General features: G+C 31.8%; 8 protein-coding genes, 3 long non-coding RNA genes and 1 pseudogene across 12 annotated transcripts; 3 read left to right on the top strand and 9 right to left on the bottom strand.

Moving 5' to 3' along the window:
* Nucleotides 1-10863: 10863 nt before the first annotated feature.
* Nucleotides 10864-22268, bottom strand: LOC143080594 (plexin-A1-like). Its single transcript, XM_076256515.1, has 7 exons — nucleotides 22262-22268; nucleotides 15161-15241; nucleotides 14588-14742; nucleotides 13603-13750; nucleotides 13196-13327; nucleotides 12705-12788; nucleotides 10864-12056 (listed from the first exon to the last, which is right to left on the bottom strand). Exons 3-7 carry the CDS (start codon nucleotides 14653-14655, stop codon nucleotides 11952-11954), a joined length of 537 nt encoding a protein of 178 aa, XP_076112630.1. The 5' UTR covers nucleotides 14656-14742; nucleotides 15161-15241; nucleotides 22262-22268; the 3' UTR covers nucleotides 10864-11951.
* Nucleotides 22269-22806: 538 nt separating this feature from the next.
* On the bottom strand, nucleotides 22807-59973 carry LOC143080587 (plexin-B3-like). The gene is made up of 23 exons (XM_076256501.1): nucleotides 59743-59973; nucleotides 52073-52264; nucleotides 48665-48838; nucleotides 43064-43261; nucleotides 42390-42524; nucleotides 41593-41657; nucleotides 39797-39939; nucleotides 37648-37753; nucleotides 36004-36149; nucleotides 35243-35431; nucleotides 34003-34072; nucleotides 32533-32736; nucleotides 31637-31801; nucleotides 30944-31169; nucleotides 29727-29875; nucleotides 27781-27911; nucleotides 27365-27424; nucleotides 26897-26968; nucleotides 26647-26713; nucleotides 26016-26162; nucleotides 25367-25523; nucleotides 24252-24416; nucleotides 22807-22936 (listed from the first exon to the last, which is right to left on the bottom strand). Exons 1-23 carry the CDS (start codon nucleotides 59966-59968, stop codon nucleotides 22815-22817), a joined length of 3309 nt encoding a protein of 1102 aa, XP_076112616.1. The 5' UTR covers nucleotides 59969-59973; the 3' UTR covers nucleotides 22807-22814.
* An 18717-nt stretch (nucleotides 59974-78690) lies between these two features.
* Nucleotides 78691-270572, top strand: LOC143080610 (uncharacterized). Its single transcript, XR_012979745.1, has 2 exons — nucleotides 78691-78741; nucleotides 270288-270572. It is a non-coding gene; the product is annotated as an uncharacterized LOC143080610 (long non-coding RNA).
* On the bottom strand, nucleotides 132928-139095 carry LOC143084233 (uncharacterized). The gene is made up of 4 exons (XR_012981009.1): nucleotides 139014-139095; nucleotides 134308-134462; nucleotides 133333-133480; nucleotides 132928-133053 (listed from the first exon to the last, which is right to left on the bottom strand). It is a non-coding gene; the product is annotated as an uncharacterized LOC143084233 (long non-coding RNA).
* On the bottom strand, nucleotides 142546-162132 carry LOC143059488 (plexin-B3-like). Its single transcript, XM_076233028.1, has 11 exons — nucleotides 161960-162132; nucleotides 161648-161717; nucleotides 158328-158531; nucleotides 152498-152723; nucleotides 151349-151469; nucleotides 147827-147898; nucleotides 147548-147614; nucleotides 146824-146970; nucleotides 145245-145401; nucleotides 144697-144861; nucleotides 142546-142661 (listed from the first exon to the last, which is right to left on the bottom strand). The coding sequence occupies exons 1-11, from the start codon at nucleotides 162076-162078 to the stop codon at nucleotides 142546-142548; spliced, it is 1464 nt and encodes a 487-aa protein (XP_076089143.1). The 5' UTR covers nucleotides 162079-162132.
* LOC143080600 (plexin-B-like) lies at nucleotides 221499-227223 on the bottom strand. Its single transcript, XM_076256528.1, has 6 exons — nucleotides 226576-227223; nucleotides 226016-226170; nucleotides 225008-225155; nucleotides 224584-224715; nucleotides 224066-224149; nucleotides 221499-223248 (listed from the first exon to the last, which is right to left on the bottom strand). Exons 2-6 carry the CDS (start codon nucleotides 226081-226083, stop codon nucleotides 223144-223146), a joined length of 537 nt encoding a protein of 178 aa, XP_076112643.1. The 5' UTR covers nucleotides 226084-226170; nucleotides 226576-227223; the 3' UTR covers nucleotides 221499-223143.
* LOC143080576 (plexin-B1-like) lies at nucleotides 228071-321026 on the bottom strand. Of its 2 annotated transcripts, XM_076256482.1 has the most exons (26): nucleotides 320919-321026; nucleotides 309647-309871; nucleotides 297717-297938; nucleotides 276302-276493; nucleotides 275662-275835; nucleotides 274135-274341; nucleotides 260626-260760; nucleotides 255156-255220; nucleotides 253185-253327; nucleotides 249872-249977; nucleotides 249150-249295; nucleotides 248357-248545; nucleotides 247563-247632; nucleotides 239022-239225; nucleotides 238184-238348; nucleotides 237497-237722; nucleotides 235788-235936; nucleotides 234119-234249; nucleotides 233699-233758; nucleotides 233180-233251; nucleotides 232988-233054; nucleotides 232367-232513; nucleotides 231345-231501; nucleotides 230114-230278; nucleotides 229279-229385; nucleotides 228071-228753 (listed from the first exon to the last, which is right to left on the bottom strand). In XM_076256482.1, the coding sequence occupies exons 1-26, from the start codon at nucleotides 320971-320973 to the stop codon at nucleotides 228721-228723; spliced, it is 3612 nt and encodes a 1203-aa protein (XP_076112597.1). In that variant the 5' UTR covers nucleotides 320974-321026; the 3' UTR covers nucleotides 228071-228720. The 2 variants fall into 2 exon arrangements, with proteins under 2 accessions (XP_076112597.1, XP_076112604.1); XM_076256489.1 differs by lacking the exon at nucleotides 233699-233758.
* LOC143059397 (uncharacterized) lies at nucleotides 265263-267616 on the bottom strand. The gene is made up of 3 exons (XM_076232919.1): nucleotides 267043-267616; nucleotides 266025-266133; nucleotides 265263-265479 (listed from the first exon to the last, which is right to left on the bottom strand). Exons 1-3 carry the CDS (start codon nucleotides 267464-267466, stop codon nucleotides 265263-265265), a joined length of 750 nt encoding a protein of 249 aa, XP_076089034.1. The 5' UTR covers nucleotides 267467-267616.
* A 46923-nt stretch (nucleotides 321027-367949) lies between the features above and the next one.
* Nucleotides 367950-369047, top strand: LOC143084134 (uncharacterized; annotated as a pseudogene).
* A 3584-nt stretch (nucleotides 369048-372631) lies between these two features.
* Nucleotides 372632-421062, bottom strand: LOC143061509 (uncharacterized). The gene is made up of 19 exons (XM_076233754.1): nucleotides 420946-421062; nucleotides 417587-417802; nucleotides 409706-409954; nucleotides 406957-407148; nucleotides 406540-406713; nucleotides 401238-401438; nucleotides 400399-400533; nucleotides 398036-398100; nucleotides 397220-397362; nucleotides 393443-393545; nucleotides 391985-392130; nucleotides 390231-390419; nucleotides 389535-389604; nucleotides 388189-388392; nucleotides 387204-387368; nucleotides 384802-384994; nucleotides 379544-379571; nucleotides 378215-378735; nucleotides 372632-372660 (listed from the first exon to the last, which is right to left on the bottom strand). The coding sequence occupies exons 1-19, from the start codon at nucleotides 420998-421000 to the stop codon at nucleotides 372632-372634; spliced, it is 3078 nt and encodes a 1025-aa protein (XP_076089869.1). The 5' UTR covers nucleotides 421001-421062.
* Nucleotides 421063-445615: 24553 nt separating this feature from the next.
* On the bottom strand, nucleotides 445616-488537 carry LOC143080564 (plexin A3-like). Its single transcript, XM_076256471.1, has 28 exons — nucleotides 488370-488537; nucleotides 484968-485168; nucleotides 482897-483031; nucleotides 479525-479580; nucleotides 477001-477143; nucleotides 473290-473398; nucleotides 472593-472738; nucleotides 471356-471544; nucleotides 469787-469856; nucleotides 468855-469058; nucleotides 466361-466525; nucleotides 464713-464938; nucleotides 463227-463375; nucleotides 460545-460675; nucleotides 460032-460091; nucleotides 459364-459435; nucleotides 459100-459166; nucleotides 458188-458334; nucleotides 456392-456548; nucleotides 455744-455908; nucleotides 454992-455098; nucleotides 454463-454474; nucleotides 449689-449769; nucleotides 448642-448796; nucleotides 447962-448109; nucleotides 447509-447640; nucleotides 447109-447192; nucleotides 445616-446085 (listed from the first exon to the last, which is right to left on the bottom strand). The coding sequence occupies exons 1-28, from the start codon at nucleotides 488515-488517 to the stop codon at nucleotides 445981-445983; spliced, it is 3564 nt and encodes a 1187-aa protein (XP_076112586.1). The 5' UTR covers nucleotides 488518-488537; the 3' UTR covers nucleotides 445616-445980.
* Nucleotides 488538-539391: 50854 nt separating this feature from the next.
* Nucleotides 539392-544233, top strand: LOC143084069 (uncharacterized). The gene is made up of 3 exons (XR_012981008.1): nucleotides 539392-539493; nucleotides 543117-543204; nucleotides 543835-544233. It is a non-coding gene; the product is annotated as an uncharacterized LOC143084069 (long non-coding RNA).
* Nucleotides 544234-555963: the final 11730 nt, after the last annotated feature.

The raw sequence follows: 555963 nt of genomic DNA, 5'->3' as shown, positions 1-555963 counted from the left end.
TCATCTACTTAATTCAGCTTCACAACGAATAATTTGTTTTATTCAGATATATATGAATGTTTATCTGCAAATAACATTGCATTTCAAGTTAGAATACTAGTTTCAATTTCAAAAATGATTTCGACGAAATTTTTTATTTAAAACAATATCAACCGGATCACATCTTAACAAAAACAACAGTAAATCGACAACGATTTTGTTCAATTTCACACTGAAATTTACATAAAAAAAACTGTTTGTGGGTCATTTTCAAAAAATGTCGAATTTTGAAATTGAAAATATTATTAAAAGTTACTTATTCAAACAACCCTCTACATAAGCAAATCAAAACAAACAGTACTTTAAGAACAACATATTAAAAGATGCAATCTTAATGATGTCATACAAAAATATGTTGAAACATTTTTTGATCGGTGGTACATTATTTTGTCTATCCTGTTACCATTTTCAAAAGAAATTTTGGGTTATTAAGAAAAGGTTTAGATAAAATGTTAAGCTTGTTTTACGTAGACAATTAGATGGTTTTCAAGAGAATAAACTTCTATATATATTCATTCTGTAATATAATAGATTATTTGCCAATTTAACAGGTTGTACTGAAAAATGCCTCTAAAAATTGGTTTTCAAAGGTTGTAAAAATTATCACCAGTAATGCAAGTCTAAGATAGCAATTTATATTGTTCGGCATTTTTTCACCCTTTCAAATAAACCCAACATCAAGTAAATCCCTCATAAGGTAGTTTACTTTTCTCTATATTTCATTGGTAACAGGAACGTACGTTTCTGATATATTACTATATAAAAGTCTATCCTGTTACCTTTTTGTCTATCCTGTTACCGATATCAGTATTGCACCTGCGAATGCTTAATTGGGAAGATTAATACGTTATAACCTTAAGATGACTTCAAACAACGAAATATTTCATTCGTTTTGCACCTATATGTTAAGATAAAAAAATTAACGACGTTTTTGTCTACAATTGTCTATCCTGTTACTGTAACCATAGCAACCATAGTAACAGGATAGACATAACAGGATAGACAAATTTCTTCGTTTTTGATTGCTGTTGTGAAATGACTACTCCCTTTGGTGAAGTGATTATGTTTTTCTATTGTGAATTTGGTTTCCAACACGTTATTGCACTTTTTACAAGTATACTGTTGGTGTATTTAATCAAAATTGGTGGTAACAGCATAGACATGAAAAAAAGTACGCTATATTTTTTTCATTAAATGTCTTGAAATTTCTTTTCTCTACACTGTCGTTCAAGAAACGAGGCGTTTTAAATGTAAAGATTACTTTGCACTTTTGAGATCAACACTGACTGATTCAATATTCATAGGGAGAATAATTTCACGGCTGATTTAAGTAGCGGTAACAGGAAAGACATGAACCTCCTGTACGCAGATTCAATTTAGTTTGTAGATAATATGTTACATACAATGATATAGAAGCTACGATTTTTCGTTAGAGTAATATTAAACGTTCTTAAAAAGTTCCTTTTGCAGATATCAAGGCGATCAGAAAATCGCAAAAAAATCATTTGAAATGTGTTTTTCTGACACTGTACGCAGACAAATACCCCCAAAATGGGTCTTAAATGCAGTTTAATCTTATCAAAATAGATGTAAGGTGTGTTTATTATTAATGTTCTGAATCACAAATCCGACAAGCTTTCATTTAAACCATTACAACTGAAATTTCCATTAGAAATAAAAAAGTTAGCATGGGTGTACTGAAAATTCGACATTTTTTGAAAACGACCCTTGTCATATAGGAATGCTGCTTTAAAAAACCACATGCAATGTAATGTTTGACCAGAGTGATGATAAATGATTGAGATAATTTGTTATGAATGCCCCATCTTTCTCTCAATTTAAGGCTAGATACACATGAACTGTTATAAGTTCTCTTCGTTATACATGTACATGTTATATACGTTACTGTTTTCACGTCCAAACCTTCAAGGAGGCAGGACCGGATTGATATACCATTATTTTCACATCAGACCGTACTAGGCACCGGGATTTTGGTACTACTAAAACCAGGTACTTTATATAGCAGAAACAGTGCTGCCCTCATTTTAGTAATTAATTCACTATCGTTGTTATTTAAAATTACCAGTCAGTATGTGTTCTTCAAGGATCACCAGTCCTTCAACTTTCATTTGATATTTCAATTATCACACTGCAATTTACAGTGCTCGACATAGTTTGATATTTACACCTAAGCGTAGAATTTGTTTGTTTTAAATACTTTCTTCTTCGCAAAATGTTCTTTTTGTTTGGGTCAGATTTAATAGTGTCACATCTTACAAAGTCTATTTATACTTTTTGCAGCTCTATTCTGCTTATATACAGTCCGTCAAAAGTTAAGCACCACCTATTTTTATTGAATCGATTTTTTTTCAAATTTAAAAAATCAATTGTTCCTCGAAAAAAAAAACCGAATCATATACTAGCAATTTTGATAACTTATACCATAAACAAACCATAAATATAATTTTGGTCGCGTATTAAGGTTCTATGAGTGTAGGTTTTTCGTTCATAGAAATAGTGTAAGTTACACACTTCATAATCGGAATTTAAGTTTCACTTTGATTTTTTTTTACAACAATTGATCACCCAATATCATTAAAATTTTCTACACATAATCTTTGGTATGTTCGGCAAATTTAATGTCAATAATTGAGTCAAAAGCATGTGTAACAACCTCTCTTCCGGTACAGTTTCATAAGATGACGTAGCATTCTCAGTACAAACCTTCAAAACTTTAGTTGAGGAAATCTGTTGCATTAAACAACAAATGCCACTTTTAAATCGATAAAATATTGTGAAGGTGGATCTCTGCGATTGAGCATCTCAGACATGTTTGATAGGGTTTATGTATGGAGACATGGAAGGCCAAAAAATAGTGTAAATGGCTTGTTGCTCTTTGGACTCGGTTAAAATCCTTGCCCTGTGTGGTCTAGCGTTGTCGTCCATGTACAAGGGTCTTGGCAATGTTGACGCAAGAGGGAGATTTTTAAAATGAGGGACTACAATGTTTTAAGGCACCAAATCTCTGTATGTCTGTCCGTTTATGTAACCCATAAGATTATGCATACCCAGCTTATAACGGTACAAGAAGCAACCACGTACTGGAACACCACCAGCACTAAATGCAGTCATTGTGCAAGCATTGTTTTGGTCATAGGCCGTTTAGTTTCCCCGCTAAATTCGTATTATGGCGTCTACTGGCAGTAAAAGTAACTCGCTCCCGCCTGACCAATGAGTGTTTTGTCAGCTTCTTATGTTCAAGCATATATAGTAATTATTCAATTGAAACCTGACGGTAGAGTACTTGCCTGCAAGTACAGGTCTCTATATACCACGAATTACTTTTCGGTTGCCTCTATGAAGTCAACGGACCAATGTACAAACACTAATACGACCACCTGGAGAAACAGTATATTTGTAAACGCGCAGATGACTTTTGATAAGAGGTTGCTTGACTGCTTAATCGGAGTTCAATCTTTTTGGTCGAATTGAATTTTCTTAGTGTATGTTAAAGGTAATTCATAACACCAAACATTACAATGTTTTTTTCGCAATAGTTTAAAAAATATTGCCGTTTATATTTTGGTGGTGCTTAACTTTTGGCGGACTGTACATATTTTGTGCTAGGAGTTGTCTCAAATCTGCACTGAGGTGAGAATGTTTATTCTTTCGTTTTCTCCCTGTTGAAGTTTCACTGTGACTTTGTGAAAAAGGACAGAAATACAATTTACATTTTTGTTTTATATTTTACTGTTCATTTACCGATTTAAGATCATGGATGAACCTCCATTTTCTTTGATTTTCAATTTTTAAATGCGAAACGAGCAGATCTGTAAGTTTTGATGTTTGCTATAAAATCAATCAAAATTTAATTATTAAATCAATAATATTTGATAGACAAAACTACTCATTTAATTAATAACTTTTCTCTTATCTTTTTTTCAAATTTTATTATTTACCATTACTTTTCTGTGTACTGCTTTAACTCTGTCATAACAGACTTTACATTTTGTTGATGGACCACTTAAAACATTCAGATTTGTTTACCTTTATTGTTCTACTATTGTTTTTTCCTTGCACTTGTGCTGTGCGGTTCCAGAAGAACTAACAAGAAGTTTTGTGGTAAATTCACACTATGTTTGAAAAAGATATCGGCGAACTTGAATATGGGATGACAATATAATTCAATAGCTTTACAATTCAAAAGATTTTGATTAGATAAAAGATTTTGATTAGATAAAAGATTTTGTTGTATGATTTACACTTCCAAACTTAAAGAAAATTGAAAGAGTATTACTTTGTTTCATTAAAAGGATGGCGAACGTAGATACAAGTAGGAGGGGATGGATAAATCCTACTTTGTCAAAGAATCCCTCTGATTCAAACCAAAAATTCTCTGAAATGACATTATCAAGATGCATAATTTCTTGATTTAATAACATATTTGTTACGTTTTGAGGATGTGTTTTTCAACAGGAAGTCGGAATTCCATTGGGAACTAATTGTGCCCCTTTTCTTGCCGACTGGTTTCCTTATTTTAATTAGGCTGACTTCATACAGGAACTTCTTAGGAAACATGATAAGAAGTTAGCAGTGTCCTTTAACTTTACGATCCGCTATATAGATGATGTTCTCTCACTAAATAATACAAAATTTGTTGACTATGTTGAAAGAATATTTCCCATCGAACTAGAGATTAAGGATACTACAGATAAAGTAACGTCTGCCTCATATCTTGACTTACAACTAGAAATTGACAATGAGGGTCGGTTTAATACAATATTTAACGACAAAAGAGATGTTTTCAGCTTTCAAATTGTGATCTTTCCATTTCTATGTAGCAACATTCTAGCAGAGTAGACATCTCCTAATTAAGCACGATATTCCAGGGCTTGTGTTTCCTATCATGATTTCCTTGATAGAGGATTACTGCTCGCAAGAAAGCTAGTAAACCAAGAGTTCCAAATGGTGAAGTTGAAATCATCCCTTTGTAAATTTTACGGAAGCCATCACGAGTTGGTTGGCCGTTATGGATTAACCGCTTCACAGATAATATCTGATATGTGCCTTATGTCGTAACTAAAATACGCTTCCCTTTTCACGAATGTTACCTACCGAATTAGACTGTTTACGGGATTTGTAATAACATAATCAACACGACGGGTGCCACATGTGGAGCAGGATATGCTTAACCTTCCGGAGGACGTGAGATCACCCTCTGTTTTTGGTGGGGTTCGTGTTGCTTAGTCTTTAGTTTTCTATGTTAAGTTTTCAGTACTATAATTTGTCTATGTGTCTTTTTATCTTTAGCCATGGCGTTGTCAGTTTATTTTCAATTTAGGTGTATACAGCATATTCATTTTTTTTCTTTATTTGAAGTATAACAGGATTGGCACATTTAAAAAAATGCTATTTTTAGTCTGCATATACAAAACACGATCTTCGATAACTTTTATTAAGGATGTCTGCTGCTCTAATTTAAAATAACAAGGATTTCATGTGATTGCTTAAAATGAAAACAACTTTGATATTTAAAAAAAATGAAGTAATAAAATCGATAGTCTCGTGTGTAGTTTTCAAAATACGAGACATTTAGAAAATGGCGGGAAAAGGGTTTTCTTCAGACTTTACTATTTGTTAACATTGGAATTGTTTTTTACCCTTTAAACCAAGAAAAAATAACAAGGATTTCATGACAAAAATTCAAATGGTCATCAATGATCTATTGAACAGATTTATGAAGACAAAAGTGGGGTCTCGTGTAAAAAATATTTTAATACATTTGTATGGATAAAACCTGAGAAAATCGAAAATATGACAAGAATTCAAAAACATGACCAGCAGACATCCTTAAGTTTAAGCGAACGATAGACTATGATAAAATTTATCAAGTTTATGTTTATACATATACTATTTGGTAGTGATGTTTACATCTTATCTTACATCCGATTTCAGGCGTGGTAATTTCTTATTATTCGTTGTTTAACATGCTAAAAATAATATGAAGTTAGAACGGCGTTTTTTTTCACGAATGCACCACTTCATATCATTTCCTTCAACAATGTTATTTCCATTACAGTTCATATGTTGTACATTTTGCTCACCTGGTCCGAGGAAACAATACGAGTTATTGCCATGACTTAGTGTCTATCGTCTGTCGTCCGTCATTCGTCGTCGTTCTTCGTACGTTTACGTTTTAAAAAAATGTCGTCCATAACCAAAATAAGGCTCCAATTACCTAGATATTTTTGTTTAAAAAGTGTGCACAGAAGTTTAGTCTTTCATCCAACATCAGTCGTATAGGCTGAAAATAGAAAATAGCGGTAAAATGCAAGTTCTGTCTTTTATTTAGAAAAATCAATGAAGATAGTAGAACTCTGACAGGATCAGAAAGTGTCAAAGTGATGACAATTACCCACCGTTCTTTATTACCAAAACTATTATAACACTACGTATGCGAGTTGAAGGAATTATTGTCCTTTAAAGCCAATTTAATAGTTATTATTCTATCGCTTGTTTTCTTGAAACCTAAAAATTAAAAGCGGAAGTTAGAAAAAAGACAATCATATTCTTGTCTACAATGATTGAAAGTTGTCATTATTAAAGATGGCCATGGAGTTGATGAGGCTTACATACTCTGTAGAGCATATAGTGGTTATTAGACTTATGGGGATAAAGTGTGAGGGTTTATATCTTAACTTTTTCAAACCAGTTACATTTTCATGTCCACTCATTCACTAGATTCATTTTGGTATTGCTTCTAATGTAATTGACATTGTGTCAACTCAAAAACAATTTCACCAATTTGCAAGAAACTTTGGTTAATTGTTTATTTCTATCAACATGAGCTCCCCTTTGAAGTTTATAAAGTTGAGACTACATATTTCTGATTGATGTGGCTTTATTCATTACAAAAAAGGAGGATTTTCCAGTTTTCTGAAAATAACTCAAAAATTCTTTCAACATTTTTTTATGAAACTTTGGTAAATTTTTTATATCTACATGTATTATTGTTAGCTCCCTTTTGATTTTTATAAATTTGAGATTTAACTTTTCCGAGTTATACGATTTTATTCATAAAAAGGGGTGATTTTCAAGTTTTTGGACAATATCCTTAAAGAAGAGGGGAGAAAGATACCAAAGGGACAGTCAAACTCATAAATCGAAACGAACTGACAACGCCATGGCTAAAAAAGAAAAAGACAAACAGACAAATAACAGTACACAAGACACAACATAGAAAACTAAAGACTGAGCAATACGAGCCCAACCAAAATCTTTGGGTAATCACAGGTGCTCTGGAAAGGCAAGCAGATCTAGCTCTAAATGTAGCACCGGTCTTGTTGATCATGTTATAATATTACAAATCCGGTAAATAGTCTTTAAATCCGGTAAATAGATTTTAACGAGAGAAATGTATGTATTACTGAAAAATTATTACACCAGGGTTTTCGATATCACAAACTAGTCAAAACATTTACTAAATTTTATCATCGGTATAAAGACATCATTCGTAAATATAGCTCAACATGCAGACTTCTAATACGTTCAGGTATTTCACATCCAATTTTTTATGGAAATATTCTTTAAGCACAAAGGTGTCAGTATTCACCTCAGAAACTTACAAAACCTTTGAATATACTTATTAAGAAGGGATATAATTACGATACTGTTGTCAAGTCATTAAAGATTGCATATTTTGGCATTAATATTGATTCACTGATAAGGTCTTTGCATCGGAACTAAACACATTTATTCTAAAAACAGTTGTTGGCATGACACGGGTTATGTTCTTCTCATATATGTTATGATGGTATGATACTAAACCCCTAACGGGAAGGATTGTGCCTGGTGTTCATATGATGAAATCATAATCTTTCAGTCAGTTTAATTGAAGTCTGGAGCTGGCATGTCAGTTAACTGCTAGTAGTCTGTTGTTATTTGTGTATTATTGTCATTTTGTTTATTTTCTTTGGTTACGTCTTCTGACATCAGACTCGGACTTCTCTTTAACTGAATTTTAATGTGCGTATTGTTATGCGTTTACTTTTCTACATTGGTTAGAGGTATAGGGGAAAGGTTGAGATCTCACAAACATGTTCAACCTCGCCGCATTTTTGCGCCTGTCCCAAGTCAGGAGCCTCTGACCTTTGTTAGTCATGTATTATTTTAATTTTAGTTTCTTGTGTACAATTTGGAAATTAGTATGGCGTTCATTATCACTGGACTAGCATATATTTGTTTAGGGGCCAGCTGAAGGACGCCTCCGGGTGCGGGAATTTCTCGCTACATTGAAGACCTGTTGGTGACCTTCTGCTGTTGTTTTTTTATTTGGTCGGTTGTTGTCTCTTTGACACATTCCCCATTTCCATTCTCAATTTTATTTCGGTAAGTCAAATTCGTGAAAAGGGAAGATGGTTGTAGTAAGCATGGTAAGGACACAAGGAACATATGTTATTTCATCTGTGAAACGTTTTTTTCTAAAACGGTCAACCGATTCGTGATGGCGTCGGCAAAATTTACGAAAGCATGATTTCAACTACACCATTTTGAACTCTTGGTTTAATAGCTTTCTTGTGAGCAGCAACCCTCTATCAAGAAAATCATATTTGGAAATACAAGCCCGGAAATATCGTGTCCTTTCGGAGATATATACTTCGTATGCAGGCGCCGCTGAAATGTCGCTACATAGAAATGGAAAGTTCACAATGTGGAATCTGAAATCCTCTCTTTAGTCGTAAAGTTTTGTGTTCAACCGACACTCATTATCAATTTCTAGAATCTGATGTATTCAAGAAATGAGGTAGTCTTAGAGCAGTTTTCATTAAATTTGAAGACTGATTTATATGTATAAAGACAACCTCCATTTAGTTTGTATACTCCCGTTTACGGGACATATTGTGGTATCCCGTTGTCTGTCCGTCTATTCGTCCGTCGGATATTAACTCAAAAACGCTAAAACCAATTTGCATAAAACTTTGGTGAATTTTTGATATCTATTCACTTGAGCTCCCTTTCGTTATCAGAAATTTTAGATTTTACGTTCCCGAGTATATATCTATTGATTTAAGCTTCCGTTTTTGTTTATAATCTGACAACAGATTTACCAAGTATTGCGCAACATCACAGTGTATTGCACAACATCAACAAATCTTTAGTTGAATATAAATTCAATTCATATAACCAATTTCAAGTTCTTTGACTATATTTATTCAGAAACCTATATTATGTCAACTATCTAATTATAACTCAAATTCAGACCCTTATCAAGCTTGAATATTGTGTGCATTTTTGCCCCGACTGTTCATGGTTGAACCTCTGTGTGGCAAATTCAGCTGCAATCAGCGAAGCACTTTATTTTAAGTTGTTGACAAAGTTTTTAAACTAAATTCTTATAGGTGAACTGACTAAAATTCATGTCTGGAAAGCATCATTTATCTATTAGTTGTGTTAGGCTTTGCACCAAATTTCATTACTAATGTGTACTTTATTTCTTGAAATGTTCATTAGTTGATATTATGAATTGTGGTGATTCAATGAGTCATGCCTTTTCAAACAGATATTTATAGTTTTCTTGTGTAATGCTGTTATCTCATTGTCCCATATTAAGGAAGAGATATCCCCGCCACATTCTGTATGTGCCTGCCATTCTTTAAGAATCCAGTTAAAAAAATAAACACTTTTCAATTTAATCTGGAAAAACTAAGCTTACCATTGAAGGATCATAATTTGAAATTAAAAATGTTTTTTTCTAAATCTAAAGAAAGTCTCATCTTATTTGTTGCTCAATCGGTATCTAGTCACATTTATTTTTGAAACTTCCTTTCTCTAATAGAAAATTAAATCATGGTTTCAGTGTACATGAAAATATTAATTTCAATAAAATCAGCCTCATGGTTGAAAGATAAAACAGTTCACAAGACAGTTTTATTGACATATTTTAGGTAACAACTTTCAGGAAAAAAAATAAATCAAAAGTATTTTCCACTTCTTAACATTTAATTGGGCATCTTTTGATAGTGCCATTTACATGTTTGCCAAAACAATTTCAAAAGAGAGGCAACAGATACCAGAGGCACATGCAAACTCATAAGTCGAAAATAAATCGACACACCATGGCTAAAATCAATTCTGACATAAAATACCATGATGAAATAAGTTATTACTGACAATAATATAGCTTTGTTAAATAACAAAACCATGTTAACCAAACATGCATTACTCAAGAGATAAATGAACAGATCTCAAATAAAGTGAGTTAAATAAAATTAAAGATGAATTAAACAAAAATGAAAACACGATTGAAAGTATGTGTAATCTATGATTTAAAAGTTATGACTTTCATAATTTTCTTTAAATGATTTGGATCATACAAATCAACACAAATGTAGAGTAGGATTTGTTTATCCTTGCGGAGAACCTGGAATTTTTACCAGTTGGTGTTTGTTTGTTTTGTTTGTTTTGTTTGTCCTTTTATCTTTTTCTTTTTTGCTGTGATTGTCAGTTTATTTTCGACTAATGAGTTGAAATGTCTGTTTGGTAGTTTTCGTCTCTCTGATTTTTGTTTGTCTTCAGAACAGCAAAACAAAGAAGCGGCCGTTTGTTGCTTTAACATTACGTATGTTTTGCATTACGATACTTTTAGCTTTTTTGGAGATCTTTGGAACCTGATTTACAAAGCAACGCAAGGCATTCTGAAAATCAGAGGCTATTGAATTAAAACACAACTAGATTTTTTTTTATATAAAAACACGTTAATTTACAAAATAATGAACTGGGAGGAAAATTGACAGCATACCATATAGATGAAAAAAACGGATAATATTCTAGGTCAATGCGAGTTTTGTAGTAAGATATCCTACATCTTTATTAAGCAATGTTTGAACATTTATTATATTTATAGTTTAATCATTACAATGCAACTCATAACATAAATTAAAGTTACAGACCACACGCAAATGAATATACTGTGTCACATTTTTTGGGAACTATGACAGACTACAGCTGATAAGCCAGGAAGGCTCAACACATACAAAATAACTGCACTTTTTTCTCAGTAACTTAAAAAAAATGTATGCTACTGTAGATATGTCACAAGTATGTCATCAACAAAATAAAAAAAAAAGTTTAGGTAAATAAAAGATTTTTTTTTCAGAACAGATATAGCTTATATAGATTATAATGATTTGTTTACCGTTAAACATATCATAAGTCGGTATTTCTAATAATAAAATACAAAAAAAACTCCACCTAATACTACACGTTAAATGTGTGTGTCCTCTTTCCCAATATACTAGAAATGTATACTCTTAAATATGATACTATGCCCTGTATTAGTACTTCTAAAACATTTGGAGTCAATCAATCCTCAAAGAAAAACGAATAAATTGTGTTATCATATTATAAGGCAAAATCAGATATGTATTTGACTATGAAAACATTCAACTGCTTGAATCTATATATAGCTAGGTGTTAACTATTGTTTAAAAATTATGTACAGTCAATCATGTTAACGTATTAATGATACACCAAAATACCTTTTGATGTACATGTAAATATACAGAAATAATATAATACATATAAATTTTCAACAAAATAGCTATTTAGAAATAAATGAAATGTAGTGAATATAAGACGTATGTCATGTAGGTTGACTACAAGTAATAAAGTATGATATTAGACATGTGCTACCTGAAATGCAAAAGAAAAAAGCGTCTCATATTTCCGACATAATGTGAACTTAAGTTAAATTACTGCATAAGTTACCAAAACTTATTTATTCGTGTATCCATAAGCAATCAGATACAATTGTCATTGTAGTTCACGAATACACGAATACAGAATTTGATGTTAAAAATCTGTTGTATAGTACATGTAATACACTTTCTATGATACGAGACATATTCCTTAATTCAAGAATCGCTTGAAAATTCCTCCATTAAATCTATGACTTCTTCGAGTTTATGTGCGAATTGCAGGGTTTTACTTTGCTCCATATCCTCAAAATCATCAATAATCTGAAGCAAAGACAGTATTTGTTTGTACATTAAAACCGAGCTGATAAAATCGATCCTAACATGGTATTTAATTGGTAAAGTTTTTTTTTATGCATATGTAAAATGAAGACAATGTATGACCTGTCAAACTGTGACTAATATTTTTTTATTATTCAGAAAACTTACAATAATCTTCAATAATACACACCAGGAAACGATAGATTTTAAAAAGCACTTGAACTATCGTATAAATTGTCCTGTCTTGTAATCTTTTTTTTTTTTAAACATTACCTTTATATAAACATTACACATTGAAAATAAACTCATCATAGATACCAGGACTAAATCTTATGTACGTCAGACGCGCGTTTCGTCTATAAAAGACTCATCAGTGACGCTCGAATCCAAAAAAGTTAAAGAAAAAAAAGAAAAAAAAAAGCCAAATAAAGTACGAATTCTCTAAGGCGCATGAAATGGAAGAAACATCTCCGCGTGCAACTACTCGAATTATGCTATCACAGCAGTGTTAGATATCTTGTGAAATGGATTAGATTTACTACTTGGGAAAACAAAACATATAATTTTACAAAAAAAAAATGCTAAGCTACTTCGACACTGAGCAGTTCCTTTTGGGATATTCTTATTAAGGCTAATTTTAAAATTGCTTACATCAGATCTATACTTCCCAATGAATAAATTATACAGTTGATGAAGAGTGGATTGTCGACTGAACTTCAATTCTTCTTTTTGTACCTGAAATTAATGATGTTAATAAATCATGATATTGATGACTATTATATAACAGATTTTAATTCCGAATTTACACGCTCATGCAAAAAAAAAAACCGTTACTTTACAAAATATTGAACTTCGAGGAAAATTCAAACGGAAAGTCCCTATCAAATGGCATAATGACATGCTCAAACACATCAACAAATATTACAATAAAACATACATAAAGATGTTTAGTATACCTTTATAATTGTTCATATATAGAATAGACGTTAATGTGACATGAACACAACAAAAGTTGGTAAATTATATATTATGTCAAACAATATTTGTACATCTCAAATTGTCCTTCATCTTTTTTTAATGAGCAATTGGAATATACAAATGTAACATATGAAATTGATAAAATAAAATAAAATACTAATTACATTTGATATTTCTTCTAATTCACTCCAGAATTCTTGTTCATTCACTTTCTCTACTCGTACGAAGAAAGGAGCGATAAGTTTTCTGTATCTTGGTATATCTTTATGGAACAATAGTTTCTGTGGTGGTGACTCCTGTTTAATTCAATGTTAAATAATGATTACTTATACTTGCCTTTCTCTTAAAAAAGTAATAAAATATTCGAATGCATATATTTTTATTTGAAATATAAGTGTTGCATGCTACCGACAATTTTTAATTCTTAAATCTAACCTATTCCACAACACAATTATTCGACATTCGTGTCATTCCGTGTATATTGTGAAAAATATTTTATGGCGTCATTTAAGTGAATAAATGAAATACAATTGTCTATAAATCTGCTTATTCAGTTAATAATAAATCTGACCTTGTTTACTTTGTGACCTGTCTGTGTGAAGCTTTCTACAAAAACTTGTCTCAGAATGTCCAAACATGGTTCCACATGACCAGGTACATTAACGTCAAACAGTATGTCTGGTTTTGCAATGAACGGAGCCCAAACTCGCGCGGCATAACTAAATCAGAAAAAAAAACCAATAAGAAATAAAGATCCAGTTTTAAAAAATATACATTAATCATGTTGTTTTTAGTTCTTGGGAAGAAACGAAATTGTATTTTGATTAAATAATATATTTCATAAAGTATCTTCCTAGTCATCATGCACATATATAATGTACATATATAATGTGCAAATAACAAATATGGTTGATGTGATGCATTTGCTAAAACTGTCGGTTCTAAAAAAAAATTGGCTTTTTAATTTTTGTGATCCCCCCCCCCCCCAAAAAAAAAAAGTGTTGTTTTAGTTGTTAATTTCTTAATAATTGGTCGATACCGCTGCTAGTTGACGGTCAGTCCCCCGTTGTAAAAAAATGTATCAACAGCTCAGTAGTCAATCATTTGGAAGTGAAATGATTAATACCAGACCTTTTTAGCTTGTTTGTTCATAAATTCAATATTATTCAGAAACTAAGTATTCAACTCCATCAGGCAAAAATGATCGTATATATATTTATGTATTTTGTTGTCATATAAATCTTTTAACTCTTTCAATTCCTATACATTTTTTGGCTCTCTTATATTCGTCCGTGAGCGTTTCTGATGAAGATATATCCATTAAAACGCTTTGGACGTATACAATTGACCAAGCAGTGTTCTCACAATACAAGAGATAAACTTCAATAATACATTAAAATAAAATGATAATATTTTTTTAAGCATATAAGGCAAGAAAAATAAACCGATAGAATTTACCTTTAATAGAATGTTCATATGTCTAAAATTTTCATTAAATGTGGAATAATCTTTTTTGAGGGAACCTGCTTATGTGAACTAATATAAGGTACACTCACCACTCATTTTTCCATGCTTGTAAAACATCTGATTCAATTTTATAGTCGTTTCCAAACTTGTCTAACATGCAGAGGAAGTATCGAATTGGTATGGACAGTGATTGCGAGTCTATCAATCCCTCAAACGTTGAATCAATGTAGTCGGAAAGAAGCAACTGGAAATGATTAATCATTTATTTATATAAATATTTCTTTCAAGACCCCTACATATTACTGTACGATCTTTCTTCCGACGGCGTCTACGAGTAACTATACATGTACTCAATAAAACATTTACATAAACGCCTAAAGTCTACAACAATATTTACAAAAGATACCAGTTTTAATCAGGGTGATATTTGTTTGAGATGTTTAAGTACACGTTCATTTACTTAACCTTTTTTTAATAATTTTCAATAATTTTTTTGTTATTATGACCAAATTACGGAAATTTTAGAAACGTACCAGTTCGTTTCGCACAGGGCTATTTTGTTTGCGACACTACGGAATTGAATGATAAAGGGTTCATTATATTAAGAATTTTGTTTGCGAATTTTGTCTTCAAATTAAAAGGAGTTTTTATTTTAATCTTACCTTTGTATGGAATAATCTATTCAAGAATATGTCACCAAAGTCAGTTTCTTTATTAGACTTTATGTCATCAGGAAGGTTTGGCTGAAAATATGTATAGTCGCATTAAATTGTACGCAATGGTTTGCTTTTGTTTCTAAATTATGTCTGAAAAATCAAACCATTGTTCAACTACTAAATTATCTATTCTTCTTACCAGTACACTTGGTACAATCAAAAACCTGATAGTAAATTGTTCAAATAAGGCCTTCGAAAATAGTGGAATTAATTACTTTTGGAGTGTCAAAAACTCGTTGGAAGTACTTGATAAATTGTATGCTTATACTGGTGATTTTGAATCTGTTCAAAGTTTTGATTTTTCTACCCTATATACCACATTGCCTCACATTCTCATCAAGGAAAAATTCACACACCTAATTAAATGGGCATTTAAAAAGTCAGAATGTGAATATATATGTTCAAACTCTTTTAGGTCATTTTTTAGTAGCAATAAACAAAAAAACTGTGTCAATTGGACATGCTTTTCGAAAAACTAAGGATTTTCTTATCCCAGGCATAGATTACCTTAGCCGTATTTGACACAATTTTTTGGAATTTTTGATCCTCAATGCTCTCCAACTTTTTACTTGTTTGGCTTCATAAATATTTTGATAAGAGCGTCACTGATGAGTCTTGTGTAGACGAAACGCGCGTCTGGCGTACTAAATTATAATCCTGGTACCTTTGATAACTATTTACACCACTGGGTCGATGCCACTGCTGGTGGACGATTCGTCCCCGAGGGTATCACCAGCCCAGTAGTCAACACTTCGGTGTTGACATGAATATCAATAATGTGGTCATTTTTATAAATTTCCTGTTTACAAAACTTTGAATTTTCGAAAAACTAAGTATTTTCTTATCCCAGGCATGGATTACCTTAGCCGTATTTGGCACAATTTTTTGGAATTTTTGATCCTCAATGCTCTTCAACTTTTTACTTGTTTGGCTTTATAAATATATATTTATAAGAGCGTCACTGATGAGTCTTGTGTAGACGAAACGCGCGTCTGGCGTACTAAATTATAATCCTGGTACCTTTGATAACTATTTACACCACTGGGTCGATGCCACTGCTGGTGGACGTTTCGTCCCCGAGGGTATCACCAGCCCAGTAGTCAACACTTCGGTGTTGACATGAATATCAATAATGTGGTCATTTTTATAAATTTCCTGTTTACAAAACTTTGAATTTTCGAAAAACTAAGGATTTTCTTATCCCAGGCATAGATTACCTTAGCCGTATTTGGCACAATTTTTTGGAATTTTTGATCCTCAATGCTCTTCAACTTTTTACTTGTTTGGCTTTATAAATATTTTGATAAGAGCGTCACTGATGAGTCTTGTGTAGACGAAACGCGCGTCTGGCGTACTAAATTATAATCCTGGTACCTTTGATAACTATTTACAACACTGGGTCGATGCCACTGCTGGTGGACGTTTCGTCCCCGAGGGTATCACCAGCCCAGTAGTCAACACTTCGGTGTTGACATGCATATCAATAATGTGGTCATTTTTATAAATTTCCTGTTTACAAAACTTTGAATTTTCGAAAAACTAAGTATTTTCTTATCCCAGTCATAGATTACCTTAGCCGTATTTGGCACAATTTTTTGGAATTTTTGATCCTCAATGCTCTTCAACTTTTTACTTGTTTGGCTTTATAAATATTTTGATAAGAGCGTCACTGATGAGTCTTGTGTAGACGAAACGCGCGTCTGGCGTACTAAATTATAATCCTGGTACCTTTGATAACTATTCACACCACTGGGTCGATGCCACTGCTGGTGGACGTTTCGTCCCCGAGGGTATCACCAGCCCAGTAGTCAACACTTCGGTGCTGACATGAATATCAATAATTATAGCTCTTCATCTTTTATATAAGCTTTGGATTTCAAATATTTTGGCCACGAGCATCACTGAAGAGACATATATTGTCGAAATGCGCATCTGGTGCAACAAAATTGGTACCGTTGATTTTATTACTACCACTGGGTCGATGCCTCTGCTGGTGGACTATTAGTCCCCGAGGGTATCACCAGCCCAGTAGCCAGTACTTCGGTACTGGCATGAAAATACGGATTTTTTGTGTTATTAAAATTTGCTGTTACAAAATATTAGAAATTATTATAAATTAAGGAATGTATCTCCCTCATGCAAAGCTCTGATTCCTTTCACGAATTTGGCTATACTTTTTTGACCTTTTGGATTATAGCTCTTCATCTTTTATATAAGCTTTGGATTTCAAATATTTTGGCCACGAGCATCACTGAAGAGACATATATTGTCGAAATGCGCATCTGGTGCAACAAAATTGGTACCGTTGATTTTATTACTACCACTGGGTCGATGCCTCTGCTGGTGGACTATTAGTCCCCGAGGGTATCACCAGCCCAGTAGCCAGTACTTCGGTACTGGCATGAAAATACGGATTTTTTGTGTTATTAAAATTTGCTGTTACAAAATATTAGAAATTATTATAAATTAAGGAATGTATCTCCCTCATGCAAAGCTCTGATTCCTTTCACGAATTTGGCTATACTTTTTTGACCTTTTGGATTATAGCTCTTCATCTTTTATATAAGCTTTGGATTTCAAATATTTTGGCCACGAGCATCACTGAAGAGACATATATTGTCGAAATGCGCATCTGGTGCAACAAAATTGGTACCGTTGATTTTATTACTACCACTGGGTCGATGCCTCTGCTGGTGGACTATTAGTCCCCGAGGGTATCACCAGCCCAGTAGCCAGTACTTCGGTACTGGCATGAAAATACGGATTTTTTGTGTTATTAAAATTTGCTGTTACAAAATATTAGAAATTATTATAAATTAAGGAATGTATCTCCCTCATGCAAAGCTCTGATTCCTTTCACGAATTTGGCTATACTTTTTTGACCTTTTGGATTATAGCTCTTCATCTTTTATATAAGCTTTGGATTTCAAATATTTTGGCCACGAGCATCACTGAAGAGACATATATTGTCGAAATGCGCATCTGGTGCAACAAAATTGGTACCGTTGATTTTATCAATAATGTGGTCATTTTTATAAATTTCCTGTTTACAAAACTTTGAATTTTCGAAAAACTAAGGATTTTCTTATCCCAGGCATAGATTACCTTAGCCGTATTTGGCACAATTTTTTGGAATTTTTGATCCTCAATGCTCTTCAACTTTTTACTTGTTTGGCTTTATAAATATTTTGATATGAGCGTCACTGATGAGTCTTGTGTAGACGAAACGCGCGTCTGGCGTACTAAATTATAATCCTGGTACCTTTGATAACTATTTACACCACTGGGTCGATGCCACTGCTGGTGGACGTTTCGTCCCCGAGGGTATCACCAGCCCAGTAGTCAACACTTTGGTGTTGACATGAATATCAATAATGTGGTCATTTTTATAAATTTCCTGTTTACAAAACTTTGAATTTTCGAAAAACTAAGGATTTTCTTATCCCAGGCATAGATTACCTTAGCCGTATTTGGCACAATTTTTTGGAATTTTTGATCCTCAATGCTCTTCAACCTTTTACTTGTTTGGCTTTATAAATATTTTGATAAGAGCGTCACTGATGAGTCTTGTGTAGACGAAACGCGCGTCTGGCGTTCTAAATTATAATCCTGGTACCTTTGATAACTATTTGATACTATATCTGCTCTTGAATTTTTACTAGATAACATTTTTGTTCGCTTTGGAGATTCCGTATATCGTCAGGTTATCGGAATTCCAATGCACCACGTATTGCGGACCTGTTTTTGTATTGCTATGAGTTACAATTTATGACAAAAATCAGCAAAGACCCATCGAAACAACATCTGATACACAAATTTAATAATACTTTTACATATTTGGAGGCTATTTTAGCTCTCAATAATGACGACTTCAGTATGTATACTAAAGAAATGTATCCTGTTGAACTTACTTTAGATAAAGCTAATACTAACAATGACAACTGCCCTTTCCTCGATCTTGATATATATATATATCATTAACGGAACGCTTAATACTAAAATTTATGATAAAAGAGATGATTTCTCATTTCCTATCGTTAATTATCCATTTTTAGATGGTGACATTCCCTTGTCACCATCTTACGGTGTTTTTGTATCTGAACTTGTATGATTCGCTCGTGTATATATGTAACAATGTTTTAGATTTTAACGAGAGAAATTTATGTATTACTATAAAATTATTACACCAGGGTTTTCGATATCACAAACTAGTCAAAACATTTACTAAATTTTATCATCGGTATAAGGACATCATTCGTAAATATAGCTCAACATGCAGACTTCTCATACGTTCAGGTATTTCACTACCAATATTTTATGAAAATATTCTTTATAAAGCACAAAAATGTCAGTATTCACCTCAGAAGCTAACACAATCTTTGAATAGACTTATTAAGAAGGGATATAGTTACGATACTGTTGTCAGGTCATTAAAGATTGCATATTTTGGCGTTAATATTGATTCACTTATAGGGTCTTTGTATCGGAACTTAACACATTTATTATTAATAAACCAGTTGTTGGCATGACACGGGTTATGTTCTTCTTATATTTGTTATGATGGTATGATACTAAACCCCTCAGGGGGAGGATTGGGCCTGATAGTCATATGATAAAGACATAATTTTTCAATCAGTTTAATTGAAGTCCGGAGCTGGCATGTCAGTTAACTGCTAGTAGTCTGATGTTATTTATGTATTATTGTCATTTTATTTATTTTCTTTGGTTACATCTTCTGATATCATACTCGGACTTCTCTTGAACTGAATTTAATGTGCGTATTGTTATGCGTTTACTTTTCTGCATTGGCTAGAGGTATTAGGGGGGGGGTTGAGATCTCACAAACTTGTTTAACCCCGCGGTATTTTTGCGCCTGTCCCAAGTCAGGAGCCTCTGGCCTTTGTTAGTCTTGTATTATTTTAACTTTTAGTTTCTTGTGTACAATTTGGAGTTCAGTATGGGGTTCATTACCACTGAACCAGTATATATTTGTTAAGGGGCCAGCTGAAGGACGCCTCCGGGTGCGAGAATTTCTCGTTGCATTGAAGACCTGTTGGTTACCTTTTGCTGTTGTCTGCTCTATGGTCGGGTTGTTGTCTCTTTGGCACATTCCCCATTTCCATTCTCAATTTTATTATACTTCATTCAGAACACGACACAAACAAGAAGAAAGATATTGCTGTTGCCTTACCCAGTATACAGTATAAAATGTAAAATGCATAAAAGTTTCAAACGGCATATCGAAAGTTCAATTGCAAACTAACTAAATAAAGCAGTTAACAAAAACGGGAAACACATATTTCACTAACTCAAATGATGAGATATATACAACTTCAAAATAGTGTAATAAATATGACATGAATAATTAAGGATCTGTGAGGACATGTAAAAGCGAGATGTTCACACAATTTAAGTTTATATTTTGTATTCCCAATGATTTGACCTGGACCGTCTGTTCATTCTAGATCATTCTACTGAAAGTCACATGTGTGCAACCGAGCTAAAAATTGGACCCGTATTTATGTATTTATTTATAGTAAACACTCTTTTAACCAAGTGTCAATAACACTAAAGTCTAACATATAGTGAGCATGAGACCTTTTCATTGCCGGTTATTCAAAATATTAGAAAGACCCTTCTTAAATAACGGCTTTATCAGATGTATCTGAAATATTTAATTATATACATTTATGGGTCTTCAAATGTCAAGAATTCGATTAATAATATCTATTATTTCGATTAAAGATCTGTTGACCAAGAACTTTTTTCCATTGCTGCCTTAGATTATATATTATTGTTATCGTTCACCACGAGATATGTATATCAAAAGCAGAAACGCAAGAAGAAGCGGAATACCTTAGCAAAGAATTTACTAAATTGCAGTATTAGAAGTACTATATGTATTCTATGTTATTTACAAAATAATGAAATATGACAGTTGTTGCACGATTTAACATTAGACTAACACCAAACAAACCATCAATGATTGAAGGGAAATTTATACAGAGTTGAATGCTTAAAACTAAAACTCAACAATAAACCGATACATTAGTACATTATTGAAGTAGCATTCTCCACAAAATATCTTCAATTGAAACTTGTTATACTGATTATATCGTATTTATTAACTTAATAAGCACCAACACTTAGTTTACGCTATGATCAAAACATCAATTTACTTACTGAAAAGATTTCATCAACAAAAAATTATTGAAAATTAACTGAGACTGAAAAGACATGTTAACTGAGACTGAATGGTGGTAGTTGGTTTAGAGTTTAATAAGTGTGTATGTTTTACTATAAATTGTTTCTTCTTAATCGATTTTAAATATTTGAACATTAGTAAACTCTCTTGGTCTAGGTTCAAAGTCAATGACTCCTCAATCTAACGACCAGCACACCATGAATGAATATACGATTACCAAACCAGAGCGGAATGAAAAAAAAACCCTCAAAAACCAGTAAATCGATTAGTTAGTAATTAAAAGGTGGGATAAAGATATGTATATGAACTTAACTCATAGTCGTACCAGAACATCGATTTACCTAGTAAACAAGTTTCCTTCAAAAAATGTGTTTACAAAATTGACATTTTGATATGGTGTAAATGTGTATGTTTATTGATGTATTATACAAAGAGACACTTGCTTGTTGATGCTTCCAGTCTGGTTTTAGATTTCAATAAGTCCTTGTTTGTTACCTTATTTTTTTATTTTACGCTTATCGAGTCATACTATTTGGCTATCGGTAAACCAAAGCTACTCACGCCTTGATTTGATATATTTTCTAGTTCAGGCTATACATATATGGCAATGCGATGGTCAGAAGCAAACTATGAAGAAACAATTAATGAGTGAATAAAGATACATAGTGAAAAGGGGAAACAGTAGAGTGAATCGATCAATAGATGTGATATTGAAGTAGTTACTGTAAGAGGTCTCTCAAAATGGAGAGCTTTTAAAGTGAGCATTTCCTATCACTTATCATTAATAAGCAAAAAAGAATATGTATATGTTAACATGACAATCAAGACATCAGTTTACTTACCGAACAGGTTTCCTTTAAAGAAATGTAATGCAATATGAAAATTATAATCATAAAAAATTACCACATAAATTACATCAATGAGGAAAAGGCATTGCAGATATTTTCACTTTCGTTTTGTTTTTAGCTCCTTGCTAATTATTATTACTTCTTCGTTACTTTGTCACATTGTTGAAGGCTTGGGTATATATTATGTGAGAGAAAAAAGCTACCAACTTCTAATTCTAAACATAAATTTCGATGATTATTTACTTTCTGATTAAACTATAAACCACACTTAATTAGTATTCAGAATGATGGTTTTATCAAAATCTTCTTTCAAGTTATTTTATATATATTTTTTTAGTAGCACCTTACGTACATGATGTTTCACTTAGGATTATCAAATGTGTCGAGACTTATTTATATTACATCAAATATAGTTTACATTAAGTATGTTTATTTCTGAGATTTTTTTCATAAATGTAGATACTTATATTACTCAAAACCTGTACATGATAATGACATTTTCTCATTTTCTAAATAGCAAACATTTATTGAGAAAAAAACAGATGATTCAATATACTTGTACCAAGTGCCATTTTTGCGTTTCTGTATCCTCGCCTTCATCACTACCGCATACCAGTAATTGAATATCCTCTGATGATACACTTTCTGTTCGACCTCCTGATGAATTAGCTAGTTAATATAAAAAAAGTTATCAATACCAATCTGGAATAATACATCATAATCTTACATAATCCGAGAATAATATATGAACTGCGTTTAAATTTCCTATAATACATATTATTCGTGCTATTAATAACGTACTTCTCCATTAAGTCCTTTCCTTTGTAGATTTAAATGTTTCATGAAAAATACAAATTATCCGGAAACATTTCTGTTGTAATCCGAAATATTATAAAAATTAAAGGGGCACTAGCTACGAGATATATAAAAAATCTAAAGTTTGATTTTTTTTCTGTTCAATCAATAATGAAAGTGAAATAGTGAAATAACAATTCGCTTTTTGCAGCCAAAAGGTTCAATTTTGTCAAATTACGCTAAGAAACATTTATAATTAGTAATTCACTTGCAAGTGAATGAGTCGACCTCTTTAAATCCGTATTCATGTGAACTTCAATTTAACCCGTAGCTAGAGATTGACAACGCATGCATTGTACGTGTACTGGTTATTTTAAGAAAAAGAATGTCAACAATGAAAGTGAAACTACGGTAAATCATTTGATTACTAATTCGATGCACATAAAATCATTCTTATAGGTTAAAAACAGTGAGAAACATCTATTTTTAATCTATAAAATAAAATCAAACAGACTTATAAAAATTCAATTGCACGTGTTGGTTTAATCTATTCATATTTTTATTTATGTTTACATCGCTTATATGGTCATCTGAGGTCAAATCGATAGTTAATTAGATGGCGTCTGGACTAATATACACACGAAACGAACCTAAATATTATCTACCCCATGCTCTGTAAATTGTTTATTTTACACTTTTGATAGTTTGGATAAATGTTTTACATTGTTATAAATCAAATATGAGAATTTGAGTCAAATCGGTGACCATGAATTTGACAGCTAGTGCCCCTTTTAGTAAATACCATAAAATACAATGTTTTTTATGATATAACGTACTACTTGCTTACGGAAACAATATATTTATATGTTTAAGTTATAGGGCATTTAAAAGTTCGAATACTATGATGAAACTAGCTGTCGCTATATAATATATGCTTATAAATGTAAATAAAGGCATAAAGAACTAGAAACTACAGTTGATGTTGATATTTAACAGTATGAAAATCATCAAAATTTGATATAGAAATTGTCAACAAAAATGTATCCATAATGTGGTGCAAAAACCTCAAAACACAATAACAAGTTTGACGATAACACTACTGAACGAAGGAATAAAGAATATAACACTATGAAAAGTTATGCACAGCTACATGTACTGTTTAAAAACAAGGGGAGAAAATAATATTCACCATAGACATCCTCTTCGTCAATGTGCTTGTACATAAGAGCCATTCTACAGTTGTCCCTAACCATATAATGTTTTAAGGTATTAAGACAGATCAATCCATTGTTTCTGTCACTGGTGTTGTCTATATCATTCAAAGTAAGTTTGCCTGATCTTCCTTCTTGCCATTCTAAAATAAGAATAATGAATAAGTTCTACTATATATATTGTTCTGCCTAAAAATCAAACGTAACGTTCTATGTTTGAAGTCATCTGATATAAGATAGAAAATGCACTAATTGAATCGAATTCAGTCTCGCAAAAAGAACTTTTCTAAAGCTGAAGCATCGAAGTTATGCAACTTTTCAAATTTATCAAACATTTTTCCTCTTAAAATAAAAACTCTTGCAACACTTGTAATTAAACAAAATGAAAATAAATTGTGTTAATAGGCCTTAGAACTAATCCAAGAATGTTTTAACTACATTCAAAAGTGAAAAAGCAGCATAGCATGGAGCAGATGTAGGCATATTATGTAAACAACTCAACTGAAGGTTGGTACCAATTAAAACGTCAGAACCCGTTACATTTGTTTGCACCTGTCCTAATTCCGAAGCTTGATGTTCAGTAGTTGTCGATTGTTGATGTGGTTCATAAATGTTATCGTTTCTCGTTGTTTTATTTAGATGAAACCGATAGTATTCCCGTTTGAATTGTTTTAAATTTATACTATTCATTTTTGTGGCCCTTTATAGCTTGTTGTTTGGTGTTAGTAAAATTAGGGTTCCGTTTGAAGACCGTATTTGACCTATTATGGTTAACTTTTACAAAATATCACTTGAATGAAGAACTGTTTCATTGGCACTCATACCACATCTTTTTATATCTATCATGTATTACTAGATGCTTTAATATGTTTAATTTGCAGTGTTAAACAAATAACATATAATCTATGGTTCTGTTATTCCATGCATTTTGTGAGTACACATACACGCAATGTATGTTCTCTGTGTTTCTACAATAATAACAAGAAACTATGAATTAAATATTAAGTGTCTAGATCCACTATTCGTAAGCAGTTTACTATTGGTATTTATCAAAAATCGCTTTGTAAAAGGTAATATGATTATAGAGACGTACCTAAAGAAAGTTCCTCATTGTGTGGAATCTCTGAAGCAGGTTTATTCTTATAAATCTGCGCACAACATTTCTGTTTCACCTGTGATACTGTATCACAGTCAAGAACTTTCACAGGATAATGCTGGTCACTGTTTCCATTTAAATCTATTTGTAATGTCTAAGAAAAAAATATGTCTCAGAGTAAGACTTTATATTGGCAAACTTAAACAAATCTCTGTTCGTCTAGTAACAGTTCTTATTGTACTCTATGAAAGACCTTGGATCCGGTGTTTTGAAACAGACTCATATATAACTATATGCTTGCATTTGAAATGCATATGTCTGTTTTACCGTGTGTGTCAATGTGCATGATGTGTAATCAATCTTTCTACTTTAACAACTTATTCGTGACATGCTTGTTTACTTTTTTTGTGTCCCGTCCTGTCCTGTCAAACTAAATTGTTAAGATAAACAATGAATGTAGATGAACTTTAAATATTATTATTTTATATTGATTCATAAATACACAATTTAATCTAAATGAGATCGGAAACATTGAAAAAATAAAACATGTCTGAAATTATACACTAGGTTTTTCTCAGTATTCCTAGAAACATAATTTCAGTTTTACGAACATAGTAAAATAAAGTGAGTATAAATATTTACGTACAAGAGTTTGATGTTCAATCCTCATTTTAAGTAGTTTTTCCTCTGCAATGGTGTTTTTTGAATTGGCTGTAAGTGCATCAACTGGTGCCATTTCAATAATTGTCTGTACTGCTTTGTATAACATGAACAGTTGCATCCCACTGTGTGACTGTAAACATGAATAAAAAATCAATATATCTATATGTAAATAATGAAAAGGAGTAAATACCACAAGTGAATATGTCTTACATTCCGTTTTCGACTTCAAATTCTGATCTTCTCATTTAAGGAATATACACACAATAACACGAATGAACCATGAGTATATTGTTTATTTAAGAAATATTTGTTTAAAACACGCATAGTGGTAATGAACAAACAAATATTTCGTGCCTTAAATATGATGTTTTTTTTTAAATCTGCTGCGTAAAGCCTAAAGTAATACACATAATAACATATCATAAAGAATAGAATAATATAAACTTTCACAGTATAAATTCATAGTTACTGTATACAATATTCAAAAATATTTTACGTACGTAACCCTAATGAGTAACTATAATGTGTTATACAAATGCATGTAATATAAAGGAAATCAGATGGACAAAAAAATTTGCATGTTTTTATATCTCTTAGAATACTTTAATACGTACTTTTAATTGTTTATACAGTCCTGTCTGTAACCAATTTACCATTAATCTCATGGTTATTGAATCTAACCTACAAAATTATTAATCGAAACTGTATATTTTGGGAATTGTAGTTATGCCATTGCATTTATCAAAGACAGCAGATATTCCATGTTGTTAATACTCTAAATTTTAATTTAGCATTTTGAAAGCTTTTATTTGAGCAAGAAGTAAATTACTTGTATATTATTATAACAAATATACAACAAAGTACCTTCTAAATAAACTCTTTTGGCTCTTCTTAGTTGAGGTTTGAATAAGGTCTACTAGCAAACAATGTACCAATCTACAAAACAAAAATAAAATAAAAAAATTATTATGTGATTGAACATAGCTAAATTTCAAATTGGAGAATTTAAAACTGTATATAATCTTTTAAAACTTGTGTGGTATAAAACTGTAAAGAATCTTTTAGAACTGTGTGGTATAAAACTGTCTAGAATCTTTTAGAACTGTTTTATAAAAGATTGTTCTTACAGTTTAAAGAGGTTTACTATAGACCTGTGAACAACTCGTTGTTGACGCATTACACACAAACACACACATGGACACCAAAAACATCCTAATGATATGATACTTTATTACAACTTACAATCAGTATAAATTTAATTTCATGTTCAAGCTATTTGTTTCTTTTAGAATAAAAGGAAATGTGGGGTAATCGAAATCAAAATAAACTTACTCGAAGTAGAGTCTCATATTTCCAAGCAATGAAATCGACAAAACTGAAGAAAAATGAGCCCTAAAAAATAAAGAAATAAAGATTTATTAAATATATATTATGTTCGACATTTAATCATTGTTTAATAATTATAAAAACTGCAATACGTCAATAACTGTGGATAATCAGTTTTTTTATGATACTAAAACAGAAAATTGAGTAACAAAAAAAATCATATTGAGATTAAACTACATGTTTGTATCAAAAACACAATATTTGTCTGAAATGTTCTAATATAAATGTGTTATTGGATGCACTTGAGGGGAAGATTTGTTGTGTACTAAATTATATATAGTTGGTAACAAAACAAATTATTTTAATTGACCTTATTCTACGAAACTAAATTTGCAAAAAAAAAAGAAATTGATTTAAATTACTTTTCTTGCATTGTCAGCATATTCGGTCGATCTAGTGTTTGAACTAATGACTTCAGGAAAAGCTTCTTCGACAACAATGTTTCGAGTTTTTCCATTGCACTATTTATTTTGGTTTTCGTGTCATCTGTTATCTGCAATACAAAATAGTTTCATTTTGCAACAAAATCGACCATTACACAAATTGTGATATGTAAAACAATCTAAGAAAGAAATTATTTGTCAATCGCTAAAAATCGTGTACACAGGAAAAGGCATGTGTTCACTTCTTCATGTGGGTATAAATTTCTACTAAGTAATTTATCACACAGACACTTCAAATCTTTTGCTATATGATAGATTTATACTTCCACTTCTAAATTTACTCAATACAATATTATAACTTTTAATTGAGATACAAAACTGGCATTCAAACTCATAATAAGTAGAGAAAAAAACTGACAACTCTCTAATAAAGAACAAAAACAGACAAAAAGACTAACAACAGAATACAGAATAAATTAAAAACATACACATTTAGCAACATGAACCCCACCAAAATCCAGATCTGATTTAATGCATACAGGAATCCTACTCTACATGTAATTACATCTTTAAATTACCTTAGTTTGCACTTTTTATAAAACAATATCTTTATAACTATATGTTGAACATTGGGTTAGCCAACGCTTGACTGATAAAAAGCAACAATGAATCAAAATGTTTTCAACAACTGGCGAAACTATTCGTTTCATAAGTGAAAAACAAATCTATTTTATAAGATCAAACGAGTAGAAACTAAATGAAGCGCTACATAATGCATCTTAGTATTTGCTGTATATGTATCTTGTATGTATCAGAGCATTCAAACAGTTTAACTGTTCCTGACTGTTGGTGTTTACCATAACAAAAATACGTTGCATTGAGAGTGCATCTTAGAGTTAATAAAAAGAACGTTTTTTTTTATTATATGTAAAGGATATTCTAAAAAACTTGTCCAGAATATCGTTATCAGACAAAACAGTATCAGTTTGTGATGTTAATTGAAGTAAAAAATTAAAAAAAAAAAACAAACAAAAAACAAAAAACAAGAGTAAATCGTGAAACAGGACACAAAACAAAGTATTACGAAGGTTTTCGTAAAGCCAGATACGAATTAGAATGTTAAGGTGGTATGGGTGTCTTTCGCCATATATATAAATATTAATATCAATACAAGTGTTGATTATTTCTGCTTGATTTTTATTTTTTTTAAAATTGGCATTTTAATGGGAGATAACTCTGAAATAGTGCATTTTCTGAAGGAATCTACATGGAATTTTTCTATTTTGTATTTTAGCCGGAAAAAATGCACGGTTAAATTATCTTTTCTTTTGATATTCTCAATTCATTTTCTAAAAGCTATCTTCTCGTATTTTATTTTACAATTCTATCATTTAGTTTAGCATCTATTCACAAAATGGTGTTTTTTTACTGTATCACTGTCATACAATTACCACACACATTTACTATTTGCAATCTGCATATTATGAATATAACTTAAAAAAGAGTACATGCATTTGACACATAAATTTAAAAAAAATTATACGCTAGAGTGTAAACTACGTTTAAAGTTTAGTTTTTGTAGTCGAGAATCAATGACGAGACAGGTGTTGCAAAACTTCGCATCTTGGGCAGTAACATTAGTTCCGTTATTGTTATTACATTTACCGTTCAATTAATTTAAAATTAACAAAAATAATGACTTTCATTTATCAGACAATTAAATAATTGACAAGTAACAAATAGGTTAATGAGAAAAAATGTTTTTGATGTAGAGCATACAAACAGGTTTACCTAGCAATATTTATTTCAATATGCTATTTTAAAAATAAAAATATTTTTGCTGCTAAATGTCTACTTTAAAGTTACAACATCGTAAAAATATAATTTTTAAATATATGTGAACAAAATAACAGCAAACATGTTACCTCTGAATCATGAAGCAGCGGGTTTGATGTAATGTCTTGGTTTTGAAAGAGGAGATGGAGGACATATGTTTGATAGTCGCAAAATGGCACTCTTGTTGTAACAAGGTCCGATTTGATGTCTCTTATATTCATTTGAGCATCAGCAAATTCTAAAACATATTGCAAGAAAATATAATTAATAAAAATGCGAACCTCAATTTAGAGCGTTGCTTTTATATCTCCAAATTAAATTAACACTTTTTTCAAAGAAATACCCATAAGTCATAACAACTTGAGATAGATAATGTTTGCAATGAGCGGATATTTATTTTACTAGCTAGCAAAGACCACATTGTCTCTTAAAATTTAAGGGATATACAAAGAAAAGCGGAGAAGCCTTCTTTTTTTTTGGGGGGGGAGGGGGGCAATAATTTATACATCGTAGATCTCTTTGATTTGTGATTCAGTTTTTCCGAAAGTGTTTATTCGTAGAATACCTCGAGTTCATTTTTGAAAACTATGTTGACGTTCTCAATAATAGGTCATTCAATGATTCCCTTTCAACGCAGCTAAACGATTCAATGATTCCATTTAAATCCAGCTACACGAACATAAAGATAGGATCACTGTCATTAAAGATGTAGTTTAAATTACAAAAAAATAATTAAAATTCGTTGACCCAATCCCCCTGAAAAATAATAAAATATAAGAACGCACAAGTAATATAGATGCAGAATGATAAACAGTCAAAATTTAATTTCTAGTTATATTGTATCAATCACTCTCAGTCAAACATAGGAACGCACTTTATTTTTGTTTTCTTAAACTTTAGGCATGTTTTGTTATGTTTACCACATTTTATATTGTTCGCAATACGAAGGATTGTTTACCCAAAGAATAGATTACATTAGCTGTACAGCCTGTATTTGTTATGTTAGGTCCTTAACGCTCTCTAGCTGTGTACTTTTTGTTTGCTTTTTTGATTCCAGATTCACTGGTGAATTATTTTTGGTGTAGACCAAACACACGTCTGTTGTACAAAATCATAAGATTGGTATCTTTGAAGACTTTTGTTGCATACTTTGTTTCTTTTTCTACATGTTCTACACATATTCAAACTACTCCTTTTCATTCGTTTCATCTTATACTGAAGAAAATCTTAAATTGTGTTTAAAATGATGACGTACATTTTAAATTGTTTGTTTTGGCTAATAAAGAATACTATAAAAACATATAACCTTCTCTGCTGGCTTTTCGTATCATTTCTTCTCTTGTCATCAGTTCCATTTTGAATTCTTTAATAACCTTTTTCTTTTTTCTCCTTAATACAACTACAGCAGATATACCAATGACAACAGCTGTAACCAATGCCGCAGCTAGAACACCAACTATGATGGCTAATATTTCGACGTCTTCTTGATATTTTAAGTCACCAATGTATGCTTTAATTCTTCCAACTAATACCTTTTTGTTTAAATAAGGTTTGATAATTACTTTAAATTTGCTTCAAAAAGTGATCAGATTTGTATTGTTATATACAATGATATGTAATGCTATTAAACGTTGTTAATGTTATGTTTCAAAACAAAATATTTTATCCTTGTACATATACAATAATTTTTGTATGTTTGTATGTTTTTTTATACTAACTACCATACTCAGTCGTAAAGGATATAATCATGTTTCAAATGGTAATTGCAGAATGTAATAAAGTAAAAACACCTTCAGAAATAATAAAATTCTCCAAGATGAAATTATATTTCTAGAAGACCAAGACAGTTCAACATCTTTATTACTTAAATCTCAAAATGATTTAATTTTTCTATCCAATATTTCTACTTAAAAGACCACATTAAATCGTCTACTTCATAAAAAGTTACAGTGACATTCAAGAGCCTTACTAGTATCGTATAAATGACAATTGTACTTACGATAACATAAACAGTATTTACATCTGTATGATTAGTTCGTGGTACTGATGTAGGTGGCAAACATGTAATTAATTGCATAGTGATTTTAGGATCATAACAATTTCCATCCAAACCGATCTGTATACTGTAGTCTCCAGGTTTGGCTCCATTTAGAAGATTTGTCCCCTACACAAGAAATCAGTTAATTTGAGATTTGTACCCTACATGAGAAATGAATTAATATGAGATTTGTACCCTACACAGGAAATCAATGAATATGAGATTTGTACCCTACATGAGAAATGAATTAATATGAGATTTGTACCCTACACAGGAAATCAATTAATATGACCGTTTTTGAATTAACATGCTTGTATGATCCACTGATTTTATACTAAAAAGACGTAGGTTGATAAAGATATAGAGAAAATAGTATATTAAATTTATCTCCAGTGACATTATTGTATTAATATCAAAAATGTAAAGTGCATAAAATGTATATGAAGAAAATATATCATTATACAATTGATAGCAAACCAGTCGGACTATTGTATACATGTTTTTGACAAAACCTTTCGGAATATTTTCATTTTTTTTCAATGTCGCACTTTATCTCACATTTCAACTTTGATCATTTGAACGTTACTAATCTTTTTCGAGTCTTTTATAGACAAAACGCCGGTCTTGTGTTCCCAATTATAAGGCTACAGTCATGGATGAGTCCATCTTTGAGTACTTTGGTACGTTTGGTTAGTGATTGATTTTATTTTCATACATCGATCAATAAAATTTGGCTCACCATTCAAATACCATTCAAAATAGTCAAAATTATTTGTTTATTGGTAGATTTTTCAATGAATAAAGAAAAAACATAATTATTTATCTTTTAAACAAATTCACATATAGTCCAGATTTACCTTTATTTTAAGTATAGACTCCTTGTCATACTCGTAAACGCTTGGAAACCTTTCGAATGTAGGATCGTCCACATATTCTATAATAACTGGAAGAGTCACGCCATCTAAACGAACATACACAGTTTGACTGTTATTCTGATTATCTAGTTTTGGTGGCGTTTCACAGACGGCTGAAGTATCTTCTGGTACATCACAAGGTTTTTCCTAATAAATACTAATTATTATCAACGAAATTCATAACTATTTATCAGATGTAACGACAAACATATTATATGTCCGAGAATTAGAAAATTACCTGCTAAACATTTTTTACTATCAAAACTAAAAATATGCCATGGTCGTTAACGTCTACTAGTTTGGTTACACTTATTGATTCATACATTTTAAATTAAATTGCTTTAAAAGAACAGTCTTTGTTGGGTTTCTTGTTTCTCCCTTTTAAGTATTTTTAAGCACACCAAAGACATAATAAAATATGAAGAAAAATCACAAACACACAATAAAATTCAAAACAACAGTAGCTATATCTGATTTTTAAAATTGTCAGCTAATAAATCTATAAATCATAAAGGAACCAAGGTTTTAAGTCCCTCAGGAAAAATTGACGTTAAATGGATTTGGCAATTTTCTTGAGGTCCTTTTTGTTATATAGCTCTTCAAATGTTTAGATTTTTGTACATCCTTAGTTTTCTTATATCCAGCTTTGAGTGTTCCTGATGCATGTTTTACCAGAAAAGCGCGTAAGACACTTAAAATAATAACGTGTTGTTTTAATTTTTGTATGGTTGCGTTAACTGCATGCACATATATGAGGGTTATATAAGAACACACTTGTCGGTTTGGTTTCTTGAATTGACATTCGTTTTTTTTTAGAATGAAGAGGTTTATAAATATTTTAAAAGTAAAAAAATACGTAAGCCTTAAACCATATGGAAGCGTGAACTTACGTGGAGGAATGGACTAAATCGACAGTGAAATATACCAGTGCAGAAGAATCTATCATAAACTCTAGTACAAAATGTCATAAATGGCAGAAGAAAGTTCATTATAAGCAACACGACGGGTGCCACATGTGGAGCAGGATCTGCTTACCCTTCCGGAGCACCTGAGATCACCCCCAGATTTTGGTGGGGTTCGTGTTGCTTATTCTTTAGTTTTCTATGATGTGTCATGTGTACTATTGTTTGTCTGTTTGTCTTTTTATTTTTTGGCCATGGCGTTGTCAGTTTATTTTCAATTTCTGAGTTTGACAGTCCCTCTGGTATCTTTCGTCCCTTTTTCATAGATAACTTCGAAATATAAAAAGATAATTTTGATAAATAATCAATTAAACTTCAATACTTTTTGTCTCTCTAATAAATCCTAAATGATGCGTATAAAGTTTCGTTATTTGCTAGGTATTTTACATTCAGAACAGACTGTGTAATTTTGATGATTTGCCATAGGTATTTGCTGTGTATATGTACATACCACTCTGTCGACAGTTATTGTGTCTACATTCTTAAACCCTTTACCACGAATTGTAAATGTTGCACCTCCACTACGGGAATAAGATTAAAAATATCAATATAACAAACAAACAAAAAACACGTATGCTCTGTGTAATGTTCCCCTCCCATTATAAAAAGGAGTGTATACCCAGGTTATTCACCAATAAATCTACATGATTAAAGAAAAACAATATGGCACAAATTAAATATAAAAAGAAATTACTTATATTTGATTTAAGGGTTTACTTCCTATGAACTGTTTTGTGGTATTGTGATCTCAAATCGTCGCAATGTATTGCAATTGCAAATGTTAGATATAGTTTTTTCGATAGTCTACTTTTATTGATACTACTCTGGTGTTACTTCCCGAGTTACTGCGTCCATCGAGCGTCTGTCGTTAAATATGTAACAGCTTAATTTAGTGAAAAAAACGTTTACACGTTTTGTTGTGTAGCAATTTCTCTAACCTTTTCACCTTCGAGAAAGTGGTTTGTGCATTCGAATCATGAAATGGAATAAGCGTCATGTAATAATAGATTTCACGCATACTTTACCTGTCACAAAATTAGCCCTGAATACAAAAAAAAAACGTTAATAGGCAGCCCTCGTGTCACTCAAAGAAAGTCGTCTCGGGTTGCAAAGTGAGCATAAGTTAAACATAGGCTTAACCTGCGCGCAGAATGCCGATAAATTAAAAAGTTTAGGAGTAGGTATGTGTTAATTATCAGTTGTTGAATTCAGCGCTCAACATGTCACGCAGATAAAGTTATTTCGTAGTAACACAGTGTTCTTTGAAATATGCGGCGAGCTCTTCTCAATTCCTTCATTCGAAATTATGGCTTTGTCATTACAACACATTTGTTGATGTTGCATGCGTATACCCAAAGTAGTACTGTTTCAGTTAATGTATACGCATGTGGCTTGTTAATGTCTCCTAAACTCGAATAACATTGTTAACGTTATTTGTATTCACAATACTACAAAATTACTGTCAAGTGGTGGGTCTTATAAACACTGAAAATGCCTAATCGGTCGTTCTGTAAGTACTACACCTGTTTCATTGTGTAGCATGACAATACATTTATAATTTGCAATCAGATTTAGTATAAATTAGGTCAATATTCTTTCACTTCTATATATTATATAAACACGTTTATATCACGAAAGTATTTTCCTCTTTGAGTTATATTTAAATTTGAAAAATTTATACGAACACTCACCTCTGTTGTGCTTGCACTGATTCATTTGAGACAGTAAATGTTGGATTTGGTAAATAACGAAAAGTGTCGTTGATCGTTAGCATTGTCAAGTCATCAATCACAACATGCAGTTGACTCATATTTCTAGAGATAGACGAATTTCCAGTTTTGCACTTAATGTTCTCTGAACTGGCTTTATTTTTAAACGCACTTTAATAGATCAATAAAGAAACATCTATATCAACCGTTTGTCATTGCTTAGGAAAAATATATATGTTATGCAAAAGATTGAACCACAGTGTCGAAAGTACAATTGTTGTGTTGCTGAACGGAACGGTATTTTTTTTATGCATGGTTACTATGTGTTACGAGTAAAATAGTTACAATTGTTGCAATTAAGTCAACTAATTTACATACATGTATCATGCACGATGATTAAAAAAAACCCAACTAAAAACGGTAAATCAATACAAATATTTTGTATATTCGATTTTCAAGTTATAATATTGTAGAATACAAAATGTGAATAAATCATAATCTGTGATTTAACGAGTTCATATACTAGTACGTGAAATATGAAAAGTAAACATTTTTATTTGCAGCAATTTTTTTGTTGAAGAAACGTACCACCATATTTTTGCATTTATTTATGTGCCATTCTCGTCCTGTTTTGTAACGTGGGTGTTGATGGCCCCCAAACAATTTGGATGGTCAAACTGATTATACACATAAGTTTTTATACAAACTGTAAAAAAGGGTAAAGATCCAAAATGTTACTATACCTGCATTCAATACCAATTGTACTATCATGAAACGAGATGTTATATCTATTGTTTCCTTCGAAACTAATATTATGACCTGTTATTGTAACAAGTGTGCCCCCATACAGGATACCTTTAGTGGGCGAAAATTTAGAGATCTCCGGATCCTGAAATAAAATGCATAAAACTATTTCTATAAGAAAACACAAGAAATAAACTATGTCGTCTGCTTCCTTTTCTTCGTTTCTTTATCTACTAGATCAGAAAACACGAACAAGTAAACTAAATAAAGGCGACAGTAGTAAACCGCTGTTCGAAATTCAAAAATCGATTGAGGAAAAAAACCCAAATCCGAACTACAAACTAAAACTGACAGAAACACATCAAATATAAGAGGAACAACGACAGACATAACAAACACATTAAAATGCAACACACACACAGACGAACTATAATATAAGAATGGCCTGACTGGGTACAGGACATTTTCAGAAAAAAAATATGATAGGTTGTGCCTGGTTTTATGGATAGCAAAACCTCCTGCTGTTATGGCAATGTTAAATATAACATTAAATTGAAAACATTAAATGACTACAATACAAATAAATGGAAGAACATACAGATGACAGTGAAACACACGAATTAACAATACAATAGAACATTGCGACAAGCTAATAGTTATTTAAGATACCAGGCTTATAATTTAATACGCCAGACGCTTGTTTCGTCTACATAAAACTCATCAGTGACGCCCAGGTCAAAATAGCATAGACAGCCACACAAAGATGAAACTGTCGAAACCCGATGTAATGTTTTGCAACTTAGTGAGGATGATGTTGTTCAGTTGTTGTCGTTTGTTGGTCTGATTCATAAGAGTTTCTTGTTTCTCAATTTTTAATTGAAAAGACCGTTGGTTTTCCTGTTTGAATTGCTTTGCATTAGTCATTTTTGAGTCCTTAATGTTGCTGTTCGGTGCGATGTCAGGCTCCGCCTTGAAGGTCGTAACTTTTAACTTTTAATACATTGTGACTTGGATGAAGGGTTGTCTCATTTGTACTTATACCACACCTTCTTATTTGTAATCGAGCATCTTGCAAATTATCAAATTTGGTGTATAAACGCTTTTTTCGTTAATCTGTGATATGGAATCCATTTGTATTTTTTTCCATCTGATGAGTTGAGCCTTTTTCAACTGTTTTTTTAGTTCGTTTTTATGTTGTACTTTTTACCAGGTTAGGGGGAGGGATTGGATCCCGATAACATGTTCAACCCCCGCCACATTATGTATGTACGTGTCTGACCCAAGTCAAGAGCCTGTAATTCAGTGGTTGTCGTTTGTTAATGAGTTACATATATGTTTTCGTTCCTTTTGTTGTACATAAATAAGGTCGTTAGTTTTCTCGTTTGAATTGTTATACATTGTCATTATAGCTGACTATGCGGTATGGGCTTTGCTTATTGTTGAAGGTCGTAAGATGATCTATAGTTGTTAATTACTGTGTCATGTTGGTCTCTTGTAGAGCGTTGCCTCATTGACAATCATACCACATCTTCTTTTTTATATTGTCAGTTTTTGGTATTAATTTATTGAGAACTTTAAATAGCGTTCCTGTAACCTAAACGCTCGCATAAGAACAAAACCAAGAATAACCTGTTATAAAATACCTTAAAGGTGAAGGAAAAATTGCTGGAATTGCTTGTTCTGCCATTTACTGTAACAGATATAATGGTTGTCGTGGATGAGTTGCTTTTTTCAGTCAAACAAGTCAAACTGTAAAAAAAGCAAGTTAACAATATATCAACGATTTCGTTTAGACTTGCGTTTATAATTACATTTAGCATATACTAAATGAAAGCCAAATTGGTGACCGTATGTTTATAATACCAGTTCCCATTAGCTGCGCCCTCTGTTTCTCAAACTATAGTTAATATTAATATATTACATAAGTTATTTTGCCATGGTAAATCCTTGTTTATATATTCGTTTGTTTTTGAAGTGATTTAGATGGTGACGCAGTGTTGACTGCTGTGCCCTTTTTGACATTTATATCTATCGTGTCTGTTTTTTTGTTCACCCAGAGACTGTCATACAAGTGAGAGATTTATCTTGCTTTAAAACAAGGTTTAAACTACCATTTTTGTTGCAAAATAAAATTCCTGACCAAGTCAGGAATATGATAGTTGTTATCCACTCGGTTGGTGTGTTTGAGCAATTGATTTTGCCATTTAATTAAGGATTTACCGTTTGGAATTTTCCTCGGAATTCAGTATTTTGGTGATTTTACTTTTTACTATTCCCTATTTATTTCTAACTTTGTCCTTTTGCTAAATATTTTCTCATTGTGTATTGAATTCTGATTTGTTATGACATCGTACATAAATTTCCTCTCAAAGTGTTATATTGTGCTACCTGGAGATCGCTGCAATGGTATAGTGCAGAAGGTCAACAAGCTAAGGTCAATGGTAAAGATGTAATATTTTAGGTTTAAGTTACTCAGTCTAATCTGTTTTGTGTAGTGATTTGTATATTGTTGTTTGTAAGTTTGCTGTTTTAGTTTTACATTTGGAGTTATCTACCTTATGAACTAAATAATTAATAGCCCCTTGATCATTACTGAAATTTTGTTACGAAAGAAATAACACAATAGGTCGAATATAATTTTATAGTTAATTTGATGATAAGAGAAGTTTCACAGAGTCATAGTTTAGTTGTTAGGAATGTTTGTTAATTATATCTTAACGTTAACCTTGAATTAGGAGATGATGGGTTGATTGTGGTTTGCATAATTAGAGCACTGATACTAGTTAAATTTAAACAAACAAACGCAGCTACAAGAGATAAATATCGTGGTGAAAACGATTCGTAAACTTCCTAAGCGCAAGAACACAATTCAGTGAATTATGCATTATAGCATAGTATGCATGTTTGAAATGTAACATACTTTTAGGGGACTGCAAACCATAGCAGTAAGCCGTAGGTTTTTCATCAAAAGAAGTCGGAAGGTATAAACTTTTTCTAAATTGATTTTATATTTTCCGTTTATTCATACATAAAACGTTGTTTTTAGCTTCGAATTTGAAGTTTTAAATACCATTAAATAGAACATAGTAAGAGGTCTGATTACAAATGCTACAAATATCAACGCTTTGATAAAATGACAAGGATATAACAACTACAGCTTATATCTCTTTTGTCCATGACTATTATATATTAACCGGTAATTAAATGTAACTGACAGCTAGTTCAAAGCCAAAAGAAAAGAAGGAAGAAGATCAAGTATATAAGAGTAGAAAGTAAAAAGTACACATCCAACATCAAACAGATTAAGGAATCAGTCTTGTATTACAATTTCAGTTGCCGGTGCACGTAAAATATGGAGTGAAATAAAATACTCCACTTTTTTTATCTGAATTGTTACTGTTTGATAAAAAATTAATGGTGAATTGAAACATATATATTTAAATTTTGAAAATATCTTTCATCTCTTTGGGATATCAATCCAGGAAAGTGGAAGGATATCATGTGTACTGGAAGTGGTGCGGCCTAGTCAAAACAACAAACAGAAAGTTGAAAAAATTAGTTTTAACTTCAGGGTTACATGTCTTTTTTTCTTCGTGGCATACCCCACTTTTTTCTCTCGATTAAATCACATTTTCATATTACTATATACATGATATGAACATGAAAAAAATCTATGTATCTTTTTTTTTATTTTCGAAGATCAGCTGTTTTGCATAGAAGCTTATGGAGCAGTCAATTTCAAGACTGCAACCTTAAGAGTAAGATTGAGTGTATGGATATATTGAACTTTACTTAGAATGCGATGTTTTGACTGTTACGTTGTCACATCGTACTCCATCAAAGTCTACAGAAATACTGTCGTTCATGTTTCCAATGAATCGTCCAATTATTGTTACTAATGTACCACCTTTAACTGGTCCACTTAATGGATTCACCTAATTGAGATAAAAATATAAATTTATTTATTGTAGATAGATATATAATCGTAGGATCAGGTTACACACTATTATGAGTAATTTGTCCTTTCTTTTAATAAAAGAATAATGAAAATTAGATTGTGTAAAATAATGGACACAATGTGAAGTGTCATAAACAGCGAAGTTCTGACACTTCAAACGTGTCCGTTTTTCCACACACAATCTTATTTTATTAATGGTTTAAACGATTTTATGATATAGAATTTGTGTATACGTATATTGTATTGAAATTCGATATAATACTAAATTTAATGTATTTATGAAGTAACTAATACAACTAAGACGCTTGACGTATTATGCATACATTATACTTTCTTGATATAACACAGAAAAGAGAAGAAAAAAAAACCCACTGCATTTACTTACAAATTTCAAATTAAGGGGGCTCGCGGGGCGAAATCAATTTTTTTAGGATTTCGCTATATTTTTCTACAAATGAACTTTATTTTATACTAAATAGAAAAATAAAATAAAAAAAATGGGGTTACCGTTCATTTACGCTCACAATCTGACCCCGAAAGAAGCATATATTTTTGTAAAAGTTTTTTTTCTCTGTTGAACTAATAGGAGAAAGTATCGAAATAAAAAAGAACTAAATTATAGAAATCGGTAAATTTTTACAATAGTTTAGTTTAAGTATAGCTTATTTGAAAATAATAATAAAAGATAAAGGTCACCGATAATTTTAAAAAGATATTTCAATTTTAATGCCAATCAATGGCATGTTTGCACGAGAGGGAGATAATTTGGAGCTTTTTCAATGATACATACATTTTAAAAGTCATCTGGGGCCAAAACGAATTAATTTATTTTAATGATTGTCGTACCAATTAATAAAGTAATAAATAAAATTTGTAATGAAAAACACTTGTTTAATCTTTTTTCTGAAATGTGTATACCCTTGAGCCTCCTTATGCTTGAAATGCTATCTGAAGAATAATTAAGAATAAGGAAAATCTTTATTTTCTGCGTAATCAGCCATTACATAATATCTCAAAGTGTGTCAAAGTGATAAATGAGGTTAATTTTCAACACTGATATATGTAGATGTTGGTATCTATTAAAATGTTTTAACCCACTGCATTTGTTTGCACTTGTTTTAAGTCAGGAATCTTATGTTCAATATGTGTGTTTGTTGATGTGTTTCTAAAATGTTTCTCATTTCTCGTTTTTTATCAACATTAAATCGTTGGTTTTCCCGTTTAAATGGTTTAACACTAGTCATTTTTTTGGTCCCTTCATAGCTTGCTGTTCAATGTGAGCCAGGACTCCGTGTTTTAGACCGTTCTTTGACCTATAATGCATAACTTTTACAAATTGTGACTTGAATGGTGAGTCGTCTCATTGGCACTCATATCACATCTTCTTATATCTATATATAAGAAATAATATGATATGTTTTGTAAATTGAGAGAAGTTTTAATCAAAATTAGGAATCTGTTCAATCGTTTAAGTAATAATACACATTGGAAAAATTCGAAAAGAAGTTTTTAAAATTGATCTCTATTAGAAGATGATATCTACATTTACTTTTTTTCATGCTTTTCACAAAATCAAGACACGTTTATCATTATTGCTGACTTCTCTAAAAAAAAAAAGTAAGACTTGCACCTGATAAATTTCTGGTAAACACTTCACTTCATAATTATTTTCAACACGAAGGTAACATTCTGGATCTGAAACAAAAACCACTGACAATCAAATTATTATTACAAATTAATTATTACACTTCTTTGTACATTGCTAACAAATTTCCTTGACTCAGATAATGATCGAAACCAAGTGAGTCATATTGACTGTCTGAAAAAAAACTAAAATCTTAGACGTCTGTGAAATTTATCCACTTTCTTTGCGTTTCAATTGGTTATTCATTTAAGGTTTTTATATCGTTGTTTCTCTTTATATGGTTTCTGTCATTGTGATTTTGTTACTCAAATAGATCAAACATATTTTTTCATCTTTGTTTATATATATCTTTTTTATTTGAATTCAATACCAGTTCATATAAGTGTAAGTTTCAAATGCGACATTATTTTGCATATAAAGATAAGTCATATTCTATAACAGCTACCATTAGAAAAGGTATATCATATTTAATTATAAGCAACACTGTATTTCGGAATAAATTCGGTGAATTGTTTATTATAATACGGAGAGTAGAACATGTACTTTTTATCATGTGGTTTTTTTTTGTGGTGCCTTTATCCGTTAGTGATGCTACACAGTGATAGAAGAGCTAAAAATCAACAAATGATTGCATCGATTACTTAGTAAATATGATAACACTATTTTTAAAGTAACATTTTACTCATGACCGAAAGCCAGTCACAGTTCATGTTATGTATCTACTGATGTTTTATAGTCATGTACTCAGTTTATCTAATAAAATATATCAAACTCTTCCATACCAAATTCACATGTATTTCCAATCCACCCGTTTAAACATCCATAGGTGCAGTGTCCAGTTTTTAAGTGACATGGTCCACTACAGTTTCCGGGGCATAGTTTAGTACATAGAGGTCCAAAATGCGTAGGAGGACAGCCTAAAACAACGCGCATTAACATCAAATACTGATATAATTATATAGTATCAAATCTACAGGAGTTTGCAACCACTCAGAAAACATTTTCTTTTTTTACTACAGGATTAAACATAATGTGTCTATATATTGATGTAACCTGTAGCGATTAGTTCAGAAACTGAACAAGACTTTTGTGTTTCGAACTATTGTATGTAAATTTTGTACAAAATTCTCAAAAATTCTCAAAAAATCATTTTCATCTGTATACAAAATTGTTTCATATTTTTCTACACCTGATTCATCCCTCAGTTTGGGAAAGTATCATCAGTTGATAGTTGTATTTTTTGTCCAATCACACTGCTCAGATACACTGACTTAGGTAGGGTACACAAAAGAGCAACCTAAATTCTGTGATGCAAATAAATACTTCCATGCTATCTAAACCTATGATGCCATTAATCACTTGTACACACATTATTTGGGTGTATCGATGCATAATACATTCTCTAGATTAACTAACATAATTTTAAACTGGTTTTCCTGTTCAATGCAAAACTCACCAACAATCCCGAGTTCGCATACATCAACTTTAGACTCATCTTTAATCGAAAGTTCATAAATCAAATATCGGAAAATGTTGCCAATCCTGATATCAGTCATTCCAGTTATATTCCCGGAATATAAAAGCGTTCTATTTGTCCGAGAACCAGTTGTGTTTGAAGCGTAAAAAGTATGGTCAACTTCGCTTGTACTGTTATCTACAACGAAAATATTAAAATATTGGAATGCCATAAATATTATAGTGTCATGGTTTCATATGTTTGACTTTGGAAATACAAATCGTGAATATTTTTCAGGGGAGAAATCAGTTTGAAATCACTTGGTTACATTATATCGCACAATAACTCCATTTTTTTAAATGAACAGTATCAGAAAATCTCTAGTTCTTCAGAAATGCTTCCCATTTAAACAAAAGACAAAGAAATATGTCACATGTACAGAGTTGTAAGCAAAATCAATATGAACAATGAATTTGTAAGAGGTTATATAGTTTTCATTTTCAGGAACTATTCAAACTGCATATATGCGCAGATCTTTCGGGGAAGAATATCCAAAATGTTCTGCATGGACCGCCGGAAAAAATTTCAAAACTCCTGTAAACCTGAAGAAATTAAAATTGCGTTATAAAAATGATTCATTTCAAACCATTGAAGACTCTAGGACAAAAGGTGTGAGAGCCCTCTGCAAAGAGGTTGTAAAGGATTTTCGTTTTTATAATGTTGCATTGTTGAAAGAACGGTACAAAATTTATCAAAGTCCGAAAGCTTCTGTACTTTTTGGATTTTCAATGTTCGTCGCCTTCGTAATTTATTTGGCCATGAACTTTTTGCATTCGAACGTCACCGATGATTCTTTTGCGTCTGAAATACAGAATTTTAATACTGGTAATAATGATGAGTTTATTCACCTTTGTAAAGGTTTTATTTCCACACTTCACCCAAATAAGATCAAATAAAAATTTTGGTCGATTTGATCAACGATTTGAAATGATAAACAACAGTAAAAAGAAATTTTCTGTCGAATTGTCTCCGAACAAAATTTTGTTTACATGGAATTCAGATGGACTTGTAAGAATATTCAAAGTCTTACAGCCTTCAAAATCACCGAATACATCTGGTGGTACATTAAGGTCAGCTAAAATTTAGTCCTGGTATCTATGCGGAGTTTATTTACAACCACTTGGTTGATGCCACTGCTGGTGGAGTTTTAATTCCCCGAGGGTATCACCAGCCCAGTAGTTAGCACTTTTGTGCTGGCATGAATTATCATTGATACATGTATGGTCATATTTAAAAAGTACAGTAACTGTTAACAAAAGTTTTGAGTTTTTGAAATACTAAGGCTTTTTTTACCTCAGGAATAGATTACCGTAGCTGTATTTGGCAAAACTTTTAGAAATTTTGGTCCTCAATGCTCTTCAACTTCGTACTTTGTTTTGCCTTTTTATTTTTTTTTGAGGATTTGAGCGTCAATGATGAGTCTTTTGTAGACGAAATGCGCGTCTGATCTTCATTATTTTAATCCTGGTACTAATGATGAGTTTATTCACCATATAATGGTTTTATTTCCTGGTATCAATGATGAGTTTATCTACACATGGTGGCAAGAGAGTAAGATAAAGAAAGCGAAAACTATAATGGATTAAGGGGAGCTGCGTTCATAATATGCCTCTGCCAATACTCCAACACACTTGTCAGTTTCCCATAATTTCCGTGAAATTTACTATTTATTGACGATATACTACTGTCGAGAAAATGTGACCAAAAAAATAACCTTCTAATTATGAAAGCTTTTCCGTCAAACAATCTTTCGGGCGGACGAAGACTTTATATACTAAGCAGTATCACCTGTGGTGCTACGAATGGGGAATACAAAGACACTGATTATACTTTTAATCAGCATAATGTTTTTAGCAATGAAACATTATTTGTTTTTTAAGATAATATTTAAATGTCTGTGTAAAAGTAGATTAAGGGTTTTGTCTTCCGTCATTGTAGATTACAAAAAAGAACAAATCAATCTGTTAAGATATTGAAATGAACGAGTATAATGAATTGGTGTATTAGAGATAGCTTAAATAATCATATAGGCGATATAAATTTCAGGTATGAATCCTGCAAACAAACTTGTATATAATCTTCACCCGTCTGTAATTAAAAGTGGAAATAATTAAACAAGGCTTAGTATTTATTAGTCAAACAGAAAAATAAATATACGCAAATAACAAATTATAGTGTTGGAGTGTGTTGCCTTAATAGTTTAGTCTGGTGCTGGATAAAGGCAACAGTAGTATACCGCTATTCAAAACTCGTAAGCTAGACGTGTTATTTGATCATCCTTCCCAATGTTTTAGTCTTGAGTGGTGCAAAAGTAAGTAACCTACAAATGTGGGTTTTCCCAATACGCATAAGCTTTTCATCTGGATACTTAAAAATTCAAAAGATCTTTTAGAGTACATACAATCTAACTCTCTTTCATCTTGTAACAGTATTAAAACATTTGACTTTTCTACCCTGTACACAAGTATTCCACATTCCAAACTAAAAGACAAATTGAAAGAGTTGATATTACTTTGCTTCATAAAAAAGAATGGCCAACGTAGATACAAGTATCTTGTCTTAGGGAGGGATAAATCCTACTTTGTAAAGAATCACTCTGATTCAAACAAAAAATTCTCAAACTGATATTATCAAGATGCTTGATTTCTTGATTGACAACATATTTGTTACGTTCGGAGGACGTGTTTTTCAACAGACTGTCGGCATTCCAATGGGAACAAACTGTGCCCCTCTACTCGCCGACTTGTTTCTTTATTTTTATGAGGCTGACTTCATGCAGGAACTTCTTAGGAAGAAAGATAAGAAGTTAGCAATATCCTTTAACTCTACTTTCCGCTATATAGATGATGTTCTTTCACTAAACAATTCAAAATTTGGTGACTATGTGGAACGCATCTATCCAATCGAACTAGAGATAAAGGATACTACAGATACAGTTAAGTCGGCTTCATATCTTGACTTACATCTAGAAATTGACAATGAGGGTCGGTTGAAAACAAAACTTTACGACAAAAGAGATGATTTCAGCTTTCCAATTGTGAACTTTCCATTTCTAAGTAGCAACATTCCAGCAGCACCTGCATACGGGGTATATATCTCCCAATTGATACGATATTCCCGTGCTTGCATTTCCTATCATGATTTTCTTGATAGAGGTTTGCTGCTCACAAGGAAGCTATTAAACCAAGAGTTCCAAATGGTGAAGTTGAAATCATCCCTTCGTAAATTTTACGGACGCCATCACGAGTTGGTTGACCATTATGGAATAACCGTTTCACAAATGATATCGGATATGTTCCTTACGTCGTAACTACAATCCCCTTTCCTTTCATGAATATGACCTACCGAATTAGACTATTTACCGGATTTGTAATCACTTAAGCAACACGACGGGTGCCACATGTGGAGCAGGATCTGCTTACCCTTCCGGAGCACCTGAGATCACCCCTAGTTTTTGGTGGGGTTCGTGTTGTTTATTTTTTAGTTTTCTATGTTGTGTCGTGTGTACTATTGTTTTTCTGTTTGTCTTTTTTATTTTTAGCCATGGCGTTGTCAGTTTGTTATGGATTTATGAGTTTGACTGTCCCTTTGGTATCTTTCGTCCCTCTTTTACAATAAAGCAATATGCTGATATGTCGATATTTTATTTGATAATTCAATTCCTCAAAAAAAAATCACAGACCTTCAGCAGGACTAAAGGAGCGAAACAATTTGTTAAACTTAATAGAATAATATAAAATGGTTGGTCATATAAGTAATAAAATAGAACGATAATGAAAATAATATATTACAAATGTTATGCGTGCTTAGGTCTTTTCTGATAAGACAGGAAACTCTGAGCACCATAAACTTCTTGACAACTAAGTAATGAGAATTATGTATATAATTCAGGTTTATACAAAAGACGATTATCACGTTTCCGTTCCCCATTGAATTATCTACATTCAATTATTTTTAGCACGTGAAAACTATTTATAAATTCACTTTGCCTACGTTGAAGGCATCGCCATTCTTTTTGTTAACCACCTTCCTCCCCTTCACCACCGATAGATTTTACTGTTATAGAGTGCAGGCGATTTGGTGTCACGATATGTCAGTAGCATGGGTTCGAATCCCGGCGAGGGAAGAATAAAAAATTTGCGAAAGCAAATTTACAGATCTAACATTGTTGGGTTGATGTTTAGACGAGTTGTATATACATAATGTACACAGCCATGTATCACCATCATTGATCATTGCTGGTGATCCGATGGATAAATCTGTTTTAGAGTTGTCACCGACTCAGACGTATATATATATATATATATATATATATATATATATATATATATATATATATATATATATATATATATATATATATATATATACACAACTCGTCTAAACGTTCAAACCTATGATTGCGTTGGATAAAAACCGCAATTTTTATACGTGTGCATGTAAAACAAATGTCGTTGTAGAAGGGTCTAAATACAGCACAAACAACATTTTCCAAAAGACCAAAAAAGTGAAAAAGTATATTTAAACAAAATGCATTTGACTAACAGGTCGAACGACTGATGTTCTTTAACCTTGCTGACTGCCATTGGCGATTGCCAAATAAAATTGATCACAAGATGTAACAAAATGGATCTTAATATAAAATATATATATATATAATTTAATTTTTTTTCATTGTTATAACTGTTGTCTCAGTTGCATGCTAAGGTTTTCATACTGTTAGATCATGTGGGTCATTTCGAGTTTTCACTCCAATCACAAATTTACGGGGTATTCAGTGGTCACTTACATCCTAACTTTAGCATAAGTCTTGCTAATATGTTCTGGCTAGAAAGCTCAGACAAAGGCTTATGCTAATTGTTTCGCAGATCGGCTCTCTCTGGCTTTCTACTATATCTTGGCTACTTATCTGAATCACAGTTCAGATGCTTATCAATTACATGCTTTGGAACCAGGAGAGCGGATAGCGCATAATATAGTGTTTCTGTAGTAGCTTTAAAATAGATTAGACATTGGGCACCAACCAGCCGATCTGACTACTTTAAAGTTGTGTTTGAAAGCAAACCGCAGTTTGCCTAAAAATACACTATTTCTATTTGTTTTTCAAAAGATTCGGATAAAGTGACCATGCACGCTAAATTGCTGAGACAGTCGTACGCCAAAAAATATTGTTTATAATTGTATAGTTGTATTAGTTAATATATTTTTGTAGTTTTAGCAATAAAATTATATTCCTAGCTTGTCTAAATCTGCAATTCATTTCTAATGATTAACTTAGAAGATTGTAAATGGCTGCACAAATTTAGATTAAAACAAATACAAGAGTCGAACATTATTTAAGAATAAACACGAAAAAGAAAGCACTCATAAAATGCAACTAGAAACGTTTTACACTGTGAAATGTATATAATGTTTAAAAAATTACTTTAACAAATTATAAATATTTTCATTAAAGAAAACATTATGTTCGTATGTAAGAGTGTTATCTTAGTATTTGTGTATAACATTATATTGGACATGTATTGTATAATATAAACATACCACCAATAATCAGAAAAAGTTCTGACACAATACTTCGTTCCTTTATGTCAATCTGTATCCAAGTTTCAGGTCCATCAATTTTGTAACACGATGAAAAGTTTCCATTATTAATTTGACTAGCAATTTGACTTCTTGTTGAATTCAGCGAGACTGAACCAGCAGTTGCTAAATTATCTGTAATAAGAAAGATAAAGTAGAATCAATGTTACGACGTTTCCTATAGCGGTTTATTTTTGTTTGCAGATAAAGAGTTGTTTGCACTTTTAGGATTTATTCCTTGGATACATACATCCTGTGATCTGCCGACAGAATATTGGATTAAAATATGTTAGCATTCTAGCAAAAGTATCTGATTACAGTTAATTGCAGTCAAAACAGTAAGTAAATATAATTTGTGCAGGTAAGCTTAGCTTAAAATGTAAGGTAGCATTGACAGCTCAATGTCAATATATAAAAGATAGCTAGAAAACGAAATATAAATCCTTCATGTAACTGTTTAGGATACCAATTATTGGTGCTGGCCTTTTGTGTATTTTTTCCCCGAAATCTTATTTGCAGCATTCCCCAACGTCTGTTATGTATCAATTGCGACAGAACACGTAGTTCATTTACGCCAAACTAATTGTATGCATATTTATCAAATTATATATGCTAAATGACAGGTACCTTAGTCATTCTAAGACTTTTTTTAAGAATAAATAAGTATTGTCAAATACATAAGAGTCGACATTTATGTAGTGGTGATGTACAACAACAAGTATTTAATGCAAGATGAATTCCATGATGATCATGGTGTAAATTTAGGTTGTTTCGTCACTTGCTTTAATTTCGATTTTGAGGTATTTTTCCAAATACAGCTTTCAATCTCAAAGTGTAAAATAAAATTAAATAAAATGTACATATCGACGTACCTGTATACTAAAGTTTTGATCCAAATGATAATAGGTAGTTTAAAACCTTATGGTGCAAACGTATTATTTGTGGAAATGTGCTGTAACAACAAGGGACGCATTTTTCGCGCAAACAAATTTTTTCCTCAATAACCGTGTTCTCAAGCATATATTATAATATATGTGTACAAAAAATTCAAAATATACTAAATAGAATCATAATGAAAACGGGGAATGAGTTTAAGATACAAAAACCAGACCAAGGAGTAGACAAAGGCCACGACCATCAATAGGTCTTCTTCGCATCGAGAAAATTCAGTAATTTCGGGTAGGCTTCTGGTGGCCCCTAAACCAGCATGTATACTTTTTCAGTGATATGGACGTCACAATAAATTCCGAAACAAAAAAATTTGCCAAAACATACAAGGCCAGAGATTTGTGACTGGCGAACAAATGTAGCGGGGTTAAACATAAGTTATCACATTCCAACCCATCCCCTATATTTCTAGACAATGTCCAACAAACAAATACACAGCAATAGGCACATTAAAACACATATTTATTACATAATACGTGCAGAACATAACACGTTTCATGCTAACAAAAGGGTAAAGAAAAATTGTATTTATGTACAACGCAAAGACCCTTCGAGTGTTGAAAAAATAGAAATGCCTTTTCTAAAGCACATACAAATCAAGCACACAAATACTGAAATTTTACAGAATTCATAGTAACATTTTACAACATTTACATATTTAAGTAACACTCCATTTTGGATATTAATAATAATAAAAACACATCTATAGATGCAACTTATTTCGTTATATTTGTTTCAATGCTGTTGTTAAGTGTTTATCCATTTTCGTTGTTAATCCATTCTATTTGACTTTCATGATTGACAAATGTAATATTTTTAATTTGCAAAATGTGTATCTATATATTACCCTTTTTTTCAAAATGCATGTATTTTAAACTCAATCAAAATATTCACAAAAATATCATTTATTTTATCAACTATGTTGGCATTCGATGAATAGATATTTTGAAAATGTAAGCATTCGAGGTTAGCATCCTTTTCCGAAACAGGAAATATTTTCATTATTGGGTAATAAATGGAAAGTTGAATTAAAAATATATATCTTACTTATTTCTTGGCACACAAAAGTTGAGAAATTTGATATTCTAATACTGTTATTAAACTGAAACGTTATACATTAGGATAAATTGTGTGCCATGATTTTTTATAAATTTGAAAATGTAACCACAATTACGATTAAACACAGCACACAATTGATTAAAAAACAAACTTGTATACTAGTTTGTAGAACTAAGAGGATGTGGTGTGGAAGCCAACGAGGCAACTCTCCATTTAAGTTACATTGTGTAAAACATAAGCAATGTACATGTAGGTCTAACTAGAGACTTCAGCACGGAACCTTGATTCACATCGAACAGCAAACAATAAAGAGCCCCAGAATGACTAGTGTAAAATAATTCAAACAGGAAAACCAACGGTCTATTCTATAGAAAACGAGAAACACAGAAGGAACAACATGTTCCTGACTAAGGACATATTCAAATTGTGTCATGTGTGCTATTGTTTGTCTGTTTGTCTTTTTCATTTTAAGCCATGGCGTTGTCAGGTTATTTTCGATTTATGAGTTTGACTGTCCCTCTGGTATCTTTCGTCCCTCTTTTCTTTTCAAACAAATGCAGCGGGTTAAAACGCTATAAGAGGTGCCAATCGTATTGCATATTCCCCATCGGGCTTTTTCATAGAAGCAAAAACATAGTAAAGGATGTTTGTCTTGCAAGCAAATACTGTATACCCAGATTTGTAACCGTCAATCCACTGGTATGAAATTCATAAATGTTTTTGAAATGATTCTTGAAAAATTACACAAACTATGTATCGTCTACAGTGTAAATGTAGCAATCAGTATGATGGTGAGCTAGATCAACGATTTTACAAAAATATTTGCCATAGAAGTGACTTTGTATGTAGGCCAGACCTTCCTCACAGTTGGAATGTTATACTCCTTGACCCAACTGAGGTAGCTCTATATCGACTGACTATGACCAGTATTAAAAACAGCACTACTTGGTTTAAGAAGAGAGAATCACTCGGGAAATATTCTGTATAAAAGAATTTAAAATGTTGGCACTGAATTGGATGAGTGTATTTCGCAGTGCTAACCACCGCAGTTGGATGTGTTAGTTTCATTTGGGATACAGACATACATATTAAATTTGCAATAAATTAAAACAAAAATGAATTATACAAGAAGTGTTCGGTTTTAATTTGTATAATACTAGTATGTCCAATAAGATTAAATAAATGATATCAGAATAGATTGATAAGATGCATTGTACATCATACGGATGAATGATATCTGTTACTAGTATCTGGAATATCTATTGATACATGTACGTGTATACTATGTTTTCTGTTAGTGTTGTTTTGTCTTTATAGACTTTAAAGGCGTATTTTCATATTAATTCATATCTAATTGCTCACATTTATTGCAGTGCCTTCCAGTCTGATTTTTAATGCAACCATCAATACAAACTAAAGTATCTGCATTGCAAATATTATCTAAACAGTTGCATCCAAAAACACAGGAACCATTTCCCGGGTAGCAATGTTGATCTATACAACTTCCGGAGCAAGATGTTGAGCAATTACTTCCCCAAAATGACTTCGGACAACCTGAAAAATACGAAATCAATTAAACAATAGTGCTTGTTGAAATGTACAACATTTGATATCATTGCTGACAAATAATCGCGATTGAATTAATCATATTTGTAATGGATACTGAGGTGCAAAATGTTTGTTGATCATTTTTGTGAAATTAAATGTAGAAATTACAGCCATTTATAATAATTGTTTACATCAATACAGAATACGTCATAATTCAGTAAAATCAATGCATGTGTCTGTAAAAATTAGTTGTTACTCAACTTATTGTTTTTTGTTATACATGAAAGTTCAACATAATTTAGTTAGTTATAAAGCCAGACAAACTGCATTGAACAATTTATTTCTTTTCTATTTTGTTAAATTATATAAGCAGTACCAGTTTCAAGGTCAGATATGCATTTGAAACAATATTGATGAATCCAAATCCTGGGGCCGTGTCAATAAAAGTATCCTAGGATATGTCCTAAAATATGTCTTAGGACATTATTTACGTATATGAGACATGTCTTAGGATGTAAAACAAAGCTATCTTAGGACAGTCCTAAGACCATCATAACCCATTTATTTAATTTTAAAAAATAGGTAGAGATTTCAATGACCTACAGTTTATTGTATTTCAGTATATATATGTAATTAATATATTTATCCTATTTTTGGCTTAAAAAGTAGAAATCATATGTTTGGAGATATTCTATCATAAAGATGAGCATCAGGAGAGAAATGACTTAATATGCATTAGACAAGCTATGTACAGAGAAGAAAAATTATTGCTTTGCTGAATATTTAAAATAAGATATGCCAAAAGAAAAGAAAACAGAAGCTTTTGCTGATTATGTTTAAGCCACATATGTTGATGACACAGTGCTTTGTTTTCACCATACGCAAGACATACCAGTAATGGAGCAGAAGCATTCCACAGGAATAATGAACTGCTTTATAAATCTCATCCGTCAATGTTTGTGTTTTTGACAATAACGTGAAGTTACAAGTTACTACATACATTAAATTGGGAAGTACCCATGCAGCGTATGTTTTATTTGGCACAATTGATACCATGCAATTTTAAAACAGGTGGCGCAAACTTAGCATTGGAGAAAAAAGTTGTGGCGCAAACGGACACATTTGTGGCACAAACGGATTTCTCTCATATGTAAAGGGAGAAGGGATGACTCTTTTATGAAAACAATGAACACAAAATAAATGCAGTTTTAATGCAAAACTTTTAAAAATCTATGTTAAGATTGATAACAAATATAAATGAATTTCAACGACACAAATAAAAGTAAATAGTCAAGAAACTTTGTTAAATGCGATATTCGTACTGCAATTTTAGTAAATAAAATTTTGTCCTTAGGTTCACTCGATTTCAGTTCATGTATTCAATCAGGATTAGTTAAAAAAGAAGACAATTATTTTTCCACATTTAAATTATTATTGCACCGTATATACGTAGGTTCAAGTATAAAAATGTTGTAGATTATAGTATTTGTTAGGCTTCAAAAATGGCAACACGAATTATTTTAGATGAGCATAATACTATGTCATCGTCACATGTACCTTTTGGAGAGTTACTATTGGTGACCAGTTCATACAAATTTGTACATAAAAAGTACTTTATGTTAGTAAAACACTTCACCAGATGACTTCGTAATATATCAATGTATTTATATGTACATCATATGTGCATCAATTAAGTTCTAGAAGACACACACAGTTTTTGTAATTATACTTGTTATTCGAAAACTCAAACTGAATACTATAATCGCTCTTTGTTGATATCTCGAAGTTTTTTATGGATCAAATTTGTCTACAAATTGAAAATAAAGTAACAGAATTGAATCTTTAAAAAATATCAAAAATATAAATTCATACGGTTGAACGTAGTGAATTAGAGTGAAATTATTTTCTCTTGTCTTTTCATGATGTATATAGGTGTCGTATCTATCGTGTGGTCAGTTTCCCGCCGAAACGGGGATTTCGGTAATTCAGCAAGACAGCGCCAAAGCGATCGGTCCTCTTTTAAATACTTGATAAATTAATTGGTGGTAATGGCTGAAAATGAGGAGTTAGATGTTTACGACTGTGAGGTTTCACTTAGTGATGTGATGCAACTTGAAGCTGTAAAAACGCAAGGTGAATTTTACGCTAGTTTAGAAAGGCATTTCCGATTTAAGAAATGAAGTTCACGGGGCTACTGTTTCTGTTGCTTCCCAAGTTAAAAAGTTAAAATCCCAGCATAATTGGAAATACGAGGGGAATAAAGTTCAATTCCTTCTTAACACTGAATTTTTAGAAGATCTCACACAATCCATTTGGGAAATTGATAACTCAAAAGTTACGCACGAGATACTATCAAGAAAGTTATTGAAAAGATCAAAAGGGCAAAATAAACTTATCAAAACCGCCGTTGGAGCGAAGGGGGATGGGAGACTGTTTGACAGTATGAAACTAACCTAGTAGCAAGTGACTCTGACGATGAGAGCAAAATAAATAAAGCAGAAAACAAGGCGTTACGTAAATAAAGGCAACAGTAGTATACCGCTGTTCAAAACTCATAAATCCAAGGACAAAAAACTAAATCGGGGTAACAAAGTAAAACCGAGGGAAACGCATTAAATATAAGAGGAGAACAACGAAACAACACTAAAATGTAACACACACAGAAATAGACCAAGCATCAGACAAAATCCTACGAGAATGACAAATATAACATCAAAACCAAATACATGAATTTGGGATAGACAAGTACCGTGACACGTCTTATCGCAATATGAAATTACACTCAAAAATAAGAGAAAACGAACGACGCAACGTTAAAATGTAACACTCACAGAAACGAACAATACTATAACAATGGCCATATTCCTGACTTGGTACAGGACATTTTTAAAGGTAAAAATAGTGGGTTGAACCTGGTTTTGTGGCATGCCAAACCTCGCACTTTAATGGCAATGTTAAATATAACACTGAAATGACAACATCATATTACAGGACTACAATACAAATAAATAGGAGAACGTATTAGACAAAGAAACACATGATTAATGGATAACAAAAAGCATCAGGTTTAAAATTCAATACGCCAAAAACGCGCCTCGTCCACACAAGACTCACCAGTGACGCCCAGATATAAAAGATCGAAAGTGAAAAAAGTACAAAGTTGTACAGCACTGGAGATCAAAAGCTGTAAAAGGTTGTGTCAAATACGGCTATGTTTTTATGCTTGGGATAAGAACATCCTTATTATTTAGAACAATAAATGCTATTGCAAACAGTAAATTTTATCAAATGAATATAAAAGATATACATGATAATGAAACTGAAGTATCAACTAATTACAGAAAACAAACACGAATACATAATGCAAAGACCAACACAAAATAGACATACCCAAATAAACGTAATTCAAAAGGGAAAAAGGCTGCTGCAAAGCTTAACTTTAATGATGAATCGAGTGCTCCTTAATTTAATGCTACTTTTCCAGCAAAAAATCAGCCCTTTCGTGACCCCCAGTCATGGTACAACGGACAAGCCTTGTACCATAGTCATGGTACAACGGACAAGCCTTGTACCATGATCAAGCCAGTGAAGCCGGCACGAGTGATAATCAGCGAGGAAATCCACAACGCCAAGGAGCTTGTTATGGATGTAGAACGTTCCAGCATTGGGGAAACCAATGTCCTTTCAACCCAAACCTGGCACCATGTCGAAACCAAAATAAGACAAATTTTATAAAGATGAGTATAGTTTGAATAGTTAACCTGATAATACTACGTCATTCTTTCTAATATTGAATCCAATAATCTCACTACTGATTATTACGAGTATGAACAAGGCCAGGCTAATATTATCGTTAAGGACAGGCTAAAAAATCACTATTTATTTTGAAAAAGTATAGGATGTTATGAATTTATTTTGGACACCATTTTGAACGGTTACAAAATTCCTTTTAACAGTACTCCACCGTCTATATTTTTACAAAACAATCGATCGGCAATCATCCATAGCGAGCTTGTAACTGAAGCTATTCACGATCTATTGATTAGGGATTTGATTGAAGAATGTGACATTCAACCACGTATTGTAAATCCACTTACAGTTTCTGCGTCTAACAGTAAAAAGAAACGTCTCATTTTAGATCTCTGACATGTTAATAAACATCTTTGGAAAACTAGTGTAAAATTTGAAGATATTCGTAAAGCTATGCAATTCGTCACAAACAATTATTTTTGTTTCCAGTTTGATATTGTTTCAGCATATCACCATATAAATATTTTTAACCCCATACAGAATTTTTTGGTTTCTCTTTGAAGTATGAAAACACTGTAAAATGGTAAAATTTTCAGTCCTTCCTTTTGGGCTATCTTCAGCTTGTTATATATTTACCAAGATCACCAGGCCACTTATAAAGAAATGGAGGGGTGAAGGTAAACAAGTTTTAATGTACTTAGATGATGGTTTAGGTACTCATACAAATGAAGATATCTGTAAAACCGTCTCTGAACAAGTTAGACATGATTTGATTATGAGTGATTTTGTTCCCAAAAATGAAAAATCTAAGTGATCACCTTTGAAAAATTTGGTACTTTTGGGTTATTCAATTGACACTTACCAGAATGTAAAATCATTTATTTCCGATTTTATTGTGTCAGTCCGTAGTTTACAGCGACGCTAGTAATATAGGATATGGTGGTTACATGTAGAAACACCTTTTAATATAGCTCATGGTATGTGGTACGAATGTGAGCCTACTAAAAGTTCTACGTGGAAAGAGCTCAATGCCGTCAAGCATATTCTTTTATCTATGGTAGATATTTTAAAAGATAAACGATTCAAATATTGTTTAGTGACAACCAGAACGTAGTGAGTATTGTTGCTGAAAGTAGTATGAAACCTGAATTACAGGATATTGCTCTGTGCATTTTTGAAAAGTGTTTGACACATAACATATCCATCGATGCAGAATGGGTACCTAGAACTTTTATGAGAAAGCGGATTTCATTAGTTGTATTATTGATTACGACGATTGGGGGTGTTTGTGAACAATTGTTTACGTATTCAGATTCCCTGTTAGGACCCCACGAGATATACTGGTTTGCTAATAATGACAATCACAAGTTAACGGTATTTATTCCCATTATTTGACGGTGAACTCGATTGGTATTGATTCATTCACTGTGAACTGGAATGGTGTGAACGGTTGGTTTGTACCTCCCGTCTTTTTAGTATAGAAAGTACTTCGTTACATGAAGTTATGTATGGCAAATGGAACATTTTTTCTGCCTTTATGGAAATCGGCAAGCTATTGGCCGATATTATCTCCCACTGGTTAAGGATGTATTAAAGATTGAAAGGGATGTATTGACCTACCCACTAACAAGGAATACTATACCCCCGGTAAAGGATATAAATCTGTATTTGGGAATATCGATTATGCAGTTGGCTTTGAAAATGGTTTTCGAACCTACTAGCTACTAGCATGTTAAAGCTTTTAAGTTTGTGGTGGTTTATTTCAGCTATACAGAGATGGTTGTGTAAAAGTAATATTTTCTAGTTAGTCTGAATGACAGTGGTGTTGGTTTTTATTTCAGCGAAAGATGAAGTGTTTAAAACGTTAGTAAATAAGTACTTAGTTAAGTTGTTTTTATGTATAACGTATTAATGTGTGTTTTACTTTTACAGTATTTTTGCAAGCTTTAAACCACAACCTGTTGGAATTACCTGCTTCATTGATTGAAAAAGTGTCCTTACTTTCTGATTTGTTAATAGAGAGTAAATCGAGCAACACAGTTCAAAATTATTGTTATGATTTTATAAGATCGAAAAAATGGGCTTTATCGAATGGAATATGTAGTAAATTTATTTTACCGGCCAAACCAATTCTTGTGGCTTTATATCTAGCATGTTACCGCAACAAAATCATACGCCCAGTCCTATCAATCAAGCTTTTTATAGGATTAGATGGGCACATAAAATTACTAGTGAACTTTCTCCTACTGATTCAGATTTAGTGAAAAATATTCTGGAAGGAGGTAAGAGAAGTCTATCAGTTCCGGTTAAGAAGTAGAAGCCTATAACTCCAGACCTGCTTTCGCAAAGTTTGATAACATTTTATTATGAAGATAATATGTATAACCAGCGTACTACGTGTGCCTGTTTGTTATCGTATTATTGTTTTTTACGTCTTTCCGAATAGTTCAATCTTCAAACCTGTGATGTTTTCTTTTTTCAAAGTCACATGACCGTATTTATACAGAAAAGTAAAACCGATATTTACAGAGATGGTGATAGAATAATTATCTCCAGAACCGGAAATAAATTGTGCCCCGTAAAGAATTAAGAGAAGTATTTGGAATGGAGTAATAATCAGACAGATTGTGATTTATATTTATTTCGGAATTTGACGAAATCCAAGGATAGTTTTACATTCCGTAAAGACAACAAACCTCTTTCATATACAAGAACGAGGAAGCTTTTTATTGCAGTTTTTAGTCCGTTCGGGTCGAACATTGAATCATTTGGTCTCCATAGTCTGAGAGCCGTTTGAGCATCTACAGCTTTTAATTTTGGAATTTCGGATAGACTGTTAAAAGGCATGGACGATTTATTTTTTGTTGGTTTCACTAAATTTGGGTTGATAGATATATTTTTGAATAAATCTCTATTTTTTCATAAAATTTTTCCGTTCTTTGGCACAGCAACGGCGTTGTCGTGAAGCTTTGCACTTTATTATGAGTTTTGTATTATTTATACTTTCACAGTAAATGTTTTTTTTAAGGCATACACTATCATGGGGTGACGTACATGAGACTAGTATTTTGTAGTGAAGTTTAATACAGAATGAAGGTTGTCACAAGACAACATGTTTTATGAGGATACAACTCTTACACTTCTTTTCACTTCTATCTAATATGAAGTTCAGATGATACTTAAAATATGAATGTCTGTCTTCACAAGGTTGTGCTGATATATATTGCACTGAGTATTATAAGTTGGTTATTTAGTTCCTTCAAATTCACTTGTGATATATTTCAATACAAATTAAAAATGATTGATACATTCGTTGTGACAAAAAAACAACATTTAAATATAGTTTAAAATTGTAATGGAACATTTAAGAATCGAAATGTCCAAACGGGTATCGTACTAAACGAATGCAAGGGGAAAAATGTACTATGATAGTATAACAAAAAAGCAACAATAGAGTGATTACATGAAAATTATTCAATTTTAAATGTAGAACTTGTTTTGATTGCAGTATTCATATTAATATAAAAAGGAATATAAAGTTGTTAGGCAATAAATCAACAACTATTGAATAAAGAAAAACAAATAACATTCGTCTTTATTTTGCAACAGATGATATAAGTTTGCATCCGTTTATCCCGATATTCGTTTGGTTGTTTGGATTTTGACAATGTAAACTGTTCCTTGGCATTGTTTACGTGGGCAAATTACAATACACAATATAATGCGTTACTTACCATTTATTGCAACGTAACACAATTCAATTATTGGCCCAAAAGGTCCGTTCTTCTTCTCTATAGATCCTTTAGTGTCGTAATAAATGACATATTGTCCAAGTTGATAACAAGGAATACTCTGAGTTATGTTTGGAAGATTTGTATCATTACCAGAATCTTCATAACAAAGGTAACCGTCAGGTGGAATTGTTGATGTGTTGGATACATATAGCTTAAATCCACTCATCCGATGGGCGACTAAAAAAAACTAAATCCATCATTTTACCAAAAAATCAAAATCCCGAAATCTTTAGTGCGGTTGTGTTGAATTGTATTCAAACTACTCTTAAAAGAATATAATATGTGATAAGGTAGGTAATATTTAGAAAAGCTGTGTCAAGACAACATATCAGTATAAATTTATAAGCACAATTAGCATGCAAGGGATAATATTACATGTAGTTATTATAAGTGTCTGTCTATTTCTGTTTTCACTATAATAATAGATTAAGGTCTATAAGTCTTAAGTTTGGTTTTTTTTATGGTAGAAAACTTTTAAACGGAGTCAATTTTTGATTTCAGTTGTTTTGCTTTATCGTGGATAATCAAGTGTCGATAGTAGATACCTTTTAAAGTTTAAGTCAAAACTGCTGAAATTTGTCAAAAATTGTCAATTAAATAAAATACTTCAAGAAGTAAAATAACAAAAATACCGAACTCAAAGGGAAATTCAAAACGGAAAGTCCTTTTAAAAATGGCAAAATAAAAAGCCAAATCACATTTAACGAATTGAAAACAACTGTCATATTTCTAACTTGGCAAAGGCATTTCCTTATGTAGAAAATTACGGATTAAACCTCGTTTGGTAGCTAGCTAAACTTCTCACTTGTATGACAAAGTACAAAGTAAAAATATGAACAGTAGGTGTCGAAGACATTTTGGGAATTTTATAAGTCCAAAATGGTGTCCATTCTTTCTTGGATTGAACTCATATATTTTGTTTTTCATCATGGTGGCCCTGATATTTGGGTTTTGGAAAAAAAACCACACAAAAAAGATTTATGTTTTCAGAGTAAAATTAACGTTGGTCAAAAAGAAATATTAGCTAATTCGATAGTAATATAACACTAGTATGTTAACATTTTATAGGTTTGTAAATTCCTTGTAAATTCCTTTTATTTAATGACTTTGCAATTTGAAGAAATGCTGTCAAACTTTTATTTAATTTCATGGTTTCTCAAATACTTTATCCATACTATAAACTTATGGATATTATGTATAAGGAGCACATCAAAATGTCAACAACTATTACTCATTCTTATTATATTGTATATAAGTATGTTTAATTTGATTGGTTGATAGTCAATGAATTTGTTATTCATTTTCTTCAATTTCATGAATATCGTTCATATACTTATTGCCGCAAGGGTTTATGCACAAGGATATGGCTATTGTATCATCTCTACTGTGGTGTTTGCAAAAACAAATATAAACGAAGATGCTTGATTATTGTGTGTTTAACAAAATGCAGGTGTTTTTTGTTAACAGTATTGATTGGAATTAAATAGACAAATAACCTTCATTATTTATATTAAAATTCGGTGTCATTAAACAGACTAAGTTATATGGTTTGCCACTACCCCTCCTTACGGATCTATAGAGGGATAGTAAAATCGATGGGTTTGAGGCCGAAAGTCGAATCTTCATTGAATTTTACTTACCCGCTGTTGATCCGTAGGGTCAGTGGTTAACCGTATAACGAATTTATCGTACACGATAACTTTTTCTTGGAAGTTTTGGGTAAATATAAACAATGATATAAATAACATGAATAGATGAACCCTTACATGCATGCATATGACGGCGTTAAACTAATCATAACGTCACTTATGGACCTGAGGTGCGATATGGGGTATTTGGCGCGCGGTTTAGTAAATCTTTGCTCTCAGTTGGTATTTCTCGCAAGTACTGATCGTTGTGTGAGTCTTATAGTGGTCTATGTCCGCTTTTGATACACTAAAGATATGGTTATACTAGATATTCATGTGCAATGGTATATCCCCCTATATAATAAGAATATGGGATTTCTACATTCTACAAGTTTTTGTTACACTTCATAGAGCACTGGGAGTTCAGAGAAAATATTTTTAAAGTGCAGTATCTCCATTATTTTTCAAGTATTTTTGCTGTAAAATATTTGTTAATAAAATCATCTTAGTAGTACAACGCTTACTTGATTATTTGCATAATTTGTACTAAATCTATGAATAATTCGTAGCAACATAACCATTAAAGAATTGTGTCCATGATACATCTTCAATAGATATATAGAGATTAATTTCTAAAACTCGTTATTTGTCGTGAAGTGATATTACTCCAGAAAAGTCTTTTATTTATAAGTCTTTCCACTTTTCCGTGGAAAAACCTATAGTCTAGTCAAAATAGATGAAAAATGTGGCCAACCTCAAAAAAATTGAAACAGAATTGTTTTTGTATATTTCAATTCTAACAGGCTTTTTTTATAACATACTAAAAGTCTACCAAGATATCTGAGTGGGAACATGGATTTATTGGGTGAAAAATGACAAAATTTGTCAAAAATAGTGATAAACTGGGAAAAGCTGGTAAAATATTTATTCTGTGAGATAATCATTGCAAACCAAAAGTTTTACAACAGTAGGTACAGTGTTTATGAAATAACTAAAAAAAATGGCTGTTTTTTTTACTAACATGAAATTTTAGGTGAAAACATCAGATTTCTGTTGGAATTTGAGAATCACAAAGCACATATTGATTATAAAAACAGACAGGAAATATACAAAAATGGTAATAGAAGTTCATTTTATATTTCAAAAAAGACAAAAACCTTTACTATCATCACTTCAAAACTATTCAGCAAATTGTATTTGTACAAATGATGATTTTGGGTAAAATATACCAAAATCATTCAAAAATCGTAAAAAACTGGAAAAACACACGTTTCAAGTTTTAACTGTTTATAATCAATCCAAAATAGAAAAATGCAAATATTAATCTAATAAAAATCAGATAAAACAAAATTCACTATAAAACAATTTTGAAAAATTGCTGATTTTGGGTGAAAAAAGACAAAATTTGCCAAAAATCGTCGAAAACTGGAAAATTCTGATAAAATTCATAGTTTTATAGAAATCAATTAAGAATTTAGAGGTAAAAAGTATAATTCACAAAAAGGTTTGTTAAGTAAAAAGTATATGGCAAAATACAAGGAGACATTTTTTTTTTAGATTATTCCATAGTTTTTTTTGTATACAATAAATATATATTCATCAGTAAAGTCAGATTCAGCAATGGGAACGGAATTAGAACAATTCAAACCACGACATTCACCGCATCCTACTGAACACTGAAGACCATTTTTTTCTGCAGACACATCGTTTGGTGTCACAATTTTGCTTGCGGTTGCATCTTATAATGTTAAGAAGTTTATCTGGTGCAGGAGGAAGGTCCATCAAAATTGGACAAAGTTTTCAACGTTTGATTTCCCAACCATAGTCTGTAGGATCCATGTCTACTTCTTCTGACATCCATTTTTGGCACTGATGATAAACTCTTAGACTGTGAAATTTCCCTGAATCGGATGTTGGTGGTAAACCTTTTACCTGAACTGAACTGAAGTGTTTCCAGTTATTACTCTGGATGTAAATTTTCTCCAGCGAAGAATGTTAAGTCCTTCAAGAGGAAGTCCTCCATATTAACACGTGAGTGCTTCTTCTCCCGCTTTGATAATATCAGCTTTAATTGATTTGTTATCCATGAAAAATTTGCCTTGCGTTTTCAGATATTCTTGGTTTAGTTTTTTTAATGCAAGTCTTTTGCCTATTCCAAAAAGCCTAGATGTCGAGTCACAACCTGTTAAAGAATGTAAAAAAGGCAATAAAAAACAGACATCCTCCCCAAGAAATCCTCTAGTCTGTTGTATATTCCATATTTTCATTTTTTTGTTGATTGCCATTTTATCAGATTTGAAAATAACCCTTTTACACTGCTGATTCACATTTCTTGTATGCTACTTAAGTGAAGATCCCAGTTTCCTGTTCGTTCAGCTATTAGAAATTTGCTAAGAATGTTTGTCATGCTGCAAAAGTTCAACCACAAAGACGATGTTCTTGATTTACACAATTTCTCTTTTGTTGCTTCCAGTTTAGTACTTATCTCAGAAAGAATTGAACTTTGTTCGACAGATTCAGTAGTTTCTTCGCCAGCAACAAATCGGTCGTATAGCTCGCATGCTTTTTCAACAATTTCGTCGCATTCACTGGAATCAGCCTCTGTATCAGTTTCGTGTGCACTAGGCAGACTGACCCTGAATGATTCCTTCATGAGAAGTATATGAAAAGCGTTTTCCACCATCATAAACCCACGAACAGCTCTAGATACTGCTTTGCCACTTAGCATATGATTTACCGCATTTGATGCATATACAGTTTCTAATACTTCATGCAGACCAGAACCACCCATAAGACGACCAATACTTCCAAGGAAGCTCATTTCAGTGTGAAATCCTCCTAGACGAAGGACGATATGTTTAAGGTCACTCTCGGTTTTTTCATTTGTGACTATACACAAAGCTTTCCATTACAGAGGCTGATCAAACGTGACAACAGGTGGTTTTTGGTATCTGTGAGCTTCTTTGCAAATGAATTTTAAAGTGGAATAAATGCAAAATAAATCACTAGGATTGAAGTCGATCATTGGTAGAAATACAAATGATGATTTACCAGGATATGTTCCTTCCTGAACCATTTGCATATATCCAGACCAACCTGGCATAGGAGAACGCAAAAGCCATGACACTTTCCACAACAAATTGACCATATATGAACAGTCCACATCTTTATAGTTCATTTTTCTCAGATTTCTATAAATACATGATGCCATTTGATTTGATTCTAATGGTTTGTAGTAAGAAATGTTGATTTTGGCCAGCAGTGCTATTTGCTCTGACGTCACGTCTATTTTCGGAATAGGTTTTGTACCGAAAGACCCTGGGGTAACTGCTGCCATAATTCCCATTCCATGGAAAGTATTATTTCCATCTAGAGTTCCTGAGTTGTGGTCTACATTGTCTGCTAGATACTGCAAAAAGCTTTCGGCAACAAAATTAGGAATGTCATTTCCCTTTTTTGCAGCTGCACAACATTCAAATTTTTGAATTTCAGTATATGAAGAACAAAATCCTAGACTATTCAAAGTATCAATCAGAAATCTAGACGAAAAGTTATGATGTAACTGTACTCCTAGTGCTAGTTGTAGAGGTAACATAAACATTCTTGGTGCTGCGGCTTGGACTATAGATTGACCTATTGACATGATTTTTAAACGTTTATCCTTCCACTGAATATAGTTTGAAGAAGAGTCTGTAAGGATTCGGGCACATACTTCATGTTGTTTTGTACAGATAGTTCACCAGGTGAAGGATATAGTGCCTTGTTGGATGTTTCTGATGAAAGGATTTCAGATTTAAGTATCTTAGCAGCTGCCTGGATAATGGACTTTTTTCTTTATCATTACTACGATTTGTGTTTGTTTGTTCATAGAGCTCCTGTAAAATTGACCGAACTGTGTTTCGAAAAGTAACAACATTTGGCTTTCCGTTTATTTCAGATATGATTACTTTATCTTCAAAATGTTCTTGTAGTTTATTCTTCATATGTTGTACACCATACGCATCATCAATTCCACAGTGTTCTGACATTTTTGTTCACAAGATCTGCAACTGTTATTTGTTCAACTTTATTTTGCTGAAAGTATTTTACTGCAAACAAAAAACTCTCTGATAGAGAAGATTTTCTTCCTGCTTGTGTTTTTGCCTTTTTTGCTGGTGGAGAAAATGCTAATAGAGTCTGCTTCAACGTCCGGAAATTTACACTGCATGTCTGGTGGTACAAAGCATCTGCAGCGTGGAGATCCGGAACAAATGCTAATCTTCCACGAACCTCAAGTGCCTATTCATCTTCACGTTGTCTACATATATCTTCAATCTTGCATTGAAACTCTGATGTGCGTACAGGATATACGTCACTTTTTCTCTTCCTCCTTATGACCGCATCTGCAAGCTGTCCGCAGAACAAACAATGCTTCTTAAAGTCAAACTCAACTTTCGACCGAAGTGTTGGTACATTAGTGGTTTCATGATTAATGTCTTTATTGGCTAAAGCAATGTATTTGGGATTTGTATATGATTTTCTACAATTTTGATGTAACTTCTGTCCTGCGCTGGTAACGCTATTGTCTTGACGGCTTTTACTTGCTTTATTGACACTCTGGCTGCCCTTTTCACCAAGTACTACTACAGTGTCGTCGTGTGAAATTGAGTTTTGACAAATCACACACTTCTCCTCTTATAAGCAAGTTTCCTGAAATGAAAATAAATAAATAATTATTACAGGAATATTAACGTATTATTTTTATTTATTGCATACAAATTTTAGGGTATTTATGTTTGATTGCTAGTATAAAACTGTTTTTAGATATTTTACCGAAATATATCTGTTATATTTTGTTAACATATTATGTATACTGGTTTTCATAAGATTGAAACCTCGTATATTTTGAATTAAATAAAAATGTAACAATTATGGTAAAAACGGTGTTCCATAGACACAAGGCCTCCTTTATTTAATGAAAAGTATCTTTACATCTCATCTATTCGAATGCAATATAGTGTACCTCTTGTTATCCCTTGAAATAGGCACATTGTAATAAATAACGTTCAATATTGATATTCTTTTGTTAAACAGGCGTTCCATAGAAAAAAATCTGACGTAGTTTTTCCTTATTTTTACAAAACGTTTTAATAATTTTTAATTGCGTGTAACAGTCTAAAAAAATATTTTCAAGCGTAATGTAAATATAATGTAACAAAGATCTTGGAACAACGAAATAAAAATTTATTCTCGTATTTTCCACCCATAGCAGACGAAAAAATAATTTTTTTTCAGAAACAACTAATAGAGATCTTTTTGTTAATATATCTTCAGAGGATAGACAAATTATAGATATATTTGAGTTTTTATTCATAGATACTTACCACATTCATAATTATAACATCATCTGTTTGTTTTTATATTCGAATGCATAGCGGGAATAAACTTATATTGTCTCCCTTTGATAAATCGTCTGTGTACGGCATTCCATCTGTAACGTGAAATCCGCAAAAAATGCGCGATCTTATATCATAAAAATGACAACTTTCCCATGGGTTGATTTTGGTAGACTTTTGGTATATTTATATTATGGCATGTCCCTAAAGGATGGCGAAAAAAAATATTCTGTTGCAATTTTTTTTTTAGGTCAAATGCTATTTTGACTAGACTACTATTGCTTTTGTTCTGATTATCTTTTTTTTATGTTCTGCTTAAATTTTTTCCTTCACTGCTTGGTTATTTCAACAGATGTCGCTTAGATATTTGATATATGATATCAATCAGTTTATAGGCTTTTGAAACTGACACCGCTTAACCGAATACTTTCCATGTAAGAGTTATCTCCCCGAATACTATTTTTCTTGTTATTTCTAATACTTCGCAACCGTATAAGGAAACGACAAATTTATTTTTCCAAATTGCTCATTATATCATAAAGACGTTTTGTTTAATATTGACCAAAGCCGTATAGAGATTCCATATGAGACTTATTTCCCCTTCTGTGTTCGATATAAGTGAACTGTATTTGTAACTGGCAAACCATAAGTGAAAGAGACATAGGGCCGTTTGATTTGAGGTCCTTGGTTCTTAAACAAAAAAAATCAAAGTCAAAGGTCAATGTCATATTAAAAATTTTGATTTTAGCTTGTTATCACTTATTTTCAGAAATCTTAGAAGACATCGATAAAATATTTTTACAGAATTTCTAGGTGCGACATGTCGTAACACGTCAGTTTTAGTTGAAAGGATACATAGACATTCAATGGGAGTTTTGCCCCTATAATTTATAGCATTAGCTGTATGTAATTATAACTCATTAACAATATATAGTAGAGACCTAGAGTCTTTTGATTTGAGGCCCTTGTTTCATGACCTTGACATTGGGGTCAAGGTCAACGTTTGGTTTGAAGTTTAAGATATTGACCTTTGCTTTAACTTTTTATGCATGCATGATAAAGCTATGGGACTTTGTGCATAAAGTTTCAAGCCATATGACCTAAAACAAATCAACCGGAAATGACCTTTTGTAAACGGAAGTAGATATTGTTTGTAATTATTTCATCATCGAAATACCATACACATTTGACTGATATATAGAATGTTATGGAGGAATCGTATTTATAAACATGATGAATAAATCTTTGTTGAAGAAGTTTTTGAAAAGACATACAATGTACACTTTAAATTAAAAACAAATTGTGCAGAGAACAATTAAAGGTCTTTCCACCCGATACGATATATGTGAAAAATATTAAAACTCGGTTTGAAATGTAATTTTCAGTGCCAAATGATATCTTATTGTACGCTGAATTATGGATTCTTTACATTTTTGTTTGAAATAAGGGAAATACTTTGTTATTTCCGGTTTGAAAAATGTCACTTCCGGTATCATTTGATAGTAAACTTGACACTGATTCCAAACATATATGGTTCTATGTACTTTAAGATGAAATAAGTACAAACAATATCTACTTCCGTATACAAAAAGGTCATTTCCGGTTGATTTTTGTAGGTCATATGGCTTGAAACTTTATGCACAAAGTCCCATAGCTTTATCATGCATACATTAAAAGTTAAAGCAAAGGTCAATATTTTGAATGTCAAACCTAACTTTGACCTTGACCCCAATTTCAAGGTCATGAAACAAGGACCTCAAATCAAAAGACTCTAGGTCTCTACTATATATTGTTAATGAGTTATAATTACATACAGCTAATACTATAAATTATAGGGGCAAAACTCCCATTGAATGTCTATGTACCCTTTCAACTAAAACTGACGTGTTACGACATATCGCACCTAGCAATTCTGTAAAAATATTTTATCGATGTCTTCTAAGATTTCTGAAAATAAGTGATAACAAGCTAAAATCAAAATTTTTAATATGACATTGACCTTTGACTTTGATTTGTTTTGTTTAAGAACCAAGGACCTCAAATCAAACGGCCCTATGTCTCTTTCACTTATGGTTTGCCAGTTACAAATACAGTTCACTTATATCGAACACAGAAGGGGAAATAAGTCTCATATGGAATCTCTATACGGCTTCGGTCAAAATTAAACAAAACGTCTTTAGGATATAATGAGAAATTTGAAAAAATAAATTTGTCGTTTCCTTATACGGTTGCGAAGTATTAGAAATAACAAGAAAAATAGTATACGGGGAGATAACTCTTACATGGAAAAGTATTCGGTTAAGCGGTGTCAGTTTCAAAAGCCTATAAACTGATTGATATCATATATCAAATATCTAAGCGACATCTGGTGAAACAACCAAGCAGTGAAGGAAAAAATTTAAGCAGAACATAAAAAAAGATAATCAGAACAAAAGCAATAGTACTGGGGGCCTCGGTGGCCGAGTGGTCTATGTAGTCGATGTAATATATAATAATATCACAATAAATGAGACAAAATTTGAAGTTATTAAGTTCAATTCATAAACATACAGATTGCAAACCAATTTCCATTGATTTTAAATTATGAATTATAGCTTTGATTTATATTTCTTTTAAATGAATAAAATAAAATTTTCCACAGGAAAATTTGCGAGAGAAAATCCACATAGCATTTTACATTTTAAACCTGTCAAGATACAGTATTTATCCATAAATTGGCTAGATTTTTTTAAATTTTTTTATTATTTAAAAAGCTCGCCTTGCCGGCTATAAATAATAAAATTTATCTATCTTGAGTGGAGAAATGTCGTAACATTCTTATTGCAGTGGTGGAATCTATACTTCTACAACGTCGTGAAAATTACTAAGATGTAAAGAACATTGATTTTAGCTTGTTATCACTTATTTTCAGAAATCTTAGAAGACATCGATAAAATATTTTTACAGAATTTCTAGGTGCGACATGTCGTAACACGTCAGTTTTAGTTGAAAGGATACATAGACATTCAATGGGAGTTTTGCCCCTATAATTTATAGTATTAGCTGTATGTAATTATAACTCATTAGCAATATATAGTAGAGACCTAGAGTCTTTTGATTTGAGGCCCTTGTTTCATGACCTTGACATTGGGGTCAAGGTCAACGTTTGGTTTGAAGTTTAAGATATTGACCTTTGCTTTAACTTTTTATGCATGCATGATAAAGCTATGGGACTTTGTGCATAAAGTTTCAAGCCATATGACCTAAAAAAATCAACCGGAAATGACCTTTTGTAAACGGAAGTAGATATTGTTTGTACTTATTTCATCTTGAAACAACCAAGCAGTGAAGGAAAAAATTTAAGCAGAACATAAAAAAAGATAATCAGAACAAAAGCAATAGTACTGGGGGCCTCGGTGGCCGAGTGGTCTAAGTAGTCGATGTAATATATAATAATATCACAATAAATAAGACAAAATTTGAAGTTATTAAGTTCAATTCATAAACATACAGATTGCAAACCAATTTCCATTGATTTTAAATTATGAATTATAGCTTTGATTTATATTTCTTTTAAATGAATAAAATAAAATTTTTCACAGGAAAATTTGCGAGAGAAAATCCACATAGCATTTTACATTTTAAACCTGTCAAGATACAGTATTTATCCATAAATTGGCTAGATTTTTTTTAATTTTTTTATTATTTAAAAAGCTCGCCGGATGCGCTATAACTAATAAAATTTATCTATCTTGAGTGGAGAAATGTCGTAACATTCTTATTGCAGTGGTGGAATCTATTCTTCTACAACGTCGTGAAAATTACTAAGATGTAAAGAACATCGTGTTTATTGCCGAAGTTAAGCCGGTGAACTTGATAACCAATCAACACAAAATCGTGGAGCTGGTGACATATAAGTGAGTTGAAAGAGCGCTGTTATTGTTATCTTATTTTTTTTTTTTATACTTTTCTATCTTTTAATTTATCTTTGTCATAAAAGTTGTTAAATGATTTGGGGTCTGGTTTTCGAAAGTATCATAAGATATGTCATAAGATATACATGTATCTTAGGACATATTTTATGATAATCTTATGACTATCATATGATATGTCATGGGAGGAAAATCGAAGCTGTCATAGCTATGATGCTCTTTATTTTCTATTATTTTAAATAATTATTAAAAAGGGATAAATATAAAAATGAAAATGAAAAGTATGAACATATTAATTATTACCATTCTTAAAGAATCATATTCAAAACAGTGTGGCTGTGGCTATTGATTGACGACCTAAATTATCCCATTGACTGGGACAGATTGTGTGAATGTTTGTCTGAAACGACCAATGCTCACTATGTATTTTTTAATGACACTTAAACTTTGGGGTCACCAAAGGTTCTCAACACATAAATAAAGTTATTCGAAAAACTAATCAGGAATAACACGTTATTCCTGATTAATTTTTCGAATTATTTTATTATTAAAGACGTTAAGAACCTTTGATGACCCAACGGTTTAATTCTATAATAAGTAAATAGTGAGCAGTGGTCGTTTCAGACATACGTTCACCTAATCTGTCCCAGTCAATGGGATAATTTAGGTCGTCAATCAATGACCACAGCCACACTGTTTTGAATATGATTCTATTTACGAATATTTTATTTTTTTCATTATAATGAACATGAAATTTTATACAAAAAGGAGTTGAAATATGAGTTGATAATTTGTTTAAAATTAGTTTGTAATATATAATAAATCTTGAACTTCGCTTTCGTATATTAACATACAAGCATTGTTATATAATTGTGAATACATTTTAGATTCGGTACATCAAGTACCGGTCCCGCTTAACGAAATGCCCGTGCACATACGTTAATATAGTACTATTAAATATATTAGGAACGAAATAACATATTTATTATACAAAACCATGAGTTAAAAAAGAACTCAAAATTGTATGTCGCAGGAAATCAAATTCACGTAGTTGAGAAAAATCATGAAAATCTTTACTATTTAGCTAATTGAGAAACACAACAAATATTTGTATTGCAATGAACATAAAAATTATACATGAAAAGTCATTAAAATTTTAGTTAACAATCATAAGACCATCATAAGTCATGTCGCGATGGGTCTTCAGTTTACGACAAAAGTTATGACAAATCGTAACTTGGAACACTTTCGAAAACATATCTTACGACTATGACATGTTCTAAGACCATCATAAGACATGTCTTAGTCATAAGATACTTTCGAAAACCAGGCCCCTGGTGTATTAATTGTCATCCATGAACAATTTTCATGTTTTCTCTATAATTAACACGGTAATGATAATTTCTGTCTACAGATTGTCAAATTCTTTAGCAGAATGTAAAATTGATCAAAGAAATGGCTTGTACATTTCAATGCCAAAAAAATACAATAAAATATTCAACATCTATTACAAATGAATATTCAAGAGCTACAGATAGTAATGAAACACCAATATCTATGTGTATAATTCTCCAGTAACGTATACTTGGAGGACCACATTGCATATATATAATTTCTATATCTTACAAGAGAATAAATGTAATAAGAAAATGAAAAATAAGTTTACTCTTGAAAAAAAAACCTATCAAGACCAATTCTCGAATATGCCGATATCACATTATCCTAGCTAGCAACAACAAGACTAGGGAAACAATTAATAAAAACAAACAGAAGTGTTAACTTCTATCATTATTCAAAATTCGCACTCAAATTACAAAGTCACAATGTATTGGTACGTTAGGTATCGTCTTGGACAAATTCATCACGCTCGATTAAGAATGGACTCGAGTGCATCTATTCCTTTGTAATTTAGTTAACTCCCCAACCTGTCGATGTAGTTATTTATTTTTTATCCAATATACACAGATTAAAAATATGCACTATATATAAGCTTTCCTTTCAGTCCCTTTTGTCCAAGTTGTTTGTTGGCCCAACGGTATTATCAGACGACCAGAATAGCCTTTCATTTATTTTGGTGCGGAAATACGTTACCAAAAGCAAACATTTCAACCCTTGATTTCTTCATCGTCCCCAAATGAACCACAAGCATTTCACACTAAATACATGTATATTACAAAACCTCACGTTTATTCTTTTTGCTAAACAATTTTCACTTTTAGCATAATTAATTATATATTAATTGCAGAGGATGCCAATATTTAATTTATTGATTTGACCAATAAATGCATTGAATATGTGTAACCAACCTTATTTGTGAAAAACATCTAGTTTCTGAATCCTATATACTTATGACAAGGAAGCTATATTCTTATGTGATGATATATCTGAATAAATATTGCTTAAAATAACAAGAGCCCACTAGTATGAAAATATAAGAAAACTGTCTAAACAAGAACCTTTTAAAACTGCTAAGTAAAGATCATCAAAATACAGTTATGCATTGCTTCCTGACTAGGTAAAACAAAAAAATCATTAAGAAAAAAATTTCAAAGAGTATGAAAACATTAGAGTCAACATTCTATTAAATATTTCATTATACATGTCTTGTATATATAAGTATATACTTACAGTTTTCTCTGTAGTATATTGTTATATCAGTGATGAAGGCGATACCAATAGAAATATCAAACATCCACCATGCAGTTTCATTTTCACTAATGCTATAATCCTTTGTATGTGTACAATGTTCAATATTAAAATGATTTGATATTGGTGGGTTAATAGCATTTTCTGGTTTACCTTTATTCTTGTCAAAGTAAGAGCTTTGGTAAGCTGTGCCAAAATTTGCTAGGTTTTCTGTAAAATAAACAAAAGAAGTGCAAAATAAAAACCATAAATAATGGAAAAATCGTTTTCGAAGGCATGTTCTTTTGAAAACAAAAAAAAAAACCCAGCTGATATGTGATAGTGTCATTAAACTATTTTAGGAAATGATTAAGTTCTGGATCTCCTCGTTATCACATTATGTTGATGACAAATCGTTTTGTATTTACCTCCACACCATTTATTTAGATAACAGAGTAAATAAATTGCAAACAAACCTTAAAACCGTCCATGCTCATAGGAATATTTTCACTTTCCATTTGCAAAAACATAATATGGTACACATGCTTGTCTATGACTATGTATTCTTCTCGGCCTAGCCAAGATCAGATGTGCATTTCATATTGGGTCTATGTTATAGGCTTGTAAAAACAAGAAGATAAACTTTACATAAGTAATACATCTTTGAACTGAAGAAGAGAATGTAGGGCTTCACAATGAATATCAAATATCATGTATAGGTGTTACCGTTTTGAAAAAAAAACAATAAAATACATGCTGAAAATGGGCAAAATTTCACGTTATGTTGTTTCATTTAAAATTTCGCTGTTTTTATCAATTGATAGGTAATAAGTGAACTTAATTTGAACTACATTATTGGTTCATTGCCATAGACAAGTTATTCATCTTTCTTTTACTATTTGTTGCAACAAAAAATCTTCAGTGGTTACAAAGTTATGATAAAAAGTTGAATACTATGTGCTTGTTATGAAATTTTGAACTTTTGTTTTTAGCTTGCGCAGTGTAGTGATAAAAGAGAAAATAAATCAAATTTATGCTATTATGTGTTTTGTTTTCTCTTCTAGTATATACATTATCAAAAACTACCTCATTTATCAAAATTAAAGTACCCTAGCTGGAGATATATGCCATCAAAGTTGGATATACAAATAAAGTGAAAAAATGTCTTGTCGGTAGACATGCATTCCCTAGTAAACTTGAAGCATAATTACATTAATGTTGCATTGCTAAGTTCCTGTTCTTTTGTAGATATGAAAACACTACTAACATTTATTTCTAACATCTATTAATAGAGGAAAAAAATCAAAAATATGTCAGAATGTCTTGTCCGTAGACACATGTCTTGTCAGTAGACATGTCTTTTTATCAATATTGCTTGGCTTTATGGGTCTGAATTAGTCCTGTGTGTTGTTTAAACTTCGAAATATCTTATTTTTAATAAATAAATGGTAATTTAAGTGTTCTCAATTTTTGTAAAATTACTTTACAGGAGTGGATTTTAAAAAGTGTCAGATTATCAGTAATAAAAAGCATACCTTATTTTCCTTCAATATTGTTTATTCCAGTTGCTGCATACCTTAAAAGATTAACTAGATCAAATGAAAAAAAAGTATTTCTCTCTCTCTAACTTTATCTTTTGCATTTCAGTATTAACAGCAGATGAGGAAGTGTCTGCGGACAAGACACTTGTACATAACAAGTATTAAATTCAATTACTTGTCTGCTATGGAGCTTAAATCTTATTTATAGGTGATGAAAGTTATCTATTCAAATTAAAACTCAGTATTTTCTACATAAATATAGTCACAATTAATTCTAACAGATTTTTTTTAACTGAAATTGTCTTGTCCGTAGACATTACCACAATATATGTGTATCCAATTTCCTTGAGTTCAGCCTAATGTGATAGGTAAAATGTATGTTATTTTTTCAAGAGAACACATTCAACTATGTCAAAATTGAGTTTTAATAATAGTTTGATTGTTTTAAACAATCAGCTATATGGATTTCAGTTAAAAGAATGTGTCTTCATTTTAGCTTAATCAATAAATTATTGATATATGTATTATGGGTACATTTTTATATTTTCCAAAATTAAAAAACACCGCTTAAACCTTAATTAGTAACTTTTAATCTTAACTTTAACAATCATCTTTGAAAGCATTTAATTTAATATCAATAAATGTCTTGTCCGTAGACATTATCAAAATGTATGTGTTTCAATTTTCCTCGAAGTTAAGCATCATTTGATAGATAAACCTGATAAAATGTATGGTTTTTTTTCAAGATAACACTTTCAGCTATATCAAAATTAGGTTTTAATAATGCATTTCATTAAATATTAATACAATGTCTTGTCTGTAGACAAAACATATAAATTGTATTGCTAAGTTTGATTGTTTATTGTAAGAATATGCATCAAGTTATTTTAATGTTCTATACACCAAAAGAAAGGTTTTTTTTTTGAAGTTTTGTTATTTATAGATATTTTTAGATACAGTTTTATCAGATAAGATTAATGATCAAAGAAAGCTACTGTTGTTTGAAATAACTGTGAGTCAAACATGTTCTTGTTAAATTTTTTTCAATTAAAATGTTTAATATTCAATAGTTCTAAACATATTTTGTTGTCTTTGTCATTGACCAAAAATCTGTCACTGGTGACCATGTCTTGAACATGTTGAAGGCAACCATTAAAAAAAATTATAAAGTTTTTTAAACACTATTTATTTAATAAAAATATTAAATATTTCTTTCAAAAACTGCATGTAATTATATAAATGCTTCCAGTGTTAGCCTAACGATGGCAATTTTTCATAATTTAAACCATTTTTGAACTAAAATATCAAAAGAGTTTTTCCCTGAGGTGATACTCATTTTTGACTTCATGTGAAACACAAAATGCACATCTGATTGTGGCTAGGCCGTTCTACTTATAAATTTTCAAATGAAATATATCAAAGCTTGTTGATTCAATGTACGTTATGATGGGCTGAGTTTTGAATCTATACGTTATTTTCAACGACAAAATAAAAAAATATATCATGCCATATTTGATTCAGTGTTTAAAATTAGTCAGTCAAGTAATTCATTAATGTCTAGTATTTTCTTTACTATGTGGTTCCGGCTATATAATTTTTTTTTTTTGAGAATTCTTGTGTACCAATATTTTCAGTATTCGTCATGGGCTAGATTCCCGCTTAATAAGGCCGTAGTGTAAGCTCCATTGAAAACACATTTTGCGCTTACAGTCATTGTCTGTATAAAGTTTGAGTAATGTTTGAGTAGAAATTGTCAATAATTAAATTTCATCAACTTTTTTTTATTGCAAAACATTGTTCGATGTATTGCTGTCATTTTATTGACAACCTTTTCCGTTTTCTTCATTTTATGGACCATCGTTTTCTTTTCTCCTTTGTTTTGGCTTCATTTTATCATAATTCACAACTTATTTAACAATTGATTTTTACTTTTACTGAAACCTTAGTGTCTTTGGTACCGTCCATCAGTTATATTGATAATATACAACGTAAGAGATAAATCTAGTCGAAAGTTACTGCAGTTACCCAATGTTCGGTAAAGGCCAATTTTGGCCTCAAATTATAGGTTCATCTAACGAAAGTTTGTGGACACTTTTTGAACACTTAAGTGTCTATTTGAATCGATTCGATTACTTTAAGTGATAGTTAACTGATTTAGTCATTAAAAACGCTCTGACTCCAGCTTAAATATGCAAAATGTATCAAATATGCCAAAAAACGTCACTTTTCAGATGGTTTTTGTCAAAAATGAAAGTGGCCGCATCCGTGTTCATCCTCGACCTTAATATGTTATGTATTATCATCAAATACAACTTACATTCCAATATTATGAATGAACACGAATGCGGCCACTTTCATGTAAGACGGAAACCGTCGAAAATTTAACTAAAATGCTAAAATTGTGAAGATTTCAGTAATTTAGCATGACTTAATGACTGCATGTATCAAGTCAGGAATATGACAGTTGTTTTTCTATGATTCCGTCGAATCGTATATAATAGTAGTCGAGCATAAAATTGACCTTTCTATACATTACCTTGGAGTTTTAACACAAATACCGAACTCCAAGTTAAATTCAAAAACGGAAGTCCATAAAAACCGATAAAATCAAACGAATGGAAAACAACTGTCATACTGGCGTTAGTTATTTGAGACACCAACAACATAGGTATAAAACTAATAGGCAACACAATGGTACAAAAATTACAATTAGGGCACACTTTGAAGAAAACTTAAGTTAGAGCAGTATATAATGTCAATAAACACATGGGGATAAACTCTTGTCTCGGCATTGTTAGTGGTTCATGTTCTCAAGAGGCACTTAACATGTCAAAAACTGGGGACAACTCGGTACGCTGATACACGTGTAATAGGAAACATGAAATAGGAGGATAGGATGTCGAATACAATCTTTGATATTTTTCATAACAGATCGGCTGTTAAATATATTTCGATTTAAAGGGCTTGACCGTTAAATCGCGTTATCAGAGGAAGGCAAGACTTGCGACAGTTCATGCACAGGTCAATGTAACGCGCATGTCTTAATTCGATTACACGGCATATCAATTTTAACAGCTAAAGCATTCCTCACAATATTTTGAATGCACGGTCTGCTAGGAAGTAACTGAATTTATCTAAGGACAGATTGTTGAGTTTATTGTACGCATAATTAATGTAAATACAGTGGAGATCACTTCTAACCCCTCATTAGAACTGTCAGAATATTCTGTCATAGAACTATTCTAACCTGTCCTAGAACAGTTCTACCTAGAACAGTTCTACCCTAGAACTGTTCTAAGTAGAACTGTCATAATCAGTTCTAGGTAGAACTGACTAAATCAGTTCTAGGTAGAACTGTCAGGATCAGTTTTAGGGTAGAACTGTCAGGATCAGTTCTAGGTAGAACTGTCCAAATCACTTCTAACCGTAGAACTGTCAGCAGAACTGACTTAATGAGTCAGGACTGTAGAACAGTTCTAAATGACGTCACTGCAGTAAGGGAACTTTAGAATTTAGAAGAAATAAATCACTTTGCTATATATTAAATAGCAGATTTTCTATATTTTTTACTGATCAAACGACTTGTATTACGTTACATGTACAAATATCGAAGTGAATAGAAGGTTATCCAACTCATTGGAGATATTTTTATAAGATTGCATACGGAAACATCATTGTTTACGTTTCTTCGTTCCCCGTTTTTAATAGTCTCCTAAATAAAACTCTACGTTTAATTCATGGAATTTCAATCGTAATTTACCTTCTTTGCCTTGGATTTACATTCATTTATAATTCTTTTTTGACAAATGTTCAAACGAAAATTGTACAGTGGATGAATTATGGGATATTAATGAAAAAAGTGTTGTGTAACGTAAAAAAAAACTATATATACATTTGCACCATCTCGTCTTAGCCAAACTTATCCATAACGATTATAAAAATAAATGATATCTGGGAGTCTGGAACTCAGAAAAATATACTGGATCTGAACATGAATGAAACATTTGCCCCTGGACGTTCGGCTACAAACAAAATCATGCATTTTTCTTTGCCTTCTTCAAATTATATTAACAGTATACTACATGAACTTCCCATACATGTACTTTTTGTTTTATTTTTAAAATAAAGTGTATGAATCAGTCATGTGAGTGTTGGATGATGCCATTAAATAGTTTTGTTTAAAAAAAAACCATCACAAACTACTGACTTAAACATATGTTAAAAAGTCACTTTAGCATGTTTAATGACGGTTCATTATTATGGATACAGAGAGGAAATAACGGCGCGCTAAATTCTTAAATATGGTATAAATACACCTTGTTGCAATTTGTCTTCCATTACTGGATATCACACAGGTTTCCGTAAAATTTTGACGTCATAAAACAAAATATCTGACGCCAAATTGGAAAAGTCATTGTTGTATGCTTCAAAAGTTCAAGAGGCCGGGTCAGCCAGGATTAGCAATAAGGTGTATTGTGTTTCAAAGTTGGTGTCATTTTTATCATAAGATCCGTCCTCACATAGAAATAACATTGGTTTACATGATAAAGTGTAAATAAGTTCAGTTTTGGTTGATGCGGTCAAATAATTTTGTTAAAACAACTCTCACTAAGTCTGATATATCGAAACCACTGAAATTTGTTTACAATTCAATATTTTGAATAAAAAGAGGACTTGCTGATATTCTAAATTGATGTGGAAATTTTTTTGTAGCCAATGTGTTCCAATATTCATTGATATTGCTGTCATTTGAATTATACAATCCATCATTACCGGTATATGTATTATTATAAGTGATTTATTATGCGGCTATATATATATTAAGATTTTCATAACAAAGTGTAATTATGGTCAGTTTTGGTTGATGCTGTCACATATGGTCAGTTATGGTTGATGCTGTCAAATATGGTCAGTTTTGGTTGATGCGACAAATAATTTTGTTATATTCATGAGTCAGTATGAGATATTAAAACTACTGAAATTAGTTTACGATTCAAAATTTTGATGAAAAAGAGGACATGCTGGCACTATAAACTGATGTGAGCATAATTTTATTTTCTAATATTGCTTTCATTTTTATTAAACAATCCATCCTGATATAAAAACATACATGATTTACTTTGCGGCTATTAAGATTCACATCATGTTCATAATAAAGTGCAAATATGGTCAGTTTTGGTTGATGCGGACAAATTATTTTGATATACCAGTCAGTCTGAGGTATGAAAACTACTGATATTTGTTTATGATGCAATATTTTGAATAAAAAGAGGACATGCTGGCATTCTAAATTGTTGCAAATGAAATTAGGTAGCATTGTGTTCCAATATTTCTATCATTTGTATTTTCATGATTGTATAATCCATCCTTACATAAAAATATTACAGATTTACTATGCGACTATAAGAGTTACATAAAAAAGAGCAAATATGGTCAGTTTTGGTTGATGCGGTCAAATATGGTCACTTTTGGTTGATGCGGTCAAATATGGTCAGTTTTGATTGATGCAGACAAATAATTTTATCACATGATTACATGTAACTGTCAGTCTGAGGTATGAAAACTACTGACATGACTGATATTTGTTTCTGATGCGATCGATATTTTGAATAAAAATAGGAAATGCTGGCACTCTCAATTCCAATATTGTAGTTATTTATATACTACAGTCCCTCTTGACCTAAAATTATAACTGAATTACTGTTCAGCTATTTAGATTTACATAAAAAAAAGCAAATATGGTAAGATTCGGTTGATGTTGTCAATAGATTTTATTATACGAGTCAGTCTGAAGTATGAAAACTTCTGATATTTGTTTATGATTCAATATTTTGAATAAAAAGAGGACATGCTCATTGGCTGATCAAGGGGGAGGGGGGCAGGAGTTGGAACCCCCTTTTTTTGACGATCAATGCTTTTGAATTTGAACATATAGTTGGAACCCCCCCCCCCCTTTTTTTAAATGGCTGGATCTGCCCCTGCATGCTGGCACTATAAATTGATGCGAACAAAATTGTTTTCCAATATTGCTGTAACTTGTATAGTACAGTCCCTCTTGACCTAAAATTAAAACTTAAGTACTGTGCAGCTATATAGATTTGCAGAAAGACTGAATAGCAAATAAAGTCAGTTTAGATTGATGTGGTCAAAAGATTTTTGTTAAACAGGTCCGTCCGAGGTAGGAAAACTACTCGTAAACAGATATTACATTTGGTTAATGAGGATAATTTTGTTATGTGATAACGAGCCATCCTGACTCCCAGAATAAAAAATGTAAAACAATTCAAATAATAACCCCCCCATAATACTTAATAATTAACGGCCTAATTTATGTACAAAAAATGAAAGAAAAACAAATATTTTATACTACACATCAACAAAAGAAAATCACTGAATTACGGGCTCCTGACTTGGAACAGGCACTGACATACATGCAGAATATGGCGGGGTTAAACATGTTCTCTTGCCGATTATAAATCTGAAATAAAACCGGCAAAATAGCAAAACTCTATATAATATTAATCGCTATTTTGCCGAAGCCTTTATATTAAGACAAATATTTCTTAAAACTTATAAATCAATTCTAGCCGTAAAATTTATAAATCAATTTTAGCCGTAGAATTTATAAATTAATTCTGGCTGTAGAATTTATAAATCAATTCTAGCCGTAGAATTTGAAATCAATTCTAACCGTAGAACTGTTCTAGAAGTAGAACTGACCAAATATTTGGTCAGTTCTAGCTAGAACTGTCTAAAACTGTTCTAGGGTAGAACTGTCAGGATCAGTTCTAGCTAGAACTGTCCAAATCAGTTCTAGGTAGAACTGACCAAATCAGTTCTAGCTAGAACAGTTCTAACCTAAAACTGACTAAAAGGTGTCAGGCTGACAGTTCTACATACTGTTCTAGAACAGTTCTCCTGACAGATTCTGACAGAATTTATGAAAGGTTAGAACTGATCTCCACTGTACTTATCTTATTAATTTTTCAATTTCAACATATTATTGATTAATTAATTTAAAATCGGTCACATTCAACTTGATAATTTATACATTAGTGGACAATTTACTAAAGCAATGATTTATATATAGTATACAAATCTTTGATTAAAGTTATTATAATACGAGCGAATTTATTTTAATTTATGCTGGATTGTATATACATAATAAATGTTTGATTCACATAGTTTTTAATTCCAGTTACATTAATATTTTTGTATCTTTTTATTGAGGTATTAAAATTGAAAACTAGATTCCAGGTATTTCTATTCAATTTACATTTCGTAATGCAGATTAAAATGGTATTGTTCCATTATCAGGTATGTTAACTATTATTTAATAATGGGGTTGCCTTGTGAGACATTAACACCATCAAATGCAATTATTTAAATTATGGTACCATTTATTGTTCTTTAGCGTGTTTAGGACAGCAGTAAATCGTAAATATATTTCAAAGTTGAGCCTCCGTTAAAAGAAATTAGTTGATAAAATGTTTGATATGGCAGCTACAGTGATGTCTTTATAACCGATTATTTTTAGGTCAACCAAATTGCGTTGCATATATACAGAGACATATAATACAATTACTTAATTTCATTTGAGGTGACTTATAGGTCCATTGGGCCGGGTGTATTAATATTTATCATATATTGTATATTTATAATCTGTACATATTTACACATGTCACTATAATAATAATTAATTTACTTACTTACTTACTTACTTACTTACAATATGTCTCTGATATGTATTATAATATTTATTTTCAAATAATATTCATTCATATTTTGAAGTAATGTCTTTATAACCGATTGTTTTTTCGGTTATCCAAATTGCATTGCACACATTTTGATATTTATTTAGTGTATAAAATATATATTATTTTAATTATATTTGTTCATAATGACATTTATTGGAAGGTTTATGATGTCTGAATAGAAAAGGCGTTAAAAGAGGTATTATAATTGGGGTAAAGAAAACTGCTTTAGCCACCTGTGATGTCAAAATAGCTACGCATCTGAAACAGAAACTGAAAATTTGTAATGCCGGATTATTTCATTCATCAGCAGGACCATCTATATGTATGTTAGTCAGAGAAGTGGCAGTATGCCTTATCTAAATACAGTAATAAAACAGGTACATCTTTTATTCTTTAATTTTAATGTAGCTAATTCAGTACATGACATTTTTAGCTTTAACAATGATTTCAGTAGTAGCATTTCGAGCATAATAAGGAAAACGATTTAAAATGGCGAATACTATATTGATCCGGATTGCTTTTACTATGAAAGAACATACCACGAATAAGAATAAGAATAAGATTGATTTATTTATAATTGGTTTCTTATCTATATATCTCATCCCGATTAGAAAACATTTCAACACTGATTTATTTTATATAATTACACTGCGAAGGTATAGTCCCGCAAGTAATTTTATATTCAGAGCATTTTTAGTATTATTCTTATTATATCATTCTCACCACAAGTTTACCTAAATTTGATTTATTTTCATATGTCATCTTTATAAAAGAGAGAACCATTTCAGTAATTTCAGAAACTAGTTCTGCACTATTTGTGCGAAGTATATATATATAATAAAAAATGGTATCTCGCAGCTATATAAAAATTCATCAACGGTTAATATCGATGATATCAGTAAGTAAACGGATGCATTTTTATATTAGATATTTATTTAACAACCAATTTGAAGTAGGCAAGAGAGCTCATCCAGTATATGAGCAAATAAGACTTGGAGCTAGCAGGGTTCAGGTCATAAGTTGGAAACGACCTGTTTCGGTTAAAGAAAGCAATTTCACAGTCTTGTAATTGGGGACCAGTTGATTTAGATCTATGGCCATTATTCATGTTCCTTGATCACAACAAATCATTCATACCCTGTCTGTATTATGTATAAATAATGTGATCAAACTAAGGTCTTGCACTAGGATAAACCGTCATTACTCACACAGTTTTTTTGCGCACGTTTTAATCGTGCCCAGAAAAATAAAATGCTACATGTAATGGACAAGATAATCAAATTTTGATTTTCAAGATTGCTATAACTTCTCGATTAATATCAAATATTTACATAAACTGAAAATATTATTGCCATCTGTTTGCCGTTCAAGTAGCGAATCTTTATTTTTCGGAGTTTGTTTAAACTAGCTTTATTGGATTTTTCATATGAATGAAACTAGTAGCTATCAATCCACTTGCGCATTCAAATGATATTAGTTTTACAAATAACAATGTTTCCATTAGTCCCAAATTTTAGAAGATTGATCAGCAAGGCAAGATAGTTTTACTACTATACTTGGAAAAAGGCATCGTTGGTTTATGTTTGTCATATTTGTTTTTCGTAAACTGTTTTGTTATAAATTAGGCCGTTAGTTTTCTCAATTGAATTGTTTTATATTTTTCATGTCGGGGCCTCTAATAGCAGACTATACGGTATGGATTTTTCTCATTGTTGAAAGTCGTACGGTTGCATATATTTGCTTACATTTACTTCATTTGTACTTTAGTGGATAGTTGTCTCACTGGCAATTATAATCTTTTAATTACCATTAATAACGAATAGAGAAGAAATAGTATACACTTCTGCAAGTTATGTTTACAAACTTTATTACCAGATGTGTAGATCTTTGATAAAATTATGGTCTGAAAATTGCTGATATAAATTTACATCTTAAGCGAGTTATTGTCTGGGTTAATGGTTTTCTTAAATCTTATTTATATCATTACAGAGGTCAAGAAAAATTCAAATAAGTTAGGCGATGAATTAATTTTATTGCTTTTGTGGTTTAGATTTAATAGTAGCGTATATCTCAGACTATAAAACTGCTAATTAGTCCGATTTTGTTATCTGAAAGAGAAACAACGCAATTGGGTTAAATACTGTTAACAGTTATACATGGAATTTTATGTATATACGTATATTAGAGAATATTCGTTTTTTGAAGCAGTCATAAATGATTTGGGATAATAATTGTTGTCGAACGCCATACGCATGATATGCAATAAAAGAAAAACAAAACAAAAACAAAAACAAAAACAAAAACAAAACAAAAAACAAAAACAAAACTGACAAAAAAAACAAAAAAAAAAACAAAACAAAATTAAACAAACACAACAAAATGTTACACGATACCAGTTTTAATGCCGTATTGACGAGCGCCCTAAAGACGGCAAATATTCCATCGGCTATTTTTAGAGTCAAATTTTGTGGGGTCTTAACTGCACCTCAGTTTAAAAAGTTTTTGTCTGGGAAACACGATTCATTTACTAGTTTCAATTGGCTTTGAACAAGCTTTCAGCAACTGCGAGTACTCTTAGGTGGGTAATTGATGTCTTTAGTCTATTCGTTAGTTGTGTATTGTGTTTTGTGTCGATCTGATGAGTCAAACCTACCTCAACTTGGTTTTATTTTGTGTTGTTAACCACTGTTCCCGGTTAGTTCTCACAAACTTCTTGTTTGTTGCAGTCTATTATACTTGTTTTACGTTTAAATTGATTTATACTTAAATATGGCCTTGTTTTCTTGTTTGAATTGTTGCTGGGGCCTTTTATTGCTATTAAACTGTATGGACTATGTTCAATGCTGAAGGCTGTACGGTGGCCTATAGCTGTTTACGCCCACGCTATTAAATTTTAGGCAAATAGTTGCCTCATTGACATGCATGTCAGATCTTTTAGTTTTTATATTTTCTGATGGTAAAAATAGAATTCAGTCATTGGTAATATAAAAAGTATTAACCATATATCTGATTACAAACATAACAGTTGGCAAGTCAAATATCTCCATCTGTTATCATATCAATTTTAATTATTTTTCTATATTGTATATTACCAATCTGGAGCTGATTTTGATTGATTGTCAATTTAAGATATTTCATGTTTTCAAAAGCGTGCTTGGATAGTGGGTTTTTCAATCACCAAATGACTTCGTTCGTGCTCGGAAGATGGTTGTGTTCTCTTATACATTTTCGTATCACAATTTGTTAGCAAGGTCAAAGTGTTATGAGGCACTTTAAGTAAAGAGATAAACTAATCGTATGCTCATTCTCGAAGGGCCCCGCAATATTAAGTAATCCACTAAAATGGATATGACATCGGACAAAGCGCTCAATACGATAGGACTTAACTTATAAGCGATATTGATTTTCTCCAAGATTTGTTACCTTAGTCAAATTTGCTTGGTTCCAATGTTACCACGATTGCAATACAAGAACAAGATTCCAAATAAGTGATTGAACCAAACTACGGTGAGAAGGAATATTTATTTGTCAGATATTGAAAGTTATCTAATTTTATACAAGTTACAATTTCAGTTATGCTGTTATCTATTTTCATCTATTTATTATCCAGTTATGCTATTATCAATTTGCATCCATTCATTGGCCATCAAAAGGCGATGTAGGTCATTGGCTTCGGGAATCTGTTAGCTAGTAGATACTGCGATCAGATTCTTGTTATTACACAATATTACAATCAGAGTTATCTGTTATATCGACTCTCAATGTATGGTACTGGTTGGCGGTAACAAGTTCCAAAACATTCTTTATGAAATGAATGTTTTTGAACTTGTTTAGTGGCGGACTTTATAGGCTGCACCAGTACCGATGAACTTGCTTTATCACTGTATTATTATTTAATTTAGAACATTAATCCATGTAATCTTCATTTCCACCTCAAGCGTAGTTTCTCATGTTGATTTTGCACATCTGTTGCCAGGGTTCAAGTCAGCACCCCATTATTTCAAAATTTTATTTCATTTTAGTTTTTATTTGAATTTTGAATTTTATTTATCTATTTTATTTGCATCTAATTTACGGTTGCCCAAAGACCCTTTGTTTGTGGGTTGGTAACCGACAGAAGCCATGATCTTACTTCGCCAATAAAATATATTTTGATTTTAATAACGTCTTCTCTCTTATAATTCTATTTAAAGGGCTTGACCGTTAAATCGCGTTATCAGAGGAAGGCAAGACTTGCGACAGTTCATGCACAGGTCAATGTAACGCGCTGTCTTAATTCGATTACACGGCATATCAATTTTAACATTGATTGATTGATTGTTGGTTGCTTAACGTCCAGTTCATGCATATTCAGGACGAGAACAAGTTTACAATAATTACAATAGGTAGGTTGATACAACAGAGGCCTCCCGGGAAGACGGTCGGAGAAACTTGGACCGCCACCGGAAAAGGAGGGTACATTGGATAGGGACAGAAATTTTGCCTTGCAACAGGCCACCTACGGACCCCTCAAAGAGTTGTTGCAAGGGTTCTTAACGTGCAAAGAGCGTGGCACTCTCTTTACACGAGGCATCAGATTTAACGTCCCCCTTCTGACCGGACGTGACTGCGAACTTGATACATCCCGCACAGCCAAACGGACGCCCCACTTCGGCAAGCGTTTTACTGCCGGTCGGGAGAAGACCAAGTGACCATATTTCTATACCCCAGTCACCCTTGGGGATCAATTTTAACAGCTAAAGCACTCCTCACAATATTTTGAATGCACGGTCTGCTAGGAAGTAACTGAATTTATCTAAGGTCAGATTGTTGAGTTTATTGTACGCATAATTAATGTAAACCCACCCATCCCTTCTCTTTTATTTTTCGATACTGCTGTTTTATGTCTTTTTTTTTACAGATTTCTGCTTGTTTTTAACCTCAACATAGAACTCTTGTCACGGCTTCTGGATTTACAACTATTCACCAGTTTATAAACACAATTAACCACAGTATGACGTCCATCTGATGAGTGATAACGGATTAACAGTCATAGTGTACCGATAAATAATGTTATTTCTTATGCTGCAAAAATACTGCAATCTGATTGGTTGACTACCCCGGTGTAAATAACACCCCAACCTTGTTCAACCGGGGATAAATAAAATTTTGCCAAAAATTTAAAAAAAAAAATGAAATTTTGCAACAAAAAATTAAAAAATAAAATTTTGCCAAAATAAAGAAAAAAAATAAAATTAAAAAAAAAAATATTAAGAAAATGCTAAAAAAAAAAAAAAAAAAAAAAAAAATTAAAAAATACAAAAAAATATTAAGTTTATTAGTTGTTTTTGTAAACTCAAAAGAACACAAACATTTTCTGAATTTTTCCAAAAATAAAGTAAAAAAGTATTTGACAATGTGCAGCAACATGGACTTTGAAAAAATATTACGCTAGAAAATTTTCATCACCATTTTTACAATTTTACATCCTGATTTCAAAATGAGTAAAGGAATTGTTCATAAGAAATAAATTCGTTATCTTGGTGTAATCAGGGGTGTACGGAATTTTACACCGTCGTTGAAAATTCATACACCCATTCGGCTGCGCCTCAGGGTGTATGAATTTTCAACAACGGTGTAAAATTCTGTACACCCCTGATTACACCAAGATAACTAATATTATGACAGTCTTTTAGCAGAGTTCATCACTAGGTCGGAATTTATAGGCTGCACCAGTACCGATGAACTTGATTTATCACTGTATTATTATTTAATTTAGAACATTAATCCATGTAATCTTCATTTCCACCTCAAACGTAGTTTCTCATGTTGATTTTGGGCATCTGTTGCCAGGGTTCAAGTCAGCACCTCATTATTTCAAAATTTTATTTCATTTTAGTTTTTATTTGAATTTTGAATTTTATTTATCTATTTTATTTGCATCTAATTTACGGTTACCAAAGACCCTTTGTTTGTGGTTGGTAACCGACAGAAGCCATGATCTTACTTCGCCAATAAAATATATTTTGATTTTAATAACGTCTTCTCTCTTATAACTACTATTAAAGAGCTTATCATAAACAATTGTAATAAAATATATGAACAAAGTGCTAAAAGCTAATTATCATTTCACTATTTGCTTTTCATTATTGATTGAGCCAAAAATAAAGATATTAGATTTAAGGGGAGAGGTGTTATATTGTATTATATTTATTTATGTTGGCCTAATTTCTGTTGTGTGGCCTAATAGTTGTTTACAAAATAATCTTATAACTATGCAGTTTAGAAATCACTGGAACCATCACAGATACAGATAAAATGATTGGAACTTTCCATTTTACTAACATAACGATTCCAGAATGAACCTAATAAAAGATGCGTTATTTAAACTTCTACATTTTTCTACAAACTTCCGTTGTAGTTTACCAGGACTTTCCTTTTCCATAGTGTTCTAGAAATTTCCGTGACAACTATATGGCCTATAAATATACAGATAATAAAGTTAAACTTTAAACAAAGTTCTATCTATTAATATTATCATGGCTACAAGCTACCGTCATACAGATATTTGATACCATTCTTAAGTTCAGTGTGTATAGCGGATATAAGTGTATAATAGATATCAACAACCTCCTACGTTCGAAGCCTACACAAGGTTCATTGCGACCCAATGGATTCAGTATTACAACCCATGCTAAGAAATTCTCGCTCTCAACTTCTGTGGACTTTCTACGGCACCCATCAGTAGTTACCGATTTGATTTTATTCAACAAATCAATTGTTTTCTGCATGTACGTGTCGCTTAAAACATGGCTCTAATATTAATCTTCCGTGTTATTTGCTCTATGGGATGTTTGGACTTCGTCATTATACATAACTGTGAACCTCATAATCAGCTTAATTTTACCAAACGACAATACAACTTCTAAAAATCCAGGCTAAAAATAAAGCGTGTGTTCTTTAATTCAGGTACGGCCCTGCGCGGGTATGGTCTAGTCTCGATTTTATTTTTATTAATATTTTGATTGATTAGAAATGTCGCGTCATTGTAGTTATGTCACTAAAAATATTATCGTTATTATGTGTATCTTTGCAAGGCCAATATGACATTTCACCCAATTTGAAAATTTTGGTTTTAAGGCAAAATGTTTTTTTCCCCTTATCGGTGACCTATGTTTTTCATTTGCTCATTCTTTGAAGATATAGTTCAGCTTTTTATATTACAGTTTTGGACTAAGTGTCATAGAATTTTTTTTGATATTCCGATAAGAATATGTCGACACCTTCAATTTTCCTTATCATTTCGTTGAAAAATGGTCCCTTTTACATACCTGTTTAAAAGTAAAATTTTGAGCTTAAATGGTCCGTGGTCCCCTATTTTTTTTACCACTTTGATTCACTTTCTATAAAGAATAAAATAACAAATTATACGGCACTTCTGATAGAAACTTCGAATAGGCCCGATCCAGCTTAATGTATCAATTTTAATTTATTTTTTTTAAATCCACCTCAAATAGTTTTAAAAAAGTTTATCTTTTCAGAGATGCAAAAATCTAAAGAAAAAAAAACAGGATACTGTTATTTTATGTGATGTCCAATTAGTTAAAAAAAAAAGCCTTTTCTTAAAATCATTTATTTTGTTAGTAAAAACGATTTGATACATTTTTGCTTTTTTATTCCTAACTAAGAATGATCATTCCCAGAGCTGGGTTTCTAGTTTTAAAATGAATTCTCCACTTTTGAGATATTTACATTGTTAATGAATTTAACTGCTTACAACTATTTGTCTCTGACTTGGTTAATTTTATACATTATGTTTTAAGTAACAATGACTGCTCATTTCATTTTGTATTCATTTTTTGTTTCGTTCGATTCGTTCCAATTTTCTTTCGTTTCGCACTTTACAGTTACCCCTCTCTTCACTCCTTTTACTTTTTATTATTTGGTGAACACAACTGTTCAACTTCACAAATATATAATATAATATATTCATATAATAAAAGACGCGTTTAAAACTCTTGAATTGCCTTATTCGATCAAAAACATTTCAGAAATTTGGAATTTTATATCAAACTTTAACCAAAATTCCCCATATATTTGTCATTTTAATTATGGCAAAGGGTCCATTGTTACAAAAACAAAATGCTTATACATTTCAAGTTTTATAAAGATGATCTAGACTTTGAAGTCTCTAGAAAACTTAACAATACTGAAAACTGCGTAGGCTATGAAATGTTTGTACAGGCGGAAAATGTTCTATGATAGATATAGTTTTGTTAGACTCTTTTCTTGTTTGATTTGGTTCTTATGATATGCCAACAAAACTGTATATTTAACAGATTTAAACATTAAATTGTGCGTTTTACTCTGAACAGACGTACAAATGTATAACCGACCCGATTAACAGACCAACCACCCATATAGCCGCATACTCAATGAGATTAACCGACCAATCTCTCGGTTAGCCGAGTGACGGCCGTGATCCTATAAAGAAAAAGAAAATAAAACAAATCTTGACTGACTTACGTTGAGCTGTAACTGTCAGCACTCCAATTGTGAGAACAATCAGCTTTAAGATCATATTAGCTGTTTCTAAGTCTTAGTAAACATCTCTTTATTTTTGTTGTTTATGCTAAAACATAAAAGACAAGATACATGTATGGGAAAATGTATAATACACATTTTTGTTTATGTAAACTACTAATATAAACGTAATGTGTATTCATCTGATGGGTTACGCCTTTTTAAATGATTTTTAAAGTTTGTCTTTATGGTGTGCTATTACAGCACTGTCCAAAGTTATGTGAAGGAATGAGCGCTCACCAACATGATTAACCCCGTTAAATTATATGTAAACATATATGTGCATTTGTAAAATCATGAGCCCGTATGTCAGAGGTTGTCGTTTGTTCAAGTCTGTCATGTTTGTTTTTCGTAAAAAAAAATTAGCCGTTGTTTTTCTCGTTTCCATTGTTTAACATTCAACTTGTCATTTTGGACTTTTTATAGCTGACAATGCAGTATGGGCTTTTCTCATACAGTGACCTATAATTTTGTTGTTAATTTCCGTGTCATTTGGATCTCATTGGATATCATACCACAGCTCCTTATTTTTAGACATGTGTAGTTAGTTACATGTACGTAAAAGGAAGTACTACATGTACTAAGTAATCAGTTGTGTATTCCATAGTTAATTGGGCAAAATAGAATGAATAAAGACGTAATACTATTATAATGAGATAAAACGGAAAATTAATGGAATAAACAAGATATATTTAGAAAAAATACATTGTCAGGAGTTTTACATTTTTAAGAGAAACGTAAATATGTTATTTTTACATTCCCCTGAAATTGTGTAAAAGGTGTTTCATACCATACTATAGATACAACATGACAAACGAAAGCGAATTTGGAATTTACAAAAAAAGAAAATAAACATACCTTGCCTCAATAGTACCTTCCATTAACAGGATTAATAAAAAGTATAGAAAAAAAATCAAACAGGAAGTATTTCTCCTCTTTAATTTATGTAAAAATGTTATTCAACCTAACATTTTAACTAAGACCGGAAAAATAAATAATTGTACACGTCAACATGAATTGTGATTAGATGTATTTTATCATATTTGATTACCTTACGCCTTTGCTTCTTGTGTATTTTTAGCTTATTGATGTCAACAGACGAATTTGTTTACCTTAGAAAAAAAAAGTTATTTCTGTTTACTAAGGGAGATGGTAGGAATACAGGTGGAAGATTTTCAACAAATACATAATATTAATTACAATATACATTTATTTTTTTTATAGATTGCCTAACAATGTAATTTTAACACATTATTTAGTATGTAAATATAGAATGTTTAAAATATTTACAAAATGATGAAAATAAACGCAATATTTCGCTAGAACAACTAGCTTTATCAAGCGTGCATCTATCCAGGTGAAATCGGATTTAGATGATATAGAGAAACTTTTACAGCTCAATGTATATGTTGCACTTGAATTTTATGGCACGCCGTTATTATATTTATTCAATTTCGAGATATCTTATTTAGTTAAATAAGATATCTTATAAACTAATTGAGATATCTTAATAACAAAATAAGATATCTTATATATTAATTGAGATATCTGATTTATTAAATAAGATATCTTATATATATATAATAAGATATCTTATAAAAATGTTTATAAAGATATCTTATTAAATATATAAGATATCTCATTTAAAATATAAGATATCTCTATTAATTTATAAGATATCTTATTAACTATATAAGATATCTTTTATATAGTTTATAATAGAGATATCTTATTTACTTAATAAGATATCTCCATAAGTTAATAAGATATCTCTATTAGTTTATAAGATATCTCTATTAATTAATAAGATATCTCTATAAGTATTAGATATCTCTATTAATTAATAAGATATCTTATAAAGTATGTATTTAAAAGATATCTTTATAAAGAAGTAAGATATCTTATATACTTTATAAGATATCTTATATACTTTATAAGATATCTTATTAATTAATAGAGATATCTTATTAACTTATAGAGATATCTTATAAACTAATAGAGATATCTTATAAACATTTAGAGATATCTTATTAGCTTATAGAGATATCTTATTAACTTATAGAGATATCTTATAAACTAATAGAGATATCTTATAAACTTTAAGAGATATCTTATTAACTTATAGAGATATCTTATTTAATTGGTTATAAAGATATCTTATTTAATATATAAGATATCTCCATAAATTAATAAGATATCTCTATTAGTTTGTAAGATATCTCTATTAATTAATAAGATATCTTATAAAGTATGTATTTAAAAGATATCTTTATAAAGAAGTAAGATATATTATATACTTTATAAGATATCTTACTATTTAATAGATATATCTTATTAACTTATAGAGATATCTTATAAACTAATAGAGATATCTTATTTACTTTCAAATTAAATACGATATCTTATAAAAATTAAAGATATCTTAATACTTAATAAGATATCTTGTTAAATAAATAAGATATCTTCAAATTTGAATAAATATAAAATAACTTATAGAGATATCTTATTTAATTGGTTATAAAGATATCTTATTTAATATATAAGATATCTCCATAAATTAATAAGATATCTCTATTAGTTTGTAAGATATCTCTATTAATTAATAAGATATCTTATAAAGTATGTATTTAAAAGATATCTTTATAAAGAAGTAAGATATATTATATACTTTATAAGATATCTTACTATTTAATAGATATATCTTATTAACTTATAGAGATATCTTATAAACTAATAGAGATATCTTATTTACTTTCAAATTAAATACGATATCTTATAAAAATTAAAGATATCTTAATACTTAATAAGATATCTTGTTAAATAAATAAGATATCTTCAAATTTGAATAAATATAAAATAACTTATAGAGATATCTTATTTAATTGGTTATAAAGATATCTTATTTAATATATAAGATATCTCCATAAATTAATAAGATATCTCTATTAGTTTGTAAGATATCTCTATTAATTAATAAGATATCTTATAAAGTATGTATTTAAAAGATATCTTTATAAAGAAGTAAGATATATTATATACTTTATAAGATATCTTACTATTTAATAGATATATCTTATTAACTTATAGAGATATCTTATAAACTAATAGAGATATCTTATTTACTTTCAAATTAAATACGATATCTTATAAAAATTAAAGATATCTTAATACTTAATAAGATATCTTGTTAAATAAATAAGATATCTTCAAATTTGAATAAATATAAAAACGGCGTGCCATAGAATTTAGCCGCCTTTAAAATAAGAAAATTTTGCAGCTCAATGTATATGTTGCACTTGGATTTAGCTGCCTTGAAATAAATAATTGGTAGTTGAAGTTAGCAACGTCCATTGGCCAATATTACGGGATAAAAAGGACGATGCTTTGTATCATTTATGTATATATATATATATATATATACGAGTCTAAATTGAAAACTACGTTCAAACCTATGATTGCGTTGGATAATAAACAGCTGCGCCATGAGCGCATGATACGCCTTATGTGGAAGTTTTATGCAATAATCTTAAATAGTTCAATAACAATATATTGTTTTAGAGACACGGCGGAACATGTGAAACCCTCCACCCTGTTTTTTTTTTTTTTTTTACCAAATACCAAATATTACCAAAATAAAATTTTGAATCAAAACCAAAAAGTATACAGATCTTTAGATTAATATAACAAAGAAGTGTGTTAAGTTTTAAGCAATAATCATAAATTATTTTTGAGATACGGCGCGACATGTAAAAAACCCTCCCCTGTTTTACAAAATACTCAATAACTCAAAAATAAAATTTTGAATAATCACCAAAAAGTATACAGATCTTTAGATTAATAGAACAAAGAAGTGTGTAAAGTTTTAAGCAATAATTATAAATCGTTTATGAGATACGGCACAACATGTAAAAAAACCTCCCCCTTTTTTATAAAATACTAATAACTCAAAAATGAAATTTTGAATCATCACCAAAAAGTATACAGATCTTTAGATTAATATAACAAAGACATGTGTAAAGTTTTAAGCAATAATCGTAAATAGTTTTTGAGATATGGCGCGACATGTAAAAAAAACCTCCCCCTTTTTTACAAAATACTCAATAACTCAAAAATGAAATTTTGAATCATCACCAAAAAGTATACAGATATTGAGATTAATATAACTAAGAAGTGTTTAAAGTTTAAAGTCATAATGTGAAAAAAAACACCCCTGTTTTAGTTATAAAGTGTCGTAACTCAAAAAGTTTAAATCTTATTTTCACCAAAAAGTATACAGATCATTTGACTATCAGAAGAAACAACTATATTAAGTTTCATGAAATTTGGATAAGTCGTTCTCAAGTAACGGTGCGACATGTTTACGCCGGACAGACGGACGGACGGATAGACGGACAGACGGACAGACAGACGGAACGACACCGGACATTTGAATACCATAATACGTCCCGTCAAAATTTTGACGGGCGTATACAAACCGCAATTTTTATACGTGTGCATGTAAAACAAATTTCGTTGTAGAAGGGTCTAAATACAGCACAAACAACATTTTCTAAAAGACTAAAAAAGTGAAGATGTATATTTAAACAAAACGCATTTGACTAACAGGTCGAACAACTGATGTTCTTTAACCCTGTTGACTGCCATTGGCGATTGCCAAATAAAATTGATCACAAGATGTAACAAAATGGGTCTTAATATAAATTTAATACTAAACAGAAAACAAGTAACTTGTGGCCACGATGTTATGCCACAAACATAAGGTGTTAATATTTTTTATTTTGTACACCAGATCCGGATTTCGACAATAAATGTCTCTTCAGTGATGGATCGAAACGGTATTTGGAAGGCCATATAAAATGTACCCTCATTTTTAGATAGACTCTTGAATTTTAAGAGTCAATATAAGATGAACGGATCATATAAACCGGAGGGAAAATATGATACAAGCCCAAACGAAAAAAAATAAACGAGTCTAAATTGAAAACTACGTTCAAACCTATGATTGCGTTGGATAAAAGCCGCTATTTTTATACGTGTACATGTAAAACAAATTTTGTTGTAGAAGGGTCTAAATACAGCACAAACAACATTTTCCAAAAGACCAAAAAAGTGAAGAAGTATATTTAAACAAAACGCATTTGACTAACAGTTCGAACAACTGATGTTCTTTAACCCTGCTGACTGCCATTGGCGATTGGCAAATAAAATTGATCACAAGATGTAACAAAATGAATCTTAATATAAATTCAATTCTTAACAGAAAACAAATAACTTGTGGCCCCGATGTTGTGTCACAAACATAAAGTGTTAATATTTTTTTGTACACCAGATCCGGATTTCGACAATAAATGTCTTTTCAGTGATGTTAGGGATCGAGACGGTATTTGGAAGGTCATATAAAATGTACCCTCATTTTTAGATAGATAGACTCTTGAATTTTAAGAGTCAATATAGGATGAACGGATCATATAAACCGGAGGGAAATATATATATATATATATATATATATATATATATATATATATATATATATATATATATATATATATATATATATATATATATAAAGACTTTTTATGCCCTTACCTACGATAGTAGAGGGGCATTATGTTTTCTGGTCTGTGCCTCCGTTCGTTCGTTCGTTCGTCCGTCTGTGCGTCCGTTCGCTTCAGGTTAAAGTTTTTGGTCAAGGTAGTTTTTGAAGAAGTTGAAGTCCAATCAACTTGAAACTTAGTACACATGTTCCCTATGATATGATCTTTGTAATTTTAATGCCAAATTATAGTTTTGACCCCAATTTCATGGTCCACTGAACATAGAAAATGATATTGCAAAGTTCAGGTTAAAGTTTTTGGTCAAGGTAGTTTTTGATAAAGTTAAAGTTACATCAACTTGAAACTTAGTACACATGTTCCCTATGATATGATCTTTGTAATTATAATTCCAAATTATAAGTTTGACCCCAATTTCACGGTCCACTGAACATAGAAAATGATAGTGCGAGTGGGGCATCCGTGTACTATGGACACATTCTTGTTTTTTTTTATAAATTACAAATAACGTCACAAACGTAATTTTTTAATGAAAAAAAACTATCAAATAAGCCGGTATGTACAATATGTATTACATGTATGTGACAGCATGGTATTTATATTATTATCCTTTACGACAGACAAAATATAAATGCCAGATCTTCTTTAATATATATATATATATATTATACATATATATGTAGCTGATCTTGAAGATACACCGTATTAATAGTTGTGACGGATTTAGGGGGAGATAGCATGGGCTCCTTATGGATCTACATTTATGGTAAGTGCAGACTTTTAACTTGTTCCACTCAAAACACTCTCTAGTTTGGGGCCCCTGTCCAACCTTTTTTTCTAATATTTGAATCCGCATCTGGCCATTTTAAATCATAAAATGGATAACAGCCTTATATAAAGCTGGCGATGAAAGACTCGACTATTTATGTTATAAAGCCTAGTTGTTTGGGTGAACAAAACGATCGACAAAAGTGTAGGCAGTGTTGCCGCAATGTCTCAGAAGCAGGGTGCGAATGCCGTTGTACCTACACACTGCCTTGTCAATGTAAATTGTTTTGATATTTTTCATCGATATAGGAAAAGACTGCTATGTTAATAAATACTGATTTGAATGGCAATGAACTTGACTGGCACATTTGCAATATGTATGCATGGCATTGTAGGAAAACTGAATTAAAACTAAAACGGTTCTCGTTGTTGTTCGCCCTTTGGATTTTCAGTAGTCACTGGTATTAAAGAGATAATCGTAACTGCAATTACGATTATCCCAATATGGCGACGGTAGATATAGGTAAAATCTTTACACTCGTTTTTCTTAAATGTAGCATGTTTTTGTCAATAGTTACTCAGCTGCAAGGTTTATCTATACCATTTCATCATATTTAAATCGTAACGGTGCACTGGAATTGTCTAAGCTTTGAAAATAGCCGTTGAAAAATTCGGGATGATAATCGTAACTCGGAAAAAAGATAATCGTAATTATGGTATTTAAAAATAAAAAAGATAATCGTAACTGGAAACTGTTTTATTGATATTGACACTAAAAACGTATATCTGATAGCATATTATGAAATTATGGCGATGAATTATTTACGAAACGTCCCAACATCTTATGACATTTCTTTTTATGCATATATAATTAATTGTTCTTATGAAAACAGCTACATACTAGTATATTATAAAATTGAAAGGGTGAACAAGCTTCAAGAAATTTGGAAATGGGAAAACACGAACTTTGTTAATATACAGAAATTTATTGAACTAGGTATCATGCCACAAAATATGTGAATGAGCGATGGAAATTATGATACGTGACAATAATTGTCAGGCGACACGCATGTGTCACCTTACATCAGATTTCTGATTAAGACAGTAAACAAAAAATAATTCATCCTGAAGTAAATAGTAAATATAGTTAATATTGTTTAAATTATTTTATTGTAGGTGGTTATATGTGCTATTTCTGCCCCCGGGAAGCCACTGCTGATTTAATTCTAGAACATACCCTATTATGCCATAACGAAGTAGGAAAGACATTTAGTATTCGTCAAAAACCGTTTGACGAGAAATTAGTGGCTACAGTTTTCATGTCACTTCGATCATTTTTCATGGATGATATCACAACTTAAAATTTATGATGAACAAGAGATAACTTTGAAAAGTGTTTTACAGTGTCATTCCTTTTATAGCTGATTATGCGGTATGGGCTTTGTTCATTGTTGAAGACCGTACGGTGACCTATATTTGTTAATTTCTGAGTCATGTTGGTCTCTTGTGGAAAGTTGTCTCATTGGCAAACATACCACATCTTCTTATTCATATTAGCTAATTCATGACTGTCACTGAAATTTCAGTATCTCAGATATAACCTATAAACAACACAAATTCAATTTTGAATTATGATAATATGACATCCTTAAAACATTTAATGCTATATAAGACCAGAGAATGTTTGGCCCTAAATGGGATTCTTTGTGTATTATGAAATTAAGTAACGTGGAGTTCATTGACAAACATGGATTTGTGTTCTTTTATAGTTTGGCCAAAAGCCCGAAAATCAAAAAATAAAATTATGTAGCTTTAAATTTTCTTACAAGAAATACTTATTCAAAGAATGACTGCAAAGATGAGAATAAAATAACGCATTTTCCGCAATATTAGAAACAAACTTATTAAAAATTCATAAATACTCGGTATATGAAAAGTATGCTGCATACATATGCATGGAAGATATTGTAGAGAAAAATATTGAAGGTACTAAACAAGGAACATTTTTGTATTTGCATTCTTGCCATATAATTAGTACTTTTTTATTAAATGAAAACATATTAAATTAGCCTTTCCTAATTATCATGCATTTTTCTGAAGCACAAAATATTTGTTTTAAAATCTATAAAAATCTTTGTAATTAAACCAGTTCCGACTGTGATAATTTACATGTTTGGCCCTTTGATGTAATTTATCAATATACATATTGTGTTTTTTTTCGTCTGTCAAATGTTTCGTAAGACTATAGGTAAGGCTAATAAAAACACAAAATAAAAGTAACAATAAACAAAAGTAACAATAAACAAAAGTAACAAAAAACAAAAGTGACAATAAACAATAGTAACAATAAACTGGTAACTATTCTAGATCCTTTACCATCCACACTGTTTAAAGAAACGTCCTAAAATACATGGGAATTTGATCAAAACATTTGAATTTATTTTTTAAAATCATATATCAGTATAAAATAGAAAAAAGTGAATCCAAAGGAAAAATATGGACGGCTGAATTTATTGATAAGAACTAAATCATCAGCGTATAACAGATATGATATATCATTATCATTTAACTTGGGTGGTTCACATGTTGAGTAAAAAATAGATGGTAAATCATTAATATATAAAGAAAATAATGTAGGGCTTAAAATACACCCTTGTTTTACCCCAACTGAGGAATTAAAAAAATCAGTGATACCTTCCGAGAACTTTACCAAGTACAAAACCTCTTTATACATATCTTTCATTATACTAAAAAAAGGGACCATCTATGTTGTAATAAGACAATTTGTAAAAGAGGGCATCTCTATTAATAGTATCAAATGCCTTCCTGAAATCAATGAAATAGGCATATATCTTTTTTGACATATGGGGCCCTTTATAGCTTGTTGTTCGGTGTGAGCTAAGGCTCCGTGTTGAAGGCCGTACTTTAACCTATAATGGTTTACTTTTTAAATTGTTATTTGTATGGAGAGTTGTCTCATTGGCACTCACACCACATCTTCCTATATCTATATATGAAAATGTGGTATACGTGACTTTCATTTTGAGCAATGAATTGAAAGGATTGCACTTTTGGAATATGGGATATAGCTAATCCATCCTTTTTCTCATCAATTAGAGATATATAGGTAAATTTATCCTAGATATTAACCTGTAAGTTTCTTCATTTATTTTTATATACGTTAATGTCATCGTTTAACTGGGCATTTACATTTTTAACACACAAAATACCATTGAAATGCTGAAAGACACATTTATTATGTTTCAGTTACTATTATCATATAAAGAAAATTACGATTATCAAAGAAGAAAAATACCATAGAGTTACGATTATCATCCCGAATTTTTCAACGGCTATTTTCACAGCTCTTAGACAATTCCAGTGCACCGTTACGATTCAAATATGATGTAATGGTATAGATAAACCTTGCAGCTGAGTAACTATTGACAAAAACATGCTACATTTAAGAAAAACGAGTGTAAAGATTTTACCTATATCTACCGTCGCCATATTGGGATAATCGTAATTGCAGTTACTATTATCTCTTTAATACCAGTGAGTAGTGGTCGTTTGTTGATGTTGTTCATAAGTGTTTATACAATTTGGTAACCCGAATAAAGCAATTGTGAGAGGAATACCACAAATAAAATAAAAAATATGTGATAAGATTGCCATTGAGACACTCTCCATAAGAGACCAAAATGACACATAAATTAACAATTATAGGTCACAGTACGGCTTTCAACAATGAGCAAAGTCGATCCTGCATAATCAGCTATGAAAGACCCCGAAATTACAAATGTAAAACAATTCAAACGAGAAAACTAACGGTCTAATTTATGTTCAAATAATGAACGAAAAACAAGCATGTAACACATCAACAAACGATAATTACTGAATCATAGGCTCCTCACTTAATACAGGCAAATACATACAGAATGTGGCGGAATCCCAACCCTCCCTCTAACCTGAGATAGTGGTGTAACAGTACAACATAAGAACGAACTATACTCGAACTATAACAATTAGTTGAAAAGTGCTTAACTCATCAGATGGATAAAAATAGATATAATCATATTCAAAACAGTGTAGCTGTGGCCATTGATTGACGACCTTAAATTATCCCATTGACTGGGGCGGATTATGTGAACGTTTTTCTGTAACGACCGCTGCTCACTATGTACTTGTTAAAACACTTAAACTGTGGGGTCACAAAAGGTTCTCAACACCTAAATAAAGAAACTAGAAAAACTAATCAGGAATAACACGATGTTTTGATTTATATCAATAATATAAATCAAAACATAAAGTTATTCCTGATTAATTTTTCGAGTTATTTTAATATTAAAGGCGTTAAGAACCTTTGGTGACCTTACAGTTTAAATTCTATAATAAGTAAGTAGTGAGCAGTTGTCGTTACAGACACACGTTCACCTAATCTGTCCCAGTCAATGGGATAATTTAAGGTCGTCAATCAATGGCCACAGCTACACTGTTTTGAATATGATTCTATACAACTATCAAAACACAGAGTGGACGTGGCCGGGTACTTGTATCTCAACAACAACAAGACACTTAGTACTGATCTGAAAGTACTTGCTTTGGTTAAAGGTATCCAATCAATTATTGTGATGAATAAATATAAGTTTCAAAGGTACATTTATTTTACCTGGTCAAGATTTTGAGAAAGTTTCAATGATTCATGTTATGGGTTTTTAGGAGACGTTGCGAATAGGATATGGGTACAGATCCCAAAATAATTAAATGCAAAGTTCCTAGAAACTCGAGGCTTGCTTAGAAAAAACACATTAAAATGATATTCTACCAAAAACAAAAACAAAGAAGAGGTGAAAAATTATAGGATTATAATTATGGTTAAGATTATGAGAAAATTTAGGTAAATCATTATTAGGGGTCAAGATGGAAAACGGATACAACTGTGAACTGTTGTGTGCAGATACAATTAATTCCGTGAATTCAAAAGTAAAATTACCGAAATGAAATTGGAGGTGCAAAAATACAAAAAATAAAACAAAATATTTGAAAGTTTCACGAAATTCTGTAAAATGGTTCAGGAGGGTTTGCGATCACAAAAGTAGGACAGAAGGACGACCGAAAGGACAGAAGAACAAACAAAGTGCACAGTTCGATCCGATAGGAATACCGATATTTTTTTTTTAAAACAAGTGTACCTCCAAATTCAACAAATGTGTTGTCAATAAGAATTTCCAGAATATTGATCACTTAAACCGAATATAGTCCCTAGCGTTGACAGTGTGTTACTTGACAATTTTTTTATACCCTTCCAAATTTATTTCTCTATGTTTTATGCCTCACATTGCAAGTAGGGGGTAAAATGACACTGTAAAAGAATTTTGGTCATGGATTTTAAAGTAAAGTAGTGATTTGGTCCAGCTGAAAAAGGTTAAAAATTAGCACTTCGGAAGCTGTCAAAAGATTTCAAGACACCTTTAACATAAAATTGTCCATATTTTGAGTTAGCACTGATGACGTTTTCTATAATTTTGAGATAATTTGTCCTTAAAGTAGTACAACACACTGTAAAATATTATTGAGAAAGCGCAGGTGGGATTTTTTTAATTTCCTTTAATTGCCTAATGCCCGCGTCACACTGTCCCGATTTTTACGCGGATGGCAACACGATTATGGAAATTTTCAAAATCTGGACTGATCGTATCCAGATCGGACTATTCGTAGTGCCATCTTTAACCATCGTAAAACCATCGGTCACTTTTCTATCCTTCGGGGACAACTTCGGGAAGGGTTCTAAATTTTTTAACATGTTAAAAAATCCCCGAAGGTGCGTCCGATGTTGAGGGTTCGTATTGAGTTCGTATCACCATCCTCACCATCGTAATGTCACCGGGAATGCATCTTTGAACATCGTATTGCATTCGTGTTTCCATCGTTTCCATCGGGCAGTTTTGCCATTACGATGTCTACACGAATGAATCACGAAGCTACCCGAATGTCTTACGATGGCAACACGACTTCGTGAAGACCTCGTTATTCCGTCGTGTTGCCATCGAACAAAAGTACGAAGGCGACAAGATGTAACTACGACGGCAATAAATCAAGCTAAATGTAAGTTAATTTTCGCGCTAAAATACATTTAAAGTGCCATGCGCGATATGCACTGGTCAGTCTAATACGACAGTTAAAAAAGACGTTCACAAAACATGGAGCTTATATCATATGATTCTATGAGAACAAGAAAGGCGACAGCGTTGTTTCTATTAATTCAAATGGAACAAAAAGAGCAGCTATTACAGGCTCAGGATTTACTTTTACAAGTAAAATATTATTGTTTGTCAATTTTTCATATCAAGTAACATAATGAAAATCATAAACGCGCCTCGTACACCAACACTGCAGGTACACGTATATAGGGAAACCAACTTTTTTTTCATTATTCTGATTTTTTATGTATCGTCTGAGTTGTTGTCACACGAATGTTTACTACATAACCATTTTGTTTTCTATATGTCATATTTTGCCGCATTTGTTGCTTTCCCCACATTCTTCCTTTTGTCTATAGTATTATGATATTTTCCTGGAAAGAGCTGTTTTTGAATAAAAGGGATCAACGAACCCATTACCTTACCTTTAAGATAGATCAGTAAACATGGGCATACTTATGGGTGATTATTCAGACTAGTGCACACATTTTACAGTTCAAACAAGGCAATGCCGAGCGTGGCATCCCCTCGTATGTAACATATTGGGGACAAATATAGGCACTATATTTGTATATGACACATGCAGAAAATGTTAAATTGAATATGCATATTTGATACATAAACTATTTTTTTAGAAATCAACCAAAACTTTCAGTAACTGGAAATACCTTTAGAACCAGCAGGTAAAAAAATGAGCAACCAATTTCCTGTGTATTATGCTATTTCAAGGAGAAAAAACAAGTCCATCTGCATGACATTGACCTTTAACCTTGAACGTAAAAAATGTCAGATCATTACAAGGAGGAACAATATACCAAATGTGGTTAAAATCTTTTGAAGCATATTGGTTTTAGAGTGTCCACAAGGGTGATATTGCCTTGTATTACAACTGCCACTGTGACCTTGACCTTTGAACTTTAAAGTCAATAACGCTTAAGATATTCTTAACGAGTAACACCATACCAAGTTTTGAGCATTTTGGTTCTAGAGTGTCCATAACAATTTTATCTACACTCAACTTACATGTAGTAGGCGAGGGGATAATAAACTAAGTTTTATAAGAATTAGACAAAAAGATCGATTTCCCGCCATGCATGGCAGACTTGTACAGACTCATACCCCTCCCTCTTCCTCTCCCTGATTTTGGTGGCATTATATGCAGAGACTCAAAGTCAAGTTTTACCCTTCAAGCCCACTGTATTCCGTTTTATGATTAAACCAGAAATTAAATGTACAATATAATATATATTCAACATTGATCAAACAATCAAAAAAGCGTGATGCCTTCGGCATATAATTTAAATGCATCGTAAGCTGTACACGACGTCTTTTAGACATCGTATGGCCATCGCGACATCATCGTAATCCATCGTGTAGCCTTCGTAATCCATCGTGTAGCCTTCGTGATCCATCGTGTAGGCTTCGGCTAAGATATGAAGCTTAAATGCCCGTCTTCGGTTAACCTTCGTATGTCCATCTTTTGCTATCGTATATAATTTCGGCACCATCGTATAGACTTCGTTATTCATCGTACCTACTTCGGTCACTTTTTGGTATTTTAACGAGATCGGGAACAACTTCATACGAACTTACAGTTTTCGCATTCGGGTGTCAATCGTATATAAAAATCGGGACAGTGTGACGCGGGCATTAAAGAAATGCACTACGAAACAACTGTGGTATCGGACCACTTGTTCGTTATTATAGCATGTAAACACTCATATCTATTAAAACAAATATGCCGTACTAATGTGATTCTTTTAATTATGCTTTGGATTTAAAAAAAATAGATAGCAATGATTTCTTCCTGTTTTGATTTCTTGCGCCGTGAATCATATAGTTTGGTAGAATTTTCCATTTTTGTGAAATCAATTATATCTTTTTCTAAGAATGACTAACAATTAACAATACTAAAAACATTTCAAGGTTCTATTCAACTATTTTGTACAGTTAAGATACTATAAATATTTTTTATTACTCCTATACATTACTGTACTTCAGACGTCTTTTTGTAGTTAGATATTTTTTCCTTATGTGAGAACAATGACATAGAAAATTTGATAAGCCGATCGATGTTTTAACGAATCGTAATGTTATAAATAATACAAAAGAAAGAAAAAAGAGTCACGTAATCGAAATTTGTTGATCTATTTCAGTTTTAAAAAAGTCATGGTACCTTAAGTTTTTATAATAAAAGTAAATTATTTCACCTAATATCTTCTAAAGTGCCCATGACACACGATACTTTAATACTAGTAGGAAGTCGAACAAATAAAACATTTATTTAATTAAGTTGCTTTAAACTAAGAGCAGAAAATAGTCTAAGGTGAACATGAATTTAAGAGATGTATTTTTTCAAAAAAATAGAAAAATTCCGTTTAATTCAGTAGAATTCGTTGTCTACTTGTTCAATGTTAGGTAAACAGATGATTTATTTATAGTAGAGACAAAACCTTGTATACAAAGATTGTTTCCCTTTATCACACCTGGTAAACCATCTAATCTCAACCAAATGTTGATACGGAAAAAAGTATTCTGGCACTACCTGTTGAGCTTTTCTGGTTCAAATTATTCAAAATAAACACAGAGTAGGTCGACTTTTCGTCAATTTACTGAAAACCAATGCGTTTTTGGTCAAATAGGAGAATGTCATGCCATAGATATTGGAATTACAGTTTGTTTCTTGTATAACACGGATGAATATGATTCAAAATGGTACATTGTGTATCGTAATGACTTTTCTCCAGCAGGTAAATGTGGCCAGCGCAGCTGTCAGCTATTGACAAAATGACAGTGATATCATTGATAAACTAGCATATATATCAGTAAATTAGTATTTTTCTAAAACATTATAAACATAAAATTATTGTTTGTTCTTTTTTTTTACTAATATAATTTCATTAAGCTAAATATGTTATAAAGTATGTCATGTTGAGATTTTCTGGTATCGGTTGTGATATTCTGGAACAATGTTGAGATCTTCTGGTGAATGCAATTTTCAACTATAAAAAAGAAGATGTGGTATGATTGCCAATGAGACAACTGTCCACAAGAGACCAAAATGACACAGACATTAACAACTATAGGTCACCGTACGGCCTTCAACAATGAGCAAAGCCCATATCGCATAGTCAGCTATAAAAGGTCCCGATATGACAATTCAAACGAGAAAACTAACGGCCTTATTTATATATACAAAAAAATTAAATGAACGAAAAACAAATATGATTCAAATATGTAACACATAAACAAACGACAACCACTGAATTACAGGCTCCTGACTTGGGACAGGCACATATACATAAATAATGTGGCGAGGTTAAACATGTTAGCGGGATCACAACCCTCCCCTAACCTGGGACAGTGGTACATGTATATGTTACAGTAAATAGGTGAAATTAGGAATTACATGTAATTACTAAAATTTAGGAATTACATGTAATTCCTGATGCACTTAGTAAATACAAGTAATTCCTAAAACTGCCCAGTAATTACCAGTAATTACTGATTTTAAAATGAATTTTTACACCTATTTACTAACTGTTAAAACAATGTTGTAATATGGTCAACTGATCAAAAGTTATGGTAATACCAAGGATTTGTATAGTCTTACTATAGTCTTACTATACAAATCCTTGGTAATACTAATTAGAAAATCAGTGAGTATTCAGCTATCAAAATTTTAAGGGTTTTTCAGAACCCAGTGTCTCGCCTACTTTTGCTGTGAGTCGCAGACCCAACAAAAATAGGAAAAAAAATATTTATAATTTTTCTCTATATACTATCTTTTGACTAGTTCTGTAGAATCTTCTATCAAAATTTGTTTAAAATTCAGGATGGTTTATGAAATCTAAACTTTAACTGCAGAGTGTATGTAATGTTAACTGGAAAAAAATAGTCCGTTTAAATAAGAAATATACGAAAAAGTAGTTTTTTTTACAAACTTCAGTTTATTTCTAGATATTATCTTATGATCATAAACAAGCGTCTGTCCAATTTTGGTAGAAATCCAGGATATTTTGAGAAAGTTATCAAATTTTTTAAAAAATTAACCACAGTGTGAATGTAATGTTAACTGGCATAAAAACTAAGTCCCTTTATAAGTAAAATACGGAAAAAATATTTTATTTTTGCAAAATTTACTTCTTGAAATTTTTCTTTTGATCATAAACAACTGAAGCTTCTGTTCAAGTTTGGTAGAAATCCAGGATAATTTGAAAAACTTATCAATTTAAAAAATATAACCACAGAGCGAATATTTGTGGACGACGCTGGCGACGGAATTATTAGGTTGGTTCGCTATGTCTCGCTTTTGCGACAAAAAACGCAGGCTCGACGAAAAGGAAAAGAATGTCAACATTGAAAGTAAAACAAAAGGGATGGACCATTTAGGTGACTTTTTCAATCCACAAAAAGATCATTCTTATACAGGAAGAAACGATGATAAAATTTTGTTGGAGGTCTTGAAGAACTCATTAAAACACGGAAATATGAATATGTGACTTTTAACGCCATCACGTCAGCTTCGTCGCAAATGTCTGACAACAGAAGTCGTAGTTAAACCTATTTTGTAAAAGGAATTTAACTCATGTTATTGGCCAAGTTAATATGCAGAGTATTCCTGATGGAGATTTTAATATAACAAAATTATGAGATTTTAAGAATTATCAAGATCATTTAACCAAGTTTGCCATAATATAATGTCTATCTTAAAAAATAGCTGGCTAAGTTGCCTATAAATTTCTCAAAAATGTTTTTCTCAATTTTGGATTTATATCATTGTCTTGCATGCTCAAAATGATTTTTAGGTCTTCAAAACTAATAAAACAACCATTTTCCAGTTTCAATTCACAAACACTGAAGTGTATGCACTTTTAATGTGCCTTATAATCCTTGATCCTTAAGTAAGCCCTAAAATTCCCTACCCCTTACTTTCTTATTTGATATCTTGAATTATGTCTTTAGTTTTTAAACAAAAATATCAAGTTAGTAAATAGCTGTAAAAATGATAAAAAAAATCAGTAAATACCTGTAATCACTGAAACAACTAGTAAATACATGTCATTACTAAATTGACTAGTGATTACAGGTATTTGCTGAAATGTTTAGTAATTACGTGTAATTCCTAATTTCACCTATTTACTGTAACATATATATAACAGTACAACATAAGAACGAACTATACAAATCAGTTGAAAAAGGTTTAACTCATCAGATGGACAAAAATACAATTAGACGTGGCCGGGTACTTGCACATCCCGACAACAAAAAGACACTAGGAACAGATCTGAGAGTACTTGCAGTTATCTGACAGCTAGTACAAAGCCACTAACAACTAATAAAAAAATCATGCATCTAAGACTAAACTATCAATCCGTACACATCCAACATCCAATGAATTTAGTGTAATGACGTCATAAACAGTCAGAGAAAAACATGACCTTGTGTAGCTTAGTATCAATTACATATACAAATGTCAAAATTCATAAACTTGCCGTATATTGTTTGACATTTCAACAGTCATTTTAATCTTGTCTGTAGTTATCACAGCAGCTTCTATAGAGGCCTTTGGTTGTAATAGAGTAATAGTAAATAGCTGTGTTTTTTAAGTACTAGTATTACAGTTCTAACGCTGGAGATGAAGTCTAGCGTTTGAGATGCAGTTTTGCACAGAAGCTTTAACGTCAGTAATGTTGTAATTGACATCTCCAGAGCTAGAATTTATTTATTTATTTATGTGTATATATAACATATTTGTTTTTCGTTCATTTTTTTTTTATATTAATAAGGCCGTTAGTTTTCTCGTTACAATTGTTTTACATTGTCATTTCGGGGCCTTTTATAGCTGTCTATGCAGTATGGGCTTTGCTTATTATTGAAGGCCGTACGGCGACCTCTAGTTGTTATTTTCTGTGTCATTTTGGTCTCTTGTGGAGAGTTGTATCATTGGCAATCGTACCACAGAAAGAACATTGATAATAAAACGGATACATACCAATTGAAAAAAAATCGCGTATATTGGTATGTTAGTTTTCTTTAGTATCATGAATATTTTTGGCTCAACTTCTTAATCATGATCAGGAAAAATTATTGGCTTTTTATTCTGAAATTATCATTTTTTTATTCCTTTTCCACCCCTACCATTTTTTGGCATATTAACGACGTCCGTTTTATTTGGTCATTACATTGCGGATGCAAATTTTGTAATTGAAAAACTTTTTTTTTTATCCTTTCGGCGTTCGTTCGAGCTATCTGGTAAGGTGTGACCACAGTTTTAAGCAGATATCGCATGCTTAGCATAGACGCACACATTTTTTTTTAGAATTTAAGTTGACCAGGCCTGAGTTAGTTCAAGCTAACTATCTCCCGCAATTTAGCTACGTCGAATCCAGTTTTAAAATATTTAAAAAGAAAACTGAATTAATATTCAGAAATCGATAATCATTAAATTCATTCATTTCATCAAAAGTTATTCTCATTTAAAATAGATAATTGCAAAGGAGATGTACATACAATGGAGATTACCTCTAACTGTCATAATCTGAAGGAGAACTGTTCTAGCGGACAGAATGTGGAACTATCTCCTGACACTTTTAAGACAGTTTTAGCTATAACAGAACAGTTCTAACCAAGAACTGATTTGGTCATTGGTAAGTTCTATCTAGAACTGATTTACACAGTTCAATCTGGAGCTGATCCTGATAGTTCCACGACTAAAAAAATCTACGACTAGAACAGAACTGCGACCTGATTTCGCCACGAACGCATCACGATTGTTTTGAACATGTTTAAAGTTGGCTACTCTCAATACGATCATCAAGACCTCATCAAGACCGTAACACGACCATACTGCACTACGATCGTCAGTAGCATTATTTTTTTAGAGATCGTAGTGCGATCACGGCCTAGTGTGACGGGGCCCGGGTTATAATATAAACGTTGCTGAATATTACCAAATATTAAGGATGTGCCCTGAATGCAGTTGTGAACAAACATCTAAGTTATAATTATTTCAATGCAACACCTGTGATTACACTAAGTTGGACGTCACGTATAGTACTTACAAAGCAATTTTAAAAATCGAACCATATTTTAAAATTCGAACCATATTTTTTTTTGTGATAAGTATTATAATGACAAAAATGACATCTTTTACTCACATTTAAATGATCCCCACATTTTAGAACTCATCCTGAAATAATGTGTACGAAAAAATAAACCTAGAAAAGGGGTCCTGTTCGATTGTTTAGTTTTTAACTATTTATTTCTTTATAAATGTACGCATTTTCGGCATTAAATAATGTCTGTTAGGAATCGAATTCATCCAAATCATATTAATACATAGCCAATTGTAAAATAATCTTATTTATACTTGTAAGGCATGCATTTTTTCTATCGGCAATGCTTAAAATTGTATCTATATTTAAATTTTATGTTACCACAGACAGAAAACATGAATCAGGTTAACCGTAAAAAAAGGTAACTCGAATAGTACCGCGCAACCAGAAAGTCTCACATTGTGACAGAAAGACTCAACCAATACCTTTATATCTCAACCATTTATATTTTTTTAATTTTTCTGCTCATAGTTGGCTTGACAAACAAATATTTGTGCAATTTACAGACGTGGTTATCGTAAAGCCTAAAAAAAACCACAAATAATTGACATATTTTCTTGCTAAGTCATTAATGTCATAGCAGTTCTATCGGATTCAAAGAAAGTAACCATTATAATACGTAGGAGAAAAATGCTTGTGACTTCAATTTAAAATATTTTGAACCAAGAAGAGACATATTAGTTACAACTATTATTTATCTATGGCATGACATTCTCCGATTTTACAAAAAAATCATTGATTTTCAGTAAATTGACGAAAATTCGACCTACCCTGTGTTTATTTTGAATATGTTGAACCAGAAAAGCTCAACAGGAGTGCCAGAACACTTTGTTCCGTCTCAACCATTTATATGGTTTACCAGACGTGTTTATAGAAAAACAATATGCATGGTGTCTTTTTAATATTCATTATCACACACATGTAATTGTAACTCCATTCTGAAAATATATAATTAATAAACATATAAATTTGTCTATTTTCAATAAATCTTTTCACAGTAATATATACATATTTTTATATATATCTAATTCTCTGACTTCAATCTGCAAAAATCTACAGTAAAGAAAAAATATTCATTATTCCTGTATATATTATATACAAACACAAAAATTATGTATATGCATACCTTCTAACAATACCATTTATGATTGCGTGTGGGCCCTTTCACAACATCACAAACAGTAATGTAGACAAGTACTAAAAGTAAATGAGCGAAACAATAAAACAAACTTACAGTGCTAATATTTGTAGGGGTTTAATAACACGACCAAAGCGAGATGTCACTGGTGGAGTTAACGTTTGTACATTTTCGTGTAGTGTAACGATTTGCTCTTGTACAGTTGGAGTATGTGCAGCTTGGTATTTTTTCAAATGATCTACGTGTACAACTAATTGTTTAGTACTTGTGTCTTTTTGTATTCTGTATGTGAAATCAGTAATTTTCTTAATAACTTTGTATGGACCAGTCCAGCCTAATCCAAGCTTCTTATTTGCTTCTGGAGTATACCATCTCCAAACAAATGAGTTTTCTTCAAAACTTCTTATTTTCAAATTTTTATCATAACTTTCTTTTTGTCTATTTTCACTTAAACCAGATTGTGTATGTGCTAACTGAAATGCATTTCTAAGAGCTTCTTGAACCCACTCAACATATGCAATTGGACAAGGTATACTTTTATATCCTTGAGATAAGCCAAACATAACATCAATTGGACATCTTAATTCATGTTCAAACATCAAGAGATTTGGAGAACATTTTGTGCTTGCATGTTGAGTGGCTCTGTATGCCATATTAATGAATGGAATGTGATAGTCCCAATCATTTCTATGTTCATTAGCAAATAGGCCAGATTCAAATTCTCGGACTTGATCTGTATGAATTTGGAATGGACAGCCAAATCTGCAAATGAATTCTGTAACAAGTTTGTCAGCTACTGTAAGAGCTTGGTGATTTGGTATTGCATAAGATTATGTCCATGTAGTGAAATAATCTTCCACTGCCATAATGTATTCATTTCCACCCGTAGTAATGGCAAAAGGACCTATGATGTCAATTGCTATTCTGTCCAAAGGATATGTAGAAACACTGAATTTCAAAGGTGATTTCCCTTTCCCTGGTCCAGGTTTCCCTTTAGCACAAACATCACAACTATTAATCCATAACTTTATAGAATCTGACATATTTGGCCAATAAAATCTTTTTGTCTCTTCCAAAATGAGCTGAATATTTTGTACAATGTAACTGTTGAAAAATGAAATTTCGTATCTGTTCCGGAGCTACAAATTGATAAACCAGCCCCTGATTTTCTCTTTCAAAACATTTACATAACAGGTTATTCTGAATGGTCAAGGATTCCCATAAGCCATTAAAAAATTTTTGTTTCTTTTGATTTGTTTTGAATTTCGGACTTTTGGGGTTTTTCATCAGATTGTAACAAATTGGTCAATATAAAACTTATGTTTTGGTCATTTTCTTGCATTTCTGTTAATTGCGAATTCGACCAATAACTGAGCCAGTTTGATGTTATGTCAAAACTAAGTTCTTCTGTATTGACATTGACCGGTCTGATAGCTAAATGGGTCGCAAGACAACCTCTGACGCTATCATTGTCGCCGTCAGTTTCCAAGTCATTGATAAATGATTGAATACTTAAGCAGGAGGCATGGCCATCCTTGACGGTATTCAGGTCATCAATACAATCCGTAGTTTTGACATTTTCAAAATATTCTATATCTGTTTTCATTTCGGTACATTCTGGACAATTGATTCGTTTACATTTCCGTTTTGGTGTGCGAGATAAACCATCTGCGTTTGTATGCAATGAACCATTGCGGTGTTGAATTTCCATGTCGTATGTGTCTATGATAGAAATCCATCTCGCGATCATACCTTCCGGGTTTTTGATTTTTTTTAGCCACTTGAGCGACGCATGATCTGTACGTAAAGTAAATTTTTGGCCATATAAATAATGTCTGAGTTGGCACAAGAAAATAATGACCGCTAGCAGTTCACGTTTTGTGGTACAATACTGTTTTTGTGCTCTGTTTAAAGTTCGACTGGAATATGCAATGACATGTTCCTCACCATTCTGGATTTGCAAAAGAACAGCTCCGACTCCTGTTTGACTAGCATCTGTATCTAGTATGTAAGCGCCATCTTCACTTGGAAATGATAATGTTGGTGCACTTGTTAAGCATTCTTTTAAAGTCTCAAACGCGATTTTACATTTATCATCCCAAATAAATGATTTATTCTTTTGAGTTAGCTGTGACAGAGGATGAGCGATAGTTACAATTCTGGTATGAAACGGCGGTAATAACCCGCGAAGCCTAAAAAACGTCGTAACTCTTTGACATTTGATGGTGTATGCCAATTCTGTACCGATTGAATCTTTTCTGAATCGCATTTAATGCCTTCTGCAGAGACAATGTGTCCAAAAAATTTTACTTCTGTTTGAAAAAAACGAGCATTTACTCGGTTTCAGTTTAAGATTTTCTTCTCTAAAACACTGAAATACGGTTTTCAAATGATCAAAAGCTGTTTCAAAGTCTTTTCCATAAATTATGACGTCATCCAAATAGCAAAGACAACGATGCCATTGTAAACTACCCAAAACCTGATTCATGAGCCGGCTAAATGTAGCGGGAGAGTTGCATAAACCCATCGGCATTACAAGAAACTGATATAAGCCTTTATGTGTCGAAAAGGCAGTTTTGTATTTGTCTTCTTTGGCAACCTCTACATGAAAATAACCACTGGCTAAATCTACGCATGATAACCACTTTCCGCCGTTCAAGGTATCAAGAGTGTCATCAATACGTGGTAAAGGGTAGGCGTCTTTAACTGTTCTTCCATTTAATTTTCTAAAGTCCACACAGAATCGAATAGACCCATTCCTTTTCTTCACAAGGCAGACTGGTGCTGCCCATGGACTACAACTGAGTTCGATTAAATTGTTGTCAATAATTTTTTTCAATTCTTCTTCAAGAACATCCCTCTGTTTCAAATCTACTCTACGTGGAGATATCTTTACAGGTTTTGCATCACATGTATCTATATAGTTTTTTACTCTATCAGTTCGTCCAAGAGAACCATTAGGACTAACGGATATATTTTTATACTCATGTATAAGTGAAGACAGTTTTTGCTTCTCTTCATCTTTTAAGTCTGATGATACTTTATCTAACATAGATTTTAAATGCTCGGGCAATTCAATATCTTTTAAAGTATTAACTTGTTCTGATATGTCATTAAATTTTGAATCTGTTTGTGACTCAACATTATCCTCATCAAAAACTTGTTCTATTGTCATCAAGTGTGCAATCTGTTCACCTTGTTTAAGTTTAACTGATTTTGAATTCAAATTCATGATAGCTAAGTAAATTGTATTTTCTGTATCAACTAGGCTTTTGCCACCAAAAGATCTTTACTTTTCACCCATTCTAATGGTTCAATTATGCCAATACCATCTACAAATGAATCTCTTTTAGAAGCTTCAATAATCATTTCACTATTTGCAGGAATTGAAACTTGCCTAGCTATCTGAATTCTTGAACACTGGGAACTATTTTCTTTAAAAAGGGAATACTCTGACCATTGATACTTAAGCATTGGCTTTTAATTTGAATATCAATTTCATTTTGTTCAAAGAAATTCATTCCTAAGATCCCAGATGACCCTTTTATATCAGCTATAATAACTTCTTGTTTAACTAATAAAGGACCTATTGCTATATTCAAAATACATTTGCCTTTAGCACTTAAAGCATTGCCATTGGCAGTTGTTAATATACTATCTAGGCTAATCAACTGAGAACTTAGTTTTAATTTCTCAAAAGTATCAAAAGAAATCAGAGAAACTGGTGATCCAGTATCAACAAGAAATTTAACATCAATTTCATCAATTCTGCAAAAAGCAAAAAGACAATTTTGATTCACTAAATTTATTTGAACTCTCTTAGTTGGATCTGATATCAAACTTTCAATTTTGGTTTGTGGCCTATCTAAATTTTTAACAGCTGAAATATTGGCCTCTAAATCAGCTTTTAACCGTTTCCCTGATTGTTTAATGGACAATAGTACTGAATATGTCCTATCTCAGTACATTTATAGCAGACTCTGTCAGTCGTGCTGTTTTGATTTCTATAATACCTTACTCTGCCCCTATTATTAATCCTAGGAGGCATATTTTGGTAATATCCGTTCCTATTTTTGGTTTCTGTTTTAACAAGTTTAAGTTGACTTAATTTTTCATCAATTAGTTTAGCAACTTGGTCAAGAGTTAATAACTCTGTACTTTCCTTTTTATTATCCTTAATTGATTGAATGGGGACTTCATTGCTTGTTAGCATTGGCTTTCTCATATTATTTTGAGGATTAATAAATGCTTCATATTCAATTGCGTATGAAATTGCAGTATCCAACGTGTTTGCACGCTGAAACTGGACATGCTTTTGTAAATCCAAGTTATTTAATCTTCTAATGCATTTATTTATAAGAACTTTTTCCATCATTTCAGAATCTTGTTTTTCATTTGGAAAAGCAAAGTAACCTAACCTTCTTAAAGCTTGACCATAATCAGAAACAGTTTCGTCTTTAGAATGTCTATTCGCAAACATATGCGGCTTCTCTTTCTCTAGGATTAAATCTATTATTTAAACTTTCTTTAATTTTATTATAATTTCAAAGGTCTTGTTTACTTAAAGTACTCAAAATTTTCTGAGCAGGACCTCTTAGACTCATAACAATTTGTTCAGCTCTTTCTAAAACAATCCATTCATTCCATTCTGCAACTTGTTCAAAATGAACCAAATAGTCTTGCCAGTCAATAGTTTTGCCTTCAAATGATTGAGACTCTTTATCTCTTCTTACTATACGTTTTTCATGTAAGGTAACAGGTTTTGGCAAGTTATCAAGAGAAGATGTGTGCTTAACCCCTTCATGCCTATTTAAATCATAACTGGGGTATTTTTCAGTTGAATACCTATCTAAGGATTGATAGTCCTCTGAAAATGTATCCTTATCAATATATCTCTTGTTTGGGAGATAATCTGATCATTGGTTCTTATTTAATCTATCCCTATCATCATACAATTCATAACTTAGTCTCCTACTAAAATGTGGTTCTTGGTTTCTTTTTGGAGTAAATTTTCTATCTACTTTATAATCTGGATGTTTCAATATAGATTTATCCCTTACAGAATCATCATAGGTTTCAGATAAAGTAACAAATCTTTTTCATGTCTATACTTAACTTCATCTGTATGTGAAAATTTATCAGAATGCTCAATTTTTGCTTTATCATGCTGGCTTATACCGCATGGATAATCCATTAAATATGCCATTTTACAAAATAACAGAAATGTTAAGGGCAATTTGTATGATCACGGCATCAAAATGTGAACGGACTGATCTAACATTCAAGTAAAAGTAACGTTTTCCGGATACCTTTTTACTTAATGCTAGCGCAGCCACGAAATAACCAAATCAACCCAGGTTCTTTACATAAACTATGAAGACCAGTTCTGCCCTGGACACCTTGTCACAATAGGGGACAAGTGTCTACAACAACCGACATAACGGACAATTCTCTGGGAGAACAAAGCTAATACTTGACCGGATAATGATTGGACAAGTATAAGCCAGCATTCTAGGAAGGGAAGTCTTAAAAAAATAATACCTAAATTATCATATTTATTTCATACCAAAATACACAATAAATATTCTAATATTATGACAGTTAGTTGACAACAATACAGAAGTTAAATAAAGTGGGGGAAATGTCTTACTTTAAGTAGGGCTTTTAAACTGTATCATTTAAACCATTTTATACCCAAGTCCTAGCGTTTGAACCCTAAATAATGCCAAAACATTTAAGAGACGAATTGGTCCAGAACAGTAATAGTAAGCAGCATGGCTGTAATACATACTGATAGTTACCTTCGAGGAAAGTATGAATTCTGGACAATGTATAAAATGTGAATTCAGTATATGATTAATAACTCAATGACTTAACAAATGGTACTTTCTTGAAATAAAATTTGCAATTTAACCAATTTCAACACCATCTTACCTTTAACTATGAATAACCGGTTTAGAAAAGGAGTCAATTTAGTATGTACATAAACACAGGTGAAAGTTTTAATGTAAACAATTGTAATTATATAAAATGTAAATATGCTCAAGCTAACAAGGGAGCTAACAAACTAACTCTTAATTCCAATATTGCCACAAAATAAATAAATTCTTTGAGGCTGAAGTTGAAAGTGTGGGTAACTATTAATTTTCTTTTTAAATATGTTTTTTTTCCAGACTTTCCAGATTTTTAAATGCTTTTACTACTTTTTCTTTTCTTTCATTTTATTTTTATTTTACCAATGCTTCTACTTCCTTTTCTTTCAATTAGTTTTATTTTTTAGAAATTCCATGGTATTAAGATACTTAAAATTATTACTTTATGCATGTTTTCAAACAAAAAAGTCTCATTTTTTACATAGAAATAATAATTTTTATTTAATTTCCACAGGTAAATTTACCTTTGACCAAATTAGACACTAATGACTAAAACAACATATTTTGCAATAACAACATGTATTGTTCTTCCACAAACCCCCATGTAGGAATAGCCAGAATAGTAAAATACAAAATGTAGGAATAGCCAGAAGACACCTCAAGTACAGTGTCGTATTGGGTCGAGGTTAGAGGCGCATGACACCTTTATTAACCAACGACTTAAAATAATCACAAACAGCTGACTGAGGATAAACACGACTGAAGAAAAACTCATACAGGATCAATATCAACTATTAAGGTTAATTGTCATTATAATGAAAGTAATGTTCAAAAACCTAAAATGTAATAATGTTCGATGAAATACCTTTTTATTCACCGGTAAAAACAACTTTGAGCCTCTCGATTTTTACCCGAGTTATCTCCAATTAAATAATGTCACTGACGTATGCAAAAAAAATCCATCTGGTGCCGAGGATAGCTTTCACAAAAGTCCTTTTCTGGGCCACCAGTTTTTTACAGAATTAGTTTTCATTTGTTGTACATACGTTGCATTTTTAGTCACAAAATAATTATCTGACGTACATGTAAGTACTAGTGTTTTGACAAATTATTTGTTACTACAGTACGTAAGACATGTACAAGAGCGTCTTAAACATGTAATTTTAATAGTTGGAAGGGCACTTCGGTATGATTAAACAAATGTGGCATATTCGAAGCGGTGCATACGAAGATTGTCAACCCTACACATTTTTCTCTCACTTCAGACTGCGCCCTCAGGGAAATAATCTTTTATTGTTTACAAGTCTGGATATTTACACTTATGATTATTGTAATAATGACCAGCTCTCAGACACATGGAATCGTATTAGATGGACAATTTATAATGTACTTTAAGTCATTGGTTAATAATTATTAGTCCCCTACCGACGAAGTCGAAGGGAACTTTAGGTTTGCACTCCGTCTGTCCGTCCGTCTGTCCGTCTGTCAATCCGTCAGTCCGGCAAATCAGCTTTCCACACTTTTTTTCTTCGTTCTTGAAGATATTGGTAAATGATATTTAGTATATAGTTTTATCATGAGAAGTTATACTAGATCAAGTTCAAATTTTGTTCCGGTCTGATGATTAAGTCCAGAGTTATCATGGTCCATATCTAAGGTTTAGAGTACTGCATTTTGTATCTTAAACCATATTTCTGTACAAAGAGAGATAACTCATTTTTTTAAAGACATTCTTTGGTTAATTGTTTGAAGTGTTTTTTATTTTGTATAAACTAATTTTCTGAATGCTATATACATAAAAAAAAAATTATGAATTGCAAATGAAAGAAAAAATATTTGGAACTATTAATTATTATTGCCATCACTTGGTGTCTATCGTCTGTCGTCCGTCATTCGTCGCCGCTTTTTTTTAATTCAGTTATGAACATAGTTGATATTCGTATTAAAAATTTTAAAGAACATTTTACTCCGAACAACAACCATAATAGCCCTATTTCTCGTATCAATCATAAGCTAAAAGAACTCGCCAAGGAATTTGTTTTTGTCCCAGCTGATAAGGCTGCTATAATATCATTATTGTTTAACGTAAATTTTACATTGAGGTTCTACAACAGAAAATCACGAATTCACCAACATTCAAACTGACTCCATTTTCGGAAAATGACATATGTAACAAACATAAAATTTTAGCTACCTCTTTACATGCAGAACCAAATACAATAAAAGTTCCAACTATGTACTGGCTTCCGAAGCTGCACAAAACACCTTACAAATAGAGATTCATTTCGTCTTCAAGCCATTGTTCCACTACTAAACTGTCTATACACATGGTACAATCAAAAACCTGGTAATAAATTGTTCAAAAAGGGCCTTTGAAAATTGTGGAATTAATTACTTTTGGAGTGTTAAAAATTCTTTTGAAGTACTTGATAAATTACATGCGTATATTGGTGATTTAGAATCTGTTCAAAGTTTTGATTTTTCTATCCTTTATACCACTTTGACTTATAATCTTTTTAAGAAAAAAATCACACACCTAATTAAATGGGCATTTAAAAAATTAGAATGCAAATATATATGTTCTTACTATGTTAGGTCATTTTTTTTAGAAACAACAGACAAAAGAACTATGTTAACTGGACCTGCTTTTATACGATAACTGTCCTTGAATTTTTACTAGATAACATTTTTTTCGCTATCGAGATTCCGTATATCGTCAGATTATCGGAATTCCGATGTGGACTGACTGTGCACCACTTATTGCGGACATGTTTCTGTATCGTTTTGAGTTACAATTTATGACTAAAATTAGCAAAGACCCATCGAAACAACATCTGATACAAACATTTAATAACACTTTTAGATATTTGGATTATATATTGGTTCTCAATAATGAATACTTCAGTATGTACACTAAAGAGATTTATCCTGCTGAACTGAGTTAAATAAAGCTAATACTAACAATGAACACTGCCCTTTCCTGGATTTTGATATCTATATCTTTAACGGGAAGCTTAATACCAAAATTTATGATAAAACAAATGATTTTTCATTTCCTATTGTTAAAGTCCATTTTTAGATGGTGACGTTCCCTTGTCACCATCTTATGGTTTTTATATATCTCAACTTCTTCGATTCGCTCGTGTATGTAACAACGTATTTGATTTTAACGAAAGAAACCTCTGTATTACTGAAAAATTATTACACCATAATTTTCGATATCACAAACTAGTCAAAACATTTACCCATTTTATGATTTAAAAGAAAGTAATCAGCTGACCGAAATCGTAAGTCAATATAAAATTAAGCCAATGATACAACTATCCACACGAGACCAAATGACATAGAACGTAAAAACCATAGATCACCTAGCTTTAACAATGAGCAAAACTCAAACCGCATTGTAAGCTAATAAAGACCCGAAACGACAAATGTAAACGAGTAAACTTATGGCGTGATTTATGTACAAAAATGAACGAAAAACAAATATGATATACATGTACAGCAACAAACGACAACAACTAAATTACAGGCTTCTGACTTGGGGGAGTCAGTTACAGTATGCGGCAGGGTTAAACATGTGTAATGGCGCCACACCCTCCCCTTAACCTGTGATACGGGTGCAACAGTCCGAAATAAGAACATAATATAAAAATCTGCCAAAATGGGCTTAAATCGTGCATATGAGTTATTGACGTTCAACGACGATTTTAACAAACTTATTTTCAATTTTGCCTTTTATCTTGAAAAGAACTCCCAATAGGTCGAATGATTGAAATAGTTAGTAGAGTCCTCATAGGAGTAATATCCATTAAATGTGGATGTTTATTCATTTATGTTTTGTATTTTATGCAAACGCTCTGGTATGAGGGTCTGGATTGGGGGGTTTGTTATTCTGTAAAAATTTAATTTTCACTCCTTTTTCTCTAATCTTCAAAAAATTAACCCATTTTTTCTCTAATCTTAAAAAAACACCTTTTTTTCTCTAAACTTCATTTTTTTGGCCCGTTATTCTCTAATCTTCATTTTTTAAGGGCATTATTCTTTAATCATTTAACCCCATCCAAACCCTCTAGTATCAAAAGAGAATCTTCAAACAGCAAAAATATATAAAACATGTTCTTGGATTAATTTGCACTTCTCATAAGTGCAAATTGGAACCACACTTTTTTTTGTCGTAGAATCATCAAATTTGGCAATAATGTACCTCTGGGGATAAATAACACCATACAAAAATAAATTTGATATGGCTCGCCCGGTTCGGCAACTGGAGCGAAAACAGTGACAAAATCCTGTAGGATATTTTTTTCTCCCATAGGATTTTTAAAAATCCTACAGGATTTTGAGAAATCCTATAGGATAAAATAATCCCGTAGGATATTTTAAATATCCTATGGGATATATAAATCCTATCGGATTTATTTCTCCTATAGGAAAATTTATCTCCTATGGGATTAAATAAATATCCTATGGGATTTAAAATCCTCTAGGATTTTCAAAAAAAGTGTTAAATCCGATAGGATTTTTTTTATCCTATAGGATTATCATGAAAGACTTTTTGACAGAAACTAATGTCCCTTAGGATATTTTTTTTCTCCTAAGGGATTTATTTTGTCCTGTGGGATGTTTTTTCTCCCATGGGATATTTTTTTCTCCTACCGGATTTTTTTCTCTCCCTTAGGATAAATTTTGTCCTTTAATAGATATTGATACCAGGGATCAGTTCAATATCGTAGCAGCTACGTAGCGACTATGTAGCTGCTATCAAAATCTAAGTAATAACTAGTCTATAGCTACACGTTCAATAGTCAATATCTACGTAGCACTACGTAGCTGCTACGATATTGAACCCAACCCTGGGTCGAGTTTTTGACTATTGAATGTGTAGCTATAGACTAGTTGTTACATAAATATTGATAGCAGCTACGTAGCGGCTTCGTAGCTGCTATCAATATTTATGTAACAACTAGTCTATTTTTTGACTATTGAATGTGTAGCTATAGACTAGTTGTTACATAAATATTGATAGCAGCTACGTAGCGGCTTCGTAGCTGCTATCAATATTTATGTAACAACTAGTCTATAGCTACACATTCAATAGTCAAAAACTCGACCCATCTACGTAACCGCTACGATATTGAACACGACCTTGGGTTGTGTTCAATATCTTATCGGCTATATAGGGCTATGTAGATTTATGACTTTTGAACGGGTGGCTAGCCTAGCTGCTACATAGATATTAATAGCAGCTAAGCTAGCTTCTCGTTCAATAGTCATAAATTTACGTCGCACTACGTAGCTGCTACGATATTGAACGCAACCCTGAAAAGGGTCGTTATAGTTTCAATAATTATCGAAACGGATACATGGAAATATTACTTTATAGGATTGTGCAAATCTTGCCTTCGTATATGGTTTTCATGATATTAATTATTAATGAGTCTGTTTAATAAATGTTGTTTGTTTTACGTCCTGTGGCAAATATTACATGTATGTTCATAACGAGAACACAATAGGTAGGCTTTTCATAGCAAATATAAAAGGTCGACTGAGAGAATGGACATGGAACTTGGAATGGTAATGCAAAATGAGGATATATTGAATAAAAAACAGAGCTGCCTCAATTAATTGTGCAAGAGTACCAAATGTGCAGAAGTCTTCCGTGCATGAAATTTATGCTTAAATCGACCATCGTTTTTCAAGTACAGTTTTTAATAATATCAACTGGTTAAATGCATTTTGATGGCTTAAATAAAAGGGAGAGTTCTTTTAGATTGGATTATTTATAGCACTTTAGTTTTTTTGGTATGATACTATATTTCAGATTTCTCTTGGTTATGTTTTTGCACTTAGTGCGGGAAATCGTGGGTTCAAATCCCGGCCTGGTCAATCCAAATACGTCAACATTTAAAATTGCTGTTCCTCCGCTAAGCAAGTGGAATTAATAATTTAATTACACCTCTCCTCCATTACATGATATATCTGTAAAAAAAGACTGGTATGCTCGAGTGGCTAAATGATGTCCAAATGCGGAGTGTTACCTTGTGAACTAGCACGTTAAAAATCTTTCTCGACACTATCAGTCTAGAACAGGGTTCATATTCAGTATAACATTTGGAACTTGAATTTGTCTCTGGACAGGTCTGGATATAAGGCATATTTAACGTTCATTATGTATCTACTAAATCGTTAATAAATAGAGAAGTATTTTACTTGTACTGATTTTTATTTCATGTACTTGGTTTGATTTCCACGAATTGATATTATAAAAATGGTATGGTTAAACTTTTCACAAAATATGTATGTGCCTTTTGTGATATTTTTAATGGCAGGTAATATGAAATTAGCTCCTTACTTTATTTATACATGGAACGTTTTTGTTTGGCTTGATAAGGTGTATAGGGATCTCTCTATAATAAAAAAAAAAACAAAAGACTGTAAAAAAAAACTTTCAATATCTTGATTGTCTGTGTTGTTGGGTTGTTGTCTCATCAATATTTACTCTTAATCTCTTTTTTCGAACCCAAAGGGTAGACTTGAGCACAGAAATATTGTCCACTCTTGACTTCGTCAGCTCGACTTTCGACTTAACCTTGCTGAAAAAGTAAAGCCCCCCCTATTCCTACCAACGTGAAAATTAGTTAACAGACTAAGATGGCCACTACGATGCTTTATGCTGTTGTTTTTTAATCGCTGCCTATTGCAGCTATCATTCCCGGTTTTGGACAGAATAACCCATTTTTTCTCTAATCTTCAAAAAAAACCACCTTTTTTTCTCTAAACTTCATTTTTTTGGCCCGTTATTCTCTAATCTTCATTTTTTAAGGGCATTATTCTTTATCATTTAACCCCATCCAAACCCTCTAGTATCAAAAGAGAATCTTCAAACAGCAAAAATAATAAGCAAGACAAGATATTCAAAAGAGTTAAATAGCTGAAATTGTAATTCCACTCCTTATAAGAGTAATTGTCCTGAAAATGTGAATTTTTACCCATTGTAGTTTTTTTTTTTACAAAATCTATCGTAGGGAGACAACAAAAAAGACCAGCAATGCAAGTCAGAAATAATGACAATTTTATTCATGAATTATATTCTTGTCTATAATTTTTCAGAGTTGCCATTGTTAAAGATGTACATATCGTCAGTGAGCGGCACGGACTCTTTCGAGCCTCTAGTTACCGATATTGTTACCGATAAAAAGTTGAACATATTAGTTAGTTTATCACGCCCATTGATACGGCTGTTATACTTATAAATTAAAACAGTACTAAATTGCTATACAGTTATAAATACTTAAGGTCATATATCATGTCGATAGTCATACTTTAGCTTGTTGTTCGGTGTGAGCCAAGGCTCCGTGTTGAAGACCGTACCTTGACCTATAATGGTTTACTTTTATAATTGTGACTTGGATGGAGAGTTGTCTTATGGGCACTCATACCACATCTTCCTATATCTATTTGGCATTGCACAAAGTTAGTTTTTCTCAAACTGTTTATGAAGTCTTTACACTAAATTCTTGGATGTAAACTGATTAATGTTTATGTCTGGAAAACATGATTTATTTATTAGTTGTAATTGGCTTTGAGCTAGATTTCAGTAATAACGAGTACTTTATATCGGTACTTGATATCATTAGGATGTTATTTTAAAAGTTAATTCTGTGATTTGTGTCGATCTAATGAGTCGGGCCTTTTTCAACAGCTTATCTTATGCTGTTACATCACTGTACCAGTTTAAGGAAGAGTTGGGCCACCGCAAACATGTTTTTGCCTGCCACATTTTGTATGTGCCTATCTCAATGCATTAGCCCGTCATTCCTTAAGTATACAGTTAAAAATATAAGTAAATCGTTTATTCAGTAAAATCTGCAAAAACTAAGATTTCCTTTGAAGGAATATCTACAAAAAAAAAACTTTATAAAAGAGTCGTTTTGTAAATTTAAAGAGTGTCTCATTCTATTTGTTGCTAAATTGGTTTCTTCCCAAGTCGCATTTGATTTTGATACTGCCTTCATTTAATAGAATCGTATAATAATGGTTTCAGTGTACATGAAATGTGTTTCAGGAAAGTAAACATTAATTTCAATCAGGTCAGCCCCCACGTACAAAATTTGGCATGCCGAATATCTAACATTTTACAACGGGGTTTATTGACATGTTTTAGTTATCAATTTTCAGGAATATCAATATACTAACTTTAAATATTTCAAAGTCAAAGTTGACTTAGACTGAGGTATTTTCTATTTCCTCAATATTTAAGTGGACATGTATTACGTTTGCTCTTTAACACCACATGTTTGCCAAATGTCTAGTAATAAAAAAAAATGAAGATGTGGTATGATTGCCAATGAGACAACTCTCCAAAAGAGACCAAATGACACAGATATCAACAACTATAGGTCACCGTACGGCCTTCAACAATAAGTAAAACCCTTACCGCATAGTCAGCTATAAAAGGCCCCGAAATGACAAATGTAAAACAATCCAAACGAGAAAACTAACGGCCTGATTTATGTTCAAAATAATGTACGTAAAACAAATACATAGATATAGGAAGATGTGGTATGAGTGCCCATGAGACAACTCTCCATCCAAGTCACAATTATAAAAGTAAACCATTATAGGTCAAGGTACGGTCTTCAACACGGAGCCTCGGCTCACATTGAACAGCAAGCTATAAAGGGCTCCAAACATTACTAGTGTAAAACCATTCAAACGGGAAAACCAACGGTCTAATCTATATATATATAAAAAAAAACGAGAAACGAGAAACACTTATGAACCACATAAACAAACAACAACTACTGAACATCAGATTTCTGACTTAGGACAGGTGCAAACAATTGCAGCGGGATTAAACGTTTTAATGGTACACCATACATGTATGTTATACAGCAACAAACGACAATTACTGAAGTACAGGCTCCTGATTTGGGACAGGCATATACAGAATGTGACGGGGTTAAACTAGTTTGAAGGCGCACCAACCCTCCCCTAACCTGGGACAGTGGTGTAACAGTACAACACAAGAAAAAACTATAAAGATCAGTTGAAAAGGGCTTAACTCGTCAGATCGATACAAAGAAGTATACTATAACCCTTCTAATGATCAAAATCACGACCACACGCACTATATACGAGAACGCTACTGCTAAAAAACAAGGGCGATTTAAAGAAACTGACGACAAAGTGCTGTGTCTCAGTGTAAGTATCTGACAGCTAGCTATGGATCTTCACGGGGCATTTCGAATCTACTTAAACTTTAATGTAATGACAAGTTTACAGAAAGCAAAACAGCTTTATTATTTTCTGAAATAATTTGACGAAAATTATATATTGTAGTATGGATAACGCATGTATATTGTCACAATACATAAAGCAAAGTATAATATAACGTATAATGTGCATTTCAAAATTTAGTATCAAAGCGTACTAGGTCGGTTATAACACAATCAAAATAGATACTTACAAATAGTCATGACAGTATTATGCATATAATATATCAGTATTTTGGACACGAACTCAATTTTCAGACTTTATGAAAAACTCAACAACAAAAAATTACAATTGTTTGTCGTTGTCTAAATCTTACATTTCCAAAAGAAAAATATATTTAAAAATTTGTCAATTATATACAAATATAAGGGCACGTGTAACTTTTAATTTGAGTCTGGTCAGCAAGAAGTGCAAAAAAAAAACCATTGTATTGATGTCCGTTTCAATTTCGAATCATCCCAACTAGTAGATTATGTATTATAATGATTTCTCAAACAAGAAGCCAAAATTCTCGAACAATGAATAAACTCATCATATATACCAGGCTTTAAATGTTGTATGTCAGACGCACGAACGTTTACATATTACTGAAATGTCAAAAAACTGTATGATACAATAAGCAATAAATTATCTGTATCATACGAAGCGAAATAATAGCAAAACATATATGCATATAGGATAACAAATAAATCATTTCTGATGACTCTAAATAAGATATTTATATATGTATTACATAATGGGAAAAATGTTTCTGACAGTTAAAAAATATTAAAAATGAATAAAAAAATTAAAAGAAAATCAATACGAACTATATCAAAAATGAATAAAAAAATTAAAAGAAAATCAATACGAACTGTATTTAGATTATGATTTATAATATCACAATTTAACATTATCTTCATTTACTTCACACGTTTGATTATGCTATTTTATTAAGTAAATTCATAATCAAAGTACATTCAGATAACAAAAAATGTATGATTCCTTCACCATATCTATAATTTCATTATGTTTAGTTGCAAAAGTCGCAGATTCAATGTCGCCATTAGAAGTAATTATAACTGTGTAAAAAATCCTTAATTCACAGTTTCTATGCCATTTAAAGCACGACTTCATTTAAGAGTCATTTGAAGATTCCTCCATTAAATCTAGGACTTCTTCCAGTTTATTTGCAAATTGAAGGTCTTTACTTTTTTCCATGTCTTTTAAATCATCAAGTATCTAAAACAAAAAGTATATAAAGTTTAGAAAACAATCTCATTATATCCTCAGAAAATTTGATTTCAAATTTGAAGGGAATTTATAAAAATCTTTTGCAAAAAACGTGGGATATATACTGACATCACAATACATATTAATAAAACATTCGTCTCAACTCGGCCGATTCCGTACCCTCATCTAAGGATAGAAGGAGAGTAGCGGATTCTACCGAGGATTGCCGAATGATTAATAAAATACAGCACTACATGTATGTCTAATAAGTTTGTATCATTATAAATGTAAAACGCTTTGACATTTTGCCAAATAGTGCATGGTATGGATTTGAGAGAAAATAAGAATATTAGAAAATATGCATATGATAGAAAATTAAATATTACATGTTCAACAAGAAAGAACAAAACAACTGTCATCGGCAATGACAGTAACAGCTACAAGTATATATAATCGATCGTTCATTCCAGTCTTGGATCAAAGTTTGATATCATGTCAAAGACCTAACGTCTGAGTCTTAGTTTATATCTACATTGCTTATGACGTTGCCATAAAATCACCAAGAGATCCTGTACGTACAAAATGTATATATATATGTATATATATACCGTTTTATAAACTTGCTTTGGATTCAGTATTTCTATTTATAAAGTTAAACTAAGATTGCTTACTTCACTGCTGTACTTTCCAATAAACAAATTGTATAGCTGGTGAAAAGTTGATTGTCTGCTGAAATTCAGTGTTGTATTCTGTCTCTAGAATTCAATGTTTTAATTTAATTTAAGACAATGCTATGCTATGCTACATATCTTTTAGGAAATTTTCACATACATATTTCATAAAAAGATGAGTTTGATAACTCAGCTCTTCTACAAAATAACCGATCCCAACATCACAAAGCGTTCAGTAGATAATAGTATGATTCCTTTTCTTATCATCAATTTTCATAGAAATTTTGTATAGATATAAAAAGATGTGGTATGAGTGCCAATAAGACAACTCTCCATCCAAATCACAATTTGAAAAGGTAAACCATAATAGGTCAAAGTACGGTCTTCAACACGGAGCCTTGGCTCACACCGAACAGCAAGCTATAAAGGGTCACAAAATGACTAGTGTCAAAACCAACGGTCTAATCTATATAAAAAACGAGAAACGAGAAACACTTATGAACCACATCAACAAACGACAACCACTGAACATCAGGTTCCTGACTTAAGACAGGTACAAACAAATGCAGCGGGTTTAAACATTTTAATAGGAACCAACCTTCACCCTACCTGAAACAATAGTGTAACATCACAACATAGAAAGACACTATAAAATATCCATTGAAATGGCTTAACTCAATCAAAAGACATATTAACAAAAACAAGTGAACATACATTGAACGAATAAATTTGATCTATGACACAATGTAAATACAAAATTAATAAAACAAGGGGGTTAGATTCAAAACAATATCAGAAAGAAAACCATAACCTTGGACAAAATACCGCCAAATAAATAACATTCACAGGTGAATAAAAATAATTTTGTTGTAAGGTATACATGGAGTACGGAAATATTTTGTACAAAATAAATAATTTTGTTGTTCCTAGTACGAGAACAAAAGTGACAATTTATCGTCATACTAAACACTTATCAAAGGTGGTATATATTTAAAAATAGTGAGACTAGATATAACACTGAATAAGTAAACATTACATAACAAAAATACATTAAAAGTTGTATCAACAGGTCAAATTAACACGAAAGTACGATTTGAGAGTACTCGCAGTTACTGAAAGCTAGTTAAAAGCCAAAAACAATTAATAATAAAAAATTCATGCAACACAGACTTAAACATGACTTGAGCAATGCCAAAATAAAATTAATATCGACAGGCAGTAGGATAGTTAGGAGTTACCTTTTAATAAATATGTATAATGTAATATATAGATAGAGTTATCTCTATATAGTAAATGAACGTGGATGTGTATTTATACATCACAAAAGAACGCTTGAAAAGAAAACAATAAAATTGAGAAAGGAAACTTAGTTATGTTTTAATTTACTGATGACAAAATCGATATTAGTTCCAATGTAAACAATATTCAAAGATCTAATTACAACATTGGTAAGATAACCTTTACTAATAAGTTTGTTTAAAGGTTCGATGAGTTTACACGGATCACAAAGTGATTTCCGCGCTTTTAGTACAATATTGCCGTAAAATTTAGGATGTGAAATACCGTTTTTAATTAGTTTTCAGATACAGCCATTTACTAATCAAATCTTTGTATCTATGAAAAAATTTAGTAAAATTTGTAAGCAATTTATGGTAACGAAATCCCTGACTTAATAATTTACCAGTAATGCATTGATTACGTTCGTTAAAATCTATGACATCACTACTCACACGGGCATAACGAACGAGTTGGGATATATAAACACCGTATGATGAAGCCAAAGGAACATCGCCGTCTAAAAGGGGAAAATGAACAATAAGGAATGAAAAATCGTCTCTTTAGTCGTAAATTTTAGTATGGAGTTTCCCTTTAAAAATTAAAATGTCTCAATCTAGAAAAGGACAACTACTGCTGTTTATGTTAGATTCATTTAAAGTAAGTTCCTTTGGGTAAATTTTGGTAGTATATATTTAGAGCACTCTGGATTATTCAACGAAAAAATATCATCAAGATAACGGTAGGTATTGTTGAATGTATCAACCAAATGAAACCGTGACGTGTCATTACTGAGTTTGGTCATAAACATGATAAACTGAGATTCATAGCAATACAGGATAAATCTGCTATTGAAGGGGCGCAGTTAGTGCCCATAGGAATACTTACTATCTGTCGATACATTTTATCGCCGAAACGTACATATTATAATATGTTGTCCAGGAGAAAATTTAATGCTTCAATCATATCTTCACATTTCCAGTAAGTGTACCTAGCATACTTTCTTTTTTCGTTACAGAAAAAGGCTTTAAACGAGTTACAGCAAATAAATTTGCTATGAGATTTTTCAAAAGACCATTTAATTAAATATGAAATCTTTGTCTTTGAAAAGATTGTGTGGAAGTGTAGTGTATAGAGTAGAAAAATCATAACTGTCAACAGAATTAAAAGGACCATCAAAAGCACGTACTTTATCTAAAACATCTAATGAATTTTTAACACTCCAAAAATAATTAATACCATTATTTTCAAATGCTTTATTACAAAAGTTAATAACAAGTTCTTTGATAGTAGTAAGGGAGGTAGTTAAACGCACTGACAGATTAGTAGTAGAACACTTACTAGATCCGGAGATGAAACGGAATTTAAATGGTTGTTTGTGTATTATACTTTAAGCTGGGTAGTGGCAGTGATAGACTTATTTACAATTTGACTCTCTGTGAAGCGTACGGACCTGAATGTAGACGAATTGATAATTTCGTTTTGGAGATTTTCCGTGTAGTATATGCGTCACACCACTACTACATATAGCTGCTTTGTCTGCCTTAATGAACACTAATCGCTTTGCGAGTACTATGAGTTTATTTATTATTCTAGAAATGGGTATATCATGGACCCTATTATTAATTTCACAATTGTTTTCAAAATGACCTGACAACACTTGTTTCCAATCTATTATAAATGAAGGACGATATTTAGGTCCTTTCTTAAGAAACGTTTTGACCTCACGGTCTTCGAAGATGTTGAGGTCTCCTGTAATGACATGACCGTAGGAAACATATCTAAAACTAGATGTTTCACAGTCTCAAGTGGAAGGAGCAGTATTTTCTATATTGACGTCTGTTGTAACTGACGTATGATTAAAAATCAAACTTCTGCTGGTTTTTTTTTAAGAATACGAAATAATAGGTGGTTCTGTATTATCAAAACGTGCACTTTTGTTTAACAATCTGGCTGCAGAGGCATTACAAGTACGTGTGTTTAAGCACGTGGATATCCTAGAAGTTGGGGTGTTATTTAATTTCTTTCCATTACGTAAAATCATGATAAATTAAATAACCCCGAGGCAAAATAAAAAACATAATTTAAATTATCCCTAGGCAAAATAAAAAAGATAGGCAAAGCAGTAAAAGAACTTTTACAAAAACTGCTATAAAAAGCCCGACGTAAAGACTTAAGTAATACAAAACAGACATATAACAAACACAGGGTAAAACCATAGCAAAGGGGAGGGGGGCAATAATAAAAATAGCAAGCGTGGATGAGTATGTATACATCCAAACACCATAATATTTAATTAACAATAAGGAACAAAGATATAATAAACCAATAATTGTAAAATATAAGGGCATACACCACAAGCACGGGGACACATTCTACTGCATCCACACGTGCACAGCACGAGCAACAAACCCCACAGTAAATAGATATTATTATGAATTCTTATTTTCGAAAACTATTCTAAAGTTACGTACTCAATATTGACACTTCCATGAATGAATTGATATATTTACAATGTTGGTAAATCTCAAAATAATGAGCTCTTTTAGTCTTGCGTACTTCCTTTCGCAGATGAGGTTTAATTATAAATTTAAATCTACTACATTTAAAATAAAATGAATCAATCCTATTTACATTTGATATTTCGTCTATTTCACTCCAAAACTCCTGATCATTGACTGGTTCTACATGTATGAAGAATGGCCTGATGAGTTTTCTGTACCTTGGTATATCTTTATGGAATAACAGTTTCTGTGGTTGTGACTCCTGATGATTTACAGAAAAAACAATCGATTCTGATTATTTCTATTATATGCATTTAAATAAAATTCAGAAATGAAATTCTACCTGAATGAATTTTGCTCAACAAAAAAACCCTACTTTTTCGTCTTTTTATAGTATTGAAATATGAAGAAACATGGTGTTCAATTACTTAGAATATACCAATATATTAACTGACCCCCCTCCCACCAAAAAAAAACAACAACATCCAAACAAACGTTCAAACAATACAATACCTGACGATGTGTATACCATAATTCTGACCTTGTTCACTTTATGAGATGTTTGCGTAAACATTTCTACAAACACTTGTCTCAAAATGTCCAAGCATGGCCCTACATGACCAGGTACATTTACATCAAACAGTATATCTGGTTTACCAATCAAAGGAGCCCAAATTCGTGTCGCATAACTGAAATATAGTATACAATACCAATCATACGGTGACCTTTAGTTGTTAACATCTACATGTATGTGAGTTTGTCTCTGATGGAGAGTTGTCTCATTGGCAATCATACCACATCTTAATTTTATATACACTTTACACCAGCCCCCTCCTCACTTTAAATTTCGTGTAAAGATTAGAACAAGTGTTGAAGTACCATTCCAATATCATGTAACTGTGAGCATACCAACGAGTAAAGCAATACACATGGTTAACTGGAAAGAGACAAAACCGTAGAAATGATAATATAATAATGCAATTAGTTAACAACTGACGACAACATTAAGGGGTTTATGAACAGATGCAAAAACAAAATTGAAACAGATATATTAATATATTGTTTTATTAAGTGCAGCCTGATATAACATTATAATACAAATTTGAAACATATTTTATGTCAGCCAGCCTTCATAGGCTTATGATGTACTGTACTTCTAAAATTCCCATAGTTATCTGTTATAATTATCAAATATCAATTTATATGTACAATAAATAAGTAGTTAATTTTTTCTCATTAATGTTTGTGTTCTAATATACGAAATGTTAGTGATAAATTTTGACACTATTTTAACACCGGCACTAAGTAAAAATTTAAATTTATCCATGTCAGACATGTTATCAAAATTACAGTTATATCTCTGTTGACAGTCCATAAACATGGATGATGCGATTTCTTTGTAACGAATAGGTAGGACAATGTAATAAAAAAAGATAACTCTAAACATTTAGCATTCGAATGTAAAATCATAGTTTGAATAGTAATATTCCTGTTAATGAATATAAGAAACACCTACCACTCATTTTTCCATGATTCCAGTACTTCTGGTTCAATATTATAGTCTTTTGCAAATTTATCTAACAGGCAAAGGAAGTAACGAATTGAAATGGATATTGAAGGCGGGTCTATTAATCCCTCAAAAGTAGAGTCAATGTATTCGGCAAGGAGCAGCTGAAGATAGATATGTTTATATATTCCATTTATTTTTTCGTAAAAGTACAATCGACAATGCAATTATAGATACTCACTTGAGCTCGATACTATACTGACAAAAACTAGGTTGCACAATATTTAGTTTTGTGTTTATTATGTTTATTTGAAATTGTTTCTTTGTTTTACCTTTTTCCATTTGTTGTCTTTCTTTATTTGATTTATTTGTGTATATTGACCTCTTTTGTATCTTCATACTTTCTAGATGACCTCATAGCAAACAGAAACGCACTTGTGAGCCGGATTTCACTGGGGTAAAGCTGATGACCGTAACTGCATTCACGGTCATCCCAAGATGTCGGATGAAAAATTAGGTCAGTTTCTGTATAGTCTGTTAAAGTGTTTCTATATCATTTTCTTTACAAATCATACATTGAAACGATGTAAATTTATAAAAGAATCACTCGAAAATCACTAATTACTTGCGAGAAATGTGCATGAAACGGGAAATTCGATTTGAAAAAATCGTTAAGATGACCGTAAATCATAATCAAAATATTTTCAAGATGACCGTAACATAAAACAAGGATGACCGTGATTGGTAAAAAGATGACCGTAACTTGTAAAGGATGACCGTAATTTGTAAAGACTGACTGTAATTTATATAGGACGACCGTAACTTTTATAGGATGACCATAAATTCTAAGAAATATCCGTATTGTATTCAAAGCTTTTTTGTTGAGTTTGTCGATCTCAATAAGGGCTCGATTAGCGGATATAAATATGTTTCATAAATTTCTTTTTAACCGGATTTTTGTGACAAAAATGTCGGTTATTGATTTGGGGATGTACGGCGGGCGGGCGGGCTGGCGGGCGGGCGGCAATCAAATGTTGTCCGTGCATTAACTCATGAACCGTTCAACCAAAGCTTTTAAAATTTTAATATATTGTTACTAACAACTAAATGAAAGTCAAGTTCAATAATGGCGATTTTGACTTTTACCGTTCAGGAGTTATCGTTCTTGAAAGATTGAAAAATGGAGTTTCCAGTCGTGTCCGTGCATTTACGCATGCACTGTTCTACCTAAGCTTCCCAAATTTTAATATGTTGTTACTGATGACAAAATGGAGGTCAAGTTCAATAATGACGATTTTGACTTGTACCGTTCAGGAGTTATGGTTCTTGAAAGATTGAAAAATGGAGTTTCCATTCGTGTCCGTGCATTTACGCATGAAATGTTCTACCTAAGCTTCCCAAATTTTAATATGTTGTTACTGATGACAAAATGGAGGTCAAGTTTAATAATGACGATTTTGACTTTTACCGTTCAGGAGTTATGGTTCTTGAAGATTGAAAAAATGGTGTTTCCAGTCGTGTCCGTGCATTTTCTCATGAACCATTCAACCAAAGCTTTTGAATTTTTTTATATGTTGTTACTGATGGCAAATTAGAGGTCAAGTTCAATATTGACGATTTTTACTTTTACCGTTCAGGAGTTATGGTTCTTGAAAGATTGAAAAATGGTGTTTCCAGTCGTGTCCGTGCATTTTCTCATGAACCATTCAACCAAAGCTTTTGACATTTTTATATGTTGTTACTGATGGCAAATTAGAGGTCAAGTTCAATAATGACGATTTTGACTTTTACCGTTCAGGAGTTATGGTTCTTGAAAGATTGTGAAATGGCGTTTCCATTCACGTTGTTACATTTACTCATGAACCATTCAATCTAAGCTTTTCAAATTTTAAGATGTTGATACTGATGACAAAATGGAGGTCAAATTGATATTGACGATTTTCACTTTCACCATTCATCAGTAATGGTTCTTGTGATATTGCCAGGACACAAATAAATATTAATAAATCCGGTTTACTGTCGTTGTGACAGCCTCTTGTTTTGAACTATAATATAATTGGCCATATTTAGGATTTATAACAATGATAGTAAATTGCATATTTCTCGTAAACAATGAAATATTTATTGATATCGACGTTAAAATTTTAACACAAATTGACAGCGATACGACGAAAATTTAAAGAAACATGAATGTGTCCCTAGTACACGGATGCCTCATCTACACTATCATTTTCTATGTTTAGTGGACTATGAAAATGGGATAAAACTGTAATTTGGCTTGAGAATTAAAAAGATCATACCCTAGGGAAAATGTGTACTAAGTTTCAATTTTATTTAACTTGAAGCTGGACAAACGGACAAACAGACGAACGGACGAACGTACGCACAGACCAGAAAAACATAATGCCAATAAATGGAGCATTAAAAACATTAATAATACATACGAATATTTGGTAATCGAGCCCATGTGTATGGTTCCAGAGGAAGCAGATTAAAATCTTAATTTGTCCTTGATATATGCAGGCGGAAACACTTTTGAAATAGAACAAAAGAATCGAAGCTCTGTGTTTATCGAGAAAGCGATAAATGTTAACTGTAATGTTTGATATAGTAACAAAATTTTAAAAAGTTAATAGAAACAAATAAAACGACAATTTCCTTATTTTAAAAACACCATTTGCATAAGTTTTCAATGTATCTGTTACATAGTAATGCAAAACAATAAGATATCAAGTCGACGACATGGTTCTTATCGGGGCCTTTTATAGCTGACTATGCGGTATGGGTTTTGCTCAATGTTGAAGGCTTACGGTTACCTATAGTTGTTAATTTTTGTGTCATTTTGGTCTTTTCTGGATAGTTGTCTCATTGGCAATAATACCACATCTTCTTTTTTATATATAGTATCTAAAGTTGGATGTAGAAAATGCATAACCTCCGATTTTTTTTTATCACGGACGGAGAACATATCAATATTTTAGTTCAGAAATTTTCGTGTCTGCCCTTCCATTATGTGAATCAAGAAAAAATTCCCCAAAACAGGTAACGATTAAATCGAAAAGAGAAAAATCGAGTGCACCTTTTTATGTTAGGGCATGTTTGGGGTGTATATTTTGTCTTTAAAACGTACAAAGCAAGAGTATTTTATATAGCATCTCGCTTCAGATTCTATCATTATTATATATCAAAGCTACAGGTTGACTTTATAACGTAAAAAAATGACAGTACGAAAAGATGAAATATATGGGTCAAGTAAGATACCTATCTAACGAATCACAAAAACAGAGTAGGTGTGTTCGAATAGCTATTTTTTCTAAAAGTACTTGACGACAGTCTTTTAATTTGGATGATGAAAATGGATATCTTCGAAAAAATATGATTTTCAACCACTGAAAATGTTTAGTCTGCCCTTCCACGAAATATTTAATTAGAATTTTTTTAAATGCTTAAGAATTATCAAAAATTCCATCTGACATCCGAACAGACAATATTTTTAAGTTGAATCAATGCAGACAAGATCATTAACTAATGCATTATGCTCATTAGCTAGTAGATACATTTGTCTTTTGAAATATAACTGACATATAACGATCGAGCGTAATGGTGCTATGTGGATAAATTTATCAGTTTTCAAGAGCAAAATTGTCATCCCTTCAATGGCTTCCATTTCTACGATTTTGAGCATGAACTGGCGTAATGGGGAGATAATTTTGAAGAAGTAGGATCCTGACTATATGAATAACATTTCTGTATATATACAAATTGACAACGTTCCGCCTTTTGATACGCTTTTCGTACAATACTATTTTAAGGATCTACTTTGCTGGAGCTCACCTTCACTAGTTTATTCGAATGATATTTTCAAAATATTTCTGTTATTTTATTTGCACGACAAAATGAAAGACGATATAATATCAATGGGTGTACATGCAATTTTTTGGCATTTTTAAAAATGTGTATTTATTATATGTCATTAAAAGGAATCCCAGAAACAAACAAAAATCTTTTGTCGAGCAGTTGAAGACTGTGCACCCCATTTTTTTTTATTATGCTTGTAAGGTGTCATTTTATCGCGCTTTTGTGGCATGTTTTCCCTTCCTGTTCATTTGCATGTCTTTTGGCAATCATTTGATACAAAAAGATAGTTATATAATTACGGATATTTCTTAGAATTGAGGGTCATCCTTTAAAAGTTACGGTCATCATTTACAAATTACGGTCATCTTAATAGCAGTTACGGTCAGCCTTGTTATGAATCGCTGATTCTGTTACGGTCATCTCGATTGTGATTTACGGTCATCTTGGCGATTTTTTCAAATCGAATTTCCCGTTTCATGCACATTTCTCAGAAGTAATTAGTGATTTCCGAGTGATTCTTTTATAACTTTACATCGTTTCAATGTATGATTTGTAAAGAAAATGATATAGAAACACTTTAACAGACAATACAGAAACTGACCTAAATTTTCATCCGACATCTTGGGATGACCGTGAATGCAGTTACGGTCATCAGCTTTACCCCAGTGGGATTTGTGATAAGTGAACATTCCCTTACCGACAAAATTACACTCTTGATTAATGTATTTAACAAGAAGATAACTAAAACTCTTGTTTTCGTTTCAATGATTGAAGTCGACTGATACATTTTTTGTAACAACTCCAATTGATATGCTAACTAAATAATGTAAAATCAAAAGTATTTGCAAATGTTTTACCTTCGTATGAAATAATCTATTCAAAAAGATGTCACCATAGTCAACTTCTCTACTTGACTTTACGTCATCTGGTATGTTCGACTGAAACATATTATTATTAATTAACATAACAAAAACACAGATTTTGATTACAAAAAGACATATCATTTTCATATTTGTAATCCATTAATTATACTTAGGTTCATTAAACAACAATTTGATAATGAGACAATTGTCCAATTTAAACACAAACTGCTGTATAATTTTTTTTAAACATTTTAAACCAAAGTTAACTATAAGAACGTCTGCAGTTAAATGAATAGTATTATAAAGGAACAGCAGCCTTTCAAACAAAATGCAACATTAATTTATCAGACAATATCGTTGCGTGCACGTGTAAATGATATGCGAATGCAAATAAAAAAGTTTGTTTAAGCATATTCAGCATTTTAATTCATCAACATTTGACATATAACACAATTAATTTCAATTTTTTGCTCCCTTATTACTGTCGTCGCTCTGAGAGTGTATTGAAAGTAATGATAGCGACAATTTATTTCTAGACTGGTTCTCAGGGTTGACATCACAAGTAAACGACGTGAGTTAGTCAATGAAACATTTTATTAAAAGTATCATAACAATGTAAGTAAATAAGTACACGAACGTTTATCAAAATCGACATCGTATTGTAAACGAATATATAAACAAAAGACTTCGTCAAGTCCATTTATAATTCTACGAATTTTATCCATGTATAATCAATCCACTAAGAAGAAATGCTTAAATGATACGGTAAAATCATTTTTTCTGATCCAGATCATGATGCGATACCTGGGGCCGGTTTCACGAAGCTATCCTAAGACATGTCATAAGACATATCTTATGACATGTCTTATGATCCTCTTATGACTATCCTAGGACATATCTCAGACCTCGTCTCGAAGCTGTCTTAGGATGATCTTAGCTAAGACATCCTAAACCTGTCTCAAGTTCTTTAAATTTTCAAATATAAATATGATTTACGGAAAAAAATCATGTAAATGTAGTATGTCTTACCATAAATTATTCTAAACGTATTGATCAATATAAATGACATAATTTGCAAAATAAATATAAAAAAGTAAAAGTCATTTATTTATAAATTATCTTCAAACAATACATCAATATAAATATGAAATTTTTAATGAAAAATTAAGAAAACAAGAGTATAAAATGATAATTATTTTGGTACAAGTGAGTTGAATTCAATTTCGACTTTATTGGTTATAAAAGGTTAAGGGATAAAATCGTGCAATCTTGATATCAATTATACATCGAATTTACATTGTTGACAAATCATGATAATCCGTCAATCTAGAAAAATTGCGTTAAAAGCAGGAACAGGAGAATAGATAATTAGATGTTAATAAAATATTTTTTTTCAGAATCAATATAAAAAATAATTGTAATTTGTATAAATAAACGTATAACTATCCTAAGACCATCATAAGACACCTCTCGCGTTGTCCTAACTTTATGACCAACTTTAAGAGATGTCCTAATTTAGGACCACTTTGTGAAACCCACTTAGGACTAAGATATGTCGTAAGACCATCCTAAGACATGTCTTAGTCCTAAGACAGCTTCGTGAAACTGGGCCCTGGTTCTTAATCAGAAGGTAACATTTGATAGGGCTTCGTGTTATTCAAATGTATTTGCTAAATGCGTAACGCTAAGCAGGAAGGTAGGGTATCTATTCTGTGAACGAATTCTTCAAATTAATTATGATGCCATAAACATATCGAAAGTATTGCATTTATCGAAAATCTATTAAAAGAAAAACGTTTAAATGAATTTTACTTGTTCACGTACTAGTGTCTATTGATAGATCCTTAGGTAAAATACCTTATTATCTTTAAATAATATATATTCTAAAAAATGTCTACTGAGAAATACCTTTAAACATAAAGTGAGTGCATCCAAATGGAAACTATTTGGACAGTTTAACCCTACGTTTATTTATGATCGAGATAAACGTTTACATTATGTGTTTATTTTGTTGGATTAAATTGTGAACGTTTTGTGTATATTAAAATATATTTAGCTGTGTGGAAAGACGTGTTTAATGTAAGATTATAAAGATAAATTGTTTAGTCTAAGAAAAGTTGTAAGATTTCCACTGCTATTTTGCTAAATGGGTGCAATTTGGGTACTCGGTGCAATGTGGGTACTTTAGCGTTATATTAATTGCAATATTACGGTGTTAGTATAAGATTCATGCTGTTTATAAAAAAGATCTAATTATTCATTTAATAGATACATGTTTATAAGAAGATGTGGAATGAGTGCCAATGAGACAACTCTCAATCCAAGTCACAATTTGTTAAAGAAAACCATTATAGGTCAAAGTAAGGCCTTCAACAGAGAGCCTTGGCTCACACCGAACAGCAAGCTATAAAGGGCCCCAAAAAATGACTAGTGTAAAACCATTCAAACAAGAAAACCAACGGTCTAATCTATATAAAAAACGAGAAATGAGAAACACTTATGAACCACATCAACAAACGACAACCACGCCAAATTCTTCACCCTAACCTGAAACAATAGTGTAACATCACAACATAGAAAGACACACTATACAATATCTATTGAAATGGTTAATTACATTATCACGTGTTATGAATAATTATTCATAGGTAGCTTTATCTGTCTTTTCATTGATTGCTTTGTAAATAAAATTAGTTACAAAAATCAGGAGATGTGGTATGATTGCCAATGAGACCACTATCCTTAAAGTCAAAATGATTTATTTGTGACTAAAGATCGTATAACTTCAACAATGAGCAAAACACATACTGTTTATTTTAGGTTAATATGTTAATGAGAAGGCAAACAAACCACCCGCAAAATATCCAAGAACAAATAAACATAAATAACTGAATGCATAAAACCAGAACTTAAGGATATGTTTTTGAAATTATAAGCTCTTAAAAATCTCTAGAATTGGTAAATTATGAAGTTCATGTATATAATATTGTACAAGTTATCTCTCGTAAGCATCAGTGGTAGTTTATATTCTAAAACTAAATACATAGCAGCATTTCAATGTACTTACCGAACATGTTTCCTTAGAAAAAATATATTGGATCTGATATATATTCATCATAAAAAAGTACCGAAACAAAAACAAATGAGGTAATAAAACTAAAGATAAATTGTATTTCATTCCTTCCTGTCAATTGTCTTTACTATGACACTGTCGACGCAGTCATGTATATTCTTTAAACATAATAATAAAGATGTGTATGCTTACGGTAATCAAGCAACAATCTTATTTATGTCAAGTTACTAGTATATGAAAATTATTCAATAAATGATTAAGGAACCTTAAAATTCATTAAAAAAAGTGCCTCTCTTATCGTGCAATATCAACATCTTAAAAACAAATGTATAATGCATTTTTGTTTATAATCACAAAATAACTTTTCTACGGAACTTAAATTTGTTGCATGTACTTGAGAGACGCATGAACATAAAGAATTTAATGACGATTTGTATTAAAAAATAAGAGAAGTTAATATACCAAATGCCATTTTTGTATTTCTACCACCTCGCCTTCACCATTGTCAGCCACCAATAATGATATATCTTCAGACGTAACACTTTCTGTTCGAAATCCTTGCGAATTTACTAGTAATAAAAAAAAAAAAAAAAACTGTGTTACAGCATTTTAATTGTTGTTTTAAATTATTTTATAAAATTGCACATGATGTTTCGAATCATATATTTACTGCAGTTCAAGCTGGTATAATACAATACAGTTAGCCATATGTCTTTAGCTAGTCAGTTATACAATGCGAAAACTATTCGAAATCAACTGATGAGCATGTATAAAATTATAGGTCACCATACAACCTTCAACAATGAGCAAAATCCATACTGTATAGCAAGATTAGAAAGACTTCTGCAAGACAAAGGTTTAGACATTTAAAAGGGAAAACCATTTGCCGGATTTATGCCAAATTCATGCCAAACAATCAACGAAAAACAAATTTGGCGAACATCAATAAACATTTAATATTCTACGATTCTCTGCACTCTTAAACAACATTTTCGCTATTTTATCTTAAAGTCATAAGAAACCTCAAATTAAAAAAAAATCATGCATATGTTTTTTATAACTAAATTGATAGTTTTCATTATACAACTTATGTACATATACTTTTTTCTGAGGAAAATTCTTTAATTTGTCCACATTTAGAAGAAGTTTACTTATTTTTAATTGCTTGCTTCCAGGAAGCCATTCAGTGACCTGAGCGTAACCCTCCTCGTAAAAATCCGGTGATCGCAATACGCACGGATCTGTCATTAAAATAAACAATTATCTGATTTTACATGTTAAACACGTGCTCAATACCCATGCTTTTTGTTATGTGTTTACTATAAGGTGACAATCGGTAAACTTCGGCTTTAAAACGCGGCATTTAATGAGCAGCCATATTTGTTAAATCATAACAGAGAGAAAAAAAAATTGACGATTATGCGATATATTTGCGTAAAAAATGATAAAATCGTGCACAGAGTTCTAAGTTTATGATATATACATGCATTGGTTCAAGAATTGGATAAACATTATTTTTCACCACTCACTGGTTTCATATGACTTTAATTGCGAAATTATTGAAAATAAACCCCAAAAGTTCCAAGTTTTCAGTATCGACCTAATCGTCAATTAACATTTTTTGAATGTAAACAAAATTTAACAGCATAAGCCAGTGTGTACAAAGTGTACCTGTGACTTTGAAGTTTTAGTTTTAGTCTCTTTTAATGCAGTTCTAGAATACAACCTCGAAGACCTTCTATTGATCAGTTATATGAATAACAAATTCTTCTATAAATGTATGACTAAAAGGAAATGTAGGGTAGATACATTACTGAAACAGCAACCAACCAATGCAAAAAGACAAAAAAACAAGACATCTAGAGGCTCACTTAAATATAGGCCTTCAACAATACCATATGTCTGATGGCTTATATCAACACGAAGCACAACAAAAAATTCAAATTATAAAAAGATAAAAAGATAAAGCACACAAAGTACCGAAATAGGAGTACTAGCTGCTAATGACAGATTGTTTGAAGCCAATGCAACTAATAAGTAAAGACTGTTTTCCCAGATTAATATTACAATTAGCACACATCATACGGATTTGATGTAAAAATGTCATTAACAACTTGAATACAACATGACCTTGTGCAATGATAAAGTATAAGTATTGAAAGGATAAAGAGCCCTTAGTGTTTGTACTTGTATAGCAATAAATATTTATCTATAATTTCTAATTTATTAAACATAATAAATATTTGTACGGATAAAGATAATATTCAGAGATTTAACTACGATGTTAAATTGATAACCTTTAAGTTTTGCTAAAATATATATGAACTAATCTGTATTCGAATAATATTTATTCAAAGGATAAGTAAGTTTCAATGGATCGTATCTAAATTTCCGGGCTCTTTAAATAAAATCATGTCTGAAGAAGTCTCAAGAAGTTTGTATCAGTATTTCAAGACGCATTATTAAATAGCTGTTTGAACATTAGAAAATAATAGCTGTTAAACAGAGTATCAGTAAAGGAATGGAAAATTTATCAGATTTTTTTTTTCAAAGCAAACGAAATAAAAATTGTTTGAAAATGTATAAATTGATGAAACTATTTACCATAGACATCCTCTTCAACATGAGGCTTGTACATAAGGGCCATTTTACTGTTGTTGTTCACCATATAATGCTTCAAAGTATTTAGACAAACCAGTCCATTGTTTTTTTCACTGGTGTTGTCAATATCATTCAGTGTAAGTTTTCCTGCACTTCCTTCTTGCCATTCTATTATTAGAAAAAAAAAACAACGAGTATTTCGGTGGGCCTCAAATGTAACATACTTAATTTATATAAAGTGATAGGATTTAAAAGGAAAAGGACCGTGACGAAATGCACATTTTCAACATATATATGAGTGAATTTAATTTTAACCATTGATATGTATAGGTTAATTCTACACTTGCTTACGGAAATGATCTATTTCTCATTAAAGTATCAAAAGAGTCTGAGCAATATCCCTAAACACCAAAATAATATTTTTTCTTTGTCGTTTATTCAAAGTTTTGTTAGTATATTTATCTTTCTTTTGCAATGCCTAGAACATTTGTAATCTTGATGCATAAATGTTTTTTTTTAAATGTATTGTAGTTGGGATAATAATTGCGTACCTAAATATAGTTCATCATTGTGCGGTATTTCTGAAGCAGGTTTGTTCTTATAAATCTGCGCACAACATTTCTGTTTGACCTGTGATATTGTATCACAGTCAAGAACTTTAACAGGATAATGCTGGTCACTATTTCCATTCAAATCTATTTGTAATGTCTAAAAAACAAATACATTATCACCTGATGATGATATGCTGAACCAAGCCCGTTCTCCTTTATTAAAAGCATATATTATATTCTCGTTCATTGGACAGGAAATATTTGGCTTTTTGGTAATTATTTATTGGAAAATTAATGTAGTCTTACTTTTTTGAAAGTAAGACAATGCTTCAGAACATAAATAATCAAGTAAGGTATAAAGAAATGTTTTATTAAACAAAATTTTCAAGAAATTTTCATTTTTTTTTCTTTTAAATAGAATTTCAAAGATTTTTCAGATTCACTAAAAATGTAAAAGTCCATAAAGGGGGTTAAAGTTTTTCCAACTCAATAACTGTTAAATATTTTTAGATTACTTAAACAATATATAAATAAGGAGATAGTGTATGATTGTCAATGAGACAAATATCCACCAAAGTGCAAATGAGGTAGATGTAAGCAATTATACGGCCTTCAACAATGAGAAAACCCATACCGTAGTATAGTCGGCTATTAAAGGTTAATAGATCATTGTGTACTAAATTAAAAGAATGAACGTGAAATTACTTTGCGTTTATTCATGTTAATCATGCTTAGTACGATTGTTTCGACATATATACAAATTCATCTTACAAAGTTCATGAAACGTTTTTATTCAGATGTTTGACAACATAAAGTTCTGACCCTTCTGAAGCACTCAAATGCATTAGGTTATTTATCCGGAAGCAGGGAATAGGGCCGTATAGCTCAATCATATATTTTCCTTGGCAGTGTTTAATTGGCTGTAGTTTGAATGTTCATCTGTTTGCTCGAGCTGTTTATTTCTTTGAGTTGTTGTTTGCCCCTTGCTGTCTTCTTAAATGAATGTCCGTCTATAATTGAACTAATGATAATATTACAAATGACGTCAGTATATAAAAATAAGAATATGTGGTATGATTGCCAATGAGACAACGCTCCACAAGAGACCAAATGACACAGAAAAACTATAGGTCACCGTACGGTCTTCAACAATGAGTAAAACCAATACCGCATAGTCAGCTATAAAAGGCCCCGAAATGACGAATGTAAACCAATTCAAACGAGAAAACTAACGGCCTGATTTATTTACAAAATAATGAACGAAAAACAAATATGATATACAGTAACAAACGACAGCCACTGAATTACAGGCTCCTGACGTGGGGCAAAAGTAGATTGTATAGCTTTAAATCCATTTACTTGTGCATAAAAACTGTGAATACCATGCTCTATTATCAATTTGTTTCTGAAACACACTATATTATTCCATCTAAAATGTCCGAAACGTATAAAACATGTCTGAAACGCATAACATTGATGAAAATAATCTGTGTTCAGTCTTTTATGATCTAACTGAACAACATTGGCGGTTTAAATAAAAAAAAATGGATTACTAGCGGGTGACTGATATTTTTCTTACAAGATTTTGATGTTCGATCCGCATTTTCAATAGCTTCTCTTCTGCAATGGTATTCTTTGAACTACCAGTTAGTGCATCAATTGGTCCCATTTCTGTAATTGTCTGAACTGCTTTGTATAACATAAACAGTTGCATACCGCTGTGTGACTGTAATTATGTAATTCAAATCGGTTATTCATATGTAAATGACAAAAGGAATTGAGTTAAAATATCTTGCATTTCATTTCAATACTTCAATTTTGAAAATTTAATTTAATGAAATATACGTAGAAATGATTATTATTATCAAGTTCGGATCTTCTGATTGAAATCATGAATAATATAATCACGAGTTATATATATTTAATATATAAATATTCATAAAACAATACATTCCTGCAATAATAAATTAATATGTTACATATTTGATAGTGGATAATTTAATATTCAATACATTTTGGTCAATGTTTAGCAGGTAATGCTTTGGTACTGACATACTTTGTAAAATATTATTCTAAAATTCACCGTTGAAAATTCAGAAATTAAATAACGAAGGTTCCAATTTCCTCAGGCAAAGTTGACTTTAGATGAAATTGGTAATTTCTATGTCCTTTTTTGTAGCATATCCTTGCGTTTCTACGTATTTATACATCTCTACCTTTTAAATGATGAAGATTAATCTGGACAAAAAAGCTTTAAACGCACAAATTTATAAACGGTACTTTTCATTTGGAACACTACATACAGTTAAGTGTCTAAACAGTCCAATCTGTAACCAATTTACCATCAACCTCAGGACAATAGAATCAAACCTACAAATGAAGCAATCAATGATAAATAATATTGGAAATATTTCATTTAAACCATATATTTAATTTCATTTAAACCATATATCTATTTATATGATAGGAAAGTATTATTCATCAATTATAAAAGTTAATATTTATTTTTTGTAGATAATTTAAAAGATTTTATGCAAATATATTATAAAACTAAACTTACTAGTTTACTCTAATAGAGTTACCTTCTGAATAATACTTTTTGTTGTTTTTTAGTTGATGACCGAATCATATCTTCCAACAAACAATGAACCAAACTACAAAATTCAAAAGAAAATAAATAAAACCAGTATGACTAAACGAGGTCATTCTAGAAACTAAACAGATGATGACAAGGGGAGATAAAAGCATAGACAGACAGCACCATAGATAAAATAAAAATGTAAAAAAAATAATTGTCGAAACAATACCACACAAACAATATAAGTTGAGTATCACGAGTCCCGCAAAACGGGTTGTAATATAGCATGCTTTGAAACGGTTAGCATTTTCCACAAAAGTGACACTCGTCGTGTTACTCTAGAATTGTTGAAACCCATTGCTCACATTATCACAACTCATATTGAACTATATCAACGAAAATAGACAACCCTCAAAACAAGAAATATGATCGTAAAACTGTGCCTAAGAGAATTAAAAGGACAGTAAAGTGTGCTGACTATTTACTATTACATCTTAAACTTATATCATGAAACTGGAAAACGGCATGAATGAATTACATGTTTAATGGGTAAGATCGGGATTGTAATTGGGAAATATGATAGATATATATCGATGAAATTCTAAACGGCAAAAAGTATAAAAACACATCTGAATCAAACCATCTATATCAATTTGTATCACTGAACAAAATATAATATCTTTAAGTTGCACAGTCTTTTTAAAGCATGTCTTCTTTCTTACATGAACACTTTCATTATAATATAATATATAAAAACAGTAAAGAACTTAAAATAAACTCACTCAAATAAGAGTCTCATATTTCCGAGCATTGAAATCGACAAAAGTGAGGAAAAATGAGCCCTGAAATATATACAATTACGACTTATTGAATATCCATTTTCAAAATTATGTACGACATACTTATATAAAAAATCATTAAACTATTAAGCAAAACTGACATCATTTTATTTTAAATGAGGTTGTCGTGTTGGTATGCTGAATAGGTAATTCAAAAGGAAGCAAGAGTGTTTACCGTGCTTAGTAACATGAAACTAGAGGCTCTAAAGAGCCTGTGTCGCTCACCTGTATTTTTTTATGCTTTGGAAATCATGTAAAATAAGGTTAAAATCATAGTTTATAGTATTATATCTAAGATAATAGCAAAAAACAGCAAAATTTCCGTAAAATTACTAACTCAGGGGCAGCAACCTAACAACTGGTTGTCAGCATTGTCTGAAAATTACAGGGCAGATATATCTAAATCTGATGAGCATTTTTGCCACCAGTCAGGTTTGGTCTAAATGCTTCAGTTTCAGAGATATTAACCAAAAACTGCATTTTACCCTATGTACTATTTTTAGCCATGTCTGCCATCATGGTTCACAGGCAGGGTCATCGGACACATTTTTAAAACTAGATACTCTTATGATGATTGTGGACAAGTTTGGTTACATTTGTCTTTGTAGTTTCAGAGGAGATTGAAGGTTTTTGTAAAAGATTACAAAAATTTAAGAAGAATTGGTAAAATTTACTATAAAGGGCAATAACTCCTTAAGGGGTCAACTGACCATTTTGGTCATGTTGACTTATTTGTAGATCTTACTTTGCTGAACATTATTGCTGTTTACAGTTTATCTCTATCTATAATAATATTCAAGATAATAACCCAAAACGGCAAAATTTCCTTAAAATTACCAATGAAGGGGTAGCAACCCAACAACCGGTTGTCCGATTCATCTGAAAATTTCAAGGCAGATAGATGTTGAATTGATACACAATGTTTACCATGTCAGATTTGCTCTAATTGCTTTGGTTTCAGAGTTATAAGCCAAAATCTACATTTTACCCCTATGTTCTATTTTTAGCCATGGCGGCCATCTTTGTTGGCTGGCTTGGTCACCGGACACATTTTTTAAACCAGATACCCAAATAATGATTGTGGCCAAGTTTAGGTAAATTTGGTTCAGTAGTTTCAGAGGAGAAGATTACAAAAAATTAAGAAAAATTGGTAAAATTGACTATAAAGGGCAATTACTCCTTAAGGGGTCAACTGACCATTTTGGTCTATTGACTTATTTGTAGATCTTACTTTGCTGAACATTACTGCTGTTTATACACAATGTTTACCATGTCAGATTTGCTCTAAATGCTTTGGTTTTAGAGTTATAAGCCAAAATCTACATTTTACCCCTATGTTCTATTTGTAGCCATGGCGGCCATCTTGGTTGGCTGGCCAAGTCAACGGACACATTTTAAAACTAGATACCCCAATGATGATTGTGGCCAAGTTTGGTTCAATTTGACCCAGTAGTTTCAGAGGAGAAAATTTTTGTAAAAAGTTAACAGACGACGACGGACGACGGACGCAAAGTGATGAGAAAAGCTCACTTGGCCCTTCGGGCCAGGTGAGCTAAAAAAAGGAAAAGGAAACACAAATCATGATGCGTTGGCGTTTAACACTAAAATGTACTCAGTATTCTGACCGACTACCATTTCCGTTTATTTGTAATACATTTGGCTCTAAGAGCACAAGTGGCAACAGTGAACTATCCTGCTATGAAATTATCATTGATAAAACTTACCACGGTGTGTAGTAGTAATGATTAGATAACATATAGATTGCTAATCATCAATTATTATAATTTGTATAAAGGTCAATAACAAACAAATATAATATATCATTATTACTTTTCTTGCATTGTAAGCATATTTGGTCTATCTAACGTTTGGATGAGTGACTTTAGGAAAAGCTTGTTCGACAACAATATTTCGAATTTTTCCATTGCACTTCTTATTATGGGGTTTCTTTCATTTGATATCTGAAATAAGAAGAACATTTTCTACAGTTTAACAATTTCATTCAAAAACTATAAGTTTGACTGCTCAAAGAATAAAAGTATGAATTGGATTGCCCATTATAAAATTTAGTATGTGACGGTGTGTACAACATCATATGATGTGGAAAGTAAAACTGAAAACTTACGGCATACATTGGTGAAGTCCGTTTTGCTCAGTGATTTTGTTTTCTATGTTTTGATATTGTTGTTTTTCTTTCGTCCTTTTTTGGCCATGTATTGATGTTCTCTAACGAAGCTGTCCACTATTGATTTGTAAACACAAGGATACAATATATTTGAAATATATAGTCAAACATACCATTAGTTTGCAACTGTTAATTCGTTTAAAGTTTCAGAAAGAAAAATAATGTTGCGTTTGTTTGTATGCTATTTAATCAAGAACTTATTAATAACATTACCTTTTTACCACTGATGAAAACAGAAATAATTGTTGTAAGCAATTCAAATAATGTAACAGATAACTAAAGTATGAAAAATCTATTTAACCTGTAGAATTTTCAAACATGTAAAACATTGTCGACGAATGAAAACAAGCAACGTTAAGCTTTATATATTTAGTACACCCTCATATAACTAGTAAGTAATTATGTACATATATCACAACTAATATATTTAAAATGTTTTATTTTTGAAAACAGACAATGTAGTGTGAATTTTACCTCTAAATCGTGAAGCAATGGGTTAGACATATTATCTTGGTTTGGAAAGAGTAGATGAAGAATATAGGTTTGATAATCTAAAAATGGTACTCTTGCAGTAACGAGGTCAGATTTTATGTCTCTAATATTCATCTGAGCATCAGCAAATTCTATAAAAAAAAGTATCATAAGAAGTATAAAGGATTTTGTTATTGTGAAGTAATACTATTAGGTCAGTACCAGGAAATACCAGCAGAGCAAGATTCACAATGAAGAATGGATGCAAATTTGACCTTTAATGGATTTAGTTATTATTTTATGTTCTTTTTGGTCATATAGCTCTACAACGGTTTTGGTTCTTATACATGCTTGTGTTTCAAATATTCGGCATTGGGCATTTCTGAAGAAGGTAAATCAAGAAAAGCGCTTCGGACGCATACACTTTGTCAATTGTTATTTTCATTTCTGGACTTGTAAACACCCATCTGATCAGACCTACACACAAAAGTAATTGACGAGAGTAACGACTACCATAGCTTACGGTAATCATAGACAGAACCTCTACCCAAAAATAGGACTGCCACTAGCCTTTTCGCCATAATTTAATCTGAATCAGTACAAACATTCCCATAAAAATGTGCAGTTGTAGATCCGTATAAGAAGTATTTGAGAAATCAATAGAATAAGGTACTAACCTGGACTCCGTTCAGGAATGTTTGGACGAAATATCTTTTTCTGTATTTTTTAAAGATCATTGTACATTTGTTGTTGAAATTCCTGATTTTATACCGGTTGACTATTACTTTTGTTCATTGTTACCATGTTTACTTTTGTTCATAATGATAAACATCTATAAAACGTTTAAATGTTAAAAGCACCATTTACAAAGTACAAACAACACATACAGTTGGATTCAAATGAAAATCAAACATTATTAAATCTTTGGAAGGACCTATAGGACTATAATGCTATTTCTGTCGAACCAAGAATGCATGGATTGTATAAAAAGGTACCTTTATTAATGCAAACTAGACGGTTTGTGTAATACATTTCGGTTTGCACAAGTTTGTACTAAGATAACTGTCATTTCATTTGATTTAGCTATATGTTGATGAACACATGTATGACATACGTTTAGGATGCCAAATTGACCAAAAAAGAATTTATTTTTGCATTAATAGAATAAAGACCAATTCACCTTCTCTACTAGCTTTTCGTATCATTTCTTCCCTTGTTATTAGCTCCATTTTGAATTCTTTGATAGCCTTCTTTTTCTTCTTCTTTAAAACAATTACAGCCAACATTCCTATGACAACAGTTGTAACTAAAGCTGCAGCCAAAAAAACAACTGTGATGCCTAATATATTGACGTCTACTTTGTATTGTAAGTCACCAATGTACATTTTAATATTTCCAACGTTCACCTGTTTGTTTAAATAAGTAAAACATTAGTATATAGGAAAACAATATAGATTAAAATATACTGCTTTTAATTTTGGATACCATAAATGTAGTTACTTCATGAAGCAGCTGTTTAAAGTTATTATTTCTACAGATCCTTCATCAGGTTTCTTAAAACGCTTTGTCTATTTTTGTTGTAAAATTTAAATAAGACAAGACGAAACGAATTACCAAAAAAAAAAAAAATCGAAAGAAATAAAAAAAAACCCATGGTATAAAATAAGAACCGAATTGAAACCGACAAAAATAAACAAAAAAAGAGACTTATGATTGAATAAGCCGAATCACTTAACAAAAGTATGAGTTAACTCATGTGATCCCGAAGGCTAAGCAGTTCCTGTTGTTTTGTACATGACACATAATAATTTGTTGATAAGTATATTTCAGTGATAAGTCAAACCATTTTGTGACTACCACATATCCGTGGGCATCTGTCCAACAGATCCAACAATATTCCATAACTATCCAACACAATATGGTGGCATTCGTTAAACCATTGACCAAACGACTTTTAACAGTATTTAGCTTCATCACATATGCCGCAACCTTCTTTCAGGATTTTTATTTTTATATATATGCAAGTTCTCAAATCGGAGATATATAAGGATTGTATTTCATTTGAACATGTTGAATGTTTGATTGAAAATATTCAAACAAAGTTAGGAGAATTTTCGATGCAAGAAGTATTCTTTGTTTATAGTGACAAATGTATTGTGAGTTCTAATAGACACGCAACAACCACATTTGCTCTCCACAATGAAAAAAAAAAACAATTCATCAAGTAATGAACAAATCGGTCAAACATTTTGTTTACTTGCCATGACAATCACACAAAATCAATATTCTTAGCACCTTTTGAATGTATTCTGATTGAGCAACTTATAAGTTTTAAAATTTGATGATTTTTAACCATTACTACTTATTTCCTCTGTTGCTAAGCGAATATTTACATACAGTTTCTTTCTAGTCACAAACACAATAAGCAGTACAACCAATTTGTGAAAGCTATTCGACATAGGACAAATGTAACAGAAAAAGCTTTAGAAAATGATCAAAATTGATATTATTTAAAAGGTATAGACACCATAACAAAGCATAAAACTATTTGATAAGATACCGTTATGAAGGTAGATAATTAACATTTACATATTCATTTTTTGCATTTTAGTTTTGAAGGAAATAACCTTCATGATCTGGCAAATGTTCAACACAGTGAATGACACATGCATTTTATGAACTTTACTCTCGCACACATCAATTATATATTTCACTTACTAAAACATAAACCATGTCCACATCACTGTTATTAGTCCGAGGTACTGATTTAGGTGGAAAACATGTGATACATTGCATATTTATATCAGTAATGAGGCAACTTCCATCCAAACCAATATGTATACTGTAGTCCTCACGTCGAGCTCCATTTAAAATATGTTTCCCCTATGAAAAAGATTAGAAAAAAACAGTGTTATGCGGTACACGTTTGAGAGAAAACTCTTTATGTTAAAGTTATAGGAAGCAACTCTACCTAAGTATAACATAAATATATATAAACAAAAATTATGAGTCATTATGACCGTATCCGAAGGACATAAGCCCCAAAAAACAGCTACATGTAACATCCCCCTATCAAAACAACATAAAAAACATAAAATAAACTAAGCAGATATACGTTAACATTGTATTTTGTTGTCGAAAATAACGAGTTTGCGAACCAATATAGGATATAAGTGTAACAATGACATATATCGATTGTTTTTTTTTAATCTTTATATACAGCTAATTCATGTTCATTTACTGAGCAAGAACATTTCATCCCTTTGGTTAGTCAACGTAATGAGAGTCTTTTTCTTAGAATTACTTCTTGGGATGTTGCAAAATACTTTTTTTGATTTAAAGATGTTTTATCAAGTATCATCCATTGTAATATGACTTGCTTCTTTCGCTTTGTTAACAACACCGTGATAAAATTCTTGATATATCTATACTTAGCGCAGACTCAGAGATGTACATAATAATGGTTGTTACAATATACCTCCTACGTAATTCCTCATGCATCGTAACCTATGTGCAAACGCTATGCCGATTTCGCTGTGTTAAAAATTGCAATTGAAAAAACATCTACAGAACCTTTATTCTTATTCTGATGCATAGCAAACGGAATTAATGCATTAGAGCTCGGAAAAATGTACAAAATTAAAATAAAATAAAATTCCACGAAATCCCATTACTGCTTTTGGCGCATTGAAGTCATATTTCTAAACATGACGTCATACACATGAAAAAGCCAAAGCTGAAGGTTTTTCCGTTGCGTGAACCCTCCAAATTCGGATAATATTGTATTAAATGGCGTTCTGAGGTAGGTGTTGTTTTATTTTCTGTTTATTGCATTATTCACACATTTACTGATTTCAGCAATTCAACATGGCGGCTCCTTAGTTAAAAAATGTGGATTTGACGTAAGCTAACGAGAAAAAAATGTAAATTAAAAATGGCAGATGTTGGGGTTGAGATTTCAAAGAATTAAACACATTTTTAATAGATTTATTGGATTCTTTAAGCTTTATATAACAAGAGGTAAAATAGATCAGCCACACACACGGCATACCCACCATCGCTTCAGTTGTTTAAATCACCGTCTTTGTCCTATTAGAATCGAAATAATTCATGGAAGCCATATTTTTGTTTTAAATTTGCACATGGCCTTGGTCGTGATATTCGTTAATTTTATCCCTCGCTAACACTCAGGATGAAATTACAAAATATCACGGTCCAGGCCATGTGTAAATTTTAAACAAATCTATGGCTTCCATGAATAATTTCTTAAATATACAACAGAAACATCTGAAACTTGAGTTTTAAAGAAAGAACTATCAACCATTAGGTGAAATTGAGTGTATTAATTTTTCAGAAAAAAATCTTTTAAAATCAAGGGCATATAATTCTATTGAATTTATAAGAACATTTGTTTTTTATTTTTCTAGAAAATAATGCCCGTAACCCCCTATTTTTATTTGATTTTTCGAGAGAAAAGCAATTCTCTCATTGAATTAAAAAAACATCTATCGGTTATTGTTTCCCCAATATTGAAAAATTAAGTTTCCTTTATACAACAGATATATAATAACTGTGATTTTGTTTATTTCAATGTATTTTAACGAAAAAACAAGATCCGTGACCCCCAGTTTTTATTTTTAAATTTAAAAGAACTTTAACCCAGATGTCTTATACAAGTTTTAGAACAAGATGCTGTCAGAGCGTCAGCAACCCCATTCATGTCCAGTGCACGATGATTTATCAATATTGTAGACATTGCAATATCTACAATGTTAACACGATATTGTGTCAAAATTGTTTACATTGTTTGAACCCTTATATATTGTTGACATCGTTGACATCGTTAACATCGCGATTTATACAATCTAGAAAATATATTGTGTTTACATTGTTGACATCGCGATGTATACAATATTAACACGATGTTGTGTCAACATCGTATACGTTGTTTCAACCCTTACATATTGTTTACATCGTTTACATCGTTAACATCGCGATGTATACAATGTTAACACGATGTAGTGTCAACATCGTATACATTGGTTCAACCCTTAATACTGTTTACCTCGTTGACATCGTTAACATCGCGATGTATACAATGTTAACACGATGTTGTGTCAACATTGTATACATTGTTTGAACTCTTATATATTGTTTACATTGTTGACATCGTTAACATCGCGATGTATACAATGTTAACACGATGTTGTATCAACATCGTTTACATTGTCTTAACTCTTATATATTGTTTACATCGTTGACATCGTTAACATTGCGATGTGTACAATGTTAACACGATGTTGTGTCAACATCGCTTACATTGTCTTAACTCTTATATATTGTTTTCATCGTTGATATCGTAAACATCGTAATGTATACAATGTTAAAAATATTTTGTGTTTACATTGTTTACATCGCCATATAAACTATGTTGAAACTATTTCAGAGCTAGAAAATCACATTTTTTTAAAAAGATTTGATGTTAAAAAAACACATAAAAATGCAAACTATATACATGTAATTGACAAACTTCATTGAATAATTATTATATAAATAAATAAAAAACTTTTTTTATATATTGTCAACATCACAATGCATACGATGTGAACGATGTAAATACAAAGGTATAGACTTGGTACACATTATTTATGTTGACGATGTAAATGATGTATAAACGATATTGTCAACATCACGATGTACACGATGTTAACGATGTAAACAGATAGTTATAGAGTCGATATACAAAATAAACACGATGTTGACACGATATTGTCAACATTGCGATGTATACGATGGGAACGATGAAAACACAAAGATAAAGACTTGGTTCACAACATCTATACGATGTTGACGATGTAAAAAAGATATTGTCAACGTCACGATGTATACGATGTGAACGATGTAAACAGGAAGGTATGGAGTCTATATTCAACATAAACACGATGTTGACACGATATTGTTAACATCACGATGTATACGATGTGAACGATGTAAACACACAAAGATTAAGACTTGGTTCACAACATTTATACAATGTTGGCAATGTAAAAACGATATTGTCAACATCACGATGTATACAATGTGAACGATGTAAACACAAAAGTAAAAACTTGGTTCACAACATCTATACAATGTTGACATTTATTTGTGTCCTGGCATTTTTCAATATCACAAGAACCATAACTGATGAACGGTGAAAGTGGAAATCGTCAATATCAAATTTGACCTCCAGTACTGTCATCAGTAACAACATATTTAAAATTTTAAAAGGTTGAACAGTTCAAGAGTAAATGCACGGACATGACTGAAAACGCCATTTTTCAATCTTTTCAAGAACCATAAATCCTGAACGTTAAAAGTCAAAATTGTCATGTACTTGACCTCCATTTTGTCATCAGTAACAACATATTAAAATGTTAAAAGCTTTGGTTGAACAGTGCATGAGTAAATGCATGGACACGACTGGAAACGCCATTTTTCAATCTTTCAAGAACCATAACTCCTGAACGGTAAAAGTCAAAATCCTCATTATTGAACTTGACCTCCATGTTGTTGTCAGTAACAACATAACAAAATGTTAAGAGCTTTAGTTGAACGGTTCATGAGTAAATGCACGGACAACATTTGGCTGTCGCCCGCCCGGCCGCCTAACCGACCGCCCGACCGACCGACCGCCGTACATTCCCAAATCAATAACCGACATTGTCAAAAAAAATTTTAAAACTTTATCTTAATCATTTATGTGTGTTGTTTTGTAGATTGTTGTCTGTCTGTTTGTTTGTGAATTCACCATTTTCGTTGGAAAAAAACTCATCTATACTCGGTTAACTCTTAAAAACATGGACTTTTGATAATCATTTAAATGACTTTTTATAAAGATTTGTAAGAAGCCATTTATTATATGATTGACCAAACGAAATGCTTACACATTGGAATAAAGATCATGGAAACGTGATACATTGTAGCGTCATTTATTCACGTCAACAAACTACTTAATTTCCAAACCTCACCTTTATTTGAATAGCTGACTCCTTGTCATACTCATATAGGCCTTCAAATTTTTTAAATGTAGGATCGTCCACATATTCTATGGTGACTGGAAGTATCAATCCATCAAACTTTACAATAATAGTTTGGCTGTCAGGCTGATTCTTTAATTTTGGTGGCGTTTCACAGACAGCTGAGTTATCTGTTGGTACGTCGCATGGTTTATCCTATTGAACAATGTTTGATGAATAAAATAGTGAAAAGGGAAAAACATATTTTTTTCTTCCAGATTCAATATTTCAAATTTCATTTAGGCGTGTGTGTATCTGACTTGATAAGATAAAACAGTTTTATCTCAATTTGAAAAAAAGACGATTTCACAATCAGAGGTACATGTGTAAACATGGTAAACTATGAACTGAAAAGCATTATTCTAGCGGGACTAAGAGAAGAAAAATAATGAACGTATCATGTCATAAGTTTTTAATGTTCTGTCAAACAATTGGTGAATCGTTGTAGTGTGTTTATTTCTCAAATAACTTTTGACAACGACCCTAAGTTTCAACCAAACAGAATCTTATACTTTTTCCTGTTTTATCATGTCCCTGGCTATAACCTTTCTTTTTCTTTTTGTAAAAAATACGAAAGGCAGTGAAACTTTTGCCCAAGTTGGCATCGGTTTGTTTGTACGGGATGTATTATTTCACAGCCACCTTCAGTCAGAAAATGGACGTTAGATCCGATGGCACATATAAAGAGCAAAGGGAACAACTCTCCGCAGGTGGTCCGCAGGTAGCCTGTTGCAAGGCACGATTTGTGCCGCGATCCAACTTACCATTGTTCTTCAAGTAGTCGTCTAAACTCCTCGCCAATCATCCCACTTTACAGAACCTACCTTTTGTTTTAATTTATTTTAGTTTCTCGTCCTGCATGTGCATGAGGTAATTACCTCTAGACTTAAGCAATCAACAATAATACAGGCTAACAATTGATATTTTTTACCTGCATAGAATAAAATATTACATAATATGTAAATGTCATCAAATATTATATAATATGTAAGTGCGATTACTTAATATGTATTTGTCATGATTCTTATCATACTTTATGAATTAAAATTTCATGATTTAATAAAACTCACAATTATAGGATGCGCTCAATTTTTTAAAACAAAACAATCGATTGTTTTACTCATTTTTTGTGTTTAACGCCATTTTAAGTACACTTGGGTATATCATGGCATCAGTGTTTATTGGTGGAGGGAGCTGGGGTACTCGGTGGGAATCGCAAACCTTTGACCGAACAACTAGCAAATGCCGATTTCAGCAGAACTATCATATATTCAAGGAAGTCAAAACAAAACTGTGACTTGAAAATTTTACATTTGATTAAACCATTATTGTGACGTCAGCCTATTCGTTTACCGTGGATTCTTTTTCTAGAATCAACGCTTTCTAAATCTGATGATTAAAAGGATTCACCAAATTATATTCAATTGTTTCCTTTGTATGCATAATTTCATTAAACTTGAATTAACAAATTTACTGATTTCTGTTCACTAGTGGAATTGATTCAAATAAACTCATCATAGATACCAGGATTAATACTTCCCTTTAATTTGTAATTTTTACATGCCTTCACTGGGAATCGAACCCCTCCTTCAAATCTGTTATGTGTGACTGACATCAATACATGACGAAACCTCGCGGCTACTAATGGTCGGCAATTGAAATGTCTAGTTTATATATATATATATATATAAATGGACATATAATACACATCGGTACAACGAACACACAGGGCTTTTACCTTAAAATTTATGTATACATAATAGACAATCGTATAGTTTAAGTTGGTAGCCGCGATGTTAACAAGGTTAAGATCAATGAGTTAAAGAGTCCAATTTAAGGTAGAGACTTGTTGGTTTAGGTTCGAATCCCTGTATTCTCTTTGTTGTCCCTATTCTTGATTTTTTCCGTTTTTCCTATTTTGTATGTTCCTGTGGAAATTTGTTTAATAATAGCGGGTTTTCCCGTTTCTTTTTGGACTATAATGGAGTATTTCACATATTTGAAAAGAGAATGATCACATTCAATTTGTTCATTTTTGGTTTTCCGACGTAGTCGATATAGTTTCGGTTTGTGCCCTTTGAACTTAAGGACGCTTAACTATGGCAACAGAATACGCATGCTCGAAAATCCTTTCTGTGATCGGACAAAATGCTGTCATGGTGGGTGATTTGGTTGTGTTTGGAAAAAAAAACGTTTCGTTAATTATATCGTGATGGAAAGCAAGTGAAAAACTATAAATATTTGAACTAGATCTTACAAAGATTAATATTTTGATTAAAATAATTGTTTCTCCAATAGCTCTTTGCATCCGTGACAGCTGTTTATTCGGGAAAATTATATAATTTTTAATGTAAACTTTGTTGTACGAACGTACATGACTTTTAGAACGCACCTACGCATGTGAGATTTCCGCGGGGTTTTGGTGAATGTAAACAGAAAGATACGAGGACCGAGAATACTGAACACAAACAGAGAAAACATTATTTATAAATCTGTGTGCTTCTGAAGGTTATCGAAATGATAGTTTTAAACATATACTCAAATTTAAATACGTCGGATATCTTTTTTAAAGATAGTTCTTGTTATAAATATAGTATGCTATAATATGTTTTACTACATATCTTTACAAATGTTTATTCGCAAATCCCTATACGAGTTAATCGTGATGTGCCTATAATTAGGCTTCTTGGTAGAATTTTCGGTAGCACACTTATTATATATTCTTAGAAATCAGTTCGTATTTGTCTTATTTTGTAAATTACGGGTGCTATACAGATGCCTGATCATTTAAAGACAGAAGTGTTATATTATATTTGTATTTCGCTAACCAATTAATTGTGAACTTATCAATGCATCGCTGAACATGAACACATGGTTATTTGAACTCACTTACAATACCTACTATTTAAGAAAAGGCTTTTAATTTTGAAAAGACATTAACACAATAGTTTAAGTCAGAGATAAAACGAATAAGCGTTGATTCATGAAAAACAAACCATTCGCCCTCCAGGCTCATGGTTTCTTTTTTAAGAATCAACGCTTATTCATTGTATCTATAATACATAAACTACGAAAACTTATTAATAAACAGATTTTGATATATGAATAATTAAAGATAATTCATATTATTTTGCAGAACGAAATAACTTTCCATATTTCTTTTTTTTCGAACTAAACATTTCTATACCGCACTTCGTCAATTGTAACGTTCATAATCTGCAAAACAAAATAATAAAATAAGGATGACCTCAATGTTGACTTTTGGTACTTACCACTCTTTCAACAGTTATCTCGCCTACATTGTTGAAACCTTCACCGTGAATTGTAAATGTTGCTCCTCCACTAAAGAAACAAAATTTTTTTTTCTCAGCAAATCTTATAAGTTGTTACAATTTTCAAATGCGTATGTAAAATGAATTGATTTTCAAAGCTACATGATATCACTTATTGCGTCATTCCGCTATTTTACCAGAAATATGTGGTATTAACCTCAAGAAGTCAGTAATCCAATTCCAATTAAATCATTTACTAATGCCTTTTATCGTTTAATTCATAATAGATCTAAATACTTTAAGTGTCCTTACCTCTGCTGAACTTTGTGTGATTTATTTGAATTATCAAATGTTGGGTCTGCTAAATATTCAAACGTTCCGTTAAGTGTTAAAATTGTCAAGTCGTCAATTATAACATTTAACAGTGTCATATTTCGAGGTCTGTCTGATTTGCCAGTTTTGCACTTGATATAGTATAAACTGGAGGTATTTTGCAATGCACTGTGAGAAACAGAAAAAAGATTATAGATTTAATTATATAGTTTAAGCATGCATTAGGAAAAAACGCCAATATGTTAGACTAGACATTTAAAAACAAAGCAGAACACTTAAGATTCAAAACCTGTTTTTTTTCTCTCGATTGAGCATCTGTCTATTTTCTGTATTATTTCAGAGTTGGTTCGTTTTCTCAAAACGTCTGTCCACCCAACTGCTTAATCTTATGTGATATATTGCGTACATGTACATCTGTAAAGCTTTAACCACAGGTCAAAGCACATAATGTCTTGTAAGCAAAGCTGAAGATTCTTACACATTTGCAAAACTTCATTGCAATACTCGTTTGGATAAGAGATAGTACACTAAAGGCTTGTTTTAAGTCAATGCTAGAATACACCGCGTTTAATTTTTTGTCGATATATAGATTTTGCTAGTTTCGATCGGTTTTGAAAGAGAATTTTCTTTTGGAATTTTAATTGGTTTTTGTTAATTCCTATTTGATGCAGCATTTTGCTCCCAATGCTGTTATTAATGTTAACACTCAATGGGTCAAGTATTATTGTTTTATTTTACCCGAAAGTTTCTTTACTTATTTGTTTTAAAGATTGACCATTATTTTTTTATGTTCAGATGACACCACCCAAATGCTTTTGTTTGTAAGGGATATCTTGAACATTGCACTTAACTTGTATCTTTATTTCCCATTGCAACTTTATTGATCATTTTTAGATATTTTGTGTTAAAGTAGAAAACGCAATATAAGATTGTCCATGTCTGATGCAATTCTGGTTTGAAAATGAGCTTTAATCGTTCAGCTTAATATTGGTAAAGCGATGCTAGTTTATGTTCCTACATGTATATGTCCCGCTTGAGCGCAAAAGTCACATTGTGGTAAGAAAGTTTACTATACCTGCATTGTATACAAGTCTCAAGATCACAAAACGAAATATTGTATCGATGTCGTCCTTCGAAACCAATATTTACACCTGTTATTAATACAGCTGTTTCGCCGTAAAGGATTCCTTTCTTTGGTGAAAAGTCTTTTATCATAGGTTCCTAAAAGAAGATAAAAGGACGATTTATCTCAGGTAGATTACACTTTATATGAGTTTTCTGAGATTTTAAAATGTTATCAGATTTATATTTAAAAAAGAATTAAAGCCTACACGAAAAGTGTCTATTTTGATCGGATAATTATGTTAAATATTTTGAGATAGTTCCCGTAATTGAAATGACTACAAATATTGTCGTACAAGGGGACGAAAACTGAGTAAGTAACATGCTTAAACAATTCGCAATTACAGACGATTGTGATATCTGTATACTTTTGTCTCACACTACACTATAATGAAATTATTTTGCATTTAGTATTCTTATTAAAATCCAATTGACAGAGTATGCCTCAAGAAGAATTTATAATGTTATGTGGCAATATTGCTTGTTTCTGATTTTATCTGCTTATACTGTATTATCAAAATAATGCCCGATTAATGGTAGCACTACAATCTGACATTCCTTACTCCAACCAACCGTCCTTAAAGATGAATTTCTCCGAACTACACACTGGCGTTTTCAAATCTTTAATTCATTTTTAGCTGAAATATTACTCTTTCTAAAACTACGGATACAATTTTATTTTCTGTATGAGAAGTTAAAAAAAAATACTTGCTAATTAATTGCCAAAAATGCTCTACCAACTTGGATGAAAATAGCACATTCAGGTCAAATGGTAGTAAGAATGTGTTGGCATCTTATTTTTTGGAATTTCGGGTCCTCAATGCTCTTCAACTTTGTATTTGTTTGGCTTTTTAACTATTTTGATTTGAGCGTCACTGGTGAGTCTTATGTAGACGAAACGCGCGTCGGCGTATAAAATTATAATCCTGGTACTTTTGATAACTATTTACACCACTGGGTCGATGCCACTGCTGGTGGACGTTTCGTCCCCGAGGGTATCACCAGCCCAGTAGTCAGCACTTCGGTGTTGACATGAATGTCAATTATATGGTCATTTTTATAAATTTTCTGTTTACAAAACTTTTTCGAAAAACTAAGGATTTTCTTACCCCAGGAGTAGATTACCTTAGCCGTATTTGGCACAATTTTTTGGAATTTCGGGTCCTCAATGCTCTTCAACTTTGTATTTGTTTGGCTTTTTAACTATTTTGATTTGAGCGTCACTGATGAGTCTTATGTAGACGAAACGCGCGTCGGCGTATAAAATTATAATCCTGGTACTTTTGATAACTATTTAATTGACCATACCCAAGCCACATTAAAAGTGTCTCAGAGTTGTTTATAAATGCCTCAAGTTAGAGGATATATTATATTTACTGCTGGATGGTAAACCTTATTTCGACTGTCATCTTCAGATACCTACAAATACCTTCCGAAACAAATCATCAAAACATTATGATATGGTTTTGTAAAGGATAAATTCTTTAATTAGATATATCGTAACCAAGCTGATAGGGGTACCCATGAAGTGTTAATTTTCAGTTTAAAAAACGAATTCTCATGAACAATTGTTAGACTTGACACTACAAATTATAATGATCAAACATCAAAAAGTGAACATGATATCCATACATTATTACTACTACCTTAAAGTTATAGTAAGTTCCATTTGAATCGCTGAAGTTTTTTGCATTTACCGAAACAAATATCCCTTTTGTCTGGAGAGTGTTGCTTCTTCCAATAACACAAGTCAAACTGTTCAAATAGATAAACAAACATGCCAGGTGAATGACAATATGTCTCGGTTATTGTATAGAAAGGTATATACTATGAAAATTAGAGCGAGGGGCTTTGCCCCAAGCTCTTATTTTCATAGTATATACCTTTCTATACAATATCCGATTTAGCACATATTTACAACTTGAGTAATCCTGTAATTAGTTTATTGATATGTTTTGGCTGACTGGATGTAGCTCATTTACGTAGTTTTGTAAATCTACTCACTATAATATCATTGTAAAAATGGGATTTCAAAGGCCCTTGACTTTAGAATGTAAAGAATGTAGCTGCTGGTGTAAGTATGTTTATTGATATGAACGAAGCGTTGTTTTGCTATACATGTACTTATTTACATGGTAAGAAGACAAAAGGAATTGACCAAGAGCAGACAATTCTTAAATTGCAGTGAAAGCTTTACATTCTTGAAAATATTTTTTTAATTTCAGACAAAACCTAAAACTATCTTAATACAAACAGTTGGATCCTCCTCCCACATCTTTGGTTGAAACACCTTTTAAAAACGGCTGGATCTGCCCCTGGTATGTACCCATAGGTAGTCTAGTGGATAGTTTATATGCATGAATTATTTTTCACTGAACATTAGGCAACCAATTATCAACCAATTTATGACTAAATATATCAAATTGCTTTATTAATAATTTCCCTTCAAAAGATTCATGGTTGACTCTTTTTGTGTACAAAGTAATTGCATGGAAGATAAAGGATTACAAATTTTAGATTGAGTTGTACTTTAATCAAGGTATAAAGCACCATTATTATTACTCTTTATTTAAATGAAAGAAACTTTTTTAAATGTCAAAACAAAATTTAGATCAAAAGATTGATTAGTAGGATGTTAAAAATCTTTTTGAAAACTAATTACAAACTATTTAGTTAAAGTTGGAACACATCATTTATTTCAAAATAGCCAGTAGCAATTTTTGTTCTAATATCTTGATTACAATACAATGAAATCTTACCCTTGTGGTCATTCATGCGTAGTTACTTAGTACACGGAAAAAGTATGTACTATGAAAATTAGAAGGCAAATTCAAGCAATTTGATTGGACGAGAAGTTGTATGTATGTGCTAATATTTTAGTGTTTTTTTTTAATCTAAACATATGCGATCATAAAGGACTCAGTAATAAAATAAACATGCATCAACGATTTTGGTTGACTGTGCGGTTATAATGAACGGATGTTAACGTTTTGTTAACATATTGGATATTAAATCATATTCTGTAGTACAACACATTTGCTTGCAGTATAATATTCAATAACTGCCGTGTAGACAATGCTATTGTAATGATATGTTATAGATTTCATACATTTTCATTACATGAAAGGACGACCAATTTTAAAAGTTCTAAATATTTACATTTTAAACTAATGTTGAGTAATCATTGATGGCGTGCGGTATGGTATTCAATCAAGTTTAATTCTTTTCATTTTTTGATTCATAATTGGTTTGAGTAACTATTCATTGGTATCAAATAAACAGTTTGAAAGTAACTTAAGATAAAACACAAGGTTTCAAACTTGTTCACCTTGATGTTTTCTAATTTGTAAAAACAATCAAAACTCTAAATTATTCAATTTAAACATTTGGAGGTAAATTTTCCTTGTATGATTATTTTAATGCCCGTGTCACACTGTCTCGATTTTTATATACGATGGACACCCGAATGCGAAAATTGTAAGTTCGTACGAAGTTGGTCCCGATCTCGTTAAAATACCAAAAAGTGACCGAAGCAAGTACGATGAATGACGAAGTCTATACGATGGTGCCGAAATTATATACGATAGCAAAAGATGGACATACGAAGTTTAACCGAAGACGGGTATTTAAGCTTCATATCTCAGCCGAAGCCTACACGATGGATCACGAAGGCTACACGATAGATTACGAAGGCTACACGATGGATTACGATGATGGCGCGATGGCCATACGATGTCTAAAAGACGTCGTGTACAGCTTACGATGCATTTAAATTATATGCCGAAGGCCTCACGCGTTTTAAATTGTTTGATCAATATTGAATATATATTATATTAAACATTTAATTTGGTATGGTGTTACTTGTTAAGAATATCTTAAGCGCTATTAAATTTAAAGTTCAAAGGTCAGGGTCACAGTGGCAGTTGTAATACAAGGCAATATCACCCTTGTGGACACTCTAAAACCAATATGCTTCAAAAGATTTTAACCACATTTGGTATATTGTTCCTAATGATCTGACATTTTTTACGTTCAAGGCAAAAGGTCAAGGTCATGCAGGTGGACTTGTTTTTTTCCTTGAAATAGCATAATACATGTAGGAAATTGCATATTCAATTTATCATTTTCTGCATGTGTCATATACAAATATAGTTTCCATATTTGTCCCCAATATGTTACAAACGAGGGGATGCCACGCTCGGCATTGCCTTGTTTGAACTGTAAAATATGTGACTAGTCTGAATAATCACCAATAATTATTCCCATGTTGACTGATCTATCTTAAAGGTAAGGTAATGGGTTCGTTGATCCCTTTTATTCAAAAAGAGTTCTTTCCAGGAGAATATCATAATAATATAGACAAAAGGAAGGATGTGGGGAAAGCAATAAATGCGGCAAAATATGACATATAGAAACAAAATGGTTATGGAGTAAACATTCGTGTGACAACAACTCAGACGATACATAAAAAAACAGAATAATGTAGAAAAAGTTGGTTTCCCTATATACGTGTACATGCAGTGCATGTTGGTGTACAATTCGCGTTTATGATTTTCATTATGTTACTTGATATGAAAAATTGACAATTTTTTTTAATTTTACTTGTAAAAGTAAATCCTGAGCCTGTAATAGATGCTCTTCTTGTTCCATTTGAATTAATAGAAACACCGCTGTCGCCTTTCTTTTTCTCATAGAATTATATGATATGAGCTCCTTGTTTTGTGAACGCCTTTCTTAACTGTCGTATTAGACTGACCAGTGCATATCGCGCATGGCACTTTAAATGTATTTTAGCGCGAAAATTAACTTACATTTAGCTGGATTTATTGCCGTCGTAGTTCCATCTTGTCGCCTTCGTACTTTTATTCGATGGCAACACGACGGGATAATGAGGTCTTTACGAAGTCGTGTTGCCATCGTTAGACCTTCGGGTAGCTTCGTGATTCATTCGTGTAGACATCGTAATGTCAAAACTGCCCGACGGAAACGATGGAAATACGAATGCAATACGATGTTCAAAGATGCATTCCCGGTGACATTACGATGGTGAGGATGGTGATACGAACTCAATACGAACCCTCAACATCGGACGCACCTTCGGGGATTTTTTAACATGTTAAAAAATTTAGAACCCTTCCCGAAGTTGTCCCCGAAGGCTAGAAAAAGTGGCCGATGGTTCTACGATGGTTAAAGATGGCATTACGAATAGCCCAATCTGGATACGATCAGTTCCGATTTTGAAAATTTCCATAATCGTGTTGCCATCGGCGTAAAAATCGGGACAGTGTGACGCGGGCATAAACAAAAACAGATAATTTAAAAAAAAAACCAATATAATTAGAAGTTCCGGAAAGAAATCTATATGTCATTTTGAATGATCTTCGCAATACATGTAGGAACCACTGATAATTCTACCAGATTTCGCGTTGATTCTGTGTCTGATGATGAATTTAATTTCCATTATCGACACTGTAAATGCAATAATTTAATACTTAGCAATACTACACTCTTATTCAAAGTTGTCACCTTCATCGTATGATGTCTAAGTACCTATAACACTCGTTCTATGTATCTGTATCAATTTTGGAAAACGTTAATTCTGATCATTCAGTGTTTTATTAATTTTATTTGTTATTAACCGTTTTGTGTGTACTTTCTCTGCCATTGATGTATATGATATTAAGGATTATGTACCCTTTTGTTGTTTCAATGCTTAACATATGGAAATTTTATAGAAAATCCACAGCCTCCCCTTGTACTCTAATATTTGACAATTCGGTGCTTGATAGATAGCGGATTATTGCATGCAATGATAGCAATGATTTCCTTAAAACAAGTTTATAAATTAAGATATTGGTTAAAACAAATATAAATATGGACCAATTCAAGTACACATTCTAGGGTGCGCTCGACTTTAGTGACTCAGCACGAGTTTTTTTGGAACGTAAAGGTTGTTTAAGATTTTTGAAAACAATAAACGCTAGCACATCATGGCCAAACACGTGAGTAATCTATGTTTAAAATTTCATAACAAAAATCTCTGTATTGAAGTCTGTGGATTTTATGCAAAAATCTTGACTTTGTTTGCCTGCACAAAATCCGCATTTTCTATTAAAAGCAACAAAGCAATAAATAATATTACTTTAAACGAAGTTTCCCTTTGGTATATGTACAAAATGGCACATCTCTATTATTCATTATCTTTGGGGTTTTGATATAATTGCACTTTGAAAATTTCAAAATTCACATGGCTAAAGGAGGGGTCATAAACCTTATTCTACAAGAAACAAATGTATGCTTACCTTGTATAAGGTGTTTGGACTATAACATTGTGACATCCTACTCCACTGATATCAACAGAAATACTATCATTAATATTTCCGATATATTTTCCACTTATTGTCAATATGGTACCACCATTAATAGGTCCGCTTGATGGATACACCTGTGGGAAAAATTATACATAGAACGAGAAATACGAAAGTCTTTATTAATTTTTTTTTAAACTACGAGATCTTCGGCAAATGGATTATGATACTGTGGTCTTCAATAACACTTCCTTCAGGATTCCGTATTCAATTTGTACTTGCATATTCAGTGTATTTTACAATTGAGTATTGCCTATATGAATTGTATATATCTGTTGAACATGTTGAATAAAACAGATTATTGCCAATCTATTTTACGCTACAAATTTTATATATATTTGCATGGTAATGTCGACTACACACCATCTAAATATAATCTATAATCTGAGCGTTCGTAAATATAACAGAATAAGGGTTTGATATATTTAATTTTAAAAAGAAATGTGACTGTACAACCTATAAAAAAACTAAGATTGCAACTGACCCAGACACAAGTGTCCTGATTTTTCAAGTCGCTGTGCGTTTTTAAGCTAAAAGACGTACTTATACCTTTGTCATGACAAGTATTCTACACACTGGAAAGGTTAAAGTATTTAAAGGAGTTTATGCCGTATTCATCATTAAACTGTCTATCTTTTATTTTATATGACCGCCTCGGTTGTCTACATTTGACACGAGTAATTGAGATTTTAGGTTCGATCCCCGGCAAGGTCAAACCAATGACTTTAAAATTTGTATTTGCTGTTTTACCGCCAAGCAAGCAGGAATTAGATCAATGTGTCCTAGTTCGATGCATTGTCTTGTTACCCTGTGAACCAACACGTTTTAGACCTGGTTCAGCATGTCCGTCTTATAATACTTAACAGGGTTCATATTGACATAACATTAACATGTTTTAGGCCTGAGTATGCATTTAATTTTCCACGTTGTGTTAAATAGGCATCGATCATAATTATCTTTATTTTGCTATAAAATTTAAAAAAAAACCGATTTATCCTGGGGTCAACACAATTGGTCACGGACTAAAAAACTAATCGCCCTTCTCCGAGTTGTAATTTGGTTATATATATATTTGTGTGCATCTTATATAGTATTCAGCGCTCCCAATACTTTTATGCTTCTCGGATTATTCTTTATTCTTATTCAATGTTTGCGCTGTGTACTATTTTGACTCATTGGAAGAAGCAATTGTAAGTCACCAAATTCTGTGAAGACCAAAACCGAAAACCATACATGTATTGAGATACTAACTAATGTCATGTTTAAATACATCACTCTATTCATAATACATTGTGTTATAAAGCCAAAGAAGGAAAAACGACAAAGCCTTTAAAGACATAAATACCTTATCAATTGTCGGTGTACACCTCGTTGCAGTAATACATTCAGCAACTACAACACATATATTACTGACAGTGAATAATTTTGATTTTAAATATATAAATAAAATAAATTGATAAAACAAAGATATGAATAAAAAAGAATAAATAATATGGAAGATGAATAATAATAAAGAAAAATTAGTATGCAAAAATAAAAAAAAAAAAAAAAAAACACGCTTGGTTTGAGAACAATATGCATGAAGTGTGTAAACAAGGCATATTGTTTTGAACAATTAAAGAAATGTTTGTACTGAGGATTTATAAAAGGGAAATTTGTGTTTTTGGTCAGATGTATTTTACATGATCAATTATATAGCATAGCGTGAAGCAGATTATTGTTTTTCCGTATGACAGGTTTATTATTTTTTATCTTAGTCATATTTTTTTTAAATACTTAAAGACGGAAAAAACTGTAAGTTTGTGATGTTAACAGTTTCTCCTACAAAATGTGTGATGTAATTTTTGACCATCGAGCAAACTATGTTTGCATACCAGTCAAGATTTTGTAGAATGTTAATAAAATATATATAAAAGCGGAAACGTAGAGGAATCAATGGTATAAAGATATGGTAATGTCTTTGAATCTTAAGCACATTCCCATTACCGTATTAAAAACCATATCTTAAACAATATATACCAATTTGGGTGATTGTGTATACCTGCTTTAAAAAAAAACTTCACTAGGAGTTTTAAATGGTAAAAATGATGATACAAATTTTTTTTTCTCAGAAATTATCCAAATACTTTCATTTGTTATTAATGTTCCTTAGTTTCCATTTGTCTTTTTACAATATCTTTACTCTGCATTGTTATATTATGTTAAAGTTGTTTTTTTGTTTCCCGCCTTTGCAGAAAGTATTAATCGAATATTCCACAGGTGACCAGACCTGTAGTTATTTCGATCAAGTAAGTCTAATATCATGGAATGTCTTCAACATTTATCTTTAAGAACATTATTCTTTAAGAGTACGGTAATTTTTAAAAAGTACATTTTTTTAAAGAGATTTAACGTTTCATACCAAGTTCACATCTATTACCAATCCATCCATTTAAACATCCAAATATACAGTTACCAGTTTCAAGGTCACACGGTCCAGTGCAGTTTGTTGGGCACGTTTCAGTACATAGAGGACCATAATGTGAAGGAGGACAACCTAAAAAAAGCAATATTTACTCAATCAGAGTGTCAAAATAAGTATCAAAACTATCATCCAATGTAAATTTCAAAAAGGAAAAGTATACAAAAACTAAAAAAAAAAAAAACATTCACTCGATTATACCAACCAAAAGAACGACTGGCAAACACATATCTCGTTCTTGAATTGGTAGAGGCATTTTCTGAAGACAACTTATTTGATTGAAAGGCGCCTAATAATATAAAACCCACTCATCTCCAACATGTTCAAAAGGTTTCAGATGGAGTTTGGCATCGAAATTGCTTCAAATAATCTCTTTAATAATTTATAACATTGAATTTAAGATTGAACAGTTATGAAAATGTTTAACATAACTTGTCTTCAACATGTACAAACTAATGATTGATAGCATTTGATTTTGTCAGCTATTTAAGTAAAGCAAGGAGCAAAATTTGAATTCAAACATTTTCGTATTACCAAATTTTGATAAGGTGTAACTAAGTATACAACCCTAACAAAGATAAATCGCGACCATGATATTATCAGTGCTCTATAAATATATCATTTACTGGCTTCAAATTGGTTTCAAAGTGGCGATTCAACAATTGCTGTTTAATAAACATTACCTGTAAATGAGATGATAAAATATCAACCTTACACAACGTTTGCTTGAATCAATTCTACATGTCTGTTGAAAACAAATCCTTTTGTAGGCATTACATGTTGCAGACATTTTTGTCAGTAGTGCTGTTGACGAACATTTAACATGGATTTGATCAGTCTACAGAAAACAAAGCTATTTCGACAGGAATAAATTGTTGAAAGAGAGACAAAATTGCCCAAAAAATGTAAAAATTAAGCTTTTTTTTCGCACAGTGAAAAGAAACCCATATGGAGTACGCATGTATTATCCATGTTATCCTCATATTTCCAGTAACGTTATGGACAGAAGAATAACAAAAAATAAATTAAAACCTCAAATAGGGTCATCCTAAAACATATCTACTAAAGGTCAATAAATTTAACATTGCTAAACATTTGTTAACTTATCTTATAGTATACAAAATGTGTACCTTATACATCTAGTATTAGAGTTTACTAATATATTAATCAAATCACCTTCTTAGAAATTGTTTTGTTTTGTCGTGGTTTTTGCTTAATCAAAGTTTACAGACGAAAAAAAAAGAACGTTAAATTGCTGATTGGGAAAACTTTATTTCATCCTTAAAAACAGTCAAAAGAATTAGTGGCTTGTTTTGCATTTGTTTGCATTATAACTTGTAAAATTTAAAGAATGAAGTCCTATTTTTTCACTTTAAGCATGATTCAGGATGTACGTAGTTGAGGTTTCGGAATAAGTGTCAAATGTTCGGACTCCTTGGTGCTTTTACTTAGTAGCTCATAAAAGGTCATTTGACAAAATTTAGACAGATTCTTGATTTTCTTTCTTTTGATTTGATACCCAAATAATACCAATGCAAATATAAGGTAAAAGTCCGAGTCAGCCTTTTCCCGCCATATTTAAAAACTTATATCTCGAAAAGGAGCACCATGACTTATCAATATGTTTAGCTTGTTTTGATCCTTAACTAATACTCTTCCAGCTTAAAGTATCAATTTTGAATTCTTGATTTATTTAATTTTACCTTAGATTACCTAAGTATATCCTTAAGGTACTTTTTGCATATACTTACATTTTCTCATTTAGAAAAAGTAAAAAATGTTAGTACCATTGTTCTCTACTTGCAAGAGGAACACATATTACAATAAGGATAATTTTATTAAAAAACGGATAGGTTTAACATATCAACTAATGAATTCTCTACGTATGTATAATACACGAAGAAATATTTTACCCAAGAGTACTTTTGAATGCTTATTATTTTGGTTTCTAATTTGCAGAAGATTGGTGCATGGAGACGGCTATTTATAAAAACAGATTTCATAATTATATAAAAAATGACTTTGGAAAGTACAATGTTTTAGAAATGAGTTCTATCCATGTTATTGGCCTCTACACTATTTTGATTCTTTTAGTTAAATGTCGTTAGGTATCTTCTCTATAACGATGTATTACCCGCGCCTGATGTATAAGTAATTTTAATGTTTTATTTTTTTTTGTTTCGTTCACTCACCAACAATCCCAATTTCGCATATTTCACGTAAGGAATGGTCGCTCTGAATGTATACGTAAATAAGATATCTGAAAACGACATTGACATAAATCACAGAAGGTAAAGTTTCGTTTCTAAATAAAACAGTTCCATTTTCCAACAAAGTACTGATATTTGATGCGTAAATGGTATGGTTACCTCTCTGTGTAGTGTTCACTAAAACGATAAGAAACGAATATCATATATAATTTCAATGTTTAATCTCAACTTGAAGCAATTACAAAATAAAAATATTTCGGATCCGTTGGCAATGAAATTATAACAAATGAATTTTGTTTAATATAAATAAGATGTGGTATGAGTGCCAATGAGACATCTCTCCATCCAAGTCACAATGTATAAACAGATAATTCTTATAGGTCAAAGTACAGCCTTTAACACGGAACCTTGGCTCACACCGAACAGCAATCTATAACGGGCCCCAAAATGACAAGTGTAAAACAATTCAAACAGGAAAGTATACTTTCATCCCCATCTTACAAACAACAAATGAAAAACACAAAACACATAAAACCGAAAAGAAAACAATCAGATCCAAAAGGAAGGCGAAAACTAGAATGAAAAGAAAACTCTTCGCTTATCCGATGCGCTTTTCTTGATTTACCGTCATCAGGAACGCTCTGACTAAAACATTAGAGAGCCAATAATATATAAATACTGAAAAACGTGATAAATGCGATGACCAAAATGGGCATAAATATGAATATCCATGATCCTAAATGGTCAAATTTGCCAGAGGGAGTTGACATTTTAGTTTCGGAGTATTTAGGAGAAATCTTGAAAGATTAAGTTCTCTACGCTGTTTGGTTTGTCATGAGTCTTGCTTATGTTGACAAACGGAGTCTTGATGGGAATGGTACAGACGTTCTGAAAATGATAGGTTTGTTCCTGTAGCTTTACGCTGTAAGCTTTCAACGGACATGCATTGAGTTTGTTCTTCTTGTATGAAAGATTGAGACCCACATCATGACGCTACCGCAACGAACCTGGTCGAACTCCTTTGTCAGTAATAGGAGATGCATGTCGTCGTCAAAACACTCAAACTCTTCCGTCAACATTTGAAAGGCCAAACACATGGTGTTGGTAAAGGGTTTGGTATCATTAGCGCCGTCGTTGACAATGCTTATCTATATATTATGATGATCGTATATTTCGCATCTGGCATGAAGACATATTTTTTGTCTGTTTTCATATCTTGCGCGTGCCGGTCAATGAAGAAGACGATTTAGTTAGTTAGGGTCCTATCACGTTGGTGGCATAATTGTGAGCGACGAAGTGCCCTGTTGATTACAATGTATTCTTTCAGACATGGCAACTATAGGTCGTTGGTTGTTCCTTGGTTTTAATAGCGATACTACGAGCTAGTTATGGTGCTTTGTAAAGCATGGACCACCCTGAGAACTGCTTAAAGCAATTGCCTGATTATAATGAGTCAATGTTGTTTTTAGCCTGTAGTCCACTTTTGTTTTATACAAATGCAGGTTTTCTGATAACACGAAGCGATGATCGTATATATACGTTCATAGTTTCCATGGTAGCCTGCTTCTTTTTCAAGTGTATCGTTATGATGAAATTACTGTTGATATTACAGTTGAATACGGGATCCTAAACCTGATACGTTTTTAAGTCATTTAAATTCCAATCAAAACACGAAATTAACGGTTTGGAAGTAAACAAAAATTTAGAGATAAACAACATTCTTACAATGTATGGAAATATAGAATTTATTTGTAGTTATAATGAAACAGAATTATAGTTCATACGCCGTGTACTAGCATGTGCAATAACCTTTTAATGTAGTAGTATTTTGTGGGTTAAAATAACCGGAAGGTGATTTAGAGTCTAACTGATATATATTTTATACAAGACATTTGTAGAGAATACATAGGAATCAAAACGAAAACATAGGATTAAAATACCAAAACAATAATCGGTTTGATTTTCATATTTAACAGAAGTTAAGGAAAGTAATCACTAATATTAATCTGTAATATGAAGATATACAAGGAACTTTAAGAACATACCATTTAATTTAAAATAGATTTCCGTCACGATGCTCACTTTATTCATGTCGACAACTAGTAATTCAGAATGTGTTTTGGCACAAGAAGTGTTATTTCCATCGATGGCTAAATAAGCTTGTTCCTCAGCAGTTTGATTAAAAAAAACCGAACCGTTAAATGCCATGTTATCTGTAATGAAATCAAAGGTAATTAAAGATGTATTGCTGGCGATTATTTATAACCTATTTTAATAAGTTGAAGCCGGGGATACATATGGGTGCATAAAATCTTATGGTAGATTAACTGAATACCGCCATCTTGGATTTTAAAACAGCAGTACACAATCGGTCTAGTTCTTTGCTTAAATCTGCAAATATCTAGATTGATTGGCAATAAATGTGTAATACTGTTCCCTTTGAATACAGAAAAATAAGCAATTAATTGCATTATTCACACTGTTTTAACAAATACAAAATATTTGTTTGTCTCCGATTCAGTTTTTTCAACTTAGCCATATAAGGGGAGATAACTCTTATAATAACAATTTTATACTGGATTGAAAGAAAAATTTTCAGTTTTTTACTTGTTGCAAGAAAACAAGTTCGGTGACATCATTTTGTCTTTACATTTTCTTAAAGCATATTATAAAACCTATTATCTCATATTTTATTTTAAAATTCTATATCATAGATTTCTGTTTATTCACAAAAAAGCTTTTTTTCATGAATAATCAATGCAAAATTGGGCAATTTTTGATGACTTGTAACTTGAAAAATAGTGACCCATACTGTTGATTATATTTAAAAAAAAAAGCATGGCAAAATATAAAACAAATTCTGTCTAAGAAAGTATTTAGTTTTGATCCACCTTACGTTATCCTTGAAATATAAAAGATTTATCCTACAGAAGTATTGACTAATTTAACAAATATTGAAATGTCTCCGGTAATAATTCAAACAGCTGGTATTCATTTCGACTATAACTCACAGAGTATAATTCTTAGGTTAAAATTGGTACAGTTATGTCACATTAATATGGTTTGCCGACTTTATTTCTAATACATAAAAATATTGAGTGTCTAAATAAATATCGAGGTAATATACCACCAATGTTTAGTTGAATTCCTAATAAGTTCACATGCAACGGAGAAAGAGATAGAAGAAAACACAAATGCAACACATGAACCGAAATTGTCGTTGGACTGAATACGTCGACAATGGAAGCATCTCCATACGATTCCAAAGTCATGTTATAAAGCCATTAGGGTCATAAGAAAGCCGCAAACCGTGAGAAATTTATGAAGTGTTTATGTCGTATATATGCACAAGCATATTACTAGTGAGTTTCGAAATTGAGAAAATGCAATTAACAACTTTTACGATGGCGTCTCTTCAACCTATTCGAAATTTATAACACTAATTTCTAATATGTTTGTACTCATAAATAAACTCTTACAAACTGTTTTTTTTAAAGTCTTATCTGCAACTTATTGTCTGATTTTTTGTGAAAATGATCATATTAACCATGTTATAACATTAACGGTACTAATGTGTATGCATTATTTGCCTATTTCGAAATATTTGAAAATCCAAAACCTAATAAAACGTCGGAAAAGCTTATGATAACAAAGGGGACTTAAATATAGTCAAATTCGGACATGGATTCCGTATGACAGAGCTTTGCATGAGAGAGATACATTCCTTTAATCTAAAATGAGTTCAATAATTTTGATAACAACGAATTTCAATCTAACAACACACGTATGTTCATAACAGTACTAAAGTACTGGTTACTGGGCTGGTGAAACCCCCGAGAACGAACAGTCCACCAGCAGAGGTATCGACCCTGTGGGAGTAAGTAATAACAATTTTTATGCACCAGATGTGCATGTCGGCAATTAATGTCTCTTCATCAGTGATGCTCGACCCTGAAATTTAAAAAAAAACTTATAAAAGAGCTGATCAAAAAGGACCTAAAGTATAGCCAAATATAAGGGAGATACAATCCTTAATTCATACTATAGCAGCCATCATGTGACTTTAACGACCTATCGATTAGCCTTGTCAAGGTAAAGAATGAACTGGATTCAATAACAAAATATGCAAAGATAAATAATTATTAATTAGTTCTACAAAAATTGTGATGCTATCTACATAATCTTCATATACTTTAAGGAACATTACTTAACAAAAAATTAGTTTAAATCTAGATCTTGTCCCTTCCAAATTCGTTTACTTACCCGATTGTCTCTACAATGTCTATAAAGTTTGACAAAATACTCTATACATTGACAAATTGTGAAAAAGGTCTTCAGTGTATCAGTTCAACTTCAGTTCTGTTCCTTTCCAAATTAGTTTGAAAAATTGCTATTTTTGTAGAAGTCTAAAATTGTGATCAAGATGGCCGACACAATGAAACGAAGACGTTGATGTGTATTCATTAGTTTATTTATCAAAATATAATATCAAAAATATGTTTTATGTGCCTACATTTTTTGTTTATCAATAACAAATTTTAAGTCACTGACAAACTGCGAAATCCTCCCATGTAACTAATATGTATAATCATTTTCTTCCAATGTCTATATCACAATTACATTTGAACTATATATACAATTTTTATAATAACACCAAATATTAAATTACACATATAGTAAAGATATCAATAATGGCACAAAAAAGCAAATATAACATGCATGTGTGATTACTGTGAATGTTAGATGTCGATGAGTTTGATATGATTTATAACCAGTATTATATTAAGATTTAATTTATTTTAGATATAAGAAAACTTCGAAAAGACATGATAGAGGTTTATATAGATGATTATGATATATTTAAAACAAATTCTTAACACTGGTACTAAGTCAGTAATACAGAATTGTAAACCAGTTTCATACAGAGATACCGAACTTAATTATAACTGGAATAGTTGCATATGCTACTGAAATATCAACAAAACGATACTTCATGAATTATTATCGCCTTATGTTAGATATTCCTATTGATACTATATACTACGAACTCTAATTACCCGAGTTTTTCTACTGTCATTACTTTTTTGTCTCACAGAAACTCACAAACAAGGGAATCTAAAATTTCAGAAAAATCCATCGACATTTTAAACAAAACTGGTGTTAATATATGAGTAAATAAGGTTTATATTTACGTTAAAATGATTTAAAAGAGGGACGAAAGATACCAGAGGGACAGTCAAACTCATAGATTGAAAATAAACTGACAAAGCCATAAATAAAATGACTGACAGACAAATAATAGTACAGAAGACACAACATAGAAAACTAAAGACTAAGCTACACGAACCCCACCAAAATCTGGGGGTGATCTCAGGTGCTCCGGAAGAGTAAGCAGATCCTGCTCCACATGTGGCACCCGTCGTGTTGCTTATGTTATTACAAATCCGGTAAATAGTCTAATTCGGTAGGTCACATTCGTGAAAAGGGAAGGGTATTGTAGTTACAACATAAGGAACATAACCGATATCATCTGTGAAACGGTTATTCCATAACGGTCAACCAACTCTTGATGGCGTCCGTAAAATTTACGAAGGGATGATTTCAACACCATTTGGAACTCTTGGTTTAATAGCTTCCTTGTGAGCAGCAATCATCTATCAAGGAAATCATGATAGGAAATACAAACCCGGAAAGCATCACATTAACTCACGCTATTAGGACTATTTTATCTTCTTTTGAAATAGTCTGAGAAAAACTACAAAAATCAGATCTAGATGTAAGAATAGTCCACGACAATCCCCCATTTTGAACCTCTCCGCGTTTTTTACACTTTATTCGAAAACCCATACTATTTACTGAAAGGTATTGAGAATACAAGGATGAGATTTACACAGTGATAACACGGAGATTATTTTAAAAATAGCATAAATGGGTGAAGAAGTTTCAATGTATAAGGATGTTCGAAATAGTAGCTTACGCTGAAATAGTATCTGTTTTAGAGATTTTCAGGTGATATTGTTACATTTATAACACTTTTAACTGAATGGTTATTTACTTTCAGATACAATTTAAGCGTCTGGCGTATAAAATTATAATCCTGGTACTTTTGATAACTATTTACACCATTGGGTCGATGCCACTGCTGGTGGACGTTTCGTCCCCGTGGGTATCACCAGCCCAGTAGTCAACACTTCGGTGTTGACATAAATATCAATTACATGGTCATTTTTATAAATTTTCTGTTTAAAAAACTTTGAATTTTTCGAAAAACTAAGGATTTTCATACCCCAGGAGTAGATTACCTTACCCGTATTTGGCACAACTTTTTGGAATTTTGGGTCCTCAATGCTCTTCAACTTTGTGTTTGTTTGGCTTTTTAACTATTTTGATCTGAGCGTCACTGATGAGTCTTATGTAGACGAAACGCGCGTCTGGCGTATAAAATTATAATCCTGGTACTTTTCATAACTATTTACACCACTGGGTCGATGCCACTGCTGATGGACGTTTCGTCCCCGAGGGTATCACCAGCCCAGTAGTCAGCACTTCGGTGTTGACATGAATATCAATTACATGGTCATTTTTATAAATTTTCTGTTTACAAAACTTTAAATTTTTCGAAAAACTAAGGATTTTCATACCCCAGGAGTAGATAACCTTAGCCGTATTTGGCACAACTTTTTGGAATTTTGGGTCCTCAATGCTCTTCAACTTTGTATTTGTTTGGCTTTTTAACTATTTTGATCTGAGCGTCACTGATGAGTCTTATGTAGACGAAACGCGCGTCTGGCGTATAAAATTATAATCCTGGTACTTTTGATAACTATTTACACCACTGGGTCGATGCCACTGCTGGTGGACGTTTCGTCCCCGAGGGTATCACCAGCCCAGTAGTCAGCACTTCGGTGTTGACATGAATATCAATTACATGGTCATTTTTATAAATTTTCTGTTTACAAAACTTTGAATTTTTCGAAAAACTAAGGATTTTCATACCCCAGGAGTAGATTACCTTAGCCGTATTTGGCACAACTTTTTGGAATTTTGGGTCCTCAATGCTCTTCAACTTTGTATTTGTTTGGCTTTTGAACTATTTTGATCTGAGCGTCACTGATGAGTCTTATGTAGACGAAACGCGCGTCTGGCGTATAAAATTATAATCCTGGTACTTTTGATAACTATTAAATATTCTTTTGTCGTTATATATTCATAAATAAACTTAAATAAATATTTATAATAGACAGCAAATGTTTATTCATAACTTAGACAAAACTGGTTATATTTTACCCCTTATTACTTAATATGCTTAAATAAAATAATTATGGTAACAACACTAGGACTATTAGAAACTACTTATATATATTCACTTACATTTGTTACAATAGGGTCCTGTCCTTTCTTTTATACAACCTTCGGTACATACTGCATTATCTTTACTGCAAATACTTTTCAAACAGTGGTTATCTCTACATCCAAAAATACACGAACCATTTCCAGGGTAACATTGTTGCTCTATACAATATTCAGCACAGGATATACTGCAGTTACTTCCCCACATTTTTGTCTGACAACCTGATAGGAAAATATAATTTAAACAGATTAGTTTAAACAAAGCAACAGCAAAATAATTTAAAACCCTTAAAGTTTTTTTTCACGCTACTGACTTTGCAGTTTTTGCGTATTGAAAATTGAAAATGCAAGCGACTCTTTTCACATATAAATCGTACGATTAAAATCGATTGAAAGGTTATACTAAAATGTTCATAACGAGTAAACATAATTTTAAGATTCTTTGTGATAAGAGTCGCTAATTATTTCTTTGATGCTGGTCGTTTCATATCAAACTGTGTTTGAAACCCCCCTTTGTACATGATTAAACATTTAAGCAACTATTTAACTCATTTGCACCGAGCGTTTACATGAAAAAAAGTGAATTCAAGTAATTACTTTCTCTAATTCTTTGGCAATTTAAACCTTTCTGGGCCCATTGTATAAAAATAATTAATCAACGTGTGATTGCCAATGATCTCAGAAGATGATTGTCTGATTTTAAGGGTCATAACCTTTATCAGCTCACTGGATGGATCGAAATGTGCTAACAGGTAGTAGAGAAATTGACAACTCTGTGGAATGTGGAAGGCACTCGCCGGGGATTTTCGTTTATCAAAAATGAAATATATTTGATCATCATAAGAGAAACAGATTCTTACAAAGTTGCTCGTGGATTATCGGAATTTTCCAATCTCGATAGTTAAATTATCAATTTTAAAGTCCTCGCCGGGGCTCGGATAATTTAAGTTTCTCGATTGGATAAATCCGATAATCCCATGGTAATTATGTAAGAATCTATATATCTCAAATAAGAAAACACAGTGTTGAATAACTAAGTTTAAGTTTACACAACCGTTTCCCACTTATTTGGTAATAAGTATTATATCTAACCATTATTGACCTTTTAGAAAACGCTATAATTATTTATAAGTTCAAAAAAACAAAACAAAATAGGTTGACTTAATGATGCAGCGCTTGCCACCAACGGTACAACAAAATAATACTTTTGAAATGAACAATTGAAAAATGTTCATCTATTGATAAGTCAAGTTTAGAATTGGATATACCGTCTACATCAAATTTCAAGAAGGAATCCCATCTCGAACAAAACCCATCAAATTACCATAGCATTTTATTTAAAGAAAACAACAACAACAAAAACCCCAAAACCCCGCCACAAAAAAAAAAACAAACCAACAAAAAAACAAGACCAAATCGCATTTTTTAGATATGATAAACGATAAAGACAATGTATTGTTTCATATACATGATATATGTGACTTGCGTTGAGATTTTCAGGCTAATGGAGGTACCCGGGGAAAAAAATAGTTTTTTACATTTTCATGAAGTATACATAGATTCAAAGCACCCTGACAAGTTTTTTTACTTGATTCTTTAAAATAACATGTATGTTCACCTATTATATATTTTTTTTGGGGGGGGGGGGGGGAGTGAAGTCTTTTTTGTTTAATTAAAATGGAATTGTAGCTTTAACATGTTAAATAAGTAAATAACTGAAGAATTTTAATTCGGTTACCATTGCAACAATGTACCAGAATCTGCAATCAAAATAATAATGACTTTAACTTTTTTCTTTCTTTCGTAAGGAAAACTACATCAATGTTATGAAAGTGATTAATAAACCAGCAAGGAGTTCTGTATTATTTAATATGCTTTCTAATGTTCATCTATTATCTTATTGGTGAATACATATTGTACATGTATCTTGACAAAGATATTAAATCAAAGATCTTTTGATCACATACTAGTGAGATGTTTAGCTAGATATAGAACCAGGTTCCATCCACCATTTTCTCCATAAGGATATGCCTGTACTAAGTCAGGAATATGACAGTTGTTTTTCATTCGTTAGATGTGTTTGTTTGTTTTGCTCACACATTGTTGTCAATATAATGGAATTCATTGCGACTGTCATACAATTTAGTGGTTTAGCTAGCTATAAAAACAGGTTTAATCCACTATTTCCTACAGAAGGAAATGACTTTACGAAGTCAGAAATATGACAGTTGTTTTCCATTCATTAGATGTGTTTGTTTGTTTGTTTTGCCCACACATTGCTGTCAATATAATGGAATTCATTGCGACTGTCATATATATGAGAGGTCAAGCTAGCTATAAAACCAGGTTTAATTTACCATTTTTTACATAAGGAAATGCCTGTACCAAGTCAGGAATATGACAGTTGTTTAGTTGTTTTCCATTCGTTAAATGTGTTTGAGCTTTTGATTTTGCCATTTTATAAAGGACTTTCCGTTTTGAGTTTCCCTTGCAGTTCGGTATTTTTGTTATTTTATAAAATGTAGAGTAAGATGAAAAATCAAACAGAATGATCAATAATTTTAGGGCATGTAGGTGAAAGGGATGTGAGAAAACTTTCGACAACACATATATCATGTTTATGTAGTTCTTAAACAGTAACAGATAAAAAAAAAAATACGAATACACATGGGAAGAGCCCCTATTAGGGTTCTGATGGGCAGCTTGATTTACATGTACCGGCATATGTCCGTACATATGTTCATATTTTCCTGTACAATGTGCAAAAATGAGACATACTCCAAAAACGTGGCGTCCATGCTGCAATCTGATTCGGGAAAGTTATAATTTTCAGTACTTTATTTTCTAAATAATATGTAGCAAAGATGATATAATTCAAACTATTTTGTATGATCGAAATCATATTTGTAATTCAGGAGAAAGTGATTTACGCATGAAATTTTAAAGAAAAATTGTGTGAAATTAGAATGCGATTTAAACCTAAATTAGTAATTGAAAATAAAAAATCTACTTGTATTGTATATCTTAACATAAAATTCAAATTTCCTCAATTTATGCAAAAATGAAACTTCATTTTACCCCATGATATAATTGGACATTCAATAACACATGCCCCTATTACGTTACATAACTTTCATCGAGGTTTTTACATTATGACGTTTACCGCCATAAGCCTGGAAATGTAATGGCGGGTCACAAATATTGATTTAGAATATTTTAATATATATTTTTGTTAAAATACAATTTGGATTTTCTTGTTAGACCTTTGCGAATTGAACAATGTATATTATACATCTTATTTATTTATCATGTTTATGTTAAGCAGTAGTTGACACAATTTTCGATTAAAACATTTATTCAGGGATGGTAAATATTAAAAGATTTTAAAACAAAACAAGCCAAAAAAGAGGAATGGGTTCTGTAAAAACAACTGAAAATGAAACATAGTTGTAAACGAAATATAAAAAGCACTTTTATAGGCATTAACGCAAACTAACCATAAATGGCAACGTAACACAATTCAACAATCGGTCGGTAACTGTAACTTATATTCATATATGTTTCCATAGATCCTGTAGGGTCGTAATAAATAACATATTGTCCAAATTGATTACAAGAAATCGTCTGCGCAATGTTTGGAAGACCTGGGTCAGGATCTGCATAACAGAGATAACCATCAGGTGGAATAGTTGATGTGTTGGTTATATATAATTTAAATCCGTCCATTCTAATAGCATCTGCAATAAAATAATTTATGTATATCATAATGGTTTTCTTCTTACATAATTTCGTGCAAAAAGTGACAACACGGTACCTCGGTCAATTCATGATCATATGTATTTAGCTTAGAAGCATTATATATGGAGTGATTTGTAATTCAGATAATATCACTTCCGCAGACTATAATATATACTAGAATCGTTTCCTGTTTAAGGTGTGTGAATGATAACTTGCGCTTAGTTAAAAGCCATTTATCGTCATGATGAAACACTCTACATTTCTTCTTCCATGCACCTTTGTGCTTATCTGTATTTTGATAATATAGTAATGTTTGTTAAGACGCAAATTGCAATTATGTTGAATATAGTTTTTGTACATTGTATGGAGCAAAGAAGACCCTAACAATATGAATTAAATTCACACGGTAGGAAAAAAATACACGAAGGAAACACTCAGTGTAATAAACAGAAGTAATATATATATATGTGAAACAGATATAGATTTTTTATTTTAAAGTGTTATTTTAAGCATATACTATTATTCATTTCTGCGCAGTGAATCTGTTAAAAGGACTCCGGGTCGAATATGTTATTGCTTAATTGTTTTCTGTATCAATAACGCACTCATTTGACCAAATATAAAAAAAAAACCAATTCAAATTCAATACACATCGAATTCGTGTTGAAAGTACATGTATTGGAGGAAAACATTTAGAAAACTGAAGAGAGTAATACAATATAGATATTTCATTATTTGAATTTCATGGTTTATATCAAGTAATCTAACATTTAATACTCATGTTATGCATGTTATCAGAAGATATTTATAAATGGCAATATTTGATTTCCATGTTTGAAAAAAATGTCGACCTTCTTAATATGTATAACATGTACTAGTATAATTAACAAAAAAATGATTTTGTTATCTATAAACTTCAAACTAAAATAGTATATCTTATGTAAAACTTACTATTGTTGAGTCCATTTATGTATCGTAGGATTAAAGGATTCAAAGTAGGCTACATGTACAAGAATTGCTATTCTGATTGTTGTGACTTTGTCAAAAGTTATGTTTCTTTTTTGAACGCGTATACAAAATAGTGGTATTGGTGTGTATATGTTCATATTTCTTGTCAAGAGATAATTTGCCCTTTGTCATCTTAATCATAGCTTTTTAACGTTTAGTTTTAATCACACTTTTCATCGACTTGGCCTTATGTTTTGCTAGATTTAACCATTTCTGAGCTTCAACGACAGTGCTTTGCCAAAATTCCAGCTTACCACTTCAGAAAGAAATATGATAAAATTGTATTTAACATGTTAGAGATTTCCAATTAAATGACATACGTACGTAACTCGACGTACGAACATAATGGGACTGGTTATTGCCAACCATTGAATTTGGTTAAAAACGTCTCTCAAATTTAAACCAAGTATTCCAAGACTATTGAAACCATATACACTATAATTTTCGTCCATAGCACATAATTTTTACGGAATATAAAATGAAAGAAATCAGGTATTTTTTATATATCACGTGTTTTTTTTAGATTTCCCTCTGAATTTTGTCTGACATAAGATCATGTAGAGACACGTATCCCTTGCTTATTATACGATCGATTTAAGTTTTGATAATGACACTTATTTGTCAATACATATTGCAGATGAACGCTCCATTATTCTATATTTATAATGATCATTTGTTTCGTTATCCGATGTTCTTTTTTCTTTCTTAGTTCATTTAATTATATTTTATGGGGAAAAGATGTTTTCGAAGGATATTTTGCTGACAAGTTCGGAAATGTCGAAATCATTGTTTGTCTGGCTTTGTCTAGGATTGATTAAAGTTGAAAATTGGAATAAAGCTATCGCTTCCAATTCATTTCTTAGTTAAAAGTATTTTCCATTTATTATAAAATTTATAAATATAAATTCCCTTATATATGTTGTATTTAAGAAGGTGTACTCGGTTAATGATTGTCTGTGTTGTCTTGTTTAACGGAAATGACAGTTAATAATGCTATACGAGTTCAAATACAAAAGACAATTCCAGGCAAAATATATATATCCCTTGAAGTGCCTTCACTTATAGTATTTTATTCATACATATATTGCGATGCGCAATGCAGTCCAAACGCACGAACATATTTTCCTTTTCAGTGATTTTATTCCCAATGTAGTGTAGAAGATCACAACTTTGCAAAACGCAAAAATATAAGTATAACAGGATGTTGGACAATAAGTGTTCATTGCATATGTAGTTTGAATATGCATATTCAGAACGAGAAGATGAATATGAACCCGACTAGAACTACAACCTGGTAAAAAATTGTTAGCATGCTAGTTCACAAGGTCAGCAGGATGACAGGAGACTCTACCCTGACACATAATTCTGACACCGTACTATAAATCTTGGTCTTACTCATGTACCGTATATCGCGTTCTTAGCAGAGAGGCAGCCAATCTTTGATTTGAACCATCCGAGGATCTAACCCATGACCTCCCGCATCCGAGGCGAGTAAGATATTACAAGACCACAGAGGCGGTTGTGAATATTGAAGATACACATACATGTACATGTATATTCAAAACATTAGATACAAGAATATGTGGCAGTAAGACACCGTGCCCCCTGACATTATCACATTTCCATTATCAAAAAACCACTTAATTCGGGTAAAACCCTTATTTGGTATATAATTTTAAAAGTTTTTAAATTGGGACGGGACGGTTGAACGGACGGACAAACAGACAAGAAAATATAACAAACCCTTGGTATCATAAGTTGGTAATAGAAATGAAAGAATCTTACTCAACAAAACTACAATAAAAAATTCCATACATGTCCGTTTTTCAGACGTTGTTGTTTAAGTTGCATTCCAAACATTTCACAAAAGCAATTTGTGAGCAATGATGTAAAATTATACACATGCATCTTTAAAAAGAAAAGAAGGAAAAAAAGAAAATATTGATTTGATAAAGTGTAATCATGTTTTCCTTGAAGATGCATTCCAATAAATTCCATATTCCATTTTCTAAAATTCTATGGAAAGAAGACAAAGTGCTATCAGATAGATATATCAGTGAACTGAATTTTTGCCTCGAACAAAATTATCTTGAAATAAATTATAGAATTATGCTAACAAAAAAATTAGTCGTGTTCACCTTTTACATTCCGATGTGTTTGAAACTCTTGTTTTAACTTTATAACTTATAAATAAAAAATGAGAATTTCATCTCGCTTCAAATTTCATTATTTTTGTTATTTCAAACTTAATTTTAATTTTAGTGGTTCTAAAAAATGTTCATTTAAGAACGAAATATATGGGTCAAATGAAATGACCAAGTAATGACCGGTGCATTTCATTCCGGTAACTGGAATAATTATTCCCCTAAAAGGTTGTTGTCAATAAAATCTTCCAAAATTTGATAACAAAATATGTAAAGATTAAAAATAGCAGATTGGGTTAATATTTGAATAACATCTATTCCAGCAAAACTGAAATCCTGTATTCTCTGCTCCCCTCAGTCACGCATTAGGCCGAGATACGCTCAGATACTTTGGTTATGTAGAGTATTGTCATTTTAGTGGAAATCTCTATTAGATTAGAGATTTCCAATAAAATGACATACGTACGTAACTCGACGTACGGACCTAATGGGACTGGTTATTGCCAACCATATTGAATTTGATTAAATACGTCGCTCAAGTTCAAACAAAGTATTCCAAGACTTTCAAATCACACACTGGAATTTTCGTCCATATAAAATAATTTTATCATGACGAAAAATGATAGAAATCTTGCATTTTTATTCATCCCGCCTTTATTTTAACTGACATAAGATAACGTCTAAACACACGTATCCCATGCCATACGTACGATTTGAGTTATCTTTCATGGTTTTGATCATGACAGTTATTTTTCAATATACTTTGTAGATGAGCGTCCAAATATACCTTATTCTGTCTTTCTTTATAGTTTATCTATTTTTTTTATTTAATTTTGTTTCGGGGAAAATATGTATGAGGATATTTTTCTGACAATTTCAGAAATATCGGAACCAGTTTGTCAGTTTTTCTTTATAAAAGCTGAAAATTAGGATAACACTTTGGCTTCCACTTAATTTCTAAACAAAAGTATTTTTCATTTATTATAAAATGTTTTGATAAAAAAATCCCTATATATGTTGTTTTTTAGACATGTTAGAATTAAGGTGTGTTTTTTTAGGGATTGTTCTGTATTAATTTGTTTAACGGGAATGCTATCGGAGTCCAAATACAAAAGACATTTCCAGGCAACTTTTTTTATATCCCTTGAAGTAAATTAACTTATACTATTTTATCCATTTTATTGATAAACAATTAAAAGGGGGTCACCGAATTCATTTTACTGAATAAATCATTAACGGAAATGTGTAAGGTAAGTAACATTGAACAACATAATATAATATGATTTCGTTGCCAAATATGGATCCAGGATTTTGAAAAGGGGGGAAATAGGCAATGTTAGATGTGGAACAAAGAATAGAAGTATTAATATGATGTAGGGCCATATATATAAGTGTTTGTTGCATATGTATTTTACATATGCATATTTAGGATGGGAAGATGAATATGAACCAGACTTTGTATTAGACCGCAGGAAGACATGTCATCCTACCTGGACACATGATTTTGACCCCTGACCGACCAATCTTTCCTCTAACTCCTAAAAATTGCGTGCTTGGCAGAGAGGTAGCCAATTTTCGATTTGAAACGGGCGAATATCGAGCCCAAGACTTCCCTAACTCGAATAGTGATGAAGCTGTCATTGACGCAATGAGGCAAGCGCCTCACCAAATTTTTGACTATTAAAAAAGAGAGATAAAGAGAATTATATACCATGTACGTCATAGGATAAAGTATACTGAGTGACGACGGTTTAAAACGTTGACTGCTTCACTCTTTACTCACTCATTCCTCATTATTAACGTCTTGAAAACTTTATTTCATAAAATGAACAAAGTAGATACAAATATCATTTTTAAGTAACAGACAAAGTACACCTCGCAAAAAACTGATTCAAACAGGAGGTCATAACTGTGAAACTGATATGATTCTTGATTTTTGTTTTGACAACGAACTTGATACTTTTGGTGAACAAGGTTTTCAACAGACAATTGGCATTTCTACATTTTATGTAGTACTCTTCTACCTTGGTTAAGATAAGGAAGACTTCATAGTTCACCAAGTTATTATCATCCATACATTTTGACAAGGCTAAACGTATAAAGTTAAAAGACATAGTGGATGTTAAACTCCCAAATCTGTACAAAGCATTTTAGAGTTCATACATATAATTCTTTCAATTATTTTTATTTTGATCCGGTCCTGTCTAACTGAATACTGAGAATTAAATCTTTAACCAGCATTTCATTGACATTTATTGATTTATTGCACACTAAAAATATTATTTCATGATAAAATTCCACAGATTTGGATTTTTCATAGACATGATCGTTTCCAGTGTGTGACCTATCAAGAGTATGATTATCTACATCTTTTTGCGATTCATATTTTAAATTAACCGTCCACTCCCTATTGGCATTGACGTCTTTTAACCAAGGTGAGGCTTTGACTGCCAAGATTCAAATCATTTGCCTCACCAGAAATAAAATTAAAATTACGGTACTGTCGATTGATTAATAGTTGGTTGTTTAACGTCCAGTGGCTACTATTGCATGCGTAATTAACGTGTAGATAGCGTGGCATTCTCTCTACAAGAGGCATCGGAATTAACGTCTCCACTTTGACCGGACGGGACTGCGTACTTGTACATTCCGCACAACCAAACGGACTCCCAACTTTGGAAATGATTTAACTGCCTATCGGAATAAAACGAATAGTGACCATATTTCCATTCCTCCGATTACCTTTGAGGGGTTACTGTCGAGGCGAGCGCGCCACCAAAGAGACAGTAATTAAAATGGAAGATACATAAGTTGGTCATAAAATTAAAATGATCATCCTACTTAACAAAACTTTAATCAAATATTCCGTACATGTCCGTTTTTAATCCGTATTTGTATTAGTTAAACGCCAAACATTTTAGTAAAAATTATTTTTATGAGCAATGACGTTAAATTATGCATACGATTGTACGGGCTCTTCCTAGAATCCATGCATCATTATAATTAAAGACAAAATATAAAAAAATAAATAAATGATTCAGTAAAGTGTAATCATATTTTTTCTTGAAGATGCGTAATAAATATATGGGTCAAGTGAAATTACGAAGTAATGATCGGTGCATTTGATTACCGGTAACCCTTGAAAGGTTGTTGTCAATGAAATTATACCAAATTAAATAACAAACTATTTAAAGAATCAAAAAAGTAGTTTGTGCTAATTTTTAAATAGCATCTATTCCAACAAAGTATGTGTCTTCAACGAGCCACAAATTCATGCAGTCTATACTCCCCTCCGTCATCCTTCAATGCAATGGGCCGCGATACGGTCAGATAGGTTGGTTATGTCGAGTAATGTCATTTTATTAGAAATCTGTATTAAGGATGACGTATATAGAAAACATAAACAAATTTTTCTTCAACATGTTGAGTGATTGCGCTATTTTAAAAAAAAATTCTTTTTTACATTTTTACTGGCTGGCAGATCTCTCCCAGCGACAAAAAGTGACATATATTTACCTTTATCTGTTTTTTTTAAGCATGCTTGTTTAGCATAACAAATATGATAACATAACATGAACACTATTGTCATGCTAATTACTGTTTAATTCCTTACTTGTTGTATATTTGTCAATACTTTGTAATATTTCCTACTTTTTTTCAAATTATGTATTAAAATAAATGACACATATGATCTTTAATAAATAGATAGGATATTGCCGTTATGATTATAACTGAATATTTATTGTATATTGTCGTGGTAATTAGATTGCAAATTAGGTTAAAAAAACAACAACGAAGGAATAGCTTTAACTGCAAATTTTTTAAGATCGAATGCTAATATAGGTTAAGCTCTTCCTTCTTTGCATGAATCACCCGCGTCGTCACGGGAACGTCACCGCCTTATGGTGTTTATATATCTCAACTTGTTCGATTCGGTTGTGTTTGTAACAACGTATTTGATTTTAACAAAAGAAATCTCTGTATTGCTGAAAAATTATACACCAGGGTTTTCGATATCACAAACTAGTCAAAATATTTACTAAATTTAATCATCGGTACAAGGACATCATTCGTAAATATAAATTAACATGCAGACATACGTTTCGGTATTTCACATCCAATCTTTTATGGTAATATTCTATACATAGCACAAAAATGTCGTCATTCACCGCAAAAGCTAACCAAACCTTTAAACAGACTTATTTAGAAAGGACATAGTTACGGTATTGTGGAATTAATATTGATTCACTCATAGGGTCTTTGCATCAGAAATAAACACAATAATTCTTAAACCAGTTGTTTGCATGATACGGGTTGTGTTCTTTTCATATATTTTATGATGATATGATACTAAACCCCTAACGGGAGGGATATTGCTTGATTTTCATATGATGAAGTTCAATTGTGGTCTGGAGCTGGCATGTCAGTAACTGCTAGTAGTCCTTTGTTAATTTATGTATCATTGTCATTTTGCTTAATTTCTTTTGCAACTATTCTGACATCGGACTCGTACTTCTTTTAAATTGAGTTTTACTGTTCGTATTGTTATGTGTTTGTTTATTCTACATTGGCTAGAGATATAAGGGGAGGGTTGAGATCTCACAAAACATACAACATGTTTGATTGTACCTGTAGAAAACTTATTTCCAACGGGATAGCACATCCTCATTTTACGGAAATGTTGTTAACCGTGCCCGGAAATATAGAAATGATCCTGGTAAACTTATCATTCCTTTAAATAAACTTATTCTAAAAGTTACCAATTCAACACTGTAATAAGATCATTGAATATTGTTTTTATTGGTATAAATATTGATTTTGTTATCAGTAAATTAAAAGCAAACTAAATATTACCTAGTATGTTATATACATATACACATTCATGGATCTACAATCTGTCAATACCTGTATCTTGGCATTGCACAAGGTCATGGTTTTCTCTGACTGTTTATGACGTCTTAACACTAAATCCATTGGATGTTGGATGTGTACGGTTTGATAATTTAGTCTAAGATGCATTTTTTTATTAGTTGTTAGTGGCTTTGAACTAGCTGTCAGTTAATTTCGAGTACTCTCGGATCTGTTCCTAGTGTCTTTTTGTTGTTGGGATGTACAAGTACCCGGCCACGTCCACTTGTATTTTTGTCCATCTGATGAGTTAAGCCTTTTTCAACTGATTTGTATAGTTCGTTCGTATGTTGTACTGTTATACCACTGTCCCAGGTTAGGGGTAGGGTTGGGATCCCGCTGACATGTTTAACCCCGCCACATTAAGTATGTATGTGCCTGTCCCAAGTCAGGAGCCTGTAATTCAGTGGTTGTCGTTTGTTTATGTGTTACATATTTGTTTTTCGTTCATTTTTTTATATGAATAAGGTTGTTAGTTTTCGTTTGAATTGTTTTACATTGTCATTTCGGGGCCTTTTATAGCTGACTAAGCGGTATGGGCTTTGCTCATTGTTGAAGGCCGTACGGTGACCTATAGTTGTTAATTTCTGTGTCATTTTGGTCTCTTATGGAGAGTTGTCTCATTGGCAATCATACCACATCTTCTTTTTTATATTAACCCCGCCGCATTTTTGCACCTGTCCCAAGTCAGGAGCCTCTGGTCTTTGTTAGTCTTGTATGTGTTTTTAATTTTAGTTCATTAATATGTTTCGGAGTTAACTGTGACGTTCATTTTCACTAAACTAGTACATATTTTTGTTTAGGGGCCAGGTGAAGCCCACCTCCGGGTGCGGGATTTTCTCGCTATGTTTAAGATCCATTGGTAGTCTTGGGCTGTTTTCTGCTCTTTGGTCGGGTTGTTGTCTCTTTGACACATTCCCCATTTCCATTCTCAATTTTATGAATGATGGTTTTCAATTCACTTCATCTTTATCACAGTTACCAGTGATTGAATAAAATCGTAGAAAAGTTCCTAGAAATCGTTAATATCCCATCAAAATTGAAATAAAATATGAAATTAAGTCTGCCGACAATGAGGGTTGGTAAAGAACCAAACTTAACAACAAAAGAGATGATGTCAGCTTCCCAATTGTCTACTTTTCATTTATATGTAGCATTATTCAAACAGCGCCTGCAAGTCGCAACCACAATCCCGACGGCTTTTACCATATTTGATGTAACCATGTTAGATTTATGTGTGAGTTCGTACTAACTTGAGCAACGCGACGTGTGCAACAAGTGGAGCAGGATCTACTTAAGGGGGCTCCGGGGTATATTTTTTTATAAATGAGCTTTATCATATACTTAACAGAAAAATGAAATAAAAAAATGGGGTCACCGTTCATTTAAGCTCACAATCTGCCTCCGGAAAAGCATACATTTTTGTTAATGTCCTTTTTTTCTGTTGAGATAATAGGAGAAATAGAGGTAATATCGAAATAAAAAAATAACCTAATTACAGAAATCGCTTAAATTTTACAATTATTTAGTTTATGTACAGCTTATTTGAAAACAATAATAAAAAATATAGGTCACCGATGAGTTAAAACAGATATTTCAAATTTAATGCCAAAAAATGGCGATAATGTGGAGCTTTTTCAATGATATAAACATTTTAAAAGTCATCTGGGGCCAAACCGAATCGTTTTTTTGGGTTGATTTTTGTACCATATCATAAAGTAACAACTAACAGTGTGATAAATACAATTTGTAATGAAAAAATAAAGGTTTCATTTTTTGCATAACTTTTTGTACCCACTAGCCACCCCCAAACCTGGATAATGGTGGGGATCCTGTTGCTCAGTCTGTAGTTTTTTGTGTTCTGTTTATTATACTGCAGGTTTTCGTTTGGTAGTTTTTTTGTTTTTTCAATGGCGTTGTCAGTTTCATACACTTATGAGTGTTAATATCCTTTTGGTATCTTCCGCCTCTCTTCTATTGGACACGAATTAACTAAGCCGTGTACAACAGTCCATATAGTGTCGAATCATCTTTTGTATAGTACAATGTTTGACGTACGATGATGCTTTCGACTTTTAAAATTACATTGTAATTATAGTTTTTATTACGTAATTTAAAAAAAACAATAAGCTATGTACTTAACTCTCGGGCATGTTGCCTCTTGACTAAAGTATAAAATATTTTTGACAAATGCTTTGTAACCAGTTATAAATGATTGGGCAAAATGAGTGAATTAAATTATTTTGGTTTTTCAAGGGTTTGTCAAAAATGTTATAGCTCAATGACTTATTTTTAAAATTTGATATTCAAAATCCGGACCATTAGGGAACTTAAAAGGAGTAGGTCCGGTAGGGGCCGATTTTGGCCTCAAATTTCAGGTTCATCGAACGAAAGATTTTGGACACTTTTTAAACACTTAAGTGTCTATTTAAATTGATTCAATTAGTTTATGTTAAATATTTTAACTGATTTAGTCATTAAAAACGCTCCGATTCAAGCTTAAATATGAAAAATCTATCAAATATGCCAAAAGAGTCACTTTTCAGTTGTGTTTTGTCAAAAATGAAAGTGACCGCATCCGTGTTCATCCTCAACCTTTATATATGTTATGTATTATCATCAAATACAACTTTCATTTCAATATTATGAATGAACACGAATGCGGCCACTTTCATTTTAGACGGAAATCGTCTAAAATTTAACTAAAATGCTCAAATTGTGAAGATTTCAGTAATTTAGCATGACTTAAAGATGCTAGTACCCGATATATGTGCATTGTATTGTCAAAAACAGCCCATATTTATGTAGCAGAAGCATTTTACTTTCCACTGAATAGCTAAAAGATTACATTTTCATACTTTTGTAAAACTGCTATATTTTGGTGCCAAAAAGGGGTCTTACTGAACCTACTCCTTTGCATGTTATATGCATGCTTTCATAACTTTATATTATAAATCAATAGTGTATACTTACAGTCTTCCCTGTAGTATATTTCTATGTTTGTAATATATGCAATTCTGAAAGAAATTTCCCACATCCACCATGCAGGTTGATCATTATCGTCTATAGATTTTGTGTGTACACAATTTTCAAAAGCAAATTTATTTGATATAGGAGGTTGTATAGCATTTTCTGGTTTAATTGTTTTATTATTAAACACAGAACTCATAGAAGCCTTGCCATATTTTGTGAGGTTTTCTGTAAATGAAAAGGCACAAATTAACGAATGAAATGCCAGCAAAATGCATGTATCTGTCTTGCTTGCAATGTTATAATAAACTTATAAAAATAGTCGTGTGAGTACAACTGACATATATGCTAGCATGTTTTACTACTATTTAAGAAATTAAAAGACATGCCTGAAATGAAATGTCAAACAAACCTGGCTTTTTCAAACGAAACTCTGAACTGCGATGCTGAAGGCAACGAAATTGCCATTTCTCATTTAATTGCATTGAAATATACCATACACAAATGATATATGTTGTTATGTTATTGATAAAAAGGACAACTAACACCCGTGTAGGCATATTAATTTCTGTAGGATTTTGTATTTGATAAAGAAAAGAGCTTAGTAAGCACACTTTTCAGCATACCCAAATTAGGTTGACCACTGTTGTATGTTGACAATTAGATGTAAAATGGTTCTTTATTTGGAAGTTGACAATTAGATGTAAAATGTTTCTTTATTTGGAAGTTGACAATTAGATGTAAAATGTTTCTTTATTTGGAAATTGACACTATGGCATGAACAAAACATCTCGTTTCATATTGAAATGGTTGTAGTTAGTTATTAAGGCGAACGCATACAAATGTTTAAGTGTTATTATTTAATTCTAATTTTAAGAGAAATGTAAATATGAAGACGACTACATGAAGTAAATAAGCAATACACAATGATCATATGATTGCATTGACAATACAAGTTTCTGATTAAATGTGTACATTTTACATCTAGATGCATAAAAAAACCGCGTATCAGTGAGAGTCATGTATTGTATTCGCGCTCTGATAAGGAATTGATCCAAAATAAAAAAAAATGTCATTGCGCTTATATTATGAATACTAGAACACACCCGCGAAATCGCGGGCATATATACAGCTTGTGAACTGTTGCAGGATGATTTTTTGTAAAAGATATTATGTATGGAGAATTACATAGAAGGTATACCTCCCTTTTTCCAAAGTCCGATATTTGTTTCCTTTCTGTTAAATTCAATTAGATTCGTGTTTCTGGCCCTACGACCACAATTATTCCTCTCCTTTGCTACGCTACAATGCTTCTTTTGGTAAAAGTCAAATCAAATTAAAAATTTGCACCGTTTCAAACATGAAATAAATGTAACTGCTTATATATCTATTAGTCTAAAAAATATGCTTCTATGACAATTCATCAGTGCTATTTTTTTTTGAGAGCCTTATTAACATGCCAATTGTAGGATTTGAATCATGTATAAATGACTAATACCGACTAATGCTAATTTGAGGGGTTGTCGATCGGAGGGGTCCTGATCCCGAAATCCCGGGCTTAAAACCATGAAACTGAGATGCAGAATTTAAAGAAATTCATATCCCGAAATCGAAAAATATATTCCAGGATCCCGTAAGGATCCATCCTCAAATACCGAGCTTGAAAACACCCGATCCCGACGCCCCGAATAAGGTCCTGCCTCCCTCTAATCTCTACCTTACTTTCATTTTTGCCAAATCACTATTTTCCCTTTTAACAATAAATTTTTATGCCCCAATTATGGGCATTATGTTTTCTAGTCTGCATCCGTGCGTTCGTTTGTTCGGTCGTCCGTCCGTCTGTCTGTCCCACTTCAGGTAAAAGTTTTTGGTCGAGGTAGTTTTAGATGAAGTTGAGCATGTTTTACTTATTTTAATATATAAAACATCATAATATAGGCTATGCCTGTGTCGTTATTTGCGTGACGATAAGTGATTGAATGACAATAAAACATGATAATATGGGCTATGCCTGTGTCGTTCTTTACGTGACGATAAGTGAATGACAAAAATGATTGTGTTTATTTTCACACGGCCTGGGTCGTTGCTTACACTTGGGACAACATATAACGATCAGGCAATGTTAAAATGGTTTGCATGAATCTTAAATAAAACATGATAATATAGACTATGCCTGTGTGGTTATTTACGTGACAAATAAAACATGATAATTTAGGCTATGCCTGTATCGTTATTTACGTGACGATAAGTGTGAAAATGGCTTGCACTTGGGACAACATATAACGATTCAGGCAATGTGAAAATGGCTTGCATGAATCTTAAATAAAACATGATAATATAGACTATGACTGTGTCGTTATTTACGTGACGATAAGTGAATGACAAAAATGATTGTGTTATTTTCACACAGCCTGGGTCGTTGCTTACACTTGGGACAATGAATAACAAAAATGATTGTGTTTATTTTCACACAGCCTGGGTCGTTGCTTACACTTGGGACAACATTCTTATATAACGATTCAGGCAATGAATCTTAAATAAAACATGATAATATAGGGTACATGTATGTCATGTGTAATGTAAAAACTTCTGGAAATATAAACGGAAGAGGAAGTTGTCTATGAATAAAAGCCGGAGTGATGACGGACATATATCCGGACTTCATTTTTTCCGTTTTTCTCCCAAAATAACCGAAACTGAATAATCATAAGAATGGATGACAAATGCGACTATGCATGGTATCTATAGGACATATAGTCACAATGATCAATTTATTGTGGAAGGAGGAGAAGCGACACCAAAAATGAGGTCTTCTCGTTTAATAGTATAGATAGGCGTGTCGAAAACGGACTCGGCGAAGGTTTCACAAAAACAAGCTACATATTTGTTATATTGTTCAAAGGTACACTGTTATATATGTATCAATTACTCAATATGCGTTGTTCGTCTACATAAGACTCATCAGTTGAGTTGATTTCAAAACAGTTGAAAAACCAAATGATATACGGTGTTGAAGGGCATTAAAATCCGAGCATTTTGATAAAAGATATACCTCTTATAAAACAATAACAGTATTTACTAGAGAAATGCTTACAAACAATTCCAAATGAAAACAATATGTATTTATAATCAAACTAGTGGGAAACTTCAAATTGTTTTATGTTACAGCTTCTACGTTACACGGAGCCCTTCTAATGCATGTATTGTAAAATGGCCAATTATTCATAATGGAATATTTCTTATCTTTATATAGCTCTTCAACTGTTTCGGTTTTTATATATCTTTGGCTTTTAGTGTTCGGCTTTTGGCGTTCCTGATGGATGTAGGTCCAGAAAAGTGCTTTGGACGCATGACATTTATAACTTGTTGTTTTCATTTTTTTTTTATGAATGATGCCAATGCAACTGTAGGCTTGCATTTGAATTAGAATTATACAACCGGTATATGAAACTAATATTAATTATTTTTTAATAAACATTCGAGACAGATGGCTGCTCCTCACTCCTTTTTAGAAATGTCTTCTTCCAATCCAGATTCGCTGCTTTGACTAATGTCATACCTAGCTGATTACCAATGTCTTGAAATGTTTATTTACCTATGTTACATGCAACGTTTAAACTAATTAAAATTTAGAATAGTTTTTGGACTTAACCTTTTTTTGAAAAATCAAAAAACTAAATTTCAAAAGTTGGAAGCAATATTTGATCTTTTTGGTCAAACTTCCAATAAAAACATACTAATGTGATCAAGAAATTTCGAACTACACGTAACTATAATAACGAATGTTTACGTGGAACGTCGCACTTGTTATGCATGTAATGTGAAATGCATGATGTTTTATGATGGAAATTATTTTCTAATAATATTCAGTTGACAAGCCTTAAATGACTTACCCTGTGCCGTAACCGTCAACACAACAGTAATGTAAATAGGTAACACTAAGAACATATTTATCTATTTTGTATCTAAGTATTTATTCCACTATTTCTACGTCCTGAAATATTTCAAACTACAAATGTGAAGAATGTATATGTATTAAAAACTTTGGAAAATATACGGTAACACTCATCTCCACAAGGCCGATTTTGCACGATTAGTTAGCTCATTTTTTTATTTTGTAGTTAGCGTGTGCTTGAAATTTTTTTTTTGCCAGTGCTTTGTGGAATAAGGTGAACCTCATTTCGTCATTATCAAATTTACGAATAGAAATATTTTTTTGTTTTGTTTTAATGGGAGTTTTTTTTTCTTTCCAAGTTTCGAACAAATCAAAAAAGAGTTTAATGCTAACAGAGATCTGAGGTTAAGCTGTTAACATCTTATTAACTGTAACTCCATACAAAACCAAAACAATTATACTCCGCCCTTGTTATGACATGATCTTTAAATTGAGTGACATCAGATAATGTCAATCAAGTTTACTCTAGTGACGTGACATAATCCAGACATGATATACACATATGAACATTAACGGTCTTACAATATGCCAATACCTGCATGTTTGCACTGCACAAGGTCAGTTTTTCTCTGACTGTTAATGACGTCTTTACACTAAATCAATTGGATGTTGAATGTGTACCGATTAATATTGTAGCCTTATATATATGCGTTTGTATCATTTGCTGTTGTTCTTGGCTTTTAACTAGCTTTCAGTAACTTCGAGTACACTAATATCTGTAATTCGTGTATGTGCCAGTCCCAAGTCCGGTGTAATTCATTGGTTGTCGTTTGATACTGTTTATTAGTTTTTTATTTTTTGTTTTGTACATTAATCAGGCAATTAGTTTCCTCGTTTGAATTGTTTTACATTTGTCATTTTGGGAATTATACTTGTGTCTCTCGTTGGCAATCATTCCAAAGCTCCTTATGTTTATATGAAAATTTAATCGGAAGTAAAAAAAAGTGCGTAGAAAAAATGACTAAAATGTTTAAATGTTTCGATCATTCGATATCACATTATTTGTTCAGCAAACATAATGAAATTGAGAATGGAAATGGGGAATGTGCCAAAGAGACAACAACCCGACCATAGAAAAAAACAACAGCAGAAGTTCACCAACAGGTCTTCAATGTAGCGAGAAATTCCCGCACCCTGAGGCGTCCTTCAACTGGCCCCTAAACAAATACATACTAGTTCAGTGATAATGAACGCCATACTAATTTCCAAATTGTACACAAGAAACTAAAATTAAAATAATACAAGACTAACAAAAGCCAGAGGCTCGGCTCCTGACTTGGGACAGGCGCAAAAATGCGGCGGGGTTAAACATGTTTGTGAGGTCTCAACCCTCCCCCTTTACCTCTAGCCAATGTAGAAAAGTAAACGCATAACAATACGCACATTAAAAGTCAGTTCAAGAGAAGTCCGAGTCTGATGTCAGAAGATGTAACCAAAGAAAATAAACAAAATGACAATAATACATAAATAACAACAGACTACTAGCAGTTAACTGACATGCCAGCTCCAGACTTCAATTAAACTGACTGAAAGATTATGATTTCATCATATGAACATCAGGCACAATCCTTCCCGTTAGGGGTTTAGTATCATACCATCATAACATATATGAGAAGAACATAACCCGTGTCATGCCAACAACTGGTTTTTGAATAAATGTGTTTAGTTCCGATGCAAAGACCCTATAAGTGAATCAATATTAACGCCAACATATGCAATCTTTAATGACCTGACAACAGTCTCGTAACTATATCCTTTCTTAATAAGTCTATTCAAAGGTTTTGTTAGTTTTTGAGGTGAATACTGACACCTTTGTGCTTTATAAAGAATATTTCCATAAAAAATTGGATGTGAAATACCTGAACGTATAAGACGTCTGCATGTTGAGCTATATTTACGAATGATGTCCTTATACCGATGATAAGATTTAGTAAATGTTTTGACTAGTTTGTGATATCGAAACCCCTGGTGTAATAATTTTTCAGAAATACATAAATTTCTCTCGCTAAAATCTAAAACATTGTTACATACACGAGCGAATCGTACAAGTTGAGATATGTAAACACCGTAAGATGGTGACAAGGAAACGTCACCATCTAAAAATGGATAATTAACGATAGGAAATGAAAAATCATCTCTTTTACCATAAATTTTAGTATTCAGCTTTCCCTTAGTGATATAGATATCAAGATCGAGGAAAGGGCAGTGGTCATTGTTAGTATTTAAAGTAAGTTCAACGGGATAAATTTCTTTAATATACATACTGAAGTCGTCATTATTGAGAGCCAAAATATCATCCAAATATCTAAAAGTATTATTAAATTTGTTTATTAGATGTTGTTTCGATGGGTCTTTGCTTATTTTTGTCCTAAATTGTAACTCATAGCAATACAAAACCAGGTCCCAAATAAGTGGTGCACAGTTAGTCCCCATTGGAATTCAAATAATCTGACGATATACGGAATCCCCAAAGCGAACAAAAATGTTATCTAGTAAAAATTCAAGGGCATATATAGTATCAAAGCATGTCTAATTGACATAGTTTTTTTGTTTATTGCTACTAAAAAATGACCTAAAAGAGTTTGAACATATATATTCACATTCTTACTTTTTAAATGCCCATTTAATTAGGTGTGTGGATTTTTTCTTAATGAGAATGTGAGGCAATGTGGTATACAGGGTAGAAAAATCAAAACTTTGAACAGATTTAAAATAACCAATATAAGCATGCAATTTATCAAGTACTTCCGTCGAATTCTTGACACCCCAAAAGTAATTAATTCCACTATTTTCGAAGGCCTTATTTGAACAATTTATTATCAGGTTTTTAATTGTACCAAGTGTGCTGGTAAGAAGAATAGACAATTTAGTAGTGGAACAATGGCTTGAAGACGAAATAAATCTATATTTGTAAGGTGTTTTGTGTAGCTTCGGAATTTGCAAAATAACTGGATTGACAAAAAAACAAAAATGTTCGTAAAATAGTTTGAAAATTATTTTTTTCTGTTTTAATTTGTCTTATAAACTTTAAAACATGAATTACAATATTTTGCAGGAGTAAATTGCTTCCAATTACCACGATAGATATACATCTTAATTCAACTAAAAACAGAAAGTTATTTAAAGTGAACTGCTAAACAGCTTTTATTTATCCAACTACTGTCCTAATGAATAATTTTTTTCTGTCATTGATCCGTTTCTGCGTGCAACTACATTAAAAATGGATCGAAATATAAACATTTAACGTAAAAAAAAAATATTATTTTATCAAAAACTACTATAACGGCTAAAATGATAATATAGTGTTAGGACAGCCAAAACAAAAAAAATCCCTAAATTATATTTGTTGACATGTAAAGGTAATAAATTTTGGGTCCAATGGAGGAAGTTTCTAATGTCTGAAATGAAGTAAAATAAATATTCCTTATAGACAAAGTCTATTTTGTTATAGGAAAATATGATTTACTGGATAAATGCATACGAAGTTAAGTCATACAATATGTACGCGTAAAAGATAAAAAGAATTCAAAGAAGTATTACGTCCGGACAAATGGTTGAATAAATACGTAATATATCATCAGCTATCGAAAAAAGACAACATGCTTTGATACTATTTATGCACTTGAATTTTTACTTGATAACATTTTTGTTCGCTTTGGAGATTCCGTATATCGTCAAGTTATTGGAATTCCAATGGGGACTAACTGTGCACCACTTATTGCGGACCTGTTTTTGTATTGTTATGAGTTACAATTTATGACTAAAATTAGCAAAGACCCATCAAAACAACATTTGATACAAAAATTTAACAACACTTTTAGATATTTGGATGATATATTGGCTCTTAATAATGACGACTTCAGTATGTATACTAAAGAAGTTTATCCTGTAGAACTTACTTTAAATAAAGCTAATGATAACAATGACCACTGCCCTTTCCTCGATCTTGATATCTATATCATAAACGGGAAGCTTAATACAAAAATTTATGATAAAAGAGATGATTTTTCATTTCCTATTGTTAATTATCCATTTTTAGATGGTGACGTTCCCTTGTCACCATCTTATGGTGTTTATATATCTCAACTTGTACGATTCGCTCGTGTATGTAACAATGTATTAGATTTTAGCGAGAGAAATTTATGTATTACTGAAAAATTATTACACCAGGGTTTTCGATATCACAAACTGGTCAAAACATTTACTAAATTTTATCACCGGTATAAGGAAATAATTCGTAAATATAACTCAACATGCAGACATCTTATACGTTCAGGTATTTCACATCCAAAATTTTATGGAAATATTCTTTATAAAGCACAAAAATGTCAGTATTCTCCTCAGAAACTAACAAAACCTTTAAATAGACTTATTAAAAGGGGATATAGTTACGATACTGTTGTCAGGTCATTAAAGATTGCATATTTTGGCTTTAACATTGATTCACTGATAGGGTCTTTGCATCGGAACTAAACACATTTATTTCTAAAAAAACAGTTGTTGGCATGACACGGGTTATGTTCTTCTCATATATTTTATGATAGTATGATACTAAACCCCTAACGGGAGGGATTGTACCTGATATTCATATGATGAAGACATAATCTTTCAATCAGTTTAATTGAGGTCTGGAGCTGGCATGTCAGTTAACTGCTACAGTAGTAGTCTGTTGTTATTTATGTATTATTGTCATTTTATTTATTTTCTTTTGTTACATCTTTTGACATCAGACTCGGACTTCTCTTGAACTGAATTTTAATGTGCGTATTGTTATTGTTTTACTTTTCTACATTGGCTAGAGGTATAGGGGGAGGGTTGAGATCTCATAAACATGTTTAACCCCGCCGCAATTTTGCGCCTGTCCCAAGTCAGGAGCCTCTGGCCTTTGTTAGTCTTGTATGATTTTAAATTTTAGTTTCTTGTGTATAATTCGGAGTTTAGTATGACGTCCATTATCACTGTACTATTATGCATATTTTAGGGGCCAGCTGAAGGACACCTACGGGTGCGGGAATTCTCGCTACATTGAAGACCCATTGGTTGCCTTCGGCTGTTGTTTGCTCTATGGTCGGGTGGTTGTCGCTTTGACATATTCACCATTTCCTTTCTCAATTTTATAATAGACATTAATATTTAGTCTTACATGCGTGATATTTTTTTAGTTGTTATTGGCTTTGACCTAGCTGTCAGTAACTGCAAGTTCTCTCAGATCTGTACTTGACTTTTTACTAGATAACATTTTTGTTCGCTATTGAGATTCAGTATATCGTCAAATTATCGGAATTCCAAAGGGAACTAACTCGGCACCACGTATTGCAGCCTGTTTCTGTATTGTTATGATTTATGACTAAAATCAGCAAAGACCCATCGAAACAACATCTGATACAAACATTTGATAACACTTTTAGATTTTTCGATGATATATAGGCTCTCATTAATGACAAGTTCAGTATGTACACTAAGGAGATTTATCCTGCTGAACTGACTTTAAATCAAGCTAATAATAACAATGAACAATGCCCTTTTCTGGATCTTGATATATATATCTTTAACGGAAAGCTTAATACCAAAATTTACGATAAAAGAGATAATTTTTCATTTCCTATTGTTAATTATCCATTTTTAGATGGTGACGTTCCCTTGTCACCATCTTATGGTGTTTATATATCTCAACTTGTTGGATTCGCTCGTGTATGTAACAACGTATTTGATTTAAACGAAAAAAATCTCTGTATAACTGAAAAATTATTACACCAGGGTTTTCACAAACTAAAAACAAAAACATTTACTTAATTTTAGCATCGGTACAAGGACGTCATTTGTAAATATAAATCAACATGCAGACATCTTATAAGTTCAGGTATTTCACATCCAATCTTTCTATACAAAGCACAAAAATTTTGTCATCCACCCTAAAAGCTAACAAAACCTTTAAACAGACTTATTCAGAAGGGATATAGTTACGATACTGTTGTCAGGTCATTAAAGATGGCATGTTTTGGAATTAATATTGATTCACTCATAGGGTCTTTGCATCGGAAATAAACACATTTATTCTAAAACCAGATGTTGGCATGATACGGGTTATGTTCTTCTCATATATTTTTGGATGGTATGATACTTAACCCCTAACGGGAAGGATTGTGCTTCATATGATGAAGACATTATCTTTCAATCAGTTTAACTGAGATCTGGAGCTGGCATGTCAGTAACTGTTAGAAGTCCTTTGTTAAATTATGTATCATTGTCATTTTGCTTAGTTTCTTCTTTTACTTATTCTGACATCGGACTCGGACTTCTTTTTAACCGAGTTTTACTGTGCGTATTGCTGTTTGTTTGGTTATTCTAAATATTGGCTAGAGGTTTACGGGAGGGTTGAGATCTCACAAAACATGTTTAACCCAGCTGCATGTTTGCGCCTGTCCCAAGTCAGGAGCTTTCTGTATATTATATTTATTATTTGTTTATTGTTTTGTACAGTTTGTTATTGTGTTGTGCTGTTGCACTACTGTACCTAGTTAGGGGAGGGTTGTGCGCCCGCCAAACATGTTTAACCCTGCCACATTCTGTATGTGCCTGTCCCAAAACAGGAGCCTGTAATTCAGTGGTTATCGTTTTTTTCTGTGTATCATATTTGTTTTGCGTTCATTATTTTTTACATAATTTAGTTTTTCTTGTTTGTATTGTTTTACAATTGTCATTTCGGGGCCTTTTATAGCTGACTATGCGGTATGGGTTTTGCTCATTGACGAAGGCCGTACGGTGACCTATAGTTGTTAATTTTTGTGTCATTTGGTCTCTTGTGGAGAGTTGTCTCATTGGCAATCATACCACATCTTCTTATCTTTAATAGATAATTGATATCACACAACTAGCACATATATATGCACATAGATTCGTAAATTGTGTGCCTAAATGTTGATTATAACAAATCAATAGCATTGTTGATAGTGAAAACAATCTGAAGATTTTGTATCAGTTATATTAAGTGGCATATTTTAGAATAATTTTGTTGAAATCTTATGCTTATATTCAGAAAGTCATATTTTGTGGCGCACGACGCCATTTTGCAAATAATGTTTGGAAGTATAACAACAAATAAGATACTTGACAAATGTCATGTGCTGATCTCATTTTTTCTCAGATTCACCTAAATGAACTATTGTTACTTACCTTTGAAAAGCTCTCTTTGACGAAGTGATATATTTTGTAGATTTTCGTCATTAATAAATTATTGTCACTTCGTGAGTACTACAAACGATGAAAAATAACACTAAACATTTCAAAGTTCTAGTGTCCACAAGTTGCAGACACTTTACCTTTTCTTAAATGTTCATATGCATTAATCCATATGATAAGCTTTGATTAATGATATGACGTTTTGAAATTACATTTTTGAAAGCATGGTATTTTGTTATTATCAGAAAATATTATTTTACCTTCTACAGCTATGTTTTAAGTTTAAGAGAATACTGAACTGCCATAAAATCCATAAAATTAATGTCAATAGTTATGAAATTTTGAAATGATTTATGAAACTTATCTTTCATCCGGTTTCAGGTGTGGTAGTTTTTAACTCTTCCTTCTTGATTTAACATAATGTGGGATTTCAATGAACATCATAATTTAATCCCAAAAAGCACTTTCATCACAGTACATAAGTTGTATTTTAAGTGAAAATAATAAATGAATATAAGAATCATCGTTATTTTCAAACACATTATAAGATAAAATCGATAAAGTTTTAGCTTTTAAACATATAATATTATTTTGAATTTTTCCAAAAATAATATACTCTATGAACATTGTATAAGCATTGGTATTATGACCCTTCACAAGCGTAATTTCGATATACAATGATTCATCTATTTGTATAATGTTAAAATTCTTACCGAAACAGAGATACCTTTTTTAAAAAGCTAAAAGTCAGTCCGTTTATCTAGTTAACTTTGGAAAAATTCCGTTGGTCGAGTAGACTTCGGTTTCGTAACGTGTCGAAATAGATAAAATGTGGGATTTAAAAGGTTTCGTCACTTCACAATATTTACGGAAAATAACTTTTGCAAATGAACTGATCGCTCTACAAAAGAGCTTCAATAATTTTTAATTACAGACAGTTATTACAGACAAAGTCATATGTACTTAATTTTCTATTTACAATCTAGTCATTTTTAAGTTGGGAAGAATTTTCATTGTAGGCATTTTTGTTGTATTTTTATTTCAGTATTCGCATCTGATATAGTGCATGTTTTGGGTTTTTCTCTTTGATTTATTTTAATTACCCTGCTGCATGAACAGCGCCTTAGAATAACTTTTATTTTTGTGTATAGGCACTCTATAATTTTCTTCATTATTATAATTATTTATTATTCTTTTCACATGCCAGATGTTCATTTGAGCGGAGATAATTTCTGTTAGTCGAATTCAAAATAATTTTATTTTCTATCTGTTTCAAAGGTAGCGCGTGGCAGTTATGAAATATATATATAATAATTAGAAACTTAAAACCTGTTAACAATCCTCTATTCCAGGCTCTCTAAAAATTAAGCTTTTAACTGTTAGGACTGTCATGTGCACATGTATGAAATCATTCTATTCAACAGATGTGATTTCTGATGTTTAATGTTGTAAAATATTCTGTTTTTGTGTATCCATGGAAGCATTTTATACCTATTTCAACATAGACTATAACTTGTATAAAATGTTACATTTGTCATCAACTAGAGAACCACAATAACATCGCCACATTCTTTAGTTGTCTGATTCATGTCAAGAGCCTTTACTAATGTGGTTGTTGTTTCTGCCATATTTGCTTTTCGTTAATTGATTTATCATAACTCAGACCGTTGGTTTTTCCGTTTGAATTGTTTCACAATATTGTTATTCGGCGTCCTTGTATCTGATTAATAGTTGTCTCATTGGTAAGCACATTTTATTATTATAACTTAGATAAGACTGAATTGGTTCGAAATTGTGCAACTTGTTTGAAACCCATTTACAGTTTAAAATAAACTTTCGATACAGCTTCTTCTCACCTTTTTTATCAGAATGTCAAACATGTACTGGTCTGAAAATTAGGTGTTACTGCTTTGACAAACATTAAACCATACAATTTTCAATAGTTACAAACAAAATTATGTTTTCTTTTTCTCATTTGCCTAGTGAGGTTCAACACTTAGAGTTTTGTTGGCATTGAAACAAGGACACAGGTTTCCCAAATGGGTTTCCTGATCGGCCACGGAACATCAGTTATTCAGTTATTCAAATACAAAAGGTTAACATGAGTTTATTTTTCTTGAACAATAAAGTTATTGAATTCACATTGTATAGTGTATAATATGTTTATACTGATCATTTGTCTTATGAAATCGGTAGCTCACAATATGCAGTACTCGAGCTAGTCAACAAAACTTCGAACCAATATGTTACGGTTTAGTTAAGTTTCAAATTAAAACAAATAAATGTGAATTATCTTATTGTTCAACGTTTCGAAACACGAACCTACGTAAATGTATTGAATTAAAAGTGCAATGAGTGACTTTTTTTACAAAAGAAAGCTACGTGTTTGTTTTTTTTTACATTGAATTGACAAGCCTTAAATGACTTACCTTGTGCTGCAACGGTCAACAAAATCGTTGTGTGAATAATCATTACCAAGAATATAACATCTGTTTTAGTTCTGAGTATAGATTCTATTAGCATGATTAGTTCTGTCCTAAAATATTTAAAATGAAAAATATTGGTTACTAACGAAAAATTACTTGGGTTTTCCCCCAAACAATGTCTGACATTTACAAACCTAAAGTTTTAAGTTCTGATGTGTCACAATCTTGTTACAATAATGCTTTTGAAGATATCCGTTTTAATGGCCACTCAATAATTCATATTTTAGCGAGAAACTAGATGGTCTACACCTTAAATTGATCTTTTCCTCGAAATAGACACAGATGACGACTTCAAACTAAAATCGATAACAACCGTGATGATTTCAGTTTTGTTTATTACCTTAATTTGTATTCATTAAATCGATATATGGGTTTTGAACACCGGTAATCTACTGTTGCATAAATACTCACCTCCGCAATGCAGATTTTGCAGGATACTTGAAAACATGGTCATTTGTTTTATATTTGTGTTCTTGAAATTCTTTTATGTCATTGCTTTTTTTTTGGAATAAAGTGTTAACCATTTCTTAATCAAAGTGTATATTTTGAATGACAGACATCTGTTTATGCATCTGCGTACAAATTAAAGAATGCGTTTAATATCACAAATGTCTGAGGTGTCGTGTTGCACAGACCTTTACTAACGGACACCGGAGACAATACCAAACAAAAATACTCATTCTTTGTGGTAATGTGATTTTTAAATTTTTTGACATCGGATATTGATTCAATATTGTAACGTACCGGGGTTTTCGAGTCAGGATACCGTTGCTACTTATTTGGGCCTCTGGTGAAGGAAGTAATAAAAAAAAGTTATTGGAAGTTCATATATTGTATTATTTTCTACTTCAGTAAAATGAAGTACAACAAAAACGGTGGTTCATAAAACAAAATATGTTAATATATAATGTATAAAATTGAGAATGGAAATGGGGAATGTTCCAAAGAGACAACAACCCGACCATAGAAAAAAACAACAGCAGAAGGTCACCAACAGGTCTTCAATGTAGCGAGAAATTCCCGCACCCGGAGGCGTCCTTCATCTGGTCCCTAAACAAATATATACTAGTTCAGTGATAATGAACGCCATACTAATTTCCAAATTGTACACAAGAAACTAAAATTAAAATAATACAAGACTAACAAAGGCCAGAGGCTCCTGACTTGGGACAGGCGCAAAAATGCGGCGGGGTTAAACATGTTTGTGAGATCTCAACCCTCCCCTTATACCTCTAGCCAATGTAGAAAAGTAAACGCATAACAATACGCACATTAAAATTCAGTTCAAGAGAAGTCTGAGTCTGATGTCAGAAGATGTAACCAAAGAAAATAAACAAAATGACAATAATACATAAATAACAACAGACTACTAGCGGTTAACTGACATGCCAGCTCCAGACTTCAATTAAACTGACTGAAAGATTATGATTTCATCATATGAACATCAGGCACAATCCTTCCCGTTAGGGGTTTAGTATCATACCATCATAACATATATGAGAAGAACATAACCCGTGTCATGTCAATAACTGGTTTTTGAATAAATGTGTTTAGTTGCGATGCAAAGACCCTATAAGTGAATCAATATTAACGCCAAAATATGCAATCTTTAATGACCTGACAACAGTATCGTAACTATATCCATTCTTAATAAGTCTATTCAAAGGTTTTGTTAGTTTTTGAGGTGAATACTAACACCTTTGTGCTTTATAAAGAATATTTCCATAAAAAAATGGATGTGAAATACCTGAACGTATAAGAAGTCTGCATGTTGAGCTATATTTACGAATGATGTCCTTATACCGATGACAAAATTTAGTAAATGTTTTGACCAGTTTGTGATATCGAAAACCCTGGTGTAATAATTTTTCAGTAATACATAAATTTCTCTCGTTAAAATCTAAAACATTGTTACATACCCGAGCGAATCGTACAAGTTGAGATATATAAACACCGTAAGATGGTGACAAGGGAACGTCACCATCTAAAAATTGATAATTAACGATAGGAAATGAAAAATCATCTCTTTTATCATAAATTTTAGTATTCAGCTTTCCGTTAGTGATATAGATATCAAGATCGAGGAAAGGGTTGTGGTCATTGTTAGTATTAGCTTTATTTAAAGAAAGTTCAACATGATAAATTTCTTTAATATACATACTGAAGTCGTCATTATTGAGAGCCAAAATATCATCCAAATATCTAAAAGTATTATTAAATTTGTTTATCAGATGTTGTTTTGATGGGTCTTTGCTTATTTTTGTCATAAATTGTAACTCATAGCAATACAAAAACAGGTCCGCAATAAGTGGTGCACAGTTAGTCCCCATTGGAATTCCGATAATCTGACGATATACAGAATCCCCAAGGCGAACAAAAATGTTATCTAGTAAAAATTCAAGGGCATATATAGTATCAAAGCATGAACAATTGACATATTTTTTTTTTGTTTATTGCTACTAAAAAATGACATGAATAAGTAATACAACAAGGTGCATTACTTGCACCACGTTTAATAAACAATTGTTCTAGCGCTCGGTGCAATAAAATCTACTTGGGATACGGCAATTTAATACTTTGCATACTTGGTGCAGGAAAATCTACTTAATGCACTGCATTCAAATACTCAGCATACTCGGTGTATCGTTATCGATTTACCAGAGCAAACAGTACGTCAGCATTTTGATATGAAGACTTGGTTTATTAATATCAAATCTATCAAATATCATCACCAAGTACTCTTATTTGGTGCACCAAATTAAAGTTTGATATATACTGCATGGAGGTTCTTTGAGAGAAGCTCCCAGTAGGAACATGCGTTCCGTATTTTATACAAAATCGTCCTTACGTGTGACGTAATACACAAGTTATTCATAATCAAGAACATGAACACGTAACGTTACATTTGGCGCGTTACAATGAAACTAAATATAAACAAATACAAAATGAACAATTACACTTATAAATAAAGTTGATATGTAGACTAAAGGAAGCCAATTGTCTGAGCTCCAGGTAAGCAATTTCTTCTGTAAAATACGGATTAGAACACAACAACGGACATCTGCATATATCAAGTATGAAACGGAGACCACAGTGATAATATAAACACATCTATGCAATTTACACAAGTTAAAATCACATTAATATTAATATAAACTGTCAAACCACAGAAGCGTAACAATATTTAATTACTCTAATGTTGTGACATAATCCAGAAATCAGAATCTCACCAGGGAAAAGGGCTTCTGATTCCGACTGACAATGATATCGGTAACATTCAATAAACCATTTCCATAAATCAAAACCAGTGTTGAAATTAATCCAAATAGTCTTATGTTCAAGTGGTTACACGTAGTTATAATGTCATCTAACGGAATATTATTACGTGTTTAATGAGCATCCATGAGAAAGTGGAAAAAAGGATGCAAACACCCTCTGACATCCAAAAGTCAGATTTTTTTTTCAATTTCTTCAGTTGCATACTTGGTGCAGGGAAATCTACTTAATGCACTGCATTCAAATACTCAGCATACTCGGTGTATCGTTATCGATTTACCAGAGCAAACAGTACGTCAGCATTTTGATATGAAGACTTGGTTTATTAATATCAAATCTATCAAATATCATAAATACAAAAAAATAAAGGTTGTAACACAATTTGAGGTTTAAACCATGTATACGTTTTTTGATATGTGAATTATGTAAATTAAGTGTTCAAACTTGGAGTTTACGGCCTTGAAAATTAAAGGACCCAATTTCGATTGTTGTGAATATCTTGCACAACAGTATGGTTATCTTAATAAGAACACCACTCTACCTAGGGAGGGTGGGGGAGGGGGGTAATCTTTCCTCTGAAAGTTTGAAAATAGATATTCTGTACACTATATGTTTGTTAAAAAGGAAGAGAAAATAAACCAAATGTATATGCATGCAGAATCGCCCTAGAAAATGAATGTTCATGCGGCGCAAACGATCACAACAATTATGCGTTAAAATATTTTTATCCATACCTATTATACTTATTATAAATGAGTGTAACAGTCTCAGGCTATCAACACAATGCAATAATGATTATTTTATCAATAGTTTTATAAATAAAGGGTACTTTTATCTCTCCATTGTGTAATGATTATCGTACATTGACAAATGTTTTACATTTGTCTGACGCTCTGGTCAAGTTTATATTTGTCACTATATAGCGGAGAATCCAGATTTTTTTTAAAGGGGGCAAAATTCAATAGAACAGATTATATACCACCAAGCGTTGCGAGTCGAACATTTTTGGACCATTTTATGCTAAAAAATCATACATAAATCGTGAAAAACATGATATAAGAATTTGTTTGTCATGAAAAGCAAGGCGTCCGCTCTCTACGCTCCCTGGATCCGCCACTGATAGAATAAAACTATATCGTAAACCATCTTAAAATTTTATATGAAACAAGAAAACAGAGAAATCCATCCACATTGGATCTCTTATGTCTTTATATTTCATTTAAAGTTAGTTCGAAGATGAGAGCAATAAGATTCACTCAATTCATCATTTTGACGTGCCTTTTTACTTATATGACCAATAATCTAGAACGGTTGTAAAACATTTTACATCTCTTAATCGGAAATAGGTACATGTATATATGTATTTATATTCTTTAATATCTCAAAAATAACAAATATTTAAACCGAAATCCTACCTTTTCTCTGTTTGTTGATGGTCAGTCACCGTACCGGATACTAGATACCATTGAGTCCATACACTTTTTGTCGGAGTAGTTTAGACACAGTGATAATGCTAACTAAAATGAAATACATCGACGAAAACTAAATAGATAAGATAATATGAAATGGTGAACAAAACAAACACCATTTTTTTATCATTAAAAACCCATTATTTTTCGTATTTTTGTTATCAGTATTTAAGTTCGAGATACTTAAACACGAACATATGGAAAACTGGTTAAGAAATAATTCCTTCATGTCATACTCTATGTTCATCTTAACATGGTAGGCATTATGGTTGTCGATATTTTTCACTGAGCGTTAATCAATTATAATGACTACCCATGTTAAAATGAGCATAGTAGATGACACGTAGCGATTTTTTTTTTAATTCTAATAAGACAAAAACGGTATGTGTATAGGTCGAAGCGTAGAACAATTCCGTACAAATGTTGGGCTATTCCCGTTTTCTCCCAATAAAGTATGTAAATTACATTTTCAAATTTAATAAGTTCAAAAACTAATTGCAGGGAAATATATGTTGTTTGAATAACAATATATAAGAATTTTTTTACAAAAGAAAGTAACAAGAATGTAAACAGTAAGCTTGTGCGCACGTGTCAAATATATTTCGTGCTCATTAGAACACAGCTTTTCCTACAAATCGAAATAGGGACGTCATATTAGAATTTTGAATAGTCACTACGAATTAACAACACGCTACAAATTATATTTCTAAATATTATGTATTTTGAATGAATACTTAAATTTAGACATTATTGCCAGCAACATTTCAATTGTTAACCACTTCTAGATTTGGAAAATTATAAAGTGAAAAAAAAATAAAAGCAGAAAGTATTATTTCTATTTTCATACAACCGATTTATTTTTTCAAAGTCCTGAAAATATACTTAACTTTTAGTCGAACTCGGTAACTTGTTTAGACGCATTTTTAATCAAAACATACGTACAAACTTACAGATAACTATATGCAAACATTGTGTGTTATAGTGTGATCTCAATAAACGCGTATTCTTTGCACTATAGAAAAAAAGAGGGAAGCAAATACATATCCAAGGGGTTAACCGTTTAACTACGATCACCATTCCCTACCCAAAAAACGCAGTCGTTAAATTTCTATGTTTTGTATACAATTGTTTGTCTAATGGTTTTTTTTTTAATTTTTAGCCATGGCGTTATCACTTTTTTTTCGACTTATGCGTTTGAATGTCTTTTTGGTATCTTTCGCCTCTCTTTTGAAATAAAGAATGAAATTTTGTAATAAATATAGTAGATTTTTTTTTTTTATTTTCATATAATATTTGTAACAATGACTAATGATCTGGAAACTAAATTTTTCGTGAATGTAGATATCAATGTCAATCCTTCCCTCCCTTCATATGTCGTATTTGTGTATTAGAAGATGTGAACAGTACTTATTAAATTTGACGTCAATTGAATACAAGTTCTCAAAACTTCGGTTATAAATGATATGTGTGGCTTTAGTTACTACCGTAGTGATACAATAATATATTTGTTTAAATGATAATGAATTTTCAACAAGCCATTCATCATTGTTCATTCCGTAATTTAAAGGTTACAATTCAACCTATTCGCATCTGTATTTTCACAATTTTCATTTATCTAGGCCTTCAGCTCCATTTAAATCTGACTAAATGAACTATCGTTACTAATATTTAAAAAGCTCTCTTGAACGAAGAGATATTTTTTTTTGTAGATTTTCGTCATAAATAAATCCTTGTCACTTCATTAGAAATACAAACGATTTAAAATAACACTAAAAATTTCAAAGTTCTAGTGTACAGATGTTGCAGACACTTTACATTTTCAAATGTTTCTATTCATTTAACTATATGATAACCTTATATTTATCAAATGACTTTCGGAAATAAAATTTTTGAAAGCATGATATTTTGTTATAATCAGAAAATAATATTTTACCTTATTCAACTATGTTTTAAGTTTAAGGTAATACTAAACTGCGATAAAATCCATAACACTAATGTAAATTGTTAAACAATTTTGAAATGATTTTACGGCTTATCTTTCATTCGGTTTCAGGTGTGAATGTTTTTAACTCTAGATCTTCCTTGTTGTTTTATGATAATGTTGGGATTCAACGAACATCATATTTTAATACCAAAATGTATTTTCATCACAGTACATGATTTGTATTTTAAGTGTAAAATAATAAATATATATAAGAATCATCGTTATTTTTCATGCATATTGTAAGATAAAATCGACAAAGTTATAGTTTTGAAGCATATATTTTTAAAAAATTCAAAAAATAGTATATTACAAGTACAATAATATTGTATTAGGATAGGTATTTTGACGGCTTCACAACCGTCAATTCGACAGACAATGATTTATCCATTGGTATAATGGTAACATTTTTATCGAAACAGAGATACATCTTTTAAAAGATATAAATCAGTCCGTTTATCTATTTTAATATGAAGTCAACTGAGGGAAATTTCCGTTGACCAAGAAGACTTCGGTTTCGTAATGTGTCAAAATAGATAAAATGAAGGATTTTTACGTTTTTTTTACTATACTGTTTTCTCGGAAAATAACCTTAATAAATAAACTGATTGCCTCAAGGAAGGGTGTCAAGAATGTTATATAGAGACAGTGTGAAATTGTCTTGTACATATGTCTTCCCTCTTAGATTAAAAAAAACTAACAGATGGGAATAGGTTAAATTTTAACCTGTCAAATTACGGAATGGCTTGTCGAATATTCAATATCATTTAAACAAATATATTATTGTAACTAAATGTATATTGATTAAACCCACAAATATCATTTATAACCTAAGTTTTAAGATGTCTTTCGTGTATATCATGGGCTGCGTATTCACACTACTGGTAGTTTTTACATGTCTGTTCTTATTATGTCGGTCAATTTCATAATAATTTCATAGTCTATCTGTTTCAAAGGTAACGCATCACAGTTATGAAACATACTTTAAAATTAAATCTTATAAAATCTTCTAATCCAGGCATATGCACACGTATGTTATCATTATATTCCAGAGATATGACTTCTATGTTTATGTAACACTTGTGTGTATTCTTCTGTATTCATGGAAACATTTTATATTTATTTGCTTCATAAACATTATTTGTATGAAATGATTATTTGTCATCCACACGAGTCCCACAGTAAAATGCTTTCCTTTGAGTTATACAGCAGTAACAAATAATAAGATAATAACAGATATTTGGTTTAAAATTTTGTGTCTGTTTTGAAAATGCCTAATATATATACATGTAACAAATAAACAACAAAATAAACTTTTATGTTTTCCAATAAACATAAATTGTACTAAAGATGAGTAACATTTAATGTATGACAACCAAGCAGCCGGTACCAAGCCAGGTATGTGACGGTTTTTTATTCTTTTGGTCCATTGGTCTATATAGTTTAACGTGTTATTTTTTTATAGTTTTTATGGGACTTCCCCCTTTTTAAATATAACTTTGAGTTCGGTATTTTTGTTATTACTTTTATGATAGTCCCAATATTGTGTTTTCTGAATTGATACCCAGTCCCTACAAAGCACCCATACACGACTCATTTGAACAGCAGTATGATTGTGTGGTCTTGAAGTCAACATTATGGTCAAACTGACTGACAAAAAAATAATTATATCCTTAACCAAATATTAAGGAAACCTATTAAGTCATATTTCAGATTAATCTTCTACGCTAGATAGGTAAACACTTGAAAGCAGTTTTGGTGGGAATCTGCAACGGCTTTTTCACAAAAACCGATTAAACACAAATCACAGTGTTATAAGACCTTACGCTTACCTCTATAAATGTATTTTATTTTACGTTTATTCGTCGTTGGATTACTGTTTTTTTAGACTTTATCAGAAAACTTTTATTCGTATATGCGTGTAGAAATGCATGCCCCATGTACATTTGCATTACTTCAGTGCAATGTTTAATATCCATACATATCAAAAGCAGTATATACATGTACTTTGAATTTGGATTACATGATTTAGTTTCGTAATGATTTGTGGAAAAGTATTAATTAAACACATACATGTACTGTATAGATTGATTCTAAACAATAAATTATTGCATATACATGTAAGTATGACATGTTTGAAGTAAACGAAATTGTCATTATACTATAATTTGAGTGAACCATATCGTTGATGAATTTCGAGATTCGGTTTTGTATTTTGACAGTCGACTCTTTTGTTGTGTGTGTTTTTGTTGGATTGATGTGTAGTTGACGTAAACACCTCATCTCCTGCTATTCATATAAAAAGTAAGACCAATTCCATTAACGCGTCTGCTTAATTTTTCATATAGAAAAGAACCAACTCCTCTAAGGTATTTATTTGTTTGCTTTTATGTAAATGTCTTTCTTTTTCTTTCTATTATTGCCTTGTATACGTCTTTTTATGTGTATATTTTTATGTTTCCAAAACAATTTTGATATGTTGTTTTTGAAAACGAAAACAAAAAGACATTTTCAAATTTAGGAACACGTCAATAATCTGAAGACAATTTCATTTTTTTTTCTCGGCAAATCAATTTTCCAACGATTGGCATTCTCCTTCAATGGATCAAAGAGGAATACCTCTCATAATCGTTTCTAGAGTTACGTTCAATATCATAGCAGCTAGTTGCCGCTATGCTCAAGATATTTATCTATGTTGAATGACATGATACGTAGCTAGCAGTCTTTAAATAAATGCGTAGATTGTTAAGTAATCGTATTGAATGGAAATACTCCTACTTCTGCCAGAACATTGTGTCAGTCTTTGTACATATCTACAAAAACTACTAAACAGAAATGGGTTAAATGCAAGAGACTGTTTGAACAGAATTTCATTTACAATAACATGAGGATCTCCTGCAAGTTTTAGTTATTTACCGAGGTTGTAATGATATCGAATAAGATTTGTCACCACAGTCAAATTTGGTTTGGTCTAAAATTTTGCCGATTTCGGAATGTACTGGAAGTATTGAACACAAATCATTGAACAAAACTAGAGTTACACTCACAATTTATTTTCGATCAAAAACTAAAAAAAAAGGTTCCTGACTTTTTGAATATGCTATAAAGTTACAGCAGCCAGTTTTTGTAAACAACAGGAAAATTTTTATATTGAATATATAGGTAGTTAATGATTGGCGGTAACAAGTATCAACACATTATGTTTTTTCTACGTTTTATGGTAGCAGAATTTATAGGCTATGCAAGTACCGATAAACTTAATTTGTCACTCTATTATTACATTAAGCACATTAATCCATTTAATGTTCATTTTCACCTCAAACGTACTTTCTCCTGTTTTTCGTTCAACATAAGTTCAACATGTTCAAGTCAGGTAATTTTCATGTTAAATGCATTTGCATTATCTATTCTATTTTAAAGATCTGATTTGCATTCGCATCTCTAATTTGAATTTTAATACTAATCATATTTAATTTATGAGTTCGAAAAAAAAATCATTAAAAAGTTCTGTGAAAGAATATTTCAATGCGATGCTGTTATGATTGTATGAAAGTACAAACACCGCAATTATCAAAGCTTGTGGTTTTTTTTTTTATTGTTTTACGAAATATACAATTTTCAGTAAAAAAATGCAGTAAAGTCATATAAATTTCCTTACGCATATGTATCCATAACAGCATAAAAACAAGTTCTTCAGCGTGTCTTCAAAACAGAATAATCAACGTAGCAATATAATATTACCATATTTTAGAAAGACACACTATAGGTTTCATAACAAGTATCGGTTGATATCAAAACGAGTTATTTAATTTCAATATGATAATAAAAAGTAAAATAACAAGGATACCGAGCTTCGAGGAAAATTCGAAACGAAAAGTCCCTAATCAAATGACAAAATCAAAAGCTCAAACACATCAAACGAATGGATAACAAATGTCATATTCCTGACTTGGTACATATATATCATTATGTAGAAAATGGTGGATTAAACCTGGTTTTATAGCTAGCTAATCCTCTCACTTGTATAAGATATATAACAAACGAGTCTTGTGAGCCTTTCCTTCAGAAAGGGTGCCAAATCATCGAATGGATATACCACTAATGTGGACAACGTGTCCATGGGAGTATTTTCGATTTATAGTCGGAACTTGATCATAATTTATGACATTTGTGTTGATAAATTATTTGTCAATAAAGGTGAATTGTATATAAAACTGAAATTACACCCCCTTCAGAAAAGATAAGCAAAAGAGGGTTTTGATCATTATTTTGATACTTGTCTAATATAGAAATATCACTGACAATAACATAGCTTTGTTAAATAACTCACACATAAATCTGAAGATGGAAAGTATTCAAGATGGAAAGTATTTTTGATCTTTGATATAAAAAATGTATGACTTATAATCTCTGAAATAAACAATTATCATTTAGATCATTTACATTAACACGAATGTGGGGTAGGATCTGCTTACCCTTCCCGAGAACCTGGAATCACTGCCAGTATTTTATTAGTTTGTTTTGTGTACTTTTGTTTGTCTTCAGTATTTTTCTTTTTTGCCATGTGATTGTCAGTTTATTTTCAACTAATGAGTTTGAATGTATGTTTTGTATCTTTCTCCTCTCCTTTCTTTTCAGAACGGCAAAACAAAGAAGCGGTTGTTTGTTGCTTTTACTTTATTAATTTTTTGCATTAAAAATGCTTACAGCCTTTATGCAGATCTTTTGTTACCAGATTTTGAAAACAACTCATGGCATTCTGCAATTTAGACGAGATTGCTTTAAAACACAACTAGAGCTGTTTTAAAAAAAAACGTTAGCATAACATAGATCGATAAAAACGGATGTGATGTTTTATTTCAATACGAGTTTTATAGTAAGATATCCTACATCTTGGTTAAGCAACGCATACCCTTTTATTAAATTTGTAGTTTATTCATTACATTGCAACTCATTACAAAAAATAAAGTTACAAATCACAAGCATGTGAACATAGTGTTTGACATTTTTTTGACACTATGACCTTATTTCACACAATCTACAGATATACAAGAAATACTTAACAAATACAAAAAAAAATCACTATTATCTCAGTAACTTAATCATATTTATGCTAGATATGTCACACATATGGTATCAAAAACATAGAGAACATAACAAAAAGAATTTTATTAATAAAAGTTCATTTGTTACAAAACAAATGTAGCTGTTATTATAATGAATTATTATCATTAAACATATCATAAGTCGGTCTTTCAGATCGAGATATCCACATTTCTAAAAATTTAAATGTATACCCTAAAATATGATAATCTATGACCTAAATGAATACTTTTTAAACATTTGGAGTCTATCAATTCTCAAAGAAAAACGCATAAAGTTTGTCATCATATACTAAGGCAAAGTTAGTTATATAATTTACTATTGAAACATCAAACTGCTAAAATAAATAGTTGTTAATTTTCGTTTTCAAAAACTCATAAGCAGTCAAATATGTTAACGTATTAGTGATACATCAAAATACCTTTTGATGTACATGTGAATATACATGAATAAAATGTTACATACAAATTGTCAACAAAACAGCTTTATAAAAGTATATGAAATGTAATGTTTATAAAAAATATCCCATGTATGTTGACTACAAGTATTAGTAATAAACCATGATATAAGACACGTGCTACCTGAAATGCAAGCGAAGACAGCCTCGAATATTTCCGACATAATGTGGTACAAACAACTTAAATCACTGCATAAGTTACCAAAATCTATTTATTCTTGTATTCGTAAGCAGATACAATTCATATTGTATTTCACATTCACGAATACACGAAATCATTATGTTCCGTATGTCCTGATCCGTATTTTTGATGTTCAGTTCCGTTTCGTATTTAAGAAACATATCAGCTATTTTTTTGTATCTAAATATTAAACGAAATTAACCGAAATGACGTTAATAATCTGTTGTATATAAATAAACTCATCAAAGATACCAGTATTGAAACTTTATATTTACGCCAGACGCGCGTTTCGTCTACAAAAGACTCATCAGTGACGTTCGAATAAAAAAATGTTACAAAGGTCAAATAAAGTAAGAAGTTGAAGAGCATTGAGGACATGTACATGTAGTATGTTCAGTTATCGGTTTTTATTTCAATAGGATTTAAATACATAGGTTATTTCTTCGCTGGAATTTTCTCATTAGGCTAATGATGAAACATAAATTTTGAAATACATCGATAAATAAATGTATAATTATAATACAATTAGATATGTGATAAAAATTGCAAATCCTGACATACAGCTTTTATCTTTTTAACAATTTGACTTAATTCAATAAAATATTAATGCATTAAATGTGTTTAATTCACGTCAATTACTTTGACAATGACTGAAAAATCCATTCAACAAATCTATGAACATCATTTTACTCTGATGACAAATTGTTAGCTTTTTTTCAAATTATAACTTCGATCGAACTTTGCTAAAACACATTTTCTGGAACACTTTTCCTGATATATGAGACATATTCCTTTATTCAAGAATCACTTGAAATTTCCTCCATCAAATCTATGACTTCTTCGAGTTTATGTGCAAATTGTAGGTCTTTACTTTCTTCCATGTCCTCGAAATCATCAATAATCTAAAACATATAAACAGTATATATTTGTACGTAAATACCGAGCTAATGAAACAGATCCTTACAAGCTTTTTATAAATAGCAGTGTCCATTAAGGTCTTTTATAAAGTTTTTCACAAATGTTTAGCAATAGCAATAATACTTGTTGATTATATTTTTTGCATCTTTACATGTTAACTATTTTTATACATATTTATTTTTTAACAAAATAAGACCGTTTGTTTTCCTGTTTGAATGATTTTATACTAGTCATTTTGGGGCCCTTTATATCTTGCTATTCGGTGTGAACCAAGGCTCCGTGTTGAAGGCAGTACGTTGACCAATATTGGTTTACTTTTACAAATTATGACTTGGATGGTGAGTTGTCCTATTGGCACTCATACCACATCTTCTTATATCAATGTACGAAGTATCACTATTGACCTGTCAAATTAAGACTAATAATCTTTTATTCATACCGAAAACTTACAATGATTTTACACATCAGGAAAAGATAGATTAAAAAAGAGCACGTAAAATATTGTATAAATTGATTAGTCTTTAAATCCTTTTTTAAATTACCGTTAGATAAAAATATAACATTTACAACTTTAACCGAACTATAAGGGGCCGGAAATGGAAGAAACATCTTCACGTGAAACTACTCCAATTATGTTGTCATACCAGTGTTCGATATCTTGTAAAATGGGTTTAATTTAAAACATGGGAAATATAACTTTGTTTTAAACAAAAAGGAGCTTCGTCACTATAAATATTTACAGGGTTGGTATTTGGTTCTTTTTCAGATATAGTATGGCAAAAAGGCTTTATGTTTGCTTACCTCAGATCTATACTTGCCAATAAACAAATTATACAGTTGATGAAGAGTAGATTGCCGACTGAACTTCAATTCTTCTTTCTGTGTCTGAAACAAGTAAGTCACATTATTTGTCTACCCAATATAGATAACTTTAATACATAACAAGTTAAGAATTTACACGCGCATGCAAACGAAAAATAAAAAAATCCCAAAAAAATCCCAAACTTTGAGGAAGTTTAAAACGGAAAACCCCTAATCAAATAGCAACATCAAAAGCTCAAACACATCAAACGAATGTTACAAAAGAACCTACGCTAAAACGTATTCAAATGACATAAAGATGTTTCGGTATACCTTTATAATTTTACAAATATAGGATAAACGTGAATGTGACATGAACCCAACAAAAAGTAATGTATGATATATCATGTTAGAACAATGTGTGTATATCTCAAATAGTGCTTCAGTTTTTCTTTATGAGTATTTGGAATCCCCAATAAACATATATAATTGATAACATAAAATATAATTATAATTACGTTTGATATTTCTTCTAATGCACTCCAGAATTCTTGTTCATCCACTGGCTCTACTCGTACGAAGAAAGGAGCGATGAGTTTTCTGTATCTTGGTATATCTTTATGAAACAATAGTTTCTGTGGTGGTGACTCCTGTTTAATTTAATGTTAAATAATGATTACTTATACTTGCCTGTCTCCTAGAATTGTAATAAAAATATTCGCGTGCATATATTTTTATTTTGAAACAAAAGTGTTGTATGTTACCGACAATTTTTAATTTTTAAATCTAACCTATTCCACAACACAATTATTCGACATTCGTGTCATTCCGTGTATATTGTGAAAATATTTTATGGCATCATCAGAAGTGAATGAGTGAAGTACGATAACATAAACTAAAACTGTCTATAAATCTTCTTATTCAGTAAATTATAAATCTGACCTTGTTAACTTTGTGAGCTGTCTGTGTGAAGCTTTCTACAAACACTTGTCTTAGAATGTCCAAACATGGTTCCACATGACCAGGTACATTAACATCGAACAGTATGTCTGGTTTTGCAATGAACGGAGCCCAAACTCGCGCGGCATAACTAAATCAGAAAAACACAAAATTAGAAATTGAGATCTATTGTTAAAAACAAACATCTAACATGCTGTTTTAAGCTCTTTGTATGAAAACTAAATTGTTCGTATTTTTATTAAATAATATAGTTCATAAAAATATCTCCCGAGTATCATGCACATATATACTGTGCAAATGACAAACATGTTTGATGGATTTACTATTTCTGAGGTCCTAACACTCTGTCGTTTCTAATAAATTTTTGGTTTCCAATTTTCGGCTTTACGCGATCCTTCGAAGGAAAACCCCCAAAAAGCGCTTCTGGTGCATTCAATTTATTAAGTGTTGTTTTAGTGGTTCTTTTAAAATACTGGGTCGATACCGCTGCTAGTTGACGATCAGTCCCCAGTTGTATCATCAGCTCAGTAGTCAATAATTTTGAAGTGACATGATAAATTCCAGAGCTCCTTAGCTTGTTCGTTCATAAATTCAACATTATCTATAAACTAAGTATTCAACTGCATCAGGCAAACATGATCGTATATATATATACATATGTATTTTTTTGTCATTTTAATCTTTTATCTCTTTTTTAATCATTATACATCTTTGGCTTTCCTATATTCGTCCGTGGGCGTTTCTGATGAACATATATCCATAAAAGCGTTTTGGACGTATACAATTGATCAAGCAGTGTTCTCGTTTGTTTGAACAAAAAAATAGATAAACTTCAATAAGACATTAAAATAAAATGAAAATAAATATTTAAGCATATAATCATGATAATACAAGAAAACAGATGTTAATATGTCTATAGTTTTCATTAAATTGGAAAATAATATTATTTGAGGGAACTTGATTATTTGAATAATTATAAGGAACACTCACCACTCATTTTTCCATGCTAGTAAAACATCTGACTCAATTTTATAGTCGTTTCCAAACTTGTCTAACATGCAGAGGAAATATCGAATTGGTATGGACAGTGATTGCGAGTCTATCAATCCCTCAAACGTTGAATCAATGTAGTCGGATAAAAGCAACTGGAAATGATTAATCATTTATATATATATATTTCTTTTAAAACGTCTTGATATTACTAAACGCTCTGTCTTCCGACGGCGTCTACATGTTCTCAATAAATAATTTACCTAAACGCCTAAAAAGTCTACAACACTATTAATAAAAGGTAACCAGTTTTAATCACAGGGTGTTATTCGTTTGAGATGTATAAGTACGCAGCCACGTTCAGTTACTGAACCTTTTTTTAATTATTTTTTTTTGAAATCATTATCAAATTGCTGAAGTTTAAAAAATGTTCCAGTTCGTATCGCACATGACTATTTTGTTTGCGATACAATGGAATTGCATGATAATGGAATCAATATATAAAGTATTTGTTTGATAACTTTGGCTTAAATTAAAAGGATTTTTTATATCAATCTTACCTTTGTATGAAATAATCTATTCAAGAATATGTCACCAAAGTCGGTTTCTTTATTAGACTTTATGTCATCAGGAAGGTTTGGCTGAAAATATGTAAAGTCGCATTAAATTGTACGCAATAGTATGCGTTTGTTTTTAAATTATGCCTGAAAAAATATATAATTTATATACTTCATTCAGAACACGACACAAACAAGAAGAAAGATATTACTGTTGCCTTATCCAGTATACAGTATAAAATGTAAAATGCATAAAATTTCCAAACGGCATATTGAAATGTCAATTACAAATTATCTAAATACACAAAAATAAAGCAGTTAACAAAAACGGGAAACAAATATTTAACCAACCTAAATGATGAGATATACACAACTTCTAAATAGTGTACTTAATATAATGTGAATAATCAAGAATTTGCGAGGAAATGTAAAAGCGAGTTGTTTACAAAATTTAAGTTTATACTTTTTATTCCCAATAATCTGACCTGAACCGTCAGTTCATTCTAGACCATTGTATTGTGAGTCGCATGTGTGAAACCGAACTGAAAATTAGACCCAAAGTTAAGTCTTTATTTATAGTATGCACCCTTTGAATCAGGCCCGAGACCACAATTAATGACCCCACTTTTCGTTGTTCCAGAATATAGTTCCCTATAGTTAAAGTGTATTTTTTTCTTTCTTTTTTTTCTTTGCTTTTTTCATTCATTTCTTAGTTTTTAGGGGGTGGAAATGAAAGAAGAGAGGTGAAATATTTTTTTGTTGAATGTATTTTAACAGATTTTAATATGAAAAGAGTGATTAGTCCAAGTGCAAAAAGGTGATATTTACAGTTTTCGGAACATCTCTTGACTTGTCCATAGGGGTATGGATGTGTATTGGCTAAATTTGTAAGATGTTTGTAAGCAATCTTTCTGAATTTTGGATATAGTTTTGGACTAGTACTATACATTACACACACAAAAAATTTGACAAAAAGATTAGTACATTTTTTTAATGAGGCAAAAAGTTATAAATAACTAATAGAGGAATTAATTTAGGTCTGTGGCCATCAAGTATCAACAACATCAAAGTCTAACATATAGTGTGCATTAGCCCTTCGCGGTTCCTGTTATTCAAAATATTAAAAAGATCACACTTAAATAACGGCGTTATCAGATGTATCGGAAATATTTAATTGTATATATTTATGGTTCTTCAAATTTCAAGAATTCGACTAATTATATTTAACATTTCGATCAAAGATCAAAGATCTGTTGACAAAATAATTTTTTACATTGATGCCTTGGGGTGCATAATATTGCAATCGTTCGTCACGAAAAATGTATATAAAAAGCAGAAACGCTAGCGGAATGCATTAGCAAATCATAAACTAAATTGCAATATTAAAAGTTTTATATGTATTCTAGTATGTTTATCACGTCAATATTGAAATATAACAATTGTTGCTAGTCTAGTTTCAAAGTCAATGACCCCAGAATCTAACAACCAGCACATGAATATACGAATACATATTCAGAGTGGAATGGAAAAAAAAATCAGCAAAGCAATAGGTAAGTAATCAAAGTAGTATGCATTTAGAATTCTTGAATAGAAAACTATTAAATATGTAATAGATAAAAAGCACCAATATAAAGTATAAGCTCAAAATCGTACCAGAACATCGATTTACCTAATTAACAAGTTTCCTTCAGAGAAATTTATTTACAAAATTGACATTTTGACATTGTGTGAATTTGTATGTCGATTGATGTATTATACCACCAGAAACTTACTTGTTGATGCTTCCAGTCTGGTTTTTGAGTTCAATGAGTCCTTGTTTGTTACCTTTATTTTTCACACGCTAATCAAATCATAATATTTGAATATCGGTAAACTACTCAGGCCTTAATTTGATATATTTTTCTAGCGCAGGATTATACATATATGGCAATGCGATAGTCGGCCAGAAACAAACTAAGAAGAAATAATCAACGAGCGAATATAAATACATAGTGAAATGGGGAAAACACTAGAGTGGATCGATCAATTGAAGTGTTATTGAAGTAGTTACTGTACGAGGTCTCTTAAAATGGAGAGCTTTTAAAGTGAGCATTTCCTATAATTTATCGTTAAGAAGCAAAATTGAAGAAGTATATGTTAACATGACAATCAGGACATCAGTTTACTTACCGAACAGGTTTCCTTTAAAGAAATGTATTGCAAAATGAAAATTATAATCATAAAAAATTAAAACAAAATTTACATTGATGTTTTTTATTTTAGCTCTCTGCTAGTTGTTATCACTTTGTAACTCGGTCACATTGTTGAAGACTTGGATATATTATGTCAGAGAAAAAAAGCTACCAAATTTTTATTATAAACATAAATTTGCACTGGTTATTTACTTTCGGATTAAACTACAAACCGCATGAAATTAATATTCAGAATGATGGTTTTAGCATAGTCTTCTTTAAAGTAATTTTTTATTAATTTTTAAATAGCATCTTACTCACATGATGTTTCACTTAAGATTATCAAATGTGTCAAGACATATTTATGTTACATCAAAGATAGTTTATATTAAGTATGTTTATTTCTAAGAATTATTCATAAATGTGTATGAACTTATATGACTCAAATCATATACATTAGAATGACATTTTCACATGTTTTAAATTGCAAAAAAGCATAGAGAAAAACAATGATTCAATATACTTGTACATGTACCAAGTGCCATTTTTGCGTTTCTGTATCATCGCCTTCATCACTACCCGACACCAGTAACTGAATATCCTCTGATGTTACACTTTCTGTTCGACCTCCTGATGAATTAGCTAGTTAATATAAAAAAGTTCTCAATACCAATCTAGAATAATACATCATAATTTATCATAATCCAAGAATAATATATGAACTGCCTTTAATTCTCCTTTAATACATATTATTCGGGTTATTAGTAACGTACTTCTCCAATAAGTCCTTGCCTTTGTAGATGTAAATGTTTCATGAAAAATACAAATTATCGGAAAAAGTTTCCTATTTTTTAAGGAAATATTTCAATGAAGTTCCACTTTTACCTATTATAGGCACAGTAACGAGAATACTATTAAAAACTGATTGAAATGCTTATGTTGTAAACCGAAAAATCAGAAAAAAAAATAAGCACAAAACATAAAATACAATGTGTTTATGATATAACGTACTTGATATCGGAAACAATACATGTCTATGCTAAAGTTATAGGGCATTTAACAGTTCAAATACTATGATGAAACTATCTAACTCTACGTATATTCTTATAAGTGTAAATAAAGCCATATAGAACTAGAACCGACACTTGATATGTAACAGTATGAAAATCATCAAAGTTTGAGATAGAAATTGTCAACAAAAATGTATCCAAAATGTGGTGCAAAAATCTCAAAACACAATAGCATTGCATTAACGCCAAGTTTGACGATAACACTTAGTCTACTAAATGACGGATTTAAGAAAATGCCATTATAAAAAGTTGTGCACAGTTACTGTTTTGAAAACTGTAAAAATATTAGAATATATTCACCATAGACATCCTCTTCGTCAATGTGCTTGTACATAAGGGCCATTCTACAGTTGTCCTTAACCATATAATGTTTTAAGGTATTTAGACAGATCAATCCATTGTTTTTATTACTTGTATTGTCGATATCATTCAAAGTAAGTTTGCCTGATGTTCCTTCTTGCCATTCTACAATATAGTCAATGAATAAGTTTTACTACGGTTCTACCTCAAAATCAAATGTAACGTATTATATATAAAGTCATTCTGTATAAGATTAAATATCTTGTCCGTCTAATCAATCGAACTAAGCCAAGAGAGAGGGCTGACTTAGATTTATCTGCAACAAGCTTAAGCCTTGAAGTAATGCAACTTTATACAAATTTATTCAACATGTTGCTTAGGAAACAAACGCTCTTGCAACACTTGTTATTGACCATGTTAAATAAAATGTAAGTAATATATGTTCATAGGCATCAGAACTTCTCACGGATGGTTTTGATATATTCTTATCAAGACTGGAAGAGAAATATAGCATAAATCCGATGTAAGTATACTATTTAAACAGACTAAAGTATTACTAGATGATAGTATATGTAGTGTTAAACATTTTAATCTATGGTTCTGTTATTACATGTATTAGGCGAGTACAAATATGTTCTCCTTGTATCTTAAATAATTACAAGACACTTCCAATTAATTCTTAGATGTCTATGCTCATACGTTGGATGCAATGATAAAATTGTAGTCGAACTAATTTATTTATGAATAATCACAATAATAGTAGCTATAAATATAATAAAAGATAATGAAAAAGATAGTAATAACCAAAAAAATAAAGATCGTGTTTTAGTACCAGTGACTTTACGACAAGCTTTTCTGAAAAATTATCAATTTTGTTAGAACAACAGAAAGTTAAGTTATTAAAAAAGTGAAAAAATTATAATAACGTACTAACCTACGAAAAAGTTTGTTATACTTTCTGTGACGTGTGTTGTCAAAGCTCACTCATATAAAAAGAACATACGGTGGTGTTTTTGTGGTTTTAATTAAAGGGTTTCATTTAAAAATTCACCCGATGGTCAAAGCTAAGACTATGTTTCACATCTGATTTAGGCATAGTCTCCAAAAGGCAACTTATAATATGTTTTCATAAGTTCCTGTTATGTCAGAAAATATATTTATTACTTTCAGAAGCGTTTAAATCTTTATTCAAAATCGCACTGTAAGAGGTAATATGATCATAATTGCGTACCTAAGGAAAGTTCCTCATTATGTGGAATCTCAGAAGCAGGTTTATTTTTATATATCTGAGCACAACATTTCTGTTTCACCTGTGATATTGTATCACAGTCAAGAACTTTCACAGGATAATGCTGGTCACTATTACCATTCAAATCTATTTGTAATGTCTAAAAAAAAGTACGCCATAAAGAAACACTGTATGATAGCATGATAATACAACTACTGACTGATGTATCACTGAATACTGAATTTACAGTGAATACATGCATCTCTGTTATTCCGTTTTGACAACGTGTAATTAATCTTTCTTTTATTACGACATGTAAGTTCCATGCTTATGTTGTGTCCTTTCAAAGTAAATTGATAATACTAAAAATGAGTTCATTTGGTTCTTAAATCTTACTTTATATTGTTAAACCATAAATACAAATAAGAAATAGCATAAATTAAATCAATAAAATTGAGAGTGGAAATGGGGAATGTGTCAAAGAGACAACAACCTGACCACAGAACAGACAAGAACAGAAGGTCACCAATAGGTCTTCAATGCAGCGAGAAATTTTCGCAACCGGAGGCGTCCTTCAGCTGGCCACTAAACAAATATATATACTAGTTCAGTGATAATGGACGTCATACTAAACTCCAAATTAAACACAAGAAACTAAAAGTAAAAATAATACAAGACTAACAAAGGCCAGAGGCTCCTGACTTGGGACAGGCGCAAAAATGCTGCGGGGTTAAACATGTTAATCAGATCTTCCCCTCCCCCTATACCCATGTATACCTCTAGTCAATGTAGAAAAGTAAACGTATGTTTTCTATGTATTCAAAAACATAGAATGTAATCTAAACGTGATCGCAAACATTCAAATAAAATGTGTCTGAAATTTTACAAACAACTGACGAATGATAAATATATTATGAGATTATATATCTTTGATGTGGTTTTCTTCAGTGTTTCGAGATTGAACCAGATTGAAATGATGTGCTAAACAATATGACTACTAGAAACATAACTTGAGTTTTACGTACAATAGTTTGATGTTCAATTCTCATTTTAAGCAGTTTTTCCTCTGCAATTGTATTTTTCGAATTAGCCGTAAGTGCATCAACTGGTGCCATTTCAATAATTGTCTGTACTGCTTTGTATAACATGAACAGTTGCATACCACTGTGTGACTGTAAAATTGAATAAAAAATCAATTTGTAAATGTAAGTGTGGAAAGGGAATAAATACCATAAGTTAATATGTCTAACATTCCGTTTTCGACTTCAAAATTCTGATCTTACCATTTAAGGATTATACATACAATAACACGAATGAACCATGATGAGTATATTGTTTATTTTATAAATATTCACTTAAAACATGGATAGCGGTAACGCTTACACAAACAAATATTGCGTGCCTTAAATATGATGAAAATTAAAAAAATATGCTGCGTAAAGTAGTACGCATATTAACATATCATAAAGAATAGAATAGTATATACTTGGACAGTATAAGTTCATAGTAAACAATATTGAAAAGAATTTTGAGGATCTAACCCCAATGAATAATGTGTTATACAAATACATGTAATATAAAGGGAAGCAGATGGACACCAAATGAATTGGATGATTTTACATCTCTTAGAATACTTTAATACGTACTTTTAATTGTTTATACAGTCCAGTCTGTAACCAATTTACCATTAATCTCATAGTAATTGAATCTAACCTACAAAATAATACATCAATACTGTATATTGGGGGAATTAGAATTTATACCATTGCATTTACCAAAAGCAGCAGATATTCCATGTCGTAAATACTTCAGATTTTAACAACTACATTGTAAAGTACCTTCTAAATAAACTTTTTTGGTTCTTTTTTGTTGAGGTCCGAATAAGGTCTACCAGCAAACAATGAACCAATCTACAAAACAAAAATTAAAAAAACATTATGTGATTTTACAAAGCTAAATTTCAAATCGAAGACATTACTTTGACAATATTCCAGGTTAGAACTGGTTTGGTATAAAACTGTCTAGAACCTTTAGAACTATTCTGGTATAAAAAATATCTAGAATATTTTAAAACTTTTCTATAAAAGATTGTTCTCACAGTTAAGAGAGGTTTACTACAGACCTATGAACAACTCGTTGTTAAAGCATTACACACAACCACACAAAAAACATCCCAGTGATAAGATATTTAATCACAACTTACAATCAGTATAAATTTAATTTCATGTTTAAGGGAACGAATGTCATGCAAAAAGTCACAATTCTTAGGATATCAACATTTACACCATTTAAATGCACACTTTGTTTCGTTTAGAATGAAAGGAAAAGTGTGGTAATCGAAATCGAAATTAACTTACTCGAAGTAGAGTCTCATATTTTCAAGCAATGAAATCGACAAAACTGAAGTAAAATGAGCTCTGAAAAATAAAAATGAAGACTTGTTAAATATTTCTTATGTTCGATATTAAATCATTGTTTAATAATTATAAAAATAATCAGTTTGTTATGTAATGAAATAGAAAATTGAGTAACAAAAAAAGCCATAGTGAATCCTGTTTGTACCATCTATTATAACTATGCAGATTAAAATACATATTAGTATCAAAAACAGAATATAAGTCTGAAATGTTCTTAATATAAATGGATTAGTGGATGCACTTGGGGGAAGATTTGTTGTTTGTACTAAATGATATATAGCTGGATACCCAAACAATTATTTTAATTGACCTTATTTTACAAAACTAAATGTTGAAGATAAAAAAAATGATTTTAATTACTTTTCTTGCATTGTCAGCATATTCGGTCGATCTAATGTTTGAACTAGTGACTTCAAGAAAAGCTTCTTAGACAACAATGTTTCGAGTTTTTCCATTGCACTATTTATTTTGGTTTTCGTGTCATCTGTTATCTGCAATACAAAATTTTATCAGTTTGCAACACAATCGACCATTATACAAATTGTGATAAGTAAAAAAAAAAATAGAAAGAAATTGTTTGTCATTCGCTAAAAATGGTGTACGCAGGAATAGGCATGTGTCCACAACTTCGTGTGGTGTATACATTTCTACTAAGTAATTTATCATAAGCACACTTCAAATCTTTTGCTATATGGTAGATTTAGACTTCTATTTTAAATTTACTCAGTACACTATTATTCCTTCAATAACTTTAGTATGAGATACAATAGTGGCATTCAAACTCGTGAGTAGAGAAAAAACTGAAAACTCTCTCATAAAGAACAAAAACCGACCAAAAAGACAAACAACAGTATACAAAATTAATAAAAAAAAATACAGACTGAGCAACATGAAGCCCACCCAAATCCATATCTGATCTAATTCATCAAGGGATCCTACTTCACATGTAACAGACATCTTTAATTAACCTTAATTTGTACTTTTATAAAACAATATCTTTATAACTATATGTTGAACATTGGGTTAGCCAACTTTTGACTAATAAAAAGCAACAATGAATCAAAATGTATTCAACAACAGGCCAAACTATTACATTCATAACTGAAAAACAGATCTATTATAAGATCAAACGAGTTGAAATTAAATGAAGCGGTACACAATGCATCTTAGTACATTTATTTGCTTTAGATTTATTTTGTATGTACATTTATTAGAGCATTTAAACAGATTAACTCTTACCGTTGGTGTAAACCATAACAAATACACGTTGTAGTGAGAGTCTGTCTTAAAGTAAATATATGGAATAGATATATTCAAATCCTTTCGAGAATATCATTTTCTGATAAAACAGTATCATTTTGTGTTTTTAATTGAAGTAAAATATCAGAAATAAAGTGTAAATAGGGAAACAGAACACAACACAAATGATCACGAAGGTTTTTCGTAAAGCTTGATAAATGCACATGAGTAAGAATGTTATTAGAAAAGAACAAGTGCATGACCATCGTCGTACAATTACCATAAACTTTTACTGTTTGCAATATGCATACATTGTATTATGAGTATTACTTTAAATTAGTAAACATGCATTTAACACATAAAATGAAAAAAAAAAAATACACTAGAGTGTAAACAAAGTATAAAGTTTGGTGGTTTGGTAGTCAAGCATCAATGAAGAGAAATATATTGCAAACAAAAATTCGCATGTGGTTCAGTAAAATTGGTTCTGTTAATGTAAATACCGTACATTTACCGTTCAACTGATTCAAAATAAATAAAAATATGAATTTATTTATCAGACGATTGAATAATTCACCTGTAACAAATTGTTAATTAAAAAAACTGTTTTTAATGTAGAGCATAAACAGGAATCATGGTATACATTGTACCTAGCAATTTTTATTTCAATATGCTATTTCAAAAATCTAAATATTTTTTTTGCTATTAAATGTTTATTTTAAAGTTTCAAAATCGTAAAAATATAATTTTCAAATATGTGTTAACAAAATAACAACAGACAATATGTTACCTCAGAATCATGAAGCAGCGGATTTGACTTAATATCTTGGTTTGGAAAGAGAAGATGGAGGACATATGTTTGGTAGTCACAAAATGGCACTCTTGTTGTAACTAGGTCCGATTTGATGTCTCTAATATTCATCTGAGCATCGGCAAATTCTAAAATAAAAAATATTGCAAGAATTTATAATTAATGAAAATGCGACCCTCAATTAAGTGCCAATAACAGGCAACGTGAATGGTTGCCTTTTAGCTCCATTGGTAAATTAACACTTTTTATCAAAGAATACCCATAAGTCATAGCAACTTTATATAAAAGAGGGGCGAAAGATACCAGAGGGACAGTCAAACTCATAAATCGAAAATAAACTGACAACGCCATGGCTAAAAATGAAGAAGACAAACAGAAAAATAATAGTACACATGACACAACATAGAAAACTAAAGACTAAGCAACACGAACCTCGCCAAAAACTGGGTGTGATCTCAGGTGCACCAGAAGGGTAGGCAGATTCTACCCCACATGTGGCACCCGTCGTGTTGCTCATGTTATTACAAACCCGGTAAATAGTCTTATTCGGTAGGTACCATTCATGAAAGGGAAGGGGATTGTAGCTACGACGTCAGGAACATATCCGATATCATCTGTGAAACGGTTATTCCATAACAGTCAACCAACTCGTGATGGCGTCCGTAAAATTTACGAAGGGATGATTTCAACTTATTATTTATTTTACTAGTTAGTAAAGACCACATTGTCCCTTAGAATTTAAGGGATATACAAGGAAAAGCATTTTTTGTTTTTTTTTTTGGGGGGGGGGGGGGGTGGGATAACTTTTACATCCTAGATTTCTATGTTTTGGAATTCAGTTTTCCTGAGGTGTTAATTCCAAAAATCGTGTCGGACGCATCAGTTTAAAAAAAGTATTTATTTATCCTTGCCCGGTGATTTGAATACCTTGAGTTCAATTTTGTAAACTCGGTTGATGTTCTCAATTATAGGTTATTCAATGATTCCTTTCAACGCAGCTTCACGAACATAAAGATATGATCATTGTCATTAAAGATGTAGTTTTAATGTAATTACAAAAAAATAAAATAAAAAAGAATTCGTTGACCCCAATCCTCCTGAAAAATAATTAAATATAAGAACGCACAGGTTATATATATGCAGAATGAAAAACAGTTAAAGTTTAATTTCAGGCTATATTTTATCAATCAACCACTCAGTCAAACATCTGATCGTACTTTATTTTGTTTTCTAAAAATTAAAGCCATGTTATGTAATTAATGTTTACCAAATATTTTATTGTTTGCGATACGAAGGATTATTTACCCAAGGAATAGATTACATTAGCTGACAGCCTGTACAGGCTGTATTTGAAAAAAATATGTTTGGTATGTTAGGTCCTTAACGCTCTCTAGCTGTGTACTTTTTGTTTGCTTTTCATCTCTGTGATTCCAGCTTCACTTGTGAGTTTTTGTTCGGTGTAGACCAAACACACGTCTGGAGTACAAAATCATAAGTTTTATATATTTGAAGACTTTTGTTGACTACTTTGTTTCTATTTCGACATGTTCTACATATATTCAAACCGTTCCTTCTCATTCGTTTCAAATAAAAATCATACTGTAAGAATTCTTAAATTATACGTTTGAAATGATGACGTACATTTTACATTGTTTTGGTTAATAACGAACACTATCAAAACATATAACCTTCTCTGCTGGCTTTTCGTATCATTTCTTCTCTTGTCATCAGTTCCATTTTAAATTCTTTAATAACTTTTTTCTTTTTCCTTCTTAATAAAACTACAGCCGATATTCCAATGACAACAGCTGTTACCAATGACGCAGCTAGAACACCAACTATGATAGCTAATATTTTCACGTCTTCTTGATATTTTAAGTCACCAATGTATGCTTTAATTCTTCCAACAAATACCTTTTTGTTTAAATAAGGTTTGATAATTACTTTAAATTTGCTTCAAAAAGTGATCAGATTTGTATTGTTATATACATTATTATGTAATGCTATTAAACGTTGTTAATGGTATGTTTCAAAATAGAAATTTTTATCCCTGTACATATACATTTATCTTTGTTTATATGTTTTTATACTAACTTCCAGAAACAGTCGTAAAGGATATAATCTTGTTTCAAATGGTAATTGCAGAATTGAAGAAAGTAATAACAACTTCAGAAATAATAAAGTTCTCCAAGATGAAATGATATTTCTTAAAGACCAAGACAGTTCAATATCTTTATTACTTAAACCTTGAAATGATTTAATTTTTCTATCCAATATTTCTACTAAAAAGACCACTTCAAATCGTCTACTTCATAAATCTTACAGTGACATTCATGTGTCTTACTAGTAATCGTATAAATGACAATTGTACTTACGATAACATAAACAGTATTTACATCTGTATGATTAGTTCGGGGTACAGATTTTGGTGGCAAACATGTAATTAATTGCATAGTGATGTTAGGATTAAAACAACTTCCATCCAAACCGATCTGTATATTGTAGTCTCCAGGTTGGGCTCCATTTAGAAGATTTGTACCCTACACAAGAAATCAATTAATATGAGATGTGTACCCTACTCAAGAAATCAATTAATATGAGATTTGTACCCTACACAAGACATCAATTAATATGAACGTTTTTGAATTAACATGCTTGTATGATGCACTGATGTAAACTAGAGAGACGTAGGAAGATAAAGATATAGAGAAAATATTATATCAAATTTATCTCCAGTGACATTTTTTTTATTATCAAAGATGTAAAGTGCATAAAAATCTATATGTAGAAAATATATCTTTATACAATTGATAGCAAACCAGTCGGACTATTGTATACATGTATTTGACAAAACCTTACGAAATTTCTTCAATGTTTTCAAATTCGCAATTTATTTCACATTTCAACTTTTATTATTTGAACATTACTAATCTTTTTCGAGTATTTTGTAGACGCAACGTACGTCTTGTTTATCCAATCATAAGGCTACACTTTTGGACGGGTCTATCTTTGAGTACTTTAGTCCGTTGGTTAGTGATTGATTTTATTTCCATATATCGGTCAATAAATTTGGTTCACCATTCAAATATATTTCAAATTGTACAACTTGATTGAATAGTCAAAATGATTTTATATTGGCAGACAATTTAATAAATAAATGAAAAACATAATTATTTATCTTTTATAGAAAATCCACACAAAGTCCAGAGTTACCTTTATTTCAATTATAGAATCCTTGTCATACTCGTACACGCTTGGAAACCTTTCGAATGTAGGATCGTCCACATATTCTATAATAACTGGAAGAGTCACGCCATCTAATCGAACATACACAGTTTGACTGTTATTCTGATTGTCTAGTTTTGGAGGCGTTTCACAGACGGCTGAAGTATCTTCTGGTACATCACAAGGGTTTTCCTAATAAATACTTATTTATATTATCAACGAAATCTTGTAAAATTTGATATATATTAAAAGTTTTATATTAAAAAATCACGAAACTGTGAAAAACGAATTTTGACATGGCCAGACTTGACAGCGTTAACGAAAACATTATGCTAAAGGTCGTATTCTTATTATGTCATCTTTATCACAAGTTAGTTCTTACCTCAAAATGGTTTCTGAGGCGGGCTTTTAGAGAAAAAAAAAGTCTGCTATTATCATATTAAAAGTGCTTCGAACTCTATTATTGTTAGTTAATAAATATTGATTTTTGATTTCTGATATTACCAGACATTTAACGTTGACATTGATTACATTTTCACGTACACGCAGAGCTATGAAACGTTATATCATAGGACCTTGAAACCATGCATTGATCGAAAATAAGACAGTCCGTTCCTGTTATTACTCTTGATATTTAAATTAAATGATTTGGATTTTGTTCACTCTTTCTTTTTTATTATTTAAAAGACGAAGTTCTCAAAATTACTTAAAGGAGCATTAGCAACAAGATATATGATTTATTTTGCTGATCATTACCGAAAATGAAATAGTTATATAATAATTCGATTTTATCACCCAGTTTTGTTAAATTTTGTGAAAATACTAATAAGCTACTACACATCGCTGATGATTTGTTCAATTGCAAGTGAACAATTCGACCTCATGGAATCTGTATTCATGTGAACTTCAATGTAAAACCTTAGCTACTAGTGATGGGTTATGCATGAAGTGTGCGTGTTCAGCTATATATACATATCAAAAGGAAAAGAATATCAATATCGACAGGGAAATAAGGATGAACAATTTGATTGACTGACTCGATGCATAAACACATATTTTTATATAGGTAAAACGATCATTTAAACATTTATCAGATATAACGACAGATATATTATGTGTCCGAGAATTAAAAAGTACCTGCAAAATATTTTGTACAATCAAAAAACTAAACATATGCCATGGTCATGAACGTCTACGAGTTTGGTTATACTAATTGATTGACACATTTTTAATTTAATTGATTTAAAAGATCAGTCTTTGTTTGGTTTCTTGTTGCTATTTTTTACGTATTTTTAAACACACCAAAAATATATCATAAAAAACCACACACACAATAAAATGCAAAACAACAGTATCTATATCTGATGAAAATAGATTTATTAGAAACCTATAAACTATCTAAAATTGTCAGTTTATAAATCTAAAAATCATAAAGGAACTTAAGATTTAAGTCCCTCGGGCAAAATTGATGTTAGATGGATTTGACAATTTTCTTGAGGTCCTTTTGGTTATACAGCTCTTCAAATGTTTCGATTTCTGTACATTCTTAGCTTTCTTATATCCATCTTTCAGTGTTCCTGATGCAGGTTATACTAGAAAAGCGTGTTGCCTGCTTGGAATTATAACGTGTTGTTTTAATTTTTGTATAGTGAGTTAGCTGCATGCACATACAGTGGAGATCAGTTCTAACCTCTCATAAATTCTGTCAGAATCTGTCAGGAGAACTGTTCTAGAACAGTATGTAGAACTGTCAGCCTGACACCTTTTAGTCAGTTCTAGGTTAGAACTGTTCTAGCTAGAACTGATTTGGTCAGTTCTACCTAGAACTGATCCTGACAGTTCTACCTCAGAACAGTTTTAGACAGTTCTAGCTAGAACTGACCAAATTTTTGGTCAGTTCTACTTCTAGAACAGTTCTACGGTTAGAATTGATTTCGAATTCTACGGCTAGAATTGATTTATAAATTCTACAGCTAGAATTGATTTATAAATTAAACGGCTAAAATTGATTTATAAATTCTACGCTAGAATTGATTTATAAGTTTTAAGAAATCTTTGTCTAAATATAAAGGCTTCGGTAAATAGCGATTAATATTATATAGAGTTTTTCTATTTATGAATTGTTGCCGGTTTTATTTCAGATTTATAATCGGCAAGAGAACATGTTTAACCCCGCCATATTCTGCATGTATGTGCCTGTTCCAAGTCAGGAGCCTGTAATTCAGTAATTTTCTTTTGTTGATGTGTTACATAAATTATTTGTTTTATTTTCATTTTTTGTACATAAATTAGGCCGTTAGTATTATGGGGGGGGGGGGGCATTAATATTTGACTTGTTTTACATTTGTCATTCCGGGAGTCAGGATGGCTCGTTATCACATAACAAAATTATCTGACCTCATTAACCAAATGTAATAATTTTTTTCCCAATCCACAAATGCGATATCTGTTTACGAATAGTTTTCATACCTCGGATGGACCTGTTTAACAAAAATCTTTTGACCGCGTCAATCTAAACTGACATTATAGGCTTTTTCTTTCTGTAAATCTATTTAGCTGCACAGTACTTCAGTTATAATTTTAGGTCAAGAGGGACTGTAATATATACAAGTCACAGCAATATTGGAAAACAGTTTTGTCCGCATCAATTTATAGTGCCAGCATGCAGAGGCGAATCCAGCCATTTAAAAAAAAAAGGGGGGGGGGGGGTTCCAACTATATGCTCCCATTCAAATGCATTGATGGTTCAAAAAAAGGGGACACCCCCTCTGGATCCGCCAATGAGCATATCCTCCATGTCCTCTTTTTATTCAAAATATTGAATCATAAACATATCAGTACTTTTCATACTTCAGACTGAGTCATGTAATAAAATCTTTTGACCGCATCAACAATAACTTACTATGTTTGCTTTTTTTTTAAATGTAAATCTATATAGCTGCACAGTAATTCAGTTATAATTTTAGGTCAAGAGAGACTGTAGTATATAATTAACTGCAATATTGGAAATCAATGACCAAATTTTTTTCTCGCATCAATTATATATATATATATATATATATACATACATGTAGCCGCATAGTAAATCACTTATAGTTACATATACATCACGATGGAATCAAGGTTGGGCGGTAAATACCACCCCCGGTATTTACCAGTGGTATTTACCGGTATTTACCGCCCTGGACAATACTCCCCAAGTGGTCAATACTGGCAAATACTGGTCGATTGAAATTTTCATGGTTGTTTTTACTATTAATTGAAGTAAAAACTTGATAAAAAGTCAAATATACTTAAACTTTAATCTTTATGCATGTGTCAGCTTATGAAATTAATGAATTTGATATGTTTTATTCATTTATAACACTTATTCCTACTGATTTATAATTTAGTTATTATGAATTATGATATTGTATACTTATATATAAAAATTTACATACATTATTTCAACATTTATAAATCAATACATTTTTAATTCAAAATGTAGGATTTAACAGTAATTAAAATTTAAGGTAAAAAAAAAAAAACTACAGGCAAATGAAGTTACATGTGTCTTTTTACCTATCACCTGACATTGGTAGGTGTGAAAATTTAATGACTAAAACAACAGCCCCCAATAAAAGTTGACAGTACATGGGTTGACAGTAATAAAAGTGATATATGAAGACTCCCTTAAACAATAAATTGTTTCCTGTCTATTTAACTGTGTGACAAAACCTTCTTCATGCTGGAAATAGAACATTTGAAGCAGGGACAAAAAGTTTTTATCTTTTACTATAGTATTATGTACACATTTATAAATCAATAAAGATCCCTGTTTGAATTTGCAAAAGAAATATAGAATTGAAAGCATTAAAAATGATTTGAACACTTTCTATATTTAATTTCTATATTTAATTATTAAATAGTAATTATAATTGACCAGGTAAAGTGTCGTTTTTATAGTAATGACCACTCAAAATTTCAATTGACCAGTATTTGCCGGTATTTCCCAGTATTTCCCGGTAATTACCGGTATTTACCACTGGCATGGTCAATACTAGTATTGACCGTTTTTTTGCCAACCTTGGATGGAATGTATAATTCAAATGACAGCAACATGAGCATGATCAGCAATATTGGAACACATTGGCTACAAAAAAATTTCCACATCAATTTAGAGTACCAGCAATTCCTCTTTTTATTCAAAATATTGAATTGTAAACAAATTTCTCATTCTGTAGTTTCGATATATCAGACTGAGTCGTTTTAACAAAATTATTTGACCGCATCAACCAAAACTGAACATATTTACACTTTATCATGTAAATATATATGGCCTCATTGTAAACCAATAATATTTCTATTTCAGGACGGATCGTATGATAAAAATGACACCCACTTTGGAACACAATACACCTTATCACTAATCCTGGTTGACCCGGCCGCTTGAACTTTTGAAGCATACAACAATCACTTTTCCATTGTGGCGTCAGATATTTTGTTTCATGATGTCAAAATTTTACGGGAACCTGTATGATATCCAGTAATGGTGGACAAATAGCGATAAAGTGTATTTATACCATATCTAAAAATTTAGCGTGCCGTTATTTCCTCTCTGTATCCATATTTAAATAATGAGCCGTCACTAAAGTGACTTTTTAAGTCTGTAGTTTGTGATGTTTTTTTTTTAAACAAAACTATTTAACGGCATTATCCAACACTCACATGCCTGATTCATATACTTTATTTTAAGATAAAAAGTACATGTATGGGAAGTTCTCTTCTTGGAATAGTATACTGCTAATATAATTTGAAGAAGACAAAGAACAAGAGGCTCTCAAGAGCCTGAATCGCTCACCTGAATTTTTTTGGTTTAATCTCTCATCAATGATTATTTGAGCTTTTCAATTTATTTAAATGTTCTTTGAATCGTCCTATTTTCTTCAAAAGCAAAAAAAATCATTTTCTCCTATGTTCTATTTTAGCCATAGGAGCTATGTTTCTTGACATACAAGGAAATGAAATATAAAATTTATACTAGATACTCTGAAACTCTGAAACTCATTTAGCCTAAGTTTGGCTGAAATTGACACAGCAGTTTCATAAGAGAAGATTTTTTAAAGTAAGTCAACATGATGAACAAATTGTGAAAAAAGTCTTTAAAGGGCAATAACTCCTAAAGAGGTCAATTGACAATTTTGGTCAAATTGACTTATTTGTAGATCTTACTTTGCTGATCATATTTGCTGTTTACAGTTTATCTTTATCTATAATAATATTCAAGATAATGACCAAAAACTGCAAAATTTCCTTAAAATTACCAATTAAGTGGCAGCAACCCAACAATTGGATGTTTGATTCATCTGAAAATTTCAGGGCTGATAGATATTGACCTAATGAACATTTTTACTCTGTCAGATTTGCTCTTAATGCTTTCGTTTTTGAGATATAAGCCAAAAACTGCATTTGACCCCTATGTTCTATTTTAAGTAACGGCGGCCATGTTTTTTGACGGATCAAAAATCAAAGCACACACTTTGTGCAGGATAATCTAAGGAACAACCATGCTAAGTTTTAACCAAATCCATTCAGTAGTTTCAGAGGAGAAGATTTTTTAAAGTTAGCAAATATGATGAACAAATTGTGAAAAATTGTCATTAAAGGACAATAACCCCTTAAGGGGTCAATTGACAATTTTGGTCATATTAACTTATTTGTAGATCTTACTTTGCTGATCTTTTTTGCTGTTTACAGTTTATCTTTATCTATAATAATATTCAAGATAATGACCAAAAACTGCAAAATTTCCTTAAAATTACCAATTAAGTGGCAGCAACCCAACAATTGGATGTTTGATTCATCTGAAATTTTTAGGGCTGATAGATATTGACCTAATGAACATTTTTACTCCATGTCAGATTTGCTCTTAATGCTTTCGTTTTTGAGATATAAGCCAAAAACTGCATTTGACCCCTATGTTCTATTTTAAGTAACGGCGGCCATGTTTTTTGACGGATCAAAAATCAAAGCACACACTTTGTGCAGGATAATCTAAGGAACAACCATGCTAAGTTTTAACCAAATCCATTCAGTAGTTTCAGAGGAGAAGATTTTTTAAAGTTAGCAAATATGATGAACAAATTGTGAAAAATTGTCATTAAAGGACAATAACCCCTTAAGGGGTCAATTGACAATTTTGGTCATATTAACTTATTTGTAGATCTTACTTTGCTGATCTTTTTTGCTGTTTACAGTTTATCTTTATCTATAATAATATTCAAGATAATGACCAAAAACTGCAAAATTTCCTTAAAATTACCAATTAAGTGGCAGCAACCCAACAATTGGATGTTTGATTCATCTGAAATTTTTAGGGCTGATAGATATTGACCTAATGAACATTTTTACTCCATGTCAGATTTGCTCTTAATGCTTTCGTTTTTGAGATATAAGCCAAAAACTGCATTTGACCCCTATGTTCTATTTTAAGTAACGGCGGCCATGTTTTTTGACGGATCAAAAATCAAAGCACACACTTTGTGCAGGATAATCTAAGGAACAACCATGCTAAGTTTTAACCAAATCCATTCAGTAGTTTCAGAGGAGAAGATTTTTTAAAGTTAGCAAATATGATGAACAAATTGTGAAAAATTGTCATTAAAGGACAATAACCCCTTAAGGGGTCAATTGACAATTTTGGTCATATTAACTTATTTGTAGATCTTACTTTGCTGATCTTTTTTGCTGTTTACAGTTTATCTTTATCTATAATAATATTCAAGATAATGACCAAAAACTGCAAAATTTCCTTAAAATTACCAATTAAGTGGCAGCAACCCAACAATGGTTTGTTTGATTCATCTGAAAATTTCAGGGCTGATAGATCTTGACCTAATGAACATTTTTACTTCGGTCAGATTTGCTCCAAATGCTTTCGTTTTTGAGATTTAAGCCAAAAACTGCATTTGACCCCTATGTTCTATTTTAAGTAACGGCGGCCATGTTTTTTGACGGATCAAAAATCGAAGCGCACATTTTGTGCAGGATATACTAAGGAACAATCATGTTAAGTTTCATTCAAATCCATTCAGTAGTTTCAGAGGAGAAGATGTTTGAAAAATTGTTAACGACGACGACGACGACGTCGACGACGACGACGGACGCCAAGTGATGAGAAAAGCTCACATGGCCTTTTAGGCCAGGTGAGCTAAAATTGCATGATTGTGTTTGTAGCCGAACGTCCAGTGGAAAATGTTTCATTCATGTTCAGATCGAGTATATATTTCTGACGTTCCAGACTCCCAGATATCCTTTATAATCGTTATGGATAAGTTTGGCTAAATTGACGAGATGGTGAAAATGTATATATAGTTTTTACGTTATACAACACTTTTTTCATTAATAATAATGTATTCCCACAATTCATCCACTGTACAATTTTCGTTTTTAACAATGTTTAACATATGTCAAAACAGAATCTTAAATCACGAATGTAAATCCAAGGCAAACAAGGTAAATTACGATTAAAATTCCATGAATTAAATGCAGAGTTATATTTAGGAAGAGACTGTTAAAAGCTGGGAACGAAGAAACGTAAACAACTATGTTTCATATGCAATCTTATAAAAATATTTCTCCGATGAGTTGGATAACCTCTCTATCCACTTCGATATTCGTACATGTATAAACGTTTGATCAGTAAAAAATAAAGAAAATCTGCTATTATATAGCAAAGTAATTGGAAGTAATTTTTTTATTCTAAATTCTAAAGTGCCTTTACTGCAGTGACGTCATTTAGAACTGTTCTACAGTCCTGACTGATTAAGTCAGTTCTGCTGACAGTTCTACGGTTAGAACTTATTTGGACAGTTCTACCTAGAACAGTTTTAGACAGTTATACGTATACCCTAGAACTGATCCTGACAGTTCTACCTAGAACTGATTTAGTCAGTTTTACCTAGAACTGATTCTGACAGTTCTACTTAGAACAGTTCTAGGGTAGAACTGTTCTAGATAGAACTGTTCTAGGACAGGTTAGAACAGTTCTATGACAGATTATTCTGACAGTTCTAATGCGAGGTTAGAAGTGATCTCCACTGTATATGACGGTTACTTATTTAAGAACACATTTGTCGGTTTGGTTTATTGGATTGACATTCATTTTTGAGAATGAAGAAGTTTATAGATATCAAATAAGAAATCATGTAAGCCTCAAACCACATAGAAGCCTCTTAATATATCTGAAAATCAGAACAGTCAACTTACGTGGAGAAATGAATTAAATTGACAGTGAAATATACCAGTGTAAATGAATCTGAGATAAACTCTAGTACAAACTGTCAAAAATGGGAAAAGAAAGTTCATTAATAACTTTGAGATATAAAAAGATAATTTAGATACATAATCAATTAAACTAAATATTTATTTCTTCAATACTGTTTTGTTTCTCTCTATTAAATCCTTAATGATGCGTATAAAGATTCGTTATTTTACATTCAGAACAGACTCTATGTTATTTTGATGATTAAGGTGTATATATGTACATACCACTCTGTCGACAGTAATTTTGTCTACATTATTAAACCCTTCACCACGAATTGTAAATGTTGCACCTCCACTATGGAATAAGATTAAAAAAAAACAATAAAACAAAAGAAAACGTATGCTCTGCTTCATGCTTCCCTCCCATTATAAAAAGGATTGCATACCCAGGTTATTCACCAATAAATCTACATTATTAAAGAAAAACAATATGTCACCAATTAAATATAAATGGAAATTAATGTATATTTGATTTAAGGGTTGAATTCCTATGAAATGTCTTTTGGTACTGTTACCTCAAATCTTCCAATTTATTGTAACTTTACATGTTTGATCTACTGTGTCGATAGTCTTATTTTTATTGATACTACAGGCGTTCTTTGAAATATGCGTCGAGCTCTTGTCCATGCGTTCCTTCGAAAAACTCATTAAAATAGATTGGTTGAGGTTCATGTTATACACAAAAGAAGTTCTGTTTCAGTTTGGTGTTTACGAAAGTGGCTCGTAAATTTCTCCTAAACTCGTATTCGCATATCATGGTGAACGTTATTTGAAGTCATAATACTACAAGACTATTGTAGCTGTTCTTATAATCACTGACAAGCCTAATCGGTCATTATGTAGGTACTACACCTGTTTTATCCTGTACCATGAAAACTTATTATTTCCAATTAGAGTTATAATATATTAGGTCAGTGTTCTTTCAGTACGATGCATAATATAAACAAGCTTATATCATTTACTAATTGTTCTATTTTTTTAATTATGTTTACTTTTCAAACATTTAAACTAACGCTTACCTCTGTTGTGCTTGCACTGATTCATTTGAAACAGTAAATGTTGGATCTGGTAAATATCGAAAAGTGTCGTTAACCATTAACATTGTCAAGTCATCAATTACAACCTGCAGTTGACTCATATTTCGAGCGACAGATGATATTCCAGTTTTGCACTTGATGTTCTCTGAACTGACTTTACTTTGAAATACACTATAATTTATTAAAAAAAACTTTTTGAATAAGAGTTTGGAATGCTTGGGAAAAAGTCTAGTAAACGCATTTGTAATGCAAATGATAGAAAGAAAACGTCGACAGAGAAAATTATAGTCATCTAAACGAACCTGTCGTTTTTTCCACATGACTACTATGTATTCCGATTAAAAGAGTTACAGGTGTTGTAATAAATAAATAAGTTATAAAAATACCATGCACGTAATATATAATGAATTAAGAATGAAACGGCAACTCAATACAGTAATGTTGTAGATACGATTTTAAAATTTCAATACAATACTACACTTATAATAGAAGTCTTTTAAAAATGGCAAAATGTGACTAAATCGAAATGAGTTAACAAACAGTCAATCGATGTAGGCAATGTTTCTATATTCTGGTATAAAAGTCAAGATTGGTTTTCGTTAATCAATAGCATTTGTTAAATGTGAGAAATTAAAGTAAAACTGTTTATTTGATTATAATTCCTTTAGGTTAACTTAAGTTTTGTATCAAATATGTATAGATAATCAAACTTATAATACGCATACGTTTTTATACAAATTATATACAAGAATAAAGGTCGCAAATGTTACTATACCTGCATTCTATACGAGTCGTATTATCATGAAACGAGATGTTGTATCTTTTGTTTCCTTCAAAACGTATATTGTGACCTGTTATTGTAACAATTGTGCCTCCAGATAGGATACCTTTTTTTGGAGAGAATTTAGAAATATCAGGATCCTGAAATAAAAGAGGGACGAAAGATACCAGAGGGACAGTCAAACTCAGAGATTGAAAATAAACTGACAACGCCATGGCTCAAATAAAAAGACAAACAGACAAATAATAGTACAGAAGACACAACATAGAAAATTCAAGACTAAGCAACACGAACCCCACCAAAATGGGGGTGATCTCAGGTACTCCGGAAGGGCATTCAATTTATGAATTTATGAAATAAATTGTATAGAGCTATTATCTTAAGGATTACACATAAAATAAAGTCAGTGATGATATTTAATTAATCAGGATATCACATTCTTATACATCTGATTGATATAAATACATCAAATTAATTTTAATTATATTAAACTATTTCATGTGTTTGCTGTTATGTGTTTATGTTTTATTGATCATTATATAAGAAAACGTGCAGATGTTAATAAAGTTCCTCATCTTGCATATCAAATTAAATTTAGAAAGTTAGACGCTATTTTATGAATTATGGTATTACTTATTGGTCGATATTCAAGCAGCTTTCATGCTTCTTAAACGCGTTTATAAAAAAAAAACCAAGAATACTTTAGTTTAAAATACCTTAAATGTGAAGGAAAAGCTACTGGAATTGCTTTTATTATCATTTACTGAAACATAAATGATATTCGTCATGGATTCGTTGTTTTTTTCAGTAATACAAGTCAAACTGTAAAAAAAAAGCAAAGTGAACACTATAAAGATGCACAGAATCAACGCTTTTGTTAAGACTATCGTTTATAAATAAATTTCGCATTACTAAAGTGAATGACAAAACCGTGCCGGTATGATTAATACACTTGTTTCCGTTGATTGCATCTCTGACTTTCAAAACTCAGTAGATATTTTACGATTGTTTATTTTTCAAAAGTTGTTGTCGTGTTGTTTTATCTTAATATTCTCTCAATATGTAGTAATGAATCATGATAGCGTATGATGACATTGGATATTAACATTTATATTTTTAAGTGTTTTTATCAGTTACATCTTTGGATTGATGCAATGCAAAAGTGGTATAGGAAAACAAGTACACATGAGGTTCAACTAATTAGCTCTCATATATTTTGTTTCATGTTGATCAATGCATGGTGTTTTATGAAGTGCTTTGTTGATTGTTGTGTATACTTTATATTTTCGTTTGAACATTTTGTATTCTCTTTTCTTAAACTATTATTTTTATTGCCTCTAAATATCGTCTTCATTTTTGTATCCTTGCACTTGATATATTAGGCAATTTGATACATATCGCGGGATATTTCAATATTAATGAATCACCTACTTCATTCGTCGGTTGTGAGGTATATGTGAGTATAGTAAATTTAACTTTGAACAGAATAAGTTAAAAAATGTCAGTTATTTTTTTCTTAATGTAGAAATAATAAATATGCTAGAAAAAAGATTTCGTAAACGCAATTACGAAAATCAAAAGATTATCTTCAACAGCACAAACATGCATATTTATGTATGAAATGCAACATAAGTTAAAAAGACTCCAAAATAATATATGACATTTAGGATTATTCTTATAATAAATAGTTGGCTGCTTTTTACACTTTCAGATTTGACAATATATGTACGCATTTCCTAAAACATGTCATAATTTGATTTGAGTTTTCAATTTTAACTCCCATTAAATTTGATAGATAAATAATAAGAGGAGTCTGGTTGCACATTGATCAAATAAAGGACAAAGAACTGAACAACAGTTTTTATCGTATATTGGGTCGTTTAAAATTGATACTATAAGTCCGATAAGTCGGAAAATCATAATTCAAAAAAGAAAAAATCAGTTAAAAAAATTGGAGCTCCTTTTCGAGATATTTAATATCTTTTAAATGGAAGGAAAAGACTGACTCTGTCTTTAACCTTATATTTGCAATAGTACTATTTTGGTCTCAAATGGAAATAAAAGAATTCAAGAATCTGCGTAAATTCTGTTAAATGAGCTTTTATGAGCTATTGAAGTCTTATAAGAAAAGACACAAAAGGCACAATATTTTTCCCTGTATTGTTGGGGGAAAAACAAGGAGCCCGAATATCTGACACAAAACCCTTAATCTCAACTCAGTACATCCATTACACCGAGTAATAAGATGATTTATTTGTGGTTTTGTTTGACGAACGGTCTCGACAAAATAACCCAATTTACGATAAAACCTTATACATGGATACGTTTGTAAATAAAAAGTTAATACTGTTCTTTCAATTAATTTCAATTTGTCATACTTGTATATAAGTTTCCAAATTATTAATTATACAGAATTATTTTACAATATGTCATTGTGTAGCCAATATCTGAAGAGACGACATCAAAAGTTTAATTTGGATAAAAAACTTAATTCATATGGTTTTTTCACTGACCTCCCTACCCCCCCCCCCCCCTTAACCCCTTCTCTCTTAACTTAATTTGGGAAAAATTTGATTGACCAATAAGGATATATATATAATCGATGTCAATTAAACAAAACTTGCAGCAATGTTGACCCCCTCCCCACATCCCCAAACTATTTGAATTAAGTTTTTTATCCTTCAATGATTTTTTGATTTCGTCCCTAACATAATTAAACACCTAAAAAAAGTCCCTGATTGAGCATTGTATGGCTAGTTATGTCAGACTAAAGCATATCAAATATGCTAAGTGATATTTAGAATATAGCATAGTGCTCTCGACTAATGAAATTGTAGGATTTGATGTATATTAATTGCAAAGAATGAATGTAAACCATGTTTGTAGTAAGGGATTACCCTATTATGTTGGTCTATTAACAGTTCAAAACAAATAGTTTCTATAGATAAGTTACAACTGCCCCGAAGCACATTTATCAGATTAAAAGGATTTATCACAGTGATATAAACTGACTAAAAGTTGAATTGTGAAACAAACCAAAAGATCTGATATGTTGAAGTTTACTTGTGCATTAAAATGTGTTCATTTAATGTTATCATGAAGATATTATTAACTTCAAATTACTAAAAAATTAAAAACAAAACCAACATTGACCAAAGCAGCGCTAAAATAAAAAAAAAAGTTTTAAACCTTCAGCTTTCCCACACTCTGATTACTGAACCGGCGGTTGGGAAGAATAGTTATTTCTAATATTCCGATCAAGTAATAAAAAAAATGATTTCAGATTTGAATATTAAGGCATTTTATTAGAACATTTCCCTGACATAACGAAATACTTATTGATTTAAAAAAACAGAAACAAAATATTTGCTTTGAAATAAAATAAGTTGTAACTCAAATGTATTTGTTGATTTAAACTGTAAATAAATAAAAAAGGATAATTCCACGCTAAAATATTACATGATTTTACCTCTAGTCAATGTAGTAAAAACAAACGCAACAATACGCATAGTAAAACTCAGTTTAAGAGACGCCCGAGTCCGATGTCCGAATAGGTAACAAACGAAACTAAACAAAATGACAGTAATCCATAAATTCACAAAGGACTACTAGCAGTTACTGACATGCCAGCTCCTGACCTCTATTAAACTGATTGAAAGATGATGTCTTCATCATATGAATATCAAGCACAATCCCTCCCGTTTGGGATTTAGTATTATACCATCATAAAATATATGAGAACATATGAGTTTTGCTCATTGTTCACGGCCGTACAGTGGCCTATAGTTGTTAATTTCTGTGTCATTTTGGTCTCTTGTGGAGAGTTGTCTCATTGGCAATCATACCACATCCTCTTTTTTATAACCCGTGTCATGCCATCAACTGCTCGTACTTAATCATGAAAAAAGGGATAATCATTCTCTTAAATATACTAAGAGCAATGAATTGGAAAATTAAATCACTCAAATTATGTACATAGAAGACATGAATCAATATTAAGTTGGAGTAAATAGATAAATTGATCTTTACTTATTATACAGTGTTTGGAATGTTACGTTGTGACATCGTACTCCATCAAAGTCAACAGTAACAGTATCATTGACATTTCTAATAAACTGTCCAGTTATTGTTACTAATGTACCACCATTCACTGGTCCACTTGTTGGATTAACCTGCATGAAAAAAACATATAAATTTAGGAAACAGAAAAACGTTCATTTATTAAATATTTTAAATCATACTCTAAATTATAATAATTTGTTTTAATTAAAGCTGTATCATTCCAAAGTCAATGCCCGTAATTGAACCGTTTTACTTAGTTGTTATGTATCATATTTGTTTTTCGTTTATCATTTTGTACATTATCAGGCCGTATAATTGGTTTACGCTTATCCTATTAGGAGGGTATCATTAGCTTAGTAGTCAGAACTTCAGTACCGGCTTGATTTATAACAAACACTTCTTCAATATGTTTATATGTGAGAGCCTTGGTAACTATAACGTTTCTTATATAAATAAGTGTGAATAACATTCATCGTTTACTTTTAAAATGGTCGAAACCTCTAGTAGACATGTGTTACTTGGTGTTTTCCAACATTAATGGTTAAATATTACTGATACTTTCAAAGATTCAAGCACGATCAAGTCATTAACTTAATACAAAAAAAATCAGTTATATTCCGAAAGGGACAATTACCCTGGAGGAAATGACAAACCGACACTAAAATACACAAGACTAGTTTCCGTACCCAAGATAACAAGCTAGTACCACTGACATAAATTTCAAAAACTCGCCAAACACAATGTATTCTACAATTAAACAGACAACCTGTCACTATATAAGAACTAAATGTGTACTTGTGTAGAACAACTGTTTACATAATTAGCTATATTTAAGATGTTCGTCCAGATTTTATCTTCGTGAATATAGTCGTTTGTATTTAAAAACCAGATATAGATTTAATAACACATTGCTTAGCACTGAATCGTTTTATAACTTTATGATTCAATGTACTTCTTTCCGTTCAGTTTTCCCCAAATTTGAAAAAAGTGTTCTAAATGATTCCAAGAATGATTCTTTAAAACATAGTACATGTATGAATAATATTTTTCTAAAGTTTCATCTTTAGAATTTTTTTTTATCTTTTATCAAAGTGTCATTCTTAATTCAATGCTCGTTTGGGTCAAAGTTGTCTAATGTTCTTGATGCTGCTGCATTATTCTCATATTCCAATGCAAACGACATGAACAATTGGTCATTCTTTCAATACTACTAGGTTAAATCGCCTAGAAATCTTGTATACTAGTATACGTCAAATATTAATCTGTATTCTATGGGGTCTATATGGTTGCCATTACTTAAATCACTCATAATGCACAAATGTCTTAGAAGTTCAGTAAATCACAATTATTAGATATACTGTCTCATCTCAGTTTCAAATGTTGAAGTTGAAATAACCCCTTCGTAAATTTTATGGACGCCATCATCAGTTGGCTGACCGTTATAAAATACCCGTTTCACAGATAATATCGGATATGTTCCTTATGTCGTAAATACAATCCCGTTCCCTTTTCGACCTAACAAATTAGACTATTTCCCGGGTGTATAATAACATGAGCAACAGGACGGCTGCTACTTGTGTCACAGGATCTGCTTATCCTTCCGTAGCACCTGAGATCACCTCCAGTTTGTGGTTAGGTTTGTGTTGCTTAGTATTTAGTTTTCTATGTTGTGTCTTGTGTACTTTTATTTGTCTGTTTGTCTCTTTTCTTTTTTTCAGACTAGGCGTTGTTAGTTTTTTTTTCGATTTATGAGTTTGAATGTCCCTCTGGTATCTGTCGCTCCTCTTTCAGTAATGATTCCTTTTGAAAAATTCGAAAATAAAACTTCTAGAAAAACCGCTTTCGGGAGAAGATATTTTCATTTATATAAACATACACCTTATAATATCTATACACGTTTATCATTTTTTTCTAATTCTTAAAAAAAAAAACTTGCACCTGATAAATTTCTGGTGAACACTTCACGACATAATTGTTATTAACAAGTTGGAAACATTCAGGATCTGAAACAAAAAATACGATGACTTTAGAAACTGAAATCAGAGATGTCTGCAAAAATAAAGTGGTGCAGCATAGCTCCTCTTGTGACAATGTCCGTTTCAAAAACCTTTCTAAAAGGAAACAAAGTTTCTTGACGAAAATATGATTTTTAGACAGATATTATCATATTTATTAAGCATTTAATAGAATACGGAAGCCTACTAGACAAATTTGTAATTTGTAAGATTTGAAATGCCAGAGGTATGCACATATTCATGGTTAATGTTTAAAGTCACATTTACCCTTACTAATATAACTATGATAACTAGCACTAGCTTTTATTTTCAACAATGAATGACAGGATTATGTTTTTATATTATTTTAATTTATGATGAAACATGGGAAATTACATATTATAGTATTAGAAACAAATTATATTAAATAAGTAACACTTGTAAGATCGATCAAGTCATAAAGATATAATAAGATAAAGATATTACAATTGATATTGTTCATTTAAAGTTGCTTCTAACAAATGCCACTTCTAATCCATTTTAACTTTTTGTGCCGGGATAAGATTAGTATGTTTCTATATAAATCCAATATTTTATATATTCTCCCATCATATTTTGTGGGCAATGTGTTCTTACAACTAAATTTATAAAAATAGTATCTAAATGAAATTTTAAATAATTCTTAAATGAATGACAGGATTAAGATATACTTTTGAGGTGTTTGTCTTTACATTCATGTTATTAACTTTTGCGACTAGCTTGATAAAGAATACCACAATAATCAGAGGATGGTTTTGATATTAAAATGCGAGGCTTTATTTTTAGTTCAGAGTTTTAGCAACCATTTTAGTAAACAATTTTTATAATTCTATAAAATGCTTTTAAATCAGTGCTAACACTATAATTTTGTAATGATTATTCAATTTTTTTTATTAAAATTATTTTTTTTATTAAAAATAATTTGTGATATAACTGCAAATGAGACAATAACATAAATGACACAAAAGGTAAAAGAGCAAAAATATCGAATCGAACATTAAAGCGGAAACTCCTTTATCGTGCTTATTAAATGGCAAAATAAAATGTTCAAACAAATAGAAAACAGCTGTCATATTTCTATGCTAGAACATCATGAACATGGTGGATTATTCATGGTTTTATAGCTAGCTTAATATATCACTTACACGGCAGTCGCATGCAATTCCTTCATTTTATATTAATAACAATGTGTAAACAAACAAACAGATGAAATAGTTAAAAATGTCAAAGGTAGGGGTACAGCAGTCAACATTGTGTTAAAATCTTAATCACTACAAAATCAAACAAATATGTCAAAAAAGAAACACCAAAAGGCATAAATTGTACACTTCAAGATACGTATTTTGACGACCAACGTCTCTACGTTGACACTAAAGACTGATATAGTTGACAATCCCAGATTTTATACAATGATAAAAGGGCTAACTAAACAAAAATTAAAAACTTAAGCATTTCAAATTCCAACCAAGGGATAAGAGTTTCTCATGAGGGAAGATATGTTTCCTTAGTTAAAATGATTTCGAAATCTCATTTTTATCCGAAAGGGTACAAAAATTTACCCGCGTTGCACTTAGTATTAAAACAAATTAAAGAAATCTTTTTTAAAAGTGTTCAGTTATCTGTGAATAATTTGATAAACTTTTGATTGCAATTACAATACAGATTACGTTCTAAATGTTATTAATTACATTTGGAAAAGAACTGCGCTCAAACCAGTGCTACATCTAGGAGCCATTTTAAACTTGAAGTTAGAAGAAAGTTTTTTTTTGCTTCGTGTTGAAGACCACATTGTGACTTTGTTATGAAGAACAGCAACAAAAGCGCATGTTTTTACCTATACTGAGTTTGTTTCATTGATGGATACTCCCTTCCCTTTGTTTTTTCTTCTATTATGCCTTGCCAGTCAAGATTCAAGTACTATTGAGATTATCGAGGAAACGTGACGTCCACACTATTGTACTTGTACATGGTCGACGTATTATTGTCAGTGACGTCGCCTTTAGCGGAAATACGTACTTGTATATTGAAAGTAATGGCTGAACAGTTGTTGTAATACACATATCATCTATATTTACGGTGCCTTGACCAACGGATCTCGAAAAATTAAAATCAGTCAGATCCAGGAACAGAAACGCTGTTACCAGATAATTCCGCAGAGAAGATGAAGCAAAGGAGAATACAAATTTCGATGAAGAAGAAGTATCGCAAAACTTGTTGAAAAACAAAAATTGCTTGAGGACTTGAATGAACAAATTTTAAAGTTAACATAACCGAAAGATGTGGAAAATGAGATTATTGATTCAGATGAATATTCGCTAAAAAGGGAAACGAAGATTCGACACGTACGTAAGTTCATACAAAATATCCCGCAGGCTGTCATACTGAATCACATACTGCAACTGACACATTAAATTCAAAAACTATATCGTTTGTTCCAACGCACAATATACATACAATTACTTGAAAGCACAGGTAGAACTTGAAGCACTAGGATCAAAAACAGATTTCGCACTCACAAATGTAAACTAAGTAGAAGCCGTAAAAAGAGAGGTTTGGTAAACAAGACAAAATCAAAAATGCATACATGCAGGCATTATTAGAAATCCCTTCGCCTAGAAATCCACTAACAAGCTTACAAAGTTTTTACGATAAAATGGAAGGTTATGGCATGGGATAAGAAGCTTTGGGTCAGACACAGGAAGCATACGACACGTTACTTGTTCTCATAATTATGAACAAATTACCCGGGGAAGTCAGAAGACATATCCCGCAAGAACACAGAAAAAAACTTGAATATTACGGGACCTCCGTCAAAGCATATTAGACGGAATAAATATAATGGACGCAGGACAAGAGATAGAGTCTACACATAACTTGTCCACAACATTATGTGTCTTTTCCGGAGCGAAATCGGCGAAGTCGAAGCAAAACGTGAACAAATCTTATAAGAATATTGAGACTAGACCTTGCGTTTTCTGTCACGAAATACACTCACCTACATATTGCAGTAATATAACCGACACGGAAATCTGCATGCACATTGGAAAACGAGAAAATTTATGCTTTTAGTGCCTTAGTAACCACAGACACTAAACGAATGTAAATCAGAGAATACATGTAAACATAAAACACCAAACAAGCTTATGTAATGCCCATTAAACTTACGATATAAACCAGGGAATGAAGTGAGAGATAGAAACGGGGGTTATAGCTCAACACATATGAATTTCCGCGCAAATGATAACCAGAGCAGCAACCCGCCAAACCCGCCATCCTCGAATTCGACAAACGTTAACATCGTAAAAAATTGCATACAACGGAACAAGACACTACAATTTTATATTCACAATCGACAAAATCGCGAACAAATGTACTTTTGAAAACCGCCGTAGCATAAGTAGGCTCGAATCAGCATTATATCGACACAACTATTCTTTTTGATGAAGGAGCACAAAGATCGTTTGTAACGCAGAACTTAACGAATCAACACCACTTACATATAGAGGGAACAGAGATAATACATTTACCGGCATTAGGAAGTGAAAAGAAAAAAGTGAGACATTTAGACAAGACAACATTCTACCTAAAAACCGAAACAGGACATATACTAAAGCAGTGCAAATCAAAGTACTGATAGTACTGTTGATTGCTCAATGTTTTTTTTTTATCTCACACGTTGCTGTAGAAAACAATCTAAGAGAGACTTTAGAATTTTGAGTCAATAGGAATCAATAGTAAGGAGATCGAAGAAGATGATACATATATTAAAACTTATCAGAACAGATCATTTGATTTCCTTGAAGAAACAAATTTCGCTATGTTACCATGGAAACAGGACCATGATGAATTACCAACAAATTTCACAGTTACGAAGAGAAGGATATAAAACGTCACTAAAAGAATCATTCAAAACCCTGTTATGTTGATGAAATAATGAAACATTATACAAGAACAGGAACAACGATTTTTCATAGAAAAAGGGGATGAAACAGCAGGAACTTCAAGAATACTACATGACATTCCTGATCATCCAGTACAGACGAAATCGAGCAGCACTCGTATCAGAATTGTTTACGACTGCAGAAAAAGGAAAAGATGGAAATTCGGATATCATATGGAGTATATATCTCCCAATTGATACGATATTCCCGGGCTTTTATTTCCTATCATGATTTCCTTAAAGAGGGTTCCTGCTCACAATGAAGCTATTAAACAAAGAATTCCAATTAGTGCAGATAAAATCGCCCCTTCGTAAATTTTACGGATGCCATCACGAGTTGGTTGGAATAACTGTTTCACAGATGATATTGGATATGTTCCTTACGTCGAAACTACAATCCCCTTCCTATTTCATGAATGTGACATACCGAATTAAACTATTGACCGGGTTTGTGATAATATGAGCAAATGACAGGTGTCAAATTTGGAGCAGGATCTGCTAACCCTTCCGGAGCACCTGAGATCACCCCAAGTTTTTGGTGGGGTTCGTGTTGCTTAGTCTTTAGTTTTCCATGTTGAGTCTTGTGTACTATTATTTGTCTGTTTGTCTTTTTCATTTTCAGCCATGACGTTGTCAGTTTATTTTCGATCTATGAGTTTGACTGTCCTTCTGGTATCTTTCGCCCCTCTTTTACGCAGTTAAGTAGAATTCATGGAACAACCAGTAAAAATTATCAATTCAGTTATGAATACAGGACTAACAGAATATTCCGTGACGAAATAGCCCGTGAGATAGACCAATGATGTTAAAGATGACCATTAGTGATGAAGTAGATAGACAATTACGCGTTTAGCGTAAAAAAGAAAAAAAAAGTGACATCAATAGAATTTAGTTGCTAAATGTAATTTCCGTTTTAAATGATTTGCTCAGTATTTCAAAGTAAAACACAACGCGAGTGACAATTTCAATTTGATATTTTTCATTGATTGACAGTAATTTATCAGTGAAGCGATTGATCAATTGACATTTGAGATTATTTAGAAAATTTTGATATTTTTTACTTTTTTTGGCCCTAGTATGTTGAGACTATCGCGGGAATATAACGTCCAAAGTATTGTACTTGTCCATGGTAGACGTAGTAATGTCAGTGACGTCGCCTTGGGCGGAAATACGTACTTGAATATTAAATGTAATGGCTGAACAGTTGTTGTAATATACATTGCCTTAACTATCATATATAAGTAATTAGCCACTGGAATGTTGAAACTTTCCGGGATTCATATTTTGACGATTCTATGCTAGATCTGAAGAATCGAAAACTTATGTTGTTGCATCGATATGTATAGCAACAATATTTGAATGGTTATATTTAATCTGTTAACGTTTTAATTTATTGGTCACTTTATCTATAAAATGTATGATAAATTGCCCATACCAAGCTCACATGCATTACCAATCCGTCCATTTAAGCAGCCATGTGTACAATGTCCACTCTCTAGGTCACATGGTCCACTACAGTTAACGTTGCATTGTTTAGTGCATAGAGGTCCGAATTGCGTAGGTGGACAACCTTAAACAAGATGTAACATTGAATTTATTGTTTTATGACACAATAATTCCATACGAGATTTCAATCGCTTTTTAATTCTAATTAATATTAGCAATTTTGAATAATGTGCAATGATTGATGATATTATAATGAAATAATATCATTTATTTTAGTTTTGACATTAATAAACAACTATTTAACTATAATTGACATACGATCACTATAAAAAAAAAAAAATCAATTCGACATACATATTATATAGCCTATAGCCAGTTTAACCATAATTTGGCTATATCCTTTGGTTGCACCTGTCTAAATTCAGAAACCTGTTGTTTAGTGGTTGCCGTTTGTTGATATGGTTATAAGCGTTCTCGTTTCTCATGGTTTTCCCGTTTGAATTGCTTTACATTAGTCATTTTTTTAGCCCTTTATAGCTTGCTGTTCGGTGTGAGCAAAGACTCTATGTTGAAGACCGTACTTTGACCTATAATGGTTTACTTTTACAAATTGCGACTTGAATACAAAGTTGTTTCATTGGCATTATACCACATCTTTTCATATCTATGTGAAATATTGCATTTCAAATGTTTATATTCTACAAACGAAACGTTTGAAAGAAAATTTTAGCAAACGGATAATTTTCATTTACCAACAAGTGACCCTTTATATTACTTTTGTGAACACGAGTCAATTAAGTGTGTGGCCTAGTTCTTTTGGTATATTCTTCTTCTTTATAGAAATTCGGCAATTCCTGGGGTCTGTTGTTCAACTTGTCGTTAAATTAAACGAGTCGTTAAATTTTACTAATCACTGCGTTAAATTTAATCAGTCCATTATCATGTTGTTCAACTTGTCGTTAAATTTAACGAGTCGTTTAAAATTGTCAAAGTGTCGTTATATTTAATCGACCTCATTGAGGATGATTAAATTTTAATCAGTTGATTAACCTCAATCTAAGATGGCTGTCAATGTTTTGTTTCAACCACCTGTTGTAAGAAGAGAGCGACATTTTCGCGGTTTTGACCCTCTAGAAAGGGAATTTTCTGATGAGGAGCTAAGGCAGAGATATAGATTTGGCAGAGAGACCATTGGGTACCTGTCAGATTTAATGAGAGGGGATCTGGAGCGTGGGACAAACAAGGAGACAGCCCTTTCAGTGGAACAACAGGTTATGATTGCCTTGAGGTTTTATGGAAGTGGATCACACTTGCAAGTAGTTGGGGACACGATGGGATTTGACAAGTCAACTGTGTCTCGGGTGATTGACCGTGTGACAGATTCATTAGTTGCCATGAAGGATGACTTCATATCGTGGCCAGATAATCAGAGGAAGAATGTGATAAGGGCTGGTTTTTATGAAAAGGCTGGTTTTCCAAACGTGGTTGGATGCATTGACGGGACTCACATACGGATTACTGGGCCTAGCATTGATGAACCAGCATTTGTTAACCGAAAGGGGTTCCATAGCATCAACGTACAAGCCATTTGTGACCATGAAGGTAATTTAAAACACTGTATTATACCTATTTTATGTTTACAACATGCTTTGTGTGCGTCCTTTTTCTTGACATCTTCATTCGTCCTTGACCATATATACATGGCTGGTTTTCTGTTGAACTGGTTTTCAGCTTATATGAAAATCGATGGATAAAGAAAGACAACTCAATCTTGACATATACTTTCTATTGGATTCGCAGACTCGATCATGAGTTGCTTTTTACCAGAGACATATACATGATATACATGATATATACACATAATTTGTCTCAGTTTTTACCGTTTCACTTTTAAATATGCTGAATCGAATGAACTGCTAAGAGTTTATGAACATAAATTTATTGATCAAAATAGTTATAAAGATTTGCCTTAGGTAGAATTTGTCACAGTCAGGCTTATAAACTTGTGAAACGTCAACAAATAGTGTGCCCCATGTAGTTTGAAGAAATTCTAGATCTACCTCAAAATGTTTCTGTGAGAAGCCCCCCCCCCCCCCCCCCCCAAAAAAAACAACCAAAAAACATACAAAACTGAAAAACACAAAACAAAAAAGTAAGTGTCCAATCTGTCATCCAAATATCAAGTTCGCCTACCCATTCTTTTCGGTTGGGAAATAGTGACCAGTCCTTTAAAAATAAGCCAGTCATTGTTCAATATATTTTTTTTAAATGTTAAGGGAGCATAATACTTCGATCCTCGATGTATTGTTTATCTGAATTGTTTATACTATACATATTTTGCTTTCATCACATTGCAAATTCGGCTAATATTTTAATGACTCGAACTATAATGAACAAACTACATGCATGCACATAAAAGAAGATGTGGTAATGATTGCTAATGGGACATATCTCCACAAGAGATTAAATGACACAGAAATAAACAGCTTTGGGTGACCATACTTATTCACAATCACTGACTCGCCGTTTGCCTTGACAAATGAATTATGGAACTACTTTTTTCCACTTTTTTAATTATCATATTTTTGTTTAAAGGTAGATTCACCAACATCAGTGCTAGGTGGCCAGGATCAGCACATGATTCTCACGTTTTCAGAACCGCAGCCATAGGACAACATCTTGAGAATGGATATCGAGGAATTGGACAAGGTGTATTGTTAGGAGACAGTGGCTATCCCTGCGGACAGTTTTTGATGACACCATACAGACAACCAGCTGCTGGTAGAGGTCAAGCAAGGTTTAACAGAAGACATTGCTCAACAAGGTCAACAATAGAAAGGACATTTGGAATATGGAAGAAGCGTTTTCACATTCTAGGATCAGAGGTACAATTCAATTCTTTACAAATAAATATAGTAGTAATATGAATATTTGACATGGTGTATGCCCTCATATTTTAAAAGTCATGTTTTTTTTCTTGTGAGACTGCTGTCTACTAAATCTCTCATTAGTACATTTTTCGATTTCTCTTTTCAGTTAAGGTCTTCATAATGGTCCCCTTCTCTGTCTTTTGGTTATAGCTACTGTACGTTTTTTTTTGGCTGACCACAGTTTGGTTGCCTATAATTGCTTACATCCACTTCATTTTAACTTTGCAGGATACATACATTTAAGTTATAAAATTAACAATCACTCCAAATCTCCTTATTTTTATTACGTAATAAAACCCGAAAATAAAAAATGAAAAATCAGTTGTATATTAAAGGGCTGATAAAACTGACCTCAGTTAAATATCAAGCCAGGACAAGAACACAATGATCGACAATTTATCACACAGATCAAAACCCTAAAATTATACGGATAACAAGGATCCAGTTGGAAAATTGGTAATGTTAGTTCGGTTACTTCATGTAGTCCTGTTTGGGGTAACTGCTCCAAGTTAGTCATTACTGTAACTTTATTAAATCGTGAATGCTACAGTACATCATCAGTTGGACAGTTTGTTCAGCTTTATGTCTGATTTGGTCCTTTTTTTAATTAAATTATAGTATTTTTGTAATAAATTTACTTATTCATGAGCAATGTTAGGGACGACATCAAAAGATCGATGTAGGATAAAAAAATTTAAATCAAATAGTTTGGGGGTGGCGGGGGTCAACATAGCTGAAAGTTTTGTTAATCTAAAATCGATTTTACATATATCCATATAGGTAAATCATTTTTTCCCAAATTAAGTTAAGAAGGGGGGTAGGGGGGTCAGCGAAAAAACTATGTGAATTAAGTTTTTTATCCTACATTGAACTTTTGATGTCGTCCCTTAATTCATGCTACATACAAATAGTAATTCTGTCACACTTTAAAATAAACGTTTTTAAATTGTATTCCAGATCCGAATGAAACCTGATAAAGCTTGCAGACTCATCATTGCTTGTGGTATTCTGCACAATATTGCCATCATGAGGAATGAACCTGAAGTTGCAGAAGAACAATTGATTGACAATCAACCTCAGATGCCACCCTATAATGGTCCACAGGACGGAAAAGGCATACGGGACCATTTTGCTACCACTTTTTTTGCCTAATAAATTGCATGTTTTTATTTTTCCATATTTTCATAAATTGTCTTTCATTAAAAAAATGAGGAAATTTGAAAATAGTAACAAATCTTTGTATGATCAGTTTGACAATGTGTTGAGAGAGGAAGTGTGCATTTTCGCGACTTCAATACTGGTATAGTAAATGGTGAGCAGTTAGTCGCCTATGAAATCAAAAACCCAGTAGCCAGGAAACTGTTTTTCAGTACAAGAATAAGAATATGTGGTATGATTGCCAATTGATTATATCAATTACCATATGGAAAAAAAATTCTTATTTAAATGCCCAAAAAAGGCACAAGCCATGGCCGACAGTGCAAGGACTGTATAGCCAAGCAAGGTCATTTAAAATTTTTTGATTCATGTATCACTTATTATTTTTTGAAAGATGGAGGTGCAATATGTGGCTAAATTGTAATTACTGGTCTATTTTCTTTTACATAGGAGTGTGCACACAAAATTAAATGAATGTGTTGGCCTCATAGTAATTTCTGAAATACAAATCAACAATATAACAATGAATTTAATACATTTAATACATAGAGGCAAGTGCCTGAGAGATTGTAACTGGTTCAGAATTGCCACCCACTAACTTCTGCAACAGCTCAATTTGTAGTTCCAGTTTGTTCCTCTCCAAGTCCATATGCACTTTCTGCTTCTCTTGGATTTCTAATTTACCTTGCAGTGCACGATACTGCATGTCGTGAATATCCTGCACTGTTACCTTTTTCAAAGGTGTTCTCACTGTCCTACAAATAATAAACACATAATGAATTCTGTAAAAGATCGATTAATTTTACATCTCTTTTTATTGATCGATTTAACGTCATAGTTCCATCAAATAACGAGTCAGAATATGTCACGTTTTCCGGCTTGAAATATGTGAATAGGTGGGGGAACTGTCAGAAAAATATATGAAAATGTAAAAAAAAAAAACTTGAAGTATTGACCAAATAATCTAGGGGAACCTGTTTCCACAAAACATTTTCAAAGAGTTCTTGTATACATCCCCATAGTACGGTAGAAAAATAATTTTTTTTAAATCTAAAATTTCGGGAAAATATTCATTCTACTTATGAACTAAAAATCGTTTTTGTTGAAGGTGGCTTACGGTGACCTTCAGTTGTTAATTTCTGGTCTCTTGTGGGGAGCTGTCTCATTGGCAATTATACCACATCTTCTTTTTTTACATTTACAACTTACTTCTGCTTATCTGTCCTATCTGTTTGTTCTTGAATATGTGGAACGACTGTTTCTGTCAGGATGGGGTCATATCCTGAAAGCAGAGACGGACTTGGTGGACTGGAGGGGGGGTGGACTGTCCCTTATCAGAGATGCTGCAGATTCATACAAATCCTGGCTGGCATCTTCTTCCGGCAAAGTGGCATTGATAGATGGTTGATCTGTCATAAATGAGAACAAAATTATTCGTTGATACTGTGTTTGGGTATATTTTATTAATTCTAAAAGGGGGGGGGGGCAATTGAAAAGGCATACTATCATCATTCAATTAAATTCAGATACAATTACTTTAAATTTCAAGATAAAAATATTGCACAAGACTAATTAAGACCCTATTTCAACCCTTTTCAGATTATCAAGGGTCTCAGCTATAAACTAATATGTGTTCCTGTCTAGGTTCAGTCTGCAACAACAAATTGATCAACTTTATTCCGGATTTATGACAACCAGTCCGTATCTGTTTTAATATTATAAATCATGACTGGTTTTCGGTTGAAATTAGCTATTGCGGTTCCCTTTAATCAATCAACAGATACCAGTTTAAAGACGACTTGGCGGGCACCTGCAGCCACTTGTGAACTAATGTTGAAAATAATACTTTAAAACTGTTATCAGTTTAAGCAAATGCAATCTTTTAATAGTATATCAAGTGGAAAACCTTCAAACCAACAAGAAACACGTTGGCAATCATTTAATGATCGAAAATATTGGTTAAAATAAATTGTTATCAGTCACGTGATATCAGTTGGGAATTCCCCTACTTGTTGTGACGGCGGAGCAGACGAAACTTTTACCAAAATTTAAGAAAGGAAACTATGTATCCCGGTATTAAAAAGGATACAAATATTTGTGTTAATTTCATTGAAAATTAACAATAACAATAAAAAGAACCTTCAAAACAAAATTTAGCCAAAAAATGTTTGTTTTTATATGATAAATAAAAACTTGTTAAGTGAAACTGATCAAGTTACTTTTTACAAAGTTCAATAAGGTAGAGCCTTGAGAAGTTCTAATTAAGGGGAAAACACATTTGGGGATTTATTTCAAAGTGTTAAAAAATATTTACTTACTTGTCTGGAATGATTCAGTTTCAAGTCCACCCTGAATCCCCCTGAAGCTGGTGGTGTCCTTCATAAGATGGATAACTTTTTCTACTGCAGAGCTTGGTTGTTTTGGAGCTGGTCCTCCCCCAGTTTTGAACAACTCACTCCTGTGAGTTGTGTACACAGCCTTGGCCACTCTTGTGGTATTCCTCCACTTGTTCCTAACTTCTGTGGCTGTACGGATGGCAACTTCAAGAGAATTGACTTTTATGGCTATGTCATCCCATACCTTCTTCTTCAACTGGTTGGTCACTGTATTAGTAAGTTTTCCATTAATTAAACTAGAGTGTTTCTCTACTAGTTGCTGGATCAGGTCTTCCTCTGCCACAGTGAAGTTGGTCTTCTTCAGTCTTTTAAGTTTACTTGGGTTTTGTTCAGTAGATTCAGCCATTGTTGTACAGACAGGATGCTCCAGAACAATGCATGATGGGTTGGTTTTATTTAATCACTTGATTAATCAGTTGATTAAATTTTAACGCATTGATTAATCAGTTGATTAAATTTTAATTCATTGATTATTTAATCGACACGTTAAATATTGTTGAACAACAGAAAATAAACGACTCGTTATGTAACGACTGGTTCAAAGATTTAATGACTCGTTAAATTTAATCAATCGTTAAAATAACGACAAGTTGAACAACAGACCCTTGGACTTTGTCCGATTCCGCTGACGAATCCAAGCCAAAAAGAGCGCCTGTTTAGATGTGTGGTATGCATAAATTTGCAATAAATTTATATTTTATTCGTGTTCATTGTGTAGTTATAGTGTCACACTCTTAGTCTTTAAGTTGTATGATGCCCCTTAAACTGCAACTGTCTGCATTTATCCGACATACATCTACTCTCATTTTAAGTGACAGTGAAAATTGCCTGTCTGCCGACCTTGTAATATTTTGTTATTGTATCAATTATTCATTTGCTCCCGTCTTGAATACTAGTTTAAATAACAGATAAAGGAATAAAGTATGTGTTTGCAAAATGACAAATCAGTTTCAAATCACTAAATTAAATTAAAAAGAATGAACTGTTAAAAGATGACAAGTTCTCGCTATATGGAATAAAGACTAAAATAACAATGTTAATTTTCAGGTGGCCCGAAAATAAATAAGTAGATAAAAAAGTAAAAGGTTTTCGTATCATGTCTAGGCACAATATGACCAACACATTCTCATTTTGTATGAACTGGACATAATTGCCAAAAAAGTAATTACTTGCAATGTCTCACAACAGAGCTTGGAATAAATAGAACAACTGGTAATCATACATATTCTTTAACATCATTTGGACTTTTGATTTTGCCTTTTCATTTTTGATTTTCCTTTTTGAATTTTCCTCGGAGTTCAGTATTTTTGTGTTTTTACTTTTTACCAAGGATTTGGTAATTTGAAATTTTACAAAATCAAAACTCTGTCCTTCTTTCTTTTGGTATCAGCATCAAAGAAAACGAAGAAAATTTACCGTCATTATACTGGATACCAAAACTTCACAAAAAACATATAAAGAACTATATACAGCTGGTTCAACAAAATGTTCGACTAAACATCTTTCTAAAGTACTGACTACTATTCTTTCTGCAGTGAAAAGACGGCCTTCAAAAATATTGTGATAAGATATATTCTACCATTGGTGTAAACCAAATGTGGATTCTCAAAAAATAGTATAATAGTACTGTTATTTTTATTGTCAATTATCATTATTACAAACCTAATCTTGAAATATATCCTACTTTTAGAAAATTTAAGAAATTTACCTCTGACGTCACTTTTGTGCGTCGATCTAGTCAGGTGACATACAATGCGTGGTTCGGCTGCGCTGTTTTTGTGTGCTGACCTAGATTATTTTATGTGTTCGTTTTAATTCGATGTTGACATGTATATCAATTATATGGTCATTTTTATAAATTTAGAAATATGAATTATTCTAAATTCTTAATACTGAGGAATTTCTTTTTCCCAGGCAGATAACCTTAGCCAATTTGGACCAAAATTGAATACTATTTTGACATGAGTGCACTGGTGAGTCTTATGTAGACGAAACACGCATCTGGCGTATTAAATTCTAAGCTTGGTACCTTTAATAACTATTACATGTAGCATGTAGTAATGTTCTATTGTATTGTTAATTTGTGTATTTCTCTCTCCTAAATGTTTTTCCATTTATTTGTATTTTAGTCCTGTCATTTAGTGTTGTCATTTTAGTGTTATATTTAATATTGCCATGCAAGCGGAAGGTTTAGCTATCCACAAAACCAGGTTCAACCCACCATTTTTTTCTTCTTAAAATGTCCTGTACCAAGTCAGACAAATACAGTGGAGATCACTTCTAACCTCTCATTAGAACTGTCAGAATATTCTGTCATAGAACTGTTCTAATCTGTCCTAGAACAGTTCTACCTAGAACAGTTGTACCCTAGAACTGTTCTAAGTAGAACTGTAAGAATCAGTTCTAGGTAGAACTGACTAAATCAGTTCTAGGTAGAACTGTCAGGATCAGTTCTAGGGTAGAACTGTCTAAATCAGTTCTAGGTAGAACTGTCCAAATCACTTCTAACCGTAGAACTGTCAGCAGAACTGACTAAATCAGTCAGGACTGTAGAACAGTTCTAAATGACGTCACTGCAATAAGGGCACTTTAGAATTTAGAAGAAATAAATCACTTCCAATTACTTTGCTATGTATTAAATAGCAGATTTTTTATATTTTTTACTGATCAAACGACTTTTATCACGTTACATTTACAAATATCGAAGTGAATAGAAGGTTATCCAACTCATCGGAGAAATATTTTTATAAGATTGCATACGGAAACATCAATGTATACGTTTCTTCGTTCCCCGTTTTTAACAGTCTCTTCCTAAATAAAACTCTGCATTTAATTCATGGAATTTAAATCGTAATTTACCTTGTTTGCCTTGGATTTACATTCATTTAAGATTCTGTTTTGACAAATGTTCAAACGAAAATTGTACAGTGAATGTATTATGGGATATTAATGAAAAAAGTGTTGTATAACGTAAAAAAAACTATATATACATTTGCACCATCTCGTCAATTTAGCCAGACTTATCCATAACGATTATAAATGATATCTGGGAGTCTGGAACTCAGAAAAAATATACTGGATCTGAACATGAATGAAACATTTGCCTCTGGATGTTCGGCTACAAACAATTGTACAGTGAATGTATTATGGGATATTAATGAAAAAAGTGTTGTATAACGTAAAAAAACTATATATACATTTGCACCATCTCGTCAATTTAGCCAGACTTATCCATAACGATTATAAATGATATCTGGGAGTCTGGAACTCAGAAAAAATATACTGGATCTGAACATGAATGAAACATTTGCCCCTGGACGTTCGGCTACAAACAAAATCATGCATTTTTCTTTGCCTTCTTCAAATTATATTAACAGTATACTATTCCAAGAAGAGAACTTCCCATACATGTACTTTTTATTTTATTTTTAAAATAAAGTATATGAATCAGTCATGTGAGTGTTGGATGATGCCATTTAATAGTTTTGTTTAAAAAAAAACCATCACAACCTACTGACTTAAACATGTTAAAAAGTCATTTTAGCATGTTTAATGACGGTTCATTATTATGAATACAGAGAGGAAATAACGGCGCGCTAAATTCTTAGATATGGTATAAATACACCTTGTCGCTATTTGTCTGCCATTACTGGATATCACACAGGTTCCCGTAAAATTTTGACGTCATAAAACAAAATATCTGATGCCACAATGGAAAAGTCATTGTTGTATGCTTCAAAAGTTCAAGAGGCCGGGTCAGCCAGGATTAGCGATAAGGTGTATTGTGTTTCAAAGTTGGTGTCATTTTTATCATACGATCCGTCCTCACATAGAAATAATATTGGTTTACCATGTTTACAATGAGGCCATATACATGTATATTTACATGATAAAGTGTAAATAAGTTCAGTTTTGGTTGATGCGGTCAAATAATTTTGTTGAAACAACTCTCACTCAGTCTGATATATCGAAACCACTGAAACTTGTTTACAATTCAATATTTTGAATAAAAAGAGGACTTGCTGATATTCTAAATTGATGTGGAAATTTTGTGTAGCCAATGTGTTCCAATATTCATTGATATTGCTGTCATTTGAATTATACAATCCTTCGTAATATGTATTACTATAAGTGATTAAGTATGCGGCTATATATATATATTAAGATTTACATAACAAAGTATAATTATGGTCAGTTTTGGTTGATGCTGTCACATATAGTCAGTTTTGGTTGATGCGACAAATAATTTTGTTATATTCATGAGTCAGTCTGAGATATCAAAACTACTGAAATTAGTTTACGATTCAAAATTTTGATGAAAAAGAGGACATGCTGGCACTATAAACTGATGTGAGCATAATTTTATTTTCCAATATTGCTTTCATTTATATTAAACAATCCATCCTGATATAAAAAATATACGTGATTTACTTTGCGGCTATTAAAATTGACATCATGTTCATAATAAAGTACAAATATGGTCAGTTTTGGTTGATGCGGACAAATTATGTTGTTATACCAGTCAGTCTGAGGTATGAAAACTACTGATATTTGTTTATGATGCAATATTTTGAATAAAAAGAGGACATGCTGGTATTCTAAATTGATGCAAATGAAATTAGGTAGCATTGTGTTCCCATATTTCTATCATTTGTATTTTCATGATTTTACAATCCATCCTTACATAAAAATATTACAGATTTACTATGCGACTATAAAAGTTACATAAAAAAGAGCAAATATGGTCAGTTTTGGTTGATGCGATCAAATATGGTCAGTTTTGGTTGATGCGGCCAAATATGGTCAGTTTTGGTTGATGCTGTCAAATATGGTCAGTTTTGATTGATGCAGACAAATAATTTTGTTACATGATTACATGTTACTGTTCGTCTGAGGTATGAAAACTACTGATATTTATTTCTGATGCGATATTTTGAATAAAAATAGTAAATGCTGGCACTCTCAATTGATGCGAGAAAAAAAAATTGTGGTCATTGGTTTCCAATATTGTAGTTATTTATATACTACAGTCCCTATCGACCTAAAATTATTACTGAATTACTGTGCAGCTATTTAGATTTACATAAAATAAAAAGCAAATATGGTAAGTTTCGGTTGATGCGGTCAAAAGATTTTATTATACGACTCAGTTTGAAGTATGAAAACTTAATGATATTTGTTTATGATTCAATATTTTGAATAAAAAGAGGACATGCTTATAGGCAGATCAAGAATGGGGGTGGGGGGGGTATTCAGGAGTTGGAACCCCTTTTTTTCGATCAATGCATTTGAATGGGAATATATAGTTGGACCCCCCCCCCCCCCTTTTTAAATGGCTGGATCTGCCCCTGCATGCTGGCACTATAAATTGATGCGAACAAAATTGTTTTCCAATATTGCTGTAACTTGTATAGTACAGTCCCTCTTGACCTAAAATTAAAGCTGAAGTACTGTGCAGCTATATAGATTTGCAGAAAGAAAGAGCAAATAATGTCAGTTTAGATTGATGTGGTCAAAAGATTTTTTTTTATCTACTCGTAAACAGATATTACATTTTGTTAATGAGGATAATTTTGTTATGTGATAACGAGCCATCCTGACTCCCAGAATAACAAATGTAAAACAATTCAAATAATAACCCCCCCCCCCCCCCCCCCATAATACTAATTAACGGCCTAATTTATGTACAAAAAATGAAAGACAAACAAATATTTTATACTACACATCAACAAAAGAAAATCACTGAATTACGGGCTCCTGACTTGGAACAGGCACTGACATACATGCCGAATATGGCGGGGTTAAACATGTTCTCTTGCCGATTATAAATCTGAAATAAAACCGGCAAAATAGCAAAACTCTATATAATATTAATCGCTATTTTGCCGAAGCCTTTATATTAAGACAAATATTTCTTAAAACTTATAAATCAATTCTAGCCGTAGAATTTATAAATCAATTTTAGCCGTAGAATTTATAAATTAATTCTGGCCGTAGAATTTATAAATCAATTCTAGCCGTAGAATTTGAAATCAATTCTAGCCGTAGAATTTGAAATCAATTCTAGCCGTAGAATTTGAAATCAATTCTAACCGTAGAACTGTTCTAGAAGTAGAACTGACCAAAGATTTGGTCAGTTCTAGCTAGAACTGTCTAAAACTGTTCTAGGGTAGAACTGTCAGGATCAGTTCTAGCTAGAAGTGTCCAAATCAGTTCTAGGTAGAACTGACCAAATCAGTACTAGCTAGAACAGTTCTAACCTAGAACTGACTAAAAGGTGTCAGGCTGACAGTTCTACATACTGTTCTAGAACAGTTCTCCTGACAGATTCTGACAGAATTTATGAGAGGTTAGAACTGATCTCCACTGTAGCAATTGTTATTTTATAGTTTGTTTCTGTGTGCGTTGCATTGTAGTTTGGTTTTTTGTTGCATTTTAGTATTTCTGTTGTTTCGTTGTTTTCCTCTTATATTTGATGTGTTTCCCTAAGTTTTAGTTTGTAACCCGGATTTGTTTTCTATAAATCGATTTTTTACTTTCGAACAGCGGTATACTACTGTTACCTTTATCTAACACACGCTTATTAAATGGAAGTGACATATGAAAATAGAATGGTAAACAAAATTACTTCGAAAATGTCCTAGTTGACAAGCGTTTCAACTATGTAGTTCCTAGTTTTCAACATGTTCTTTCTGTGAAAATGCATTTAGATTCATACATTACGGACTTCACGAAAAAAAATCATTGAAATAACTTATTTTTACAGAAAAGGCAAAATATGAGGAAAATCCCTTTTTCTTATTCTCGAAAGAAAAGAAAAAATATAGCCATTAACACTTATAATGGTAGAAGTAAAATGTGGATGCATATACCTATGACAACGATCCGGTTATAAATTACAATGACATCTTTGAATTTATAAATATTAATTAGCTCATTGCATAATAAACAATTCCTTTGATAGCAAACATTTCAATCTATTATTAAATTAATTTGCGCTATTAAAATACTCACCAACAATCCCAATTTCGCATATTTCAACTTCAGAATATGAATCCTGAATTGAAGGTACATAAAATAAATATCTGAAAACGGCAGGGAATTCGAATTTAATTTCTGTGAAGTTAGAAGGTTCGAATTTTGTTGAAACAGTACCATTTTCCCAAGAGCCATTCGTGTCTGAAGCGTGTATGGTATGATTACCTTCTTTTGTAGAGTTTGCTTAAACAAAAATATTTAAATAACTGCGATGAAAATTGCGAATAGCTACGAGCATGATTTTATATTAAGCAATGATTTTAACTAATGTGAATGTTATTACAAGTAAGATAAGAAAATTGTACAAAAGGAGTATAACCGCTACCAATCCAAGACACACAAACATCTTAAATCGAAAGTTGAAAATAAAAAAAATGTCTTTTCGCAGCAACGATGCATTTTTTTTAATCAACATTGATGTAATTCATGATAGATTAAGCAAAGATCTAATTCCTTGACCGGCTTTGGTTTAACTTATGTCCCTTTTGGTCCTATCAACTCTTCAGCTTTAATTTTAGGTTTTAGACTTTCATTTTTTTGTCTTGGAACATTTCTGCATAGAAATATTTGTTGTAATGCGTATTTGGTTTAGTGAAATTAGTACGGTACAGTTAATATTATATTCTTATTCACTTTATTATTGTGTCTTCTACTTTGTAATTGTGTTTTTCTGTGATTTGTCCAAAAAAATAAAGAATTTCTTCGATGTTGGCTAATATGGTTTTGATTTTGATTTTTTCGTGATATACATACAGTATATGTATTATGCCTGCCTCTCAATATTTTGCTCTTTCGTGTACATAATGCTTAAGAGATTCAAGAAACACGTGTGTTCTTTATGAAAACAATTTTCAAAAGCAATATCAATGATAGAAATATTCAGATATGTTATATTTTCAATATTGGTTTTCTGAAACTCATAATAAAAATCCAAATACATGTATCAGAATGAAAAAAAAAAGATTTTTTTCAAAGGCAAGAATTCAGGGGTAAATCACTTGCATCTAAACTTAAATCTAAGCATGATAAGCCATTATAGTCGTTGACTTGACTTATAACCTTAAATCTGCAACATGACAATGTAAAACAAGAACTTATATGACTTGCCGTGCAAACATATATTTTATGAAGACGAATGCCATTACCTAGAAAGTATATTATTAATATGATAAAGCCACGATATAGCTGGAAAATGCGTAAAACATCCACAATCAATCAATCAATCAATTTACAAATATTTAATATTTTTTTAACGTTATATGAACATGTGCTCATTGTTGAAGGCCGTACGGTGACCTATAGCTGTCAATTTCTGTGTCATTTTGGTCTCTTGTGGAGAGTTGTCTCATTAGCAATCATACCACATCTTCTTTTTTTATATGTATGAAGTATTTCATAAAAAATATATTTGTAAAGTCAGAGTGTCAATATTTTATACAATTATGTATATGCATAACATATAATAAAACTGTTATGATACTTGTAGCAATTGAAAAAACATACCTCCGAAAACAATAAATATTTTAGTCACAGCACTTCGTTTCTTTATATCAATCTGTAACCAGGTTTTTAAACCATCAATTTTCAAACACGATGAATAATTTCCATCATTTAAATGACTAGAAGGTTCACTGGTATTTGAATTCAACGAGACTAATCCGTCTGTTGCCAAGCTATCTGTGATAGAAAGACTTTTAAAGTTTAGACAATCCTTTGACGTTTGCTATGGCTTTTTTTTAAATTGCAGATGTTTGATTAGAAAAAAAAAAGACTTGTTGCTTCTTGCGTGACAGGACATTTTCACGGATAACAATTTATTTCTTCATTTATTTTTTACACAAACATTTGATAAATATCGATATTTGATGAAAGATTATCTTTAAGATAATAACTTCGCCCGACTTTACGGTATAGGTTTATCATTGTTGAAGGGGTATGGTTATCTGTTTCTACCTCCAATTTTTTTTTCCATTTGAAATCTGGTTGATAGTTACTTCATTGGAAATCACCCCGCATCTCCTTACTTATATATTCAGGTATAAATGGTCAATATTTGTGTTACATGATTCGTAGTAGATTTTGAAAATTTAGCCATAGCTAGGATCTAGCAAAGATTTAGAAAAATACATTAAAAACGTCTAACATTTGGTGCAGTTTAATCCAGTACGATTTCCCATGCAACCATCGACACAGTATGTAGTATTTATGTTGCAAATACCATCCAAACAGTAGCATCCCCAAACACACGAACCATTTTCAGGGTAGCAGTGCTGATCGATACAATTGTCCGAGCAAATTTCTTTGCAGTTTTTTCCCCAGTTAGTCTTCCGGCAACCTGAAACATGAAAACAAATGCAATAAAGAGTGTTAAAGATGCTCGCTCCTGTTGTTTTGAATTTTTTTTCAGATATTCGGAATCCTCTGGTTTTAACCATGTAGTGTCATTTAGAAAAATATTGTCCGCTAACCGTTATTTTTCTTTTCATAATTTCATTACATACATGTATAGTTCAAAACTCAAATGAAACTTCAAAATAAAAAAAAATCCTTCATATCATCAAAATCTTCATAAATAGATAATAGAACAAGAAGATGTGGTATGAGTGTCAATGAGACAACTCTCCATCCAAGTCACAATTTATAGGTCAAAACACGGAACATTGGCTCACATCGAACAGCAAGCTAGAAAGGGCCCCAAAATGACTAGTGTAAAACCATTCAAACGGGAAAAAGAAACCGATCTTATCTAAAAACGAGACTTGCCCCGGTATTGAATTATTGACTTTAACAGACACTAATTCGCAGATTATGACCTTAGGGTGCAATCAACAGTTTTTTTCTATGACGTCATATTTTGAGGGACCATGTATAAGTGACCCTTAGTGGTGGACTGATTAATAAAGATACTTGTATAAAACAAGATATCACTGGAATTAGAATGTTCTCTAGTTTATAATGGAATAAAAAAGAAGTGTACTTTTAATAGTATAAAAAAGTTGTATCCAGAGAAACTGGGAAAAACATTGCCTAATTTAAGCTTAAAAAACATGAAATCAGGTCATGTGCACACCCCTGAAGACATGATACCTGCACATTTTTCATAATCAAAATTGTATGAATTTCATAGATTTTTACCTGGTCTTTCAACAAATTCATGCTTCAGGGTACGTTCGCCTGCTCCGAAAAGAGCTACAGTGGCTGCAAATAAGTTTTCAATTTTCACTGCCAAAAAAACAGACTGTTTACAGTGTTGTCTCCCCTCAAAACATGTATATTTAATCTAATTTTTTAAATTATTTTAATCATTCAACCTGCTTTAATTGAAATTAATTAACATATCTTTACAACCAAATACAAAAAACATGATACTTTTTCACCAATTATGTTGATAAAAAGGGACTTCCCTCCATGTCTATTTTTAGTTGGGAAATAACCCCTAGTTTTTAATACGAAACTGTTTATAGCACCCTTGAGGCAAAACTTTGTATGCGAAATATTAAATTTTCTCAGCTTTTCTGAATCTGTACACTTTACCGATTAAAATGATGTCTTACTTTAAGAATTGTGACCACGAATAGTGAAACTACAGCTCTTTTTTTATGTCGAGCAGTAGTGGCATATTGGCCAGTGGCAAACAGTTTAACTGGCAAATTCCAAACATTTCCTGTATTACATTTTCATCAGTTTTACAAAGAAAATAAATCATAAAATAGGGTTTCTTTTGAATAAAAAGAATAAAAACTATGAAATAGTTGTGAATAAAGTTACTTTAAATATAGTTTGTCCCTAGTACTATATTAACTAAGTTATAGCTGAGTTGAGAAAATATTGAAATAGTGTTTTTCTTAGGAATGGCATGTGTACCTTTTTGACTATAAAAAGTACCAAATATATATTATAATGAATAAAAATGTATCTTACACTGATCAGGAGTAAAGGTCAAAGTAGAAAAAATCTACACTTTTCATATGCAACTTTTGGTTCCAAATATATGAGAGATTGAATAAAAATATCATGAGGTCGCAAAAAATTAAAAAAACTTCATATTCGCACAGAGTCTGGTTTTCTTATATCTGGTTGCTATGTACAAATCTGTAGTATTTGCATTAAACATACCAAACTGATGCTTTTAGATTAATGTATACATGCCGTACAATATTTTTGAGAATTATTTTACTCCATTCGCTAACACATTTCTATGCTAAAACATCACTATATTTTATATTTGTCCCTTAAGGGTGCAATCAACAGTTTTTTTCTATGACGTCATATTTTGAGGGACCATGTATAAGTGACCCTTAGTGGTGGACTGATTAATAAAGAAACTTGTATAAAACTAGATATCACTGGAATCAGAATGTTCTCTAGTTTATAATGGAATAAAAAAGAAGTGTACTTTTAATAGTATAAAAAAGTTGTATCCAGAGAAACTGGGAAAAACATTGCCTAATTTAAGCTTAAAAAACATGAAATCAGTTCATGTGCACACCCCTGAAGACATGATACCTGCACATTTTTCATAATCAAAATTGTATGAATTTCATAGATTTTTACCTGGTCTTTCAACAAATTCATGCTTCAGGGTACGTTCGCCTGCTCCAAAAAGAGCTACAGTGGCTGCAAATAAGTTTTCAATTTTCACTGCCAAAAAAACAGACTGTTTACAGTGTTGTCTCCCCTCAAAACATGTATATTTAATCTAATTTTTTAAATTATTTTAATCATTCAACCTGCTTTAATTGAAGTTAATAAACATATCTTTACAACCAAATACAAAAAACATGATACTTTTTCACCAATTATGTTGATAAAAAGGGACTTCCCTCCATGTCTATTTTTAGTTGGGGAATAACCCCTAGTTTTTAATACGAAACTGTTTATAGCACCCTTGAGGCAAAACTTTGTATGCGAAATATTAAATTTTCTCAGCTTTTCTGAATCTGTACACTTTACCGATTAAAATAATGTCTTACTGTAAGGATTGTGACCACGAATAGTGAAACTACAGCTCTTTTTTATGTCGAGCAGTAGTGGCATATTGGCCAGTGGCAAACAGTTTAACTGGCAAATTCCAAACATTTCCTGTATTACATTTTCATCAGTTTTACAAAGAAAATAAATCATAAAATAGGGTTTCTTTTGAATAAAAAGAATAAAAACTATGAAATAGTTGTGAATAAAGTTACTTTAAATATAGTTTGTCCCTAGTACTATATTAACTAAGTTATAGCTGAGTTGAGAAAATATTGAAATAGTGTTTTTCTTAGGAATGGCATGTGTACCTTTTTGACTATAAAAAGTACCAAATATATATTATAATGAATAAAAATGTATCTTACACTGATCAGGAGTAAAGGTCAAAGTAGAAAAAATCTACACTTTTCATATGCAACTTTTGGTTCCAAATATATGAGAGATTGAATAAAAATATCATGAGGTCGCAAAAAATTAAAAAAAACTTCATATTCGCACAGAGTCTGGTTTTCTTATATCTGGTTGCTATGTACAAATCTGTAGTATTTGCATTAAACATACCAAACTGATGCTTTTAGATTAATGTATACATGCCGTACAATATTTTTGAGAATTATTTTACTCCATTCGCTAACACATTTCTATGCTAAAACATCACTATATTTTATATTTGTCCCTTAAGGGTGCAATCAACAGTTTTTTTCTATGACGTCATATTTTGAGGGACCATGTATAAGTGACCCTTAGTGGTGGACTGATTAATAAAGAAACTTGTATAAAACTAGATATCACTGAAATCAGAATGTTCTCTAGTTTATAATGGAATAAGAAAGAAGTGTACTTTTAATAGTATAAAAAAGTTGTATCCAGAGAAACTGGGAAAAACATTGCCTAATTTAAGCTTAAAAAACATGAAATCAGGTCATGTGCACACCCCTGAAGACATGATACCTGCACATTTTTCATAATCAAAATTGTATAATTTCATTGATTTTTACCTGGTTTATCAACAAATTCATGCTTCAAGGTACGTTCGCCTGCTCCGAAAAGAGCTACAGTGGCTGCAAATAAGTTTTCAATTTTCACTGCCAAAAAAACAGACTGTTTACAGTGTTGTCTCCCCTCAAAACATGTATATTTAATCTATTTTTTTAAATTATTTTAATCATTCAACCTGCTTTAATTGAAGTTAATTAACATATCTTTACAACCAAATACAAAAAACATGATACTTTTTCACCAATTATGTTGATAAAAAGGGACTTCCCTCCATGTCTATTTTTAGTTGGGAAATAACCCCTAGTTTTTAATACGAAACTGTTTATAGCACCCTTGAGGCAAAACTTTGTATGCGAAATATTAAATTTTCTCAGCTTTTCTGAATCTGTACACTTTACCGATTAAAATGATGTCTTACTTTAAGAATTGTGACCACGAATAGTGAAACTACAGCTCTTTTTTTATGTCGAGCAGTAGTGGCATATTGGCCAGTGGCAAACAGTTTAACTGGCAAATTCCAAACATTTCCTGTATTACATTTTCATCAGTTTTACAAAGAAAATAAATCATAAAATAGGGTTTCTTTTGAATAAAAAGAATAAAAACTATGAAATAGGCTTGAATAAAGTTACTTTAAATATAGTTTGTCCCTAGTACTATATTAACTAAGTTATAGCTGAGTTGAGAAAATCATGAAATAGTGTTTTTCTTAGGAATGGCATGTGTACCTTTTTGACTATAAAAAGTACCAAATATATATTATAATGAATAAAAATTTATCTTACACTGATCAGGAGTAAAGGTCAAAGTAGAAAAAATCTACACTTTTCATATGCAACTTTTGGTTCCAAATATATGAGAGATTGAATAAAGATATCATGAGGTCGCAAAAAATTAAAAAACTTCATATTCGCACAGAGTCTGGTTTTCTTATATCTGGTTGCTATGTACAAATCTGTAGTATTTGCATTAAATATACCAAACTGATGCTTTTAAATTAATGTATACATGCCGTACAATATTTTTGAGAATTATTTTACTCCATTCGCTAACACATTTCTATGCTAAAACATCACTATATTTTATATTTGTCCCTTAAGGGTGCAATCAACAGTTTTTTTCTATGACGTCATATTTTGAGGGACCATGTATAAGTGACCCTTAGTGGTGGACTGATTAATAAAGAAACTTGTATAAAACTAGATATCACTGGAATCAGAATGTTCTCTAGTTTATAATGGAATAAAAAAGAAGTGTACTTTTAATAGTATAAAAAAGTTGTATCCAGAGAAACTGGGAAAAACATTGCCTAATTTAAGCTTAAAAAACATGAAATCAGTTCATGTGCACACCCCTGAAGACATGATACCTGCACATTTTTCATAATCAAAATTGTATGAATTTCATAGATTTTTACCTGGTCTTTCAACAAATTCATGCTTCAGGGTACGTTCGCCTGCTCCAAAAAGAGCTACAGTGGCTGCAAATAAGTTTTCAATTTTCACTGCCAAAAAAACAGACTGTTTACAGTGTTGTCTCCCCTCAAAACATGTATATTTAATCTAATTTTTTAAATTATTTTAATCATTCAACCTGCTTTAATTGAAGTTAATAAACATATCTTTACAACCAAATACAAAAAACATGATACTTTTTCACCAATTATGTTGATAAAAAGGGACTTCCCTCCATGTCTATTTTTAGTTGGGGAATAACCCCTAGTTTTTAATACGAAACTGTTTATAGCACCCTTGAGGCAAAACTTTGTATGCGAAATATTAAATTTTCTCAGCTTTTCTGAATCTGTACACTTTACCGATTAAAATGATGTCTTACTGTAAGGATTGTGACCACGAATAGTGAAACTACAGCTCTTTTTTTATGTCGAGCAGTAGTGGCATATTGGCCAGTGGCAAACAGTTTAACTGGCAAATTCCAAACATTTCCTGTATTACATTTTCATCAGTTTTACAAAGAAAATAAATCATAAAATAGGGTTTCTTTTGAATAAAAAGAATAAAAACTATGAAATAGTTGTGAATAAAGTTACTTTAAATATAGTTTGTCCCTAGTACTATATTAACTAAGTTATAGCTGAGTTGAGAAAATATTGAAATAGTGTTTTTCTTAGGAATGGCATGTGTACCTTTTTGACTATAAAAAGTACCAAATATATATTATAATGAATAAAAATGTATCTTACACTGATCAGGAGTAAAGGTCAAAGTAGAAAAAATCTACACTTTTCATATGCAACTTTTGGTTCCAAATATATGAGAGATTGAATAAAAATATCATGAGGTCGCAAAAAATTAAAAAAACTTCATATTCGCACAGAGTCTGGTTTTCTTATATCTGGTTGCTATGTACAAATCTGTAGTATTTGCATTAAACATACCAAACTGATGCTTTTAGATTAATGTATACATGCCGTACAATATTTTTGAGAATTATTTTACTCCATTCGCTAACACATTTCTATGCTAAAACATCACTATATTTTATATTTGTCCCTTAAGGGTGCAATCAACAGTTTTTTTCTATGACGTCATATTTTGAGGGACCATGTATAAGTGACCCTTAGTGGTGGACTGATTAATAAAGAAACTTGTATAAAACTAGATATCACCGAAATCAGAATGTTCTCTAGTTTATAATGGAATAAGAAAGAAGTGTACTTTTAATAGTATAAAAAAGTTGTATCCAGAGAAACTGGGAAAAACATTGCCTAATTTAAGCTTAAAAAACATGAAATCAGGTCATGTGCACACCCCTGAAGACATGATACCTGCACATTTTTCATAATCAAAATTGTATAATTTCATTGATTTTTACCTGGTTTATCAACAAATTCATGCTTCAGGGTACGTTCGCCTGCTCCGAAAAGAGCTACAGTGGCTGCAAATAAGTTTTCAATTTTCACTGCCAAAAAAACAGACTGTTTACAGTGTTGTCTCCCCTCAAAACATGTATATTTAATCTATTTTTTTAAATTATTTTAATCATTCAACCTGCTTTAATTGAAGTTAATTAACATATCTTTACAACCAAATACAAAAAACATGATACTTTTTCACCAATTATGTTGATAAAAAGGGACTTCCCTCCATGTCTATTTTTAGTTGGGGAATAACCCCTAGTTTTTAATACGAAACTGTTTATAGCAACCTTAGGTACGACGTCTTTCATTATAACTTCGGCCACCGCTCAGTGCAATTTCGGAGGGGAAAGTTGTGATGACAGAATGTAAACACACGTTCTCTTGGAGGTAAGTAACAGTAACGGGTTGTGGTTTGTTACGAACCAATTTGATACCAAAAATAAGTTAACAACTGTTAAGGAGTCATTTTTATTAACGAATGGGAACCCAGGAAAATATAAAAACGAATGGCATAGCTCTTCAATTCACTTAACTTCCACTTTCCACGTGCTCTGCAGTCAGGAGTCTACTTCGTCAAAATTATCTCCCCATTACGCCAGTTCATTTTCACAATCGTAGAAATGGAAGCCATTGTAGGGATGACGCGCTACCAATATTGCTCTTGGAAACCGATAAATTTATCCACATTGCACCATTACGATCCTTATATGTCAGTTGTATTTTAAAAGACAAATGTATCAACTAGCTAATGAGCATCAGTTAATAATCTTGTCTGCATTGATTCAACTTAAAACTAGTGTCTGATCGGTTGTCAGGTGGAATTTTCGAAAATTCATAAACATTTAAAAAAATTAAATATTTCGTGGAAGGGCAGACTAGATTTTTTTTAGTGTATGAAGACTATAAACCCTAGTAATCACACACAAAAAATTAGAATTTTTCGAAGATATGCATTTTCATCATCCAACTTGAAAGACTGTCGTCAAGTACTTTCAGTAAAAAAATAGCTATTCGAACACACCTTCTCTGTTTTTTGTGACTCATAAAATAGGTATTTCACTTGACCCATATATTTCATCTTTTAGTACTGTGATTTTTTTGTGTTATAAAATCAACCTGTAGGTTTAATATATAAAAATGATAGAATCTGAAGCGAGACGATGTATGAAATATTCTTATTTTGTACGATATCAAGACAAAATACTCAACTCAAACACGCCCTAACATAAAAAGGTGCACTCGATTTTCTCTTTTCGATACAATTGTTACCCATTTTTTGGAATTTTTTCTTCAGTCACATAATGGAAGGGCAGACACGAAAATTACTGAACTAATAGATTGATATGTTTTCCGTCCGTGGTAATTTTTTCATAAAAATCGGAGGTTATGCATTTTCTTCATCCAACTTGAAAGATACCCATGTCGTCGACTTGATATCTAATTGTTCAGCTCAACTATGTACTAGATAAATTGAAAACTTATGCAAATGGTGTTTTTAAAATAAAACACCTCGTAATTGAGAAGAAAATTGCAATTTTATTTGTTTCTATTAACTTTTTAAAATTTTGTCACTATAGTAAACAATACAGTAAACATTTATCGCCTTCTCTAACAAAGAGCTTCGATTCTTTTGTTCTATTTCAACCGGGTTTCCGACTGTGGTGTCATGAATTACTAAGTATCAATGTCAAGATCCGGCAGACCTCGATAACACACCCGAAAGCTAATTTGCTTGCGATCCACAAACACTGAATGAAATGTTTTTAGGTTGATAATACGTTATTATAATAGATGTGTAATTAATATATAAAAAAAAAACTGGCATGCAAGACTTTAGTTAGTTTAGTACATATACATGCATTGATTCAATATAATTTCGATAACATTAAAATTTTAACAAGAGTGCACACGCTGAAATGTCTCGCCTTCTATACTAATCATTGATATCATGTTGATAGTCCTAAGTATAAAGCTAAGCTTTATAACAACTGTCACATAAACTTAACATTAACCAAGATAACTAAACAAAGACTAATGAACCTTAAAAATGAGGTCAAGGTCAGATGAACCATGCCAGACAGACATGTACAGCTAACAATGCTTCTATACAACATATATAGTTGACCTATTACTTATAGTTTAAGAAATATAGACCAAAACACAAAAACTTAACACTGTGCAATGAACCGTGAAAATGAGGTCACGGTCAAATAAAACTTGCGCGACTGACATCAAGATCATAAAATATTTCCATACACCAAATATAGTTGACCTATGGCATATAGTATTAGATAAAAAGACCAAAACTCAAAAACTTAACTTTGACCACTGAACCATGAAAATGAGGTCAAGGTCACATGACATCTGCCCGCTAGACATGTACTGTAACACCTTACAATCATTCCATACAACAAATATAGTAGACCTATTGCATATAGTATGAGAACAACAGACTAAAACACAAAAATTTAACTATAACCACTGAACCATGAAAATGAGGTCAAGGTCAGATGACACCTGTCAGCTGGACATGTACACCTTACAGTCCTTCCATACACCGAATATACTAGCCATATTGCTTATAGTATCTGAGATATGGACTTGACCACCAAAACTTAATTTTGTTCACTGATCCATGAAATGAGGTCGAGGTCAGGTGAAACTGTCTGACAGACATGATGACCTTGCAAGGTACGCACATATCAAATATAGTTATCCTATTACCTATAATAAGAGAGAATTCAACATTACAAAAAATTTGAACTTTTTTTTCAAGTAGTCACTGAACCATGAAAATGAGGTCAAGAAAATTGGACATGTGACTGACGGAAACTTCGTAACATGAGGCATCTATATACAAAATATGAAGCATCCAGGTCTTCCACCTTCTAAAATATAAAGCTTTTAAGAAGTTAGCTAACGCCGCCGCCGCCGCCGGATCACTATCCCTATGTCGAGCTTTCTGCAACAAAAGTTGCAGGCTCGACAAAAATCGTTTCATAAAAGTCATATATAAAAATGGCATTTAAAGTACTTGTATTATTCATAGTTTTTGAAAGGAAAGAGGTGTGTGTCAATGCTATTCTAGAAAGAATCATTTCCACCAAATTTGTAACTGCTTATATTTCGAAAACAAGTACAAGTACAACCAATTTGTAAACGTCTTCATATTTATTCTTAAAAACTTTCTATGTTCAAAACAAAGTAGCGAGCTTCCTAAAGATGGTATGTATGGGAGTTCAAATTTAAAAAGATAGAATGTTGCATACTTGCCAAAATGTAGTGTATATTGTGATATGTTCAAAAATATGATAAAATGATAAGACACCGAGCTTTTTTTCAAACTATAGGTTATGAAAAATTGGCACATTCTCTATGGATTATACAAACACACACACACACACACACACACACACACACACACACACACACACAGAAAAAAAACATTAAAAGAAGGTAAACCTATTGGTATAATTATAGATTATCGTTGATCATCTCAACGAGTTTGATTTTTTCGCTTGAGCCGGTACGGCGAAAGTGAAAAAAAGCTATCGAGTTGAGATGACCAATGGTAATCTGTTTTTATCCTACAATTAGGTGTCTTATCATAAATATAGGTGTCAGGCACCAATTAAAAATCCCAATCTGTGTAACCAAATTTGGCAATTTTCACAACTTTCTAAATATTTCACCTTAAGTTTAACTGCATAGAAACCAGGTATATCCTGAATTGTATATGTATCACTTTTCTACATGCCAATTTTCAACTCATGTTTAAAATCTTCTAAGAAAGAATTGCCTTTAGGCAAATAACTACTCCAAAAAAGTCAAAAGTAAATTTTGTGTCAAAGTGGGACTACTTTTACTACGTTCTAAATTTGAGGGAGTAATTGGTGGTCTGACACCTATGCAGTCCAACAGATTTCGCTATGCTGTAGCTATATACTTTACAGATATTGCTTTAAAGCTCCGCCCACTGCCGGACTACGTTTGTGTATTGCTGTTGACGAGTGTTGTATGCTGAGGTTGTATGAACATGCGTGACCTCAGAATGTGTATTGCAGTCGCATTCCAATGAGGTATTGCTTGGCCTTATGCAAACAAAGGATTAATTTTATACGTTCTGTTTGTTTTCAAACTTTTCTTTAGAGCGATAAGAATTAAGCCCGTTTTCTGATAACAGATAAACATAAATAGCGGACTTCAATCGTCGATTTCAAAACTTAAATGTGTATATGTGTAACAAAAGCAACCATGTCAAATTCAGCATGCATGTTAAGCTATTAAGTCCATGACAAGTTCAGTATTAAATTCTGAAGCGTAGGACAACTCGTTCACTTTTGTTTTAATCGAACAATGTTTTGTTATTTGTTTTTACTGTTGAAATTAGTTGTTATGTTAAAATAGATAATTATTCACTTTGAGCAATGTATATTTGTTTCAACCATTCGAGATTCTTTTTTTGCGAACACGTCTTCAGCTGAATGTGCGATTTTAATATTACTATGCGGAAATCACGGTTTTTTAAATCTTAAATAAATGCAAAAAAATGTGAGATTTTCTTTCAAAGCACAAACAATATACAGAATTGATTAGAATGAAAATTCACAAAATTGTCATATTAAATTATTGCCATCTTCTTCAAAAATATTACCCGACGTAATTATGAATGTCAACTCGGTGAAAATTTACTAATCGATCATTACTCGTTAGATATACCGCGCGATACTCGAGTACTCGCTCGGAAAACATCTACAAAATGGAAACACAAAATTATACCCAGTATACCTCTTACTCTGTCTTGTGAACGTTACCCTCAACATTATTACATAGAACCGAATAATAGTCCCAGGAATTGTATACCATTATTAATAGCTCATTTACTACATGCACTAATTATGCTGACAATAATCTAATCAATTAATTAACACTGTACACTATTAATTTGCAAAACACTCATTTGCAAATCCGCCGCCGCCTCTCCTTAGAGCTACAGTGTCATGTATAGAACCAAAATGTGCGGAATTACATTGGATTCAATAAATTCATACCTTTTTTTATGTTATTATCAAATATATCTTTCAATTTGATTAAGAAAAACATGGGATTTTCAATAACCCATTGGATAGGTAAAAATCCCATGGGATTATTGTTAAATCCCATAGGATTTTTCTGGGTCCCATGGGATAATTGTAGTTCCATGGCATATTTGTTGTCCCATGGGACCATATTTATCCCATTGGATTTTTTAATTTAGTTTCAATTTTATAGTGAGATAAACAAATGACATAGGTATATAATTTTTATAAAATTTCTCTAATTTTCATTACTAGCTCATATAGGACTTTTGTAAGTTCTAAGAAAAAGGCTCCCAGTGAAGTTTTAAACTGGTGTGTTTGACAAAAACTATTTTTACTCATTCTCATTTTCAATTCATAAAAGTAATAGATTTGTCAATTCATAGATTTTTAAGACCAAGTCCAAACAAAATTGAAATAAGCATACTGTATTCAACATTGTAAATGCCCCTGAGGCGTTGCATTTTCTAGAATTGGGCATTTAACTTAAATATTTAAATAATGACGTTGCACGACTTGCTTGAAACCATGGCCTATGAAAATTACAAAGAATTCTTATCACAACCATTTTTAAGCATTTGTTTGTCGTTTCCTTCACTTTAAGACCATAACTATAGACGGTGATCAGAATGATTCTTTCACAAAATAAACTTTATTATGTTATTTGTAAAAGCTGCAAGGAATATACCATATTACATAGTCTCATAACTTTATATGTCATTGTATTATACTATTGTTCCCTGCTGACTATTCATGTTTTTTTATATTGTAATTTATGTTGTTAATTTTGCCATCGCATGTTTATAAAGATTCATTCAAATAACAGAGGTTTTGATGTATTATAACCAGTGGCTTATAGTCATCTTTTATTTCTTTACAGGCAACATTTGGTGGAAGATACAGAGAACAGATAAACTGAGCTTGTTTACCAGGTTGTTGCTATGAGGAGCTCATCAACATCTTCCAGAATTTCAGAGGTGGCTTGATTCTTTCCACCAAACAGTACAAAGAGATACCAGCTGGTCTATTCAGGGTTTTTGTCGGTTGCAGAGATGAACCAAGAGTCCATCGTCTCCTTGGAAGACTTTCAACAGGTATAATTACTATGGAGCAATTTAGATTGGCGTCTAAGGAATTTAAGGTAATTTTTTTTCTTACTTTTGCCCCCTTTCTTGTTGTCAAAAGACTCATTTAGGAATTATAGCTTTCGAATTATTCCTTAATAAAATAGGCATTTTATTCTTTCTTTATTAATTTCATTGTTAAAGTTTTAACAAACTTAGGATTTTTACAAATTACAAAGAAATCAAATATTGTATATTAACTACTTAATATATTGAAAGAAGTGGTATGTCATGTATGTTATTTGTTTTGATAAACATTCAAGTTTTAGAATTGGGTGGATTCAATAAACATCAGACTGTTGGAATATTTTTTTTTTAATATAAAGTATTGTGTGTTGTATTTTGCAATGAGTAAGAAAGCCAATAATACCAAAACCTAAAACCATACAAAAATCCTTATAGCCCTCAAAAAAAATTACAGTACTATTTATATCAATAAATGTAGAGCTTAAAACTTTGGTGCTTCTCGAAGAGAATGATTTAAAAGTGACCTGCAAAAAGCCGTCAATATGAAGAACACTAAACTTTTAATGTATAAAATTGTGTATTTATATTAGATAGATTACAATAATATAGAAAAATATGTGTTAATGCACAGGGGGGCATGTTTTTTGATTGATATAAGACTCCAAAGATAAATATCATGATTATTATCAGAAAATATGCAAATAAAGTAAAGAAAGAAGTACAAAAAATGCTGTTCATAAACAATAATGCTCATTTATTATACGCCCGTTAATGGGACGTATTATGGTATATTTACCGTTGTCCATCTGTGTGTCGTCAACATGTCTGACATTAACTCAAAAACGCTTTAACCAATTTGAATAAAACTTTGGTGATTTGTTTATATCTATTGATGTAAGCTCCCTTTCAGTTTTCATGAATTTCTGATTTGACATTGGGAATTGATTGAACTTCGAAAACGCGAAGGGCGTATCATGCGTTCATGGCGCAGTTGTTTATTTTAACACAGTATGATTTGAAATTAAGACATAGCTATAATAAATCTTTCTATTTTAGGAAAATCAGCAGAAAGGTGAAGATTTAAAGGTAAGACTCCATTTGAAATAGGCTGTCTTAATGAGTAAAAAATATTGTAAATAATTCCAAATCCAAAATGTATGGTTAAACACCAAAGAAAAATTGCTGAGTTGTTGTGCATAAAGAGTATATTTTTATTGGTTTCTTGAGATTTTTATTTTTGTGAAAATTGGCTAATTGATTCTGTAAGATAGAAAATTGCAACATGTATATGTACACTCAAACACTCAAAAAGATACTAACATACACAATCAGTTCACTTTTTAAAACTTTTACAGACAGGAAACAAAAGACTGAGAGCTGAAAATGAACTACTGAAAAAAGAAAATGCAAGATTTCAAAGGCAGAAAAGACATCAGATACTTAAACATAATACATTTTCAAATTAAAAAATAATATTCGAGAATATGAACAAGAGCATGAAACCACAGGGATCTGAAAAGAAAAGGCAAATCTGAGGACAATTTTCAATCAGTAGTTGGAAACTTATGTTTTGTAGTATTTTTATCCTTGTCTGTCCGTACTTGCGTTGGTATGTACCGAAGTTGGTTTCCATTCGCATAAACCAAATGTTATGAAACTTATATACAATACTTATTATCACAAAATACACATCGAGTTTGAATTTTGGTGGTGTCACTTTTATTGATTAATGATTGGCTTTGAGCGTTCCTGATGAAGGTAAATCCAGAAAATCGCTTCGGACGCAATAAATTATTAAACGTGTTGTTTTCCATTTTTTACATCACTGGGTCGATACCTCTCACTACAAACTGATCATAGTCTAAAAAGACCAGTTTTTTGTGCTCGACAAGTAAAATCGAGCACACATTTTACTCGACAAGTCTCGACATTGTCTCGACTGTACATTTTTGTACTTAACTGTACTTAAGTGTACTTGACTAGGTCTTAACTTTACTTAATTAGTCTGATTCAGTAATTGATGATCTTGATGTAGTCTGAAATGGTCTCAAACAAGGCTCGACCTGTCTCGACCTGTCTCGACCTGTTTCGGGTAGTCTTGACCTTCAAATTTAGTCTTGACTTGTGTAAATCAGCCCATCTAACTAAATTAAGTATTGATCTTACAAAAATCAAGCTTATTTGGTAGTTTTATTTATTGCTGTGAAATGAAAGAATTTAATTTTACAATAGGTAAAAATAAAAAAAATGATTAAATTGTGGTGATATGAATGGCCGTACTGGCGAGCTAAATGATATTCTTGAGACTGATAATTTAGAAAGGTATATCGACTGCCTTGAGCCCGATGTATCTCCTACTATTTCAAAACGATGCTCGGTGGACAAAGTAATAAACGCATACGGACGCAAGTTAATACAACTATAATACAGGACCAACTATTGTGAATGGTCGACTCGGCAATGATTCTCTTGGATCTTCTACATTTTGTACATCTAGGGGTCAAAGTGAAAATGATTATTTGCTGGTTTGTCCCGAAAACTATGGTATTATCAAGAACTTTGGTGTAATAGACTTAAATGAATTTTCTGATCATGCTCCTTTATCATACGAGATAGGTCTAAATAACAATATTCAGTGCACCAGTTTGCCATGTGATCACAAATACCTTAATTAAATGGGACTCTAGTAAATACCAAGACTATATTCAACTGCTATCACAACATAATGAATTACTTATTTCGTTGGTCAAAAACATGAATAGTGCAGATGATGTTAATAATGCGATAAGGGAGATAAACCGTATTTTATATGACAGTGCTTTTGCTGTACGTGGTAAAACTGTACAGAAACGTATCACAACATATGTGAAACGTCATGATAACGATTGGTTTAACCAGAACTGTGCTTCTGCGAGACGAGAGTTTAACTCTGCTAGAAATTTTTACCAACGTCATCCAACTGATGCTAATCGCCAACATTTTATTTTAACCCGACACAGGTACAATCGAACAAAACGGTTGGCGGTGACCAACTATAAGCGAACTATAGGTATTTGCCAAGTCTAATCCTTGAAAATTTTGGTCAGTATTATTAATGAAATGTTTATTGCCGGGCCGAACTTTTTTGTTCCTATTTTGAAAATGCTTTTTAATTTCATAATCAACAGGGGAATTTCCCTGATTTTTGGACAGAAGGCATCCTTATAACATTTCCAAAAAGTGGAGAATTATCCGACCCAAATAGTTACCGTCCTGTTATCCTAGTTAGTGTGATGTCAAATATTTTTACATCTATTTTGACTAACAGATTGATCAATTGGACCGATGACGAAGAAAAGCTTATTGACAATCATTTCGGATTTCGACGAGGCCGGTCAACTGTTGATGCCATATTCATTTTACATGGAATCATATCATACATATTACACCAGATGTCTAAAGTTTATTGTGCTTTTGTCGATTTCCGCAAAGCCTTTAATAATGTAATCGGAGAATTCTCTGGTACAAGTTGTTACAAAGTGGAGTCAGTTGGAAATTTATAACAATTATTAAAGCAGTATATAAAACCGTGAGTCTACGAATTTAAACCAAAGACGGCTTATCTGATGCGTTTGTAAATTTCCTTGGAGTGAAACAAGGGGAACCAATTTCTCCTTTACTGTTCCTATTTTTCATTAACGATATAATCAGTGATATACAAGTGGATAATAATGGTGACATATTCGAACTTAATGGTTACCTCATATATTTGATATTTTTTGCTGACGATACAGTTCTGCTACATGTAGCAAAGTCTCCCGATGCATTGCAAATTTTATTAGATAAACTGTCATTCTACTGCAGGAGATGGAATATAACTGTAAATACGAACAAAACAAAAATTGTTGTATTTCGAAATGGTTGGAAGCCCGTACCTGACCATTTTTATTTCGAAGGCCAAGAACTTGAAATCGTCAAATCATATATATACCTTGGTATGCAGTTACATTTCAATGGTAAATTTGTTCAAACTCAAAAAAGAATGACACAACAAGGAGCTAGAGCTCTATCATCTTTGATCAACTTTTATTTATCAAAAGAGTATTCATTCCAAGTCAACAGTGGTTTTTTTCCAATAGTATGGTTGGATCCGTTCTGAACTATGCTTCCGAGGTGTGGGGATTTCATCGGGCCAAGTAGAACATATTCATAATCTTTTTTACGATATATACTCAACTTGGGTAAAACTGTATCAATTTTGTTTTTATGTGGTGATCTCGGGCACTTCCCGATGTGTATGTCAAGGACATATACACTACAAAAGTCAAAAAGTCTGAAAAGACCAGTTTTTGTCTTGATTTGCATGAACTTTTACTCGACATTATCCAAAAGTATGACTTGTGTCTTAATTTTTCTTGACAAATTCTCATTAATATCAAATTTGTATGAAATTTACTCGACATATTCTCGACATTCTGAATATAGTCTTAAAATTTCTTGATAAATACTTGACATTTGAATACTGTCTTGAAATTTCTCGACATATTCTCGACATTCTTATTTTTTCTCAGTATGACTTGACATATTCTGAACATTTTGAATTGTGTCGTAAATTTACTAGACAGTTCTGAGTTTTACAATCATGACCAATATTCATGATATAACTTTAATCTTTATTTCTCTTTAGATAATATACTGTTGTTTCAAGTTACACTTCTTAAAACAAATATGAAAGTTGGGCATTTAAAATAATTGAAAATTTGGGTATCTTAATATTTTTACAAATGCAAATATGGCTATGAAATATAATGTATAAAATAAATTAAATGTGGGTGTGTTGATATAAAACTATTTAAATGTGGGTTTAAAAAAATACAAATTTAGATTCCTAAAGCTTATTAATTAAATGATTAAAACCAATCATACTGTAGACATATTTCATTCTACATTCATAATATTCAATGTTAATATGGTAAATAATTATTGTACAAAAATGTGGTTTATATAAATACCAAATTATGATAATATACAAATCATTCATTTAACACAAGAAAAATTTGTGTTATGTCATATGTTGGAATGTATATTAAGAATAACACATGGACAGGATATTCCCCATACAATTAAGGTATTCCACACCCCAGAATACACGCAACTGTCAAATAGAAATTACTGATTTACCTGTATGCAGCCATACAACTTATCAGTTGACCATTCCAAAGATTAAAAGAAATTTTAATAAAAAATGTTTTTGGGTTTTTCTAAAAAATGAATTAGGTTTTTGAATCCAGATGAGACCAAATTCTTTGACCTACACGAAAGCGCCCCTCCCCCTCCTTAAAAAAACAAAAAAAAACAATTAATTAAAAATTTTATAAAACAAAATCAAAATTAAACTACATGGAGGATTATTCAGGGTATTCCAACTTAGGTGCACAAAAAGAGTAACTTACTTTACCAAATTAATCCTTTATTGTTCAAAGTTTAGTTTAGCCATAATAAAAAGGAGTATATAACAGCAATAGGATGGCATAAACAGTGCAGAATAAGTCTGTACACATTTCAGTCGAAATTTATACTGTTGAGATAGTGTCAAGACATATTTAAGATAGTCAAGAATGTGTAGAGACATATTCAGACATTATTTAGAATGTCAAGAATATGTCAAGACATATTCAGACATTATTAAGAATGTCACGAATATGTCAAGACAGATCGAGACAAATTTGAGACAGTCAAGAATTGGTCGAGACTCATCAAGACTCTTATCAGATGATACAGGAAGTGTCAAGAAATTTTAAGACAATGTTAATACTGTCAAGACACGTGTCAAGAAAAATCAAGAACCTTATTAGACAAATTAGTACTATGTCAAGAATTTTTAGAAATTATACAGACAAATTAAGAATGTCGAGTAAAAATTCATGCAAATTCAGACAAAAACTGGTCTTTTCAGACTTTTTGACTTTTGTAGTGATAGAATTGTTAAATATTGGTTGCATTGAATTAAGGACCAACCAAATAGTGTGTATGGTGTATATAAAGTTTTATGTATTGATGCTTCTAATGGCAAAACAAATTGGGCATCCAATGTAGGATACCTTTTGTTTAGTTTAGGTTTGAATTATATATGGATTAACCAAGATTACATAAATGTGTCACTTGACCTTATTAAATCACGTATCAACGATTAATATTATCAAAGCTGGTATGCTAATATTAATGCTTGAGAAAAACTGTCTATCTATAAATGTTTTAAATTAGATTTTTGTATGGAGAATTATTTACAATATGATTTTAATACCAATATACTTACAAAACTACGTAGTGGAAGCTTGACATTATATTTCGAAATAGGTAGCTATGAAAATATTCTTTGAGATAATCGTATTTGTAGATGTTGTAAAATGAATAGTATTGAAGATGAATATCATTTTGTGTTGATTTGTCCTGCATATAGAACACTTAGATGTATGTGTTTGCCAAAGTATTATTGTTCATGGCCAAATACACGAAACCTTATTTTTTTGTTACAAGCTGGGTCAAAAAGCTTAACTAAGAAACTATGAAATTATCTTAAAGCTGCATGGAAACTAAGATCGCAAATTATCAGTTAATATGTTATACATGTTATAATAAATTAACTCTGTATTCTGCATTATTTAATTTATTTAATTGTTCTTTGTATTCTGTCATATTTGTCATATATGTATACCTTGTATTATGCAAAAGCAATGTTGTTGCTAATGCAAGAAAGATTCGATCATTCAAAATAGATTACAGTTGCATTTTGACACTCATGCAATATGTATTATGTTTTTGGTAAACTCTATACATGCTATAAGCTGTGTTGCTTTTGAATAAACTTCTTCAACAATTATCAATAAATTTAAAGTTATTCTTAACCTGTCAGACTAAATACTTTAGAGAAAACATGATGTCAAAATTTTTTCAACTGATGTTCAACTGTTTATTTACAAATTAATACTTTTGTATTGCTTCACTATATATGTCCAAAGCATTATTCTTCTGCCTTATATAATATTCACACAACAATTGTTTTTTTCATAACGCTATTGACTTGTTTCAAGTAATATTTTAAAGAAAACAATAGGGATTACATTGACTATAGTACTTAGAGAAAACAAATATATATACTGAATATAAACTATAAAAAAAAAACCATATATACCCTATGTCTTTATGATGTAAAATATTAGTCGCCAACTAGAAGACGAAATTGTGACAAAGACTACTGATATAATGATGTTTTAACATTTGTTATGTTTTGTAAACATTGATTGTTTATTGTAAATATATGTCCTTTATAAATTTAAAGTATATGTCTACACAAAACTAAATTATTTGTTTTATTATTTGTTTTATTTTTTTGTTGTTGAGGGATATATCTGGAAAAAATAGTTTGAAGGGGGTATATATATTGAACAAAATAATTTGAGGGGAGAGGGGGGACTTAAAAAAATAAGTTATGTTGAGCCTTTTTATTAGACTGTTTAAGACTGTTGATTATATTTATATATATTTTTTATTGATTTTAAATGTTGTAAAGAGTTGTGTTTTAAAAAGTATTAATAAATTCCAGAATAAACATATATCAATACATATATTATTTGCTTTGATATTTTGAAACAGTTTTAGAACAATATATTGCATTACAATATCCAAGGAAAAAAATATATTCAGCTATGAAGAATCATCAACCATAAAATCAATACTAAGAGATTGATAACTGAAACACACACAAAAATCTAAGAGATTGATAGCTAAAACACAAAAAAAAAACACTGTGCTTAATTTTATTGATGTTTAACGGAAATCAATTATCCCATGGGATTTTAAACATTTTATAAAGAACAATATTTATCCAATGGGATTTTTAAAATCTCATGGGATAAATATGGTCCAATGGGATTTTTTTTTTGACAACAAATATCCCATGGGACAACAAATATCCCATGGGACTACACTTATCCCATGGGACCCAATAAATCATATGGGATTTTACCGAAATCCAATCGGATAATGGTCAATCCCATGTGACTTTGACCTGTCCCATGTGATATTGAAAATCCCATGTTTTTCTTAATCAAATTGCAAGATATATTTGATAACAACATAAAAAAGTATGAATTTATTGAATCCCATGTAATTCCGTACATTTTGGTTCTATACATGACACTGTAGCTCTAGGGAGAGGCGGCGGCGGATTTGCAAATGAGTGTTTTGCAAATTAAAAGTAGCCAGTGTTAATTATCAAATAAACATCTATAGAAAACTGTAAACTAAAAACATCAGTATTTGTGAATCGTATAAAAACACATTTAGTGATCTGCAAAGGGGCAATGAATAGGACTTACTAATGGCTTTAACCATTGTCTGGGAGTCGACACAGGGTTCAACAAATTTGTTCTTATTTAAAACATTTTAGAAATATTATCTTTTCAACATTTTCGAAATTAGGAAACACAGTTTATAGACTGAATCGCCTAATTTGCTAATCAAAATACGTGTTGTTCACAATGATGCTTAACTTACCATTTATCTCAACGTAACACAGTTCAACAATCGGTCCGTGATCTTCTGCTCCTGTAGTATCGTAATAAATAACATATTGTCCTAGTTGATAACAAGGAATACTCTGAGTGATGTTTGGAAGATCTGTATCATTACCAGAATCTGCATAACAGAGGTATCCGTCAGGTGGAATTGTGGATGTGTTCGATACATACAGCTCAAATCCACTCATTCGTTTGGCGTCTTCAAAAGAAAAAATCAAATGTTATGCAAAAATCATAATCATTAATCATAATCCGGAAATAAAAAGAAATGACAAATAGGTTATATGTGAAAAGGTACGTTTAATATAATAAACAGCTGCGACATGCGACAGCGGCTTTTAATATTTTGCGTTTATCCTGGAAACTATAATAATAGATTTAAAACAACAAAAAGTGCAAATCTATAGTAAAGGTCCTCTTTGGGCAATTTTGGCTCTTCAGAGTTTTGTTGTTTTATTGGCTATTATCTTGATAACTTACAGTGAAATGCAGTGAAGTTTAGCACTTGATAGTTCATTGATAACATTCTGGCGTATCGTAAACAAACAACTTGTAACGTCTCATTTCATTGGCCGATAGATTCAAATACAAAAACAATGTAGTCAGTGTGCACGTGAATTGACACAGGTGACCGACAATGGAATGTACTATGTTACTACGAACGTAAAAACAAGGATTTGTTTAATTTACAAACCTTTGGTCAAAAGATTTAAATAAATCTTTTGTTTAACTTCAAATAGAGGGGTCGAAATATTATACTGATATTTTGTATTAAGTAATATTCTAAGTTCTTTATGCATAGCAGCAACTCAATTATCGTGTACCGCATAATGAGAAATATAAGGATAAAATAAAATGCATGTGCCGCTTTTATACAAATGAATATATGAACCACTTTTAATTTCTTTCATACTGACGACAGGTTATAATCCTAACAATGTCGTAGTTACTTATAATAAGTATCTCATAATACTGATCCATTACAATAATTAATGATGGGTTGCACTGACATTCCTCTTTTATTATTTTCATGCTATAAAACATACACACAGTAGCTAAGCGTACCATATACGGAGGAAATTGTCCCCCAAAATAACTTTAATCGTATCATTTGAGCACCTGAATGAATTCAGTGAAGGCATATTGTTGTAATAAATTGAAAAGTTACATCGACGATGATTATTCAGTTCTTTTGCATGTGTTGCACAAAATAATAAATTAATACTTGTGAGAAATGTCGTAGTTTACAAGGAACAATTCTCGTTTGAATTATTTTACATTGTCATTTCGGGGCCTTTTATGGCTGACTTTGCGGTGTGGGCTTTGCTCATTATTGAAAGCCGTACGGTGATCTATTATAGTTGTTAATTTCTGTGTTATTTTGTTCTCTTGTGGAGAGTTGTCTCATTGGCAATCATACCACATCTTCTTTATATATGTTTTTATAGTATACAAGATGTTATCCCGCAGTTAAGATTTGTCCACTTTTTAAGAACAAATCCGTAAAAATCGGACGCCCACCGGACAGAAGGGGTCAGAAGGGCAATCATACCACATCTTCTTTTTTAAATATAAATGTACTGTTTTCGATTTTAAATGGATGAACATTTATTTTTTAATTTTATACTGTAAGAATAGAGCTGCAAAACGTTGTTGAACTATTCGTTAACGTACATGTAGTATGTATTCGTATTTAAAATGAAATACAAAACGAAACATGTATGATAAACTGATAAACAAATATCAAGAAATTAAGGATGACTAAATGCATATACAAGAAGAAACCCACCTTTTTATCAAAACATTTTATGAATAAACACTTTTTTTTTTAAAACTATTGTTTCTATTTACATACCATGTTACATATTTACAATTATTATATACAATTTACGTTCGTTTTTCAACCGAGAATAGCAAAACCTCATGAAGTATATCGTTGGAGTTTATAAACTACATGTAATTTCCCTGTGCCATGGTTTGCCATCTGCCTTTTTTTTTAACAAAGCATGGTTGGTTACATGTTATGAATTTACTTACAATTTCGGAATTTTTTTTTCTCAAGTAAACGGAATCAGAAAAAAAAATCTCTATCCTGTGTCGAATACCTAAAACTTGTCAAAGAATATGAAAAGTGTTTAGAAAAGTACGGTTTCATTTTTCAAGTACAACGCTAATTCATCGAGTCCATGAGTGAAAGAAAAGGCAGGATGGGCAACGTGTGGGGAGGGGGAAGTCAATGAAAAAAATATGTGGATTGAGTTTTTTTTAGTTTTTCATTGAACTTTTGATGTCGTCCCTTGATCCAGAGGACACATTTGAATTAAATATTTCGATGTGAAAACTGTTAAGATTTTAAAGTTTAAAATTTTACTATCAATTGCAGAAAATTATAAAACCAATGAATTTCACATGCACATTTATAAAAGCTAGAATTGTGATTGCTTAATCAAGAACACAATCATGTACGCAAATACGACGATGGAAGCTTTAAACGACCTTGATCAGCTACGTGAATATTGATCAGTCCATTCAACGTTATATAGTACGTGTGTTCTATTTTCGCAGGTGTGAGGTCGAAGGTTTGAATTGATCAATGAAAACGATCGTTCCTTAAAGAGTTAATCTAATTATAAAGCTTGTTTGACTGATTACGTCGCAATACCTTTCGCTAAGCTTTACTGCATATGAGTATATCTATAGAGAAACATTTTCTTGCAAACTGGTATAGACAAGTACAGATATAATCAAAGTAGTGAAGTACTGATCATCGGATGACCGCAAATTCTTGTGGATGGTAACAAGCACTTGTCTCAGAAAAAAATCATATCTGTACCTGAAAGTGATGTTAATGTACACAGATATATTTCTTCTGAGACAAGTTCGTGCGTGGATGATGAATAAATATCCGGGAATTCAACCTCACCGTAATTACTATTATATTGTAGTGATACAAATTATATATTATTAATCTGTGATCTAAAAAAAATCTAAAGAAATAAATTTATAACAAGCGATAAGGAGTGTTATTTTGCACTTTATAATGTCCGTATTTATAGATCGGTTACCAGTCAAACACGAAAGCTACGTAAGTAGAAATCTCTTTTTTCTTTCATTGGGGTGGGGACGTGTGAGGAAACTGGAATTTCTCTTATTTTTTTTTCAAGTCTACAACTTGAAGAAGGAAAAACAATCAATACCCCCCTTTCCAAAAACCTAAAAATTTCAACCCTCCTCCCCCCAAAAAAGCCAACACCGGACAATTACACACAAACACACATACACACATTTTCAATACTTTTGTTCGTAATAACAAAATAAATCGTATTAAGTTTCTAAATGCATTATAAGTTTAAAGTATTGCGTCAGTAGTGGATCTAAAACTTCAAGTGTGGAAGTTGTTTGTGACTTCTCGAAATTAATTTGGATTTGCCGGTTATTGTCTCATTAATATTACCACAACTTCATTCGATATTAGCTTCAGATGAAAAATGTTCTGCTATTGAAATTGTTGAAACTAAAGATTCAGGTTTTAACAATTGAGGCGAGCGGAACCAGGCGTAAGAATTGATGCCTACGGATTTTGAAGACATCGCCATAACAATATACCGCAAATCTATAACTATGTAAAATTGAATGCACCTTTTCATTAAAAAAAATGATGAAATTAAAAGCTCCTTTTGTTTCTTCCTATCCCCCTTTTTGGGTTACAAATGACTGGTCCCTTATATGAGCCATTACCCTATCAAAGTCTGTTTTTTTCCCATTCTTGTGTGTCTATCTTGAGAATATATAAAGAGAAACTCGAACAGCTAAAATAATCAACAAGGCAAAATTAACATAAATGTACCTACTAGAAATTCGTGTATTAACTTCTTATAGAATTTTTTTAATGGTATACAGAAATTGACAATAATAATGCCTTACCTTGTTAAAATGAGCATAGAGCATGACATAAAAGAATTATTTCTTAAATTTAATAACTTTAACCGTATGTTCATTATTGTAGACCAGTCGATAAAAACAAAACGTTGCAATTCATATATTTTGACAATTTTTCAACAATATCAGATGTGATTTTTTACATCTTAAAACGAGTGACTAACATGCCAAGGTTTATCTCTTTTTAAATCTCAACCATTTTCAAAACGACAGCTAAACATTTGAGCCTGATTAACAATTACTCCGCAGAAGCAGTTCGGAATCAGTTATGACGCAGACAGTAATCATTCTTAATCGTAAGCATGTTCATTGACCATAACGACGATGAAAGCACATCATATAATGACGTTTCGACATCATATTATGAAGTAAACCAAACCACATCATATAAGATTACAAGCACATAATATAATGACACAACCACATCATATAAAGATGTTTGCACATAATATCAAGGTAACTGCACATCATATAGTGATATGTACACATCATATAAGTATATTTGCACATGATATACCGCATAGTCAGCTATAATAGGCCCCGATAAGACAATGTAAAACAATTCAAACGAGAAAACTAACGGCCTTATTTATGTAAAACACATAAACAAACGACAACCACTGAATTACAGGCTCCTGACTTGGGACAGGCACATACATAAATAATGTGGCGGGGTTAAACATGTTAGCGGGATCCCAACCCTCCCCCTAACCTGGGACAGTGGTATAACAGTAAAACATAAGAACGAACTATAAAAATCAGTTGAAAAAGGCTTAACTCATCAGATGGACAAAAATACAAGTGGACGTGACCGGGTACTTATACATCCCGACACAAAAAGACGCAATGAACAGATCTGAGAGTACTCGCAGTTATCTGACAGCTAGTTCAAAGCCACTAACAACTAATAAAAAAATCATACATCTAAGACTAAACTATCAATCCGTACGTATATTTGCAAATGATATAAGTATATTTGCACATGATATGAGTATATTTGCACATCATATAAGAATCTTTGCACACAATATAAGTACATTAATTTTGCACATCATATAAGACTGTTTGCGCATCATATAAGTACATGTGCACATCATATAAGTATATTTGCACATCATATAAGTATATATGCACATCATATAAGTATATTTGCACATCATATAAGTATATATGCACATCATATAAGTATATTTGCACATCATATGAGTATATATGCACATCATATAAGTATGTTTGCATATCATATAATTATTTTGCACATCATATTTGCACATCATATAAAGGTGTTTGCACATCATATGATGACAAGTGCACATCATATAAAGATAAATGCACATCATATAATGAAAATGGGCATAACAAGACAGTGTTTGCGTTCCATATAACAAGACAGTTTTGGCGTTCCATACAAATTTCCCGTTTCCATTTTCAATTGTATTAAAACCTCGCATGAGAGTACAAAGCTTCTACTGTGGTTTTTATTAAAAGTATTTTTTTCAATTTATCTAATACTTTATTTGACTATTTACAATGTATCTGTATTATTGGCGCAAATAAAAGATTTTTTTTAGCAAATGAAATGCCAATTGGCTAAAAAGCAATGAGCCAACATACATATATGATTGGCAATAAAATATCTGCGAGAATTCAAACTAACTGAAATCAACAATTGACTCCGTTTAATATTCATCAATTATCAATTACCAAAAGTGAAAAAATATAGACATTAACTCATATCTTTAAACTTAAAATATAGATGAACGAAATTAATCATAGTAACACGCAACATTTTCATTGATAGAAATTGCACAATGTATAATGGATTCGTCGTTCGATATACTATAGTGTTTCGTTTAGAGCAACGTTAATGCACTCTTGACGAAATTATCGATTTTGGGCAGGAGAGCTATTTGCAGTTGTACTATATAAATTTATTCGCTAGGCTAACAGAACGGTATTGAAATCATTTTGGTAATACTGTTGCAAAAGGTACATTTTAATAAATTGTAAATACATCAGAATGTATACGTCAATCCTTTTCTCTAAGAATTTCAACATAATTCAGTCAGTTAGTAAAAAATGCTGTACCATGCAGTATAATCTAGTTTTTACGGTCTTGATGTTTATGGTCGTATCTTTCTCAGACTTTAAATTGACAATTCCCTTGCATTAGCATGATTAACTTTCAGTAAGGTAATGACTATTTGATTACGAAAGGAGGGAGGGGAGGAGGATTTTGAAAGTCAACAACTTGGCCTGGTATGAACTGAAAATCACTGACTGTGGACAAGACCGGATGAAAATGAATATTCTGCAACATGAAATGCAGGATTTAAGGATAATAATATTTGTTGTTATTGTTTTTGTTGTTGGTGGTGTTGTTGTTATTGTTGTTGTTTGAATTTTGATTAAATGTTGCCATCACAATTCATAAGCCAACATATATCAGTGTGTGATATTTGTTGTAGTGATACATTTATACACAAACGTCGCCAATGCTATGCAATCTGTTTGTATAAATTTTAAAATTTGGGTACTATACCAAAAGTTCTTTTTTGATAAAAGAATATATCCAATATTAATAGAATGAAATTAAATTAAATCAAATTCGTTTATTGAATTAGCAAATAATTGTACTGACAGGCTTTGCAAATATATATCATTTTATTCTGGTATCGCCTAAGTTGGACCAAGGTATACAGAAAAACACATTAGTTTACATTACATTGCATATATGTACATTTGTTGAGGAAGCATTTTAAAAGTATAAATACCTGATCAAAACTAAACTAACAATTAAACATAAAAAGATCAAAAATATGAGTTTTTTACAACGGTATGATCAGTATAGCCGACAGGATAACATCAGAGAGAATCCAGTTTGTCATTTATAATTCTAATAAATTGGCACAATTTTCGAAGTTTAGATTTCTGTATTTGGTTCATAATAGCATTAAATTTTAAAACATTACAGTTCGTTAGGTATTTCTTGTCATTAAGTAGTGTTCTATCTGTCAAGAGACTGCTGCATTCCTTTACATAGTGGTATTCATCACCTATAGCAACTCTGCACAACGGACACTTTCTCTGTTCTCGGGTAATGTTTTGCCATCTACCATTTTCAATCGGCAGTTTATGATTCATTGTCCTAAACCGCGACATTGTTTACATCTTTATCATCAAGTACGTTAAGGTAGTGTTCGAAATTGTGTGATGTCTTGTATAGGCGATAATTCAGGGCTTTAGGCGAATCGTTTAACTTTCCTGACCATGACTGTGTAAACTGATCTTCTAGTCTTTGTTTAATTATCGATTTAATGTTAGGTGATGTGTTTTGGAATGACCATAAGTAAGAGAATCCACAATTGTCTAGAATACTTTTCATTTTGTCTAATGATCGCGATCGAAATGTTGTTTATTGTGCTAACTTGAAAAGGTATCTAAACATTACAGCAGCGAGCTTACTTTCTTTACCGGTAATTACCTTTGTCCAATAAGATACAATTCTAATTGTTATATCTATTTCTAGGGGATACCGACCCACTTCTCCATAAATGAAGCCGTTTTGAGTAGATGGCTTAAGATGTAAAAGTAGCTTAAAAAATTTAGTATATCAATGTTTTCGTAACCCCATATTTCGCATCCATATAGCAGAATAGGTTTTACCAGTAAGGCAAACAAATCTACATGGCATTTAATTGATAAATTGTGAATTCTTCCCTTCCTTAAAACTTTGTACATTGCATTTGTTGCTTTGTCATTTAGATGTTGTTTGCATTGTTTAAAGCTGTCGCTGTTTTGCTGAAAATAATTCCTAAGTAGTTAAGGTGTTTTACAGTTTCAATATGATGATTGTTGAATCGGAAAAGTGGATGGTTTGTAGTTCTCCTTTTGAAAAAAATAAGATTTTAGTTTTAGCAACATTTACTCGCATCTTCCAGGTTTCGCAATACTTTTTAAATTTGTTAAGTGCGTGTTGCAGTTGGTCAGGTGATTCTGCAATGATTACAGTGTCATCTGCGTAGAGAATTATGAATACTTTCATTAAAGTTCCAAGTTTTTCTTCTATATTGTTACTTATTGTGTTCATACCTAAAACATATTCCGAGATGAGATAGTCTTCTAGGTCATTCAAGTATAAAGAATATAAAAACGGTGACAAATTTTCTCCTTGTCTGATACCGATTTCACAAGCGAAAGGTTCACAAATTTGACCATTATAGCTCAAGCTGGATTTAATATTCTGGTACATGCTAAAAATAGTAATAAACATTTTCCCCTTTATATTGTTGTTCAGCATTTTAAACCATAAGAAATTACGATTAACCGTATCGAAGGCCTTTTCAAAGTCTACAAATGCGCAAAATAGTTTCTTTTTTGAGTGTTGTAAAACTTCAATTAGATAGTTCAGAAGAAACGCGCAATCAATTGTTGAGGAGTTTTCTCGGAAACCATTAATTTTTGATTTTCTTTAAGAAGAGATTTTTGTTCTGAGAATTTTTTAAGGCGTTCATTTAATACCACTGTAAAGACTTTTCCGAAACAGCTCACAATAGTTATTTGTCTGTAATTTTTGGGGTTGCGTTTGTCACCTTTGTTCTTGTGGACAGGTTTTATCATTCCTTGGACCCATTGTTTTGGGATTTTTCCGGAGTCGAAAACTAGGTTGAAAATTTTCACATATATGTCTATAAGAACATGAGCGGATGTTTTTAAATATTCATTAATCAGTTTGTCTTCGGCGCATGATTTGTTATTTTTCAGATGTTTCAGCGCTTTAAGAATTTCATGTTTTGTAATTCTGCTATTTAACTCATCGTTTATTTCTTCGTTGGAAATATTAATTTCAATGTGTTGCTCTTCTGTATCATCTATCAGATCACTGTTAAACTCTTTGAAATATGAGACCAATTTGTCGAAATCAATCTTAGGCTGAGCTGTACTTTTGTTTTCATTAAGAAGTCGCCAAAATTCCTTAGTCCTTTTGCTTTAGATCATCCATTTTCTTTCGGAAATCGCTTCTGTATTTCTTATGAGCTTTGTTCATTGTATTTTTATATCTCTTCTCGGCATCTGACACAAGTGCGCTGTGGAACGGTGACTTATTTTTATTTCGTTTCATCTTACGGAATTCTAACCTGGCGGCTTTGCAGTCATGGTCAAACCATGGTTTATTTTTTCTATGTTCTGACTTCTTTCCTGCACTGACTTTAAACCCAAAAATGTTTCCCGCTGAATTTATTTACACTTTGCCTATTTTACCTATTATCATATCTACTGTTTCTTGCGTCACTACTGTTGTGCCATCAATTTCAGAATTAATATTTTCTATTTCTGTAAGGTTCAAGCATTCTAGGAATTTGTTTGATTTTTCATTAGTCCAATTGTTTATTTTTTGTTCATTTGTTCTAGGATCATCGCTACATTTGGTGCTAACTTCTTGATCTGTTTGTTTCAGCGATATCTCGATTGGGGAATGAACATCTGAATAGAGACTTGAAAAATCAAGTACTTTAAAATCGGTAAAATTTTGAATAAGATCTGCGCTGCATACAGAAACAGTAATCAACAACGCTTGAATTACGGCATGTGAACTTTCCATCTATGTCACCTAGAGTTCTCCCATTCATGATGAAGAAGTTATTTCCCTTGCAAAATTCTAGTAGTTGATTTCCAAACCTATTCTTGTTTTTATCTCTACTGTTCCTTTTGCGAGAGAAGTCATACTGGTCTATATTGCAAACAGCAATTATTTTTTTTATATTTTCGATATCTATCGACATGAGATTCACTATCGGGAACACATATAAAATCATCCTCGGGCCCGCTTTTTGCGTTAAAATCACCAACAAGTAAACATTATGAAAACCTATGTGGTAGTTCAAATAATTCCATCTCAATTTCGTTTATTGCATCAATGGATGAATATGAAGTATATTCAGGGGGGTGTAAATAATTCCCAAAAGAATGGCATCTGATCTCTATATTTCTTTCGATATTTTACACCACAAAACAAATTTACTTTCAGTTTTGATATATTCAATATTATCTTTGAGATGGTTTTTGTACGCTACAGCTACCCCCCCCCCCCCGACCTTCTTTTGCCAATTTTATTTCTGTTTTTATAAATCAATTCATATCCATGTAATTGTATATCATCTATATCGTCTAGTTTTGTTTCTACAATGCCAGCAATATCCGTTTTATACAGCAGCTCCGTAAATTCAGGATATTTGAGTTTTTATTTAATTCCACAACAATTAATACAAGTAAGATTTAAATAATTTAACTGATCATTCTGATTTTTCGAGGACTGTCTCGACCCGTCCTACATCGGCGTGGTTTTCTCATTAATGGCGTCATTGTTTCCAGATTTCTGTCGGGACCTTTTAAAAGGGCGTTCATTTACAGTTTTGTTTCATACGAATTTTGTTGGGCTTGACGTAGTAGACCATCCCTATATTCAGTGCCGTTTGGTTTTGTGTCGAGTGATGTATGCGGTTTCCCATTGATATATAATTTATCTCTTACCAGTTTAACTTGTTTACCCTCATTCTTAGCCTTCTTCATTACAGGGTAAAGTTCTTTCCGTTTTCTTTCAATTTCAATCGGGAATTGTTCGCTTATCCCAAATTGTTTCCTTTCAGCTTGAATGTATTTTTAAGTACATCTTCAAACTCATCTCTATGGATAAATTTGGCTACAATAGGACGGGCTCCGTTCAGTCCGGGTTTTCAAAATCGATGAACGCTACCGAGATTAACTTTATACGGTATGTCCAGTTCGTTTAATAAAAAGTTCTGAATTTTCAATTGGCACGATTTTTCCCGCTGAAACGCTAACCCGGAGAATACTAGGTTATCGCTCATGCTTCTGCATTTTAGATCTAACACATCGGCTTTTAATTCCTTAATGGCTATGTTTGAGAATGTTCCAATATCCTCTCCTATCGTCTCCATCCTGTCTTTTATCTGAGATATCTCTTCAGCATTTGCTGAATATTTGTCAACTATAGTATGAACGATCTGACCCATTGTTTCAACACTTTCTTCAACTTTCCAATTTCGGTCTTGGATTTCGACAATTGTTTCCTCATTTGTCCTCGAGTCGTTCGTTATTGTTCAATCTAATTAAAATATTATAGATCTCTGATTTCGTTTTACTACATATGAGAAATTATAGATCTATATTTTAATTAGATTAGTTATTGCTATTGTTATGATAATTCGAGCATGCGACAGTTTGCCGTATAACTTCGTGCACTTTGATAGTTCACATTTACATTTAAAATGAATTTTGATTAAATGCTGCCATGACATTTCATAAGCCAACCTAAATCAGTGTTTGTTATTTGGTGTAGTGATATACACAAACGTCATCAATGATATCTGTTTGTATACATTGGGATATTTGGATAAAAAACAACAAATTTATTATTTTAATAAAAGGATATATTCAATAAAGTGCCCGTAAGTGTAATAATATTGGTGATACAAATGCTATTAAATAGGTCATAATGAAACATTTATAATTAACATTATACATTTATTTACAGGCTATAAGGACAATAGCAAGTTTATTGTCCATCGGGAACCCAACTATTTCCCGACGCGAATCAGAGAAAATGCTGACGAGAGGAGCAATACAGCTCCGATTAGCCAATAAGTGGCTTTTTAATATACAGAAAATAACTGGCATATATGACCACGTATGGTAATTCAAACAATAGGAACAGAAAGTACGAAAGAATGTTTGCTTCTAGTATGTCTTGTAAAATGACAGTCAACCAATTAATGGCTTTGGAAATATAAGCCGGATAATCATCATTTAAAGGGGAAATGTTTACTAAGAAGCACGCAGAAGTCTTTGGAGACGCGTCAGTTCAAACGATACAGGTAATACTGTTGTTTTTTCTTCTCGTTATTTCCCGCAAAAGATTATTAGCTATAATGGTACATAGTTACTTACATGCTTCTCTGTAGTATATTAATATATCTGTGATGTATGCAGCACCAAAAGAAATATTAAACATCCACCATGCAAACACAGTGTTATTGATGTCAGTATCCTTTGTATGTGTACACTTTGTCAGATCAAACTTATTTGATATTGGTGGGTTTATCGCATTTACTGCATAATTTTTGCCTCCATATAAAGAGCTTTGGTTAGCTGTGCCAAATGCAGTAAGGTTAACTGTAAAAAAAAAACAAAAAACAAAACATAACAAATGCAAAATAAATTGAAAAAAAAAACCAGAATACAAATCTGGTACAAATGTATATAGGCATGCTATTTTGAACACCAAAATAGCTGTGTTGTTTATGACAAAAAAATCTGTGCAAGCAAGCTGACCAAAAATTCTAACTTGAAAGACACACTCAATGCATTCTGCTGTAATAGAGGGTAAGATGAAATAATAGTTTACTGTTGTGGTTTTGTGTAGTTTGGGTTATTTATACATAGAAAGGACCTTCAACTGTTCAGAGAAGGCCTTATGCTGTGATGTGGTGATGATAATTATGATTGTTGATTATATGACTCTCTGTGGCGCAAATTGACTTGTATGTAGAAGAATTAAATTTTCACTCTTAAAAATGCCAAGTAGTATTTACGGCATACAACCACCACATGGTTAGCTGCATTGTCGGTCGGTACAAATACAAACCACTTTGAGAGAACTTGAAGTTTGTTTCTTATGCTAGAAAAAGGTTTAGTATTAGGCCGTTAGTTTTCTCGTTTGAATTGTTTTACATTTGTCATGTCGGGGCCTTTTTTAGCTGACTATGCAGTAAGATCTTTGCTCATTGTTGAAGACCGTACGGTGATAATTTCGATGTCATTTGGCTCGTGTGGAGAGTTGTCCCATTGGTAATCATACCACATCTTCTTTTTTATATATAGTTTGTACTATCTATTTTTAATTTTAGTTTCTTGTGTATATTTCGGAATTTAGTATGACGTCCATAATCACTGAACTAGTACACATTTTTGTTTCGGGGCCAGCTGAAGTATGCCACCGGGTGCGGGAGTTTTTCACTGCATTGACAGACCCATTGGTGGCATTCGGCCTGTTGTCTGTTCTTTAGATGGGTTGTTGTCTCTTGGACACATTCCCATTTCCATTCACAATATAACTATCTTATTTGTTCTATTTTACAATGTGATAATAGAATGTCCACATCAGTCATAGATTTGATATCATTATATGATCACATTAAATAATTTGTATTTAATATTAGCCTTGACAAATTGGCAAAATAGTCCTATAGATAGGTGCGTACTTCAGTTGCTATTTGAATTACCCTCAAATCAAATTTTGTCAACACATACATGTAGCCTTTATCAGGCGGAAACCTGGTTGAAATAGAACAAAATAATCGAAGCTCTTTGTTAGAGAAGACGATAAATGCTTACTGTAGTGTTTACTATAGTAACAAATTTTTTAAAAGTTAATAGAAACCCAAATAACGGAGTAAAAATCACAATCAAAATCACAGCATTATATACCATAAAAACGGAATACAATGAAATATCAATCTGCTTTTGCCGAGTATCTTTACTTTACACATCTGATGTGTTCCAACTTTTTAATATAATTTCTTCTGTATTTGTTGTAATTGCCAACAACGAAGTACATGTATTATATATCTTCTTTCTCTGGCTTGCATACCCAAGTGGACATTTGCAGAGTTCTAATTTTGACATTATTAACGACCTGGATTTTCTTGATGACACCCATAAAAACTTATATATGGTAGGGTGATTCGAATAGAACTGTCCATTGTAATGCGAATGAAACTATTCTGACCGTAAGTAAGCATTCAGTACGTAGTTTAAGAATGCAATTACATTTGTCATCAGAAGGAGCGTCAGACATAACGTTAAACGTGAAGCAGTCCTCGATTTCATATCGGGGCAGGAATGGTAGCCCGAAAAATTGTGACACTCATTTACCTTGATTTTCCTCTACCAGTTCTGAGCCAGATGAAAAGGACAACAATTTATTTGCAGGGGACAGCAGTTATATACATGTTGTAATTGACAATTCATAACATATGTACAACTGGCTAGCTGAAGAGGTTTATTATATATTATATATAAATTATATATAATTATATATAAATATACTAAATAAATAAATGATTTTGAAAATACGTTGAAGGTATAAAAAGTCAAGAGAATTCTGAATGTAATTAGGTTCTATCCGGGCACTCTGGTTCTAAACCTTGGTACCATCTGGGTTTGTTGGTTCTGAACCTTGGTTCTTTGGTTCGAAACCATGGTAACTGGTTCAACATCCGGGTTGTTTGGTTATAGCAACCCAACTTCTTGGTTCCATCTGGGTTCTATTCTAGATCATTCTAATGTTCCCGTTGAACGTGGAGAAGATAACCGCAAGTATCCGAATAAAAAGATAAAGTAGGTCAAAGACGCTAAAATTGTTTTATAACATTTCAGCATCGGCGTTAAAGGAAGCTGTAAGGTAGTTATCTTTTCTTTTAATTATTTTCATTAGGAAACTAGATAAAAATAAAGCATCGTATAGATTTTAAAAATAAACCGAAATATACAGTATATCGAACATCCTTTTATTTAATTGAGTCGTTCTGTTTTCATTTATTTTTCTTTACTCATCCCTTATTTCCGTTAATATTTCTAGAAGTTTTAAAACGACATGTCTTCAATTGGCCGACGATATGTGCATCTACCCACTTGACCAGTTAAAGACTTGCATATATATATTTGAATGATTGCATATTCATTTTCAAGTTCGACTGAATTTTATTTAATTGGCTTTGTAATAATGCCAGATTTGATAGAAATACATGTGAAGTATATGTACAAATCGCTTTGTTCAAAACAAAATGTTAAAAGACATATAAAAGAAAGAGATGATCAATTTAAGTTAGTAAGCTTTAAAATTAGTTGAAAAATAAGCTATAAAATATTACAAAAATGTATATGTACAATAAATTTGTCAAATTTGAGACTCCTTGTGAAGGGGATGCATATATTCATTCGGCCCAAAAAAAAAAGAAATCAAAATTAAGATTACATATTTTATAATAAAATTGTGTGTATGTGTGTTAATGACAGTGCAAGTATAGTGCTGATGAGTATTACCAGCACACTAGTCAGAACTTCTGTGTTGGTGCCATAGTGGAGAGGCATTAGGTGTTACCCTAGTCCGTCCTTCCCGAACATCCCAAAAAAATGAGTCCCGTTCTCCTAACTTTAGTTTGCCTCAACCAATATTGGGAAGTACTACAAAACTTATACACAATATAAAAAAGAAAATGTGGCATGAGTGTCAATGAGAACTCTCCACAAGAGACCAAATGACTCAGAAATTAACAACTATAGGTCACCATACGGCTTTCAACAATGAGCAAAGTCCATACACAGTAGTCAGCTATAAAAGGCTACGAAATGACAATGTAAAACCATTCAAACAAGAGAACTAACGGCCTAATTTATGTACAAAAAACAAATATGTAACACCTAAACAAACGACAAACACTGAATTACAGGTTCCAGACATGCGACAGGCACATACATACCGAATAAGGCGGGATCCCCACCATCCCCCTAACCTGGGACAATGCTTATTACCACACAACACAATAATCGTGCTACACAAAACTAACAAATATATCTTTATATATCTAAAATAGATATAAGATGTGGTATGAGTGCCAATCAGACAATTCCTCATTTAATTCAAACATATTATGCAAGTTGAGGCCAAAGGTCAAGCTCACATGAAGTTTCTATTGCCACTAGACTCATGCACCATCTAATGACAATACATCTACATGTCACATATTCAGAAGCAAGGTCAATTGAAAATTATATTTTGAGGTCAAGGTAATATACACACTGTATCCTGATAACACACCCAACGTGCATAGGTCAAGAGTCAAAAAGTTATATTTTGTTCAATAGTTCCATGTCAAAAATATACACAACAGTCATCATGGTACACATAACAATGTCTTCTGTCATGATGCACTGCACATGCCAAATACAGAAAACTTAGGTCAGAGACAGTAACACAAGACATATGACTAAACTCAATGGAACGGTTCTTGTATTGCAGGTCACTACAATTGCCTTCAACATAGAACATAAACTCTCGCAACACGGCAAAATTAAAACCGTCTTTTACAAAAGTTTATCAGGATTGTTTGCAACGATTATCTTACCAAAGTCTCCTAAATACATAAACGATCTCAAAACTTGTTTTTAGCATTATTATTCATGACAGCATTATTGTTCAACCGCTAGCTTTATACAGAAAATCGCCGACAAATAATGTGTAAATTTGAGTAAAATCGTATCTGACAAAAACAACATTAAAAACAAAATGGCTGACATGAGAAGAAAATTCTAATATCGGATCCGATTCCGGAAGCGGATATGGGTAATTCCGGGTTTTGGCGATCTTTGAACTTTTAAAAAAATCAGACAGATGACAAAATACATCTTTACATGATCAATAAATATAAACACTAGAATTGAAAACCAAAAGATATATGTAAAAAAATGAAAAAACAGAAAATATTTTGTACTGAAAATGTGAGAAACGTACATTTAAATACAATGATGATGAAGTAGACCAGAATATAATGGTGCAACAGTGCCAGCGTTCTGAAGATCCATAGGTATCCATAGGAAACTCATATTTACTTTTTGACAAATTTTAATGTCAAAGTCCAATACAATGTGAGTCTTTGTGACAGCTGGGAACAGTATATCTAACAATATATATGGTCCTGGTGACAGTATAAATTTTATCAGTAATAAATGTTGGTAAAGCAAGTTAGATGCTTTTAAAGTGTAAACATATTACTAAATGGGTATTTTTTTCTCAATTTTGATGGGTCAGTTAAAATAGCTGGAAGTTTCTTATTTTACTCATATAGTGCAACTAGATTATATGATACCTGAATGTAAGCAAATTATATATATTTGGAGTCCTTTGGGGCACTCTACCCCCTTCTGTTTGATAACTTTGAAACGGATGAGATCCCCACCTCTCAACCATATACATTCATATATGGGACTATATAACTAATCAAATGAAATATAGGTGAAGTCCCAAGGGTCACCCATCACCTTCTGCTTCAGAACTTGGAAACAGTCGAGATCCTCACCCCTCAACCATATTTATACCCCCGCTTTAAAAAAGGGGGGGTATACTGTTTTACCTCTGTCTGTCAGTCCGTCCGTCAGTCCGTCGTACCGTCCATCAGTCCGTCAGTCAGTCCGTCCCATGAAACTTTCGTCACATTTTTCTCAGGAACTACACATCCACCCTTTCTGTAATTTGGTATCAACATTTATATATGTCAGCCATACCGTGTGATGCGTTTTCAGATTCATCACTTGACAACTTCCTGTTTACCGAACACTTGTCTGATTTTACACATGACAGCCAAGTTGAAAATTTTCGTCACATTTTTCTCAGGAACTACAATACAAGGATTTCTGAAATTTGGTTTCAGGATTTATATAAGTCAGCTATACCGTGTGATGCGTTTTCAGATTCATCACTCGACAACTTCCTGTTTACCGAACAATGTATGATTTTACACATGATAGCCAAGTTGAAAATTTTCGTCATATTTTTCTCAGGAACTACAATACAAGGATTTCTGAAATTTGGTTTCAGGATTTTTATAAGTCAGCTATACCGTGTGATGCGTTTTCAGATTCATCACTCGACAACTTCCTGTTTACCGAACACTTGCATATTTTTACACTATTAATATTATCCACTTGCGGCGGGGGTATCATCAGTGAGCAGTAGCTCGCAGTTTCACTTGTTATTCATGTATGGGACAATATAACCAATCAAATGAAATACAGGGGGGTCCCTTGGGTCACACCCCCCCCCCCCACTCCTGTTTGGGAACTTTGAAACATTCGAGATCCCAACCCCTAAACCATATATATTCATGTATGGGACAATATAATATATATATATAAATCAAATGAAATATAGGGGGAGCCCCTGTGGGTCATCCCATCCCTCCTGTTTGAGAACTTGGAAATGGTCGAGATCCCCACTCCTAAACCATATATATTCATGTATGGGACAATATAACAAATCACATGAAATAAGGTGGAGTTCGTGGGGCCACTCTTCCCCTTCCTGTTTGAGAATTTGAAAACGGTTGAGATCCCCTCCATAAACCATATATATTCATGTATTGGACAATATAACAAATCAAAAGAATTATAGGGGGAGTCCCTATGGTCACTGCACCCTCATGTTTCAGAACTTGGCAACAGTCGATATCCTCACCAAGTAACCATATATACTCATGTATGGGACTAAATAACAAATCAAATAAAATATAGGGGAAGTCCCTGCGGTCACCCCACCCCTCCTGTTGTTTGAGAACTTGGAAACAGTCGAGATCCTAACCTTAAATTAAACCATAGAATGAAATTCATAACAGTGTGGCTGTGGCCATTGGTTGACACATTAAATTCATCCATTGACTGGGACAATTTACGTGAACGCTTGTCTGTAACGACCACTGTTCACGACGTACCTACGATAGACATTTAAACTGTGGGGTCACCAAAGGTTTCTTAACGCCTTTAATTATAAAATAATTCGAAAAATTAATCAGTAATAACCTTTTATGTTTTGATTTATATAATTGATATAAATCAAAACATCGTGTTATTCCTGATTAATTTTTCGAATTACTTTATTAAGGTGTTGAGAACCTTTGGTGACCCCATAGTTTAAGTGTCTTTAAAAAGTACATAGTGAGCAGTGGTCGTTACATACAAACGTTCACCTAAATTGTCCCAGTCAATGGATGAATTTAATGTGTCAATCAATGGCCACAGCCACACTGTTTTGAATTTTATTCTATATTTTCATGTATGGGACAAAAGAACAAATCAAATGAAATATAGGGAGAGTCCTAAGGGTCACCCTACCCAATCCTGTTTGATAACTTGGAAACAGATGAGATCCCCACCCCTCAACCATATATATTCATGTATTGTACAATATATAAAATCAAATGAAATATAGGAGGAAGTCACTGGGGTCCCCCACCCCTAAACCATATATATTCATGTATGGGACAATATAAAAAATCAAATGAAAAATAGGGTAGTCCCTAGGGTCACTCACAACCTCTTGTGTGTGTTTTGAGAGCTTGTAAAAGATTGAGATACCAACTCCTAAACCATATTCATTTCTGTTTGTCATTTCAAAAAGATTGAATGACATACAAGGTCAATCTCATAGTCGTCACATGTGCATATCACTTTGCTAGACCTAACACCTGTCATTTTATTCCAAACTTAGACATCATGGACTTGGGTTGAAGGTGGGAGTCATTTACATTTACTATTGACAGGTCAGTCAAACCTCACTATTGATCCCTGTAGTAGTAAACATTTGTCTGATTTGTGTCTCATAACTTTTGTACTGTAGAACACAAACTCAGTTTTCTTTCCAGGGAAGCAAGTCCATTCATACTTTTACAAGCTCGTACTAAAGTCAACTTGAAATACTAACAGTCAACTAATACGAACAATTACGATCAACTAGAAAAACTGCAATCATTGCGAATTTGTACCACTGCTGACTCGAGACTCATGACCATGAAAAAAAATATATACTTGATATATACGTTGCTATTGAAAACCTTAATAAAATATGAATTATTTGCCTTTATTAATTAATAATTCATTAAATGAACATAAATGTACAATTATATATGAATGTTTAATGTTTGTTCTTTTAAATCTTTAAAAAAAAATTTGAAGCAACATTGCCAGTTTTCATAATTATGTTTGCCTTGATTTTTCTTTTAAGTAATAATATTTTTTTGTTTGTCTATTTCGATATTAACCATGTTAACATTGCTCCAGTTACTTCTGGTGTCCCACAGGGAACAGTTCTGGGTCCAGTTCTATTCCTGGTATATATTTACGACCTACCAGAATATTTGAAATCCAGTAAACTCAGACTGTTCGCAGACGACAGCATCATATACAAAAGCATCAAATCTCAGGAAGATTGTGATAGCCTTCAGGAAGATCTTGATGCTGCTGCAAAGTGGGAAGAAGACTGGCTGATGGCTTTCCATCCAGACAAATGTACAGTTCTCACTGCCTCAAACAAGAAAAATACCATCAAACACGACTACATCCTTCACGGCCACACTCTAGAATCTGTCTCCGCCGCAAAATATCTTGGAGTAACACTTCAATCAGACTTAAAATGGACACAGCATACAAATAACATCATTGGTAATGCTAATAAAAGCCTAGGCTTTCTAAAAAGAAATCTGAAAACACCCATTACAAACATTAAGTCTTAGGCATATCTATCACTTGTCTGACCTAAACTAGAATATGCTTGTTCGGTCTGGAACCCTCTTACTGCTGAACAGTTCAATAAACTTGAGATGGTTCAACGTCGGGCTGCTAGATATGCCTGTAATCGTTATCACAACACCAGTAGCGTTACAGACATGCTCAATACTTTAAATTGGCCTACCTTACAACAACGCAGACTTAAAACAAGACTTATAATGTTTTATAAAATTTTTCATCATATTGTCGCTGTACCATCAACTTTACTCATACCAACAGACAATAGAACCCGACAATTTCATCCACAAACTTACAGACACATACTTACATTTAAAGATTGTTACAAATATTCATTTTTCCCGTATACTATTACACAATGGAATGTACTACCTCCAAAGGTAGTACTTTCTCACACTCTAAATATTTTTAGAGAACAGTTGACACCTACTGTTCTCTACAATATAGAACAGTAAACCTAGCAGTTATGTAAATTGTTTTAACCACATGTCATGTTAGTATTTGTTTATTTTTTGGCACTTTTATTTTGTAAATATTTATTTATTATTATCCTACGCATGCGCAGCAGTTAGTAATCATAAGAAATCTGATGGATAACTGGATACCATAAGAAGAAGAACAGGCTATAACAGCGTGACCTATAATAGAATCAAATAGCCACACTTAAATTTCGCCATTGCATCATCACTGCATATAGAATTAGTTAGTTTAACCATATGATCGAAAACAATGAACTTAGCAGGTTGTTTACACTGGCAACGATCGATAGGATCAAACACCATTTTCGACATGATTAGTTCATGTAAGCATTAATTTTGTTACAGGTACGAAATTCTAGTGATATTTGGCATATAACATTAAACCGGTCATGGGCTATGATTGTGAATTATGTTTGCGGTTTTCTTGACATACATTGTGACCTGTTATCGTATTCATTTTATATGAGAAAACTATCGCAGTTTTATTAGAAAAATATATCGCATTCATAAATTTTTGATATTAAAATCACATCGCGACTATATTAGAATAATATCGCATTGATATAATACAATATAGCAGTATAATTGAATTATATGTGATTTTGGCTTAAAAGTCAGAAAACAATTGAATTCATCGAAATTGCATTCCACTAACTTTGCCACATGATATTTATTGAATGTGTACATCTACAAAAGATAAATCGTGCATTTATGTTTCATTTAATCAAAAATTAAATTTTCTCGTATTAATACCGCTTGCTTGTTATTATACAATTATAGCCTTTGTATAAGGTCGATACAACTTGAATGATATATTGACCCGAAAGAAGTATATTGACTGAGGACGAAGTTGGAATTTTATAGATATCATATTGTCTCCTAAACAATAACAACATAGAAGTTATTATTTCATTTATTTTTTATGTTTGTTTCAAAGTTTACTTCTAATTATTTTTATATTGCAACTAATTGTGTTTATTTCCTAAAGAGAGTAACATTGCTATATTTTGTATAATGTCAATTTCATCATGGAACACATTCTCCACAATCAGGGGTCCATAAAGGGATGAAAATATGTTTGACATTTGTGTTACGATTTAAAAAGCTTTCAATGTATTAATTTAAGTTGCAGTTTAAAAACAATATTAGGTCAATGTCATAAAAATATAAACTTTTTTGTACTCGGCGAAAAGCTGGTGAAGGGTCCGGTAGAACCTCGCCCATCCCCAGTTTCTCAGCCACATACACAAAAGTTTATATTTTCCTGACATTGACCTAATATTGTATATGAAGATTTTTCTTCTTCAAATAATCGATCATAGATATTTATTATTAAACTGTTATCAATATCATGAAATTCGTAACATGACGTCACAAAGTATATCGGTTTTTAGATATCTAAAAATAACCGTGCAATATGGTTTTTGCTATGCAATATGCTTTTTGCTATCCGTCGTTTTAAGAATTGAATGCTTCTTTTTGTAAATTTATTGGGGTGTAAAAGCGTTGACCGAAGTACATTTTGTATGAAGCGCGGAAGCGCTTCATTCTAAAAATGTACGCACGGTCAACGCTTTTACAACCCTATAAAGTTACAAAAAGAAGCATTCAATACTTATAATTACATTTTTTAGCTATGATCATGAAAACACGAATTTTATATATTTTATTATTTAATTCACCTGTGCACTTTATTGTTTGAGCACGTGTTATCATGAATGAATAGTTGTATTGAGTAATGCAACTGCTTACGGAATAGCACGTGATGTGCAGTTAGCCAATCAGAATAACATATTATAATGAAACATACATCTAATGTAATTATTTCTATCTACCTTCGAAAATATAGTTTAACATGTGACTATCCCTGAACGAATCAAATTAGTTAAAATATACGATTAATAATATTATATTACATAATCTATCGAAAGTATACAGCATACGTTTGGCGTAATAAATGTCACCCTGTTTTAAAAAGTAGTCATTTCTTTATACCGAGCAATCCATAGACTGCTTACTAGTTTTTGATTGTGTTTTTTTTATCTTCTTTAACAAAAAACCAACTATAACATATAGAATCTCAAACTTTTAATATTATTTGGTTTTCTAGATTGTTGATCAGGATCATACCTGATGATAGTTATATAAGTAACACGTCTTGTTCAAATCACAAAGTACTTTTCCTAGTAAAATTCAACATATGATCTAAATTTTCGTGTAAAAGTCAAGAAAAAGAGTGACAAGAAAATATATGATATAAAGTTTCAAATTGGTACAAAGTCATGTATATTGAAAACGCCATTTTCACCTTTAAATGTTCATGGTTGACACAATAACAATCAAATATTTAATAACTACATGTACTGCTAAAGAAAGACAAATCTTACTTTGTGCTGGAACTGTCAGCACAGCAGTTGCGAGAATAACCAAATTAAGTAACATGTTAGCCTTTTCTACGTCGTAGTAAACATCTTCGTATTTTCATTTTCTATGCTAAAACATAAAAGACGAGAAATGTGAAAAAAATATACATATTTGTTTTACTCAATATCTTTACTACTAAAGGAAGAGACTTCAACCGCAACTCCTTTGAAACCAACACTGGTGGTGAGGCACATAGTACATACAAATGACCTCATTTGGATTTCGTGGGCATCACGTCGATTGAGCATGCGCGAAAGCGTATAAGACACGGATTGGTAACGGTCTCCGAATTTGGATGTTTTCTCAATAATTGGCGTATTCTGTGCAAAAATTAAAGATGGGGTTCAAAGACAAGTTTAGGAAGTTAAAACACTACATGTTTACGTTATATCACAAATATTATCGACTGTGTATGGTTCACTGGTGGTATTTAGCGAATGGTCGTTACGTAAAGTTACGACCATCTGAATAATGGAGACAACTCTAGGGATAAGTTTTTCTTTTCCGATTTTAGTGCAGTAAAAGGTTTATTTGAGCCAAACCGCTTGTCTCATACATACTTATCGTCAGTGCGTTGATATTGAAACAAAATTTGATACATAAAAACATTCCAATTTCCAAAAAATAGTCATTCAAAAATTATATCATGATGGTCGTTGCTAAAACAAAAAATAATGTTGAGGATGGTCGGAACTTAAATTGTGATGGTCGTTATTCTTAATCAAATAGGACCGAATAAGGCAAGTTAAGAATATATTTGTGAAGTTGAATTCACCAAATGATAAAAACTAAAAGGGATTAAGAAAAAAAATTGGAACGAATCGAACGAAACAATAAAAAATGAAATGAACAGTCATTGTTACTTAAAATATAATGTATAAAATTGACCAAGAGGCAAATAGATGTAAGCGGTTAAATTCAATAACAATATAAATGTTTCAAAAGTGGAGAATTCATTTTAAAACAAGAAACACATCTCTGGTTATGATCATTGTTATTTACGAATAAAAAAGCATGAACTGTTTCAAATCATTTTTAATTAGTAAACAAAATAAATGATTTTAAGAAAAGACGTTTTTAACAAATTGGACATCACATGAAATAACAGTATCCTGTTTTTTTTTCTTTCTTGAGATTTTGCATCTTTTAAAAATATGAACTTTTTAAAAACCATTATCTACCTACTAGGTGGAATTCAAAAAAACTACAATTTAAAATTGATACTTTAAGTCGAAAGAGCATTAGTAAGGAATCAAAATAAGCTAAAAATTATTGATAGGTTATGGAAGTCGTTATCGAGACTAGACCATACCCGCGAATTTGCAGGTCCGTACCTGAATTAAAGAACATACGCCTTATTGTTAGCCTGGATTTTGAGAAGTCGTATTGTCATTTGGTAAAGTCAAGCGGATTACAAGGTGCACAGTTATTCCCTGTAAAATTTCGAAGTTAAGGTATGATATAGAGACTCTCTATAAATTATAGCAGTGATCGTCTTGGAGAAGAAACTTAGAATTGATAGTTGATAGCACAAACATTTTATTTATAATATACGTATGTTCATAGTATGCAGTAGTCCAAATACTTATGACGTCGTGGATGGCTATTTTTAATGTTTGTAAGGCGTCTGCAAAGAGCCTTCCAAAACGTCTTAATTATTTGGATTAAGTAATAACGCGAAAAGTCAATGGAATTCAACAGAAAACAAATAACGAGACTTTTGAAAAAAGAGAGAGGGCTTAAGGCAGCAACCATTTGATTTTCGGGGGGGGGGGGGGGGGGGGGGGCTAAGAGGAGTCCCGCTCCAGTCATGAATCATTTATTCCCTATATAATTAACAAATTTCCGATCCCCCTGAAAAACCCTATAAAACTGCCTCTGCATGTAATCTTTTACAAAAATTCATCCTACAGCAATGTACATACTTTCAACCAAGCTTTAAATGCCCGTATTTTCGCGGGACGTCATATGCAATGAAAACAAAGAAACGCTATATTTACAGGTAACGTTTTTTCATATCAAGGAATTATTAAAATAAAATTGATATTGCGTTCCTTCCTATTTTATACTAGACTGATAAATATATATTTTACTCAAAATTTCATGCAAAAGAGACTGGGAAAAGGAAGTACATTGTAGATTTCTGCGCAGATACGGGAATTCAAAACTTGACATAAAAAAAATTGAACGATTTTGAGTTCCTTAGTACAATGAAAATTTCGGGAAAATTTTCCCGATTTTTTATTTTTTTTTATTTTATTGAATTTTCTACTGTTATTGGGGACTTCGTTCCCATATAACATAAACTTTATTTTCAACTTGCAAATGTATGTGATAGTTGCCGCAGTACGTTTAGTTCTTTCTACCTTGTCCCCTATTACAGTAGAAAATTCAATAAAAAAAAAAAAAAAAAAAAAAGTCGGGAAAATTTTTCATTGTACTAATGAACTCAAAATCGTTCTATTTTTTTTTTGTCCGCGTTTTTTAATTTCCGGATCTGCGCAAACCACATAATTCTACTTCCTTCTTCCGGTTTTGTTGTCGTGAGACATTTATTAGTCTAGTAAAATATATAGGAAGTCAAGGAACACAATACCAATATTTCATTTTTAATCATTCTTTGTCTTTGGTATGAATAAACGTTACCTGATGCATTGCGTTTCTTTGTTTACATTGAACATGACGTCATAACTTAAATAACGTCACAAGTAAAATCCCTAACAACAGAACCAAAATCGGAAACGTTACGGTATTTCCGTTTCTTTTTTTTAACAAATATTTAAGTTACAAAAAAAATAATTTAAACAAACTTCGTCCCCATTCACAGGTAATGCCTGCCTCATATTATTATCCTTACTACAAATAAAGGCAACAGTAGTATACCGATGTTCAAACTCATAAATCCATAGACAAAAAACAAAATCGGGGTAACAAACTAAAACTGAGGGAAACGCATTAAATATAAGAGGAGAACAACGACACAACACTACAATGTAACACACACAGAAACGGACCAAGCAACAGACAAAATCCCACGAGAATAACAAATATAACTTCAAAACCAAATACATGAATTTGGGATAGACAAGTACCGTGACACGTCTTATCGCAATGTGTATTTACACTAAAAAAAAAAAGAGAATACAAACGACGCAACGTTAAAATGTAACACATACAGAAACGAACTATAATATAACAATGGCCATATTCCTGACTTGGTACAGGACATTTTTAAAGAAAAAAATGGTGGGTTGAACCTAGTTTTGTGGCATGCCAAACCTCCCCTTTTATAGCCATGTGAAATATAACATTAAGATGACAACTCAACACCACAGGACTACAATATAAATAAATTGGAGAATTCAATTGACAAGGAAACACACGAACAACAGCCAACAAAAGGCTGAAGTTGAAAATTTTAATACGCCAGAAGTACATTTTATCCACACAAGATCTACTAGTGATGCCCAGATACAAAAGTTTGAAAGCCGAAACAAGCACAAAGTCGAACAGCATCGAGGACCAAAAGATCAAAAAAGTTGTGTCAAAAACGGCCAGGGTTTTCTGTTAGTTACCAGAACATCCTTATCATTTAGAATAATTTATACTTTTGCAAACAATAAATTTATAAAATTAATAAACAAAAGCTGTACATGATAGAACTGAAATATTTAGTAATTGCAGGAAACAACTGAAATACATTACATAACCAGACATTTGCAACACAATATGTAGACACATCCGAATATGTTTAAACCTCAACGTCAAGTGACGTCATATTTGAAATTGTAAAAAATGACAAAAAAATGATGACGTCATTTGAATTTGTAAAACAGATCATCAAAAAATGAAAAATGACGTCATTTGAATGAATAAGATAGAACTAGGACTGACCCAAGATTACATTTGAACTAAATACTGATATTGCACTTAATAACAATGCGCATTTCAATATCTATTAATAGCAAACTAAGGCAGCAATTAACTATATTATAAAGCTATGTCCGGTTTGTTTTGAATCTCACGTAAAATATCGCACTGATTACGTTGAACAAAATGAAATCTAATAAATGAATGCGGTGATTAATATTATTTACCATAACACATAAATATAATAGAAAAGAATAGAAATACAAACTACTAATATTGATCTTACTCTTCAATTCAGCGCGTGTAGCAGTGTAAAATATATATCACCAATATTCCTACTTTCGAGGTTAACACAATGTCCATTGCGACACCATATGCATGGATTCAGTTTTAATTCCGTACCAATACTTAGAACTAATAATGATATACCGCAATAAATGATCGTCATGCAATCGATAAAAATAAAGACAACACGTTAAAAATACAGGATTCCGAAGCGCATTTGTGTATTTACCTTCATCATGAACGACCAAAAGCTGAATATTTGAAGGCCCATGGTTTATAAGAACTGCAATAGCTGATTAAAAGTTAGAAGATGATTGTTCAAAATTGTACGTTCAATAATTTCATCTGCCGACATGATTGCAGGTAATAAAAGGTCGTAAATAAAAAAAAAATTTAAAAACAAATATGAGGGAATACACGTGTATTCAACAATTTGATGCATTAACGTACAGTAAAAAATATATTAATACTCAACCCTAACCTACTAGTTGGTTTAATGCGAGTTGATTAGTTTTCATTGTTACATCTAAATGATTGTCGTTTGGAATACATCAGAACTGTGTATGTTTAATAATTCTTTAACTTAATTTCTGCATATCATCATCAGAGTAACAAATAATATTGTTTGTAGTAAAGTTAAACCCTAGATATAGGAAGATGTGGTGTGAGTGCCAATGAGACAAGTTGGCAACTCTCCCTCCAAATAACAATTTACATGACAACTGAGTTTATCAACATGGTTATGTACACAGTACTTTTAACATACTTTGATAAACAGTTCGTCTAAATACTCGAGTTACGATCATCTTTCAAAGTTACGACCATCTTGTGTCGGTTACTATCATCATCCAAACTACTATAGTTGACGTTACAACAATCACACATTTAAAGTAACGACCATCATGCTCGAATTTTTTAATTACTTTTTTACGAAGATTTGAATGATTTTATGTATTAAGTTTGGTTTCAATATAAACGCACTTATGATAAGTGTATATGAGACAAGCGGTTTGACTCGAATAAACATTTAACTCTATGAAAATCGGAAAAGAAAAACTTATCCCTAGAGTTGTCTCCCATATTCGGATGGTCGTAACTTTACGTAACGTCCATTTGCTAAATACCACCAGTGAACCATACACAGTCAATAATATTTGTGATACATGTATAACGTAAACATGTAGTGTTTTTACTTCCTAAACTTGTCTATGAACCAATCTTTAATATTTCCACGGAATAGTATTACGCCAATTATTCAGAAAACATCCAAATTCGAAGACCGTTATCAATCCGTGTCTTATACGCTTTCGCGCATGCTCAATCGACGTGATGCCCGCGAAATCCAAACTGAGGTCATTTGTATGTATTATATATATGTGCCTCATTTTCATTTCTTTAATAAAGTAGACATGGTAGAATTAAATGCATTAACCGTGTCTAAATCTTAACTGTGTCCACCTTATATTACTGTGTCAATACTCTTTGTTCCAACACTTGCCACTTGCCCAATTGTACCACAATATCGCAGGCATATTCTCCTATTCTTAATCGCTTTGTATATCTGATGAGTTAAGCCTTTACAACTGATTTGTATAGTTTGTTCTTATGTTGTGCTGTTACACCACTGTCCCAGGTGAAGGGAAGGGACGAGCGCTCACAAGCATGATTAACCACGTTACAGTCTGTATGCGCCTGTATCAAGTCAGTAGCCGTGACGTAGTTCATATGGTTCAGTGGTTGTCGTTGGTTCATGTATGTCATGTCTGTCATTTTGTCATTCGTAAATTGTTTTGTTATTCCCTATAGGCCGTTAGTTTTCTCAATTGAACTGTTTCATTTCGGTGAGTTTTTTTTATTGTTGATCGAAGGTCGTACGCTTGCCTAAACCGGTAATTGCTTACATCCACTTCATTAGAACTTTAGTTGATAGTTGTGTCATTTGCAACCATTATGCATACCATATCTCCTTATTTTTATACATATGTAGTTAAGTACGAAAAAGGAAGTAAAAAGTAATATGATACATAAAATAGTCAAAATGAATGAATAAAGATGAATTACAATGAGATGACACGGACACTTAATGGAATAAACAAGATATATAAATACATTGTCAGAGATATAAAAAACGTAAATATATATATTTTTACGTCCCCCCCCCCAAAAAAAAAAACGTTTAAAGGGCGTTATGAATTCATACCATACTATAGATACAACATAACAATAAACGAAAGCGAATTTGGAAGTTACAAAATAAAATAAACATACCTTGCATCACTAATACCTTCCATTAATAGAGTGTGTACAAAAAATCAAACAGGAAGTGTTTCTCCTTTTTAAATGTAAAAATGTAATTCAACCTAATATTTTAACTGAGACCGGAAAAATAAATAATTGTACACCCCATGTATTGTGATTTTACGCATTTTATCATATTTGATTACCGTACAGCTATGCTTCTTGGGTATTCATTGTATTTGATGTCAACAGACGTATTTGTGTACCCTAGACAAAGTAAAGTGTGTTTACAAAGGGAGAGGGTAGGAATACAGGTGGTAGATTATTGAAAAATTCATATATAAATTACATCATATAAAGAATTTTTTCTATAAACAAAATACTTAATTAATATTGTTACAAACGTAATTTTGCGAATAAAAAAAATTCCTACAAAAGAGGCCGTTAATTACAATATATGTGACGGCATGGTAATTATATCATCATCCTTTGCGACAGACAAAACATAAATGAAGCTGATCTGAGAAAGATAACCAATTTTATTTGCTAATTGAAAATTAAGCGGAATAAAATAATTTAAGACGGCAGAGAAGATAATTCTGTTTTAATTGGTTATTACTAACCGACATAAATAAAAGAGTGAGCTATTAATACTGTAAATGTATTATGTCTCTAGTCTGGTCAAAGGGTCAGAGTGTCCTACTTAATTAAACGATAAATTGTTGAAATTAGATAACATGTTTTCACGTGCAGAGAAATTTCACTTATGACCAATGCATGATTGGATATCATCTTTCTTATTGATCAGTGATCTTGCGGGTCAGTACGAGTTCACGTTTAAGTGTATTGTGGTCACTTCCTTTTATCATCAGCATTTAATGTGTTAACTTGTGATTCTTAGCAAACAATTTGTTCAAAATTATATGTGATTTTGTTTTTTGTTTTATGGATAATTTGGGACTGGAGTGATTTCGTTTTAGCTATTTCAGGTAAAATCGAACTATACTTTTATTTTTAAGCTATTCTGTGCTTACATTTTGAACAAACGTACAGTTATTTTTTTATTTTTTTTTTTTTTTTTTTTTTAACTATTCTTCCATTCGGATAGAACTCACGATTTAGATTTATGCCAAACATGAGCAGTTGGTCAAATTCATTTCTTTGTCAAAGAGATAGTGGGTCAAATTAATTTTCATGTGGGTGGCAACACTGTGCGTTTGCGATCAAAATGTATATAATTATCATTTATCTGATGATTAACCGCTGATGCTATTATTTTACAAGTTACTGAATCCTTCACATTATCATTATGTTTGCAGAATGTATATCCGCCTAATGTACAAAAAAATGATGTATTTGTAAGATACACGATTCGTTTAAATTTAACTACAATTAAAAATTGGATTATTGCATAACGATAATAATACCATACATGATAGAATGCAAAGTTATACACTTATAATTTATAACGGTTCCATACATTTTAAGTACTCAGTCTCTTATATGAAAGAGCAAGACAGTTTAAGTTTTAATGCTAAGCTATTGTGTTACAAACCCATTTGCCTTACTTGTTTGGGTAAGGTTGACGACATTTCAATTGGTGCAGTGAACTTGACTGCTTGTACATACATGTATGACCTCTGTGTATGTGCTTTTTCAATTACGTTTTATGCAGAGTTCATTGTTTTATGCTATGTCACGAAACTCATGCTACTTTCGTAAATCTCGTCACGGCAGTTTGGTTTGAGCTCATTATAATTTTGCAAGTTAGCCTTATCGCTATAATTGTTAGTATTTTAATTTATGCAAGTGTACCTTGTTTGTTTTATGCAATCGGTATAAAAAGGATATGTCTCTTACCTATATCGCAACCCAATGCTTATTTATTACGAACCAATTTACCTGTCTTTGCCTGTTTGGGTAATGTGGACGATATTTAAATTTTCGCAGAGGGCGTGGTTGCTTGTACTTATGTCCTCTGTGTATTATTTTCTCAGAGGTTTTGGTAGCTTGGTCTATGACCTCTGTGTATTTACTTTTGCAAATATTGTAGTATGTAGTGGGTATTGTTTTATGCTTCGTCATGAAACTCGTGCTTCTTTGGTTTTGCAGAGGTCGTAGTAGCTTGGTCTATGATCTCTGCATTGTTTTATGCTTCATCATGAAACTCATGCTACTCTTTCAGAGGTCGTAGTAGCTTGGTCTATGACCTCTGTGTATTTGCTTTTGTAAAGTTAATATGTAGTGGGTTTTGTTTTATGCTTCGTCATGAAACGCATGTTATATTTTTGCAGAGGTCGTAGTAGCTTGGTCTATGATCTCTGTATTGTTTTATGCTTCGTCATGAAACTCATGCTAAACTACTTTTAATTATTATTTCGTCATGGTGATTGGTTTGGAATAAATTAATTTTGTAATCAATTCTTTAGCTACATACAAAATTGCCAGTATTTTGAGACATGTAGCCAGATTTACATGTTTGTCAGTTTGTAATACTTGTTTTTAATGTATTATTTTATTTATCTTTACTAGTATAATTCATGTACATGATATAGTTTGGGATGCGATGAACGTAATTGATAATTTTTATGCCGATACTTATATAGGGTGAAAAAGGGGAACATTCAGAATTTAACCAAATTTGCTTTATTTCACAGATTTTAAAGAAATTAACTCAAATAAGAAGTTTTATAAATATTTAATGAAGATTGATAGAATCCTGGGCCTTAAATATGATGACTCAGCATAAATTAACAGTTTACAGTATGCATAGTTTACTTAAAGTCCTGGATACAAAATTAAATCATAATATTTGCATATTTGTAAGTTAAATTGTTAAGAAGTGTCTATATTAACTCTTCGCAGTCATTGAAACTCATAGATCCTTCCGGAATATTATTTATGGGGTATTTGTGTCCTTTCGATAACCCAAAAGTAAGCCGCAACACCTAAATCTGCTTTTTTGTCATCACGGCATAATAAATACAAGCTAGAAAAACAAAAATATCTCAAGAAAACTTACAATAGTGTGTTCTATCCTGAATATGTACTAAATATTCAAAATTGCTAGAAACAGCAGAATGATTTAGGAAATTTGAGGCCCCAGGGGCAAAAAACATAGAAAATTGCCTACCCCCTGGATCATAAAACAAATAATTTAACTTGTAAATGCTATGATTTTATGATTTTAAAGTTTTTGATACAGAAAACAATAACTATGCTTAGAAGTTATGCAAAAATCAGATGTTAGCAGTCATCTCTACAACATTTTAAGTGAATTTATATCTCAGACTGGTATCTGCATACATACAACTATTGCAAATATGGCTTTGTTTGAACACTTCTAGTATATATAGTAGCTAAATTGTGTCAGATATATGGTTATAGATGATACTGTTGTGACAAGAATTCTAAATTGACCATTTGAGGCAGAAAATGTGTTCTTTAATTGACAAATAGGCATACAGTAAGATGTGGACTGGAGATAGAGGCTGGATTGGATACTTTATATAATCTTGAATGTTGTAATGCTTGACTGCTAAACATTACATTTATGATATTCTGATATGCTTTCAATATGGTATCAAAACAGTTTTTAACAGGTTCTAGACATTTTTTATCAGAAAATATGCAAATAGGGTAAGCTGGCAATAATTAAAGTCTTGTTTTCAAATTCTTTAAAAAATTGAAACAGGGGAGGGGGTATAAGATGTATAGTAAAGAAAAAATTAGAGCATACACAGTGATTTCTTTAAGACTTTAATTCTGATAAATGAGTATTAATGTGAGAAAAACTGATTTTAGAGAGTTTTCTATTTGAATAAATGTCTGTATAGGTTGCACTTTGTAAATACAGCTGTTTCTCAAAACACGCCTCTTTTGGGGAGTAATTGAATATTCATAGAAAATTAATTTTGTTTACATACTGGTTCCCAGTTATGCTCTCTGTGTTCCATATCGCAGAGACAGAACTTGGGAATGTTACCAGTAAATAAACACGTGCATATTGTTTACATGGAAATCTGTGGTAACCTTTCATTCGAGGTAGGGGTAGTTAAGAAAATTAGTGTAAGTTTAAACTCTGAGAAGTTCAGGGCATATAAACGTTGAAAATATGCCGCACAGCCCTATATTTTGACCTTTGAAAAACATTGTGGTGCATATGAACTTTCAATTCTAGGATAAGATTTTTTTCAAAACTTCATAGTAAAAGTGGTACAGTTTTAGCCGTAAAAGGAGTTCCTATGGGAAATTGCATTGCCAATATTTACAAAAATGCAACCTACACACTGTTAGGTCGTTTGCTTTTTTCTATATACTAGATTTATTAATAAAAATAACATTGGACAAGCCATATATATATATATACTGATGATATTTTAAAGTTCATACTCTTCATTTAATACATGATAAAAACATTTTTTCTGTTTAATGGTTGATTATTAATGCCCGTGTCACACTGTCCCGATTTTTATATACGATGGACACCCGAATGCGAAAATTGTAAGTTCGTACGAAGTTGGTCCCGATCTCGTTAAAATACCAAAAAGTGACCGAAGCAAGTACGATGAATAACGAAGTCTATACGATGGTGCCGAAATTATATACGATAGCAAAAGATGGACATACGAAGTTTAACCGAAGACGGGTATTTAAGCTTCATATCTCAGCCGAAGCCTACACGATGGATCACGAAGGCTACACGATAGATTACGAAGGCTACACGATGGATTACGATGATGGCACGATGGCCATACGATGTCTAAAAGACGTCGTGTACAGCTTACGATGCATTTAAATTATATGCCGAAGGCCTCACGCGTTTTAAATTGTTTGATCAATATTGAATATATATTATATTGTACATTTAATTTGGTATGGTGTTACTTGTTACGAATATCTTAAGCGCTATTGAATTTAAAGTTCAAAGGTCAAGGTCACAGTGGCAGTTGTAATACAAGGCAATATCACCCTTGTGGACACTCTAAAACCAATATGCTTCAAAAGATTTTAACCACATTTGGTATATTTATTGTTCCTCCTTGTAATGATCTGGCATTTTTTACGTTCAAGGCAAAAGGTCAAGGTCATGCAGATGGACTTGTTTTTTTCTCCTTGAAATAGCATAATACACAGGAAATTGGTTGCTCATTTTTTTACCTGCTGGTTCTGAAGACAATATTAAAGGTATTTCCAGTTACTGAATGTTTTGGTTGATTTCTAAAAAAATAGTTTATGTATCAAATATGCATATTTAATTTACCATTTTCTGCATGTGTCATATACAAATATAGTGTCCATATTTGTCCCCAATATGTTACAAACGAGGGGATGCCAAGCTCGGCATTGCCTTGTTTGACCTGTAAAATAGGTGCACTAGTCTGAATAATCACCAATAATTATTCCCATGTTGACTGATCTATCTTAAAGGTAAGGTAATGGGTTCGTTGATCCTTTTTATTCAAAAAGAGTTCTTTCCAGGAGAATATCATAATAATATAGACAAAAGGAAGGATGTGGGGAACGCAATAAATGCGGCAAAATATGACATATAGAAAACAAAATGGTTATGGAGTAAACATTCGTGTGACAACAACTCAGACGATACATAAAAAATCAGAATAATGAAGAAAACGTTGGTTTCCCTATATACGTGTACATGCAGTGTTGGTGTACGAGGCGCGTTTATGATCGTTTATGATTTTCATTATGTTACTTGATATGAAAAATTGACAAAAAAAAATTTTACTTGTAAAAGTAAATCCTGAGCCTGTAATAGATGCTCTTCTTGTTCCATTTGGATTAATAGAAACAACGCTGTCGCCTTTCTTGTTCTCATAGAATTATATGATATGAGCTCCATGTTTTGTGAACGCCTTTCTTAACTGTCGTATTAGACTGACCAGTGCATATCGCGCATGGCACTTTAAATGTATTTTACCGCGAAAATTAACTTACATTTAGCTGGATTTATTGCCGTCGTAGTTCCATCTTGTCGCCTTCGTACTTTTATTCGATGGCAACACGACGGGATTACGAGGTCTTTACGAAGTCGTGTTGCCATCGTTAGACCTTCGGGTAGCTTCGTGATTCATTCGTGTAGACATCGTAATGTCAAAACTGCCCGATGGAAACGATGGAAATACGAATGCAATACGATGTTCAAAGATGCATTCCCGGTGACATTACGATGGTGAGGATGGTGATACGAACTCAATACGAACCCTCAACATCGGACGCACCTTCGGGGATTTTTTAACATGTTAAAAAATTTAGAACCCTTCCCGAAGTTGTCCCCGAAGGCTAGAAAAAGTGGCCGATGGTTCTACGATGGTTAAAGATGGCACTACGAATAGCCCGATCTGGATACGATCAGTCCCGATTTTGTAAATTTCCATAATCGTGTTGCCATCGGCGTAAAAATCGGGACAGTGTGACGCGGGCATAAAGAAGAGAAACTATGTTAATTTAATTATCGCATATTATTCCTTAACATTCGTTATGTTTGTGGTCCTTGAGTAAGACCAAGTTCGTTTTTTAATGGGAATTTAATTTCATCCATTATTTTATATTCTTTTTTTTTGTTTTGTTTATTTCATGCCTTAACTATGGACGAAGAGCACTAAGAATGGTATTCACCTACGAAAGAACTTTTCCCATTGAAGGACATGTGCAATAAAGCGTGATATCAACAACTTACATATACTTTCATTTGTCAGCGGTATGCCATTAGTCCGATAATACAAACATACGATTATTGATGGTTTGCTGTTTCACTGACATTAATGACACATACCTAATTTAGATTAGAATTTTGATCCAGAAGTGCGAGTCGTATCAACATTGACTAACCAAAGCCTAATTTTACTGTTTTATAAATACAAATTTACAAAATACGACTTCGATCAGCATTTTGATACACAACTGGACCCTAGTTACAATGAAAGCTCAAAGCACCTATTGTTATTCCACCATCTCTTTAAAGTTGACTATGTCGTTAATTGTCCGGGACTCTCGTTACTTAATTACAGCACTTAGTTTTAGAGGAAGGAAAATAAAACAAACAAAGACTTCTGCCGCAGTTCATGGATGGAATGGTCCTATTAGTATCCGTGATTCAAGGATTGAAGTCAAATACGTTTATGGAATTTTACAGCTAAAAAGAATAAATTTAGTATCAGAACTTTATACTTCAGCTGTTGCGGGTCAGTATTACCTGACAAAACATTATGATCTTTATTTCATATAATTACAACTGTCTTGTTTTGGGTCAGCTTTGCTTGCCAAAACATTTTATGATTTTTATTTCTTATAATTACAACTGTCTTGTTTTGGGCCAGCATTGCCTGCCAAAACGTTTTATTATCTTTATCTCTTATAATTACAACTGTCTTGTTTTGGGTCAGCATTGCCTGCCAAAACGTTTTATTATCTTTTTTTCTTATAATTACAACTGTCTTGTTTTGGGTCAGCAGTGCCTGCCAAAACATTTTATGATTTTTATTTCATATAATTACACCCGTCTTGTTTTGGGTCAGCATTGCCTGCCAAAACGTTTTATGATTTTATTTCATATAATTACAACTGTCTTGTTTTGGGTCAGCATTGCCTGCCAAAACGTTTTATGATTTTATTTCATATAATTACAACTGTCTTGTTTTGGGTCAGCATTGCCTGCCAAAACGTTTTATGATCTTTATTTCATATAATTACAACTGTCTTGTTTTGGGTCAGCATTGCCTGCCAAAATATTTTATAATTTTTATTTCATATAATTACAACCGTCTTGTTTTGGGTCAGCATTGGCTGCCAAAACGGTTTTATCTTTATTTCACATAATTTCAACCGTATCTTGTTTGGGTCAGTATAGCCTGCTAAAACGTTTGTGATCTTTATTTCATACGATTTGTGTCTTTATTGCCGCCCTCCTGCCGATGCTGTCTTTACACATTGTTAAGGTGTCAATGGGATCATTCGATAGGCTACCTTAAAATTATGTTTTAATTTCATGGCTCGGTTTAACTTCCTGTATGTATACATGAATAGTTCGTAAATCATGTTATGGTTTTTAATGTTGCCTATCTAATTCACATTAAGTATTCATATTATATATATAAAAAGACTTTGATGGTTTATTCCAATGTTGCCTAAATGCTATGGTCTTTAGAGGTAAATTTATCACAAACCAAAGTTTTTATATTTAATTAAACTGGTTATTAACTAAATTGGATTTTTCTTTGGTTGAAAAATATATATGAAACATCACTTAAAGCTGGATTATTATATTTTTCATTTAACAACTTTATTTACTACCATATAATATAAACCTTTAAAAATGTATTGCATTGGAATAACAGTTTGTTAAAATAAGTTCTGTAGCATGCCAGGTAGAAATGAATTTATTTTATGTAAGTTTTAAGTAAGTTTAGTGTATTCCCCCTTTTTTATAGTGATATTATCGATAGAAATTATTACTATTAATATTGAATGGTGATGTTCACCAGTCATTAAATTTCTAAAAAGCTGTATATTAAAAATTGTGACTAAAACTTTTCTTTTTCCGTATCATGAGTTACGAAAATTATTTCTATAGTCTCATACCAATTCGGATCACAACAAAATTAACTGAGAGTTAAAAAAGGTTCACACTAACTACTTATTTACTAATTTCAATTTAAAAACTTCTACCCTATGGAATTCACCACTCCACATTATGTATGTATGTGCCTGTTCCAAGTTAGGAGCCTGTAGTTCAGTGGTTGTCGTTTGTTTATGTGTTACATTTAAGTTTTTCGTTCATATTTTTTTTTTATATAAATAAGGCCGTTAGTTTTCTCGTTTGAATTGTTTTACATGGTCATTTTGGGGGCTTTTATAGCTGACTATGCAATATGGGCTTTGCTCATTGTTGAAGGCCGTGCGATGACCTATAGTCATTAATTTCCGCGTCATTTTGGTCTCTTGTGGTGAACTGTCTCATTGGCAATCATACCATCTTCTTTTTTTATATTTATACATTTTCGATTGAAAAATGTCAAGTGTAGTATGATAATCCTTTGCTCATGATCCCTTACAGAAATAATCAGATATAAAACTTCGTATTTAGGACGGATCCAGGGCTTCGTAAAAATGTACTTTAGTTTTGTTTGAATTTTTACTGTCCGGAATAAGATTTACACCTTTAATCATTGTTACCAGTAATATCTTGGTATATGATAATTCAACTTTTAATATTTCTGCTAAATGTGGAAACGTTTTACACAATAAAGTGATATGTGTTTGGTGTACATGTATTTGAATGTATTTTTTTTCCAAGTCATATATAATTGTATTCACGTCGCCAGAGTCCTCGGGTGGGGGATCCGCTCTTTCAGCCTTAGAGTGGATTTCAGATCCACTCTTTCAGCCTAAGAGTGGATTTGTGGCAGATTTTTCTCCCCACCTTTGCTATTCTTTGTCATTTATTCAATTGATTTGATATTAGTTGATGTAATTTCGTATTAATTATGTATTATTATTTCATATTAAATATGAACTTTTATGTCAAATGTTTTATTTGCAAAATGTATTTTTTGCATTTTATGATTTTGAATAAATGACCATTTTTCGTCAGTTTAGTTTTTATATCATATAGCAAATCAAGCTCAGACTCTGGCATGTGTATACATAGTATGTTTACGGTATCTAGCTGTCTGTCTTAAAACCAATTTTATTTGCTAATTGAAAATTAAGCGGAATAAAATAATTTAAGACAGCAGAGAAGATAATTCTGTTTTAATTGGTTATTACTAACCGACTTAAATAAAAGAGTGAGCTATTAATACTGTAAATGTATTATGTCTCTAGTCTGGTCAAAGGGTCAGAGTGTCCTACTTAATTAAACGATAAATTGTTGAAATTAGATAACATGTTTTCACGTGCAGAGAAATTTCACTTATGACCAATGCATGATTGGATATCATCTTTCTTATTGATCAGTGATCTTGCGGGTCAGTACGAGTTCACGTTTAAGTGTATTGTGGTCACTTCCTTTTATCATCAGCATTTAATGTGTTAACTTGTGATTCTTATCAAACAATTTGTTCAAAACTCCCACCCACATACCGCCCTTAATGTGATCTTTTGAAGTAGATATGTATATATGTTTATTTATGGGGCAGATTTTTCTCCCCACCTTTGCTATTCTTTGTCATTTATTCAATTGACATGATATAAGTTGATGTAATTTCGTATTAATTATGTTTTATTATTTCATATTAAATATGAACTTTTATGTCAAATGTTTTATTTGCAAAATGTATTTTTTGCATTTTATGATTTTGAATAAATGACCTTTTTTCGTCAGTTTAGTTTTTATATCATATAGCAAATCAAGCTCAGACTCTGGCATGTGTATACATAGTATGTTTATGGTATCTAGATGTCTGTTTCAAAACCAATTTTATTTGCTAATTGAAAATTAAGCGGAATAAAATAATTTAAGACAGCAGAGAAGATAATTCTGTTTTAATTGGTTATTACTAACCGACTTAAATAAAAGAGTGAGCTATTAATACTGTAAATGTATTATGTCTCTAGTCTGGTCAAAGGGTCAGAGTGTCCTACTTAATTAAACGATAAATTGTTGAAATTAGATAACGTGTTTTCACGTGCAGAGAAATTTCACTTATGACCAATGCATAATTGGATATCATCTTTCTTATTGATCAGTGATCTTACGGGTCAGTACGAGTTCACGTGTAAGTGTATTGTGGTCACTTCCTTTTATCATCAGCATTTGATGTGTTAACTTGTGATTCTTATCAAACAATTTGTTCAACATTCCCACTCTCATACCGCCCTTAATGTTCTCTCTTGAAGTAGATATGTATATATGTTTATTTATGGGGCAGATTTTTCTCCCCACCTTTGCTATTCTTTGTCATTTATTCAATTGACATGATATTAGTTGATGTAATTTCGTATTAATTATGTATTATTATTTCATATTAAATATGAACTTTTATGTCAAATGTTTTATTTGCAAAATGAATTTTTTGCATTTTATGATTTTGAATAAATGACCTTTTTTCGTCAGTATAGTTTTTATATCATATAGCAAATCAAGCTCAGACTCTGGCATGTGTATACATAGTATGTTTATGGTATCTAGCTGTCTGTCTTAAAACCAATTTTATTTGCTAATTGAAAATTAAGCGGAATAAAATAATTTAAGACAGCAGAGAAGATAATTCTGTTTTAATTGGTTATTACTAACCGACTTAAATAAAAGAGTGAGCTATTAATACTGTAAATGTATTATGTCTCTAGTCTGGTCAAAGGGTCAGAGTGTCCTACTTAATTAAACGATAAATTGTTGAAATTAGATAACATGTTTTCACGTGCAGAGAAATTTCACTTATGACCAATGCATGATTTGATATCATCTTTCTTATTGATCAGTGATCTTGCGGGTCAGTACGAGTTCACGTTTAAGTGTATTGTGGTCACTTCCTTTTATCATCAGCATTTGATGTGTTAACTTGTGATTCTTATCAAACAATTTGTTCAAAATTCCCACCCACATACCGCCCTTAATGTTATCTTTTGAAGATATGTATATATGTTTATTTATGGGGCAGATTTTCCTCCCCACCTTTGCTATTCTTTGTCATTTATTCAATTGACATGATATGAGTTGATGTTATTTCGTATTAATTATGTATTATTATTTCATATTAAATATGAACTTTTATGTCAAATGTTTTATTTGCAAAATGTATTTTTTGCATTTTATGATTTTGAATAAATGACCTTTTTTCGTCAGTTTAGTTTTTATATCATATAGCAAATCAAGCTCAGACTCTGGCATGTGTATACATAGTATGCTTATGGTATCTAGCTGTCTGTCTTAAAATACCATCTTACATTCTACTTGCAACCAGAGGCGGATTTAGGTGGGGAAGGGTGCCTAGATCCCCTTATGGAGCTACATTTATGGTTAATTCAGACTTTTTACTTGTTCCACTCAAAGCGCTGTCTTGCTTGGTGCCCCGGTCTAATCCTTTTTTTTTCTTAATCATGGATCCGCATCTGGTCATGTTACATCATGTTCTGTGTTACAACCCTATATAAAGCTGGCGATGAAAGGCATAACTCGACTTACGAAGCTATTTTTATAAAGCTTAGATGTTCGGGTGGTCTCGGGCATTCGACACAGTGCAGGCAGTGTTGCCACGATGTCACAGAAGCAGGGGTACGAATCCCGTTGTACCTACACACTGTCTTGTAAATGTGACAGTGTTTTCATATCGTACATCACACAGGAAAATGGCTGCTTTGTTAAAATTACTCATTTGAATGTCACTGCTGGTACATACACTTACCAAAGTGTGTTCGTAAAATGGTCGAAAATCTGAATTGAAACTAAAATCGTTGTTGGTCGCTCTTTAAATTTTGTAATAAACTTTAATATTAAAATGTATGAATCAAGAAACCCTACATCCATGAAAAAAACAATCATTTCACACAATATACGTATATATATATTATAATAATTAAAGTTTTGTATTACAACAATCTTTCGATAAAACTTCTTTTTATGCAAAAAAAAATAAAAAATGATAAGACTTTAAGAAAGACATTTTGATAAGGTGAGGAATATTTTTTTTTTGAAAGTTACAATCGCCACGTTTGCAATAGATTCTGGTACTGAGATATAATTCTTAAGATGAGGCGGAGAAGCCGTGTCTGTTGATTCTTTAATCTCTTGTTCTGGAGGATATTTTAATGGAACTCGATCAGAAAAGTTTGAATGGTGAATGGAAAGAACATCATAAATAAATATAAATCAATTGCTTTTAAAAAGCAATTGTAAACGGTGTTTCCCCCCTTAGAAACATGATTGTGTGTGAGTGTGTGTGTGTTTGTTTGTTTGTTTAAGGGGTCTATATTATTCCGGGGAAGTTTCATGTTTAGTTCGGAAAGTTTTTATTTTATTTCAGGCCAGCGCGCGCGCCAGATTGGGGAGACATCACGTGACTTGGGTTTATAATAACGAAAACTTTTTATTTCTCTTTAGGTGGGGACGTTGAACTGACAACATGTATAATAGAGACGGAATGTACACAATGTAATTTCTTTTGTCATTGTAGGAAATTGACATTTTGATCACAGTTCACCAGCAGTGCATGTTTTGGATTTAATTGATTCTGTGTAACTTTAAAACACATTTAAGGATTATTTTCTGATGATGTACATTTTTCAGCACCAGTTTGTAACACAGATAAGTATTTCAATCTAGGAGCGGACATTTTATTGTAGCATTTCACTGAGATTTACGGACCTAGCAAGCAATTTTTACGGCATTGCAATTTTTTTTCTCTAGGAAAAGTCTTGAGAGATATCGGCACCCCGTTGTTTTATGAACCTTTAGTACATGTATGCCCTGCAGACTGCAAAGTTTGGGGTCGATTGGACTTGTAGTTTCAGAGTTTAACTGATAACAAACATGTGGATTTTTTTTTCAGAAGAGATGTAAGAACAATATTAAACTGTCAATTGTTCTTGAACAATTGAGAGGTCTTTCCTTTTGTAATGTACAATACATGTTCGAATAGACGTAGAATGTATTGAAAAGCTTTAAAACACACTTAAAACCCTTTAAACAAGGTCAAAAACACATAATCCTCTATTTGGGACATGACCTTGACCTTTGACCTTTTGACCTTTATCAAGGTCAATAGTCCCCAATGTCCTGAACATTTTGCACTATTTACTATTTCTCTAAGTATAATAGTTTTTGAGATATCCAATGAAAAGTGAAAGGTCAAAGGTCAAGGTCAACCTTAAAACGCTTAAAAACACAGTAAAATCCTTTATATAAGGTTAAAAACACTTAAATTCGCTATCTGGGACATGACCTTGACCTTTGACCTTTTGACCTTTGTCAAGGTCATTATTCCCCAATGTCATTGCTGAAGACCCCATGGGTCTAGGACCTTTGGTTATATAGTAAAAGCTGATTTTGTCTTTCCAGAAACCTAAAACAGAGGTTATGCCCCTTAAAAAAAGGTCAAATCTCTTCGGTCAAAATGTAACAAAGTTGCGCCATACTGACCCAAACATTTTCCACTATTTAAAACTTCTGTAAGTATAATGGTTTCTGAGATTATCCCATAACAAGGTGTTAGGTCAAAGGTCAAGGTCAACATACAAATTTGACCTTGAGGTATTTTTCAAAGATACATAAATTGATGATGATTGGTGAAGATCCTAGGTGTCTACGACTTACGGTTTCTGAGTTTTGGTGGTCAACCGACACCGGTTAATTTTCATAGGGGCATAACCCTACCAATGAGTCGTTGAATCTTTTTGATCCAAATGTAACGAAGAACCAGGGTCTGGTCCTGAACAAATTTCACCCTTTGTTTTTTTTCTACCTATTACGGTTACGGTGTTGGAACGATAACAAGGTTTTTGGGTTTCGGAGGGATTACTCCGAACCGACAAAATATTTCGACTCACAGGGTGAGTTCCGGATAGGTATTCATTACACCGATACAAAGTGTGAACATGAAAGCGACACGTCTTACGGTTACGGAGGCTAACTTCGTCAAAGTTTGGCGGAACAAAAAGAATAATAATAATAATAATAATAATAATCAGAAGAAATACAGTAAGGTCTTTCCTTATAGAAAAGGAAAGACCTTAATTAAAAACCAATTGTTCAGAGAACAATTGAAGGTCTTTCCACCAGTAAATATCTATTTTGATATTAAAATATTAAAAATCAGTCTAAAATGTCAGTTCCTATGGCTTTATGATGTATAGATATGAATTTTAAGCAAATGTCATAATCTAGAACGTCAAATTTACCTCTGACCTTGACCTCAATTTCAAGGTCACAAACTGAGGATCTCAAATCAAAAGACCCTAGGTCTCTAATATGTATGGTAAATGAGTTATATCACTTTACGCATAATTTTAGATATGATAGGGGCTAAAACTCCTGTTTATTGACTACGCACCCTTTCAACCAAAATTATTAAGTAACGACATGTCGCAACTAACAATTTAGTAAAAATAATTTGTTGATATCTTATAAGGTTAGTGAAAATTAGTGAAAATAAGCCAAAATCAAAAATTTAGAATATGACCTTGACCTTTGACCTTGACCTAATTTTCATATTTTTGGACCAAGGATCTCAAATCAAAAGACCCTAGGTCTCCAATATGTATGGTTAATAAGTTATATCACTTTACGCATAATTTTAGATGTGATAGGGGCTAAAACTCCCATTTATTGTCTACGCACCCTTTCAACCAAAATTATTATGTTACGACATGTCGCAACTAACAATTTAGTAAAAATAATTTGTCGATATCTTATAAGGTCAATGAAAATGAGTGAAAATAAGCCAAAATCAAAATTTAGAATATGACCTTGACCTTTGACCTTGATCTAATTTTCATTTTTTTGGACCAAGGATCTCAAATCAAAAGACCCTAGGTCTCTAATATGTATGGTTAATAAGTTATATCACTTTACGCATAATTTTAGATGTGATAGGGGCTAAAACTCCCATTTATTGTCTACGCACCCTTTCAACCAAAATTATTATGTTACGACATGTCGCAACTAACAATTTAGTAAAAATAATTTGTCGATTTCTTATAAGGTTAATGAAAATGAGTGAAAATAAGCATAAATCAAAATTTAGAATATGACCTTGACCTTTGACCTTGACCTAATTTTCATTTTTTTGGACCAAGGATCTCAAATCAAAAGACCCTAGGTCTCTATCACTTATGGTTTTCCAGTTTAAAATACATTTCAAAATTTCAAATACAAAAGGGGAAAAAACTCTCATATGGAATCTCTATACGGCTTCGGTCAAAATGAAACAGAACTTCCTGAGGTTATAACGAGCAATTTGGCAAAATAAATTTGTCGTAATCTTTTACGGTTGCGAAGGAGAAGTGGCCACAAGAAAAACAGTGTTCGGGGAGATAACTCTTATATGGGAAAGTATTCAGTTAAGCAGAGTTGGTTTCAAAAGCGTATTACCTGTTCGATATTATATTCCAAATATCAAAGCGACATCTTGCGAAACAAAAAAACAGCGAAGGAAAAAAATTAGGCGGAAGAAAAAAAAAATAATAATCAGAAGAAATCCAATAGGTCTTTCCACGGAAAAGTGGAAAGACCTAAATATCTGAGTGTAAAATTAAATCATCAGCTTCTTTAATCTTCTGCTTTTGACAAGTGTTTGAAGGAACTCCGAATCATATAAAAGTCGATAAGGAGAGGTGCAGAGTTCGTTCAATTCCCATATGAATGCCGAAACATTATTGAAAAAGTGTACCTTCAAATTCAACAAATATGTTGTTAACAAGAATTTCCAGAGCAATGATCACTTGTTCATTGCTATATTGTAGCATGTTAATATTTTAACCCTATGAACAAAATGTGCCGTATAAAAAAAAAATACATATATTTTCTCTGATGACTCTAATCCACTAATGCATTAATGCATTGGATTTGAAAATGGATAGCCATGAGTTCTTCCTGTTTTGATTTCTGTTGCTGTGAATCATTTAGTTTGGTAGACTTTTCACCTTTTGTTAACTCAATAATCTTTTCTAAGAATCAATTATGACTAACAATTAACAAATACTTATAACATTTCAAGGTTCTTTTCGAGTACTTTGTAAACTTCAGATACTATAAATAGTTTGTATTACACCTTTGTATAACTGCAGACGTCTTTACGTAGTTAGATATTTTTTCCTTATGTGAGAACAATGACATTTAAAATTTGATAAGCCGATCAATGTTTCTTGATTTCATAAATAATACAAAAAAAAAAAAACAACAACAAAAAAGAGTCACGTAATCGAAACTTGTTGATCTATTTAGGTTTTAAAAAAATCATGGTATTTAAAGTTTTTACAATATATATTAATATCTTCTTAATTGTGCTTGGCAATTGATACGTTGATGTTAGTAGGAAGCCGAACAAGTGAAACATTTTGTTACTTTAAATTACGAAAAATAAAATAGTATGAGGTAATTTCATAAAACCTAAGTTTCATCTTTAACCCGCCACATTTTTTGCGCCTGTCACAAGTCTCTGGCCTTTGTTAGTCTCTTATCTTTTTTAATTTTAATTCATTTATTTATTCGATGTCCATTTCCATTGAACTAGTACACTTTTTATGTAGGTGCCAAATGAAGGACGCCTCTGGGTGCGGGGTTTTCTCGCTGTGTTGAAGACCCATTGGTTGCTTTTCTGCTGTTTTATGCATTTTGGTCCAATAGTACTTGTCTCTTTTTTTCCTATTCCACAATTCTAATGAACAGGAACAGAAGGTAATATTCTTTTACACTCATATAATAAAAAAAAGTTTCACAGCTAAAATATTTACCTACGCAAACCTGTTTAACCCCACACGCCCCAGCCCATTGATAACATTGCTGACTGATAATGATAAACAGTCAGTAATATCTAGATAGATTCAAAGTCTAAGGTACGGACCATTTGATTTTGGGGAAGGGGAGATCTGAGATATTTTATAGAAAATAAATTATAACCCTGATTTTTGCCTTCAAAATAATTCTGGCCGTACCTGGGTTGAATAATCCCTGTTATTAGAAAGAAAAAAAAATCCCACAGATTTATTAAGTATTAAATGTATAAAAAACGGGCGTAAGTGTTTTTGTTCGCCACCCACAGAAAATCAATGGGTTCCTGCCTAAACTCTTGCTGGTATTTGAATTACGATTCTTGTGATTCTTAATAATGTTTTTATGCCCCACCTACGATAGTAGAGGGGCATTATGTTTTCTGGTCTGTGCGTCCGTTCGTCCGTTCGTCCGTCCGTCCGTCTGTCTGTTCGTCCGTCTGTCCCGCTCCAGGTTAAAGTTTTTGGTCAAGGTAGTTTTTGATGAAGTTGAAGTCCAATCGACTTCAAACTTAGTACACATGTTCCCTATGATATGATCTTTCTAATTTTAATGCCAAATTAAAGTTTTTACCCCAATTTCACGGTCCACTGAACATGGAAAATGATAGTGCGAGTGGGGCATTCGTGTACTGAGGACACATTCTTGTTTTAAAAGATGTTTAGACTAAAGAGAGTGGTGTGACTACAATGTATGTTTCGCCGAACTGGTATATTGAGTTCTTTTCAAGGACCGACTGCAACCTGCCTACTGGGTGTGGCCTTTAAGTCTCCATTTCTCGACCTTCATTGTCCTCTCAGACTCATTCGTAGCCTTTGGTTGATTTGAAACCGCTCACTTCCCTTGTTGGGTGAACCGTTTCAACGATACATTAACATCTTTGGATAAAAAAAAATGCTGTTTTGTATTTCTTCGTGGCGGTCGTATTGTAAATTATTGAATGCCGTATATCTTGTTTACAACAAGAAATCTTCGAGGTTATGCTAACTGACCATAGAATAAACGATAATTTGTCCATGTCTAATTTTTACTGACAAATCTCACATTAAATGTATTGCTAAAAAGCTTTGGATTCGTCCAATCATTTTATAATAGACAGTTAATGAGACAGGGGAGAATACGGCATCAAGATTTCCAACCCTTTCACTTTAAGTATAAAATATACATGCCCCACGTCAGGAACTTATTTTCATGTTTTTAAGCCAAAAAAGGTTTAAAATAAATTCCTTCTACGCCCCCATTTCCCATTTTCCTCGTTTATCCGGCCCTGATATATATTATTATATGATAAAATTGAGAATGGAAATGGGGAATGTGTCAAAGCGACAACAACCCGACCATAGAGCAGACAACAGCCGAAGGCCACCAATGGTTCTTCAATGTAGCGAGAAACTCTTGCACCCGGAGTCGTCCTTCAGCTGGCCCCTAAACAAATATGTATACTAGTTCAGTGATAATGGACGTCATACATTGTACTAAACTCCAAATTATACACAAGAAACAAGCATTAAAAATCATACAAGCCTAACAAAGGCCAGAGGATCCTGACTTGGGACAGGCGCAAAATTGCGGCGGGGTTAAACATGTTTTTTGGGATCTCAACCCTCCCCCTATACCCCTAGCCAATGTAGAAAAAATAAACGCACAAATACACGCATGTTGTAATACTCATATCCATGTTCAATTTGTTCGCTCTCAAGTAAAATCTATACATGTAATGTTGATATACAATGTGAGAAATTCGATGGAATATGACTTTCATTTAATTGCACGATGGCTAGATGGCTGGCTGTTTATCGTCAAGAGTCAAATGAAATTCATATTCAGGACGAGAACAGACCCATGCTCACACGATATCAATATGAACACTAGACTGACACGGGGGCCTTCAATTCTGTATTCTTTATAAAAAAAATAGGTCCTATTCTCTATTCTTTATATCATTTCATCTCTTTGTTATCTATCCTTTTTTTGTTTTGTTTTATTTTTTTCTCAATTCTACATATTTTTAACACGTTATTCTCTATTTTGTAAACCCTCATCCACACCCTCCTGTATGTAATGAAAAGTTTATACGTAAGAATATTAATTGAATGCTTCTTTTTGTAAATTCATTGGGGTGTAAAAGCATTGACCGAAATACATTTTGTATTCTAAAAATGTGCACACGGTAAACGCTTTTACAACCCTATGAAATTACTAAAAGAAGCATTTAATACTTATAATTACCTTTTTTTTCTTCTATAAAATCGGTTTTCATCATTTATTTCTTTAACCAACATGTGCACTTTTATGTGATAGTATCTGAATATATTTAGTCAATTTCTTTTTATGCCGTGAATCATAATTATTTTTATATTGGCATTTATATTTTAAAAAGTTTACTTTTACAATGTGAAATGGGTATACTGTTTTATTGGTGGCGAGACGTAAATAAACATAAGACTTAGTGTAAAATTGTAGTGTATAAAGTCATACTTTAACGAACTTAAAATATATTTTCTTTCAGTTGGGTCCGTGATCGAAATACTAGTACTACATTTGTACCAACAGATTTTAAAACTATTTGATAAGACTAGCAACGAAAATCGGGTTTATAAAATGAAGACGCTTTTATAAAAAGTTTACAGCATAATAAAAACTTAAAATATATTAAATATCTTTAATTGTTATTTATAATCGTTAGATAAAATTACGACAAGTCTTACTACATTGTACATGTACATTTACTTGTAGTAGACAAAAACACGACCTATAATGTGTATAACTTAAGTGTGTAGTAAATGATTAACTACAATTAAACAGTTAGCAGTGACTTTAAGAAACATGAACATTTTGATAAATGTTTATAAATATATTATCATAAGCATTTTTAATTAATACAAATGCGTTTATTTTTTATTAAAAGTACGAAACGTAAAACTGAACTTACCTGATAAAATATATTTTTGGTTGAGTGACTACGCAACTGCAACTTAATCTAAAAAAGTCAACAAAAGTATACACTTTTAAAATGGAGTATGAAACATAATTATCTTACATCTAGATCCAGGTGTGACCGCTCCCAATATACAATTTCTTCCTTGTTGTGTAAACTCATATGGGGAATTCACTATATTTAAATACTAGTAGCCGGACAACTTGAAATTATTTGTTTTCTTTTAACATTGAAATTCATATCTTAGTGCATTTTATATTTTAAGTGTAAATTTAGTTAACATAGAATAACAATAGAATCATACTATGTTAAACTGAAAGTTTATTCATGTTTCAAGCTCGAACCAATAAGTGAAGAGAGAGAGAGAGAGAGTGAAAAAAGGAATTTAAAAGCAGTGAACACTAAAACATAATGTTAAGCAGAAGGTTGAAAATTTCGGAATATTACCTTCAAACATTCAATCTAACCGAGCAGCCTTATACACTGAGGAGGTGTGGCATTATTGCCAATTAGACAATCATCCACCGAAGTTCAAACTATTTCGATATAAGCAACTATAGTCAAAGCCAAACACCTTCAACAATGAGAAAAAACAACATGATCATATCATCAGTTATGAGAGGCCATGATATGAAAAATATGAAAGAATTCTATTGAAAAAAGTAACGGTCTTATTTGTAACAAAACAACGAAAAACAAATATGACAAACATAAAACAACGACAACTACTTAACTACAGGCTCCTGACTTCAGAGAGAAACATAAATAGTGTGGTGGCCCCGCACCGCTTATCCTAGTTCACTAGGACAGCACAACATAAGAACAGTCTATGAAAATCAGTTGCAATGGGATGAATTCCAAAAGTCGATACTTGTAACAAAAAATACTAAAATTAGCACAAAGCACCGATTTAACGGTACTCTACGGAAATAAAAGCTTATTCATAGCCATTTTTTAAATTAACTTTTAGTAACGAAATCTCTGACTTTATAATTAACTCTTTATACATATATTACATTCGATGATATCAAAAACACAACAACAGAGACGGGCATAGCTAATAAGTTGTGAAATATATTCACCGTAAGAAAGGAGGAAAACATAACTGTCCAAAAAGGGAAAATTAACAATAGGGAACGAAAAAACGTCTCTTTTGTCGCAAAAGTTGTATCAAGTTCCCGTATGAAACTGAAATATCCAAACATAGAAAGGACACTTATTGCTGTCTGTATAACATGTATAATATCCTTGGGATAAATTTCAGCAATAAAATTAGAAAGTTCTTGATTATGTAAAACAATACTGTTATCAAGGTAACGGTAACATTAATGTTCCATTATTTTATATGCTTGATTACGTACAAAAGAATATAACAAGTTATTTAACATCTAACATTCGCAACTCCTCCTAAAAACCAGCAAAGGGATTATAATAAATTTTTCCCTTTCATCAAAACGATTTCTTGGGTTTCCCCATTACAAAAACATGAGCTCCACTCTTTGAAATTATGATACTAGATTAACTGTGAAGGGATTTCACTCAGACTTTTGCAGACATGACATAATGCAAATGTGTACCTCTTAAATTTATATTAAACAAAATATAGACGTTACAAGGGGGCTGAGGTATCCCTTGCTCACATCACCTATATTTTTGTTCACAGACTCTAATATATGTTACAGCAACTAAAACATTTATTATGTTTAGTTACGATTTGTTACAATTGGATTAATCATTTAAAAACCGCCAAAGTTTTTTGCCTTACTAAATATCAATGTTCCTGCCTTTCAGAGTAGAAACGCATACATTTCACAACTATGTAAATTATAGAAATGTTTAAGACGGTTTATTTTAACGAAACAGAACACATCAAGAATGTTTTCCTCAACATTTGAACTTTGATAACAAAAAGCGTAACAAGTTTAAAGTCGGGGTAAATACAAGTACAAAACAAATGTAATTTATTGTTTTTTTCTTCTTTTATCTGTGACCAGTTAAACAAATGAATAGTCTGAAAATACACACATAATATAATACAATTAACGAATGCTTCCTTATTAATACTTGGTTTATCTTCGAGCATTATCGCTGAGGGGATATACACTATTGAAATGTGAATCAGGTGCAATAAAGGTCTGACCGTTAATGTAATTTCAGTCGAAGTTAATTTCACCTTGGATTTGATGTAATTGAAACGAAAATCCAATTTACATAATTAAGGTACACAAATGAATCTGAAAAAGCGTGTTTTTGTATGCAATATCTATCTAAGTCAGTAAGATTTCACAACATTATAGGGTTTCCTGTAAGGACACAATACATATCCCTTTGTCATAAACAATGGAACATCCCTATTCAAAGCTTGTACGGTATTAATGACTCACATCCTTATCTTTTCTCTGTGTCGAATGTTTTTTTTCTGTATTGGAGGTTAAATTTCAGGAACATTGATCATAGTATGTTCAAGCTGAAGTCGAGGTCACGGTTGTCACCAGACAACAGATTAGTAAATATCAAATTACTGAAGAACTGAACATCGCAATTTCAGTTTGGTGGATGGTCTCAGAAAATAAGATCATATCTCTATACCTGAAAGTTAGCTTATACTGAAGATATATATTTTTTTTTAAACAAGATCCTGTGTGATGATGAATAAATGACAGAGAACCCAACCACATCGTGATGAATATCATATTGTAATGTTATAATCATATCTTTTATTGATCATAAATATACTCTGATTTGTAGTTATATATTATATCAATATGTGTATAACAATCATATATTGCAGATCATTCCTCGAGATATTCTTCCTCTGCGGCATGCGTGAACACAAATTCTTGGTACAAAAATTACAAGAACTACTGTTTACAATCTTCCACCTGCATTAAAGTTTCTTTGTAGGTAGAATATGTTGTAATACTTTCCATCTAAAAATTCTAAGTTTATTTTCTTTTAAATATCTAAATAAAAATTTATATAAATAGTTTTGATATAACACATCATCTATATCAAATATAGGCAGCCATTTTTGGGGGTCCAATAGCAGGTTTATTTTTTTTATTTATCAGAGACTTATATAAAGTTTATTTGATAATGCCTCTAATTTTATAGGTAAACCTTCCAATATAAATTGGTTTCTTTTTATATTAGCAATACTTTTTACATAATTTTCCGATTTTTAAATCGCTGCCCAGTCTTTTGGTATTGATTTCTTTACTAAATTAATTTCAGCTATCCAGTTTGATTTATTTTTTAGTTTATTTAAAATGATGTCTTGATAAATACAGCTTTTTTCATCTATGATATCATTTACATAAATAAGATCGATTCTAATCCAATTTTTTTAAATATAGTTTTATTTTCAAATTTAATAAATTTATTGTTCCATAATCTTTGTTTTCTTATGTCTGTAAATGTCTCTGTTTTTTTTGTTAGACCCCCATCAGTTAATTTAATGATATCTTTATAAATCTGGGATGTACTCATTGCTTTCTTCTGTCTTAACCCCACTGTTTGTTTGAAACACTAACCAGTTTGACCCAAAATTATAAAAAAAGAGTTGAGGCATAATTTTCCAACCTCCTTCACAATCATTTACTAGTCTTTTTACCCACATAGCTTTTAAAGCAGTGAAATAACTCCTTATATTTATCATATCCAATCCCCCCTTTTCATATGGACCAATAATTGAATTTCTTTTTACAAATTTAAAACAACGTTTGTCTATTTCTTTTATATATTTCTCTGGAACTCTGCAGGCAGATCCCACAAAAGTAAAAATGGGCACAATTAGTGTTTTAATTATATTTTTTTTTTCTAAAAATAGTAAAATTTCTTTTTTGACAATAACAAAATAATTTACTAATCTTTTCAATTTTATTTTCCCAATTTAGTTTTTCTCATTACTCTCTACAATGCCCAAAGTAAATGTCAAGAGTTTAAACTGGTCCATTGCTCCAGTTTATTCCCTCAATTTTGTCTTTACATGATTTTTACAAGTTACAAGTTTATATATGTATTAGTATGGCGTTCATTATCACTGAACTAGTATATTTTTGTTTAGGGGCCAGCTGAAGGACGCCTCCGGGTGCGGGAATTTCTCGCTACATTGAAGACCTGTTGGTGACCTTCTGCTGTTGTTTTTTTTTCTATGGTCGGGTTGTTGTCTCTTTGGCACATTCCCCATTTCCATTCTCAATTTTATTAATTAATAGTGTTGTAAATTGTAAAGTTTTGCTTTAACCGGTAACTCAAATAATCGTTCGACCGATTCACCGGTTAACCGGTAGGTTGAGTTGTCGTTTGAAGGCCTTATCTATAGTACCCTACACATGTACATTTTTTATGGGCGTATTGCATTTCCGCTAATATTTCAAAGTTCCAATACTACGTTTCCGGAAACCTAAAGTATATTTTTCCAGAAATTGTATTTATTACTCTTCCGAAAATTTACCTGGTAGTAAATTATTAATATTTGAATATATGTTAGATAAATTATTTATTTCATATTTCTATACAAAAAGGTACTGATCTCATATCTAAAATATACTAGATATGTATAAAAAAAAGAATGAAAGTTTCACCCTAGTGAAACAACTTGAAATGGTGTGATTGGTTTTGAATCAAAGGTAATGGAAGTAAATCCAGACAGAAAATCCGGGTATATGAAACTCGTCACCCTACCTTGGAAAAACATGTTGATTACAGAAACGACCACAATAGCCACTACTCTTTCTCGTCACAGACTGGAAAAAGAACATGTTTTTAATCGAAAACAGCAAATGACGCGAAGGCCGATGGAGCTGTTTTCAAACAAACTAACCACTAAATTAGGCACACGGAATGTAAGAACACTATACCAAAATGGTAAATGTGCACAAGTAACAAAAGAGATGGATAGATACAAGCTTGAAATTCTAGAACTAAGTGAAGTAAAATGGAACACATCAGGTATGACAAATTTGAATACAGGTCACACAATTATATATTTTGGAAACACCAAACAAAATGACCCACATGAAAAGGGAGTTGGATTTCTTATAACAAAAATATCTAAGACAGCCCTGCTGGAGTGGAATCCCATCTCACCAAGAATTATCACAGCACGCTTTAACTCACCTTTTCCAAAAAAACTCCTTGATACAAGTATGCGGCCCAACCAAGGGTGTAGAAGACTGTGCAAAGGGTGACTTATACCACTCCTTACAACCAACCAAAAAGTGCCAAAAAGAGACCTATTGGTACTCATGGGTAACCTAAATGCCAAGGTTGGATCAGAAAGAAAGGGATGGGAGAGAGACATTGGTCCTCATGGGATAGGAAAAATGAATGAAAACGGCGAACTATTTGCAGACTTCTGTGCTACCAACAACCTTGTCATAGGAGGAACACTCTTCAAACACAAGAATTGCCATAAGGTAACCTGGGTGTCACCAGCAGGAAATGCAGAAGAGCAAATAGACCACATTGTATTGCAATAAACGACTAAAACTCGATACTTTGCGTTGTGTTACTTTAATGCTCAAAATCTATATCGAAGGCACCCATACAAAGGTACAAAGTAACGTCATTAACATAAGACGTAAAACGGGAAACATAATGTTATCATTTGCATTGGGGGGGGGGGGGGGTATATCTTTGCATAAAATTGAAATATTTCTTTAACTGTCCATATATGAAACGGAAAAATATGAGGGCAATTATTGTCTCTTGGAATCACTATGATAAAATTAAAAATTAATAGTCTCTATAACGATTTTCAAATCGAACACAAAATTAATGTCTAGAAGAATTTGTCCAACTTTTAAGATGTCTTTCGCATAGGCATTATTCTTCTGGTATCAACTTCATTCGTCTCATCTGCTGTATTTGGTAGGTCCTCTTTGCTGATCTCTAGCGGATAAAGTTTGACGATCTGGGAAAATTGCTTTTTTTCCACCGAGTTCGTGGTTTTTCTTCACGAACTTGCCCAATAACTCCGAAACGGGTGTTGATTGTGTTGTCTCTACCCTTTTAATGTAACTCAGTAACGTTATCAGTTCTCTGTTTTGTAATTACTTTTTTTGGTAAGGTATCGTGATCATGTTTCCAGGGCAACTTTGGTACGTATCTATTTTCATGAAATTCTACTGATGTGTTTTGGTTCATATTTTCTTCATCATGCTGTGTATCGACTTCTCCTAGTGACTCTACTTTAAACTCCTCCGGTTTCTGATTTGCCAAAATGCTGGCCATTCCTACTGCTCCCGATTTACGATTCACATCTGGTGATGTCGGACCAGACAACAGGTAACCAAGTTTAGATTTAACAGCTATCGGACCTTTTCCTCTAATAGCGGTATCTTCTATAAAATCCCAGTACAATCAGTAAAGATATACTTAAATTGTTGTCGTTCGTGATCGGGTGTGCTAATCTTAATCCTTCTAGATGTTTGCAATCTCGTGTTTTATTTGCACTATAATTTGTGATCGGACTTGCTATAGTAGGAACTACTAAAACTTCAATGGGTATTTTCTCTCCTTTTATTGGTTCAACATATATAATTACTTTCGGTAAGTGTTGAACTTTAGTGCTTGTATTTCCAAATGTAGAAAGATTAATTACTTCGGTACCTTCTGTCTTAATATCTAGTGTTGAAGCTAATTCCTCGGTAACGAAAGAACGCTGTGCTCCTTCATCGAACATTATATTCGTATTCATTCCTTGATGTTCACTCCAAACGGGTGCTACGGTGGTTCTCAGTAATATGCTAGAACGGGATTGCATCGCGGACGAATAAAAACTTGTGGCAGTGGCAACAATTTCATTGATGACTACGGCGTTAACTGACGTATTATATCTACTTACATTAGCGGTTTCATCAAAGTACGATCTGCCGGTATTTTGGGTACATATACTAGTATGGTGATTCTTGTTACAGAATCTGCAACGAAATTGAGATCTACATTCACATGCGCGGTGTGATCCCAAGCAATTAAAGCATAAGTGCTTGTGTTTAATAATTGTTATCCGGTGTTCATAATCTGGAATTTTTAAGCATTTTGCGGGGTCGTGCATATCGTTGCAATAAATACAAGGTTTCTGACGAATGTTTGTGTTTTTGCGGTAATCTAATCTATCTTGTGTTCGCGGGTAATCTCTCGTATCGGCGCTTGTCAATAATGACGCTATAGACGGTAAATGTTCATTTACTTCATCGGTTTCAAATGTATCTTGTATTTGCGTGTAGTCTATTATTGGCGATAGTCAAAATGACGCTGTAGACGGTAAGGTGTCAATAAATACATCGGTGCGTTTCTCTCCGGCTTCTAGAATTGTGATTTCTTTCAATATCCCATATCTTAATCCTTTTAATTCCCAAATATCGGTTCCGTTTTCTCTGGCTAAGTTTTGTCTGACAGCTGACGGTAGCTTATTCAAGATGATTGGGACGAACAGTGCGCCATATGAATCTCCCGATCTGCCTAACGATTTTAGGCCTCTTATATATGCTTCTTGTTTGTCGTAATAATTACGGAGGCTAATAAGGTTGTATTGTGGTGTGGGAAGGTCTAACAGGGCTTGCATGTAGGCATTCGTGATTTTGTGTGGCTGACCAAAACGTTCTTTTAACAATTTTATAGCTTCCGTATGATTATTATTTGTGAGCGGTAGTCCATTAATACATCGAGCGGCTTCATTACCAAGTTGCGATTTCAAATATGTGAATTTCTGTATGTCGGTAAGTGTGGGATTATAGTGTACAGATGATTCGAACAAGTCCCAAAAAGTTTTCCACAAGAGTGTTTCTCCTGTAAATGTAGGTAAGGTGAGTTTCGGAAGTTGGTGATTTTGTGTAACGTTAGTCGGAACATGGTACATTTGTTGTTGAACAGAGCTATATGTGCTTTCTACTGAACTATGCTGATTCGTATTTTCCGTTGATTGATTAGGCCAGTTGGTAATATTCGAAGTGGGTGAATTTGAGTATTTTTTACGTATGTGTCTAATTTTAGTATTCAGAAAGAGTATAATTTTAGTATTCAGAAAGAATTTATACTCATCTGTCTGTAGAATTTCATCCTCAACATCCTCATCCTTTGTTAAATTAAGAATTTCTTCATTCAAATCACTAATAATCATCTGTTTTTGCGAAAGTGTTTCTAATAATTCTGTACTTTCTTTTATCTCCAAATCCTGCTTTTCTTCCGATATAACCATTTCCAAGAGATGGAGGTCTTCACTGCAAGATGTAAGGATAAAAAGAGGAGCAGATGCAGCATCAGACCAGCATCTAGTTATAGGGTCAATAAAGATGAAACTTTCAGCCACCCCCCACCCCCCTAAAAAAAACAGTCGTCAAAGTTTAACGTTGGGAAGCTAAAAATACCAAACATAAGACAAGAATTTCAAATATCTCTTCAAAACAGATTCTCAGCAATAAGTGACCTGGATACAGAGAACAACAATATTAACGACACATGGGAGCAGGCAAAAATGTAATCATAGAAACATGCGAGGAAACATTAGGATACATGCAATATAAACGCAAAAACTGGATGTCAGATGATACATGGGTCAAGGTTGAAGAAAGGAGAAAAGCCAAAGAAAAGTCTTAAATGCAACCACAAGACAACAGAAAAGACAAACACAAAATCTTTATAGAGAGAAAGACAAAGAAGTAAATAAGAACTTAAACAAGAGTCTATGTTGAACAACTAGCACAGGAAGCAGAAATTGTCCTTAGCAAAGGAGACATAAAATCTCTCTACAACACAACTCGACAACTTAGTGGCAGAAGATCCAACTCAAATGCTACAGTTAAAGATAAAAATGGCAATATGATTTCAAAAATTGAAGAACAATTAAAACGATGGAAAGAACATTTTGAAAAAGTGCTAAACAGTCCCCTCCAACAAACCCACCTAACATCGAAGGGAGACAGGTCCTAAATATTAAGACAGGAAATATAACCAAAACAGAAGTAAATGCTGCAATTAAACAACTGAAAAATGGAAAAGCAGAGGATAGACAACATACCCCTGAAGCTATTAAGGCAATGGATAACATCTGTATTGATAAACTTCATCAACTACTTAACAACATTTGGAATAACGAACAGATACCTGAAGACTGGCGTAAAGGAATCCTCATTAAACTACAAAAGAAAGGCGACAAATCCATCTGTAGCAACTGGAGAGGCATTATTTTGCTTTCCATTCCAAGCAAAGTTCTATGTCACATCATCCTACAAAGATTAAAGAAAGAAGTTGATAAATTGCTGAGAGATAAACAAGCCGGTTTCAGACAAGAGATATCATGTATTAACCAAATTGCCACATTAGGAATCATCATTGAGCAAACCATTAAAGGACAGACATCCCTATACCTAACATTTAAAGATTTTGAGAGGGCCTTCGATAGAATAGACCATGAAGTACTATGGAACATCCTTAGGCATTATGGAATACCTGACAAAATCATATCCGTCATCCAACAGCTCTATGACGGTTTTACTTGTCAAGTGAGCCATGCAGAAACCCTGACAGATCCATTTCCTGTATCAACTGGTGTGAGGCAAGGATGTTTACTCTCCCCTCTCCTATTTCTGATGGTTATAGATTGGGTGAGTAGGAAATCATACAACACTCGTCAAGGTATTAAATGGACATTACAGACATGTCTCGAAGATCTTGACTTTGCAAACGATATCTGCCAGCTGTCCCATCGCCATGAAGACTCACAAAACCAGCAACCAACATTGAAACAACTGCAAAACAAGTAGGACTGTACATAAATGCAAATAAGACAAAATCTATGAAGGTAATATAAACGCGAATCACCTTAACAAAACCAAAATGAGAGATACCGAAATTGAAGATGTCAGAGAATTAATTTATCTTGGAAGTGTCATCAGTACATCAGGAGGGTCAGACGAAGACATCCAATCTAGAAAAAAGAAAAGCGCAACAAGCCTTTGCAATCCTTAAACTAGTCTTGAAGAGCAAAGCACTCAGAACAAACTTCAAAATCAGGATCTTCAACTCAAATGTAAAGTCTATACTTTTCTATGGGTCAGAAACTTAGAACTTGTAATGTTTTGGTAGACACAGCTGTTAGTTTCCAAAAGAGGGACGAAAGATACCAGAGGGACAATCAAACTCATAGATTGAAAAAAAAACTGACAACGGCATGGCTAAAAATAAAAAGACAAACAGACATATAATAGTACAGAAGACACAACATAGAAAACTAAAGACTACGTAACACGAACCCCACAAAAAATGGGGGTGATCTCAGGTGCTCCCGAAGGGTAAGCAGATCCTGCCCCACATGTGACACCCATCGTGTTGATCTGTGCACTACCCGAAGACTAACTCTCCAGCCCGAGATAGATCATATTGACTTTGAATATGCAATGCATACTGCTGTTACAAAAATTCTATGCTGCTACAATCAGTTGTTGCAGGTTTCATTTAGGACAAAGTTCAAAGTTCTCCTAAATTATTTTCTCGAAAAAGTAATAATTGATTTTTTTCCGGAATCGTTACTATTATCTCGGAAAAGTAAGGTAGCAAAAAGTAAAATCACAAAAATACTGAACCTAGAGGAAAATCAATTCGGAAAGTCCATAATCACATGGCAAAATCAAATAACAAAACGCATCAAAAACGAATGGACAAGAACTGTCATATTCCTGACTTAATACAGGCATTTTCAAATGTAGAAAATGGTGGATTAAACCTGGTTCTATAGCGCTAACTCTCTCACTTAAATGACAGTCTCATCAATACACAGTTAGGAAAAAACTTAAAATTGACACTCATAATTTTTAAACACCAGTCCCTCTTTCCCCTCCTTTCAAGCAAATAAGGCTTAATATTTGTGTTATGCATGTATATATTTATAGAAAGAGAAACTTCCATAGATTTTATTTCTAATGGTCATAATGGTGACATATAACCCCTTTTGGGGGTAACCATGGTAACAATCTGCATTTCTTTGATACAAAATATAGCAAAAAAAGGGGGTGAACATGTCACATAAGTCTCCAAAATTTGGTCCAAAGGAAAATTTCAATCAATTACAGTGATACCTTTCCTGAAACCATAGGTTTATATCTAGCAAGTGGTCCAAAAAAAATCATATGCATTTCTGCTTGTTTTTCCATAAAATTGAATTGAAAAGATCGAGCGCAAAACCTTTGTTGATCAACACTACACTAATTTAAGGACCAATGGGCGGTACGGATAGGAAAATACGGACTGTCAAACAAATAAATGGCCTATAAAACATGCTAAAAACAATCTAAATGGTCATATAAACCCACTAAGAAGACTATATTATTCCTCAATTATCTAAAAATCAATTCTGTTGTACAAAAACTTTCACATTTAAAAAATTATTGCTACCTAAGATATTTATTCCCGGAAACGTAGACTTTTTTTTGCGGAAACGTCATATTTTTTTTCCCGGAGAAGTAATGTCAATTTGCGGAAACGTAAAACGTCGGTTTTTATAATACGATGAATTGAAGTTTGTCCTTTGGCGTTATAAGGCTTGTCTTATAGGTTTCTTCGGAAGTTTGACCTTTATTAACCCAATACACCGTACATACTATGGCGTTTGTAATAACTCCATATTGAAAAATAAACAACATTCTTGGTTGGCGAAATGAATATGTCTGAAAGATATGAATCTTTCTCTCTTGATGTCTCAGAAAATAATGAGGAGTGATTCAGTTTGAAATGATTAAGCCTGATATTCGAACTATCAAGTATACATTAAGGGACGGTGCAATATTTATCAAGCAGGGGGGACCGGTGCAAATCCCAAAACCTGTTTGGAAAAAAGTATTGTCCCATGCTGATGTGATAGGAAAAAAAGTTATGTCCCATGACCTCTATTCATTAAAAAAGTATGTGTCCCATGAATATCATGAATATATTGAGTGACTAAAAACACAAGCTGTACCTTAAATAACGTAAAGCAACAATATTTATTGTGATATAAATTAATGTTTTTGACAATCATTTTAACATTCTCGACTAGTCTTGACCTTCAAATTTAGTTTTTGACTGGTGTAAATAAGCCCATCTAACTAAATTAAATATTGATCTTACAAAATTCAAGCTTATTAGGTAGTTTGATTTATTGCTGTGAAATGAAAGAATTTAATTTTACAATAGGTAAAAATAAAAATTATTATATAAATTCAGATAGGCATCTTTAATTTTTTTTATAACTTTTTCAAATCAACTTGGATTTTCATCAAACTATGCAGCTATCTTAGATATATATTAAGCTTACTGAATCCCATGTCATTTAGTTTTTTGTTGTATTGCGGTAAAATTTAAGAATTAAAGTAATCTTGGTAAAAAAAAGCTAGAATTTGCAATTAAGATAGGCATCTTTAATTTTTTTTAAAACTTTTTCAAATCAACTTGGATTTTCATCAAATTATGCAGCTATCTTAGAGATATATTAAGCTTACTGAATCTTAGGTCATTTTGTTTTTGGTTGAATTGCTGTCAAATTTAAGAATTAGATAAATCTAGGTCAAAAAAGCTAGAATTTGCAGTTCGAAAAAAATAGAGATAGTACACTTTACAATTTAATTGTTAAATTTGACAGCAATACAACAAAAAACAAAATGACCTGGGATTCAGTAACTATTTTGATTAAAACAGCTAGCCCTCAACTTTTTTTTCTGTACATATTATTAAATAATTCTACCTATTGTATGCTCTGGAAAGGAACAATACGATGATTATCACGTGAAAATCCTATAGTGGAGCGGCGAATGTTGAAAAAGTCGCTTAGTTGACGATTTTAAATTACCTAAATACCTCATTGAATTTTAAGGTCTTAAATTGTCTATCGATTATTCAGCTTTAGAAAAATGTTTGTCGTAAATATCAAATGTGGTACAAATGACGTTAAAAATAGCCTTAAATGACGTTACCCAATTTGCATCGAATACCCCACTGCTGATTCCGTAGACTAAATTACAAACACGTTCTAAAATATATTTTTTGAACGAAATTGGCCAATACAGTTATTCTTGAACATCATACAATATAAGGACATTTCCAAATAGTCCTATATGTAAAGCACAAATTTATGCATCTGAAAATGGTTTAAAATAACACTGAAAAATGATCGGTTTTCACCTAGCATTATTTGCACGTGCAGTATAGGTGTATTTTAAAGGCACTACAGTAAAGCCGCGGCCTTATAATACTTCAATCGACCTGATTTACTTTTTAAAGTTAATTCCTAATAAGATAGATATTTGGCTAAATATCTGCTTTTTATCCAGATTTCAAGTCCGAATATTTGTCTCAGATTTACCGACATTGTTGTGGTTTCTAGTTACAGTCCCACATTCAGCGATTTAGCCAAGGTTATTTGTTGCCATTTTCAAGCATATTTCTTATTCATTTTATAATAACGAAACCTTGTGATTAATTTAGGTTGTGTGGTATTGTTTTTATTCGTTTTTGTTGAATTTAATTTGGAAAGTGAATATCATTGTTGGGTTTGTTTGGTTTTCAGGTGTTTTGATTTGTTTATTATTCAATCAAATGGATAATTTAACAGTCTCGTTTAAACTGGTCCCGCCAGATGCCAAAAAAAAAAAAGAAGAGTGGATGTTGGTGTTGACAAATGTATTATCTGCGATTCTGTTGTTGAAGAAATTTTAATAAAATCAACAGAGTCTGGAAGAAAAAGTATGCTAAATGCTGCAGCAAAGAGACGTGATGATTTTTTCAGATATTTGAATGAATTCTGCAATGAAACAGCAAGTGAATTACCCGTATTTAGGTATCCTAGGTCTTTTAAGAAAAGCTACACAAGTAAGCATTATTTAAAATCAGTATCATGTTCGTCAGCTGCAAAGGAAACAACAGATATAAATTCCGATTTATCTAATTTTCGGTGCCTGAAAATATTGATCACAATACATCAAAGTGAATTATTTGCAAAAAATGTGAAAATATTACATACAATTTCATCTACTGAAAGGTGAGTCAATCTTAAAGATGCTGCTGTTAGAGCATGCGACGCTGAAATGATTAATCAAATAGAGCAAGATAATTTGCTCAATAATGCAGTGTATCACGCAGCATGTCTGACCACATACTTGGCATATAGACCAAAATCCACTGATAAATCTGCGAATAATTTGGCATTTGAAAGAGTAGTTGAAAATATAGACAGGGACCTTATTTGTGACAAAAAGTCTCTTGTATTGTCATCACTTTTGACAATGTCCCAGTCTTTTTTACCTGATCAAGTTGATAGAAAGACATACTGTAATTCCTTTAAACTTAAGGATTAACTTGAGAAGTACTCCAGGGATGCCATTGTATTTTTTGCTCAACAAGGACAAGGTAAATCTAGCATTGTATTTGCTAGCGATATTTCCATTGGAGACGCTGTTAAAGCAGTGAATAACATCTAAGCATAATTAGAAATGCTTGAGATAAAAGCCTACTTCAGTACATGTAGCTCCACCAAATCCAACGAACAAACCGATATGCATTTTCTTTATGAAGCAGCCTCAATATAAAGACAAAAAATGGAAAATGTTTATATATCTTATTATTATCCTGCAAATGACGATGTATCGTTGGAAATGTCAGAAGCAATGGTGTCACCCTGTTTGATAATTTTTGTTACTTGGCTTCTTGACAAAAAGTCTTTTGAAACATTTTCTTCAGTATCAATGGATATTTCGCATGCAATTCGAAGAAAATGTGCTTGCTCTCGGAGTGTGCCTGGTGTAACATACACTCAAATGCAGTCAACTTTAGCGAAAGGTCCTCCGACACGATCAGTGAACAAAACTTAATTGGATCAACACGTAAAGAAACGATCATTGTCATTGGTCGCTTCAAACCTGATTCGACCTCCAAGCTCTAAAACCCCGCCCAGACACACATGCTAACAACTCACATGATAAACATAGCAAGAGTTTTGTGAATGAATCAATGGGTGAAATGTGTATTTGTTTACACATATGATCGGGATTTTCCCTTGCAGTTCTAGTTATGATGTGTAAATTTTATAAATGTATAAATATTATTCAAGTCTTTTGTTTTACGTTTGATCAATGTTCTATCTTTTCACGGCATCATGGAGATATATAGTCAATTAGATCCCATTATCATGCAGAGGCGGATCCAGCCATTTTCAAAAGGTGTTAGGTTAGGTTTTTTTTTTTTTTTTTTTTTTTTTTTGGGGGGGGGGGTAGGGTCATACAATAGGACAAATGGGTGTTCCAACCTGTCCATACGTCTCCATTTAAAAACATTGATCGTCAATGTATTCGCCACTGACATGTTATTTCTGTTTTTAAATGTTTAAAAGGGAAGAAGATAACGTCAATGATTAATAAACGACAAAAGTATCAAAAAAAAAAAAAAAAAAAAAAACAACCAAAAAACTGTCCAATGTACAAATTCAATCAGAAAGAAAAGCCTCAAATAACTAACTAAACCATACGCTCCACTATATATGATCAATCAACGGAAGATATGGATGTCATATTCCTGACTTGGTGCTGCATATGATACCGACCTGGTTTTATTAGCTAGTTAAACCTCTCAAATTTTCCATTCGACTTTAGATAATTGTCTTTACACTATGTCAAACTATACACCGTTCAAATGAATAAAAGTTGTAGACAAACTTAAGAGAAACTCTTAAAGTATTCTACAATTAGAAGAACAATACATGATGGTTGTCTTCAGACTGTTCCGAAAAATGTGTCCGGCTTAGTTGACTTTGAACTAAATGGTGTATAATATATATATTGTTGTTACCAATTATACGTAAATCCATTTGTATCTGATTTTATGCCCTTTATGGGCCCTGTAATTTGGGAAATACAAAAAATCTATTCTGTTCTATTCTATTCTATTCTATATGTAGGTCTAGTACACTACATGCACTTCGAATTTGTGTATTAAATTTCATCGGGCATTGGAAATGTTAAACTTCAGTGTCAACAGCAAAACCAACATGTAAAATTTGACAAATAATAAAAAAGCAAACAAAACATGTTTAACCCCGCCAAATACTACATGTATTTGTATGCGTCTGTCCAAATCAGGAGCCAGGATTTAGTGGTTGTCGTCTGTTGATATGTGGCATATTTGTTTTTCGTTTATATCTTTTTACATAAATTTGGTCATTAGAGTTCTTGTTTGAACTACATTTGTCATTTCGGGTCCTTTTATATCGGACTATGCGGTATCGATCTGCTTTGCTCATTATTGAAGGACGTACGGTGACATATAGATGTTAATTTCTGTGCCATTTGATCTCTTTTGGAAGAGTCGCATCATTGACAATTATACCACATCTTTATATGTACCAAATATCAGGCACTTTTATCAATTGTTTGTTGTAAATATGTGACAAATGCTAAACATCAAAACATAATAGCTAGTATCAATGGCGATGTATTTTTTTTTTTATCTTGTTAGATGTATAAATGTTTTACTTGTGCATTGATTTGATTCGTAAAGACGTAACACTATATATATGGTCATTGCTATTATTTTTGCAACCATTTCGCACTTCATCACACCGTGGCATAGTATGCTAAGGGTTTCGTTTTACTGTTGAAAACCATGTTTTTGTTCACATCTTTTTGTGTCCATATAACACTGAGAATGGAAATGGGGAATATGTCAAAGAGACAGCAGCCCGACTATAGAAACAGACAACAACAGAAGGTCACCACCAGGTTTTCAATGCAGCGAGAAATTCCCGCACCCGGAGGCGTCCTTCAGCTGGCCCCTGAACAATATATACAAAAATGTACTAGTTCAGTAATAATGATCGCTATACTAAACTCCAAATTGTATACAAGAAACTAAAATTAAAAATAATACAAGACTAACAAAGTCCAGAGGCTCCTGACTTGGGACAGGAATAGTTTTTACATTAACAATCATGCACATTGCAAATTTCACTAGTGAGGGTAGGGGAAGAAAATGAACTTCCTTTAAACGACGTGTTCAGAATTGAATATATAAATTACACAAAATTGCCGAAAATAGGCCCTGGTGGTTTTAGATATTTTGGCTCAACAAACTGTACGACAAGGGTTTTACTAATTGTTGATGGACTTTGTTACTATATTTAAAAAAAAATCTTTTTATCCGATGGATAGAATGTCCATTTACATTCATACTACATCTCTATATTTGTACATTACGGACCGAACATTCGAAATACATCAGGGGCATTATTAACGTTTTCGCTTGTCTTGGTAAGAACTGAAATTGCCCCAGACAGGATGAAAACTTAATATATATTTCCAAAACTACGAAAAGGACTTTGCCAAATGTTGAAATCCGAGCCAGACATTTTTTATTGTGGTGGGGTGGGGTTCTATCGATAGCTGTCTCTTAACAATCATACTGCATCTCTATCATCGGGTGGTTTCACCCAACAAAATGGAGGCAATAGTGTGAATAATTTTCAGCCCTCAAGTGACTAGTGGTAATCTCCTAACAAAGAAAACAGCAATAAAACTGTTCAGAAAATTACAAAATTAAAAACAAATTTTGACAACATGTAACACCAACTTATTGCTAATCATATTTCTTATACATAAAGAACTCCGTGATGTCAATATTACTGAAATTTGCATTTTCAAAATAATTAAATCCAAATTATCATTGTTTCAACTGATCAAACTTTTTTTAACGTTATGATTATCCGTTTAAATGCACATTACATACCATCTTGATACAGCACAACATGAAACAATGTCTTTCTGAACTAAAAATAACTGAAAGCACGAAAAATAGCATTTTCGGAGTTGAACTAAGAGTATAATGAAAATGTTAAATATTTTACAGTTTTCGCTTCTTTGGAGGTAAACAGGCAATGTACTCCAACTCATCCTCAAATGCATCAGGACCTACTGTGTCCATCTCAGTACACCCAAAACTAGGGGACTGCGTCGGATTGAAAACACTCATCGGCAAAGGAGACCCTACTGGCATTCTCCTTTGGTTCATCATTAATGGTGATGCATTAAACTGAAACGGCATTGGCATTGGTCCCATCGGATAATATCCATTGGCATATACTGTACGGGAGGAGCACTCGCGGAAGTTACTGTTGAACTAGTTGTAGTAGTCGTTGTAGTTTGATGGGTCTTAAATTTTGGAAACTCAACGCCTCTCTCCTCCATAAATCTCTGGATTGGATTTTTTGGTTTTTCTGTTGATCCGTGATTATCTTTTTGATACTTGTCCAACATTTGACCAAAACACCTGGCAGCCGAGTCCAAATCTTTCGGTATAATACCCCGGTAATGTTTATCCAAAACTGCAATGTCAGGATGAATTGCACCCATGGAAAGTTGTCTTAAACCAAAACTTCCTACCGGATAGTATTTATCTGTGTTTGTGTTTACAAGATGAGGTAACACTTTACTGAAAAATGTGTTTCATGTGTTCTCATATGTTTGCTTTTTTAAATGAAGGTTTTGTTTCACCTTCTCAAGATCCTTGGTTATATTTTTGACTGTTGCAGATGCGTCGTAAAACTGCCTTTTCTCAACATCGTGCTTGTCAATATCATTACACATCTGTCGACCTTCGCAAACTCCAAGTTCGCAGTTACGCTTCGTATGTCCGAGTCTCATATGACACTGTCCACACTGAGATTTAGTTTTGTCAATCTTTAAATTTGGATTGGTGAACTTTTTCTCCAAAGACTTGAGGTGTTCTTTAGCGCTTTCAAACTCAACACTTTTAACATGAACTTCATCTTCTAGCTCATCAATCAACAACTGTATTGGAGATCTGTACACACTTTTTCGTAACTGACGCTTACAACCGGACTCAAGTGCTTCAACAGGATCTCTGCTGGATTCGAATAAGCATTTCGGTTCCATAACATCTCTCTTATCTGTTGAAAAACCACTAACTTGTGGAGAGCATCCGTCAAAAGTTCTCAATTTCATCCGTCTCGTGTATGTTCCCTCGATCTCCCTTGAGCATCTAAACGCTTCCGATATACACGTATCACTAACGGCAATTATCCAGTTTTCCTCGTCGTCGAGATATTGGATTCCAAATATTTTCCCTACTAAGCTAGGTATCCGACACTGAATGTCACTTTTTAATTCCTCAAACGTGCATGGAGTTTTTGGAATATTGAACTTTCTTATTTTCCCAGGCCCATACGTTACTTGAACTTGTGTCGTGTCCATGATCAAGATCTTTGTTCTGTGTCTGAAACTCGTGCATCCCGAGCTACATTCGGTTTAGTCTATTTCTAAACATCAGGTTATTTAAGCTTCATACATGTTAAAATAACTGCTATAGATCAAAGTTATCAGTGTACTAAATCCCCTCTTTTGGACGATACCACTGGGCTTTTTTTTTGAAAGGTAAGCTTTACTCACTTTCCGTATACTAAAGTTATATGAGGGTGTGGATGGGGTTTACAAAACAGAAAATTATTATATTAAAAACTGCAAGACAAAAGTATAAAATATGAAAGAAGGATTAGAGAAAATTAGTGAAAGTAGATATAAAATAGCGAATCTATAAAGAATACAGAAAATTACCTCAAACGTGAATAATGAAACAGAGAAATGAAAGACCCCACATTCAGACCCTTTTAAATTGTTTTAGTAAAAAAGTTGTGAGGAACAATGTATTAACATAATTATAGATTTCATAAAATATATATAAAAAAAAACAAAGTCACATCTGAAAAAGGGCAGTCGAAACCAACGAACCAAATCGATAAGTAGAACAAAAAGAGACAACAACATTGGCCCGATATAAAAAGTAGGAAAATACAAAAATCCCCCCCCCCTTTCACCCCCGAAGATAACATATTACAGAGGCACCATTTCATTTAAATTTAGTGATACAATTCTTTAATTTTTTTTAAAGCAGTTGCATAGTCCGAAAAATTTATTATAAACACATTTGCAACCAAAAGTTCATTGGAAAATAGTTATTTCCGTTTCTGTCAACCGAAACGTAAATAAATCCATTTATTATTTCTTTTTTTTAACCCCATAAGATCAGTCATTTTTTTGCGAAAATAAGAATAGAAAACAGTTACCCATATATTAACCCGCCCAAATTATTTAACTAAGCCAATCGCATACATCCATAAATAAGTTATTTCGCGCTCACTTAATAGTTGGCGCATTTCTGAATCGATTGAACCTTATAATAAAAATGGCAACAAAGAAAAATAGTTACGGCCGGGAATACTTAGCAGGAAAGGCTACCGGGCGAGACATGAGAAGTTTAATAGTACAGGAAATGATAGAAGCTGGTGCAAATTTGAAAACTGGTGAAGTACCAAGAGGAGTGTACACAAAAATAGCCGACAAATTTAAGATCAACAGACAATCTGTTACAAATTTCTGGAAGAGATATGTCTCAGAAGGTTCAATCTTACAAAAAAAGAAAGAAAAAACAATGCTTGGAAGAAGAAAATTAAATGAACCAGACGTCAGATTAATTGAATTTATCCCTCAATAATTACAGCCAGGGAACTGAAGGATACGTTACTTCGTTATTCGCCTGCGAGTGCTTCCACTATTTATCGCACAATGTCCAGAGATCTTGATTTTACATTCAAACACTTACATCGTCCGTCCGGTGATAGATTTACACCGAGAAATATGAGAAATACCCAAGCGTATTTAGACTTTTGCCAAACTAAAAGGCCACATCAAATCAAGTTCATGGACGAGAGCGGATTCAAATTAGTCACTGCAAACAGAAATTATGGGCATTCGGAAAAGGGGGAACAGTGTATTGAAATAGGGAAATTTATTGAAGGTGCAAATTTAACTTTAAACTGTTTGATTGGTCTTGACTGCGTTTTGTATTTTAATTTTGTTGACGGTCCTTCAAATTCAGAGCGTTATCTTAATTTTTGGCACGAGGAAAGTTTGTCACAGGACTGTTATGGCCGACCGACCTTTTTACCTGGAGATTTGATAATTGTGCTTTCCACCACCATCAATCTGAGAGAATCCGTAATACTTTCTTTAATATGCAAGGCATTGATTATGGGTTTCTTCCGGTATACTCATCGGATCTGAATCCCATCGAAATGTGTTTTTCAAAAATGAAAACTGTTATAAAACAAGAAAGATTTAAGGAACTTGTCAGCAAAAATCTTAAATTAGCCGTGATAAAAGCCATTCAGGAAATAAATCAGTCTGATATTCAAGGATTTTATAGACATACCGGATATTTTAATGTTTAGATGTTTTGTTTTGTTTCATTGCAACAGTGAGTAGTTGTAGTAAATTCTTTTGTAGTCACGTGAGTTCATTGATAAAATTAAATCAATACAATGATTGTTGTGTTTATCTTATTATCGACTCCTAGGAATTGAACGATGGACAGATAGTGCGTGAATTTTTCTCGCTTCCTGATTGGAAGATATTACGAGACGTGAATAATCAAAGTTTATTGATTGGTTAGGACAATCCAAACCAAGTAAATGTCCTTCAATCCCGTAGAGTATCGGATTTGTCCTCTCTATTTTAGCAATTAGATTTTACACAGGTAACCTTTATCTATAAATAGTCGAATCTTCTGGAGTAAACAACAACGTTAAACGATAATAATTCAAAGCGTGTGACCTCACGTGTGTGATAAAATTTGCTGATTGATGCACGTGGCTATTCTAGTAAATGAATTAATCTACAAAGCGAGAGCACTTTCCATTTTCATCAGCTAAGAGTCGAATAGCCTTTTTGAAAGGCTAACGCTTGTTGGCCAATGAAATCGATCGATACATTTCAATTTCTTCAATACAAACAACTTTGTTATGAGTGATCGGGCAATCGCTAAAGTTGACTGCATTTGAGTGTAACTACTCTATTCAGTCTAAAATCTTGCAGCACAGTTATAGCATGAGTTCTGATTGAAGTCTTTGATTGAAAATTTAAATGCACATGGTTTCTGTGTTAAGTATGACGAGGTTCGGATGTTTTTGACTAGTGTAGCGAATGCTTTAATAACAAAAATACAAGGTGGTTTTCATGTCCCATTCGGTATACCTAACTGTGGTTCCTTAATCCAAGAAGGTGTGGGCAATTTGGCATTAATACCGAAACGATTGACGGTAAAAACACATTCACTCGATGGCGCGTGCTATATTCCAAAATTCAGTTCTAAATGGAATATTCGGATTTAGTATCAGACAACGGTTTGGACGGAAACAGGACAAATCATTAGTCTATGACGAAAAAGTATCCTCGCTAATGCAATGCTTACCCATTACAAAACCGGAAAAAAGGGGCGAACCGTCGCGACGTCAAAATGCACATGAACTTTTAAACACTTGCATAGATCCAATCGGCCAGGCTCCAGATATGTTGTGGGTAATTCGTAGAATGATATACAGAGAGGGATCTGTCTTGCCACATGAATTGTCTAGTAATTGTACCGAACAACTTGTTCCATTTTGACAAATTTAGCCAACCTAAAATAATAATGGCTCCCCATGTGCTTTTGGTTGGAAAACTGCGCAAAATGACAAGTTAGAGCCAGTATTCTTTGAGGGACAAATGGAATCAGACTTTTCCTACAAAATCTCATTTGTTTGTGTAAGGGGAAAAAAGCATGCCAGACAGCGTGTGTTTGCAAGCACCAGGGTGTTCCTTGCACTGATTTATGTTTTTTGTCAAAATTTAGGTAGTTATAACAATGTCCAGGTAGAATCAGCCGCCATAGCTGTTGACACAGATGAATTAACATGAAAATAGTTCTTGTCGTAATATTTGGTAACTTTATTTTAATTTGCTATAATTTTTTCGACGTTTCATTTGGTATGAAAATACATATATACCAAAACGGTCATATCGCAATTTTTGAATTTGTTCTACAACACGCTTGCAAAAATCGAGTATTATATCATTCCAATAACTATATTATATGAAAAGGTATCTTGTATTGAAATAGTTGGTATTCATTTAAAGAAAACTCAGTGACATGTCGAATCCTTGAAAACTGAAAGGAAATTTATCATAACTGCACATTTTGTTTGATTTATCAACTATGCATTTCGGATACTCTTTGGAAAACTTTTATCATAGAGTATTGAAGCCTTGCTATGTGTCGAGGTCAAATATCGAGGTAATTATGTTACTGTTTTTTATTACGCTTTATAATTTATATACCACGGACTACCTTCAAAAAAGTTAAATAAAACGTTGTTCTGACGTCATGCGCAAATATGAAAAAAAAAAATTGTATGAACTAACGCATTGCTACATATTATACTGCAATCAGCTATTTTACTGTACAGATAAAGCTATACGTACAAACGTTACGTCAATGACCTCAACTAACCTATAAGCCCCGCCTACTTACCGGAACTACTGTATTTCATCAACAACGTCACGTCACGACCATGACAACGTAAAGTAACAACGGTCAAACTTTGATGAATTTAAACTTGTTATGTCTTCAAATTGGTTATTTATATACCATGTTTATCATGTTTATCAAATGTTATTAATTAAGTTCATTTTCCCTTTCTAATTCCTATTAATATCGCAATGTCTTACCGCCTGGACTACGCTCATAGGGAAATACCCCCAAAGTGGTACCCCAAGAGGGAAATTCCAAAACACTTTTTTTTAACAATATTTGTTACATATTTTTTAATTTTTTTTATCGATTTCAGTATAAAAACAATGTACGTATAGTGTCTTGAAATATAAAAATATAAATGAAATTTATTTGTATTCGGCACGAAACGGGAAAATGCTCGGTATAACCTCGCATTTTCCCCGTTTCTAAGCCTCATACAAATAAATTTCATATTTAAAAACACTATACGTATATTGTCTAAATACCACTCATATAATTTATTGAATAGATTATTAATATAAAAAAATATCAATAGAATTGTTTCTCCAGATGAAAATAGGAATTTTTTAAGTGATGACCTTTGACCTTGATTTTCGGTATAATTGTACCAGATTTTATATTTACGACACATATTTTAAAAAACTACACGATTTCAGCTTTCCAATGAGCTATTAAAATCCCATGAGGTATTTAGGTAATTTAAATTTCTAAAATTGTCCTCTCCGCCGCTCCACTACTATAGGTGCCCTTTAAACTCATGAATGTGACCTACCGAATTAGACTATTTACCGGATTTGTTATAACACGACGGGTGCCACATGTGAAGCAGGATCTGCTTACCCTTCCGGGGCACCTGAGATCACCCCCAGTTTTTGGTGGGGTTCGTGTTGCTTAGTCTTTAGTTTTCTATGTTGTGTCATGTGTACTATTATTTGTCTGTTTGTCTTTTTCATTTTTAGACTGGCGTTGTCTGTTTATTTTCGATTTATGAGTTTGACTGTCCCTCTGGTATCTTTCGCCCCTCTTTTTTAAACATATTTCATTCATTGTTCCAGATTTATTTGAATTAATGCCTAATATTTTATTTAGTTCTGTTGTGTTTATCTATTCGTTTGTATCTTTCTTTATATTTTCATTTTTGTTTTACTTTCAACTGATTATTAATTAGGCTTATTATTTTAAGTTTTGCTCATCCTAAAGTAATTGGTTTTATTTGTGTGAAATTAAACACAAACAGTGTACTCGATAAGTTTTGCAAGTAACCTGTGGGGCGATTGCGTCGTCGTTTCATTACTAAACTTATCCCATCTAATCATGAATTTTTAAGACCGTCGGTCTTAGATTTTACTGTTGCCTCATTCCCCTCATGAAATTTTTTTGCAGTGTGGCCATCATATGAAGTTACAAATAAGTTGATACAAAAGTATTTCGATTCCGCTCCCACTTACCCTAAGCTTTCTAAAATCATATAGAAGAAATAAAATGTTGACTTTTACTGCGTATATTTATGTGACACATCAATGTTTTGATTCTGTATTGAATCTGCCTGCAAATGTTTCTAAGTAAATAGTTCAAGCATCAGCAGGTGATTCAGAATCACTTTACCATAGTCCTTCACCGTGATTTTTCAATTTATTTCCTTTGATAGTGTTGTCTTGATTTGCCAATGAAATAGTTTAGCAAGAACATTTTCTCAAAGGTTTATTCTTGGACCTAGCTTGTTTGTCACAATTCAATAATTCTGATATGCATATATGTTTAAATATGACCCCTTGATTTTTGGTTTTTAGACATAACTTTATTCAGACTCCCCCTTTTTGCGATGGGGTTAAACATGTTTTGTGAGATCTCAACCCTCCCCCTATATATTGTACCTCAAGCCAATGTAGAATAAACAAACCACAACAATACGCACATTGAAACTCAGTTTAAAAGAAGTCGAGTCCGATGTCAATAGTAGGTAACAAAAGAAACTAAACAAATTGACAATGATACATGAATTAACAAAGGACTACTACCAGTTACTGACATGCCAGCTCAAGACCTCAATTAAAGTGTTTACAATATTTTGTCTTTATCATATGACTATCAAGCACAATCCCTCCCGTTAGGTGTTTAGTATCATACTATCATAAAATATATGAGAAAAACATAACCTGTATCAAGCCAACAACTGGTTTTAGAATAAACGTGTTTACTTCCGATGCAAAGATCCTATAAGTGAATCAATATAAAGCCGAAATATGTATATATTTAATATTTTATTAAATGAGAAAGATATTGCACTTTGTAAAATAACCAGATTCAACATCTCCAAAAATCATATTTTATTTCCCCGAAATGGGTACGTCAATATCACAAATGTTTTCTTTTGAATTTTTATTTGCAAACCATCGATATTTGGAGAAAGTGTCATCCAAAAATTGATTTATTGTAGTCTCTTTTTTTTTTTTTTTTACAGGAACTACTAACTGCCATATCAGGCAGTCTACACTTGTGCAATACATGTAGTGAGATTGTGTATGAACTTCTTGATAAGATTTTATCTCGAAAAATAATAAGCTTATCATTTTTGGTGCATCTAAAGGGAAAGAATGAAACGCTTTCCATTTTTTCTAAAGTATGCAAATGTCTAGATTTAGACAATTTGTCAATTTTTCATATGCATTTTGCTGTCCTTCTGTTGGTCTGCAAATAATTGAGCCTTGTATTTTGACAATTGAATAATTTCGAACCTGTAAAAAAAAGGATTTTAGGGAATGTTCTTAAACCCATCATGCCCATTGGTGGTCTTTGGCTGTTATCTGCTCTTTGGTATTGGTGGTCTTTGGCTGTAATCTGCTCTTTGGTAGGGTTGTTGTCTCTTTGACACATTCCCCATTTCCATTCTCAATTATATTGAATGTCCTTTTTTAATAGGACATTCCATATTTTAAATATCATCTTCAGATTGTTTCTCTATAATCATCTGAAAGTCTTCGGTTTTTAGGCATGATCATGTTGGTGCGTTTTCTTATTGTTCGCTAGCTTGATGCATCTTATTGTTCGCTATCTTGAGTCTGGTGAAAGAAGATGTATAAAAGAATCTTCTTTATTTCAAAATAAGGAATCATGTTAATGATTGAGGACTCGATTGGTAGATGTATATAATTTTCTTGAACATAATTTTGCTTGCCTAAAATATAAGCTAGACTAAGATCATATTTATGTATTCTATTTCGAAGACGAATTATATCAAAATGTAAATGAGTTGTATTGTACGTGTTTTACTTAAAATAAACTCATCATACATGTAGATGCCAGGATTTAAGTTTTGTATTTGCGCCAGACGCGCGATTTGTCTACAAAAGACTCATCAGTGACGCAATAATACATAAAAGTTAAAAAGACCAAATAAAGTACGAAGTTGAAGAACATTGAGCACCAAAAGTCCCGACAAAGCACACTTTTAGGAATAAAATTGTAGAAATTGATGGCAATCTTTAACTTTATTTAAAACTGTTTTTTATCCTTCATATAGACGACACAGAACTATTGGCAGACAGTGCTTTGTTTGTTTGTTAGATGTATTTCTATTTGTATCAGTCTGATGAATTAAGCATTTTTCAAGTCATTGTTATAGTGGTTTTTTATGTTGTTCTGTTACACCACTGTCCCATGCATGTTAGGGGAGGGTTGAGCGATCACATACATGTTCAACCCCACCACGTTTTTTGTGTGCCTGTCCCAACTCCCAAGTCAGGAGCCAGTGGTTGTTTTTGGTTCATATCTGTCATAATTGTTTTTTTGTAAACTGTGGAGTAATAAATTAGGCCGTTAGTTTTCTCAATTGAATTGTTTCATTTTTTTTTCAAGTCAGGGCCTTTTGTCCGCGACACACAGTGTCGGTTTTTCGCATTGTTAAAAGCCGTACGGTTGCCAATAATGTTAACATCCACCTCATTTGAACTTTGGTTGATAGTTGTGTCATTAACAATCAAACTACCTCTGCTTTTTCCAATAATAATTAACAGAAACAGCTGGATTCTAGTGAATACTGTTAGGTTTGGAAGCTTAAAGTTAACGTCATGAAAATTAACGTAACGTAATGATTGTTTCACTATAGAGGAAGAATGCCGCCAACGGATTATGGGCATTAAGGCCAAGTTTTGACCCAGGAAATAAAACGTTGGACAAGTATTTCAAATTTGAACATAATGTTTGGAAATGCAGAGTAAAACACTATGCAAAAAATAAGATTTTTTTTATCTAATGACGTCGCAATTAAGTCATTATATACTACGTTTTCATGAAACAATGTAAATACAAAATTTGTGTATTTTTCCATCGTTACTTCAACTATGGAAAGATTGTGCGCAACCAAGAAAAACAAAATGATTTAAGAGATGTTTTATTATTACTATTGACATAATCTCACCAAATATAAAGTTGTTACTTGGATATGCACATACTTTGCCACACTAAATTATACTAAAAATTTGATGAAAAACAAGGGAAATTAAGAAATTTTACAAATTATAGAAATTTCGTCATGGTTTCTTTCCATAGTTATTCGTTAAATGTGAAATTGGTATTTATTTCCTGAATACCTTGAACCTACGTCTAGTTAGGACAAATTTATAACTTTTAAATTTGCAATAATATTTAAGCCAAATAAGGACCTTATTGCCCCCACTGCTTTACATTTTAAAATAGATGGCACTGATATTGGAAATTGTTAAAGAATTAACTATTTGGGTATAGTATTATATAGAACTGGTAATTCTTCAATAGCCCTCACGCACTTAACAGAAAAAGCCACACAAGCAGTGTTTAATGTGTTGAAATCGGGCCGCGTACACAACCTTTCCAGTCAATGTCACTTAGATCTTTTCAATATAGTTGTGAAACCCATAATACTGTATTGATTTGGAATTTGGGGGCATGGTTATGTTGATATTGCAGAAAGAATCCATCTGCAATTCTGTAAACTCCTTTTGAAACTAAAAAAAATATAGCTATATGGTATATGGCGAATTTGGTAAATATTCTTTGGACATTGATATTAAAATAATCTGATTGGTGTAAATTGGGATCTGCTTAAAACAACCGAGTTATCTTCTATCGCACATACACTATTAAAAACTATATTTACTGTTAAGGAGGCTTGAGGGTATAAAAATTTCAGAAAAAAATCAAACATTTGTTTTTCATTACAAATTTTATTTATTTCCTTTTGTAGTTGTTACTTAATCATATGGTACAAAAATCATTCAAAACAATCAATTCGTGGTGGCCCCAGATGACTTTCAAAATGTATACATCATTGAAAAAGTTCCAAATTATCTCCCTTTGGTGGAAAAAAATGCCATTTTTTTGGCTCTAAAATTGAAATATTTTTTTCAACTCATCGGTGACCTATCTTTTTTAATATAATTTCCATATGAGCTGTACTTAAACTAAATTATTGTAAAATTTAAGCGATTTCTGTAATAATTTTTTTTTTTTATATCGATATTACCTTTATTTCTCCTATTACTTCAACAGAAAAAAACCACCTTTACAAAAATGTATGCTTCTTTCGAAGGCAGATTGTGAGCGGAAATGAACGGTGACCCCACTTAATAATGTATGTACATTGTTAGTAAGTTAGGTTAGGAATATATTGGATGAATGTAACTTTTCAAAAATATAGATTACTTAAGGTTTTTGTTACGATATATGGTTAAAAGTGCACTTCAGCTGGGAATACAAGACCAATATAAACAATAATGGAAAACACAATTACAAAAGTCTACAAAAGTACATGCATGACTTAATTGCAGAATTTTAGGTTAGAATTAAATTTTGATAAAAATATTTTGAAATACTTGATTCGCAAGAAATAATTGTATAATGTAAATATAGAACCACAAGCCACAGGCTCCCGTTAGAAACAAGGAAGTGAAAAAATGTTGATAAAATTGAACATGTCGTCATCGTTGTAATCTTGGTAGCATAGGAGACACATATCATTAATTTATATCATGTATATGTAAGAATGTCCATTTTTGTTAATGACAAAAAATACTATTTGGCTCTTATTAGTACATAAAATTTATAAATACTGATGAGCAAATTAACCAGAAGGCCAGAGAAAGATTATACAAGTTCATAAAGTGTATAAAGGAACATTTGGGTACTGCTGGCTAAAAATTTTAAAACCACTGTATGGTTTACAAATGTAAGTAAAAATTGAATATTCCTATACATATTTCGCAATCTGAACCTATGTGTATGCAATGGTTATGAGAATAGAAATGATATTGTGGCTCTTAAGCTTGTTACCACAGATATTTGCATATGTGTTTTAAGTCACGAGAAAAACTACAAATAAAACCATACATATGTCTCGTTAGAAAACAGTACACACGATAACACAAAGATCCCGCTTCCATTACCCACCCTTCTGACCTCTTCTTAAAATCAAATGGTTACGAATGTTGACAAAGGTCACAATGCTGACAATAGTTTAAACGAAACTGTGTTTGATTTATCCTACAATTTTAGGTTTATGTAATCACTGGCCGATACAGTACGATTATCAACATTTATCATGTTTCGTATTTGGTTGTCAGTAGCCGATTGTTGTAGCCAATTATAAGGATTTGTAGGAGAACAAGGACCGAGTTTTTCGTATACATTATGCACGTCTTGATTACCTATACTATTAGTATTACTATTTAATTGTGCAGCTGGATTTATATCATTATATGCCATCTCATTTCCCTCAATGCGTTTAAGTTCATCATTATTCCCGATTTCTTTGTCTGCTTTTTGGTTGTCAGTAGCCGATTGTTGTAGCCAATTATAAGGGTTTGTAGGAGAACAAGGACCGAGTTTTTCGTATTCATTATGCACGTCTTGATGACCTTTACTATTTGTATTACTATTTAATTCCGCAGCTGGATTTATTTCACTATATGCCATCTCATTTCCCTCAATGCGTTTAAGTTCATCATTATTCCCGATTTCTTTGTCTGGTATTTGGTTGTCAGTAGCCGATTGTTGTAGCCAATTATAAGGATTTGTAGGAGAACAAGGACCGAGTTTTTCGTATACATTATGCACGTCTTGATTACCTATACTATTAGTATTACTACTAGTATTTAATTGCGCAGCTGGATTTATATCATTATATGCCATCTCATTTCCCTCAATGCGTTTAAGTTCATCATTATTCCCGATTTCTTTGTCTGCTTTTTGGTTGTCAGTAGCCGATTGTTGTAGCCAATTATAAGGGTTTGTAGGAGAACAAGGACCGAGTTTTTCGTATTCATTATGCACCTCTTGATGACCTTTACTATTTGTATTACTATTTAATTCCGCAGCTGGATTTATTTCACTATATGCCATCTCATTTCCCTCAATGCGTTTAAGTTCATCATTATTCCCGATTTCTTTGTCTGGTATTTGGTTGTCAGTAGCCGATTGTTGTAGACAATTATAAGGATTTGTAGGAGAACAAGGACCGAGTTTTTCGTATACATTATGCACGTCTTGATGACTGATACTATTTGTATTACTATTAAATTCCACAGCTGGATTTATTTCACTATATGCCATCTCATTTCCCTCAATGTCTCTTAGTTCATCATTATTCCTGATTTTAAAAAGGCAACACAAATGAGAATCGAAATAAGAATCAAAATGATAATCAATTTTAGTAAAAGAAAATTAAGTGATGTGCAATTGTTGGAGACTTCACATTGACCTCTACATTTCTTTCGGATGTTTTGTCTCGTTGGATTGCTGTCTAATAGATTTTTATCCATATATTGCATCTCCTTCTAGTCATTCAGTTCGGTAGGTCGATATTACAAAAACTTGTCTGTTGGATTACTTATTGCCTTTTCTCATTAAATCGGCATTAAAGTTTTGTTTTTTAGATGAATTGTAGAGGAAGCTAAATATTTCAGTAGTTCGATAGTTTGCGTAAATTATTTTTAATTTTTAACATACGAAAATAAAAGTCTTACAAATTACTAAAGATATATTATCAATTGTTTGAACAAGAAAGAAATGATAAATAAAATCATGTTACAAATTGAAAAAAGGAGAACATGGTACGTTTTATGTTGTTTCTTGTGTACTGTTTTTTTTTTTGTCTTTTGGTCTTTTCCCTGTTTTTGACATGGCGTTATCAGTTTATTTTCGATTTTTGAGTTTGAAGTTGGTATATTTCGCCTCTTTTTACAGTTGTGATTCCAAATGATATTGACGAGTTAGATGTTACATCATTGTATTTGCATAAATTTGAAAGCTTTTTTTATCATCATAAAATCATCTTTAAATCATTAATTTTGCCCGTTGGTTGACAAAGTCGAATTGTTGATTTTGTAAGGTTTTGTTGACTTTCCCCCTTTTTGATTTTAACATCGGAGTTTTTTCATTCATAATTTTATACAAACCCTGAGTTTTCTCTCCTCTCAGACAAGGCTGAAACAAACAAACATTTAGAATTAGAACAGGTTAAGTATGTCATCGTTAAATGGTTGATACATACAAATAAAATGAAGCGGCATATTTGTATTATATGTAATTGGTAAATTTATATATCATATATGTTAAACACTACAGACAAAATTCATTTACAAAAACACTTATTTCCTTTTAAACAATATGTGCAAATCAATTTGACACGGAACACGTAAATTCTGGACTTAGTTATGTAGTCTCAATACATCTTTCCGAGAGAGTTGCCATTAGAGAACATAATAATATTGTGAACAATAGAGAATATCAAAAACAACAAGCAGCAATTAAGCAAGTACATGTTTACTACGCAACATACAAAATGTAACATATCAACATATTTAAATAAACGAAATATACATTTTAAAAAGACTTAGAAACAGTACATGAAATTAAATGAATCTGTATTTAATTTAGGAACAACATTATACACTTCAGCCTGACGATTAAAATTCGACTGAAACTCTTTTGCCAATAGACTGTGGTTGAGAAATTGCGCTTGGTTAAGAAATTACGCTTCGTTGAAATGTTAATTCAATTTAATATTGAATATGTCTCTTCAAAGTTTTTATGTTCTACAAGATTACAAACTTTTAAATACAATTGTGCATTATCAGGGTGTCATTCGATTTATCTAGAGAAATGGACGTGAAAGAATATCTAACGGTGGTCAAGTATTGCGAGACGATTGTGAAAGCTCTGGTACCGCATCGTGAAAGAAATCTAATCGAGAAGACATATGAAAGGTCAACTAATAATATAATTTAATTACTTACACGGACAAATTTACGACAAAGTAAAACTGTCTGTCAAAACGGGCCAACATTATGATCAGTATGTGAGAAAATCCAGTTTTAAAAGTAGTACATAGTTTTTACAAAACAACAAAATACAGATTGCTCCTCGATATTTCAATGACATCAAAAGTGTAAACAAACATGATTTTTTGTTTTTAAATTTGAATAAAATAAGCTACTTTTCTCCGAAAAAGGCCATTCTATTTGAATGAATCAAATGGTTCTCATAGTTATTTTGTATAAACATAATCTGAAACTTGGTATACAAAGAAGTATTTACACAACATTGATATTTCGGATCGTGAAAGATCACGTACCGCTTTTGGAAGATCATGAAAGGGATCGTGAAAGATCTGATGCTACGAAGACGGTCAAATTATTTTTCAATTATATGATAATTGATATTTGTTATTGTTATTGAAAAACTAGATGGGCATGACTGACCCGGGTCTCCTTTATTAGTGAATAGGGCTATACTCGTGCAATGCAATTGGAACTAATTATCTTATAATACCACACTGACAATATATTCCGTCTTTCATAAGTTTTGTTTTCTTATACAAATTTGATATTGTTTTATTTTGTATTTATAACTTTGAATTCTCCTTTTTATGCCCATTATATTTTATAAAGTAAAGTTCCTCAAAAAATTTAAGCATTTCAAAGTATCAATATTTTCAGAAAATGAAAAAAAAAAAAATAACAACTACAGCAATACGTAAAGACATATATGCTATAGGGCTACGGTATTCGGTGTATGGTGTACATGTCTGTCGACATGATTCATATATGACGTCAATTGTATTTGATATATTGAATGATAATAAGATGTCTCTGTCTGACTGTCGGTCAGTGTTCATATACTTTCGACCTTATGTTCCGTTTTAATTTCTAAGGTACTGTAAGCATCGGAACACCTATATTTGGTGTACGGGATGTTTGTAGAGATCTGTATGGCATGGATCATCTGACATTGACCTCTTTTTATGAATCATTGACAACCTAAAGCGTATGTGACACTTCTAGTAAAACCCTTAATATTACAGACGTTCAACACATTTACTATCATTAGTAAAGCAGACGAAACATTTCAACATTTGCGCTCTGGTATTCTTTAGTCTGTAATATATAGTTATCTCATAGGAAATCAATACACATCTGCTACGTAGTATATAAAGATACATAGAACTTAAGAAAGTACTGTTGCACAAAATGTTGGTTATCGATCAATCTCAAATTGTTCATGAATGATGCTGTTATTGCTATAAGTTTTTGATTGATTGTTAACTTTTTGGTTTAAGGTAGTTCAGGGGTATACCGCCATCTTGAATTGTACAATCACAGTACATAATCGGTCTAGTTCTTTGCCCAAATCTGCAAATTTGGAGACATATTTGCAATTTATTGGTTACACTGTTTATTTATATAAGGAAAACTGTGATTCATTGCATTATCGAAAATGTTTTAACAAATACCAAATATTTGTGTTTTTAGAACCAATTTTTCAAATAATCCATTTGAGGGGAGATAACTCTTTTAGTACAAAATTTATACTAGACATATTGGGAAATTTTCATTTTTTACTTGTAGCAAGAAAACAAGTTCGGTTACACCATTTTTTCTTTCTATTTTCTTAAAATATATTATAAAACCTATCTTCTCATATTTTATTTCAAAATTCTGTCTTATAGATTTCTTTTTATGCACAAAAATGTGTTTTTTCATGTACAATCTAAGCAAATTTTGGCAATTTTGAACGACTCGTACCTTGAGAAAATTCTGTCATTTTTTTTCTATCCCCTTGAACTACATTAAACGTTGCATACCCATATTATTGGCTTAATAGTGACAGTCTGCCTGAATTTTACTAGACTGATTCTCATTGCTGAATTTTTCACACTGATTTATCACATTTTTAGTTTTTTTTTTAACTTTCGTGGTAAAGTCTTGAATTTAAAAAAAAAATGATAGCTTTGATGTTCGTTCTTATCAAAATAGTTAAAGGCTTCAACCAGTTGCAGGTATATCAAGTGGTAAAAGAAATATTGATTTCTGTTTATTAAGTCTGGTCACGCATTATTTTTCACGATCAAAATAATGCATAATGATTGGTTGATCTTTCACGATCAAGTTTGATGAACAATCAACAAAATTCAAGGTTTACATAAACAAATGAACGGTTTTAAAGGAACAGCATACTTTTATTTTACTGTACTATCGGACACACCAAGGATTAAATTTCAAATATAACATGATATTGAAATATGACTATTATAGGTACAAAAAGCGTTGTTTTTAAAATTAATTGCATGGACATGCATTAGGCCTTTTGTGTTTTTTCACCCATCTGCATATTTTCTTTACCTTATTGCACAGTAATGTTAAGGAAGTTGAATCATTTTTACAGACTTATTTTTTTGTTCGGATTTGTTCCGCGTTTTGAAAATTCAGCGATATTTTCACAGATTCTGAAGTAGAATTTACATTTAATTACATTCACGATCCTGTACAAGAGTTTTCACGATCGTATCGCAATACTTGACCACCGTTAGATATTTTTCACGATCATTACTCTCGATAAACCAAATGACACCCGTGAATATGAACTTAGTATACTGTGTACGACTTCATTTCACGTCAACTACCTAATTATATTTCAAATGATGTTCGTATCTTTATTTTGAGGTTTGGTTTGAAATACATTGAATCTGTAATGTACAGCATATTACATTTAAGCTAAGATGATTTCGGTATCGATACATAGATACTACATAACGATCTTGAAGTATAGGTTCTAATATCTGACGTTGTTTTTCATCTTAGTTACGTGTTATAGTGTTCTTTTACTCGTCTATATAGATTTTTAACCTTAACTGCTTAGTCCATTCCATGTTATATCCTTTTGGCGTGGCTCGATACTTATACATCCCGGCATTTTGTTATAATGCAATTATCAATATTAGTGTTATTTTTTTGTATTCTTGTCTTTCTTATTTGCTTAATATGTGCTTTGTCTATATATTATATTTTTTGGGACATATTTGTTTGGTTTTATAATGATTAAGATTATAGCACAATGTTGGCTGCTGTAATCCTATTTTTGTTACTTTACCTATTATGTCTGTTTGTTTTGTTCACACAATCTTATCAATATAAAAGAATTTTATGCGACTGTCATACAAGTGAGAGGTGTTGCTAGCTATAAAACCATATTAAATTCCCCATTTGTCTTATATTAGGAAATGACTGTTCCAAGTCAGTAATATGACGGTGGTTCCTTTTAAAATTGTTAAACAATGATGACTGATGTACCCATATTTTGACTATTATATTTATTGTGTCTATTTATTTAACGCATCAATGTAAAAATATCGGAAATTGATGAGACTGTCATTAAAGTGAGAGGGTTAGCGCTATAGAACCAGGTTTAATCCACCATTTTCTATATTTGAAAATGCCTGTACCAAGTCAGGAATATGACAGTTTTTGTCCACTCGTTTTTGATGCGTTTTGTTATTTGATTTTGCCATGTGATTATGGACTTTCCCAATTGATCTTCCTCTAAGTTCAGTATTTTTGTGATTTTACTTTTTTCATTGTAAATTTCGTTTGATGTGTTTGAGCTTTTGATTTCGCTATTTGATAAGGGACTTTCCGTTTTGAATTATCCTTGGAGTTCAGTATTTTCGTTACTTTGATTTTTTTGTACACTTCTTGTTTGGCAATGTTTATTAAATTTTGAATTTATTTTTAAAAAGAAGTGCTTCAGCAATAATTCTTTTAACTTAGTGTTGCGAATGTTGCTTTACTGAAACACGTGAATGAGTAAAACAATTGTCGGGCTGACAGAAATAAATGAGATGACAGGAGTTTTGAGATATAAAAAGTAATTATGATAAAAATCTATAAAAAAGACAGAGATATTACTTTGAAATAACAGAGGTATATCAATATTTGTATTTGTATTTCTAAATGGTTCAAAACACATAATCACTTTAATAAATTAATAAGATTTTCATATCGTTTTCATAACTACTCATTTAGCTTTAGCTGAATATTTTTAACCAATGCATTTGTACGAAGACAAATTGGGAGTTTTCTTGTTACAAAAAGTAACGAAAATATCGAAATTCAAGGAATATTTATAACAGAAAGTCCTTTAACAAATGTAAAAATCTAAAACACATCACATAAATGGAAAATAACTGTCATATTCCTGACTTGATAGTTCTGGTGAAATGACAATAAGCCATGATTGTAAGCCCATTGTCCAATTGTCCAGTTGTTCACTTGAAGACATCCATCAATATTCGTATCATCTGTTCGACACATGCATAGCTAAAATACGTAGTTTTATTTTCCCCATTTTGGTCAAAAATTTATTCACAATTTCGTACCTTTGGTCATTTCCATTTTGCATTTTACCATAAATCTTTTCTTACTCCTCCTTGAAATAAATACAGCTGTAAAACCAATAATAATAGATGTCACCAACCCGCCAGTTAAAAGTCCAATAATAAGAGAAAACTGATTGTCGTCTTCTTTATACTGTAAGTCACCGATGTACGCTGTGATCTTACCAACTACCACCTTTAGTATTAGAAAAGATAATAATTTAGTTACATAGTGGTTTTGTCTTTTATAATTTTGATTCCTACAAAGTACAAAAACAAACACATTTGGAAGTATGTTTTAAACTACGGATCTCAACTGAAGAAACTTTTCCTATTGACATAAAAATAAAAGAGGGCGAAAGATACCAGAGGGACATTAAAACTCATAGATCGAAAACAAACTGACAACGCCATGGCTAAAAAAGAAAAAGACAAACAGATTTAGCGGGCACTTATGGTAGAAGCATCGTTTTGGAATAAAGAACGATAACTCTCTCTGCACGACCCATCTGAAAAGTTTCGTCACTGTTAGAAATTTTTTTTTAATGGCCGCCAGATTCTCGTTTTAATCGCGATCTTGAAAAAACGGAATAAAACGGAATACATTTGATGTTAAATACGACATGAATTTTTATTTGTTTACAAGTAAAAAGAAATTGTAGATGAAGTCTGGTAAATTGTGTAGTTTATTTTAATTTTATTGTACGACGGAAATAAACGAAGTTTGGACGAACAAGTAACCTTTAACCTATCTAACGTAATGTTTATCGTCGGCACCATCTTCCCATGGTTAGTGACAGCGAAAGCAAATTTCCAAAAAAAAATACAGGTACTTCATTTAAAATTCATAATATCATTACAAATTATCATATTTATAGCGTAAAGGTTTTGTCCAGACAAGGGAACACAGAAAAACGTTCTGCAAGCAATAATCATCGGGAGAAACGTAGTTCATATGCAGAGGTAGTAAAATTCGATGTTCTGGTTGACCATGACTTCTTTTAAGCATCTGATACAGAATCACCCACATCAAGTAATCAGATAATGACGTTGATACTGTCGCAGGTGATAACGGTTATTCCTGTAACTCACATACAAAATGCATGTGAAATTCCCAATAACATTTCTATTAATTTAACTGAAGCTTTCAAAAGTTAACAAAACAAAAATTTCAAAATTCACAATCTGCTTATTCTGTACTTCCTTTTGAAAACTTATATTCACTGCCCTCAACAAATGTCTTGGCATTAATAATGACACACAGTCCAGGAGATGAACAGTCCGAAAACTGTTTTTCACTGATGCACATGGCCATCATTTGTATTAGAGGTGTATTGACTATTGACTTCAATGCATATTGTCCAAAATTGAATTTTATGGGAGAATAGGTTATAGATATTTCATTTCCTTTGGATGGTTTTGCAGTGTTTGGTTAATTATACCATAGCTATAATTGTTGAAACCATCGACAATAATCTCACGAGACGTTTTAAACAAAAAACTACATGTATGGTTAAATAACTGTCCAAAAAATATGTAATATATGTGGCATCTTATCTTGATATAGACACAAGAGACTCCAGATTTCTGATATTTAAAAAAAAATCTGGAATCCAAGATTAAAAATTGAACTGCAAAGGGTTATTTTTGTTTTTGTTTTATCAAAATGTTTTAATATTTCTAATATTGATTTAAAATTCTGTAGAACTTAATTTCATAAGAATCTTTCTGAGAGTTTCAAGGAAATCATTCCACAGTTAATAGATCCAATTATAATTGCTTAAGCAGCCGAGTTAAATTTTAGATGACAGTAGTGTATTAAAAATCGAGTGCGGCTCAAGAATTTTAAGAGCGGGATCTAGCAAACCAACATTTATAGTAAGAGAATAAAAGACTCTGCATTTGCCATATATGGAGCTTCTTAATAAGAGGTGCGACCCTTCGCCAAACTTGTTTTCTGTAAACCTTCTGTAAACAACTCTTTATTATGCCTATGCAAATGTTCTATTGCGGGGGAATTTGAGGTGATTATGTGATACAGATACAATGGATACGCATTGATTCTTGAAAAAGAAACCATTGGCCCGGAGGGCGAATGGTTTGTTTTTCATGAATCAACGCTTATTCATATTGTATCTATAACTTAAACTATTGTATTAATGTCTTTTTAGAATTAAAACATATTCTTAATAGAGTTTTCTCAACATCTTATGAACGAACGAAATTTGACGGTACTTAACGTGACTTGCGGGGCCATAAAAAAGTAATGGATTACTAAACTATTTCTAGAAATATTGCATGAACAATTGACCTACGAGATCCGAAGAGGTAGATTCCTACTGCTGTCTCTTAGTTTATATAGACAATTGTCAAACATTGAAAAGACTATTTTCATTTATACTTACTTTAACATGAACTGTATTTACATCTGACTTATTTGTTCGAGGAACGTTTTTTGGTGGAACACATTTAATAAAATCCATTGTTATGTCAGAGATGAGGCATTTTCCATCCAAACCAACTTGTATGTTGTAATCGTCAAATCTAGCTCCATTTAAAATATTTTTACCCTATAAGGACACATCATGAAAACATAGCATAACAAAAATAAGTACGTTTCTTGATATGAAATTGTTTTGATTTAAACACGAATCCCGTATAAATTGAAATCCAACAGAAGAAGAGGTTTTGTGACATTAAATAAGACTTTATATACTAGCATATGAAACCTTCCAATAAGGTTTCATTGAAATAATTTCTAGTGACATTAATCGCACCAAATTAATGTTTTAGGTGGCCAATGTTTTTAAAAATCGCACTTTATTTCATATTTTTACCTTTATGATTCGAACATTACTAATCTTTTTTCGAATCTTTCGTAGGCGGACAAAGACACTCGGTCTTGTGTACCCAATTATAAGGCTATAGTCATGGATTAGATTATCTTCTTCATTAAGCAATGTAGTAATAGCCAAAACTAGTTTGGACACCACATTTGGAAGTCAAAATAATAATTAATAAGACCATTTGTTTTTGCCTTGGTGTCATTGGCAGAATGAAATATGTTTTATCCATTTACCATCATCTTTCTCCATTCTAATTATATATACAGTTTTTGGGTTCGTAAATCCTGTTTACACCTTGTCAGTCACAATCTTTAAAGTCTCCAATGGTCATCACTCTTCATTATCTCACAAAACCAACTATACTTGTTGATGAATTATTTTACTTTTTCAAATCGTTCAATATCTGGGACCAACCATTCAAACATATTTCAACTTGAAAAAATTTCAAAATATCAAAATGATTTGTAAAATGTCGTACTTTTTAATGAATAAAGAAAATCATAATATGTGTTTTCATAGTTATACCCCATACCTACAACTTTACCTTGATTTCAATTGAAGACTCTTTGTCGTACGCGTATACATCTTGAAACTTTTCAAATGTAGGATCATCAACATAATCTATAGTAACCGGAAGAGTCACTCCATCAAAACGAACATAAACAGTTTGACTGTTAGACTGATTTGCCAATTTTGTAGGCGTTTCGCACACAGCTGAAGTGTCTTCAGGTACATCGCAAGGTTTTTCCTATTAAACATGAATTTTAATCAACTTAATTTTGAAAATTTTAGTCAATGCTCAAAACTTATTATTCATAAAAAAAATCAATTGTTTTAAAAACAATTTTGGCACAGGACCACACTTGCGTATATACATATCATATTTTAAATATCTAGGACACATTATGTTAAAGTTCATGTTGTCTTGATACCAGCCTTATCTCACATATACTCTTACATTCAAATGGTTCTTATAGGGCTTTTAAAAAAATGACTAATACTATCAAGTAAATAGGTCTTCGAATACAATCATAGATAATAAATGAAGTCTGTTTTTCGGTTTTCCATGTAACTATATAAATTATATGAACGTTATAATGATTACATTTTTGTTGACATTATTAAATGTAGCTTTTGTCACATTTCTAGCTATGAACCATAGGTGCATACTATATAAAGAAATCGTGATTTATTTAAAATTTGAACAATATTTGTCTCTCTAAATAGGTCAAATATATTCGATTGTATAGACTCTTGTTTGGCTTTCAAACTATTTTTATCTGAGCGTAACTGATGAGTCTTATGAAGACGAAACGCGCGTCTGGCGTATATAATTATAGGCTGATACCTTTGATAACTATTTTGAAACTAGGAACTTTATAATCTTGCAGATCAGATATAGTTCCCCAAGTGAAATAGTAAAACACAATAATAAATAAAAATAATAATTAAAAACACAACGTTAAAAATTTGTTGAATAAAAATGGAGAGAAAAAACGTACGTAAAACATTTTTTAATCTTGAAATATATTGAGGATACGACAGAAGAAGAGATAGTAATACTTATGTTTTGTGTTACGAATTGTTTTCGTAGTCGAGTGGTATCGTGACAAAACTGCATGAACACACTATAATATATTTTTTTAATATGTAATTAAACCTATCATAAATTCTGGCAAAGATGTCAGACACAAGAACAGAAAGTTAACATAAATTTAACTACATGTATGAAAATTTAAAAGATGCTTCTGTTAAAGGACCAATTGAACTAAATAAATATTGTTTAATGAACCGTAAAATGTCCTTCTATTGATTCTTTGCTTGAAAGGTACGCTGTATATAGAACAGAACTATACAATGTTGATGATCATTGTGTTTATATTTACTCACCACTCTGTCAACAGTTATCTCTCCTACATTATTGAAACCTTGACCACTAATTGTAAATGTTGCGCCTCCACTAAAAAATAACAGAAAAAGAAATATCGAAACAATAAAAGAACTTATGCACGTTTTTACGATAGTTATTTTGAATATTGAAATGATGACAATTACTTTTGCATTCTCTTCTCTCATTGTACATATGACGATTTGAAATCTTAACTTTTTAAACACCAATCAAACTGCTGTCTAAAAAAAAATCAATAAAGCATGAGATGCACAATACTATACATTCACGTAAAATGAGTTTCATGATTAAGAGTGCATTTCTTTCTAACAGAAACGATGCAAACGGCTAAGCGCACATGTTTTAATCATTTGTTGCTAACATACGTTTGCAAAGTTTACATATACTTTGACAAACTATGCACTCGTTAAAAATGCTTCTACAGTTTAAAAGATGATGATTAAAAGATGTATTTGTTTCTACGTTAACTTTGTAAAAAGTCTGTTTACCAACAACATGTGCATGCATTATTGAGAGTTGAAACCGTGTCAGTAAACACTGATTAAACGATGTATTTGTTTCTACTTTTGTAGCGTTTAGAAAAAAGCAGCAAACGCCACACAACGTTTACAAAATTAGGGTAAGAAAGAAATGCACTTTTAATCATTTCAAATTCTTAATATTTAACGAACTCTTACCTCTGTTGTGCTTTCCTTGATTCATTTGATAGAGTAAATTTTGGATCTGGTAAATATTGAAAAGTTCTGTTAAGCATTAAAATTGTCATGTTATCAATCACAACTTGCAGTTGACTCATATTTTGTGAAACATCCGATTTTCCAGTTTTGCACTTGATGGTATTTGAACTAAATGTATTTTGAAATACCCTAAAAATAAACAAAACACTTCCGCATTTATAAATGTCCATGCTTTCGGAAAAGTTGAGATAACAAAATATGTATAGCAGAAAGAGAACCACAATGACCATAGCAAAAAAGTGTTTATGCTGTTTTTGTGGCACGAAATGATGGTTTGTTGATCAATTGGTTACTATTGCATCGATGTGTTTCGATTAACGGTAAGTTAAACCTATACGGCATGATCGTTTATAGAAGGCCATGTCGGGAAAGAAGTGAAACAATTCTTAGTGAATACGATAATTGTTATCAAAGGTACCTGGCTTATAATATGTTACGCCAGACACGCATTTCGTCTGCATCAGACTCATCAGTTTTCAAAAACAAATCTGGCAGAAATGAACCAACGGTAACCACTTTATTACAGGCTACTGACTTCAGGTAAGCTCATGCGAAATGGGGGATTCAACATTTGGGAGTGCTCATTGTATCACTTAATCTGAGGAAGTGATGTTACAGTATAACATAAGAAAAAAAAGTAAAATCTATGGCGATTAGCCAAACTCAAAAGCTCGGTACTGCGCAAAATCTACTAACTTATAAACAATAGACACACATCACTAAAATAGGACTACTTGCAGTTCAAAGCTAGTCCAAAGCCAATTACAACTAGTAAATAAAACATGTTCTCTCTAACTAAAGTATCAACCAGTAAGTATGAAACGTATTTAGTTTTAAAACGTCATAAACAGTCCGAGAAACGCATGACAATTATTACTGTTTAAAACTAATACCTTTAAGACTAAGTTTCTTCAAAGGATAAATCAGTTCACATTAATCGTTTCTAGATTTACCAGCTTTATACACAACATCACCGTACATTAGGATGTAAAATCTTGTTTAAGTTGCATTTCTGTAAACAAGACAATGCAATTTCCCAAAGTAACTCTATTGACGGATAAAACTGCCACCTCTACTATGAAAATTTGAAAAAAGTTAAATCCTAGAAAGGAAAGCTCATATGCACTTCCATTTTTCTAAAGTCAAAATATAGGGCTGTGCAGCATATTTTCAACATTAATATACCCCGAACTTCTAAGAGTTTAAACATGTATTTAAATTCGGTGCTATCCCAACCTCCACTTTCGGTCACCCATTGAATTTAAGGCTACCGATATATGTATACTCTTAACATTCCCAAGTTATGTTTTGAAAACCTATAATTAGAATTCTACAGGTACAGACGCACTGTTCAATCAACTGTTTGCATCTATGAAAGATTTTAATAAAATTTTTCATTAATTTGTGGTAGCGAAATCCCTGTTTTAATATTGAACAAGTTATCCATAGATTACGTCTTTGACTACATGCACCCTATTAAAAATGCCAAAGGAAAATCATCGTCCAACTATTGAAAATTTACTGTCAGGGACGAAATACAAATATCTTTGGTCGAAAAGTTTAGTATGAAACTGATATTTCTAAATCTAGAAAATGATACTTATTGCTAAAGCATATACAACGAGGATCAGAATGTTTATAAGCATATATTTATTCATCAAATTGTATACAAGTCAATACTTATATAACTATACCTGCATTCTACACGAGTCCTCTCGTTATAAAACGAAATGTTGTATCGATGTTGTCCTTCAAAACTAATATTTTGTCCTATTATTGTCACTGTTGTGTTCCCAGATTTGATACCGTTCTTTGGTGTGAAGTCTGAAATCGTAGGATGCTAAAATAGTGTTCAAAGACATATTTTGTTACATTAGAATACAACATAAATGAGCTTGTTTATCTTTCTACTATATCATTTTAATATGACTCTTTTATATCGATTTGTAAAATTGCCACGTAGTTGTTTCAATAGAACCAAAATTGTTTTTTGAACAATGTACCAAAGTGGACATTTTTGAAAGAGTTGCTTGGTTTCAATTTAATGAAATATTTCCAAAAGTACGTTAGTATATTACAAATCCTTTTTTTTAACCGCGAAACAGTTGGTTTTCTGGATCGTTTCTGATTTAACACCAATGGAGGCCCTTCGAACGTGTCTTATAGGTCTAATTCGAAGTACAAAAGCTTTCCTATTATAAGATAGAATAATTCTATCATGACAAACTCTTTGCTCGATTTTAACATTGATGGCATAATCTGTGGTGTTTAATTCTTATAACTCATTCACGCTCGGTGTATAGAAATCGACAAATGTTTTACCTTCTCGTGTGCATAGATCATGTCATGAAGCATTTCTTTCTTAATTGTATCATTTTTAGCTTTTCTTAATTTTTAGGTTGATAATTTTTCATAATATGGTTTGTTTGTTCCCTTCTGTATTAGTCAACATTTGTTTTGACGTCACAATTTCCAGATATTCTATGCATTTTTTTTTAAATGTGTCATCACAATAAAAAGCGAACATGTCGAATAAACATGCTTATATATGATACAGGAACTCGTCTGTTTGAAGAACATTGAAATATCGTCTTAAATATTTCACCAGATTTTAAGTTTCTGATTTTCAACAGATTTTACCACCAAATCACTTGCAATACGATATTTATCGACACTCAAATGCTGACGACTTAAGCTTTCTGAGTGTTTTAAAAACTCGGTAATGTCTTGATTGAAGAAGTATTGCATCACATTTAATACCTTTAAAATATACTTACTGCTTTGGTTTTTTTTTATAATTTTTTATCAACCATTTAAAAAAAACTAAGAGAAGTTATCCAAATTGTGCATCTGTATATGTTCTTACAGTCGTAAATGCAATCCCGAGATAACCCCAGTTTGGGGAAATTCATGTAGCTCAGTCTTTATATTTCTATGTTGTGCTTTGTGTACTGTTGTTTGTCTTTGTCTTTTTTAGCCATGACGTTTTTGATTTCAAATTAAAAAGTTAAACACATCTCCGTTCTCTTGGTTATTTACCAGATACAATTTGAAAAACTGCAGAGTTACCATAGTATTCATTATTAGTTTAGTTATTGTAACAACTCTTAACGCTTGTTAGTAAAAGAACACCATATCATTCTTTGAAATACCTTATAGCTAAAGGAAAGGCTACTAGACTGGCTTTTATTACCATTTACTAAAACATATATGGTTTTCACAGTTGCGTTGCTTTCCCCTGTTACACAAGTCAAACTGTTGAAACAAAAATGCAAGGTAAATAATTTACAGGTGTGTCAATGTGTAAACTCAAATAGATTTTTTGTCTCTAAAATAACACAATATGTATGGTAAAGAGCCATCTATACCGTTCGCACTATATGAAACTAGCCTTTTAGTCTCTTTATAACAACAAAGCTTTAGCTGGCATTATTATTTTATATAAATATATATATATATATTTATATATATATATACAACTCGTCTAAACATCAACCCAACAATGTTAGATCTTAAATTTGCTTTTCGCCGGAATTCATGCTACTGTGATATCGTGACACCAAATCGCCTGCACTGCAGCCGTTCCGCTAGACCACACGACCACCTGGGCTCTACAAAAATAAAGCTTTCAGTGGCCGTGTGTTACCTTACCTCGTCAGTTTTAATCTAGCGGCGTACTACAGTACATGATATACAAGGCATGGAGATGTTATTGTTACAGATCAGCTCAACTATCTATAGTAACGGATCCTTCAAATTAATGTAAGATACAGTCACAGAAAATAATAATATTTATAAGTACGTCTGCGTTAGTGACAACTCTACAACAGATTTATCCATCGGATCGCCATCAATGATGGTGATACATGGCTGTGTACATTATGTATATACAACTCGTCTAAACATCAACCCAACAATGTTATATATGTCACTTTTTTTTGGAAATATCAAGCAGTTAAATAGGGAGGAGTATGAATGGGATTTAGAGAGTACACAAACACTAAGAAAAATAACTCTAACTCATTGTCTGTTTCATTGCAGCGTTTTAAAATTACATGTGACAACTTAAAAGATCCTGATCAGAATGATAACTTAGTTGCAAAGAGCAGATGTACACCTATTGTTATTTATTCAATCTTTTACTCCATTTATAGATACATATTTTCAAACAATGTATTTTTTACATTTATTTCGCACTTTATCCTGGCAGGTGTAGAAAATGAACAGGGGGTCTTTTATTCTGTCTGCAATTTTTGGGGAACGTAAATTCTTAATTTAGAACCAAGGTTGAAACTGAAATTACACATGTATGATGAAAATAGAACATGAGAGTTTTGCTTTATCAAATTATAATTTCGATAGGATAGCGAAAAATGTTTTCTTTTGTTGTGCTTTTGTGTATCCTTCCGAGTGAGGGAATGCAATTTTGAAGTAAACATAAAAAAAAAAAAAGACGTGGCATGAGTGCCAATGAAACAACTCTCCACAATAGACCAAATGACACAGAAATTAACAACTATAGGTTACAGTACTGCGTCCAACAATGAACAAAGCACATACCGCATAGTCAGCTATTTTAAAAGGCCCCGAAATCTAAATCTAAAACAATTCAAAAGAGTGTACGATTTAGTTAATGTACAAACAATGAAAGAAAAACAAATATATAACATAATACATATAACAAACGCCATCCACTGATAGGCACATTCATACAGAACGTGGCGGGTACCGGTTTAACATGTTAGCGGGATCCCAACCCTCCCCTAACCAGGGACAGTGATGTTGGCCTTTATCAACCAATTTTTATAGTTTACAGAACAAACTATAAAAATTGGTTGATAAAGGCTTAGTTCATCAGATTGATACACATGGAAATACATATAACACAAAAATAGAGTGGACGTAACCATTCTTCATGTTCTTTAAAATGTCTGAATATGTCTGAACATTCTTGACAGTCTTAAAGCTGTTTGAATATATCTTGACACATTTTTACGGTAATAAAGATGTCTTGACACTATCTCAACAATATAAATGTCGCCTGAATTGTGTATAGACACATTTCACACATTCTCTATTGCTGTTATATACTAATTGTAATTATCGCTAAACTGAACTTAGACGAATCAAGGATTTGGGTGCCTCTAATTGGGAGTATCCCGAATGACCCCCATGTAGTATAATTTTTATTTAGTTTTTATAATATGTCTACAGTATGATTGGTTTTAATCATGTAGCAATTATTTATTAGATTTACGAATCAACATTCGTAATTATTTAAATTAGTTTATATCAACATATCCACATTTGCACTGTTAATACTTTTAATATCATAGCCATATGCATATTTGTATTTATAAAAATATGTATGTATCCAAATTTGTAATTATTTTATATCAAGATACCAACTTAGGTTTTTGTTATTATAAGTGTAACATGAAACAACAGTATAGTATATGAAGAGAAATTAAGATAAAGTTATATCATGTATATTGGTCATGATTTATTAAACTCAGAATTGTTAAGTAAATTTATGACACAATCCAAAATGTTCAGAATATGTCAAGCCATACCGAGAAAAATTAAGAATTTCGAGAATCTATCGAGAAATTTTAAGACAGTATTCCAATGGGAAGATTTATAAGACCATATTCAGAATGTCGAGAATTTGTCGCGTATATTTCATTCAAATTTAATATTAATCAGAAATTGTCAAGAAAAATTAAGACACAAGTCATTTTTTGAGAATGTCGATGTAATTGTCTCTGCACATTAATACAAACATTGGTCTTTTCAGACTTTTGGACTTATGTAGTGTCAGTTATCGTCCTCGAGGTCAAAGTACAAAGTCACATACAGGTCAAAATTGTAAGGGGGCACCACTTCATGATGATAAATGTACATCCAAATGCCAAAGATGTAAGGTGTAGATCAAAAGAAAAGAAGTTATTTCGTGGTCATGTTTCTTCCAAACATATAAATTGGTTCCTTCATCTTAGACCCAACTTCTTAATTCAGACTAAGATTTAAATTTAGAAACACAAACTTAAAAGTAAAGGTTATCAATCATCTCAAAATTGCCTGATTCATCAATATTAATTATACTTTGATCAATTAAGGCTTAATTTTTTTTAAAAATAACATTTACACCCCTATACATACTCATATTTCATTCAAAATCGACCGAAATTATCATGTGACCCATGCCATATTTTGGTGGCCATATCGTTTTTACCAATGGTTCAAATCTATAAAAGTTTTTACATGATGTTTAGCTAGGGCTAAATTATCAATGATATAAAAACAAGAAAATTAAACGTTAATTTTCTGTGGTATAGCGTTGGATATTCTTGTTGTACAACATTGAGCATATGGATAAAAAATCAAGAACATAAATTTTCATGACATAGCATTACTGAGTATTCATAAGACCAAAAACAGTTATTGTGTGGACTTATTTTAACATCTGTATTTTTTTTTAATTTCAAGGATGAATAAATAAACTACAACACTGTCTGACGACAAAGAGCACATGTACTATTGCTCATTTTAGATTACCTTAGCCGTATTTGGCACAACTTTTTGGAATTTTGGATCCTCAATGCTCTTCAACTTTGTACTAGTTTGGGTTTATAAATATGTTTGATTTGAGCGTCACTGATGAGTCTTATGTAGACGAAACGCCCGTCTGGCGTACTAAATTATAATCCTGGTACCTTTGATAACTATTTAGCTATATTCGGCAAAATATTTATGAATAAGTGGTCCTCAATATTCTTCAACTTCGTACGTTATTTGACCTTTTTAACCTTTTGTTTTAATCGAGCTTCACTGGTGAGAGATGAAACGTGCGTCTAGCGAAAATATAAAATTGCAATCCTAGTATCTATGCCGAGTTTATTTGAGTATATAGATTTATTGATTTTTACCTAGTATGTGGTTTTTGGACTATAACGCTTTTACATCGTATTCCATCAAAGTCAACAAAAATAATATCATTAGCATTTCCAATAAATTGTCCAGTTATTGATACCAATGTGCCACCATTAACTGGTCCACTCAATGGATAAACCTGTAGGAGATAAAGTTCTGAAATTAAGGGAAAAGTAAACGTTTATGCTAGCAATAAAACCAGGTTCCATCATTTTCTACAAGAAAATGTCTGTACTAAGTCAGGAATATGACAGTTAAAATCATGTGTTTTACATGTTTTAGCTGTAGAATTTGTCATTTGCTTAGGAAATTTCCATATAGAATTTTCTTAAGAGTTTTTGTAAACGGACAATTCTAGAAAGGATTGTTAGCAATCATGTCAGTACCGAAGTACTGACTACTGAGCTAATGATTCCTCTGGGGACTGAGAGTCTACCAGCAGAGGTATCGACCTCGTGCTGTAAAAAAAGAAAACAACACGTAATATGAATTTCTTGCGGCCGAAGCACTTTTGAGGAATGCTCAAAACCAAATGTTTGAAAGCCAAGGAAGCTTTTTTTTTCTCTGAATATAAAATGTGTTTCTTTGCTATTGTTTCATGCATATATCAGATCAATAGTTTCTTCGTTTGAATTGATTACGTTTGACCTGTCGGGTCTTTTATAGTTTGCTATGCTATGACAAAGAAAAACGAATAGATTAATCAATGTCGAGCCATGATATCTACATATTGTTTATATGATGCAATTCATAATTTGATAAAAAGTTTATCAATTCTCTGTCTTTACTTTCTTTATATGTAATGCTAGTACCTTATAGATTTCTGGTTTACACGTTGCGACGTAGTTGTTTGCAGCATGTTTGAAACATTTAGGATCTGAAACACAAATCACTGACAGTCAAATTGTTAGTTATAATAGTTATCAAAGGTACCAGGATTATAATTTAGTACGCCAGACGCACGTTTTGTCTACATAAGACTCATCAGTGACGCTCATATCAAAATATTTATAAAGCCAAACAAGTACAGAGTTGAAGATTATAACCTACTCATACTGTTCACGAATTCAATATCGAAGATAAGGTCACAGTAACCAAACTGCACCCAGTACCAAAATTGCATCTATTCAACAAAAACAGCTGCTGAAATATAACAATTTGTTTTTAGACTTAACAGTTTGTATGTTTATAGTACGTAATATATTTTTGTAAGACATGTATTTCATGAGGTCGAGCCTTGGTCAAGACCATTTCAGACTACACCAAGATCATCAAGTACTGCATCAGACTAATTAAGTAAAGTTGAGACCTAGTCAAGTTTACTTAAGTACAGTTAAGTACAGTCGAGACAATGTCGAGACTAGTCGAGTAAAATGTGTGCTTGATTTTACTTGTCGAGCACAAAAACTGGTCAATTCAGACTCTGAGCAGTTTGTAGTGTATTTAACAACAATTTGAGTTTCATCAATTACTGTTTTAAATTCCTTTATAGTTTTACACAGTAGCAATTTTACTGCAACACATGAACATTTCGATAGCTAATACTTCTTCATCAATATTCGAGACCAAACTATTTAAACATCCGAATCTTTATTCAAACGTCGAAGAGCTCATCAACCCAAAAAGGACTTATTTATAGCCAAATCTGGAAAGTATTTAGAGCTTTGAAAAAGAAAGATATATTCCTCCATTTCATATAACTTCTAGCTCGATCTATACCTATACCATATCATCGCCTAATACGTTAATGACTGTAGGATATTATTATCTGATATGTTAATTAATGTCACTTGATAGATGTTTGATACTCAGATGACATGAATTTGATTAGAAAAATTACAGTTAAACTTCAAAATCGATCCTTGTATCGATGAAAGTGTGAAAACTTGACACATGCAACAAGATATAAGAAGATGTGGTTTGAATGCCAATGAGACGACTTTCTAAATGGCAGACTATGATATTTCTTTTCAAAGTTATCGTGTGTTGTAACCAATTCGGGTTTTACTATTAACTTTTCCATCTTTCTTAAAAGGTTATAGGCAGAAACAATCCTTTCTTTTGCAGGCCAGCATTTGGAGTGATACTATTTATCATATGAACATAAGCCCCGCTAAATAAACCTCTGCATGATCTTATTGATTCAGACAGTGTTGGAAATCATACTTTGATCTATGTGTATCCGTTTTTTCGGGTTACTTGTTCATGTATCACGATCACGAAACATAGAATCCCTCTGTCATTTGGTGATATTAATTAATTAAAAAATAACATGAACTTTTCATACCCCATAACTATTTATTTAATTCATGCTTCTTGCAGTTGCAGTTATATTTTTGTTATTGTAATCGAAAATTGATTGCTGAAGTTTATCTATAGACTAAAAAGTGATTTTCATTTTCCCATTATAAATGGAATGCAGTGCGTTTAAATTCTGAACGCATTAGGAAAGAAGATCACACTGTATTGTTGTCGTTGAAATGTATGCACATCCTGCTAACCTTTGCAGGAAAAACTATTTTTTTTACGGCAATCCTGACATCCGTCGTTTTCTTACACGACAAAACCGTCTAGTATCCATGATCTATAACGTTTATGGAATAATGAAAGTAGTGGCAAAAGATGTTGATAATTTGTTTTGAAAATATCAACAAAAAGGAAAACAAATGATATAATTTCCAAAAAATTCCAATGGGCGACGTCTCAAATTTGGCATGCAACTTTGTATGCAATCATTCCCCGCCATGCCAATATAGAGGCAGTCAAACTTTACTAGTTTACTGCACAAGCTTATAATTACTTGCATGTTTGTTCCTGCATTGAGGGTGACGGCCAAATCATTTGCTATTTTGAAAGAGTCGCTATTTATTTCAAATGATCTTTAGAATATCAATGACAGCAAATTTCAATACAACGTTAACAGTACAGGTGTTTTCATTAAGCTAATCATGCTAATGAGACAGTTACATTGACTTAGCTTCTTTGATTTATATTTTGACGATTCCTTATCAAAATCCGATTTCATGAATGGTGTTGTATTCATAGTAACTTAAGTTTCTTTGCTTACGTTTTACTTAAGACAAAATAGTAGTTAAAATACATATAATGTATGTGTTTGTTTACATTGTTAACTCGTTTAGTCACTTTATCTATAAATAATATAAGTTGTCCATACCAAGTTCACATGTATCACCAATCCATTCATTTAAACATCCATATATACAATATCCAGTTGTTAGGTCACATGGTCCACTACAGTTTACTGGGCATACGTTAGTGCATAGAGGTCCAAATTGAGAAGGGGGACAACCTTAAAACAAAACAAAAAAACTATTCTATTCAACCATTTCTTCGCATTTTTCATCGATTGTTTATACTGTAATATTTAATCATATCACTGTCTTGATGTTATCAAAATGGAGCAATCAAAAGTGTTGATGTTGGACAATCAAACCTGGATCTCTTATATTTATAAAAAGGGGCATTTTGGTATATATCTTTGTTGATTCTGTATCTGTCATACAATGGAAAGACGATTACATATTTTACGAAAACACTTGTAAGCTTGAATTTATCATGTCTTAAAAAGTCAAACACAGTACAATCTTGCATAGCCTTATCGAAATAGGTGTGACGGATACAAAAAGTATGGTCAGCAAACAATTTTCCTAAATGTGCTATTACCAAGCTATTAAACTGCTTACTTCCTAGATTTTCTTCATTATTGTTTTATTTAATAACGGACTTTTTGTGCACTAATATCATTACAAAACTCATTTCAACTACCGAACAGAAAGGACAAAGACATTTCAATTTAATTTAAGTTTTAAAGAACACATATACTGAATGACGGTAATATTGGATACATATAACCTTGATTTATTAATGTCCACATGACAACATTTGTGATAGGTTATAAGACTTTATAAATTGTTTTTGTGTGTCAGAGTTATTCTTAGGAATTAAAAAAAGTGTAATATTATGGGTGTTTTTTTGCGTTCCTTAAAAACTCACCAACAATTCCTATTTCGCATACGTCGACTGCATGATCCTGACCTGGAGGTTTATAAAACAAATATCTAAAAACGGCATTTGGTTTAACCATGATTTCTGTCATTTCGGAAGATTCAAATTGTTTTAAAATAGTTGCATTTTCCGACGAACCATTCGTATGTGAAGCGTATATAGTGTGGATACCTTCTTGTGTAGTGTTTGCTTAAACAAAAAAAAAATCAATAAGTTTGATGATATTATACATGTTATATATTGTATAACTTGATATAGTTTGCTATTCCAAATTGATTCAAAAGTTGGTGGCATTAAATCAAAGTAAGTTCCCCCGGAAAATTAATTAAAATACACTATTTTCGTGGTTAAATTGTCTATGGCGATATTTGATTAAAGTACAATGCGTATCATCATAAGGTATCGGTAATCAGGGATACAGAATATTTTTGTTTTGTGTTTTCTAATTATTTAATTTGTGTCGTTAGGTTTTTATTGTTGTTGTGTTTTCTCTTTTCGTCTTACTTAGGAGCAGTCAATCCAGTGACTGGATAAACATGTTGACAAATTTGAAATAGTCAGAAATAATAAAAGTACATGTAGGATATATATATTTAATTGAAGCATTTAGGACATGCAAGGCACTACTTGATATTTTTACGGGTATTGTTTGTCCCATAAGTTACAGTATTTTATACAAGTTACACACTGTGATGACTACTAGTACTAGTATATTATTAGTAAATTTTGATATAGATCTGTCAACCCTGGTATTGGGTTTCAAACTAATTACTGGTAGCGTAACTGGCTGAATGGTTAAGGCAATGGTAGCGAAGCATGAATTCTTAAATCTCATAAATCAAAATTAAGTTTGAACAAAAAAAAATAATGGAATCTGAAGCGAGATCATATTCTCATTATTAAGTTATAAGATTAAGAAAAGAGTCTCAAACACGCCGGCATGTAAAAGGTGTACACGACTTGCCTCTTCTTCTTTTTTTAGCATACTTCTATAATTGTTTTGAAGATACTTTTGTCGAAGGTAAAAATTAAGATCACATGCATCTGTGTCACCTTTCCGTAGACTTTTATCAAATGGAATTGATGAGCACGCATCTGCAGGAAAAATATGATTACACTTTACTGAATCAGTTAATTTGTCTATATCTTGTCTTTAATAATTATGATGCATGGATTCTAGGAAGAACCCATACAAACGTAGATTTAATATAATGTCAATGTTCTTAAATTGTTTTTTTCTAATACAAATACGCATGAAAAACGGACATGTACGGACTATCTAGTTGATTTTTTGTTAAGTAAGATGATCTTTTTAGTTTGATGACCAACTTATGATAGCATGGGAACATTATATTTACTGGTCTGTGAATCCGTACGTTCTTCCGTATTGTTCAAAATATAAAACCTTCAAAATTATATACCTACTATGAGTTTGACCCAGATTAAGTGGTGCACTGAACATGGAAATATTATCATAAACATTCATATATATGGATATCTTCCAGATTCATAACTGTCATTTTGGTCGCCACTTCTAGACAGTAACCCCTCAAAGGTGTTAAGGGAATAGAAATATGGTCACTATTTATCTTGTTCCGATCGGCAGTTAAACCATTGCCAAGTGGGGAGTCCGTTTAGATGTGCGGGATGTAAAAGTACGCAGTCCCGTCAGGTCAGAATGGGGACGTTAAATCCGATGCCTCTTTTAGATATAATGGCACGCTCTCTACACGTTAATTATGCATGAAATATTTGCCATTGGGCGTTTAGCAACCAACTGTCAATGAATCGACTGTAGCGTAACTTAAATTTTAGTTCTGGTGAGACAAAAGATTTGGATCCCGGCATCAAAGCCTCACCTTGGTTTAAAGATGTCAATGCTGGTAGAGAGTGGACGGTTAATTAAAAATATGAATCGTAAAATAGGTGTAGGTGATTATACTCTTGATAGGTCACACAATGGCAAAAAAAAAACTGTCTATGAAAAAATATTTCTAGTGCGCGTTTAATCAATATATTTCAATGATACTTCTGGTTAAAGGCTTAATTCTCAGTATTCGGTTAGGTATTATAATTCAGAAAGGTTCCTGATTAAAACAATAAAAAAATGACAGAACTATAAGTACGATATCCTCTAAATTGCTTTATTTACTAAGATACACTGATATGATGCTTGTTTTTTTTAACAATGAACTTGTTACTTTTGGTGGGCAAAGTTTTCAACAGACACTTGGCATTTCTACATTTTATGTAGTACTCTTATACCTTGTTTAATAAAAGCAAGACTTAATAGTTCTCCCAGTTATTATCATCCATACATGTTGACAAAAGTTGAACATATAAAGCTAAGAAACATAGTGGATCTTAAACTTAGTATCCCCAAATCTGTAAAAAAAAAAAATTTTAGAGGAGGTCATACATGTAATTCTGTTTTTTTTTTACCAGTAAACTATCTGAATTCTGCAACGTATTTTGAAAAATAATTGTCATAATCAAAACCACGAAAGATAACTCGAATCGTACGTATGATAGATATGGGATACGTTTGTTAATACGTGATCTTATGTCAGTAAAATAAAGGAGGGAATCTGGAAAACACGTGATAATTAAATTGCAATTTTTGTGTCATTTTTCGTCAATGATATAACAAATGTATATGGACGAACATCCCAGTGTGTGATTTTGAAAGTCTTGGAATACTTTATTTAAATATAAACGATTATTCAATCAAACTCGATGGTTGGCAATAACCTGTCCCATTACGTCCGAGTTACGTAAGTATGTCATTTTATTGGAAACCTCTAATACGTCCGTACGTCGAGTTACGTAAGTATGTCATTTTATTGGAAATCTCTTATATAAGAATGTTTTAATCGTGATAAAGTTATAGGTGCATATCAATTTGACTGAATTGGAAATTATATAAAACAAAAAAGAACTTAAGCTCGGCTTGTGAAATCTCATTTGCTCCTAATTGTTAAAAACATGTCAAGTGTGTGGTAAATAAAAATGTTTGTTGGCAGGACTTGTGAGCTGTAATTTATGTCAAATCAGAACATATAAAAACACTTTGAAAATATTATCACATATTAGTTAAAGACAGACATTAATTTGTTAATAGTTTGCTTCGTTGACATATTTTTTCAAACCGTCATATTTACGATAGGTATAATCATATAAGCACTAATTTTATTGAGTATATAGTCAAATATATGAGAAAGACATATATTTAAGACAGATATTAATGCACGGTAAATACAGAACTGGATTCTGGCGTCGGATAATTAACGAATATTGTTTTATTTTCAAATGTGTTGCTTCTATATACACGTGATCTATGTATTCCCGCTCGCCGCTCGATATTTTGATCACAATCGTACTTAATGGTTAGGTGATATAAATATATAAATATCTAATTTTTTCTGAGTAGGCCACTTACCAAGAATAAAGGCGTAAAAGTATCAACACTCAAATATAAGTATGATGACATGTTTTTGTTTTAAACTTAAAGTATAACATAAAAGTGAGAAGAAAAAAAAGAAAACAAGTTCATTTGAATTGATATTACTTACAGTGCATGAATTAATATTTTAATCAGATCAAGGCATTATTACTGTGAATTTTATAATTATTGCAAAAAATTACGAAAGTATAAGGCTTTCAATTATTTAAACTTGCAATCTTTGTTTCAGTTGTAATTTCCCTTCATAACATTTTTGCAATCGTATTATTTTGCCAAAAGTCCAGGATTTGCAATAAAAAATGCACGTAATAATTTCTGCGTTTACAGATCATTACAGTACCTAAATATCAAAAACAATAATTAAAGTAAACAATTTTCTTGATAGTAACAAATATAAATTGTAAACAATTGAACAATATTTGCACAAAGCTACTTCATACAACAAATGATGGCCACAGTTGGGTGCAGACCAATCATTAAATAAAGTAAATGCACGTTAAGGCCGCGTGCACATATTTCGTTAGATAATTTAAATTTTCGCGTTTACTATAATTACGTTAACGCGGTCAAAATGGAAATTTCTAATGTCTACCCGAGTAAATGTGCGTTTATTCTGTGTCCGTTTAATCAGTAGTAAACGGACGTTTACTTCAAATTTCTCAAGTATAGTTTAACGTGCAATTTCAAAAGTAAACGGGCGTTTACTACAGAATTACATTTTGCGTTAAGTGATTGTGTAAGTTATAAAATAAACTTCGTGAACATTTGTACATTTTATTTTGTTAAAACGACTTTTATCTTAATATTTTACGGATATGTGTTTAAAAACGTAACGATCCAAAAACTCTTTTAATTTGAAATATCTATTTTTATTAATTGCAAAAAAACAGTTCCAATAACTTTAAATAGCGGTTCTCTATATTTTCTTTTTTAAGGTGACATGTACAATTTTCGACTCACACAAATATTGTTACTCTGACAGAAACGTCGTAGAAATGCATTAAATCCCTTTCTTGAAACATTTTCTGATCGTATCAACTCATCTCTTACTTCAGTAATGTTTTTGTCAGATCTTCTTTAAATTATCCTCTCACGAATGTAAACTGAAAGTCTTGTACGTTCTACAGTTCAAGGATAAATATTTATTTATTCATTATATACTATGATGAATTTACAATTAATTAAAGGGGTGTAATGTCAATCGAAAATGGACAGTTGGCCATTTTGAAGTACCTTATTATGTGATATGTTAGGTCAGTGTATCCAGGATACGATAACAATCTGCGTTAATGGGCGTTTACTACAAACAGTAAACGTGCGTTTACCTTTTAAAAACGCGGAGGTTAATGCGAAAGGTGATGCCCGTTTACTTTTTATGTCTACTGAAATTTCGGAGTTAACGCAGAGTTAACGCGGCGTTTACATGAAGTGCACGCCAGTTCACTCTTTCAGCCCGTCTACATGTAATGCTTGGTCTGCACCTGACTGTACATTGTAAGTAAGATAAATTATATTATATATAGTAAGAATTTCAACATTCTATTAATACATTGTCATAAAATATGATTTTGGTTCATTCTTCGATTAATAATGCTTTTCAACTTTGTATTTGTTTTTGGCATTACAATTGTTCAATCATTTGATTCCCATTAATTAAGCTCCACTAATTAGTTTTGTTTAGAACAACACGATTCAGGCGTACCAATTTATAAGCATGGCATTTGATGAATGATTTTATAAGCATATATAAAAAAGAAGATGTGGTATGATTGCCAATGAGACAACTCTCCACAAGAGACATAGTTTGTTAAAAAATCGCAAACATACCTCGGAAAACAATAAATATTTCAGTCACAGTACTTCGCTTTTTTATATCAATCTGCAACCAGGACTTTTTTCCTTGAAGATGGAAACAGGATGAAAAATTTCCATCATTTACTTGACTAGCCGATTGACTACTACTTGATTCCTGCAAGACTACACCGTCGGTTGCGAGGTTATCTGTGATAGAAGGATGTTTAAAGTGAGAATATTTGCTTTGCCTGTTTTTTATTGTTGTTTGTTTGTGGGAATTTAAATTTGAAAAAACTTTTAAAAACAGTAAAAATAACTGTTTATGTGTATCATATGAGAAAATGAAAAAGAGATAGTTATTGATATTTTATTAAAGAATATCGTTGTAGTTGATTTTGAACAAAACAAAAACTAGGATCTAAAAAAGTCAGAATTTTATATTTTTCTCACATTTGTTGCAGTCTATTCCAGTACGATTGTCCATGCAACCACCGATACAAGCTGACGTATTTGCATTGCAAATACCATCTAAACAGTAGCATCCCCATACACAGGAACCATTTTCCGGGAAGCAATGTTGATCTATGCAATTTTCAGAGCAATTTTGTGAGCAGGTTCTTCCCCAGAAATTCTTCGGACACCCTAAAGAATATGAAAACTTGCAACGAATTTTTACGACAAAGCTAAGGAAAATAAGGAGTTTCGATATTGAAGTCTTTCCCAATCTGGATGACCGCAAATAAATTGTCAAGATGTTCTTTAAAAATTAAAAAAAAACCGATGCAGGTATGCAGTTTATTTTTGAAACTTTAATGTAATTTCTGTTAATGACAAAAACAGGAATGTACAGTATTTTTTTTCAATTTTGCTACATATAAATACATTCAATAAGTTTCCAGGCTATCATCAAACAATGAGGCCCCTCATGGGGGGGTCCTAGTAATCACATAATCACCATTTTTTTGCCAATATAATCACATAATCATTAAATATTTGCTTATCTTTAGTAATCAAATAATCATAAACTAAAAATATAGTCCTAGGTAATCAAATAATCATGAAATATTTGGCTTAATAATCAAATAATCATTAAAAAAACGGCCAAGTAATCACATAATCAAAAACCCCATGAGGGCCCTCAACAATGTGTCTGTGTCACCTATCATAAATTATTACTACATGCGGATTACAATTCATATGATGCAAAAATGAATATGGACGCCTGCCATGTCGATATATCGACTTCGCTCCTTTAAGAGTCCATATTATTCAACAATTATTAGTTTATCACAATGAATTTTTTTTACAAAATATTACAAATAGAAGGATTGACAAATCAATATACAGAGGTCAGAAACCTAAACCTATTGCTAGATTTACCTTTTCATTAAGAATACGGATTTTTTTTTTTTTATCTCGACCATCTGTAAAATGTAAAATGACAAGAATACCGAACTCCAAAGAAAATTCAAAACGGAAAGGTCCTTCACAATTGTCAAAATCAACTCCTCGAACACATCAAACGAAATGAAAAGAACTGTCATGTTCCTGATTTGGTACTGGTATTTTCTTTTGTAGAACATGGGGGATTAAACCTGGTTTTATGATTAGCTAAACCTCTCACTTGAACAACAATGTATTACAGTCCTGTAAAACTCCATTATATTGACAACAATGTAGGAGCAAACAAAAAGAGACACAATAGGTGATGGTCAAAAATTTTAAATCGGCAAAAGCACTTGCGTATTATACCGACATGACGAAAAAGAAATAAAAACTCGAAAACACTGCAAATTGAAATACTTGAACGGATGAATGAAGTAAATGAAAGCAGGTTCCAAATCCATAACATAGTGTTCTAAAGAAATTGACCACTTACACACAAATATATTCACGAAAAGAGGTCACACTCTCACGGAACAGATAGTGCAGACAAACCCGGTGTTGCGTACAAAGATTATTTGTAAGACTGAAAGAAACTTCAAAACTATTGTATGCTTTATACAAAGAATCATCGAATGTTGGCTTAACTCGTTAATATAAGTGCATATCGTCAGGTAACAACGTGAGTTGGAAGATACAATATTATATACAAAATGACGACAACCATGTTACACTAGATTATTAAAGTAAGAATACATCGTAATGTATACCTAAATCGTTTGCTATATTTTTCAATAAAATATGATCTAAATTACTAACCTTTACTGCTTAGTCCACTTTTAGTAATACTCTTTTGGAGTGAATGGGTCGTTATGCTTTCCGCATATGTGTCGTTGTGCTGTGGTTATTCTTTTGCATTCTTGCCTTTAATTTTCACTTATGTGCTTTGTCTCTATGCCATATTGTGTTTCTTTGTTGACATATTTGTTTGCTTTTATAGTAATTAAGATTATAACACAACGTTGACTGGTGTACCCCTTTGTCTTACATTTTAACCTATTTATTGCGGTTTTTTTTTTTGGTTTAAAAATTGTTGTCAATATAATGGAATTGTTTGCAACTGTCATACAAGTGAGAGGTTTATCCAACTATAAAACCAGGTTTTATCCACCATTTTCTACATAAGGAAACGTCTGTTCTAAATCAGGGTTATGACAGTTGGTTTCCATGCGTTTGATGTGTTTGAGCTTTTGATTTTGCCATTTGATTATGAAATTTCCGAGTACAGTTTTCCTTGGAGTTTTTTTTTTTTATTTTACTTTTTGTTCATATCATGGTGGATTTTGTCATTATGTTTAGGTTCTTTATGGTTATATAACTTTTCAACTGTTTCGGTTGTGATTCACTTTTGAGCTTCCTGATGAAAGTATATGCAGAACAGCGCCTCGGACGCACTTTTTTCATTTGTTTAAGTTTTAACTACATATACACAATATGGTCAAAAATGAGATAATGCAATGTATATATATCAGAATTCCTGTTGCAATACATTTAACACTATAGACTATTCTTGATGATCTTGAGTAGTTCATTTTGTAGAGATTTGATTATTTGAAACCAGTGTCAGTTGATTAGTATGCACACGTATGAGATGTTAAGACAATAAATCAATAATCATTTGTCGTTATTTTGAAATAGGGGTAATGTTTGAATCTTTATATGATGTTTGTTTGTTTGTTCGGGGCTTAATAATTTCAAATAATCATTTGTAGTTCACTTCATCAGCTAATGAACATGCACAAAAATGCTAACTTACCAGTTATTGCAACGTAACAGAGTTCAATTATAGGATTAGAGTACACCAAGACATTGCTATCATTTGGATGAAAGGATCCTGTATCATCGTAATAAATAACATATTTTCCGAGTTGATTACAAGGTATACTTTGAGTGATGTTTGGAAGATCTGTATCATTAACAGGGTCTTCATAACAAAGATAACCTTTAGGTGGAATTGATGTTGTGTTTGATACATACAGTTTAAATCCTCTCATCCGATTGGCGACTGCAAAATAAAACAACAAACTATTCTATATTTAGCGGAATTCGAGACAATCAGTTTAATGGCTTTTAAACCTACCAATTCAGAGAATGTAATACTGGATAAAATGGCTAAAATATTAGGCTATGAAACATTAGTTTTAGATGTGTAGAAACAACAAAATATGCACGTATCACGAACCATACTACAAAAATATATACAGCCAATCTGAAACTAAACACAAACTTAATCTCAACTCATTGAAAACGAGCGAAACAAAACACTCATCTCAATATCAGCAAAGATAATTAAAGTGATCTTATTACAAAAATGTAGTTAAATGCCCATGAAATATTAGCTTGTTCTAGTGATTATTCAACTGTTCAGTTTGCAGTCTTTCTGAATTGTTCAAAATAAAACATATTAATTTTGTAAATATCTGAAATCGTTCAACAATCATTAGTTAAAGTTAATAAAAGTTAAACGGAACAAACTGTTGGTTTTATTTATATATGCGTTATATATTCTGTCATAATTGCTGTTCACAGTCCAGAGGTTCCATAAGAGTTGTTCATTTATATGAAGTTGTTTGATATATTACTTTCAATGATATATATTAAAGTATTGTCCTTGGCATCACGGTAGTTTCATTCTTCAACAAATGGTTCATTTATACTAGTAAAGTATATTGTAGTCACGGTGGCCACGTTGGTTGGTCGACAAACAAATCCATAAAAACTTTTTACCCTTAGAACATATCAAACAATGTTTTTGGGAAAGATGATTATTTAAAGATGTTTATGATGTAGGCGACGAAGACAAAGTGATTACAATAGCTAAAATACCCAATTTTGACAAGTGTTAAAGAGCATACAGATATGACTACTGACCGTGAAGTTAATGAACATCGAAATTGATATAAATATGCATCTGCATACCAAAATACAAGAGCAATAACAGCAACAAGCTATTTTACGGGGTAACCATGGTAACAGTAAGACAGTTCAAAATTATTTTTATACAGTCAAATAAAGTCTAAGAAAAAAAAATCGAAAATTGTTTATCAAAAGAATCCAATTTTAAAACCAGACAATTAATTTCTTAATTAAGGTTAATGACCATAACATAGAAGTTGAAATGGGAAGGTATAAAAATGTCCCCAGAGATCAAAGGTAAATTAAATGTGAACTTTGTAATAAACTTGAGTTGAATACGATTATTTTTACAATAGAGACTGAACGCAACTTTAAGAGATTTCTTATTTTTAAAGATTAATAAATTAGATATAAACCCTGATTATACAAAGTATAAACCACATTTAATGCTAAAACAACTTTTTAATCCTGGATCTGAGCTTTTGACAGAAATTGGTGACTTTATAAAGCAATCTTTAGAATTGTGAAAATGAGGTTCATGTCCATCAAAGGTTTTATAACTTTGTTTGTTATGTTTATATGTGTGATTATTCACTATCTGTATTTTATATGTTTGTATTTATGTGTGCTAGACCCATATGGGTGTATTTTGCAAATAAAATTATTATTATTATTATTCAAATAACGGAAGAACTGATTTAGCCACAACAGTGTTGGTGTTGTATGATATGGTTTTGTCAAACAAAGTTATTGTATCCTTTAGAGAATCTACCGCCATCTTCGAATGTTCAATAGCAGAACATATGTTAATCAAAGATGCTGTTCATATAGTGAAACACATAATGAGAAAATATTATTTTGTTCCTGCATACATAAATGTTATTTATAATTACCAAACATAAGCAAACGTTGCTTATGAGAGCAATTATTGTCAATATCTAGTAAATATTGCCCCAATTCATTATACTCTTACACTATTTCTTATGAGAGCTATTATTGTCAGTACATACATTGTAGTACACATTGCCTCTATGCGTTATACTCTTAGAATAATAGAGGCAACAGTACATTCATTGATGCCATAGTTTGCGTAATAATGCTGTGAAACGATGTCCTATCAACTAAGATGATAGGAGATAGCTTAACTCCCGTATCGTTATGAAACCATGGTCATTACTACTATTTTGCAATTAATTATCTTCTTTTGCTCATGTGTACTATTCCAGAACATTTGTATAGAGTCTATATGTAGAGTGGCCAACGTTTTTTCTAGGACATAACTATCTTAATGAAACCAGTCTCTTAATTGGAATAGCACCTACATGTATATGAAAAATTAATTTCATGCTTGTTTATAACTTCAGAGAACAATTGAAGGTCTTTGCACCGAAAAACCATATATTTTGATATGACAATAATGATATTGAGTTAAACATGTCATTTCCAGTGTCAGATGATAGATTAATGTACCGTGATTCCAAAAATATATGGTTTCTATACACTTTTGTTTAAAAGAAAAGATAACTTGTTATTTCCGGTTAAAAAAATTGTGACTTCCGGTGTAATATGATAGTAACTTGACACTTATTCCAAATATTTATAGTTTCATCTTATTTCTACATTGATTGAATACAAACAAAAAGCTGCTCCCGGTTCACACAAGGTCACTTCTGATTGGATTATTTCACGGTCATATATGGCTTGCAACCTTGTGCAAGATGGTCCATGGCTCTATCGTGTATATATTTAAAGTTAAACCAAAAGTCAAAACCTAGAATGTCATATTTACTTATGACCTTGACCTAAATATCAAGGTCATAAAGTAAGGACCTCAAATCAAAAGACCCTAGGTCTCGACTATAGGAATATAGGATATTGTTCCTCACTAAGTTACAGTTATAAACCAGAAAAAAACTCCATTTTAAATACAAAGCAGGTCTTCTTTCTTTTTTACATTTTCATTGAAAAACCCGTACTGGTCAGAGAACATAATAATAATTATTCAAAAATCAATTCAGTGTTAAAACAATTTGGGTGATGAATTTTTATGTAAAGTAGTGATTTAGTCCAGTAAAAAAGGTCAAACAGCAGTATGTCTAAAGCTGTGAAATTGAATTATAGGCCCCCTTAACATAGAATTGTCCATATTTTAAGTTAGAGGTGGTAGCTTTACTAATATGTATATTAACTAATGATTATCAGGTTGTCTGCATATTGATATCGTGACATCAGCCGCAAGTCACAATATGCAGCTTTTTGTCGAGTGAGCAAAAAGGCTTCATATTGTGTCCAGCAGCTATTATTTTACAGACAACCAGATAATCGATTTATCGGGATGTATTTAATTTGCGTATTTTCCATGACGGAAACAAGTGGTTTTTCTTTTATTTCAATAGCAAACCAGAAGATGACGTGATAAGTCAAACTGATCAACGTCGGTTCATATATTATGACGTTGGTGATATGTCGGGAGCAAGGTAATTAAAGCCGTGATATGCAATTTAAAAAAAAAGAGATGAGCAGAGTGATACAGACAGTGCGACGACCGATAATTACCATGTAATTGATGGTACAGTGGAGATCACTTTTAACCTCTCATTAAATCTGTCAGAATCTGTCAGGAGAACTGTTCTAGGACAGTACGTAGAACTGTCAGCCTGACACCTTTTAGTCAGTTCTATCTAGAACAGTTCTAACCTAGAACTGATTTGGTCAGTTCTACCTAGAACTGATTTGGACAGTTCTACCTAGAACTGATTTGGACAGTTCTACCCTAGAACAGTTTAAGACAGTTCTACCCTAGAACAGTTTAAGACAGTTCTACCTAGAACTGACCAATCTTTGGTCAGTTCTACTTCTAGAACAGTTCTGCGGTTAGAATTGATTACAAATTCTACGGCTAGAATTGATATATAAATTCTACGGCTAGAATTGATTTATAAATCCTACGGCTAAAATTGATTTATAAATTCTACGGCTAGAATTGATTTATAAGTTTTAAGAACTCTTTGTCTAAATATAAAGGCTTCGGCAAAATAGCGATTAATATTATAAAGAGTTTTGCTATTTTGCCGGTTTTATTTCAGATTTTTCGTCGGGAACAGAACATGTTTAACCCCGCCATATTCTGCATGTATGTGACTGTTCCAAGTCAGGAGCCTGTTATTCAGTGATTTTCTTTTGTTGATGTGTTACATAAATTTTTTGGTTTTCTTTCATTTTTTTAACATAAATTAGGCCGTTAATATGGGGGGGGGGGGATTATTATTTCAATTGTTTTACTGTTTTACATTTGTCATTCCGGGAGTCAGGATTGCTCGTTTTACATAACAAAATTATCTGACCTCAATGTAATACATTGTTTCCCAATCCACCAGGGGCGGATCCAGCAATTTTAAAAAGGGGGGTTCCCAACCCAGGAAAAAAGGGGGGTTCCAACTATATGTCCTCATTCAAATGCATTGAACCCCTGACCCACCCCCTCTGGATCCGCCAATGATCCACTATTATAAATAAGTATGTTTTTAAATTAAACTTAATCTGACCATATTTAATTTCATCATATAAATCTATATACATTTAGCTGCACACTGCAGGAATACAGTTATATTTTTAGGCAAGGATACCAATTATATTGGAAAACATTAATGATTTCAAAATTTTATTTGCACTCAACTTATAGTACTAGCATGTCCTCTTTTTATTCAAAATATTGAATCGTAAACAAATGTGATATCTGTTTACGAGAAGTTTTCATACCTCGGACGGACCTGTTAAACAAAAATATTTTGACCGCATCAATCTAAACTGACCTTATTTGCTCTTTCTCTCTACAAATCTATATAGCTGCATAGTAATTCAGTTATAATTTTAGGTCAAGAGGGACTGTAATCATCGTAATATACAAGTTACAGCAATATTGGAAAACAATGACCTAAAAATTTTGTTCGCATGAATTTATAGTGCCAGCATGTGCTCTTTTTATTCAAAGTCTTGAATCGTAAACAAATATCAGTAGTTTTCATACTTCAGACTGAGTCGTGTAATAAAATCTTTTGACCGCATCAACCAAAACTGACCATATTTGCTTTTTTTATGCAAGTCTATATAGCTGCACAGTACTTCAGTTATAATTTTAGGTCAAGAGGGACTGTAGTATATAAATAACTGCAATATTGGAAATCAACGACCACAAAAAAGAAAATCGCATAGATTGAGAGTGCCAGCATTTCCTATTTTTATTCAAAATATCGGATCAGAAACAAACATCAGTAATTTTCATACCTCAGACTGACTCATGTAACAAAATTATTTGTCTGCATCAATCAAAACTGACCATGTTTGACCGCATCAAACAAAACTGACCATATTTGACCGCATCAACCAAACCTGACCATATTTGCTCTTTTTTATATAACTCTTATAGTCGCATAGTAAATCTGTAATGTTGTTATGTAATTATGGATTGTTTAATACAAATGAAAGAAATATTGGAACACAATGCTACCTAATTTCTTATGCATCAATTTATAGTGTCAGCGTGTTCTCTTTTTATTCAAAATATTGCATCATAAACAAATATCAGTAGTTTTCATACCTAAGACTGACTGGTATAACAAAATTATTTGTCCGCATCAACCAAAACTGATCATATGTGACAGCATCAACCAAAACTGATCATATTTACACTTTATTATGTAAATCTTAATATATAGATAATTATAACGCTGCATAGTAAATCACTTATAAAATTGAGAAAGGAAATGGGAATGTGTCAAAGCGACAACAACCCGACCATAGAGCAGACAACAACCGATCACGATGGATTGTATAATTCAAATGACAGCATATCCTCTTTTTATTCAAAATATTGAATTGTAAACAAATTTCAGTAGTTTCGATATATCAGACTGAGTCGTTTAATAACAAAATTATTTGACCGCATCAACCAAAACTGAACATAAATACACTTTATCATGTAAATATATATGGCCTCATTGTAAACCAATAATATTTCTATGTCAGGACAGATATTGTATAATAAAGATGACACCAAATTTTATCCACATCAATTTAGCGCGCCATTATTTCCTCTCTGTATCGATAATATTATTATTTAAGGAATAACTGTAATATTTTTTCTGTCTATGAATAAATAACATAAAAAATTTGGTGCACACTGAATAACTCGCGTAGCGGGTTTTTTAACAGTGTGCACCACATTTTTTATGTTTTTTTTCAAATAGACAGAAAAAATATTACAGTCACTTCTTATAACATGTATAATTTAATTCTAAATTCCATTTAAACAGTAGCTAACCATGAAAAAATGTTGATGACCTCACAGTCACATGACTAACTTATGTCTATGGGCTGATAACAAAATAACTTCAGCCAATCAGAAGACGCGTTACATCCAAAATTAAATTATTAAATAATGAACCGTTACAAAAGTGACTTTTTAAGTCAGTAGTTCATGATGTTTTTTTCTTTTTTAAACAAAACTATTTAACGGCATCATCCAACACTCACATGACTGATTCATATACTTTATTTAAAAGTACATGTATGAGAAGTTCTCTTCTTGGAATAGTATACTGTTAATATAATTTGAAGAAGGAAAATGATTGGTTTTGTTTGTAGTCTAACGTCCAGTGGCAAATGTTTCATTCATGTTCAGATCGAGTATATTTTTCTGACGTTCCAGACTGCCAGATATTATTTATAATCGTTATGGATAAGTTTGGCTACGAGATAATGCAAATGTACATAGTATTTTACGTTAAATAACACTTTTTTCATTAATATTCCATAATTCATCCACTGTACAATTTTCGTTTGAACATTTGTCAAAACAGAATCTTAAATCATGAATATAAATCTAAGGCAAACAAGGTAAATTAAGATTTAGGAAGAGACTGTTAAAACCGGGGAACGAAGAAACGTAAACAATGATGTTTAATATGCAATCTTCTAAAAAATATTTCTCCGATGAGTTGGATAACCTTCTATCCACTTGAGTCTTCGATATTTGTACATGTAACTTTTGATCAGTAAAAACTTGATGATATAGAAAAATCTGCTATTATATATAGTAAAGTAAGAATTGGAACTGATTTTTTTCTTCTAAATTCTAAAGTGCCCTTTCTGCAGTGACGTCATTTAGAACTGTTCTACAGTCCTGACTGATTTAGTCAGTTCTGCTGACAGTTCTACGGTTAGAACTGATTTCGACAGTTCTACCTAGAACAGTTTTAGACAGTTCTACCCTAGAACTGATCCTGACAGTTCTACCTAGAACTGATTTAGTCAGTTCTACCTAGAACTGATCCTGACAGTTCTATCTAGAACTGATTTAGTCCGTTCTACCTAGAACTGACTCTGACAGTTCTACTTAGAACAGTTCTAGGGTAGAACTGTTCTAGATAGAACTGTTCTATGACAGGTTAGAACAGTTCTATGACAGATTATTCTGACAGTTCTAATGAGAGGTTAGAAGTGATCTCCACTGTATATAAATTGAAGTTGAGAAGAAATCATAAGATCTGGAATATTATTAGATTTGTGTATAGGTAAAAAATGTATATTTTTATTTGCAACACAGTAAGAATAATTATGAGTACATGTACATTACATTGTTATTTATATGGGTTCTATTTGAAGAGCTCGTGTTATACTATTGCTAACGGTCTTAATCCAAAACGTTTTTTAAAACCACATTATAAAGTACCATTGTTATGAAGTAATAGTTTGTCATTTTAAATCTAATATGTTTACTTACAGCCTTTTCTGTAGTATATTAATATATTTGTAATATATGTCATGTCAAAATCAAACTTAAACATCCACCATGCAGGTTCTTTATTAGGATGTGTGTGTGTACAATATTTCCATTTAAACTGATTTGATATAGGCGATTTTACAGCATTTGCTGCTGTACCACCACCATTTCCGTACTCAGAGCTTTGGTAAGCTGTTCCAAACGGTGTCAGGTTTCCTGTAAGATATGCACAACAAATGCAAAATTAAAACAATCAATTATAATACATACAACTTTCTTGAAGGTATGCTATTTAAAAAACCAGAATAGATTGCTGTTTATGATGTCATTAAACTATTTTCGGCTGTTTATTATGTCATCAAACTATTTTCGGGTTAAAGATTCGGTTCTACATAGTATCCCTTTTATGCTGTATTTACCTCGAAATACATTTGTTGTAGATGACACGGAGTAGTACAATTGCAAACTGCTAATGATCTTCCATGTACAAAAATAATTATTCAGTGTATATATGAGACTACTTAATTTGCATAATACGGGATATGTTCTTCTCATATATTTTATGATGGTATGATACTAAACCACTAACGGGAGGGAGTGTGCTAGATTTTCATATGATGAAGACATAATCATTCAATCAGTTTAATTGGGATCTTGAGCTGGCATGTCAGTAACTGCTAGTAGTGCTTTGTTTATTTGTGTATCCTTGTCATTTTGCTTAGTTTCTTCTGTTACCTATTCTGACATCGGACTCGGACTTCTTTTAAACTGAGTTTCAATGTGCGTATTTCTGTGTGTTTGTTTATTTTACATTGGCTACATGTATACGGGAAGGGTTGAGATCTAACAAAACATGTTACTCACTGCCGCATTTTCGCGCCTGTCCCAAGTCAGGAGCTTCTGGTCTTTCATTTGTTAGTCTAGTATTTTATTTTAAATTTTAGGTTATTTATATGTTTCGGTGTTTAGTGTGACGACATTTTCACTGAACTATAACACATTTTTGTTTAGGGGCCAGCTGAAGCCCGCCTCTGGGTTCAGGATTTTCTCGCTGTGTTGGAGACCGATTGGTGGCCTTCGGCTGTTTTCTACTCTGTGGTCAGGTTGTTGTCCCTTTGACACATTCCCCATTTTCATTCTCAATTTTATTTTTCTCAAATTAAATATATGAAACCTTGTTGATGTAAGATAATTTATTTCGGGTAGAGTTTGGATGCTATATCGTATTTTCAACAGGTGAACAAAACTTTCGCACCACATTTTATTCAGTGTTTGCTAACATTAGTCAAGTAATGCTCTAAGCCCAATATTGTGCCTACTGTTGTTCCTGATTTTTCTCGAGTAACAATGTTTTATTCTTCAATTGTCAAGATGCCTGCTCACCAAAGCCAAAATGTTTATTGAATATAGAAAATTATTGAACACATAGTGGTGTTTTAAACGTCCAATAAAATCTTAAATAGAAATTATAACTTGTAGAAAATTAAAAATGTTCTTATTGCAACAAATAGTCCTATGCATTTATATAAATTTATGTACATCAGTTTTCCTTATCTTCTTTGTTTTTGGTTTCTCTTTATCATCATTTACTACATATTGAAATCTGATATTTTACTGAAACATTATTAACATTGGTATCGTCTATCGGATATATTGATAACTATACATCATTGAGATGGAAGCCATCTCTGTAGGCCCCGCTGTGAATAACGTGTGGTAAAAAAATTGTATCTTTAACATAGGACATGGGGTTGTCATCTGAAACCAAAGTTTTTTGCCTTTGACCTTTGACCTAGGAAGTTGTACATACATTATGACACATCCTCTGGTGTTGGTTAATTTACATGTCAAGTATAAACTTTGAAATCATAACGGTTCTTAAGATATACAGCGGACACGATCTTTACCTTAGGACTGAGGTTGTCAACTGAAACCAAAGTTTTTGACCTTGAACTTTAACCTAGGAAGTTGGACATACATTATGACACGCCCTCTGTTGTTGGTTAATATACATGTCAAGTATAAACTTTGAAATTATAATGGTTCTCAAGATATACAGCGGACACGATCTTTACCATAGGAAATGGGGTTGTCAACTGAAACCAAAGTTTTGACTTTGACCTTCGATCAAGGAAGTTGTACAAACATTATGACACACCCTCTGGTGTTGGTCAATATACATGTCAAGTTTAAAGTATGAAATTATAACGGTTCTCTAGATATAGAGCGGACACAATTTGTTACGGACGGACGGACGGACAGACTGATTACTATAGGGCGATCGCCATTCGGCGGAGCCCTAATAAACAACTTTAGTATAAACATTGGTTTAATACAGACAAACAACACAATTGATGATAACAAAAAATTCGAAAGGAGTACACTGCTTATATAACTGAAGTTCAACAAAACAACAAGGGATACACTCTTATCTTCGAAAGGTTGCTGGTTCCTGTTTATCTAGTGACATGTTCTTGAGCATGTACACTCTGGGGAAAAGCCATGATGGCTATACAAATATGATATTTGATGAGAAAATAAGGACGGGATGTCAAATTGAATTTTTATGCTCCTCAAAACAGATTGGCGTTGAAATGTCTTTAGCTTATCCTTATCGGCATACTATTAACAGAAATATAATCTAACACAGCAAATGTGATGACTATATATAATCGACAGCGTAAATTAAATTTAGGATCAGGGCTAAATTGCGCAAAGTTCACCATCATCTCTTTTATTAATCAATGTTCTTCATAATTTTAAATAAAACGTTTGTCTCAAATTAAAACGATAACGTGTTGGTGCAACATTTATAAACTTTATGATCTACATAATTATCCTGTTATGAAAAGGGAAGGAATATCTTGTAAGTGAACCTGACTTTTTCCGATATAAGACAATTAATTTTTACTTCGAGGCGGACAACAGTGTTGTCTCATTGCTTTCATAAACCAGCATCAATTTAATAAAAAAATAATACAGATTTATGTTAGTCCCCATATCATTGTCAACAATGATGAAACGCCCCAACGACCATAAAAGCAAACTTGTGTTACCCCAGTTTTTTTACTTTGGTGAATGGTTTACCTGGTAAATAAAATAATGGCTCTTATAGATGTAATAACATTCCTTGTGCAAATTATATCATACTGTTCATAAAAAGTCAAAGGCATTTGATTGTATATGCGAAAAACTGATGAAAAAAACAAAACAAATACAATGCAAATGTACCAAAGATTACTTTGATTTTTTAAATGTAATACACTACACGGGTACTTAAAATATTCAATTTTTAAACTTTAAATTTATTAAAAAGGTAACAACTTCTGATAAAGAAAAACCAGCATCGATTGACTTACGTTGAGCTGTAACTGTCAACACAGCAGTTGTGAGAATAACCAACTTTAATAACATATTAGCTGCTTCTACGTCGTAGTAACCAATATCTTTATTCTCATATGCTATGCTAAAACAGATAGGACGAGAAATGTGAAAATGTTTACATGTGTGTACAAGGAAGTAGACAGTTATGTTATACATAGCCAATTAGGCAAAATAAAATGAATACACTTGAATTATAATGAGATGAAACAGATAAATAGCTGAATAAACACGAGGTATAATTGCATTGTAAGTAATTTAAGATTAACGTAAACATGTAAATATATACATTTTTACATTTCCCAAACTGTTGTAAAGGCGTTATGAATTTATACAATACTCATGATACTACAACAGAACAATAAAAAGCGAATTTGGAATTTACAAAAGAAAATCAGCATACCTTTCACCAGCAATACCTTCCATTTATGAAGTGTAAAGAAAAAAATCGAACAGGAAGTATTTCTCCTCTTTAAATGTAAAAATGTAATCAAACCTAATATTTTTACTTAGACCGGAAAAATAAATAATTGTACACGCACACCATGTATTGTGATTAGACGTATTTAATCCGTACTTGATTATCTTACACCTTTGCTTCTCGAGTATACAGTTTATTGATGTCAACAGACGTATTTGTGTACCCTAGAAAAAGAAGGCGTTATTTTATACTAAGGGAAATGGTAAGAAAACAGGTGGAAGATTTTTGACAAATAAATATATACATAATAAATTGTTTTTTTTTAATAACAAATTATTGTCACAAACGCTATTTTGCAAATAAATAAATCCTTATCAAAGAGGCTGGTAATTACAACATGTATACATGTGACGGCATGGTTATTATATTATCATCCTTTACGACAGACAAAACAAACATGTAGCTGATCTGAAAGATACACCATATTAATAACTTGTGGCGAATTTACGGGGAGAGTGCCTGGGCCCCTTATTATGGATCTACATTTATGGTAAGTGCAGACTTTTAACATGTTCCATTCCAAACGCTGTCTAGTTTGGAGCACCCGGTCCAATCCTTTTTTTTCAATCTTGAATCCGTATCTGGTCATTTTAAATCATGGATTGTGTTACAACCCTATATAAAGCTGGCGATGAAAGGCATTACTCGACTAACTATTTTATACAGCCTAGTTGTTCGAGTGATCTAGGACGCTTGACACACCGGTAGTCAGTGTTGTCACGATGTCACAGAAGCAGGGTTCGCTGTACCTACACACTGCCTTGTATATGTGATATTGTTTTGATACTTTTACATCAGAATGGAAGAAAGCTGCTATGTTAAAAATATTCATTTGAATGTCACTGCGGGTATATACATGTACAAATTGATCACCGTTGTCAAAGGTATTATGATATGGATTGGCAAATTGGCAATGTATGTTCATAACATGGTCGGACAACTGAATTGAAACTAAAATAGTTCGCGTTTTTGTTCGTCCTTTTAATTTTCTAATAAACTTCAATATCAAAATATATGAGTTGAAATATCCTACTTCCATAAAAAAAAACAATCATTTCACACAATATACTTATATATAATTACATAATTACAGATGTGTATTACAACATTCTTTCGATAGAAATGCTTTCCATGTAAAACGTTTTACTCATTATCACACATCTATGGAGAATAGAAAGATTGCATATCGATTTTAGGACAGACAATGACAGACAAAATATGTTTTCGCAAAGAAAAAGATCTTAACGTTCATCCCATTCCTTTAGTTTTGTTTTTGTCTTAATTAGCTTTCTTCTGATATCATAAACTATTTACTTAAATTGAATATCCAACTACTTAAAAGTCTACCATTAGCAACTATAAGTATTAACAACTTAGTTATGGGTAAATTTTATCAGATTTTAAGAAAGACCTTTTTTTTTATTTGTTTAGAAAAACATTGTAATGGTGATCCGTTCAAAGTTGGTTTTCAGAATGACGTTATTGAAAAAAAAGTTTCAATAAAGTGTTATATGGGTTAAGGGAGAGTTGCGGATACAGAATGTACTGGAAAAGTCCATTTTATGTAGGGAATAGCTCCCACCATTATTCTGATCAATAATAAAATAGTAGGTTAGCAATTACATTACATGGTTAAGATTGTAGAAAAGCTTAATATTTAAAATGTAATTAAGGGTTGGGAGGAATTTCGGATACAATTTGGTACCCCGAATAAAGCAATGGTGAGAGGAACACCAAATGCTTTGGTTAGAGGAACCCAACAATTATTGTGATAAAATAGTAGCAGTTCCACAACTACATTTATTTTATCTGGTCAAGATTTTGAGAAAGTTTCAATGATTCATTATAAGGGATTTTAGAAGAGGTTGTGAATAGGAAATGGGTACATATCCCAAAATAAAGCAAAGTGCCTTGAAAGTCCAGGCTTACTAAGAAAAAAACGAAACTAAAATGATGTTCCTAAAAAAAAAAGGAAGAGGAGGACAATAGGATTATATGGCTGAGAGTATGAGAAAATTTCATTGAATCATGTTAAGGGGTTAAGATGGAAAAGCTGATACAACTGTGTACTGTATGCATATACGTTAAAAACTATGCTTATTTGCCAAAAAGATCAATATTTGAACTTTTCCCTAAATTTTTATTTTCCCCGCGTTTTTCCGCTTACACTTTCTTGTAGCGCGCCTACACTATGACGTTTGGGTACTGTAACGTCATAATACAGACCCAGATGGAAAACATGCCTTGGCACTGAACGTATAATTTTACGACTGCGCTGTGGCAAGTACGTAATTCCACGCAAGGCGACGTCATTGACAATACGACATCGCCTATTGACAAGTACAATAGTTCGGACGTTATGTTCCCGCAATAATCTCAACAATTACTGTAGACGTCTTTCTGTAGTTAGATATTTTTTCCTTATGTGAGAACAATGACATAAAAAATTTGATAAGCCGATCGATGTTTCAATAAATCGTAATGTCATGAATAATACAAACGAATGAAAAAAGAGTCGCGTAATCGAAACTTGTTGATCTATGTAAGTTTAAAAAAAGGTCATGGTATTAATGTTAACTTTATTGAAAAGCACTTTACGCCCATATGGGCCAATGGCTTAAAACATTATGCATGATATACAGTTTACATATAAACAATGAAAATAAACTATGCGGACACTTTGTATTAATAGTTTTTACAATAAAGTTAAATTATTTCATCTAATATCTTTTAAAGTGCGCTTGACACACGATACTTTAATACTAGTGGGAAGCCGAACAAATGAAACATTAATTAAGTTGATTTAGAATGAAATTCATAACAGTGTAGCTGTGGCCATTGATTGACGCATTAAATTCATCCACTGACTGGGACAGATTAGGTCAATGTTTGTCTGTAACGACCACTGTTCAGGACGTACCTACGATAGACATTTAAACTGTGGGGTCACCAAAGGTCCTCCACGCCTAAATTAAATAAATCGAACAACTAATCAGGAATAAAAAATGGAAAACAACTCATTTAATAACTTCTTGCGTCCGAAGCGCTTTTCTGGATTTACCTTCATAAGGAACGCTCAAAGCCAAACATTTGAAATCCGAGGATGTATAGGTACCGAAACCGTTGAAGAGCTATATGACAAAAATACCTAAAAATAAATAGCCAAATTCATCTAAAGTCAACTTTGCCGGAGGTTTTAGTTGGTTTTTTTTAACAATTTCAAAATTTATAAACAGACAATTTTAGAAAAGTTTGTTAATCACTTGAATAACATCTACCTTTTGATTTATAATATTGAAAACTAAAAAAAACTTTACTTGTGTGCTTGTTATGTTTTGATAATCAATTTTTATGATATTGCACGTACTTTTAGAAAAAAATGATTTAACTGGCTTTAAAAGTTATAATGCATGTGTTGCCGGATAATTATCTTTTTTCGGAAGTTAGGGGGATTTTTCAATTTTTGCAGATTTCGAATTATGTCATTGAACTGAAAACTTTTATCTGGTCTGAAAATTTATTTTAGAACGAATGCATGATCAACTTTCAAAAGTTGTGCTAAATCAAAACATCTGATGAGTTGAGCCTTTTTCAACTGATTTTTATAGTTCGTTCTTGTGTTGTACTGTTATACCACTGTCCCAGGTTAGGGACAGGGTCGGGATCCCGCTAACATTTTTAACCCAGCCACATTATGTATGTATGTACCTGTCCCATGTCAGGAGCATGTAATTCAGTGGTTGTCGTTTGTTTATGTGTTACATATTTGTATTTACGTTCATTTTATATATATATATATAAACGAGGCCGTGAGTTTTCTCGTTTGAATTGCTTTACATTGTCATATCGGGGCCTTTTATAGCCGACTTTGCGGTCTGGGCTTTGCTCATTGTTGAAGGCCGTACGGCTACCTATGATTGTTAATTTCTGTGTCATTTGGGTCTCTAGTGGAGAGTTATCTGATTGGCAATCATGCTTTTCTTTTTTTATATATAGACAGTATACTTCTGCCAGGACTGTCTTTTTCGTACTTGAAAGTTATTGGACAGTAAAAAATCTATTTGGATCAAGTCTTGTGAAATTTGCATTTACATTATTTCATATTCACGCAAAATGTATAATTTGGTGTATATAGAAAACTTGAACTGTTCTGTTCACTACTATACTTGTGAAAAAACCTTGTGGATGGTTGTCTCATTGGCAATCATACCACTTCTTCTTTTTTTATATCAACTTATTTTTTTTAAATCGACCCAATTTACATAGTTACATAGGCTTCTGACCTGGGACAGGAAAATAAAGATTGAGGCAGGGTTCAGCATGTTTTTGAGCACGCGCTCAATCTTCTCCCTAATCTTAGCAGTGGTGTAACAACACAACATAAAAAAAAGTTGTCAAATATCACATGTCTGTTTACGATAAATTTAAGGTAGATGGGGTCTAAACTCCACTTATGTGGCATAGTTGGAAAAAAATTGAATCAAACAAAAGTATTCTGTTTTTTTGTAAAATACAACCATAAATATGATAAAACATGTCATTTTCTAGATTGAAATGAAAATTCTACACAGGAATCAACTACTACTCTCAAAATGTGCACAATTTATCAAAGATCTAGACCGATTGTTTTCTGGTATTTCAAAATCCAAGATTGAGGAAGACACCATATCTTACTACCTTAAATGACATTTAAATGAAAGACTGTGTTTTGTATTGCTGATTTAAATAAAGCAGATTCTTAAAATAGGTCATCTCTGCTCACAGTGGATCTATTGTTTCGGTTTTTTTTCTGATGATGTTAAGGTACTGACTTTTTGTACGTTTTAAAGAACAAGACATGAATTATTGTGAAACACAAGTATACATTGTAAATGAAAAAAAGTATCATTATAATATGTGTTTTTTAATTCATTAATTACGGTGACATGTAAGTATAATTATGATTATGATACCAATTCCTTCCGGATATTTCCGGTCATGAACACATACAATTTACGTTTTGTATTTTTGTGATAAAGTTGGTATCAATGGCAAATATTAAAGAGGAATTTAACGCCTCAAAAGAAAAAGAAATCACAAAAGAAAATTCAATAGTGAACAGTAATTTGAAGTAATGGAGATTTTAGGTCATGCCAAAGTATCATGATTCTGAATATGCAGGTTTTTCAATTCGAATCATTTTGCACCAATATCTTTAAAAAATGATAGCATTTGGGAGAACACTTGTTTGTGAAGTCGAGATATATTTCGAAGATTCACTTTTATTGGATAGCCAAAGGTATGAACGTTATGATATAGATGTATAAACCCAAATCTATGGGTATTACATCTATGCATATATGCTCACAAACATGTTTAACCCCGCCGCATTTTTGCGCCTGTCCCAAGTCAGGAGCCTCAAGCCTTTGTTAGTGTTATATTATTTTAATTTTAGTTTCTTGTGTACAATTTGGAAATTAGTATGGCGTTCATTATCACTGAACTAGTATATATTTGTTTAGGGGCCAGTTGAAGGACGCCTCCGGGTGCGGGAATTTCTCGCTACATTGAAGACCTGTTGGTGACCTTCTGCTGTTGTTTTTCTATGGTCGGGTTGTTGTCTCTTTGGCACATTCCCCATTTCCATTCTCAATTTTATATATTACATCTATATGGTTATTATGATCAGCTATCTTTCAATTTATCACATTCGATATTTTGAAAAAAAGATTTTGTAGATGACAGTTAAATTGATTTTCATTTCTTTCTATTGTGTCAATTACAAAATGTATAACTTTGACTTAAGGAAACACGTTTATATATGATGATGTGAGTTTTCAACGCCATTGACTGGCTTTACTACCCTCGCACGTTTATATATGAATTAGCCGTACGTCCAAACACCGATAATTATCTTAATTAAGAAGAAAAAATGCACCCTTGAAAAAAAAGTGACCACGACATATTTAAGTAAAAACCGATGACTACAGTTTTTTTCGTTGATAATTTAGAATAAACATTATACACAGTAATGTACACAGTAATTGTTTTCATTAAATTTAGATCTTTAAAGGAGATACAAATTTAAAGTAACAATTCTTATTCGAAAAAAATGGACATTTAATTTTTGATGGTTACTGTGTTTGTTCAAATAATAGAGATGTCCAGTTGCAAATATTTCATACATTTCAAAAGAGAAACTTAATTGACAGAAAGAAACGAAACTTCATCTGTAAAAGCAGTATTTTTCAATAAAAAAAAATCAAAAGTAGAAGAAGCAGGAAATACATGTGAAGATGTGCTTGTCATTGCACTCTCTAATAAAGATTAAATATTTCATACTAGTAATTATCATTTCGTTCTGCATCTCGATAGACGTATGACCAACTTTCTCTCATTTGTTCACCCATACAGTCATTTTAAAATTTGAAAAGAACATTGGAAGAAATTCAAAGTATCCCAATTTCAAGTCAGCATGTTTTAAAAAAAAAAATCCATTTCGATTATTAAATAATGAGAAGAACAAGTCAATTGGATACATTTTCATATTGTACAGATGTTTTTATATACATGTACTTATGTCGAAATTAAAATCTTGTTTTTTTCCATTAAAGCACAGTCGCAGTTGAAATCATGACCCTTATGGTTGTTTTGTTGATTGTATTTATTTTAGGATGTTCTCTACTCTGTTTCAAAATTAATAACCTGATTTTTTTTTTATAGTATAAACATAAAAGAACTTCAAAAATCAGAAAAAAAATCAGGGTTATTGTGCTTGTTTTTGAGGTATAAGCCAATGCAAATTTGGACGGGAAATTATTCTCTATAGATTTTTCATACATTTAACATCGACATCTTTTTTCAAAAACTATGAAAGATATAACAAGGATTTCATAAAATTATAAAGTGTAACTTTTTATACTTTATGCAATATTCTAATATGACGTGCTTCTTTCGCTTTGTGAATAAACCTATGCTCTAAATCCAATAAAATTTGTTTACACATGCGTATATTGACTACTGTTGAATAATGAATTTTATCAGATTGGCATGCATTTAATATATTTCATTAAGTTAAACTTAAAACACTTCCAAACTCTAAAATAATGCTTATGTTGTTACTAATTCATTTATTGTAACTAAAGTGCCGCAATTCGAAATTAACATATTTGACCTAGATACGACAACCGATCATGTTAACTGTTCAAAACACTTCCCTCTGAAAAATCACACTGCCAGTCGTTCGCTTATCTATAAACAAAAATGGAGGTTCACGGAAGAGCCTACACAAACGTTCTACACTTATACACATCGTACATAGAAATTCCCTTCATTCTCCTAATCAGAATCGAAATAATTGATCCAAGCTATACTTTATTGTAGTTTTAACATGGGTAGCCATTATATATTCGTGTTTGTTTAGCTCTCACTATCGCTCGGGCAAAAATAATCACGAATATAATACCTACCCATATTAGAACTACAATAAAGTATAGCTTGCATCAATTATTTCTTAAATATTAAGTAGTGATTAATGGGTCAATTTTTTATAATAGGACTACGTGTGTATGGATAAAAACAGGGGATTTCCGAATATCTGGCAAACTTTCAAACAAGAGAAGCGAACATTCTTAACGCCAGTTTCGGCTTCATTCATGTTTTTATAAATATTCTAAAAAGTTTACTTTTACATTTTCAAATGTGTATAATACTGTTTTATTGTACATGTATACAGTCAAACGTCAACGATCGTCATCTATTTTTATTTCAGTGATCATAGTACTACGTATCGATACTAGAATTATTTGATTACACTACAACGAAATTAGGGTTTATAAAATAAAACAATTTAATAGAAAGAGTAAAGTTAACAAATACTTCAGATATGTTTATCTAAAACAGTTATTTTCCGTCGTTACATAGTCTTACTACATGTACATTTTTTGTAGTACATGTATGTATATACGACTTATCAATAATTATACAAAACAAAGTCATGTAATTGTGTAATAATTTATGATTAACGACGGTCAATGTAAACTAATAGTGACTCTAAACATTTAACAGCGACTTTAATACACATGCATATTTTGGTTGATGTTTTTATCATATTTTTTTTTTGTAAAAAATATGAATTAATACAAACACAGTTTTTAAAAGTACAAAACGTAAAACTGATCTTACCTTATAGAAGTGAAATATGTTTTGGTTGAGTGAATACGCAACTGCAACTAAATACAAAAGCATATACTTTTTTTATCGCTAAATCTACACTTTTAAAATGGAGTATGAAACATAATTAATTATCTTACATCTAGATCCAGGTGTGACATTTCCCAATATCAAATTCTTCCTTGTTGTGTAAACTCATATGGTGAATCCACTATATTTAAAAACCTAGACTACTTGAAATAATTTGTTTTCTTTTAACATTGAAATTCACATCCTAGTGCATTTTATGTTTTAAGAGTAAAATTTAGATACACTAGAATAACAATAGAATCATATCTTTTAGTTTATACATGTTTCAAGCTCTCAAACTAATAAAATAAAAAAATCGTAGTACATGTCATTTGGAGAGTAATGCGTATCAGTGGCGAGAGAGAAAGAGAGAGGTTTATAGAATGTTCCTTTATTTTCATATGCGTTATTACAAAAAGTTTTTTTAACATCCTACGTTCGCAACTCCTCATAAACCAGCGAAGGGATTATAATAAGTTTTACTGTTTAATCTAAACGATTTCTTGAGTTTCAATAATGTAACAGTGAAGGGATATCAATCAGACTTTTAAAGAAATGTCATTATGCAATTGTGTACTATTCATTTATTAAATATACTTGTCCTCACAAATCTAACCATAAGGTATTATAAATCATCATGAACTATTTTTTTTTTTTTTTTATTTTTTTTTGGGGGGGGGGGGGGGTCCGTTTTTACAACAAAAATGCTCCGTTGCATTTTTTTTGTGGTACCCCTTTTAATATTAACAACTCTTCTGTAAATGCTTATAATAACTTATTAACAAATACTCACAGTTATGATATATAACGCTATTGGACACATTCTATCTTGTATTCTTATAACAAGTATTTCTTTGGGGGTTCCAATAACAAAACATAGACGTTGCAAGGGGCGGAGACCGCTGAGCCATCCTTTGCTCACATTACCTATATTTTATTCACATGTAACAGAATTGATGGGAGAGAAACACACACACATTCTATTATAAACTTAATGCGGGAATTTCTCGCTACATTGAAGACCTGTTGGTGACCCTCTGCTGTTGTTTTTTTATTTTTTGGTCGGGTTGTTGTCTCTTTGACACATTCCCCATTTCCATTCTCAATTTTATTAAGAATGGAAAGGGAGAATAGGTCAAAGAGACAACAACCCGACCAGAAAGCAGATAATATTTAAACACACACTTGAACTAATCATTTAAAACTGCCAAAGTGTTCTTTTTGAACAAATAGCAATTTATTTTCTTGTTATTCAGAGTATGCATTTCACAGCTATGTAAAATTAAATAAATATTTAAGACATTTTTACTTAACAAAATCTTCCTCAATATTTCAATAAGAATAACGAAACAAAACAAATGAAGATTTATTTTCCTCAATATTTAAACCTTAATCAGAAAAAGCGTAACAAGATTAAAGTCGTAGATAAAAACAAGTTCAAAACCATTGATAATTTCTTGAAAACAAAATTTTATCTTGAGCCAGTGTTTTTAAATGACTAGTCTGCAAATACAATTAAAAAATTAATACTTCCTTATTATTATTTAATTTTTCTTTGAGCATAACTGAGGTGTTATGTACTATCGAAATGTGAATTAGGTGCAAAATAAGATGTAATTTAACATAAACGTAGTTTCAGTCGAAATCAATATTTAAATTACCTTGTAATTGATGTAACAAAAACGAAAAACCTATGTATAAAATTGAAATAATAGTTCAATCTAAAGACTGAGATACTTTTTTAATACCACATATAAATTTTGAAATTTGAATAAAAGATGCAATATTTATATAATTTAGTAGAAGACAACTACATGTAAATTCCACTACATTTTGTACATTATGTCGTTTTCCTTTAAAACAAAATTTCATGAAAACAAAGGATCATCTCTATTCAAAGCTTGTATGATATGCACGACTACCCTCCTATCCGTGTCGACTGGTTCTTTTTTTCGGTATTAGAGATACGTTAAATTTCAGGAACATTGATGATACACCAGCTGAAGTCAAGGTCAGCACAAATATTAAAGTAATTACCTTCCGCTAATATGTGTAGGACAATTTTGAGACAAATGCATTTGCTAATAAGAAAGTGAAAGGATAGAACAAAATAGTCCACAACAGACTAAAAGAAGGTCGGTATACATGTATATTTCCAATATTACATAAAATATTGGCAACTGATGGATATTTATCCTGAAATGGTAGTACACACAAATTATATAAGAATAAGGAGATGTGCTTAGATTGTCAATATAATTCAACAATAGAAGATACAACAGACAAGGTTGTGGGCAACTATAATAGATCACCACGCAGGCTGCACTAATGAGACACCCACATACCATTTAGACAGTTCTACTTTTGAGTGTTGTCATAGTATAATGTTTTTAGTGTACATGCAACGTTCTCTGTAATTTTGAAATTATATCCTTACACATTACATGTTTCATTCGTACCCAGTAATACTATTCTACTTTCGACTTATGATTTATCAAATATAGATTTTTTTTCATAAATCGAGAACAATCAGTTAAAGATGATCTGTGATATGTTTCGCTGATATCTAAAATAGCTATTTAATAATGATTCCAACGAAATAAAGACAGAATATAGTTTGCTTTGTGAAAGGTTTAAGAACTTTTGAGTTGACCTTCAAACTCTTAATTAAAGTGCAACTGACGAAACTTATTCACTAGATTAAATGCTCATCTGGCATTCCAAATAATAAAACAGGGCATTTTTTAATGAGTGTTTTGCCCCGATGATGACAAAACTTGCAGCCAGTTGGACATATCCTCCGCTTTTACTACCACCCCCTCAACCCTAGCTATGTGTTGTCTATTTTACTTCAAGTGTTGGATGTTCCTAAAAATATAAATTGCAGAGGGAAAACATTTACCATAACATCTTTTCGAATCTAAATTTTCAAACCTGTTTAAGAACAATAATAAATAAGTGCAGAGTTAGAAATTTGAACAATGACAAATTAAATACAGAAAATCGAAAATGCGTACATAACCAGGTGATATGTATGACCTGTAATTGCTGTGGTAAAACGTTACACACATTCCATGTATATGTACATGTTATATATGGGTCATTTTCAAAAAATGTCGAATTTTGAAATTGAAAAAATTATTAAAAGTTACTTATTCAAACAACCCTCTACATAAGCAAATCATAACAAACAGTACTTTAAGAACAACATATTAAAAGATGCAATCTTAATGATGTCATACAAGAATATGTTATAACATTTTTTGATCGGTGGTACATTATTTTGTCTATCCTGTTACCATTTTCAAAAGAAATTTTGGGTTATTAAGAAAAGGTTAAGATAAAATGTTAAGCTTGTTTTACGTAGACAATTAGATGGTTTTCAAGAGAATAAACTTCTATATATATTCATTCTGTAATATAATAGATAATTTGCCAATTTTCCAGGTTGTACTGAAAAATGCCTCTAAAAATTGGTTTTCAAAGGTTGTAAAAATTAGCACCAGTAATGCAAGTCTAAGATAGCAATTTATATTGTTCGGCATTTTTTCACCCTTTCAAATAAACCCAACATCAAGTAAATCCCTCATAAGTTAGTTTACTTTTCTCTATATTTCATTGGTAACAGGAACGTACGTTTCTGATATATTACTATATAAAAGTCTATCCTGTTACCTTTTTGTCTATCCTGTTACCGATATCAGTATTGCACCTGCGAATGCTTAATTGGGAAGATTAAGACGTTATAACCTGAAGATGACTTCAAACAACGAAATATTTCATTCGTTTTGCACCTATATGTTAAGATAAAAAAATTAACGACGTTTTTGTCTACAATTGTCTATGCTGTTACTGTAACCATAGCAACCATAGTAACAGGATAGACATAACAGGATAGACAAATTTCTTCGTTTTTGATTGCTGTTGTGAAATAACTACTCCCTTTGGAGAAGTGATTATGTTTTTCTATTGTGAATTTGGTTTCCAACACGTTATTGCACTTTTTACAAATATACTGTTGGTGTATTTAATCAAAATTGGTGGTAACAGCATAGACATAAAAAAAAGTACGCTATATTTTTTTCACTAAATGTCTTGAAATTTCTTTTCTCTACACTGTCGTTCAAGAAACGAGGCGTTTTAAATGTAAAGATTACTTTGCACTTTTGAAATCAACACTGACTGATTCAATATTCATAGGGAGATTAACTTTACGGCTGATATAAGTAGCGGTAACAGGAAAGACATGAACCTCCTGTACGCAGATTCAATTTAGTTTGTAGATAATATGTTACATACAGTGATATAGAAGCTACGAATTTTCGTTAGAATAATATTTAACGTTCTTAAAAAGTCCCTTTTGTAGATATCAAGGCGATCAGAAAATTGCAAAAAAATCATTTGAAATGTGTTTTTCTGACACTGTACGCAGACAAATACCCCCAAAATGGGTCTTAAATGCAGTTTAATCTTATCAAAATAGATGTAAGGTGTGTTTATTATTAATGTTCTGAATCACAAATCCGACAAGCTTTCATTTAAACCATTACAACTGAAATTTCCATTAGAAATAAAAAAGTTAGCATGGGTGTACTGAAAATTCGACATTTTTTGAAAACGACCCATATATGTGCAGATACTGTTTTATAGATTATGTTTTCAGAAAAGAAGTTGTGCGACATCATCGATCACGCTGATAATCTTTCGCATAACTATATATATAATACAATTGATGTATATGTCGTGTACATTTTATTATTTTGTACAGGTTATTCACGGTGGGTAAGGTTGTCCTGCGACAGAACGTTCTGTGCTGGTGATTCGGTCCTGACGGGTGCTGGTGGGTCCTGATTCTGTGCTGGTGGGTTTGTTAACATTGTATCAGAACGACAATAAAACGACTGTTTTGTTGCTTAATTTTCCTCTGATACGTCATAAGTACCATGTAAAGTATATTACAACAATTTGTATTGCAAAAGTCGTGCAAGTTTGTTAAACGAAATTGTCCTGACGCTGTGCTGGTGATGAGAAAAACGGTCCTAGATCTGTGCTCCTGTGTCCTGGTTCTGTGCCTTTATATTTCAGTCAAAAGTGGCAAATATTCAATAACATTGATACTTAACTGTAATTGACTAATTAGCTGTTATCTTTTTTTCTCAAAATTGACATTATTGTGAATCTGTTTACTGCAATTATGAAAAAAAGAACCCATAATTTTTAAATTGACTGTTTCCTGTTTTTCTCATTTAAAATGATTTAAACAGCTGTTTTCGGTTATCAACATTTTAATATACTCAAATTATAAAAAAAACAGACATACAAGACTAACAAATCCAAGAGTCGCCTGACTTGGACAGGGCGCTAAAATGTTTGGGGATTTAACATGTTTTGTACGAATCAAAAACAAACAAGTTGATCAAGGCAAACAATCAGACTCAGGTGAGCCTGAACACTTCTTAGATGAGTTTGAATAATGAATTCCGTGTAATCTAAACATCCTGAATATTGTTTCTCTGACAAATTTGTATGATATTGTAGATACTTTTCTTTTTATTCCACCAAATGAAACTCAGCCTTGTTTCTGTGCGTTAGAATCATGTGTCGTCAGCAGCTACAATCAGATTTCTTAGTGAACAAGTTAGTGCTGACTAAAAGGATGACTAGTCTATTATAGTAATGCGTTTTTTTACGTTTTTTAAGTTGTTTTTTTTTGGGGGGGGGGGAGGGTAGTTAGAGGGAGGTCTAAATTTGTCAGAGAATGAAGACGATATAACCTAGATAACACGAACAGAAATAAGATTTTTTTAAGTTCTGCATTTTATAATTCCAAAAGAAAGTCTGTTGTCAAATTTTTTTTATAAAGAATTAAGGGGGGGGGGGATTTCATGTATGTGTCCTACTTTTCTATTTTATTTAAATATATTTTATGAATAAAAATAAAAATATGCCTTAGTTTTAATTGAAATTGAGTGAAAAACCAGTGAACGGAAAAATACCAGACTAGAAATACTTATTTATATATTGGTAATATCACGAGGCTTTTAAGTTTTGTTTTCAAAACACACCTTTCTCTGTAGTAATGACTCGTTACTGAGGTATTTCACTTCTATGTATTTCATTTTTGATACAGTGATTAGTACTATAACCTTAACATGTAACCTTTGTGTATATTTTTTTTAAATCGAAACTAAAGCCAGAGATATCAAACATTTTTTTTTTATTTATGTGTTTTCAGGACAAAACAATCAACTCAAACACGTCTTGGAAGTATTCCCGTAGCTTCATACTACCAATTGAGTGATAATTATAAAAGTATATAAGATGCAAAAAAAAAACACTAAATTATACACCTACATTTAACTTTTAAAAGCCATAACAGTTGAAAATCAAAGTACTGATATACTGAACATCGGATGACAGCTGTCCGATAGATATTATGATAAAGACTTGTCTAAGAAAAAAAATCACATCTCTGTACCTGAAAGTAAGGTTTGTTTACAGACATAATTTCTTTTTCTGAGACAAATTCGTGCGTTGATGATAAATTAATGACAGGGAATTCAACCTTAACGTAATGACTATTATATTGTAGTGATACAACTCGGTATACTCTGGTTTATTGTTATTTATTATATTCATACTTGTTTATTACAGCTTCATGTATATATAATGTTCATGTATTTGTATATCATTCTTTTCTACTATATAAATAATAGTGCAGTACAAGTTCATATTGGACACTCTACTGAAATAATTCGATTTTTCTAAAAGAATGGATTTGAGTAGGCATTCGTATTTTCCCGCAACATATGTTTAATCATCCATGCAGAGTTATCGTTCCTTGAGATTGCAAACGTTCTTGAGATATTCTTCCCCTTGCGTGTGCATAGATATTATTGTTTTTTTCTTTCTTATATGTATATACATATAACAAAACATTTTAATGTTATTAATATTTATCGTATTTAAAAAGTATTCGATGAGTATTCATTAAAGAAATGGATTAATAACAAGCGATAAGGAATGTTGATGATATCTCTGTATTCATCATGTTCATAGATCGGTTAAAAACCCAAAACGAAAGTTACGTAATATAGGCGATATCAATACACCAGAATGCCCTCACTGTCATCCGCTGTAACAATACAAATCTACACATTTTACAAAACTGATTTGAAATAACTGGTCATCAACCCGTTTCGCTATAAGCTCACATGTGAGCTACATGTATTGACTTGGCTTCCGTAATAACAAAAAAAATGCCTATCTAACTTGCACTTTTCAGAAAATTCAGATCTGATAACGAAACTTGGTACAACAACATTTATAACCCATATGAGATTTTGACCAACACAGTTTCCATTCAGCACAAATATTCTTGTTAAAACAAATAATTAAAAATGCAAAAGTACCAGTTTCAACCTCTTTAGTTTGTTTAATCATATATGCGACTACTATAACACAGTGTGTTATAGTAGTCTCAGTGTTATAGTTGTCTGAATGATATTGTAGTGATATATGTCGTATGCTACGGTTAAATACGAAACTAGGTTAAAATAACGTAGCTAACTATAAGGAGACTCACATTATCCGATAAATTGATAGTGATCAATCTCTGTGTTATAGTAGTCTCAGTTTATATATGTATATGAATACAATTATGAAAGACAGCATGGTAACCAGTATGTGAAGTCCCTCTCTGTCATCTGAAGTTAATACTAAGCATAGCTCTAGAAATCGACAGATAATCATGACATTTAAAAAAAAAAATCTCTCTTGTTTTCGAAGTTTTTTTAGTTTTGTTTTACCTAAACAAATTGACACAAACATAAGTATAGTATTGTTTATTTTTTTAACTTGTGTTCAATATATACATGAGTAACACCGGTTACTTGGATAATAATCCTGTCACGTATGAATTTGGTAAAATAAACCAGAAAAAAAGATGAAATATGAAAATTTACGTGCGATGGGTGCAACAGCATACCGACAATGAACATGGCTCACCAGGGTTGAAGCTACAAAGTAAATCAAACTCCATAATTTTTTTATTTAAATGGCACAGAAATTAACAACTACGTGTATAGGTCACCTTTGTTGTGTTCGTTCCAACAAAGTTATTGAGATTTTGTTGAGAATTTAACAATTTACGACAATAATAATATAAGCTGTTTAGAGTTAAATGCAAAGAATTTTTAAAGTCTTTCGCCAGAACATACTATATTTTTTTTCTTATCCTAGTTTAACTTCCATGCAATCTCTACCCCTTCATGATCATTAACTGTAAAATACTTCTTGGTATCTTCTCAACTATGATGTCTGATTTATACATGAAATAACTGTTGTGAGCACTAGATTCACTGATTGGTACGATTGAGATTTTTATCTAAGATAACTTGGTTTATCTACCGGTATTAGTTGAAAATGCGGCTTTGAACTAGCCTTCACAGTAGCTGCGAGTATGCGTTGTTCAATAATTTGTGTCTTAATGTTATTGTTTTATGTGATAAATTGTTGTGTTGTTACACCACTGTACCAATGAATGAGGAAAGGAGGAGGAGTTGGTTTGATGGAGTTGCGAGCGGTGTGTGGAACGCATATTTAACTGAATAAACCAGTTAAACCTTATGTCAATATAAGACCCCCTCTTATAAATGTCGCTTTGCTTTTAGCACCTTTTAAAACTGTTTAAGTTAATATTTTATGTAAAGAATCATCAATTAAAGGGCATTTAATATCTTGAATAAAACTATTCTAATTATATACATTTTCATCTGATATTGGACGGAAGATGTTGCTCATTTATGTAATATTAGTTACTATTATTTGAAAACGCTTATAAAACAGCCAAATGGATGCACTAAAGTAAAAATAGGAGTCACAGATCCAATTGAATACAATTATCAGCCAAATTTTATTGATTTTGTAACATTTGTTTCAAATATGACAAACATTTTACTCAAAATCACCAGCACAATGACAGGACCCACCAGCACAGTATCAGGACATAAATAAACTGAGAAAATGCAAAATTTTCTTAAATTGCACGGGTTTTTCACAAAATAATTTTGTCTTTTGGATTTGAGTATAGAAAGCGGACTTCATGAGCATTTTTGTTTTATTATTCCAGTTTTAGATTTTCTGAAAATGAGCACTTTTGTGTTACGCTTACTGAAACAGTTTAGAGGGTCAATTTTTTAATGGTTTGCTTATGAACCCATAAGAAACAAAATTGAAAACTCGCAACTGTTTCCTTCCTTTTTTTATGAGAGAAAACGTCAAAAATCATCATTTTCGTATTTGTTTACATTTTTTCAATGATCACCAGCACCAGTCAGGACCGAATCACCAGCACAGAACGTTTTCTCGCAGGACAATCTTACCCACCATGGTTATTACTTGTACAAAAACTTTGTATGAGTAATAACGTGTATGATGCCATCATACAAGTTATTACCTGTACAAATATAATTGTACCAGTAATTACTTTTACAATTTTTGTTGAGAAAAAGATAATAACTTGTACAACACAATATCTTTGAGTTGTACTTTGATCTATTTGGTTTAGTTTCAATGTATAATTATTACATAATTTATGCAATTAACTTTTTATCATGATTTATTGTTGAAAATAAATTGAAGAAAAGTTTTATTTTTGTATTTAACGATTTTGTCACTTTGCATATGTAGTCATTATTTAAGTGGCAACAAGCTGTAAAGCTAAATTTGCTCAATGTCTCATGCTAGGTAATGTTGTTACTTTGCGTTCATTGTGTGTCTGAATTCTTCTAACATTTCAAAAATAATACTAAAATAAAAAAGAAGATGTGATGTAATTGCCAATATGAGACAACTCTCCTCAAGAACCCAAATGACACAGAAATTAAAACTATAGATCACCACACGGCCTTCAACAATGAGCAAAGTCCATTCCGCTTATTCAGCTTTACAAGGCCCCAAAAATGGCAAATGTAAAACAATTCAAACGAGAAAACTAGCGGCCTTATTCATGTACAAAAATGAACAAAAGTAACACGCCGACAAGCGACAACCATTGAATGACAAGATTGGGACAGGCACATACACAATGTAGCGGGGTTAAACATGTTAGGAGGAGGATCCCAACCCTCCCACAAACCTGGGACAGGGGTGTTACATCTCAACATAAGAACGAACTATAAAAATCAGTTGAAAGAGGCTTAACTCATCAAATGGATACAATCAGAAATGCTACACAGAGTGGACGTGGCCGGGTACTTGTATATCCCATACAACAACGAAAACATCCCACTTCCTACAGAATACATATTTGAAAAAAAACCAAAACAAACACGTCACAATATTATAGATTTAAAAAATACATACGCTTTATGATAAGAAAAAAAATATAAGGGTTCTACGAGTGATTTCACGCATACGTTTGCTGTTAATGGCAGGCTCAACAAAAATGAGTAAAAAAATCAACAAAATTATTCCTCTCGATACTATCTTTTGATTGCAATTAGCTGCGGAACCGTAGCTCTTAGGTCCTTATGTTATTTTTTGACTATTTGCGGACCATAGAGCTACGGATTTTTCCTATTTCAAAACGTTCGGAATTGCGACCCAGGTTCAGGTCGCACTTATTTCTCAAAAAAATATTGTTTATAATCCATGCAAAACTTGTCAATAGATATAGTTCGTTTCGTTAGATATTTTTCTAGGATATGACGTACCTATTTATGTTTGAATATTCATTTCCTTAACACTATTATCTAATTATATCCATTTGTATACATTCTCCGCCTATTTTATTCGGCCATATTGAATCTCGTAGTGACGTCACGAGAATCAAGAAAAGATAACTCTTATAGGAAAACACGTGTTGGTTTGTTTACGTTGTCTTTTATTTTATTTTCATGACTTTTTGAATGAAAGTACGTTTAATTAAGGTTAAATACTAATGGAAATACTAATTCTTTCAAGCTATTTAAATATTTCGAATGAATTAATGTTGTAAAGTCTTGAAAACACTCGATTCTCACTTAGAAATAAGTAAACACACCAACACGTGTTTTTCTAAAAGAGTTATCTGTTCTTGTTTTTCATAGGCGTTCCTCACCTCCAACATAGGAGATCGAGGATATTTGAGTTATCTTTTCTTGATTCTCGTGACGTCACTACGAGATTCAAAATGGCCGAATAAAATAGGCGGAGAATGTATACAAATGGATATAATTAGATAATAGTGTTAAGGAAATGAATATTCAAACATAAATAGGTACGTCATATCCTAGAAAAATATCTAACGAAACGAACTATATCTATTGACAAGTTTTGCATGGATTATAAACAATATTTTTTTGAGAAATAAGTGCGACCTGAACCTGGGTCGCAATTCCGAACGTTTTGAAATAGGAAAAATCCGTAGCTCTATGGTCCGCAAATAGTCAAAAAATAACATAAGGACCTAAGAGCTACGGTTCCGCAGCTAGATTGCAATAAGCATAAGTCCATTTACAAGTCAAATACGGAAAAAAAATGTGCTTTTAACAAATTTACTTATGGATACTAACTTATGAATATTTCAGTTTCATTATGTATATCTCTTTCATATTCATTTGTTAACATTTACTGTTTGCAATAGCATTAAGTATTCTATATTATAAGGATGTTCTTATCCCGTGCATAAAAACAATGCCGTATTTGTCAAAACCTTTTCAACTTTTAATCTTCAGTGCTGTACAACTTTGTACCTTTTTCACGTTCGATCTTTTATATCTAGGCGTTATGTATTCAGGTTTAGTTTTCTGTAATTAGTTAATACTTTAGTTTCTTTGTGTATATCTCTTTCATATTCAATTGATAAAATTTACTGTTTGCAATAGCATGAATTGTTCTATATAATAAGAATGTTCTTATCCCGGGCATAAAAACAATGCCGTATTTTGCGAAACCTTTTCAACTTTTGATCTTCAGTGCTGTACAACTTTGTACTTTTTTCACTTTCGATCTTTTATATCTGGGCGTCACTGGTGAGTCTTGTGTGGGCAAGGCGCGTTTTTGGCGTATTGAATTTTAAACCTGATGCTTTTTGTTATCTATTAATCATGTTTTTCTGTGTCAATTTTGTTCTCCTATTTATTTGTATTGTAGTCCTGTAATATTATGTTGTCATTTCAATGTTATATTTAACTTTGCCATTAAAGTGCGAGGTTTGGCATGCCTTAAAACCAGGTTCAACCCACCACTTTTATTCCCCTTTAAAAGTGTCCTGTACCAAGTCAGGAAGATGGTCATTGTTATATATTGTTCGTTTCTCTTTGTGTTGCATTTTAACGTTGAGTCGTTTGTGTTTTCTCTTATTTTTGAGATATTGAGATAAGACGTGGCACGGTACTTGTCTATCCCAAATTCATGTATTTGGTTTTCATGTTACATTTGTTATTCTCGTGGTGTTTTGTCTGATGATTGGTCTGTTTCTGTGTGTGTTGCGTTTCGATGTTGTGTCGTTGTTCTCCTCTTATATTTAATGCGTTTCGCTCGGTTTTGGTTTGTTACCCCGATTTTGTTTTTTGTCCATGGATTTATGAGTTTTGAACAGCGGTATACTACTGTTGCCTTTGTTTATGATCATAAACGAGCTGTTGTCCAAGTTTTGTATGTTTAAGAACGTAATTAAATTTCTAAACACTTTAACCACAGAGTAAATGTAATGTTTCCCGGCAGAAAAACTAATTCATAAGTAAAATACGGAAAGACAGGAATTTCATTTTTTTACAAAATTTACTTCTGAATACTATCTAATGATCATAAACAAGATTCTGACTGAGTTTGGTAGAAATCCAGCATTGTTTAAGACAGTTATTAAATTTCAAAATTTTTAACCACACACGACAACGTAATGTTGGATCGCTATGTATCGCCTTTTCGACTAAAGTCGATGGCTCGACAAAAATAATCAAATAATAAATAAACACGAGAAAACCGTAAAAGAAAAAAAGTACCGGACAATTGAGAAAACAATCCCAGTCTTACTAACTCAAAGAAAGGTGTTTTTCAATGAAAAATTCTGTTTAAAGCAAAAGGTAGTAGCACATACAACTCAGAGATATTGTGTTGTACAAGTTATTATCTTTTTCTCAACAAAAATTGTACAAGTAATTACTGAACAGTACAATTATATTTGTACTGGTAATGGCATCATACAAGTAATTACTCATACAACGTTTTTGTACAAGTAATAACCTGTAAAAGATTAAAAATGTACACAACATATATACAGTTATAAAGCAGCTACGAATTTGCTGAAAAAGATGTGTGGCAAATAAACGCATGTGAGCTCACACATAAGCAAAACATTTTACAATGTCGTGTTTAGGGGAAATTTCTGGGTCCGGATTCAGCAGTGGTCAACTGAACCGGTAAGTTGTATATTGGTGCCTTTTCGTTATCTTCTGATTATATCTAATGTTTTATGGTCAGTGATGTCTGTTCGACTATTTTATACTTTGTATGGGTATTTATTTTTAATTTTATTTCGGATCAAACTCGACAAAACAGACAAAGACAACCATAATTATGTGATTATGTGATTATTGTTATTTCAATATATTAACTAAATAGTTTTAAAAAGAGTACATCACACAGGTATAGCATATGATGAATGTTGTGAAATCGGAAATAAATATTCGTTTACAAAAGCATTCATTCAGTAGTAAAATGAGGATCCGAAAGATATGATCTTGAGATCAAAATAGAAAACTTCAAATTTGTCTTGATAAATGATTTTTTATAGAAATATGTAAAACATTACATTTATGATACAATGAAAACAGCAACACATAATTAACAACACAATATACATTACTCAGTAAATGATATACGATAAAAAGATATACTTTAGCATAGTAAACTCCAACATTTTGCCAAAAAAAACCAGACTTTTTTTTTTACTTTAAAAAAAATTTAATTTAAATCCGCAAGGACTTTTTTACTCAGCCATAAACATGAATACTCTAAAAATAACAAATCATAACTATATGCCAATATTTAGTAAGGTTTGCATTAGAGTCTAATCAATTTTAAAGCGATCCAGGTCTTTTTTTAAATGTTGTAAAAATATCATTAGCATGGAAATTAATGCACTATTCATAATAAAAATCTTAGCTTAAATATATGAAGTTGGTAATTTTTGATTTTTTAAACGTCAATATCAAGTTCTCTTCAATTAAAAATAGTTAAGGTATAAAATGATTTGTCATAATACAGTCATAAAGTAAAAAGTCTAAGAAAAAAAGACGTAACAGAATTGATATAACTAGATGTAGTATGTAAATATGTATAAAGTAATAAGTAAAGAAATGTATAATGCATAATGTAATGAGTAAATAAATGTAAAATGCATATAATGTATTTTTACTCAAAAATTTGAACTCCATTTCTAACATGTAATAAAGAAATGTTTAACATTTCTAAAGAACTAACAATAATGATTTCTGATTAAAATACAATTATTGATAATAATTATATAAAATTTTTACACATTTTACATATTATAATTGCACTTTAAATATCGCGTCAATCAATTTAGTAATTTGGTTTTTCATTTCAAAAATTAAAAAATTAAAAAAAAAAATCCGTTGATCTTACAATACATTATTGATTGATCCCACCTAATTATAATCTATAATAATACCCTAAAAGTTACTGTCATATCGTAATCTTTTTTAGTCTATTAAATTTCTACAGGCAGACATGTAAAACACATCTAGCAATTATAGTTTTTTGAGATGAGAGAGATTTCCTAAGCTAAGAACCAGCTGAGGATTCCTCCATCAAATCTATCACTTCTTCAAGTTTATTTGCAAATTGTAGATCTTTACTTTCTTCCATGTCCTCAAAATCATCAACGATCTGAATTAAAGAGATAATATAAAATATATACTGATACTGATAGCACATGAACATTAAACACACTAATGTGTACTATTAGTTTTTATGAGACATATTTACAGCTATTAGATACTGTGGTCATTTTCAAGAACAACCAGCAACAGCAACAGATGATTTCTGACAATCTAACACACATTACATTTAATCACCTTATTAATGGAAAAAATATAGAACTGTTTAGATGGACTAACAACTTATTTTCTAATATATCACTTATGAAAAATCATGACAGTATATCTAAACTTACAATATGTGCAGAAGCAAAACCTACATTAATATACATATTCTATGATATGGTTAGACATGAGTCTATTCGTGGTGTAACTATGAAATACACAATAAAATCGTTCTTATTTTGATATAATTTAATTTTGGATGTAACACGTCTTCTGATTGGCTGACGTTATTTTGTTATGAGCCCATAGACATAATTTAGTCATGTGACCGTGACGTCATCAACGTTTTTTCATGGTTTTTTACGGTTTAAAATGGAATTTAGAACTAAATTATAAGAAATGACTGTAATGTTTTTTCTGTCTATGCGAAATAACAAAAAAATGTGGTGCAAACTGTTTAATAACCCGCTACGCGCGTTATTCAGTGTTCACCAAATTTTTTGTTATTTCTTCATAGACAGAAAAAATATTACAGTCATTCCTTAAATAGATTACTGCCGTCGAAAACCCTTACTCCTTAAATTCTACAACTATAACATCTAATAACATTAACGGTACCAATTTTCCTGCACCAGATGCGCATTTCGACAATACATGTCTCTTCAGTGATGCTCGTGGCCAAAATATTTGAAATCCAAAGCTTATATAAAGATGAAGAGCTATAATCCAAAAGGTCCAAAAAGTATAGTCAAAATTATTTCAAAAGATGAGTGTTCGAATAAAGTGTAATACAGTTTTAAAGCCTTAAAAGGTGACAAATGTACATGATTTTTTTAATAACACAGTCAAGCTTTTCATATAATGTATTTTTACTCAAAAATTTGAACTCCATTTCTAACATGTAATAAAGAAATGTTTAACATTTCTAAAGAACTAACAATAATGATTTCTGATTAAAATACAATTATTGATAATAATTATATAAAATTTTTACACATTTTACATATTATAATTGCACTTTAAATATCGCGTCAATCAATTTAGTAATTTGGTTTTTCATTTCAAAAATTAAAAAATTAAAAAAAAAAATCCGTTGATCTTACAATACATTATTGATTGATCCCACCTAATTATAATCTATAATAATACCCTAAAAGTTACTGTCATATCGTAATCTTTTTTAGTCTATTAAATTTCTACAGGCAGACATGTAAAACACATCTAGCAATTATAGTTTTTTGAGATGAGAGAGATTTCCTAAGCTAAGAACCAGCTGAGGATTCCTCCATCAAATCTATCACTTCTTCAAGTTTATTTGCAAATTGTAGATCTTTACTTTCTTCCATGTCCTCAAAATCATCAACGATCTGAATTAAAGAGATAATATAAAATATATACTGATACTGATAGCACATGAACATTAAACACACTAATGTGTACTATTAGTTTTTATGAGACATATTTACAGCTATTAGATACTGTGGTCATTTTCAAGAACAACCAGCAACAGCAACAGATGATTTCTGACAATCTAACACACATTACATTTAATCACCTTATTAATGGAAAAAATATAGAACTGTTTAGATGGACTAACAACTTATTTTCTAATATATCACTTATGAAAAATCATGACAGTATATCTAAACTTACAATATGTGCAGAAGCAAAACCTACATTAATATACATATTCTATGATATGGTTAGACATGAGTCTATTCGTGGTGTAACTATGAAATACACAATAAAATCGTTCTTATTTTGATATAATTTAATTTTGGATGTAACACGTCTTCTGATTGGCTGACGTTATTTTGTTATGAGCCCATAGACATAATTTAGTCATGTGACCGTGACGTCATCAACGTTTTTTCATGGTTTTTTACGGTTTAAAATGGAATTTAGAACTAAATTATAAGAAATGACTGTAATGTTTTTTCTGTCTATGCGAAATAACAAAAAAATGTGGTGCAAACTGTTTAATAACCCGCTACGCGCGTTATTCAGTGTTCACCAAATTTTTTGTTATTTCTTCATAGACAGAAAAAATATTACAGTCATTCCTTAAATAGATTACTGCCGTCGAAAACCCTTACTCCTTAAATTCTACAACTATAACATCTAATAACATTAACGGTACCAATTTTCCTGCACCAGATGCGCATTTCGACAATACATGTCTCTTCAGTGATGCTCGTGGCCAAAATATTTGAAATCCAAAGCTTATATAAAGATGAAGAGCTATAATCCAAAAGGTCCAAAAAGTATAGTCAAAATTATTTCAAAAGATGAGTGTTCGAATAAAGTGTAATACAGTTTTAAAGCCTTAAAAGGTGACAAATGTACATGATTTTTTTAATAACACAGTCAAGCTTTTCATATTTGCTTACCTCAGATTTGTACTTCCCAATAAACAAATTATACAGCTGATGAATGGTAGATTGCCGACTGAACTTCAGCTCTGACCTCTGTGTCTGAAAGGAGAAACCAATATGATAAGTGTAGTGTGGATTCGAAACAGATTTTTTGTAAATGTATTTTAATTAAACTGCTGCCCCCGAGATCTTTTAGACTTATTTTGTCTATGAGTACAACCATTATTACAGGAAGAAACGTTCTCATCATCGAACCAAATGTCAAACTAAAAAAAATATGACAAAATCAAACGCTATCCACCAACAGAAAGAGCGGAAAGAAACTGCAGTATACCTAACTTGGTACAATGTCCTGGTTTTATCAGTCGATAAGAATATTATAAATAAAGTGTGAGATATAAGAAATCATAATTACATTTGATATTTCGTCTATTTCACTCCAGAATTCCGTGTCAGTCACTGGTTCTACTCGAATGAAGAAAGGGTCGATGAGTTTTCTATATCTTGGAATATCTTTATGAAACAACAATTTCTGTGGTGGTGATTCCTGTTCAATTCAATTGAAAAAGATCAATGGTGATAACTTGCACATTGTTCTATGTATCATATTTTTAATGGTACTTACCATATGTAGATATTCTTAAGAAAACAAGAATTAAATAAACGGAACTGTCGACATTTCATAGTGAAAAACCCCCCAACCAAAAAAAAAACCAGGTATTAAACATTGTTGTCGACAGCAAATAACATTTAGACTTAGTACATTATTTATGGCAATATCAAAGTAATTAAATGAATAATAATAAAAAAATAAACACCAAAAAACAACATGTTATAATGTTTCATAATGAGTACTTATAAACCTGACCTTGTTTACTTTGTGGGCTGTCTGCGTGAAGCTTTCAACAAACACTTGTCTTAAAATATCCAAACATGGTTCCACATGACCAGGTACATTAACATCAAACAGTATGTTTGGTTTACCAATCAGTGGAGCCCAAACTCGTGTACCATAACTAAAATTTAATTAATAGTATCGAAGATATACAACATAAAAAAGTCCTAACTTTTCAAAAGAAAATTATTACGTTCCGGTCATAAGTCAGTAGCCTGTATGTCAATGGTTGTCCTGTGTTGCTGTACATCATATTTGTTTTTAGCTCATTGTTTTGTATATACAATATGCCGTTATTCCTCTCCTTTAATTGTTTTACATTTGTCATTTTTGGCCTTGTATAGCCGACTATGCGGTATAGGTTTTGTCCTTTGTGAAAACAGTACGATAATCTTCAGTTCTTTGTTATTTGGACTCTGATGGAGAGTTATCTCATTGCCAATCCAGTCACATCTGCTGTTTTTATAGATGTTTATTTCAATAAGAAAATAGCAAAATCAAAAAAGTATGAAACAAAATATATAGAAAAATGTGATCGAGTTCAAAAAGACATCATTGAACAGGTATGCGTTTAAAACATGTAACATTGGAAGGAAAATAGCATAAAGTGACCTCCAATATTTACCTGTTATTTAACATGAAAGCACACTTACCACTCATTTTTCCATGATTGTAAGACTTCTGTTTCAATTTTAAAATCGTTTCCAATTTTATTCAACATGCCTAGGAAGTATCGAATGGATATGGATAGTGATTGTGGATCTATCAAACCCTCAAAAGTGGAATCAATGTAGTCCGTCAGAAGCAGCTAGAAATTAAATATATGTGTATCTGTCTAGCAATATTACCCATATCAGCTATTCATTCTCATGATTTGTCTAATATGTATGCATAGTTGCAGCGGTTTCAATTAAGATTCTTATCTTTAAGGCAAAACAACTATTGATAGGTCTATTTCTAATAAGAAAAAGACAAAGTCTTTAAGGTCACATCCTCATCTTAGAATATTTGTTCTTAAATCATGACTTTAAAAAAAATCATCAGTCAACACTGTCTGTGTCACAGATATATAATTATCTCGTTTAATCATGTTAAACGGTTGGCGAGCTGGTATGTTTTGGGTACTTAACAGCTTGAGTTAACGGTTTGATTGTGGAAATATATAGAATTCAATCTAATTTGATTCTGTTTGAAAATTAAATGATAATCCTTTAGTATGTTTATTACAACAGACAGAAGTAAAAAAACCAAGAGATGGATAATTTTAATGTAAACAATTTCTCCTGCCATCGTTGTTAAAATGAAAGATGCTACACGTACATCTCCCATTCTCTTTTGAATTTTGGACAAGTTGTAGGCACTGATTTGATGATTTGTTGATGGAGATTTATGAAAAGGTATAGTTGGCAATGTCATTTTTCAAACATGTCAAAGTAACTTAATAATTAAAAATAATGTTGGTCAATTTGAACTACAATGTATGATGTTTTCACATAATTTCGGAATATACACTCATGGCTTGTGTATAGCTCACATGTCTGAGTTTTAACAACATCTCAAGGCTGCTTAGTCGCCAGCTATTGAACAGAGATTGTTTTCAGTTAATAACAATAAAGGTACATGTACCAATTTTACTCAACATTCATATAAACATGTGTCTGTTTTACCGTTTAAAGATATAGTCGCAGTCATTTTCTTACCTTGGTATGGAATAATCTATTTAAAAATATTTCCCCGAAGTCAGTCTCTCTGTTTGACTTTATGTCATCTGATAGATTTGGCTGAGAAAAAAAAACACGTATCTTCTGTTTAATTAACGTACTAAGTAAAGTTGTTTCTTCTATTATAAAGTAACAAATGATTATTCATTCATCCTTGCATTATACTATCATAATGAAATTAAAGAAATAAAAAAAAATATGTGTAAATAAACCAATAAAACATATATCAAATTTTCATGTTGAAATTTATTTTACTCGATAATTGAAAAGGGATAATAATGATATTTTTATTACATGAAAATATAATTTGTTATACATTTCAATCACACATGTAAAACACTCAATTATGAAACGTGCACCACTTCATAAGACTTGTAAATTGTGAAACGTCAGGTAAACAACATGTAAAAAAAGATGACATTTGAGGTGCCCTGTACAAATGTGTACCAATTTTTCACTACTAATCATGCTAATAGACATGTTACGAAAAGGTATATTCTCGTCGCTGAGGTTGACAAATTAAACTTTAAATTTGGGGACGATGTCAAAACATTGATTATAGATAAAAATTAAATCATGTGCGTCTTGGTGAATTGAAATCACATTTAATACGTAACATCCAAATATTATGACATTTGCTTTTGTGATATTGTTGACTATCATACGACTTGAAAGTTGTACGCGTGCAATAGTGGGTGGGATAGAAAAAGGGGGGCTGAGAGTTATACAAGTTCATTCGATTCTAGATTGATTATATATACATAGTAAGCCAGTTAGATAATAATTGTATTGTTGTATTACAGTTCATGAAAAAGTTTAATTTATGGCTTTATTAATCCCACACAACGCTCTATTGTCTGATTGATTTCTTCTCTCGGGTGTCTCCATAAGCTTCCATTGACTCTAAAAGTTTTGAAGCGCCTTATATCGTGTTCGACATATACCCGCCACTCTGATATACGCAAATTCATTTTTTTTATATTTTCTTCTTTCTGTTCGTTGTTTAGCTCTTAGTTGATGCCTTTTTCAAATCTAATCCTATCCCCCTCCCTCTCCCTAAAAAAACCAACTGGTTAGTACACATCTATAAAAACGCCATACTTATTATTTTAGGAAACCCCTAGCATTGTTAGCTTATATAGAGGAAAGACCCATCGACCATCGGTGTTAATTTTCCTATTGTCATTTTCTTATGAAACGGTTTGCGAATTTCAACCAAACTTACCAGGAATTTGTAAAATACAAAATATCTGCATAAGGTGGTGTTAAGGTGTAAATGCAAAGTCATTATGTAATGCTTTTGAAACTCTGCGGGAATGTTCAACTGATGAGTAGTGAGTCATATTTTACACAAACCTCTTATCGTTCTAAACAGGCATTATAAAATATTTGCCACTGAACGTTATGCAACCAAAAATCAATCAATCACAAACACCTTATAAAAAAAATACAAATTGAGCTGAAACTGTTTAAATTAAGACAAAGTTAGAAGGAAATAAAGGAAGAAAAGTCATGCCCTCGAAGCTATGTGACCGGGAGTATAAATTTTCTAAACTAGAATGCAACATGATTCTAGTTGAAATTGTATAAAACTCATGTTTTAAAACAGACCCCGTCAGATAAAAATTTAGGTGGCAAACAACTGGATCAAAATACATACACTTCTTTGTGTGTTTTTCATACCTATATAAAAATGACCGTTACATATATTCATGAGCAGGTATTTGTAAAGCAGATTATAATACTTAAGAATATTTGCAACTTCTATCAATTTTGCAAGGGCTCGCCCGAAATATTTACACACGCATGTACCCCGTGTCTCCGTTGCATTTACATGACCGCTCCCTCCCCCCCCCCCCAATCTTTTGCATTAGAGTTTCTTAAAAATATTATGGAATTTATTAATATCTATTTCTTATATTTCTTATGGTAAAAATGTTTCTGAATATTCGTTCCATACGGCGGAATTGCCTCCAAAAGTATCAATGAAGTTTTTAAAGAATATTCAATGTATACACAGGTAATCTCTTTTGTGTTTCGACACAGTCCTTACATGTAAAGTGTAATTTGTCAACCTCAGCGTCGTGAATATACCTTTTCGTAACATGTCTAATGAAACGCACTAGCAAGCCGTTCTTCATATCCATACTGTAAACAATTTCAGCAATACAATGCGTCAAAACATTAAGTGCGTATTATAACTATTGATATATGATTTTAAATCACTCTTTCTTGATGACCTGTAATATCCGACAAACTGATTACGTGGTTATTTTGTCACATGCAGACAAAAACGCATAAAAAATCCAGGGTTATAATTGGCTACCCTATCCGCGATGTTTTTGCATAAACAGTTGGAAAGAAAAATCAAGTACGAAGTTGACAAGTATGAAAAACCAAATTTAAATTAAGTACGAGCTAGACTTTATATTGTGATGTCATTTTAGGTAGTATATTATATAAAGTTTACAGTTCTCAGATTTGTATAAGTTATTGGAATTTTATTAAAATGCAGTACCTAAAGATCGGACAAAACTATATTGTGCGTTTTTTTACTGATCGAACCAAAAATAGAACTCTGCAGCGGTATTTAAATAGCTAAAACATGTTACAATTTAGCGTTAAGTATAGTATTTACCGAATATGTGGAATGCAAAAATGACAACGCGCAAATTATGAAATCTAAGCTGACACAGAAAGATTCATCGGTTTTTCTAATTGCAAGACTATAGAAAATATGTATTCCCGATTTCTAAATCAATATTTATTCTTTAGTGAGACAAATTGATTAAATATGCTTAATATCAGTCTGTTTGCAATTACAACAATTAAAAATATCCTAATTTAACATAAAACTTATGAAATTAGAAAAACAATTGCATATAGATATCGCCTTTAGTAGAACCGCCTTGAATATTTTCCTCTGTTTCACGTCTTGGACTAGTTGAGTTACAATTAACTTGCTTTTATTCTTATGGACAGTAATAAGTGTAACATATTGACCCTAGACATTGCCCAACTGTCTTTAAACATTGTACTACCAATCTTAACATCGCATAGCTAGCTAAGCCTCAAAAGTTCAATTGTCACTAAACAGACCAAAGGCAATATAATACCATATTTTAAATGAACTCTCACGCGTTTTAATCTATGAAGCAACATAAAACAACACATATGCAAAATAGGAGAAATGATGACAAATTCAATGTAATGATTATTTTTTCCCATGTTGTAAACATACGTGTATCATTTGATTAGTGTCGAATATACATTTGTAAGAATCTCAAGTATGTTGATACAAACATCATGTTTTTAGGGTATCTTTCTAGCACTTTTTATATAAGGCATACTAGTCGATGAATATAATTTGTCCATAGAAGTTTGCCAAAGATAAATATAAAATAAATGTAAATATCTTTAAATGTTATACGCTATAGCAAAATATCATGCTAGAAAACAAAATGTATTTAAAAGAAAATACTGAGATGAGCACATTTTTTGTATTATAAATATAGAATTATTTTCTCAAGGACACTTATGACGAACATCGAAATGTGTTTATAGTACAAAGATGCCCCACTCGCACTATCATTTTCTATGTTCAGAGGACTGTTCAATTGAGGATCAAAACTCTAATTTGGTATTATAATTAGAAAGATCATATCATAGGGAACATGTGTACTAAGTTGCAAGTTGATTTTACTCCAACATTATCAAATACTAATATGACCAACATTTTTAACCTGAGTCGGGACAGACGAACGAATGAAAGACCGAACAGACGCACAGACTGAAAAAAACATGCTCTAAGGTGAGGCATACAAATCAAATGAGTTATTTTTTTTTATCTCGGATAGTCCGGCCAAAGTTTTCTTGATAAACTTAAAGACAGCGTCTAACAAATCTATAAATGCACTGTATAATATACGAACACAGAATTTAGAAAGTGTGTTCACTTTCATTTTTTATATTTTATAATGGATTAGTATGTTTCAAAACAGAATACATGAGGTACAATGTATTAGTTTTAAATGAGACAATCACCAGATGACACATAATAGATAACAGCATCATATGATATGTATAATATAAGTTCAAACTAAAGTCATCGATCTTATACTACAATAAGCCAAACATAAGACTCATTGGCGGCGCTGAACAAAAACAATTAGGAAGCCAAACTCAAGAGAGAACGTGAAAGGATTGGGAAAATCCAAAATTATATCTATGATTTGGTGGCGGAAAACGTTTGTTCTTGAGTAAAAGGTTTTATTAACAGCTATAGTGAGCTTTTTCAGTATTGTCTGGGCCTATAATACTCTCAGGGGGATAAAATGTCCACTGTCAGTGTTATCAGTCCCATGGAGGCTTAATTAAAAATCGGTAAACATACAAAACGTATAATGTGTATTCAAATTTTTACTGCGAGTTCGTTCTGTTAAATAAGTCTGGCTAAAGTTTGTAGCATGGGTCAGAAACACGTTTGAAAACAAATTAACATATTGTGAACGGTTAATTAAAAGACAAAACCAAAAAAGTATCGTGTGAGCAACGGTTTGACAATAACTAGTGACAAAAAAGTCAACCAGAGGTGAAATCGACCCAGATATATTATCAAAGTCATACAAATCTATACAATTGAAAGTTATCATGGTTATAAGAACAATAATATTGTAATAGCTATATTAATTAAGCATCATTCTGTAGCAGATGGTTTCAAACTATATACATAGGATCACATCACTCTACTTACCGAACATGTTTCCTTAAGAGAAAAATATTGCATAATATTATAAACTCTGTCATAACTATTATATATCTGTTAAAACAAACTTATACATATCTTCACTTACTGTTTATTTGTACCTGCTGGCATTAGGGTTTCACTTTTACATTGCATAAATCAGTCACGTACAGTCTTTAAAATAATGCTGAAGACATTGTACATGTATAAATATATATAAATCAGACTAGAAAGTTATTATCGAGTTGCAAAAATGTATATGATTGTATAGAAGCAATTACAACTAGGTTCTATATAAAAAAACAGATATATAAAAGAAAAATTAAAAAATCATTTTTTTAGTTAGACAATTTCTTAGAGTTTATTGATATCATTATCTTAACGGCTAATATAATAGTTTTGATACTTATGATGCAAAAGTTGATCTATGTTTAGGACTTTTCTTGTTTGTATCTCTACTGAAGACACACATACACACATATGTTGACTTTAATGTTGTCAACAAGAAATACATATACATAAAAAGAAGTTAGTATACCAAGTGCCATTTGTGTGTTTCTAATTCCTCGCCTCCACATTTGTCTGGCATCAGTAATGTGATATCCTCTGACGTCACACTTTCCGTTCTTATTTCAGTTGAATTCACTAGCAAATGAAAATAAGATCTATGATGTATGTAACTCTTATTCGAAAATTATTATCAATATATAAGTGTAATAAAAATTCAAAATGAACGTTATGCATGTTATTGAATTACAATATATTATATATTAACATGTCTGCAAGGTATATTCAGTTACTGTAAAACTATGTCACTTATTTTCCAAATACCTTTTAAGACTTTTTGACGCCAGTTCATCTTAAATAATGGATGACTAACTGTTTCCACGTTAATGACAGAACAACTACGCCCTCAACAGTTTCCTACGCATCTAAGATGTATATTTGTTTTTCTCATTCGTGGGTCATGCACATACAGGAAGATTGTAGAACAAAAAAACACATGATATTGCAGAGATCTATATAGGTTTTATCAAAACATACGATATGTAACAATAAAAGCTTAATAATACAAAATCAGATAAACATGATTACAGAGGGTTTCAAAATTGTAATGCAATTTTTCCAAGCACGTTAACACCTACTTGAACATACTGAAGACTATCCGATACCACAAGTGAACACAATATCGACTGAGATGCAAAAACATATGCACATTTTATACATACACACTGTTTTGAAATCTACTAATGACAGTAAAAAATGTCGACATTTATGACAACTATTTACCATAAACATCGTCGTCGTCATGTTGTTTATACATAAGTGCCATTTTACTGTCGTCCTGAACCATATAATGTTTTAATGTATTCAGGCATACCAATCCATTGTTTCTATCACTAGTGTTGTCAATATCATTCAGCCAAAGTTTTCCTGCTTTTCCCTGTTGCCATTCTAAGATAATAAAGAAATATTCGATAACAAAAATTAGTCTATCGTGAATGTATCCCCGGCTTAAAGTCGTCATATAATATTATTAATTACACGTAATACAATGATCATTATCAAAGTATCCGCTGATAAAGCTGTTTCAGAGTATTTAGATTGAAAGTAAAATTTATCTCTTGTCTAAAATGTCTAAGTCTTCAAACTTAATCGTAATTTTTTTTCAACTAAAGAAAGTCTTTGACCTTTTGAGACGTGTGCAAACTGTGTCATGCTTACTATCAACTGCAAAACTTAAGTTGCGATATATTTGATTATTAAATGATTCTGGAGTTCAAAAAGGCGATGCAGTTTTGGAATCATTTTTATTTTAATTATTACATCATTGGGAGTCGATTGATTGATTGTTGATTACTTAACGACATCCTGTCAGGTGAAGAAGTGCACTTATGCATATGAGATACTATATGTCTCTTAATAAGAACTACATACCCAAAGAAAGTTCATCATTGTGTGGAATCTCCGAAGCAGGTTTATTCTTATAAATCTGCGCACAACATTTCTGTTTCACTTGTGATATTGTATCACAGTCAAGAACCTTTACAGGATAATGCTGGTCACTATTTCCATTCAAATCTATTTGCAATGTCTAAATAAAAAAAGTTTGTAAACTTATTACTTGATTAATGTATGACAAAATGGTCTTTTGTCCCTCGAGTTAAATGTATTTAATGCATACTGAATAATTTAGAAAAATGGAATATCTACCGTATTGGAAATTGTATTTTAATCTTATAATATTGATACCTGTGGAATTACCAGAAAGGCAAGAAGAGCTTTGAAGACGTACATGTTTAAATAAGATACACAAACATCACGATGATGACAATCAGGTCGCAAAGCACTACATTTCGATGATAAGCTGACTTTAAGAGAAAAAAGAAAATATAAAATTATCACAGAAAATTTGGAAAAGGTACATGAACTCTTAACAAATTGGTAAGGGTCAAAACTGTCTGAAAAAAATACATTTGTTATTTGCGGACTTCTTTACTTTCACTTCAAAACCAAATTGATGATTTCCTACCACTTAGGGTGCATTTATTTCTAACACAAACGATGCAAACGGCTAAGCGCGCACATGTTTTGATCATTTATTTCTAGCATACGTTTGCAAAGTTTACATAAACTTTGACAAACTATGCACTCGCTAAAAATGCGTCAACAGTTTGTCGTTCATCGTTTGTTAGAACAAACGCTACATTTTTTTCTAACTTCACCCTAATTAACCGATGTATTTGTTTCTACGTTTGTACCAACAAAATGTGCATGTATTATTGAAAGTTCAAAAGGGTCAATAGACACTGAATAAACGATGTATTTGTTTCTACTTTTGTAGCGTTTAGAAACCAACCCCAAACGCCACACAACGTTTACAAAATTTTGGTTAGAAAGAAATGCACCCTTAATAGCACACATTTGTTAAGAATTTAAAGTTGCATATTACCTACCCAATCGTATGACGTTTGCTCATCGCAATAAATACGTCCCACACATGTATGCTCACACTATACAATTTCATTTACAGGGATTTGCAACTGATATCAAACAAAACTGCTTCAGCATAGTAATCAGAAAGAAAAATGAAATTGACACTACTATCTATTTTTATTTGACCGATACCATGTTTGCATCTCAATTTAAAGTAGAAACAAATTTTCATCGTGCTATATATCTTCAATCTAAGAATAGTTGTCTGATGTTATAATTTACCAATTGTGTCTCATTCGCAATTATGACACTTGACTAAGAGTGACTTCGAACGCGGCTAATGGGTGCATTGTAAGAGAGATTTTCCCAGACTGGTCATCAGAGTTTTTTTTTTTTTTTTTTTGCCTTTGGAAGTTTGATAAACATGTAGTGATTTTGGTTTTGATCCACATATACGTTGCCCATTCTTTTTTATTTTGTTACACATCTATTACATAAATCTGTAGAACCTATGATAGGACCAATTTTTTTTCAGTCAGTATGGTATCTGGGGATAGTAATATAAACGATAGCCAATATTTTGTTCACCTCAGAGAAAGGTACAATGATATTGATTTGTTCTCCTACTTGATTACATTAAAGCTGTAAAAAGGTACTTAATGCAATTCCATAGAGTTTTGTTTCTTAAAATGTGCACTCGTCTGAGTATGTATGCATAATAATATCGGTTAAGATTGTAATTCAACATTTAACATGTTTATGTACAAGTAATGTCATATAACTGATATTTTACTTACAAGACTCTGATATTCAATCCTCATTTTAAGTAGCTTCTCCTCTGCAATTGTGTTCTTTGAATTACCTGTCAGTGCATCTATTGGTCCCATTTCAATAATTGTTTGCACTGCTCTATATAGCATAAACAGATGTATCCCGCTGCGTGACTGCAATCATACAATGAAAAACAATTATTTTTGTGAATGATAAATTAATTTTAGCAATAAATTTTCCTTTGCAATTATTGTGAATTCATATCTAAACAAAAATATTGTATAATATAATACTAAAAGAAAACTGCACTTTTATGCTTGTATCGTTTTTAACCACTTTGAATGATATAGTTTTTATGAATTTCAATCTAATGTATCATTCACAGCTAAATTAAAAATACATTTATCCAGTAGCACGTTATAAACATGACAGCAGAATGTTTGTAAATCTGTATAGATTATCGGAATTTCTACGCATTGACATCGTAAAATATCAGCCGTGAGCCACTATTTTGGCGAGTTGGCGCAGCAAACGAGTTAAAAGCTTCACATTGTGTGGAGCGGCTGATATGTTTTGATATCTTAACAAAGAAAACACGATTATCTGTTTATCGTTCTATAACTGGTCTTTTTTCTCTCTAAGACAGTTTTTCGCTTGACGAAAGCAAGTTTGATAAAGTCTCCTTAACACATTGTGACGTTGCTGATAATTTCTCTTCAGACATTTCGACGTCCCTGATCCGTAATACGTGAATTACAGAGCGACTGATCAGGGTGATATAGGCGTTACTAGTTTGAAATGAAAATAATATGATTATGAACAGATATTTCAACCTTAACTACACGATTGAACTTGTTACATGTTAGTTATTATATACTTAATGGTAGATTTTAAGAAACTACAACACAAGTTTTCCAATGCTTCAGAACATTACATACCGTTAAATGTTTGTACAGTCCTATCTGTAACCAATTGACCATTAATCTCATAGTTATCGAGTCAAACCTGTTTAATACACAATAAAAGCTATAGAACGTGAACAATATTTCATTAACGTAAGGAGCAAGAAGCACATATTCAACTATATATGTAGATGATCTTTCAGAGTTTCAATTTAGTAATGTTAAAATAAAAATCATCATAAAAAAAACAAATCTTAATGAACATATGCATTTTGTTCTTTAAACTGAACTGTAACGTACCTTCGGAATAAAACTTTCTGTTGCTTTTTCGTTGATGACCGAACCATATCAACCAGTAGACACTGAACCAGACTAAAAAAAATATATTATCATATTGTTAATTAACAAAGTTGAATTCAACAAATAAATGAAATACAGACAATATAATGTCCAAAAAGAAAGATGTCTTATATTTGTAGGGTACATAGTGTCGTTTGTCATTTTATTATTTGTCATGGTGCTTCATGATTATTTTTGATTTCCTAGGAGTTCGCATTTTTGTTATTTTACTTTTCATCAGATCGAGCTGATGCGTCAAATCCGTTTCAACTGATGTTAACCGCTTTTGTCTTATGTTATGTTTTCCCAATGCTGTCACATGTATGGAGAGGAGCGCTAACAAGCATCATTATTCACGGTACTTATGTCTATCATCTCTATCCTACGTTAGAAGTTTGTGATCAGTGGTGTTCTTTATTTGCAGTCTGTCATATCTTGTCTTTAGTTTATTGCTATAGTGTAAATCAGACCGTAAACTTTTTCTGTTGAAATGTTTGACATTTTTCAATCCATGGTCTTTAATAGATAACTATAAGGTGTTTTTTTTATTGTTGAAGACTGTCATTTGGTCGTTAGGAATAGTTTCAACATAGTCATTTGAGTAAGAAGATAATACAAAATAAACTTACTCGAAGAAGAGTCTCATATTTCCAAGCAATGAGATCGACAACACAGATGCAAAATGAGCCCTAAAATGATAAAAAAGCAGATGGTTTAGTATCAATTAAGTATCATTTATAAGACATGCATTGTATTAATTAGCCATAAACAGAAACATAATTTTAACAGGAATTCAGTTGTAGTGTTGATAAGCTGTATATATTGGAGCTTTAATTTGTAGTTTATACTTTGCTCCTATATATGTTCTCAACCAAATGAGGATATTTGAAAATAAGAGCACTTATATATGATTTGAGTATTGACATAATTCATATTTTGAATTCTTGTATTACACGAAGCAAACTATAATACAAGTTCCTCTGGGATGTTTATCAATTTCTTTACCTCTTCTTTTATGATGTAATCTAGTAAACCGTTTCGTGTATGTAACAAATTGTATCAAATAATGCACAGAACGGATAATCACAATGCATATATTTACTTCTATATTGGATAAAAGGAAAGATGTATGTTATTATTACTTCTCTTGCATTGTCAGCATATTCGGTCGATCTAATGTTTGAATAAGTGACTTCAGGAAAAGCTTATTTGACAGCAACATTTCAAACTTTTCGATCGCACTTTTTATTCCGGCTTTCCTGTCATCTGTTATCTGAAATTAAATCGACAAAATGTCTTTAGTATCATAATTTAGAAACTATGTTTTTTCTGGTTACTTTAAAAGCTTATTATGTTGCTTTATGGCGGTCCTGTATTTAGTGTATAATTTTGTATCAGTAAATATGAATGTTTGAAAACACATATTCCTATCAGCAAGTTTGTTTTTGTTTCCGTTTGGTTTATGTTCAAAGAGAATACGTAAAAATCACAAAAATAATAACTAATTAAAAGTTCAAAAAAAAGATCAAAGCAGGAGGATGGACGTTACACTATCATAAAATTCAGCCGGTTTATAATTTCTCATCTATAAAATATAACCATTTAATAAAGTTTGGAACATGATTACTGTTTGATTTTATCGAAGAACAACGATCTTAAGTTTGTTTATTGCTATGTGAACCATATAATTAATAGTGTCCTGTGGTGACTGCCAAATTTGCACTCATCATTACTGGCTATAACTGAAGCTTAACGTTAGGCAGAATTGTCTTACCAAGCCGGAGCACACAAAACCATCACTGCACTTTTTATCATGATCGTTTACTCAGTTTTTAGTAACTTCAAGTATATTACATGCGTCATGCTTTGTATACTGTTGTTTATCTTCCCGCCGTATTTCCTGTTTGTCATGGTTATTATACGTTAATGCCTCATTGGTATTATAAAACTGCGATTACATATTGGATTTAAAACAATTGATTATGTTGCAAAAAGATATTTGAAAAAAACATATTTGCCCATTTTATTTTTATTTATTTCCATACAACTTGCTAAACACGAAATAACTTTTATTTCAACGGATAAATACTATATGAATAAAGGCAACAGTAGTATACCGCTGTTCAAACTAATAAATCCATGGACAAAAAACAAAATCGGGGTAACAAACTAAAACTGAGGGAAACGCACCAAACATAAGAGGAGAACAACGACACAACACTACAATGTAACATACACAGAAACGGACCAATCATCAGACAAAATCCCACGAGAATAACAAATATAACATCAAAACCAAATACATGAATTTGGGATAGACAAGTACCGTGACACGTCTTATCGTAATGTGAATTTACACTAAAAAATATGAGAAAACAAACGACGCAACGTTAAAATGTAACACACACAGAAACGAACTATAATATAACAATGGCCATATTCCTGACTTGGTACAGAACATTTTTAAAGGAAAAAATGGTGGGTAGAACCTGGTTTTGTGGCATGCCAAACCTCGCACTTTAATGGCAATGTTAAATATAACATTGAAATGACAATATAATATTACAGGACTACAATACAAATAAATAAGAGAACGTATTAAACAAAGAAACACATGATTAATGGATAACAAAAAGCATCAGGTTTAAAATTCAATACGTCAAAAACGCGCCTCGTCCACACAAGACTCACCAGTGACGCCCAGATATAAAAGATCGAAAGTGAAAAAAAGTACAAAGTTGTACAGCACTGAAGATCAAAAGTTGAAAAAGGTTGTGTCAAATACGGCTACGTTTTTAAGCTTGGGATAAGAACATCCTTATCATTTAGAACAATTAATGCTATTGCAAACAGTGAATTTTATTAAATGAATATAATAGATATACATAATGAAACTGAAGTATTAACTAATTACAGAAAACAAACACGAATACATAATGCAAAGACCAACACAGAATAGACACACCCAACTCAGTCCAGGCCTCAACGCAATAAATCATAAAAATGACGTCACAGACGATGGTAAAAAAAGCACAAATACGTCACATTTGAATTTATGAAATTTGAAAACAGATCATCAAAAAAGGAAAAATGACGTCACATTTGAATGAATAAGATAGAATTAGGATTGATTTAAGATTATATTTGAACTAAATACTGATATTGCATTTAATAACAATGCACATTTTAATACTTATAAATAGCAAACTAAGGTAGCAATTAACTATTTATTATAAAGCTATGTCCGGTTTGTTTTGAATCTAACTTCAAACGTAAAATATCGTACTGATTACGTTGAACAAAATCAAATCTAATAAATGAATGCGGTGATTAATTTTCTTTACCATAACACATACATATAATAGAAAAGACGTTAACACATTTGATAAAATCCGATGAGAATTACAAATATAACATTAAACATTTAAACTAAATACATGAATTTGGAATAGACAAGTACCGTAACACGTCTTATAGTAATGCGAATTCACACTCAACAAAACAGTCACAATCGGTAATAAGTCACGTTTGGTAATTAAAAGATTAGACGACATAATGACAAACCACAATCTACCATGTGGTAAAAATGTCCTTAGCTAGTTTGGTTAAAGACACATCGTATGGATCCACCAATTCGTGATGGTGTCCATAAAATTTACAGAGTGTCAATTTTAATCTGTCCTCCTCATAACTTTGTTGGAGCAGTTTCTGCGTAAGGAGCACACTCATGTATATGAAGTCCGTATAGTGTGAACAAGCACGAATAGTACTTTAACTTTAACTTTTTTTTTGTCTTAAATGAAATAAAATAATACACCTCTTACCTCTGAATCATGAAGTAACGGATTATTGCTTATGTCTTGGTTCGGAAACAGCTGATGAAGTATATAGTTTTGATAGCTTGAATATGGCACTCTTGTAGTAACGAGGTCCGCTTTTATGTCCCTGATATTCATTTGTGCATCAGCGAATTCTAAAGAATAAAAGAATCCAAGAAAAACGTATTAATTGGTGTTAGTTTAAACAAAAGAGAAGAGTTTTAATAAACCCAGTGTTTGTATACATTTTTTAAATTCTTAAGTACTTAAATTCTTTTCTTATACAATTGAAGTATTTGGTTTTGATGTTATATATATATGTTATATTTGTTATTCTCGTGGGATTTTGTCTATATGTGTTACATTTTAGTGTTATGTCGTTGTTCTCCTCTTATATTTAATGCGTTTCCCTCGGTTTTAGTTTGTTATCCCGATTTTGTTTTTTGTCCATGGATTTATGAGTTTTGAACAGCGGTATACTACTGTTGCCTTTATTTAGATCAAGTGCAATGCAATTTCCAAATTACTTAATATTTCAGGATCACAACTATTCAATACCTTATTTGATCTGTTTTGATTTCTAAAATTGTAAAAAACAAATCTTATATACACTTTTCATACAAATTTGGTTACAAACGTACCAGTGAGAGCGTTTTCAATTTAATTTTCCATATAATTTTAAATATTTCTAAGGGACACACCTTTAATTTCTTTATTTAAACGGCAATGTGTTTTGAATATGTGAAAGACAATGCAGATATAAAAAGTGAACAAGAATTGTACACGTAAGGGCGCTTACTGGATAGACAGACGTACGAACAGATCAGACGGATGGACGGACGAATGCTCGGTATTACCATGCACAGTGCGTTGCGTTGTGTAAAATAAAAAAAAAACATCTCGAATTTAAGATGATTCACTATTCCAGGAAGTCAACATTTGACTTGAAACTCAAGGTTAGTTTTCCATTCACACATATATTGTTATTTTATATGTCTTTTGTGCTTTTGTAATTGAAGAAAGACTCAGTGAAAAACAAATAAACAGAAACTAAAAACACCAATCATAATTAGACTCTTGTATGTTAATCCTATTTATCGTACGAGTAAGATGAAACTGGAGTGACCAGTGTGTATACTTGCCAAATAAATTATCATGTTACTGTAAGTAAGACACGCATACCTTTCAAAACCCGTTAATATCTGTATATCATCTAAATCAAAAGGAAACATTGGGTATTCTTGTTTTTTTGACAAGATAATTTCAACAATGCAATTATTTGGTAATATCCCGGGTACTTAGACATTTGTAAACAGATTTTTAATGATAATCGCTTTAAATTATTCTTTGCGATGTACTATTGGTGAATTTACATGACGGATATAGATGTGTACCCATTTTGTCTCAATCGATAGTATACAATGATGATAATCATTTTGAAGTATTTTTTTGCGACGTAAAGTTTATACGTCTGAAACAATATAAACTTAACCTTCTCTACTAGCTTTTCGTATCATTTCTTCCCTTGTCATAAGTTCCATTTTAAATTCTTTGATTGCCTTTTTCTTCTTCTTTCGTAAAATAACTACAGCAGACACGCCAATAACAATAGCTGTGGCCAATGCGGCAGCCAAAGCACCAACTACAAAGGCTAATGTATTGACGTCTTCTTTGTATTGTAGGTCACCAATGTACGCTTTGATATTTCCAACGTTAACCTATTTATTTAAAAAGAGAAATATTATATGCAATTTTTTAATTTTGAACATTCAATTTAGATACCTTCATTTTTGTGATTGCATAAGGTCATGTTAAAATAAGAAGGTGCGGTTTGATTATCAATCAGATAACTCTCCACCAGAGACAAAATTACCCAGAAGTTCACACTTAAAAGGTATATGGCCTTCAACAGTTAACAAAACTCATACAGCATAGTCAGCTATAAAAATCCCCGAAACGATATATATTTATAATATGTCTTAGATACGTATATGATTTGCTGTACATTAGCTTGGCGCCAGCAAATACGTTTAGCCCTGTGTGTATTGTCCCAAGTCAGGATCTGTTTATACAGTGGTTTTTGTATGTTTCTCCTTATCTTAATTGTTTTTCGGTTAGGTTTTAGTTCATATATCAGACCGTTAGTTTTTTTGATTGAATTATTTTTAATTTGTCATTTCGGGGTCTTTTGTAGCTTAACATTTGGTATGGTTTTGCACCTTGTTAAATGCCGTACAATGACCTTAAGTTGTTAACTTCTACGTAGAGAGTTGTCTAAGTGGCAATCATACCTCAACTTCTATATTTTTTTAAATTTAAGGATGATACAATTTACATGGAAGGGTTTTAAACTAAAGAACATGAACATAAACCACATAACCGTACCAATCATATATCCGTCTATACTGTATGTTTTTTTTTCTAATTGTTGAAGACCCTATGTTGCCTATAATTGCCTACATTCTCTGCAGTTGAACTTTGATGGATAATTATTTCAATGGCAATCATACAACATCTCCCTATTTTTATATAATGTGTGTTATTTCAGTGTCTGTGAAACTGTAATATTCATATCATGAAAAGTATTGTCTTCAGGTGTATCACCACTAGTTAGGAACCAGTCTGAAAGAAAACATACCAGAAAGTAGTTTTAGCAAAACATTTCCTACGCTTGAGTTTAACTTTCAAAATATGTATAAATCCTTGGTAATGTTGGTAACAAATGCAAGCTGAATAGCTGGTACTCATTGTTGTTATCTCTTATATGTAATTGAAGGTACATAGGTTTTTTAGTACATAACACCATGCGGTGTGACCTTGACATGCAATAAATGTCACTTTATTTGAACTCTAGACAAAAGTGCTATGACTTCTAAAAAATGAGAAACTTGATGTAGAAAACAATGAGGCGATGAATTACTGGCGGAGACCGTGTATATGTATTATTAGGTAAGTAGGCAGAGATTATTTCAAAGACTAACAACACATATAAGAAGGTTAATGAGTGATACTGTTGATAAAAGGACTGGAAAGACTTAGCGAATAAAAGAAGGTTGCCGATAAGTAATTTAGGTAACATTATTTTTTATGTATGGAGAAAGATATGTATTTTATCAACAAACATAAAGAATAATACTTACAATAACATAAACAGTGTTCACATCTGTTTGATTGGTCCTAGGTACTGCTTTAGGTGGGTAACATATAATACGTTCCATATCTATACCAATTAGCAAACAACTACCATCCAAACCAACATGTATACTGTAGTCATCGCGTCGTGCTCCATTCAAAATGTTTCTACCCTTTACAGAAAATAAGTGGAAGTAACATCATACCTTAAAAGTTATTCTGATTTTAACAGGACAGGAATAACCACCAATTGGTGGATTATACCTAAATTGACGTATAATCCATAAATTGACATATATTGGTAAAGACCAATTGATGTATAATGGAAGTTTGTTTTGTAATAAAATGCTAGTGTAATATTGGAGCATCATTTTGCAACATACAACCTTTTTCATGACCATTATTGAGTCTTCACAAAGTTTCAGTGTTGTCAAAGCCTACTGCACTTCTTGAAAATGCATGTGTACAACAATTCTTTTGTTGAAACATCTGTACTATTGACCATGATTCACTTTTAATAACGAAAGACAAGTATTAACAAAGAGCTCCATTCACCTGTGTAGTTGTACTTATAATCACATGATTGCAGACAGTATTGATGTCCATTGACAGGTGATTAGTGGTAGATTTGCCAATCAAAAATTGACAGAAGAGGGACGAAAGATACCAAAGGGACAGTCAAACTCATAAATCTAAAACAAACTGACAACGCCATGGCTAAAAATGAAAAAGACAAACAGACAAACAATAGTACACATGACACAACATAGAAAACTAAAGAATAAACAACACGAACCCCACCAAAAAACTAGGGGTGATCTCAGGTGCTCCGGAAGTGTAAGCAAATCCTGCTCCACATGTGGCACCCGTCGTATTGCTTATGTGATAACAAATCCGGTAAATAGTCCAATTCGGTAGGTCACATTCATGAAAGGGAAGGGGATTGTAGTTACGACGTAAGGAACATATCCGATATCATTTGTGAAACGGTTATTCCAGAAGGGTCAACCAACTCGTGATGGCGTCCATAAAATTTACGAAGGGATGATTTCAACTTCACCATTTGAAACTCTTGGTTTAATAGCTTCCTTGTGAGCAGCAACCCTCTATCAAGAAAATCTTGATAGGAAATGCAAGAACGGGAATATCGTATCAATTGGGCGATATATACCCCGTATGCAGGTGCTGTTGGAATGTTGCTACTTAGAAATGGAAAGTTCACAATTGGAAAGCTGAAATCATCTCTTTTCTTGTAAAGTTTTGTTTTCAACCGACCCTCATTGTCAATTTCTAGATGTAAGTCAAAATATGAGGCCGACTTAACTGTATCAAGCATCTTGATAATATCAGTTTCAGAGAATTTTTTGTTTGAATCAGGGTGATCCTTTACAAAGAAAGATTTATCCCTCCCTAAGACAAGATACTTGTATCTACGTTGGCCATTCTTTTTTTATGAAGTAAAGCAATACCAACTCTTTCAATCTGTCTTTCAGTTTGGAATGTGGAATACTTGTGTAAAGAGTAGAAAAGTCAAATGTTTTAATACTGTTACAAGATGAAAGAGAGTTAGATGGTATGTACTCTAAAAGATCTTTAGAATTTTTAAGTATCCACATCTGATTCACGCCACCTCTAGAATAGAGAACTTTAAAGCCCGTCTTTGATTGCTGATGAAACATATATGTTAATAATTTAGAAAGAGGTTTCGTGGAACACTTGTTAGACCCAGCAATATACCGTTGTTTGTAAGGACACTTATGTAGTTTAGGTATCCAATACAGTGATGGAAAATCCAGTTCTTCAACTTTGGTTGATATTCCAAAGGAACATAGAACAGACCTATGATTATCCAGGATTTCCTCTTTGGTAAATGTCGTGAGGGTATATGTTGAGTTTCCAAGTGAATTGTCAATACCTAATTCGTTTATCAGTTAATGTAATGCGTTTTACACACAAAAACGATATAACAATAGAAGAAACTGCAAATACAATTATTGATTAAATGCAATATGTTTTGTCACTATACTAGACTAGGAATGTTTGACATGTTTTCATAACAAAGTATGGTTGTAAGAAAACAATGCTCTATTTTGGTTGAATAATTTGCTTTGAAAAACAAAGAATTCTATATATTTATGAGTATTATTGGCATTTAACAAGTTGTTAGCACTACTAATAGTTTTAGATCGATACTTTGTTTCTTTACGTTTTTTTGTTGTTTTCTTTTATCTGTTAAGTCGAACCTTTTTCGACTGATTTTATAATGTTTTATAACAACATTTGGCGCAGGTTAGAGGTGAGTTGTGCACAAAAAAAAATAGCAGTGGTTGTCGACGTATTTGATTGTTGAAAGTATAATAGTTAACATCCTCTTCCTTTGGTTTTGGTGGATACCTTTCTCATTGGCATTCAAACCCAATTGTCTTGTCTTTCTATTATGACATTAAATTTCATCTGAAAAACTTTGTCAGAAAGTAGTGGTATCAATATTTCTAATTTTACCTTGATTGTAATAGTAGACTCCTTGTCATAATCTTGTACACCTTGAAATCTTTCGAAAGTCGGATCAGTCACATAGTCTATTGGAATATGAACTGTCAATCCATCAAAATGAACAATAATAGTTTGATTGTTTGTTTCATTATTTAAATTTGGAGGTGTGTTACAGACAGCTAAAGTATCGTCTGGAACATCGCAAGGTTTATCCTAAAAACCAAATAATGAATGTTATATATGTTTATAATTCTAAATATATTGTTTTAAAATAGTTATTCAAAAATATAACAGATGATTTTAATGTTTCGCTGTATCGACTATCAATTATGAACGCGATCGAATTCGTGACTTGTTTCTTTCAGACGATCTATCTCATAGTATTTCTAAGGTATTGTTTTTAATTAGGGTCCTACTTCTAATGTACAAAGGAATAACATATATTATATAATGTGACAACTGAAATATAACTATAGCATGTATAGGTCTTGACACGGCATCCAGATTGTATACACTTGTAATATCTGTCGTTTTTTTGTCCAGAATGTTTACACACTTAAAAGACTGCTTTAGAATAGTAGGCAGAAGAAAGCTTCTTCCACATGATACTCCTTGTTGTGTTCCGTATTGGCTTCATGTGTATTGCAGCGTGTTTTTCTCCAATTTTGTCTGTTTTCAACCATATTAGAATAACAGAAAGTCGATAGAGATTTTTTTTGTCTCCCAAAGTATTCAATTATAGTTCATTACTTAACAGTTTCAAAATGAACTACTATATGATGCTTTAGAATATATCAATATATATTAAAACTAGAGGTATAAACAGGCAATCATAACGTCATTTTCACTGATTTTGTTAGACCAAGATAGTTATTAACTTAATTTTCGTTTATAATACACTTAATGTTATCTTCGTTTATGCGTGTCAATCTTGTACTTACCACTTTTTCAACAGTGATATTCTCTACATTATTGAATCCTTCCCCACGAATTGTAAATGTTGAACCTCCACTAAAAAATAAAATCAAAGCAAAATAATATACAGTGTCTGAGTAAAAAGTTGATGAACCAGGGATATGTCAAAGAACGTCTCGTCCTATTTCTAAAAAAGTTCATCGGAAGGTACTAAGACCTTGTTGATGAATATTCCGTATCAACTTCACAAATAATACATGGTCTTGGTGTATAGAGTCTGCGTACTGATGTTGTTTATCATCTTAACAACGTGTTTGATTGTTCTTTCATTTGTCTTTGTTCTATTATTAATATTACTTTTACTGTTGGATTGTTTTATGTGATATCCATTTAACGTGGCCCGGTACTTATACATCCCGTCAATGTGTTTGTATTGTCTTTTCTTTTTTGCTGGTGTGTTTTATATATGCGACTTTTTGTGTTCCTTTGGTTCTTATAGCGTGAATCTGTACTTTAAAAGATCCCGTCAGTATGATATTGTTCTATTTTGGAATTTTGGATCCTCAATGCTCTTCAACTTTGTACTTGTACTTGTACTTTATAAATATTTCGAATTGAGCGTCACTGATGAGTCTCATGTAGATGGAACGCGCGTCTGGCGTACTAAATTATAATCCTGGTACTTTTGAGAACTATTATGTCATTATGATATATTTCTATTATGAATTCCAAAATACGTTGAACCACAAACGTCAGAATCATTCAATCGCGTAGTGCTACTGGAATTAACTATTTGTTGATTCTTATAAATTCTATATAACTACTGAACTATTTTAAATCTCGGTCTAATAAATAATAAATTTATTATTACATACTTTTGATTTTTTAACCCTGTATGCTAACATTGCCTATGTGAATTTTTTAAATTGTTTGTGTGTACATTGAACGACAAATATATGTGGCGTATAAAGTTTTCTGATGTCAGACACGCAAATCAATGAATGTGTTTGTAGATAGATGTTTTTGTGTACTGTTAAATTCTGCCTTTTAAAATTGTTACACGATGATGACTGCAGTACTCATATTTTGACTATTTTATTTATTGTGTCTGTTTAGTTCACGCATCATTGTAAATATAACGGAATTTGATGAGACTGTCATCAAAGTGAGAGGGTTAGAGCTATTAAAACAGGTTTAATCCACCATTTTCTACATTTGAAAATGCCTGTACCAAGTCAGGAATATGACAGTTCTTGTCCATTCGTTTTTGATGTGTTTTGTTATTTGATTTTGCCATGTGATTATGGACTTTCCGAATTGATTTTCCTCTAAGTTCAGTATTTTTTGTGATTTTACTTTATACAAGTTATCATAGTTTTTTAAAGAAAGTTTTAAAATGTTTGTGATTTAAATCCAAACCATATAGTTGTATCTCTTATTCCAGGATGAAAGGCAGATGTGGTACATACACACACAGAAAATCTATTGAACATCAAATTTAAAGCAAAATCTTTGGCTTCACATCCATTTTAACCATATTTGATTACTTTCATAATTAATTCGTTCCTTATTACAATATTTATTTTCACTCATACCTCTGTAATGACTTTTGCGGTTCATTTGAAATATTAAATGTTGGATCCGGTAAATATCGGAACGTTTCATTCAACGTCAAATTTGTCAAATCATCAATCACAACCTGTAGACGAGTCATATTTCGAGGTTCTTCAGATTGGCCAGTCTTGCACTTGATGATTGGTTCATTGAGGGCAGTTGGTAAATTACTGTAATAAAAATTTAAAACGTGAACATTTCGTATTACTCAGGTTATTTTTTAATTTCAAAAGGTTAATGAGATTGAGAATCAAATTATGAATGATAAAAATGCATATCATAGTAACAAAAATTTTCTTCAATTATATATAACCAACATTATGTAGACACTAACTGACATTTAAAGTCATACATTAGTGATTGTTATGATAACTTCAGAACAAAAAGTCTAGTTTTAAATATGATACTATTGTAAAATGTATGTATGTAGTTTATTTTATATTGTTTTTTTTTTATTTTCATTTATTCTATCTACAAATACATTCCGGACAGCAATATTTTCAGTCTTGACTGTAACCATAAATTATCTGTTCTTTTCAAAAGTCATTACACTACTTTAACATAAACAAACGAACACCAATGATTTAACAGTCAAGCAATGTGATAATGTTCATATGTTATACCACTGCAATTAGTTAAAATTGAACAAATTAGTAATCTCATAAAAAAGAATATGATTGACAGTTATGACTCAAAATCTTTAATCTGGAAATTGGATCGTTTGTTTTCTTTAACGCTAATTTTTCTTTAAATATTTTTGTCAGTCGTCATACGGTTGTTTTAATAGTCTACTATATTGCCTGGCTTTTTCTTACTGTGAAGCAAGTGTTAAGATATTGTGTAGAACACCAACGCCAATATGTGCCTGGTGGATGGTTATCGTAATGGCAATTTTATCCTTTTTACCAACTAATATGTGATAAATAATGTGTCCATAAAAAAATGAGTACATAATGAAAATTCACGTATCTCTGTTTATACAAAAAGTCTGCCTCTGTAGAGCTTTTCTGGAAATTGGTTTAAAACTAGCTACGGGTGTATAAAAACAGAACTCGTGGAGAGACAAACGATCAAAACAAACCAAACAAACCGATAATACCAATAAGAACTGAGAGTTACTTGGAACTGTATCTTACTCAGAGTTAAACAAAATGCAAAATATTATTTGAGAAATGTAATAGATATGTCAAACTATTTTAGACCAATAAACTACTATACCTGCATTCTATACAAATCTCATTGTTACAAAACGAAATATTGTACCGATTGCGTCCTTCAAAAGCAATATTTTGACCACTTATCGTTACAGTTGTACCCCCAGATACAATACCTTTCGTTGGTTTAACATTAACGATCATAGGTCTCTGAAACAGAGAAAAGCTTAATAATTATACATGGTATATCAGACATTTTCATTGGTGTTTTTGATTTGTATTTAGTAATCGTCAATGAAAACGATATAGAAAAAGATAAAACAATATTCGAAAGAATTCATCTTGTTTTTAAATCTCTGAGATGTATAGTATGTAAGTATGTATGCATGCATGTATGTATTTATCTAAGATTTTAACTCCTTAAGGCAAAGTTGGCCTTACGCGAATTTCAATATACTTCTCTAAGTTTTGGCGATATCAAGTGTCAAGTATTCAGTTATTGTAAATTATTGGTTGTAAACATTTCAGTTTGAACGTTTCTGATGATGATATTGAAAAGCACTTTAAATACATCAAATTATTAAAATGTTGTACTTTTTGGAAGGTGTTGACCTTCGTGTAAATATATATCTGTTATTCTAATTCAAATTTGGGGGGAATTCCGTACAATTTAAAATAAAATTATTATGCATCTTTAAGACATGTTAAGTATTGTTAAAACTACAATGTATTAGGCCTTTTTCCTTTTTTCTATAAAATACCTTAAAGCTGAAGTATGTAGTATTTGAGTCGCTGAAACTATTTGAATTTACTGAAACGAATAACCCCTTCGCCTGTGGGATATTACCTTCTCCGATAATACAAGTCAACCTATGCAAAGAGATAAAATGAAAAAAGTACGTCAAGGGGTACATTTATGCAAAATTAAAGTATACTTAATACTTATATACTAAATACTCAAAAACCGTTTCATTTTGGGATTGTGGTCATAATAAACAATATGATTGTGTATTTATCCTGTTGTTAACCAACTTTGTAACAAACCCCACTCCGCATCGTATAATATTCCCATAATGAACTGGTGTTGAGGTACTAGTTTACTTGTTCTGTGTTAATGATTAAGTGTATTGGTTTTCGATTCTTTGTTTATTTCGAGCACCAATCACCAAGACTCACATTTTATTGTTGTACATTTTGGTTATGTTAGTTTCATTAAATTGTTTATTACAATGTCCTAGCATTGGAATCATGATTTGCAGTCAGAAAAAAATGTTAAAGAAACTAATAAAGAAGGTGTTATACCAAGTAGCAAGACGAAAGCCACCTCCAACTATCAGAAATTGGCTCTTACGGAGGTTAAACGTATTGTGATAAAGGTTCCATTATCTCATCCTGCACTGGAGGCGAACTTAATTTTTTACTCACAATAAAAATACTGAATGGAAAATGTGTAGCAGTTATTTAATGCATAAAATGTCTTTTTTGAAGCCCCTTATTTCCTTATCCAGCCAGAAAACAGTATCAGAATGGTCTTAATAATTGCCCGGCATAAAATGATTTTCCGGACAAGGCATGCATATATCTTTGTCGACCTGTTAAATTTCGTCTGAGCTTTCAAGGATTCGACATGACATTGAGTTATGTAGAAATAAATTCTCAGTTACAATGTTCATGCAGTCTTGGTACACGATCACTTTTCATGTCACTAACCTGAATAATTACAGTTACAACATCGAATAATGTTGATTCCATATCACTGGAATGAATGCAGCCTAGTTTTATTACAAATTCAAAAAGTGAAACATGATCTCTACAAAATCATTAATAGTGGATTGTTTCTAAGAACCCCAACTGTTTCGGTTCAAGTGTGACAAATACATAAAATTGAAATTGTGATATATTTCAGATGTTTAACCAATTTATTATCTTATTTGTAACTTCAAAAAGTAAATTAGGTCGACTGATGTATTATAAAACAGTTTAAATTGACGGCCTTTTCTAAATTGTTACACCTTTACTGCATGGAAAATAAAATTTAGTAAAATTCAGCATAAACTTATACCTTTAAAGTGTACTAGTGTTAAGTGTAAAAGGGGGTCGAAAGCTACCAGCTGAGGGGCGGTCAAACTCATAGATCGAAGATAAACTGACATCGCCATGAAAAAGAAAAAGACAAACGACAAATAATAATACACAAGACACATCATAGAAAATTAAAGAACTTTAGAGAGCTCCCTCACATTCCCCCACACCCTCACATTGTCACTGGACAAACAAAATAACTGTAAGAAAATAAAATGTAATCATAATTTTCTGTCGATACCCACATCTACAAAGTATGTCCTTATAATGTAAAAAAAATCATGTGATTCTGTTGTGAGGACTTTTGATGACAAACTGTTGCAGTAGTATATTGAGGCAAATAAGTTAAATGGAGAGTAACTCCCAGATTAAAACCTGAATCATAATTTCCTGTCGATATGCACATGGACACAATATCTCCTTATTCTCTACAAAGATTCGTGAAATTCTGTTGTGTGGTTTTGAAGAGTTGCGATGACAAACTGTTACAGTAGTATATTGAAGCAAATAAGTTCAAAGGGGCGTTACTCCTAGAAAAAACTTGGAGTATATATATAGTATGTCCTTATTACCTACAAAGTGTAATAAAATTGTTTGGTGTGCTTACGATGTTTGTATATTTCAACTTGTACGATTCGCTCGTGTATGTAACAATGTTTTCGATGCGAGGTTTGGCATGCCACAAAACCAGATTCAACCCACCATTTTTTCCTAAAAAAATGTCCTGTACCAAGTCAGGAATATGGCCATTGTTATATTATAGTTCGTTTCTGTGTGTGTTACAATTTAACGTTGCGTCGTTTGTTTTCTCTTATTTTTGAGTGTAAATTGACATTGCGATAAGACGTGTCACGGTACTTGTCTATCCCAAATTCATGTATTTGGTTTTGATGTTATATTTGTTATTCTCGTGGGATTTTGTCTGATGCTTGGTCCGTTTCTGTGTGTGTTAGTTACATTGTAGTGTTGTGACGTTGTTCTCTTATATTTATGCGTTTCCGTCAGTTTTAGTTTGTTACCCCGTTTTTGTTTTTTGTCCATGGATTTATGAGTTTGAACAGCGGTATACTACTGTTGCCTTTATTTAACGAGAGAAATTTATATATTACTGAAAATTATTACACCAGGGTTTTCGATATCACATCCTAGTCAAAACATTTACTAAATTTTATCATCGGTATAAGGATATCATTCAAAAATATAGCTCAACATGCAGACTTCTTATACGTTCAGATATTTCACATCCAATTTTTTATGGAAATATTCTTTATAAAGCACAAAGGTGTCAGTATTCACCTCAAAAACTAACAAAACCTTTGAATAGACTTATTAAGAAGGGATATAGTTACAATACTGTTGTCACGTCATTAAAGATTGCATATTTTGGCGTTAATATTGATTCACTTATAGGGTCTTTGCATCGGAACTAAACAGATTTATTAAAAAACGAGTTGTTGGCATGACACGGGTTATGTTCTTCTCATATATGTTATGATGGTATGATACTAAACCCCTAACGGGAAGGATTGTGCCTGATGTTCATATGATGAAATCACAAACATGTTTAACCCCGCCGCATTTTTGCACTTGTCCAAAGTCAGGAGCCTCTGGCCTTTGTTAGTCTTGTATTATTTTAATTTTAGTTTCTTGTGTATAATTTGGAAATTAGTATGGCGTTCATTATCACTAAACTAGTATATATTTGTTAAGGGGACAGCTGAAGGACGCCTCCGGGTGCGGGAATTTCTCGCTACATTGAAGACCTGTTGGTGACCTTCTGCTGTTGTTTTTTTCTATGGGCGGGTTGTTGTTTCTTTGGCACATTCCCCATTTCCATTCTCAATTTTATTTCATAGGGTTGCGATGACAAACTGTTGCAGTAGTATAATGTGGCAAAAAACATCAAAGGAGCGTAACTCCTAGAAATAATTTGAATTTTAATTTCCTGTTGATATGCACATCTACATAAGATGTCCTTATTATCTAAAACGGTGTCCAGAAATTCTGTTGTGTGGTTTCAAAGAAGTTGTGATGACAATAACAAGACTGATGTACTGACGGGCGAACGGACAGACAGAATGATGGACGGACGGGCGAGTCAAACACATTATACTCTCCGCTACTTTATTGCGTAGGGTGTAACTAAGCATATTCGTATCTACTAAATTAGTTTTCAAACACTTTTTAGAAAATGGATTAATTATGAGAGTTCTATTCATACACAGCAGTAAAGTCTTCGATGAAAGTTGATTTATGTTAATTGAGACCGTTTTAAACGTCATTGCACCACATTTAAATTTAAAACAAACATTGTTTTGTAGTTAAATAATCGATTGACATTTTGTTACAATATTTTTGTTTTGTGTATATGCAGAACATATTTGTTTTACCTAGTGTCGGGTTTTATAACTGTAATGTTGTGACATTGTACTCCACTTATTGCAACAACAATATTATCAGTAACATTTCCAATGTATTTTCCAGTTATTGTCACAACTGTACCACCATAAACCGGTCCACTGGATGGATTCACCTATTTGATACAAAATACAACAGTCATATAGAAAAGGCCGTCAGGTCTTACTGATTGCAACCATTCGATCACTTTACAAAGGGATACATATATAATTCAACAAGTGTATATATATCAAGATCTAGTTAACATTAATTGATTTCGATAAACAAAGACTTAATAAATTTCCTTGCCTGTAGTGAATATATAGGGTCTAGATGTTTGATCAGAATTGTAGATCTTTTTATACCTACGTCTATTTTGTATACGGTTGAAAGTGCATCGTTATCAATTCATCGGTGTTAATAAATGCGAGTGTGGCAATATAGTATACTTGTTCAAACGCATACAAACAAAATGTTGTGATTTTACATCTATTTTTTTTATATATAAATACTATGACTCCAATGAAACATACCATTTACAATTACTAAGTTGTTTCAGTAAAAAGCTTTCATTTGCCTTTTATATCTCAAAAATGAAGACCAAACAAATTTTGTACATCGGATATTTTCCTTATGTCGTAACTACATGTACAATCCCGTTCCCTTTTCACGAATACGACCTACCGAAGTATACTTTTTACCTTTATTTGTGACATTTTTACCACTTTCGCCTGGTTTTTTTTTCACACATCATTATCAATATTATTATATTTGACGCGACTGTCGTACAAGAAAGAGGATGAGCGTTGTAAAACAAGGTTCAATCCACCATTTTCTATATTTGAAAATGCCTGTACTAAGTCAAGAATATGACAGATGTTGTCTATTCGTTTTTGATGTGTTTTGACATTTGATTTTGCCATGTGATTAGGGAATTTCCAATTGAATTTTCCTCGGAGTTCAGTATTTTATTGATTTTACATTTTTGTAAACAATGTACATGATAATTATACAATTAATTACTGAAGTATTATTATAACTTAAACCATTTGCAGAAATCTATGACACAAAGCTCTTTGTGAAATTTCAAAATGATCAGTAATCTTTAGCCAGACATTTTTTTAACTGCATTTAAGGAGACTTAAGGATACAAAAAAATCAACAAAAATTGAAATATTTGTTTTTTCATTATAAATTTTATTTATTACACTATTAGTTGTTACTTTATAATATGGTACAAAAATCAACGAAAAAGATAAGTTCGTTTCGATCCCAGATGACTTTTTAAATGTTTATATCATTGAAAAATCGCCAAATTTTCTCCCTTTGGTGAAAAAATGCCATTTAATGGCATTAAAATTGAAATAACTTTTTTAACTCATCGATGATCTATAATCTTTATAATTTTATTCCAATGAACTGTACTTAAACTAAACTATTTTAAAATTTAAGCGATTTCTATGATTTAGTTCTTTTTATTTCGATTTTGCCTTTTTTCTCCTATTATAAAGATATAGGAAGATGTGGTGTGATTGCCATTGAGACAACTCTCCATCCAAATAACAATTTATAATAGTAAACCATTATAGATCAATGTACGGCCTTCAACACTGAGCCTTGGCTCACACCGAACAACAAGCTATAAAGGGCCCTAAAATTACTAGTGAAAAACCATTCAAACGGGAAAAAAGTTGAACAGAAAGAAATACCTTAACAAAAATGCATGCTTCTATCAAAGTCAGATTGTGAGCCCCATATCTTTATCTAATTTTTCCATTTGGTATGAGAAAAAAATTATTTATAGAAAAAAAATAGCGAAATCCTATATTCAATAAAAAAAAAAAATGATTTAGACCCGCGAACCCCCTTATTCATTGATGTCAATGCCAGGTGATATCAATTGATGCAATATCAACGTTTCAATAAGTGTCAGTCGACCAATCAGTGTTTTCCATCTACTTGCTGCTCCGTTAAAATGTTGAACCTTTTTGCTTTCGGAGATAATCGGAACAGATTGAGGAATTTACCTTGAACAATTAAGCATTTATCATGCTCATGTTTTATTTAAATAATATTAATTTTAAAAAATGAAGCACATTACTCAATTTTTGTAAAAATTGATTTATTTGCTTAAGACAAATTTAACATATCATTCAGTTTCCCTTATTTAGTTAAACAAAGTTACATGTCTGACAGAGCATAAACGTATGAACTTGATTGTAATCTTTCAATGTTCACAGTCTTTGAAATGCTATATATTGTTAAAACTTTAACATTGTATCATGATTTTGTGATAGAGATTAGATTTGAAAATATGCTATTTATAGTTACCAATCTGAAATTGCGCCCTGCCTATCCAAATCACTTAATATAATTTATAAATGCATGAAATGTTTCATATTGTGAACCAAGTCTGTAAATTCTTCCAATACACCAAAGATCATCCCTTGCGTTTAGTGGGATTTAGATGTGTGAGTGAAATGGAACTGTTTAAAATCTTTTGCAGAATATTCTTACCTTGATGTTCTGTGGAAGACAAACCACGAACGTGTCATTGACGACACAATCAACATCTGAAACACACAAACCACTAAAAGTTGAGACGTTTTGTTATTATGGACTTTCAAATTTGTGTTTTTTTTTGGATTTCAGATTTTTTTAATTTTACTCTATTGTCATATTATAGAGTTTTCCTTGTCGCAATCTTTTTTTGGAATCTAAAACAAGAATAAGATTAAAAACAAGAAACACCTAAAAATTGTCTCCATGTTCATCAAATGATTAAATAAAGGGACTTAACTCAACAACGGGATAAATGAAGCCAGCAAATTCAAGTTTTATAAAATACAGAGATTTCTCAATTGACTATCATAATTTCAAAATAGTTTGTAGTTGAAGAAGTCAGAGAAGTAGGGACATGACTATTTCCAGTGTATTTAGGCATGTTACAAATTTCTTGCCTAAAGATATACCAACATGTTTAACCCCGCCGCAATCTTGCGCCTGTCCCAAGTCAGGTGCCTCTGGCCTTTGTTAGTCTTGTGATTTTTATGCCCCCCCCCTACGATAGTAGAGGGGCATTATGTTTTCTGGTCTGTGGCTCTGTCCGTCCGTCCGTTGTACCGTCCGTTCGTCCGTCCGTTCGTTCGTTCGTTCGTCCCGCTTCAGGTTAAAGTTTTTGGTCAATATAGTTTTTGATGAAGCTGAAGTTTAATCAACTTGAAACTTAGTACACATGTTGTTTATGATATGATCTTTTTAATTTTAAAGCCAAATTAAAGTTTTGACCCCAATTTCACGGTCCATTGAACATAGAAAATAAAAGTGGGAGTTTCAGGTTCAAGTTTTTGGTCAAGGTAGTTTTTGATGAAGCTGAAGTCCAATCAACTTGAAACTTAGTACACGTGTTGCTTATGATATGATCTTTCTAATTTTAGTGCAAAATTAAAGTTTTTTGACCCCAATTTCAAAGTGGGAGTTTCAGGTTAAAGTTTTTGGTCAAGGTAGTCTTTGATAAAATTAAAGTCAAATCAACTTGAAACTTATGTTCCCTATAGTACAATCTTTTCTAATTTTAATGCCGAATTAGATTTTTACCCTATTTCACGGTCCATGGAACATGGAAAATGATTGAGTGGGGCATCCGTGTACTTTGGACACATTCTTGTTAATTTTAGTTCCTTGTGTATAATTCGGAGTTTAGTATGACGTCCAGTATCACTAAACTATTATACATTTTGTTTAAGGGGCCATCTGAGGGACGACTCAGGGTGCGAGAGTTTCTCGCTACATTGAAGACTTATTGGTGGCCTTCGGCTGTTGTCTGCTCTATGGACGGGTTGTTGTCGCTTTGACACATTCCCCATTTCCTTTCTCAATTTTAAGTATTAAAATAAATAAATTTGAATTTGGAATTTAAATGTTTCTCGTATAATATGACAACACATTTACTCAACAGGTCTATATTGTCAAAGCATAGCAATTGTTAATGAATTGCAATAGTTTTTACATAGTCGATTTATTCGTGTGTTCAAACAATTATTTGTTTTAAATATTGATTTCACGTTATCGAGGTTTACTGTTTTAACGTACGCTTTTATCAATATTGACTAATTGTAACATAAACAGAAAATGTTTTAATCGCCACGCGATCAAACTTTCACATCGGTTAAAGCCTCGGTTATTCCTCTCCCTGCTAACTCTAGGAACAAAAAACTGTTAAAACAGCAGCCATTATGAATATTTTAATCGGATAATTGAAATTCACTGTAAATCTATATGGAGCTATCAATTTTTAGAACGATGGGACTTTTTTTTGTAGGAACAACCCAGACGTTCCAACGAAATGCATTTTTTGTAATAGTAGGAGGCTACTACTTACCCTAATTAAACTGCCAACTACACTTTAATTATATCTTGTTAGCTAATTTTTGTCGTGTTTTTACATAATTAAACACTCGTTGTTTCTAATGTGGATTTTACAAAATACAAACAAATATGTGCGTATGATTCGTATAAAGATATTATATTATATAGTTTTAGCAGACAACAATATCGAGGTATCTTAAATTAAGTTTAATGTCCAATTAACTGTTACATCAATTGGTCTGGTTGCTCTTCACGCTACACTTATGCACATGACGAGTTTGATTTTATCATTAACTTCATAGCTATAAATTAAGAATAACAATATAAGTAGTGCATGCTTATTTTCTTATTCACAGGATTGTTAAAGTATTGATCTTATGCATATTTTACATCTACATACAAACAATAATCTCTTAACTTCAAATAAAAATATAAGAATTAAATACTAAAATGACTGAGTGCCGAGGCTCGGACTTTAAAACTGATAATTCAACTATCTCGATTGGATAAATCCAATAAGCCACTGGTATCAATTTAATTATCTATATTTATCTTTTTTTGAGTATAGTATAAAACAAATATATTGACTTCTCAACTCTAAACGCTAGTATCTAAAATTCTAAACTGAAAGACAGATCGAAAGAATAAATAGTGTTTTGTTTCGTTTATACATGTAAGAAATGGCAGATGTGGATACTCATAATCTTGCGACAAAAGGGGTGGTTTCAACATTGCAGCATACGCAGCGACGGCATATGTAGTATATTTCTTCCAATTGATACAATTATTATTTTTTTTTTATTCCTATCATTATTTATTGATAGATGATAACAACTCACAAATAAACTATTGAAACCAGGGGTCAAAGTTGCAAAATTGAAGCATCCTGTCGAAAGTTTTACGGCCGCCAACACATGCAGGATGATATGTCTGTACCACAGATTACTACGGATATGTTCAAAAAATAAAACGAACAACTTATAAATGTCATTCAACCGAAAATCTTTTCATGATTCAGGAAACATAAAGCCATGGCGTTGTCAGTTTGTTTTAGATTTATGAGTTTGACTGTCCCTTTGGCATCTTTCGTCCCTCTTTTAAGGCGAAATCGGTTCAGGTAAAGAGATGTGTAAAAACGGTAAGAGCTGTATGACCTAACAGGACCTTAATAGAACAAACATTCTTCAGGTCAACTTTGTCTGGTCATCATACTCATAAATCTTGTCCCCTTTTTCTAAACTGTGATGTTGCTGAATGGTACCAGTCACCGAATGCGTATTTATACAACGGTGTATTTCCATGATTTGTTTACTTTTTTAACAAATGAATTTTTAATGTCTGCTTGATTTCTTATGTTTTGGTCAACGATTTAAAACCTCAACTTGATGTAGAAATATCTTGAGAGTTTTCAATTCGATTGTAATCCGACAACAAAAAAAAAAACGTTAAGATAAAGCACATTTACCTGTATGACTTGTATATACATATTATGTTGGTTTGTTTTGCATCTTTGTTTCATACCTGTTTCACATTTACTGCCTATCCATCCACTCTCACATCCAAATTTACAAATTCCTGTGTCTAGGTCACATGGTCCCCTGCAGTTTTGAGGGCACGTTTCATTACAAAGTAGACCATAGGAACTACGAGGACAACCTAAAAATAAACGCTTTCAAGATATAAAAAGGATTAAGTTCTAGTACGCTTCTAATAGTTGTGTAATTGTTTGCTGAATTTAAGTGACAATTATGTTTTAAATCGCCAGGCTAGAAGGTCATGTCAGCCTATATAAGCTAAACTGAATATAAATCAATGCATAGACGTTGATAAGAACTACAATGTACTTTCTATGCTCAAGAAGGACAACAGTAGTTTGTCGACTGAAGCAAAAAACTAGAAGCATATAAGTAGAACTCTCAACAGAGCAATTCATTCAGAATTATCACAGACAATTAAGAAAATATGAATCGCATTGTTATTAAAACGATGTTGATGTCAATAAACAAGATAGCATGTGTTGTGAGTACAGCTGTTTATATTGCAAGTTTGATTTTGAATTCGATATGTGAATTTTGTGTTTATCGGTATAAACTTTTATTTTGTGATCATTAGATTACAACCAAACTAAATATTATAGATGTAAACATAATATTTACAGTCACGGTTCTACAATTTGTCGATACCTATATCTTGTCAATGCAAATGGTCATGTTTTTTCTCACTGACTGTTAATGACGTTTTATTCACTATATCCATTGGATGTTCAATCTTTAACAAATAGGTCAAAATTGCATATCAGTCGTCCTTTTGGCAATTTGTTCAAGGGTTTAATATATTTTACTCTATTGCTGCTACCTTGAAGGAACTATTCGTTTCGGGATGTCAACTCGGGGAATGATAATTACTAATCGTGTATTCGATGTTTTAACTGAGCAAAACTCAAGTACTAGCACGAAAACATATTTATAAAATTGAAACACCTTTAATAATGTTTTTTTATGCATTATGGGTAGTTATCTTATGAGCAATTAACCATCTACACAATTCTTGAGGATTAGATAATAGTCCCAGCAATTATATACATATTAGTTAATACTTCATTTACTACACTTGCTCATTAAGTAAAAAATAATTTTTACATTAATAATTAAATAAACCTATTGAAAAATAAATTTTATCAAGTCAGATCAGTTCAAACAACAGTAACATGTTGTAATCGTAATGAAAATGCTTATCATTTAAATAAAAACAAGGTGTGTTGATTAGAAGTCAATGGTGCGTTTGTATCCAGAAAGTTATTTTCAGGAAAAAGAGGATGATGTCCTTACCGGAAAACTATTATTCGAGTATTCAAATCGTATTCGGTAGTCGGTGCTATCTAGCGATATTTGAGTACTCGTTGAGATTTAAATTTTTTTTTCGATAATGTAAAAGTTTGTTATGAAATTCTAAATGAGGCAGCTATACATATTATCTTTTTCCCACTAAGCAAGACGAAAGTCTGGAAATGTGTTTGTGCAAACACATGTATCTGGTAAAAGCCATCAAGACCTAGACTTCATATTGTATTATTCAAGATTCACCATGTTTTTCCGAAAAAAATGGAAGAGTGATTGTTTTCATACTACACACATGTACAGGTAGACATATAATCCAAAATGACAGTTCACCTTTTCAAAAACAAAAAAAGAGTACTTCCTAAGTGAAATATCCATGAACTTATAATGAAAGCCAAAACGGAGACCATGAAATGCCCTGTTACGAAATGTTTTTATTGTGGAAACTTGTCTAGCCCTGGTCTCGGTGGCTTAATTCAATGAAGATGAGTCACTGAAACCAGGGATGTACTATTGTGGAAAACTATCTTGCCATAGATCATGAGATTTCTTAGTTAAAAAACTGGTTCAGAAAAAAAATTTCAGAAATAAATCCATTTCATTAAACGTTGTTTAGACTAACCGGCAAACATGTAATAGTCACATTTTCCGATTCGTCTAAAGATAAAAAGATGTCTAATAAAACCTTTTTAAGGGGTTTCCTACCAATTATAATATTTTCTATGCTTTTATGCTATTTTGATAATAATACTCACCAAAAATTCCAATTTCACATATTTCAGATAAAGAATTTTCATCCTGTCGTGGAAATACATAAATAAGATATCGGAAAACAGCACGTGTTGTAATCAGAGTGGGTGGCGACGACTCGTTGTTGTATAAAACAGTTTTATGTTCCGACAAATCACTTGAGTTTGATGCATAAATAGTATGGTTACCACTAATGGCAGTGTTTACTAAAACGATAAATATTTAAGTTTATAAATTAGCTGAAGATATAGAAAATTTTTGTACATTATACGGTGGCTGGATGTGGCAATTTCTTTGTTTCGTTTGCGTTTTTTTTGTGTTTTTTGGGGGGGTTTTTGTTAGTTTTTATATGTTTTTCCGTTTTTATTTCTGCATAAAAAGTCATCCGCGAACTCATTGGTATGAATATATATTAGAATGATATAGCTGCTTAAATCGATAGAACCCCCAAGTTCGCAAAACAAATCTAAACAATGAAAAAAGAAAAAAAAGACCGTTTTATTCATGCTGAAATTAAAAAACATTGAGATGTAGTGCATAGGACTTTAAGACAGCAACTCTGCGATACATTTTGTAAATGATAAATCTTGAAGACAACATATAGTTTAGTTTACTCTATACACGGTTCAATACTGCATTTACAAAAGTTTACGATCTTGTGCATGTTTCTAACCAGATTTTACAGAAAAACACATTAATAAGTATTAATCGTATAAGTATCGTTTTACACTAGTAATTTTGGGGCCCTTTATAGCTTGTTGTTCGGTGTGAGCCAAAGCTTCGCGTTGAAGGCCGTACATTGACCTATAATAGTTTACTTTTATAAATTGTTATTTGGATGGAGAGTTGTCTCTTTGGCAATCACACCACATCTTCCTATATCTATTAAGTATATCTAATAATACCAATACAAATAATTGTTCATCCTAAAAAAGAACCCAGACACAGTGATTACACAACAAAAGTTGTTTTGTGTACATAGATCGAGTAAATAAACCCAAAGAGATATCAAAGATTATCGAACCACATTTGTTGGCTTAATTAAAATACGCTAATCAAATGTTATATACAAATATATCATGCTTACAAGGGGTATTTGCCAAAAATACCGGTTGAGAGGTACAAATTTCCAGAGCCGTTAGGCGAGGGAAATTTGATTACCTCGAAACCGGTATTTTTGGCAAATACCCCTTGTAAGCATGATATAATTGTTTAATTCCACCGAATGTTCCACCTCAGAAAGTTTATTATAATCAGGTATCATATGAAATTTCGACTTGAATGTATAATTTTTGTATACACTGTAGCTGTGCTCTTTGCGCAGTCAAATTGCATTGACTGTATAATCATTTCTTATCATTTTTTTATGTACAGTCACTGACTGTATATATATATCTCCCTTTTTATGATAATTAGCTGGTTCTCGGCTGACTACTTCACTTTGTTTATCAGTTTCAGTGAAGCGTAATACAAGTGGATTCCAGTTTTATGTGACCGTTTGACAATTTGTTTCCGTGAGTTTTATTTATGACATCATTCCAGGAATTTTTACGTCATTCGCTCCAAATTCAATAATGATACTTTTTATCCTAAATATTTCATCTGAAACCATATATTTAGAATGACCATGAATTTGTCATATTAGAATAGAAATAATTCATTGAGTTATTTTTAGACATGGTATTCCCCATCTGCCATGGTATTTGCTAGGGTATTTCCCATCTGCCATGGTATTTGCTAGCAAATACCCCGGCACATGGAATTCCCTAATGGCAAATAACCCGGCAGAGGAAAGAAAATCTCAATATATAGAAATTGGTGAAAAATACCATGTTTCTCATCCAATCAAAATACAGTATTATTACATAAGGTGGAATTATATGAAAAATACCACTTCTTGTTCAACGCATAAATGAACTTCAAGATACAATTAACATACGCGCTTCTTTAAAACGGTGCAGAGAAATACGTTTTGCATAAAGTATTCAATCCTTAATTCACATCTGAGGTATATTGAACATGTTGAATATTTTACATCTTCGTTATTTTGTATTTTTACCTGAGGAATCATAAAATGCAATTCTAACAACACTTTAAAGGTGTTGGAAAAACAATTAATTAAAAAAATTAAGACCTTTTTAATACAAAAATCTTATTGAAATATAAGTTTAATAAAACAATAAATGAAATTGAATTTATACCAAGAAAATGCACATCGTTCTAATTACAGTGTTACAGAACAAGCAGGACTTTATCGAATTTTATATCTGAAGACGTAAGAGACGTCCGAGGATCCTATATATTTGGTATTTGACTGTATGCCATTATTAATGTTTTAAACGAACAGCAACTTTTACTCATTTAACTTTAACACTATCAAACATAGATCATATAGATGTAAAAAAAAAAAAGGGTACAGCATCAGGTCGTATGTAAGCAAAACATCTATAACGACATTCTGGTAAGTTCTACTTGACAATCGCTCAGTAAAAAATAGCACCAGTTAACGGCTTCGTCAAGTCCACGTGTGAGTAAGATCATTTGTATTTCTTACCTTAACTGTACTAATGACAGCAGGTCAAATTACACATCCACAATAATTATCTTTATCACATATTTGTTACGAATACGTTGGGTTTTGCATATGCAATAACCTCAAAATTGCCCGGGGCAAAAAAGACGATATTGATATTGTGCCCTGATTCCAAATGACGTCACGTCATCGCGTCCTTAACGACACTTTTGTGATGCAAAATTTAAAATTTTGCCTGTTATGTTTTATTAAATTGTAATAATTGAACTTTGTGTCTCTATTCTGCAGAACTTAGATATGTGATCAATAGATTATAACATGTCTTTTCCATATTGGCCCTGGTATCATCCCTCGACCCATATCGGCCCTCGGCTAAAGCCTCGAGGCCGATATGGGAGTCTCGGGATGATACCAGAGCCAATATGGAAAAGGCCATGTTATAATCTATACATACGTGTTATACAATTTGATGAATTCTGACTCGTCACAGCAAACATGTGCATATTTAAACGTAAATGTGTTTTGTTATACTAGTAGGCAGAACCTGCTGTTGTTCTATTGTTGAAGACTGCATGTTGCCCATTACCTGTCTTGTATATTTGTGTCATTGTATTGCTATCTGATAGACATATACTATAATATGCATTTAATTACATTGAAACTGGTTCTGTTCTTTTTATTTATAATCTCATGTTTGTACTGTGAAAGGCAAACACAACAAAACGTTATGATAATATAAAATAATTTCTACAAGGAAATGACTGTACCAAGTCAATCTCCACGAAAACAGTCAATCTTATAACTCACTGTAAATGATGACTACTACAAAGCATACATATTTAGTTCGGCTATTAATTATTATAATGAGAAATACCATTGAGATGAAGATAAATCTCATTCACGATGCTAGTTTCGTTGATGTCAACCACTATCCGTTCTGTAGATGGCTGTATTTTGACGCATGACTTTTTATCTCCATCATTGACTAAACTATCCTGATCAATGAAAATTTGATTAAACATAACTGAACTGTTGAATGCCATGTTATCTGCAATAAAACAAAAATAAAACACTGGATTACTGTTCTTCTGATTTATATGTAGGGTGATACTGATGACAAATATAGAGATGATCTTAATCTAAAGATACATACTATTGCATTAGCAGCTTATATATTCTGACAAAAATTGAAAAAAAAGAAAACGCCTATAAAGCATAAGGAGAAATGAAGTACATAATGGATATATTTGTTTATCTTTGGATAGTATATTTATTTTCAATTGTTTAAAAGAGTTAGGACGAGATATTACAACTCTTAAATTAAAATCAAACTGACAATGCAATTGCAAACAACAAGAAAAGACTTTCCTAGCGGAGTTGTAGAAAACATTGTTTCCGTATTTATGTCAGCTATGATTCGGATTAATGGTTTGTCTATGAATCAATTAAGGAAAAAAACAATTATTCTTGTATGTGTCTGAATATGAATGAAATATTTGCAACTGGAATTAGAAAATCCATCCATTCACCATGAATGGAGATTATCAAGAAGTACAGTGATATTGTTAACGACATTGAAAATGTAGTTCTGTATTCACCATAGTACACTTGCATAATCTTAATTATGGTAAAGTAATTGAGAAGGGCTCTGTTTTACTATGCTGTGAAGTATTAGAACTGAAGACTTAAAAACAACTGAAAAGATAACGAACAGCAACATAAGAGTTAATTTTAACTAAGGTAACTGTACAATATAGAATCTAAATTTGTATTTGCTCAATTAAATTCTTTCTTGTATCACTTGATGGAAAACTACTAAACGTAGTGTTTTTGCTTAGGGAAAAAATGGTTTGATTACATTAGGGTTTAGGGTAGACACAAACATAATGTGGCTGAGTTTTTGCAGGCGCCTAACTCTTATTTTAACATGTACGTCATTGTACGAAAATGGCATATAAAGGCAACAGTAGTATACCGCTGTTCAAAACTCATAAATCCATGGACAAAAAACAAAATCGGGGTATCAAACTAAAACCGAGGGAAACACATTAAATATAAGAGGAGAACAACGACACAACACTAAAATGTAACACACACAGAAACGGACCAAGCATCAGACAAAATCCCACGAGAATAACAAATATAACATCAAAATCAAATACATAAATTTGGGATAGACAAGTACCGTGACACGTCTTATCGCAATGTGAAATTACACTAAAAAATAAGAGAAAACAAACGACGCAACGCATTTATTACACATTATCATTGTTCTGTTAAAGGCTTCTCACTATAAATATAATTTTAAGTAATACATGTAGTAATCGAAACTAAGATAATGCCAATTTTGCCTCTGGAGCCTCTTTAACTTTCTGAAAATAGCATTTACTGTAATATTGTTAAAACAATCATATGTAAGTATTTATAGGCATGATAAGTTCAACTAATATTATTAATATTATGACGATTTTATGTGCATTCCATATATTTATAAATCGTGTACGGATTTTTCGTGTACATCTTTGCTTTAATTCTAAAAATGAAATAGTAGTGGATATGTTTATTAATTGATAAGTTCAGCATGCTCTTGAATAATGCAAACTCTCACACAAATTTTAGAGATCGCCTTTTTCTTATTTTTGTCTCGGCTTCGATAATTAATATTAATTTATATATAAATAAAAGATTGAAGTTATAACTGTTGGTATAACAAACTACAAACATCTACAGTCTAGTAAAACTTACGTTTGTCACAATTAGGTCCTGTTCGATTTCCATTACAACCATCTGTACAAATTGCCGGTTTTTCACAATTGCTTCTCAAACAGTTTTTATCGTGGCATCCTCCCCATATACAGGAACCATTTCCAGGGAAACAGGACTGACTTATACAACTTTCTGCACAAGAGATCTCGCAGTTACTCCCCCAAAACGTACTTGGACAACCTTTAAGTAAACAGTAAACATTATTTTTTAATTTCTTATGCTTTCGGAAGAGATATAAATGTTCTTGTGCTCTTCTAAAAAATCCTGCCCAGTATGTTCTACAGGTTGCATAACACTCTTTGGCTTTGTTTATGTAACCATATTAATGAAGCCTTATTTGTTCAAATTTTTCATAAGAAAATGGGAGCAAAACATCTCTCTCGTTCACTTGATTTGACAGTGTTACTTTATCAGCAGTACTTGGAAAAAGGAATAAACTAGTCATGACATGTTTAACAGGAGCCTGATGTTCAGTGATTGTCGTTTGTTGATGCGGTTCATAAGTATTTCTTTTTTTATATATGGATCCAACCACACTAGTTATTTTTGGGGTCTTTATAGCTAGCTGTTCCGTGTTAGCCAAGGCTCTTCAGACCGTACTTTGACCTATAATAGTTTACTTTACAAATGGTGACTTGGATGGATAGTTGTCTCATAGGCACTCATACCACATCTTTTTATATCTAATTAGACGAGTAAATCTTTTAAATTTAGGCTTGATTTAGGCTACTGCATTTCTTAAGATTCATAAACAGATTTGAAATACATTTCTCAGAACCAACAAGGCCATATAAAACCTATAAAACACCAATAATTAGAAATGTAAAAGTTGTGGGTTATTAGTGAAATACAGAGAGAATCTGATGTAATGGGCATTCGATTCAGATGATATGTTTAAATAATGAATGAACACGATGCAACCATGTAAAGTATTCAACACGAATCCTTGACTCACACCAAACCGCAAGCTATAAAGGACTTCAAAAATGTCTAGTGTAAACGGAAAAAACAACAGTCTTAAATATGCAAAAAAAAAAAAAAAACAACCAAAAAAAAAACGAGAAACACTTGTGAACTAAATCAACAAACGACTACCACTGAACAATAGGTTCATCACTTAGGAAAGGTTAAGACCGTTCTGGTATATTAAATAAAGTTTAATGGCATTTGGATAAGGCAAACTAAAAATTCAGCATTTCTTTGGTTTATAAAGAGGCATAATTCATGAATGGTAAAAGAGATACAGCCCAATGCAATTTCGAACTTGATATGTGTTTAGTGGTAAAAAAACATTGTGTATAAGTATAGTTTTATAACGTTTGGATGAGGCAAAATAAAGTTAGGGACTGGAAACGCACTTTTTTTTTCATGGGGATAACTAAAAGTGAAGCCCACTAATTTCGCACTTTCTGTGTTTTGTGGTAAAAATATTGTGTAAGAGTTTTTTAAACATTTATTTCAGGCAAACTTGAGTTGGAAAACAAGAGAGACGGACAACGGTTACACCTAATATCTTCTCCATAAACTCTGTGTATTCTTATATATCATCAGAACGTAACTATAAACACAATAAATCCATAAGACTACTAGGGGTGAATATACTGATTTCGACAATAGAGATGTGTATCGATGTATACAGTATGTCGTTAGATTAGATAAGAAATTAATGCATTAAGCAGACTACCAAAGAGCTGTTATCAGCACTGTGGGTTACTACCTGCATGATGTAAAATTTCACAACGTATAACAAAAGGTTTAATCAAAGCACCAAACAATGAATCCGTTAATTGAAGAAAAAGAGAGAAAAACTAAACACAATAAAACAACACCTACCATTAATGGCAACGTAACATAATTCAATACTAGGTTCATATGTCTGAGATATTTCATCAGATCCGGTATCATCGTAATAAATGACATATTTTCCAATTTTATTACAAGGAATCGTCTGAGAGATATTTGGATAAGGTACTCCCTGAGCCTCTTTATAACATACATGACCAACAGGTGGAATAGTTGATGATGCATTGGTTACAAATAACTGAAATCCATCCATTCGATATGCATCTGTAATGTTTAAAGTAAATCCATTTTATTTTATGGCTGTATGCAAAAAAGTCAACACTTTTATTATTTGAAGGTTTGTAGAGGAGAAAAATTAAACGCATTTTCGAGCCATGCAGGATCTTTCTACTAGTATTATGCTATAAATCATCTATCAATTTGTCCTTTTCCCGTTGGTGTTAATGTAAATCCTTCTATCATTCTTACTTGTACTGATTGGGGACTTGTAGAATCTCCTGGATGTAACAAAGTACAACCTTATCACAATCAGATTTTAGTCAAATTCATAAAGGGATTTCATGTTACTAGCTGCAGGAATGGGCTGATTAAAAAAAGTTAATTGTTTGAATGCAATTACAAATTCTAATTTGAGTGATGAGATGTATAGTCATGATTCATGTAACATTATTAATGCAAATGAGGCAATATCTTAACACATTGAAATGTTAACATATGTAAATGTAATTCATTTCTAATATAAAGACAAGACGCTCCAAGGAGTCTAATTCTGAAATAATATGCAATAACTCCGTTTGGCGATTTAACAAGAACTGAACAAACACAATAAAACTCAAAATTTAGTTTGGGATACTTAATTATGAGAAGGTCTAGTCTTGATCCAATAACCGTTATAAAGTCATTCATTGTAAGTCTCAAGTAAGTGAACTAGAATGTTTTTCAATTGACATTTAAACTCAGTGGAGCAAGTTTAACTCAGTACACAATTAGTATTAAATGATGAAATACTCGGAAGGCAAGATATATCCCCGGTAAATGATGAAATACTCGGAAGGCAGGATGTCAAATTTGCAAGAAGTGAATAAGAAAAGTTGAAACTCTCATTTACATGTACCTGAAATTTTAAAAGTAAAAGAATCAAAAGACCAATGGTTACAACTAAAGGCTCTCATTTTCACTCAATATTCTTAATTTTTGCTAAAAACACAAAAAGGATATTAAAATCCCGATTTAAGGTCAATCAGTATTATAAAGAGTCACGGTCTACTAGCTTTATCAGCACAATTTGACTTGTTGGGAGACCGTGTCTTGCTGATCATTTTTGTGATTAATTATGTTCATTGGTCTATTATAATTTTATAAAAAAATAACGTAGATACCCAAATGATCTGATTCATTCAGTGTAAGTTTCGATACCATTGCTTCTGTAATTTCAAAGAGAAGATTTTTAAAGTAAACAATCATAATCTTGGTAAACTTATCGATGCTGTAAATAAACAAATTCTAAGAGGTAACTAATTCAACACTGTTATTTGACCAATGAATATTGTGTTTATTGGTATTGATATTGATTTTGTTATCAGTTGATTAAAAGCAAACTTAATACAATCTATAATACTAAAATAATGTTGTCAGCCGTCATGGGGTAAAAACGACAAATCAAAGAATTCAACTTTATATATAGCTAATATAGGACAATGGTGTAGATTAAAAATTACACGACACCAGACCCTTTTGTTTTCCATATAATTTATATTGCCAATAATTTTGCGGGTCAAATCCGATACCGATACCCATAGTATCTTCACCTGTGACCTATTACCTTATCTGTATGTTCCGCATCTCACAGGCGCACCACCAAACGGTGTATTTAGGATTTTGCTATATACACGGGTCAGAATCACAGGGTTGACACTACTAAATTCAATCATTGTCAAATTGTTCCCTATTGTAGCATTTTAATCAGCAAGACTTTCTAAGATAACAATACGAATACTAAAAATCTGGTCTTAAAATAAGGCGTATAGGTACAGTTTACAATTTGTTAGTTGGCACGACGTATCAACTTTATTTATAACTAATATAGGACAATGCTGTTGATTAAAAAATACTCCATTCCAGACCTTTTATTTTCCAAATAATTAATATTACCAATTATTGATAAGTTCCAGGTCGACGGATTCAAACAGAAAGATTTGAAAGCAGAGAAAACTGTTTATCTTATAATCGGCATGACTTTATCAGACGACAATACCAATACTAAAATAAGGCGTACGCATAGTTAAAATTGAGAATGGAAACGGGGAATATGTCAAAGAGACATCCCGATCATAGAACAGACAACAGCAGAAGGTCACCAACCGGTCTTCAATGCAGCGAGAAATTCCTGCACCCGGAAGAATTATATACTTTAATTCAGTCACGGACCCGCGATATCACGGGTGTGTTCTAGTTGTTATATACATATACATATACACATTCATGGATCTACAATATGTTGATACCTGTCTCTTGGTGTCGCACTAGTTCGTGATGTTTCTCTAAAAACTAAATCCATTTGATATTGGATGTTGACTGATGGATAATTTAGTCTTAGATGCATGCTTTTTTTAAATAATAGTCAGTGGCTTTAAACTTGCTGTCAGTAACTGCGAGTACTCTCAGATATGTGCTTAGTGTCTTTTTGTAGTTGAGATATAAAAGTACCCGGCCACATCTACTCTGTGTTTTCGTTAGATGTATTTCTATTTATATCCACCTGATTAGTTCGTTCTGTAATTCAGTCGTTGTCGTTTTTTGATTTGTTACATATTTGTTTTTGTTCATTTTTTTGTACATAAATTAAGCAGGTCAGTCTCGTTTGAATTGTTTTACATAATGTCATTTCGGGGCATTTTAAATTTATAGCTGACTTTGCGGTATGGGCTTTGCTCATTGTTGAAGGCCGTACTGTCACCTATAGTTGTTATCTATTGTGTCAGTTAGTCTTTCTTGGAGAGTTGACTCATTGGCATTTTTATCATATTTTCTTTTTGATATATGATGAACAAATTGTGTAAAATTGCCTTTAAAGGAAACAACTCCGTAATGGGTCAATTGACACTTTTGGACATTTGACTTATTTGGAGATCTTTCTTTGTTGGTGTTTTTAACTGTTAGCAGTCTATCTTGATCTATGAAAATATTTTAGATATTAACTAAAAACTGATTATTTCATTAAAAATTTTAATTTAGGGGTAATAACCAAAAAAAATCGGTTGTCTGATTGATTCGTCTGAAAATTCCAGGGCAGGTAGTTCTTAACTTAATGAACACTTTTCCAATGTCTTAATGCTTAATTACTCTTCAAGATATAAGCCAACACTGCATTGTATCCCTATGTTCTATGTTTTGTCCATGGCGGACATGTTTTTTTGACGAAACAGAAAATAAAACACAAACTGTATACTATATACCTTAAGGATCATTCAGCTTACGTTTGGTTAAAAAAGTTTAGTGGTTATCTTTGAAATAGTTCACATCAGACAGACGACGGACGACGACGGAGGCTAAGAGATTGCAAAATCTCACATTTCCCGTTAGGAAAGGTAAAATAAAAACAAAGATCATAACTTGTTACCACTACGGATGTTTCCTCGTGGTTTTAATTCAATCTAAGGGTATCGTCTACCTTCTGTTTAGAAACTATCTGTAACTAGTCTTTTTTAAATACATAAAACAAATTTATTTGACATGTTTTGAGAATTCAAAGGACAATGATGCAATAACAAACAAATTCTTTAAAGTCAGCGGTTAACGGGTCAATTTGTATCGTCAAACATCAATCGAATACCTACATTAACCAAACAACCCAACAACCAGTTGTCCAACTTATCTAAAAATTTCAGGGCAGATAGATATTGACCTGATAAACTCTTCCAAACCCTTATTAGATTTGCACTAAATGCTTTGGTTTCAGAGTTACAGGCCAAAATCTACATTTAACCTCTGTGTTCTGTTTTTAGCCATGGCAGCCATCTTGGCAGCCATTGGTTGGCTGTGTCATCGAACACATTTTTCAAACTAGATACCCTAATAATGATTGTGGCTAAGTTTGGTTAAAGTTGACCAAGTAGTTTCAGAGGAGAAGTTTTTTGTAAAAAATAACAAAACGAAAAATTGGTAAATAAAGGCAACAGTAGTATACCGCTGTTACAAACTCATTAATCTATGGACAAAAAACAAAATCGGGGTAACAAACTAAAACTGAGGGAAACGCATTAAATATTAGAGGGGAACAACGACACAACATTAAAATGTAACACACACAGCAACGGACTAAGCATTAGACAAAATCCGATGAGAATAACCAATATAACTTCAAAACCAAATACATGAATTTGAGATAGAACAGTACCGTGACACGTCTTATAGTACACTCAAATATAGGAGAAAACAAACGACACAACGGAAACACAACGTAAAAATGTTACACACACAGAAACGAACTATGATATAACAATGGCCATTTTCCTGACTTGGTACAGGACATTTTTAAAGAAAAAAATGGTAAAAAATGATTATAAAGGACAATAACTCCCTAAGGGGTCAACTGACCATTTTGGTCATGTGACTTATCTGTAGATCTTACTTTGCTTTTACAGTTTATCTCTTTCTACAATAGTATTCAAGATAATAGCCAAAAACGGCAAAATTTCCTTACAATTGCCAATTCAGGGGCAGCAACCCAACAACCAGTTGTCCGATTCATCTGAAAACTTCAGGGCAGATAGATCTTGACCTGATAAACAATTTTACCTCTTTTAGATCTGCTCTAAATGCCTTGGTTTCAGAGTTATTAGCTAAAATCTATATTTACCCCCATGTTCTATTTTTAGCCATGTCGGCCATTTTGGTTGGTTGGCAAGATCACCGGACACAATTTTTAAACTAGATTCCCTAGTGATGGTTGTGGCCAAGTTTGGTTAAATTTGGCCCAGCAGTTTCAGAGGAGAATATTTTTGTAAAGTTAACGACGACGGTCGCCAACGGACGCCGGACGCCAAGTGATGGGAAAGGCTCACTTGGTCCTTTGAGCCAGGTGAGCTAAAAAGGACATAATTATGTATTGAAAGTTTATAGATAGCCGTATGCAACATTTGTGAGCTTATTAAAAATGTATATATATTAATTTTTGAATATTAACACCTTGTGTTTGTGGCATAACATCATGGCTACAAGTTTATCATTTTCTGTTTAGTATTTAATTTATATTAAGATCCATTTTGTTACATCTCGTGATCAATTTTATTTGGCAATCGCCAATGGCAGTCAGCAGGGTTTAAGAACATCAGTTGTTCGACCTGTTAGTCAAATGCGTTTTGTTTAAATATACCTTTTCACTTTTTTGGTCTTTTGGAAAATGTTGTTTGTGCTGTATTTAGACCTTTCTACAACGAATTTTGTTTACATGCACGCGTATAACAATTGCGGTTTTTATCCAACGCAATCATAGGTTTGAACATAGATTTCAATTTAGACTCGTATTAATTTTGTGGATATATAGGACAATTTATTTATCGTATGAGAACTATATAATTCTGATTATGTGTAGACCCAATATATATCGGTTTCGATTTTGATTCATATTTTGATTCTTTTGCGAGATAATTTACTAAACTCTTTTTTCAATACGCTTTATTTTAAAGTTTATAATTACAAAAAGATATTAAGTAAGTTTGACATATTGTTCTTTATTAAAAAACAAATTATCCTTCAGGTATGTTTGCAATTCTTATTAAATAATATAAAGTACTGAATTAATACATGTATTAAAATGTTAAGAGTACACATTTTAAGTTTGAAAAACATAACATTCTCTTATATAATGATTGATTAATCATTGATTGGCATTTTACAAGACCGATTTCAACGCTATTGTGCTATTTCTTATAAATGTGGAGACCCCAGGCATATCTTAGGGTACGAACGAGCATGGATGTCAGTGGTTAGACACATCCAAGACGTGTACCCTTCTGAGATGTTCAAAGATGAGTGTACTTTGTCCTCCGCTACTGAGTGTGTCTGGATGCTTCCTACGACATATACCTTAAAGATGAAGACGGTGCACACCACATCATTATTTACTGCTTGTGGGTAAAAAATATGGGTGTCATACAAATGCATAATATTATCATTCCCCACAATGTCAATGTGGGGTTCAAACGTTCTAAAAATTTCAAAACTTCAGAAGTGTAGTCATGTAAGATATCCTCCTGAACAAAGCAATCGTAATATGTTATCCTTATCGATTGTAACTGATAGACAGTAATATGTTATTGACAAAGATTATATATCTTGATTATATATGTGGCGCCACACCTCGCCAAAACTGAAATTATTGTTCCCAAATTTACTTTTATTAATGACGTCATTAGTAACAAAACATAGTATTACTGAAATAATTGGAAATTTTAACATGTTTTCATATTGCGCGCTAGATGACCTAGGTAATAACCAAAATATTACAACTGAACAGGTAAATATTGTTTTCAATGACATTGGCATCGTGTTGACCCAGACAGCCAGTAGTGTATTTGGCAACTCGAATATTCGTTCATACGAATCGAGTTATAGTAATAAACCTTGGTTTGATAGAGCTTGTCGAGGAAAAAGGGATGCATTTCATCAGTTAAAGGCAAAATTTAGGCATGTCAAATCAGATAATGTCAGATTATTGCTTAATGAGAGATCAAGAGAGTTTAAAAAGCAGATAAAGGAAATCCAAAAGATCCGGACACTTTCGAGCAAAAACACTCATTAGTTGTTTGGGTAAACTTTTCACTTCGATTATAAATGAAAGACTAAATTTCTTTTCTAATGAACTGGAATTGATCTCTAAAATTCAAGCCGGTTTTAAGAAAGGGCATTCAACTACAGACAAAATATTTGTCATACATGTACTTGTTTCATTGTATTTGTCCTTTGGTAAAAAATTGTTTTGTACATTCATAGATTTTAGAAAGGCTTTTGATACCATTTGGAGAACTGGACTTTGGTTAAAATTACAAAAAAGTCAGATAAAAGGAAAATGTTTCGAAGTTATATATAATAAGTATACTAATATTAAATCATGTGTTCAATACAACAATACGAAATCAGATGTCTTTCCTTGTATGATTGGAGTTCGTCAGGGTGAAAATCTTTTTTGTTTTCCATATTCTTAAATGACTTAGAAGATTACTTTGGAGAACATCATGTTTTACCTCTAGAATTTATTAAAGAAAAATGTTATAATGAATTACATGTATTGATAGAAATGTTTGTTCTGTTGTATGCAGACGACACTGTTATTTTTGCTGATATTTATAATGAAATGCAAAATGCTCTCAAAGTTTTTGAAAAATTATTGTAAAATGTGGAAACTTAGTGTGAATATTGGTAAAACTAAAGTGATGGTTTTTAGCAAAAGAAAAACGAAAATGGATTTTCATTTTAAACTTGATGGTGCATCTCTTGAAATGTATTTGTAGATAGCTATAATCCTCGGTATTTTGCTTAAATACAATGGGTCATTTGTTTGTGCATAGAAAACAATTGTAAAACAGTCGCAAAAAGCACTTTATGCTGTTTAAACAAAGATTAGAAATTTACATTTACCTATTAACTTATAACTTAAATTGTTTGATTATCTTGTCGAACCTATTATATTGTAGGGATCAGAAATATGAGAATTTGAAAACATTGATATAATTGAAAAAGTTCATCTACAATTTTGCAAGAGAAATTTAAATGTGAGATCAAGTACTCCAAATGTTATGGTATATGGAGAATTAGGAAGGTTTTCACTAGAAATTAAAGTAAAATTAGGAATGTTATCGTTTTGGAACAAAATGAAAACAAACTTAGTAGTTCTATGTATAAGCTTATTTTCAAATTACATGCTGATGGTATATAGTTATCAAAGGTACCAGGATTATAATTTAGTACGCCAGACGCGCGTTTCGTCTACACAAGACTCATCAGTGACGCTCATATCAAAATATTTATAAAGCCAAACAAGTAAAAAGTTGAAAAGCATTGAGGATCCAAAATTCCAAAAAGTTGTGCCAAATACGGCTAAGGTAATCTATGCCTGGGATAAGACAATCCTTAGTTTTTCGAAATTATATATGAGTAGTTATCAAAGGTACCAGGTATTTGTGAATTTAAATTGTTGTCATTTGTAAAATGTATATTTGACAACTAAGGATTAGGTTATATGTTTTTCAACCAATACATTGATTATTCAACTATCAAACCTGTTATAAAACAGATTCTTCAAGATCAGTTTCTTCAAAAGTGGTTCAGTAATATCGAGAACTCGTCTGGTGGCAAATATTATAAGTTATTTAAAATCCAAGCAATTTTATTTTATCCAGTCAGTTCTAGTGATTTTCTAGAATATATTTAAATATCACCAGGATCGAAATATTTTTATTCCTTAGAAAGGTTAAGTAATGTTTGACATGAGTTAAATAAGGATGTTGGAATATGTGGATTCCATTTTTATTTCCAAAAACAACAAACGTATATAAAGGATACGTCTGATCTAATATACAAGTTGGAAAGAATTTAGCCTAATAATGCAGATTGCTAGCTGTGTAGTTTTGATGTAGTATCAATGTACACTAATTACACGATTGTTGAATTATTATCGGCAGTTAGAATTTCGTATGACCAGTCTGATAAATCAGATTACAAAATCAAATGCCCACCTACGGATGATCTAATCTATCTCCTCAGATCAATTTTAGAGAACAACATTTTCGATTTTAATGGACAGCTTTATAAGCAAAAAAATAGGCGCCGCGATAGGAGCAGAGCCAAGCTCGGAAATCTGTAATATACTCATGTATACAATTATGAAAGAAATTCTTTCTAAGTTTGAACATAGAAAAAATATATTTTTCTATGTAAATGGAAGGTATGGTGATGATATTATATTAATATATCACGGCGATTGTAAGGAAATAAAGGATTTGCTATAGTTAGCAAATAATCATCATCCGTTCCTGAAATTCACACTAGAATTCTCATCTTAAGAAATAATATGTCTTGATGTTAATATTTTCAAAGGAAGTAGATTTTCTAATGAAAATATTTAGATGTGAAAACACACTTTAGAGCGACAAATGCCTTCCTTTTATCTAGATCGTAAAAGCTGTCACAGTAGACATGACTTGTGTTTGTAGGGTTTATCAAAGGCGAAGTTATCAGATACATTAGAACAACAAATAATGATGTTGATTTACAATACATTTTGTTACAGTTCAAATGAACTTAATAAAGAGAGGATACAAGGAGATTGAAATCGAAAATACATAACTATGGCATTATCGTGTGATAGATCTGATTTAATCAGAAAAAAGGCCAAAAAAAAAAAACCAGAAAGGAAATTCCTTTAGTATTGGCAACGAAATTTAATCCATGCATTCATAAAATAAAACAATGCATTAGTAAACATTGGGATCTACTATAACAGGATGCAGTTTGCAACGAAATATTTTCAAGCAAACCATTAGTAGCTTATAAAAAGCATAAAAATATTGCAGATCTATTGACAACGACAAAATAAAATAAATTGATATAGGTAAATCCCTGATGATGGCGGGCCTACAATGCTTAAACCCTTTCATAAATGTTATACATTTATCATTAACATATAATACAAAAACCGCCGAAACACTAAATTAGTGTCGGATTGATGTAAAGCAATTGCAAGTCTAGTAATACTAGCATCATATGATCAATATTTTGTAATATAATTACAATAAAGTACTTGTAGTATGTATACGGAGTCTTCCGAATAAGATTGATTGCTATCGGAATTCGGATTGATGTTGGAATACGTGGATGTTAGGTGTCACTGTTTACAAAGCTTGGTATACATGTTCTGACACACCAAAAAAGTTTATAAAGTACGGAATAGATGGGTTTTTATATTTGTTGATTATACAAAAACTATTGATTCTTTAGAATTGGAATTAAAGTTTAGTGTTCTAAAGATATTTGGTTTTAATGAATCATTCATATCATGGGTAAAAACACTCCGTGCAAAGTTCCAGATATTTACCCTAAACAGAGGAAATCTTCTGTTTCAAAAATATTTGTGAAGGAAAAAATGACAAAGTAAAAATAAACTCACTTATCGGCGAATATCAAAAAGGGGGTTAAGGAATGTGTCTCCAAATTAACAACAATCGATATGCCGAACTGGGAGATTATTCCTACCCAATTAAATATAAACAGTCGTAACAGAATTTTGTTCTTCACGAACTGTGTTGAAAGTGGATTGGTGTATATTAACGACATATTGGATCGTGAGAAAAAAGTATCCGAAAGTTTTATTTAAAAAAAGTTAATTAATAAATCAAACTGGATTGCATCGATTTGCAGAGTTTCAGAAGTTAATATGTTGCATTCCAAAAGAATGGTAAAGGAAAATTAAGATGGCGAAATAAACAAATTGAAGCAAAAGATATCAACAATAAAATGCTTTACAATATACAAAGCCAATAGGTACTCATACTTGGACAAGATATTTAAAATACACACCATATATATGTCATTCGTATACATACATTTTATATTTAAAAAGTAAAATCACAAAAATACTGAACACCGAGGAAAATTCAATCGGAAAGTCCCTAATCACATGGCAATATCAAAAGACAAACACATCAAACGAATAGACAACACTGTCATATTTCTGACTTGGTACCACGTCGGCCATGTTGGTTGACAGACAGGTTCATCTGACACATTTTGAAACTGTATACCCTAATGCTGATTGTGGTCTAGTTTGGTTAAAGTGGTCTCAGTTGTTTCAGGAGAAGATAACAAACATTTATGAAAAATTGTTAAATTTGACAAATTTGACTTTAGAGGGCAATAGTTTTCAAAGGTACCAGGATTATAAAATAGTACGTCATACGCGCGTTTCGTCTACATAAGATTCAACGGTGACGCTCATATCAAATAATGTACAGCAAAGTAACTAAGACCTACAAATAAGTCATTATGACCAAAATGGTTAATTGACCCCTTAAGGAGTTATTGTCCTTTATTAATAATAGTAAATTTTGTTAGTTTTTGTAATCTTACAAAAATCTTTTCCTCTGAAAATACTGAGACAAATTTAACCAAACTTGGTCACAATCATTATTAGGGTAGTTAGTTGATTAAATGTGTCCGATGACCCCATCTACCAACCAACATTGCCGAAATGGCTTGAAATAGAAAAGTAAAATGCAGTTTTTGGCTTAAAATATCTCTGAACCTAAAGCATTTAGAGCAAATTTGACACAAAGTCATAATAAAAATGTTCAACATGTTAATTTATATCTGTCCTGAAATTTTCAGACGAATCAGACAAGCTGTTGTTGGGTTGCTGGCCCTGAATTAGTAATTTTACGCAAATTTTGCAGTTTATGGTTATTATCCTGAATATAATTATAGATAGAGATAAACAGTAAGCATCAATACTGTTCGTCAGAGTAAGTTCTCTAAAAATAAGTTATTACATTAGCCGTATTTGGTACAACTTTTTGGAATTTTGGATCCTCGATGCTCTTCAACTTTGTACTTGTTTGGCTTTATAAATATTAACAACAAGATAATTAAACCTAATAAATGCTTTAGTTTGAGAGATATGAGCCCAAATCTATATTTTATGTTCTACTTTTAGCAATGGCGGCTATCTTGGTTGGTTGACCGGATCAACGGATATATATTTAATATCCTATTTAGTGGGTACTAAGATGTTCCAGTGAATCCCCTTTTGTCTCATGTGGTCTATAGTAAGCTTTTATTTGATAAGTGGTTGTATTTTCTGTTGGAATTTTGTTTACCAATTCAATTAGCAGTCTAATATGTCTAGTTCAGACACATGTGATGTAGTCACGTGTCTTATCGCGAGTAGCACACCTCCGTAGCCGTTTTTCCGTTTTTGATATTAGTGAGGATGGTGTATTTGGATGGGGAAATATATTCATACGCTGATGTGTCACTTGAAAGCTAGTTTTCAGTACCAAAGAAAAATATCATGTTTGTATTAGTCTATTATCTCTATTATTTCATGAAGTTCTGGCTTTTCGTTTTTCATTGATTGTAAATTTATTATAATAGTTAATACTCGAAAAATGTTCTTATTCTGCCTTAATGGTTTTGATTTTATTTTGTTTTGTGTATTGGTGATGATGTATTAGTCGGTGTCTCAATACGTTCTAGTAAGTTATTATCATTCGTGCTCAAGTCTTTGTAGCTTTTAAATGTTTCAATATTAGTTTTAAAACATGTGGTAGAAAAGTTTGGCATGCCACATGTTATTCATTACCAAGACATGTTACTATTACACAAGATTTCATACAGCTGTTGTATGTTCAATTTCCTCATATTTAATGTGATACCACTCATCGCCTGTGTTGCCACAGACTGTTTTTGTCGCCATGTGCACGTGACTGTTTGACACAAGAACCGCATGGGTATTTTGTCGGACCTGGGTTTGGTTCAGGTGCGTATGTATTGACTATGAGGAGGCTACATATGTTTGTAAGTTCTAGTTTATAATGTTTTATTTCTCTGCTTCTCCTCATACTGATGTATTCTGAGAGGGTAAAGGAGTAGGTCCGGTAAGGACCGATTTTGGCCTCAAATTTCAGGTTCATCTGACGAAAGATTTTGACCACTTTTTAAACCGTTAAGTGTCTATTTTATTTGAATCCATTAGTTTATGTGAAAGATTTTAACAGATTTAGTCATTAAAAACGATCCGATTCAAGCTCGAATATGAAAAATCTACCTAATATGCCGAAAAATGTCACTTTTCAGATGGTTTTTGGTAAAAATGAAAGTGGCCGCATCCGTGTTTATCCTCAACCTTTATACATGTTATGTATTATCATAAATTACAACTTACATTTCAATATTAAGGATGAACACGAATGCGGCCACTTTCGTTTCACACGAAAACCGTATAAAATTTAACTAAAATGCTAGAATTATGAGGATTTCAGTAATTTAGCATGACTTAATGGTGCAAGTACCGGATATATGTGCATTGTATTGTCAAAAACAGCCCATATTTATGTAGCAGAAGCATTCTACTGTCCAATAAATAACTAAAGGTTTACATTTTAACAATTTTGTAAAACTGCTATATTTTGGGGCCAAAAAGGGGTCTTACTGAACCTATTCCTTTGTCAGACATACTAGGTTTTTGACTTATAGTTGACCAAGACTTGTCTGGACAACTGATTTTGTGGTACATACTTCTTTGTCTTGACATATCAGTTATGTAAATGACAGAAGTGCTAAGGTTCAGTTCTTTTGCTGTTAAAGTCGACACAGCTAGTGATAAGTGCTGTTTGGATGGTCTGTTCTTACCAATAATAAACGATTTTATTTGAAAAAAAAGTATTTTGGGCACTAGGTGTCTATTTTGTTAACTGGTTTGCTTTATTACAGTTCCGTTGTTGTATAATCCAAATTTCTTTTTATTTAACTAAAAAGCAGAATGAATATTAAAGCAGACTAAGTTGTTACAAATTTGAAGAAAGACATAATAACGATTAATAGTATACAAGTCATGTTATCATAAAGTATTGTATACTTACAGTTTTCTCTATAATATATTGTTACATCTGTTATATATGCTGTGTCGAAAGTAAAATTAAACAGCCACCATGCTTTAAAATTACCCCCTGTTGCAAGTTTTGTACTTGAACACTGATCTATACCATAATGATTTGAAATTGGAGGGTTTATAGCATTTTCTGCTTTGCCTTTAACTGCGTCATTGTCAGAACTTTGCGTTGCTGTGCCATTTGGTGTAAGGTTCTCTGTAATATTAGCGGCAAATACAAATGAAAAGCCATTCAAATAGGTACATATTTTGAAACATATTATATTTGAAAATACGAATGACTATGCTTTTTATGACATTTCGAATATAAAAAATTATCCGTCACATCAGTGAGTCCCTATATTTCCATTCAGTCTGTTGAGAGCGTGTGTTGTTGATAAACAAACAAAAATGAAGCCTGTTAATGAGGCAACAAAATTGCAATAAAATTTCATGTGTGTTTTTAACGTTGTGATGATGTGCTCGACTCCCAGAGATATATTCAAAATAAATTCCGTCATTGATTTGCTTTTACAGAATGTACATTTACACCGATTCGTATAGCATGTGTTAGCGAATAAACTAAAAGTCAGGTTCGTGCGACAAGTTTATCAATTTCTGATGCACTGCTATATTTCATCTCAGCTGAAATTCCAAATTTTGAAAGCCAACTTGAAAGTAAGTTAACATCTTTTTAAATGTAGTTATACCACCCTTTATATCTAAATAAAGACGAAAGATACCAATACGATGGACAAACATCACGACTGAAACACAAACATCATTTCGCATAAACAACATAGCAACATATGTGAACACTAAAGTGAAATTGATTATAGGAAGTTGTAAATAGTTGATAATTTATTTAGCTGACAAATAATGAAAAACTTACTTTGTGCTGTAACAGTAATGACAACAGTAATGTGAAGTATTAAAACGATTAACATGTTACGTGTATATGTCGATACATCTTCGTACAAATTCAAACTATGACTGTGCTAAAATATGAAAACGAAAAATATTATGGTAATATTATATTAAATATATATACATCAGAGAGAAATGTTGTGAAAATGATATCTTCTGAAAAATAATAGAAAATACAAAATAAAATAGATGCAAATATAACAAAAATATTATCAAAATAAGTCAAGTCAAAGTATTCAGATGAATGTTATTAAAGGAACAAATTGCCGATTTTTTTCTCTCAAAAACATTTGTTCAAAGTGAAAGAGATATTGTTAAGATTATATAAGCTTTTCTTACATTCTGTACCTTAACTGAAATGCATAACATTTCTTCACGCTTATAAACATGTCTTATTACACGTCGCGCCAGTTATCCATGATATTTTAATTAGAGGTTTACTTTCGGTATGGTTGATTTTTCTTGCTTTTAGTTCCCCTTTTCTTTTAACATTCATAATACAGGGTAGTATTCAAAGTTTCATCTTCCGCCGTATGAAACAATGTAACATTGCATTTAAAGAACACAAAATTCCTTCAAAATTTAACATATATTATGTATATCCTAGAGTCCCATCAAATTACTCCTCCCGAATAAAATGAACAGCGTAAAAAAAGAACACTCTCAGCGATATAGGACAATTAAATAAGGAAAAACTTACTTGGTAATATAATTACTTAGAACAAAAAACTATCATAACTTATGACATGACTTTCGATCATAAATTATATAGTATTTAAAAGTAAACAGAAAATGCAGCCTTACAGCTCTGTTTTCTGCTTTAAATTTGTATGTAGGTAGGTTTTATAAAGGTTTGTTCTTATTTTGTTTTTTAAATAATAAAATTTGAAGAGGTACATGTAAACGATTAAAAATTCTGCCAATATGAATTACAGATTAAATCAGGCAAATTGCTGTGGAACGAAGTAAGCAATTGATGAAATGCACGTACAGTGGAGATCTGACAATTCTAACCTCTCATTCGAACTGTCAGATTAATCTGTCATAGAACTGTTCTAACCTGTCCTAAAACAGTTCTACCTACAACAGTTCTACCCTAGACAGTTCTACCTAGAACAGTTCTACCCTAGAACTGTTCTAAGTAGAACTGTCAGAATCAGTTCTAGGTAGAACTGTCAGAATCAGTTCTAGGTAGAACTGACTAAATCAGTTCTAGGTAGAACTGTCAGGATCAAGTGCTCCACGAAACCTCTTTCTAAATTATTAACATCTATTTTATCAGCAATCAAAGACGGGCTTCAAAGTTATTGTGAAACTGCCTATTCTAGAGGTGGCGTGCATCAGATGTGGATACTTAAAAATTCCAAAGATCTTTTAGAGTACATACAATCTAACTCTCTTTCATCTTGTAACAGTATTAAAACATTTGACTTTTCTACTCTTTACACAAGTATTCCACATTCCAAACTAAAAGACAAACTGAAAGAGTTGGTATTACTTTGCTTCATAAAAAAGAATGGCCAACGTAGATACAAGTATCTTGTCTTAGGGAGGGATAAATCATACTTTGTAGAATCACTCTGATTCAAACAAAAAATTCTCTGAAACCGATATTATCAAGATGCTTGATTTCTTGATTGACAACATATTTGTAACGTTCGGAGGACGTGTTTTTCAACAGACTGTCGGCATCCCAATGGGAACAAACTGTGCCCCTCTACTTGCCGACTTGTTTCTTTATTATTTTGAGGCTGACTTCATGCAGGAACTTCTTAGGAAGAAAGATAAGAAGTTAGCAATATCCTTTAACTATACTTTCCGCTATATAGATGACGTTCTTTCACTAAACAATTCAAAATTTGGTGACTATGTGGAACGCATCTATCCCATCGAATTGGAGATAAAGGATACTACAGATACAGTTAAGTCGGCTTCATATCTTGACTTTCATCTAGAAATTGACAATGAGGGTCGAGTGAAAACAAAACTTTACGACAAAAGAGATGATTTTAGCTTTCCAATTGTGAACTTTCCATTTCTAAGTAGCAACATTCCAGCAGCACTTGCATACGGGGATATATCTCCCAATTGATACGATATTCCCGTGCTTGCATTTCCTATCATGATTTTCTTGATAGAGGGTTCCTGCTCACAAGGAAGCTATTAAACCAAGAGTTCCAAATGATGAAGTTGAAATCATCCCTTCGTAAATTTTACGGACGCCATCACGAGTTGGTTGACCGTTATGGAATAACCGTTTCACAAATGATATCGGATATATTCCTTACGTCGTAACTACAATCCCCTTCCCTTTCATGAATGTGACCTACCGAATTAGACTATTTACCGGATTTGTAATCACATAAGCAACACGACGGGTGCCACATGTGGAGCAGGATCTGCTTACCCTTCCGGAGCACCTGAGATCACCCCTAGTTTTTGGTGGGGTTCGTGTTGTTTATTCTTTAGTTTTCTATGTTGTGTCATGTTTACTATTGTTTTTCTGTTTGTCTTTTTCATTTTTAGCCATGGCCTTGTCAGTTTGTTTTAGATTTTTGAGTTTGACTGTCCCTTTGGTAACTTTCGTCCCTCTTCTAGGGTAGAACTGTCTAAAACTGTTCTAGGTAGAACTGTCCAAATCAGTTCTAACCGTAGAACTGTCAGCAGAACTGACTAAATCAGTCAGGACTGTAGAACAGTTCTAAATGACGTCACAGCTGTAAGGGTACTTAAGAATTTAGAAGAAAAAAAATCAGTTCCACTTACTTTACTATATAATAGCAGATTTTCTATATTTTTACTGCTGAAACGTTGCATGTACAAATGTCGAAGTGGATAGAAGGTTATCCACTACTCATCGGAGAAATATTTTTATAATATTGCACATGAAACATCATGGTTTACGTTTCTTCGTTCCCCGTTTTTATAAACAGTCTCTATCTAAATATAACTCTGCATTAATAATAATTCATGAAATTTAAATAGTAATTTACTCTCGTGTGATTTTGTCTGATGCTTGGTCCGTTTCTGTGTGTGTTAGTTACATTGTAGTGTTGTGTCGTTGTTCTCCTCTTATATTTATGCGTTTCCGTCAGTTTTAGTTTGTTACCCCGATTTTGTTTTTTGTCCATGGATTTACCTTCTTTGCCTTTGACTTACATTCGTGATTTATGCTTCTGTTTTGACAAATGTTCAAACGAAAATTGTACATTGGATGAATTATGGGATAATAATGAAAAAAGTATTGTATAGCATAAAAAAAACTATGTACATTTGCACCATCTCGTCAATTTCGCCAGACTTAGGGACGACATCAAAAGATCGATGTAGGATAAAAAAACTTAAATCGAATAGTTTGGGGGTGGGGGGGTCAACATTGCTGCAAGTTATGTTAATCTAAAATCGATTTTACATGTATCCATATAGGTAAATCAATTTTTCCCAAATTAAGTTAAAAAGGGGGGTAGGGGGGTCAGCGAAAAAACTATGTGAATTAAGTGTTTTATCCTACATTGAACTTTTGATGTCGTCCCTTACCCATAACGATTATAAATGATATCTGGGAGTCTGGAACGTCAGAAATATATACTCGATCTGAACATGAAATCACTGTAACATTTGACCCTAGACGTTAGGCTACAAACAAAATCAATCGTTTTTCTTTGCCTTCTTCAAATTATAATAACAGTAAACTAAGTCTACTATTCCAAGAAGAGAAATTCTCATACATGTACAAATGTACTTTTCATTTTAAGATAAAGTATACGAATCAGTCATGTGAGTGTTGGATGATGCCATTAAATAGTTCTGATTAAAAAAACCTAACCACCACGAACTACTGACTAAAAGTCACTTTAGTGACGGTTCATTATTATGGATACAGAGAGGAAATGATGGCACGCTAAATTGATTTGATTTGAACAAAATTGTTAGATATGGTATACATTGTTCCGAAGTTGGTGTCATCTCGATCATACGATCCGTCCTGACATACAGATATTATTGGTTAATAATGAGGCCACATATATTTACAAGATAAAGTGTAAATATGTTTAGTTTTGGTTGATGCTGTCACATTTATGTATGGTCAGTTTTGGTTGATGCTGTCACATACATGTATGGTCAGTTTTGGTTGATGCTGTCAAATATGGTCAGTTTTGGTTGATGCAGACAAATAATTTTGTTATACAATTTATGAGTCAGTCTGAGATATCAAAACTACTGAAATTAGTTCACGATTCAAAATTTTGAATAAAAAGAGGACATGCTGGCACTATAAACTAATGCGAGCATAATTTTGTAGTCATTATTTTCCAATATTGTTTCATTTAATTAAACAATCCATCCTGATATAAAAATATAAGTGATTTACTTTGCGGCTATTAAGATTTACATCATGTATATAATAATGTGCAAATATGGTCAGTTTTGGTGATGCGGACTAATAATTTTGTTATACCAGTCAGTCTGAGGTATGACAACTACTGATATTTGTTTATGATGCAATATTTTGAATAAAAAGAGGACATGCTGGCACTCTAAATTGATGCAAATGAAATAAGGTAGCATTGTGTTCCAATATTTCTATCATTTGTATTATTCAATCCATCTTTACAAAAAAATATTACAGATTTGCTATGCGACTATAAGAGTTACATAAAAAAAGAGTAAATATGGTCAGTTTTGGTTGATGCGGTCAAATATGGTCAGTTTTTGTTGTTGCAGACAAATATTTTTTTTACATGAGTCAGTCTGAGGTATGAAAACTACTAATATTTGTCATGTTTGTTTCTGATACGATATTTTGAATAAAAATAAAAAATGCTGGCACTCTCAATTGATGCGGAAAAAAATGGTGGTCATTGATTTCCAATATTGCAGTTATTTATATACTACAGTCCCTCTTGACCTACAATTATAACTGAAGTACTATGCAGCTATAAAGATTTACATAAAAAAAAGCAAATTTGTTCAGTTTTGGCTGATGCGTTCAAAAGATTTTATTACACGACTCAGTCTGAAGTATGAAAACTACTGATACTTGTTTACGATTCAATATTTTGAATAAAAAGAGGACATGCTGGCACTTTAAATTGATGCGAACAAAATTTTGTGGTCATGGTTTTCCAATATTGCTGTAACTTTAAAAAAGAAGATGTGGTATGATTGCCAATGAGACATTACTGTCCACAAGAGACTAAAATGACACAGACATTAACAACTATAGGTCACTGTACGGCCTTCAACAATGAGCAAAGCCCATACCGCAGTCCCTCTTGACCTAAAATTATAACTGAATTACTGTGCAGCTATAGAGATTTGCAGAAAGAAAGGGCAAATAATGTCAGTTAAGATTGATGCGGTCAAAAGATTTTCGTTAAACAGGTCCGTCCGAGGTATGAAAACTACTCGTAAACGATTCAATATTTTTTGAATAAAAAGAGGACATGTTAGTTCTATAAACAAAATTTTAAAGTCATTGTTTTCCAACATAATTGCTGTCATTTGTACAATACATCATTGCCTAAAAATATAACTGGATTACTGCAGTGTGCAGCTAAATGTATATAGATTTACATGATGAAGAACAAATATGGTCAGCTTAAGTTTAATATAACTCTATATAACACTAATACTAACGGCCTAATTTATGTACAAAAAATGAAAGAAAAACAAATAATGTATGTATCACGTCAACAAAAGAAAATCACTGAATTACAGGCTCCTGCCTTGGAACAGGCACATAAATGCAGAATATGGCGGGGTTAAACATGGTCTCTTGTCGATTAAAAATCTGAAATAAAACCGGCAAAATAGCAAAACTCTATATAATATTAATCGCCATTTTGCCGAAGCCTTTATATTTAGACAAAGAGTTCTTAAAACTTCTTATAAATCAATTCTAGCCGTATAATTTATAAATCCATTTTAGCCGTAGAATTTATAAATCAATTCTAGCCGTAGAATTTATAAATCAATTCTAGCCGTAGAATTATTATCAATTCTCAGCCGTAGAATTTATAAATCAATTCTAGCCGTAGAATGTGTAATCAATTCTAATCGTAGAACTGTTCTAGAGGTAGAACTGACCAAAGATTTGATTGGTCAGTTCTAGGTAGAACTGTCTAAAACTGTTCTAGGGTAGAACTGTCCGGATCAGTTCTAGGTAGAACTGTCCAAATCAGTTCTAGGTAGAACTGACCAAATCAGAACTGACTAAAAGGTGTCAGGCTGACAGTTCTACGTACTGTCCTAGAACAGTTCTCCTGACAGATTCTGACAGATTTAATGAGAGGTTAGAAGTGATCTCCACTGTAGGTTAAGCCTTTCCATTTCTGCTGTAGAGTTCTTTTCGCTGTCATTATAGTTTCATAGAGAGCTTCAGTGCAGACACGTTATGAATTATTGGAAACTAGTTCAAGTATTCTATCATACGTTAACATCTGTAGTAAAAATGTTTACCTAGATTTTTTGGCCTCAGTAGACAAAGTCTGGAATCCTATTTTTCTTTCTTACATTTCCTCTCTCTTAATATTTGACACTACATGCATCCTCTACAAATCGTATGAAGTGCCTCTTCTGAAAGAATGAAAAAAAGATTTCTACTCAAATGGCTAATTGATATAGAGGAAGTTAAATTGAATGTATATAATATATTTAATTTCTGTTTAATATGTTTAATGGCAACTTTCAAATTGGTTTATTTCAGAGGGTTTCGACAAATCCTTTAGTTACCTCATGCATTTTAGAGTGGCCGTGTAGTGTTTATAATAAAGATTATCTGTATTTAAATGTATCGTTCGTTTTTAAAAAAAATACATAATTATGTATTGTTGTTGAGGTACATGTAATTATGCCGGAAATTAATCATTGTTTTAAGGATTAAATATTTTTACTACATTACAGTTTGTATCTCTTATGATGATCGCCGAAGATATAAGTAGTAATTGAAACGTCTTCAAAGTATCAAATATTCAAGATCACTACAAATCTGCTCAAGGTCAGAAAGAGGTTAGCCGTCCATAGTCATTCAGAATTGTCATCTAAAACTGTTATATATTTCATATTAATGGAAACGAAATTCCCAGTAGTAAAATAACAAAATGTGAGAAAAAATATCTGCTTCTTCCATCATCAATTGTTGTTCTACATGATACAAGTATATTAAAACTAAATGAAATCTCATAGGTTTGATCAAACTTTAATGCTGTCCAATGTTCAGTCTACTTGTTAAAATTAGAAATTGCAATTAAGGTCAACCCTGTTATAAGCGAAAACCTGTCTTGGCAGGCCACCCTCTACTTGTTCCCTGTAAAGTTACATGTACTAGTGTGTTGTGAAAACTTATTCAAATGTCAATTCTGTAATAAAGTCAGTAGTGATCTGTGGTGCCTACTTAAAAAAAAAACGTTGACCGAAGTACATTTTGTTTTCGCGATTCATTCTAAAAATGTGCGCACGTTCAACGCTTTTACAGCCGTATGAAGTTACAAAAAGATACATTCAATACTTTTAGTTAATTTTGTTTAGCTAGGATCATGAAAACACGATTCTTTTTAACTTTTTATTTAATTTACCTCTGCACTTTATTGGGGACCTCGTGTCATCTTGAATGATAAATTATATATATTAAGTAATTAATTGCAATATTTATAATAAGCTAGAAGTGTATTTTTGTTCGGGAAACCAGTCTGGTGAAGTTTTTTCAAATTATATTGTAAATTAACAGTTGCACGCATTTTTATAACATGAAAACTGGTTATGGTGACGGAAATGTTTATTCCTACAGTGCACATTTTATCACGCACGATTTCATATTAAACCATTGTAAATATATTTTTACATTCCTCAAAAAACTTTTTTATAGTTTAAATCACAAAATTAAGTTAACAAAATAAATCTTTTGTGATAAATTGCTACTCATTCATTTGAATTTCATAGGAATTAATTGAAAATAAAATGCAAGGCAAAAGTAACTCGATATTTCACGACACCTCCTTATGATATTTAACACTGGGGATGCACGATATCAAATAGAGAAAAGTAGTTATCATTTGCATTTGATAATTATAGGTTTCTTTTCAAAATAACTGATTTACATAATAGTAACTTAAGCTTAATATGAACAAGTAAAACACTAATACCGAACTCCAACGCAAATTCAAAAAGGGGAAGTCCATGAAAAATGACAAAACCAAACGCGAATAATCAAAAGAACGATTCAAAATAAACTGCCATATTACTGTCTTAGTACAGACATTTTCCGAAGAAAGAGGTCGGTTAAACCTGGTTTTATAATTTCAAAAGGGCGTTTTTTTTGTTATTTATAGACTGCCTTGCGGATAGCAGTATTGAGAGACACGTTAGAATGCCGGAGTCGCTGGCGAGGAAGTTATTAATGTTACACACTATACTACTGTAACAATTACAAGGACAGTCTATATTTTTTAATAATGTCTTTTTAGAATAAAATCAGTTGGAGGGTTAAAACTAAAAACAAAACAAAATTTAATCAATTATACCAAATCTGGATAATGCAATTGTAAAACATAAAAAAACCACCGCATCGACATCAGGGTAGAACGTGTGCGCTGACAACTGTTCATCAATCTCCAACTACTCTGCCATCCTCGCTACGTAAACACTAACTGCAGGAATGACCAAGTAGTTACAAATGTACTAGGCAATTAATACTCTCGTTATAGCAATGTATTTAACATGTGTACGAAAAATACTGTGAAAGTTCAGATACACATGTACAAAGTCTAGTCCTTTATGAAGTGTGCCAAAAATGGTAAAAAAAACTAAAAATAATTTACGAACAAGAACAGAGTTCACCATGACATAATGTCATAATTATGGTATATATAAGAACTTTTCTGTGAAGGTTTTTTTTTTTTTTTATTAAAATCCAGACTGTAATTTAGAATGAATTTTCGACGAAAATATTGAAGAAGCATATAGGCCCTTCAGTGAAATAATGAAGTTCATGTTTTGTTAGTGGGAACACGGACGTAAACACAGAATCAGACATGCGCTTTGTGTCCATCTGCGTCGATTAACCAATACACATGACTTCATTTATAAAACCAAACGACTATCACAACGTTTTTTACACGTACATATAGTTACTATTTCCTTGTTCTCTACTAATTTATCTTACCTCCTATACTTTTCTAGGAATATGATTGGTTAAAACTTAAAAGCAACCGCTTGTAGACCGTATATATTCCATATTAGGTTAGTAGGGTTCCATATTAGGTTAGCAGGCGGGGCTTATTTCAATACACGGTTAGTAGTGGTGTTACGTCCCTTTATAAAAAACAACAAGGTTTTGAGGAAAATCTTAAAGGTTTCAACAGACGAAGACATTGATGATGATGAACGATTAAAATAAATTCCTAAAACACATTTAAAGCTTTTAAGCTGTTAGGGGGATGACCATTTGATATTCGGGGAGGGGGAGGGGGCAGGAGGATTTTGAAAATGAATAACTCAGCCTTGATAATCACAAAAATAAATGGTTTGTTCTGTGGTAGTTTGAAAATAAATTACCTGACTTGCAATGTATTGGAAATAAATAACTCAGCAGGTCTAATCGAAAGTATGAGATGGCACCGGGTTCTTCATAAATTCATCTTAAAAAAAAATCGCCATCGGCAAACACTGCCTCAATTAATAATAAAAGTATAAATATTATTTAAATATACTTGAAAAATCTGTAAATTGGCTTCATTTAACTTGAGGTATGTTTTCTCAGCAACACTTACCTCATTTTTATTTAACAGGGCCGTAATTACATTGAGGCAAATGCCTCATGTAGAAAATTTCAAAACCAAACGCTTGTCTACATATCAAATTGTTTTCACGTCGAGTGCTTTGCAAGAAGCAAATTCTGTTCTCCCTAAGACATAGCCCCTGATTTTTCGGGATCACTGTTTCTTATTTATTTGTCTTTTGTTCATTGATTGCCCTTCTGTATTCTGTTAGTGTTGCATTCCTTTTGTAAGTTAGTAATTTTGTTATTAACTTGATCATGAGTTTAAAAAACAGAAGCCCAAGACTTCAACTACCCGGGTATGTGAATTACATTTTTGCTTCATCATGCATATTGGTCTATTGATGTTGTCCCTAAAAACTTAAGTCTTACACTGAATGTATAAATTTTGCTTTGAGACCAAAAATAAGAAAGGGTCTGTGGAACACCCAAAAAGCATGATTTTGCATCATTTCTTCTAAAGCTTCTTGTGCCTTCAGTGGCTCCAAAACCCTTTTTTTTTAAATTTGCCTCGCTCCGCTCGGCGTACCATATTTTGCCAATACTTTTAAAATAGGCTAGATACAATCAATCTTTAATATAGTGTCTACAAGCAATACATGTATATCGTTTGGGAATATAGAAGATTTATTTCTGCAGAGGATGATGATTAATTCTAATTAAATGGTACATGATGACTTAACTATACATGTATTATTTATAATTTATAAACAAATAAATGAAAAATTGTATGATTTCGAATATTATAAATATAGTTGTGAAAATAAATAATCAGTCCCTTGCTTTAATGAAAATGAAAAATCTTGCTTCGATAGTGCAGAAAATAGATAACATGTCCTCTTGGTTAACAAAAATAAATAACCGATCCAAAACAAATCCTCCTGCCCCCCCCCCCCCCTCCCCTCCCCCAGAATATCAAATGGTCGTCCCCTTATTGTTGGCATTTGTTTTTGTCACATGATAGCCCAATGGAAGTACATGTATAAGTTAATACTAGCGGTATTGAAGACTTGATCACTTTGATAGGCCACTAGTCTAAATACCACATGCTAAAGTAGTGGGTAAGATAACTTCGTTACATAGTATGCATGTGGCATAATACGATATATATATATATGGGGTCAATAAATTCCATATGGGGTTCGACTTTCGCTCTCATCCCATATATAATTACTGAACCCATATATATCGTATTATGTCACAAGCACACTATGTTTCTAATATTACCAGCTCGCACCGGCAGTTTTGCTTCATATTCTTGCAGATAAAGTCAGCATCAAAATGCCGTGATTCTATAGTTACCGTCATTTTTACATAAAATTATTTTCACGAAAAACACTGCTCATGTTGTAAAAAAAATTGTTTTTAGATCATTTGAATATCAAACAGTATGGTAAGATTTATCAATCAAAGCAATGGTCTGGTAGTAAAGTTATTTTTTTTTACGTCAAAAAGAGTAAAATATATTCAAATGGATAAAGTAAGAACGACGTCAGTTACAGACGTTATGTCAAGTTGGATGTAAAAATTTAAACTATTTCAGGTTTGCGATTAAACCAAAGGCTAATATTATCATCCGTTAAAAAGTATTTTTGTAGGTATTACTTTGTAAATGTACTTGGCTCTGTGTTGAAGACAGTACATTTGTACTTTGACCTATCATGGTTTTTCTTTTACAAATTGTGACTTGGATGGATACCTGTCTCATGGCCCTCATACCGAATCTTCTTATATCTATTGATTGCAAAGAAAGAGATGTGTCCTGCAATCTTCTAACTATTGTTAAAGTAAATTACACATTCAAATGAATGTTTGTTTTATCTATATACATGTATGCCATGTACATCTCCTCTTTCACATTGAGCAAAAGGTAATGTGGATTGTATGCAAGTTCATTTTTGATATATATCCGTGGTCCCCGTTTAAACTATGTCGATTTCCAAGAAAAAAAACAGGAGACAACTAATTTGTTTAAGCCACTTAGCCTTAAAGTGACAGGTTAATATTGCTGCATGATGAAAATATCTGTACATTGTCGGTAAACCAAAATTAACATGTAATACCTTAAACAGGAGCATCGGTTTCATCTTGACTTACATTTAGCAAGAAATTGACAATGAGGGTCGGTTGAAAACAAAACTTTACGACAAAAGATATGATTTCAGCTTCCCAATTGTGAACTTTCGATTTCTATGTAGCAATATTCCAGCAGCGTCTGCATGTACACAGTATTTACCTCACAATAAATACAATATTCCCGGGCCTGTATTTCCGATCACAATCTTCTTTGATAGATGGTTGCTGCTCATAAGTAAGCTATTAAATTAAGAGTTCCTAATGGTGATATTGAAATCATTCCTTCATAAATTTTACGGACGCCATCACGAGATGATTGACCGTTATGGAATATCCGTTTCACAGTTGATCTAGCGGGTATGTTCCTTATTAGGTAACTACAATCGCGTTCCCTTTTCACGAATGTGACCTATCGAATTAGACTTATTACCAGGTTTGTACTAACATGAGCAACACGACGGGTGTCACATGTACAGCAGGACTTGCTTCTTTTTTCTGTGTTGTGTTTTGTGTACTATTGTTTGTCTCTTGGTTTCTCTTGCCCCTCTTTTTCGTCCCGATTCTATTGCTTATACACATAAGTTTTATATTTTCCGACAAAGTACAGATATTGTATACCTTAGATGTATCGGCTGATCACACAACACGAAATGCGATACATATGACTATAAAAAGAAAAGTCGTATCATGGCTGAATAGCTTTCTATAATACCCCCAACATAATATCGGGTAAATGGCGTACTTTACATTTATAAAAAATGTAATACAATATACTTTATTTACGAAGGTTAAATCTAATCTTAAAAATTACAGTAGGGTAGTTTATATTCCACGATGCTTTATTTTTTTTATTGCTATCGTTTAATATAAAAAAAAAATGCAAGGTATTTACTTTGTGAAATCGTTTACATGTGCCAACGCAGTCATGTCAACTGTCGTTTATATAGCCATTATTTGAAAGTGATGGTTGTCTCTAGTGGTAAACTACCTAAAAAGACCCCGATCTCAATTGGTGTGACTCAATCTTAATTAGTACATGTATCCTGCATTGTGTCTCATAGGCGGATTCAGGGAGGCCCTGGGGGGCCCTGGGGGGCCCGGGCCCTCCCTTTTGTGGGAAAAATTTGGTTGATTATATAGGGAATCATTGAAGCATGACTGGAGCGGGTCCTTCTTATTTAAAAAAAAAGAATGGTATTAAACCCTATATAGAATGGTTACAGCTTCTTCGGAAGATTTTAGTATAGCGTATTTCTGCAACTTCCTTCTACCAAACATTCTTACAATGCAATTATGATATTAAGTAATGTAGGAGTTAAAATGTATATACGTCCATGTATATTGTGCTTAACACAACTACTTAAGCTAAAAAAGTAGCTCTTATCTGACAATAAGGATATAAATGTACGTTACAATAAATTATCATAATTGATTATGATCGTTACTCTGAAACCTATTTAGGGGCACATAACACGTTTTATGGAATTACCGTCATGAGATCAAAACGCATTCAGAAGTAGCCAAACAGCAAGATAAAACACGGCAAAGTATTCAAAAATAAAAAGAGCTTTATAAACAAAAAGAGTGATATTTTACATCCGAGAAAAACTTTCCCCAAGAGATCAACACAAATCTTTAATGTCACCGATTTGACTAAAATTCTCATATTTGATTTATAACACAATAAAACATGAAACCAAATTATAAAAAAAATTTAAAATGAACTTCTGTTAAAATATGTATCAGCATTTCATGTGTATTTTAGTCTAGATGCCATCTTATTAACCATCGAGATGACTTCCGAAAACTGCCCATGCATAAATTTTCCTATTTAAACATAAATATAAATAGATAGCGACCTCATGCAATCGGACTTTTCTAAGTTTATTTAATGTCCTGTTATAGATTTTTAAAAATTGAGTTAATCATCGTTTTTACCCGTTTAAGAATGATATTTTGTGGATCGATTCAGTCAACGAAAATGGTTCACCTACAGTTTATGTTTCACTTTCATTGCTGACATTCTTTTCCTCTTTTTAATAGCTTAACAGGAATAATACAAACGTTATAAATCTAAAAACTAACAACAGAACTATAATTCTGACTTTCTTTCAAATTTAATCCCGTTTGTTGAAAGTAAAAAAGGCATTCATGAATTAATGATAATTGATTGATTGGTGTTTAACGCCCCTTTCAGAAGTATTGTGCTATTTCGGGACAGCCAGTTTTTATTGGTTGCTAAAACCGGAGTGCCGGGAGAGAACCATCGACATTGGATAGGAAAATGAATTTATGGAGAAAAATAAAAACACGAGAGATATATCTGATGTTTTAAATTTTTTTGAACGATAACTGTAGATTCGATGAGAGTGGTTTCTGAAAACTGTTAATCACCACGAATAGTGTGTTGTTGCATATCATAAATGTTTTTTTTTATCCATTATGGTCTTGTAATAATTTTTTGCACTGTTTGCTGTAACAGTCATTATTTATTTAAGACTGAACATTTGAGCAGTAATACATTTATATATATGAACATATTGATATAATGTATTTTAAAGACCATTCTATTTATACAATTTCATGTATAATATTTAATTGTGTATAATTATGTACATTGCGTACTTGGTATAACTTTTATACAATTTAAGCAATGATAAGATCTACAATATTTGTAAACGAAATACCCGAGATAAGAATAGGATATCTATGTCGGGTTTTGACGAAATACTAAACGCAATAAATCACAAAAAGACTTCAATAATGTGATAAAATATAACAGTTACTGTTATTTGTCTACGTTCATCGAGTGATACCTATCGATTTTAGATATCATAAGTATAGTATATATAATTATTATATATATATAAGCTAGTATATCCACAAAGTATTCTCTAATTATTATATATCTTAACGTAAAACATACACTTACCTTCGCTATAGATGAGTTTTTTGTACAGCATATATTTTTACTGCAATATGTTGTAAATAATACTAAAACTAATTCCCTGAAGTTTGAATAGGTGCCTAAAACATATCTTACTTCCGGTTTCAGGTGTGACGGTAACCAATACTTCCTTGTTGGGTGAATAGATAAGCAGAGTTGATATTATTTAAATGGCCAACTTTGTGCTGTTTATTTATACCACAAGTATTGTACATTTATTTTTACAATATAACATGCAATATCTAGTATTACACACGTTAAGTCGGTCGGTCTTTTATTAAGTAATGCATGCAATAAGAGTGCGTCACCAAATTGGTAACAGGTCTATAATGCATATATATCTTGGTCTTCTGATTAAGATTTTTTTTACTTTTTACCAAAGCTCGTTTTCAAAATGGTAAAATCGACTTTTTCATTAAAAATCAAAATTATATTAATATCACAGTTTTACACTACACGTACAATACAACTTATTGTTTCCTTCAAGAGCACATTTCCTTTTCCGCAAATGGGATTTTCACGCAATTTACAAGTTTTATTGTAAATCACTTACAAATGTACACTTATCTTGTTTAAGATTTTATGTCTAATAATTATATGTTATTTTTCATATTGCAACTAATCATATCGGTCATTTATATGTAAATTTGAAGACCAATTTATTTAATACAGAAACAAGGAAAACTTAAACAAAGCATGTATTTAGTTTAAGATTAGTAATGAGGGGGGATAGGACCTTTATAGGGACTCTGGGATCGGGTGTTTTTAAGCTCGGGATTTCGGGATTGACCCTTTCGGGATCCGGGAATCTTTCTTTTTTTCGGATTTCGGGATGTCGGGATTTGCTTTATTTAAATTCGGGACCTCGGGATTTCGTTTTTTCAAGTCCGAGATTACGGGATCAAGACCCCTCCTATCCCCCCTCAGTAATGGAAATATTATCAACACCAATTATCGCCGTTGTTTTGCATGTGTAGTTACAAAGACGCATAATAATACTTGATAATATAAAATGTTCTTGTAAACATGTAGATAAAAAATAACAATAAACAAGGTTTGATATGAAACCCTCTTTTTCCTCTAGTATAAGGGAGCTACCATTTGATTTTTATGGGGGCTAGGATGAAATTTGAAAAAAATAGGCAGGACAGGAGTTTTGAGTAAAAAAAAAGGCAGGATGAGAAACTTGCAAAAAAAAAGAGGTCAGGACGACAATTTAGGTAAAAAAAAGTCAGGATAAACTAAAAAAAAAGGCAGGACCGAACAGAGTGAAAAATAAAAAGGCAGGACAGAGATTACAGCTAAAAAAAAAATGCAGGACAAAATTTTTCATCCTAGCCCCCCATAAAAATCAAATGGTAGCTCCCTAAAAAAGAATAAATTCTAAATAATTTTTAAATGGAATATTTAGAATAAAATTCATAACAGTGTAGCTATGGCTATTCATTGACTGGGGGAAATTAGGTGAACGTTCGTCTGTAATGCCCACTGCTCACGACGTACTTATCATAGAAATTTAAACTGTGAGGTCACCAAAGGTTCTAAACGCCTAAATAAAATAATTAAAAATACTAATCAGGAATAACCTTTGTAATTTGAAAATAAATTAAAATGGCCTTCAACACGGAGTCTTGGCTCACACCGAACAGCAAGCTATAAAGGTTGAATACTTAAAATTCTTTACTTTATTTTTTGTTATGGTTTGACCATCAATTTTCCTAATATGATATCGCACGTTCTTTCAGATTGTTTTTTTTTTTTACTTAAATGGCTTTAAAAGTTACAATGCATGATGTCGTCTGTTTATGTAGTTCATATGTGTTTTTCGTTTCTCGTTGGTTTTCCCGTTTGAAAGGTTTTACACTAGTAGTTTTGGGGCCCTCTATAACTTGCTGTTCGGTGTGAGCCAAGGCTCCGTGTTGCAGGTCGTACTTTGACCTATAATGGTTTACTTTTATGAATTATTACTTGGGAGGAGAGTTGTCTCATTGGCACTCATACCACATCTTCCTATATCTATCTATATCTATACATTTTTTTTTTCAACAAAAGAATACATCACAAGAATATAAGTTTTGTAAGAAACGTGAGAAATTGTGTTGGACTTGAAGATAAGGCAAAGTGACAAATATCTGAAAGAATGAATCGTTTTATGGTATTAAACAAAGAAATCAAATGATTTTTTAATTATCCAGAACTCTTCACAAACAAAACCCACATGTATACGCATTGAATAAATAGTAGGCCATTCTTAAATGATCACACCGTAGAAGTAGTTGTGCTCTTAATCAATGAGATATTTTGTGAATTAACCCCATCAACTTAATAGTTTTTTTTACAATGGATAAACCTATTTTTTTTATTATTATTAAATAATATCATCTCTGAACATTATTATTCTTATAAATGACACGGTTGTATGTGATGATTATAATAAATATTTAAAACAAATTCCTTTCAAGCTTTGTAAAAAGAAAGTTTCATTTTATGTATCGGAATGTGTAACAAATGAATATTTCATTCCCCACTGGAAGGCCTCTGACAGACTGAGTGAGCATAAAATCATAGCCGTTGACAAACAAGTTACAACCTACAAACGTTTTACTGTCGACCACACTGTTATGCAATTAATTCTATTGAAATATTGCTGTTGTTATAAATTCCTACACTGCAGATTATATCAACTTGAATGAGTCGAGTCGTTTTATTTTGCTGCTCTTCTAGCATATAGGAGAGATGGATTACAATGTATAAGTAGGGACTAAATATGTAGATTGTGGGTACCTATATCAAAATATCGATTACAAAATACTTAGTATTATACATAACAACGTACAATATGATTTAGCACGAACAGCAAATAGTTTTAAATATCCGTTATCTAACACGTTTCAATGATTGCTTGTTTTCACCATACGCCCAGTGGCAAATATGTCATGAATGTTAAGGACAAGGACACGATAACACGATATTATAGGTATACGTATTGCTTGCTATAAGGCGACGACCGGAGTGACAAGGATGCTTGAGATTAATGCTCTAACTGAACACTACGAGAAGTACAGAAAACAAAGAGTACATTAAAAAGCAAAAAGTACATTACAGTACATTATAAGTAATCGTATTTCAATTTTGATCGAGTGAGTTGCAACCTTAGTAAAGTGTCTGTATGGCTCACCTCTTATACAATAAGTGCATCTTCAACAATGCCCAATCTCCAACATTCTAGACTAGATTGTAATTTATTACTCAAATATCTTTTTGGTCGATTGTGTTCTGCTGATCATATATACTGTTGATAGTTTCTCTCTATTTCTCTAATTTTTGCTCAAAGTGAAAAAGCGTCATTGACGGGCAATAACTCCAAACTGTTACTCTAATAAGGAGTTAATTGACAATTTCTGATATGTTTACTTTTTTTGGAGCTCGTCAAAGTCTTACTTAATATTTTTGCATTTAAAATTTCTCTACGATCGTGGTCTAGTGGGACTGGGGCTTAAGGGCAATAAATCCTACAAAAATGATTTTTGACAGTTTTGATGAAATGGACACTCAGTCTGGTAAGATCTAAAAACATCCCGAACATTTTTTTCTCTGCCAAATGTTTTTGATCTATTTTATATCAGTTTTGAATATAAACAAAACTTGTATTTTACTGCTGTGTTCAAGTTTTAGACATGACACCTATGTTGGTGTGCAAGCAGGTTCATAAGATACATTTTTAAAACAAGATGCACTAACCGTTGAACGACAAGCTTGGATCCAAGTGGCCCAGTTGTTTCCGAGGAGAATATTTTCATAACAGTTAACGGACGACGGACGACAGACAACGGACGCTTATTAATGAGAACAGCTCATTTGACCTTTCGGATCAACAAACTCAAATGTTAATTAGCACTCGTGACCGCTTTAAAAATGTAAGTCACTACGACAAATTCAAAATGCAAATAAATCGCGTAGACCACACGCGTGTTTGGAATAATCTAAAATAATCTAACAGTTGTACCTGAAATAAACTTTTTTTAACTGATAATCCCCATCACAATATACCCATCCCCCTTTTTTATTTTTTTGTATTACAAAAATATGTAAATATGTGAACTGTTCGCATTTAAGTGTGTACCTGTTAAGTCATCAAGTATTATGTTTCAATTGTGTGTCAGCTAGATGTAAAGTCATTCGTAATAAATCTACTTAATATTGTAAGGACAAGGCCATTTAAAACTTGTTACAAATAAATTAGTTGTCACGAAACAGGTAAAGGACGTCCAGGTCATATACTTACAGAAAAAAAATATTGACAATAAACATAAACCGAAACTTAAATTTATAAACAGATACAATATATGCTGAATACATTGTGTCGGGAAAAGTCACGCAAGTCAAGTGCAGCATATCAAATGTAAAAATCTGTGGGGAATTTTCCTTGTTCTCTGATCCCTGTAATTCTAAGAATTGAAAGATAAGAAAAACACAATAACAACATGGAGACTGAGGATGTCATTATATGACATTTAAAAGGTACGGAGCTACTTTAGTTCCAAAGATAGGTTTTAAAATTGTGCACTCGAATTTTGACCTTGTATGCATAACTTTTTAAATTTTGAGCACAACTATAAATCCTCTGCGCACAACTTTTAATCTTGTGCACACAATTAAAAAAAAGAAAAGACTGTGCAACAATACAGCACAACAGTTTTAGTGTGTAATGTTATGCTAATTGTTGGACTTTTTGTCGTTTGATTGTTTAAATTGGACTTATGAGTGTTTGATTATACCCTTGTATTGGTATTTCCTCTCACTATCATTTTTAGGTAATAAAATAGTTGACGGCACTTCTTTAAAAGCAGGGTTGAATTGTTCTCTCTTCTTCACGAAGCTAGTTAATTTAGCTGCTAAATAATTGTATTTGTTTCATCAGTAATTGGATACACGAATAATGAAGTAGGGTATAATTGTTCGTGTTTAAACTTTTCAACACTGATTTCAATGTAAACGTTACTGTATATTGAAAACTAGTACAAAACTAGCATTCCCATTGTATTTGCCCATGGCTTTGGAACTTGGTGTCATCTAAGGCCGTTAGTTTTCTCGTTTGAATGGTTTTACATTTGTTATTCAGGGCATTATATAGCTGACTATGTGGTATGGGCTTTGCTCATTGTTGAAGGCATTTCGGTGACCTATATTTGTTTTATTTCTGTGTCATTTGGTCTTTTGTGGAGAGTTGTCTCATTGGCAATCATACAAAATCTTCTTTTTTTACACTCACAGATTTTCAAACATTTGTCTCGCATTTAAAGAAAGTATCCAAAGGCAATGAACGCTCAACAAGGTGAGTATACCAAAACCCCTAACGGTCTAATAAATACAGAACTTAAAGATATGGTTTACGTGTTTAACATTTTTTTAATATGAAGATTGAGTCTCAAAAAAGTTGTTGATTGTGTAATTGAATTCAAAATTACCAATAAACTAAAATGCACAAAAGAGTCACAAATCGAGGAATAAAGGAAAACTGAAGTTTCTTATGATGGCCAAGCATGAAAAGAAAAAAATAATAGTTTAAATACCAAAATTTAACCTACTATTACTATAGGCGAGATGAGAAATTCAAAAGAAAAAGTAGGACAACTTATGCATGACTTGGTACGATGAATATAGATTTTTAAAACTATTTCGAAATTATTCAATGTATTTTTTTTATAGCATGCAATCAAAACTTTATTCACAGGAGGCGAAATTGGAATACTCTTTACAGGAATACTCTAATTCTAGAAAAGTAGTCTATATCCTCTTGTAGCAAATCGTTCAGCTTAAAATTGACTAGAAATAATATCTTTTACATTTTATCTTAAACAAAAAATCAAGATCATCGTCAGGCTATGATTATACCAAAATCCTACTTTTTGAGAGGTACGGAAATGAGGGGACAAAAATACATTTTTTCGACTTAACCGATACAGAATCAATCGTGTTTAGAAAAAAGTAAAATCACGAAAATACTGAGACCCGAGGAAAATTCAAATCGTAAAGTCCCTAATCAAATGGTAAAACCAAATGTAAAAAACCCACATCGAACGAATGGACAACAACTGTCATATTTCTGACTCGGTATAGGCATGTTCCAATGTAGAAAGTCGTGGATTGAACCTGGTTTTATAGCGCTAAACCTCTCACCTTGTATGAGAGTCGCATCTAATTCCATTATGTTTATAACGATGCGTGAATCCTTTCTATTATTTTTTTTTCTTTTTCCGTCTCAATTAATCAAAATTGGGCTCAGTTGTTTATGAATGTATTGCGCACCAAGGGTATTTTATAAATCAATTATACTAAAACCTACTACATACGATTCATAATTATGCTAACTGTTACATTAAGGTTACATATGTTTATAACAATACTATATAACACTATATTCCTAATATTTCAATGGGTTATAAACGTCAAAGATGACCCAACACGGTAACTTTTCTAAATGTAAACAACAACAAATGTCGAAAAGGACATTTTTTATCAAAACCGAAATTCTATTTGACAGAGGTAATTAAATCAATTGCCTTTTAAATACATGTTCAACTTAATTTATTTTCGTCAAAATCTTCCTTCTATGTAAAATGTAGCAATGAATAATTTTAGATTATAAATTGATAATTGAATAAGAACAGCAAAAGTGTTATCTTTCATAATTGAAAATATCTATACACCTAGGAAAAGTGTCGAAGCAATCTAACTTTTCTCATTTTCAGAAGGTCAATGAGTTTAGATTGGTCGTATTCAAAATTACGAAAAAAATATAGTCGTGATCTAGGTAAACAAATTTTATTAGCACTAAAAAGTGAAATCATCAAACATACTGATTTCCGATGAAAATTCAAAATGGAAAGCCCATAATCAAATGGCAAAATCAAAAACTCAAACACATCAAGCGAATGGATAACAACTGTCATTGTCCTGACATTTTATGCGTTTTGACGTTAGTGTTTTATATCATTTCTTTGGTTGACAATCTCTTTTTATGAGAATGGTATAACTAAAACAATATACTAGTATATGTATTATATATTTACAACAGGAATAATTCAGACAGAATTTCTCGGAGACTATTTTATGGCATGATGGTTAACGCTTCAATAAAAAAAAATTGTACATGAAACATTGTGTTTATGGATAAAGAAAAAAAAATGAACTGATGTATACTATGAATACAGGGTGTATACTATGAATACAAGTCATTTATATTTTAGACCCCCGTTTTGTTTCCCAACAAATTTTTCATATACCTTCTGTCATATTCGTGCTCGATTCATTTTCTTTAGTGTGTCTACTTCAATGCACACGAATAGTTATAAGACATTCATTTCCCTTGACATAAGGAAATATTATTGTTTACCGAAACAATACAGATTTTCCAAGTACACCGCAGTAATTAAAGTACTGAGAAAAACAAATATCTAAAAGTTTAACAATAGTTTCACGTTTCTTCATCACTGTGTGTTATCTGATGAAGGCACTTTCTTTTAGAATTTGAAAGGTGCTTTTAAAAATAAATTGACATTCAAATTACGTACACAAGGGTAGGATAACAATGTGTAATGTATGAATAGAAAAAAACCTGATAAGAGTGTTTAATTTCAACTGATACTTCACCTTTTCCAGCTAAATGTAATTCTTATTTTGTTGCACGGATCATTAAATCCGTATACACATTTAAAAGTATCACTTTTGATCAAAAATATAATAGGACTAAACACTGTGCGGGACAAATTTGCCATTCCGGTATCGGCAAATCTGACTTTGTCGGTTTACAAGATATCAAAAAAAAATTTTGTCCAGTGATAGATTATTGAAAAATTAAAAAAATGCCATATGTCCCAACTTGTCACTGTTGTCACTCTTGTCACTGCAGCTGATTAAAAGTACATTTCCCATGGGAAATTTGATAATTCCCATGGGAATATTAGAATTTCCCATGGGAACATTGAAAGTTCCCATGGGAAAAATTACTTTTCCCATGGGAAGTTTAGAGTTCCCATAGGAACTTTAAAGTTCCCATGGGAACATAAGTAAAAAATGTTCCCATGGGAAGTTCTAAATTTCCCAAGGGAAACTTTAAATTTCCCAAGGGAACTTTTCTTCCCATGGGAACTCCTTTTCTTCCCATGGGAAAATACTTTTCCCATGGGAACAATATTTTTTCCCATGGGAACAATATTTTTTCCCATGGGAACAATATTTTTTCCCATGGGAACAATAATTTTTCCCATGGGAACAATAATTTTTCCCTTGGGAACAATAATTTTTCCCTTGGGAACAATATGTTTTCCCATGGGAACAATAATTGTTCACATGGGAAGTGATATAACTAAAAAGAAAACATAAAAAAAATCCTCTAATTGCATGAGTGAAGCAATTTCACAAAACGGACTAAGATATTATGGGTACAAGTATTTCTTTGAATCTTAATTGTAGAAATATATAATTGTGTGTTCTACGATTTTTGTCTTGGCATGCTTAATTGAAAGTAAATCACTACGTGTCAAAAATTTAACTACTATAAATTCAGAAATTATTGCTGTTTTTATTATTGTGAAAATAGTGACAGGGTTATAATCACAATAATATACACTTGCATATTGAAATTTTTTATGAACTAAACAGGATTATTCTAAATTTTGCACACAAAAAAATGATGAAATTGAGAAAAATCGCACTTACAATTGCTAGCAATAATTTCTGAATTTTCAGTATATAGTTTTGCATATATAGCTTTCACACCATTGCACACAGTGTCTTATGTTTATCCATTTGAATGTTTTTGTGTTTTTTTCATGCAGACATTTAAATGTTGATAGGTCTTGCTCATTGTTGACGGCTGTTCAGTCACTGGCTGAAAATACCTTTATCTCTGGTTTTTAGTTGTCTCATTGGCAATCACATACCATATCCTTACTTAATTTCAACACTTCTTAATTTAAGTTATATACATTTGAGAATATCATTTTCAAAAAGACAAAACATTACAATTGGTATAACAAATAAGGCACTTGTGTTTTAATATTTCATCTTTCACTGAGATAACACCATCAAGTAAAATGTGTAAAACAAAAACAGAAAATTAAACAAACAGCAATAAAATAACTCAAGCAAGTGTCAATAAACCTGCACAAATAACATGAATAACATATCTAAGGTCATAAGCATAAACATGCAGCAATATAATACATTGTATATCTAAGGTCATAAGCAAAAGACAATCAACATACAGCAACAGTATATCTAAGGTCATAAGCATAAACATGCAGCAATAATATATCTAAGGTCATAAGCAAGTGACAATCAACATACAGCAATAATGTATCTAAGGTCAAAAGTATAAACATGCAGCAATAATATATCTAATTTCATAAGCATAAACATACAGCAATAATATATCTAAGGTTCTCTGATATTTGTCCTAAAAATGTTTGGCTCTAGCACCACTGTTGAAAAAGTAATGCCCCTTTTTTCAACAATTTCCTCAGAGGAAAAACAGTTTTCCTCAAGGGAAAAAGATTTCCCTTAGGGAATTTGCTGCATAATTATTTCCTTTGAGGAAATTCTTTTTCTTTTGAGGAAATTTGCCGCTTCAAATTTTCCTTTGAGGAAATTTCCTCTAAGGAAATCATTGTTCTTCAAATTTCCTCTAAGGAAATTTCTGAACATCAAATTTCCCTTAAGGAAATGTTTTTCCTCTATAAAAATTTCATAACAGTACAAACATTGACAAACAGTATAAATATATTTTCTCCTAGACTGAATTATTGATCATGTTGATACAAAAGATTATATAAAATAAACACTTTTCATGTCAAATTAACTTGTCTTCTGTTTCAGCTGCTGTGTATAATTATTCTACCCCCTACATAACAGTTCAGTGCATAAATAATTCCATTCACAAGACATCTTCCTTCAATTGGTTGAATAAATTTTGGCAACTTGTTCTTCAAACATCTTCTCTGTATATTTGATATGATGGAGAGCCATGTACATAATATTATGTACATAAATGGATAACGCATGTGTTTATTTCGACAACAAACATGACAAAGACACTATTTTTTTTCTTAATTTCTCCATAATCCATCAGTGAATATGTAGGTTGTTACATTTTACACCATTGTGTCCTTGTGCATCTTTGATAGTACTCCATTTTGTTTATAGCAATTTTGTAGAATTTTTTCTATTTCTTTTTCCAGAAAAACACACAATTGAGTTCATTTCACATTAATTAATCCAATTAGCACATTATGTAGAAAAGTATTAACAAATAAGTTTCCTCTTCAGTATAGACTTGCAGGACCTGACGATGATCATAAAAACCAAGATATCTGACCTATAAATACACAAAATAAAAATAAAAAGTTATAAACATGATAAATGGAGAAAAAAAAACAGCAATATAAATAGGCTTATTTTATCATGTTTTAATTAAAGTCATTAAACCTCAAATTAAAAAAAAATATGTATAATAATTATGTTTTTTTACTTATTTTTAATTGCTTGCTTCCAGGAAGCAATTCGCCGATACATATTTTCCATATACATAGAGACCCGAGCGTAACCCTCCTCGTAAAAATCCGGTGACCACAATATGCAAGGATCTGTCATTGAAATAAACAAATAGCTGATTATACATGTTAAACACGTGCTCAATACCCATGCTTTTTGTGATTTGTTTACTATAAGGTGGCAATCGGTAAAACTCAGCTTCAAAACACGGCATTTAATGAGCAGCATTATTTGTTAAATCATAACAAACAGAGAGAAAAAAAAAATGACGATTTATATGATATACTTGTGAAAATAATGATAAAATCGTGCACAGAGGACTAAGTTTATGATGTATACATGCATTGGTTCAAAAGTTGGACAAGCTTTATTTTTCATCACTCACTCGTTTCATATGACTTTAACATTTGAGAAACTTTCATTTGATATTCTTACTTGTCATGCTTTATATGAGTTCTCTTATTTCAGTGCTTTGTGTCCAAGATTTAATATTCGTTGTTTAGTGCCTTGCAGTGATATTTAAAGTTTAGCCACTTGCAAAAGTTGTTATAGAATGTTCATATGCTGTGTTATTTGAACCACTGTCCTATATTATGGTCAGGTAAGAGGTTGAGTGCTCACAGACATGATATTTTTTTATTAATTGTTATTGTTTTTGAACATGTTGAACTAAATTGGATTGTTTAAATCTTTTCATGTTGGGATCTTTATTGGCTGACCTATAAAGGAAGTTTGAAGAAAGTATCAGTTCATTATGTTATAGCATTTTTTCAACTAAAATAGAATTTTCAGCTAAATGATAGCATCAAAGGCAGAAACCTTTCTACTTAAAAGAAGCAAAAAGTTTATTTTTTTTTAATTTTACTAATTAAAAGTTATTATTTAAACCAGATGTGTTTAAAATTTGGAAAAAAATACAAAATTTCAATTTGTGACAAAACCACAATTTTGCTACTTGAATAAGTGATTTAACAATCACCTATTTCAGTAAGTCCCCTGACTGTCAAAACTCCTGTTCTGCCTATTTTTTTCAAATTTCATCCTAGCCCCCCATAAAAATCAAATGGTAGCTCCCTAATTTAAATCAAACTTGGGGTGACTGGCGACAAAGATTTAAGGAAATAGATGACAGTTTACCTACAATGATCTAGCTTCATGGCAATGGCATACATTACAGACTACATCATGTACATGGTCATTCTTAATTGTGTTTAAACTTTGGGAGTTCATTTTTTTAATGTTTAAAGCTAACAATTTCAACTACATACATTTATCAAGATTTGATTCTACATTTATATATAATTGTGTATGTCACATGTATGTACATGATGTATTTTAATGTAAAGCATCTGAAAACTCATTAGCCCTTTTCATAGCCTATGCCTGAAAACAGAGATTTCTTATTAAGGGGAAAGCCCCGCCCCCCCCCCCCCCTTTTTGGTGTGAAATATTTTGTTGATTATATAGGGAATCACTGAAGCATGACTGGAGCTAGTCCAAATAATTATGTCGTCTTGAAAGGCTATTATAATTTTTTTCTTTGACGATGTAAGGCGTCAAAGAAAAAAATTATAATAGCCTTTCAAGACGTCATAATTATTTGGACTAGACTGGAGCAAGCATCTTGCCTTGTAAAACTTGTGCTATAAATAAAAAATAATACATTTCCATTTAAAAATCCGTCAGCCCAATCTCATCCAGTGAAATAGATTATTATCTGTTTTCGAAATTATATGGAAGTACTTAGTAGTTCAGGCGCATTGCAAGGCATTTTTTCTAAGGAGACGTGTAGACTCATTTAATTGGGGGAATGGAACCAATAAATTGATAGGATCCGATATGATCTTCCCAGTAAGGAGCACCTATTTTTTTAGGTAATTATTATTAGTGTCGGTGATCTCACAAGTAAATCAGAGAAAATATTGCATGCAAGTTAATAAGCAGAGAAGAGACAATTATCAACTTGTGTATTATTCATTTTCTCGCAGTTATTTACAGTAAATTAACTATATGTATATATATCCCAAAACAGGTGTTCGGTTCTAGTACTATACAATTTAGTAAAACGGCTATATTTTGGGGCCGAAAAGGGGTCTTACTGAACCTACTCCTTTATAAATCTTAAGTAGGAGTGCGTGGGTTCCATTTCATGAGATCTACACGGATTTTTTATAAAATAAATTTAAAAATTATAAATACAGTTTTCAATTCTTTCCCGGCATAGATAAAAAAAAAATATGAAAATAAATAATCTTTTGAAAATAATACGATATGGTTTAATTATTTCACTTCATTATAATGATAAATCCTTTAGATCTGAAATGTTTAATTAAAACGAATTTATCATTTTGATCGACTACCGATAAACTTTAAATTGAAGTGACATGGTCAGTTAAGTAACCTGATTAGTTGCATGGCTGATTACCATCTTACAGGTGACCCAGTAATTTTCCATATGACACTAGCGTGTACCCTCGGGGTGTGTATAACTTATTTTTTGGGGAACATCCTGTCCACGTGTAATACCAGAGACATATATACACAGAGATTGGCAACTCCGTGAAATCCCGTGAAAGATCGCGGCCCGGGATGAGATTCTCGTCGATAAATATTAGAACATGTAATCAAGTCAGGGATGAAAAACCTTGATAGATAATCAAGAAAAGCAAAGGGAAAATTATTTCAGATCATCTTATAATTTCTTTTTTTTTTTAAAATACTTGAAATCGTTATATTCATTTTTATGTATTTATTGAGAAAAATATTTTTTTCTGCATTTCATATAATTTAAAAATCTGGTAATGATCAATTGTTATTACAAGAAACTTTTCTTTACCGCATATCTTTGCAATAGTTTGCTCCTTAATTACACAGTGAAATTATTGTGTATATATGTCTCTGGTAATACTTAGCATATATTGCAACATTTGACATTAAACAAATTTTCTTTTTAGCATCGGAGGCAATTTCATGTTCAACCACACAGAAAATTTCACACAATAAATATGATAAAATCATAAGAAAAAGAATAAGAAATACTAACAAAAAAATTTGGCATTAATAAAACGGGGATTCGTGTATTCAAGAGCTTATTTTCAGTGGACAACAACAAATGGAAGTTTTTAACGACCTTGACTGGCTATAATATATATATAGCACTTGCACGGTCGTTCCAGTGGACATATTTCATACCAGATTACTTATTCTTTTTATATATATGACAATTATTGTTTAATCTGATACACGTACCTATAATGTACAGTATTTTGAACAGCTTCAAATATATGGGGTCCGTAGTAATACCGCAAAGGACCTCCTTAGTGCACTAAGAACAAAAATGTGCACTAAGGACCTGATGGAATGATACAACTGTTACAAAGGACATGGCATATAAAAATAGACTTTGTAAAAATTCATTATTTTAAATTTTACAATTATACCTTTTTTAATTAGAAAGTTATCTAATGTGTATTCGACACGTGCCTCAAAAAATTGATTGTCACCTTTTTAGTGTAATAGGTAGAAATTCACGTTCGCTCAACCTTGACCCGTTCATAATCTTCTAGTAAACTGTTTAAACATGTATATATGGTATTTCAAATTGTTCTTTATTTTTTTTCCCATTTGTTTGTTTCTGCCGTATTTATTCTGTCTGTTATAATTTTTACTTCTAAAGTAATAAAGTATTTTCAACTCTTTTCAGTTTGGGAATTTTTAATCCTTTTAATTTTAAAAAGACAAATAATTGTGAACACTTCACGGAAAAGTGAGGATTTATATTTGGTTGCTTAACGTCCAGTTGCCAATACTTCATTCATTTTTCTGATGTCAGGGACCATGCCTCACAGCAAGGTTTTATAAGGATAGAACATAGGTAAATGCAAATAGATTCTATTGACTATATCTTTGCTGCTTTGGTCTCTGCATGTATAATGATTCATTATGTTTTATGGGATACTTAACTTCTGTTCTACAAATTTTATATTAAAATATATTCTGATTTTTCATTTTTAATGAGATTTTAGTTTCTGTTGATTAGAGGCAGTACAAAAAACATGTTTTAATCATAATTAAGGTGAACCCCCCCCCCCCCCCCCCCTGTCAACATGACACCCAACCACACCGCTTGAAAATCTTAAAATATTTTTTAATGTTATCTTTACTATATATATGTAGGACTCTAAAGTGCGATGGGGACGCTAAAGTACGATGGTCACGCTAAAGTGCGATGGTCTACGCTAAAGCACGATTCCTCCATACGCTAAAGTGCGATGGTCCGCGAAAGTATAGACGAGAGAATTGTACTTGGATTATGACGTTAACAGTCGTTTATACAAACCAAAAATGTATATGCCGGAACATAAATTAAGAACATTTGATTCACAACTTTTAAACCAAATGTCCATGTTTTAATTGCAGACCTAACCGTGCTTCGTCGGCTGAAGCAACTGTGTTGATTTATTTCGGATGCTGGAAGAAGGACTTGTGTCCTGCAGTCAACCATTTTACTTTATAGATGCTAAATAGGTTGAAAATAGTATACGTATATAGGTATCGTAGATCCTGCTTCTATTGGCAGCGAACGGATGCACTGAAATTATTGTTTACAATTCAGTTTACATTGCGGTCCCCTTAAAAATATTTTCGATTTTATTAAAAAGTAACGTCAGTAAAATAAAGGTTCATATTTTTCAGCGTAAATTATAAATTGTCGGCTAAAACATAGTTTGTACAGTGGAGGAAAATATAACATGTCTTTTTTACGGAAAAGAGAAAGCTTGACGAATATTGACTTTTTCTCGCATTTAAGAATAAAACACCTTGTACAAATAAATGTTACTTAATGTATTCCGACAATGTGGTCGGTCTTCAAAATAAATTTTAGAAACTATCACTTAAGCTTACCGATAAATCATAAAGCCTGTTACATATGTTACACCTTAGCATTCTAGCTTTTGCAAATAGACCATTTTTTTTTTTAAATCCATGTATTTTAATGTTTTAAACCGTCGACCTTATCATATTGGTCCATCGCACTTTAGCGTGATATACCATCGTACTTTAGCAAACAAACAACCATCGCACTTTAGCGTGAGACAACATCGTACTTTAGCGTAGACCATCGCACTTTAGCGTGACCATCGCACTTTAGAGTACCATCGCACTTTAGAGTCCTACATATATATATATTGAATAGGGTGACACGTTGTCGCTACATAATAACCAGATAAAATGGATCTTGTTTATACAAAAAATCTTTCAAGATTGTGGTTTCTCAAACATATGGGAGTCACAAAATTTTGTTAATAAAGAATGGTTAAAAACTGTCATAAAGCAGAGATTGCTATATCAATATATTCAGAACTGGAATTCCCTCATTCAAAATTCGTCAAAAGGTATAAACTACAAAAATTAAAAAAAAAAACTTGAAATTGAAGAATATTTTAATATTTTGGACTTCAAAGACGCTTTTGTTTTTTGTCGATTTCAAACGACTAATACTAAGTTGCCGATTGAAACAGGAAGATGGCAAAACGTAATCAGAGAAAACCGCTTTTGCAGTCTATGTAACAATCGACAAATAGGTGACGAATATCATTTTATATTTGAATGCAAATTTTTCAATCAAAAACGAAAAGAGTTTTTAACTGCATATTTTACAAAACGGCAAAATACAGTTAAATTCTCTGAAGTTATGTCAAGTACAAGAAAACCAGTTCTGAAGAAGCTTTTTTTTTTTTTTATAGAAAATATAAATACTTGTGTTTGTCGGCCCGTGCTTGTACTCCTGGCTTGTAACTTTTGTAACCTCTCTCGCTTGCATGTTTTGTACATATTGTAAATATTTATTGTTGTATTTGTTATCTCTGTACCGATGTAATGCATTTGCTTTATGAGAATAAAGATATATAAGTAACTTCTTTAAATATACACAAGTCATAATTACATTGGCCAGAGGGTAACTTGATAATTAGAGGATCAAAGGATTTAATTAAGACAATCCAAGACTGCTACCTCTATATTTTATTATACATATCTTTATTAGCCTCATTTAGGGTGATACAGCAATTGCAAAACGGGTAGATACGATCTGTAATCAAATAATTAAACTAATCAAAAGTTTATTTAGAGTAACCATATGCCGGATGAACAAAAAGTTTGCCATTTATGGAAAAACATATGGTTTTATATAACAAGAAAACTTCTCTAGTATTCTAAACATTTATCACGTACCCCCTCCCCCAAACCTCCGCTTCAAGCTCTAGATTCGCGCCTGCACATTGTGAATTATATTTCTTACATCACGATGCTTATTACATTATAAAATAAAATGGTATTCATCTTCAATTGTTGAAATAAAGATGAATTGTTAAAAAAAAGCATTGACATCAGTTTTAAAGTTATTGTTCATAGGAGACAGTTATGATTTATAGTCTCTTTTTAAAACGTAATATAATTTTACCTCTTGGAGTTTTTCTACATTACTTCTGTAATCGGATTTTGAAGAACCCCACGGACACCACATACTCTCATGCATATGTCACTCATTCAAGGTATAATGATAATATATGTAAACTCTTGTGTTGTTAACAAGGAAACGAAATCTCAAAAGCATTTTTGTCTCAATTTGTATCTCAAAATAGGGTTCTTTAATTTAAAAAAAAGCTTGCATAGCAATTTCCTTAAAAACAAAATATAAAAAAGGCAAAGTTTTAAAACACAAAATTCATTTTTTTTAATTTTTCTTTCATAAACTTGAAAATTTACCACGCTAAACCGTTAAGTTTATTCAACAACAACCATTAATTAATCAATAAGTAACGATAAAAAGACAATTGTGTATTGGATTAGGTTGATTGAACATGATGATTATTGAATTTGCAATAAGCCGTTGGTCACGTGCCGAGTGGCACGCGTTGATTAAAAAGTCATTTAACTTCAAAATTACAATATCTATTGATACCTAACTTTACAGATATGAGGTATTTAATCATATCCTCCTATATATCCATATTCTCTGTGATCTTAAAACATCGTTTTAGTGTCCTTAATGCAAAAACTTTCTTCTTAGTCAGCGCCTTTAAGAATTCCTTTGCGGTATTTCTACACACCGAAATATATGGCCTTATTGGTAAAATACCCACATGAAAATACCACAGTGTTAGTGTCACTAATAGTCAAAATATTGTGCCGTGAAAACTGGAAATGAGGTTTAGCGGGACATAGGAAATTACAAAAATATTAGAATTGTTTACTTACATAGTGTAAGCGGGATGCGGGAATCTAAAAAAAATAAATAGTAACTATAAAGCGAGATCCGTGAACAGAACCCCCAAATGAGACCCCATTAGTTGTGGCTTATTTTTGGTCTTTTTAGGTAGTTTCCTTCCCCTACATTACTTGTAAGTTGATCGTTTTTGTAAAGCAGCACTCGAGGTTTGACAGTATATTACCAAGAAATGCACAAAATATTGAAAAAGAAGGTTTAGAAAATTTAAATAATGGTATGCACACACACTCCCCTGTCAGCACAGACAATTATATTTTTGTAAACGCGCCAAACTCATTTCTTCCACAGTGAGACCAGCTTTACAATGTTGATCGATGGTGGTGAAAATCTAGTCCAAATAATTATTACGTCTTGCAAGGCTATTTTATTTCTGGAACGCTTTCCTCTGACGAAGCCGAAATGTGAAACCAAATCAACAAGAAGTCTAACATCTATAATAGAACTGAATATAAAATCGAAATGTAAATGGGGAATGTATCAAAAGACCAAAGAGCAGATAGCAGCCAAAGGGCACCAATGGGTCTTCAATGCAACGAGAAAATCCCACAACCCGAGAAGGGGTTCCTAACCAAAGACAAATGGGGGGGGGGGGGTCCAACTACATGTCCCCATTCAATACAATACAATACAATATGCTTTATTTGAAAAACACTCCGTCACATTGACATGTGAAACAAGAGGTAAATTACAAAATACAATCACATACAATTAAAAAAAAAAGTAAAACAACTTAGAAATAAAATATATGGAAAATTACTTTATATTATAATATTTTAACATTATAATATTTTAGTTAACTTTGAAATGAATATAGACACATTTTTAAATAATAAGTTAATATTTGTCAATGACAGTTAGTCCTTTCATTTTTGCTTAATTCTGATATTTCACATAGTACTCTGGAATATGCTGATTTCTGATATTTTTTAACTAATAAAGAATTGCATTCAAATAAATAATGGAATTCATTGCCAATTGCAGTTAAACACAGATTGCATGTCCTTTCTTCTTTTGGAATGACTTATACCATCTTCCCAGCTCTACTGGGATTTTACATTGCAGCATCTTAATTTTGAAATATATTTACGTTCGAATGGTGTTAATTTTAAAATTCAAATGCATTGATCGTCCAATAAAGAACAATGTAGAAAGGGGGGTTCCAACATGTCCAACCCTCAGACCCTCCTGGATCCCTGCCTGTGAGGCATGCTTTAGCTTGCCATTAATGTATACTAGTTGAGTGATAATGGACGTCATATTAAACTCTTTGATATTAAAAAAGAAACTAAAATAAAAATCATACAAAGGTCACAAAGGCCATAATCTGGCTCCTGACGTGGGAAAAGTGCAAAATGCAGTGGGGATGAAAGCCTTTACTGTAAATTCCTGAAATTACAATTATATAAATCATCTCACATCTTTGCGCATTTCTTGAAAATGGTCATATTAATAAATGCATGCAATATTTTCAGAAAATTTTAATATATAGGCTTTTTAAAAAAAGTCAATCTTGTGCATGATTTATCAATGATTATACTTGCACAATTAACGCATGTTGTTCTCAAAACTAAGAGGTGTCTATGCTATTTATGACAATTTTCATGGTTCAGTGGTTATAGTTAAGTTTTTGTGTTTTGGTCTGTTTTTCTCATACTTTATGCAATAGGTCTACTATATTTGTTGTATGAAATGATTGTAAGGTGAACATGTCTAGTGGGCTGATGTCATCTGACCTTGACCTCATTTTCATGGTTCAGTGGTCAAAATTAAGTTTTTGAGTTTTGGTCTTTATCTATTAAATACTATAAGCCATAGGTCAACTGTATTTGGTGTATAGAAATATTTTATGATCTATATGTCAGTGCACAGGTTTTATTTGACCTTGATCTCATTTTCACGGTTCATTGATCAGTGTTTTTGTGATTTGGTCTATTTTTCTTAAACTATAAGTAATAGGTCAACTATAATTGTTGCATTGAAGCCTTGTTAGCTGTATATGTCTGCCTGGCATGGTTCATCTGACATTGAGGCTTAAATTAAAATATTATTTGTTTGCCCTTTACCGACCGACTCTATAAATTCGTTCCGACTGAAAATCTTTTTTTTGTATTTACCAGCAATATTTTGTTTTAATTATTTTTTGTTCCTCCCGAAAATATTATATTTGTATTTCCTGCTCAAAACTTTTTTACCGGAATCCACAGGTTTTATCTTCCCCGTATAAGGTTAAGTCCATTTGGTATCACGTCAGCGTTTGGCATGAACACTTGCATTTAGAGATTCAAAGCTTTTGATTGAAGTCGATGTTGAAAGTATAACCAACGTTGCCCTTTATACTTGAAGAGCAGGGTTCATTCAAAAAAGTTTGTCCAATACAAAATTATCAACGTGTGTACAAAATATTTTGTTAACGGATGTTGTATCCTATATAACATGTATAAGGATGACGTTTAGTGATTCGTATATCCGGATGATTATGTTATTGCTGCCTATTACCAGCTTTGACATTTTATTTATATCTGAAATGAACCGAAGTCCTGTAAATTGGAAAATAATTGGCAGTAAAATCGCCAAGTTTTCCTTGCAGACCATTTATAAATGCAATGTAAAATATGTGACATTTGAGTTTCAAGTCTTTTAGCTTTTTTTTTATAACACCCGGACACACTCAGTCTCTAGGGTTGTAAATAAAGTAAGATAAATGCTTAGTTTTAGCTCTTTTAACTGGTTGCATGATGACGATGGTGGGAAATGCACTGCTGGGCAGTGGCTTTATATTCTAGTCAAATATTTCACAGATATCATCTCTGATAATTTCAGTTCAAATTTTGATAAAATTGGTAGAATGTCGGAATGACACATACTATAGATAGGGGTTGGAGGGTCCGGATCCTGAAATCCCGGGCTTTAAAACATGAAATCCTGAGCTCCCGAATTTAAATAAATTTAAATTCTGCATCCCAAAAATTAAAAAAAAAACAATTCCTGGAAATCCTGAAATCCTGAGCTTAAAAACACCCAATCCCGAAGTCCCGATAAAGGTCCTACCCCCTAATAGATTGCACATAGTAAAGCTGTTTCACAAACCATGCTAGGGAGATATATATGATATTAATAAATATTTCGGTCAAGTTAAGCGTACAAGGTACATGTACGTAGTACAGAATATCAGTGCAAGTTAAAACTCTTTAAAAGTTCCAGGCATATAATTGTTGAAAATATGCTCGAGCCCTATATTTTGATATTTAAAAACAAATAGAAGTGCATATAAATTAACTTCACATTATACATGATAATTTTTTTTCATAACTTCCTGGGACTATTCAGAAAGTTTAATAAAAGTAAAGATTAGTAAAATCGATCATTCTTAAAACAAGAGCAAATACAGACAAAAATGATATCATTCAGATATTGTATCTATAAAATAAAATATTATACCTACCTGCCTACCCATGACAAAAAATGTACCGAGCCAAGTTATTTTATGGGAAAGAAAAATAAAATATTTTACCTACCTACCTACCTTGTTTCAAAAAATAGGGTCGGAAAAGGGCAAACAAACAATATTTTAATTTAGGCCTGACCTCATTCTCATGGTTCATTAGTCTTTATTTATTTATCTTGGTTAATGTTAAGTTTATGTGACAGTTGTGATAAAGCTTTATACTTAGGACTATCAACATATTATCAATGATTAGTAAAAGAAGGCGAGACATTTCAGCATGTGCACTCTTTTTATTAAACACACATTAATATACATCATGTACATTAAACAGCAAAAAAAAAATATTGATGCAAGATGCCATTCAATAATAACTTTTACTCTTTTATGTATAGGACAAGAACTATAGAAGATACAGAGAAATTATAAACAGCAGAAATGATAGGCAATTTAAAATTTGCAGAAGCAAACTAAACCTAAATGGTAAGGCCACTTTTATTTATTTTTTTAAAGTTGTTGAACTTGAAAGATGATAATCATGATTACTATAAAAATTAAAAGATGTGGTATATTAAATATGAAAACTATCATGGCTTTAAGAAAGCAATTGTAGGCCTGTGACGACCTTCAATAATGAGAAAATCCATACCATATAGTCAAAGTAGGCAGCTATAAAAGACCCAAAGATGAAAAATTGAAACAATCCAACATGTCCAAACTGTAAAACTAATTGCCTAGTTTATTACAAAATAAATTACAAAAAATAAATATAACCGGTATGAAACAACAACAACAACAACCACTAAATTTTAGTGTCAGACTAAACTTACAAAAACTACAGGCTCTGAACTTTGGACAGGCACAATAGGAATATGGCAACCTATGATGTAAATTTCCTGCAAACACAGACTGGACTAATGTAAATCAACTAATTTTTCGCGACTACTTTATTTTGCGTTTTATACTTTCTAGTCTACATCACAGCTAATTATTTTTCGCAAGGTTCAAGTTTACTTAATGAATTTAAATAAAGAAAGCTACATATGAAAAACATTTATTGCTGTTTCTCTCTCCATTTATAACATTTTATTTGTTTATTTTGTGTATTTGTAGGTGATCAGACATCTTGGTTTTCACGATCAATAGGTCATTACTGAAGAGGAAACTTAAAGTTGAAATTTATTTACAAAGTGCATAATTGGATTGATTTGAACTGGAATGTGTGCTTTCCTGCAAAAAAGAAACAGGAAATTTCATCATTATCACATGATAATGCCAATAAACAAAATGGAGTTCTATCATAGATACACAAAAACACTATTGCATAAAAGTAACAACATATTATAGATATTATTCGAAAGAAAGGAGAATGCAGAACAAATACTATTTTGTTGTTGAAAAAAGGAACACCAGTTTTATCCACTCATTTACATCGCTCCCTCATATCAAATATACGGAAGAAGATCATTGAAGAACAATTTGCAAAAATGTTTTCTCTTAGAATTGAAGGAAAATGTTAAGTGTATGGAATAATGTATTCACTGAATTCTTACGTAGTGGATTGAAAACTGTACACAAGCTGAAACAGAAGAAAATTTTAATTTAAAATAACACGAAAAGTGTATATTTTATTATTCAATCTGCAAATATATAAACAAATTCTTTAGAACACCACAAATGGTATGACATTCAAATTGGTTGCTTATTAATGTATTGCATTGAAACAATTACATGAATTACAAAGAAAACAGATTCATTTGCTACAAATTTTTGTTATAAATCATAGTTAAATTTTATAAAAAGTATGAACAATACCTAGATCTAAACAGTCAGACTTTATCAATTTTCAATGTCATTAAAATGTTGAGTCAAACATTTATGAAAGTTTTGAATATCATTTGCATCAACTATACAGTCTTGTAATAATTATATTCATACTGTTTGTATACATGGTATAGCGAAGAAATGTTTAACAAGAACAAATAAGGGAAATTTGATGTTCAGAAATTTCTTTAGAGGAAATTTGAAGAACAATGATTTCATTAGAGGAAATTTGTTGTCTTGAAGGAAATCTTTTTCCCTTGAAAAAACAATTTCCCTTGAGGAAAAAACAATTTCCCTTTGAGGAAAAATCTTTTTCCTTTAGGGAAATTTGATTTCCCTTGAGGAAAACAACTATTCCTCTAAGGAAATTGTTGAAAAAAGGGGCATAACTTTTTCAACAGTGGTGCTAGAGCCAAACAATTTTAGGACAAATATCAGGGAACCAATACCAACCAAGTTATCAACTTCATTTTGACTTAACTCCAAAAATTAAGGTGAACAACTTTTGCACTCAGCGGAATTGCAAACTTGTCCCGGAGACAAATCTGCTTTTCTGAGATGTTTTACAAGGTTCCAAAAATGTGTTATCCCCTACAGCTTTCCATCCAGCTAAGGCAGAAGTATATTCTCTTTTATTCTCATATATCCAGTATTTGCCACAAATTGTAATTTTTCTGAAGAAAAAAATTCAAATGGAAAATAATGTTTGTATTGTACATGTTGTAATATAGTATGTTCCCATGGGAAGAAAAATTGTTCCTATGTGAAAAAAAATTGTTCCCATGGGAAGAAAAATTGTTCCCATGGGAAGAAGATTTGTTCCCATGGGAAGAAATATTGTTCCCATGGGAAGAAAAATTGTTCCCATGGGAAGAATTAATTCCCATGGGAACTTTTTGTATTCATCTTTTCCCATGGGAACTTTAAAGTTCCTATGGGAACTCTAAACTTCCCATGGGAAAAGTAATTTTTCCCATGGGAACTTCCAATGTTCCCATGGGAAATTCTAATATTCCCATGGGAATTATCAAATTTCCCATGGAAATGTACTTTTAATCAGCTGCAGTGACAAGAGTGACAACAGTGACAAGTTGGGACATATGGCATTTTTTTAATTTTTCAATAATCTATCACTGGGCAAATTTTTTTTTGGATATCTTGTAAACCGACAAAGTCAGATTTGCCGATACCGGAATGGCAAATTTGTCCCGCACAGTGTTACTATTAGGTCGACTGTGATGTACATGTATACATGTATACTAGGTTATCAACAGTAGTCACAATTATCACGGTCTCCTTTCTTGGTTAATTACAAATAAAAAAGACCGCTTATTGTTAGATTACAAAAAAACGTGTAAAACATAGAACGTTCCCCATTTCCATTCTCAATTTTAATATATTTTCAATCGACAATTGTTTTATTTATATCAAAAATAGGGACTTAAAGATATCAATCGGAAATCAATTTCCAAGAGCACTTACATTTGAAGTAAATACAATCTCAGATTAATAGGTTTCTTCCCCATTCAAGTGTTGTCAAACTTAAGGATCAATGTTTGATTCAAATCGATTAAAGATCATCTTAGTAAATATCCGGAAAGAGTGTAACTGTCAAAACGTTCTGACCCACTAAAGGACGGACAAAGCAACACATACGTGAATTCAAACCCCAAAATATTGTTTGCGGAATATTTTCATCCCTTAAAAACACATATTTGTTCTAACAAATGAACTAACTTAAACTTCAGTTGATAAATAAGCATACCAAACATGAAACATATTCTAATATCGGCGACTGAACGTCAGATTATATTTCATGCAGCATCGTCATGAATAGAACAGACAGGCAGATTTTTTTTTATAATACCAAAAAATAAAGTTTGTGAGGAATTTAACCAGAAAAAAATATAAGGAAACAGTTTGTACTGCAGACAAAGGACACTTCATTTTTACAGACATGTTACGAAAAGATAATCGACAGTTTTAATGATTGATCCATCTTTCGAACAAGTGTACGTTCAGCTTTCTTAACGTTTAGAACTCACGAAACTCAAATACAATCGGGGATAAATTCTCATATAAATTGTGACTCTAAATAAAAAAAACTTACTAACATGACTAAACTTTAAAAGTTTGTAAAATGTAATTTAGACAATGTATTAAATAAAACCGATAATGAATTTCGCAAAAAGGTTCGTGTTTTGCACTGAATAGTCGGAATCGAGAAAACATGATAATAACTGTGATGTTTTTATGCTTTATTTTAGTAAATTTTTCAATTAATCAATGTTTTTAATATGTAATCAAATGTATGTTATTTATTTCAAAAGCGAGATAACTCAAATTCCATATGTCCTCACATGAACAAAGATACACGAAGATGGTGAAAGTTTACTGAAAAAAATCAAAATTTAAGCATAAACATGTTTCCCCAATTAAAGAAAGAGAAGAAACGACAACAATCCGGATTTATTTTAGTATTATAACATTTTTTTTAGCCCAAAAAAATAATTGATTGTGAAACATGAAAAACTCCTTGCTGACAGATAATTTAAGACATGACATTGAAAAACAGAAAGAAAAGAAAAAAAAAAGAATGAAATATAAGTTCTTCATCCACTTGTGGATTTGTTGTGTTAGCTCATAAAGAATTCCAGTGATGACATTTCCTATTTCCTATCGTCTTGTCATTGCACCGATCACTGTCACAGCTATTTGCTAGTAAAAATGTCAATATTTGCAATATATTTGCAGGTGTTGTGTATTATTTCCGTTTGATTAATGTTATTGTCCCGGCTTAACACCAAATGTACTCTGTTTTATGTAAGCAAACTTCAAACTTGTGGAAAATGATTTTGTTTTAATTGGTAAAAAATAATTTCTAGAACTTAAAACGATAAAAGAGGGGCGAAAGATACCAGAGGTACAGTCATACTCATAGATCGAAAATAAACGGACAACACAATGGCTAAACAAGAAAATGCCTTTTTGTAATATGTTATTACTCATACTCTATCGCTTGCTCTTGGAATTCATTAATGAAGAATGCAATAAAAAGTTGTCTAGAAACATTTTATGTGTGCAGAGAGATCATTATTTTTTTACAAAAAATGTTTTAGCATTCAGGATATTTTAAATAACTAACAATATTAATAAATTCTGTGATTTTCATTTCTATAGAAAATACAACTGAATTATCAAACCTTACCTTGATTTGAATAGACGACTCCTTATCATATTCAAGTACATTTGAAAATCTTTCGAACGTAGGATCGTCCACATATTGTATGATTACTAGAAGTATAACGCCATCAAAATAAACACGAACAGTTTGATTATTTTGTTTAAACTGTATTTTTGATGGTGTTTTGCAGACAGCGGAAGTATCTTCTGGCACGATGCATGGATTAATCTAATACAATGATAGACATTATCATAATCATAATTAACATGTTAAAATGAACAAAAAATACTTAAAAAAATATATGTGATCAAGGCTTTTATTTTACAAAATTACATACATTGTATTGAGTTAAACTTCCATTGCATCGTTTTTTTGGCTTTTTTTTTTGTAGGGAGGTTGTGAAAATGAATCGAGCATAACTGACGAGTCTTACAATAATGCAGCTTCCTCGTATACAACTAATAAGTCTTGTACCGGTTATTTCATTTAGCAGAGTTGGACTATTTAAAAAAAAAGGTAATCCAATATGCTACCTTTTTTAATACATAAAAGAAACGTTGACTAAGATTATTTTTCAAATGTACTTTAACGATATTATAATATTGACTGATGAGGACAAGGACAGTGTGTTTTGTTTTTGCCACACATGTTTTAGGTAATCATTACGCCGAATAATAATAGGCTTTTGTCTGTGGTTTATCTTATCTACATTTTACATTGAGTTTTTTATTTGTATATTTTACGACTTTAATCATATATTTACGAGATATTATGTGAAATAATTTATGGGTAAGGAGCACACTTCTACAACGTAGACCTGCGTCTATTAATATAGATTATGCATTTATAATTGTCAAAGTCAGATTCGTGAATGAATTATACAGAATATAAATTGTCGATGTATATCGTGGCTTAGATCATATGTACTACTTTTCAGTATGTTGATTTTGACCTGGCCCGATTTAGTGGTAATACATCATAAAAAGTCTACCCGATTAATTTTTTAAAGATTTCCGCTCAAGCCGACACCAGGGGCCCTCTTTGGCTTGCAGTGAGTAAGTTGAGAACTGTTTTTCGAACACTAAGGATTTTCTTATCCCAGGAATAGATAACCTATATAGTAAGCCGTATTTGGCACTACTTTATGAATTTTGGGTCCTCAATGCTCTTCAACTTTGTACTCGTTTGTCTTTACAACTATTTTCATTTGAGCGTCACTGATGAGTCGTGTGTTGATGAAACGTTAAAATATAATCCTGGTACCTTTGATACCTATTCTCTAGCTTATGTGATTTTATTTACTGTGTATGTACCGATTATGTGTCATGGATGGATATCCCATATCCTTTGTTTTTCTATTAACAAATATTGATGAAAATGAATGTTTGTCACAAACGGACACATGATTTAAATCCCTTGCAAAAGATATAACTATAGTTCCTATATTTTTGTACAATATTTGTATAGTTAAACAACTTTTAATTTTACTTTGTTTGATAGTTTTTAATCACCGTAACTTGACATGTGCATCGTTATTTGATGTATTTATTTTCAAATTCAATTGGTGAAGTTATGATCTACTGGAATTACTTACCACTCTTTCAACAGTTATCTCCCCTACATTATTGAATCCTTTGCCACGAATGGTAAATGTTACCCCTCCACTGAAGAATAAAATGAATGCATATTGATTCACTTATAGGGTCTTTGTATTGGAACTAAACACATTATTTAAAAACCAGTTGTTGGCATGGCACGGGTTATGTTCTTCTCATATATATGTTATGATGGTATGATACTAAACCCCTCACGGGAAGGATTGTGCCTGATATTCATATGATGAAGACATAATCTTTCAATCAGTTTAATTGAAGTCTGGAGCTGACATGTCAGTAAACTGCTAGTAGTCTGATGTTATTTATGTATTATTGTCATTTTGTTTATTTTCTTTGGTTACATCTTCTGACATCAGACTCGGACTTCTCCTGAACTGAATTTTAATGTGCGTATTGTTATGCGTTTACTTTTTTGCATTGGCTAGAGGTATAGGGGGAGGGCTGAGATCTCATAAACATGTTTAACCCCGCCGCATTTTTGCGCCTGTCCCAAGTCAGGAGCCTCTGGCCTTTGTTGGTCTTGTATTATTTTTAATTTTAGTTTCTTGTGTACAACTTGGAGTTTAGTATGGCGTTCATTATCACTGAACTAGTATATATATTTGTTTAGGGACCAGCTGAAGGACGCCTCCGGGTGCGGGAATTTCTCGCTGCATTGAAGACCTGTTGGTGACCTTCTGCTGTTGTCTTCTCTATGGTCGGGTTGTTGTTTCTTTGACACATTCCCCATTTCCATTCTCAATTTTATTTCTATAAGAAGGCTTTATTTAAAAGATACTTCTGATTTAAATCCAATTTATAACGAATATATCTAAATAATGGGACATGTGGAATAAAACAAATGTAAATGAATAGGTTTGCATTTGGCTATTAGTATTGTTTTAATATACTGACTGGCTTTAAAAACGCAACACTCATTTTGTAGATTTTTTTTTATTAAATCATGTTTGGTCCTCATACAACTACTTTTCATGCTTATCATACTTCTTTCTCTTTCGAAAAAATCAACATTAATTTTGACTTACCTGTGGTTATTGAACATACCGAATTTTAAAGATCGCACGAATTTCAGAAAGCGAAATTTCGAACCAATAAAAGATTTTTTCATTTTTTTTTCTTTGTGAAACAGTTCTTTCAATCCTTGGCCACAATTGAATCAGTTTTAAAATGTAATATCTCCGTATTGCTAAGACTGAGGAATAATAAACTGAATCAACCCATTAGAAAACTGCAAACAGGAAAACGTGAACGTACTGCAATTCGACGTCAGAAACTCGTCTTACTGTCCTTTCGACAATGATATCGTTAGACTGGATTTGTTGAAGACCATCAATGACCAGATGAACATGTAGTGACAGTCCAACGTCAATAAAATTTGATTACGCAACGTCATTTGCGAGACAGGTCTACAGCCGCATCGTCAACTGCTATTCAAATTACTGAATACCTTTTTTCACAGATTTATGCCAAAAATGTTTCCCGTTAACTGAACTGCCAAAGAATCTACTGCAGAAAAACATTTAAAGCTTTAAAATTTCGCCCGCATAATTGCCAAAACCAATTGTAATGGGTGGAACAACGGCAAAATTAGAAGGTGCAAAACAGAACCCAAAACGTGCAGAACAGAATTGATTGACCATTCTGACAATCATTTTGGCGTTTGTTACAGGTAGTTGTTGCTTTTAACGGTGACGCGTTCATTGGTAAGGGGAAAACCAGGGTTTGAACATTGAAAATGACGTAATCAATTCAACTTTCGAAATTGTATTTTTTTAAACATTGAAGTAATGAAATAACTTTCTGTTCTTAAGTTTGTTGAATAATTGAATAAATGAAAATGGGAATTAAAAAGAATAATCTAGAGTTGCGTTTCTAAAGCAGGTCAGTATTCCTTTAAATTGAATTAACAACAAATTTGTAGAAGTGTTGAAGTGTATATCATGTATAAGATAGTTTACTCTACCTCTCTATGGATATCGCCGTTTCATTTGAAATGTTGAAAGTTGGATCTGATAAATATTGAAACGTTTCGTTTAGTGTTAGAACTGTCAAATCATCAATCACAATTTGTAATTGAGTCATATTTCGGGGTTCTTCTGATTTGCCAGTTTTGCATTTGATGAACGTTGTATTGATGGTACTTTGTAATGCACTGTAAGGAAAATATTATAATCTGAATACTATTTTGACATGCTATTTCCTTGGGCTTGGTTTTTTTTTGAAATGCGACAAACAATAAAAGGATACTGAAAGTCAAATTCAAAAAACAAACACAAGATACGATTTAAAAAAAAACAATAAACAACGAACTTACAAACAACAGTACACTTAACACTTAAAAGAAAACTAAAGACGAAGATTGAAACAAACCCTAAGAAATGCATGTAGGTTTTCAATGTCCTCTAAGGCCGGCTTTAATTGCTGTAGCATGTGTATTCAAGGAACCGTTCAGTTTTCAAATCATGATTTGTGTCGACGACCTCATAGCAATAACCCATTCGGAAAAAAGTATTAAAGGCTTATGCATTGCATGGTGTAATTCTCGACTAAATCTATCAGTATTTGAAAGTCAGTTTAGGTTCTGTCCATTTATAAAGCCAGAAGAATCGAACTTTTATAAGTGCATAAAGTTTTGTATTCAGTATCACAAATCAAATGAACGCATGCTTATACATTTTTACGAAAATTAGATGAATAACGTATTTGAGTTGCCGAGTCTTTGTGTTGCCGACGACTTGCGGTCAGTACTATTTATAGATGTATATTCAATGGATTGAAAATAAGATGGTATCGTTTTGAACGGACAAATTATTTTACCTGCATGGTAAACAAGTCTCAATGTTACAAAATGAAATATTGTATCGTTTTTGCCCTTCAAATCCTATATCACTTCCTCTTATGGTTACAGTTGTGTTTCCAGCGACGATCCCTTTCATTGGTGAGACTTCGTGGAGTTTAGGTTCCTGAAATAAAATTAACAATACGATATCCTTCCAAAGATTATTCCTGATACGATAACAGTTTTACTAGTCGAATAAAATTACTGGCATTGTATATTTCCATTTGATGCGTGTCAGGTTGAAGCCGCCATTTCTTAATTGGGAATTGCGTGCACCAAGTTATGAATATGATATTTTTGGTTTATTTTATTGATGTTAGAGCATTTGATTTTTCCATTACATAAAACAGATTTTTCATTCTGAATATCCCTTTGAGTTCGATATATTTGGTATATTACTTTTCTTTGGATATGTTTAAACCTCTCTACAGAAGTATTCTGAACTGAATCATCATTGTTTGTAATTAAGAAATGGTAAGCATGTTGGTTAGGTTCATTCAGCAAAATAACATGATTTGTAGTTTCTATTGCTTATTATTATTATTTATCGATTGAAAATTGCAGTATTTTACCAAATCTATCATCGAAGTCTTGTTTAACAATTTACTTAGCTTACAACATTGGGAAAGTATATGTTATAAAACACTTTTTTATTAATTACAGAATGAGCATACGTTGATTTTTACTCTATGGTCGGGTTGTTGTGTCGTTGACACATCCCCATTTTCATTTCTATTTCATGCATTCCATACCTTAAAGCTGTAGTAGGAAATCTTTGGATCACCGAATGTACTGGCATTTACTGAAATAGATATTCCTTTTGCCTGGTTTGTGGTGCCTTTTCCGATAACACAAGTCAATCTGTTGAATAAACACATGCTTAGACAATCGATTTACTGATCATACGCAACAAATGCACTGTAAATGTTAATGCAGCCAGAAGTTTGCTTTCAAAATTCTCGAAATATACCTAATACAATCTTGGTTGCATAAAAGAATCATCCTTTCCAAGTATATTCAGTTTGTGAGAACATGAATCTTATACTTTTTAATACTGATGATAATCAAGTTCTTGAAAGAAAAAAGAGTGTCGAAGGTAATTATATAGATCTATTTAAAAGCCTAGCCAAAGAAAACGTCATATTGGAAAATGGTTCATTAAACCTGGTTTTATAGGCAGCTACATGTAAACCTCTCACTTGTATGACAGTTGGATACAATTCCTTTAAATTGACAACAATACAAATCAAACCTAAATAACAATTATAATTATAATTATACGATTCAGTTCAGGATACATCTGTTTGAAGGTTTCAAAAAAAAAAAAAAAATTAGAATAACAAAAATACCGAACTCCAAGGAATACCTAAAACCGGTCGATAAATTGTTTTGCCGAAACGTACATAAATATTATCAAGAAGAAAATTAACAGCTTCAATCATCTCATCACACCTCCAGTAAGTATATCTAGCATACTTACCTTTCTCATCAGAGAAGAAGACTTTAAATGAGTTGCAGCAAATATATTTGCATTCAGATTTACCAATTTCGTGGTAAACTTTTGATAAGATTGCGTGGTGTAAAGAGTAGAAAAGTCAAAACTGTCAACAGAATGAAAAGGACCATCGAAAGCACGTAATTTATCTAAAACAGCCAAAGAATTTTTTACACTCCAAAAATACTTAATTCCACTATTTTCATATAATTTGGATTCATTTATTTTCGTGGGTTCCAATTTTCGTGGACTGAGGAAAACTTACATGTTCGTGGATATTTGATTTCGTGGTTTTGCCGAAGTATCCATACAAGCCTATTGAAAACTTGGTATTCGTTGAACATTTAATTTCGTTTACCTGTTCACACGAAATCCACGAAAATTGGTATCCAACGAAAAATCATGAATCCACAGTATTTTATTACAATAGTCTAAATAATAAGTCTTTGGTATAAGTTAAGGAACTTGTTAAAAACACTGAAAGATTAGTTTTAGAACACTTACTAGCGGCCGAGATGAAACGTGATACCCATTTTGATATTATAAATATGTTTGATCTGCAATTGGCTTTTAACAAAAATTTCTTGTTAATAATAGAACAGTTATATTTCAAAATTTAAGATCTAGAAGAAATGCTATTTGTTTTCTGATGTTAAAATGTCTCAAAAATTATTGTAAAATCTCAAAATAAAATAAGGCTAAGTATGTTTAATGTTGAATATTAAACGTACTTGGGAATAGAATATTTAATTTTCACTTTTTCTTTAAATTATGAACATATGTATATGCTATAAATAGAATCTGTTTGCTGTTAAATATTAATTCCAAGTTTACTTTCAACGGCGGTCACATATTATATAGATATGATAGCAAATATGTTCATAGTATACAGAAAATAAAGGCAACAGTAGTATACCGCTGATCGAAAGTCATAAGTCGATTGAGAGAAAACTAATCCGGGTTTACAAGTTAAACTAAAATTGAGAGAAACACATCAATTATAAGAGGCGAAAACGCGAAAATAATTGAAATTAATAGAAAAAAATAACGGATTTTGAAAATAAAGGTAGGGCTAAAAAAAGTACGTTAGACTTTTGATACCTTTCATGAAATTCTCCAGTCATAAAATCTTTTACAAAATTTCATCCTACAACAGTTTACATACTTTAACCACGCTCTTACTTAATGCCCGCGAGTGTGGTCTAGTTTATCTATAATGTTTGTAGGAAATAATGTTGTGTGAAACTGTCCAATTCCTCCGTTTTATTTATGTTTTGTTCTTAAATGCTTGTTTTAAAAAAAACAATATAACTGCATTAATGGTTTTCTTACTTAATTCCAGGTGTCAAAACTTTTACGGTGTGACATCGTACTCCGCCGACTTCGACCAAAATAGTATCAGTCACATTTCCAATATATTGTCCAGTTATAGTCAACAACGTACCACCGTTTATAGGTCCCCTAGATGGAAACACCTATAATTAAAATGCTGATGTTAGAAATGAAACACAGACACTTTGAAAAAGTACAGTTGTTATTTACGTGATCTCAAAGAAATCTATAACTAAAACATCAAATAATATAGGAAAAGGTGATTAAAAGTAACAATTATCATCTAAACATCAAGTACCCTTACAAATTATAAAACAAAATTCCATGTCATATGCATTCATTCAATCAACAAGTATCTTATCTGTGTTGCTTATTTAATACATTTCTATTCTTATGTATGTACATATTGTTATTGCGTATACGGAATGAACCTATTTAAAAAAATATTTAAGTTTGAAGTATCACGAGTATAAGATTATCCAATCTCTGAGGCAAAATAATACACTTATATAATTCATCTTAACAGAAAAAGATTATAGTATTCACAATGCTGAAATTAACAGTAAATAAGTCATAACTTTATTTGTTTTTTTAATAAAATGATAATATACTTTTTTTTATCTAATGCAAAACAAAATTTATTATAAAAATGTAGTCAATAATCGACGGAACACAAAGGATTTTAAGTTTTTTTTTATATGTAATAGGTGTTTCCAATGTTGGTGTGTTTCTTTAAATAGCTCTGTTCCTATATACAAACGCAGCTTCAATTCACCAGGATTAAGCATGTGATAATTAGGAATCATTTATCGACAGGAACACCAGCTTAATAATTTCTTAAAATATCGCTTTTTAAACAAACATGAGTTTACTACATTTAAAATATTAACAATTAAAACTCAAATTAGTATTTTACTTGCGTAAGAATAAAATACCTTTTCAATCTTTGGCA

Source organism: Mytilus galloprovincialis, chromosome 1 (genome assembly GCF_965363235.1).
Source record: "Mytilus galloprovincialis chromosome 1, xbMytGall1.hap1.1, whole genome shotgun sequence".
NCBI lineage: Eukaryota > Metazoa > Mollusca > Bivalvia > Mytilida > Mytilidae > Mytilus > Mytilus galloprovincialis.
This window is presented reverse-complemented; position numbering and strand designations above follow the sequence as displayed.

What these genes read in the sequence shown, in the direction of transcription:
- LOC143080594 (XM_076256515.1), bottom strand. Translation starts at nt 14,655, where the DNA reads ATGTTAGACAAGTTTGGAAACGACTATAAAATTGAATCAGATGTTTTA. An exon ending in CAAGCATGGAAAAATGAGTG is followed by an intron (nt 13,751 to 14,587) that starts GTGAGTGTACCT and finishes TTTCTGATTTAG; the next exon opens with TTATGCCGCGCGAGTTTGGG. An exon ending in CAGGTCACAAAGTAAACAAG is followed by an intron (nt 13,328 to 13,602) that starts GTCAGATTTATT and finishes TGAATTAAACAG; the next exon opens with GAGTCACCACCACAGAAACT.
- LOC143080587 (XM_076256501.1), bottom strand. Translation starts at nt 59,968, where the DNA reads ATGAGTGGATTTAAGCTATATGTATCCAACACATCAACAATTCCACCT. An exon ending in ATGCGAACTCGGGATTGTTG is followed by an intron (nt 42,525 to 43,063) that starts GTGAGTTTTGCA and finishes GCGTTGTTTTAG; the next exon opens with GCTGTCCTCCTACGCATTTT. An exon ending in GTCAAAACATCGCATTCTAA is followed by an intron (nt 37,754 to 39,796) that starts GTAAAGTTCAAT and finishes CTTTTTTTACAG; the next exon opens with TTTGACTTGTTTGACTGAAA.
- LOC143059488 (XM_076233028.1), bottom strand. Translation starts at nt 162,078, where the DNA reads ATGACACTGTTAAATGTTATAATTGACGACTTGACAATTTTAACACTT. An exon ending in TCACACAAAGTTCAGCAGAG is followed by an intron (nt 161,718 to 161,959) that starts GTAAGGACACTT and finishes TTGTTTCTTTAG; the next exon opens with TGGAGGAGCAACATTTACAA. An exon ending in GGATCGAACATCAAAATCTT is followed by an intron (nt 145,402 to 146,823) that starts GTAAGAAAAATA and finishes TTTGTTTTTTAG; the next exon opens with ACATTACAAATAGATTTGAA.
- LOC143080600 (XM_076256528.1), bottom strand. Translation starts at nt 226,083, where the DNA reads ATGTTAGACAAGTTTGGAAACGACTATAAAATTGAGTCAGATGTTTTA. An exon ending in CTAGCATGGAAAAATGAGTG is followed by an intron (nt 225,156 to 226,015) that starts GTGAGTGTTCCT and finishes TTTCTGATTTAG; the next exon opens with TTATGCCGCGCGAGTTTGGG. An exon ending in CAGCTCACAAAGTTAACAAG is followed by an intron (nt 224,716 to 225,007) that starts GTCAGATTTATA and finishes TAAATTAAACAG; the next exon opens with GAGTCACCACCACAGAAACT.
- LOC143059397 (XM_076232919.1), bottom strand. Translation starts at nt 267,466, where the DNA reads ATGGCTGAATCTACTGAACAAAACCCAAGTAAACTTAAAAGACTGAAG. An exon ending in AACTGAATCATTCCAGACAA is followed by an intron (nt 266,134 to 267,042) that starts GTAAGTAAATAT and finishes CATTTATGACAG; the next exon opens with ATCAACCATCTATCAATGCC. An exon ending in CCCCCCCTCCAGTCCACCAA is followed by an intron (nt 265,480 to 266,024) that starts GTCCGTCTCTGC and finishes TATTATTTGTAG; the next exon opens with GACAGTGAGAACACCTTTGA.
- LOC143080576 (XM_076256482.1), bottom strand. Translation starts at nt 320,973, where the DNA reads ATGTTACTTAATTTGGTTATTCTCGCAACTGCTGTGCTGACAGTTCCA. An exon ending in TGGTAATGCATGTGAGCTTG is followed by an intron (nt 255,221 to 260,625) that starts GTATGGGCAATT and finishes TTTTTGTTTCAG; the next exon opens with ATCCTGAATGTTTCCAACTT. An exon ending in GACTGTATAAACAATTAAAA is followed by an intron (nt 232,514 to 232,987) that starts GTACGTATTAAA and finishes TCAATTTTACAG; the next exon opens with TCACACAGTGGTATGCAACT.
- LOC143061509 (XM_076233754.1), bottom strand. Translation starts at nt 421,000, where the DNA reads ATGTTATTAAAGTTGGTTATTCTCACAACTGCTGTGTTGACAGTTACA. An exon ending in GTTGACAGTTACAGCTCAAC is followed by an intron (nt 417,803 to 420,945) that starts GTAAGTCAATCG and finishes CATATCTTACAG; the next exon opens with GAAACCTGACACCGTTTGGA. An exon ending in GCCTTTCCTTTAGCTATAAG is followed by an intron (nt 392,131 to 393,442) that starts GTATTTCAAAGA and finishes ACACTATTTTAG; the next exon opens with CATCCTACGATTTCAGACTT.
- LOC143080564 (XM_076256471.1), bottom strand. Translation starts at nt 488,517, where the DNA reads ATGTTTAATCAAATTTTCATTGATCAGGATAGTTTAGTCAATGATGGA. An exon ending in GTCTTCCACAGAACATCAAG is followed by an intron (nt 477,144 to 479,524) that starts GTAAGAATATTC and finishes TGTATCAAATAG; the next exon opens with GTGAATCCATCCAGTGGACC. An exon ending in AATATGAGACTCTTCTTCGA is followed by an intron (nt 459,436 to 460,031) that starts GTAAGTTTATTT and finishes TATTTTTTTTAG; the next exon opens with TCTGGTTCAGTGTCTACTGG.